Consider the following 576,716-nt stretch of genomic DNA (forward strand, 5'->3'; position numbering starts at 1 on the left):
TGTATTCTACTGCCCCATCCAGAGAGGTTATAGGAGACCTGGCAGTTGACGACCTTCGTAGATGAAGAATCTCATGGACTAAGGTGGTTGTGGTGGTAGTGATTATTGTTGTAAGAGTAAGTACAACTAGCCAACCATCCTCTATACAACGCTAATCAGAGAAAAATTATGGAAGCGATCCGGCACTTCGAAAATGAAGGTATCGGCGAAAGAAAGGCAACGGCCACGAAGGGCGTGAAAATGAAAGCCTCCCTAGGCCTCGAGTGATCTAATACCGTCGGGATAGGAAAAGAACAAGAGTGACCAAGGGAGGACGGATAGGATAGATGAAAGTGAGGAGCCTAGCGCAAGTAAGTGGAAGCATTGCCAGGACTAAGCTAAAGGCCCCGTGGCCGCCAACCCACACTCTAAAGTTGAGAACCCCTGGGGCCCCTTCTAGTTGCCTCTTACGACAGGTAGAGGATACCGTGGGTGTAATCCTGCCGCCCCCACCCACAGGGGGCTCTCATGGACTAGAACTGGTTGAGTACTATGTCACTGTCCCACGGTGATGAATTTTGAACCCCAAAAGCCACAAGAATGCACATTAAGAAGAGAATACTTCTACAGTCCTTAACCATAGATCGATAAAACCTATATAAATATATAAACAGGGCTCATGATCTCAAACATTCTAAAAGAATTGATTAATCCAAGGTATGATAGTGAAATCCGTTTTTCCTGGCAATATCTCTGAAACGAATGAAAGGAGATAGAGCCATAAATTCTATTGAAAGGATTGCGCAATTTATGGAAGAGAGGAATGCTTGCAACCTACACCGACCGGTGGTCCGCGATTTTCACCTTGGCGTCAATAGAGGCAATATTCAGAGTACGAGTTCCTCACAGATTTCAGACAGAAACTGATCCTTTACGTTTTGAACACTCTAAATCATTCACCCTAACCTTTGAACCATCCCATTAGAATTAAACAAAATACAATGAAATATAATTATTGTTTGGAAAGCAAAATGCAAAGCCATCGCCGCACATGTCATGAAGGCCCTTGGAGGAGTGGGAGGCGAAGAATTATAATATCCGTAACCTTGGCACTAAGTTAGATGGATTGGTTATATCTAGACCTGGCTGCCTGGCAGCCATTGCTACAGCAGTTAACTTGGTGTTCAGCTTTATGTAAGCTGAATTAAGTGCAGTGACCAGAAGTTAAAATCCCCCGTTAGGGAATCGAACTCACGTCCTTCCAGGTGCTCCACACACGCCTTTAGCATCTTTGCTAGTCAGCTCCAGTTAGACTTCATTATACAAACATAGACGAAGCAATTATATAGCACGTCATGCCGATGCCCGACGTGTAAATAGTTGCTCTTCACATGAACACATACAAGGAAAGGGGTTGACTTGTATGTTACGACATTCATACTACTGTACATAATTACAGTATTCGTTTTTAACAAACGTCTCACCCAGTACGAGCCTTGTTCTAATAATAATATTGCTGGCTTTACGTCCCACTAACTACTTCAAATATCACCGGAATGAGCCAGGATCGAACCTGCCAAGTTGGGGTCAGAAAGCCAGCGCCTCAACCGTCTGAGCTACTCAGCCCGGCAGAGCCTTGGTCTAACTAGATGACTAGACTTGGTCGTCGTAAATACTCCATTGAAACCGTATTTCTTGGTCGAATCCATTGCTTTTCATATCAGGCTACTTCTCACCCGTTCCATCCTTTTGTCCAGGAATAAAATCTTTGAACGAGGTGTGAATCGAACCCGAGGCTGCCAGGTGAAAGACAGATACTATATCAGTACAAAGCGGCCTAGTCTATGGTACACAATTATTGTGACTCCTTAGTAAAAATGATCACTGATATCCAATAACATTCTCATGTCTGTGAGCCTTATAATAACGCTTAAGTCGTTATTTTAGATGATCTGTACGGTCTTGGTGATAAATGAGATCTTGAACGCTGTGTAATTGTAGAGCTACACTGCTCTGATTCATGCTCGCGGCACGTTACTCTCCCAGTACATTAGAAGAGCAAGGTTAAACTGGAATCGCACAGTGGGCGTCATCAGATTCAGTTTCACTCGACCGCCTTTCCAACTGTTCTGACCCGGATCTCAAAGTTCATACACTGAGCAGACAAAAGGGCTAATGAAATGAACTGTATTATTTGGTTTATTTTGTATGTCACGTTCCATAAATAATATGAGAGGAATTCCTTAAATCTTAGTTACTCTGTCTGTTATAGAGTAGAGTGTAGCCTATTTAATTATTTACATGCACGCATACATACATACATACATATATACATACATAACGAGAAAGCCATGTTGATCAAGCGAGTCAGCTGATCAATTCGTGTCACGAGGCTTTGAGCTTGCATTTGGGATAAGTGTTTGAACCCCAATGTCGGTAGCCCTGAACAAGTTAATCCATAGCTTGCCATTTGCATTACAGGCAAATGCTGACACTGTTCCTTAATTGAATGAACGAGATATAAAAGGAAAATATTCCACCTTTTTGGTTATTTTAAAATGAGGTAGTCATTTTGTTCTTTAACCCACCCCATCTATAGACGTAAGGAAGGAATTCATTCCTTCACACCGATGTAGTTAAAACCAATTATTAAATTTCCAGTGATATGTAGAAACAAAATATTCCAGGAATGCCTTCCCTCTAACACGAATTGTTAATTTTTTTATTAGGCTAGAGGTCTATGTTCATAACAGAAAGAATGAAATGTTTCCTGATCTATTGTTAAATAGGTGAAAATTATTTTTATGTTGGTAGAATTTTGTTACATCTGCTGAAGAACATTGTTGTCAAAAACATGTTAGGTATTAACACTTTTTTGTCTATTGCATCAACATGGCAGATTTTTTAAAAGTCAGTCAGAATCAGGAAGCAGACCCACAATTAAATTTTAAGGAAATACGAGACAGATACTGAAATTGGCAGTGAATTACGAAGAGGAATTTGTTACTCTTACTGATAAAGGAAAGACAACTGGTGATGATTGTGGTTGCAGGAAGCAGTGTACATTGACATTCACTCCAGAAGAGAAAGACAAGGAAGTAATAACCGTTAAAACTCAGCAGATTGTGAACTTTAATCAGCGGTGGTTATCTTTATTCAACAAGCAAACAAGAATTCTTCAGCATCGAGCTGATTTCCAAATTAAAGGCAGTTTATCTGCAGGAAGGTAGAGAAAAGTTTTATTGAAGCATTCAGATACAATGATGGATTAAGGTGAAATAAACAATGACATGTTTTTAACTTATCAAAGATCGTGGGGACATAACACTGCCATTAACTCTTGCCTACGATCATAAAATTCCAATCACTGGAAGAAATTGGAAGATGTGGTCAAGATTTTGAAGTATATTCTGGATGACCACAATAATTTTTGTGATACGATACTGATGTGATCTCCAAGTGTGGAAGCAGAACAATCGTGACTCACTGATCAGATGATGAACGCAAAATGTCAATTAATTCCAAATTAGTCCCATTTTCTGTGTTTTTCTAATATTTTTATTTGTTCAGTGTACTGCTCCTCATGTTACTTCCATACATTCCCTTAACTGCCTGAACATAGTAAGTATTGTTACGCCAAAAAGGGCAGGAGAGGGGAAGAAACGGCAGGGCCTATGCTACTGGAGAAATAATCACACCGAAATTTTAAATTTTGAGGATATTTCGTAAATGACCTATTCTTTCTTTCTTTTATTTTTTAAATGTATTTCCATTGACAACAACAACAACAACAACAACTTAACAAGAAATAAAACTCATAAGGGGATATTACAACAATAATAAGCTCCAAAGCCAGATAAACAATAGAGGAGAACCAGCTCCCATTTCACAAGGCTTGTTAGTCCGAACACATCTTTAGTAATGGAACCTTTGGCTTTACAATCAAGAAGTCGATGTTTCCAACGGATTAATTATACAAAATAAAGGGAAATAGAAATTCCTAATTTCACTATCTATGGCCTGAACGGGCTTGAACCTCATATCAAGCTACCTTTTGGTACACAAAAACCTCAACAGCCTTTAAACCGATTTGACATTCAGAGGAAAACAACACTCAACATGTGGATGAGAAGGATCCAGAAGAATCAGGAGCAGAAGCTAAAACCACACGGGCAAGAAAGAGAAAAAGAAAGATAAAACAGAAAGGCCGAGAACAAAATGGAATGGGGTTGCTGAACCCACTCAAGCAATCCCATGACATGATTTTCCTTGAAACCTAATGGGGCAGAAGGCCCAGTGACAGAGGATAAGCCATGCTACGTTGGTGACAAAGTAAGGAATACAATTACAGACCGAAATTCAGAAATAATATTAAGAATTTGGAAACGCTTAATCACCAAAAAGCAAAATGAAAAGGGAAACGAGGGTCCACACTCGTACATCCTTAAAACAATACATGACACCCAATAGGGTATTCACACTCCGTCCGAAGACAGTATAGAATTCTACACTTAGATCTTCTTCCAGGTTGAACCACGTTGTTATTTTCTGTACATTCCACACCGTGTGCCGACGTTTCGAATACATTGCAGTACTGTTTGTCAAGGAAAGATATGAAATATTCCTACTCGATCGGAGGTAATCAGTCTGCCAGGCAGCACTAAAACTTACTACATGTAACAAAATCAAATTAAGTGGAAAATATTTCATAAAGATAAAGGTAAATGCGGTTCAACCCCATCCGTACATGTTAGAGCGGAACGGTGGTATACTCTCGTCATCGCAAGCAAGTATGTTTACATGTTGGAGAAACTTCTTGCCGCCTACATTAGATGCTACCCTCACCTCAGTTGTCGCTGAACTGATCATGATCCAGATGCATACACAATGCCCAAGATAACCCCTATTTGTAGGTGTGAGCCGGGCGCTGAATGGTTGGTTTAATTAAAAAACACTTTAGTGGCAACTTAGAAACAGTAGACGTAAGTTTTCTTGTGCCAGCCCCTGAACAGATACTATAGTCTACTAAGTCGTACACATACAAAGTCCCTACGTGGCCCTACAAAACCAAAGTGGTGACATTCGTTAATAAACTTGAAAGTCGAGCACCCTTCATAAAGTTCAGCATATTGTCTTCATAAAGTTCCGTATATTTTTCATACGAGTTCACCGCCCTTACGCGTAGAATGTGTTGCCTACCGCTAGGAAGAGGCCGTACTGATGGTACAAATCTATATATTAAATGAGTTTACTAAAAGCAGTTTTGGGAAATCCGTCCGTCAGTACTACTAGACCGATTTGCTTTTGTTTTATTCTCCCCGATGTTACTTGCCGGTGAATCATGAGACACTGATAGGTCTGTATGCCAGCCAACTTTGAGCAATCATAAAATCAAGTCATTAAATTATCACTGCAATAATTGCAGGCGAAGGTATACTCTAATCAGCAATATACTCTGTATATTGCTAAGCGAGTAACACGTTTGTTAATATTATGATATATGTGATTTTCATCCTTACTAATTACATTGAATGCAGCCATGTTTGATTACTACCTGTCAAGGTAGAATACTGTTCCCTGCTAGATACTCTTTGATTATCTAACCTTTCCCGGCTTCCAAATATATGTATTCAACAGATGGCAAAGCGTCCCTAATAACTTACATACTGCTGAGAGAAAAAAGTCTACATACACACAGACCCCAATATGACATAGCCTGTGACATATCTGGGAAAACCTATCGAAGGATAGCCTAGCTACACTAGAAGGAGTGAAGGCCATGTATATTAGAACAGATCTATGCCTGGAAAATATCGCTCATTCGAGACTAACCGAAGAGCTCACAATGCAATCGTTCTGTATAGAAGTTTGCGATTAAAAATACCATTGCCTTCTATGACACAAAGTCAAGCTTTACATCAATAACTGAAGGATAGAAAAGCAATATGCGGATAGGATTTTACCAGATGGCATGATGACATCATAATGGATGAATTCTGTCTACGAACTGCGACATACAATAACACGCTTTTTATTAAATGTTCATGAAACCATTGAAAAGGGGCAGGCAAAACAATACGACCACGGCAGGCATATAACGAATGCTGCAGAGCAGTACGGGTCCTCTAGTATGACTAATTGAAATATATGCGTTATTACCATGAAAAAGGTCAGTAGGACACGTAGCTCGACAAGACTACAACAGGTGGACCTCTAGGATTGTTCACTGGAGACCATGGGGACATAAGAGAGGCATTGGAAGACCCCTGAAGAGATGGCTCGACAACATAAAGCTGTTGACTGGAACACGCTGGTTCCAAGTGGCTCAAGACCGAAGACGATGGAAGCACATGGAGGAGGCCAATATCCAGCAGTGGATTGAAATAGGCTAGAAAAGAAGAAGAAGAAGAAGAGGACAAGAAAGCAAAATTGTCCGCAAATTCGGCGATTAGTTGTGAGATCATGGGGGGGGGGGGAAATATTCCACGGGAAGTTACTGTGGTCCAGGATGTAAGCATTAATTGGTACTGTACTGCGTGAATCAGCCGTCCCTTCCAATGTAGTTTATGAAACCCACCACATTCATTCCATCCTGAAAATATCTGCCCTTGGTATTTACCTCCTCACCATGACAGGACGCCGTAATGTTATACTCGTATTAAACACTGCAAGACAAGCGTGTGCCTCCTAGATCATATGAACCTGACACGCCGGCAGTAAACCTAGGGGTACTTGCTATAAGCTGCCGGGTGTGCCGTGGAGAACCGTAGTTTACTTGGTAAAGGCGTGGCGGACCGGGCGTGGATGTCAGGTGGGAGGTTCGAGTCTGGGGCGAGGTTACAATTTTTTAAATATTTGTTTAATACGTACCGCACGCAGTGCAAGTTCAATACTCGCTTTCATGCAAAATTTTGTGTGAATGAATATGTTTGTGGCTCAAAGAAGAGCCGATTAGTTAGCAGGCCGGACATATACAGAGCGGGAATAATAGTAACACAACTCCCTTAAATGTTTTATCCCAGCAAATGCTCGATGTGTCCGCCACTGTGGTGTAGTGGTTAGTGTGATTAGCTGCCACCCCCAGAGGCCCGGGTTCGATTCCGAACTCTGCCACGAAATTTGAAAAGTGGTACGAGGGCTGGAACGGGATCCACTCAGCCTCGTGAGGTCAAATGAGTTGAGGTAGGTTCCATTCTCACCTCAGCCATCCTCTAAGTGCTTTTCCGTAGTTTCCCACCTCTCCTTCAGGCAAATGCCGGGATGGTACCCAACTTAAGGCTACGGCTGCTTCCTTTCCTCTGTCTTGTCTATCCCTTTTATTCTCCCCATCCCCCCCCCCCAAATGGCCCCTGTTCAGCATAGCAGGTGAAGCCGCCTGGGCGAGGTACTGATAATTCTCCCCAGTTTCATCCTCGATCCAATGTCTCACGCTCCAGGACACTGCACTTGAGGCGGTAGAGGTGGGATCCCTCGCTGAGTCCGAAGGAAAAACCAAACCTGGAGGGTCAAGATATTAAGAAAGAATGATAGATAAAAATGCTCGATGTGATGACCATTTTGGTTTATGCACATTCGGACACGGTGTCCGATAGATCGTCTTGCGCGCTGAAGCAATCCAGGTGTAATTGCTCGGCAAGCGTCCGAGTTGAGTTGACGGAGCTGGTCGGGGTTTTCCGGCGCTTGAGTGTAAACTACGTTCTTCAAATTTCCCCACAAAAAGTGGTCTAACAGCGTTAACTCCGGTGATCTGGCGGGCCAAGAAACAGGGTCCCCATTTCCCTGGCAGTTCCTCCTTCAGATTGTTACGAACGGGTAAAGTCGAATGTGGTGGAGCTCCATCCTGTTGCAACCACATCGTCAAACGATCGTGGAAGGGTACATCCTCCAGCAGCAGTGCAGGTAGGGTGGGCCCCTCCAATAGCCCTCAATAAATAAGGTCCAACCAGGCGATCCCCCAAAATTCTACACCAAACATTCACTACCCATCGTACTCGATTGGCAGCCTGTCGCACCCAGTCAGGGTTGTCCGGACTCCAGTAGTACATGTTGTGGCGATTGACGTTCCCATTATTGTGGAAACGCGATTCGCCGGAAAACAATATATGCAATACGAATGCTACATCATTGTCCAGTCTGCCTAATAGTCACCGACAGTACTCCATTCGAGCTTCGAAATCCCGCCCATAGGGCTCTTGGTGTAGCTCAAGATGGTATGGGTGAAATGTATGTTCATGCAGAATTAGCCAGACGAACGGCTGGCTGGTGTTCACCTGTCGTGCAGTCGCCCTTGTACTGATGTGTGGATTATTATGAGCTGCCTCCAGAACGGCCTCTTCTGTTTCACCTGATGTAACGGGCCTATCACGGACTGGTGGCTGTTTGAAAATCACGCGTGTTGTCCTTAGGCGTCTTTCAACACGGCGGAATGTCGTAGCAGCCGGGTGTCGCCTGTCGCGATACGGTTCCTAGTTTGATGTAGTGCATTTTGTCTTGCTTCCACATAAATGAGGAGCATGTCAACGTATTTCTCTGTGGAAAACATGCCGAATGACAGCAGAGATTACAGTACATTCAGGCCCTAACCAGCGGAGTATGCTCAAGGCACAATATGAATAACAGCGCCATTCTACTGTTTTAATATGGCAATCGTGGGCCTGTATTTGAACGATGCAGGATTCGAACTAACGCTGCCACATTCCGTCGATTGCTAGGCAAAGGCCTAACCACATCCACTACGCTACACTGCTGGAAACGAGCTGGTAGTACGACGAGAGCAGAGTACATATGCCACCCGGTTCGGTATTTAAGACATTAATTACTCCACTGTTACCTAGTTTTATGCATTTATTCCTCTCTTCGTTACACCTGGTCACGAGGTACGACACATTAAGATAGTTACATGCTAAGAGAACGTTACTATATGATTTCAGGGCGTCGTGTTTTGCGAACGGATGATATAACATTTCGCTAGGGTTCTGAATCGTGTGGAAAATGTACTGAATGAACATTAGCACCATGAAGTATGCCTGCAGGGGAATACAAAACATTTTGCCATGTGCATGTTAGTTGGGTTGCAGCGAACGGTATTGGATGGGGCTGCTGAATCACACTGTATTTCACCAATAGTTCTTTTGTTTCTAAAGTGCGCCTCTTTCCTTATACTTTTTTCTTTTCCTTCTCAAAATAATGTGGTATGGAATTATTTCCTTTTTATTTAATGGTTAAAACTACTTCCGGTCACAATTTTTTACCTTCCAGCCCTGTCCTTTTTCAATGTCCCCTAAGACAAGTCTGAGTTGGTACTACGTAAAACTAAAAACGTTGAGAGGATGTAGGTCTTATGGCTAAAATCTTCTGTGTTTATTACGTGAAAAATTTAATAATTTATTTGCTAGAATTTCATTTATTTGTCAGACAACACGGAGTACGAGGGTGAGTCAATAAATAAGTCGCAAACATGCGTGTGTCTTATACTATTTGAAATTACGCGCTCAAGTTTTGCTACCAGATGGCAGCATATGTATGCTTGTCGTACGACATTTCGCAGGCACTCAGTCAGTCAGAGGCTGTTAGTGCACGATGGCAAATGTGTTGCATGACTGTACACGAGAGGAACAGCGTGCAGTTGTGCCTTTTTTTTTGTGAGCCAAAGGACTGTCCACAGAAGAAGTGCATCGCGAAATGCAGCCCGTCTATGGTGAAAACTGTTTCTCACGGAAACTGTGTTCAATTGGATCCAGAAGTTTAACCATGGAAGGAAAAGCATCAGAGATGGGGAGCGCTTGGAACATCCACCGTACATTCCTGACTTAGCCTCCAGTTATTTTCATCTGTTTGGGCCCGTAAAAATCATTTGGGTGGCCGCCATTTTGATACAGATGATGCCGTAATCTATGAGGTTACACATTGGCTGTGACAGCAACCAACGGAATTCTTTGCTGCTGGATTTCAAGGACTTGTAAAGAGATGGGATAAGTGCCTGAATGTACGGGGTGAATATGTGGAAAAGTGAAATAAATGTCAGAAAATTACTTTGATTATTTTAGCCTCAATTCAGTTTTGCGAGTTATTTATTGACTCACACTCGTATGATACTGGAAGTACGAAATGTAAAGGTCGCATGAGATATTGATTCTCTGGTTGTTCTTCAGTCTCCCTCGACCCCAACGGCAACGTCGTGTGTCTTCGTAAGAAGGGCGATTCTGGAAGTACTGGTCACCAAACCGTCTCCGTCACGCTCCTACTCGCTCGTTTCTAATTCCTCGTACGCTCCTCTTTGTGTTTTCGATGTTCCTTTGCCCTCTTGATGTTGTATGCACATGAATGTTTGGCGACCTATTCACCAAAACACCGAAATGTTAACTTCTATCGCCCGTTTGGTTCTCCTCTATCATATCTTAATGATGATCAGCATCTTTGTTTGTTGTTCCCTTAGCTACAAAAAGACACCTTTTAATTTTCTAAACCATGCCGTTCTGACGCTACAACCACATTAGGAAATCACCAGTCACCTTGGCAACCATTTCCTGTTGCGTGATTATACTACTTAGTGATTTAGTTTGGTCCTTTACGCCTACGCCTACTTTGTATGACTCTCAAACATGAATTCCAATCAGTTTCATACATGACTCTTACAGTAGAGCTCTAGCTTTGTGGGTTACATCTTGACTTGTTTCGGAGAAATTTCAAGTTGTTCTGATACGCCAGCCATGTGTTAGTAGAATTAGTGGCACGTCAAATAACGCTTGCGGAAAACGTCCTTACATCTCGGCGTCTCCGGAAATCATATGTAAACGTAGGCATTTAGGAAGGGGACAAATATGAAACGATGTATACATTATTGAAAGAGATAATGTTCCAAGAGAGTAAGAGAAAATTTAACACGAAATTAGAAAATAATAGTGAGTTGCCTGCGTGAAGTTACAAATATGTGGAATGTGAATACTGTAAGCCCTTATGGAGCAGGTCGAAGTCTTAACGACTCATAGATTGAAAGAAAGGGGAGAGATTACAAATATGAAATGAGGTATCTTGTTTTGGAGGTAGGAGTTACAAAGGCAGTGAATGAAATGAAGAACTGGAAACCATGTCGTACTAATTAGATACTGCCAGAGATTTTAAAACGTTTCAGATAAAGGGGTTGCAAGTGAGTACTTCATCTTGCAATGTAGTATTTGAGAAAGGCGAATGACGTCCACAATGATCTCAATACCGGAGAAAAAGACGTGAAAATGCGAATAATTAAAGACGATTAGCTTTATATCACATTCAGCCAAAGTTCTCCTACACGTTTTAAACTTGAAGGTGCAGTTGGTGAAGAACACTATGGTTTAATGAAAGGAAAGGTGACAGGAGATACTTCTGAGGAGAAAAGCAGTGAGCGATAAAAAAGAAGGCTGATCAAGAATTTGAACATGTAACAGAGCAGCAAGTGTGCGGATAGGCAATGAGACGTCGCAGAACTTCAAGATTGGGGGAGATGTGAGGCAAGGTTGCTATCTCTTTCCAACCCTATTAAATATATGATTGGAAGAGATTGTAAGACTGTGTGGATGAGAAAAAAAGAAATCAATGTTGGTGGAAGAAGGGCTGAATGCATCAGATTTGCTGATGTCATGGCGCTTATAGTGGAAAGTGAAAGGACTTTGAATGAAATGTTAGGTGACTTAAGCCATGCGCGCAAAGAATATGGAATGAAAATAAACAGGGAAAACAAAAGGCATTATTATAGAATTAAAAGACAAGAGATAGATTTACGTCATAGGAAGTGAGGAAATAGAACAGATAACGTCCTTCAAGTATCTGTGTAGCTGGATAGGGGGAGACATACACGTGGAAAAGAAAACACATTCATGATATGAATGGCTAGATAAGTATTTAAAATTAAGAAGAGATTGAATTCCGGTAGGGTGAATAATGAACTGAATGAACGTTTCGCGAAGTGGTTGGTGTAATCAGGAAGGAGGACGACAGAAGATGTGAAGCTGAATGTGGCCAACAATGGAAAATATCAGTTGGATTGATAGAGGAACGAAGAGATTTGCAAAGGAAAAATGCACGTTACAGATAGTGAAGAATGGAAAAGGAAACTGGACAGGAAACATTTTAAGAAGGCAAGGATTGCTAGTGGAGGTAAACGAAAAGGGTGGTACCGGAAAAGAGAGTCAGAGGAATAAGGAAGTACCAGATATTATACGATACAAGCAGAACAGAAGGAGGTTTGATATAATTAAAAGGTAGGTGAAAATTGAAAAGAATGTAGAGCGATCAAATGGAAAATTTTCGTGGGCACAGCACTAAATTATGATCGTTTCTATCTTGGATTAGATATACAAAAGTTGAAAGTGGATTCGTCTCAACTTTTATCTGTCCGTCTTTTGTCGGTTTGGTTGTCTTTTTGGGTGTGTATCACGGGAATATGGCTTGACATAGTTCCTTAAAGCTCGGTGTTTATTTTCAGGAACATCCGGAAAGTCCATAACAGAAAACAGAAAATGTCATAGTTCTTCAGCTGTAGCCCAGGTGACAGTCTCCTTTTAATTGTTTACCTAACGCTTCCTTAAATATTTTTAGAACTTGGAAATTTCCCTTGATAAATTATTCCCATCCCTACTTACTCATCATATAAATGAATATTTGTCCCAATTTTTCCTCCTGAATTCCAAATCTATTTGCATATTGTGGTCATTCCTACTTTATAAATCCTCACTCAAGCTTATTCGTCTAAGAAATCGGAATACACTGCTTAGTAGAGTAGCTCGTATCCTTACTCCAAAGTCTTCCCATCCCGAAATTTGCAACATTTTCGTAACACAATTTTGTCGGAATTCACCAAGGACAAATCTTCCTGCATTCCTTTGGACTTTTCCAGTTCTCGCATCAAGTAATTTTGATGTGGATCCCACACAAGGGAACCAAACTCTGAGGTCTTACCAGAGATTACAGTAATATGCCCTCTCCCAAATATCCTAAATAAAACCGCTTTAAAACCTCATATCCACGTTAAGAGTTCTATAGTCTTTATTTATAACCTCGTTAATGTGATTACAACAACGAAGGTCTTTCCTTAGATTAACAGCTGGGTACATATAGCGATCCCCTTGAGGTAGTATAACCCTATCTACACTGTAATTAAAACTGGGAGAAATTTTCCTCGTGATATTTCGTCCCGTTTACCAACATAACCCTATCTGCTGATCATATCATAACGTTGTCTAAGCTTTTTGTATTCGCTCACAATCCCGTAACCTATTCACTACTCTATACAGTATAACATCATCTGAAAAAACCATTATCTGTGATTCCAGTTTTTTTCTCATACCACATAATAAGAAAACCTGAAGGTCCGATTATACCGCCCTGTGGGAATCATTACAGGATCAGAAAATGCTTCTCCATCTGTACACACCTCAGTTGTTTAATTTAGCAACTTAAGTACCCGTGTCCGGCTCTGTGGTGTAGTGGTTGGTGTGATTAGCTGCCACCTCCGGAGACCCGGGTTCGATTTCCGGCTCTACCACGAAATTTGTAAAGTGGTACGAGGGCTGGAAGGGAGTCCACTCAGCCTCGGGAGGTCAAATGAGTAGAGATGGGTTCGATTCCCACCTAAGCCATCCTGGAAGTGGTTTTCCGTGGTTTCCCACTTCTCCTCGAGGCAAATGCCGGGATGGTACCCATCTTAAGGCCTCTTCCTTGTCTATCCCTTCCAAACATCCCATCCCCGCAAAAGGCCACTGTTCAGCATAGCAGGTGAGGCCGCTTGGGCGAGGTACTGGGCATTATCCCCAGTTGTATCCCCGACCCAATGTCTCACGCTCTAGGACACGGCCCTTGAGGAGGTAGAGGTGGGATCCCTCGCTGAGTCCGAGGAAAAAACCGACCGTGGAGGGTAAGCACTCTTTTGTTTAGTCCAATATTCCACATATTGGTCTGTCGTGACCTACCTGTCCAGTGAGACGATCTCGTAGGTTGGTCACCAGGCCGTAGGATGTTGAAGTATTACCTGACCTGCCGAGCGAAATGTAGGGAGGTAATTGTAGGTATGACTCGTCCCGCAACTCCCGAAATAAAAGATGAAGTTATTTCCCTGTCCTTTATTACTGAGGACAACTAAAACTACTATGTACAGCATATTTACAAGTCTGAATGTGATGATCTGTAGAGAGAGCGAGCTTGTTCCACGCGCCTACTGTTCTACTACGCGTCTATCTGAATCTTGCCCTACGGCGCTTGGGCTATGCTCGAAAAGAATCTCGATCTGACAAGTACGAACTACTGGCTGGAAGAAGGCCCCGCGCCATCTTGGCCAGGGGTTATATCTCCGCTCCTGAACTCAAAGTTCTATCCCTACCTCCTACCAAGGGGTTGGGTCTTACGGGCATTACCAAACTGATCACCTTGTCAATAGCACCCTCAAGTGGCTATTCTCAATAGTTGTCTCAGTAAGTGCTGCCACTTAGGCACTACTGTCTTCTGTCTCACTTTGTCCTCATCCTTCCTTGTTTTCCTAAAGTGCATCTGTACTGGCCTTGACTGGCCGTGTACTCGGCTTTGTTCCTTTGTCGGGCACCAGGCGGTCCGCCTGGCCCGCATACTAGCTTTGTTTGTTGACACACAGTAAATATCTTATTGTAGTCAACAGCTTTCGTAAGCTAGCGCGTTTCACAAACTGCTCTCCAATACTTAACTGAAAGCTTCCTTCTGCTTTCCAATTATTAAATCTAACTATAATTATTATACTTATTATACAATTACTCAAGCACTACAAGGTGTCTCCTGTCGTTGATCATTATTCTAACACTAATTAATCTCCTCTGACACCTTGAGTTCAAGACTCGGCAGCGAACCCTGCTGCCTTCTACCTCTCAGTCCGCCGTTTCGAGACCGTGGGGAGGTCGGTACACTACATCTCCCCCCTTAGGGAAGAAATGGATGCAACCATACGTTGCGTCCATTTCTGTCCCACATTATTTACACTCTGATGTTACTTGTGCGTAGCGATCGGCGACCCTGTGGTGTAGGGGAAGGTTGTTCTCTACTCTGATTATCACTTGTGTCTATTTCTACTGCTTCTATAGATCTCACAGGCGTACTAGGGCGTCCCCCAGCAGGCCTGGAGTGTAATTCTATGATCTCCTCAGACATCTCCGGGCGTCCCCGGATCCGCCTAGGACGTTGGAATGTGGTTAAATCTTCATCTGAAGTCTTAACCTTATCTCCCTTCGTGATTACCGTTTGTTTTATACATATATTAGGGCAATGAGCCCGTGCGTCTTCAAACCATCTTTTTGTTGGAAACCCTAGTTTCGGACAACAACAGTTACAACAGTAACAAATTAAAATTAAACTTATGATACCAACAACTATCCACACAATGTATTTGTACACATTAATATGCTGATAGACCATTTGTCTTTGCAGTTCTTCTTCTTTTTGTCTCACCATATCTTCCACTTCTTGTGTCGTATGGGTAGCCCATTGTAAATCGTTGATGTGATTTAGCAAATTATTTAAGGACAACTTATTCCTTTCGGGTATCTGTTCTAACATGATTTCACTACCCATCTGTTCACAACAGTCATAATCAAGTGTGACTTCTGGTACAAGGTCTTTACTTTGTGTAGTGTTCACTTCACCTACACCTTGTATTTTACTATGTGGCCCATATACTGTGCAACCTGCACTTAAAACAAGAATACCAGTGCCTGTTAACCTGATATCACTGGTGGTATCCTTACACATACATGTTACTTTAACTTCTTCTGGGGATACGTATATGTATCTGTTAGCTCTGATAGGTATCCACATGAGCTGTTGAACGGGAAGCACTCTTTTATCACAATTATCTGGAATTTGACTAACTCCAATAATTAACTGGATCGCGCAACTCTTTTGAGTGTACACTGTATTAATAGGGAATTTAACATGACATAGTTCCCAACTGGGTGTTACTACCTTACATTGATTTACCTGATCTTTATCTAACTGAACATAAGTTTGTTTCTCCTTGTCCATAAGGATATAGTCCTTGGTCTCTTGAATATAAACAAAATGGTGTGGATTACTCTTCATATATGTGGGGAATGGAATCATGTGATACAATGTATAAGTTACCCTATCTGTAAGGGGTGTCTTGATGACGTACACTAGATAATTTTTGTTAGCGAACACTTCCACTGTGGCTACCTCGTAAATCAAGTAGCCGTAAGCTGATTTTAAGTCAAATGGCAAGGACAATCCTTTAGGGAAATCTCCCTGAGCTTTCCTATAACCTTTAATGATGTCATCTTGTGACGTACCCACTTGGCCCACAGATTAATGACAAATTTATAACGTGGCGGGTCACTTTAATATTAAAATAAATAAATGATATGTCATGGTTTCTCCAGAAACAGTATCCCAAGGGCGCCAGTCTTCAAGCTTATGGCTTGAAAACAAAAGTAGATAATTAATATTAATAATAATAAGAAGAAGAAGAAGAAATAAGAAATACGCAATGAGACTCAAAAAACTCCCAGGGGTGAGGTGAACGGAACACAAATCATTAAGTACACTAACTTGGAATTTAAGGATCATTAATAATCATTTCATAAAATACAAATTAAAACAGCTATTTATTAAGATGAAAAACGTGACGTAACGGCGTATTAACGAAATCTGAACTTACGGAAGCAAAAGAAAAAGTGAATGAAATTAACTTTAAGAAAATGAACTGTTGCGCGAAGACTTGCAGTAACTTATGCCATAAGCTCACCAAATGTAGACTCTGTTGTCTTGAAGCTGAAGATGGGTGGATCTCTCGTACAGGCTGCCTCATCTGTTGTTGGATTCCAGTCCTACATCCACATTTCCTGTCTTTAACACTTCCTATTGTACTCCTTACATAAAGTCGTAATGAGTCCTAATTTTAAGTGCAAAACCACCATGGGTTATGTTCATGGAGAGAATACACTTGTATTCTTCCGAATTACGGAACAGTAGCGTAGCTAAACTCATAATAAAAGCTCTCCTGCCCTATACCAGTCAGAACCGGTCTCCCGTTGACTACCTCTCGTCATTGAGATAACAAGTCCCAATGAGAGTAACTTTTGAGTAGAATATACTCCGATGCGAAGTGAACTAAGTTAAAATCTTCTCCGATGTGTAGACGTAGAATCGTAGTAAGAGTATCTTCCAAGCGTGAGAATCAGAATCAGAATCTGAATAAGAATGTGAGTCTGAAAGAGAGTCTGAATGTGAGACTGAATGAGAGTCTGACTGAGAATGTTAGTGTCCTCTCCAGCCCTTGTCGGTGGTATATATTGGTTCAAAAGTATCCTTCCATCAGCCATATCACATGGTCCAGTAAGATTCGAGGTCTCATCCCTTCTCCCTTGTATAGCTGTGCATCCATCACGTTGCTTCATTACGTTCATTCACATAGGCTGAACTTTCCCGCTGAAATAAAGCGTCTCCAAGCTGAGTTTGAAAAGTGGGTGTTAATAATGTATCAACTGTCTTTTCATGAGGTGGAGAGGGTAATATCTCTCGTAACCTCGATGACGTACTTTTCCTGGAACTGGGCTGAAATTAGCCTGCTGACTCTGGTCACCTCACAACGGCTATTGGAAAATTTACTGCAAGTTATAAATATGCATGATGTTGAAATACTTTACCCAATAATTTGTTCGTTCAGAATACGTTATAGCCGCGATACAAAGAAATGAAATGATGATTGAAATGGACGATAAAAGCCTTATATATATACATATTAATTTAAAATGACCTATCAGTGATTAAATATATACATATTATCAATTAAATATATAGGTCAATAATTAAAAACATTCAGTGATGTCCCAAACATCACATTCGCCCCTCTGAGCCTGAAACAAGTAGTACTTCGTTGAGGGCTCACACCCACACATTGCCACTTACGTTACACTTGTTTCCAAAACAACTGTACATTCATTCATTACTGTATACAACACAACACTATTTTACAAAATTACAACTTGATGATTCCACCTACAACTTAATAACAGATAATATATAACACTTCAAAATTTCCATTAAAACACAATATTACAACTTAGCGAGTTTCTGATGTCTCACTTTCTCAAATGTTCGTCACCTCTTGCTGATTTTATCAATCCAGTGTATGCAATACTTGACAATTCAATTTAGATCTGTTCAAAATTTACACAAACAAAATGCATCGTATTACTCTTTCAAGTGTTTATACGTTCTTGCTGTATGACTATCACTTTACACATGCTAACACATTCACGTGGTTTTAGCCTAGGGTAAAATTATTGCAAGTCTTTATGAAGACATAATATAGTCTACGGGGAATTTACAAATTTTAAACTGCAATATTAATGATCCTCGTTATATAAAATTAAATACTAAATTACCCATACATGGCGTTACGTAAAGAGAACAGACGTAACCTTGGTAATGAACTCGTGTCAATCGTATACACACATCGTGTAGCAAGCAAAACAAAACTTGGGAAACTCCACCTACCAGAGAGCAGTCACTCCACGCTGCGACAGGTGTATATTATATAAGAGATAAGCGTGGCCTCGCTCACTGACCTATATTCCAACACTATGGAAAATCCACCGGACTAGTAATATATTTACGTAAACTTCGAATGTTGAATGAACCCAATAAAATGCAATCACCGTCAGATAATTTATAAGCACAAGGTCCTAGTTTCTTATGTATACGATAAGGTCCTTGATATAAAAGGAAAACTTTTTTGTGACTTTATCTTCACTGTTAGATAACATGGGAACTCTCAAAAGAACAAGGTCACCTATCTCAAATTCATCCAATACCTTACGTTTTTGCTGCTTCTTTCGAAGGTTGCCAGCTTTTACTAGGTTTTCTCTGGCCAATCTAACATAAAATTCAGCATTACGCAGCGGCACCTCAGTAATACCCAATACTCTCACCAATTCATTTTGTGGCTTAGTACCGAAATGAACTTGCAAAGGTGTCAATCTAGTACTTTCGTGCTGAACGGCATTGATCCATGTCTCTATAACAGATAAATTCGCTACCCAAGCGGAATGCCTCTCGTGAACTAGTGACCTAAACATGCGCGCTAGCTCCTTCATCACCCGTTCACACATGTTCCCCTGAGGATTTCTGATGGATGAATGGACCTGAGTAATACCTAATTCTCTAATTACGGCTTTCCACTTCTTCGATGTAAACTGTGGTCCACTGTCTGACAATATTCTTTGAGGAGTACCTAATTCAGGGACATACTTCTCTTGGATTATACGACTACAGGATTTTCCTGTTGCTTTCCTCATAGGGTAAAATCTGACCAATTTAGAAAAAGCGTATATCAAAACGAAAATATATTGAAAGCCGTATTGTCCTTTTACAATAGGACCGAAAAGGTCGGTACACACCAAGTCACCAGATCTTTCTGCAATTACTGCCTGACGAGGTCCCTCTAAGTAACGGTTCGGTATCTTACTTCTCTGACATAGATCACAAGTGGCAAGAACCTTTCTGATTTCTCTTCCCATCTTGTCCTAGATAAAATTCTGTTGGATTTCATACAGAACCTTATTAGCACCATAATGCCCTAATTCCCTGTGGATGAACCTAATTAACTCCACACGTAGCGATTTGGGTACACATATAGCGCATTTATGTTCGCTACATTTTCTAACTAGAAATCCGTCTAACAATTTAAAAACGTGTCTACCGCGAGTCACAGTAACCTGCTCACCTCCCTGAAGTACAGACAAAGGTTCCCTACATTCTTCGTCCACAGACTGTTCCACCAACAGGTTGCGTTATCTGTTTAGAGCAGGCTTATTGTCCTTACTAAGGCATGCACAAATTAAAATGCCTTCCTGTGTTTTCAGGAAACTTCCTTCATCACACAATTTCTGATCTCTGGACAACAGATCAGCAAGGACATTGTCTTTTCCTTTTATATGCACAACAGAAAAATCGTACTCCTGTAAGGCCAGTATCCACCTACTAACCCTATTGGATGATAGCTTACATGTAGGTATAAATGAAAGAGCATGGTGATCAGTCCTAATCTCAAATTTAACACCTAAAACATACATCCTAAATTTACTTAAGGAATACACAATAGCTAAGAATTTAAGCTCGGTAATGGAATACCGTTTCTCCGGTACACTTAAACCTCTAGACGCTAATGACACTATTCCTAGGTCTCCGTTGTCATCCTCTTGACATAATACACCAGCCAGACCATAGTGAGATGCGTCAGTGAGTAACACATACTTCTTATATGCCACGGGGTACTTAAGAACAACTGCTTGCCTGAAACCTTCCTTTAAATCACTAAAAGCTTTGTGGTGACCTTCTGTCCATTTCCACTTACTGCCGGCTTTTAACAAGTCTCTAAACGGCTCAAGTAAGTTTGCAAATCTTAGTACAAAGCGTCTAAAGAAATTGCATACTCCAATATACGACCTTAATTCCTTGATATTTCTAGGTGTACTGGTATTCAATATTTTCTCAGTCCTTGTACTCTCAGGCGTAACCCCTATCGCAGATACACGGTGTCCCAAAAATGTGACCTCCTGTCTACCAAAAACACACTTATCTAACTTCAAAGTAAAACCAGCACGCTCTAACTTAGTAAACACCTTCTCTAAGTGACACAAATGCTCTTCAAATGTCCTAGACGCAATCACCAGATCATCAATATAAACCGTGGCGAAATCACCTTATCATCACCTAATGCAATATTTAATGCTCTAATTAAGGCTGCAGAACTAGTCTTCGTCCCGTAGGGAACGCGCTGAAACAGATACAAGCTGTACTTATGACTAAATGCTGTCAGAGGCCTGTCCTCTACTCTCAAAGGAATCTGCCAAAAACTACTTCTTAAATCAACAGATGAAAACCATTTTTTACCCTCAAAGCCCTGAATTAACTCTTCAACAGTCTGTGATTTTAACTGGTCAGTACAAATACGTCTATTCATATCCCTCCCATCAATGCAAATTCTAACGCTCCCATCACTCTTAGGCACAACGATTAAAGAATTTATATACTGGCTATTAGACACTTCAATTATCCCATCAGCTAACATAGCTTGTATCTGATCGTCAACTGCCTTGGCATATTTGTGTGGGATAGCATACCGTGGCCCGCTGAAAGCACTGTCATCCAGCACTGAAAAAGAATGTTCATAAACATGTGTTTTACCGGGTTTCTTAGAAAAAATCTCAGCGTGTTCACATGACACTGCCAACAATTCGTCCCTCTGGACTTCCTCTAATTTACTGTTACTCGCAGCTTCAAATAAGGCATCCTTCTGATCCTCTTTCAACCACAACTGGCATAAATTAAACCCCTCACTGGGTTTCTCCTCATATCTAGAAACCTCAATAACACTCCACATAGAACAAACATTCGTTTTCCTCTGAATTTCATTTTTCAGTTCGAGTTTGACATACTTATTATCCCACTTCAGATTTACCGTTGCATCATCGTAATCTAGCTGAGCCGATTTTAAAGTCAGCCAGTCACATCCCAAGATGAGATCAAATACAAGGTGAGGAATAACCAAACATACCTGTACTGAAATAAAACCCTCTATACAAATCGGCACCGCAACCTGCTTGCATATTTCTTTCGACTTTTTACCAACAGCTGTAATAATGAATGTAGACTTAACAGGGATCTCTTCCATCATAATACCCTGTTTAACTAAAGAGTCATACCATTCTGAACTAATACATGATTTCTGACTTCCAGTATCAATTAACGCGTGAACATACGCCCCCCAAACTTCTAATTGAACCACAGGATTAATCACTTCATCACCCGAATCTAAATAATTATTATCTGGTTCACACATAAGGTCTTCCTTAACATCTAGGTCATATGGCAATAGTTTCATAACACAATTCCTAACTACTTCCTGGTAAGGCTGGAATTCTGACCCATCATTACAGCCTGCATTTAGTTTAAAGGTTGCGATCGTGTACCTACACTTGGCTCGTTAGTAACTTGTCCTCTGATTTGTTGGGCATTTCCCGTTCTATTTTCAGGTGCGCCACCCCTACCGTTATGCCTTGGCTGAAACTGATTACGATTCTCGTAGTTTGGCTGTCTCCTATTGTCCCTTGGTTCACTATGAGGAACAAAATTATGTGCGTTTCCTGTTCTGTGCCCAATGTTTCCTAGCGCATCAAAACTCCCTAATAACTGCTCCATTTCCTGAATAGTTTTAATACTTTGCATACACGCTGCTTCGCGTACCCTGTCTGGAAAATGTCGTAGCAGTAATCTGACTACATCTGAATCAGGCGTGATTCCGTCTAAATTCTGGCAAATCATAACATGTGACAAAAAATACTCAGTCATAGAGACACATTCATTATGTTTGAATTTCCAAAATACTACCATTTCTTTTTCACGGCTTTGAACGTTTTCGTTCCAGTATTTGTCTGTGAACTTCGTCTTAAATTCCTCCAGACTTTTCATGTTACTTTTATAGACTGAAAACCAGGAACTCGTCTCTCCCACAAAAGCATGATCAATAATGTCGATCGCCTCTTCCCAGTCCATAAACCCTTCCTCAATCCGTTTCCCAAACCGTTTTTCTACTATTTTAAGAAATTTTAATGGGTTAGTTTGTTTCCCATTGAACTTCGGTAATTCGATTTCCTTACTGTAAATCCCTCCATGACTTTGTCTCTCAGTGTTACCTTGCCTTTCTCTTACTTCTCGTCGTATGCGTGCTTCTGCCATCGCTATGCGGTTATCTACATCTTTATCTCTTCTTTCAATTTCATTCACTACAGTGTTCTGTTTTTCTTTCAATGTCTTAATTTCCACTGTATTGCCTTCTACTATCGCAAACTTTTCTCTTTGTTCCCTAGTGTTGTCTTCTATTATACACTTAACGGTATCGATCTTGTTTTGTACCTGATCTTTAAATTCTTTTATTTCTTCCTTTTGGATCTCAACTTTATTTTTAATACTTTTCACCTGTGTCTCTAACTCCTGTCTAGTGTTGTTGCTTTCTTTTTCCATTAATCCCAACAACTCACTCCTCTGCTCTACAAATTTCTTTTCTACCTCTTGTTTGTTTTGCTTAGTTGTCTCTTTCTGTTCCTCTATCTGCTTGTTAAATCTTTCATTTTGCTTAAATAATTCTTGTAACTGTTTGCTATGTTCCTTCATCCTTTTATTAGCTTCGACCTTGTGTTCATTCAATGCCTTACTTAATTCTCGTTTAGTTTGTTCTACTTCATTTTTAATTTCTGATTTAGTTTGTTCTACTTCATTTTTTATTTCTGATTTAGTTTGTTCTACATCTGTTTTAATTTGTTCCAATTCCTTTTTTTATTTCGGATTTATTTTGTTCCATTTCATTTTTTATTTCAGATTTACTATCCTCTATCTTACTTAACATTAACTGCATCATTTCAAGTAACTGATTATTATTACTCTCACTGCTAGGACTAACCTCCGTCTCGCCCCCAACGTACTATCGTCTGAATCTAACGTAACTTCGTCATTCCTACTCTTATTCCCTTCGCTATCTTCGCTCCTAATATCAGTTTCTTCCTCTACACATTTATCTAACTCTTCCTTAGAATTACCTAAAGTACTACCCTTCAGCACGTGTCCACTACGCAGCGTCATGTCTTTCTCCTTTTGCTCGGCCATGTTACCCCCAAAATCAAACACACTAGAAAAATATACTGTGGATACACAACAGTTACCCCCAAACTACTGATTTTATCCTTCTATACCAGTACTTAATGATTTACGAGCCCCTTAGTTGTGTTGCCAATTTGTGACGTACCCACTTGGCCCACAGATTAATGACAAATTTATAACGTGGCGGGTCACTTTAATATTAAAATAAATAAATGATATGTCATGGTTTCTCCAGAAACAGTATCCCAAGGGCGCCAGTCTTCAAGCTTATGGCTTGAAAACAAAAGTAGATAATTAATATTAATAATAATAATAAGAAGAAGAAGAAGAAGAAGAAGAAGAAATAAGAAATACGTAATGAGACTCAAAAAACTCCCAGGGGTGAGGTGAACGGAACACAAATCATTAAGTACACTAACTTGGAATTTAAGGATCATTAATAATCATTTCATAAAATACAAATTAAAACAGCTATTTATTAAGATGAAAAACGTGACGTAACGGCGTATTAACGAAATCTGAACTTACGGAAGCAAAAGAAAAAGTGAATGAAATTAACTTTAAGAAAATGAACTGTTGCGCGAAGACTTGCAGTAACTTATGCCATAAGCTCACCAAATGTAGACTCTGTTGTCTTGAAGCTGAAGATGGGTGGATCTCTCGTACAGGCTGCCTCATCTGTTGTTGGATTCCAGTCCTACATCCACATTTCCTGTCTTTAACACTTCCTATTGTACTCCTTACATAAAGTCGTAATGAGTCCTAATTTTAAGTGCAAAACCACCATGGGTTATGTTCATGGAGAGAATACACTTGTATTCTTCCGAATTACGGAACAGTAGCGTAGCTAAACTCATAATAAAAGCTCTCCTGCCCTATACCAGTCAGAACCGGTCTCCCGTTGACTACCTCTCGTCATTGAGATAACAAGTCCCAATGAGAGTAACTTTTGAGTAGAATATACTCCGATGCGAAGTGAACTAAGTTAAAATCTTCTCCGATGTGTAGACGTAGAATCGTAGTAAGAGTATCTTCCAAGCGTGAGAATCAGAATCAGAATCTGAATAAGAATGTGAGTCTGAAAGAGAGTCTGAATGTGAGACTGAATGAGAGTCTGACTGAGAATGTTAGTGTCCTCTCCAGCCCTTGTCGGTGGTATATATTGGTTCAAAAGTATCCTTCCATCAGCCATATCACATGGTCCAGTAAGATTCGAGGTCTCATCCCTTCTCCCTTGTATAGCTGTGCATCCATCACGTTGCTTCATTACGTTCATTCACATAGGCTGAACTTTCCCGCTGAAATAAAGCGTCTCCAAGCTGAGTTTGAAAAGTGGGTGTTAATAATGTATCAACTGTCTTTTCATGAGGTGGAGAGGGTAATATCTCTCGTAACCTCGATGACGTACTTTTCCTGGAACTGGGCTGAAATTAGCCTGCTGACTCTGGTCACCTCACAACGGCTATTGGAAAATTTACTGCAAGTTATAAATATGCGTGATGTTGAAATACTTTACCCAATAATTTGTTCGTTCAGAATACGTTATAGCCGCGATACAAAGAAATGAAATGATGATTGAAATGGACGACAAAAGCCCTATATATATATATATTAATTTAAAATGACCTATCAGTGATTAAATATATACATATTATCAATTAAATATATAGGTCAATAATTAAAAACATTCAGTGATGTCCCAAACATCACAATCTGGTGAGATTATTTGCACCTGAATGACTCCTACCTGAGCATTCATTATACCTGATAGTACATCACTGTAATGCTCATACAGTTGTATGAGAAGGCCTTCAATCTCAATTAAATGCCTATTCACTGAGTTTTCTAATTCTACTTGCTTAATTGCTTCTGTAATCTGAAGCGTGCTATTGGCAAGATATTATCTAATTTCGGCAATATTTTGAGTTAATCTCTGCTCATTGGTTGTGACATCGTAAATGGTGCTGTTCATAGATTGCAATTTTGATTTTACTACTATCATCTGGTCTTTTGCAATTTTCATAATTGAAAGCTGTTCCTGCTCTAACTCACTAATTTTTGACTCATATTTATCGGCATCATCTTGACTTAATGTTCCAAATAACGCCTTTGCGATGGAACCTACTGCGTTAATTAGGCCTCGTTTTCGCCTAGTGTTATCCGTTTCCCCTATTGGTTTAGTAATCCTCGTAATTAATTAATTCGATTCCTTAATTCTCTCTAATTGTGCACTTAGCATTCTAGCATCCTGTTGACATGTTAGATTAGTACTTCTTTCTAACTGTGTACATATTAATTGAGTCCAGTGTATGTGTCTCTTGGCATTTGAAAATACATCACTTAATTTATTCAGGTTTTCATAGGTAACTAGTGTCCATTCCGTATGGTATAACTGTATCTCACCCTGATTGTCGAAGTATGCCCCTAGAGTACTCTCATATGGTGTCACCTTGACATCCAGAACTTCTCCGGCTATTCTGTAGCGGTGTGACGTCACGACTATCACTGCTACTACGATGGACAACAATCCTAGCATTCGCGCCATATCTGCTGTCTACCTGCAAGGTAATGACAGGATATGCGTTACCTTTCTATCTGTGGATACATTCGCTTCCCAGTTCTCACTTCACATATCTACAAATACAATTTCAATCGGTTTTTATGTACTTTAACACTTTTTCCTTTCTTGTTCATCTGTAGGGTGCAGTTCACCCCTGAAACATTTACTATCTCGTACGGACCTTCGAATGGTGGGCTTAGCTTTCTGGATTTTCCTCTTCGCAATGCGTCATTGCGCAAAAGAACCTCATCACCTACCTGAAAGGTGATCTCATTCTGCTTTTGTTCATAATGCTCTTTCTCTAATTATTTTCGCTCACTTAAGGTCTTTCTGGCGGCCTCGTGATTTCGCCTAAGCTGTGCCGTCAGTTCGTCCACCACGTTCTGGTATTCGTTGTAATTCATCTCAGGTGGCTTTTGCAGCACACCTGGGATATTTGCCTTCCTTTCAAAAATTAATTCGTAGGGTGTGAACCCTGTACTTGTGCTCTTCGTGGTGTTATACACAAAACTAGCTATAGGCAAATACTTATCCCAGTCATTTTGCTCTCCTGAGCAGACATAATGCCTTAGGTACTCCGTGAGCACCTTATGGGATCTTTCTATACTACCGTTCGACTGTGGCCTAAAGGCCGTAGTGTGTGTTTTCCGAATGCGTAGCGTTTTACACAGCGTCTTAAACACATCACTCATGAAATTACTGTCCTGGTCAGTGAGAATCTGCTCTGGTATCCCGTAGATACTTATCACATTATTGATTAGCGTCCGTGCCACCGTTTCTGCCTACTGATTAGGCATGGCACTCGCTACTAGGTACTTTGACAGCTGGTCTTGTCATGTCAGAATGTACCTGTTTCTTGCCTCTGTCAACGGAAGAGGTCCAACTACGTCTAGGGATATCTTCTCAAAGACTGTGTTCGGGGTATCCGTGATTCTCATAGGAGCCCTGACGTCTGGTCTGGTCCCTTTATTATTTTGGCAGGAGGGACATGTGCGTACATAAAGCTCAATGTCCCCTTTCATGCCCTTCCACTGAATTCGTTCACGTACCCGGGCGTACGTGCGCGCTATTCCTTGGTGGCCTCCCACCAAAGAATCATGACATTCTTTCGAAATGGCTAGCTTTTCAGCTTCGCCTAATTCGTTCTCTTCCTCAGATAAGCTACCCTCGGGCGAAATCTCCTCTGCGTTAGCGTCCTCGGAAACCTCTCTACCGTCCGCTTCAATTCCCTCTGCCGTAGCGTCCTCGGGTTTTGAAGACAGTACCTCCTCTCTATTCTCGTCTGAGGCCTGAGTTTCTACTGTTGTCTCTGAGTGAGACCTGTGCTGAGCCGAGTTAACCACTCGCGCTTGGCACTTGGGTTCAGTGGGATTCCTACTCAGGGCATCTGCATTGCAGTTCTGTTTGCCCTGCTTATATACGACGTCGAAGTCGCATTCCGCTAGCTTCAGCCTGAACTTTAGCAGGCGTGAAGACGGATCTTGCAAGTTGAAGACCCACTTCAACGGCTTATGGTCTGTCACAACAGTAAATTTTCTACCAAACAAATACGGTCTAAAGTATTTTACTGCCCACACTATTGCCAACAGTTCCTTCTCAGTTACGCTGTAATTCGTTTCTGCTTTATTAAGCGTTCTACTTGCATAGGCAATTGGAAGGTCTTTTCCGATAGATCCTTGTGACAATACTGCCCCAACCGCTTCGTTGCTCGCATCAGTGGTAACAACGAACGGTTTTTCGAAGTCCGGATACTGCAATATAGGTTCCTCAATTAAATTTTGCTTGAGTGTCTGGAACGCTTGTTCCTGTTCGTCTCCCCATACAAAGGGAACGTCCTTCTTCACTAACTGATACAGGGTTTTCGCGATTTTGCTGTAGTTAGGTATGAACTTCCTATAGTACCCACTCAGTCCGCAGAACTGCTTGATCTGGCGGCTAGTGGTAGGCCTTAACGGCCTGTACTTTACGCGCGTCTGGCAAGACACCTTCGTCAGTGATTACATGCCCTAGGAATGCTACTTCGGTTCTTAGGAATTCACACTTATCTGGCTGGAGTTTCAACGTGTTCTCTCTCAGCCTTTGAAATACGTCTCTTAGCTTCGCATTGTGCTCCTGGATTGAACTCCCGTACACAATTACGTCATCCAGGTAACACATACATTTTATACCTGTTAGCCCTGTGAGCACATTGTTCATCAGCCTAGTAAACGTGGCTGGCGCGTCCATCAAACCCATGGCATTTTCCTGAATTCGTACTTGCGCCCTAGCGCAGAGAATGTCGTCTTTGGCCTGTCTTCAGGCTTCAACAACACCTGGTGATAGCCACTTGCGATATCTAAAGTCGAAAAATATCTCGCCTTGCCAAGGGCGTCTAACAGTTCTGAAATTAATGGCAGGGGATAACTGGTTCCAACCGTTATCTCGTTCAATTTTCTAAAATCGATCACGACCCGCCATTTTTGTTTCTCTCAGGCGTCTAATTTCTTGGGAATTAAAAGTAATGGCGCATTCCAGGCTGATGTGCTAGGTGTGAAAATTTCATCATTCAGCATCTTATGTATCTGAGCTTGTATCTCCCCCTTCTGTGCTTCGGGAAGTCTATATGGTCGTACATTAATTGGAGGTTGATCTTGGGGTGTAGGGATCTCATGCTGTAGTACATCAGTGTGAGTTAGTTTGTCTCCCTCAAGATGGAAGGTATCATTGTACTCAGCACAGATAGCGTATATCCCTTCCTTATCTACCTGCGTGAGGTGATCAACTCGCAAACAGTCTATCACCCGTTGTGATCGTGGTTTCTGGGTGGCCGGTTCTCCGTTCGCCACTCTACTGTTCTGCTCTACATTTCGCACTTGTGCTAGGCAGGTTTTATTTACCTCTTGTATGTGCACTCGTGGACTGTGTAAAGTCACCGCCTTTTCAGTGGTATTCATCATGCTAACCACTGCTTCGTGGTGAGCTGATTTAGTCAGGCACCCTGCGAGGTACACCCCTGGTATCACCTCTTCCTTCTCAATAATTCCTAAAGGTAGATTTCGATCTACTTCTATAACAACGACCTTCTGGGTCCTTGGTTCGAGACAGATCACCTTCGTCTCTCGTGCCCCCATTGGGTATTGTCGCCCTCTTATGGTGACATGACCCTCCTTATAGTCAATCACACTATCTGTCAGGATGTCTCGTCCAATTATACCATCCTGTGTTAATTGGAAATCACTCCCTACCACATGAAATGTGTGATTTGTGTTTCCAGTGGCAAAACGTACAGTACCCTGGGTGTAAATTATTCCCTTACTTACACCCGCTAATTCAATTGATTTGCTCCCGTCAATCAGGCATTCCTTGGGTACCGATTGCCTCTTTACTAGGCTGACATCGGACCCAGTATCTATCAAAAATCTCAACGGTCTTCCTTGGTTCGCAACCTGGATCAGCACCGTGCCTTCTACGTCAGAATTCTTGGGACCTTCTGGTCTGCGGGCCTCCGTAACTGTCCCCTTGCTACGGGCCCGTTCTACTTTGCCGCCTGAGCCACGGAGGCTTTTGTGGCGTGCGTACTGCAGTTCCTCTTTTTCAACCAACAGTCTTGGGTTCGGTGTGACCATCTATCACAATGTTCGCATTGGGCTCGGTATCTTACTACCTTGCCCCCTGTGCGACCACCTTGAGTGGCCTTTCATGGCCCTGTTGCCCGTGGACTTGCCTTGGGCTTTTCGACAATTTCTCTGAATATGGCCCTGTTGGCCACACGAATAGCACTTACGGCTATCCGTTCGCATCTCCGGAGTGTGTGCACCTTGTTTGCGTGCACCTTGTGTGCGTGCACCTTGAGTGTGCGCACCTTGTGTGCGTACACCATGTCGACAATTCACCTGTATGTGCCCTTTTTGGCCTCAACGATAACAAGTTCTGTTTTCCTTTGTCACTGGGTTTGGTTGTGAACGTACTATGCGCACTGTTTCTCGTACCTCTGTTTCCTTATCCCTCTGTTTCTTTCTACAGTCACGTTCAATGTGCCCTGGCTTCCAACAATAGCGACATTTCAATTTACTGGTTACGCCCCCTGTAGCTGGGTTGGAACTAGCGGCTTGTGTAGCATAAGCCCCTTGCGTTCCTGTGTCCTTACATTTCTTTGCTATGTGGCCTTCCTGGTTACAATTGTAACAGACCACCCTAACACTAGCATGTGTTGGCTTAGTATGCCACTTTGGTGCTGCACTGCGCTCCTGTTCTGGTTTGCGCTTGCTAAACCCTGAACTCTGTTTGTGTTGTAGGCCCTCTCGTGCCTTCTTTGACAATATTACGGTTTCTTCCTGCTGTGCAAGTGCAACGGCCCTCTCAAAAGTGATGCCCTTTTCTGACTGTACCCTAGCTTGTATTCTAGGGTTGGCTAACCCTTGTATGAAACTAGCAACACATATTTTTCTCGTTATTTTCAAGTGCGCGTCACGATCTTCCTCTAATTCATCCTCAAGTATTGCCTCTCTAAAAGAAGCTGACAATGTTTCTATTTTGTGTGCCCAAAGTGCGACTGATTCTCGCGAGTCCTGCGCTGTTTGGAACATTTGACAAATGTACAAATCTAATGTGCCTTGCTGGCCATAATATTCTGTTAATTCCCGCTTGGCTTTCTCCCAATTATGTATATCACGTCTGTACAATATTTTATCTCGGGCTCTGCCCGTAACCTTAGTTAAAATGTACATGAAAAACAACTCTTGATCCTCATCCTTAGTCATACGAACAGCAGCATCTACGTTAGCTATGAACTCATGCAATCTATCCGGTTGACTGCCATCAAACTCTCGTCCAATGAGACGATGTCCTTCTACTACTGTAACAAAAGGCCCACTCATACTTACTGATTCCACCTCGTCAAGCATCTCAGTGCCTTGGTCTGCTGGTACTGAACTATTCTGTCGTGCCATTTGAAATAAATATTCAGCTTACCTTAAGCAGCAATGCTGCTTCACTGCTGGGCTGGTTGAGTAGTCGGCTGTAGTGCTGCGTCTCCACTTGATGGCGTTGTCTGCTACTGGACTGCTACCCCTCTGCTGGGCTGGCTTAGTAGGCTGCGGTAGTGATGCTCCTCTTCTGCGATGCGCGGCACACGAACGAATCTACGCGGTAGCGCGGTTCGGACAATCTTCTGCGAAGTCGCGATTTTCTCACACGGAAATCTTCTGCGAAGTCGCGGTTCTCTTACGGACAATCTTCTACGAAGTCGCGGTTCTCTCACGTTATTTCGGTGAGTTGACACTGTTCTAGGATCGAACTCGGGACCCCACATCTGACACCAAATTTTTATACGTGCCTGTCGTGAATTACCTGTCCAGTGAGACGATCTCGTAGGTTGGTCACCAGGCCGTAGGATGTTGAAGTATTACCTGACCTGCCGAGCGGAATGTAGGGAGGTAATTGTAGGTATGACTCGTCCCGCAACTCCCGAAATAAAAGATGAAGTTATTTCCCTGTCCTTTATTACTGAGGACAACTAAAACTACTATGTACAGTATATTTACAAGTCTGAATGTGATGATCTGTAGAGAGAGCGAGCTTGTTCCACGCGCCTACTGTTCTACTACGCGTCTATCTGAATCTTGCCCTACGGCGCTTGGGCTATGCTCGAAAAGAATCTCGATCTGACAAGTACGAACTACTGGCTGGAAGAAGGCCCCGCGCCATCTTGGCCAGGGGTTATATCTCCGCTCCTGAACTCAAAGTTCTATCCATACCTCCTACCAAGGGGTTGGATCTTACGGGCATTACCAAACTGATCACCTTGTCACTAGCGCCCTCAAGTGGCTATTCTCAATAGTTGTCTCAGTAAGTGCTGCAACCTAGGCACTACTGTCTTCTGTCTCACTTTGTCCTCATCCTTCCTTGTTTTCCTAAAGTGCATCTGTACTGGCCTTGACTGGCCGTGTACTCGGCTTTGTTCCTTTGTCGGGCACCAGGCGGTCCGCCTGGCCCGCATACTAGCTTTGTTTGTTGACACACAGTAAATATCTTATTGTAGTCAACAGCTTTCGTAAGCAAGCGCGTTTCACAAACTGCTCTCCAATACTTAACTGAAAGCTTCCTTCTGCTTTCCAATTATTAAATCTAACTATAATTATTATACTTATTATACAATTACTCAAGTACTACAAGGTGTCTCCTGTCGTTGATCATTATTCTAACACTAATTAATCTCCTCTGACACCTTGAGTTCAAGACTCGGCAGCGAACCCGTCTGCCTTCTACCTGGCAGTCCGCCGTTTCGAGACCGTGGGGAGGTCGGTACACGACAGGTCAGTAATCCCATTTGATCTATCCTATCGAAAACTTTGGATAGACCAATAGCGATACATTCCATTTGACCTCCCAGATCTTAAATATCTGCTATACCTTGATGGAATCCTACAACTTGAGAATCAATGGAATATCCTTTCTTGAACCTGAACTGTCTTTTACCAAACCAGTCTTTTAGTAATTTCGTAAACGTATCGAATATAGTAAGAAAGAATGCTTTCCCAGATATTAGAAGCAACACCTGTCAAGCTGTTCTTCTTCTTATCCTTCTTTTCGTGCCTTTTTCTATCGAAGGTTGCCGTTCATCATGGCTTTTGTAGTCTTTGTGACTGGCACATGGAAAAGCGACATCGTGCTCTCCTCGAATCAGTCCCTCAATTTCTTCAGCCTGGAAATTCTTCTCCGGCCAGGTCTCCGTTTTCCTGAGATGTCCTCCTCCATCGTCAATTGTATGATCCTGTACATTTAATTTCGCATCACATGTCCGACATATACAAGTTTCCACTTCTTGATGGAAAGGAGAACTTCCATCCTTTTGTTTAGTCTTTCCATCACCTCAATATTTATGATACTCTCCTCAATATTTATTACACTCTCATTACACGAGATTCGTAACATCCGCCGATAGACATCAGTTCTAAGGCGTCCACATTCTTGCATGGGACCTGGGTTAGAATGCAGAGCTGACTGGCCTGTAATTATCCGCTTCATGTTTACCACATTTTCCATTGTATACAGGGGCTAATTTTGCAAATCTCCATTCATTAGATATAGCTTCTTCTTGCAAACAGTAATCAAATAAGTATTTAAGCTATGGCACTATATCCTATCCCATTGTCTTTGGTATGTTCCCGGATATCCTATCAATCCTACCTGCTTTTCTAGCTTTCAATATTTACTCTGTGTCCCCTTAGTTCTTAATTGATCGGGAGTTCATTATTGAAGTTCTAAAGTTTAGTTAAAATGTCGCTCTACGTTACTTCCTTTAGGAGAACGCACACTATTATTGGACAATGAGCGTCCCAGTTTTACTTTGGGAACAAAGCAGTAATTGTTCTTCCTATTTGTAACTTATCTAAGCACCTCAGCTCCACCCTTAGGAGACGACTGTTATTTGCTGGGGACACTTAAATATAAATACAAAATATATGTGGCTTGCTCGCAAATTGTCACGCAAACAGAATACCAATTATCATATTCCATGGTATCACATTTCCCTATGTTTTGATTGGGCGCCAGCTTTACGGCTTTCTTTAAAGACTGTACCACACTCACAGACTCACACATAAATCACAGGGGTGGGTTATTAAAATAATTAACCATTAAGTATCGCTTTGACAAGGAAAATTAAGGCAATCTAAAGCCAAATGCATTTATTAAAAATGTGATGAATAGGAAAAATTCCTTAAGCTTGAAGAGAATTTAGAATTTAATGTTACTGTAATTTACTGTTGCTCGGATTATCTAATTTTGGCTCACCAAGTGAAGCTTCTGTTGAGGTCATCTGAATTCGATGGTTGCTCGTGACCCTTATTCGGTTGTGGATTGGCTCCATGAACATCCCCCTTCCTTCTGCTATTCGGTTTATTCTATCTGCCCTAACACTCCCTAATTGCCTCGTCTTTACGACATACATTCGCCCTATGCTTATGAAAATTGATCACAGTTGATCTTCGGTGGAGAATATTCAGTATCATGAATGTTTCCATTTTATCAGAAATCTCGAACCAACTAAGCTGTTCTCCTGATACAATATAGACTTGTACCGAGTACAGTAGACTTGAACTAACATAGTTCTTCGTCCATGAAGAAACTGTGTACTATTCCGTCTAACCCTGATCCGACAGCATCACAAAACCTACGTACTGAATATCGAAATGAAAACTCAAAGTACCAACAACTATAAATTGGGCCTCCTGGATTGCTCCGTTCAGGATTATATACACGAGACTTCCTCTCCCTTGATAACTGCTCCATACCAAGTCTCTAACGTATCATCGGATTCGTTGATCCCATATCATATCTTTCCCTCTCTATTTCTTCAAGTGTAACCAGTGGGCGTGTCGACAATGTTGTCTGGGGCTCGCTCTAGCCTTGCGCGCGGGTCGCTCTATAATATGTGCTCATGAGTTAAAACCAATGACTCATCCCAAATTCCCAGCTTGAAGAATAACTTTTCCGTATACACAAATATGAGATGAAATTACACAAACACTGTCTCAACATACTGAATAAAATAAAATACAATAAATCCCCATCCTTTCATAATTTAAGTAATAAATGATGTACTAATATATCTAATTTAATTCCAATATCATTTTAATTTACAATTGACTGTCGTTTAATTAACATGTCATGACACAAACACTGTCTCAACATATTGAATAAAATACAATACAGAATATATCCCCATCCGTTCATAATTTAAATAATAAATGATGTACTAATATATCTAATATAATTCCAATGTTTGTCCAGCCCTTGTCCCGTTTCCCTACGGGGTCGGGTATGAGGTGAGATGAATTTGTCGTGGCGGTTTTTTATGACCGGATGCCCTTCCTGACGTCAACCTCATCAGAGGAGTTAATGAGAGATGAAATGAATGACGTGATATATGATAGTAGGGAGAGGGTGAAACCCGGTGCCGGCACATAGCCTACTCCTGTCGAATAGCACCAAGGGGTCTGCTCAAGGCTTAACGTCCCCATCCGACGGACGAATCACCATCAACAGCGTCATATGCCCTCACTCCATATGAGCACTGCGGAGAGGTTTGGAATTTAATCCAGGCTTTTGGCACGCAATCTAGTGATTAGAAATTGTATACCACCACCTCCCCTACCCTGCCGGCCAACATTCTGATGGTGAAAATTTTTTCGACCAACGGGACTCGAACCGGCTAACCTCGGTGTTAGACCGTTTTAGACTTCAGCGCCTTAACGATCATGGCCACCAGGCGGGCTTCATCTAATATAATTCCAATAACATTTTAATTTACAATTGACTGCAGTTTAATTAACAGGTCTCAATGAATAATTGCCAATAACGGATAATTTGATATCGAGTGATATCACGTAATTGGACAATATGATTACAATTAACATGGCTGGAAAAGCCTGGAAGGTTACATATCGTCACCTTTCTTTAAACACCTCGTAAGTCAGAATTACAAAATTTTACAGGAGAGACAAGAAACGTTCCATGACCTCAAATGATGACCTGTTTGTCCTTTTATAGGTACCCACCGTTAATTCGCCATGAAATTCATCTCTTGACTACACTGGCATATAAGTTTAAGTAATATACATTTTTTAATTCGATCAAATAAGGACTTAAGAGCTTTTTAATCTTACATTCAACATATTTTATGGCACTTACGAGGTTTTTGAAGTAAAAATGTGGAAAGAAGAATTACAGGTCCATAGTTTTTTCATAATTTTTACTTTTTACCTACTAATATAGTCCGTCTGGTTGAAGTTTATATGGTCTGACACCGGGGTTAGCCGGTTTGAGTCCCGTTCATCGAAAAACTGTTCAGCATCAGAATGTTGGCCGACAGGGTAGGGGAGGTGGTGGTATACAATTTCTAATCACTAGATTGTGTGCCAAAAATTGGATTGAATTCCATACCACTCAACCACGGTGTGAGGGCATATGACGCTGTTGATAGTGATTCGTCCGTCAGATGGGGACGTTAAGCTTTGAGCAGACCCCTTGGTGTTATTCGACAGGAGTAGCCTACATGCCGACACCGGGTTTCGCACTCTCTGCACATCATCATCATCATCATCATCAACATCATTCCACATCCAAACTCGCAGGTCGCCATTGGGCGTCAAATACAAAGATCTGCACAAGGTGAACCGAACTTCTCCTCGGACACTCCCGGCAATAAAAGCCACACGATAAAGAAAGACCTACCAATGTACTGATTGTTGATTCGTAAAGCTTTTGGGAAAAGTAACACTGAAGAGAAAATCGAAGAGTTCACATATTGTAGTTATTCATAGACTATTATTAAAGAACAGAAGAACCAACTTAGTAATTATTTTTAGTATGATTTTTATTCCATGTAATCTAAAAGAAAAAAGTACAACTGAACATAAACTAAATATTTACAGTTATGGCCCACCGTTCAGTAACATATGACTGTCCTCCTTATTCATGAGGCAAGGTATCATAGAAATGGTGATATTCACTGTCCAGTACTTGTTTTAATTGTTGGAGGTGGTTCCATTTATCTTTCGTGATCTTCATCTTTTGAGTATACAATGGTGGAATCTTGTCTTTTGCACACCGAGTATCACCCCTTTGCTTCCTTTGAGGAAGATTATTCCAAGAATCAGAGTGATTCAGCTTGTAATCGATAGTCCCACTTGGGTTGTAACGAATGGCCCGGATGTCTTTAACAACAGGATCTCCCACTTTACTTCCAGGACGCAATGATTCGTAGATCATACAGGCTTTATTGAATTCTTGAAGAAGTCGTGCCGAAGATATTTGACATTGTAGGGTTTGGGATTCATCCTAGCATGTATGCAGACATCTATGTATGCTGCTGGAGAATCTTGATTTCTAAGACGTTTCTCTATCGTGGAGTGCATGGAGCCATACTCCATTTGTGTGTGCCCTTTCTCTAAATACTTTTGTGTAATAGTGTCGTGCAAAACACGCTGTATGCTCGGTTCATGTTTGGCGAGTATGGCTATGACCGAGCCTCGCATCTCACAGGCGAGGCGAGCTATGTTCGTTCGAACTTACCCCTTCATACTCGCTCCTTCACGCGCTGTCTCAGACATAGGTAGACGTGCTCGCTTCCCCTCGTTCTTGTTTAGCCGTACTCTGCTGCTTGTCTCGAAACATTATCTATCGAAACATTCGCTTTTGCCTCGATGGTGGACTTATGACTGGGTATGTAACTGTCAATAGTTAAACTCGTATTTTTAGACTGTGGTTCTACATTATACTGAACTCGGGCGGCCTCGTATATATAGGTAAGCAATACTGGAAAATACTGTAGCAAATATCGCTCCTGTCGGAGAGATAGTTAACGAATTTCACGTGCTGCCAGGTGTATTCCTCCTGGCTAGCATACTTAACTGCTTTTATACGGAAACTAAATACACATTATTAATGCATAAGCTATATATTTCACTACTAACTATACCAAAGACATTTTATATCAACTGTTCAAGTTAAGTCATTATAACATATAAAGTTAAATATAAACCTCAAAAGTAATTTAACCGAGATCGATAGCTGCAGTCGCTTAAGTGCGGCCAGTATCCAGTAATCGGGAGATAGTGGGTTCGAGCCCCACTGTGGGCAGCCCTGAAGATGGTTTTCCGTGGTTTCCCATTTTCACACCAGGCAAATGCCGGGGCTGTACCTTAATTAAGGCCACGGCCGCTTCCTTCCACTTCCTTGGCCTTTCCTATTCCATCCTCACCAAAAGACCTATCTGTGTCGGTGCGACGTAAAACAAATAGCAAGAAGAAAATTAATTTAAAAAGTCCCCTTTGTTCAAGGTTTTCTATGACTAGTGCACAAACTCTAGCTCCGAACTAGGAATAGCTTGTGAACTCTGAGTTTTATTTTACGGATTTCCTGAAAGTAAAATCAAGGTTCAACATAATATTAATGTAAAGATTATATGCATATTACTTAAGTGACAGAAAATGAAGAAGTCGATCATTAGCAAATACCTCACTGTCTGATTCACTGAATGAGCAGTGCTGCCGCAGTTTATAAAACCACAAGAGTACTAAATGAATTGTTGGTGCTATGTCATGTTCCAGATCATCGGTTGCTTCTTTGAATACCGAGCTCGATAGTTGCAGTCGCTTAAGTGCGGCCAGTATCCAGTAATCGGGAGATAGTGGGTTCGAGCGCCACTGTCGGCAGCCCTGAAGATGGTTTTCCGTGGTTTCCCATTTTCGCACCAGGCAAATGCCGGGCTGTACCACGGCCGCTTCCTTTCCTCTCCCATCGTCGCCGTAAGACGGCGTAAGGCGGTGCTACGTAAAGCATGAATGGTTCAAGAAAAGCTATCATCTATTCTGCAACCTCATAACTGAAGCCATCTAACTTTTGGAAGGCATTATGATTTCGGAACAGCGCAACAATTTGATCACACTGCTTAAAAACAGACTGTAACATCGTCTAGAGACTATTCCACCTCGTAATTACTTCTTGCTGTACCGTTGTTTGAAGCTGGGCAGTAAGACCAGTTTTCTTTTTCAAAAATCTCACTACTGAATTTTGCGGCATTTATTGTGTTTGCAGATACTTTAGCATCTTCCACAAGAAATCTCGTTTCATCGAATACGTGCGCAAGTGCAGTGAGCAGCACAAGGCAGACGTCATGTTCTTCGAAAGCTTTCTTTATATTTGAACCCTAACCCAAAAATCATGTCTTCATAATCACATTGAGGAATGTTTAACTCGGACATTCTTTCGTGAACTTCCTCAGTTATACTTGTACTTGTTTTCTTTGTATTTGGAAATTTTGTAGTAAAATGCACATTACTGATCAGCTTCCAATGTCTGTTTATATGCTGCGTAGTCAGCGTCAGATAATGGGTTTGGTTGTATTGGTCAGTCCACATATCAACAGTAGCCGAGCAACATTTGTCGTGCATGCCAGAAATAATCAGCGGCATTATTTCGCTTCGTATTTCATCTGTCTTTGCTTGGACTTTTCTACTGATGGTGGAAGGATGCGGTAACACAACAGCAATATCTACGTTTCCAAAATTAGCACCGATATTAATCAGTTCTTGTCCTAATTCATTAAAGCCTTCTCCGGCAACAGTGTTAAACTGTCGGAAATCTTTGGCACACATGAAAAGACACGCGTTAGTTATGGTTTTCTTTGTAATGCCGGGCAATATTTGTCGAGAAACGTCAGCATTGAACTTGCAAACGTGTTTTTTAAAATGAGTTGTACCTGATTTATATGTTAACAGTGTATTGCACATTTCACTGGAAACATACCCTGTCTACTGAGTATCTGGAGTGACCACAAGCAGGAACTTCTTCCAAAAATCAGAATTGAGCACGTCTCTCTTGATTAGTTTATATTCGCTGCTTTGAATTTTAGCCATAACGCTGTCTGTCCATTCGCGTGGCATGGTGAACTTCAGCTCAAAACTAACGGGTATCTCAACCATTCCTTCACTCTTTTATACCTCCGAATTCCCGGGCTTTGCTCTATGTAAACAAGGGATTCCTTATATCTGGAAAAATCACATTGCTTGCAACGTCAGTAGAGCAAGCAAGGCCGTCCTCTCTAGTCAGCGAGCTTCGCTTCGAGCATGACGTGTCGAACGAATCGGAGCATACTCGGACATTTTAGATTACACGCTCCTTTCATGCGTTATACTGGTTGCATATGTAGCAAAGCACATGATGTTCTGTCTTGGTTACCCGTCTCAAAATCGAACAATGCACGACACTAATAGTAATATCACACAAAGAAGAAAGATTGTGATGCTTTTCCCACAAGGACTTTACCCCTGTAGCACTTGTAATCCATCTTCAATCGAAAGGGAAGTCAACTGGTGAAAGGCACGTATAGTATAACTCTATAGTCGTCTTCTTTACAATGTAGTACAGGCGGTAAAATTGTAACATTGTTGGCATTAAAAAGCACATATGTCAGACGAGGTTCTTAAGTTAAAAGAGTCAAATAGTATAAATTTATTTTCCTCGTAAGTCTCCGATACCAGGTTTTTAATCTATGAACAGCTCGCTTGGACATACGAGCTTATTAATTCCGCCAATAGAGGCGCAGGGTTCCTCCACAGACTTACGAGGGTTTTAAATTCAGTTAGAGCGCATTTTTTCCTTTAAAAACATGTAAGACCCCCAAAATGACCAAAATCGGACTTACGAGGTTTTTAAAGAAAGACGAATTCACTATTATAAATGTACCTTCGTAACAATTTATTTATGATTAGAACCATACATTTCGCAGGATGTACGTTTACCCCTTAGTTCCGTTTTTGATACAGAGTCGGGGATAAGGAAAATGAATTATATGGCACCCTTTTACGGCCGGATACCCTTCCTTATTCCATCCTCAGTTGAGGAGCTCATGAAGATGAAATTAATATCGGTTATTGTTCTGGAAGGAATCAGCTCTGGCATCTGGATAGTTACGATTCCGGCATTTACCTGAAAATGAAAGTGGAGACACGATAGAAAAACCCTCTGAGGACAGCCGACGGTGGGTTTCGAACTCACTTGTCCCCACCGAATACAGAGTTTGGCTCCTTAGCCTTAGCGCATTAACAAGCGCGGCCACTGCGCTCGGTTATTTAATTTTTCCGTTCAACATAACTGAAAATTGAGGTTGTGGAAATTCAATATTCTTCAGTGGGTATAAATAAAATATCTAAGTTAAAGAGAAGAGCAAGTAACATGCAATTATAGAGAACTAGAGCACTGCTTCTTGTCGCTATACAATTCGAATCCAACTAAGGACTCAGTGATAGTAACCATTGACGATCGTGAATAGCAGATGCTTTGTGAAACTGTTGAGAAGGAACATTCATGAAACATTCACAATGCGATTGTTTCGATGTTCTAGGTGCGAAATACCAAGTGCCAACTATTCCCCTAATCCCACTGCTTTCCTCTACAACGCTTTGTATTCAACACTAAGAAGTTATCACAATGCATGGCGTACTTCAAAAGCTCACACCACTTGAGAAAATATCCTGAAATATCAGAGGTTGTGTGACCAAAAATAATCCTGAACGTTTAGGTACGGTTGAGGTTCGTATAAATAAATCTGCATTTGGTGGCACTGAGAAAGTAACATATACCGCGCCATCCACGCTGAACAGGTGTGCTCTGCAGTTATTCGACGACAAATTTTGAATTGAGGTTACAACATCTCACAATTGTGGAACGAAAATAGTGTGCGTACTTACGGCAAGGTGACGTAAGAAGCGGTCAAGGAGGTAACCAACTTCTGAGGTCGCGAAATCAATAGTAACTTGCAAGTTTAATAAATTTTAGAGAAAAACATGTGATAAATTAATATGTTATTAATAATACCATAAACATATCCAATATTGCCCTGTTTCATGAAAAAGGATACAATGCTGATATATGAAGTGTGTTTAATTAATTATTCTACGGCATATAATAACATGAAAACAGGCAGCAGTAAACATGGACCGTAGCAGGCCAAATTCAGATGAAGTAAACAGTTATATTTTTAACTACAATAATCGGGATTATACATCCTCCACCCCCTCCTCATGTCTGGCCCTGTCACTACTGAAATTGCGCCGACAAATCAAGGAGATAAACAATCTGTCACGGTGCAATCAGCATCAGTTCCTTCACCATGATCTGCTAGTGGGCATGCTATCATAGACCAACAGACATTATCGTACTGCATTCCGCACAAAGGAAGCATCTGGCGAATTAATCGTCTGCGGCATCTTCTACCCCTCCAACCTACATTTTCATTATATAGAACGACAGCATTTACCAGTGACACCCAGCACTCATAAATCATACCTCATCATATGCAACCGTCCACCACCATAATTATAGCCACCTAGTAGAGCAAATAATTAACATGATCATGATCATCCCATCAAAAGCTTGCCATGTAATCGTCATCATAAAACACTGCATCCTGAATTTATCTGTCAAATTATCACCAGCCCACACAACAGCCTTTAGAATTTTACAATACTCTCGGTTGGCTAAGGCAAACCGGGAATCGTTTCAAATGAATTCATACACATGAAATATTCAATTTGCCGATATAAGTGAGACAAGGTTTCGTACTGCAGTAACAGAATCCTACAAAGACTGTAATATTCTCTACTACGACAGACAAGATGGAGGAAATGCATCAATACCACTGAGAACTGCCTTTTCTGAAGCTGAAATTCCGTTATAACCTACAGATACCGAAAACTTCCAAGTAGTTGCTGATGGAGTGGAGATTCTCGGTCAACAGCTCATGTTAACTTCTATTGATTGTCCACCGGAAACGAGGATCATGTGAAGAGAATTGAACACATTCAACAATCAATTGCATTCGTATTGTGTGGAGATTTGAATGCCCATGCCATTGCCTGGGAATGTGAAGTAAATTATGTTTATAGAACAAGCCCATTAGACACAATGAAGGAAAATAACTCATTTATTGTAAATTACGGATTACGAACTTCAGCAACAGACTCCGAACAACGAGCTTCTGCCATAGAGCTCACTTTTATTTCTGCATTAGCTTCCACAGAGTTTCGAGGAAATTTTCCCCCATATACCGTGTTAGATATATTATTATCAACTGAACTATACAGTATACACCTCCTTCATATTCGCCTACTTCAAAATATACACAGAGCGCATACTGGATATCATTTAAAAATACAATACCCATCACGTTAAAAATCCCATACTAACAAGGCCAGTATAAAATTACGATGAAGTTACGTAATTAACTTATGAAATTTGTATTAATCAAAAACAATGGAGAAGTCAATAATAATAATAATAATAATAATAATAATAATAATAATAATAATAATAATAATAATAATAATAATAATAATAATAATAATAAAGCAAAGCAAAGTCATCTCCGTACAAGCCATGAAGGCCCTTGGAGGGGTGGAAGGTAAAGGCTTCCACTATCCGTAACCTCGGCACTTGATGGGGTAGAGTGGTTAGCTCTACGCCCGGCCGCCTTTGCCCCCAGGAATTAACCTGGTGCTCATTTATGGTGTAGGCTGAGTGAACCTCAGGGCCATATGCACCTCCGGAAGTGGAAGTCTCATTTCTTAAATTTTACGACTTCCTGACGGGGATTCGAACCCACGAATAATAATAATAATAATAATAATAATAATAATAATAATAATAATAATAATAATAATAATAATAATAATAATAAACAACCAGTCATATTTTTCATTAGATTGTACCAGATGCCAGTGATAACATTTGAATACATACACTGAACGTTTCTGCATACTGATCCGAGGATTATTAGAAGATACCAACGCGCATATCTCTGCTAGTAATAAAAATTTTCGATATCATTTTACCGTTGAATAGATAAAAAGTCAAGATTTATGATTGAATAGCATATCTATATTTTCTTATACTGTTTCATTGAATGAATGCAAAATTCTCGTCGTCATAGGAATGATAAAAGAACAATCATTCAAACAAATTCAAACATTTTGGTAATTCGTTATAAGGCTAACATAAAGTAAACGAAAGTTTACATGTTAAGCTCAACCACTACTGACACAACCATCCACAGGTGCTACATCAATTTATCTACTGCAGCTGCTACCTGTCGATTGGCGCGTTCATTGCTTCAATAACATACTCCTTTCGTAATGTTTTCAACATTTCTAATGTTAATGTTGTAATAGGACATTTATTCAAATAGACTTCAATCAATAGGAATTAAATCCCGACTACATAATAGCCATAAATCGGGATCTATGAGAACAGTTAACCTAGGGAGGTAAATCAGAGAATAATCCAGCACTTTGGGTGTAGTGACAGGAGGGTGCAGTTTCATAGGAAAACAGAAAACTGTGTATGTCCTCTCGTTGAATAAACTCACATCCCTCCCACTTATTCTTGCATCACCGCATTGAACAAAACAACACTTCGCTAAAACTGTCGCATAAATCGTATAAAGCAACACTCATGTTCCAGAATAGGTTATTTCTAAGACGTCCAGATAATTTAATAATAATGTTATTTGTTTTACGTCCCGCTAACTACTTTTTAAGGTCTTCGGAGTCGCCGAGGTGCCGGAATTAAGTCCCGCAGGAGTTCTTTAACGTGCCAGTAAATCTACCGACACGGGGCTGTCGTATTTGAGCACCTTCAAATACCACCGGACTGAGCCAGGATCGAACCTGCCAAGTTGGGGTTAGAAGGCCAGCGCCTTAACCGTCTGAGCCACTCAGCCCGGCTCCAGATAATTTAGAGGTACCGGTATTTAGCAGTTCAGGAAACACATGACTGTCGAATTTTAACCATTCTTCTGTTCCTTTTTGTTAAGTAATAATATACATAATATTGATGATGATGATGATGATAACGTTCCAAGATTATATTAGTGAAAGAATAACTTGAGTGGAGGTTTTAAAATGAAATATCACAATATTAAGATTAAGTTGTAATTCAAGAGAACAAATTGGGGCAAATACTCGTTCGTAGGGAGAGGAGTAAGGGATTGGAATAATTTACCAAAAGAAATATTCGATAAATTTCGAACTTCTTTGATATAATTTAAGAAAGACTTAGTAAAAAAGAAAGCGATAGGGAATCTACGACTTGGACGACAGCCCCAAATGCAGATCAGTGGTGATTCTATTATTATTATTATTATTATTATTATTATTATTATTATTATTATTATTATTATTATTATTATTATTATTATTCCTGGCTCCTTGGCTAAATGATCAGCGCAATGGCCTTCGGTTCAGAGGGACCTGGGTTCAATGATGATGATTATAATAATAATAATAATAATAATAATAATAATAATTATTATTATTATTATTATTATTATTATTATTATTATTCCCGACCTTTCACCAATACCTGGGTTCAGTCACGTTTTATGAATGTGTTTCTGCGGTGGTTTGTAGTGTGATGTGCTGTATGTAGATAATATATATAAATAAATTCGTAACGCCCATGTGTCTGTACATTGATTGTTTTGGAGAAAATTTCTTATAATTATCCGTGTCAAGTGTAAAATGACCATCTACATATTATTTTCGCTTTGGTGTCTGTTTGTCTGTTTGTCGGTTTGTCGGTATGTCTGTTTGTCTGAGCTTTTATAACTGAAAAAATACTGGCTATATTTCAACTAAACTTCGTATTTAGAGTCCACCTGTCCTTGGGTGGGTTTTAGTACCAATATTATCCCTGAATGGACTGGGATGTAAAGGAAGATCGGTAGATTGATACATGACGAACCTTAAACATCTATTTCTAAAAAAAATATGTACACCTTTTCGATTTTAGGAATAACGATCGATTTTACAGTCGAATTCCCTGCAGACTTAACCCAAAAGCGGGTGTGCGTGCACAAGGTGTCATACAATTGATAAACTATTTGAAGTATTTTAATCAAACTTCATCTGCCAAAAGGTGGGTTTTAGGTACATTCAAATTCATCAGCAGTGTAAGCTACTTCAAAACTCATGAACTCTCTGATGGAAATAGTTTTAACTCTAAGGAACATATGACAGTACAAGCGATTTAATAGCGAAACCTAGTGTTCAAAAGACGTTAACTAATATTGACAATTTTATTTTTATCAACTTCGAGCAGGTAATCTGTAATCTTTTGTTTGATGCCATCTCTGCTATTAAATTGTTCCTCCAATCCTATATTTCCTCTGCTAGAAACCTACCCTTCAATCATGTCTTCTCTTTCTTCTTCTTCTTCTTCTTCTTCTTCTTATTCTTCTTCTTCTTCTTCTTCTTCTTCTTCTTCTGGAAAGCTATGTTGAGCTACTATATAAGGAAAAACAATTTCTGTAACTAAGATCTTGTATTGCGACAGTGGAGTATCAATACTGCTACAGAAGGGGGAAACAATGGATGTGGGGAAGCGGCAGACGTGAGGAAATAATTATGAGGTAGGCAGGATACCAATAATGTGAGCTTCTACGTGTGTACTTAGGGAAGATTTCTACGCCCATTTTATTATGTATTCAGTGGCAGGTTTCTTTGAAATTTAGCGTAGAGTTTTCTCTTGTGAACTTAGATTCAATTTAGGACTGCGTTCCCCGTCTTGGGACTTATAAATTCTTCCCTAATTATAACTTGTAAAATACAAGGAAACACGAGTGATGTACCCCCGTTAAACTTCCTCACAACTTAAATTTTGGAGACTACGTTTTTCTAACAGTTACATTTAATATCTTCTTTTCGGACTTCAGTTTTCTTCTTTTACTTACTCACGAGTAGTATGGATTAGCCTCTGCTTCATCGGGCCATGAGCCCAATTAGGTAATGTGAACAATTTCTATGAAATGCTTGGGTTTCGCCTCCGTACATTTTGTTTTCCGACCTGTTTTGCAAATTTAACCTTTCTATTATTTTCTCACCTTTTGAACTTGTAGTGTGGGCCTTCTTCTCCTGTTAACGACCCTATTTTCTTGTATCGTGTAAATAAAGAGTGTACGTCTGCCTTTGAAAGAGCTGGCTGTTGCTTTCAAAATAATAATGTATTTTTCTGGCCCATTTGAGGGCATCCTTATAAACTTGGTTAAATAAACTCATGGGTTCAAGACACTTGCAAAATATAAACGGAACTACTGGGTTCAAACTCGTTTTTCAAGTTGTATAAGAAGCTACGGCTTCTTTCTTACGTGGAATTTAATATACCTTACTGTACCAGTAATACTAACCCTTATATTAATGACGTGTAAGAATCAAATTCTCTTATTAATGCTCATGTAGAGTAAATTACTCTGAGCTGCTGAACACTTTCTTGGAAGTGATTTCTGAGCTTCCGAGCTGCCGTGTTAAAGAGCGTACGCGCTCGCCTTTGGTGTTTAAAAATCCCAATATTTTAATTTTTTGAGCCTCGGGATCTACTTGTAACCTGAACGTCCTTAACTTTTCGTTTCACTTTGTAATATTTATTTGGAAAGGAAGAAAATGTCTCAAAGTTTAACAGGTTCTAACTTTAATTTTTGCTTTGTCCAGCCATTAATCTCTGCGGCATCTTTCCCTCTCTGCTCCACGGAAATCACCGTAATAATAATAATAATAATAATAATAATAATAATAATAATAATAATAATAATAATAATAATAATAATAATAATAATAATAATAATTGTACCGGGCGGTACACCTCCATGCCGCTTATTTAAAATTTGCGCCAGTTGAAACTCCTCTGCTGGAGGAAGTCTGAACTTTATCTACGGTATTAATTTTCTACTTTCTCAGAAGATGTCACTACGTGGAAAGTTTGGAGTTTTTGAACTGTGCCACTTTTGATGTATTTTTGTTTTGCTTGTAGTAAGAAATGTGAACTTTCCCTTCTAGAGGACACTACTGAAGATCAACAATAGTACACCCTAGTGCGGAGTGAAAGAACTATTTTTTTTTGGAGAAATTTTTATTTCAAAAGTTTGTTTCTTGTTAAATTTCTTTCTGTTATTGTTTAAGTTGGCTATATACCCCTCTCTTTCCCCTTGTTTTGTATTTAGCCAATCCCGAATTTCTTTTATTAATTTCTGACCAATCGGATGTATCATCCCCCACCTTGAATATGTTGCTGTATCCTACCCAATAAAGTGTTTGTGGGAGGGTGTTCTCATTCCCCTAACGCCTCGAACCTTCCGCGAGAGTATATAAACTGCTGATTTTAGGGTCTCCGGGCCACTTCTGTTCCATCTTTCAGTGTGTAAAGTACATAGCAGGGGGCGGGAAGCGCCTCTTTCTCCGGCAGCGGTCAACAACCAGGTAATGGCCGATTAATTACTTCTTTTCTTGCTTGCTCAGCAGTTTAACTCTCGGGGCGGGTCCGAAGTTTTTCCATTACGTAACCTTCCTTAAAATGTAAAGAAACTTGTATCTATTCTATCTTTTAAACTACATATTGGGATAGAGAGTGCTTGACCCTCTCGAGCTCCCACTCATATTGTTTTGAGGTGAACTTATTTTCTCAACCTATTCTTCCTTAACATTATGTAAATTTGTTTCTTTTCTAAAGTCACCTCCGTAGTATGGGATTAGCCCTTGCATCAGTGGCCTAGAGCCAAATTAGGTTTTGAAACAAATACATTAGGAGTGCAGATCGCCTCCTCTCAAATTGTTATTTTAGAGGTCATGTAATTACCCCTTTTTTTCATCTAATAGACCTCAGTAGGTTGGGTATTTTACCCCTGTGTCTATGTCCAGAGAGGACAACTTGAAGGTGGAGTTTGGTGTGGCCTTTGAGAGGCTTAAACTTGAGAGCGAGTGGCTCTTTTTCGAAAATTGAGTGTTGTATGCCTCGTGGAGGCTTTTCGGTGTAATTTGGAGCAAGTGCTCCTGAGCATGAATGGGGTTTTCTGCCCCTCTGTTAATACTTATTTTGAAGTAAGGTTGGGCTGATTGCCCAAGCATTGTGAAGTCGGGGCGCGAAGCCCAAATCCTGTAAATATTGTAACTACCTTTTTTGACTTGCTACTCTGTACCTGCCATGCTTGTTATTTCTTTATTTTGAAAAGAATATATAACCTTGTTAAATTTTAAATTAATTTTACTTTCGTAGCTTGAGACCTGTTCACCACCCCGCACCTTCTTTCACGCATAACTACCACAAAAACACGGTAACAAGTGGTAGCAGAGCGTGGTTGAATGGGTCTCATTTTAGCCCCTTTTGACGGCTAAACATTGTTTTGATCCGAACTCTAACCATTTTCTCAGTTGCTGGAATTTTTTGAGTTTTTCAAAATTGTTCTGTCATCATGCCCGGCCCTTGCGATGTTCTCCATCTTAACTATTTGCGCAAGGAGGAGTTGATCTATGAATTGACTATTAGAAATGTGCAATCTGGAGGCACGGTTGCGGTAGACACAAACAAGCTTAGAGAGTCCCTTGATTTGCCCATTTCCATCCCCACCTTGGGAGAGAAAGAAATTGACGACTCTCTTTCCACGATCGTCGAGAATTACTGGGCTAGCACCAGTAGATAGTTTTTTTGATGAAAATGATCCTTCTCCTAATCAAATTAAGCGTGCGCAAGCCAGGCTGTTTCATTTCTTAAATAGAGTTAACGATCTGTTGTCTCTAAAGCTGAATGACGTTCAGAAGAAGGAAGCTAGTACGCTGCTTGAAAATATTTCTGAATTATCTAGCAAGGTCACTCAATTGTTAACTGGGGAGGTTCCTCCCAAAAGCGATCTACCCACCACAGTGAATGTAGGTAGCGAGGAAGAGCCTCCTAAGGGAGAAGTAAATAGGAAAACCATCGCTGCTCAAACAACCTCTGCCCCATTGGACGAGTCTGAACGCCGTGCATCGTTGAATAATATACGTTCGGAATTAACTTCCTTGCCATTGAAACCTTTACCTACTATGTCACCCGGGTTTAGCAGCTTGCCTCATCCATTGGCAATGTTGCTCAGAGGTATCTCTAAGTTTTCCGTTAATACCACCAGTGACGTAATTTCATTTTTAAGATTTCTAGTTGAATTTCAGGATCATGCCCTTGTGTTTTCTCTTTCTCCATGTCAAATTTTGCAAATCATCTATCCTTATGCAATTGGTATTCTCTCTGACAAAATAGTGCGAGCCATAGCCGAACAGTCATCTATTGAAGATTTTCATGCACACTTGCTTGCAAATTTTATTCCCGCCCGCGCGAGGTCATCTCTTATTCAGAAGTACTATTATCGAGTACAGAGATTGGATGAAAATCTGGCTGATTTCATACAAGATATTAAGTTTTATACTAGGGTGTTTGCCGTTCATTTTCCTGAAGATCAGATTGTACAGGCTATTATAGAAGGAATTTCACCACCCTATAGGTCATATTTGTGTTTCGCGGCGTGCCCGCAAACTTTCTCTGAACTTGAAGCGTTGGCCGTCTCAGCGGAAGGAGTGAGATACGCCGATTCCTTGCGTGTCGCGAAAGAAACCCCGCCTTCTTTTAGTAATACTCGGCCTCCACCTCGCCGATCAGTCACACCTCGTAAATGTTATGCTTGCGGGTCGCCCGACCATCTTCGCAATAAGTGTCCACTGATCAAGTCTAGTAGGGCAAATAATGGAGATGGTTCAGCACAAGGCTGTTTTAAATGTGGGGCATTCTCACATATCGCCAAGAATTGCCCAAACTCAAATAGCACCCCCTCCTGCTCAACTTCTGGTGCAAATTCCACCAATGCCAATAATAAAATGTGACTAGCGGCTTCGGCTGAGTCGACTAATTCTGCTTCCCAAGGCTCAGCCCCTGGCAAAAAGGTCGTGAATTCAGGGAACGTTCAATTTGCAAATCCATCTTTCGAATGCCCCAAAGAATGTCTTAGGATTGCGGCGGATACCCCCGCACCTGTTCCTTTTCTTAAGATTGAGTTAAATAACGAGCCTATTACTGCTCTATTAGATTCAGGCAGTGTTTGTTCAATTATTTCGGACCAATGGTATTCAAAATTGAAGTCTGTTTGTAAACTACCTGACTATGACTCATCTCCTGTTCAATATGTTTCGGCTAATTCATCCCCATTAGAAATTCTAGGTTCTGTAAATGCCAAAATTCGTATTTTTAAATTTACATGGAAAATCAAACTGTTTGTGGCTAAGCACTTGTCTTGCCCCATCATACTGGGAGCGGACTTCATTTCTCACACTGGTCTTGTGCTCGATCTCCAGAGTAGGTCGTGCACATTCAAATTTGCGTCCAATTGTAAAATTCCCTTGTTAAAGTGTAATTCTGTATCATGTTCATCTATTTCGCCTACCCAGGATGAGATGTTGTTAGACCTTAGACATCTACCTGAGGAGCAGGCTGATAGTATTCGTAAGTTGTGTCAGTCGTTTCCAGAGGTGTTCTCTGATACTCTTGGTGTTACTGACCTTATTGAATACAAAATAGAGGTCACGGATTCGATTCCTGTCCGTTTTCCACCATATAGGCTATCTCCACCTAAAATGAAGGCTCTGAAAGAAATCATCGATAAGATGTTGAAGGACGGTATTATTAGGCCCTCTAAGTCGGCGTATTCGTCACCTATTTTTCTAGTCCCGAAACCCCAAGGGGGCTTCAGGCCTGTCATTGATTATAGGGCTCTCAATCGGAAGGTGGTGTTGCAATCCGTGCCCCTTCCTGACCTTCATTCTTGTTTTTCATGGTTTCGTAAGGCCAAGTTCTTTACTATCTTGGACTTGAATCAGGCCTATAATCAAATTCCCCTTGCCGAAGAGTCTAAACATCTTACAGCGTTTGCCACGGACTGGAATTTATACGAATACAACCGCGTGCCTTTCGGGCTCCCCACGGGAGCAGCTGTACCCACTAGGCTGCTAGATAGGGTCTTCTCCGACATCAAATTTGAGTACTTGTATCACTACTTGGATGATGTCGTCGTATTTTCAGAGACTTTTGAAGAACATCTAGATCATCTGCGAGAAGTTCTCGATCGCCTTCGTAAGGCTGGGTTAACTGTCAAGTTGTCCAAGGTTGCCTTTGCTAAGCCCTCTATGTCATTCCTAGGGCATATTGTGTCACCTGATGGTGTAGCAGTCGATCATTCTAGAACACAGGCCATCCGTGATTTTAAACCTCCCAAGGACATTAAAGGTATCGCCAGGTTCATTGGTATGGTGAATTTCTTCAGGAAGTTTATTCCTAACTTCGCTAATAGAGCGGCGCCCTTAAACCTTCTTCGTAGGAAAGGCATCAAATTCGAGTGGGGACCTTCTCAACAAGCCGCCTTTGAAGATCTTAAATTAGCTCTCTGTAATACCCCTGTCCTTGCTACGCCTGATTTCTCAAAGAAATTCACCGTCCAAACCGACGCGTCGTCGTCAGCAGTAGCTGCAGTCCTTCTTCAAGAGACTGAACTAGGGAGGCGACCCATCGCCTATGCATCTAGGACCTTGTCGGCTCAAGAAGCCAAGTATTCCATCTATGAGCTCGAAGGTTTGGCAGTCTTATTTGCCTTAGAAAAGTTCCGTCTCTATCTGGAACATGTGAAATTCGACTTGGAGACAGATAATCAAGCCTTAAGCTGGGTCTTAGGTAGGCCGCGTCGTACTGGTCGTATAGCCCGCTGGGCCATCCGTATTTCTGCCTTCCAATTCGATGTCAGGCATATCAGAGGTACCGAAAATGTTGTTGCTGATGGACTCAGCCGTATGTTTTCCAACGACGTCGAGACCCATGAACCGGTCGACAGTTCATCACCTTCCGAGTCCATACTATCTGATGTTAATGCCATCTTAACAGATGCTCCCATGCTCTTTAGGGATATCGAGAAGTACCAACGTGAAGATCCGACGCTGGCTCCGATAATGGAAACCCTTTCTTCTGGGGAACATGTTGTCCCTTATGTTCTGAGGAATGGTTTTTTATGTTGCCCATCGAGGCATGATAAGGTGATGAAAGTTGTCGTTCCAGCTGTTCTTGTACCTATGATCTTCAAGTATTATCATGAGACCCCATTAGGAGGGCATCTTGGTATCTTTAAAACTCGTGAGAAGATTCGTGAAATGTTCATCTGGAAAGGTATGGACGGTGAAATCCGTGAACTAGTAAAAGCTTGTAAATCTTGTTTCCTCAGTAAACCCACCATGTCCACCAAGGTAGGCCTTTTGTCTTCGCATCAAGCGTCGCGCCCCATGGAACGCCTGTATATTGATTATGTAGGACCCTTTCCCCAGTCAAAGGGAAATGCCAACAAGTTCATCTTTGTATGCGTAGATGGCTTTACTAGATTTTCCTGGTTATTTCCGACTAAGCTGGCTACCGCTCAGTCCACCATTACTTGCCTAAATTCTATTTTTGCTTCTTTTGGTCCGTGCCAATATATTGTATCTGATAATGCTAAGGCTTTTACATCTAATTTATTTCGTAAATTCTGCTTTGACCTGTCCATCTCTCATGTGACAACTTCTGCTTATTACCCTCAACCATCTCTGGCTGAACGGGTTAATCGTAATCTCAGGTCCGCGCTTATTGCCTATCATCATGAAGATCATTCCAGGTGGGACACGTCCCTGCATTGGTTAGCTTTTGCTTTGAATTCGGCGGTTCATGAATCTCACAAGTTTACTCCAGCTTCTTTGATGTTCAAGTTCGTTCCCAACACGCCGCTCTCTAACCTCTGGTCTCTGAGTGACATTCTACCCGAGACAATAGATCCGGATAATATTAAAGATCTTTGGAAGAAGGCTAAAGACAATCTTAAAGTCTCTCATGAAAAGGTTAGGGAAAGATATGATCGTGGACGGAGACCCACCCATTTGAAGGTAGGTGACCAGGTGATGGTCAAGAATTTTGTTCCCGCGGGCAAGCTTGCCCCCAGATTTCATGGGCCGTGTATCATTCTAGATTTCCTTACGCCGGTCACATTATTATTAAGCAATCCAGCCACCGAGAGGATATTTAGGGTTCACCTGTCACAGGTGAAACCGGTGTAATTTCTGGGTTAACTTGCTTCATATAATCGTGAAAGGAATATGAAGGTTATATTTTTTTTTGAGTTTTCACTTTGAAGGCATTCTGCCCCTTCTATAATATTTTGTTTCATATGTAAGTTTTTGTAAACCTTCCCCGCACGGTTAAACTGCCGTCCTATCCTTGCCACGGCCATTACCACGCTCCCGTCTCCTGCTCCACTACACACAGTGGCTCGCATCTGAAATGAATTTCTGCACGCCGCTGGCCCCTCAACCTCTCCACAAAGCCTGTGCCCTCAAAAAATGATGATGGTCCAACAATTCTGCCGCCTTGCTTTAATGTTTCAGTGCCCCCGCAGCCGCGCGGCGCCGTGCTGCGACTGGGTTAGAGGAAGGGCCCCCTCTTCCCCAGCGAGGACCACATGTGCACGGCGAGCCGGAACTCTCCTCCCGGCCAAGGCTGATGTGCGGCGCACGACCTGCTACTTGCCCGCAGCCTGTATATGTTCACCGCGGGCGCGGCGTGCTTCAACACCACTGCTCCTCTCATAGTGCGGGCGAGCGGTATCTCAGGGTACTTGAGGGGTCCGAGCGGCCTCCTCTGGACGCAAGCTGCAACGGCCGGTCTGGCCATCCAACTTAATCAACATCAACTACATGGACAGTTACTATCAGCAATTACTACACTTGGGAATTCAACAACAAAATCTGGTGGACTTAGAAAATTTTTCCTCAACTTTAAAACTAAAGTTTTCCTTCTCAATTCAACCTTCTACAAACATTAAGACAGTACTTCCGCTGTTACTAAAAGAAATTTTGAAACTGAATCAAACTAAATTTCAGCCATTTCGATAAATGCTTCTGCAATCAATCTTCATATCCACATCATAACTTGGACCTTGTTTTCAAACAGATTTCATGTGTCACCCCTGGAGGAACCTTTGGGGGGGGGGGGGAGGTCTGTACCGGGCGGTACACCTCCATGCCGCTTATTTAAAATTTGCTCCAGTTGAAACTCCTCTGCTGGAGGAAGTCTGAACTTTATCTACGGTATTAATTTTCTACTTTCTCAGAAGATGTCACTACGTGGAAAGTTTGGAGTTTTTGAACTGTGCCACGTTTGATGTATTTTTGTTTTGCTTGTAGTAAGAAATGTGAACTTTCCCTTCTAGAGGACACTACTGAAGATCAACAATAGTACACCCTAGTGCGGAGTGAAAGAACTATTTTTTTTGGAGAAATTTTTATTTCAAAAGTTTGTTTCTTGTTAAATTTCTTCCTGTTATTGTTTAAGTTGGCTGTATACCCCTCTCTTTCCCCTTGTTTTGTATTCAGCCAATCCCGAATTTCTTTTATTAATTTCTGACCAATCGGATGTATCTTCCCCTAACTTGAATATGTTGCTGTATCCTACCCAATAAAGTGTTTGTGGGAGGGTGTTCTCATTCCCCTAACGCCTCGAACCTTCCGCGAGAGTATATAAACTGCTGATTTTAGGGTCTCCGGGCCACTTCTGTTCCATCTTTCAGTGTGTAAAGTACATAGCAGGGGGCGGGAAGCGCCTCTTTCTCCGGCAGCGGTCAACAACCAGGTAATGGCCGATTAATTACTTCTTTTCTTGCTTGCTCAGCAATTTAAATCTCGGGGCGGGTCCGAAGTTTTTCCATTATGTAACCTTCCTTAAAATGTAAAGAAACTTGTATCTATTCTATCTTTTAAACTACATATTGGGATAGAGAGTGCTTGACCCTCTCGAGCTCCCACTCATATTGTTTTGAGGTGAACTTATTTTCTCAACCTATTCTTCCTTAACATTATGTAAATTTGTTTCTTTTCTAAAGTCACCTCCGTAGTATGGGATTAGCCCTTGCATCAGTGGCCTAGAGCCAAATTAGGTTTTGAAACAAATACATTAGGAGTGCAGATCGCCTCCTCTCAAATTGTTATTTTAGAGGTCATGTAATTACCCCTTTTTTCATCTAATAGACCTCAGTAGGTTGGGTATTTTACCCCTGTGTCTATGTCCAGAGAGGACAACTTGAAGGTGGAGTTTGGTGTGGCCTTTGAGAGGCTTAAACTTGAGAGCGAGTGGCTCTTTTTCGAAAATTGAGTGTTGTATGCCTCGTGGAGACTTTTCGGTGTAATTTTGAGCAAGTGCTCCTGAGCATGAATGGGGTTTTCTGCCTCTCTGTTAATACTTATTTTGAAGTAAGGTTGGGCTGATTGCCCAAGCATTGTGAAGTCGGGGTGCGAAGCCCAAATCCTGTAAATATTGTAACTACCTTTTTTGACTTGCTACTCTGTACCTGCCATGCTTGTTATTTCTTTATTTTGAAAAGAAAATATAACCTTGTTAAATTTTAAATTAATTTTACTTTCGTAGCTTGAGACCTGTTCACCACCCCGCACCTTCTTTCACGCATAACTACCACAAAAACACGGTAACAATAATAATAATAATAGTAATAATAATAATAATAATAATAATAATAATAATAATAATAATAATAATAATAATAATAATAATAATTGTTCCGAGGTATCTGTGGAACAGCTGAGGTGAAAGAAGGTGCGGGGGTGAACGGGCCTCAAAATACGAAATTAAAGTTAAGATAAAATTTAACAAGGTTATATTTTCTTTTCAAAATCAAGAAATAACAAGCATGGTAGGTACAGAGTAGCAAGGCAACAAAAGTACAATTACAGTATTTACAGGATTTGGGCTTCGAGCCCCGAACTCCCAATTGTTGAGCAATTAGCCCAGCTTTACCCCAAAACAAGTTTCAACAGAGGGGCAGAAAACCCCATTCATGCCCAGGAGCACTTGCTCCAAATTACACAGTAAAGCCTCCTCGAGGCATACAACACTCAATTTTCAAGAAAGAGCCACTCGCTCTGAAAATTTAAGCCTATCAAAGGCCACACCAAACTCAACTTTCAAGCTATCCTCCAAGGACATAGACACAGGGGTAAAAGATACCCAACCTACTGAGGCCTATTAAGAGAAGAAACAGAAATATTACATGGCCTCGACAATACCAATTTGAGAGGAGGCGAAGCTGCACTCCTAATACATTTTGTTTAAAACCTACTTGGCACTAGGCCGTTAATGCAAGGGCTAATCCCATACTAAGGAGGTGACTTATATGAGAAGACAATTTACATTACGCTAGACAGGAAGAAACGGTTGAGAAAATAAGTTCACCTCGAAGCAAAATGAGTGGGAGCTCGAGAGGGTTAAGCACTCCCTATCCCAATTTGTAGTTAAAACAGAAAGAATTGATACCGAGTGTCTTTACATTTTAAAGGAAAGTTACATGGAAAAGACTTCTGACCTGCCCCGAGGGTTAAACTGCTCAGCTAGCAAGAAAAGAAGTTATTAAACGGCCATTACCTTGTGGATGAACTGCTGCCCGAAGAAAGAGGCGCTTCCCGCCCCCTGCTACGTACTTTACACACTGAAAGATGTTACTGAAGTGGCCCGGAGACCCGAAAATCAGCAGTTTATATACTCTCGCGGAACGTTCGAGGCGTTTCAGGAATGAGAACACCCTCCCACAAGAATTTTATTGGCTAGGGTTAAGCAACATATCCAATTTGGAGAAGATACACCTGATTGGTCATAAATTAATTAAAGAAATTCGGGATTGGCTAAATTCAAAACAAGGGGAAAGAAAGGGTTATACAGCCAACTTAAACAATAACAGAAAGAAATTTAACAAGAAACAAACTTTTGAATTCAAACTTTCTCCAAAAAACAGTTCTTTCACTTCGCACTAGGGTGCAACATTGTAGTTCTTCAGTAGTGTCCTCTAGAAGAGAATGTTCACACTTCTTACTACAGGCAAAACAAAAATACCTCGAAAACGACACAGTTCAGAAACTTCAAAATTTACAGGTAGGGACATCTTCTTAGAAACTTGAAAATTAACACATTAGATAAAGTTCAGACTTCCTCCAGTAGGGGAGTTTCAACTGGCGCAAAGTTTGAAATAGCGGCATGGAGGTGTACCACCCGGTACAATAATAATAATAATAATAATAATAGTATTGAAAAGAAGAAATGAGATTATTATCATCTTCTGCCACGTTTTCAACTCCCTGGTGGGGACATATATTTGAACTTGTCTCTGTTTAACTGCGGGTTGCCATTCCTTATGTGAACCTTGCGTGAATGGGTGATTTCACTATTATGTGTTTCTATGGTGGTTCGTAATATGGTCAGTGTATGAGAAGACTATCAAGATACAGCCGTTTTGCTAAAGTGTCAAACTGAATTTCTCTTTCAATACAAAAAATTGGAGATCCAAGCAGAGGTGGAGACTGTAGAACACACTATCAGTTCGTACGTCAGACGCTTGAGGAGGAATGAATTATTTTTTTTTCGGATCCAAACACTATTTGAACAACGTACAATTGTATATTTATAACCCGCTTCTTATTTAAAACCCAAGATTTAGAAATGACTACCATGTCAACTTTCGACTTTTTTCGAATGAATATTTTTGTTTGAGGAAATAACCTTCCACCAGGGGCGGATCCAGGGTGCAGTTTTAGGGAGAGAACTTCGACGATCATCATCCCCAGTCGGTATGAAAGTTTGGCAGGAGGAAGGGTTTGAAGTAATTCCAAAATAAGTAACTTTATACTTTTTTTTTTTTTTTGGTAGTTGCTCTACGTCGCACCGACACAGACAGGTCTTATGGCGACGATGGGACAGGGAAGGGCTAGGAGTGGGAAGGAAACGGCCGTGGCCTTAATTAAGGTACAGCCCCAGCATTTGCCTGGTGTGAAAATGGGAAACCACGGAAAACCATTTTCAGGGCTGCCGACAGTGGGGTTCGAAACTACTATCTCCCGAATACTGGATACTGGCCACACTTAAGCGACTGCAGCTATCGAGCTCGGTACTTTATACTTTGAATGTGTTTGGAAGCGCTTCAAAGCAACAGAGAGTAAATCAAATAATTAGTCAATATGTATGCTTTATTTGCAAATAGAGGTTTTGGCTTTAGTGGCAAGTTTCAAGTAAAATAATAATTGAAAGACCCCAGCCACCAGAAGCCGGCATATTGAAGTGACGCCATGTAGGCAGCCAGCATGTCAATTTCGACGTTCAGTTTTAACGCCGCCAGATCGCATGTTTTTAATCAATTTCGTCGGGCAAATTTCAAATGTACCACCAGAGATCATTAACATACCGACAACGTACAAATTGGAATGGCTAGAATTATTCTTTTCTTGTAAATTTCAGCAATCCAATGCCGCCCGATTTGTGTGAGAAATGTGCGAGGACTACCTGTCCAAGGCCGGAGCAGGTTAAACAAGCGAGGCAAATCAACCCAATTAGCGACGACCGACAATGGAACAATGACTGGTGATGGGGGCGGTGGTGATTACTGTTTTAGGAGGAAGTACAACTAGGCAAGCATCCTCTATTGACACTAATCAGAGGGAAAACATCGACGGGATCCAACACTTTGAAAACTGAAGGTATCAGTCAAAGAAATACAAGGGCCACGATGGGCGTGAAAACGAAAGGACTCCTTTGGCTTTGAATGCTCAAATTCTTTCGGTGTCGGAAAAGAACAAGAGTTGACCTAGGGAGACAATGACTGGATGCAGCCGCGAATTGGTCGAATCACTCAAGCTGCGACGGGTAAACATTGCCTCCAGCAGACAAAGTGGAAGGGTGTGTGAACCTATGACACTGAAGAGGGATACTAGCTCTTACACTATGGTACAACATCCAACCGTAAATACGTGTAAATATCCGTTTCCGATAGACTGTGAAATAACATCACCAACGAAGACCGTATATATGTTCGTTTGATTGATATCCGAGTTGTCACCTGTTCAGCAACAGTACACATCGTCAGCAGTAGCGCGATGTATGTTCTAAAACAATGGGTTCTGCGTCAGCATTTCCCACGAGGTCACATTTATCCCTACTTCAGTAGTAAGGTAAAGTACGTTTTGAACCCGAGGTCATTGACCCCAAGTTGAGTAGTAAGGCAATGTACATTCTAAACCATTGAACTTGGAATAACGTCATATCCTTGCGTACGAGAGCAAGCCTAAACTCACAGATGTCATTGGAGGGGCATAATTGGTCTGGGGTGGTCTTTACCCCGCCAAGGTGAGGTCATGACGTCATACGCATACGTACGAGGGCAATGCTAAACTCACTGACTGTTTTGACCGCTAGATGAGGTTATATCGTCATACCCTTACGTACGTGGTCAATGCTAACCTCACGGACCCCTTTGGTGGAGCCGAATCGCTCAGACGCCCCTTGAAGGAGCTGATTCGGGAAGGATATAGACCCCTTACGTACGTACGTACGGGTGACCTTGGAGGAGTGGAATCGAACGGGCTTCCCATGGAGGAGGCGAGTCGGAAAGGTCGCGAACCCCTTACGTACGAGGCTAATGTTAACCTCACGGACCCCTTTGGAGGAGCCTAATCGATTGGGCGCCCATGGATGAGCTACAGATGACATGCATATGAGGTTAAGACGTCATTATTGTTAACCTAACACACACACACACACACACACACGGGCTCCCCTTGGAGGAGTCTAATCGGTTATGACGTGTCAACCTATCCTAAACACAAATGGGTTACTCTTGGAGGTGCCGAAGTAGTGCGGTGACTTGTAGGTGTGTTAACCTAACCTTGGTCACGAACGGTGACCTAACCTCACACAGAGGCTCTTTGCCGTCTTCCCCTTTGGAGTAGTGACAGAGCTCAGATGTAATTAACGCGAGCGATTTAAAAATACATCTTGGCCACGAACAGTAACCTAACATCACACAGGCTGTTTGTCATCTCCACTTTGAGTAGTGACCGGGCTGTGACGTAATAAGCACGGGCAATTTAAAAATGCACACAACCGAACGGGCGGGCTTTCTCCTGACAGAGCTGTGACGTCACAGCGTGAGTGATTTGAAATGCGGACTGCTGGCTAAGGGTGCATGACGTGTGTCCATTCCTTGTCTCGTTTCTCTACTGTGTCGGTTTTTGTGATGAGATGAATCTGTTAATATCGATTACAGGGTGCCCTTTCTGAAGTCAGGGAAGATGAAATGAATGTCATTATATATGGAGAGAGGGTAAAACCCGATAGTGGCACATAGACTTCTCCTGTCGAGCAACATCGAGAGGTCTGCTCAAGAATTTACGTCTCCGTCCGACGGAGCCTTTTTGTTCTCACTGCGGAGAGGATTGGAAGGCACGTTTGGGCACACAATCTAGTAATTAAAAATTGTATACCACCACCTACCTTACCCTGCCAGGCTGAATGACTCAGACGGTTGAGATGCTGGCCTTCCCGTCGCAAACTTCGCCTCACCTCATATCCGGCCTTCCTCTTCCTCCTCCTAAAACGCATCTCTACTTAGTTGTCCACCTGTGACAGAGTTATCACTGACGGGACTGAGTACGTCCCATACTAAGGTCATTCCGTTATAACATGCAGCGATCACGTCGACATGGTTAAGCATGTTTAGACTTGTTCGTTATCAAGGTCACTCTTTAGTAAACTCAAGCCTTTATAGCTGGTATAAGTGTGAATATTTTCTTTAGTCTCTGAGATGCTGTGATAGAGAGTACAGCGCTTTATTCCATCATGACAAGGACATTAATAGTTGATGTAGAAGGCTTTAAAGTGAACGGTAACAAATTTGTGTTAAGAGGTGGCTGTGTTGAATTGCACTGTGTTTTGGGGGCCAAAACTCGTCATTTTAGTATTTAGCCCACCTTTCCCTTACTGTTTGCAAACAGATGAAGAAAAAAGCAAACACAATGGATCGGAAAAATATTAGGTCTCTTGTGGGAAGAAAAAAGAATACCTTATCGTTTTCCATCTATGACCATGAACGCACATTTGTCAAGAGCAGGTCTTGTCTTTTAAAGGGATGTGAAAAGAATGAATGCCGTGTGTATCTACAATCAACATGTGAAATTATCGACATGCATGAATTAGGATGTCCATCATTTAAATCTCTTCCCAAGGAGCATAATGGGGAAACAATTAAAGAGTCTTTACGCCACGTGTGCATGCTCTTTGATTGGTTGTGTTGCAGTGCATGGCGGGAGGTAAACACCATATGTAAATTGCAGTGTCGAAATGACGTCAGTGTGAAATGAACATTTGTAAAGACATCATGTCATTTCTATCTAATAAAAAGTGTAACGCAGTTTAGAAAGCCAGTCGTAAAGCTTTATGCTTGCAAAAAGAAACTGAACACTTTTACTGAAGAAGGGCTGAATGCATTACCAAAGGCATTTATGGTCAATGTAACTGAAAATGCTGTAAATAAGATCTGGTATAAGGTGACTCGTGAGTGCACACAAGATCCTGTTTTGTTAGAGCTTCAAACGTGTAGTTTACATCATGAACAATTGAGTTTAGCTACGAGACCTTCAATGAGGCAGTGCCGCACATGTCAACTCATTGAACTGTATCACGGACCTAAAACTAACGAGTTGTCTTCGCTTGTAAACTCTTTTCCTGGCTGCCAAAAGAGTAAGCAAGCTGTCGCAGAAAAAGGTGAAGAAATGTTATCAAGAAGGTGGTGAAAAAGAATGAAGGATATAGGATTGTTACAAATTTACTATTACAAAAATAATTCCAGAAGAAACCATCGCAAGCTGATCGGTACAACATATTTGTACGCAAAGGCGACGGTTTTAATAGCAAAAGGCGTGAACGGGAAAATAAACTGGAATATCATCAAGAAAATAGAGCAAAGCTACAGAAGTGTTGCGTAGAATCGCGTATTAATAAATTAATAAATTGAAACGACTTGTTGGAAATCATTACGTAACGAGCACGTCACAAGACACCACGTGAAAGTAGCACATAGCATTCTAAACTACTGGCAAGAAATAAGAAATACTGCGGCGATTAAAAACAAGATATAGGAAACTAAATTTTTTTATAATTGAAATCTTAATAGCCATATTAGTAGTCTGCAAGACCTAAGTTGAATCGAAGCATTCTTTCCAATACGTTTATGTATCTTGGAAGGCTTTGAATACTAAGATGACGAAACTGACCATGTTTATCTGTATTTTTGTCCTAACTGCGCAAGAGATGGCCAGGATTATGCACTAAGAAGACCAAGGTGACTTGGTGACCTGAAGTCGGCGGAGCTGTCCCTAGATGACGGAGAAGGAGGAATGACCTACACATATGTTCAATTGCAGTCGTATCTGACGAGATGTCCTAACGCATTTGGACACACCGGCGAGGGAATACAGGAAAAAATATAAATTTATTGAGATAACATTACCGTAAGTAACTTAAATAACTTGTTTTGAAAAGTGCCATTTTCTAATTGAATGTAATATTATAAGTATGCAGTGCTGTCATAGAGTTATATTCAAGAAGAGTGAATTCATGTGTGAAATAGCATTGATATAACAGCGTAGGAGGATAACAGGTAGTCATCTAACTTAAAATGACAATCCTTTGGTTAGGATGTATTTAATTAGTGATAACTAGGTTATGCGTTCGTAATGCTGTCTAATAATAAGAGGTTAATTTACTTCGGTTCTGAATATTATACCGGCAATGTGGTTAATGTTATGATTGAATTATGGTGTTATACCACGAAATGGAGATGATGCGATACAATATACATGTTATATTGGAATCATAAGAGGACATATGAGCAATATGAGATGAATCTGAAGAAAATTGAGAAGGAAATGGAATATATAAGTGGATAAATAATAATTATGAAGTCATATGAGTCAAGTTAAGATAGATTATTGGGTTATTGAAATGAAGGTGAGATATGATACGAATAATGTGAAACTGATGTTATATATAAGAATGGTCGTGTAATAAAGAATAATGATGGTGATGATTACTATTTCGTTGAGATAGAAGAGATGGATATACTTTAATGGTGATATTTAGTTGACGCGGTTTAAGGTTAAGAGTGAATGTATTTAATTCCATAACGTATATTAATCCTTCAGTATTCCACATCCAGCATCAAATATGATCCATGTAATTTTCATATGTCGGATAGATACCCGTAGATCATAAAAAATGAATCCATACAGGGAAGAGAGAGTGGAAATAGCCCACATTATCCAGAATTCTAAATCACAATCATGTTTATTTAAATGAATAGAGTTAGGATGCTTACTTGCTCAATGTCACTGAAGAGGTTCCCCATAATTAGATGATGACATAGGGTATTAAAGTCTTTTCAGATGACAGACCACCACATTTTCAGAAATAACATTGAATAAGGTGTTAGGAGTTACTGATGGCACGCTGGCAGATCGCACATGATATAAATAATTGCCACTTTACTTAATTTTGGGAATTTATATTTTATTTTTGACAAATGATCTAAATAATGATTAGTAATGGTCATTTTTTATTATTTGAAAATGAAGCAATATTTAAATGACTTATATTTATCTTTTCTTCCTTGGGTGTATGAAGATAAAGGACATTCAATCTGAAATACTCGAAAAATGATTAAGAAAACGAATGCTTTCCTTATACTAACGATTAATGAACGTAATATGAAAATAATTGTAAAATATTGACAGAGACATGCAGGCAAATAGACTGATAACTTGTGAATAAATCTGCAATATATTATATAAATATTTTAGGAAAAGAAATTAAGGAATTATATTGAGTTTAGGCAGGGAAAAGAATAAACGTGATTTTAATTTAATGATCTGTCATAATGATGAGCATCTCTGAACGATTTTCTACTTTTCAACAGAACTAATGTATATAGTCAAGATTTATTTTTCTTTGATATCAAAGATCTTTAAAATGATGAGCATCTCTGAACGATTTTCTACTTTTCAACAGAACTAATGTATATAGTCAAGATTTATTTTTCTTTGATATCAAAGATCATTAAATATTTTCATACTTATATTAACTAGACTATTTAGGTGGAGATATAGTCTGATTTTCTACAAAGTATTCAATTTCAATTCTATTTCAAGCTCTTAATTTATTCACTCTTGTAATGGTATCTTAGGTTAAATAAGTACTTAGATTGTTAGATATTTATGAAGCGATATGAATTAATTCGCGAGATGGAGACGTCCAACGAGCTGATATTATGCGAATTTAACCGTTTATCTCACCCGATGACTCTACATCTGGAACCTATGACCCGAAATCGATACTTGGTTGATAGATAATGATAAGTTGAGCTAGTCAAGATTTCTTTGTGACTCGACCTGGACGCCGGAACGGCGCAAATAGTACTCAAGATGGCTGTTAAAATTTCAAAAATACTGTGATGTGTGGCCCATTATTTCACACTGCAAGGTGTTCTCTGGAATTTTCTATACGTTTTACTGTATTTCTCTTCTACTTCCGTCTTCTGATTTTTTTTGCCTCTGCCTTGCCTCTTTAGACTTAAGTAATAACACTACAAATCATCTTCATATCTGATTTACTAAGAATCCCTGCTCCTAACTTTCTTCTCTGTTACCACTTTCTTAAATCCGTAACTCATATCATCACAATTTAGTGAGGGGCATTTCATTTTTCCGATTCATCCACATGGTACTTACATATTTGTCCTATGCGTCTGTCCTCAGTTATTATCCTATCTTTCGTTAATGTCAACTTTCTTATCTTTATTATTTTCATCCTTAATTTCTCCGCGATAATCCTGAAATCTGGACTCTCTTTCCTTTCACTGATACTACGCACTATTTGTTCGTGCATTTTTCCTTCACAGTCTATGATTTCGCCGAATAATTCGCATAACGTGCCGTTAACTGGAATTTATTTAGAGTCAGCAGTTAGGTTGTGACACTTTTGAGAGCTGGTGCCTCATCCAGTGGCAACTAAAACCGAGATACGAGAAGCTAAATCCTTGTTCAAAGCCTAAACACCAGTCCTCGTCTAGGGCGTCTGAGAATGATTTTGAATGTGAGGCCAGTTTGAATGTGCTCATATTTAGGAAAACATTTGCGGAACGATGCTGATAGCAAGCCAGGTTCATCTCGCAGAGTGAACGTCATTGAAAATCTAGGGCGTCTGAGCTGCTTTTAATAATGTTGCTCTTACTCCCAAGGTTTCCGAAGACACCGAGAAGCCGGACATTTTGTGCTGCAATAGTTCATTTTTGTACAGAAGGATTTACCGATACGAGCTTTGCAGATTTCCAGCTTCCAACGAGCGACACATCTTCATATACCTTCGAAATAAGGCAGGATCACTTCCGGTTTTAAAATCTGGGGCACAGCATACGAAGGCAGGTGTAGGTATTTCTTTCACCCAGTGGGGTATATTTTTCCGAAGCGATGACCTATATTTTCATGGGATTAACAGTTTCCTGGAAGTCCTAATTTAACCCTCTCCACAAATCAAGATGGCGGACACAATTTGCCAGACGAGCTAAAAAATTAAAATTTGGCAAAATTATAACTTTAGCCTGTAACAGATGCAAAAATTGCTAAATGTTCAACCATGTAACATTTTGGTTCCGAAAAATTTCGAAATATGGAGGCGATTTTAATGACGGTGCAGACCTTCTTTTCAGGGTGATTGGTGGCTAAACGGAAAGTCTATCTCAAACCAGTTACCACAATCGCTGCTCAATTTGGAGATATATAAACTTTGGTCCTATAACTTTCGATAGTATCTCGATCCCTTATACCTTAGATAGAACTGCATTTCTCGATTGTAGGTAAAGTTTGTAATTATTACACGTATATTTTATAGTATGCAAGGAGGCCTGCCATTGTAATTAAAACTCCCAATCTGGACTGTGACTGGTGGTAAGCAAGTGTGGCTGCAATCGTAGTATTAAAACTCCCCAACTCGATTGTGTCTGGCATTAGGAAAACGGGTCTGTCACTATAATGAAAACTCCCCAACTCGATTGTGAATGGCAGTAGGCAAGTGAGTCTGCCGTTACAGTAGAAGCTACCGAACTTGATTGCGAATGGCAGTAGGAAACGTGGCTGCTATTATAATCAGAACTCCCCAACGCACACCTTACATCGGAAACGACGTATGGGGTACTCCCCGTGTTATTTCTCGCATCATGCTAAGAGACATGCAATTTAATAAAATGTTACTCACTGTGTGTACAGTAATTTACGTAGAAATCCCTGTACAATGCAGAACACCTTAGCGAAGCGCGGGTATATTTGCTAGTTCAAGCATAATTTTTCATGCATCGCAAAATCACTTGCATCTGTCACTTTCTGAAAATTTCGAAATTGTGGGACAACTGAATTGTGGTAGAGGTAAAGTTGCAGATATAGCAAAAATGAAGATGGACACTGTACTTTAAAAGAACCTACTAGTATTCGGGAGATAGTAGGTTCGAACCTCACTGTCGGCAGCCCTGAAAATGGTTTCCCGTGGTTTCTCATTTTCACAACAGGCAAATGCCGGGGCTGTACCTTAATTAAGGCCACGGCAGCTTCCTTCCCACTCCTAGCCCTTTCCTGTCCTATCGTCGCCATAAGACCTATCTGTGTTGGTGCGACGTAAAGCAAATAGCAAAGAAAAAAAAAGAACCTTGGATATGAAGAAATCGGAAAGTTTGCTGCAATGTTGTGTGGAGATTTAAGTGTGAAGTTAAGATTGGACCTAACCCTATCAGACATTGTGAATTTCAAAAACGACCCCATTACCTCTTCTGGCGTTGAACGCAGTTTCAATCAATATAAATCTATCCTCAGATACAATAGATAAGGCTTCCTCTTTCCATATTTAAAAGAACATATTGTGATCCATTCTTTTGATAAGACAGCATAAAAGATAGTATGTTCTTCGAAGTTCATATTGAAGTGAGAAATGCAACATTATGCATCATGTAGGCCTACTTTGTTTAGCTTCATTGAAGTTTGTTACTGAACAGAAACTTCCATATCTTCTAATTTTAATCCATATAATTTATGATTCCATATTTTGATAAAAATAACTAATTACAAATGAACATATTTCATTATTAACATATATAAATCCGTCCACTGTTTATTGGAAAGAAACACAAGAATAAAAGGGGGTTATCTTTGTCAACCAAGAACAAGTAGTGAGCTATGTGACGTTACGTTCCATGATGCCATTATAATCACATCATCGTCTTTGGATCTGCTTTCCAGGAATTAGACAAAACGGACTTTACAGTTGTTGTACCAGGAAATTTGATAATAAATGTCAGGGACGTAATTAAACGAGCTTTATATTTTGCGAATCGCCATCCTTCAAGCGGAAAAGCAGAGAATGAACAAGTACTGTATCATTACAGAGACGATGTTTACAATGAAGCGGATGCTGGCTAAATTATTAGAGATGAATCGTAACTTATTATAATGCTAGATGAAATTAATTGAAGTAATATAATTTGTGGAATTCAGCAATATATGTATATTCCACGTATGACGGAAATAGTGAATCGATAATTATAGTGATCACATCACATTCTATTTAGCACTCTGACTGCATATGGTTTTAGTAGCAAAACTGGCAGGGGAATATTTGAAGCAGTTTTATTTAACTAAGTGAATATATATCAATGAAAAAGTCTAAGAGACAAGTGAGTGTAGTACGAAGAAGTACTAAAACTAGGTGAAAAGTTGTGAATACCGTTAAGTATGTAGGATGAAGGAATTGATTAAACACAATAACTGAACTGTTAGGGTAAATGTCGTAGGTAAATCCAGAAATTCCAATGAAACACTAGGCCAGACCTGGAAGATTCTTTTGTTGAAGTGCAGACCGGAATACCAGAAAAAGACGAGGGATTTGATGCGTCGGCGTAGAGCAGATACTGATATATCAAAATCAACCATGTTTATTTTGCAAGTGAACTATCAAGTAAATTTATCCGAATGTATCACATACAGTACTATATTTACCGAGTCAGAACATGGAACGAAACCATCTTAAGGCCAAGCCAAACCTTTACATACATATTTTGAATGGTTAACCTATGTTTTTGACATTGGATATTACATAGTAAAGTAAGCTCGTGTCTTGGACACGAGGTGTGCTGCTCTTTTCAGGTACACCCCTAATAGAAGTGTGCTGCATGTACCATTCTAGCCATATACCTGTCCTCTGGACATTCTTAAATTTCTGGCAGTACCGGGAAACGAACCAGGACCTCCGAGGACGGCAGCTAATACCGCTAAATGGTTACGGTACGGAGGCGGACACTGGATAGCGATCTGGTTATGAGAGTGGATTATCCTCTTTGTTCTTCAGTTTTAAAGGAAAGTCCATAACAGGGAAGGGAAGAAGCTGAATCTTTCGAAGAATTTTATTAGGGTAACAGCAAAGTAAGGTAAAGGCCACAAACGACGTGAAATAGAATGATTCCATAGATCTCGTAAACCAAATACGGTCGGGAGTTGACCGCGAGACGTCAGAGAGGAAACATTAAGAAATCGGGCGCTAATAACCCTTTACCGAGCTCGATAGCTGCAGTCGTTTAAGTGCGGCCAGTATCCAGTATTCGGGAGATAGTAGGTTCGAACCCCACTATCGGCAGCCCTGAAAATGGTTTTCCGTGGTTTCCCATTTTCCCACCAGGCAAATGCTGGGGCTGTACCTTAATTAAAGCCACGGCCGTTTCCTTCCCACTTCTAGGCCTTTCCTGTCCCATCGTCGCCATAAGACCTATCTGTGTCGGTGCGACGTAAAGCAACTAGCAAAAAAAATAAAATAATAATAACCCTTTAGGGACTAGTATTCAAACATCTGAATTTACCACTCTTCTGCGATTTTTTCTGGGAAACTCATTTCCGCGATTCCGCCATTATTATTTCCAAAACACGATAGTTGACATCAGTCATTGACATAGCCACAGAGATTGTTCACTCTGTATCGCTGAATAAAATCAACTTCAAGCGTAATTCACAATCATAAAGACAAATGTCACCAGGTACTAATAATTGCGTATGGCCTCCGGAGAGGCCTGGTGCGGGTCTTTTTCCCGTACATGGCCTATTATGCGACCTGCATGTCTGTGAAGCGGAGGGCCCTAACTGGGGTGATTTCTAATGCTGAATACGCCACACACACCCAGCGCCCGCGAGCCATTGGAATTAACCAATTAAGGTTAAAATCTCCGACCCGGCCGGGAATCGAGCCTGGGACTCTCTGAACCTAAGGCCAGTACCCTGAAAATTCAACCAACGAGTCGGACATGTCACCAGGTGCCGTATTGTAGAAGGAGTCGTGCATGTAGCCTACGTGCATAGTAATTGAGGCACAAATTTCCGACACATGTGGTAACGAACATACCGGTACACGTACATGACAATTACAAGGTTATGTAGAAGCAATGATAGACTCAGGTTAGAGCTCCCTGGTTGCTAACCGTTGTACCGGTGGAGTCTTAGTCGCCTCGTATGGCAGGCAGGGGATACATTGGGTGTATTCTATGCCTCCACGCACATAGGGTTGAGCCTCCCTTAAACACCATTCTTGGTGTGTTCTGATTCACCGGACTAATGGAACGGATATTTTGAATTTTAATCAATCTAATGAATCTTCGCAGCGAGTTTCTACGAGCGAATGTCCTCCCTGACGCCAACCACATCAGAGTTAATGACATGATAAATGAACGGAAACCGAGCTCAATAGCTGTAGTCGCTTAAGTGCGGCCAGTATCCAGTAATCGGGAGGTAGTGGGTTCGCACCCCATTGTCGGCAGCCCTGAAGATGGTTTTCCGTGGTTTCCCATTTTCACACCAGGCAAATGCTGGGGCTGTACATTAATTAAGGCCACAGCCGCTTCCTTCCCATTCCTAGGCCATTTCCATCCCATCGTCGCCATAAGACATGTCTGTGTCGGTGCGACGTAAGCAAAAAAAGAAAAGGAACGGAAGAAGGGGGAAGGTGAAACCTGGTACCAGGGCATAAACTACTCTTGTTGAATAACACCAAGGAGTCTGCTTTAGGCTTAATGTCGTCATCCGACAGACGAATCACCATCAACGAGGCCATGTGCCCTCACTCCACACCAAGACTGCGGAGAGGTTTGGAAATGAATCCAGGTTTTTGACATCAATCTAGTGTTAGAAATTCTATGCCATCACCTTTCCTACCCTGCCGGCCAGCATTCTGAGGGTGAAAGTACTTTCGACCAGCAGGCTAACCACGGTGTCAGACCACAATTATATACTTGACGACTTAGATATCATGGTCACAAGGTGGGCAAGGGTTGGATACAAACAAACAATCAAACAAACAAACAAACAAACAAACAAACAAACAAACAAACAAACAAACAAACAAAAACAAACAAACAATAATAATATAATGATAAAGATTTTAAAGATTTTAAAGAAAAGAAGACACAGGCAACTTTGTTCAAGGAGGTGAAAAGGGACCTACAGGAGGTGGGGATCACTTCTGAAGATATACAAGAACGCAACCCACTCAGGAGGAAACTAAAAGGCCCTCAAGGTTTTTCAAGAAAGGCCAATTTGAAGACGGGAAAGACGTGGACGTAGGAAAGAAAAGAGCAACTCCGGCAACGAATGAAGGAGCACTGGGGAAAGATCAAAGCCCAGAGAAGACAGCTGAAATAGCGTGATCCTTAGGAGGCCGATAGGAATATAATAATAATAATAATAATAATAATAATAATAATAATAATAATAATAATAATAATAATAATAATAGGGAGACTTGCTGTCGTTCTACGAGTTCATCTGATGGAGATATTTTGAACATGTTCATTTACGCTCTTTTAAAAATCTTCCCTGGTTTGATCTTCCTTTGACTACTAGCGAAAGCAGATACCATTCACGACTAGCCACAATTGCGAAGGAGTTGAGTTTGATGATTTGTGTTTAGGAATAGCGAGCAGTATCGTGATCAATGCTCTGGTCTTTTTATCATGATGTGCAGGCAGGCTGTGATATCGTTCGTACAGGTAGGTTGTAAGATCCTCTTCTATCCTGGCAACCGACACAATGGTCATGGAAATAAATAACGTTTCGTCCTCGTAGGAGCGCTCGTTACATTCAAGGCCAGCGTGCGTTGTTAAACCTTGAAATAAACATTCAGCAAGGGCATTGACATCACACGAGAAATGTCATACAGCGCATTGCTTCACCGATCGTGATGGGATTATCTCACAGATTTTATGGTAATAGCACTGTAGTGCATAGGCTATTACAGTGCTTTGTTAAAAGAAACCAAGCACATTTTTAGTTTTATGGAACTGTCTATGTCGTGGTCATAGTCACAAAGATCTCCACTATTATTGGGAACCCAATCCACACTCTCATATCCCCTATATTGCTTTGTTGTGATGACCTTGTTAGGGATAAAAGTCTGTAAAAACTATGCCAATCTAGTGTACACACATTTCCTAAGAGCTTTAAAAATGGATGTTTATACTGTAAATGGTTTAGCTAATACTGATGACCTAAGTGCAATGTGAGCCAGCGTAGAAATTGCCCAGTCCTTTTAAGGAAGAATAGGTCATGAGAATGATCACTCACAGGACTAATCTAATACTTGAGAATATAAAGGTAGAATACCAGGAACGAGATAAGAATGTCAGACAAGTGAACTCATCAAAATTCAGTGGGATCCAGAGACTCTTAGTTCGAATCCTCGTTCGTCCAAGGATCTTAATTAATCAACGGTTAACTAACTAGTACTTTTATTATTATGCTGAATCGTTTGTACAGGTAGGTTTATTAGATCATTCTCTAAAATGGTGACACACACAATGGTTACGAAGGTAAATAAGGTTTCGCCCTCGTAGAAGTGCTCATTACCAGTGGTCTTAGCAGGCCGAGGTTTTTAATGAGCTACATGTGCTACAGTAGAGTGAAGCGATATTACAGATGTAACTAAGGAAGCCATAGTGTTTCTACATCCAAGGCTAGCTGATATACCCGTGCTTCGTTACGAAATTCTATATTATATACATAATTCTAGCTGAAGTAGTGTGCACGTTGTGAGTAAGATTTTATTGAATTCCACCCCAGAAACACGACAGCGAGGTTGCCGTACGTCGTTTCACACATGAAGACCGGGTTAGGGACTGTTCAGTGTGATGGCAGGTCCTCTTGCCTACATTCGCGTTGGGGAGTTTACTTCATGATGACAGCCCCCCCTTCCTTATCTGATGCCAGTCACAATCGAGTTGTACATCTCCCATTACAACGGCAGATACCACTCTCCACCTGCCTTTTTACAACGTCAGAAAATCTATGGACGTAGTTTTCCGAAAGGAACATGATAGTTGCTGGGCTGAGTGGCTCAGACGGTTGAGGCGCTGGCCTTCTGACCCCAACTTGGCAGGTTCGAACCTGGCCCAGTCCGGTGGTATTTGAAGGTGCTCAAATACGTCAGCCTCGTGTCGGTAGATTAACTGGCACGTAAAAGAACTCCTGTGGGACAAAAATTCCGGTACCTCGGCGTCTCCGAAAACCGTAAAAGAGTAGTTAGTGGGACGTAAAGCAAATATTATTATTATTATTATTATTATTATTATTATTATTATTATTATTATTATTATTATTATTATTATTATTATTATTATTATTATTAACATGACAGCTATACAGACTGGTCGGAATCAACGTGAACCCGGTATGTGAAATTAGTGTACTTTTACTGCCATTACATTGTACAGTAATTTTAGCTATGTTTTAATGTCTTTTTTTATATTGTAATACTTTTTCTACTTGATTCTAATTATTTCGTATTCGGTTGTAAAACACCTTTCTACTTCACTCTAATTATTTTATACTCACTTGTAAAAAGAGTACTTTATTCCTGATACAGTACGTCAGTGCAGTGCATTGTTGTACGATAAATAAATAAAATCTGAACCATTATAAGTATGTGTTATGTCCTTAACAGCATTAATATTTTAAGCCATGACAAAAATGGAATTCATGAACTCTACGTAAACCTGGAGATACAGTAGCAACAGTCATAAAAATCTACAAGTTTTCTTATCGAAGCAGACTTTCGTGTCGTGTTACGTACATGTAGTACGTGTTGAAGACATGTTAAGTACAGAACAAAAATGGCCATTTTTGTTCTGTACTTAACATCCCTTCAACACGTACTATATGTACGTAACAAGACCTAATCCGTTGAAAGTCTGTTTCGATTACAATGCGGTCGTGAAAATTCAATATTCATCTACAAGTTTTCTTGTTTACTGGTGTTTTTATGTTAGTAGTGGGAAAGACAGGTGGACTTGCATAGTGAAAGGAAGGTGTTTGTAATGAGAAGAAAAGATTTTCAACAGGCCTCCATAGCTAAATTAAATGCTGTCAAAGAGTCAATTTCCATTCTGTGGACCATGGGGGACGCATGAAAATCATGTATTATCTAAGAAAGTAATGAGCTTGAACGTAAATAGCAATAGATTCAGAGAATGACATACCGGTGGATGTCACACCAAACTAAATATTTTTGTGATTCATCAGTATAAGTTACAGGAATAGGAGCAGGTACGGAGTTAAAAATGGAAATAAATCATATAGCTGCACAATTTATTCATAGAGGCTCGCGGTCAGAATCTTAAAAATGACGAATGTTACTTCCACACTTCTTGAGCATCCCCGATCGATTGCCGGCCACTCGACTCAGCCTCATGGATTCATCTGATAAGACGGACTGTTGACACGGTAAGAAAAGCCAGGAAGTACAACAGAGGGTATCGTCACTCTGACTCCATGGCACTCCAGTAACTCAAAATCATCTCTCCAGGCAAGACTCGCCTTGGCAGGCCCAAGACCGCAATGACTTATATGACCTATGGCTTTCTTCCGAAATTTCTCATGAAAGGCCCTATCTTGGAAAGTATTTGAAGTTATTATGCTTAGGAGTACAAGTAACTTCACTCCATAGTAACGTAACCTCTTCCCATAGTGGACTGACGAGAGAAATGTTCGAACCTACCATTAACAATCATCATGAAACATTTCGGAGTTATCATTGAAAGGGTCCAGAATAACAGATGTAAAAGTGTGGAATATTTCATTCATCCGCAACCCATTATCTTTCTTTCTCAATCTGCTTACCCTCCAGGGTCGGCTTTTCCCTCGGACTCAGCGAGGGATCCCACCTCTACCGCCTCAAGGGCAGTGTCCTGGAGCTTCAGACTTTGGTCGGGGATACAACTGGGGAGAATGACCAGTACCTCACCCAGGCTGCCTCACCTGCTATGCTGAACAGGGCCTTGTGAGGGGATGGGAAGACTGGAAGGGATAGACAAGGAAGGGGGAAGGAAGCGGTCGTGGCCTTAAGTTAGGTACCATCCCGGCATTTGCCTGGAAGTGAAGTGGGAAACCACGGAAAACCACTTCGAGGATGGCTGAGGAGGGAATCGAAACCCCCTCTACTCAGTTGACCTTCCGAGGCTGAGTGGACCCCGTCCCAGCCCTTGTACCACTTTTCAAATTTCGTGGCAGAGCCGGGAATCGAACCCGGGCCTCCGGGGTGGAAGCTAATCACACTAACCACTACACCACAGAGGCGGACCGCAACCCATTATAAGGCTTATAAAGCAGGGTACGTGACTATACTCCTTGCAGACAAAACGTCCTTTATGTTACACTTGGCAGAATATACAACTTTTTCATTAGGATTAGGCCTATATTTGAACCTGCTTTTTCATGTCTGCAACAACAGGTTCTGACTCACTTACAGTAGTCCTTGAATTAACTCATGTACGACTTTCAGAGTCTTCAGCATTTCTATATTATTTGACGACTTTGGAAGGTAAATGGTTCTAGAAACATCTTCAAACTGCTTTATGAAAAACGAGGACTCAATTAATTATTATAAATTTGAATTTATTAGGATCAAATGTTTTTTACGAGTATTACATCGATCACTCTTGTAGTGCTCGGCATAGTAAGCATCTGCATCTAGCCATGTGTGACAATTGGCTTCGGTGATAGAGGTACGTTAGGTGCCATGACTTGAAATTTCTTGATCCTTGAAGGAGCTTGCAAGAAAGTGTTCTTGGTATTTGGTATGAAGCGGTCAACGTCTCAGAAATTAAGCTTTTACATATTTGGCAACGCGTTGAAGGGCATGTGTCACTGAGATTATACTAATTAAGGTGGATAATAACACCTAAAGAGTTTTTGCTCTCTTCATCATGAATGACGCACCATCCGTTACAAGCACTAAAATGAGGACTATCGTCGTAAACCGTATTACGTCCACCTCTAGACAAAATTGAGTTTTTACGGTTATATAACACGTGCTCCTTCATGCAGTTAAATCAAATTGGGTCAAATTGCATTTAGTCCTAGTGAAAATTAAGCTGAAAAACTAGCTGTTGTTCCAACGGTACTAATCACCAGAGCCATACGGATGCATTGGTCAAAAAGTAACGTTTGTGAGGGGAAAGGCTGTATCATCAAGGTACTGTTAACAGTTGTGGTAGTGGTGGTGATTATTGTTTTAAGAAGAAGTACATCTGGGCAAGGAAGACAAGGGCCACGAAGGGCGTGAAAATGAAAGACTCCCTAGGCCTCCATACGTAATACCGTTGGGGGTCGGAAAAGAACAAGAGTTGACCAATAGAGGTCGGATAGAAGAGTTGAAAGTGAGGAGCTTGGCACATGTAAGTGGAAGCAATACCAGGACTCAGCTAAGGGCCCCGTAGTCGCCAACCCACGCTCCAAAGTTCAGAGCACCTCTTATGACAGGTAGGGGATACCGTGGGTGTTATTCTACCGCCCCCACCCACAAGGGGACTACTCTTAACAATTGCAGCTTGATTTTATAAAATGCATGTAATAAAAACAGTGGTTTCTTTTTATTAAATATGAATTTAACAAATTACACGTTTCCTTATTATCTTTACAACAAGATTATCATATTGTATGGATCAAACCGTGTTATGTCTAGAACGCTTTTCCAATTTTCATGAAAACCAATATTGAAGTGATTTCATTTTCAGTGAATTCTTGGTACACGCCTAACGTAGTTACACTTCCGTTTGAGTGCTTAGAGATAACTTGCATTGTTTGCTTGCAATCAGTTTTTCTGTTGCAGTAAAATTCTGATCTATGGACATAACACAGTTTACAACAATACTCCTCAAATATTCTCTCTCTTAATTCTATTCGGGCAAAAAATGCGCAACGAATTTTCAAACAGGTGTTCAGACAAAGAATAAGCACAGAATAGGAAAGTCAACTAGGAAAAATGAAAGTCAGTAACTCGGAACTAGCGATTGGAATCAAAAGCAGACGTAGCTGGTGCCCAATGAAGTGGGCTGTGTTAGGCTGGCTTACTACAGTGGTGGTGATTATGTTTTTAAGAGTAAGTGCAACTAGTCAACCAGTCTGTATTAACACTAATGAGAAGAAAACTGGAAGAAGTTGAAAAATTAATATATCAGCAAAATGAAATGAATGAGTATGGCTTTCAGTGCCGGGAGTGTCCGAGGACATGTTCGGCTCACCAGGTGCAGGTCTTTCAATTTGACTCCCGTAGGCGACCTGCGCGTCGTGATGAGGATGAAATGATGATGAAGACAACCCATATACACCCAGCCCCCGTGTCAGCGAAATTAACCAATGATAGTTCAAATTCACGACCCTTCCGGGAATCGAACCCGGGACCCCTGTGACCAAAGGCCAGCACGCTAACCATTTAGCCATGGAAATATCGTCAATATAAAGGAAAAGACCACGGAGGTCTTAAACATACAGAAACATAGAGGCGTTGAAAATCTAATACTCTCGGATTCGGTGAAGAACAATAGGTCAACAGGAAAGACTACTAGGGTAACTGTGGTCGCCATCCCACAATCCCAAGTTAAGACCCCGCACCATCCAATTTGGTCACCTCTTACGATAGGTAGGAGATTTTTTAAATATAAAAAATCGTATTTGTTCGGGGCGTCGACGTATAGAGATCCCTTGCCAGTACTTGCACCATATGATATGAACCTGTGTGTAATTGGAATTTAAGTGTAGAGTGTTGAATGTGAGGAAAGGAGCGGTAAGTACGGCACAAACACCCAGTCCTATTCTGTGCCTATTCTATTTAAAAAAACCTGAACTGGTCAGGAATCGAACGCGGGGCTGCTGGGTGGCAGGCGGACGCGTTTGCCCCTACACCGCGGGGCCGGGATGGGTAGGGGGGATACTCTGGATGATATTACTTCAGCCCCACATGCAGGGGCTCTGGCTTAGTACAAATATAGAGAAAACTGCCCGCATGGCTGCGTTCTATTAGTTATACTAGACCTGAAGCATGCTGGTGGTTCGAATCATACTATAATATTTATATTGTAATATCCAGACCATTAATTTTAAACGTAGGCCAGTTCTTGAATGTCTTATCCTGGCTTGATATATCTGTATATCGTTACGTCAAAATTGCTGCTGACTTCTTCCGCAGTAAAAACAAGTAATATTTAATTCCATTGGAATACAAAATTTGCCCCGACCGTGCCGTAAACAACGTGGCTTCAAGACTATCAAAAAGCAAAGCAAAATCACCTCCGTACAGACCACGAAGGCCCTTGGAGCGGTGGAAGGTAAAGGCTTCCACTACCCGTAACCTCGGCACTTGATGGGGTAGAGTGGTTAGCTCTACGCTCGGCCTCCATTGCCCCCACGAATTAACATAGTACTAATTTTTTGTGTAGGCTGAGTGAACCTCAGGGCCATATGCACCTCCACAAGGCGAAATCCTTTTTCTTAAATTTTACGACTTCCTGACGGGGATTCGAACCCACGTCCTTCCGGGCGAACCGAGCACGCCTTTACCGCTTCGGCCAGGCAGCCCCTTCAAGCCTATCAAGACTCAGAATTTTGTATCGTTTATGAGCCGGGCTGAGTAGCTGAGACGGTTGAGGCGCTGGCCTTCTGAACCCAACTTGGCCGGTTCCATCCTCGCTCAGCCCGATGGTATTTGAAATACGTCAGCCTTGCGTCTACAGATTTACTGGCACTTAAAAGGACCCTTCCGGCACCTCGGCGACTCCGGATACCGTAAAAGTAGCTAGTGGGACGTAAAGCCAATAACATTATTTAGATCGTCTATGATAGTATAGGTAACCTTGACGTGAATTTCCTCGATCCGAAATACCAGTTTTTGTATATATACAATTTGTTGTACGTCGCACCGATACAGACAGGTCTTATGGCGACATTAGGATACGAAAGGTCCAGGAATGGGAAGGAAACAGCCGTGGCCTTAATTAAGCTTGTCCCTCTAAACATGAATCCATCTTCAGGGCTGCCGACAGTGGGGTTCGAACCCAGTATCTGCAACATGCAAGCTCACAACTGTCTCGCTTGGTGAAACATCAATTCTTAGTTGAAACATATTCTCGGAAGTTATAATGAGATAAATTTATTATACAGTGGCACACCAGTAAGTTATGTAATGTGAACATCAAGAACATCAGTGATCCCCTGAAATATGTTGGAAAACGCATTGAACACCAGCGAACTCCGTGAGTAGCTATTATGGAAATCGACTGCCGAGTCTGGCTCGCTTTAGATGTTCTCATCAGGTTTATCAAATACTACTGCTACTAATAATAATAATAATAATAATAATAATAATAATAATAATAATAATAATAATAATAATAATAATAATAATAATAATAATCCGCATCCATGGTGTAGTGGTTAGTGTGATTAGCTGCCACCCCAGGAGGCCCGAGTTCGATTCCCGGCTCTGCCACGAAATTTGAAAAGTGGTACGAGGGCTGGAACGGGGTGCACTCAGCCTCGGGAGATCAACTGAATAGAGGTGGGTCCATTCCCACCTCAGCCATCCTGGAAGTGGTTTTCCGTGTTTTCCCCACTTCTCCTCCAGGCAAATGCCGGGATGGTACCTAACTTAAGGCCACGGCCGCTTCCTTCCCACTTCCTTGTCTATCCCTTCCAAACTTCCCATCCCCCCGCAAGGCCGCTGTTCAGCATAGCAGGTGAGGCCGCCTGGGCGAGGTACTGGTCATTCTCCCCAGTTGTATCCCCGACCCAAAGTCTGAAACTCCAGGACACTGCCCTTGAGGCGGTAGAGGTGAGATCTCTCGCTGAGTTCGAGGGAAAAACCGACCCTGGAGGGTAACCAGATTAAGAAGCAGAATAGTAATATATTAATAAAAAATAAAATCTACGGTCTGTTTCCAGTTTATCGACCGGGTCAGGAATGGAATGAATGAAGCCCTCATCTAGCGGTGGGGATAGGAATTGCTCCGGCTGCCGAAGCCTCTTGCAGTCCTCTGGGAAAATGATTAATGACGGACACATTGAGTGAAATTATATTGGAGCGTGTTTCTGGAATGAAAGATGACAGGGAAAACCGGAGTACCCGAATAAAAACATGTTCAACCGCCGCTTTGTCCAGCACAAATCTCACATGGAGTAACCTGAATTTGAACCACGGAACCCAGTGTTGAAAGGCCGGCGTAGTGCCACCTGAGCCGTGGGAAGGTATTAAAAACAGTAATAGAGGTTTTAGGATCAATTACAACCGGGAAATTCCATTTGCTCGCGTGGTAAAGGCACGCTGTCATTGATGCATCCAATGGAGTGAGCTACGTCACTTCTTGGAAATACCAGAAGTGTATGCAGCTTGTCCTTAATGTTAGCGACATGAATGAATAATCAAGCGTTACGCAATGTATGATACAACAGCTACCGGCTCTTCTTGATTAGACCTCCGTGCTACTTGCTCTATAGCACCAGTAAGATCCGCCTTGATACTACGAGAATATACAGCAAAATGACGTCATCGGTGAAACTTTGTCCAGTGCGATCGCTCTTCGCGTTTCCAAGAATAATCATAACGTATACTGCACAGAACAAAGTAACTGTGTGTCTAATTACTAGCACCTCCCAAGCAAAAGGCGTGGCCGAATACATTGTCAACTGCGATAAGGAGAAATGGGTGAAGGTAAGGCAGACTGACACAGATATATAAATGGCAGAAGTAAAGGCGTGTGTTAAAAGGAACAAAAGGGAATTGCACGATGCATTCTACTGAAGATCACCTTGAATGTTACAGGATAATGACGGTTCTCTTTCTGTATAAATAACCAGAAAATTAGCACACAGTGGAGAAGTATTGCTTTATAAGCACTTGCTATCCAGAGTGATATTAATATTTTTTTTTATATCGACAAGCAGCGAACATTTGTAATATCTACCTACAGTTGTCTACTTGTGGGTTGGGTGGTGGAACGTATCCATGGTATCCCCAGCCTGTCGTGACAGGCGATTAGAAGCTGGAACCGCCAAGGGCTTTAACCTGGAGAACGTAGGTTCACTACCGCGGGACCCCGTTGCTTCCGTTAACTTGTGGCAAGCTCCTCACTATCTCCTTTCCTATCTGACCTCCCTTGATTTTTTTTTTTTTTTTTTTTTTTTTTTTTTTTGCTAGTTGCTTTACGTCGCACCGACACAGACAGGTCTTATGGCGACGATGGGATGGAAATGGCCTAGGAATGGGAAGGAAGCGGCCGTGGCCTTAATTAAGGTACAGCCCCAGCATTTGCCTGGCGTGAAAATGGGAAACCACGGAAAACCATTTTCAGGGCTGCCGACAGTGGGGTTCGAACCTACTATCTCCCGAATACTGGATACTGGCCGACCTCCCTTGATTAACTCTTGCTTCCCGTCATAACGGTATCAGGTTTGTGAGGTCTGGAAAGTCTTTCATTTTCAGTCCTTTCGTGGCACTTTGATTTCTTTTGCCGATACCTTCATTCTTCAATGGATCGAACGTTTCCTTCTCTTGATTGGTGGTAAGGGAGTATAGTTCCCAGTTGTATTTCATATTAAAACTATAATCACCACCAAAAGGTGTCCGACTCGTTGGCTGAACGGTCAGCGTACTGGTCTTTGGTTCAGAGGGTCCCAGGCTCGATTCCTGGCCGGGTCGGGGATTTTAACCGTAATTGGTTAATTCCAACGGCACGGGGGCTGGGTGTATGTGTTGTCTTCATCATCATTTTCATCCTCATCACAACGCGCAGGTCGCCTACGGGAGTCAAATAGAAAGACCTGCACCTGGCGAGCCGAACCCTTCCTGGGATATCCCGGCACTGAAAGCCATACGACATTTCATTTCATTTGTGTTCCTGCAGCATCTATGATGGTGTTCGACCAGCAGTGGATGTTATCTATTCTCGAGGTAGTGGGTTCTGTGCCGGGTGATATCGTTGGTCTTTGGTTTTCGTTCATTAAATAACTCTTGTGGATGGAAATGCCATTCTTGGTGTCTCACAAAATCCGCACGTACGTTAAACTACAGTAGAATATTATTATTATTATTATTATTATTATTATTATTATTATTATTATTATTATTATTATTATTGTTACCGTTTTTTGTGGTAGGGCGTGAACGGGTCTCAAACTACGAAATTAAAGTTAATTTAAAATTTAACAAGGTTATATTTTCTTAGCAAAAAACAAGAAATAACAATAATGGCAGGTGCAGGGTAGCAAAACCACTAATCGAGAATGTACAATTACAGGATTTGGGCTCCGAGAGCCAGACACACAATTCTGAGCAATTAGCCCAACTTTACGATATACAGAATTCAACAAAGGGGCAGAAGACCCCAATCAAGCCCAGGAGCACTTGCTCCAAATTACACAGTAAAGCCTCCTCGAGGCATACAACACTCAGTTTTCAAAAAAAGAGCCACTCGCTCTCAACTTTAAGCCTATCAAAGGCCACACCAAACTCCACCTTCAAGTTGTCCTCTAAGGACATATACACAGGGGTAACATACCCAACCTACTGAGGTCTATTAAGTGAGAAAAGGTTAATTACTTGACCTCTAAAATAACAATTGAGAGGAGGCGATCTGCACTCCTAATACACTTGTTTAAACCCTAATCTGGCACTAGGTCGCTAATGCAAGGGCTAATCCCATACTAAAGAGGTGACTTAAGAAAGAAACAATTTACATTACTGTTACGGAAGAATCGGTTGCGAAAAATAAGTTCACCTCAGAACAATATGAGTGGGAGATCGAGAGGGTTAAGCACTCTCTATCCCAATATGTAGTTTTGAAAGAGAATAGAGTCTAAGAGTCTTTACATATTAGGGAAAGTTACATGGTAGAGACGCTTCGGACCCGCCCCGAGAGTTAAACTGCTGAGCTAGCAAGAACAGAAGTTATTAAAAGGCCATTACCTTGGTGTTGAACGGCTCCCCGAAGGAAGAGGCGCTTCCCGCCCCCTGCTATGTACTTTACACACAGAAAGATGGTACTGAAGTGGCGCAGAGACCCTAAAATCAGCAGTTTATATACTCTCGCGGCAAGTTCGAGGCGTTTCAGGAAGGAAAACACCCGCCCACAATCATTTTATTGGTTCACCCATAAACCCCCTACACAATACGAGGAAGAAACATATTATTGGTTGAAAATTAATTCGAGAAATTCGGTATTGGCTAAATTCAAAACAAGGGGAAAGAAAGGGTTAATGTTGCCAACTTAAACAATGACTGAAAGAAATTTAGCAAAGAACAAACTTTTGAAATTAAATTTTCTCAACAAAACAGTTCTTTCACTTCGCACTAGGGTGCACCGTTGTAGTTCTTCAGTAGTGTCCTCTAGAAGAGAATGTTCACACTTCTTACTACAAGCAAAACAAAAATACATCGAAAACAACACAGTTCAGAAACTTCAAAATTTCCAAGTAGTGGCATCTTCAGGGTAACTTGAAAATTAACACATAAGACAAAGTTAAGACTTCTTCCAGTAGGGGAGTTTCAACTGGCGCATAGTTTAAATAAGCAACGTGGAGGTGTACCGCCCGGTACAATTATTATTATTATTATTATTATGTATTATTATTATTATTATTATTATTATTATTATTATTATTATTTTATTATGACGGACTCCTTGGCTGAATGATGAACGCAGTCGAGTAGCTGTGAGTTTGCATACTGTAGATGGTGGGTTCGAAACCTCGTCGGTATCCTTGAATATAGTTTTCCGTGGTTTCCCATGTTCACACAAGGAAAATGCTGGGGCTGTACCTTAATAGTGGCCATGGCCGCTACCTTCCCCATTCTAACCCTTTACCATCCTTACGTCGCCGGAATCTTTCATAAAGGTTAGTGCGACGTTATACCGCTACCGAAGGAATTCCTCTATATTGTCCGTCTCTTCAAAATATGACCTTTCAGTTAATATATTGCAGACTTCTAATTCATACACGTGAAAGACGTGCAAATAAGATACCCATGATAACTTATACTGTGCACATGTGTTGTTAATGGACGTTCTTTTCCACGAAATACGTGCACTTTTTTATTGGAAATATTGATTAATGGTGGTTTAGGAGCAAAAATATATGTAAAGAATCCAGTTAGTTCAGCAGCATCAAGATGCGAATCGAATCAGCCCTGTCGGAATCACAAGGCCAGCGCTCTACCGTCTGAGCTTTATTTGATATTAATAGTAACAGAAATCGTCTTAAGTACCCTGTATCTACCACAGTCTGAAAGTGGATACGATTTTTCGCTATGGATCATATCCCGATAGAGCGCAGGTTTTGAGAAGGTTATTCCAGTGAAATTCAACCTGTAGAATTCCAGCAAGAAATAGCAGATATTTTATATTCGTGGTACGGTACTCCAGCTGACTCAAAGTTGTTCAGAAGCTCTGTAGTGTAGTTGACATCCTCATCTGTATTACATGTTGTGTCAATAAACTTGGAAATTTGTAGAACACCGAGTAATTTCGGTAAAAGTCGCTTGTTGATGACGTTGACAACTTCATTTCTTGGAGCAAGAACTTCTCTTTGACACAGCCATACGTGATCGGTGAAATGCTGTACCGACCTATGACAAAACTTTCTAGGAATCGAGGTGGCAGTGAATGAGTATTGATGTGTGCCAGTTTTTGTCTAAATAAACATACTTCAAGTCCTTTCTCAACACAAATACTGGACTAAATGTGAGTATTACGACTCAATGTAAACTTCTAGGACTGGACTCGACATAATTTTATTTAATTAGAGTGAACTTGATTATTTTATGTTCTACGTGTAGAAAACCGTTAGGATATCAATAACCAACAGTTGAACAACGTAATTCAGGGAGGCTTCAAAGCCTTCCACCCTCAAAGAAATGGGTTCTTACCAAGGAAATCAGTCCTTACCGACAGTTCTGCCCATAATATACCTAAGCAGTCTCAGATAAGTTAAGCCACTGTAATGAAGCTAACATAAAAAATAAGAACAGGATATTATTATTGATGCTCACGACGGAATCCCAATAAGAGACTACGTCCTTGTTGTAGGAAAAATAACAGATCCAGCTAACATACGTTATATATCACGTATTTCAAACTCAAGAATTTGCAGATTCCTATCGAATACAAAAATTGTTCAGGAATTCTCACTCAATCACCCTGCATTTAGAATCAATAATATTGATCTCACTCTCAGGCCGTTAATTGTCGCAAACAAGAGAGTGGTATTATCCAATGTATGTATTATTATATCAAACACAGTCATTGAAGAACACTTACAGCAACTGGGTATCAAACCAATGGCATCTATATCCAGCCTAAAGGCTGGAATTAATATTCTGGGATTCACACACATTCTTAGCTTCCGCCGACAACTACATTATGTTAAACCTGACGATTTCAATAAACTACCGAATTCAATACAAATATGTTTTGAAGGAACCAGTTATTGGATCTACACGTCGTCAGACGTTCCCACCTGTTTTATTTGCAAAGAAGAAGGCCACCTGGCCCGGGTATGTCCCTCACTACCTGAGACTTTAGAAGAAAAGAAACAGCCACCTAATCAACATTCAGTTTCCTCCAAGGAGGACACCCCCAACCCAGCAAATTCAACTATGAATCCTCAGCCAACTACTGACCCTCAGCAAATTATTGAACATTCTAATGATACATCATCTTCCTCTAGAAACTTCCCTCAACAGGACGTCTCCTTGAACTAGAACACTTCAGTCCCAATATATGAAGCAAATAAAGAATCGTTCATAACTAAACCTCAAGCAATAAAACGATCGTTGCTTCCAAGTGGCTCTTCAAATAACACTTCCAAGGCCGATAATGATTCCTTCTTAGATAAGTCTTCTATCTCGGTAGATGATAAAACAGATGATGAATTTCCTGTTCTAGGATCACATAAAACCCAAAACATTAAACAGCCTAAGCATAAACTAATGGTATTAAATCCCCTCAGTCTTGAAGAACAACTACTTCCAGTTAAGGAAGTAATAGAAGCTAGTCCCTCAAATTATATTCTTAATTTCATACAACTCAAAAGTTTATTTGAAAATACTAAAGGAACATCAGCAACAAATATCTTACCTATTGCATTATCTTATACTTCCCATGCTGAAGATCTCATCGAGATCCTGCATAAAATATACCCCTACTATCAGGACAAAAAAATTAAAAACCAGAGTACCAGACTTGTAAAGAAACTTCTTACTGCCATAAACGGAGAAAGCAATAAGGTCGGCCCCCAGATCAGACAATCCCAATTGCTGATAAGGTTCAAATCTAGTAAATACATCTTTTAAAAGTCATCATGAATTCTTGGATACTGCAGTGGAATATTAACGGATATTACCCTCAAATGGAATACTAAACATGCCAATTGGCAAGAATACAAAGAAAATATTAAGGCAAAGTTATACAGAGTATCACCATCTATCCATTTCAAAAATTACAACATTGACTATATTGTAAAAGAATTCACTAATACCATACTTAAAGCCGCAGGAAATTCTGTTCCAAGGACCAACAATACAACTTACAGAAAATCAGTTACTTGGTGGAATGATTCCTGCAAAGATGCAATTAAAAGAAAACCAAGCATTCTACAAGTACAAACGCCATCCCACTTTACAAAACAAATTACTGTTCCAAAATGTCGTGCTACAGCCCAGAAAGCCCAGAGTAAACGAACATCATGGCTAACGTATGTGTCATCTCTTTCTCATGAGACCCCACAAAACGCAATTTGGGAACACCTACGAAAAATAAGAGGGCTTAAAAAACCCTCACGTATCATAGCCCTCAATAAAACGACTGGATCAGTTACAAATACACATCATGATATTGCAAATGCATTAGCAGAGATCTTTGCAAACATTTCAAGTGATTCCAACTATGAACAAGAATGTTTATCCTCTCGTGACATTTTCATGATTTACAGTCACACATCCATCTAAGTGCTAACCAATCCTACAACGATAATATCAGTATTACTGAAGTACTACTTGAACTCAGTGGCTGTCGAAGTACAAGCCCAGGTCCTGAATGATATTATATATGACTTCTTGAAAGAACTTCCTCCTGAAAGCCTAGCATTCCTCACTGAAGTATTCAATTGCATTTGGCCATAGAAAGTCTTTCCAGTCGCTTTGAGGAAAGCTACAGTAATTGCAATACATAAACCTGGCTGCGACCATATGTTACCAGATAACTATCGACCATTAGCCTTAACCTACACTATGTGCAAACTAATGGAAAAAATAATAAAGATTGAAAAGGATTCTAGAACAACAGAATTTCTTCACTGCAGAAAAGTGTGGCTTCCAACAGTTTCACTCAACAGCTGACACCTTAGTAGTATTACAGTCAGGAATCTCGGATACCTTTCATTACAGAGAACATCTCCTTGCAGTCTGCCTAGATATTCATAAAGCATATGATATGGTGTGGAAAACTCACGTTATTTAAACTCTACTGCAACATAATATTAACGGAAATATGATCAGTTTTATCTATAACTTCCTGCAAGGCTGACGCATTCAAGTTCGAGCTAATGGTGTCCTGTCCCAAGAAGTCAGTTTAGAAAATGGTGTCCCTTAAGGCTCAGTTCTGAGTGTAACATTATTCTTAGTAGCTACAAATGACATCACGTCATGCATTAACCTGCCTCTTTGCTGATGACATGACTTTTTGGCAGAGGTCGAAACCTGTCAACCACCCAAAAAGTTATTCAAAATTATCTTGAAGATATTGTCAAATGGGGAAAACAAACAGGCTTTACGTTTTCTTCAACCAAAACTACATGCATCTTATTTTCCAAACAAAAGAGTGATATTAACTGCCCAGAAATGTACCTCAAGGGAAATACAATTGAGATAGTAAATTAAATAAAAATACTAGGAATGACCTTTGACAGAAAATTAACATGGAACTCTCATCTAAAAACTGTAAAAAAATGATTGCCTACATCGAATTAATGTACTCAAATCATTGGCAGCTAACAACTGGGAAGCAGATTTTCATGTATTAATGTGCACTTGCGAATCTATAATTCGCACCAAACTGGATTATGGTTCTATTATATATAATTCAACTACAGCATCCTCACTGGAAATGATTGACCCGATTGAAAACACGTCTCTCAGGATTGCCTTGAGAGCATTCAAAACTAGCCCGATTACAAGTTTATTAATGGAAGCTAAATCCCTAATGTACCCCCGCTTCGGTCTCGCAGAAAACAACTGACTATCAACTACGCAGTGAAGATAGCGGCCTCTCCTCACTCCAGAGCACATGTCTATGCTTTCCCGCGCTATCAGCCTCAACGCTACTCCTCGCAACAAAAGAGACATATACCGTTCCACATTAGGTTTACGAAATACTTACAGGAAATTAATTCTTCAGTTCCCCTGATTGCCTCATGAACTAAAAAAGACATCACATTCCCTCCATGGAAAACTGAACCACCATGAATAATATTATATTTAATTCAATAAAGAAACAACAGACAGTACCGTATTTAAAAAAATGCTATCTGCAAGTTGTGAAAGTCTGCCCAGACACACTCCTATTTGATGGCTCAAACACCGAATATGGCAGCGGCTGTGCTGTTGTCCACCCCGATTACACAATGAAGTATGCACTACCAACTACATGCTCCATATTCACGTGTGAATTGTATGCTATCCTAAAAGTCACGGAATCCATAAAGAGTCCCCTCCAGAAAGAACCTTTTTTAGTCCTTAGTGATCCTTTATCAACAGTAAAATTCATTATAAATGCATCATCCTCAAATACACTAGTCCAAGACATACTGCTGACTTACAATACTGTGAAAAATAAAGGACAGCAAGTTACCATAATATGGATCCCCTCACTTAAGGGAATAAAAGGCAATGAACAAGCTGACACATCAGATAAAGAAGCAACTCGTCTTCCTGGACATGATCCAAACTTTCCAATTCCTCGCACCGATCTTGCTCCTTTTCTAACTACAAAGATCCGAAAACAATGGTTAACTGATTGGAAACGGAAACAACCCAGAAGACTCCACGATATAAGGCGTGGGTCTACAGATAAATTTGATGTGTGATTCCTTCAGCGTCGAGAACAAGTGCTCATTACTAGGCCATAGCAAACTGACTCATGCACATATCTTCTCGAAGAAACCTCCACCAATTTGTGACACCTGTCAAAAAAAGAAAAACTGTTGACCACATTTTACTAGAATGCCATCTATACGATCAACAAAGACAGTTGTGTAATATAAACCTGAATAATTGTGTATGTGACATCTTGAACAAAGATACCCAATGTAAAAACATCATTCAGGTTTTTAGACAAACAAATCTATTCAACGACATGTAATCACTATCTGATCAATACGTACTACTGTTATTTCTGCAATTGTAACTCTAAATAATCAATGTAATTATTCCTTTATGTATAATTATGAATGTCGCAATATGACAAAGCGACAATAAATAAACTATATAAAAAACTTTCAGATCTCTGCCTTCCGTAGATTTGGCTGGGTATCGCACAAATACGCACTAACACTTCCGGATATTACGGACTGAATTTGGTTCCTCGTGTCCGGGAACGAAAATGGCTTCCTACGCCATAGATTTAACATGGCTCTTTGACGTGCATTACCTATCTTATACGCGTTGTGTAGCGATGGCGAATCTATGCTGGTGGCAGCACGTTGGATTGCCATAACCCAAAACACGTTTTCCGAAATTAAACAAAAAACACACACAGGGGGCTGTATATCTGAAATCAGCAAGTTCATAAGGGGCAGCCATATTTCGAGTTGTCAAAAGAAAGGGAGCTGGCTTGAGAACATAATTATGATCAGGTGACAGGGAGATTGTACGTGGTGATTGAACATCATAAAACTGTAAGAAGTGATAAGTTAGATTCTCACCTTCAAGAATGCCAGGCTTTTGCTTATCGTATGACTGCACTAATTAGAGTGCCTTGTGCTTACACATTGCTTTGATGTAGGCCTATTACAGTGAAACGTCCACCAAGTAGGCGAAATACAGTATTTTACTGCTGTTTGTGAAATTTATGAAGTGTGTATTGCAGATGTCAGTGACATTACTATATGAAATAAGGCTGGACGTCATAATGGACAACTTTCAAGGTTATATTTCAGCTTATAATCCCAATAAGATAAGGTAATTGGACAAAATGGTGTGTCCCCTACATTATAATAAATCATAACGCTAAACAATTTTAGTGGTACTGATGGGAATGCAAATACGTTTAAAAATATGATCAGAATGAGGTGTTTTGTTTTAATGTCGCAAAGACACATCGAAGCTTTCGGCAAGGGAGGAATGGGAAAAGGTTAGGATTGGGAAGGTAGCGTTCGTGGTCTTCATTAAGTTACAGCCAGGTGTGAAAATGGAATACTACGGGAAATACTAGCCCATTTTCATCATGTATAAAACATCTTAATTTTATATTGCCATGTATGCTTAAATGGTATTTTTAGAAGGAAAATAGGTCAGTTCTGCAGTCAATGAACTTTTTTTTTGTAGCAACATGTTTCAAAACTTTTCCTTCTCTACTTATTGTTTTGTCTGTACATTGCTCAGAATTTAAAAAGAATTATGTGTAAAGAAGTGGAATGAGAGATAAGGCTTTTTGCAGATGATGTTATTCTGTGCAGGGTAATAAATAAGTTACAAGATTGTGAGCAACTGCAAAATGACCTTGATAATGTTGTGAGATGGACAATAGGCAATGGTATGACGATAAACGGGGTTAAAGTCAGGTTGTGAGTTTCACAAATAGGAAAAGTACTCTCAGTTTTAATTACTGCGTCGATGGGGTGAAAGTTCCCTTTGGGGATCATTCTAAACACCTTATCTTAGTACGAAAGGAAAGATCTTCATTGGGGTAATCACATAAATGGGATTGTAAATGAAGGGTACAGATCTCTGCACATGATTATGAGTATATTTGGGGGTTGTAGTAATGATTAAAGGAGAGGGCATATAAGTCTCTGGTAAGACCCCAAATAGAGTATGGTTCCAGTGCATGGCACCTTCACCAGGATTACTTGATTCAAGAACTGGAAAAAATCCAAAGAAAAGCAGCTCGATTTTTTCTGGGTGATTTACGACAATGTTGCAAATTTTGGACTGGGAAGACTTGGGAGAATGGAGACGAGCTGCTCGACTAAGTGGTACGTTCCGTGCTCTCAGTGGAGGGATGGCGAGGAATGACATCAGTAGACGAATAAGTTTGAGTGGTTTCTTTAAAATGAAGATAAAGTTAGAATTCAAGAGGACAAATTGAGACAAATATTCGTGTATAGAAAGGGGAGTTAGGGATTGGAATATCTTACCAAGGGAGATGTTCAATAAAATTCCAAATTCTTTCAATCATTCCAGAAAAGGCTAGGAAAAATCAGATAGGGCTCCTACCTGGGCAACTGCCCTAAATGCAGATCAGTAGTTATTGGCTGATTGATAATTGGACCATCTTCAGAGCTGTTGTCGGTGGGATTAAAACCTACTATCTCCCGAATGCCAACTCACAGGTAGCGCGACCCAAACAGAACAGCCAACTCGCTTGGTCGACGAATTAGGTTGCAACCTATCGTAGGTTCCTTTCGTTTTAAGGATTTCCGTCTTAAATACTAATGTCGATGGTGTTTTTATTGTTTTTACACTTAACCACAACAGTCGAGCAGACTAACGCTGTTGATTCGATTTCGGGGTCAGTTCACATGTCACTGTAGGACGCTTTTCCTCAGATACCTTTTGAATTACCGTACACTCAGCTAATCTTGATGTTGGCCTCACGCCGCAACGTGGATGAAGTGGCGGTATTCGCAATCTATTATTATTAACTTTCTGAAGGACTGCCCACTGCGAGCTTTTGCTGGTTCCATCGAGGGCTTTCACCGAGTGACCCCTGAGGCACTCTCTTGGCTGGAAGAGCTAGACATTCGTCTCTAAGAGACTGGAAGGCCCACACATTAACCTTTTTAATGTGCAGTTTGTATGTATATTTTGTATGTATAGGCTATAGGGTCAATTCTTTTGTTGTGCCTGTTAAGAACTTGTATGTAGTCGATTGTCAACTATAGCATCATACGCTAAATAATAATATTAATTATTAACGCTCTAAGCTTTCGGCTAACGGTCTTTTATTTTGTATCTGTGATTTAATAATGCGTATTTTCAGAATTTTTCGTCATTCGAGAACCACGTCACCTTGCTTACTTGACGACTGGAATATGGCGGAAATTCCTACAGTTAGGTTCAACTAGGCAGCGCTTCCGCCTCTGTGTGATATTCCAGCTCGTTGCATTCACTACAGGAAGGTATGTTTCATTATTTCATTCCCACTTCCAGTTTCTGAGAGAGGGATTACCCGCCATGTTGCCTGTTACCAACAATAACACGTAGAGAAGTTCAATGAGAAATTCACACACGTGTTGAGAAGGATGCCACAGCCTTTCAAATTGTGCTATAATTTGTGAATTTACTTCTTGCTCTAGTTTCTCAAGTGTTACGTTTTCCGGTACTTATGGCTCAAATTGTTGTTACTTTCTAAGAGTACCTGTGAAACAACTGGTGCCCGTTGGTTGCGCCGTAGGATATGTCTACGGTTTTCCCTGTCTGTTGTAGGTGGCCACTAAAAGTGTTAATCCTAGGCTCTAAACTTGAGAGCGCAGGGCCGCTAGTCATGTCTGACATTGCTTCCATGTACTTCGATCACCTTCACCACATTCATCACTCTATCGGACCTCACTTAGTCAACCCTTGTAGTCTTCCTATCCAGATAGTATTTAGCCTGCGAGACCTAGCCAAACTCTTGATTTTCATAGCTCCCTAAAAACAGTATATTTCCCCATTTCTTACTCTGATCCGACCCCAACGTTGTTAGGTTTGTGAGACTTAGGGAGTTTACATGGCCCGATTTTATGATCGAATGCCCTTCATGACACAAACCGTGCGTAGAAGGATGTATTGGATTCATGTATTCAATAATTACGTGTTTGTGCAGTGGTTGGCAATGTGTTGTGCTGTGCGTGTAATTTGAAGATCTGAAACAGAACCCTATGATCTAAATAATACTATTATTGATTTTATGTCCCAATAACTACTTTTAAAGTCTTCAGAGACGCCAAGGTGGCGTAATTTTGCTCCGCAGCAGTTGTTTTAGGTGCCAGTAAATCTACCGCCGTGAGGATTTATTTATTTATTTATTTATTTATTTATTTATTTATTTATTTATTTATTTATTTTCTATGTATTTACCATGGCGTTATTTATGCATTTTCACTTTTACTCTTTATAAAGATCATATTCTAGAACAAGGCAACTGTCTACGGTAGATTCACGGAAAATAAGCGTTTGTTTAACTATATTTTTCATGTCGTTGTGAAAACACTTTAGATCCCTCAGTTCCGTGGATTTGGCTGCGCATCGCACACATACAGACAAACACTTCCGGATATCACCGACTGATTGAATATGACTCTTCGTGTCTGGGACAGAAAATAGCTTACTACGCCATGGACTTAAAATGGCTCCTTGACTGGTTTTAACTACCTTATCTTTTACCTAGCGACAGTGAATCTATTCAAGCAATCTTGGTGAAATGTCGTTGGATTGTCATATCTCAACACACGTTTTCCGATGGTTTTTCGTTCATAACTCACCAATGAAAGCGAAAATGAAAAATCCAGCTTTTATGTGCATTCGGACCCCCTTCCACCTATGTTCAAAATTTCATATCTCAACGTACTGTAGCCAGCTATAAATCTAAGTAGTACGCACAAAGGAGTTCCCGCTTGTCCTTCGGTACCGGACAGTCCCTGAAAGCTCCTAACTTCTGCGTATCCGTGGCTACCCCCTCCGATGACACGATGCGGCCCAGGTAGTGCACCTCCTTCTGGAACAGCTGGCATTTTCCGGAATTTAACTTTAGGTGAACCGTACGTAGTCTCTCTGAACGTACGTCCCACAATAATTAAATTGTCAAGATACACGAGGCAGGAGTCGTGAGTTAGCCCGCTCAGTACAGACTCCACCAGTCGCTCGAAGATCTCCGGCGCGTTGCAGAGGTAGAAGGTCGTCACGGTGAACTGGTCACCACGTCGACAATCACCTCGTATGCTCGTAGCTCGTCTAGGCCCAAGATAACCTCATCCGTGATGGCGGCGATGAAGGCGTCGTCGTCCCAGCTTCAGTTCAAGTAGCACCTCCTTGAGGACATGGATGGTGCCAACTGAGACAGTTCGCTACACGCAGGGGCGATTGGGTTCCCTCTGTAGCTACCCTTCAGTGATCTCAGGCTTGGCAATGGTTAATTCCGACGCTGTGTCTATCGTGACCAGGCACGGCCTGTCTCCGAGCCACCCCTCGGCGATCAAGCTCTCGACGCTCGGCTCGGTGACCACATTTAGCGTGAAATGAGGGTACGGTAGTGACGGTGCCGACGAGCCCCTCTCCTTGTCAACCCTTACTGCTTCCCTGATCAGGGGCCGCCTCCATACAGCAGTTCTTCCTCAGGTGGCCACGCTTGCGCAGTTCCAACAGGTGTTCTCATTGGTGCGTCGGTGTCTCTGCGGTAGCATGCGTCGTTCTCCTTTAAGTGGACGGGTCTCCAGCACGTCCTCGCTTCTTACAGCTCGTATTTTTGCTGATGGTGCCGCTGTTCCCTTTACTGCCTCCATTCTCGGGGCTAAAGTCAGGGCCCCCATCAGGTTATGCTGCGCGTTGCGCATCAGCTTTGGGCGGATCTCAGCGTCGCGGAGCCCATCAGTGAATGTATAGGCTGCCTTCTGCTTAATGTGGTCCTGAGGCAGCTCATCCAGAGCCTTGTGGGCTAGCTGCTCCACATCCTGCGCGATTTCCTGCAGCGCCTCGGGCTGGGTCCTCTTCCTCAGCTGGACTTGGTAGGCGGCTGCCAGCAGGTCGTCACCGTATCAGCTGTCTAGTGCTCTAACAATCTCCCCGTAGCTGGCAACCGGTTTCACCTCCACTGCTGGCCCTTGCACTCCGGCGATTAGGTGCACGGGCCTTTCTTTCAAAGTCCAACCGTTGTGCCCGCACACGGTCTCCAACTGGGTCTGGAAAGTCCTTCAAGATGTGGTCCCGTCGAAGAGTGGGTGTTTTACATTCCTGGCGCTGCTGGTGGTCCTAGCACGAGTCTTCATAGCTGACACTCTGGTACGCAGGACATTTACTTCTTCTTTCAGATCTAGAACCCCGGACTCCACAACCTGCTGTATCTCTTTTGACTGTTTCTCTACCAGTTCCTGTACGTCCTACATAATGCCACTCTTTAATTTTCTTTCCAGAGAGTGCATTCCTGTTCTAGTGTAATTTACATTGACCACCCTTAATTTCACTTAATTCTAGTTTCAGTTGGCTCTTGATCTCGTCCTGTTTGGATGAGTGTTCGGTGAACTTACTGAGGAGAGCTTGAAACTGTTCGCTGTCCATTTTACTGTTCACTAAAATTGCTAGTTACGAAATTATTGCTACCAATCGATCCCAATTTTGACACCAGTTGGTGGGATAGTAAGATATATCAACATTAGATTGTGTGCTTGTAAACTAAGATTTATTAGCTAAGCACTAAAACTACATATGCCTAACGAGGACATAAATTTCGCTCATAATACACACGCACACACACACACACACACACACACACACACACACACACACACACACACACACACACACACACAGTTCGCGCACGCCCGCGCGCGCGCTTTCTCTCTCTTTATTTCTCAGTTCTTCTGTGAATATATATTATCCTTGCAAGCTAAAAAGTCATGCCACAAAGCTATACATCACATGCACTTGCACCCAAGGGCAGTATACGCTGTTTTTCAAAAGCGGCTACGCATTACACTGTTCACTCACTTCACAGCACTGGCAGTCACTCACTGACTGAGCTCACGGCTGAACTACACCAACCCAACCCAGGCAAGTTACTCTTGTCTTGTATATCTGCGCCAGTTATTCCAGAACAGTCCGGATGCTGGATGTATTCAGAAACATCGCGAGATGGACTCCAGGTTAATCGTCTCGTAATTTTCATAGTCCTATGCCGCTCCACCATGGGCGGAAGCGAGAGTGGACCGGTCTAGCACCTAAGCCTTGTTCGTGATTGGTGTGTGGGGAGAGTAAGCGGGTGGACCGATATGGTGACGTCACAGCCCGTAGCATGTGGGAGGGCGGACGCTATTACCATTACAATAATTATTTATTACTAGCAATACCCGTGCTTCGCTACGGTGTTTCACATTATATACGGATTTCTACGTAAATTACTGCACGCGCAGTGAGTAAGATTATATTAAACTGCACGGCTCTTAGCGTTATCTGAAAAACACCATGGGGAGGTCCCCATACATTTTTCAGATGTAAGGTGCGTGTTCGGGAATTTGGTTGATATTGGCAGGCGACGTTTTCTACTGCTCTTTACAATAGTGTTTGGGAGTTTCTGCTATAACGGTAAGCACACTTGCTACTGTAATTCACAATCGAATTGGAGAGTATTCATTATAGTGACAGGCCCCTTTACCTGATTATTTGATTATAATGGAGAAATGCAGTTCTATGTATAATGTATTAGGGATAGATACAGGACAACATGTCATTGCACTAATGTTGTACATCTCCACAAATTGAGCAGTGATTGTGCTCTCTCTTTTTTGTGATACAACTTATCGATTAACCACCAATTACCCAAGACGAAGAAGGTCTGCAACGTCATTGAAATTGCCTTCGTATTTCGATATGTTTCTGGGCCAAAAGTTACACATTTAAAGAGCTTGGAAATTTGTTAAAGGAGAGTGTGTCCAGGTTTCGGAATTAGCAATCGTATACATACGGAGAAATTAAGGAATAAAGTTGACTTTAATTGAAAGTAGAATAATACTTGAGAACAGGATAGGACAAATATGAAACACTACCAGTAAATTGTGATGATATGAGTTATGGATAAGTGGTAACAGAGAGGAAATTTAGGCGCAGGGATTCTTAGGTAATTAAATAAGGAGGTGACTTATGGTGTTGTTACCTAAGCCAAAAGAGGCAAGGCAGAAGCAAGAAATTAAAGCAAACGATGGAAATAGAAGAAAAATATTATACAAATTGTAGCAAATGCCAGGAAACAACTTAAGGTGTGGAATAATGGGCTACACTCCACGGTACCCTTGAAATATTGACAGCCACTCTCACTGCTATGATTGCAACTTTTAACGTTATTCCGAAAAATCCAGCAGAATGGCCATTTGACGCCTCTCTCGCCTTTTACCCAACGAAAGACCACGAGTTTGCAGGAATGATGACGGAGATGGCTTTACATTACTTTCCTGCTGGCAAGCCTCCTGCAGATTCACCAATGGGTAGTGTGTTTATCGACCGAATGTGGTTTAGAATACTAGCATGTCGGATGTTGATGAATGCCAGCTCTTTGTATCATCATTCGCAGTCATTTGGTCACCTAAAATATTTCTACCCCTTTCTTTATTCACTGGACGAACATTAAATCCTCTCAATTCAGAGAAAAGTCGTCAGTGGACATATACAGCATACAAGCTGTATGCGGACAGAACTAGAAATAATGTTGGTACCTCCATTCCTCGTTACGTATTTAGCAACTTTGCTTACGACTCTCAGAGAATGAAGGTTCTCTTTGTCTAGCCACGGAGTGCTAACAGTGAGACTATACACACTAGAGAAAATGGAGGTTTTACCAAAGTGAGCGGATGTACCTTCAACTCCCCAAGCACGCATAGTGAACAGGTGTGAGACAGTGATGCAATGAAAACACGTTCAAGTGTGTCTGTGCGTGCGCGTGGACACTGGTCCACTGAATCCGGCGCGTTATGAAGTTAATGCGGTCTTGGATCTCCTACTGAGGAATTCCGACCTATGCTTGCTGCACCGCAAGGGTCAGTGCATACACAGATTGAGATAACTGAGAGGACGTGTGCAGGTATCTGTCGATCATCTCCCACTTATGCTCAACAGGGCTTAGGTCTGGAGACCTGACGGCCAACTGTACATGCATAATGCCTTAAGAGCTTCCCTCTGCAGATAGAGGGTGGAAATTGCCGCGTTGAAACGTCCTATTTTCAACGATCGCCATCAGAGGGACAACCACTAAACTGACAACCCTCTCCATAGTGCCGACATGTCGTTGCCTTCTCAACAATAATTAATGACTATTTCATACGAAAGTTGATAGCTACACAGCCTATAATTACCCCTGACTACCTTTAAACAATAAGATCAGTACATCGTCGGGCAGGATTGCGACAATCTTTGTGATCAAGACAAAGCGTTATTCATCACTAAAGACGGCACTAAGCCATTTTCAGGCCCAGCGTAACTGTCCCCGACACCATGTAAGCCTCACATGCTGATTTTGTGGGGGTAAATAGACGACTTGCCGCTGGGACACAGAATTGTAAGCAAGCTTCACGCAAACGATAGCCAATTGTTTGTCGCGGAACGTTTGGTGCCACAGAAGGTCCTCCTGTTAATCGAAGGTCTGTGCGGGACATCCTATTTATGCGGCGAACTTCCAGCACTGCTGTTGGTCGAGTTCTCCGAGCATGTGTCCTTCATTTGACCACTGCGGCCATACATATTGTACCACAGGCGCATTTCCGCCAACACGTGCAGCTACAGCCTGCACAGACAATCTTCTCCTTCTATGTCAAAGCCACGAGCTGACTGACGGGTTTGAATGCATGAGAAACAGCTGTTACGGGGCTTGCCCAGGACATTCTCAGATAGCGCAAACCTTGAGGGACGTACAAAGAACACGTTCATAACTACGCTACTTCGTACAAGACATGCACATATTATTTCATATAAGGGCACACATAATAGAATGATTTCAACACGACGTTTACATAACATGTGCAGAACAACATGCTTTGTAATCACTGTGTAGCAGGAAAATAAATAATTATTTTAAAGGTTATAAGTGAGAAAGAACAAAATAAAAGACATGTTTTAGCTACCGGTACTGAACATACTCAACTCTCCTATGAACATTTATGAAGCGAAATAATGCCTAATACAATGCCGTCAAGATCCTTAAATCTATTATGAAACGTATCTTGAAGCTCATCTAGAAGACGAACTTATTTCTTCGGTTCAGCATCGAAGTTCAGATATCCTTAATGTTAGAAATCTGCTCTTCTAATTTGATTCCTCCATAAGGTTATCTTCAAATCTATGGCAGCGTACATATCGGTTATTAGATTTAAATTCTCTTGCATCTGTAGATTTAATACGTTTAGGTGTGTTGAAATATCTGACAGAAACGCCAAGTCAGAAATGAACTTTGGGTCACGAATCTGAAGAAATGGCCTTGAGTTTTTCAAACAAAAATTCAGAGATATGCTCCCATAACTCAAAAATCTTCGTACGGTCCCCCCCCCCCCCTGCTTAACTTCCGTACATCGCTGTGCTCGCTGCCGATCAAGTCCATTAGTCTTTATATTGGCGATGGGTTAATCCGTGAGAGTAATATAATTCACAGTTTTCGTAACATGTCCATTACATGGCTCATTTTGAACGATTTGCACAAAGGGCCTCTTGATGAATCAAACAGTGAACTGCCGTAAGGGAAAGAGTGTAGTCCGGCTGTAATTTTTAGCTTACATGACCATTTAATCCCGACTTCACACCCGTCATTGCTATACCACCATCTGTCGCCACAGATACGAGTTTAGCACAAAATATGTCTAGCTCGTTTATTATCTGCGCACTTTTTAGCGATATATTTACACCCTAGTGCTGAATCGGTCGACTTCGGTTATCTTGGAGAATCGTATTGGCAACCTTTGAAACACAAACTAAGAATCGCTTATCATCGCTGTGCGACATCTAGCGTACACTTTAAGTACTCGTACTGTTGTTGTTTACACAGCAAAGCCAAACTATAGAATTCATGCTAGGAAGCATCGGTAAATGTTATATAGTATTATATATTGTGTGTGTGACACAGTTGTTGGCGTGAGATAATAAAGGTTTAGAACATTCATATCGATCAATCATATCATCTATTCAATTCAGATTTCATTTTCATTCAGTTGGCAGTACTACCGCTCCCTTCTTACTCCTCAATCGACTACAAAAATCTATCACTAAAATGTGCGCGTACTATATAGTTGTCTTCAGAGAAATTAAGTCAAAGAACTTCCCGGTTACTTGTAGTGTACTGCCTACTCCACGAACTAAAATAACCAGCTGTGCAACGCCCGCTGTATCTGTACTTTCATCAATTGTAATTGAAAAGAACTGATGACCCAGATGTTAGGCCCCTTTAAATGACAAAGAAATGTTATTTGAAGATGCACAAACATGCCAGCCTCTTGTCAGACGATTGATTGATTGACTGATTGATTGATTGATTGATTGATTTATTGATTGATTGATTGATTGATTGATTGATTGATTAATGAGGGCAGTATGAATAATCCGAATAGACAGAAACCGGCACCACTTACTATCCTAGGTGGCACCATTCCATATATATAATATCAACACGAATGACCCCTTCCTTCGTAGAGGTGCAATTTCCATTTCTCCTAGTGTATTCACGAGAATACAGTGGGTTGTACGTCTTTTTTGTGGGACAATATAAAATAAGTTCTGAGGGATAAAATTGCGGCAAATCGGAATCTCTGTGTACCACATAAGTATTTTGCTTTGTCGTAAAACCAATAATAATAATAATTGTATGGCCTCAGCTACCGTGTGCAGACATTTCAATTTGACGCCATCTGGCTGTCTGCTCGTCAATTTCGACGTTCCGTTTTACTCTAGGCACCACTAGATGACAGACCGAGTAAACCGAAACTCTCTTGGGCGTCTATGGCTGAGATTTAATGAATTTTGTCGGGTAAACACCAAATGTGTCGCCAGAGAACTTTTACATGCCGACATCGTACGACATGGAGTGTCGAATGGACTTTTTTCCGCCCTTCAAAAATCCGACTACCTCTGCTCCATAGCTAAATGGTTAGCGTGCTGGCCTTTGGTCACATGGTACCGGGTTCGATTCCCGGAAGAGTAGGGAATTTTAACCATCATTGGTTAATTTCGCCGGCACGGGGGCTGGGTGTATGTGTCGTCTTCATCATCATTTCATCCTCATCATGACGCGCAGGTCGCCTACGGGAGTCAAATCAAAAGACCTGCACCTGGTGAGCCGAACATGTCCTCGGACACTCCCGGCACTAAAAGCCATACGCCATTTCATTTCATTTCATTTCATTATTAATTGGAAAAGTGGTTATCTCTGCGCTGTGTACAAAACGTCCTTTGGATCAGACCAGCTACGCATTCTTATGGAACTTTGAGTAGAGTGAATATACTGTAAGTGAAACGAAAAGTAACCGATGGAGAAAGAAAGAGACCAAAAACTTTTGAAATGTTGTATTACCGAAGAATGTTGGTGAGAAAGGTCGATTAGATCAACCAGTAATTGATAATGAATTAAGTTCTTGACAGGAGAATATCTTCGGAGAAAAACCAGAAGAGTAGATAGAATCAGTAGCGGCGATTAGAGGGGAAGATGGGGGCAGTCGCTCCCCCACTTTTTGGAGGAAACATTACTCCATTTTAGCCGACTGAAAGTACGAATTGTTTAAAAAAACAATCTGTACAGGCCCTGTTATCTTAGTAGCTAATTTCTTCGTTCTTTTATTTAATTATTAACAAAACTCTTAGCGAAAAAACGCAAAAAATGTCGTTCGTCGCGGCTAACCGATTTGTGTAGCGCCACAGCAAGTAGTGAAGACTGCACGTGCCGTGAGGAAAGGTAGCAGGGGTATATATTTTTGCCGAAGTCATGGACACTGAGGTATGATTCACCCTCTTGCCGTGCGCATTCGTCAGTGTGACAGTCCTTTTAGTGTCCGTTATTTTCTTAGTATGCAGTCAAATACAAAATTATTTTAATAATAATAATAATAATGTTATTTGTTTTACGTCCCACTAACTATTCTTTTAAGGTTTTCGGAGACGCCGAGGTGCCGGAATTTAGTCCCGCAGGAGTTCTTTTACGTGCCAGTAAATCTACCGACACGAGGCTGACGTATTTGAGCACCTTCAAATACTACCGGACTGAGCCAGGATCGAACCTGCCAAGTTGGGGTCAGAAGGTCAGCGCCTTAACCTTTTGAGCCACTCAGCCCGGTAAAAAATTATTTTTAATTGTAAAATCGCTCTATTTATTTGTAATACATGTGTAATATTGTTCCTTTGGCGAACGTTTTATTGTACAGTATTGAATCAAAATCTAAAACAGAAAACTGTTGTTAGGTCCGCACCGTAAGTTAAAAGAATTGTCAATCTTTACCTCTCTGTCGAAATACGCTTTCAGAGTATCAAAGAACTTACCAGTTTGTAGCTTTTTAACAGTTTTGACGTATATCCCCCACCCCACAACGCCGACCGCTATATATCACAAACCCAGGTACCTTTTGTTTTCTAAATTTTGTTGGCCCCTCCCCAATTTCTAATTCCTAACCGCCGCTACTGGATACAATGGTGAACATACTGTATTTCGAGAGATCTTTTCAATTTGTTAATGGGGTAAGAAATATAGGGAAGCCATCGATTTTAATATTTTTTATTTAATGACTACACGTAACGATTTCGATGATGATGATGATGATGGCGAAGTTCTGCGAATAGAGCTACTGCGGTTTTCCATTACTCCTCTGACCAATTATACGGAAATTAACCATGGAAGTGGTAGCCACATCCAATGTTCCTTAACTTCGCTGATCTCACGGGAACGAGATGAATACTCTTTAAATAGTAAATAAATAAGCTTACACTTGTACATGACCAGTGTTGATAATGTGATCATAGCCATCTAGTTTAACATAGACACCAAACCACAGGGAAGTAAGTATTATTTTCAAAATTCCCACATGCGTTGACCATGATGTGCAGGTAGCGAATGTGCCTTTACCTGCAGTACACGGGTTCGATTTTCGGCCATTATATGGATTTTAATTCCGCTCAGAGGATTGGAACAGCGTTTACTCAGCCATTGCGATTGACCAGCCCTTTACAACTGATGGCAAACTAGTGATTTGTCAAGTATGCTACAAGCATATCGCATGTTCCACGAAATCGCAGCTTGAACGATATGCACGAATTGCTGCATAGAAAAATCGAACAATTAGGGATACAAATGGTATACAAACTGAACATGCCTTTGCTGGCGAAACCTAGTGTTTAGAGTTCACTGTGTCTTCTAGTATGTGCTAGAGCAAATGTGTTACTTTCATTGATCTGTCACTGTCTTATCCTTGGCATTGACGACATGAAAGTGACTGAGGTATGAGTGATGCTAGTAATGCCTTTCCTTAGCCTATGCAGCCAGTCTCTGCTATGAATGGTGTGAAAATGTTGCACATAGGGTCGGTTGGTGCATGCCTTTCAGTGGGCTTGGCAGACTGATATGTAATAGCAACTTATGGCTCGGTGAGGAAAGCAACGGGAAACTACCTCACTCCTCATTTCCCTAGTACGCCTCTTCAGTGATGCCTAGGTCATCTATGACAGCTGATGGCGGAGCTGTTGAGGATCCAACCAGGCTTAGGCTGAAGAGTGAACATACATACAACGGAGCAGCTATCTGATACGAGGGGCGGTGGACTCGGTCCATAAAGCCATGCAATACGAATAAAGGGGTCGTCTCACTGACAAAGTTGAACTCCAGAATCTGCAGGACATCTGCTGTCTTGACAGGCTAAGGCCATAATGAGCTTTTGCACTACGGGATTTTCACTTTGGTTTACATAGGTATACGATATTTAATTATCCTGGCAAGGCTTATTATCCAGTCGTTTACTTATAGTGTGGTTAACTATATGACAATTTTACATTTGTATACCTTAGCGAATCATACCAGAACAGTTCGACCTAGGGTTGCCATACGTCCTGAAAATGCGGGATTGTCCTGAATTTATACATGTGTCCCGATGTCCTGAGTGAATTTTAAAAAATCCATTAATGTCCAGAATTTTTTTAAAAAAATCTGACCAAATTATTTAAAATGTTGCTCAAATGCTTTAGAAAGGGAATGTCCCACCTGTTATATAAAAATCCAGGCTAATAGCATCGAATATTATTTAATTTTGGAGTGGTCTGTAAAGTAGGAATTTTACTTAAAGTATGATTTCATGTGATTTCTCTGTTTTATTTTTAACATTAACATCATATAATAAGTGTGTCTTGTTGTAATGGATGGGACAGTCCCCATGGAATTACCCAAATACACTCGTTGGAATCACAGGCGCCAACTTTTGGTCTTGAGCATGGGGTTAAGGATGAATATAATTATAAACTATTTTTACGGAGCAAAAACACGATATGCATGGAGGGAAGTGCTCCCCTGTAGTCGATGCCTGTGTTTGGAACTTCCCAATGTTGGTGTCCTGACTTTCATCCTGAACCTTATGGCAACCCTAGTTCGACCACTACATATATCAATAAACTTTCAGGCGTTGCATGGGCTTGATGTCAGGTAGGCCTATACGAGATGGAGGAGTAGCTTCAAGTACTTGGCAGTGATGTGAATATGTCCTTGTTTTTAAACCGGTTTTAGGTTCATTTCTGCTCTTCACATAATTATGTTTATAATGAAGGAAGCTTCAGCAGTTCCGCCGAATCTCGGCAGGGAGGTGTTAAACTCTCCTCCGTGAGTGGGCTGGGTGTCCTTGTACCCCTCCTCCCGTCCTCCTGACACGCCGTTTCTCGAGGTGTGTATTGTGTGGGTCTGCACAGCTCACTTCGCGATGCACCTTAGTGGGATCTTGACGGCTCTGTGCTTTCTGTGCGTGGCACGGGGCCAGGAGCTGTTCCGTACGGAACTGTTCCCGGAACAGCTACAACAGCAACAGCTGCAGCTACAAACTCAGATTATACAAGATCAGATGCAGAATATCCAGCGGCAGATCCAGATAGCTCAAAGCCAAGAGCTGAGGTTAATGCTTCAGGAGCAGTTAGCAGACCTCTTACGTCAACTTCAGGAAACGCAGGAGCAGCAGCAAATTCTCCAAGTAAGGTTACAGGTGAGTCGAATATTTTTCAACAATCTTAATAAATGATCCAGCATTTACCAGCAACTAGTCTTGTGTACGTCCTCAGGACGTAATCGAGGTGAAACAGAAACGTTTTTCAAAGAAGTCGAAATATCAACATAGTCCAACCCGTACCGGGCGAGATAGCCGTGCGGTCAGGGGCACGCGGCTGTGAGCTTGCATCCGGGAGATACTGGTTTCGAATCCCACTGTTGGCAGCCCTGAACATGGTTTTCCGTGGTTTCCCATTTTCACACCAGGCAAATGCTAGGGCTGTGCCTTAATTAAGGCCTTCCCTATCCCATCGTCGTCATAAGACCTATCTGTGTCGGTGCGACGTAAAGCAACCTTCCAAAAAAAAAAAAAAAAAAATTAAAGAAAGTCCAACCCGTGACAAACGATAACACTATGTTAGAGTTTCAAACATCGTAACAGACTGTTGTGTTGTTGTTGTTGTTGTTGTTTGTGTTTTCAATCCATAGACCGGTTTGATACAGCACTCTATATCACACTATTACGTGCTAACCACTTTATTTCTACAGAAATACAAAATCCTACATCTACTTTCATTTCGTTGTGATATTCACGATTTGGACTAATACTATCATTCTTACCACTACACATACTTCTAAAACCAACTGAAGAGGCCCTGAGTGTCTCAAGGTGTATCCAATCAATCAATCAATCAATCAATCAATCAATCAATCAATCAATCAATCAATCAATCAATCAATCAATCAATCAATCAATCAATCAATCCTCTTCTTGTAAAACATTGCCCATATCACTCTCGTCTTACCAACAGATCTGTTCGAACCGATCTATTAATATAATTTTAAATATTTCCCTCTAACGTCACATTTCAAAATCTTCTCCAGATTTCTGTGACAGTTATTGCTGATGTTACATTGTCGTACAGGTAGATAGCCTAGGTATTATCCACGTAAAAACATTCGTCTATTTCTTTGAGGATTTCCTACGTCATCTGACTCAGCAAAGCTGAGTGCTTAGACGGTTGTGCGCTGGCTTTCTGAGCCCAAGCTCGTGAGTTTCATCCCCGCCTAGTACAGTGGTACACGAAGGTGCAGAAATACGGCAAGCTCACATCAGTAGATTTTTTTTTTTTGCTAGTGGCTTTACGTCGCACCGACACAGATAGGTCTTATGGCGACGATGGGACAGGAAAGGCTTAGGAGTTGGAAGGAAGTGGCCGTGGCCCTAATTAAGGTACAGCCTAGTGTGAAAATGGGAAACCACGGAAAACCATCTTCAAGGCTGCCGACAGTGGGATACGAACCCACTATCTCCCGGATGCAAGCTCACAGCCGCACGCTCCTAACCGCACGGCCAACTCGCCTGGTATCAGTAGATTTACCATCATGTTAAGGAACACTTATAAGACAGCATCCTGGTACATGAGCATCCCCGAAAACCGAAAAATAATTTTTGGGTCATAAAACATTAAACAAATCACTTGGCTTTATTCGACTGTCCTAATATTCTGTAGAAATCGCCAAAGCACTTTCATTGTTGAGTCTCAGACGGTGGAAGCGCTTTCCTGATGTACTCGAATTGATGGGTTCAGTTTCGGCTCAGTGTAGTGGTATTTAGATAAGCTTGTATAAGTCAGTAGATTTAGGGACGAAATTCCGACATGGCACAACCATAAAATTAGTTCATGGATGTGAAACGAATAATATTACTTTCTTCGTTATCATGTTGACCTTTCGAACTTTGGATATATTACTGATACTGTACATTTGGGACAATGCGCTCATCAGCTCCCTGGAGTATTAGGAATGATTTTAGTTGCTAGCTTTCCTCACAGATGTCTGAGTTTTGATTCCTGTTAGTCCAAAGAAAGTGTAGTTTCCATACTAAAGATCACGTGGTGTCAGAAAGGATAATCAGCCTTAATTCCACGTCTAAAACCCAATCTGAGTTTGAGTACCACAACGAAAACCTGAAATTTGTTTGTCTTTCTAATTGTAACCGTAGCTTTTATCTAGTAACTCGCGTAATTGTGGTGTGTGTGCCTATAAACGTAAAACGAAACACTCAATAGGACTTGATGTTATGTACATCCTTAATCACTGACGCGAAAAATGAGTGGGGAGTGTCAGTATTCCAACCTTAGATCCCCGATTGTAGGAGTTATCCGTTTCAATCGCGACAAATAAGGAAGTGCAAAGCATGTATTAAAACGAATTTGAGTAAACATAGTTTAAATATCACAGTTTTGAACTGATAACGCACATAAAATCAGGCTGCATAGATTCGAACCTTAGACCATCGAAATCATATAACCTACTCATATTTGGGCTTATATATTCAGAGCTAAAGATGCGACATGAATGATTGAGGTACCATTTTATTTGCAATACGGGATGTGAGAATATTTCTCTTAGCCGGTGTCAGCTAAATTCACGGAGCAGGGGCGATTTTAAATAAGTGACGATTTTGAGATATATGATTTGATTTGGATTGACCAAAAGACACACGAAGATGTTTATGTTACCTAAAAATAGAATATTTAATGCCTTACATTCGAATTGCAAAGTGCTCCAAATCGCAAAAGAATTACAGCGTGGAGGGGGAGGGAGAAGGTGCAAAATGTGAAGTTTGAGCTATTTTGAAGAATGGGAGGATTGACGGTCTAAATATCTATTCTGACACCTGATGTGGGATACCGTCAGAGATCTCTCTCTCTCTCTTTGACCGAATTTATGGTATCACAACGGTTGATTTACAGTCCTTAGGGACTAACTTATGTGGAGATTGAAAATATGAGATTTGCTTAATCTCGTCATATCGAATTTTGAATGTAAATTCCGACCTGTTGGATAGAGAATATCACACACGATATAATGATACCGGGCGAGTTGGCCGTGCGCTTAGGAGCGCGCATCTGGGAGAGAGTGGGTTCGGATCCCACTATTGGTAGCCCTGAAGATGATTTTCCGTGGTTTCCCATTTTCACACCAGGCAAATGCCGGGGCTGTACCTTAATTAAGGCCATGGTCGCTTCTTTCGCATTCCTAGGCCTTTCCTGTTCCATCGTCGCCATAGGACCTATCTGTGTCGGTGCGACGTAAACCAAATAGCAAAAAAAAAAAAAAATTGTACCTCCATTTCACACTCTTCATCCAATGAAACTTATTCACTTGTAAGCGGTAATAAAGCGAATATGTTATTTTTGAGACGTTACTACGTAGATAGATGTCGGGTGGAGTAGTTCAGACGGTAGAGCGCTGGCTTTTTAACTGGAAGTTAGCAAGTTCGGTCCTGGATCAGTTCAAATACGCTTGCCTCGTGTAGGTAGAACTCCTGCGGGACCAAATTCCAGCACTTCGGTGTCTCCTAAAACCGCAAAAGTAGTTAGTGGGATGTAGAAACAATAACATTATTATTCACTGCACTAAAATTAATGCATATACTCCCATGCAGTACTCAGCAATTGCAGTATCCTTCACGACTGACGCTTTAGATGGAGCAGTTCCATGTTTCACCATGCAAAGAGACCAAGAAACTTCTCAGCTTTCTTTTCTTCAGGAGAACGGAAGGACATAAATTTAGTAACTTACATACTTAACATTCTAGTAATTGCCAATTATTACTTAGCCTCTGCAGTTTATTAAGAGCTAGAATATAATATTGTGGTTGGCATTTCCCTTAGTAACGATTACACGAGTACCTGGGCTCCAAATGGAAATAAATGAATGTTCTACGCACTGACTCATGGTTCGTAGGCGTAGCTCAAGAGGAAAGGCATTTGTATTGTCACTGCACACACGGTTCGAGGTTGAGTGCAACCTATTCCACTGTCTTTAACCAGACATGGGTGTCAAGTTGATATGAAGGCTATTAGAGTTGTGTTTCACATGCTATCAATGCCAGAAGACAGTGGTATATTTTTAACATCAGCGTTCAGTTTCTTAAGAATTCTACATGTAATTACCTCTTTGGCCAGTGTAGACCTCACTGGTATTTAAAGAAGTTAACAGAGAGAGTCAGTGCATAATTTCTATTATATTAATTTACTCCCTAATTTTGTTTATACATGCCAGTACATATAACAAGAATATTTTTTGTGGCCATTGCTACCCTCTTTTTTAATTTGCTTTACGTCTCTCCGACAGAGAAAAGTCTTTAGGCGACGATGGGATGGGAAAGGGATAAGAGTGGGAAGGAAGCGGCCGTGGCCTTAATAGCCCCAGCATTTGCCTGGTGTGAAAATGGGAAACCACGGAAAATCGAACCCACTATCTCCCGAATTACAACTGACAGCTGCCCGACCCTAACCGCAAGCCCAACTCGCTCGGTTATTGCTAGTCTGGAACAGCCCCTCTGATGAGGATGGGCTGCGTTATCTATATGAAACTGCGTTTAGTCAAATACAGTAGAGACAATACGCGACAATGAGCGAGATATCGAGGGACAGCTATTAGAACTCACTCTAGCGGATAGACCTGAACGGTAGTGATTCTGTCATAAGAGCACGTGCATTTTTGTGTGAAGTTTTTGGTGTTATTTATGCGTTTTCATTGAGTTGACATAATTAAATAGTAGCGTGTGTCATTCCTTGATATCTCCTCTCAACATGAGGGGAAAGGTATGTGCTGTGTTTGGCTGCAGTAATTACGAAGTAGAGAAAAATGCGCGGTCGTTCTTCAGGTTCCCTCGTGACAAGAACATGTAAGTAATATTGTGTTTGCATATATATTCTTCCAGTGACAGAGATGTTTATACTACTTCATAATCTTCTGACCTGCTCGACCCATGTTTTAACTGGCTTAAAATGTAATACGCATATTTTATTGTACAGTGCAGCAGTTAACCTTCAATACCGATGTGTTGTTGTAGGTGTGATCTGTGGGTTTTGAAATGTCACAGAAGCGATTTGGATAAGGTGTACAAGAAAGAAGGGACGTTACGCTTGTATAAGAATTATAAGATCTGTTCAGATCATTTCCAGGCCAGCGACTTTAAAAATTCTCGACTATACAGCCAAAGGTATGTTACATTTTTACTCTAATTGTACGTAAATATTCCTCAAAGCATCACTATCGACAACATTTTCATACTTTTCTTTCTTTTATCCCTCTTCTCAGATTAAAGCCGGGATTTTATAGATTTTCTTTCTGTTAGTAGGCTTCATGTTAAGAGGAAAATTGTCCAGCTATTAAATGTTAATTCATTGCATCATATGTGTAAGGAATGTGCCGATATTTTTATTGACAAATGTCTTAATGTGATGATACAATGTTTTTAAATGAGGAAAAAAGACAAATCCAACCGTAAGATTTCAGGCAGGTATGCTAAAGTTAAAAAAGTAATGCATAAATGAAAGATCAAGCCATTTCACAGCAGCCCATTTCACACCTTGTTTATATGTCTAATTTCAGTCTTTGAATAATAACCTTTTAAATAATTCTTCATTCATTTATCCAGAATTGCTTTAGCAACTTCGAAGTTAATATCTCAATACCACTTTCTTTCTAGACGTAATTTATTTATCCATTTCCGTATATACATTTCAATTGATATTTGAATTTAGCGCGATTTGTTCAGGTCAAGTCACTAGGAGCGCCACCGTCGAATTGTCTCCCATTTTAGCAAGGCGAAATCCGTAAGTGTCGTGTATTGTCTCTACTGTATTTGGTTTAGTATGGTGTTGTGTGCGAATCGCAGGAATCTTGGAGATAACATAAACACCCAGTTCCTGAGCAAAACAATAAAACATTTAAGATTAAAGTATTTTGACCGGACCGGGAATCGAGTGCCGAAGGCCAACACACTGAGCACTCGGCCATGAAGGTGGACATGTCAATTCCTGAATATCAGTAGCATTAAGTTGATTTAACTCACAGTTTTAATACAGTTGTAGCGTATGGTCAGTCAATGCGAACGATGGATGATGTAATTCATTTCACTTTCACCGCAGCGCTATACCGTAAGAAATGCTTAATCATTTTTTTTTAACTGGACCATTTTAGCTCGGTAACGATTTGTCACTCTTTTATTTCCCCCCCTAATTAACATACAAAAGGCAATGGTTGCTGCACTAAGAGTTTTAAAATCAAGTGAAGAGATTCAAACGAACAAGAAATCAAGACTGGATAATGATAATGATATATGATATGAATAATGATATAAATAAATTAGAACAGATATCTGCTGAGCTTCAGAATCCCTGTGCGTGTTATAGTCAGAGTTCATGTAACAATATCTTCCCTACTAGAATTTCATTGACTACTAGTACACTTATAGATCATTTTTACGTAAACAGAGTCTGCAAATATAACATATATAACATAATAACTGATCTGAGTGATAACAATTTATTAATTTTGGATATTAATATTACACCCAAAATGAATACACAAAGAAATTATGCAATACAGCCTACAAAATACCATGTCCCATCTATGGAAAAATACATGTCTCAAACACCATTAACTACAAATACATTAATTAATAATTTTAAAGAAAGTACTGCCTTGGTTAAAAATGAAAGTACAAATCAGAATAAGGTTAGACCCTTTTGCCCATGGTTTACTTCAGAGCTGTTCAATTTAATCAGACAAACAATAATTTATGTTATAAAATTAAGAGACAACAGATGAGATTTTGTATGGGATGTGGCTATATTTCACAGCAGCTAATTCAAGACTGTAAAGACATACGTAACAGAGTTACTAGAATGAAAAGAGATCTAGAAAATAATTATTATATCAGTAGGTTAAACACAACAAATAATCAGTGCAAAATTATTAAAATATATTAACAACTAATAACTGTAATAATGAAGAAATACAATTGAAAGTAAATGATAAGTTGGTGACTGATTCAAGTCAAATATCTACTATATTTAATGACTATTTCACTGATATGGGTCTGTCTTTAGCTAAGAACATTCCTCAGTCTAAATACTCTCACCTTGAACCTGGCCCACCTATTTCCTTATTTTTAATCCCTACTAATGAAAGTGAAATTGAAAAAAATAATAATAATCTTAAAAACAATTGCAGTGTTGACTGTTTTGGTATTAGTAATATTCTTATAAAGAGTCTCTCTAAATTTATTATACCTCACATAGCAAAATTAGTTAACAAATCTCTATCAGAGGGTAAAGTACCAGCTAAACTTAAATCGCCAGAGCTGTACCAGTCTATAAAGCCATAGATAAATTTCATGCAAGTAATTACAGACCAATCTCGGTATGACCTCCTTTATCTAAGATATTAGAACAAGTGGTGAAAAAGATTATACGATATTTTGTTAACTCTCTTGGTGCCAGGCGGTAGTGCGAGCATCCGCCCTTTAAATTGCCAGAGCGGATCTGGTCAGCCGTTAACAATCCAGTCGGAAGTTGCCAGAGCCGATTACATCGGCCGGCTTAAAATTCTGTCATGTACGTAATTTTGAGGCAACCTATAGTGACGTGCATACTTTTGTTACAACCTGTAGTAAAGGGGCTACACGTTATTGTGTGCCTGGCCTTGCTTTGGCAGTTCTAAGAGGGTGTTATACCTTTCACAAGAGTCGTTTCCTGTGTTTACAAATACCGCTAACCGGTCAGTAAGAGGCTCCTTGCAGTGAGTGGATTTGTGACAGGAAAATGGCATGTTTTTCACGTGATAATTTTTCAGCAGGTATTGATGACAATAAATTAATGCAGTATTTAGAACAGTGCGAAGTTAATGCTGATGATTTATCGGATAGCGATAGGGAATTTAGTTCAGACAGTAGCGACGAAATTATACCGGACACGTCCGCGGAATTACCGCAGCTAAAGAAGAGATGTTTAATTGTGTCTAACAGCACTAAAGCTACTCTGAATATGGTGGTAGATGAAACTAGTGATAACGAATATGATGATGATGATGTCTCTGGATAACATTTTGTGGAAATTTGTCCCAATGAACCCGACAACATTCCTCAACCTCTTGTCTCCTTCAAGGAAGTTCTTCGACCTAAACATGCCCTACCGTCTGATTCTCCGCCCATATTACATTTCAATTTACTTTTCAATTACTTTCTGCTAAACCTTATAGTCACATATAGTCCTCTATCATTACCTAAATGCCGGTCTCCGCGGGCCAAGTGTAGAGTGCCTGCCGCTCACCCGGAGGTCATGGGTTCGATTCCCGCCCAGGTCAAGAATTTTCGCCTGGTCCTGAGGGTTGGTTCGAGGTTCACTCAATCTAAGTGACCCTAAGTGATTGCAATTGAGGATATATATGAGGGTGAGATGGCGACCCCGGTCTGGAAAACCAAGAATAGTTACTGAGAGGATCCGTCTCACTGACCATGATTCACCTCGTAAACTGCAGGTACCGAACTGAGCAGCGGTCGCTTAGTAGGTCAAAGTAAATCACGGCTTTAGTGCCATACATTTCTTAATTTCGTAAATTCTGTTGTATTGTAAAATTATTTTTCTAATATATACTACAACCGAAAACGAGAAACTATTTTATCTGAAAACAAAAACTATAATATCAACTACTATTTTTTACTTATTTAATAATATAGAATTATTTTAATACTGTGTTGTCCGCACGTAGAAAATATTTTGTCAGTATTTGCCAAACATCGATACATACACGCGAATTTTATCGGTGAGTAAAATTGTCTTGTTTTTATTAGTGACATATGTTTGAATTTTTATTTTTACGTTTTATTTTTCTCGTTCAAATGAGTTATTATATAGAATTGTATTTAGAAATACATTATACATAATTACGTATATTCTTTTGTATCGTAAATAATTTTTTCAAAGTAGATATTGAGAGAGAAAGTGCGAAAATATTTTTCTCTTCCTAAAAATAAGCGTTTTCGACAACTATAAATCAACAATAAAACGTCTTTGACTCTTTATATCACTCCCAACCAGTTTCTTATTCTGCGTAGTCGATATGTAGAAAATTTCAGGCCGGTATTTGCTATACACCGGTAGATATACGCGAATTTTAAAATACATGTATTTCCACTGAACACGGCCTGGCACTTTACAGTAGTAGAGTGGAGGCGGAGCTCTGGCCTCTTCCAGCTGATGGGGAGCGGCCGACCAGATCGGCTCTTGGCTCCAAGAGGGTTAAATAATAAATATGTGTATCCATGTCAATAATGTTTCCTACCTCACGACTACCAATAATGCTATTGAGGATATTATTATTAAACAACAACAAGCTTTATACTCAGGTATGTTAGCAGCTGGTTTATTTATAGATCTTAAGAAGGCTTTTGACACAGTTGATCATAAAATTCTATTCCATGAATTAGAAGTGGCAGGTCTTAGAGGTATTGCATTGCATTTGTTTGTTGATTACCTCCCTAAGAGGGAGCAGTTTGTAACATGTAATAATACTCAGAGTAATGTAAAAGTAAACTCAATTGGTGTGCCTCAGGGTTCTGCGTTGAGGCCTTTATTATTTCTTCTTCATTAGTGATATTGGTAATGGTACATTTCGGCTAGCGACCACTCGCGGGTTAACTAAAGAGCCATTTAACTCTTTTCCATAAAACAGATAAGAAGAGATGTTATCGTAACGATTGGTTTCATGAGTCTTCAGCCATAGTGCCACTCCCGGTTTCAGATGAACAATAATATGTAGGCGAGAAGTAAAGGGAATTCTGCACAACTTCGTACCAGGAACTGTACCATTCAATAAACTCCGTGATTTGCCCCATTTTGTCTCCACTTTGTTCAGCTGTATCGTATTTCACGTTACTGTTACGTGCTTCCGTAGAAGAAAATCTATTAAACGTTTGAATGTACTCATGTAACTTCGCATACATTCATGACGGAATCCTGAAATCGATTTCCAATTCCCGTACGTTGAACGGGTACATATGTAGTATTAAATTATAAGCTTGCGTTGTTTGCATTTTCCATTGATGCACAGAAGTGTGAAGACAAACATGCATAGTTATATAACTTTAATTTAGTTCCATGTACAGTATGAGTAAGCCAATATAAAATACTATAGAGGTATTAAACCTATGTCTATGTTTACAATAACGACAGTCATGTTAAATTATAAACTTGCGTTGTTTACATTTTCCTTCGATGCATCCAAGTGTGGAAACAAACGTGCATAGTCACAGCGTTTTAATTTAATTCCATATGCAGCTTATTGCTGTGAGAAAGCTAGTATAAAATACTTTTTTGCTATTTGCTTTACGTCGCACTGACACAGATAGGTCTTATGGCGACGATGGGACAGGAAAAGCTTAGGAATGGGAAGGAAGCGGCCGTCGTGTGAAAATGGGAAACCACGGAAAACGGTCTTCAGGGCTGCCAACAGTGGGGTTCGAACCTACTATCTCCCGGATGTGAGCTCACGGCTGCGCGCTCCTAACAGCACGGCCAACTCGCCCACTCGTATAAAATACTATAGAGATATTAAACCTAATGAAGGAATTTGAAATTTGAGAAACCATTGTACTTCACAAGAAGGGAAACCATTTCTAAGATGGCTGAGGGCTAGGGTTTCAACTCACCTCAGCCCAATAGATTTCCTGAATCTGAATGCACTTAGTTTCTTCGCTAACGTCAGATTTTAATTCTCTGTCGGATTCCAGAATGGGGAACGGAACCTTCAGGAAGACCACAAGATAAAATACCATATTGTCACACGCACTCTTTCAGAACGTTCATAAGCTCTAAAAACCATAAAAAATGCGTCGGATTATGGATATATTGTTGTTAATGCTACTATAGGTGATGTCGCGCTGGCGTAGTTGCGCAAATGTATGTTACTCAATAGCACTGTCCGCCTCTGTAGTACAGCGGTTAGGACTATTAGATCCCGTACTCGGATGCTAGTCTTTGAATCGCAGTATTACCAGATGTTTAAGAATGGTAGAAGAGTCGGTATGTGTTTAAAATGCAGCTCATTTCCATTTGGCGTGTGCCTGAGAGGAGCTACACTAACTCGGGATGACATGAATTTAATCTTTTCCTTAATGACACACATTACCGAGGCGTCCACACCGATGAGACTGTGCATTACGACAACCTACCTAATAAGGTGTAGGACAACCTTTTGCGCATAGAACCGTGGCCACTTGTGGCATCGATTCAACGAGTGGGCGGAAGTTATCTCGGGGTATCTGGCAAAACAGCAGGTCCTCCAGTTGGCGTGCACTGCTGGATCGTGGTGATATTGCAGGATCCTGCTTTTCCAGGTCAAACAACAAATGTTCAATGGGTTTCCTATCGGGGTTGTTTTGCGCTACGGTATAACAACAAAATCACTATCATGTTCTTCGAACCAGGAGTGGAATCGGAGGTAAGGCTTTTTGCGGATGATGTTATTCTGTATAGAGTAATAAATAATTTACAAGATTCTGAGCAACTGCAACGTGACCTCGATAATGTTGTAAGATGGACAGCAGGCAATGGTATGTTGATAAACGGTGTTAAAAGTCAGGTTGTGAGTTTCACAAATAGGAAAAGTCCTCTCAGTTTTAATTACTCGTTCATGGGGTGAAAGTTCCTGTCGGGGATCATTGTATTGTAAGTATCTAGGTGTTAATATAAGGAAAGACCTTCATTGGGGTAATCACATAAATGGGATTGTAAATAAAGGGTACAGATCTCTGCACATGGTTATGGGGGTGTTTAGGGGTTGTAGTAAGGATGTAAAGGAGAGGGCATATAAGTCTCTGGTAAGACCCCAACGAGAATATGGTTCCAGTGTATGGGACCCTCACCAGGATTACCTGATTCAAGAATTGGAAAAAATCCAAAGAAAAGCAGCTCGATTTGTTCTGGGCGATTTCCGACAAAAGAGTAGCGTTACAAAAAAGTTGCAAAGTTTGGGTTGGGAAGAATTGAGAGAAAGAAGAAGAGCTGCTCGACTAAGTGGTATGTTCCGAGCTGTCAGCGGAGAGATGGCGTGGAATGACATGAGTAGACTAATATGTTTGAGTGGCGTTTATAAAAGTAGGAAAGATCACAATATGAAGATAGAATTCAAGAGGAAAAACTAGGGCAAATTTTCATGTATAGGAAGGGGAGTTAGGGATTGGAATAACTTACCAAGGGAGACATTCAATAAATTTCCAATTTCTTTGAAATCGTTTAGGAAAAGGCTAGGAAAGCAACAGATAGGAAATCTGCCACCTGGGCGACTGCCCTAAATGCAGATCAGTATTGATTGATTGATTGATTGATTGATTGATTGATTGATTGATTGATTGATTGATTGATTGATTGATTGATTGATTGATTGATTGATTGAATGGTGTTTTGTAGTTTCTCACTTCTCCTCCAGTCCTTCACAATCTTGAGTGTGACGTGGCGCATTGTCCTGTTGGAATTGGACGCCACTTTCAGGGAACATTGTTGACATGAACGGATAGACTTGGTTCCCAATAACCAAAGTAACTGCACTACTTGAAGCTTGAAGCTTCCATTAGCTGGAATGTTATGACGTCATGCGATATGAACGATAGCGGGTAAGGTACACAGTCGCAGTACAGCAAGCTTCTCAATTCTCGCGAACTTCCCAATCTTTCTTCAAATAATAATCTCGTTTAGTCCATTTTGATATGTACCGGTACTTCCAATAGATTTAAAATCAAGATGAGTGAACATGCGTTACATTTCGTCATATACTGAGCAGGTAAAGCATCAAACATCAAATACATGACATATAATACGATAAGAAATAAAATATTGCCATGCAGCTCAAAATGATTAATTTATTTTCTGATGAAGTAAACATTTAGACCAAATGGTATAGGAAAATATGCATCATATCGACATCTTTATGGAATTATATTAAAGTATTAAAACTCGCGTGTTAGGAGACTTAGTTAGGTGACGTGCCTGTCCAAAGCTTAGCCTTTTTCTTGACATATTTTCTCAAGTGTTAGCTCCTTACTCTTTGCATTTAAATGCCGTATCCTAATAAATTTCCTGGTCTTTTCCTACAAGCAAATTATTTTGTCATAAAATACTGGAAATGTTGACTTAATAATAGAAATATGAGTTTTCATTGCTTTTTTGCATCTGGATACAGTCTGACCGTGAATCACACCAAATATAATTTCGAACTGGGCCATGTTTTGTAACCACTCATGACTGGGATGTGTGAGTCTACCTTTTGAAATAACAGAGATCCAGACACAGGTCTTGTCTCGCGGCAGTGAAGAGTTGTTTTTCGAGTCCCTAAGAGTTTCATCAATCAAGCGACACTTGAAAGCCACATAACCCGCTATCTATTTTAGGGAATCTTTGGTGGCATCCTCTCCTCCTACCGACTGACACGAACTCTCCTCCCTTAACAACTCAGTTTCGACGTCCTCGACAAACGTTTCACTCTCCGAAGACTCTTCAACAATGTCAATTCACAGCTCATTTGTGACAAAATCCATTAAATTTTCTTCGGACTCGTGTTCCAAAAAACTTGTTGATGGGCCATTTAAGTCTCCTCCGACCGACGTGCTTCCAGATAAAGGAAATGGATTGTCATTTCCCGATAATAACAGCACCCCAATTCGATTTCTAACTTCAAATGGAATTGGCTTGTCATGAAAAGCTTCCAACCCACGAACACGAGAGAAAAGTTCTTCAAATAATCCTGTTTTAGGAGCGATGTTCGTATGCAAGAAGTACCTTGCCCTTTCAGGTTTCCAAAGTGTCCGAGTAAAGACTTAATTGCAATTACAAATCACTTTTGAAAAGGTAGTAGACTGTTTATTTTGCCAACCCTTACTTGTGACATAATGTCCAGAAATCTTTTCAGGGTAGTTTCTTGGCTGTGAAAATTAAGTCCGTAGCCACTTCTGAGTGGAGTTTTATGCTCTTTGGGGATTCTAGAGTACGAATACGTCATTAACCAACTCGAAGAACTCACTTTCATGGTCTTTATTCAGGAACTGTTGTGGTTGACTGAATAGGAAGAGGAGAGTGCTGTCCCGCAGTCCCCGAGCCAGAATAATTAATCAGACGCGTCTAAAATTCCGGACTCTGCCGCGAATCGGACCCGGGGCCCTATGAACCAAAGGAATCAACGCTAACCATTCAACAAAGTTGAGAACTACGTCACCTAGGGACTGAAAATTCCCTCATGAATTTCAACGTCACTTCCAGATGAGAAAGGAAAGGGCCTTAAGGATATTAAGAGAAAGATGGGATAATTTGTTCTAAAGACAGTCAAGGATGCGCTATGCCTTTGCTGGCGAGATATGGTGTTTACAGTGCACTATGTCTTCTGGTATGGGCTAGAATAAATGTGTTACTTTCATTGACCTGTCTCAGTCTCATTTTTGACTTTGACAATATGAAAGTGGCTGAGTGATGATAGTTATGCCATTCCTTCTGCAGCCAGTTTCTGCTCTGAATGGTGCGAAAATGTCGCTCATAGGGTCGGTTGGTGCCTGCATTTCAGTGGACTTGGCAGACTGATATGTAATAGCAACCTCTGGCTCAGTGAGGAAAGCATCGGGAAACTACCTCACTCCTCACTTCCCTAGTACGCCTCTTCAGTGACGCCTAGCCGATTTGGACAGCTTATGGAGGAACTGTTGAGGATCAAACCAGCCTTCGGGCTGAAGAACCCAACATACATAGAGGATGGGATGATATCATGACCTGTCACTGCGGAGCAGAAGTGAAATTACCGCCTCGTGATCCGTTGTTCGATTCTGACTGAGGTATTGGATTTTGAAGAGCGGGCACAATTTCTTGCCACTTTATCTCATAATTGTTGGAGAAATTTGCCGTCAGGAAAAGAATAATTACACTTCCAATTCGCTACTAGACTAGAGTACAATTGGACTATCGAAATTTTTTATTTTTTTTATTTTTTTGTATTTTGCTTTACGTCGCACCGACACAGATATGTCTTATGGCGACGATTGGGTAGGAGGGGCCTAGGAGTTGGAAGGAAGCGGCCGTGGCCTTAATTAAGGTACAGCCCCAGCATTTGCCTGGTGTGAAAATGGGAAACCACGGAAAACCATCTTCAGGGCTGCCGACAGTGAGGCTCGAACCCACTATCTCCCGATTACTGGATACTGGCCGCACTTAAGCGACTGCAGCTATCGAGCTCGGTGCTATCGAAATTAAAATGCAGGTTACGTTAATAGCATCACTTCAGAAAGTCTGTAAACAAGTAGCTGAGGCAACACTCCCTATCTCCGCTACAGGACAATTGTCTCATGGTAGACAGACTCCAGCTCTGGACTTACATCTTATCAGAACTAGCACAATATGAGTACACATGCCCATAATTTCGTCATTATTTCCGCGGAAAACTGCCTTCAGGTGTAGCGACAGTGGGGATTCGAACCCACCATCTTCCGAATGCAATTTGACAATTATGTGAGCCAAACAAACTGCATAACCACTCTTTTCGTCTCTTAATGTTAGTATTATAAATAATAATGGCATGATCACAACTACAGTATGCACACATTTTGACGCCAACTAAGCTCTCTGTGTTTCACTTTACTCTGTCCGGCTCCATGGCTAAATGGTTAGCGTGCTGGCCTTTGTTCACAGGGTTCTCGTGTTCGATTCCCGGCAGGGTCGGTAATTTTAACCATCATTCGTTAATTTCACTGGCACGGGGGCTGGGTGTATGTGTCGTCTTCATCATCATTTCATCCTCATCACGACGCGTAGGTTGCCTACGGGTGTCAAATCAAACAAAGACCTGCATCTGGCGAGCTGAACTTGTCCTCGGACACTCCCGGCATTTAAAGCCATACCCGATTTAATTTAGTTTCTCTTTACCACATAAGAGAGCAACGAATCATTTGGGACAACTATCTTGGTTAAACACCATGTGTCACTGGAGATACCTTACAGTGCATGCGGACATCGCAGGATATGTAGTGACGAATGGACGTTTGCCGTCCTCCAAAAATCCGAGTTTCTCTGCTTTGTTTGAACCCGCAGTCTTAGGGACCATAGGCCTGCATTCTACTACTCATCCCTTTTCTTTGTTATTGGTTTTACGTCAGTCTAGCACCTGTTTTTGGCAACACAATTATACGAGAGCGCTAGAATTGAGAAATTCATGGCCGTGGCCTTAATCAGCATTTGCCTGGTGTGAAAATGGGAAACAACGGAAAAATACATTCAGGGTCGCCGACAGTAAGGATATAATCCACCAGCTCTCGAATGCAAGTCCACAGTTAGGCGAACTGAACTTCTTCTTCTCCTTCCTAATCTGTTTATCCTCCAGGGTTGGCTCTTACCTCGGACTCAGCGAGGGATCCCAACTATACCGCCTCAAGGGCAGTGTCCTGGAGTTTCAGACTCTGGGTCGGGGGATACAACTGTGGAGGATGACCAGTACCTCGCCCAGGTGCCCTCACCTGCTATGCTGAACAGGTGCCTTGCGGGGGGATGGGAAGTTTGGAAGGGATAGATAAGGAAGAGGGAAGGTAGCGGCCGTGGCCTTAAGTTAGGTACCATCTCGGCATTTGCCCGGAGGAGAAGTGGGAAAACACGGAAAACCACTTCCATGATGGCTAAGGTGGGGATCGAACCCACCTCTACTCAGTTGACCTCCAGAGACTGAGTGGACCCGGTTTCAGCCCTCGTACCACTTTCCAAATTTCGTGGCAGAGCCGGGAATCGAACCCGGGCGTCCGGGGGTTGCAGCCAATCACACTAACCACTACACCACAGAGGCGGACTTCTTTTAACTAAGCTGTGTGTAGCATAATCTGTGACTCTACCGGACGACGTGACACGCGGTACTAGTCGCGCAGGTGTAGGACTGCATTCATACTTAATACCTTTATTCCTGTAATCACATATTATTTTAATCTGATTTAGGTTATAATAATGTTCAAACCAGGAATGAATCGAACAAGTATGTTAGTAGATTGTACATACAGTCTAATGTTGTTTGAGGGGAAGGGATTAAAACTGCTGTGGCCGCTCCTTTCCCTCTACTGTATTCGTTTTCCATTCCATCGTTGTCAAAATCATACGTGTATTTTTGTGACGTTAAACCATGAACAAGAGAAATATAAATATTCCAACTCCATGTCAAAAAAGTATATTGTCATTCAATTCGTAAATAACATACATGGAAACACAAACGCATATTACATCACAATTACTCCTGTACATAAATTTGCTCTCCTTCAGTAGTTTTTGAATCGAACTAGTGAGTGAGGACGAAAGAAATGCAAATGAATCGGATAAGATTGTATAACTGTAGTTTATTTTCATGTACTTTCCCTATGGAAGATACTTTGGTTAATAACCCCTTTGTAGTCCGGCCCCGCCGTGTAGGCCCCCGGGCGTCCGGGGGTGGCAGCTAATCACACTAACCACTACATCACAGAGGCGGACTTCTTTTAACTAAGCTGTGTGTAGCATAATCTGTGACTCTACCGGACGAGGTGACACGCGGTACTAGTCGCGCAGGTGTAGGACTGCATTCATACTTAATTCCATTATTCCTGTAAACACATGTTACTTTAATGTGATTTACGCATCCGCCCGTCACCCGGCGGCCCTGGGTTCGATTCCTGGCCGAGTCAGAGATTTTTGATTGTAAATGATCAATATCCCTGGCCTGCGGACTGGGTGCTTGTGTCGTCCTTAACGTTCCTTTCCTCACATTCGACACTCTACACCAGGGCCTCTCAAACGCCCAAAATCTCACGCGTGCAGATAGAGGCGCAAGAGCTCCGTGCACTGTACATCGCTGCCGCTCGGCATGGCTCGGATCAACGCTTCGTCTCTGGGCTACTCGGCTAAGCTCGGCTCAACTCGCCTATACTCGGCTCAAGTCAGCCCGGATTTGGAGCGCTACGGCGCAAGTGGGGCAGAGGGAGACAGGCGGAGCGAGCGAGACAGGCGTAAGGAAAGAGAGAGTAAGCGCTATTGCTCCAAATCGAGGAGTGGGGGGTCTGCACTCTGGTCAACCAAGCCAAGTCGTCTTTTGCACCGTGCACAGTGCATGCACCACGCGCATGCACCCTGAGAGGCCCTGCTCTACACTTTCGCAATTCCACTTACACGCAGGTTCATATCATATGGCGAAAGTAGTGGCAAAAGATGTATAGAGGTCTAAGCCACGAACAAATATCATTTAGAGAAAAGAAAAAAAAAAACACCTTTGTAGGAGGTGCATTTATACCGCGGCGTCCCATATGGATCTGGCATTGTTTCCACGTACTTGCACCAATGTTATTTATTTACAGGTTAAGACTTGTCATTTTCAGGCCTGGATTAAATTACGTTTACGGGCCTGAGCAATTTATCACTTTCCCCTGGTTTCCTTCAATTCATCGACACTTGCACCTTTCGAGGGATCAAAACTTTTTCATTTAATTGTGAACAGGTCCGGTTCCCTGGCGGAATCGTCAGTGTACTGGTCTTTGGTTCAAAGAGCTCCGTGTTCGATTCTTGAGCGAGTCTAGTTAATTCCTTTGGCTCAGAGGCTGGGTGTTTTGGATCGTCTTAACACACGTTTCATCTAAGTGCAATGCATTGCACTATCAACTACCATAGAAATACGCAATAATGAATTCAACCTTCCAAGTAGAGTTGACGTCAGGAAAGGCATCCAACAACTGGCCTGAATGCAGAAGTAGTTTTGAAACCAAGTAACTGGGAGTGGGCTGAGAAACATAAATAGGTGTTTTAATTCAAAATACAGGGTTTAGGTACCTTGTTCCTTTTTGCTAACAAAATTATTATCATCAAGTCAATAGTCGCACACTACACCCCATTTATTGAATACCTCAACGGACCTCCTGGCTGTCGTAAGAGGTAACTGAAAGGAACTAACAACTTCCAAGCCTAGGTTAGTTTAGTTTGGCATTGCTTCCACACAAATTTTCAAGGGTCTCCATTTTCGTCATTTTATCCGACCGCTGTTGGTTTATTCATTTTAACTTGTGACCTCGATGAAATTCGTTTTAGAATACGTACGGAGTCCGTTATACCTTGCCTCTTGTGGTCTCCGAAAGTAAGAATTCTTCTGTTTTCACTACTTGTTGCGATTAAGAGGGAATATAGCGTTTCCCATTAAGGCAATGATCACGAGGTTACCCGCCTAGTGTTCTCAACCACCGGGCCACCAGATATTTTCCTGGCATTTGTAATTTTACGTTTCTAACCATTTTTCACAAATACAGTAGTGGCATTAATTTTGGACACTTTATTGAAATGTTCATTCATTATAACATCACGAAATGCACATAAGTTGTACACTAAATCAATAAATTATGTTTTTATCCTTTGTTTATGATATGTATACTAAATATTTGAAATATTTAGAAATATTTAGAAAGTGGGATAGGTTGTACTTTTATTAAAAATAAGAAAATAGTTATAACTGACAACGATTAAAAACTTCACTATTTTACATTCTTTTGCAGTGTGAAACAAGTTTGTCATTTGCTTTGTTCCGACAAATCAAACAATGAAACCGTATTATCATTATTATTATTATTATTATTATTATTATTATTATTATTATTATTATTATTATTATTATTATTATTATTATTATTATTATTATTATTACGGGGTTTCCCGTGGAACGCAGAGGTGAAAGAAGGTGCCGGGGTGAATGGGTCTAACTAAAATGTCAAGAATTGAATTTAAAACTTAAACTGAAGGTTATATTTTCAGAATTTCAAACTTAACAGTTTTTTCATGACAATATTACAGTTACAAGTAGCAATCATTCAACAAGATTGGGAAAAATCCAAGATTCAGAATCTTAACACTTTGGGCTTTAAGCCCCTAGCTATATATTTCCTGAGCTACAAGCTCAAATTTACAACCGAGCACAAATTATTCAGGGACAGAAATCCCCTAATTCAATAGTACTTGCTCTCCAAAATCCAGAGGCACTCTTTACAATTACAAAATTTTGGAAAAGAGCTAACAGGCTCTCAGTTTCTTCTAGCCTACTCAAGGCAACATCCGAACATTACAATCACTCGCCCATCAAGGCACAACTTCCAAATTGAAAGGTAATGTTATACAGGGGTACCTAATACCCAACCTACAGGGCCTTTGCGGGAAGGAACAGGTTAAGTAAATGGCCCGAAACACAAACTGAATGGAGGCGTCTTCTTGCACTCCTAGATATGAACACTAAAACAACCTAATGGGCTCTAGGCCGATGAAACAGGGTTTAATCCCAAACTACTGAGGTGACTCGTATATAATTTACATTACCACAATACAGAATGAAAAACAATTATGAAACGTAATCACCTCAAACCAAGATGAAGGGGAGCTCGAGAGGGAAAATCACTCTCTATCCCCGATTTAAAGTTAAAGATTTATGAAGTCTTTACATTTACCGGCAGAAAGTTACATTTTTAGAAAAGAAGGTTACATAGTTAACGATTCTGACCTTTCCTTCGGGTTAAACTGCGGAGTTAGCAAGAAAGAAAGATGTTATGTGGCCATTACCTTGTAGATGAACTGCTGACCGAAGAAAGAGGCCGCCCGGCTCCTGCTTTGACACACACACTTAGTAAGATGACGATCAATTAGCCAAGAGACGTGAAAAGCCGCAGTATATAAATCCTCAGGGAAGGTTTGAGATCATTCAAAATGGACCAGGATACGCCCTCTTGATTTTATTGGTAAAGCACAAGGTAAAGAAGAAATACGAGATTAGTTGGAAATTAATTACATAAATTAGTGATTGGCTATATTCAAAACTGGCGGAAATAAAAGGAAGAATTGCCAACCCAAAAATAAATGACCATCAATCAGTTACCAAAAACCTAGAAATACAACACTTCTTTAAATCATAAGTTCTTTCACTTCGCACCAGTGCATTGTGTCATCTGTGAAAAAATTGTTCAAACGTCTTGATGAATGGCAAATAAAACAAGGAGAAATTCACTCAGGTTATGCAACTGCATAATAAAAAAATACATAATATTTTAGTGGTGACATCTTCTGATTAAAGTTCCAAGTTGGTGTAGTTTCAGTTTCCCTGATTTAGCAATAGAGGAGTTCGTTTAGGCGCTAGTTTCGCATGCGCGGCGTTGAGGTGTACCTCCCGGTATAATAATTATTATTATTATTATTATTATTATTATTATTATTATTATTATTATTATTATTATTATTATTATTATTACCGCTACAATAAAGTAACTGTGAAAAGTAACAGTTAAAAATAACGTCCAATGTTACTTACCTTTTATTGGTTACAGCCTGGTCACGGATTCAAGCTTGTCTCCTTACAGATGTGTTGTGAATTCCCATTCATTCACTCGCAGATGCGCGCGCGCACGCATAACTACATTGTTGAAAGTCGATGCAGCAAAACACGCATTCCTATTTGCTAGTCAACGATTACCCCTGAGCAGTTGAATATGTCATAACAGTTTACACTTTAGTTACCAGATGACAGCAACTACATAAACAAATACACTATAGAGTATATTATACACTATAGTGTATTTGACTTAAAGCAATCTCCTACGAAAGCGCTCTCACTTGGAAGACATGCGTACTATCTGAACTCTAAAGGTCACATTCTGTGTCTGTAAGCTGCTACTAGTGGCAGTTCCCACTTCCCAGTTACTGTTTTCACTAGTACGCTATTCTGTTGTCGTTACTTGGTAACATGTTATTCTTTGTCCTCGTTACATTTGTAACAGTGACAGACATGTAACTGTGACAAAGTAACTGATACGTTATTTTTTAGCCAACTCTAGAATACAGTATTGAAAACAATGTCTCCTGTACCGAAACATGCTGATTGGTCACCGAGTAAAAGGAGTAAGCCAGTAACACTCCGTGAAGAAAGTTATACTTACGAAGAAATAGCAAAAAGTTTGGGTGGAGGCGCTACGAAGTCGGGTGTGAGGAAAGTTGGCAAGCGGTATGAAGAAACCAAGAACTGGCGGACTACCAATATTAACTGATCAAGACTGTCGTAGAATCTGCCGTCTTTCTCTAAAAGATAGCCGCCGTACCGCATAAGATATAAATGCCATCTTGAAGACTTCAGGGGTTGAAGTTTCAGATCAAACGGTCAGACAGAAACTTTGTGAAAATGGTTTGCGAGCGAGGACTCCAAGAAAGAAGCCTTATCTGAACAAAATGCAGAGGCATAAACGTTTTCAATGGGTTTTAGCACACAAGGAGTGGACGCAAGAAGACTGGGCTAGAGTCATTTGGAAGCGATGATGTAAAGTTCGTTCGTCGTTGACCAATTGAAGACTTGTTGCCTGAGTGCACCACTGCCACTATGAAGCATCCCATCAGTGTCATGGTGGGGGGGCTGCATGACAAGACATGGAATTGGGCGTCTGCTAGTGTTACGGGGCAACATTAACGCCAAAAAGTACCAAGAAGGAGTCTTAGTGTTGAAATTGCTGCCCTCTATCCGTGATTTGTCTCAAGGTAACAAGCATCAGTGCGTCTTTCAACAAGACAATGCGCCATGCCACAGCGCTAGAATCAATAAGAAATGGTTTGCTGACCATCTCATTGGTGTGCTTCCTTGGCCATGGCAACAGACCCGACCTCAACCCAATTGAGAACTTGTGGGCAAGGGTTAAAATTTTGGTTTTACGACGGAAACCCAGTATCAAGAGGGAGCTGCTAGAAGCCGTCGTCAATTCATGGTTCAGAGTGATCAAACCAGAAGATTTCAGAGATTTGGTAGACTCGATGCCGTGCAGAATCCATGCAGTGATTGAATCAAAAGAATATCCCACGAAATACTGAGAAACATTGCGATAACATTTGTACCTAATAATTTGTAATTTTCTGAAATCGTTGTGATGTGAGTATTTTGTTTATTTTATTAAATTTTGAATTACATTTTTCTAGTTTAACTTAAATTTTTCAACAGTGGACATTAAGGCAAGTTTCCTGAAAATTTGTAGTTACTTATAATGTATATTTCAACTAAAATAACTCCTGAATACAATATTCAATGAATCACTAGAAAGTGTCCAGAATTAATAATGACACTACTCTAAATGTTGCTAGGATTATAATTTCAGTGAATGTGTAGAAATGTGCTGTCCCAGATCGTCTCTAAAATGAGAATTCTAAAAGCAAGCATCTGTGTAGCAAATGTCAGTGACCGTGCTACTTAATTTGAATGATCGGGAATTTTCAGCCGCAGAAATCTTCCAGCAACCTGGGAAGGGAATACAGCTATTTTTCACCAGTGTTAATTATCTAGAAACCGTTTACAACAATGGACTGTGAATCCTCTGTTCTCAAAACGGAACAAAATATTTTTTTGAAAACATGTATATGAGTAAATTTGTTAGGACCGGATCATCGTCTCACTGAAAATGAATTTACGAAGCCTCAGTCTCTCAATGGCTGAGAAACGCTGCGTTAAGGCGTCAAATCTCTGTGGTGAAGCACCGTGGTTAATCGGTTGGAGTCCCGTTGTTGGAAAAAAATGTCACTATCAGAATGTTGGTGGGCAGGGTAGAAGAGGTGATGGTGTACAATCATTAGATAGCGTGCCAAAACTTTCGATTCAATTTCAGACCTCTCCTCAGTGTTCATATAGAGTGAAGTCATATGATGCGTTCGATAATTATTCGTACGTCGGATGGGGACGTTAAGCCTTGGTTAGACCCTCATGGTACTTTTCGACAAAAGAAGGTTATGTGCTCACACCGTGTTTCACCATCTCCCCGCCACATCATTCCACCAGGCGAGCCGAAATGTCCTCGGACATTCCCGATAAATTTCGTACTATATATAAATTATCAGCAGCCTATGTGGCTCAGACGGGAATGCGCTGGCCTTCTCTGGTGCTGAATTCGATTCCGGCTCAGTCCGACTGTATTTGAAAGTGATCAAATAAGTCACCCTACTGTCGATAGATTTACTGGCACGAAAAATAACTCCTACGGCACAAAATTTCAGGACCTCGACAACTCCGGTAATCTAAAGAGTAGCTGCTGAGACTTAAAAATATGTAATATTAAAACAATTATCACCATTACATACCCCCCCCCCCCACCCCCACCCCGAGCTTCACAGTTTAAGGCATTATTCCCAGATCTGGATGGAGTTACGTTTCCGATCCGTAAAGAATCTATTATTCTCTTCCTTTTTTTTTATCCGAGAGGTCGAACCTTTTGTTTCTTCAGTTGATATAAAGAGGGTCTGATGACGTTTATTTTCCCTCTTCGAATGAATGAATGAAATACGTGTCTGGCATACTATATGAATAAAAGTTATAAGTACCATTGTTTATGTTCTGGGATATTTTACTATTGGTTAGACGCAATAGGGAAGCATAAAATGCAGCATCTCTTGGGAAAGGTCTCGGCTGTGTAACAGGAACTCAGATGTTAAAAATATCAGAGCATACACTTAAACTCGAATGTTATTCATCCTTGCATGAAATGCACGATATGTATCAGTCGCTAACTCACGTCGAGGCTTCATTTCTTTCATTACAATCTTTTTTCTTTCGTAGATTTGCTCCGAGTTACTTCTGGTGACATTACTTATAAGTGTCAAACCCGCTATGACTCTCATTTGGAGTCTTCACACGACTTTACAATTTATAGACGATGATGACGACAGAAAGAGGAGATTCTTTGTATACAAGTCTCTCCCATTACATTCATGGTAAGATCAATATTTGTTGTTTTATATTAATATCCTCTCCAGTTTCATTTCACTCCACTTTCATCATCACCAGATGTGAATTACTTGAATATATTTATTCTCATTTATAATATCATGGTGACTGAATATATTTCTGTTTAAACGAGTTCTCAAGCCACAAATCATAACACTGCCATTCCAAGCGTAAATGGCGTATCTCAAGAAATTCAAACGTTAATAAATCGGCAATTTCTAAAATTAAAAACAGCATCAATTTAAAAAAAAAGTGTTTTGATACTATAGTCTAAGTCAAATGATAAGCGTTTTGTCATCAAGAAACTACTCAGAACTGTCCAACCAAGCGGTTGCTATATTGTCTCTGTATCCCACCTAATCACTGCGTCGAGCACCATGAAAAATTTCAAGCAAAGCAAAACAAGGTCGTCTCCGTACAGGCCATGAAGGCCCTTGGAGGAGTGGAAGGTAAAGGCTTCCACCATTGTTAACTTCGGCACCTGATGAGGTAGAGTGGTTAGCTCTACGCCCGGCCGCCTTTGCACCGAGGAATTAACCTGGTACTCATTTTTAGTGTAGGCTGAGTGAACCTCAAAGCCATATGCATCTCCAGAAGTGGAAATCTCGTGTCTTAAATTTTACGACTTTCTGACGGGGATTCGAACCCATGTACTTCCGAGCGAACCTAGCACGCCTTTACCGCCTCGGCCAGGCAGCGCCTCGTGAAAAATTTCACGGCGTTAAATATTACTTCCGACAGGGTATGATACTGTACTTCACTAATTACACTAGTCCCCCTGTGGGTGGGGGCGGTAGAATAACACCCAAGGTAACCCTTGCCTGTCGTAAGAGGCGACTAAAATGGGCCTCAGGGGCTCTGAACTTTGGAATGTGGGTTGGCGACCACAGAGCCTTAGCTGAGTCCTGGCATTGCTTCCATTTACTCGTGTCAGGCTCATCACTTTCATCTATCCTACCCGACCTCTCTTGGTCAACTCTTGTTCTCTTCCGGCCCCGACGGTATTAGGTTCCCGAGGCCTAGGGATTCTTTCATTTTCACGCCCTTCGTGGCCATTGTCTTCCTTTGGCCGATATCTTCATTTTTCGAATTGTCGGATCCCTTCAATTTCTTCCCTCAGATTAGTGTTATATGGAGGATGGTTGCCTAGTTGTACTTCCTCTTAAAACAATAACCACCACCACCACCACCACTAACTACGCTGGTGGAAAATGAAATCCTAGCACCAATAAGGTGTTGTTCTAAATAGACGAAATTTGAGAGACGTGTTTGCATATATAAAAGATGACGCTTATTCAATTTTGCGCGCTAGTCGACGAAGAGTGCTGTTAGTAGCGCCAGTATGACCCTGAAAAGCGAGTTTGATTTAAATTCGCGATCTACATTTGTGAGCGTTAGCCATCGTCCGGTTTTGACGTTGTGAGGTAGGTGTGAGTAAAAATTGCCTTTAGGGAGACGAACAAGGCAACATCAGAAACTTATTGAGTTTGAACGAGGCCGTGTAATAGGGCTAAGAGAAGATGGGTGTTCTTTGAAAGGGATACATCTACCCCGCAATGGTGTTGGCAACAAAGATCAAGGGAAGACACGGTCTCAAGAAGACCTAGGACTGGACGCACACAGGCCACTACGGAGAGGGAAGACCACCGTATTCGCAGCATGACTGTGCTGGATCGTACTGCATCTGCAGCAGCCATTAGAGCTTCAGTTGGCACCAGTGTGACGCAGAAAAATGTAACAAAGCGATTACTTGTCGCAAAACTCTGAACCAGACGTCCTGTAGCGTTTATGTCACCAACTCCGAATCACTGCCATCTGCAACTTCAGTGGTGTCAAGCTATATAGCTCGTTGGAGGGCGGTATGGAGATATGTTGTGTTCTCAGATGAGAGTCATTTCTGTCTTGGTCGAGTGATGGCCGTAAGGTGGTAAGAAGGAGGCCAGGTGAGCACTTGGAACCAAAAGCTGTCTGTAGCGTCGTCACATTGGACCTGGGGAGAGATTTCTTTTTACAGCAGGAGCACTCTCACCACTATCCCAAGAATCTTGGCAGCGGATTTATACATCAGACTGATGACTAAACGGCTGAACTGCCATTCATACGCAGTATTCAAAGGGGTGTTTTCCAACAGGATAAAGCTCATCCTCATACCGCTGCTATCACCCAACGTGAACTGTGAAGTGTTTACTAGTTGCCTCGGCCAGCAATAAATCAGAACTTTCGCCCGCTGAGCACGTATGTGACATTATGGAACGACAAATCCAGCGCAGTCTAATACCAGCATCAACCGTTGCTGACTTGACTGACCAAGTGCAAGAGGCGTGGAACTCCATTTCACGAAAGACAAACGGCACCTCTACGACATAATGCATGCATGTTTGCATGCTTGCATTCAAAATCGTGGCAACTACAGCGGTTATTAATATACGACCATGTCACATGTCTTCTCGCTCATATATGCACCTGTATCCTGAAAACTAGACTACCGGGCGAGTTGACCGTGCGGTTAGGGGAACGCGGCTGTGAGCTTGCATCCGGGAGATAGTGGGTTTGAAATCAACTGTCGGCAGCCCTGAAGATGGTTTTCCGTGGTTTCCCATTTTCACACCAGCAAATGCTGGGGTTTTACTTTAATTAAGGCCACGGCCGCTTCCTTCCAACTCCTAGACCTTTCCTATCCCGCCGTCGCCATAAAACCTATCTGTGTCAGTGAGACGTAAAGCCACTAGCCAAAAAATCACACACACAAAAAAAACTAGACTATTGCTTAGCCCAAACTGCATTCCTCTAAACTAATGTCTTCTTGGTGTTGGGATTTAATCTTCCACCAGTTTATATCACTGAGGCACGGAAAACTAGAAACTGCTAATTCGCTGAGGATTTCAATAAACTTTGAGGATACGCGATAAACCATTAGTATCTTTCTCCTTTCTAAGTCAGAAAGAGCTTCTTTTTCATGACACAGGTAGAGTGATCCATAAATATTATAACTGGTATGTTAAAGAAACAGAGACATTAAAAAGAATCGAGATACAACACGTAGGATAAAAAGGCAGAAGAGGACACTTGAAAAGTAATAGTCGTAAACTTACTTGCCGGTTTCAGAGGTATGTCCTCAATTTTTTCTTCGCCTATCTTCTTAGTCGAGTAATTAAGCGTAGTTTTAGACAAGACTAGGAAATTGAAGTTTCGAACAGGGCATTGTCAGCAGCCAACAGGAGTGAATATATTCCTCTTTGATACCCGCAGACTAACTTGACTGCATTTAAAGTCTGAACACTTACTTTTATCCAATCCCAGACAATTACGACAAACGTGACAAACGGCTCCATAGCTTTCTCAGGATGCTAAGTGGCCTTAACACACACACATAGGTTTATACATATACACATTAATTCGGTTATAAAATACCTATCAATCTCCAGATATAAATGAAAAATATTAGTTTTCCGAGTATTCCCGTAGAATATACGGTAATATTACTTTGCTACCTACTGGATATTTGTGTAATAAAATCATGAAAATCGGTTATTTCTCATTAGGAAGAGAAATAAGAAAGGGAAGTATTAGGGCGCGGTTAAATATGTATCTAGAGATCGGCATATGCAATTCATGTTTCGCTGATTTATGTTACTATGAAGGTATTCCTACTGTTCACTGCCACAAGAGAGCTTTCCAATTGCAGTTTATTTGCGCTGAGCCAGTTGAGGGCAAGTCTGAATTACAGTTGTTAATAACAATAGTTTCGTGCGGCTATTTATAGTCGGGTGCAGCCGTTGTAAGACAGACACTCCGACGAGTGTGAGCGGGATCTGACATGTATAGAAAAGTGCGTGTTACTGTTGTAGATGATAGTGTTGTGTGCGTGAGTTGTGTGAGTTTCAGGAATACTTGGGACAGCCCAGACAGTCAGTCCCCGAGCCAAGAGAATTAACAGTTTAAAATCTCCGAACTGGCCGGGAATCGAATCCGGGGTCCTCTGAATCGAAGAGCACTACGCTGACCATTCAGCCCAAAACCACACATTACAGCTGTTGAACATGAATGTAGAGTTAGTCATGTTTTGGTATTTTTCCCACTGATTACTCTGTCACTTTGATGTCCACAAAAGAAATAATGTAATACAGTACTTATATCACCTTATGGATGGATGGCAGACTGTTCTCTTTTAGATCGTAAGATCGTGTGTTCAATCTCGGTAGAGGTAGTTGGATTTATTGAAGGGTGGAAAATGTCCATTTCACACTTCAGGAGTACGATGTCGGCGTGTAAAAATGTCTCTGCTTACTCATTTGGCGTTCACCATACAAAATTAAAAATCATAAGATTAAGCCATGACCAAGGGGTCACCGATTTCGTTTAAACTTCGAGAGGTTGAGCTCCGTAAAAAAATTGAGCTGATATTTGCCCTTCGTTCGTACCATTGACACAACAACAACAACAACAACAACAACAACAAACACTCTTATTGATCTGGCAAAAAAGTCATCATTGATAGTCCAAGAGAATCAAATCCAGCACATACAGTTGGACTTTTAAAGGGTGGGAGAAAGTCATTTAGCTCTCCATATCGTGTGCTGGCTGGATGAAAGGTCTCTGGTGACACATTTGATAGTTCTTTCCTTCTTTGTTACTCAGTTTACCCTCCAGGGTTGTTTATTCCTTAGGACTCTGCGAGGGATCTCACCTCTACCGCCTCAAGGGCAGTGTTCTGGAGCGTGAGACTTTAGGTCGGGGGATACAACAGGGAAGGAGGGCCAGTACCTCGCCCAGGTGGCCTCACCTGCTATCCTCAACAGGAGTCTTGAGGGGCATAGACAAGGAAGAGGAAAGGAAGCCGCAGTGGCCTTAAATGAGGTACAATTCAGGCATTTGCCTGGAGGAGAAGTAAGAAAACACGGAAAACCACTTCCAGGATGGCTGAGCTGGGAATCGATACCCCTCTACTCAATTGACCTCCCGAGGCTTAGTGGCCCCCTTTCCAACCCTCGTACCACTTTCAAAATTTCGCGGCAGAGCCGGGAATCGAACCCGGACCTCCCGGGGTGGCAGCTAATCACACTAACCACTAAACCACAGAAGCGGCCATTCGGTATTTATCTGACAAAATTAGTACAAATTATAGAATGTGTCACCCAATGAAGTTCGTCTTGTCTGCCACCTGGAAGAGTACAACGGAATGTCGAAACTGAAGCATAAGTAGCCTAAATCACTTCCAGTCAAAATAATTGCTCAAGCTAGCTGAGGTCATACGAATAATAATAATAATAATAATAATAATAATAATAATAATAATAATAATAATAATAATAATAATAATAGTAATAATAATAATAATAATAATAATAATAATAATAATGTTATTGGCTTTACGTCCCACTAACTACTTTTACAGTTTTCGGTGACTCCGAGGTGACGGAATTTAGCACTTTTAAATACCACTGGACTCAGCAAGGATCGAACCTGACAAGTTGGAGTCAGAAGGCCATCGCCTTAACCGTCTGGGCTACTCAGTCGGCGACTATTATTATTATTATTATTATTATTATTATTATTATTATTATTATTATTATGCTGATGTTAAGCGGCTCTGAGGAGATCAACGTAGGCACTGTCCTAACTAAAAGGATGACGGTGCTAATGGTTTGGGTTTCATAAATTGTTCCAGGTTCGAACATCTCGCGTTCTTTCTTCTATTTAATTCATATTCAATAAAATTTCAATTATGAGACCCATATGCCTTTCTGAAAATCAATACTTTAAAATTATCAGCAAATGTATTTTGTGTACTGATATCAAGAGTATTTTTTTTTATCACATTTCCAATTATATAGGTTATAGATTGCAATAGCTCGTCTTATTCCCTGTGGTATTTTATTGAACTGATAATGAAATATATCCGCTTCTGTGGTGTAGTGGTTAGTGTGATTAGCTGCCACCCCGGGAGGCCCGGTTTCGATTCCCGACTCTGCCACGAAATTTAAAATGTGGTACGAGGGCTGGAACGGGATCCACTCAGCCTCGGGAGGTCAACTGAGTAGAGGGGGCGGTTCGATTCCCTCCTCAGCTATCCTGGAAGTGTTTTTCCGTGGTTTTCCACTTCTCCTCCAGGCAAATGCCGGGATGGTACCTAACTTATGGCTACGGCCGCTTCCTTCCCTCTTCCTTGTCTATCCCTTCCAATCTTCCCATCCCCCCGCAAGGCCTCTGTTCAGCATAGCAGGTGAGGCCGACTGGGCGAGCTACTGATCATCCTCCCCAGTTGTATCCCCCGACCCAGAGTCTGAAGCTCCAGGACATTGCCCTTGAAGCGGTAGAGGTGGAATCCCTCGCTGAGTCCGAGCGAAATACTGACCGTGGAGGGCAAACTGATAAAGAAGAAGAAAAAGGTAATGAAATATAAATCTCCGGCTGAGTGGCTCAGACCCCAACTAGGCAGGTTCGATCCTGGCTCAGTTCGGTGGTATTTGAAGGTGCTCAAATACGTCAGCTTCATGTCTGTAGATTTACTGATACGTGAAAGAACTCCTGTTCGACTAAATTCCGGTACCTCCATAAACCGTAAGAAATAAGTTAGTGGAACGTAATGCCAAAACATTATATTATTATTATTATTATTATTATTATTATTATTATTATTATTATTATTATTATTATTATGAAATATACAGATTGAAACAAACTACTTATTTTGTGAACTGGAGTCCAAAAAGCAAAAAAATATATATTGCAAGGTTTCAAGTACTTCATCTAAAACAAAATATAGTGTTTGAAAACGATACGATTCCTAAGGTTTAGTTACGTACATCTATCTTTATGAGTTTTGTCATGAAAGTGATATAGGTATGAAGAGAGTAAACTTGTACTGTTCTTCTGGCGTAGGAGCACTTCATTGCAAGAACGTGAGCCATTATATACGTTTCATGAATACAGTATTAATGATATAATGGAAGTAGTAGAATTATTAACCATCAGGAAAGATTATATCTTTGAAGGGATTCAGTAATCCACAACGGGGTATAAAGCTCACATAGGCTAACACACGGCGGAAATACGTTTGAACAGAAGAGGAGCGAAAAGGGACTGAACATTTCATTGATGATCAAATGAAGTTTCTGATATGCTGTACTAGATCGTTAGTAGGACGTATACATGTAAACTAGTCACCCAGTATAGTTCAGGCACTTCCATGAGTGGTGGAGTGTATGCATCTAGGTACTAAGATTGTCGGTTTGAGCCCGGCAAAGAAAGTCGAATTTTTCAAGGGTGGAAGAAAGGGCATTCGACACTCCATGTCATTAACTGGCGGCCTGTGAAAGAGCGTTGGTGAAAAATTTGGAGTTTCTCTCTTTCTTCTTCCTTAATCTGTTTACCATCCAGGGTGAGTTTTTATCTCGGACTCAGCGAGGGATACCAAATGTACCACCTCAAGGGCAATGTCTTGGAGCGGGAGACTTTCGTTCGGGGATACAACTGAGAAGGAGGACCTGTACCTCTCCCAGGTGGTCTCACCCGCTATGCTCAATAGGGACCTTCAATCAATCACTACTGATCTGCATTTAGGGCAGTCGTCCAGGAAATAATAATTTCGTGTGGCTATTTCTAGCTGGGTGCAGCCATTGTAAGGCTGACCCTATGACAAGGGTGTGCGGGATCTGCCATGTGTAGATAGCTGCGTGTTATTGTGAGGGGGGGGGGGTAGTGTTATGTGTGGTGTGTGAGTTGCAGGGATGTTGGGGACAGCAAAAATACCCAGTCCCCGAGCCAAGCAAATTAACCATTTAAGGCCGAGTCGCCCAGGTGGCAGATTTCCTATCTGTTGTTTTCATAGACTTTTCTAAATGATTTCAACGTCTCCCTTGGTAAGTTATTCCAATTCCTAACGCTCCTTTCTATAAACGAGTATTTGCCCAAATTTTTCCTCTTGAATTCCAACCTTATCTTCATGTTGTGATCTTTCCTACTTTTAAAGACACCACTCAAACTTATTCTTATACAAATATCGTTCAACGTCATCTCTCCACTGACAGCTCGGAACATACCGCTTAGTCGAGCAACTCGTATCCTTTCTCCCAAGTCTTCCCAGCCCAAATTTTGCAACATTTTTGTAACGCTACCCTCTTATCGGAAATCACCCAGAACAAATCAAGCTGCTTTTCTTTCGATTTCTTCCAGTTCTTGAATCAAGTAATCTTGGTGAGGGTCCCATACACTGGAACCATACCCTAGTTGGGGTCTTTACAAAGACTTACAGTATATGCCCTCTCCTTTACATCCTTACTACAACCCCTAAATACCCTCATAATCATGTGCAGAGATCTGTACCCTTTATTTACAATCCTATTTATGTGATTTCGCCAATAAAGATTTTTCCTTATATAACACCTGGGTACTTACAATGATTCCCAGAAGAAACGTTCACCCCATCAGCGCTGTAATTAAAACTGAGAGAGCTTTTCCTATTTGTGAAACTCACAACCTGACTTTTAATCCCGTCTATCAACATACCATTGCCTACTGTATATCTCATAACATTATCGAGGTCAGTTTGCAGCTGCTCACAAACTTGTAACTTATTCATTACTCTATACGGAAGGACATCATCCGAAAAAAGCCACATCTCTGATTCCACTTCTTTAGTCATATCATTTATATATATAAAGGTACAATAATACTGCCTTGAGGATTTCCCCTCTTAATTATTACAGGGTCAGATAACGTTTGCTTCCTCTAATTCACTGAGATCTATTTTCTAGAAATTTAACCATCCACTCATTCATAGTCAGCGTTGAAGCCTTCCGTTCAGAGGATCGCGGGTTCGATTCCCGGTCGGGTCGGGGATTTTAACCGCCTCGGATTAATCCTTCTGGCCCGGGGACTGGGTGTTTGTGTTTGTCCCAACACTTTCTTCTTCATATTCACACAACACACTACACTGCCAACCACCACAGAAACTTGCAATAGTGATTATATTCCTCGATAGGCCTATAGGGTTGGTGTCAGGAAGGGCATCCGGCCGTAAAACAGGGCCAAATCCACATGCGCGACACAGTTTGCACCCGCCACCTCACAGGTGTGGGAAAAGCGGTAGAAAAAGAAGAAAAAGGTATCCATTCGTTCAGTCACCATTTGTCTAGTCCTATTGCACTCAGTTTTGCCAGTATTCTCCCATGATCCACCCTATCAAATGCCTTAGACAGGTCATTCGCGATACAGTCCATTTGACCTCCTGAATCTAAGATATCTGCTATATCTTGCTGGCATCCTGCATGTTGAGCTTCAGTGGAATATCCTTTCCTAAACCCCAAACTGCCTTCTATCGAACCAGTTATTAATATTTCGCAAATATGTCTAATAAAATCAGAAAGAATGCTTTCCCAATGCTTACATGCAATGCGTGTCAAACTGTCTGGCCTGTAATTTTCCGCTTTATATCTATCATCCTTTCCTTTATACTCAGGGGCTCAATGTAACAACTCTCAATTTATTTGGTATAGCTCCTTCATACAAAGTGCATCTCCCGAAATCTTATCAATTCCAACCGTTTTCTAGTTTTCAAATTTTAAATCTTATTGTAAATATCGTTGCTATCATAGGTAAATTTCAATATTTCTTTAGTATTTGTCACCTCCTCTAATTGGACATTATCCCTGTAACCTATAATTTTTTACATACTCCTGACTGAATGCTTCTGCCTTTTGAAGATCCTCACATGCATACTCCCCTTGATGATTAATGATTCCTGGAATGTTCTCGTTTGAACCTGTCCCTTCCTTAAAGTACCTTTTCATACCCTTCCATTTTTCACTAAAATGTGTATGACTGCCAATTATGCTTGTCATCATGTTGCCCTTAGCTGACTTCTTTGCTATATTCAATTTCCTAGTAAGTTCATTCAATTTCTCCACAACTATTTCCAACTCTATTTCTTTCCAATATGCACCTTCTTCATAGTCTCTTTACTTCTCTTTTATAATATAGTGGGTCCTTACTATTCCTTACCACCTTTAAAGGTCCCAGGTGCTCCGTAGGATCTCTGCCAACTTGCTGATTGTTTTGTCCCCAGCCTGCTTCCATAGTTCGCGTCTTCACCCAGTGCTTTGTTAGTTTTCAGTGATTGGATGATGTTTGTTACTTTTCCTTCTGTTGGAGTGAGCGAGCTTTGCTGCCTGGGACGGTCTTGGTAGACAAAAGACGTTTTAGGGGACTCACAGTAGAGGAGATTCTCAAAGTATTTGGCCGATAAGTGACAGTTATCTTCGTCATTATAGGCCATGTTTCCATCAGGTCTGCTGAAGTGTAGGCTGGGTGTGCTATAGTGCCTGAGGTTTCGTTTGAAGGTCTCGTAAAAGTTTCTGGAGTTGTTATTTATAACGCCTTCATCTAATTGCGTTGATTGGTCCTGGGTGTATTGACGCTTATCCTCTCTGATGATTCTGGCAGTTAGTCGACGCTGCTCCAGCAACTAATCCCTATTTTCTTTGGACTTCTGTGAGCTCCATCGTAGCCAAGAAACCTGTCTCTGTGCGATCGCTTGGTCGCAGGTACTGGACCACCAGATGTGTTTCGTTTTCATTAACGGGGACACTTCTGCGGCAACTTTTGGTAAGTTATCCTGTACTTGGTCCCACTTGTAACTCTCGTATTCTAGTACTTACATTTTCTATGTAATCTTGTTGCTTGATTTCAGCTCCCCTGGTCTAATTTAGTGAGTTTGGGCGTTTGCATCCTTCTTGTGTTTATAGGTAAGAACCAAAATTTTATTTTGGGGAGGTAGTGGTCTGGGTCCAGTTTGGGCCCTCTTAGTACCCTGACGTTTTGTATCTCTCTGTGGGAATTTCTTAAAATTCTGCTTCCTTGGTAGACGTTTGAATTCATTACCTAATTAAAGGTCTTACAGAGTCCAATAAGTCGTAGTCCATTTCAGTTGGTACACGTGTGAGCCTGACAATCCCCCATATACTTCCACTCCTTTCCTATCTGAGAGTTAAAATGAACCAATGAAATGATTGTATGGCACTCTGAGATGAGAGTATTTTCGAATTCTTCCCAAAACTTGCCTGTGTCTTCAGCGTTACACTTGTTGTCCTGGTTCACAACTGTATAGACCTTATTGGTGCACCGAAATGTTAGTAGAGATACTCTTCTATTTGGCGAACGGAATTCGATAACTGAGTCCAGTATTTTGTGAGTGACAATGAAGCTTTTCCCCAGATGTGGAACGTTCTTTATCTTCCGAAGCCTCACTTTTCCCTTCAGGATCCAGTATCCCTAAGATTCGAATTCCTATTCGTCGGAATATGTGGTTTCTTGTACTGCTATGATCAAAATCTGGTGCTGTGCCAAAATGTCAGTTAGATGCTTCAGTTTACCCATCTCGATTAGGGAATTGACATTCAGCGTGGCAAAGTAGTTGCACTGTTAATGCCATACCTTGTTGCAAGATTTTTCAGGATGCCCCGACTCATCCTTTTAGCATGTTGGTGTGAGCTCCCCAGAATACGAATATCCAATGGAAGTGACGGTGGATTGGGTACCACCTGGGGCAGGGATGGCGAACCTTTTCCAGCTAGAATGCCATTTTAAGTCTGGTTTATTTTTCTCAACTGTTTACTGTGCCACTTGTTATTTTCCTTTAAGGAATGGCTGCGATCCCCTCCCCCCGCCGCCCTTCTTCCTTTCCTAATCGTCAAATATATTTCATAATATGATATTATGATATTAATTAATGAATTGATTAATAATTTATTATTTATTTATTATTCATTTATTAGATATATAACTTGTAAATATATTTGATTGCATGTTCCGTGGTCGTATTTTGCAAATACTGCAAAACATACATTTTTAAATTTGTTAGTTTTGAGAATACATAACATTTTGTAAAAAAAACAATTATAATAAGCTCCCATTGTAACGTACTTCGTCATTAAATATTATCGGAAATAAAAATCAAAAATAATAATATCATCAACGGACTTCAAGTGAAATATCGTTCTCACATTTAGTGTGAAACTTGAAACAAAGTAACCCTGTAGCAAGTTTCTTCATGGCCGAAAATGGTTGTGGGAGGCTGTTCCACTGTTCAAGTATTAAGTTCTCTAGCTTCTGGTGGGTATATTCACCATCAACAGCACACTCGATTTTCATTAATGCTTCACCAAGTTATACAAATTTGTTCACCCATGTAGCGCTTTATTGAAATTCAATCAACTCCATTTCCATATCATCAACTAAAAATGACCTTAATGTCACTCATTTGTGCATTATGCGGTTCTTGAAATGACGACCAATATTTTTTCAAATCTCGAAATTGGAAAAATATCTTGGAAATTAGTTTTTGAATTCTGTAATACGCCCACATACTTCTTACAAATACTTTTTGTGTCTTCAAAAGTGAACTGATCTGCAAATTTTAACATCAATTCAAGTTGTACTGTAAGTGAAGGAAAGTACTTTAATGTCTTTATTTCAACATCCCTGAGGAATAACTTACTTCACGTTTCTCTGGAACGTTTTTATAATCTCAAACAATCTATCTGCAATATGTCCCTTTCCTTTCCGGTCATTATTCACATCATTGTATACTGCCATAAAATAACGGGTAAAGATTCAATCGCACAGTCACTTCTGGGAATTCTTCCTGATTTTCTATCATGAAGAAGCTAATTTCATCCAAGAGCTCGACAAACTCTGCAGCTCTTGCACATGACCCAGCCAGCGAACAGTACTGTACATTATAAGTCCGCCATTTTGAGATTCCACTTCATGTATACTAGCGATTATTTAGAGCACGTGAAGATACGAAGTTCAAAAGTTTAATTACCACCGAGGGTACACTTTCAAATGACTTCATACCTTCTTTCGCAGGACTTCCTGATGTAACATACGATGGAACTGTATAATAGGGTGTTAACTTCTTCTTCTTCTTCTCCCTCTTCTTGAAGAAATTTCACAAACCTACCATACTTGGGGCAGCGTTAATTGATACAGACACAGTTTCCTGTAAGTCAACCCCCATTTTTAATACAAAATATTGCTTCACTTCATTATATCTTTCCCTGTTGTCGTAGTTCGTAAGCTCAGCAATGTAAATAATTCCTCCCTGATCACATTTCCACAAGAAAATGTGATGAGTTCATGTCCGCGCTTTCATCCAGACATAATGAATGCATTTGGAAGTTATCCAAATCAGATTTCTATTGCTCCGAAACATCTTCACTCATTATTATTGTATCCTTAGCGGTATTTCTGCTGGCTGGCATTTTAAAATTCTGTTCATTCTTTATTTTTTGTTAAGAAAGTCTTCATATAACGTGTCGAACATCAATAAGAAAGTCTTCTTCAAGAACTCACCGTCAGAAAGTGGTTTCCCATGCTGTACTATGCAGTGAGACATATGGAAACAGCCACACTGATACTATTCCTTGGCCAGAAAGATGATACGAAAGAAATAACTTGGCTCCTTTTGTGTATTGCACTTTTTTTTGAAACGAAATCTCTTCTTTCTTCATTTGTAATGAAAAGAACATTTGAATAGGTCGTCTCGAAATGGCGCTTTACATTAAAAGAGCGGGATACAACTGTTCTCGAACACTGGCAAGACGAAGCTTTATTGCTTCTTTCTATCAGTCCGAATTACCTTGTCCACTGTTCTTTAAAAATCTTGTCACTACCATTGTTAAGTTTCTGTCTTTTTCGGCACCGAAAACATGTTTGTGAGGTCCGTATACAAAACCACCAGAAAACGACATGCAATAAACAGTTACACGCAAAGAATAATTACGTGCCACTGGCTACCATGTTCAAGTCAAACTTCACAGTCTGACTAAGTAACTGATTGACTTACAAAAGTGGGTAATGAACGGCTCGCCGGCCGCATCTGACACTGTTATCTCACTTGACTTCCGGACCTATCAGTGTAGCAGAGTTGAAATATATCACGTCCGAATGAAACTAGAATTTAGATTTTTGATGTTTAATTCTTACACTTAAAACTCTATGACTATACGATGCACGAGGTATGTATAACCTGTAGTGCATAACGTATATAAAAACTTTATTATGTTCATGTGGCGTGCCACCAAAATTGTGTTCGCGTCTCACCTAATGACACGCGTGGCATAGGTTCTCCATCCCTGACCCTGGGTATTCAATTATGTATGTTTGTCCTCCACGCTTTAGTTGAAAACTGTGTTGGATGGATTAGGGTTGTTACATACTATTCATGTTACCCAGGTTGTGAACTCCGGTACGTTTGATTTCTACCTTGGATTAGTAGTCTGCTCGGCTATGGAGACCAATCTTCCCCGTTGGGGTTCTTCCATCTTCCTTTTCGTTGAGACGGTACCAACCATCTTCTTCCGCCTTAAAAACCGTTGACCAGTTGTACTCATGTTAATCCTCAAGTACAGGGCTGCGTCTTCCACCGTCACCACCACACCGAAGTCCACCTCCTCTGCTGTCGATGTCGTTGAGGTCTTCACATATCACCCCGTGTTAGGGCCGTCCATATTTGTGACCCAAGGAGGTAGATTGTCCCAGTATTGTAAAACACCCAGGAGTTGGGTTCATTTCAGTGATTTGTTCACGAGTCCACATTGCATAAAGCCCCCTATCCGCCGTCTGGAGGTAAACAGGCTGTCCCAAGGGATTATTATTATTATTAGTATTATTATTATTATTATTATTATTATTATTATTATTATTATTATTCATGAGTTTTCTTCTTTTCATTCTCCTCCTCGCATTTCTTCTTCTTCTTCTTATATTCATCAATAGTGTTAGAGAGTACTCAGCTGTGGTTACCAATATAGTTATCCTTATCCTGATTCCCATTTTGTAATGTTACTCGCCCACAATTATAACATGAAGACTGTAACATTAGTCAGTGTGAGAAAGTATTGGAAAAGGACAAATTAATTGTAAATAATAGTAGGTTTATGTTATTACTAGCTGATGTACCCATGCTTCGCTACGGGATTCTCAGAGAGACTTTATTTGTGGTTTTCCTAACTGAAGTCAACTTAGGCCGTTACAAAAACGTCCGTAAAATGTAGCGAATAAAAGCAATGTTATCATATACACTGACTGACAGAGCAAATGCAACACCAAGAAGGAGTGGTTCGAAAGGGATGAAAGTTGGGGAAAAAACAGAGACGGCACGGACGAATAATTGATGTTTATTTCAAACCGATATGAAGGTTACACAATGCGCACGGCATCGACTCAGTAGGATGTAGGACCACCGCGAGCGGCGATGCACGCAGAAACACGTCGAGGTACAGAGCCAACAAGAGTGCGGATGGTGTCCTGAGGGATGGTTCTCCATTCTCTGTCAACCATTTGCCACAGTTGGTCGTCCGTACGAGGCTGGGGCAGAGTTTGCAAACGGCGTCCAATGAGATCCCACACGTGTTCGATTGGTGAGAGATCCGGAGAGTACGCTGGCCACGGAAGCAACTGTACACCTCGTAGAGCCTGTTGGGAGATGCGAGCAGTGTGTGGGCGGGCATTATCCTGCTGAAACAGAGCATTGGGCAGCCCCTGAAGGTACGGGAGTGCCACCGGCCGCAGCACATGCTGCACATGCTGCACGTAGCGGTGGGCATTTAACGTGCCTTGAATACGCACTAGAGGTGACGTGGAATCATACGCAATAGCGCCCCAAACCATGATGCCGCGTTGTCTAGCGGTAGGGCGCTCCACAGTTACTGCCGGATTTGACCTTTCTCCACGCCGACGCCACACTCGTCTGCGCTGACTATCACTGACAGAACAGAAGCGTGACTCATCGGAGAACACCACGTTCCGCCATTCCCTCATCCAAGTCGCTCTAGCCCGGCACCATGCCAGGCGTGCACGTCTATGCTGTGGAGTCAATGGTAGTCTTCTGAGCGGACGCCGGGAGTGCAGGCCTCCTTCAACCAATCGACGGGAAATTGTTCTGGTCGATATTGGAACAGCCAGGGTGTCTTGCACATGCTGAAGAATGGCGGTTGACGTGGCGTGCGGGGCTGCCACCGCTTGGCGGCGGATGCGCCGATCCTCGCGTGCTGGCGTCACTCGGGCTGCGCCTGGACCCCTCGCACGTGCCACATGTCCCTGCGCCAACCATCTTCGCCACAGGCGCTGCACCGTGGACACATCCCTATGGGTATCGGCTGCGATTTGACGAAGCGACCAACCTGCCCTTCTCAGCCCGATCACCATACCCCTCGTAAAGTGGTCTGTCTGCTGGAAATGCTTCCGTTGACGGCGGCCTGGTATTCTTAGCTATACACGTGTCCTGTGGCACACGACAACACGTTCTACAATGACTGTCGGCTGAGAAATCACGGTACGAAGTGGGCCATTCGCCAACGCCGTGTCCCATTTATCGTTCGCTACGTGCGCAGCACAGCGACGCATTTCACATCATGAGCATACCTCAGTGACGTCAGTCTACCCTGCAATTGGCATAAAGTTCTGACCACTCCTTCTTGATGTTGCATTTGCTCTGTCAGTCAGTGTAAAATACACGATCAAATAAAAACCGCACATTTTCTCACTATTAACGAACAGTACTACACTGCCGATCTAACAGCCCAAAGTTCCAATGCTGGAATGACGAGGCCGCGGACAGCCGTGAACACTCCTCTGCCATTATTCCGTTAAATATGCACACTGCTCATTCCAATCAGTGCCTCAGAGTAGGAGCTGAATAGTTCGCATGCTATAATGAACCAGTTTGTTACGTACCAGTAATATCAGAAGATTTATGAAGCAAGGAATGGCATGCTAAAGAAGAAAGTTAAGTAACTTCCCAGCTACTTCCCGCCAAAATTCAGATAGGCTGTTATACTCGGTCGACTGGTCAAGTTGGCCGTGCGATTAGGGGTGCGCAACTGTGGGCTTGCATCCGGGAGGTAGAATGTTCGAACCCCACTGTCGACAGTTCTGAAGACGGTTTCCGTGGTCTCCCATTTTCACAGCAAGCAAATGCTGGGGCTGTACCGTAATTAAGGCCAGCGCCACTTCCTTCTCACTCCTAGCCCTTTCCTATCCAATCGTCGCCATACGAACTATCTGTGTCGGTGCGACGTAAAGCAAATTAAGAAAAAAATACTCTGTATACACCAGTAATCGTATCTATCGGAGATGAGTGGCAACAGAGACACAAAGCACATCACAACAGACAATGGTCAATGTAACGTTATTGTTGATCAATGTTAAGAGCTTACTGTGTTGTATGCCTTCACATTTAGCTGTCTTTCGACTCTGTGATATTAGGACGTCTTACAAAATTATTTATAGCGTAGATTGTAGTTCCTTATTCCCCGACTTTAAATATCGATTTCCTTCTTCTTTATTCTATTTTGGCCATCTAAGGATCACGGAAAGTAACCCCGTGCATTCGTCTTAATCTTTCTTTTCTTGACTTCCAATAGTTCTTCATCCTTTCATTTTGCTGTTTCCTCCTCTCTTGTGTCCAGATATTATTACCTTTCCTCTTTTCCTTCTCCTGGAAACCATTGAAATTTCTGTTTACCCATTTTCTCGTGACTCGGCGCTGGTATGGACTTAGCAACAAAAATCGAAATTCATGAATATCTATGTTATCACAGCCGGTACGGTGAAAGTGTATAAGACATAAATGATCGGAAATTTAATGCTATATAACTTTAGTTATGTAGCATTTGTCGATAGGACCACTAATAACACTAATATTTGAGACTTGAATTTTAGACTTTCCTCTAAACTACCATGATTACAATAATGAAATGGTCGTGAAGTTATAATTGATGGGATATTCGATAGTCTTGAATACGTCGAGTATAAAAAATTATTTGTGCATTGTTTCTGAATCTATAACTTGTTAGTTGAAAAAGGTGCTTATGATAGTGAACGCATATCTAGCAACTATGTGTTTGAATGGAACGTACTTGCTGTATACACAAAGTAATTTTCATGCTACTATAAGGTTCAAATTCAGCCGACGCCGTTTGTTGTCAGGTTTGCGTGCAAGCATCTTGAACCAAAAGTCATCAATTTCACGTTGAAGGGAGAACTGTGGATCTTCTGAAGATCGCAAAATCCATAGCATTCCATGCCGTTCATGTCGTCTTACAAGGGAAACCTCTTGAACATATCAGCAATTCATTTGACTAAAATTACCTCCGGATTCTACTCCTTTGAATTCGAGTTCACGTTTTCTTGATTGTGAATACTGAGTGGAAATAACTGCGATGATGTGAGCTGGTAGTGAGAAGGGAATGTCGACACCAGGGGTGTAAGGAGGCGGTGGGGTTACTGGAGGTTAGACCCTCCCCTACTCCATGGAACTTTTTCAAAAGAAAATAAACAGAAAGTGATAAACAAGTGAAAGTCGATTCAGAGGGTTGGTTCTTTGAATATTCACAGAGACCAAATTATAAAACCTACAGATCTCTTAAATCTAATTCCTAAGAAGTTTCGAAAGTTGGAATTTCGATTGCAATCTGAGCATACCATTCGCCTAGTTTGATCATATTGTCCTTTTGTAATGTAAGATTGTGTATTGTGTCTGTACTGAATTGTGAACATAACGTAACTTACTTGTATCAGTGTCCTTATGACACTATGGTTCTATAAAGGAAGCAAATATTAAATTTCTACTTCTTCTTCTTTATCTGCTTACCCTCCAGGGTCGGTTTTTCCCTCGGACTCAGCGAGGGATCCCTTTACCACCTCTACGCCTCAAAGGCAGTGTCCTGGAGCTTCAGACTCTGGGTCGGAGGATACAACTGGTGAGGATGACCAGTACCTCACCCAGGCGTCCTCACCTGCTATGCTGATCACACACGCACAAGCACCTTCATTATATTCTAACATCATTTTGTAACTATAACACCCATCCCCACCATTGATCGATCCCGGCTACGCTACTGTTCGACCCGCAAGTGGTATCAAATCAGAAGACTTGCATTTAGACACCTGACACCACAATATATTATTGTTTGTAAAATTATCGATACTCTGTATGATTTTTCTCAATTTTCCAATTTTTTTTTCTCAATTTGAACAGCGATTCTCTCATCATACTGTAGTTGTTATACTCTTCATAATGAATATTGTTTATTAATTTATTAATCGTGAATAAATGATCTGTTGAATTCCTCACGAGACTCCGTTAGAGCCTTTTCATTAAGGTTTATAATTAGTTGCATAGTTCCATGTGAATATTAAACTTTTTTTGCTAGTGGTTTTACGTCGCACCGACACAGATAGGTCTTATGGCGACGATGGGATAGGAAAGGCCTAGGTGTTGGAAGGAAGCGGCCGTGGCCTTAATTAAGCCCCAGGATTTGCCTGGTGTGAAAATGGGAAATCACGGAGAACCATCCTAAGGACTGCCGACAGTGGGATTCTAACCCAGTATCTCCCGGATGCAAGCTCGCAGCCGCGCGCCTCTAACCGCACGGCCATCTCGCCCAGTAAATATTAAACTAATAGTTTGATTTTAGCCTTAGTAGCTCACATGGTAGAGCGCCGGGCTTCTGAGCTGAAGTTCGCGGATTTCATCTCATCTCACTCCGGGATATTTGAAGGAGTCCAGATGCGTCATTCTTGTGTCGGGTGGATTTTCCGATGCATAAAAGGAACCGCGCGTGACAAAACTCCGTCACCTCGGAGTCTCTGAAAGCCGTAATATGAATCAGTGTGACGTAAGCAAATAACATTATTATTATTAAACTGTTCTAGAAGGCATTTTTCACTGCATGGTTGATTAATTTACATAATCAAATTAAACTTCCAAATATCTGGCCGGAGTAATTAGAACACTATGCTTTTTATTTGAAAGTATACGCACTCTAAGTATCTATGTTGAGTGCGCTAACTTTTTAAGGGAAACTCTATTTAGTAATTTGTTTGTTTATTATTTTTGATGATGAAGTTATGTTTTGTTCTCTATACTTCATTATTTTCGGAACTTAATAAGTTTGGTTTATCAATCTCAATTCTTCTTCATCGATAACCTGTGCAGAGTATCAGTGTTGTTTCCGTACTCTTAGCAGTTTAACGATTATTACTACCGTAAAAGCGTGAAATAAATACCCTACCCTCAATGTAAGTTTTGTTCTGCTATACGTATGAGTAGCATGCAAGAATTATTCTAACTTAAGGGCACATGGTCACGAGACTGTCGAGCGAAGGTCGTTAGTGCTGTGGAAAAGTGCGTCTTTTCACTTATTTTATATCCTTGTTTTTAAATTTGTACTTGTTTTCATTTGATTTCGTGATTTTTACGTCTTCGCAAACTTACCAGCATAGCAACGCGGACACAGCTATACGGACTTCGTGACACATTCTTTTAATATAATCCTCTGCCTTGAGCTGAGGGAAGCGAGGGCTAGGATAAAATTCATTTGTCCTGGGCACAACATTTCTGTGGCTTCACACTATAGCAATGACATACCTTATAATGTATTTATAGTTACTTCTACAGTCACTAGATGTTGATTAGTTTTCTCAATGAATCGTTGTCTATTCACATATCTCTAAAGTCAAAACATGGTAATTTTTATTTATCTATTCTTTCTATCTTTCTTTCAAATATCTCGCCTAGTTTGATATATAGTTCTAAAAAGGAAGCAAATATTAAATTTCTACCTCTTCTTTATTTGTTTACCCTCCAGGGACGGTTTTTCCCTCGGACTCAGCGAGGGATCCCTCTACCACCTCTACCGCCTCAAAGGCAGTGTCCTGGAACTTCAGACTCTGGGTCGGGGATACAACTGGGGAGGATGACCAGTACCTCGCCCAGGCGGCCTCACCTGCTATGCTGAACAGGGGCCTTTCGGGGAGATGGGAATATTGGAAGGGATAAACAAGGAGGAAGGAAGGAAGCGGCCGTGGCCCTAAGTTAGGTACCATATCGGCATTTGCCTGGAGGAGAAGTGCGAAACCACAGAAAACCACTTCCAGGATGGCTGAGGTGGGAATCGAACCCAATTCTACTCGAGGCTGAGTGGACCCCTTTCCAGCCCTCGTACTACTTTTCAAATTTCGTGGCAGAGCCGAAATCGAACCCGGGCATCCGGGCGTGGCAGCTAATCACACCTTACCACTACACCACAGAGGCGGACAAAAATATTAAATTTACGAAATAAATTGTATACTTTCATGTAGTGTTCTTATTAATTTAAAGGCACATGTCGTTAATGGAAAGAGGACATTTTCGCAGCAGGACCTGAACATTACTGATCAGTTTTGATTTCGTGCCTCCCATAAGTTAAATACCTGCATTTATAGAGCGAAGTGTGCTCTGTCAGTATCGTAATTATTTCGTTTGCATGGATAATTTAAGTGGCCTACATTTGTGGAAATAAACAAGATATTGTACTTCAAAAACACTGAAATTTGGTAGACGTGTGCTAGCAAAGGAATTATGTCCATTGAGACCTGACCTTTGCATCAGTCAAGTATTCAGAGATAAAAGCCACACATACAACCGAAATTTATGTGAAACTGTGTAACGAGACTTAAACAAATGTTTCAGTATAACAGGCTATAAGAGATTTACTACAATTTGCTTTACCTCGCATCGATACAAATAAGTGTTACGACGACGATGGGATAGGAAAGATCTAGGAGTGAGAAGGAGGAGACCGTTGCCTTAATTAAAGTACAGCCCTAGCATTTGCATCGTGTGAAGATGGGAAACCACGGAAAACTATTTTTAACGCTGCCGACAGTGGGGTTCGAAGCCACTATACCCCGAATGCAGTCTGAGAGCTACGTGACTCAAACCATGCAGCCACTTGCTCAGTAGAAGATATTTAGTACAAGTAAGCTACTGATGCTATATCACATGGCAAGATCGCTTTGTTGAGTTGTTACTGCACAAATCTGGAACCTCGTTTCCCATTTGTTACTTTGATAGAAATGGTGTCCGGCTCCATGGCTAAATGGTTAGCGTGCTGGCCTTTGGTCACAGGGATCCCGGGTTCGAATCCCCGCAGGGTCGGGAATTTTAACCATAATTGGTTACTTTCGCTGGCAGAGGGGCTGGGTGTATGTGTCGTCTTCATCATCATTTCATCCTCATCACGACGCGCAAGTCGCCTACGGTAGTCACATCAAAAGACCTGCACCTGGCGAGCCAAACATGTCCTCGGACACTCGCGGCACTAAAAGCCATACGCCATTTCATTTTTTTCATAGAAATGGTTACTAACAGATACATTATATCTACTAATGAAATAATAACTTATTTTCAGTAGATAAGAATGATCATGTTCAAAATTATTGTTCTGAATCATAGGCTACATTATGGGATAAGAGAAGTTATGGGCCTTATAAAATTTCATGAAGGAATTACACAATGATAGGCCTATTAGTGGTTTTCTCTCTCATGAGTTGAAGATCAGAAGTGAGTGTTTTGTGATTTTATCGCATACACAAAACAAAACAAAACAAAACAGATGCTACAGGCCTGAAGGGCTACCAATTGACTGCTGCTCAGCCCTAAAACGTGCAGACTACGAGATAGCGCATGAGCAGAACGAAAAATCCTCTTGGCGTTTGGCTCCCTTGACCACTGAAGTCATTAGCTCCTCAGCAGTTCTCACGTACTGTATATTGAGCGGACCTCGTACCATCGCTCAGATCCAGGTAAAATCCCTGACCTGGCTGAGAATCGAATTCGGAGCTTCCTGGTAAGAGACAGGCTCGCTACTCGCAGGCCACGAGGCTAGAGATATTCTCGCATAGAGATATTAACATGAGTTTGTGATTCCATTTTTTTCAATTCGAGACAGGGAGTACAATGAGATTATTTCTCATAACATTTTGGAGTACAGTCCCAAGCATCATTCCGCAATTCATCCAAAATCTGTTCGTAATAATCGCACTGTACTCATCCTAAACATACTGTTCTTTGTATGGGGCAAAACTGACTAAGCCGTATCAGCGCCATAGTGGTAACAACTGTTAGTTCCTGCAAATTATGAAGGGACGAATGTTATCTCACAGGATTGCGCAGTTAGAATACCTGAAAATGAGGCAATAAAACGTCATTAGTATTAATACATTTCTTCGTCGAACACGACAGGTGTTATAAGTGGTGGAGTAGTGTGTGGTTTTACGTCTTGTTTGCGTCGTTAGAGCTTGATGGAGCCATCATCTGTTCATTGAGACACATCAGAGAGAGAAATCTTCTATTTCCTCATTAATAAATAATGTTCTTATACACGTAGCAGGCAACAGGTCAGTTTTGAGATCCTATACAGTTCGTAGAAGATTTACCCAGTTGCAGCACTGATAATATTATTTCGTTCTTGATATAATTTTGCTGCCTTAAAATTGTTTAAACTCTTAGTAATGGAAAAGACGAGTTGTTTTGTCACTGTTACATTTTCATCTCTAACAGACATTTATAATCTATATAACAGATATTTGATATTAATCACCATCATATTCTTACTAGGATTCTTTACACGTTCGGTCATTTCGTCTACAAATCATTGACAAACAATACAAATTAAATAAAGAACTGGTTTCATCAACATTTAGGCCGATACGTTCCAAACGTTTACAGACTTTGATGATTTAGATGCTTGTAACGAACATAATAAAAGGAGAGTCAGTTGTTAGATATGATGGAGGTAGAGCCTACTAAAAGTTACTAGGAGTGAGACTTTTTTGGATAATGCTAGTGGTTAAAGGATATAGATTACAGATAAACTCACTGTCATGTTAAATGTTGTGGGTGGAATAAAAATTCGTGAAATAAAATAATTCAATTTTGTGTCGATTTGTATTTGTATACAACAGATCTATCTAGGTTGTTTAATTGGATATAGGTTTGAGGAAGAGATGTGCCCATGGGAGAGAGAAGCACATATGATGGATGTATTACTCTCAATGATTAGTTCTGAGATGCTTCATTTTATTAAAAATACTACTGATGCCTTCACTGTTCGGACCCCAAATAGTCCGAGTGAGGCGGTAGCTAATTTCCCTATATCCTGTTGGTGAATGGTGGAGATGACTGAATTCCACTAGGTAGTGTCGTAAGCCTTTTAGAGGTCGTTAAACAAGGTAGTTAGGTGTTCCCTCCTGAATGACGCTCTCGAGTCTGACAAAATGGTCATTGGTAGGCCGATGAGAATGAAAACCACACTCTGAGCAAGAGACGTGTCTCTGCACAGTTCAAGTGGAATGTGAAACCCTACAAGCAAAGGATTAATGGTGGTCCTCTCGCTCCCATTTTGTATTTAGGAAAGTGCGGACGTACTTGAAAGAGAAGGAGACAACAGCAAAGCGTGACCGGATGCGGTCGGCAAGGATAGATGCGTCGGTAATAGTATCTGCATTAATTACGACTCAGGACTCTGAAGGTACAGTTGGAATTCTAACGATCCTGCAGAGTTTTGTTAACACTTGTGATGGCGAAGTATTTGTTAGCATGTACTTTCTCCCAACAGTCTTCTGATCCCTCCGAATCTAATATCGGTCTATAGGACTTAGACTGTTGAATGTAATACGATTGGTGACCGTTGGAGCTATAATGTCTAGAAGCCCCGGACGATTCCGTGTGCCGCAGTAATGTCGTCAGTCGGCTAATGGACCTGTTTCAGAAAAGGTGTTCTTTAAGAGGAAGGAGTTGTTTCCTCTGCGGCAGGCAGAATAACCTTTCCTTTATGGAACTCAAATGATCGTTGAGAGACACGTGCGTATAATGAACGAATACTGCGCCATTACAAAACTCTTGATAGTTTGCCGGACGGTGTATTCAACCATTTGACATATCAGGTACTCTTTGATAAAGATAAACATTTTTGCTCATATAGTAATTATTGCCATCATCTATATTAAACTCTAATGATAATGTTCTTTTATTCCAGGCTCAGTTATCAGGAGGCTTCGTCCCTCCGGTACAAATTCGTCCTGCGCCAGAACCTGCCCGACAACCCCCTCCACGCCGGGAGCCTGCTCCTGAACGTCTTCCTCCTCCTCCACCACCTCCACCACGTCCTCGTCCTCAAAGTCCACCTCCTCGCCCTGTAATACAGCCACAACCCTCAATACCATTCCTACCACCCCAGAGTGAACAAATAACTGAAGTTGCCCCACCCTGCGCCACAACAAGTGGTGAGGCGGGAAGATGTCGACCACTGATCAAGTGCATCACATTTTACGCGGAAGTTCCTGAGCTACGTCGCCAGACATGCAGCTTGCAAGGCTCAGAACTAGGTGTTTGCTGTCCTCTGCGAAAGCGACCTATAGGTAAGTGCACCGAATATTTATTTTAATCTACTTACGGTGTACATTGACCGCGTAGTGACTGGCGATCTAGTTTTTGCCTCTCAGACTCACAGGCCGTGGTCGGTGAATAAATTGTGGAAAATAGGAATATATAACCCCATTGCGTCGTCCGTATAAAAAGCAAATGGTACAACGTATGGGGACTTGCCCATGCTGTTTCTTGGATAACGCTGAGAGACATGCAATTTGAGAAAATCTTATTCACTGCATGTAGAGTAATTTACTTCGATATCAGTATACAATATAGAATACCATGGCGAAGCACGGGACATTTGCTAGTAAAATAATAATAATAATAATAATAATAATAATAATAATAATAATAATAATAATAATAATAATAATAATAATGGCTTCTAGAGAAGCCTGATGCAGGTCTTTTTCTTATATTTCATGCGCGACCCCCGGATAGGTACGTATGGGGCCCTATCTAGCATAATTCTTAATGTTGTTGAAGGCCAACACACACAGCCTGGGAACCAGAGGAAATAAATAATGAAGATTAAATTTCCCGATCCGACCGGTAAGCGAACGTGGTACCCCGTGGACCAAAGGCCAGCATGCGAACCTGCCAGCCACGTAGAATGAGATGAAATCTAATGTTGAAATCTGCACAAACACACAGCCTCCCCCACCCCCTCCCCCAGCTAGAGGAATATTCAGGTCGTACGTATATTTTAATGCAAACATACCGATTACTCTGAGATTCCGCGGTCGATTTACGTTGTTCTTTTCCTTTCATCGAAAGGAGATGCTCTCGATTTGTTCCACTTAAATTGCATGAAAATCGGTTCAGTAGTTTTTATTAAATCAACAATAATCTTAATATTTCCCTCTTCCACAGATCAAACAAAGGGTTATAGATTGGTTTTAGAAAAGGTACACGTACTACGGTTACGTGAACGTAACAGTTGTTTATGTTTATTGATATGAAGGCGTTAGTCTACACTACAGGGTGGTCGGAAACACGTGAACGGAGTATATAAGCGTTAGAGTGTTGGTCATAGGTTATTTGCACAAAATTACGTCGATACCTCGCGCCGTTGTAATTTTACCAGCTGCTGAATTTAGACAATCAGATCGCTTCGCGGGCGAATTGAAATTGGCTTTACGAGGCAGTGTTGGTAAATCTGCACATGGTTTGGTCGTGCTTGAGAGTCATGCCGAGAAATGAGCGTCAAACACTAACACACCGTGGGTTTCAGCCCGTGCCACAGTAGAATGCTTACTATGGGCCGAGCCCATCAGCAGGTAGGTCCTTGTTCAAGTCCCACCCCTGGAGGAGTTCATTTATTTCATTGGCGCTCTCAAGCCGGTCAGTCGTAGATCCAGTTTTGTACGCGAATTTTGGGTTTTGGTCAACCCCGTTGTTTGTACATATCAATTATAATAAGTAATTAAACGTGTAATTGTTAATAACTGTGTGGTAAAATTTTGGTTTGTGGAAAGTCATTCTGTGACAATTTTGTCAGGAAGTGATAGTATCCGAGTTCAATCTGTGAGGTCTGAGGTCAACGTCGAAGCGTGTGTCATAAGTGTCTGGAGTATTACATTCCCAAGTGAAGGATTCTTTTGTGTAGATAAATTTTAACCGTCCGATGTTGTATTTTATGGGTAGTAGAAATGTTGTGTTTGGTCTACGAATTTTTGAAACCCTGCGATTTCCACTCGAATATCGAGGTCTGTTCGACAATCGCTCTCTATTTCAAAAATCGGATGTCGAGCAGACCTCGACACGGGATATCTGACCACTTGAAAACTCGAATGTCGAGCCATTTCGACAAATGTTTATGTAGAAAAGTAGCTGCATGTTTCCTGAACTCTCTCGACAAACTTCGGAACATCTACGAGTAATCATTCTCCCAGTACAGCTGGGTATTCCATGGAGTGTATGTAGCCCAACTCTTGCTGCGCGCCAGTCCAGTTGTCATGGCGTCAACAAGTAGATCGTTTCAGTTGCGGAAGGATAAAAGTACGCGTATTTCCGACAGTAATATTGAGGATACAGTACTAAATAGTGACATTGATTTATCAGACATTTCTGAGTTTAGTGCTGGTGAATCAAGCGTTGAACAATCCTCAGATGATGATAGTGATACGGATACAAACGATGATGCTAGTGCTATGTTATGGCAGAATATTTCCAATGACGATGGCGGGCCAATTGTATATCCTTTCTCCAAACAAACAGGGTTACGGGACCTCAATCTGCCAGTTGATGCAAGACCACTGGAATACTTCAGCTTGTTTCTTAACAAAAATGTTATTGAGGGTATACCAGTAAAACGAACAAATATGCTGAGGAGAAAATTCGTAAACTGACGCGTACAAGGAAGACTCGGTCTACATGGAAGAAATGGACAAAGGTGACATTTACTGAAATTTTAGTGTTTATTTGTGTTATTCTCAACATGAGACCTGTCAGTTTACCTTACTCACAAGACTACTTCTCCCAGCAATGGGTAACGCATGTGCCATTTTTTTCGTGATGTTTATACGAGAAATAGATTTCTGAAGATTTTTTGGTTATTGCCTGTGGGTCCTAATCCAGGAGATATTGAAAGTTACTAGGACACAGACAATCAGATACCTTCTGAAATACCCACTATCGCGGTTCCACAATTTTTTTCGTACCGGGCAAAAATATATCAGTAGATGAGTCTACTATTGGTTTCAAAGGGAAAATAAGTTTCAAGACATACAACCCCAAGAAACCGAACAAGTGGAGAATAAGAATCTTAGTTCTGGCTGATAGTGCTACTGGGTACATCCATTCTTTGATTCCTTATTATGGAAAAGTTACTGCAGTTGTAAATAACCTAGATTATGCTGATATACCGTTCACTACAATGATTGTCCGCAATTTGATAGATAAGGTGGCTGTTGCAGTAGGCGGATCAGTGGAAGGTTACAAGGTCTTTCACAGACAGATATTACACTAGTGTCAGCTTGGTTGAGGAACTTCTGAAACGGAAATGTCATCTTATTGGTACACTTACTCCTGGCAGGACAGGAAATCCACCAGATATAAGAAAGAGCCTGAAACTGAAAGTGGGTGAGATAAAGGCTTATTGTGTAAGAGATGTTATGGTGTTAGGGTGGGAGGACAAGTGTTTCGTGTTGATGCTGTCTACTTTTCATAACATGGCAACACAAATTGTGAGCTCGTATGGAAAAGGAGGCCAATAAAAGGACACACCGAAGCCAATTGTTGTGTGCAATTACACAGACCAAATGGGCGGGGTCAACCGGTCCAATCATTTTCCTGTTACTTACTTATTCATACGAAAAACTCTAAAATGGTGGACGAAAATGTGTCTCTAGGGTTTAGAAATAGCCGTTGTAAATGCATACATAATTTACTGCCAGAACATAAAGAAGTTCGGAGCTAAGCCCATGGACCATGTCAGAATCCGGAGGCAGCTGATAGAACAGCTGATTGGTGATCATAGTGCTCCGAAGAAATGGCCTACTCGTCAGCATTTGCCACAGACAAGGAAGAGGTAGAAAGACTGGATGGAAGACAACACTTCCTTGCCTAGTGGGCTAAGAACAAGCAAAAGGACTGTGCTGTTTGTAGCAACAGGAAAATGAAAGAAATGCGCCGTGAAACTACATACTTGTGTGAAACGTATTCAAATAATCAGGCTTTCCACCCTGGTGTTTCTTTCAAAAGGTTCCACTCACTGAAAAGCTATAAAACTCAGTAAGACTTAAGCATAAGTGTATTAATAAATTACTTATACTATTTTGTGTGTTCATAAGCAATAAATAAGTTTGTCATATTTTTTACACAATTGAACGCGAGTGGGCTGAAAATAAAATTTCTCAAACAGCGAATAAAAAGGGTTAACAGTATAACAGAATGATAGTGTGGTCAAAATTGTTGTAGCGCATAGGATTTCTTTTCATATGTCTTCATGGATTTATTCCAGTAACTGATTCCGAACAAACAAAATGTACGACAGAATAACATTACGTTCAAGAAGGGAGTTAACCAGTATTCTGAAAACCACTTATTTTATCAGGGGTAGTGCTTCTTTACCCATCAAGTGATAGTGTGAATATTTTTCAGCATTTATTAATTAAATTAGAATCGATGTGCATGTGTTCAATTAAAGACAAGTATTAAACTTGAAGCTAACCTGGAAGTTGTAGTTGTTGTTTTTTGGTTTATGAATTAACTCCGTTCACTTCATTTAAATAACACTATTTTACTTTTGAACATTTAGTGTTTGTAAATGCAGTGTTGAGTTTGATGTTATACTATTGATTGACTGGCAATGGAGGTGCGTATAAATTCAGTAAGCTTACATTATCGTACTCTTGCTAATCTTAATTTTAACATAAGTGAAAGAGAATGTTGGTCATCAGCCACGTTTACTTAAAGATCAGTAAATGATAGGATCGGTCCATAATGTGAATTTCAGATTACTCAGATTCAGTTAAGGGTCCAAGTAACTTATCCTACGCTGATTGTCAGTTAGCGGAAAGCCTTAATTAAAGAGAAGGTCTGGAGATCAGATCCTGATATTTAAACGTTCCAGAAATCGGAAGCTTAACTCACAGTTCTTGATGGAACCGAATAAATGTACTTCCAGAGTTCTTGTTGATGTTGCTGTTGTTGTTGTTGTTGTTATTGTTCTTGTGAAATCATCAAGGTGGTTTACTTTTAATTAGGCCTTCAGGCATTTTCTAGTAATAAATATAAATCTCATCCTGAAATCGTCTAGCCTCAATGTTGTGTTAAGGCCATCAATCTCAGTTACCATTTATTCAAGGGCACACTTGTAATGTACACCCGCCTTCATATTACATTTACTTATTTGAATGAATGAACATAGTTAGATTTTATCAGCCTTTAATTTCAAGTAGGCAGTTTTTAATTGATACCTGTTAGTCGTGTCAACAAGTGACGAAGAGCCATTAACACCCCTGAGATACAAGAGTCTACAGTTTCAAGATGAAAACCTAGAAGAGGTAACTATAACGCGACATTGACTAATAAAGGGTTCATTTATATGAGGTAAGAATTGTCGAGCATAATAAGTTCTACAAATATGCCCGTGACATAGCCTACTATAAGTGTTTCATATTAGTGTAACAATTTATATGAACCAAGTCGAAGAAGAACGGTCCTCCGAATACCTTTTCTTTTCTTTCTTTATTTTTTTCTTTTAAGCTTACTCTGGCTAAACCGTTAATGATACATCTACAGTTTAACTATGAGGGTAAATATTGTTCAGCATAATGAGTTTTACGAAAATTCCGCGACAGCATATATCTATCATTAACATATAACCAAGTATAAGTGTTTATATGTTAGTTTGTAATTTAAAAAAAGCCGTCGAATTTAAAACTTTTTTAAATAAATGAGTTAATCGTTATAAATAATTTGTTTATTCCCCTTACCTAACTAACGTAGAAAAACGTAATCTACAGAATGTTATTTTCATCTATACTTTCGGCAATATCGTCGTTTTAATTTTTTCGTGAAATCTCCATTCTGACGTATGGGAATGTAAATGACCAGCTTCAGAGAGATGAGCAGCTTCAGAGCGACCTAGTAAATTGCGAGCCAGCACACGAGCTATCAACGACTTCGGCCAGCATTCATTGAAGATGCTACGACACAATAATTTATAGTTTTCCAGTTATTTATCGTAATCTATAGCCTATATAAAATCTATTTTAAGTATCCTGCTGAGGGGGGGGCCTTCGGAAAAGTGTGTTTATCACGTAACAATGAAACTGACCAACAAAGGGATTTTCAAATGTCATAGGACGTAGAAAGAATGACCTCACAAAGACAAAGGGAGTCATCTTTCTCAAGATTCACTGTCTAGGTTCAAGTACACTAGTATCCAAATGTTAAGCATAAGTTACGAGTAAGCAGGGCAACAGGAAATAGACCGCAAATCGCACGCCATATGCACCTACCAACCTTACGTGTTCGCTCTGTATAGGAATGTTCCCTTCTTTGGCTAGCCGCGTATGCGCAAGCTAAACACAGCCAGTGCCTGAGCCCATATTCCCTCAATCGTGTTTGCTTTGTTATAGTGTGTGGAGTGTATCCTCGTGGTGAACGTGACAACATAATGGCACAACGACACCATTTGGACCCAGTTTTGCAGGGTAGAATACTCGGCCGCCTGGAAGCAGATCAGACACAGACCGAAGTCGCCGTATCCCTGAATGTGCCACAGAGTGTCATTTTCAGGCTTTGAAGACGATTTCGAGAGACGGGAGATGTTAGTCGTAGGCCAGTGCCAGGTCGACCAAGGGTAACCACCCCCCAGCAGGATCGATATCTGGCCTTAAACGCCCGACGAAATCGGAGTCCACCTGCGAGATAATTGTCGACGGAGCTTGCAGCCGTCCCAGGGTTGTCGTTTCCCGGAAAACTGTGTACCAGAGGCTCAGAACAGCAGGGCTGTTTGCCCGACGTCCAGCGGTGTGCGTCCCGCTCACTCCAGCACGGAGACGGGTCCGTTTACTTGGGGAGCCGTCAACATCGAAACTGGACCATGAATGAATGGAGGCATGTGCTCTTCACAAATGAATCCCACTTCAGTTTGCAGAACGATTCCTGTCGCACATTAATCTGGAGAGAACCGGGTAGCTGATACATCCACAGGGACATCGTGGAACGGGACCAGTATGGTGGTGGCGGCGTCATGGTGTGGGACGGCATTATGTTATATGGCCGTACGGACCTGCACATCTTCATGGGTGGTCCGAGGAACACTGTTAACGCTCGGAGATACAGGGATGAGGTACTGAGACCACATATTCGACTGTACAGAGGTGCGGTTGGTCCAGACTTTCTCTTAATGAACGATGATGCCCGACCACACTGCGATGCTCAGATGGATGAATTTCTGGCTGGGGAAGACATTCATCGCATGGATTGGCCAGCGAGGTCTGCAGATTTGAATCCTATAGAACACTGCCTGGGATGCAATGAGGAGGCGAATTTCATCCCGTCAGCCTCCACCATGGTTCCTCCAAGACCTTCGCATTTTCCTTTCGGATGAATGGGATCGACTGCCACAAGAGCTCTTAGACCATCTGATAAAGAGCATGCCACATCGCTGCGAAGCATGTGTTGCCTTTAGGGGTAACCATACACCCTATTAACAGCATATTTTGTTGTGGAAGACATTGCCAAGTTTTGTTAGTTGTTGTCAATGGTGTACCCTTGCTATCAGAACCTTTCTGGCACTGTTACGTTTGGACAAGTTGTGTGACATACGGTGTGTGATTCAGCTTCCGTTTGTTCAACAATCCGTCTGACATTCCTATCAGGTGGTATGGTCTCGTTTAGTGATCATGCTTAACTTTTGGACACTAGTGTGTATTACTCAGCATACACAGCAGTCGATAGTGAAGAAGCTACTCATGGCTGTAACATTAAGTGGGCGATCCTAATATACATCTACGTGGTTATAATGGTCGTGTAACACCACAGAATAATAATATCATTGGTAGCTCGGCGGAGTATGTCATACCGAGTTATGTCAACGTACTATTACGTTGGTAATACATCCTATATAATAAATCGAGAGCTGAAAGTCAAATCAACCGAGAGTAGGTTCCGAGGTGGAATACACGACTATTGAACAAAATAACTGAAATGACGTGTGACGGCGATGTAACTTTTAATAACAATAATAATTAAAATCAAAGAGAGAGATCTCCCAATTTATTAAAAAATCAACATCAGCTGTTAATAATATAAACATAAAACCATGTGTGTAGAGCTGACAATGATAAACAAAAATGTAGCTTGTCGCGTTTGACAGTTCAATAATGGCTTACAGTCACTCAGCTGACTGCCAACACGAAGTTGTCGAATGAATGGGAGTCTCACCAAACACCATTCACATCATAATGTAAAGATAACCACACCATAGTTTATAAATGCTCTTCTTCATAAAAGTAAATATTACGAATATAAGACCGGGCGCACCAATTTCTGTCACACTACCGGCCGAGCGGTTGACTTTGTCAACCAGTTGCGTTTTCAGTCGCTTACAGGCTTCCAATCGCATAAACATTTCATTTAACAGCGTTTTATCTTTTGTTTCAATTTTATTCTCCAAACAAAATTAAAAACTTGTGTTAGCGATTAATGTGAATGTACTTAATATGGATAATCATCAACACGTGAACTAATTCTGATAGGGACATGAATACTGCGCCAATTTAAAATGAGTTAAGCATTAGATACACAATTAAATTAAAATAATGGTCATATTTTAATATTTGCACAATTATAATATTAAATGATCAGATATAATAGCAAAAAAATGACTGGATGAAAAATAAACTTTGTTGCCATGTCCAAGAAATCCTTCACACATTATCCCACGAGCAATGCCATAATTTCACTGCAGTTCGCAAATTTAGCATCGCGCTCATGGCTTTAATTCACTTCCTCCCGCTTCCTAGAAATGTACAAATTAGTCTAGTATAATAGTTCATCGACCATCTCAGCGTTTATCAAGTGCATGAAACAGTCAATTTCTGTTCATACCTTCCTTGCCTCCCCTTCCGGTCCTGGCAGCATTTTTATAATATTCCTTGCTTTTGCCCTCGAAGTAAGTTTTGAAAAGTCCGTCGTGGACCACATTGTTCCTCCATCTCTCTCGAAGATAAATTCCCTTTCGTTATTGTCTTCATAGATCTCACTGTCCGAATCGGCCTCCTGCTCCGTATCACTGTTATGATCCTTATCCGATACGTTTATAATTTCCTCCTCCCCATCCGAAAAGTCCGAGGCAGAGTCCACTATTTCATCGGACAACTGGCTCAAAATGTCAGGTATGTCTTCATCATAGACAAAACGAGACCTAAAATAGAAATATACTACATGTAATTACGCCTGACTTTGCCTAATTACCCGAAAAGTACAGAGGAAAGGAAATTTTAAAGAAATAAATGTTATAGTACTTCCATGACCAGACGCGCGGTTGACTTTGTCAACCAGCTTCGGGTTCCAAGAGTTCGCTCGAAATAATTACACACGTATCGCTTCCACTGTTGTCGAAACTCGACTTGACAAAAACAACCAGCGCGCCCGGTCTAGGGTTAAAGCGTCAGTTACTCTATTTACTAGGAGAAATTACATTGAAATATCAATTCAAACAGAAAAGTTTACCACAATAATTGCCAAAAAGGCTAATGACCTTCATAATATCATAGATATGAGATGCGTGGATAGTTCATATATTTGTCAACGGATCAGAGGTCCTGTTTGAATTAAATACCACTTCAATTCACAATAACCATTATATTAATCCTGCCAATGTTCAGAGATGCAACGTGACTGTCCACATAAAAACTTGATCTGAAGGTTACGTAACAGAAAACAATAATGTTTGTAGAGCTAATAACGGTTTTACAACAATTGAAATGTGGTGATGCACAAAAATATCTTTATAATTCTCATATCAATACCACATCCTGTTGATAATACACAATTATCTCTATTCTGTGTGGCAACGCAGATTATACGAGTATGTTGTTATTCAAATTATGTGAAGTATGTCTGACTATAACCAGCTATTAGTCAATCTTGGTAAGGTAATATCATATTACACGAAAATATAAGGGGCGATCAAAATGTTTCGGTTCGACGGCCGTACAGTCCTGAATCGGGATGCCAATCAGGCAAAATCGCCATGAGTCGTGGGCATGAATGCTCATCCCATCGACACACCAGGTTGGTAAAACACCGTGCTCTGCTGCGTGGTGAAGTGAGTAACCACCTGGTGCACCTCCTCGTCCGACAGGCAGCGTCAACCCTTCAAGGCCTTTTTAAGGGGACCGAAGGCGTGATAATGGCATGGGGAGAGATCAGGCCTCATCCACCGCCCGCTTGTTGCTGTTGCTGTGCGTAATGGATGAGACTGGCCTTCCAGTTCAACTGGCGTCTTGTTGTCGAAACGCGACCCGTACGGAACTTGGTGTACCATTCTACAACGGCAGTTTTCGACAGGCATGCTGTCCCATACACACTCTTAATTTTCCGATGGATGTCCACCAGTGTTTTTCCTTCAGCAGCCAAGAACAGAATAACAGCACGTTGGTCCTGTTTGGACGCATTTGGTAAAAAACGTCGCCATAGTTCACGAGTCCGCATATAACTCACGCACCTCAGCATGACGAAACTGAAACACTAATCCCTTTGCCTACATGTCCCTGGTTATATACCAGCATCGGAGTCACGCTACGTTGCACGTCCGCTGCAGCAACGCTCTCAAACGGATACTTTTTATCATGCCTTATATAATGAACTTTGTTTGATGTGGCAATTCTACATTATACTCAATCAATAATCAGCTGACTTGCGGTATGGTAATGCTAAACTAGTATATAATAATAATAATCAATATGTATGGTGTGGTAATATGAAGTTATCATAATCATAAACTACCTGTATTCGGTGTGGTAACAATCTAGTGTTGGTGTCGTAATGTCAGATTGCTCCATAAAGCACTCATAACTGATGTTTTCGGGGTGGCAGTGGCTTGAGAGTAAAGCGATACTCTAACATATTCAATAAAGTGGATTTTCGAAATGACAATGAACAAAAATATGAACACAAAATGACTCAACTAGCCGGAAAATCAATGGATCAAAGCAAAACGTAGATATTAAAATGTACTAATGTTCTTCTTCTTTTTCTTAATCTGCTTACCCTCCAGGTTTGGTTTTTCCCTCGGACACAGCGAGGAATCCCACCTCTACCGCCTCAAGAGCAGTGTCCTGGAGCTTCAGACCCCGGGTCGGAGGATACAACTGGGGAGGATGACCAGTGCCTAGCCCAGGCGGCCTCACCTGCTATGCTGAACAGGGGCCTTGTGGGGGGATGGGAAGATTGGAAGGGATAGACAAGGAAGAGGAAAGGAAGCGGCCGTGGCCTTCTGGAGTAGAAGTGGGAAACCACGGAAAAACACTTCCAGGATGGCTGAGGTGGGAATAGAACTCACCTGTACTCAGGTGACCTCCCGAGGCTGAGTGGACCCCGTTCCGCACAGACCGCAAGCACGGTACTGTATAGGCCGAATACCACAGTAGCTCACATGGCAAGCGGGCGGGGGTATATGTGATAGTGGCCAGTGCTCAAGGTATGAGTTTTGAATCTCGGACAAAAAAATTTTAACAGCCAGTTGGCTGGGATGTGGTAAGGTTGCATACTTGATAGCTTACAAGGACTGATTTGTTTAATTGACCCTGTGCAGTTGCACGATATCAGATGAACATGTCCGACCACCTCCCGTTTTAAAGTACCTACGTGTTCTGCGTATCTGTACTCGTTTTACGGATTCTTTCGGGGTACCCATAATGAATTAATAGTGGCGCTCACGATTCCTGCTGTCCTCTAGCCCGTAAACACACATCTCGTTATATTACCCCGTTTTAAGGAGAGGGACCGATATCTTTCAAAAGTGTAGTAAATGTTAAGGGATGCACAACACTGGATCTCGAGGGGCTGGTGGACCGCCCGGTATATACGTTATGTCAATGTGTTGTTAATGTTTTAAGAATATGTTATTAATAGTTGATTCACAAGACAAACAGGAGTTAAGCAACCTAATACCCCAAATGGAATTTAAAAAAAAAATCTTCTAAGGAAAATTTAAAAATTGCAAATGCAGAAAGTATGCACACAAATATTTGACCTAATGTGAAGGAATATTTTAAGCCAAAAAAGTTAAACATGGCCTGCATTTTGAAATATCCAAAGGTAAACATGGGGTAGCAATCTTTGATTCACAAATATGTTATCAACAATAGGAATGCATCACAATGACCTTATTCAGCGATGTCTGTTTCCTTTAAATAAAAAAATATGACCAAAATACACAAGTAGAATGTCAATCCTCTGCATACTCCAACTGAAAATAATGACAAAAAAATACCATCCATAAGATTCTAACTATCATGCAGAAATGTTGGGGATTCTATTTGAACTATCTAATATTTTAATTCAAATAATACGTAAAATTGTACTCTTTAAGACCAAATCGTACCATAATGGACATATATGTTAAGACATGACATTTGGAATTTTACTACTGGAAAACTCTGAAACTGTAAATAAATGCAATAGGAAAAAAAAATAGCTCTCTCTTAGTCTTTGTGAATGATCCTCTGTAGGTCGTGCGCAATTAATATTTTAACCAACTCAATAATCACTCAACCGTATTATTCTCGAAGGCTATTATCAACATATAGCTCATATCGAAGACTCTGTCACATTGTCATATTATTACCGCAGACTGTGTGCAACACTCTATAATATTCCTCGAAGACTGTAATAACTTCATACACTTTCCTCGAAGACGTTTACATCATTATGCTAATATGTTTCACTAACAAGTATACCATACAATTATTATCCTTATTTTAGCATAATACGATGCGTATTTTCCTTTATTACATCGAGGTACCTACTATGTCTTTCCTTTAATAACCAATATATTGCACTCGATAATCAGTGTGATGAATTAATATTCACATTGTTTACGACGATGAATTAGTGCTCAATCAGTACATACATACTTATCCCATATAGAAGAAAATTAACATTATGAAGATCTTATTCTTTTCTATTACTGTCCTAGAATATTTCAAATAATAATAATAATAATAATAATAATAATAATAATAAACATTAATAATAATAATAATAATAAAAATAATAATTTAAAAATAATAATAATCTCAAGTGACATTATTCAGATATCTTCGGTCTGTATAGATGATATGTATATTTATAACACGTATTTTAATAAGACGATTAAATTGAGATAGGAAAACATTCCCTTACCTTTGACATTTAAAATCATTTCAAATAATTGAAGAGGCGAATCTCATCCCGAACTTAAGATTTGCAATGAGAGGATCTATGGTTTTCCTTCAGATTGCCGGTGTTAAATATCTTCACATAATTATCTCTACTACACTAAAAATACATGAGGAATCCTTAAGAAGAACTGCAAATATCTACAAAATAATGTGTAATAGCGTACTTAATGTTGTTGACTTTCACATCACATGCTATTAAATTTCAGCTCAGCCCATCTCAGCTTTGCTCCGCTCAACAATTGTCGTCCGATATCCCACACATTTGTATGTCATACAGGGACATGTCGCGTTTCTTGAAGAATTTTATACTCAAGTATTTATCCATATCTTATACAAGCATTACCTGAAATTTATAAATCAATGTAATACACAACTCTAAAAACGTACAGCTCATACTAGATACTACACAATTTGAAAATAATAAATTGTTGATGTTTCACTTCCTGAATTACAAGCACTATTTACAAAGTTATACAACTTATTTTTAATCTCATTTCAAATACTACTGTACATTTTATAACAATTACTATTGCACGATATCAAATGAAAATGTTATTATCACTTCGTATACAACACACATTTCACACCTGATGATAACAATTGTGTTAAAATTAAAATATCATGTATTTTACAAATGTGGATGTAATTCTCCACTGAAATCCAGATAAGATTCACCACATAGGCCTTTGTACAATCATAACCTTGGAATAAAATTCACTCCTAAACGATGATGTTCGACATTGACTGCTTTGAATCAACTGTTAGCACTCCGTTTTTTGCTAGGGGCTTTACGTCGCACCGACACAGATAGGTCTTATGGCGACGATGGGATAGGAAGGGCCTAGGAGTTGGATGGAAACGGTCGTGGCCTTAATTAAGGTACAGCCCCAGCATTTGCCTGGAGTGAAAATGGGAAACCACGGAAAATCATTTTCAGGGCTTAGCACTCCGTAATAATGTTATATGTTAGACTGATAATTTCACTGTTTTCACGTATAATACTTTTATAATATTGTTCCGTAGGATTGCTGGATAAATTACGACTCACAAAAATAAATTAAACTCTTTCTTGAAATATCACCACGTGTGCACATAACTGCTCTGCCGTATTGCAGAAAATGGCGGCTCTGCGTCTTGACTGATTACAAGCTAAACGATGAGTATACACGGAAATGGTGTGTTGGTTCAACACCTACATTTTCAATGTCCCATAATAGACAAGATGTGCGGAATATATCGGGTATGATGGTTAAATGCTTCTAGTAATTCAAAGTATGAATTACGGAAGTATGCTGTTCCAATATAAATCACACACGGTCCAAATTTATATTAAATGGTAGATAAATAAAGTTCATTTGACGACTCTTGTCTGAGACTTCCCTCACCTTAAATTCAAATTGTGTAGGTATTTGATTTTTATCTTCATGACAAAATTATCAACAATGGACTTCTCACAATCACATTGCCATACTTTATTTGCTACAACACAAGCTGGCTTTTAAAGTGGGGGTTGGGGGTGCTATTATATTGTTACGTAATCTAAACCCACCAAAGTGATGTAATGGGACGCGAATGTTGGTGAAAATTTCGAAAATCTGTTTGATTGAAACTGCTGATTAAAATGGCATTGGCACAGGAGAAGCGGTCTTAATAATGGCAATCCTTATGATTCATTCAGATTTGTCTTTTGATTTCAAACTAGCCCATTTCTAGATAAGTCTGCTTCGGCATAACAATAAACAAAGCACAGTGTCAGACACTTAGTGTGGCTGGAGATGATCTCAGTGGGGAATGTTTTTTCTCATGGACAGCTTTAAGTGTACGTTTCTCGTGTTACATCAAAACAAAATATTTTTGCGTTCATTATTGGAGGAAAACGGCTAATGCCGTATACTAGGAAATCTTGTAAGTCACCCGTTAAAAGTAACCTATCGCCTTAAATTCATCATTATTCCCGTGCGAAGCCGGGGCGGGTAGCTAGTTATGAATAAAATAAACATATATCATTTTTTCTTTCAAATCAGGCTGCGTCTAATCTTTTAGTGTGGACACTAAGATTGAGATTCCCCTTTACCAAAGGTCAAGAATTTAATCAAACGACTCTCCTTTTTTTCCATGTAGTGAATGCAAAAAATAAATTGGTGTCTCTGGTTTTATTCTTCGCGGGGGGTTAAAAAGTTATTGGTGGTGTGAACAGGACAGTTCCAAAAACGTTTCGATTGATTACTTGTTCTGTAATGGATGATGGTAGTACATTCGTATGGAATAAGTAACACGTTCTGCTGTTAGAATTTTAGCTTTTGGATATACACCTGGTACGATGTTTACGACTGTTGACATGCCCAATATTCATGTCTAACCGTACAGTTGGTATGGAATGGAAAATTATTGCTTCTGTTAGTACTCTAAAATATGGCTTACCCTTGGTTAATATACAAGTATAAATGTACTTAGTATGGAAGAATATACGGTACCGTACTAAGAATAAATGAAAACATAATAGGGCTATTCATTAAGACGCTAATACCAATGTATGACACTTCTTTTTTTTTTTGCGTTATAATTGGTGTTGGTGTTTCGAGCCATAGAGAATGTTCGGACATCAGTCTCAAGTGTTTAAGTTTGCAGGTGTTCCGTAATTTCAAGCATTTCTTCTGAAACTTACATATTCCATCTTGCTGAGCAATCGAATTCTAACCTACCTAAATCAGTTAATAAATCGGACAATGCAGATTCTTGCACAACAATTACTGGAAAGTTAAAATGGTGTATTGTAACCATATTACAGATAATATATGATTGACCACAGTTCTTCTTCTTAAGAGAAACGTCACCTAGCTCGATAGCGGCAGTCGCTTAAGCGCGGCCAGTATCCAGTATTCGGAAGATAGCGGGTTCGAACCCCACTGTCGGCAGCCCTGAAGATGGTTTTCCGTGGTTTCCCATTTTCACACCAGGAAAATGCTGGGGATGTACCTTAACTAATGCCACGGCCGCTTCCTTTTCACTCCCAGCACTTTCTCGTCCCATCGTCGCCATAAGACCTATCTGAGTCGGTGCGACGTAAAGCAACTTGCAAAAAAAAAAAAAAAAAAAAAAAGAGAGAGAGAGAAACGTCACATTACTTCATATCATTCTTGAGGAATCTCCATTTTGAGCTATTTTTCAGTAACCTGAGAATTAAGCTTGGATTGTTCGCAACAGGCACCTATCATTCTTTTCTTGTCCAATTCATTTATTTTATTTATAGGAAGAAGAGTAAGAGATAGGAATTATCTAACGAGGGAAATGTCTGATACATTTCCAAGTTCTTGTAAATATTTAAGAAAAGGCCAGGTAAACAACTGATAGGAAATTTGCCACCCGGGTGGCAGTCTAAATGTAGGTCATTGATTGATTGATTGACTGGTGATAACCAATATATTTGAAAAAATTTCCAAATAATGGCTAAGTTAAAATACTAACTTGGAATTTTCAGTTGGCCAACACATAAAAAAAATTCCCCATGACACTACAGCCCTTGAAGGGCCCTGGCCTACCAAGCGACCGCTGCTCTGACCGAAGGCCTGCAGATTACGAGGTGTCGTGTGTTCAGCACGACGAATCCTCTCGGCCGTTATCCTTGACTTTCTAGACCGGGGCCGCTATCTCACCGTCAGATAGCTTCTCAATTCTAATTACGTAGGCTGAGTAGACCTCGAACCAGCCCTCAGGTCCAGGTAAAATACCTGACCTGGCAGGGAATCGAACACGGGGCCTCCTCTACACCACGGGCAGGTAATCAGTATTAGCTTATTTTTCTCCTCACTGTCGCGGTTTAACGATTTCAGCTTTCCAGATCATAAGGTGCCTTCACGTCCGTCGATTAGTTTGCGTCTAAAATGTAGGTTCTTCATACCAGGTGTATGCATAAGGTTTTGTGGTAAAAAAACACGAAATTTTCAAGGGAAATTCATTTTGTTTATTCAAAATATTGGCCATCGGCTTCTACTATCTGCGCACTTTTTAGCGATAGATTTACACCCTAGTGCTGAGTCGGTCGACTTCGGTTATCTTCGAGATTCGTATTAGCAACCTATGAAACACAAACTAAGAATCGCTTATCATCGCTGTGCGACATCTGGCGTACACATGACGTACTCGTACTGTTGTTGTTTACACAGCAAAGCCAAACTATAGAATTCACGCTAGGAACACGTTTCGCATCGGGAAATATTATATAGTATTATATATTGTATGTGTGACAGAGTTGTTGGCGTTAAGATAATAAAGGTTTAGAAAATTCATATCGATCGATCATATTATCGATTCAATTCAGATTTCAGTTCCATTCAGTTGGCAGTATTTACCGGAACCGGCAGTGCTCCCTTCTTACTCCTCACCGGGTACAAAAATCTATCACTAAAAAGTGCGCGTACAGTACATACTTCGCCCATCTTTCAGGTAAGTTTGAATACCATGCCAGGAAAACTGCTTGTCTTTTGCGGCAAACCATTCGCCGAGCAATTTTCTAGCTTCCTCGAAATTGCTGAAGTGCTGCTCTGAGAGCGCGTACCCACTGATACGAAGAGGTGATCGATGGCGCCAGGTCGGGAGAGCGGCGAGTGCGGAAGAATGTCCTATCCAAGCGGTTTCAAGGTGCCTTTCACTGGTTTTGCTGTGTGAGACGGCGCATTTTTTTGTAACAAAATTACTTTTCCAGGTCTTCTGGCCGATTCCGGTCGTATTTCGATCGCTGCGTGATTTAAATTAATCATTCGTTGGCGATAGCGTTGTGCATTAAAGGTTTCGCTGGGCTTCAGAGTTCATAATACGCAATACCGCTCTGGCCCCACCAGACACAAAGCATTGTCCTCTTGCCGAAGCGATTTGCCGAAACCATGTCTTAGCCTACATGTTCTAGTTAATGGAGCGTGTTCACCATATGTTTCTACCAGCAAACGATGACTTTCCAAAGCCCCTTTCTTCTGATTAAGAAAAGCAATGCGTGCCACAAAAGTTCTTTTTCAATCACAAACATCAACATGATTACTAAACGATACAGCACAGTGTTTGGCGGACTCAACGTGCGTGTACTGGCAGGTTAATGCCAGACGAACAAACTGACGTATGTATCAAATTCATACGCTGCGTACTGTTTGCTGGCGTCATCTCTTAGTGAAACCGGAAAAGACTTATGCATTCACCTAGTATCTCTCTGGGCAGTTAATAACCTGGTAGACTGTGCTTTGCCTGGTTTCCTTTTACCAGTGAAAATGGAGACGTACTTCTGGATTGGTCGTCCGGTTACAGTGATACATAAGTTTTACAGTTGCAGTCTTGTTTCACTTAGTTTTAATCTGATTGATATTATGTGGAAAACTCACCTAACGTACACCACTTTTTCATGGTACACATGTTGGACCGGTGCAAGTCTTGAGCTCACTCCTGCAGATTTGAATTTTGAAGGCTTGGATTTCAAACAAGACGCCTCATCGCCTACTCTACACGAGGCCTAACGTCCCAAATTGACTGTCAGATGGTGCGTAAAAACGACTGTGCGATGGTCACTCATACAAAGATGATCGCACATGACATATTGAGACACCGACTATTTTGACTAGTTTTCACAGCAAAATATTTTTTTTTTCATAAAACCGAGCACTAATGGTGAAAATATTACTTGGTAGTGATTAGCAAAACATCGATGCACCCTCATAGCACCTTTAGCGTAATCGATATTCAGCCCTACGACACAGCTGGAATGTACTGTCTGACTCCGACAAGGCATATGGCACAAGCAGCTTAGGTGCCATTAAAACGAATTGTTGATTACTTACAAGTAGAGCTGGTGGTGGAATTACTGCGTTCAACAGGCTACGAGATTAAAGGAGGCCTCTAATAGCATGTAGTAGATGCGCAGCCCAAGGGGTTTAAAGTAACACTGGACTCGTAACTCCACAGCAAAACGAGCTATGCCAACACACTATCTGGGCACAGCTGCATATGCCTAGTGCCACTAGGAAGAAACAAAATATGTTAAAATGCCAGCGCCTACGACCATGTTGCACCAGACCTAGGGCACGCACAAAAATCAAAGGCAAAAAATGGCTTTTACTGCAAAAGCAAAGGAAAATATTATGTCACTGGAATATATGGAGATCTCCTGCAATAAGAGAAGTCCTCATCTGCCACAACCATCTGGAGGTGCCTTACATTGCCCAGTGCCCACTGTTACTACTGAAAATGTGTACACTGCCGTAAGAAAGTGAAGTGCCGGAAAGCACCTGTTGCATATGTGATCTCGGACGAAGCATGGACGCTTGAGTAATAAGGTGCAAAAAGGCTAATTGACTTCTTCAACAAAGTAATTTAGGACAACACACTACCTGGCCCTTGGCAGTCTAGTATTACGATTCAAGTTTGGAAAGGAAAATGAACCATGCATATATACTCGCTTTATAGAAAAATCTATGCAGCGAAAATTCCTGAAAGTGTTCCCGTTGAGAGATAATGAAGCATCATCTGTACCTTTTCAAATACGTGTGCCTGAATTACATACCGTACTGCAGAATAACAGACACTTTTCAGGTACTTCGGCTATCGATGGATAGTTAAAAATAGGATTTAATCTACCTTGTTCAATACACAATATTAACAAACCTCAAAATTAATGCGTAATTCTCTAAAATGTAGATATGTATGGAACCCTTGGGCCATCATCAGTACATACACATTTTTGGGAACATTAAAATATAAAATATAAAAGCACTTGTGTGAGAAAATCTCTTTATATTTTATCCATGCGATTTCTCACACAAGTGTTTTTATATTTTATATTTTAATGTTCCCAAAAAGTTGTATATAGTGATAGATGGCCCAAGGAGTCAAAACATGACTACCTTTTAGATAATTATATATTCATTTCAAAGTTTGTTAACTTTGCTAATCGAACAAGGGGGATTAAATCCTATTTTTAACTAGAATTAGTCAATATGGACTGAAAGATGATTTGATGGATATACAACAAGGGAAAGGAAGAAACTTCACTTGGCCATCTTTGATATTGAGAACCCATTGGATAGGATAGCATGTTATTTGATTTGGCTGGCAATGGCACAACACGATTTACTTGACGCCTACTGAATGAAACTTCTTTACCGCCTCTGTGCGCTTTAGAGCTATAACGTCAGGATACTTTCAAATCATATTAGTGTCGATCGAGGATAAGCCTTGTTCCCATAGCTCTTCATACTCTGCATGAACGCCATCACGAAAGACATCCTAGATGCTAACGATTTTGTGTTAGTGAACGTAGCACGTAGCTATGCATAAAATGTACCTCCATGCTCATGTTGAATCGAAGCATTTTGTACGAGTCCGAGAGTTTCTGGATGATTTCAGTGTAATTCTCTGGTCGTGTATTTCCAAGAAAGTTCGTGACAATGGCCTTGAATGATTCTTACCAGGTCCGTCATTGTCCCAGTGAAATGTGGATCTCTGATCAGCTGTCGAATTTGTCGACCATCAAACACACTGGTCTTTGCTTTATCATATGCCAGCCCAAGAAATGCAGTAAGGATATACTTGAAACAGACTCCTTTCAGATTTCCGTGTCGGTGCAACGTAAAGGAATTAGCAAAAGAAAAAAAAGCTTTCACGTACTGCTTCATGAGTCCCAGTTTCAAGTTCAAAGATTGGGATATAATACTTTTTTCTAACAATAAGTGGCTCATGTGGAATGTTTGGATTACGTGGTTTGAGAATAGATCGTGGAGGCCAATTACTTTCTACCCAATGCTTTTCACCTGCTCTGCTATTCCACGTACAGAGATAACAGTGATATTTGGTGAATCCGTGCTGCTGCCCAAGAAGTGCACCAAATATTTTAAAGTCAACACATATTACCCAATTGTGTGTGTGTGTGTGTGTGTATGGTATTTCAAAAACTCAATGGTTCTCTTTATGTACCCGTATACTTGATATGATAGAAGAAACAAATTCCATTTCAAAATTAGCGTTCCTATCGCAAGGTGATTAGCGGTAGAGAAAATACCTGACGTGATGCAAGAAAACTGATTGCAGATTCCAAATCAAGATGTCTGTTTTAGTAAACCTTAGCATGAAAACTGAAGTCAACAGAAAATAAATTTAAAATTGTTCCCCAATGTTATGTCTTCAGGTCTGAAAAAAGCCAACGCTGGGCACATCTGAATATGATGACGAATTTCCTCGTTTTCTCGGTATTCTCTTATTAATTCAAGGTCGTGTACTCACCGCCAAAGGAAATAGGTGCCATTCACTTCGACGGAAGGAAAGGCTCGTTACCTTGATAGCTGGAATTGCCGCAGCTCAAAATCTACAATAGCTATCTTGGGCTTCCACCCTGGTGCAACTTATAAGATGTCCCGAAAGAGTCTGTCATGTCTTTCCTTTTGTTCGGCAACAAAGCAAACACGATCGGATGTATGTTCGTCTCTTCGTTGCTATTCCAAAAATCAGCGTGGATTTTGTAAATTCGTAAATTTGGTAGAATTCTTTGATTGAGTTAAGGTTACGGACGCTACCTTCCCAATCCTAGCCCTTTCCTATCCTTGCGTCACCGAAAACAGTCAATGTTATAGTGCGACGTTAAAACGCTAGCTAAGAAAATGTCATTAAATTATTTCCAGTTTTTGTACGAGTGCAAGAATATCTGGATGAATTCAATGTCATTATCTGCTCGTGTATTTTCAAGAAATTCGTGACAATGGCCTTGAATGATAACGAAGCATTTCTTTCCAGTTCCGTGATTGTGTCTGTAAGATCTCTCTTTCTTTTTCATCGCACAGAATATTAATTCTTCTGCTTGGAATACCGTCTTTTAAAATAAAACTGTTCCCATCTATCATGTTTAACAATTCTTCGTCAAACACAATTTCTTCCCTAGTCTTCGGTTCCTTTTGCTTGCCTTGTGCTGCACTCCTTTGCTGGTATAGGATCCTCCTGGTAGCAGACTGGCATTTCAGTCACGAATTCATATCCCTTATTATGAAGATCTCCCAGATCTTCCAAGTAAATGTTCGATATGAGATTGTCTTCTTCTCTAGCTCTTTTCTTTGCCCGTAATAAAATTAAGAGTTTTCAAAAGTGTCAAAATGCATAAAATTGCGAGTGATGAAGATGCTCAACGACTCAGACAAACAAACAGGTACCACCTCACTTTCATTCTAGTAACCTATACATAGATTGGTAATCTACATATACATTGTGACAATTCATTCCTCTACAAGTCTATATAAACATATGTTGGAGTTATTTTCACCTGATATAAACATTTTTCTACTTCGAGATACTCTTCATCCTGGACTCCACAGGAATGTTCATTGATACTTATCACCTGACCCGTAACACGTTTCGGAATGCTGCCTTAGGGTACGTACAAGATACACGCTGGTTTTCTGAGTCAGACAGTCGGCGCCGAGTCGACATAAGTATGTCCTGTGTTTTTAAGCGGGACTGGCCATAATGCACCTGCGCGCAGGAAGCCTGCGCACTGGTAGTCTGACTCAGATATTTACCGGAATGATTCGTTCATTCTGGTTTCAGACAACCTGCCGCGCAGGCTGTTGATTTTCGTGTTGAGTGTGGTTCAAATTTTAACAAAATAAAACAAAACGTATCCGAACTCATTCTGAAATATTCAAAAATCTGTTTTCGTCGACAAGTAACTGTGGAAAAAGGTGTTTGTACTCCCCGCAAATATATCTTAATTCATTTATTGGATGTATATCACTTCTCATTCGTTTTAACTTGGTTGTAACATTGTCACTTAGCAGCAATAGAGCTGCAGCCTGTTCTCTTGTTAGTTCCATGCTACACTGATCAGTTGTATTTCATATCTTTTCTTTTGTGGCAGCTCTGTCTGCGCTGACAACCATCTTTCATAATGGCCACATCCCACCTGCCACTCGGAGTCAGACATTCAGCGCCGACTGTCTGACTCAGAAAACCAGCGTGCATCTTGGACGTACCCTAACACATCGCCACGTGATATGGCCATTTGTTGTACTCCTGTACTGCCGGTAAGCGTAGCCTTCATACTTCATGTGTGGTTTGCACTGAGTCGTAGTAAGAAACTCCATAGTGCATTAAACAAAATTTACTGCAGAAATGAAGTGAAGCAAACATTGTGTGACGAAGTGGTAAATCGTACGCAAGGCACTGTAGGACCAGAATATGGGAAAGCCCGCAGGCAGTAGAATATTCACAATTCGAGTGTAAATTTCACTGAACCCACTTTTCATAGAACTGTTAAGCAGACCCTACACGGTCAGTAATACTGATCAGTAATACTGAGTCAATAATACTGACAGTACGCATCAATATTGTACCGACCTTACACGATCATTATTACTGTCAATATTTTGGCCAGTACCAGTGCACTTGTTTACCATTGCGGTATTCTCACCTTACAAATAAAAAGTCGATAACCGTCAATATAATTTAAAAATGCAGTATTTAATCAAAATGGATCGTAAAAGACGGGCATGTGTAGCTACCATACTAGCAGTCTGCACAAAACGCAGTGTTAAACGAGAAGAGAAGAGTATTCTCATATGAAGTTCTTCTTCATCTTCTTAATCTGTTTACCCTCCAGGGTTGGTTTTTCCCTCAGACTCAGAGAGGGAGCCCACCTCTACCTCCTCAAGGACAGTGTCCTGGAGAGTGAGATATTGGGTCAGGACATACACCTGGGGAGGATGACCAGTACCTCTCCCAGCGGCCTCTCCTGCTATGCTGAACAGGGGCCTTGGTGAGTGATGGGAAGATTGGAAGGGATAGACAAGGAAGCGGTCGTGGCCTTAAGTTAGGTGGGAAACCACAGAAAACCACTTCCAGAATGGCTGAGGTGGGAATCGAACCCACCTCTACTCAGTTGACCTCCCGAGGCTGAGTGGTCCCCGTTCCAGACCTTGTACCACTTTTCAAATTTCGTGGCAGAGCCGGGAATCGAACCCGGGTAATCACTCTAACCACGGCACCACTGAGGCGGACTCATATGAAGTTGTTGAGGGAAATACAATAATATCGAAGTAGAAGATTATCACAACTATTTCCGAATGAGTGAGGTAGGCCTATTTTTGCGAAATTACTAGGAGTGGTAGAGCCTTTTCTAATAAGGCAAAATACAAACATGCGGACCTATTTATCGATGGCAGAGAGAAATTAGCGGTGACATTGAGGTATCTTGCAACTGGTAGAAATTTAGAGGATTAATTAGGCCTAAAGTTTTCCGCTATAATGTACCAGTTTCCATCAGTACAGCAGTTGTGGAAACATGTGAAGTATTGTATTGCGTTTCAAATAGCTCGATAAACTTTTGCGATAGGCCTACTTGGCGGTTCCACAAGCACCTCTACTTGGCCTTGGTGAGAAACGCATTTGTCGTCCATCGCTGCTCCGTTAATACTGACAGAAATAATGACAAACGCACTCACACGGTCAGTATAACTGTCAGTATCCCCACCACTCTACAGTACTGATGCTCGTAGATCAGGAAATCCGGATCTGCTTCAGTATTGGCCTTCATTCCAGTGGCGGCGCGTGACTTTCATCACTGGGGGTTCAAAAGAAGAAACAATTGCCTCCCGCCCCCCCCCCCCCCAACCTCTCCTCGCCCCATCTCCGCCAGCTTCTCTTCCGTCGTGGGCCGTAACCTCCTAAACTAAGATGACATACGTTCTAGAAATCTGATCAAATACGAGAGGAGCAGAAAATACGGTAGGCCTACATGCCGAGTTTTACCACATGCAAAATAAGAAATAACTGCTTCACTGAAGTCCGCAGAGTCTCGAACAAAGTTCCTTTCAATTGACAACATAGCAAGAGCAATAAATCTATCCTCGGTCATTGTGCTGCGCTAGAAAGTCTTTATTCTCTTCAGGGTAGAGAAACACCTTTCTGCTTCCGATGTCATGGGAATAGTAACAACTATATTTAAAAGTTTTCATTGGTATTGCCTTGCCGCTATTCTTTGCCTCAATGATTTTTCTCTCCAAAAGGTAATTATTCCAAAGAAGGCAAATTAATAGGTGTTTAGTAAGTAATGATATATTTGGGACAAGATATTAATTGAATTTGACAGTTTAATGTGACTTTTGGTAGTAACGATGCTTTTCAACACTAGCGCTAGTTACGTGCACTGTTCTCTGTTGCCTAGTCAAATTCCCGTAAGGCCAACAGATGGCAGGCACATACCCCAACCCCAACAACACGACTAGCTAGTCTTGAGACAGTGGCCTATTGCGCATGCGTAAAGAACAGAGATCCGTTTCTGCGATATCCTGGTCTTGCCTTAGTGCTGGCTTTCGTCCCCTTGCACCTCGTCACTCCCTTCGCCTATGTACGGACGGAGAGATCGCTTTTACAAGGGGGTTCATTCCAGACAAATATCCAGCCGCAGACCTTGCGCAGCTCACATGAATTGAAAGCCAGTACGAGTATATTACGGATAGAGGGATTTAGCAAGAGCTTCGAGATTGACAAGGGAGTTGTGAAAATTACGTCGTTGAGTACAATTTGATATAAACTGGAGGTTCATTGCTCCATTGTGCTATACCAGAAACCGCCACTGCTTCATTCCATCATTCCAGTCCACACGCGATCAGTATTACTGTCAATATTTTTCGATACTGACAGTTTTATTGACCGTGTAGGGTCTGCTTAAGAATGCTAGCTATCTCAATCACGGAGGGAAGAAACTTGTGAAGCAAATCAAAACGCAGTCTAAAGGTAACGACGTAGCCTATGACCAGCAAGTCTTCAAACTCCCGGAGGGAAGTCCATAAATAGTCACAAAATTCAGATATGTGGCGTTAGATACATTATTAAAAACAACATCGTAATCGTAAAATGAGGATATGAACATTATTTTATAACACAGAATTTCAAATGTTATTGAGTTACAAATATTGCCAATTTATGTGATTATTGTAGCTTTTCTTCAAATATGTATTTACATAAAACATTGAGTGAAAATATGTGTTTTTACTTGAAATACGATCAGGTTCTCATGCTTTTACATGTACGGTAGCAATAACAAACATTACAAATTGTGTTTTAACTTTCGCGAAAAATGTAATTACAAGAAATCCCGCTCCCTTATCATCAACACCACCACCATCATCTATTCCATAAATTACGACATATTCGTAAAGGAGTTGGTAAACTTAAATGTATTATACATGTAATCTCTAAGAATAATTTCACAAATAATAATAAAACAGGCATTTCATTTTATAATTATCAAGAAAATATGTCGAAGTTTAGTGATTAAGTGATGATAAATCTGATGTATTTTGCCAATAATCATCACTAATTAAAAATTAATGAAATACCACAATCACTTTTAAGTATTTGAATTTTGTTCGAATGTATTTCATGGTTCAGCTTAACTTTTAGTGCTTTATACCAATGCAGTACTGACCGCTTTCCCCTACTGAACTGGAAAATAAGTTTGCGTTGCAAACAGTAACTAAGAGCCAAGTTGTTCCTGAAATGAACCACGTTTCTTTGACTACGTAACCTAAGAGTGGCCTGTGTCGTATTTCACACTTATGAAGTAATACACGTAAACAATGATTAACATATTTTAAATCATAAAAAAGTAATTAAGTGACTGGAATTAAATTATTTATCTTAATTTACCACTAACAAGAAAGGCAATTGTAAAGTGGAAAAGCTAATGGAGCTAAGAGCTAAAATTGGAAAAAAGGTTTTGCTAGGCTAACCTACCTGTGGGTCCAGACCTTCTTCCCTCCAAATAGTATATGCGACCAGAAATATCATCATACTTGCACCCCTTGAAAAGCTAATAGAGCTCACTGCCAGTAAATATGCGAATGCAAATGATATAAATTTACGATACAAATGTTGTTGTAGTCATCAGTCCACAGACTGGTTTGATGCAGCTCTCCATGCCACTCCATCCTGTGCTAACCTTTTCATTTCTACTTAACTACTACATCCTACATCTGCTCTAATCTGCTTGTCATATTCATACCTTGGTTTACCCCTACCGTTCATACCACCTACAATTCCTTTAAAAACCAACTGAACAAGTCCTGGGTGTCTTAGGATGTGTCCTATCATTATATCTCTTCTTCTCGTCAAATTTAGCCAAATTGATCTCCTCTCACCAATTCGATTCAGTATCTCTTTATTTGTAGTTCGATCTATCCATCTCATCTTCAGCATTCTTCTGTAACACCACATTTCAAAAGCTTCTATTCTCCTTCTTTCTGAGCTACTTATTGTTCATGTTTCACTTCCATACAATGCTTCGCTCCACACGAAAGTCTTCAAAAACAGCTTTCTAATTCCGATATCAATGTTTGAAGTGAGCAAATTCCTTTTCTTAAGAAAGCTCTTCATTGCTTGTGCTGATCTGCATTTTATGTCTTCCTTACTTCTGCCATCGTTAGTTATTTTACTTCCCAAGTAACAATATTCATCTACTTCCTTTAAGACTTCATTTCCTAATTTAATATTTCTTGCAACACCTGCCTTCTTTGGACTGCACTCCATTACTTTTGTTTAGGACTTATTTATTTTCATCTTGTACTCCTTACCCAAGACTTCGTCCATACAATTCAGCAGCTTCTCGAGATCTTCTGCAGTCTCAGATAAAATAACAATATCATCGGGAAATCTCAAGGTTTTGATTTCCTCTCCTTGGATTGTGATTCCCTTTCTAAATTCCTCCTTGATTTCCTTTCCTGCCTGTTCTATGTAAACAATGAAAAGGAGGGGGGAGGACAAACTGCAGCCTTGCCTCACTTCTTTCTGGATTGCTGCTTCTTTTTCAAAGCCCTCGATTCTTATCAATGCAGACTGATTTTTATACAGATTGTAGATAATTCATCTTTCTCGGTATCTGATCCCAATCACCTTCAGGATCTTAAATAGCTTGGTCCATTCAACATTATCGAATGCCTTTTCTAGATCTACGAATGCCATGTACGTGGGCTTGTCGTTCTTGATTCGATCCTCTAAGATCAGACGTAAAGTCAGGATTGCTTCACGTGTTCCTACATTTCTTCTGAAGCCGCATTGATCTCCCAACTCAGCTTCAACTTGTTTTTCCATTCTTCTATAAATAATACGTGTTAACAATTTTCAGGCATGAGATACTAAACGAATGGTGCGATAGTTTCCACACATGTCAGCACCGGATTTTTTGGGAATAGGCATAACAACATCTGCCGAAAATCGGATGGGACTTCTCCTGTCTCATACATTTTACACACTAAATGGAATAACCTTCCCATGCTGGATTCTCCTAAGGCAGTCAGTAATTCATTGGGAATGTCATCAATTCGAGGTGCCTTGTTCCTATTTAGGTCGCTCACAGCTCTGTCAAACTCTGACCTCAGAATTGGGTCTCCCATTTCATCAGCATTAACAGCCTCGTCTTGTTCCAGAACCAAATTATCTACACCTTCACCTTGATACAACTGTTGGATATGTTCCTGCCATCTTTCTGCTTTGTCTCCTGTCCCTAGAAGTGGCTTTCCATCTGAGCTCTTAATATTCATACACCTAGATTTCCTTTCTCCAAAGTTTTCCTTGATTTTCCTGTATGCAGCGTCTACCTTTCCTAGGACCATACAACCTTCGACATCCTTGCACTTCTCCTTCAGCAAGTCTTCCTTAACTACCTTGCACTTTCTCTCCACTTCATTCTTTAATCGCCTGTATTCTTTTCTGCTCTCTTCATCTCTAGCATTCTTGTATTTTCGTCGTTCATTAATCAGGTCCAGTACCTCCTGAGTTATCCACTATTTCTTTGTTGATCTTTTCTTCCTGCCTAACATTTCTTCAGCAGCCCTACTGACTTCATTTTTCATGACTATCCATCTTCCTCTATCGTGCTTCCTTCAGCCTTTTCATTTAGTCCTTTTGCAACATGTTCCTTGAAACAATCCCTCACACTCTTTTCTTTCAACTTGTCTAGATCCCATCTTTTTTCTTTCGTTCCTTTCTTCAATTTCTTCAGCTTCAGATGGCATTTCATGATCAACAAGTTGTGGTCAGAGGCCACGTCTGCTCCTGGGAAAGTTTTGCAATCCAACACCTGGTTTCCGAATCTCTGCCTAATCATAATAAAGTCTATTTGATACCTTCCAGTGTCTCCAGGTATCGCCCACGTATAAAGCCGTCGTTTGTGGTATTTGAACCAAGTATTGGCAAGGACTAAATTATAATCAGTGCAGAATTCAACCAGCCGCCTTCCTCTTTCGTTCCTTTGCCCCAATCCGAATTCTCCTACTGTATTACCTTCTCTTCATTGGCCTACCACTGCATTCCAGTCTCCCACCACAATTAGATTCTCGTCAACTTTTACATATTGTATTAAATCTTCTATCTCTTCATATGTTATTTCGATTTCCTCATCATCCGCTGAGCTAGGAGGCATATAAACCTGCAGTATTGTGGTGGGCATTGGTTTGGTGTCTATCTTGAGAACAATAATTCTTTCACTATGCTGGTCGTAGGAGCTTACCCGGTGCCCAATTTTCTTTTTCTTTATTAAACCAACTGCTGGAGTTCCCCTGTTTGATTTTGTGTTGATAATTCGGTAGTCGCCTGACCAAAAATCCTGTTCTTCCTGCCAATGTACTTCACTTATACCAACTACATCTAATTTTAGTCTATCCATCTCCATTTTCAGATTCTCTAATCTACCACAACGATTCGAACTTCTAACATTCCACGCTCCGACTCGCAGAATCAGTATCCATCTTCCTGATGATCGCCCCCTCTCGTGTGTAGTCCCCACCCGGAGATCCGAATGGGGGACTAATTTACCCCCGGAATATTTTACCCACAAATGGAAATGTATATTAATACACCTGAGAAAAGCAATATCAAGTCGGATAGAAAAGCCCATGTGACAATTAAAAGCCAGAAGGAAGTTGTGGCCAAACAGCCACCTCACAATAAGGTTATTTATTTCTTCTTCTTTCTTCGTTTCGGCGTGCTGTGGACCACGTTATTTCAACCGTTTGCATCCTTGAGCTTTAATTCTTTGCCAGTACTCACGCATTCTCGTTCTGTGAGCCTCCTTCCTTTCATCAGTCCACTTCTTGCCTGTTTTCAACTTTGGCCTTTCTTGGAACCTCTTGTATCCCTGGAGCTTTTTCTGGAGAGGAGTACGTTTCTGGATGTCTTCGAGTGTGATTCCTATTTCTTGAAGGTCTTTTTCAACTTCGATAAACCAGGGTCCCTTGGTTTTCTTGTTAAGAAAGTAGGAAAAGATCCTATTGGTTTGTCTCTGTGTGCTCATGCGTGCTATATGGCCATAAAAATTAATCCTCCTTTTCCGAATCGTGTCCGTTATCCTCTCCATATGCTGGTACAGATCGCTGTTGTGTCGTCTCCTGTACTCACCATTTTCTTTGATTGGTCCAAGAATCTATCTCAGGATTTTTTTTCTTTAGCTTCTAGCTTCTCCATCAGACCTTTTCTGTTCGTTTCAAGGCATTCTGCTGCGTACAGTGCTTCCGGGCGTACAACCGAACAATAATGCCTAAGCTTGGCGTTGATGGACACTGATCTTTTGTTGTAGACATTCCTAGACAGCTGATATGCCACCTCCATCTTGTTGATTCTGCACATGATTCCTTCTTTCTCAGAGTTGTTAGGTACTATCCACTCGCCTAAGTACTTAAACTTTTCCACCTGCTTGATTTTTTCCCTGTTCCACAATGAGCTCTCTGGGGGCTGGCTTGTTGTTGGTTATAAACTCTGGTTTTTGGAAAGAGATTTGGAGGCCAGCTTTTGCTGCTTGGATTCTCAGTTGGTTAATTTGTTTTTCAGCAGTATCTAGGGAATCAGAAAAGATCGCTAGGTCATCTGCAAAAGCTAGGCAGTCTATGATAAGATCATCTTTCTTATATCCTATTCTAAGGCCATTCTCAACCTCTTCATTGCACATCTCCTTGCGCCATTCCCGAATGATTTTCTCCAGAGCGCAGTTGAAGAGAAGCGGTGATAGTCCATCCCCTTACCTAACACCAGTCTTGATTTCAAAGACGTTCGAAATTTCTTCCCTGAATTTCACCCTGGACGTAGTACTGGTTAAGGTCTGTTGAATGATAGCTCTCGTTTTGTTGTCTAAGCCCATTTCCTTCAGAATGCGGAGGAGTGTGTGTCGGTCTATGGAGTCGTAGGCTTTTTGGAAGTCAACAAAAGTAACTACAAAATACTTATTCCTGGATTTTAGGTACGACAGGACAGACTTAAGGTTCATGATCTGCTCTGCACAAGGTCGTCCTTTTCTAAAGCCTCCTTGGTATTCACCCAACTGTGAATCAAGTTGCTCTTCTGCCCGAGTTTGAAGGGCTTTGGAGAGAATTTTGTATGTTACTGCGAGAAGGGAGATGCCGCGATAGTTGTTTACATCTGTTTTGTCACCTTTCTTATGTAGGGGATGAATCAGGGCTGCTGTCCAATCATTTGGGATCTTCTCCATTTCCCAGATCTCGCGAATGATCTCAGTTAGTTTATCGATCGCCTTTTCACCTGCAGCCTTCCAGAGTTCAGCAATTATCGCATCTTCTCCAGGTGCTTTGTTGTTCTCTAATGATGTAATTATCTGTTTGATTTCCTCTTTTGTGGGGGGAGAAGAGTCTGGGTTGGGATGTCTGGATTCTTCAAAGGTGAATTCTGATTCTGGTTCTTCGCAGTTAAGAAGAGATTCAAAATATTTAGCCAAGATTTGGCAGTTATCCTTGTCGTTGTAGGCAATTTCTCCATTTTGATTTCGGAAGTGTAGACTTGGTGGGGTGTACTTGGTGAGGTTGTGTTTGAAGGTTCTATAGAAATCCCTAGTATTATTCTTGTTGAAGTCCTGCTCGATCTGTGTCAGTTGGTTCTTGTCAAATGCGCGCTTTACTTGGCGGATCACTTTCGCTGCATGTTTCCTAGCCTCCAGAAAGTCTTCATATCTTTCTGGATTCTTCAGGGAATTCCATCTTTGCCAAGCGATTTGTCTTTGTGTTATGGCTTCATCACATTCTTGAGTCCACCACGGGTGCTTCTTTGGTTTCTTTAGCAATACTGTCTCCTCAGCCGTTTCAACAATGGCATTTTTCAGTTGTTCCCAATTTTCTGTGTCCAAAGACTGAAGTTTCTGAGTGAATTTTTCGCTGGTTTTCAGCTTTTCTGTATCAAATTTGCTAGTTTTCTTTATCTTAACTCTTTTGGTGTTTCTTGGATGAAGCTTAATTTTGATCCTGGATAGATAGTGGTCTGAGTTAAGGTTAGCACTTCTCAGGACTTTAACATTTTGGATCTCTTGTGTTGCTCTTCGTGCAATGGCAACATGATCTATTTGAAATTCTCCCAAGTGAGGATTTGGTGATATCCATGTCTTTTGTTTTCTTGGTAGATGTTTGAAGGCTGTTGACTTAAGAACAAGATTGAATGCCTTACAAAGCTCTATAAGCCTTTCCCCATTTCGGTTGGTTCGTCTGTGGGCTGGATAGTTTCCAACGATATTTTGGAATTTCCTTTCTTTTCCAATCTGGGCATTGAAGTCTCCAAGCAAAATGATTGTGTGTTTGTCAGGAATTTTTGATATAACATCTTCCAGGTCCTCCCAGAATTTGTCTGTTCCTTCTGGGTCTTTCTTGTTTGCCTGGTTAATTGGTGCATGTACGTTCACAAGCGTGTGTACGTTGTTCATACTCCGAAAGCTAAGCATCGAGACCCTGCTGTTAGGAGAGCTGAAATCGGTGACTGAATCAATAATTTTCCTGCTGACAATAAATCCTGTGCCGAGGTGTGGAACAGTTTTCATCACACGTTTGCCAGTTTTTCCTTTGAAGATTCTATAACCTTGTGATTCAAACGCATGTTCATCAGTAAACCTTGACTCCTGAATTGCTGTAATTAGGATTTCATGATGGGAGAGGACATCCGTAAGATGTTTGAGATTACCAACTTTCAAGAGGGAGTTGGCATTGAAGGTAGCAAAAAAATTTCGTTGTTTGTGGCTGATTTTGTTCCTAGGAGTCTCCGATACCTCCTTGCATGTAGGTGCAGGCTCCCCAGAATCCGAAGGCCTGCTTGCGTCCCTCAAGGCGACGGTGGATTGGTTACCACCTCGGGTACAATTTCCTGTTGAATTTTCCTCCATGCTTTGCAGTTAAAAACTTGTAGTTTGGGGTCGGTGTAGTTTTACATCGACCAAGTTACTTCTAAGGTTGCAAGCCTTGGAGAGAGCCTGATGTTCGACTCGGGATGGCATTTCCTCCATACCCCATGCTTCGGTTCTCCCGCCGGTACTCGGGTGGCTGATTGCAGTGGTTTCCCACTGGGCGATGGGGGCGCCACGTCCCTACGCCAGGTTATTTATTTATTTATTTATTTATTTGTTTAATTTTTTTTTGATTCGTTGTGCTCAGCTGTGGAGCGCGTTTGAACTTATTTTGCACAATGTTTCTTCTTCTTTTCTTCCCAATATTTCTTCATTTTTTCACTGTGTTCCTTTCTGCGTGTTTCTGTCCAGCCTGTATTTTTTCTTGTTGGTTTCTCTGCAAATTTATGTTTGTTTACTAAGCTTCTAAATTTCATTCTATCTTGAATGGTTTCGTCCTCAATACCCATTTCTTGTAGATCTTCATGAATTTCTGCTAACCAATTGTTGCGGATTTTCAGGGTTAGAGCTAGATTTAGAATTTTCTTTGTCAGCCTGTTGTTATCCATTCTGTGTAGGTGTCCGTAGAATTTTAGTCGTCTCTTTCTGATGGTATCTGTGATTTTTTCTGTGAATTGAAAAATTTCGTGTGGTTTCTTTTTCATCCAAATTCCATTTTCGAACTTTGGTCCTAGGATTTTTCTGAGAATTTTCCTCTCTTGTTTCTCAATGCTTTTCATTTGTGACCTGCCGCCAATGATCAGTGTTTCAGATGCATAAAGTGCCTCTGGTTTGATGACTGTATTGTAGTGTCGTAATTTTGCATTTTTTGATATACATCTTTTGTTGTATCTGTTCCATGTGATTTTGTAAGCCCTTTGCAGTTTAGCAGTTCTTTCTTTGTTAGCTTCCTGATTTAACCCTGCTGGCTGAATAATTTCACCTAGATATTTGAATTTGTCTACTTGGGAAATTATTCCACAGTTGGTGATTAATGGTTGATTGTCGAATCTTGATTTAGTTCCTTCCATAAACTGCGTCTTTTCAAATGAAATTTGAAGTCCGGTTTTTGCGGCTATTTCATTCAACTTTTCTATGGATTGGATTGCTTCTTGTCTGTTGTTCGAAAGGATCGCAAGGTCATCTGCGAAAGCTAAGCAGTCAAGGTGAATTTTGTCTTTAAGAAGTCTGCCAATGTTTATACCTTTAGTTTCTTTTCTCCATTCACGAATCACTTTTTCCAAAACTAAATTGAATAGTAGTGGGGATAGTCCATCTCCCTGTCGGACGCCAGTTCTGATTTCGAACGGTTCAGAAATTTATCCCAAGAACTTAACTTTTGATGTTGTGTTGGTCAGAGTTTGTTTAATCAATTCCCTCGTTTTCCTGTCGACTTGAAATTCCTCTAGTATGTTGAACAGGGTCTGCCGATCTATGGAATCATACGCTTTTTTGAAGTCAACAAAGGTGATTACTGTTTGTTTGGTTTTGCGAATCTGTAGTATGGTTTTTAGGTTTAGGATTTGTTCTGCGCAGGATCTCCCTTTTCGGAATCCAGCCTGATAATCTCCGATCAGGTGGTCTGTTTGTTTCTCTAATCTATTAAGTAGAGCTTTAGAGAAGATTTTATATACAAGTGAGAGGAGAGAAATTCCTCTGTAGTTGTTAATATCTGATTTGTCTCCTTTCTTGTGAAGTGGGTGAATCAATGCACATTTCCAATCCTCCGGAATTTCTTCAGAAAACCAAATGTCCTGTAAGATTTTTTGAATACTCTGGGCCAGTTTGTCACCACCAATTTTCAACATTTCAGCGATTATTCCATCCTCTCCTGGTGCTTTGTTGTCTTTTAAATCTCTGATTATTTGTTTGACTTCTTGTAATGTGGGGGGTTCTGAATCTGGATTAGGTGTTGGTTTTTCATAGGTGAATTGTTCCTTTGGAGATTCACAGTTTAAAAGGTCCATGAAATGGTTTGCTAGGAGTTCACAATTTCCCTTATTACTTGTTTCCAAAGTCCCATCTGTACGTTTGAAACAGAGACTAGGTGCCTGGTAATTGGATAATTCTTCTCTGAATGTTCTGTAGAAGTTCCGTGTATTGTTTTTCTTGAAATCATCTTCTATTTCTACAAGTCTGTTTTGATCATATTTTCGTTTTTCAGATCTGATGATTTTTGAGGTTTGTTTCTGTGTTTTGAAGAATTCATCACGATTTTGATCAGTTTTATGGGAACTCCAGTTTAGCCAGGACCTAATTCTGACTTCTATGGCCTTGTCACAGGTGTCATTCCACCACCTGTGTTTGCGTTTCCTTGGGGGATTGCTGATGTTTTGTGAAGCTTTCAAGAGTGTGTCCTTCAGTTCTAGCCAGTTTGAAGGAGCATCGTTGGAGATATTCGCAAGGAAATTGTCTGAGTTCTGTCTCAGAAATTCAGGGTCGATTCTTGGGTTCCTGATTGTTTTGGTTTTCTTCCTGTTGGGTTGAAACTTTACTTTAACAAGAGATAGGTGGTGGTCGGAGTCAATAATTCCCTTTTTGACTTTAACGTTCATAATTTCTTTTTGGTTTTTCTTGGAAATAGCTACATGGTCTAGTTGAAATTCTCCTAAATGCATGTTCGGGGATCTCCATGTCATTTTCTTTTGTGGAAGTGCCAGGAAATGGGTTGACATCAATTTTAGATCAAAATTCTCGCAGAAGCCAATTAAACATTCTCCATTTTTATTGGTTCTTTTGTGAGCAGGGTAAAGTCCTACAGTGGTCCTAAATTTCTTCTCTTTGCCAATTTGTGCATTGAAGTCCCCCAGCAGAATTTTGACATGATGTTTTGGAACTTTGGCTGTAGTTTCTTCTAGTAATTCCCAGAAGTCATCTACCTTCTGTGGGTCTTTTTGATTGTAATTGTTTGTAGGTGCATGTGCATTGATTAGTGTATAAGCTTTGTTTCCTGATTTGATTGTCATTAGCGAAATTCTTTCAGAAGGAGATGTAAAGTATAATACCGAATTTGTGATATTTTTTCTCACTGCAAAGCCAGTGCCAAATTGTAATATTTTGTTAGGGAGGAGGGTAGCTGGTTTACCTTTATAAATTCTATAGTTTCCTGATTCAAAATGATTTTCGTCACTGTACCTAGTTTCTTGGAGTGCCAGAATTTGGATGTTGAGTTGGTCTAATATGTCTGTTAAGTGCTTCAACTTTCCATTTTGCGAAGCGTGTTGATGTTTAAAGTGCCAATAAAATGTTTTTCCTTTGGGCGAAGAGATTTGGGAAGCTCCGATACATTCCCGCATGATATTCTCGGTCCCCCAGAATCCGATGACCGAGAAAACCTATTATGAATACTAGGGCCTGGGATAGTAGTATCATTAACTGACGTTGCCATCATGCTAGTAAGTTGAAGATAATGGGGAGATTGATCTTTGTCAATCTCATAGTTACAACTAAGGTATTGAGCCTCAGAGGTTGCCTCAAGATGTTTTCTGGCTGTGCCTGTTTTTGGTCCGCGAGAGGTATTTTATTTCCCTCAAGCCCTCCGGACAAGTCCGGCGAGCCCCCCGATCCGCCACCTGGGACGCTCCCGATAGGGGAACAGGCAAACCCCCCACAGGATTTATTTATTTATTTATTTATTTATTTATTTATTTATTTATTTATTTATTTATTTATTTATTTATTTATTTATTTATTTATTTATTTATTTATTTATTTATTTATTTATTTATTTATTTATTTATTTATTTATTTATTTAAGATCAGCAATAGCATAACCGAATTTCAAATTTGAAGCTCTGAAAAGTATCATGTCAAAGTGACGAAAGTAATCCCAGTATCGTCATGTTCACAGAACAGTGACTATAGCGACTATTAAATCTGCTGTATTTTTAACAGAGGTATTACGGCGGAAAATATTGAATTAGAGTAAACAGTAGTCTCGCTAGATATCATTCCACTTGCAAAGATAAAAATAAAAAGGACCAGCGCTATGTGATTGACATTTTTGACGATGAAAAGGACGTGTATTGCAGAATCAGTGCTTGAGTAGACCTTAAGCTGGTCCACGTAAATGGAGTTAGGTAAATCTGAATTTTCATTTCCGTTATTGCTAATAACTAATTCGGGGGTTGGAGGTCCTGTTATTTGCACTTGGAAACAACGGAATCTAATAGCTTTCAAAGCACACTTACTTTCGTATCAATGCTATGAGCGGTCAATTCCTATACCGTGCCCTTCATTGAAGGTAACGAAGAAGTCTCGTTAAATGAAAGTAAATTTAATTTTTTTAAACTGTATAATTGTTAAGGTCACCATACGTAAAACTACTTGCCCTGTAACTCCCGTTTACGTGGCTTCATAAGAGATTGGATCAAGGTAATTCCAGCAGCTTATTCATTACCAGGAATGGTGAAGGCTATTGTGCGGCAATTAGTACGCAGTAATAAGTTATACTAATAACATTGTGTGCACGCAACATGGCATGACGGGCAGGTACTGAATCATTCCTTGAGACAAAAATGAGAGCCAGGATTTAACTGACGTAATTAAAAAACTCATAGCTTCGTAGTATCTCTAACTACCTTCATTCACCAAGGCAGCATAATAAAACACTAGGCCTAGAAGTAAAGTTGTATTGACTTACATGAGAATATATCTTCGTCTTGAAAGATTAATTAAACATGGGAATGTGATCAAATAGGAAAGTTGTTTATGTTCTGGTTGATGATCAACACAGTGGCTATTGCTAACCTGATGTAGCTCTAATGGCGTAGGCCCTCCGAAGAGACTGGGTGGCATGTTCTATGTGTAGTGAGATGGAGTATTGCGTTGTGTGAGCTGTATGCATTTCAGGAATGTTAGGTACATCACAGACACCCAGTCCCCGAGATAAGGGAATTAATTTTTAAGTTCCTTGGTCCTGTTAGGAATTTAATACAGGACTCTCTGAACACAAGGCCTCGACGCTGAACATCCAACCAAAGGGCCGGACACTCGTACAGTAATTTACCTGAACAAAGTGTAAGATAATGACAAACCTACGAGTTTATCATGTGCTAGAATAATTACACTATCAAGAGTGTATTTGTACTAAACAATGTGAGTTAAACTAAAATGAAAAATAATTTAATTATATTTTATTTACACGTCAAAGATGTATTGCGTGTTCGATGTATATATACAGTTAGTAAAAATGTACTCGCCTGACTACAGTAACATTACATTCTTACAAATATCGTGTTAAATACTAATAATTAACTTACAATATTATTTTGCTGTTTATAATTTGTTTTTAGCTGTTATTCTAAAGTAACACTGAAGTATTTCAATATATTTTTTGTTTATAGTCAGAACTCTAACCTTGTATGTCGACTTCGATGCCAAACAAGTATTCGTCTAGTCAACACAATGTCATGATTCAGTCACAGCAAACATACCCACACCGTTCAGTTGCTAAAGTCAGTTCTTTCAGCTTTGAAACAGTGTGTATCAGACTTGAAATACAATAGGATGCAAAATAAAAAACGACTGAGGAAGAAGGGAAAATTGCCGTGAGATGGTTCCATAAGGGAGAATCCTTCATAAGTATTGCAGATATAATAAACAGACTCATATGTACAGCAAAGAGCATCACATACAGGTTTAATCATCGTAAACTTTATCACAACAAAGCTAGAAGTGGTCGGCTGTCAATTCTGACTACGGCAGTGAAAAGACAAATAGCCGGAAAAGTAAAAAGGAATCCGAAAATAAGTGCTCCAAAGATTGTTTCAAGTGTAAAGTGAAATTGTTAAGCGTGTTATAGCACAGACAATATAAACTGTGCTTCATGAAGCTGTTTATAATGGCCGAACAGCCCGAAGAAAACATTATATCAGTAAGATTAACAGAAGAAAGCGATTTACCTATGCCAAGGATCATAGAAACAATGCCTATGACTTCAGTGCTAATTTAGAATAACAGCTAAAAACGAATTATAAAGCGCAAATATTGTGCGTTAACTATTAGTATTTAACACGATATTTACAAAAATATAATGTGACAGATGAAACCAAGTTCATCATTTTCAAGTCAGATGGACAAGTAACAGTGTGACGAAAAAGAAAAGAACTGTGAATTACTGTAAATACGACCCTCACGGCTACAGTTAAACACTGTGTGGGATCCGTACTTGTAGGGGGGTGTATGAGAGCTAATGGTGTAGATGAATAATTGTGTTTTATTCACGGTACCATACACCACAAACACTATATTAACATTTCAATAAACCATCCTCTCCAGGAGAGTACCAAGTATGAGACTACCTAGGAACTACATTTTCACCCCTGATAACGACCCTAAACATACAGCCCTCAACACAAAGCTGTGGTTGTTGTACAACACACGGAACTGGATGGTAACACCCCCATAATCGTCGGACATCATACCTATTCAGAATTTGCGCCATTCTCTAGAAGAAAGAACACAAAAAACCACGACATCTCAAACAAAAGTGATCTCAAGAAGGTATTGTTGGACGAATGGAGAAAGATACCAGCAGAAACAACTGCCACACTAGTCAAATTAATCCAAAGATGGTTACAATAAATCATAAAGGGGAAAAGTGAGCCGACCAGGTATTGAAGATGTTTAAGAAGACCCCATAAATGTTCATATGTATTGCAGAGGAATACTTGTAGATCTCTCCAAATTGGACTGCGAATGTGCTATATGTTTTGTAATACGACTTACCGTTTAGCCGCCAACTACCCCGAAACGAAGGTCTGCACCGTCATTAAAATGAATCCATATTTCGATTACACGTAATAAACTTTCGATACATTCCGGGGCCAAACATTATACTTTTGAACAGCTTGGAAATTTTCGTCAAAGAAGAGTGTCCAGGTTTCGGGATTAGCACTCGCATACATACAGAGTAATTAAGGAAGAAAGTAATACAGTTAAGATAATTAAAATTAATAGAAAATAGGATTATTAAATACAAAGTGGATGTATTGGAAAATAAAATGTCCTTCACTAAATTGTGATGGTATGAGCAAGGCCCTACAACGCTGGCTGCGTAGAAGTGTGTGAAAGCGGAAAATATCTCCACTCGCGTACCGCCATGTTGTGGGCGTTCCTCAGTTTGACGAGGAGATCGTATGGAATCCATGCATTAACTTACATTTCGCAGATATGAGAACATCTGTCCTAGTACATTAATGACAGCCTACATCGGCTACCGTGTACACACGCTATAAATATACATAACATCAAGACTGTGGTAATATTAAGGGACACTTACGTATAAAAACTGAACAATCCACACAAATCCTTTGTATTGCCTATACGTGGCGTACATAAAAAAAGATCCTTTAACAGACTGAATAAGAAGACCAAAAAAGTACACTACTAACAAAAATAAATGTATATGAATATACACATATTTGAATTTCAATCTCAGAAAACAGAAAAGAACAGGATATAGACCTAGTGGTATCTTAAAAATGATCATGTCGCTCACTTTCATATAAGAGTCATGTTTGTAATTGATATGTTTGGACATTCGGAATAGACACATGCAACTGAAACCTAGGCTCTACACTTTAGCTTTATCAAAAATACGAAAATATGTTGAAATGACAGCAGTCTACAACTTATGATTACTTATCGTGAGATAAAAATAGCCTGTCTTTCAGCAGACTGGAGAACACCCTAATTAAATATTTAAAAACTCCCATATCAGTAGCAATAATCTTAAATACCAACAAAAAGGAAACCTGTGAAATAAAATCTTTCTATGAAAGGTACATAGCAAATTTTACTCAGTTGTCTGAACAGATTGTTTATGAAGTACATGACTGCGGAAATCTTCCTAAAACAGTCAGATACACCCCTTATTACTTCTGAATATGAAATGCCAGCTCTGCGGTGTAGAGGTAGTATGACTGCCTCTTACACAGAGGCCCCAGGTTCAATCCCTGGCCAGGTCAGGGATTTTTACCTGGATATGAGGCCTGGTTCGAGGTCCAAGCAGCCTACGAGATTAAGATTGCGGATTTATCTGACGGTGAGATAACGGCCGAGAGGATTCGTCATACTGACCACATGCCACCTCGTAATATGCAGGCCTTCAAGCTGAGCAGCGGTCACTTGGTAGGCCATGGACTTTCGGGCCTGTTGTGCCTTGGGGTTTGGTTTGGTCTGGATATGAAATAACGCAATTGGATGAGTAGAAGTTAAATGATCATTTCTGTGTGATTTAGATTTAGGTAAATGCTGCCCGACATTCGTTAGACTGGTGCTAGTCTGCCTCTGTTATGTATCTTTTGTAATGAATGTCTAGGGTTAGTTTGAATTTTTAGGAGTGGTTTAGGCTTAAATAAGAATATTATAATTTAATATGTAAAACCCTCCTCATAATATTATCTTCTTAAATATTATTGCTATTACAAACTCAGAGTGAATTAACATTATCTGAGCAAAAATAAAAACTGAAAGAGCATTTTATTTTTTCTCGAATATGAGCACCATGACTTACACCGGAAGGAAAATGAATAAAGTTGAAAGTAAAGTACTTCAAAAAAGATTAATATCATAGTTAAAGAGTTATTTTGATTAGCTTTTTCTAATGCAGACTAGGATTGACGAGATTGTAATGAGATTTATTTAGACTTTATACTGTCAGATTTTTCTGAAATAGCGTATTTACAATTGTATTATTTTATTATAAAGCAAGTGTGAAAAAAAGAGAATAGAGAAATTAAAACGTACCATACGATAAGAATAAATCATTTTTCAGATAATTGTTTGAAACAATACCTTATACTAATATTAAAAGGGTTTTATGAAGTCTTATCAATCGTACCTTACGAATTCTAGGCCCAGGTTTATCACATTTGTAATACCGGCACACAGTTTGTACGAAATATATGATTTTTATTCGGAACAGCTGTTTAGTTCTAAACGTTTATCCCCGATGAATTGGAAAAAGGCAAATAAGAAAAAGCCGGAACTTTTTAAATTTCATGTCCATGCGTTCTCTGAATCTATTATGGTAATTGAATATTATTTTATAACAGTTCAATTTCTACTCACATGTGAAAAGAAATACAAGATCACTTCTGAAAGCGATCTGTACAAATAAAGAATTCACTCTCTCTTTCCATTCCAAACGTAAGGCCTAACTAACTTCCCTTTAATACTGCCGATCAATTTAACTATCTTAATGTTATAAGCTCCCACATTTCTTGAAAATATTTAAGGATATATTATCACTCCGTCACATATAATACCACAGCAGATCCACTAAGAATAATAATTTATTAAGGTGCGTTCTAAAGAGCATTACTTAACCTAGTAAAAACATTTGCAAATTGGCAATTTTTAAATTCTCAGTTCAAAACTTTAGAGTTTTCCCTTCTATATTCGCTAATTTCAGACATTCCGTTATGTGATATAAACTGCACTTCTGATCACAGAGGGTGCAAACGCACTCGTTGTTTGGTTTATGAAAGGTGGTGTTCCTGCAAATACAGTGATGAAAGCCATGTATGGCCAGCCTGGTAACAACATGCCTTTGCTCTTGACCTTCTTTAGTCCAGTTTCTGTCACATACAGCGCTTGAGCTGTAGAAATCCTCTTCTATATCTTCTCTCTTCGCCTCTCTCTGTCGTTGAAGCTTCTGGCTTGATCTAGTAGCTGGCAAAGAGTGTTTTAATCGTATGTCTTCTATGAAGGAGGTTTCCTTCATAAGAACATAAACTAGCCTAGAAGGGGATGCCTTGCTCACACCCATAACTCTCTTCATGAAATACGCCTTCACCTTCTCAATTTTCGTTTAGTCACTTAATGGCAGCTTTTCCCATATTATTTCAATACCATAGGTGACTATTGGCTCTATTGCACTGTGAAAGAGTTTCATCGCCGTATCAGTTGACAGTTGAGTTATATTTCCTATTTTATAAGTGGCTCTGATAGCCCCTGCGGATTTTTCCTGAATATGTATCCTGAAGGAACTTCCTGTCGGTTGCATGGTGATTCCTAAGTACGTGTATTTCTTAACAACTTGAAGCGGTACACCTTCTAACATTATATTGTCTTTTGTTGCTTGTTTCCCTCCTTTTCTGAATACCATTTGGACAGTTTTCTCCTTATTTATATTAAGATGATTCACCTCAGACCATTTCTCTAGTTCAGCTATTGCTGTTTGCACTTCTTCTTTGTTTGATGATCCAATCATCATGTCATCTGGAGACATGATCAAAGTAGCCTTCAAATTATCCTTTATAATTGATTTGACATGATTGAAATCGAAAACATGCAAGGAACTGTAAACATTGCGACGTGCATTGGAAGCTGTGCCCACAACATGGCGATGAGCGAAAGTGTACAATATTCCGCAAAGCATCAGCGCGCTCTGTGAAGTCTGTGGATATGAGTTACGGATATAAGAAGGCGGAAATAGAGGAGGAATTTAGGCTCAGAGATTCTTAGGTAAAGAGATAGAAAGATGACTTATGGCGTTATTACTTAAGCCCAAAGAGGCAAGGCAGAGGTAATAATTTAAAGCGGAAAACAGAAGTAGAATAGAAATACAGTCGAAATTATAGTAAATGCCTTACGGTGTGAAATAAAGGGCTGCACTCCGCGGTACTGTTACAAAATTAACAGTGCCCACCGCCTGCTCGATATGCATTGAATGGCTGCTTATACTGCCTGCTCATTACAATACTGAAATAATATATATGATGGTTTGGCAGAATAGCAGGCTTTATTGTCTGAGTCACGCCATGTTAATCAAGGCGCAATATTAATAAAAAATGTACTCGAGATGTCAACCGCGGTTTTGAATCTGTACATATACGTAGTATACTTCGCAGAGAACTGGGATATCGAAAAATGCTTCCAGAAATGTGGCCCGGTTCCTTACTGAAGAACCGGTCGAGGTCGGGATTATTATTATTATTATTATTATTATTATTATTATTATTATTATTATTATTATTATTATTATTATTATGTGATTATATTCTAATTTGTTCCTATGTATTCTGTGTAAAGTTGTTACAAAATATTATTATAAAAGTACAAACCGCTCTGAGAAGATATTATTTAAGTCTGTGAGACATGGATCTCCCACATAAACGTACTTGAAAGTCAATCGACAGCTTCGGACATCGATGTCTTAACCATGAACATGGAAAATGAGTTAATCCAGCGACTTCTTGATGGAGCACTTTATGAGGATCGGGAATATGCAACCTAGAGTTAGTAAAAATATATATAATTCGTCTTACCATAGTCTTTTAGTTCAGGGATATATAACTAGATGAAAGTAATAAGACTAGACTGCATTGTACACTTAACTGTTGCGTAATATTGTGGGTACAAAATATACATGGGTAACAGAAATGTTATTTTCTACAGGAAAAATAAAATGCACCTCGTACAAACAAAATAATGTTTCATTTCACACCAAACAAGTATTCCTCTGCAATACATATGAACATTTATGGGGTCTTCATAAACATCTTCAATAGCTGGTCGGCTCACTTTTCCCCTTTATGATTTATGATCCTATGACTTATTGTCGTGTCTCGATTGTTGATACGTTAGATAGCGCTGCATTTCTCGATTATAATCAAATCTCTCCAGCTCGATTGTGACTCGCATTATGGAAAGGGGCCTATCTTTATAATGAAAACTCTCCATCTATTCTGTGAATAGCAGTTGCCAAGTGTGTCTGCCGTTATAGTAGAAACTCCGGAACTCGATTGTGTTTGGGAGTAGGAAATGTGGCCTGCCATTATCTACAAAACTTCTCCAATGCCTACCTTACTTCAGAAACAACGTATGGTGTCCTGTCTGTTTTGTTTCTCGTATAGCGCTAAGAGACTTGCAATTTAATATGATCTTACTCACTGCCTTTGCAATAATTTACCGAGAAATCCGTATACAATGTAGAATACCGTAGTGAAGCACGGGCACATTTGCTAGTCTATATGTACAAAAGTGGATGTTGGTATATTTGAGACTAATACATTCGCTTACAATTTCACAGTTTGTTCTTATTACTCCTGAGAGGGTTTATGCAGTAGTTTGAACGAAGTTCGATGTATAGGCTTTTATGATAAATAATTTTATTTAATTGCAAAGTCGCACCAAGATTAGATGACTTGATGGACGGATTGTCGCTAGGCGACAGTACCTTACGCTATATCATGACAGTCTGGTAATAAATGTTGCCTACAGGTGGATGGGAACACGCCACCATGTTTTATAAAGTACCTTTCTTGATAGGAGGTCCATTCTTATTCCTGTTATTTGGAAATAGCAATCCAACATGCCGTGATCGAGATGTACTCTCATGTCATAGGACCAACATTATTTATTTATTTATTTATTTATTTATTTATTTATTTATTTATTTATTTATTTATTTATTTAGCGTATGACATTAAAAATAAAAAACACACAATCACAAATTAAATATACAGTACACTATGTAGGTTATAATTTCACCATCAAGCTCTGCAAATAGTCTATACAAGAAGGATTTGGGTCAAGAAAGTATTTTGGGCTACCCTGACAAGCACTCAGGGGGCACTGTTCCACTACATGACGAACTGTTTGCTTAGGGGCACCGCAACTACATTCCGGGGAGGGAAGTTTGTCCCATTTATAGAGGAAGTCAGCGCACTTTCCGTGGCCTGTCCTGATACGATTGAGGGTTGTCCAGGTTTTGCGAGGTAGGTCAAATCCTTTTGGTATACTTGTTATACAGAGGAAGTTCTGATACTCAGCTGGAGCCATAGAAGTCCATTCTTGAAACCAATCCTGCTGCAGGCTGAATTTGTCAACCAGGATTTTGGCAGTCCTTATTTCTGGACCGAAGTCTGTTGTTCAAGGCGTAGGGTATATCTCCATGAATTGGCAGATTGGAATTGCTCGACAGCTTCTGGTACTCATGCAACAAGGCATTCTTTCTCCGTAGGTGAGGTGGAGGGATATGGCTCAGAACTGGTAGCCAAGAAGTGGGGGTAGATTTTATGGTTCCCGATATAATGCGCAAAGTATGATTTAGCTGAGTATCAACCAGTTTTGTGTAACAGCTGTTCAGCGAGACTGGAGAGCAATATTCTGCAGTTGAGAAGACAAGGGCAAGGGCTGAAGTTCGTAAGGTCGAAGTAGAAGAACCCCAGGTGGTGCCACACAGTAGGTCTGCTCAGTTTGAAGAATATAGCTGTGAATTAGATGTGAAAAATATAGAATATCAACAGTGGAATGACATGGGTTATCACCGACTGCTAACGAAGAGCAACTGGGGGTTCCCAACAAACAAAGGCGAGTCCATTTTATCTATCTATAGATGTATATGTACAAATGTCCTTGTATGTGGGTACGTATGTATTACATCTCCTCCTAAACTACTGGAGCGATATCAACCTAACTTGGTACACTTATGACTTAGTAATAGGAAACAAACCTCGTGGGGGTTAGACACAGCACGCGCCCTTAAAAGCGGGGACCGAGGGGTTGAGATACAAAATTAATCGAAGATAGTGTCGAATCCATAGTTCTCGGGGTCGCTGAGATGAATAGTGGCACTCCAGACTTTTTATAAGTCCAAGTTCAGCCCTCTTTGGCATAGCAGTTGAGAAAGGGAAAAATGAAATTGTCCAGAATGTCAGAGACAATGGACGTATGTATGTTCCAGCGTAGCTATCATCAAAATTGATACAAGTATTACTCAGTATGTGGAAAAAAGTACTGTTTGTGGTAAGACACGCCTAGAACCACGGGGGAGGGGGTGAAATATGCAACGATCAATAATAATGTCTAATCAATAGTTTTCAGTACTACTGGAGCGATTTCAAGCACACTTGGTACACTTACGACTTACTATCAGAAGATAAACTGCGTGGGCATATGACAGCACCCCTAGGAATAGGTTTTCGAGGGGGATGAAGTATAAATTAATCGAAAATATGTCGAATCCATACATTTCAGGGTCGCTGAAATGAATAGTGACACTCCGGATGTCGTTTAAGTCGATGTTGAGCCCCAGTCTGCAAGGTCTGAGAAGGTGTGAAGAAAAGAAAATGTCCAAATGACCGAGATTATGAATGTATATGTTCCAGCATGGGTGTCAACTAATCTTGGCCCAAATATTACCTACTATCTGGAAAAATTACTGTGGAGGGAAGGCACCCCTAGAAGCCCTATGGAGATATTTCAACCAAACTTCGTACACTTATGACTTACTATCAGGAGACAAACTGCGAGGAGGTGTGGTAACACTATCACCCCTAGGGATGAGTTCGGAGTGTGTGAGATATAGAAATAATCGAAAATAGTGTGAATTCCACAGTTTTAGAGGTCGCTGAGATGAACAGTGACAATCCGAACGTCCATGTTCAGCCCCCATGGAGATGAGAAGGGGTGGAAAAGAAATCGCCCAAAATGACCGAAATTACGGATGTATGTCTGTTTCTTCCAGAATAGCCCTAATACAGTATTGGTATACTGTACATATGGTTTACTACCGGTACCTGAAAAAATACTGTTGGGTAAAACACCCCCAGCACTCCTAGCGGAGGTGGTTAAATACAAAAAGGAACGAAATGACTGACATTAATGTCAAATACATTGTTTACGAGGTCGCTGAGTTGAACTGTGATACTCCGGATGGTTGAGTTACACTTCACCGCAATCAGTATGGAAGTTGAGAAGGGTTGAAAAAGAATGTAAGAATAACCGTGATTATGGATCTTTGTGGGTATGTTCCAGAAGAGCTCTCAACGAAACTTGGTACACATATGACTTACAATCTGGAAAAAGTACTAAGTTTATGCAGATGAAACAACCCAACCCTTACTGGGGGTGGAGAATGGGAGGGGATGACATCTAAAAATAATGGAAAATAACCAATACTAATATCGAATTTATTGTTTATGTATCGCTGAGACGAATTGTGACGCTCTGAATGCAGTTTAAGTTCACGTTCAGCCTCCGCTGAGACGGGAGGCTAAGAGAGGCTTCATAGTAAATAGTCTAAAACGACCGAGCTTAGTGTTAAATACACCGTTTTTAGGGTCACAAGGCTGATTGGTGACAGTCTTAATGACAGTTGAAATAGTGTAGATCATATCTATAGCGTGACGGGTAAGTACATATAGTTATCACTTTTTTTTTTTTTTTTTGAAGTACCAAATATTTCCTAGTCAATTCGAGCTTCCATAAGGGCAAAGTTTTACTCGAAAATTAAATAATCTAAATAATCTAACACATCTAAATGAAGCTAAAATTACATAATAGGTGGTAAAAATCAATTTCCTAAAAATGAATTTCCTAAAAATTCACTTCAAACATAACGAACTGGTAACACACATTTTAAAAGTAAACATTCAATAATCACCCGGACAGCGCCTGGTACTAAAGCTTGTATAGCATGTTACAGAGGAAGTTTTCACTGAACAAAATCTAGTAATCTATCCATCTACTAAACAAAAACAACCGGGCGAGTTGGCCGTGCGCGTAGAGGCGCGCGGCTGTGAGCTTGCATCCGGGAGATAGTAGGTTCGAATCCCACTGTCGGCAGCCCTGAAAATGGTTTTCCGTGGTTTCCCATTTTCACACCAGGCAAATGCTGGGGCTGTACCTTAATTAAGGCCACGGCCGCTTCCTTCCCACTCCTAGCCATTTCCTGTCCCATCGTCGCCATAAGACCTATCGGAGTCGGTGCGACGTAAAGCAACTAGCAAAAAAAAAAAAAACATGAAATATTAATTTTTATATATTTTATTTGGCTTCGTTCCGTACACAAAAGAGTACCGGAAATGATACTTTATTTCACGCAATGACGTAATTGCCTTCATTCCCAACTCAGTTACTTTCCAAACTACTTTGTTAGAAATCATCTTTGATTGGTTGACCTACCACTCACAGTAACCCGATGTAAGCACGGATAGTCAGAGAGATAATTAATTAATTAATTAATTAATTAATTAATTGGAGAACACTTACCTGAACCTTGTTGAATTGTTCCTCCTCCTGTTTGCAGCAGTACGGTTGCGTACCAATAACAACAAATATGGCGTATCCGCATTCCCAGTTCAAGTGATCTGACACCATCACGATGTTGACTGACGTATAGTTTAATCCATTTCTACCGGATAAATATCGCATAAATGACGGTATCTCATAAATTTCTTAATTTCTTCATCCAGCACCGGATGGCCATGTTTACGACTCTGGTAGCTTGCTGGAATATTCACCACTTCAAATAATATTAATTTGATGTGTTATTACCGTCGGCCCCGAGGTGTAGGGGTAGCGTGTGTGTCTCTTACCTAGAAGCCACGGGTTCGATTCCCCGCCAGGTCAGGGATTTTTACCTGGATCTGAAGGCAGGTTCGAGGCCCACTTAATGTACGTGAGTAAAATCGAGGAGCTATCTGACTTTGAGATGGCAGCCCCGGTCTAGAAAACCAAGAATAACGGCCGAGAGCATTCGTCGTGCTGACCACATGACACCTCGTAATCTGCAGGCCGTTGGGCTGAGCAGCGGTTCCTCGGTAGACCAAGGCCCTTCGGGGCTCTAGCGCCATTGGGGGGGGGGTGTTATTACCGTAAATCTCTATGTACACACCTCACCTCTTTCTTAGCAACATACTTACATCATCATCATCTGTTTACCCTCCAGGTTCGGCTTTCCCTCGGACTCAGCGAGGGATCCCACCCCTACCGCCTCAAGGGCAATGTCCTGGAACATACTTACAACAAAACAAAAAGAGTCACTGCAAGAGTCGAACTTGGATTATTTTCGCGACGACGTGTCAAAATAATTTATATGTAATTTAACCGTAGTATGAAAAAAAAATATTCGCAAAAGCAAGTAAAGTAAGTTTATGTTACTCGTTTCGAAAGTTCGTCGTTGCCGTAAAAATCTCACTCGTAAGGTGAAACATCGCTTATCATGACAAATGTGTAAATAACCATTGTTTGTTTTATCAGCCGTTGTCCACTTTCTCCACGGGGTCGGGTATAAGGTGAGATTAATCTGTTGTGGCTCTGACGTTAACCTCATCAAAGGAGTTACTGAGTTGAAATGAATGACGCGATAGTCTGGCTCCATGGCTAAAAGGCTAGCGTGCTGGCCTTTGGTCACAGGGGTCCCGGCTTCGATTCACGGCAGGGTCGGGAATTTTAACAATCATTGGTTAATTGCCCTCGCAGGGGGGCTGGGTGTATGTCTTGTATTCATCATCATTCATCCTCGTCACGACGCGCAGGTCGCCTGTAGGAGTCACATCAAAAGACCTGCACCTGGCGAGCCGAACCCGTCCTGGGATATCCCGGTGCTAAAAGCCATACGCCATTCCTTTTTCATTAATGACGTGATATATTATAGTAGGAAGCGAGAGGGTGAAGCCCGGTGCCGGCACACAGCCTACTCCTGTGGAATAGCTCCATAGCTTAACGCCCCCATCCGACGGGAAAATCACCACCAAGAGCGTCATGTGCCTTCACTCCATATGAGCACTGCGTAGAGATTTGGAATTTAATCCAGGCTTTTGTCACGCAATCTATACCACCACCTTCCCTACCGTGCTGGCCAAAATTCTGATGGTAAAATTGTTTCGGCCAACGTGACTCGAACCGGCTAAACATGATGTCAGGCCGTTTAGACTTCGAAGCCTTAACGATTATGGCCACCAGGCGGGCTTGCGTAAATATCCACTGCCGTACTGTAATTGTTTTCTACACAATTTTAATAGAAATCGTCTGTGACTGGCTCAACTCCGCATCACAGTGATTTAAATACGTGCATTCAGTGATATTATAAATCAGCGAAGAACAGATTTAAACTTATTGAATTACTTCTCCGCTTTATTGCAGCACTGTGGTTCCCTACCCACCTACACCACAAACTGCGTCTCTGCATCAGTGTTGCCAACTTATATTTTCAAGATCCGCTAAATCATCATCATCATCATCATCTGTTTACCCTCTAGGTTCGGCTTTTCCCTCAGACTCAGCGAGGGATCCCACCTCTACCGCCTCAAGGACAGTGTCCTAGAGCTTCAGACTCTTGGTCGGGGATACAACTGGGGAGAATGACCAGTACCTCGCCCAGGCGGCCTCACCTGCTATGCTGAACAGGGGCCTTGTGGAGGGATGGGAAGAGTGGAAGGGATAGGCAAGGAAGAGGGAAGGAAGCGGCCGTGGCCTTAAGTTAGGTACCATCCCGGCAGATCCGCTAAATACTACTAAAAATCCGCTAAAATTCCGCCAAGAAACGCGATCTCAAATAATGAGCAATAATAATAATAATAATAATAATAATAATAATAATAATAATAATAATAATAATAATAATAATTGCACTCACCTGATCTCTGAGTTTCACTGGGATTAACCCCCTGCCTGCGAGCCGGCGAGCTAAAACTTGTAGGCGTTTTAGTGCCGGGTGCAAACTAGGTGAATCCCCTACCTCCAGGGCCACACACAGAACAGGCCAGTTCATAATGGTCTTCCTTCATAGCATAAATACAAATGCTACTCTCTCACATTTACATTATCTGTCGTCATTCGTCAACTAAGAGATAAGTAACCTTTCCACTCGCATTACAAATTTATGATACCATGAACTCATGACATCATATCCAAATAACGTATTTTCCTCATGTGACTGCTAGCTCCTAACGAGAAATACGGAATAGCTCAGAGACAGACTGGAGTACAATTTTTTTAAAGTAAAATGGATAAAACGCTAAATTCCGCTGTAATAAATCTAGAATTCCCTCAAAAAATCTGCTGCCCGCTAAATGGTATATTTCTCCGTCGACAGTCTTCTAATTCCGCCAAATTTAGCGGAAAATCCGCTAAGTTGGCAACACTGCTCTGCATTCCCAGCTCAAGCAATCTCCCGCCATCGGCATATTGACTGATGGATTCGTTAATCAGTTTCCAACGGATAAACATTGCATATATTACACTACACCATAAATGTCTATAGCCATTTCCCATCCCATCGTGTTCTCCGGAACGCCTCTGTTGTCTCGGCTATCGTACTAACCGCTCTCCAATTCTGAAAATACTCCTGGGAGCTCATTGTAAGAGACTGGCGGTAAAAACGAACCTAATAGTTTTCTGAATCAGAGGAATTCTACTTTCTTTCTTTCTTAATCTGTTTACCCTCCAGGGTCGGTTCTTCCCTCTGACTCAGCGAGGGATCCCACCTCTACCGTCTCACAGGCTGTGTCCTGGAGCGCGAGATATTGGGTCGGGGATAAAACTGGGGAGGAGGACCAGTACCTCGCCCGGGTGGCCTCACCTGCTATGCTGAACAGAGGCCTTGTGGAGGGATGGGAAGATTGGAAGGGTCAGACAAGGAAGAGAGAAGGAAGCGGCCGTGGCCTTATGTTAGGTACCATCTCAGCATTTGCCTAGAGAAGAAGTGGGAAACAACTGAAAACCACTTTGAGGATGGATGTGGTTGGGAATCGAACCCACCTCTACTCAGTTGACCTCCCGAGGCAGAGTGGACCCCGTTTCAGTCCTCGTACCACCTCGTACCACTTCGGAATTCTACTATGCGATCGATATGTTAGTGTATCGCATTATCTTTCCGCACATATTATATCACACATTTTCATTATACTAGAAATTATTGTGCCTTACCGTGCAAAGTCTGAAAACCTCTGTGATAATTAAAGCGCCTTAACAACTCTAAATTTACAGCCAATAACTTTGTGTAGTACTGCACTTCATACTGAAATAGTTAATACTGAGATTCACCACCATAACGTGCTTCCCCCACTCTCCATGCTGAAGTCTATTAATATCCTGATTAAATTGAACCTCCTAAAAATATTCAAGCATCCTTTGCTAAGGAATGGTGGATTTAATAAAGTAGTCACGGAATGTGCTTCATAAAACATTCATATGAGCATAAGCCGATGAATAATCGGAACACGATACTTAATACCGTAAATGGAAAACAAGTATGGCCAAAAAGAGTGATATTACTTAAAATCTATGTGCATGAGGTAAACGCAAATGTTCATTTACGCTATAACAAAAAGATCATAATGGTAATAAATTCATATTACTTACAAAAATAAACAGTATGTTTCAGTTGTACAGTCAATTGACAATGTTTCAACATTAAACGTATTTAACGTCTGAAGTTTAACGTCACACAAACACATCAAAGGGATGGATGCGAAAAGGCCATGAACGTAAAGCCCCAGCGTTTTCTTGTGGTGAAAATGGGAATACATTTTTTATGTAGAGTCAAATGTTCCACCTTTACAATGCCATTTTTTTGTTTCATTAGCCATTTAGCAATTAGCTGTCAGCTGTAACGCACGTATCGAGACTAACCTCTCTTGGGCAGACAAGGACGAATACTCAACTACGGCACAATCTTTCTTCGTGTGTGCGCTTACGGTCAAATATTAAGCCTGCCTCAAAACCTCTTACGTAAGAATTATCAACAACATATCATTAAGCCAACATAAAAAGATCTCGATCATCAAATTTAATGGAACTGTTACGTTTGTTAAATAATTTTATATTCTTTTCAACAGAACTAAAAAACAATCGAGATCCAGCATTTTCTCAAAATTATTCGAATTTTATCGTGCATTTTAACTTGACGTATTCGGTAACCCGAATCGTATTTTAATGTGTATTTGTGACCTTGTCTATTTTACTCATCTTCCAAGTATTTTCGGCTGATGATGTCCTGAAAGAAAGACGAAACATGTTCCGACATTTGTTAACTGCTAATTAAACAAAAAAATAGTATTGTAAAGGTGAAACGTACCTTAAAAAGTATTCTATCGACAATACGGGCTTTGCAATGACATTCATTTTATGCAATGAAAATGGGAAACCACTGAAAACAATCTCCAGGGTAGCCAACGGTGGAATTTCAATACAAGCTCAAAACTACATGCTCGGAACCGTGTGGCAAAATAGAATTGTTAACATTATCTTGTATTCTAGTGTCTTGGATTGTTAAAAACGCTTCCAGGGGAATAAATAGATTGGTTTGCAGAACTGTTCTCTCCCTCCTCTTTACCGGGAAAGCCACTCGTGACTGACTCCTCATCTGTAGTAATCAGCTTTACAACGGTCATAAAATATACAATATATATCTGAAGGTCTCTGCTGTACAATTACAACGTCGTTCGTGCTATGACGTCATCAGCATAATTGACACTTCCGGAAGACAGTGGTCAGGTGACTGAAGACACAAATTAGCATTATCGAGCACCACTACCAGCATTTAGAATATTAGTGCTATTGGTAGTTTAAATCAAATGACCAAATATTTCGTGTGAATATCTTTGTGAACTTCTCTGTCACTATGATGTAAAGTTGGGCCTGCGTTTGATTTCAGGGTAGGACTTGATTGAGTTGATAGAATGAAATTCACTGTCTCAGGTAACAATCTTAAAATCGAAATAGATCTGAGACTATCATCCCTGGCCATCGGCTCCCAGTTCAACTTTCAGATGTATGACAGGACATTATCCAACTTGTGCCCGACTCGTTAGCTGAACGGTCAGCGTACTGGCCTTCGGTTCAGAGGGTCCCGGTTTCGATTCCCGGCAGGATCGGGGATTTTAACCTTAATTGGTTAATACCAATGGCACGGGGGCTAGGTGTATGTGTTGTCTTCATCATCATTTCATCCTCATCACGACGCACAGATCGCCTACGGGTGTCAAATAGAAAGACCTGCACCTGGCGATCCGAACCTGTCCTGGGATATCTCGGCACTAAAAGCCATACGACACTTCATTCAACATGTAGGCCAGCCAGTGCCTATTCCAGCCTTAAAAACAATCAATTATGAATAATACATCCATACTCAATCATTGCTCAGTCTGCAAGTAACTAGAATCTCCACAACGCTCTATTTCTTACTAGCGACGTGGCCTCGATTAAATCTACATCTACCGAGCTCGATAGCTGCAGTCGCTTAAGTGCGGCCAGTATCCAGTAATCGGGAGATAGTGGGTTCGAGCCCCACTGTCGGCAGTCCTGAAGATGTTTTTCCGTGGTTTCCCATTTTCACACCAGGCAAATGCCGGGGCTGTACCTTAATTAACGCCACGGCCGCTTCCTTCCACTTCCTAGGCCTCTCCTATCCCATCGTCGCCATAAGACATATCTGTGTCGGTGCGACGTTAAGCAAATAAAAAAAAAGAAGAAAAAATCTACATCTCTTAAAATTAAGAACTGAGTCTCCTTGGTCTCCCATTAATCCTCTTACATTCCAAGTCCGAGTCCATTATTCTCATGCGTAACCCATTCTTCTCGATTCGTGCCGCGATGAGTGGCACAGACAGTTAAGGCGATGGCGTTCTGAACCCAACTTGGCAGGTTCGATCCTGGTTCAGTCCGGTGGTATTTAAAGGTGCTCAAATACGTCAGCCTCGTATCGGTAGATTGACTGGCATGTAAAAGATCTCCTGAGAGACGAAATTCTGGCACCACGGCGCCTCCGAAAACCATCAAAAGTAATTAGTGGAGCATAGAAATAGTAATAATGTTATTACCTTTTCCATTCACCTCACATGAGCCCACCACCGAAACCAGCTTGTACATACAGCTTCAGCCATCGAGTTCATTCCAAAATAATTTCGAGTATCCTCCTGTCATTGTTCCCACCTGTTTGGACTTGCAATCAATCTCGATACTTTCGAGTCCATTACTTACTTTTGTTGTTGTTGTTGTTTTTGGATTATCACTCCATAAACTTCTTTAATATATCACAATCACAATCACTACTGATCTGCATTTAGGGCAGTCGCCCGGATGGCAGATTCCGTATCTATAGATTTCCTGGCCATTTTTAAAGTGATTACAAATTTTTTTAAATTTATTGAACATCTCTGGGAGCCTCTGTTGCTCAGACGGCAGCGCGTCGGCCTCTCACCGCTGGATACCGTGGTTCAAATCCCGGTCACTCCATGTGAGATTTGTGCTGGACAAAGCGGAGGCGGGACAGGTTTTTCGCCGGATACTCCGGTTTTCCCTGTCATCTTTCATTCCAGCAACACTCTCCATTCTCATTTCATAGCATCTATCACTCATTAATAAATCACTTTGGGAGTGGCGACCCCATCGTACTAATAGCCTATATCTGCTTCATTCATTCCATCCCTGACCCGGTCAATGACAGGAAAACAGGTTGTAGGTTTTCATTTTCATTTTCATTGAACATCTCTCTTGGTAAGTTATTGGAATCCCTAACTCCCATTCCTAAAAACGAATATTTTCTCCAATTTGTCTTCTTGAATTCGAACTTTATCTTCAAATTGTGATCCTTCCTACTTTTAAAGTCACCGCTCAAACTTATTTGTCTTCTGATGTCATTCCGAGCCATCTCTCCACTGACACCTGGGAACGTACCACTTAGTCAAGCAGCTCGTCTCCTTTCTCCTAAATCTTCCCAGCCCAAACTTAGTAACATTTTTGTAACGCTATTCCCTTGTCGGAAATCACCCAGAAAAAATCGAGCTGTTTTTCTTTGGATTTTTCCAGATGTTGAATCAAGTAATCCTGGTAAGGATCTCTTTCACTGGAACTAGTTGGGGTCTTACCAGAGACTTATATTCCCTCTCCTTTGCATCCTTACTACAACCCCTAAATCTTCACATAAATATGTGCAGAGATCTTTACCCTTTATTTACACCTTTGTTGGCAGTGCAAGTGAAATTTGCTCAGTGTAGCTGTATCTTGTGCTTTGTGAATAAATAAATAAACACCCTATGCCACCCCACCCTGTGCTAACGTTTCCATTTCTACCTGAACTACTACAACCTACAACGACCATAATCTCTTTGTTATATTCTTCCTTTTACAATTATTTGTTTTACGTCGAACCGACACAGATAGGTGTTATGGCGACGATGGGGCAGGAAAGGGCTAGTAGTGGGAAGGAAGAGGCAGTGGAGTTAATTACGGTACAGGCCAAGCATTTGTCTGGTGTAAAAATGTGAGACTACGGAAAACCATCTTCAGGGCTGTCGACAGTGGTTTTCGAACCCACTACCTCCCGGATACAAACTCACAGCTGCGCGCCCCTAACCGCACGGCCAACTCACCCGGTCGTACCGAGTAGCCTATAACAGCCTGTCTGAGTATTGGAGGGAAGTAGCTGGGGAGTTACATAACTTTCTTCATAGGCATGCCGTTCCCTGGTTCATAAATTTTCTGATACTACTGGTACGTTATAAACTGGTACATCATAGCATTCGAGCTGTTCAATTCCTACACTGAGGCACTGATTGGAATGAGCAGTGTGCATATTGAACGGAATAATGGCAGGGAAGTGTTCACGGCTGTCTGCGGTCTGGTCATTGCAGCACTGGAACTTTGGACTGTTAGATCGGCATCGTAGTAGTGTTCGTTAAAAGTGAGACAATGTGCGGTTTTTCATTTAAGCGAGTACTTCATATGATAACATTGCTTTCAATCCCTACATTCCTACTGATGTTTTTGTAATGGCCTAAGTTGACTGTAGTTACGAAAACCACAAAGGCAGTTTTCTGAGAATCCCGTAGCGAAGCACGGGTACATCAGCTAGTCAGCTATAAGCTTCTATTCTATTTCTTTCCGAGGTGATCGTTGTTCATGTTTGTCTTCCATCCAATGCCACATTCAAAAGGAAATTCTTCAAAAACGTGCTTTTAACTTGTATATCAATGTTTTGAGTGAGAAAATCTATAAATGAAGGCCTCCTTGCTTCAGCTGATCGTTAGTTTATGTCCTCCTTATTTTTGTCATCCGCAGTTATCCTACTGCCCAAGTAAACCTCATACACTTCCTTTAAACTTAATTTGCTAATCTAATATTTCCTGCATTACCCGAATTCTTTAGACTGCATTCCATTAAGTTTGTTTCATTTACTTATCTGCATATTGTACTCCTCCAAAGCAGTGCTCTTACCACCCAGTAATTTTCCATATTTTCTGTAGAATCATAAAAATAATAATATAATCAGCGGTGAATCTCAGTGTTTTTTCCTGTCCTTAGATTGTGATTCGTTTCCCAGATTCACCTTTAATTCCCCATAAAGCCTGTCCCATATAAACAGTGAAGAGGAGAGGTTACAAATGCAGCCCTGTCTCAATCCTTTCTGGATTGTTGCTTCCTTTTCTTACCCCTCGATTGTTATCACTGCACACTGATAAAGATTGCTGATCGCGATCGCCTTCAAAATCTCGAATAAGTCGGTTCAGTCAACTTAATCAAATGTCTTCTGTAGCTTCAGGAATGCTATTTACGTGGGCTTGTCCTTCTCAATTCCATCCTCTAAGATCAGACTTACAGTAAAGATAGCTTCATGTGTTCTTAAATTTCTTTTGAAGCCGTACTGTCTCTCCATTCTCTCGTAAATAATATAGATTCAAAATGTTGCAAGTGTGAGATAATTAATTAATTGTAGGAAGTTTTCACGCTTATCAGCACCTGCTTTCTTGCGATTAAAGTCGTGACTGCACTTCACCTGTATTATACATTTTACACGATAAATGGAAAAAACCTAGCCATGTTTTTATTATGGCAGTCAATAATTCTGACGTTAAATCTTCAAAACTGGGTTCCTGGTTCCTGTTTATTTCTCTCAATGCTCTATCGAATTTGGAGCTCAAAATAGTCTCCCATTTCATGAGCTTTATCAGTTTCTCCTTGATCAAGAACCTTATCATTTACTTCTTTTCCATGAAACAACCGCTGAATTACAGAATATCATCCTTCTATTTCATACCTGCCTCTATGTGTTCCGTATATGATTTATGAACAACAAGGCTGCAAGTTTACAGTCTTGTCTAACCCCTGCAATTACTTTGAACCAAGAACTCATTCTACCATCAATTCTCACTGCAACCTGAATGCCAACAAAAATGCACTTCATTGTCTGTAGTAACCTACCACTAATCCCTGCACGGATAACATCTTTTTCCTTGATAGTCTATCGTATGCCTTCTCTAAAAATAATAAACATAATTGTCTCTTATTCTCGGTAGTATTCTTCAATTAATTGACGCATACCGAAAATATCATCCTATGGTCTGAAACTACATTGGTTTTAAACCAACTTACTCTCCGCCATCGATTGTCCATTCCTGTCCCAAATCCCTGCGAACATTTTTCATGGATTACTGATCAATGAAATAAGTCAATATTTGTTGCAGTTCTTTCAGTTCTCTTGTCTAGAGAGAGGTAAAATTACTACTTTGATTCAATCAGAAGGTACCTTAACCAAATTCCATGCTAATCCCGTCACTCTATGAAGCCATATCATCCCTGTCTTCTCACTATTTTTCACACTCATCTCTTCGTAATGCTTTATGAGAATGCAGGTGGTTTGCATTTCTTTCTATCTCCAGAAGCGTAATTACACAGCCTTCATTGTTCTCCTCTCCTTTAATTCCATTCACTGACATATCATGTGAAATGTTATCTTGCGTGTCGAGAAGATTTTCGAAATTTCCTTCCATCAGTCCAGGAAATTCTAAGGACATAAGACGAGTTCACCGGATTCACTCAATAAGCTTTTCCCTGTATTCGTGTGATTATCATTACAGTTCATAAATGTTTCCCTGGACCTTCACCAAACCTTTTCAGGTTGTTACCGAAAGCTTACGTGATTTGGTCTTGGGCTTTGCAATGATTTGTTTCGCTCTGCTTCTTTCAACTATGCACCATTCCCTACTTTCATCGGTTTTTGTTTGGAGTAATTCAGACAATCAATCAATCACTACTGATCTGCATTTTTGATGCTCCTTCCTTTTATGTTTAAAAGACGATCTAATTTCATAATTTCACCAAGATGTTCATTTTTTCGAGCGTTTAAGCACTGTTGTTCCTGGGCATTCTGTATCTGCTTGACCATACCAGTCAGGGGCATATAGAGATATTTTTGGAGATTGGGAGCGGAAGTGACTGACCTGCGAAGAAACACTTGAAAATGGGACACATGGGACACTGATACACACACAACACACACACACACACACACACACACACATACACGCACACAATTATCAAGAATGAACTAAAATCTAGTTCATACAAGTACAATCCATGGGTTGTGAAGCAGAAATATCAACTTTTTGTGTGGCATGTCTATATAAATAAACTACTTCCTACAACCCGGTCTAGAAAGTCAAGAAAAACGGCTGAGAGGATTCGTCGTGCTGACTTAACGACACCTTGAAACTACAGGACCTCGAGCTGAGCAGCGGTCGCTTTGGTAGGCCAAGGGCCCTTCAAGGGCTGTAGTGCTATGGGATTAGTCACTTCCTACAAAGCGGACTTTACAAAATATTTCACAAGTGTTAACGTACTTTTTAATTTAAACATTTCAGGATTAATATTAAAGTACAAACGGGTTCATAATACAAAATCAAAACTTCTTGGAACGCTGGCAAACTTATTCTCAACTTCGCCATAAAATACATGAATATCACGGTGACCTGACAGCAAGGAAAATCCATTCAATCTTGATTGGGGCGTTGTACTTCTCTGGTATGTCTCTTAGTATGCAAAACGTATTTCTGCAGAAGGAGTAACAACTAGCGGAATAACTAATACTACAAAAAATGTTTTCAATTATTTTTTCACAACACAGGTCTGTTTCATAGAAATTCACAGCCGAATGAATAGAATAAGAAAACGTAGTTTACACAAACTTCATATGGAATGCACTCTAATGAGATGATGATTTCATTGTGAGATTAGCATCATTCGTTTGAAACACTGAAATGTTAATCAAACGGATGTGGATTTTCAGGAGATAGTACTATTGTTGGGTAGAATAAAACACATTACAAGGTGTGTTTGTAATTTACAGAAATATTTTTTACCCTTTTAATGGTTTCTGCAACTACCCTCACACTTTCATACCATGTATTTCTTAAAGTGTTTTCCAACCATATTTCCCTCGGCAATTAAAAGTTTGTTAACAGATAAATCGACATCCCCACATGCAAAGCCTCGATCATGATATATTATAACAATCTATATAAATAAAGTTGTAGGAGATCCGCTGTCTGTAATTTCTTTCGTTTTGCCGATTTACCAGATGTTTATCCGTTTTAGGTCAACTCAACACCAAATCGGTGGTTTCAACTTTTCGTGTCTGTTTGTCTATTCCACCATCACGTCGAAACAGCTGGATAGATCTCAATCCAACTCCATATTTAGAGTATACTCATCCGGGGGAAGGTTTCGATATGTATGTCATCTTAAAATCTTTGAATAGACGGGGTGTTTGTAGGAAAACCAGAACGGTTTTCCTCCATTTTCTCTTATACTACTGATTTTATGTAAACTCCGTGGACCGTACGTGAAACGTCTCTTCATTATAAACAACTTTCGTTATGTTCATAACATACCTTACTCTTCACATGACGGGGAAATTTACTATTTTCTGCGGATATCATGTTCTGTATTGAGTGACCGACAGACCGTTTGAGAGGGCTCGGATAATTGGGCTGTGTGAGGCTGGATTATCGCTAAGGACTGTCGCTGCACGTGTTGGCCTCAGGCATCTACGGTACAACGTGTATGGTAGCAGTGGTCAAATGAAGGTACCCACACTCGTAGACCGGGCCCAGGCCCACCGCGACAGACAACTGTGAAAGAGGATCGCCGCATCATTCGGATGGCCCGGATGGAACCCCATGCAATAGCAGCGCAAATTCGAGCAACTGTGGCACCCCACGTTACACAACAAACAGTTGGTAATCGCCTGCGTGCAGCTGGCTTACGTGCCCGTGTCCCTGCAGAAGATGTTCCATTAACCCCACAACAGCGACGTGTAAGGCTGGCCTGGTGTCGAGAAAGATCGACGTGGGTCAACGAATGGCATAAGGTCCTCTTTTTTGTGATGAATCGCACTTCTGTCTTGCCCGCAGTGATCGCCGGAATCGTGTGCGCCGACGTACCGGGGAGAGGGCCGCCCAGATCTTATTGTCGAGAGGCACACAGGGCCAACACCAAGCATTATGGTCTGGGGAGCTATTGGCTTTAATGTAAAATCACAATTAGTGCTTGTTGAGGGCACTATGACTGCTCGACAGTACGTTGATAGGGTACTCAATCCAGTGGTTGTCCGTATGATGGCGAACATTGCTAATGGGATGTTTCAGCAGGACAATGCCCTTGTTCACACTGCACGCATCTCCAAAGAAGCTCTACACGACATCACAACCATAGAATGGCCTGCCAGATACCCGGACCTCATTCCTATTGAGCATGTGTGGGACATGATGGGTCGACAACTGGCCAACCGTCCTCAGCCACCCACAACTCTGGAACAACCGACCCGTGTAGTGCAGCAAGCATGGGCCACAATTCCTCAGGATGCGATCCAGAGCCTTACTGACTCCATGCCTCGACGAATTCATCAAAGTATTGCAGCTCGTGGTGCGCACATCCTGTATTGATTGTTGTCCAAACTCGCGGTCGGATGGTGATGGTGGTGGTGATTATTGTTTAAGAGGAAGTACAACTAGGCAACCATCCTCGCGGTCAGAGGGACCTGAAAGTGTAATAATCGAATCACAACTGACAGACCGACAGCGAACCTACAGGTTACCATGGCAACGTGTCTGACTGCTTGCCAGCAGGGAAGTAACGTATTGCCATTTTCCTCATCATGCTTTTAAATTCGTGGTTGTTCCTTGGGTAGAAGGCAAGAGAGGCGTCAATCGGCCTTTTTGCGGGATATCGGCGAAATATCGTTGGAGGTTGTAACCGCCCCCGAATAGACAACATGATTTGACAAAATTATACGTTTTAGCCTGTAACGGACGGTAAACTTCGAAGATCCTTAAATTTTTCACTTTTTATCCCCGAAGAATATCGAAATAGGAAGGCAATTTTAATGATGGTGCAGACCTTCGGGAAGTCCTATCACATAACGGATTGTACAATCTCCGTTCAATTGGAATGATCTACAACCTTGGTCTTATGACTTTTTGTCGTATCTGTATCCCTTTTACGTTCGATTTTTCTCTATTAATCGATATTAAGTAAATTTGGACTTTCACATTCATAATTCATACTTTCAATCACTTGTAGGAAATATAGAATCAAAAACTCTTCACGAAAATTGGCCCACCCAGTGTGAGCCAAATGGTATGTATGTAGCTGTCACATAATTACCCGAAAAGTAATGCAATGTGAGATAATCTTACAAAACATTTATCCTGCTCAGCGTTTCTAACACAATCTGACCCAAGAATAGATGAGATATCATAGGACCAGCCATTTAGGCCACTAAATCCGGCGTCTTATGGTACAATTCTTTGTCGATATGACGTACGTTTAGCAGCAGTTAATCTGTAAATGAAAGTCTGCAATATTGTAAACATGCATATACTTTCGTATGTCGATCTATATATATTCACTGATGTCGATTTGTAGCGATCGAGAAAGGGTGTGTCTGCTATTGTAATCATTACTGCCCACACCGACTTTGACTTCCAGTAGGATCGGGATCCTTCTCCAACACCAGTGTAACTGGCATTAGTAAGGAAGGCATACCATTGTAATGAATAATTCACTTCTTGATTTGACTTGCAGAAAGCAAGGGAGCATCCGGTTTTGTTTAAAACTCCCCTACCCGATTATGTTTGGCAGTAGGCAAGGCTGCCTGTTATTATAAACAAATGTACTCATCTAAAATGTGACTGGCATTAGGCATAGTGGCCTGCTATTATGATGCAAAATCACCAGCTTGGTGTGACTGGCAGTAAGCTGGCTGGCAGTAGGAAAAGGGGCCTGACATGATAATGATAACTGCACAACTCAATTTCGACTGATAGTAGGGTAGTTGCCTGTCATTATAATAAAAACTCCTCAACTGTTATCTGTCTGGAATTAGGAAAGGGGGCTGCCATTGTAACGAAAACTCCCCAAATCGATTGTGACCGCGCAGGAGACAACGGGGCCTGCAATCATAATGTAAACTTCCTAACTCGATTGTGTATGGCAGTAGGCAAGTGAGCCTGCCGTTATATCACAAATCCATAACAAACACTTTACATTGGAAACAACGTATGGTGACCTCCCCATACTGTTTCCCGGATAACGCTAAGAGACATGTAATTTTAAAACAATGTTATTTACTGCATGTATAGTATTTACTTCGATATTTGAATACAATGTAGAATACGTAGCGAAGCGCGGGTACATTTGCTAGTACACTGAAGAAAATGGAAATTGTAACACCGAGAAGGAGTGGTGCTACATTGCTGTAATTGAACACGCAGGACAGGTGTTCGGTTGTGATAGGATTATTACACTTTCAGGTCCCCCTGACCGCAAGTTTGGACAAAAATCAATACAGGATGTGCCCACCACGAGCTGCAATACATTGATGAATTCGTCGAGGCATGGAGTCAATAAGGCTCTGGATCGCTTCCTGAGGAATTGTGGCCCATGCTTGCTGCACTGCACGGGTCAGTTGTTCCAAAGTTGTGGGTGGCTGAGGACGGTTGGCCAGTTGTCGACCCATCATGTCCCACACTTGCTCAATAGGAATGAGGTCCGGGTATCTGGCAGGCCATTCTATGGTTGTGATGTCGTGTAGAGCTTCTTTGGAGATGCGTGCAGTGTGAACAAGGGCATTGTCCTGCTGAAACATCCCATTAGCAATGTTCGCCATCATACGGACAACCACTGGATTGAGTACCCTATCAACGTACTGTCGAGCAGTCATAGTGCCCTCAACAAGCACTAATTGTGATTTTACATTAAAGCCAATAGCTCCCCAGACCATAATGCTTGGTGTTGGCCCTGTGTGCCTCTCGACAATAAGATCTGGGCGGCCCTCTCCCCGGTACGTCGGCGCACACGATTCCGGCGATCACTGCGGGCAAGACAGAAGTGCGATTCATCACAAAAAAGAGGACCTTATGCCATTCGTTGACCCACGTCGATCTTTCTCGACACCAGGCCAGCCTTACACGTCGCTGTTGTGGGGTTAATGGAACACCTTCTGCAGGGACACGGGCACGTAAGCCAGCTGCACGCAGGCGATTACCAACTGTTTGATGTGTAACGTGGGGTGCCACAGCTGCTTGAATTTGCGCTGGTGTTGCATGGGGTTCCATCCGGGCCATCCGAATGATGCGGCGATCCTCTTTCACAGTTGTCTGTCGCGCTGGGCCTGTGCCAGGTCTACGAGTGTGGGTACCTTCATTTGACCACTGCTACCATACACGTTGTGCCGTAGATGCCTGGCGGCCAACACGTGCAGCGACAGTCCTTAGCGATAATCCAGCCTCACACAGCCCAATTATCCGAGCCCTCTCAAACGGCGACAGTTGTTGATAGCGTGCTCTTCTCTGTCGTCGAGGCATGTTTGACGGGGAACACTTCACTGCACAGATTGCAAGTCAACTACGCTACACCAGAGTCCGTATACTGGAGTTGATTCCTCCGCGACCAATCACGTGCGGAGACCTGTAGCAACAATCGAATGGGTCTGAAACTTTGATCGTTTACATACCTATATGGCATCGTTCCATATCTTGAAAATCAACACAAACGACCAATGCCGTCATGGTGTTGCAATTTCCATTTCCTTAAATGTTTTATATCAAATAGAAATGTTGCTACAATAAGCTAATACTTACATATGAATTTCATTGTAGTGTTCGCCTTAATTGAGCTCTCAGTAAGTTTCCGGTATATAACCACTAATGCAAATATAATAGGTTGAATCACTTCTTTGAACTTCAACACTGCATGGTGTCGCTACACCCATCGTGTTGCAAATAGATTGATTAATTTAGTCTTCTTTGAGTGAGTGCACAATTTATTTATTAACATCTTTTTTTTTGCTAGGGGCTTTACGTCGCACCGACACAGATAGGTCTTTTGGCGACGATGGGATAGGAAAGGCCTAGGAGTTGGAAGGAAGCGGCCGTGGCCTTAATTAAAGTACAGCCCCAGCATTTGCCTGGTGTGAAAATGGGAAACCACGGAAAACCGTCTTCAGGGCTGCCGATAGTGGGATTCGAACCTACTATCTCCCGGATGCAAGCTCACAGCCGCGCGCCTCAACTTCATCTTTTAAGATACGAGTTAATTTGGAAGACAAATAAGAACGGAACATAGCTCACTTCCGAGCCTATATCTATGAAGTTTCTTTTGACGGATATTTTGCTGGCTTCAGTTAAACACAAATTTAATTAGTGTGCTACTAAGGGTATTTATAGCGATGTAGGGACTATATCTCCAATATACGCCTGTACCCCACAAAATTGTCCATGCGTAGAAGCTGCTCCATTACAACCTTTCGATCTCATTCCGTTTAAATTCTCTTTCAGTTTTGTTAAATGTTCAGTCATAGTAAAAGCTCGACCTGAACCTGCCATGTCATATACTAACACAAAAGCAAGGAAATCTTCCCTTAATGCCATTGATCCTCATGTTTCTTTTTTTTTTTTTTTTGCTAGTTGCTTTACGTCGCATCGACACAGATAGGTCTTATGGCGACGATGGGACAGGAAAGGGCTAGGAGTTGGAAGGAAGCGGCCGTGGCCTTAATTAAGGTACAGCCCCAGCATTTGCCTGGTGTGAAAATGGGAAACCACGGAAAACCATTTTCAGGGCTGCCGATAGTGGGGTTCGAACCTACTATCTCCCGAATACTGGATACTGGCCGCACTTAAGCGACTGCAGCTATCGAGCTCGGTGATCCTCACTTAACACATGGAAAAAACTAAACAACTGTTCTATTTTAGTGCTATCTGTTGTTTCATTTCTGAAAACTGAATAAAAACTGATTTTTTACATTTGAAACTATCTTGTTTTGAATCAAATCACCAAATTCTTGTATCAAGTCAGTCTGAATTATAAAATACGTATACAAAATGTTTCCACCACAGTGTTCCAAGTATGCTTTCAAAACTACATAGCCACTAATAATCCTCGAAAATTTCATCCATCATTCAGTATAGGTTCTTCAAGCCTAATACCTGCAGAATCATGCTGTATGTTGTCTGTCACAAAATATGACTGTCTATATAATAAAATTAACTAGCAGTTTTTACAGGATCCGCTCGCAAAGTGTTTTGTTATTCATTAATACCCCACGGATACAGTTGCAGTGTTTCGAGGTAATGAAATAATACACATGAAATGTTGGTGTAATAGAATGCAATATTTTATCACGAAGAGGAATTGAAAATTATGGAAGGCCTACATACGATTCAAGCAAATATTTTAAATAATCTAATACTAATATTACATCTTTAGAGGTGGGAATAAACAGAGCGAAGGAAATACGTCTGAAAGTAATCGCCCAATACGCACTATGGAATTGCTATGATGTATGACAGAGCAAAGACTACAACCTATAAGTAATAATTTGAAATTCATTTGTGGTACTGAGGTAGAATTTCGTGTGGCTATTTCTAGCCGAGTACAGCCCTTGTAAGGCAAACCCTCCGATGAGGGTCGGAGGCATCTGCCATGTGTAGGTAACTGCGTGTTAATGTGGTGGAGGATAGTGTTAGGTGTGGTGTGTGAGTTGCAGGGATGTTGGGGACAGCACAAACACCCAGCCCTCGGGCCATTGGAATTAACCAATGAAGGTTAAATTTTCCGACCCTGCCGGGAATCGAACCCGGCACCCTCTGAACCGAAGGCCAGTACGCTGACCATTCAGCCAACGAGTCGGACAACTGAGGTTAATTTTGCAGAGCGTAAATCGCTGGATTGTACCATACATATTCCTTGCTATATTAAGTTTCATGCTATTCGCTTGTCCGGTCTATCCGTCAGGAGTTTTGGTATCAAAAATGGCATCCACATATAAAACCTTATTATGGTCACTTTTGTGAAATTTCTACGACCCGACCGACTCATTTATGGGATTAAGGTTAATTTTCCAGAGAATAAATCGCTAGATTGTATCACAGAGCAAAATTCAGGGAAGTACCAACTTAGAGTTTAGTCCTGTAATTCTGTATGAAGTTTGACCATATTCCTTACTATTCTAGGATCATGAATTTAATGCGTCGAGCCTATTATTACTTGCTATTCTAAGTTCCATGCTTTTCTTACGAGCTTTGGTAACAAAAACGGCGTCAACAGACATATTATATAAACACATTAAAATAGAATCAGTATTATTAAAGCTGTTTAATGTAGATTTACTAGCAAGAAGAACGGGGAATTAATTAGCCCGCAAAGACTAAGTAACAGAATCACAGACTGGTGCCAACAACAGTTGATAATCAAAGGAGTCGTATCTTTGATGCTGTTCATGCTGTAAAAATACCGTTCGAAATATTAAATACTCCCTTTCTGAAGCAACATTCCCTGTGCGAATTAATTTATATGAAGTATTCGTGATTTCCTTAGCTTCTGGGATAATATTTTATTTCTAGGACCAAAACAAGTTCGTAGTTTCAACGTAACTGCAGATATCGCGTTCAAACTTACTAAACCTCCAGTATTACGTAGAGAAAAGCAGCAGAGTGAATTTCAGGAAGGACACCACAAAATGTTAATGGCTCGAGATATTCGTGGTGGTACATTTTAGTTAATAAAATTGAGGAGAAAATTACTTTTTATGGCACAGATCAAGAGTAATTGGCATAGCTTACGTAGTTAACGTGGTTGACGTAGTGGTAGTGGAGAAGTCGAAAATACGTATTGCAGTTTACGTAAAATCTAACATTTTCGTAATTATCATAAATTTAAATAAACTGGAATTTTGTGAACTGAATTTCTGTTAATTTTTGACATACCGAGCTCGATAGCTGCAGTCGCTTAAGTGCGGCCAGTATCCAGTATTCTGGAGATTGTGGGTTCGAACCCCACTGTCGGCAGCCCTGAAGGTGGTTTTCCGTGGTTTCCCATTTTCACACCAGGCAAATGCTGGGGCTGTACCTTAATTAAGGCCACGGATGCTCCCTTCCCACGCCTAGCCCTGTCCTGACCCATCGTCGCCATAAGACCTATCTGTGTCGGTGCGACGTAAAGCAACTTGCAAGAAGAAGAATTTTTGACATTAAGTTCGTTTTATTATATACGGTCTGGAAGTCAATCGAGATCATGCAACAATACTATAAAAGTGGTTCCCAGTTGCGCAGTAATAAAAAGATTAGTTTGTTAAAGAGATAACACTTCATCTCTTTATTGAATCAGGAACATAAACTGAAATTATTTGCTGCTGGTATTAAGATACGTAATTAAGAAAGTAGTATTGTTGATCACTCACGGTCAACAAAATGCATGTATGACCAAGACCTTTTGAAAATAACCGATCTCACCTGTGATAGACGAGTTGCTGCTGGTCTTCGAAGAGAGAAAAGACGCGGTGGTCTTCGTTGAGGACATTTCGCTGGCTTCCTACGTTGAGATATTGAACTTCCTTTGCAACAAAAAGCTTTAAATGAGTTATTATTATAATATTTTCCTTTACGAGAATTTCAGATCGTAGGCATCAGACCTGTGTACTTGCTATGAGATTACATACTGTCTGATAACCAGTGGTTAACACATCTGTAGCTCGGTAGACATTATTTTGAATTGCATCGAGCTAAGTTTGGGGAGGACGAGGCTACGCCATTTAAATGGTATTGTACCAAACGTTTCTTGAAATGAAGGAAAAGTACCAAAAACCATTTGGAGAATGATCAATGAGGCGTATGTCATCTCAATTTATGGGTACCTGTTTCTATTGCTTTTTTTTTTTTTTTTTTTTTTTGATGTCTAGTGGCCGAGAGTCCCGGGGCAACAGAAGGCCCCCCTACTCGTCTGTAGCTGCGGCGTTCCGAAGAAACGGAATAATCACTGGTCTCTATTTACTCTAGTGGGGGAAAAAGCAATCTGTCGTGGAGAAAACTAGTTCGCCACGTCAGAGATGAAAACCCCCTCTCCGCTATACTATTAGTTTTCTAATTTACTAGTGCTAGGTGGCAGGATCTTGTTGTTGCTGGTTATCTGATTTGAGGAGAAGAAGGCAGTCTAGTGAGGAAGGGAGTCTTGTCAGGGCTGGGAGTCTTGGTAGGGGATGACTGGGTAGTTTACTGAACAATCAATTGTCTGCTTGACATGGGTGGAGCTTGAGGGGATAGTTGAGTGTAGAGAAGACTTAGTAACAAATGGATAAGGGTGGAATTGTCGTAGCTGGTTGGTTGGACAGCTGGTGAGAAAGATGGAGGAGTGAAGTGATTTAGTGGTGATGAGGAATGGTTGAGATGTCTGGCGTGCCTGTAATGTGAACTGATTGCATCTTTGAGGAGGGGACACCCGTGGTAGGAGGCGGCGTGATTGCACCCGCAGTTTGCACACCTCGCCTGTAGTCGAGGTACCTGACAATCTGTGTGACGGTGAGGGCCGCCACACCTGTTGCATCTGGTAGAATCAGTGCACGTCGCAGCTGTATGATTCAGCTTAAGACAGTTATAGCATTGGATAACCAGGTATACCTCCACGTATGATTGGTATGGAATGTGAGGAACGCCCAATCCTCCAGTTCTGAGGACATGATCTATTATCACTTCACTATAACGACAAACGCCTTTTGTTCCCAGTAGTTTAAGATCACACTAACACATAGAATGTTTTCAGGGACGCAAGGATGAACAGAGTTGAGGCAGCTTAATTAAAGTATAGCCCACAATTCTACCGGAGAAAAATGGGAAGCCACGGAAAAGCAACTTCAAGGCTGCCGACGGAGGGTTCTACATCTCCCGAATACAAGTTCACAGCTACGTGAATCGAATCGCGAATCCACCTCACTTGGTACGGAAAATGCTTTCCACACTATCTGTAACAATCAGTGTCATATACTGATATGCTTTCTTTACAGTAGTGTTAAAGCTTGTAAAATTAATTCATATTTTAACAAGTGTTTGGTAAGAACAAGCAAACGAATATATTACGGACAGTTTGATTAAAAATTAATACGGGATCTTCTTCGTTAGACGTTTCAGAAGAACTAACATTCATAACGAACGTAAAATAACGGCCAGTAAATTCTAAATGAAGCACTGTTGTAGAAACCTTGTCAGTTTCCCAGTAGGCATGACTGAGCAATTCCCAAGAGCTTCTTCCGTGAAGTATACATGTAATAGGCAAGTTGATATATTACTGATAGTTCTGAAATACCACTTGTAAAACACAGTTGTAAAGAGTTACGTAGGCTGCTAAACTTCTCAATCCCGTCAGTAGAAACTCCAAGTATTATGATTCCGTAAAAAAATGTCTCCGAAGTCCATGGTGATTTGCCATTCTGGCAAGCGTAATTTAAAATACAGATCAGCTATAACAACTTGAGATTTGTAGTCGCTTACCGAGTGAACATTTTTCACATGAATTAGGTACGTGAAGAATTTTCAAAAAAAATTACTTTTTATTTTAAGCAGAATTAAAAAATACCGTCGAAAAATAGTGAAGAGCTTGTAGATGCACGTCTTTTATATACCGGTACTGCCTTATTATTTTGTGCCTATGTGAATCCTTCGGTATATTCTATGGAGACCGCGTAACGTAATATCCAATTCAAATTGCTTGAAGGTATATTGACTGCCATTTTAACTTGTATATTATGACAGTTGTCTACAGATACCACGTAAGTAAATGAAACTCTGAACAGAAGAAAGTTAATTATTATAAAATTTAACACTTAAATGTTTATCAAATGATTTTTCTTTGTACAATCTGTTTTAAGTTTCACCGACACAGATAGGTTTTATGGAGGTCATGGGATAGGAAAGGCCTAGGAGTGGAGAGGAAGAGACCGTGGCCTTAAATTAGATACACACCAGCATTTTCCTGGTGTGAAAATGGAAAAAAAAAACAGAAAAGCATCTTCAGAGTTGCCGACAGTGTGGCTCGAACCACTATCTCCCGAATGCTAGGTGATAGTTACGTGACCCAAACCACACAGCCATTTGCTCGGTGATCAACAGCTTATACCTGAAAGTGATACCATTAATTAAAAACACAATGGCAGGATTCATTCTTGAAACACATCATCACATTCTATCAAATCACACCTTCATTTTATTATTTAAAATTATATATGCGCCGTTATCTGTGTGAGGCCAGCTGACTGGTTTGTCGGTAAATTTGCGCTTACGCCATGATCCGGTGACGTCATCGGCTTTCGCAGAACTGTACTTGTATATTTCTTCTTCTTCTTCTTTTCTTCTTCTATTTCTTCTTCTTCTAGTATTTTAAAATGTTTTGGAAATTACTTAAAGGTTGTTTAATGAGCATTTAATGAGCTTGCTAATTTACGGGTACCTTTCCGTTACGTCAGTTTCCGCTGATGTCAACGCCTTTCGCAGAGCTGTACTTGTAGTTTTATTACTGTATTTATTATCGTATTATTATTATTATCGTACTTTAAACTATTTTGGTAATTATTTCGGAGTTGTTAGTGACCACTAGTGAATTACCAAGTTTAATAATTAATGGATTTTGAATTGTTATGCTTTGATGATGCGTGATTTAATTTACGTATATTAAAGAGTTGGGAAACGTTTAGTTGTATTTGATCGTTGAAGTAATTCTGGTTGGCTTTTATATAATATATATTTCTGTTGCCTCCTTTATAATATATGATTATCCATTATTTTCGTTCGTAATCTGCTTTCCCTCCAGGGTCGGTTTTTCCCTCGGGCTCAGCGAGGTATCACACCTCTACCGCCTCAAGGGTAGTGTCCTGGAGCTTCAGACTCTGGGTCAGTGGGATGACACTGGGGAGGATGACCAGTACCTCGTTCAGGCGGCCTCACCTGCTATGCTGAACAGGGGTCTTGAAAGGGGTTCGGAAAACTGGAAGGGATAGACAAGGAAGAGGGAAGGAAGCGGCCGTGGCCTTAAGTTAGGTACCATCCCGGCATTTGCCTGGAGCAGAAGTGGGAAACCACAGAAAACCACTTCCAGGATGGCTGAGGAGGGAAACGAACGCCCCTCTACTCAGTTGACTTCCCGAGGCTGAGTGGACCCCGTTCCAGCCCTCGAACTACTTTTCAAATTTCGTGGCAGAGCCGGGAATCGAACCCGGGCCTCTGGGGGTGGCAGCTATGCACAATAACCACTACACCGCAGAAGCGGACATCCATTATTTTCAATGTGTAATATTTTAAAATATGTGCTGATGTCTGTGAAATGGTGGGCGTTCACAGAATGCTGAGTGTCTGTTGTGTCTAATTGAGATTTTCGCTTTCTTTGTTGTGTTGTGGAAATTAAGATATTATTATTTGATCGTATATGTGGCATTTGAATTTGGTTCTTGGCGCTTGAGTTCATATATTCCTGATTTGAAGAATGTTAATTTTTATTTAGATTCCATTTACTGATTTGTTTCTCTAATATGTTGTTTGTTTTGAATGCTATTTTAAAACCCTGCATTTTCAATACGTTAGCTACTTTGTAGGTGTTTTTGTTTGCGAAACTGAGAACTACACACATTTATCGTTTTTCGGGTGGGCTTACTTTTGTATGTTATACATATTTCTTCATTACAGATAATTATGCCTTTCAGCTTTCAGTCTGCAAGCCTCTGTGAATTCACTAAATGCCGCCACAATTTTCTATTTGACAATTTACTTTACATCGCACCGACACAGATAAGTCTTACGTCGACGATGGGGTAGGAAAAGGGTAGGAGTGGAAAGGAAGCGGCCGTGGCCTTAATGAAGTAACAGACCCACCATTCAGCTCTTGTGAAAATGGGAAACCACGGAAAACTATCTTCAGAGCTGCCAACAGTGGGGTTTGAACTCTTCTATTTGCTATGTACTCTCCTCAACTTTTATACCTCTTAAATTTAAATAATTATAAACTGATTCTAACCATCATCGTCTTGGTCTCCCTCTACTTCTCTTAACTTCTCGATTATTTTCCTAGATAATCTATCCTTCTCCATTCACCTCACAAGACCCCAGCACCGTGGTATATGCATACAGTTTCATCAATCGAATTCGTTCCTAAATTTCCTTTTATCTCCTAATTTCTATTAACCTCCTGCCATTGATCTCACCTGTTTGTACCATCAATAATTCTGGCTACTTTCATGTTCTTTTCACACAAGGCAACTGCTGGTGCTGTACCTTAATTAAAGCAACAGCCGCTTCCTTCCCACTCCTACACCTTTCCTGTCCCATCGTGGCCATAAGATCTATCTGTGGTAGTGCGACGTAAAGCAAATAGTAAAAAAACAAAAAATCCTGTCTGTTACTTCTAACTAATTAATAAGATATCCTGATTCTACTCAGCTTTCACTCCCGTAAAAATAATTTCGTTCTGGAGCTGACTTCCTTCTTACAGAATAATTTTTATCGCAACTGCGAGCTCATTGCATCATTTTTGCTGCTTCTTGATTCAATCTCACTTACTACACTTACCATTCTGGGAAAATACACATCCTAAATACTTGAAATTATCTGCCAGTTACAGCTTTGTATTCCAACCTGACATTCGGTTCAGGTTTCTTACCTACTTACAACACTTCCGTACATGATGATAATGATGATGATGATGATAATAATAATAATAATAATAGTAAAAATTACAATAGTAATGTTTTGTGTTATGTCTATATTGTGTACAATTCTATTTTCGGTAGCTTAATTCATGTTTATTTTGCCACCAGTTTTTCGACTAGGAAGCGCGTAGCTAAGCCAGTGAGGTAGCTAATAATCGATTATTATTATTATTATTATTATTATTATTATTATTATTATTGATGATGATGATGATGATGATTGTTGTTTAAAGGGGCCTAACATCTAGGTCATCGGCCCATTATTGTTATTATTATTATTATTATTATTATTATTATTATTATCACTATCTTTATTATATTAGTTTTCCGTGTGGGTATTGTAGCCAAAGTGCAGACTTCTTACGCATACTTTCCATACGTCGTATATGAGTTACAGCGTGTAGTTGTGGTAGTGGAATATGTTATGTGTCATTTTCAGAGAAGTGTAGAGATAGTACCGACATCCAGCCCCAAAAACACTGGAATTAGTCATCCGCGATTAAAATCCACAGCCAGGCCAGGAATTGAACCCAGAAACCTTGGTGCAAATTCCAGTGTGCTACTCCTGAGTCAAGGAGGTCGAATGATAAATAATGAAAACTCAGCATTCAAGGACGCTGTAGGACCCTCATTTCCTTTTAACTCAGTCGCGGTTCCAGTTTTGGTCAGTGAATCGAGTTTTATAATAATATTGAAAATCACATCCATGTGTTATGTATTGGTATTAACCTGAATCTCCAGTAGGTATGGAATGTAGAATCAAGATTAAGCTGAAAGTTTCTTACCTGTATGAAATATCAGTACACACTAATATATTGCCTTTAACTCGCTCCCATCCCCCTATACATTGTATTATTTTGGGTTTCAGAGATTGCCACTGGCTTGGATAGATCGAGGACTGGTGTACTACTGCCACCACCTCCACCTCCAGTTATTATACCGGACTTCACCCCTCAGCAGTTGAACCAAGCTGCAGCAGTGGCTCTGGAGAGGATTCAGGAGAGAGTGCGTTTCGTGGCTCAACTCTTCCAGAACCAGATCGTGGTACAGCTCGGGACACCTGCAGCCTGGCATCAGGAGTTCTTCCAGACCACGAATGCTACCCTGGAACAAGGAGAAGAAGCACAGAAAAATGTGGAGGCAAGCGTCAGCTTGGTAAATGAGTGAGTATTTCTATGCACTCAGATACACTTTCTTAAACTCTTGAACGTTGATGTCCGTTAAGTAACGACAGAAACGTACACAGCTGTAGACTCAACAATAATTCACTCTGGAATTTTCAATGATAAACATGTTTGAAGTGATTTTCTTGAAAAGAATCGGAATCACCAACTCATAAACTAACTTTCTGAACAGGAGAACTTGAAATGTGTTTGTTAGAATGTTACCTCAATGATCGTCTTATGGAGTTATTGGGTCGAGGAGGAACTAACTCAGAGAACTTTAGGATCCCAGCGACACTGTCTTAGCACTGAACGAGAATAATATCCTGTGTGGATGATATTAGTAGAGAGTACGTCACGTCTCATATGCACACTGATGAATTCGAGTGTGCTATACATCAAAGGGACCGCTTAGGACTTGAGTTGGCGCCGACTATAGACTGAAACTAGTATTCATAGGTAACGTTCGCCGCATCGAGCTCTCACTTCACGACGCTTATTACCTAAGCTAATTTTGATTGAACAACACGGAAATACGCTGCTGGGCTAACCGGCTTCTGTATAGGATGTCAGACTGTTGCCCTGGCCCACCCGATCACCGCATTTTTTACCATTCGAAAATGTGTGGGATATGGTTAAACGACGGGTGCTGCGCTGAGACACAATGCCAACCACCAATGAACTGTGGAACCAGGTGAGTGCAGCATGGATGGTTATACCCCAGGACGCCATTCACGCCATATACACGTCGATACCTTCACGCATGGAACAAGTTATCAGTGCCCATGGAGGACCCAGTGCCTGCTAGGCAACAGGACACATGCTGAACCTAGGCGACTGAAGTGCTAATCGTTTCTGCAGAAAATACTAATGATCATGTCCTGTGAATATGAACTTCCTATCTATAGAGTTTCAAGGTGTTCTGTTTTTTATGAAAATGAATGTATATATTGTTATAGGGTGCAAAATCTGCTAATCCTAGTACAACATATATAACAGCATTTCTTTTATTCTATTTTTGTTCTTTAAATTATTGGATAACACTTTTACACCGAATTGAACATTGTTTTCAATCTTTGAGCTGCGATATATTTATAATGAAGTTGCACACTAAACTCATTTGAACGACAGTTTTGTTGATATTCCACGACATTTATTCATAATGGACCTTCTGCTGCAGCAACGCATTGTGTTCCTGGTGTACATTTCTGAATGAAATGACCAGTTCGGCAAATGTGTATACAGTATTTCACGTATTTCTAGGATCATACTTGGTGCACCATCATAAAATACAGATAATACAATACTCAATTCGCATTCCATGGAATAGCTAATACATCATATATACAAAGTCGTGTAGGTCTTCTGTAAGTTCACCATGTCCAATGACATCTTACTTCCATCGACATCTTATGACACAATATTATTTTATGTTCAACATATCATTTCACCCACATAGACGAAACAGCACATCAACAGTAATTTAAGTGAGCTGGAGCTTATGATACTTTGTACATTTACATAATTCAAATATGATCATCACCATCAACATCATCGGTAATATAAGTGGACACAGAGATACTAAACGAATAACTATGCTTCAGTTGTTATTAAAGGTCTAAGACATATCGTCTCAAAAATTAACAATACAATTATTACATGCGAATAGGGACGTACCAGCCCTATCCTATGCCGTAGATACCATGAGGTATGCATCTCTAAATATGCACACACTAAACCACCATGGTTACAGCCCTGATGTACTTGGGTCACCAAGCGACTGTTGCTCAGAAGAAAAGAAATTTACGAGACTAACGACGCTCTTCTTGGATTTTAGACGGGGTTCCCTTTCTAACCACCAGTTCCGCCCCGATTTTTCTCACATAGACCTCAAACCAACTATCAGGCACAGCTGAATATCCCTGACCTGGCCAAAATTGAACCTGGTACCACGCGGGCACCAAACCCCAGATTGTGGAGCCGGTGCTTTATTTTGTGAGTATACGTAATTAACTAGCTTGATGCCAGTTTTTGGCGTTTGGTATTTTGGAAATATACCTACATCTTTCAAACTTCAGAAGAGAGAATGTATACATATCATCGATGCTTTAAAACAACTAAAATAACCAAATAGTACCAAGTTTCCCTCCCTACCTGTGATAGACACTCTTCTCTCAAAATTGGTTCTAAATAACATTGATATCAGAGATATCGTTTAATTTTGGTTAAGAAAATATCAAAAAAATTATCAAAATATTTCAAAATTATAGCTGAGAAGGTTTCAAAGATATGTGACAGTGAATTTGGAAATACAAGTATTAAAATACGTGAGGAGTACAATTTCCTTTAATCGCAAAGATAAATCCTACCTACTCGAAACCCACACTATCTTTCTGCTTTCTGTCATAGTGAACGATTAACACATAAATACTGAATAGAAGGAAAGTGAAACTAACCTTTTCTACCACCTGATTGTACACTAAACACGCATTGAACACATTTAAAAGTAGAACACCATGAAGCAATTATCCCAGAGAATTTTTTTTTTTTTCGATTTGCTTTACTCTGCACCGACACAAATAGGTCTTTGTGGCGAAAATGGAACAGGAAAGGGATAAGAGTGGGATGGAGGAGGCCATGACCTTAATTAAGGTACAGCTCGAGCATTTGCCTGGTGTGAAAATGGGAGACCACGGAAACCCATCTTCAGGGCTACCGACATTGTGATTCGAACCCACTATCTCCCGAATACTGGATACTGGCCGCACTTAAGCGACTACAGCTATCGAGCTCGGTAAAAGTGAAAAATACTTCACGGACACTTTAGATAACAAATCACACACAGTTATCCCGATGAGGCCAGAATAGCTTGTACAGGATCTGCAGAGAGTCTGTTGCGGTCTAGCAGTACTGAAGTGCGCAACTCTTGTATGGAAACCAGACCTGGCCAGAATAATCCTGCTCAATAGGATTAATTTACAATCCATCTGATAGCACTGATGGATGTTTTCTCGCCTCATTGACACTTGATCTAATTTCAGACACACAAATAAGCACGTATATATACACTGACATACTAGAAGACATGGGATATCCGCCTATAATGTGTAGGGCTCCCTACCCGGGAATTCAGTATACAATAACTCGCATTCACCAGTTTATGGAAGACCTTTGGAGAGATTTTAACCCATGTGACTGAATAATTTTCCCAAAATTGCCTAGTATTTATATGGGCTTGTTCTTGCGTGTATTTGGCCCCTCCGCCACATCCCATGAATGCTCGATTCGGTTTTGCGTTGTTATCATTGAGTTTTGTGGATAGATGGACAAGTCGACCATACCCGATCCCTGTCATGAGCCCGAAACAATATCAATCGTTATTCATCGGACGAGGCCAAATGTTCCCAGTCCTCCAGCGTCCAATTAGCAACCTTACGAGCCCCAGTGAAGTATTATGTTCGGTGTCGAGCTGTTACAATAGTTACAATGGTCATGGTGAGTCTTGTGCTTCCATGTCCCATGGGAGGTAAACAACGTAGCAGCGATAATAGTAAAAATGAGAAGTTAAATGAGGAGCATATTTCCAAAACGTCCTTTCTCCAGCAGCTTCTAGTTTACAGAACTGAGAAAAATCAAATAGAAAATGTAATTTTGAGTTTGAATCTCTCAAACATTCTTCTAGTTAACTTTTATACATTCCATAATTCCCCACAGTCAAACTATGTATATCGTTAATTATATATTAATACAAGTGAGTTGGAGAAGGGACATTTTGGAAATATAGAAAGGATAAGAGACGTTTTGGAAATACATTTGAAATTATTTCTTATTAAACATGCAAAAACTTCACTACTAGGTAAAAGTGATGTGTACCAGTAACCAGCATAATTAAAACATTCAAGTTCAAGAATTCCACAGTAATCTAAAGCATCTAACCCTTAAGTAAATACCATTTATGAAATTATTAGTTCCAAGAGATTTAAAAACTTTAAATATATTTGAAAGTGGTTAAACAACATCCACGTTTTCCGTCAATCCCCCTTCACCTTCGGCTTCAGACGGAGTAGCTTCATTAGTGTCTCTATTAACAATGTCTTTATAGAACTTGATGTCCTGATTTGACTACTGCATAGATAACTCTTTACACTTCAAAACACTGCTGAAATGCGTATACTTCCGCATCTGCGGTAGTCTCTTCTCAGCATAGAGTTTTCGTTTCTTAACATTTTTCCTCCACTCCTACTCATTCCTAGTACGTTTCCTCTCTTTTCTCAAGGGGGTAGGAACTATTATACTGTTTTTCACACTATCTTCATTTGACTGTTTTTCTGCCATTATTTTGCGTGGGAACGAATGTAACAGTAAACACCTGACAAAAAGTATGTCCAAACTTATTAAATATACCAAACAATGTACGTAAAAACACTATAACTTAGCAGAAAACGCACACAAAGCACAAGGACCTGAAAGTATTATTACACCATAACCTGTAGTTAAATTATTTTCCTTCATCTCATAGTCATGCAACAATATCACCGCTACACAGTTATCTACGTATTTGCAAAGAAATTTCATAAAATGCTCGTTTTGCATTGCCTTTATATCTACTTGTAGTGGAGGATAAGAGCAAATACAGTAGAGACAATATGCGACAGCGACACTCAGCGAGATATCGAGGGACAGCTATTAGAGCTCCCTCTTGCGGATTGACCTGAGAACTATTGACTCTGTCATAAGAGCACGTGTATTTGTGTGTGAAGTTTTTGGTGTTATTTATGCGTTTTCAGTTAGTTGACATAATTAAATAGTAGCGTGTGTCATTCCTTGATATCTCCTCTCAACATGATGGGAAAGGTATGTGCTGTGTTTGGCTGCAGTAACTATGAAGTAGAGAAGAATGCGCAGTCTTTCTTCCGTTTCCCTCGTGACAAGAAAATGTAAGTAATATTGTGTTTACATATACATTCTTCCAGTGGCAAAGAGATTTTTATAATACTTCATAACCTTCTGACCTGCTCGACCCGTATTTTAACTGGCTTAAAATATAATACGCATATTTTATTGTATAGTGCAGCAGTTAACCTTGACCTAGATATACCTGTTCCCTTAACAAAGCTGCAGGTTTAGTGTAAGTATACTTCCGCTAGATAGTACCACGTATATAAATATTATTGAATGTATTTGTTTGATCCGAAATTTCGTAACTATTAAAAGGAAATACGCGATGCCTAAAATAAACTACTACAATTATCGAGAATTATAATTCTCAGGGCTTGTCACTCATGTCGCACATCATATAATGAATCTGAGTATAAATGTTTAGAAATTTTTTCAAGCCATGAGCGCGCCATCTTGACAATTGTATGTGTTGTTTTCATGGTTACAATGATCGTAAAAGTGGACCAAAATATCGGCACTAATAACATCAGTGATCCTACTACTCCATGATTTGATAGAAAATATTTAAATTATGGGTAACAGACTCCGCAAAATGCTAAAACCTAAGCCAGTACGTAAAAACGGAGGCCCGTCGGCAATCGCTGTTCGCTGTACTACGAAGATCTCCGGGTCTATTATTTTTATACTTCACTCCCTTTCCATCCCCGCCCAAAATGTCAACAGTTAGAAACCGTCTTGGTTCAGTTCTGAGTGCTTCTTGTGTGTTATCGAAGACAAGTTAAGAACCTAACATAAATGACATGGTGGCTAAGATTCAGCAACAAGTTTCACACTAAAGTTGAGAACGACATTTCACATAACGTCCTTCGGCAATATTAGTATTTTTGATTTCTATATCCAATAATACTCAATGTCGAAGTGTGTTACAATGGGCGCTTATTATTATTATATTTAAACAAAAATAAATTTAGGTATTCTTAAAACTTACATACTAAAACGTGTATTTTTGCGGTATTGGCAAAGTACGACCGTGGGACATGCAATGAAATGTATTATTTTACAGTGTATATGTAAGAACATATTATGAAACATAATTTGTAATTAGGGATGGAAGTCAGGGGTGGGTTGGGAGTGAGTTCGTTGTAGCCATTCCAAAGGAAAATAACAAATGGCACAGTATATAGTTGAGAAAAATAAACCAAACTTAAAATGGCACACTGGTTGGAAAATGTTCGCCATCCCTGGTCTGGATGATTGACTGATATGGCCTTGTAATAATACTCAACTTGGCTTAGCTGTGTTGATACTACTACACGGCTGAAAGCAACGAGAAACTACAACCATAACTAACTCCCGAGGACATGCATGAATGAATGTACTGATGATGCTTCCTCCCGGGTAAAATATTCTGGAGGTAAACTAGTCCCCCATTCGGATCTCCGGGTGGGGACTACACGAGAAGGAGCGATCATCAGGAAGATGGATACTGACATTCTGGGAGTCGGAGCTTGGAATGTTAGAAGTCTGATTCGTTGTCGTAGGTTAGAGAATCTGAAAAGGGAGATGGATAGACTAAAGTTAGATGTAGTTGGTATAAGCGAAGTACGTTGGCAGAAAGAACAGAATTATTGGTCAGGCGACTACCGAATTTTGAACACAGAATCCAACAGGGGAAATGCAGGAGTTGGTTTAATAATGAACAAGAAAACAGGGCACCGGTTAAGCTACTAGGACCAGCATGGTGAAAGAATTATTGTCGTGAAGATAGACACCAAACCAATGCCCACCACAATAGTGCAGGTCTATATGCCTACTAGTTCAGCGGATGATGAGGAAATCGAAGGAATATATGACGAGATAGAAGATTTAATACAATATGTAAAAGGTGACGAGAATCTAATTGTGATGGGAGACTGGAATGCAGTGTTAGGCCAAGGACGAGAAGGCAATACAGTAGGAGAATTAAGACTGGGACAAAGGAATGAAAGAGGAAGTCAGCTGGTTGAATTCTGCACTGATCATAATTTAGTCTTTACCAATACTTGGTTCAAACAACACAAACGACGGCTGTATACGTGGATGAGACCTGGAGACACTGGAAGGTAACAAATAAACTTCATTATGATTAGGTAGAGATTCAGAAACCAGGTGTTGGACGGCAAAACTATCCCAGGAGCAGACGTGGACTCTGACCACAACTTGTTGGTCATGAAATGCCATCTGAAGTTGAAGAAATTGAAGAAAGGAAAGAATGCAAAAAGATGGGACCTACACAAGTTGAAATAAAAGAGCGTGAGGTATTGTTTCAAGGAACATGTTGCACAAGGGCTAAATGAAAAGGCTGAAAGAAACACAATGGAGGAAGAGTGGATAGTCATGAAAAAATGAAGTCAGTACGGCTGCTGAAGAAATGTTAGGAAGGAAGAAAAGATCAACTAAGAGTCAGTGGATAACTCAGGAGGTTCTAGACCTGACAGATGAACGACGAAAATACAATAATGCTAGAAATGAAGACGGCAGAAAAGAATGCAGGCGATTAAAGAATCAAAAGGATAGAAAGTGCAAGGTAGCTAAGGAAGAATGGCTGAAGGAGAAGTGCAAGGATGTCAAATGTTGTATGGTCCTGGGAAAGGTAGATGCTGCATACAGGAAAATCAAGGAAAACTTTGGAGAAAGGAAATCTAGGTGTTTGAACATTAAGAGTTGAGATGGCAAGCCACTTCTAGGGAAAGAAGACAAAGCAGAAAGGTGGCAGGAACATATCCAACAGCTGTATCAAGGTAAAGATGTAGATAATTTGGTTGTGGAACAAGAAGAGGCTGTTGATGCTGATGAAATGGGAGACCCAATTTTGAGGTCAGAGTTTGACAGAGATGTGAATGGCCTAAATAGGAACAAGGCACCTGGAATTGATGATATTCCCTCTGAATTACTGACTGCCTTAGGAGAAACCAGCATGGCAAGGTTATTCCATTTAGTGTGTAAGATATATGAGACAGGAGAAGTCCCATCCGATTTTCGGCAGAATGTTGTTATACCTATTTCCAAGAAAGCCGGTGCTGACAGGTGTGTAAACTACCGCACCATTACTTAAGTATCTCATGCCTGAAAAATTTTAACACGTATTATTTACAGAAGAATGGAAAAAGAAGTTGAAGCTGAGTTGGGAGAGGATCAATTTGGCTTCAGAAGAAATGTAGGAACACGTGAAGCAATCCTGACTTTACGTCTGATCTTAGAGGATCGAATCAAGAAGGACAAGCCCACGTACATGGCATTCGTAGATCTAGAAAAGGCATTCGATAATGTTGATTGGACCAAGCTATTTAAGATTCTGAAGGTGATTGAGATCAGATACCGAGAACGAAGAATTATCTACAATCTGTATAAAAATCAGTCTGCAGTGATAATAATCGAGGGCTTTTTAAAAGAAGCAGCAATTCAGAAAGGAGTGAGGCAAGGCTGCAGTTTGTCCTCTCTCCTTTTCATTGCTTACATAGAACAGGCAGTAAAGGAAATGAAAGAGGAATTTGGAAAGGGAATCACAATCCAAGGAGAGGAAATCAAAACCTTGAGATTTGCCGATGATATTGTTATTTCATCTGAGATTGCAGAATATCTCGAGAAGTTGCTGAATGGTATGGATGAAGTCTTGGGTAAGGAGTACAAGATGAAAATAAATAAGTCCAAAACAAAAGTAATGGAGTGCAGTCGAACGAAGGCAGGCGATGCAGGAAATATTAGACTAGGAAATGAAGTATTAAAGGAAGTAGATGTATATTGTTACTTGGGTAGTAAAATAACTAACGATGGCAGAAGTAAGGAGGACATAAAATGCAGACTAGCACAAGCAAGGAAGAGCTTTCTTAAGAAAAGAAATTTGCTCACTTCAAACATTGATATCGGAATTAGAAAGATGTTTCTGAAGACTTTCGTGTGGAGCGTGGCATTGTATGGAAGTGAAACATGGACGATAACTAGCTCAGAAAGAAAGAGAATAGAGGCTTTTGGAATGTGGTGTTACAGAAGAATGCTGAAGGTGAGACGGATAGATCGAATCACGAATGAAGAGATACTGAATCGAATTGGTGAGAGGAGATAGATTTGGCTAAATTTGACGAGAAGAAGTGATAGATGATAGGACACATCTTAAGACACCCAGGACTTGTTCAGTTGATTTTTGAAGGAAGTGTAGGTGGTAAGAACGGTACGGGTGGACCAAGGTATGAATGTGACAAGCAGATTAAAACAGATGTAGGATGCAATTGTTACGTAGAAATGAAATGTTTAGCACATGATAGGGTGGCATGTAGAGCTGCATCAAACCCGTCTATGGACTGATGACTCAAACAGCAACATATTTGAATATCGTACCTAAGCCTTGTGTGAGTTTGTGTTTGGTACTCTCTCTCTCCGAGTATCTCTGTATCTGCAGTGTGTGTGAGGCGTTATCACCTTGCTTAACTGAGTGAGCCGTCACCATCCCATGAGTATGAACGGAGAATCTTTATTTGATGTAAGTGTGGTTATCTCAATATATCAATGTATATTATTGCACTAACCTGAGTGGTTAACCTGGGCTTTCCTTAGCGGCGCGTATACTGAAGAAGAGCTTTTCGTCATTTAGTGACTTCGAGTGCTGAATGAGGTGTTCGAAATGAATTTTCCTATTCACACGAGTCTAGCCGCAAAACATAATTAGATCGTTACCATAAAACTTCATGTAGGAATGTTACTTTACCTATTCCTAACTTAATACAGTTATTACTGTACATTTTCAGCGTTGAATGTACGCTACTCATCAAAAACCTTAAGCAGAGAGGAATTTCTTGTTCTTTTCTTTGCCAGTGGTTTTTCGTCGCACCGACACAGATAGGTCTTATGGCGACGATGGGACAGGCCTAGTAGTTAAGTCCGCCATGGCCTTAATCAAGGTACTGCCCCAGCATTTGCCTGGTGTGAACATGAGAAACCACGGAAACCCATCTTCAGGGCTGCCGACAGTATGATTCGAACCCACTATATCGCGGATGCAAGCTCACAGCCGCGCGCCTTTAACCGCACGGCCAACTCACCCGGTTATTTCTTGTTGTAATATGGAAAACGTTTCGCTCAATGACTCATGAGATGTTTCGAATCTCTGAAGATACAAACACTGCAGAAATGCACCGAAAGACGTGTTGGCCTACACCCTTAGTTATTTCCTTCCCTGTACAGTATAGTGTAGAGCCGAGAATGTCTTTCAAACCCTCGTCATCCCAGACTCACACTGTGCATACGGGATAAACGCCAAGGTATGGAAAGGATTAGTTCATAAATTCCCTTTGCAGCGACATACACCTTTACTACATCACTCCTCTCCAATTATCAGGTGTCCCGACATAATCACTCTTTCCGGAAAATGCTGATCAGTATTTCTAAACTCCTCTTGCCAGAGGGTAAGACATAAAACAAACAGAGTATAGCACGTTTTTCAAGGATTTTTACTGATTTCATTATTTCTGTTCATTTCATTCTCCCGTTGCTTCCAGAAGACTCATCCACTGCCTGACGTTAAATATCTAAGCAATTTGCATATTTCCACCATCACCCTTGTAGATTTAAGGCATTCCACATTTTCATACATGTGCTTTATTTTTCATTATATCTGCCAGGGGTCAGAACTTCAGAGCGTGTGTTCGTGACTACGGTTCCTACAGCTGAATCTGGTATCGCTTCCACAGATTGTGTCAAGCTTTTCACTGTAATGTGTCACTTATGATCGCCCTTTATCGATTTTCCTTCTCTTCCAGCAGTAGTAGGATTGTGAATCCTAGGGTGTATTTCAATCTCGGACGATTCTAGGAACTGCCCTCTGTGTGGCCGATCCACTCATTCTTTGAAGGATCGGACGACGTGCTTTCACATTTTGAACAAGCAACTGCTGCTAGCTGCAAAAATGCCCCCAGTTTATTAGGTAAGATAGGGGTGTATTCTGCCCGAAGGCAAGTCCGAACCTCCACAGAGATGTGCTTGAGCCGGAGTTTACGTACGGTACGGTGGCCGATTCCTATCACGCCCCTCCCTTTCCTTACCCCCCGCAAAAAGCGCGTGGTGAGCCATCCAAATCTTGACCACGCCCAATGTTGTTTAACTTCGCAGATCTCAAGGGATCCGGTGTTTCAACAGGGCTATGGCCGTTTGCCCCAGTTTATTGAGAACGCGAAAATGTATTTCACCGAGCTCGATAGCTGCAGTCTCTTAAGTGCGGCCAGTATCCAGTATTCGGGAGATAGTAGGTTCAAACCCCACTGTCGGCAGCCCTGAACATAGTTTTCCGTGGTTTCTAATTTTCACACAGGAAAATGCTGGGGCTGTACCTTAATTAAGGCCACGGCCGCTTCTCTCCCACTCCTACACCTTTCCTGTCCCATCGTCGCCATAAGACCTATCTGTGTCGGTGCGACGTAAAGCCACTAGCAATAAATAAAGTAAAAGTATTTCAATGAAGTGAGAATCTCATTGTCACGTTACGTACGTTGGAATTTAGGAAGTAAAATTCAAAAGATCATTTAAGATTGTTCAAACACATATGCTGAAGATCCATGACCGTGTCATTCTCTGTCATTCAGAAAGCTAATCCAGTACACCGCAGCAGAGCACCAGGGAAGTGCTGGAAACCCAGTCGAGCGCGTGGTAGGTACAGAACTATGTGAAAATAATGGCAACTTTAAAAAAATACACGAATTACAACAACAAAAGATAACATGTATTTTGAAAACAATGGGCAGTAACAAAATCGATAGTATTTAAATCGAAAGAACATGTATTGAAAATAGAATTGAATGTTCACAGAAGAGATTACAGAATTAATTAAATCGGCCACAGAAAATTAGAATCGAATAAAACACAAGCGTGTTAATTTAAAACATTTCCTACCAGCGGAGATGCCTACAAAAAAGGAATTACTCTAAAACAACAAGTAGGGAACGGGAAAAGGGGAAGCCGGGGAAAGAGGTCAAATCCTGCATCAGTGTTTTATTTCACTTAAGCAATATAGAAGCAATGGAGCACAGTACATTGTTTAGAGTTTGCTGAAGTAAAATAGAGAGCAAGTCCTTGTCCACATGTTTCCGCACTATGTCTTCCACAAAAATAATTCTTGAATAATTTATTAAGTTCTCACAATTGAAGAATGAACGTGATATAAGATAAAGAAATGAGAAAGAGTTGAAATTAAAGCATGAAGGGCAAAACGGGAGACAAGCTCCCTATGTTCAATGCTCAAATAGACTTACACTTGGCTCCCACCTAGCATCTCACGGTAAAGAATTTCAGATGGGCGGAATTAAAAGAGTACGTGTTCAAACACACACAAGGCCGAAGGCCCTCTGCACCAGACCGATATCGAAGCCGGACTGATTTTAGAGCTTCATATTTTTCAGGGGGCGGGGGAGGGAGGCGAAGTCCACTACATCCCCCACCCCTCTCCGTGGCAATCGACTCAATCTACATTGCCTCCGACATGTTATTAATTTCTAGAAGAAAAGAGATAGCAGGTAAGAGTTGGAAACTTATTACAAGAGTATCTGCATGTTTGCACGTCAGAAGCGTTACCAGCCAAGGTTTATGTAATAATAATAATAATAATAATAATAATAATAATAATAATAATAATAATAATAATAATAATAATAATAATAATAATAATAATAAGTTGTTTTGTTTAAGTCATCAGTCCATAGACTGGTTTGGTGCAGCTCTCCATGCCACCCTATCCCGTGCTAACATTTTTATTTCTACGTGACTATTGCATCCTACATCTGCTCTAATCTGCTTGTCATATTCACACCTTGGTCTACCCCCACCGTTCTTACCACCTACACTTCCTTCAAAAATCAATTGAACAAGTTCTGGGTGTCTTAAGATGTGTCCTATCATTCTATCTCTTCTTCTCATCGAATTTAGCCAAATCGATCTCCTCTCACAAATTCGATTCAGTATCTCTTCATTCGTGATTCGATCTATCCATTTCACTTTCAGCATTCTTCTATAACACCACATTTCAAAAGTTTCTATTCTCTTTCTTTCTGAGCTACTTATCGTCCATTTTTCACTTCCATACAATGCCACGCTCCACAAGAATGTCTTCAAAAACATCTTTCTTATTCCAATACCAATGTTTGAAGTGAGCAAATTTCTTTTCTTAAGAAAGCTCTTCCTTGCTTGTGCTAGTCTGCATTTTATGTCCTTACTTCTGCCATCGTTAGTTATTTTACTACCCAAGTAACAATATTCATCTACTTTCCTTAAGACTTCATTTCCTAATCTAATGTTTCCTACATCACCTGCCTTCGTTCGACTGCACTCCATTACTTTTGTTTTGGACTTATTTATTTTCATCTTGTACTCCTTACCCAAGACTTCATCCATACCATTCAGCATTTTCTCGAGATTTTCTGCAGTCTCAGATAAAAGAACAATATCATCGGCAAATTTCAAGGTTTTGATTTCCTCTCCTTGGACTGTGATTCCCTTTCCAAATTTCTCTTTGATTTTCTTTACTGCCTGTTCTATGTAAACATTGAAAAGGAGAGGGGACAAACTGCAGCCTTGCCTCACTCCTTTCTGGATTGCCGCTTCTTTTCCAAAGCCCTCTATTCTTATCACTGCAGACTGATTTTTATACAGATTGTAGATAATTCTTCGTTCTTGGTATCTGATCCCTACCATCTTCAGAATCATAAATAGCTTGTGGTCCAATCAACATTATAGAATGCCTTTTCTAGATCTACGAATGCCATGTGCGTGGGCTTGTCCTTCTTGATTCAATCCTGTAAGATGAGACTTAAAATCAGGATTGCTTCACGTGTTCCTACATTTCTTCTGAAGCCAAATTGATCGTCTCCCAACTCAGCTTCAACTTGTTTTTCCATTCTTCTGTAAATAATACGTGTTAAAATTTTGCAAGCATGAGATTCTAAACTAATGGTGCGGTAATAATAATAATAATAATAATAATAATAATAATAATAATAATAATAATAATAATAATAATAATAATAATAATAATAATAATAATAATAATAATAATAATAATGTTATTTGCTTTACGTCCCACGAACTACTCTGTTACGGTTTTCGAAGACGCCGTGGTGCGGAAGTTCTTTTACGTGCCAGTAAATCGAGCCAGGATCGAACCTGCCAAGTTGGGGTCAGAAGGCCAGCGCCTTAACCGTCTGAGCCACTCAGCCAAGGTATGTGTTGGGAAGGTGGTGTTTCAGGGAAAATCACACAGGTAGAAGAAGAAAGAGACTACATGTAATGCCTGACAAATTTTGATAGCACATGCAATAGGTTGTGGTCTTTGGATAAGTCCAGGTGTTTCTTTTAGTTGAGAAAAGGTATCATGAAACAGCCATGAGCCATAATCTCACCAGTCCAGTTATCAGGGGACCAGTCCGTCTGGGCACTGCCATAATTATTGTGGAGCCATGTGGAGCAAAGCGCCGCCCCGTTGGGGTCCATCGTACCCAGTCTCCGATCCCGGAGAATGAGGCCAAGCCCGCCAGGGCGGGGGCCTCCTGGTTGGGGTGGGTCACAACGCCAGGTCTCTTTCCTCTCTGCTCACCCCATGACCCGGTAAGCAGGGCAACTGTGATGAGGGCAGTTGGCGCACACCAGCGCCTCCTTATGAACTGCGCAGGCCGTGTAGTGGTGATCACGATCACCCCCACAACGGTTGCACCTCACAAAGAGCCTATCCTGACGGTGGCCCCACCTCAAGCAGCCGAAACACTGCAAGAGCTGCTGAGGGGGACGTTCCGGTCTCATATGATTGCCGCTTCCCGCTGAGGTCCTCTCCTGATTGGCTCCTCGGTCCACTGCTTTCATGGGAGCAGTCCTCGGTTGCGGCTGGGTGGCCCTCTCCTGGTGAACCGGCGTCGTCCTCTTCTTTCTTGTCCGGGGGCGGCGTCTGCTTCCTGGCGGCGGTCTCTGCACTGCGGCAGAGGAGGCCTCGTTATGGTGGCCCTCCTCCCGGCCTGGTGACCCTTGGGTAGCGGGTGGTCCAGCTGCAGCGCCGGCTTCTCCCTCCTCCTAGTTGGCGGCGGTGGTGTCGGCCGTTGCTGGCACCTCGTTGCATTCCTTGTCCTGAGGGGCCCGCATCGATGTCTACACGGTGAACGAGGCGCTATCAGACCGAGCCTGCGTCGCAGCCTCTGAACGCCCGGTGACGTCCGTCTCCGTGCCGCATTCCACCCTTCGGGTCGCCTTCCTGGTCTGCGCCCGGGTGGTGGGCCTTCCCTGAGTGGCCCGGGCTGGTGGTCGACGTTCCTGGTTGGCAGCCTTGTAGGTCTGCGTGTACTTCGTGAAGTACAGCAATTCGACTTGGGTCGCACCGTCGCGGCGTTCGGGCGCGCCGCCGTTGTCCTCAGTCCGGGGGAGCTAAGAAGCGTGAGTCCGTGCCCACCTGCTTGTGCTTCTGCCTCCTGGCAGTCTGTGTGGTCGTCGTCCACAGCGTGGGGGCAGCTGCCTCCTGTCTGGTGGCATCCTCTGGCCTGGCCCCCAACCAGGCAGTCGGACGGCTGCCTCTCGTAGTAGTCGACCCACTCTGGGCTCGGCGGGCGGATGACGAACCCCAGAGGAAGACCGTGTCCACGTCCTCGGTCTCGCCACCCATCGCTCGGAGTGCCGTGAGGATGCGTTTTGCCTCCTGTCCCATGCTCACGCCCTTTCGGTAGAAAACCAATAGGGCTCGCAGTACCTGGTTGGCAGGGTCCGTCCTCTCCGAGTTTGCCTGCACCTATTCCTTTAGGCACTCCAGCTCCTCCGCGAAGTTGTCTGCCATCCTGTTGATATCTGTAACAATAATGCCCGAAACGAGAGGAATAGCACTGAAAAGTGCCTCCTGACAATGCTGGCACTGTAGACAATCTCTTGGACGATGTACAAACAAATACAGTTGCCTGACTAGTACTTGGAAAATACAGATCGCCAGGCAAGGAGAGTGAGTCAGCGGGAGGCACGTACGTTCTCTCGCAGTGACTCTGATTTTAGAGCGAAACAATTGGCATATTTATAAAAGGACAGATGGAATGCCCTCGAACAATGGAAGCACGGAGCCGCTTCAAGAAGGTTCAATGAGGTCACTAGTCGCATGCTATTTGCTTTACGTCTCACCCACACAGATGGGTCTTATGCCGACGATGGGACAAGGAAGGCCTAGGAATGGGAATGGAGCGACCCTGGTCTCAATTAAGGCACAGCCCCAGCATTTGCGTGGTGTGAAAATGAGACACCACGGAAAACCATCTTCAGGACTGCCGACAGTTGGGTTCGAACCCCCGATTTCCCGGATGCGAGCTCACAACTGCACGCTCCTAACTGCACGGCCAACTCGCCCGGTGTCGGAGGAGCCGATGGAAGCTCAACATGCTTAATATGTAGCTGGAAGGCGAATATGGCGTTTGCACGAGAGTGTTGAGCAGGTAAAGAACATTTTTTCTTGCTATTATAGGGAGCACATTGCACAATTTATTAATATTTGTTCTTAAATAAATTAACCAAAGCACACTAGATGGTTGTGTCGTACAGTAAAGCCGAGCGCACACTTGCATGATACATTTTACACTCCAAGATGGGATATTTACCGGAACAGTCTCGTAGCCACTGTAGGGATACGTTAGTGAATACAGTACCGGGAAGGAATGATCCGTATTTTTTAGGTGTAATCAGGAGCGTCTCAAATTGATGATATTGTTAGGATGTATATGTACTTGTAGCGTAGAAGTAAAAAGGAAAATAACTTACCGAACGCACCCGTGTAGTGCTGAAAATATTGAACACGGTTCGGTAGTGGTCTCCCGAGAACCAGTCAAACTTTCACCCATTTTTCGCACGGGAATTTGCAGTGTAATACATGTTTCCTTCGGGAGTTTACACGAAGTAACATAACTCTGTTCACACGTTTAATGCGATATCTTAAAATGATATTTTCCTGCGAATGCGCGTGGCAGTAAAGTGAAATATAGTGAAGCTGAACAAAGTTGAGAGAGAGAGAGAGAGAATGAGGACAACTTACAAATACACTAACTGACAGAGCAAATGCAACACCAAGAAGGAGTGGTCAGAACTTTATGCCAATTGCAGGGTAGACTGACGTCACTGAGGTATGCTCATGATGTGAAATGCGCCGCTGTGCTGCGCACGTAGCGAACGATAAATGGGACACGGCGTTGGCGAATGGCCCACTTCGTACCGTGATTTCTCAGCCGACATTCATTGTAGAACGTGTTGTCGTGTGCCACAGGACACGTGTATAGCTAAGAATGCCAGGCCGCCGTCAACGGAGGCATTTCCAGCAGACAGACGACTTCACGAGGGGTATGGTGATCGGGCTGAGAAGGGCAGGTTGGTCGCTTCGTCAAATCGCAGCCGATATCCATAGGGATGTGTCCACGGTGCAGCGCCTGTGGCGAAGATGGTTGGCGCAGGGACATGTGGCACGTGCGAGGGGTCCAGGCGCAGCCAGAGTGACGTCAGCACGCGAGGATCGGCGCATCCGCCGCCAAGCGGTGGCAGCCCCGCACGCCACGTCAACCGCCATTCTTCAGCATGTGCAAGACACCCTGGCTGTTCCAATATCGACCAGAACAATTTCCCGTCGATTGGTTGAAGGAGGCCTGCACTCCCGGCGTCCGCTCAGAAGACTACCATTGACTCCACAGCATAGACGTGCACGCCTGGCATGGTGCCGGGCTAGAGCGACTTGGATGAGGGAATGGCGGAACGTCGTGTTCTCCGATGAGTCACGCTTCTGTTCTGTCAGTGATAGTCACCGCAGACGAGTGTGGCGTCGGCGTGGAGAAAGGTCAAATCCGGCAGTAACTGTGGAGCGCCCTACCGCTAGACAACGCGGCATCATGGTTTGGGGCGCTATTGCGTATAATTCCACGTCACCTCTAGTGCGTATTCAAGGCACGTTAAATGCCCACCGCTACGTGCAGCATGTGCTGCGGCCGGTGGCACTCCCGTACCTTCAGGGGCTGCCCAATGCTCTGTTTCAGCAGGATAATGCCCGCCCACACACTGCTCGCATCTCCCAACAGGCTCTACGAGGTGTACAGATGCTTCCGTGGCCAGCGTACTCTCCGGATCTCTCACCAATCGAACACGTGTGGGATCTCATTGGACGCCGTTTGCAAACTCTGCCCCAGCCTCGTACGGACGACCAACTGTGGCAAATGGTTGACAGAGAATGGAGAACCATCCCTCAGGACACCATCCGCACTCTTATTGACTCTGTACCTCGACGTGTTTCTCCGTGCATCGCCGCTCGCGGTGGTCCTACATCCTACTGAGTCGATGCCGTGCGCATTGTGTAACCTGCATATCGGTTTGAAATAAACATCAATTATTCGTCCGTGCCGTCTCTGTTTTTTCCCCAACTTTCATCCCTTTCGAACCACTCCGTCTTGGTGTTGCATTTGCTCTGTCAGTCAGTGTATATCGTACGGTACAGTTCATGGTCCGAAGTTCCGTGAAATTCTCCTTGGTTCTCAGGTTGCATATAGTATCTCTGACCACTGACGTGGTGCTCTGACGTTGATGATACCTCCTTTAATATCTGCCCTATCGAAAACTGTAAAATGGCTCTTTACTTTCTCCCGTTACCCACCTTGAAGTGACATGCATGACGTATCCCACGGGACTAAAAATCCACATTTTCGTAATCGTCTGCCTCATTATCTGTCGTGCGATAACTACGTGCATGAAATAAATGAACGGAAATAATATATTCTTTAACTTTGGGAATAAACTTTCTATGTATACCATCTCCATGTGATTACCATGGCATCATATGCACCTGATAACACAATCCTGAGTGAAGAGCTTCAAAATACGTAGTCCAGCAGTTTTCCCACTTTTAGGAATTACGAGGAGATAACCAGATAGACAGACACCAAAGGGGAAAGTTCTACCTCATGTTTCCTCTGTGCTCAATTACACTATGTGGCGTTAATTTTCAAGCCGAGCGAAATTTGATGTATCGTTTGATTTTCTCCTGTTTTGAATCCTTCACATAACTCTAGGTCTGCGAGGGTATCCGTCACTGGTTGCTGAGTATGAAGCCCATAGGAAGATACTTTTTCGTCATTTGAAGAGTAAGAGATATTATGCACCTAACAAAACTTATTTGAAATGAAGGAGCGTCTGACATTATAGTCTACATAACTTTACATATAATCAATCATGCAAGAGCTGATAAAAAAGCTCTTCTGGTCTTCCTATAAACTGCAGTCTATTCAGTGAATTTTAGACGGTATGCATATCAAAACCTGTTCCTGGATGAGTAGACTGTATGAAGTTTGTTCGAGATATAATCAATAGTATAAGGGTCAATTGAAGAAATATATTCGGGTCTTCCTTTGAACCCCCAGACCATTCGGTGATTTTTAAATGATGCGCATACTGAGACCGGTTCCTGGATGAGTAGACTCTATGAAGTTTGTTCGAGATATAATCAACAGAGCAAGAGAAAGTTTAAAAATATTTCCTCTGCTCTTCCTATAAACCCGCAATCTGTTGAGTGAATTTTAAATAATATACATATTGAAACCTGCTCCTGGGTGAGTAGAACCTAAATATGAAAAAACCGACAAACAAACAAAACTAACAAACAGACTCGAAAGCTAAAAGCTACTGATACGATATTGAGTTGACCTAAGACGGATAAATAGATCAAAATATGGTGAAATAAATGACATTACAGACAGTGGACCCCTGAAATGAAAGTGCGTATGGCTTTTAGTGCCGGGAGTGTCCGAGGACATGTTCGGCTCGCCAGGTGCAGGTCTTTACATTGGACACCTGTAGCCGACCTGCGCGTCGTGATGAGAATGAAATGATGATGAAGACGACACAAATACCCAGCCCCAGTGCCAGCGAAATTATCCAATGATGGTTAAAATTCCCGACCCTGGCGGGAATCGAACCCGGGACCCCTGTGACCAAAGGCCAGCACGCTAAACATTTAGCCATGGAGCCGGACAGTGGACCCCTTAAATTGTATTTAAAAAATGTAAGATGAACCCAGAGAATTTCCAGTTGAGAACATAATTTCAACACACTTGTACAATCTGTCCGGGAGTAAATTCTTAATATGTAATCTCATACACAGGAGTTGGTTTCCATATGTTTAATGAATGAAATCAGGGATGCAATGTGATCTTGCTTTAATGCCATGCTAGCCGCCCGGAGTGAAATGCAACTCTGATCGTTGAAGTCAAACACTGTGTCTGCTCGAGCGACACGATACTGATACATGCTGCTGGCGTCTTGCTTTCGACCCAGCGCGCACCTGCTTTGTTTTGTCAGTACTGTTATATTCTATCCCTGCATTACACGATATGTTCATATCACATCGACCATCGTATCGCTTACTACATCAGCTAACTTATCACGCCAGTCTGCACTCCTCCGAACAGCGTTTCTGTGCACACGATGTTATTTGTAAATGCTTTAGCACCATCTTGGCATTATCCAAACTTTCCGTTATCTGTTGAAGCCTTCAACCTACTTAACACCACATAAGAAGTAGAAATGGGCTTAGGCAGATAGATTCTACTTTTCCTAAATGTCCACTTTGGAATCCACTTTGAGCAGAGATGGTCACGCAGCGGGTTCACAGCATATAGGCGAGTGATCATTGTGTGAGCTTCAGTGACAGCAACGTTGCGGTTACGTAAGAGGTCGTGAATGTCAATGAACGCTGTCACGAATCAAACGACTAGGACTTCAGCTAACACGGGAATGGGATCCATATGTAGAAATCAAAACCACAATGGGTAATGCAAGAAGTCTGTTTTTGAATGTGAAATATATTGTAATCCATTCGAAAGCCTTCGGTGTGTCGTTAAGTGTTATGTGCTATCAGTGCTGCCTTGCGATGTTGAAGGATAGATGCTAAGAGTACGTCGTCTATAAACCAACCCCAGGTCTTTGAAATGGGGATACATCACAGAATATAAATGATTAGACCATGTCACCAACGAGTAGGTACTCCGTGACGCCGTGAAATCATGCGAGTCTTATAAAGCACAAAAGTCGGGAAAATAGGTTAGTTTCAATGAAATATACAGAAATGAAGAGTAACTCACAGCCTGATACAACTGATCACAGAAGGCGAGATAAATAGGAAAAGCGGGGGTGGGTGTGCAGAACGTCCGATGGTGATTGGACATCCATGATACTGCATACCTGACTCAGGAAACACAAAGCAGGAGAAATTACCTCATATTGGTTATCAACCTCCTATGTGAAGACAGTACTAAAAGAACAAGGAGACAAAGAAGAAGAGGAATGTAAGTTCAGCTACAGCTGATTCCTTATGTTGGTTCAGGAGAAAGAGCCAATTTGGAGTCCTTTAGTACAATTTGAAACTAAGCTTCGTATTTCCTATGTATAGGCCTAGTACGTATTTCTTCAGCAGTATGGAATGCGGTTAAACCCGTGGCTTCAGATGGACTTCCGTGGTTCTTTAAATGAACGTAGTTAATTACTTTTGTAGTGGTGGAACACAGAATTGATAATAAACTATGCAAGACTTTACTAGTTTAGTCGAAAGTGTATGGTATGAAAGACCTAATCGCTGCCTCTATTTTGTGGAGCAGGGTCTTCTTTTGAACGGTATGAGAGGTGAGAAGATCTGTTGTATATTCTTCTGTAGCCGTCCGCATAGATCTTTGTGAAAGGATGTTAGGTTTCCTCCCTGGACCGCGTGCGTAGGTGGTGTTGTGACCGAACTTTTCTATTATTTAGTTGTGTTTGCTAATGCGCGCTCAGCCAGATTAGGTGCATTGATAATCGTTGCTGGCGTTTGGTCACAGGGGTCCCGGCTTCAATTCACGACAGGCTCGGGAACTTTAACCATCATTGGTTAATTCACTGGCACGGGGGCTGGGTATATGTGCCGTCTTTATCATCATTTCATCCTCATCATGACGCGCAGGTCGCCTACGGGAGTCAAATCAAATGGCCTGCACCTGGCTAGCCGAACATGGCCTTGGACACTCCCGGCATTGAAAGCCATGTGCCATTCCATTTGTTCCAACGTTTCCTCTGGAAAGTTTTAGTAACTATTTTAAGTTGGCACTATGTAGGAATTTGTTGCAGGTATAAATTATTACACGCTACAGGGATCAAAGAAGATACATTGACCAATCACAGCATAAAGTTAGTTGTGAACAGTGCAATCAATAATCTGAAGATGAAAAATAAATTTGTTTGCTTTCCTTGTAAATAGTAATTTGCTATGTCATTCCATACCTGTAGCTATGAAGTGTTTTGACTTATGTTTGTAAGTTTTGGCCATATTATTTTAAATTTTTATTAGGTTAAAGAAAAAATATATATTATTCTTAAAATCAACTGTTAAAAATGTTATTTTCAATAATTTTTGCAAAATAATACCATGAAATATTCAGTCGATATGCCAGTTTCATACAAGCCGAAAATATTGTTGCCAAACATATTACTGCCCTGTATGCCAGTGACTCAATTTCTTTGTTCGATACCCTGTCATAACCGGAAGACTTCTCGTTTAAGTTTGTAATTACCCTGCGAACCTCAGCAGGCTGGATGTCAGGAATGCCGTCATCAGGGGTCCATTGTCTTTTAAAAGTTGAGGCTTTTCTGCGTATCTCACGGGTCCGTAGTTCGTTGTCGTCATCTTCTTCGTCAGAAGAGTCGTGAGTTACGCATTGTCTTTCAATAGAGTCAGCGAAAGCCTCAACTCTATCACAAGGGGAGAAAAGAAAGCCATTTCGGCCGTGAATTACACGCCGGGGTTCCTTAGTTCGAGTCAGATCGCAAGTAATACGGTAGAATTCGCGTTCTGATTCATGTTCTGAGAGATGTCTGCAGAATTCCTTCCATCTTTCTGTGTTACGTTCCAGCAAGGCGATTGTGGACTTCTCAGGCTAGTTCCTTGTACTCCGTCCGATCGGCTGGGTCACGGTATTTTTGGCATCTTTTCCTATATCTGTTTTAATATGGATCAAATCCTTGAGGTGATTGGGCATGGTGTCGTCTTGGGAGCCATGGCGGTACTGAAGCCGCGGCCGAGCAGCGTTCATATTTATGGCTCGGTCAGAACCCGTTTCCAGAACGGTCCGCGCATTTTAATGACGGTCCTGATATATTATTATTATTATTATTATTATTATTATTATTATTATTATTATTATTATTATTATTATTATTATTATTATTAATTAGGACGTGTTGGCGAGATGTAACTCCGCTATTGGGCGGGAAGTTACCGCTGCCAGTACTGCCATTATTGGCAATAATGCCAGCGCCATTGTCGCGCGTAAGTAATTACGCGGGATTTCTAGCAGCTTGAATTATATATTTCCGTGCATTATAGACCTTATTATTAAGGTGAATAATAACATGATCAATCTTATTCTTACTGTTTATTTGAAAAGTTTGAAATTTTTTAATTAACATGCTATGTAAATCTTGTGGTAGTCATGATTTAAATTTTCTGTAGGAAGAGATGGCTCTTTTAGTCTGTCCCAAGTAAGATTGAAGGTGATAGGCTTGTGGGCCGAATTTAATGCATTAGGGACTAAGAAATCGATAGTCCTATTATACAGTTTGTGTAATTGCAACATCTAAGACATCGGGTAGGCCACCCCACCCAGGAAAAAATAGGTTCCGTAGGGGCGTATACACCGAAGTCATTATCTCTCATATGTTGCTGTAGTATCCAATCTGTATGCTTGGAATTTAAGTCTCCTCCAATGATAAAACAAATGTGGCTTGCATTACTTAATAGATTGTCTATTTTCGCGGTGTTTAGCGGAGCCTGGGGGCTCACAAAAATTCGATAATGATTATTTCCGTGTCTAATCTCGATACCGAGAGACTCAGTAACGCCGAGAGTGAGAGGTTCTATGACGTGCAGGGTAAGTTTCTACTCTCTGTTGGCTTTATCTTTGGGGTAGACCGCAAAGTTCTTAATTTTGAAGGACATACGGGACTTGAGCCACGTTTCTCCCAACAGGAGCATGTCATTGTTATGATCAGAAATAAACGACTCATGTTCATATTTCTAACTAATAACACCGTTACAATTCCAGGCACAGACCGTAAGATCCTTAGTCAGAGCTGGCCTACCTTATACTTCAGGTGAGGAACGGAATCATATTCGTTCGTTCACTATCTGATAACCATACTGTACTGATAATGCCTATAGTAATGCCCGTCGCTCACGGTACAATGTTTCGTACAAATTAACAACAATTTTATTAAAACATCTGACGAAAAGAGGTTGTGTTTTCCCCGGTAAAATAATTTTTTAAAATCACTATAAGCATCAGGATGGTCATCTATGAACCAATTTCTGAACTAATATGTGTATTCGCTGCCAGGAATTGAGTTCAAAGCCCTTTTATCTTCACCTTCACATCAGCGGGACTTCTTTTTGCCCGAACTTGTGACACAAATTTGGCGTTTGAGATTGTTCTGCCTCCCTTCTTGCATTTATGTTGTGACATAGTGGAGCTTTAACCTCATACGAACACTAACAGCTTCTTTAGTCTACCCGGATCCTGCCATTTTAGAAGTGTTTGTTCGTTTTTATCAACGAGCTTCACTATCTTCTCACGACGTAGCGCCAGCTTCAACGTTATGACAGCTTAGCTAATTGGTTCGTGTTGCAAAATTAATTTTATGGAATAGAACATGCCCTATGTCATGAAACGTTTTATCCAAGGTTTTATAAAACTTGAATTTAACCGTGTGCAACAAAAATATTATAAAATTAAATTATTGCACAATACATTTGAAGGAAAATTTTACCGTGAGCAACAGGCGTAAGTAACACATCGAAATTCATCAAAATGCGGGCATGCTTTATAGTCTGGAAGGAAATATACAGTATCTCTCTTAGATGACGGTAACAACTGTTATCACCATATTATACTTTTACACATTCATTCACTCCACCCGGTAATATTGTTCGGTCATGAATTTGAATAGGAATTTAAAAAAATGTATAATTATAACGTTGCAGTGGGCATGCTAATCATCCGAAGTGGCATTCCATTTCGAAAATCTCTCATTCAGATACGAGAATTCGAACCGAGCAGCGGTGTCACTGGGGATGTTTTACTAGTTGTACTTCCCCTTAAAACAATAACTACCGATGCCACTGAGCTATAAAAATCTTCCCTTGGAATAAAAACGAAGCGGGGTCTGAATGTTAAATAGCAGAAATAGGTAGAACAGGAGAGTGGGATCTACCTTCTGGCATATCCGATTCCTAATAGACAAATAGAGCACTGAGATGATTAGGAATTGAGATGATGGCCCGAACAGCCACATACATATAAACAACAAGAACATGGGCAACAACAACAACGACAATAGCAATGCTCTTCTGAGGCATAAGTCAAGTTTATTCACTACAGTTTCTTACGCTAAGAGCAGAGCCGTAATTCGACGTTCCAACTGTGAACTTCTAACAACAATGACTACTTCCCCGCATATTTTCTCCACAGGTAAATTAATGTAAATGTCTGATATTGTCACATGGCGGTTGTCCAGCTTAAGATTTAAAACTGGGTCATAGTAGGTGTTATGGTGAAGTGAACTTCCCTACTGTGCCATCTGGTGTGTAGGTGTAGGGGAAAGTATCACACTGGTCACTCCACTTCTTTTCAGCCGCACAGTTATACGGATATATCGCGAATCATTATGGCCCGGCTACTTGCCTGAATGGTCAGCATACTGGCCCTCGGTTTAGTGGGCTCTGGTTTCGATTCCCCGCTCTGCCAGGTATGTTAACTGTGTACGGTTAATTCCTACGGCGTGGATCCTTCATATTCACACAACATACTAACAACTACCACAGAAATTCGCATCAGTGAATATATCCCTCCACATGGTGTTGACGTTAGGAAGGGCATCCCGCCGTAAAACTGCACTAGGTTCGCATGTCCGAAATAGCTCGCACCCGCTATCCTTCCAGTGTGCGTAAAGCGGTAGAAGAAGAAACGGCGATCATTGTAATAATAATAATAATAATAATAATAATAATAATAATAATAATAATAATAATAATAATAATATAATGTAATGTGGTAATTACTAGCCTGGCTCAGTTCTTCTAAGGTAGACTCACCTATTAGACTGGGCGGCATCTGCTGTGTGCAGGAATCTGGGAGAAAGTATGATGGAGGATAGTGTTCTGCGTGTTGTATATGTTGCAGGAATTTTGAGAACTTAATGTGATTCGGGTCACCTTGCAGATTTGTCCCACGCCAGATACGTAGCAGTTGGCATTACCGTACCATATTTGATTAAATCATCCAATGGAAAAATCGCCATCATGAAATGTACGTTACTCGTAGTACAAAATCTGAGTTAAATGCTGGTGTGGAAAGGCATCCCCAATACAATACAACCATCATTATACTTGTGCGTGAACGGTAAACACAGCTGTCTACAAGATGACGACTACGGCGTAAATGCTACCTGATTAACCTTAAGCGACCATTAAATTACAGATCTAAAATCTTAGACAACTCGCGTCCTAAACAGATCGTATTTACATAATTAAAATAAACAACATCTTAGATTGGTATATTCACTTACTGATTGTAGATTTTCCTGCAGTTTCCTTCATTGCCCCAGTGGCTATTATAGTTTAAGCCAGGGCCATCCACACAGCGCTCCCCGAGCGCTTTGGGGAAGGTAGTTTCGTTAGTGGTAGGAGGAGATTGGCTGGCTGAGCGAACGGTCTGCCCGCCGCGCCGAAGTGAGCAGCAGGTCCATCAGTCGCTTTGTTGACAGCGTGTAACTAAACCAGTTTCGCAGTTGTCATGACTAAATATCGTACCAAAAAAAGGGAAAAAAATAAAAAGGAGTGGTGAAGCAGCAGCCTTTAAAGCAGAATGGGAAATTTCATTTTTCTACAGCTTATAAAGGACATGCCAAATGTTTAGTGTAGTGTGCCACCGAGAATTAATGTGTTCTTTTTAAACACTAGGGAGCTAGTTGAGAAATTTGACATAATCTCTCTTTCCCCTCAAACTGTGGCTCGCAGAATAGGCGATATGGCCGTTAATATGGAACAGCAATTAATGGAGAAGGCAGCAAATTTTGTATCATTTTCCATCTCCCTCGACGAATCAACCGACACTGGAGACACAGCTCAGCTCGTTATTTTCATTCGAGGGGTGGATGATGATCTTCGGGTCACCGAGGGTTCCCTAGACTTGGTAGCTCTCAAAGACACCACTACCGGTTTCGATGTTTTCCTAGCTGTGGAGGGTGTTTTTGAATCAATGGGATTAAAATGGGAGCGGCTGACGAGTGTAACGACGGTTGGAGCTCCTGCTTTACGTGGTCTACGTACGGGGTTCCTCAGCTATGTAAAATTAAAAATAGCTGAGAGTGGTAGTACCCTAATGGCGGCGATCCATTGCTTGATACAGCAGGAGGCAATCTGTGCAAAATTCGCCAAGCTTATGAACGTAATGGGAACAGTTGTGCGAATGGTAAAGTTTCTTCGCTCCCATGGACTCACGCACCGTCAATTCAAAGAGGTCTTGGATGACATTGAATCGGAGTGTCCAGATATTCCGTACCATGTAGAAGTAAGATGGCCGAGCAAGGCGAAGGTGGTTCATCGTATTTTTTGCTTGCGGAATGCAATAGATACCTTTTGTGACATGAAAGGGCGGCTTGAAGTTCTTTTGCGTGATCCGAAGTGGGTGGCGGATTTGGCATTTCAAGTGACATTACTGCCCATCTGAATACTTTGAACACTTCGCTTCAGGGCGAAATATCTGGGATTTCGTGAAATAAATTCAAGCATTCAAAAGAAGATTGATTTTGCGGGAAAACCAGTTGCATGGAAGGAACACAGGACATTTTCCATAGCTTAAAACAGTGAAAGAAAGTGTCGACATTGATGAGTACTTGCAGGCAATTCGCTAATTACAAGAAGAGTTTGAAAAGATATTTTCAGAATTACCCGAACTCCAAGCGGTGTTAGATGTATTTGTTCCACCATTTTCTCTTAGTGCAGACAGTGCTCCACAGCTATTTCAATTAGAGTTGCTTGAACTGCAGTGCAATGTTAGTCTTAAAGACCGCTTTCTAATGTCACGAAGTTTAGAAGAATTTTACAGCGGCTTTCCGCAAGAAGAATACCCCCTTTTCTATAAACATGCATGTAAAATTCCGTCAATGTTCGGCTCAACGTACATTTGTGAGCGTTTCTTTTCGGTTCTTAAGCTTACCAAAAGTAAACATCGTACAACAATGAACGATAGAAACTTGCGCAATTGTTTAAGAATAGCTGTGTCCAGAAACATTGTACCCAATTTGGAGAAGATGCTTTGCTCCAAAACGAAAAGCTCGTAGAAACGACTGAGCAAAAGTCACTCAAGGTCTCTACTATCTGTTCATATTTGTACAATGTTGTTGAATTTTCCTCTCAAATATGTTCATATTTAATTTTTGAGTAAATCACATTAGGCTATGCTTTACTTAACACTTGATTTCGTTTCCTACACATTTCATACATCGGAGTACCTTTCGATTTGTATATGCGGTATATTTCTTATGGCAGAACAGCCCTATCAATATGTTGTCAACAAACCCACAAAAGCCGTCGGTCGCACGACTGCACGTACGTATCTAGTCAGCGCGGTCCGAACATCGTCCGCCTGTAGCAGCTCTCCTCTCTGCCACAGTGAAGTGGTGGTAGGGGAAGGAGCGCTAGTGTGACTGCCCAGTGCTCCCCGAGCGCGGGCGTGCTCTCGGAGCTCAATGACTGGATGGCTCTGGTTTAAGCCATGGCTCTAGAGATGTAGGAAGCCGTTATAAACTTGGTATATCCAGTCATAATTGAGATGTACACTTGGTTTACACACACGGCACTGGATCTTGGTGCTTATACACTAATTACAAATGTTATACCTTAGATTAATACTATAACTGACATTATTGGGCTTTGCACATGATTTCATTAATACACTGACCTTGGTTTTATCTACTCCCTTTACGAGGTTCCTGCTTGTTTGTTTATATTTCGAGGTCGGCCACCTCGCAATTCCGGGAATTCTGCTAGCCTGATTTTTTTTTTTTTTGGTTAGTTGTTTTACGTCGCATCGACACAGATAGGTCTTATGGCGACGATGGGACAGGGAAGGGCTAGGAGTGGGAAGGAAGCGGCCGTGGCCTTCATTAAGATACAGCCCCGAATACTGCATATTGGTCGCACTTAAGCGAGTGCAGCTATCCAGCTCGGTGCTAGCCTGAATGAACTGTCTGTAAATTACACATTCCTCTCCTGGCAGCTACCTGGGCTTGACCAAACAATAATAGTAACCAAGTTTCTCCTTTGGTATTTTGCTGCTCGTCCGCCGGCTTAGTACTGAATCTGCCTTATATTTTTACAAGAGTCCTTGCAATATGAAATGCTGTCGCATTTGTGAGTGTTTAAGTTTGTGCGATAAAGCACGGAATTGATAACCTGTTACAGTTATGTTTGTAATGTTTATTGTCCCGCTGGAATTCATATTCTGATTAAATACCTCCTCAACTTTGAGCACTGTGCTCTAATAGTCTAAGTTACTTGTCAGCCTGTATGCTTGAAAGTTAATGTTTCCATCACTGTCTAGGAGTTAACATAGCAAATTCGAAGTGAATGTTTCCATCAATTTCTAGGAGTTAACATAGCAAATTCTAAGTTAATGTTTCCATCAATGTCTAGGAGTTTACATTGCAAATGCGAAGTTAATGTTTCCATCAATGTCTAGGAGTTAACATAGCAAATTCGAAGTTAATGTTTACATCAATGTCTAAGAGTTAACATAGCAAATTCGAAGTTAATGTTTACATCAATGTCTAAGAGTTAACATAGCAAATTCGAAGTTAATGTTTCCATCAATGTCTAGGAGTTAACATAGCAAATTCGAAGTTAATGTTTCCATCAATGTCTAGGAGTTAACATAGCAAATTCGAAGTTAATGTTTCCATCACTGTCTAGGAGTTAACATAGCAAATTCGAAGTTAATGTTTCCATCAATGTCTAGGAGTTAACATAGCAAATTCGAAGTTAATGTTTCCATCAATGTCTAGGAGTTAACATAGCAAATTCGAAGTTAATGTTTACATCAATGTCTAAGAGTTAACATAGCAAATTCGAAGTTAATGTTTCCATCAATATCTAGGAGTTAACATAGCAAATTCGAAGTTAATGTTTCCATCAATGTCTAGGAGTTAACATAGCAAATTCGAAGTTAATGTTTCCATCAATGTCTAGGAGTTAACATAGCAAATTCGAAGTTAATGTTTCCATCACTGTCTAGGAGTTAACATAGCAAATTCGAAGTTAATGTTTCCCACCACAGTTTATGTTATAGCACAGACAAATTTAAAGTTTATAAGTAACTTACTTCAGAGTTGGAGAATCACAATGAGTTGACACAACACACTCTGCGTGCTGAAGCAACACTGAGACTCTTGAACAACACTGAGGTTCTGACAAAGAATGCGGTAGGCGGGTCAATTTTATATGTTCTGGGCCACCACGGGGCTCGGCTTCCTGCCCTCAGAGGTTTTGCGTACTTGTATCCGTTCGCATTTGTGGGTGGCTTTCTTCAGCGGAAATAATTTTATCATACACGTCTTACACCTATTTTTACAGGTATTGCTAAAGACACAATATTACTGAAAACACTCTGACGGACGTTACATCAAATATCGAGCGTAGAGTTATTATTGACTTGTAGGCGTCCGTGGCACTGTTTTCTCTTGAAGATGCACTGTGGTTGGGCGTAAACTGACAACATATAATTCAGAGCGCGGAATCTGCTTTTCACAGACGCACTTTCTCAATTAAACTTGTTACACAAGTAATTAATCACAAACATAGCATGGAAAATCCTCTATTTCCTCCCGCTGTCAGGATCACCCTGTTTCTGCTTTTAAATTGTCCAGATATTCCAGGTTGACTAAATCATTTCATGTGTTGTTCCAAATGCGTAGTTTAAAGCGTTCCCATTGGCTGAATATTTCTTGAGGGTACGTGACGTACTTCTGGATAGACTCAACCACTAGTCAAGGGGTGTTTGGTATCATTCTGTCCTACTTGTGAATGTCTCTTCTGTCTCTTTCACTAGCCCTATTGTATCGGAATTAGGTGTGGTTTTATGGCATTTGGCTTCCTTTTCCCGTGAGAAACACAGCGACAGAAATATGCGGTCGCCGGTATGCCAAGTTTATTAGAGGGCTGTTAGAAAGTGTAATAACTTTAAGACATCGTGGAACGTGCTTTAAGACTCATGCTCCCGTCCCCAGAAATTATATGGGACCTCACGTGCCGCCTGAGTGAAACCTACGCAGAAATGGCTGTCTTTTCGATCTAACCTTCAATAAAATAATTCTGTATTTTACATTAATTCGAGATGTGGGTGCAATATTGAAAGCCGTTAACACTACCGTTCTTTGTGCATTTCTCTAAATGGAAACTGGTAGCAATACACTAATTTCCACACTGCAGAATTATGTAATACGTGAAGGTGCTTGAAAAGAAATATTAATTTAAAAGTTAATAACTTTTAAATGTGGTTACCACCTCGCAATTACCTGCCCTGCTTCACAAAGAGAAATATACTGCGCGAGCAACGTGGCAATCACAATCACTGTTGCAATATCATGCTCCTCCTTTTATATCTGTAGGCTTGGGCATGCAATAGGTTTGCAAAGTTCTCTAGTCGGACCCAAGCATTCAGTTCAACCCTTTTTGCATAATGCAAATTTTTCATATCGATATATATATAAAATAAGAGTTTTGTCTGTACATTGCTCAGAATTTGAAAAGAATGGTATTTCTGTATCGGTCATGTCCACAGTAAGAAGAAAATGCATTTTTTACTTTTCCGTAATTTCTGTCTGTCTGTCTGTCTGTCTATCTGTCTGTCTGTCTGTCTGTCTGTCTGTCTGTCTGTCTATCTGTCTGTCTGCCTGTCTGTCTATCTGTCTGTCTGTCTGTCTGTCTGTTTGTACATGCATCACGAGAAAACGGCTGAAGAGAATTTTTTGAAAATCGGAATGTAAAGTCGGGTGATGAACAGCTACAATCTAGACTATAAATTACACTGACTGACAGTGCAAATGCAACACCAAGAAGGAGTGGTCAGAACTTTATGCCAATTGCAGGGTAGACTGACGTCACTGAGGTATGCTCATGATTTGAAATGCGCCGCTGTGCTGCGCACGTAGCGAACGATAAATGGGACACGGCGTTGGCGAATGGCCCACTTCGTACCGTGATTTCTCAGCCGACAGTCATTGTAGAACGTGTTGTCGTGTGCCACAGGACACGTGTATAGCTTAGAATGCCAGGCCGCCGTCAACGGAGGCATTTCCAGCAGACAGACGACTTTACGAGGGGTATGGTGATCGGGCTGAGAAGGGCAGGTTGGTCGCTTCGTCAAATCGCAGCCGATATCCATAGGGATGTGTCCACGGTGCAGCGCCTGTGGCGAAGATGGTTGGCGCAGGGACATGTGGCACGTGCGAGGGGTCCAGGCGCAGCCCGAGTGACGTCAGCACGCGAGGATCGGCGCATCCGCCGCCACGCGGTGGCAGCCCCGCACGCCACGTCAACCGCCATTCTTCAGCATGTGCAAGACACCCTGACTGTTCCAATATCGACCAGAACAATTTCCCGTCGATTGGTTGAAGGAGGCCTGCACTCCCGGCGTCCGCTCAGAAGACTACCATTGACTCCACAGCATAGACGTGCACGCCTGGCATGGTGCCCGGCTAGAGCGACTTGGATGAGGGAATGGCGGAACGTCGTGTTCTCCGATGAGTCACGCTTCTGTTCTGTCAGTGATAGTCACCGCAGACGAGTGTGGCGTCGGCGTGGAGAAAGGTCAAATCCGGCAGTAACTGTGGAGCGCCCTACCGCTAGACAACGCGGCATCATGGTTTGGGGCGCTATTGCGTATGATTCCACGTCACCTCTAGTGCGTATTCAAGGCACGTTAAATGCCCACCGCTACGTGCAGCATGTGCTGCGGCCGGTGGCACTCCCGTACCTTCAGGGGCTGCCCAATGCTCTGTTTCAGCAGGATAATGCCCGCCCACACACTGCTCGCATCTCCCAACAGGCTCTACGAGGTGTACAGATGCTTCCGTGGCCAGCGTACTCTCCGGATCTCTCACCAATCGAACACGCGTGGGATCTCATTGGACGCCGTTTGCAAACTCTGCCCCAGCCTCGTACGGACGACCAACTGTGGCAAATGGTTGACAGAGAATGGAGAACCATCCCTCAGGACACCATCCCCACTCTTATTGACTCTGTACCTCGACGTGTTTCTCCGTGCATCGCCGCTCGCGGTGGTCCTACATCCTACTGAGTCGATGCCGTGCGCATTGTGTAACCTGCATATCGGTTTGAAATAAACATCAAATATTCGTCCGTGCCGTCTCTGTTTTTTCCCCAACTTTCATCCCTTTTGAACCACTCCTTCTTGGTGTTGCATTTGCTCTGTCAGTCAGTGTATTTTAATCACGCTGAGTGAAATGGTATTTTAGGGGAAGGCCTGAAAATTAATTCTCAAATATTTATTTTATTAGTGGTCGTGTCTTAATGAAAATCGCTAGACAAAGATGGAAAATAAGTCGCTACAATATAGGCTATACACGCTGAGAAAAATGGTAGTTTAGGGGAAGGCCTAAAATTTAATTGTCAAATATTTATTTTATTAGTGGTCGTATCTTCAGGAAAATTGGTATGCAAAGTCGGGGAATAGGTCGCTATAATCTAGGTTATCAATAATGTTATTCTCACTGAGTGAAATGGTAGTTTAGGGGAAGGCCTGAAATGTAATCTATGTATAAAGTAAGTGTGTTGCCCGTTCATTGCTCAGAATTTGAAATAAATGGTATTTCTGTATCTGTCATGTCCACAGTAACAAGGAAATGCATTTTTTACTTTTCCGTGATTTCTGTCTGTCTGTCTGTCTGTCTGTCTGTCTGTCTGTCTGTCTGTCTGTCTGTCTGTCTGTCTGTCTGTCTGTCTGTCTGTCTGTCTGTCTGTCTGTCTGATTGTACACGCATCAATAGAAAACGGCTGAAGAGAATTTAATGAAAATCGAAATGTAATGTCGGGTGATGAACCACTACAAGCTCGGCTATAGCTTATTTTATTCACTCTGAGTGAAATGGTAGTTTAGGGGAAGGCCTGAAATGTAATTCTCAAATAAGTTAATTATGTTATTAGTGGTCGTATCGATAAATCTATATATATAAAATCAGAGTTTTGTCTGTACATTACTCAGAATTTGAAAAGAATGGTATTTCTGTGTCGGTTATGTCCACAGCGACAACGAAATGCATTTTTTACTTTTGCGTAATTTCCGTCTGTCTGTCTGTCTGTCTGTCTGTATGTATTTATGTATGTATGTATGTATGTATGTATGTATGTATGTATGTATGTATGTATGTATGTATGTATGTATGTATGTATGTATGTATGTATGTACACGCATCACGATAAAACGGCTGAAGAGAATTTAATGAAAATCGGTATGTAATGACGGGTGATGAACCACTGCAATCTAGGCTACAAATTATTTTATTCACGCTGAGTGAAATGGTAGTTTAGGGGAAGGTCTGAAATGTAATTCTCAAATAAGTTATTTATGTTATTAGTGGTCGTATCGATAAATACTACATAACTAACCTAACTTTAGTTATGTCGTAAGTTAGTAGTAGTTATGTAAGAAGTTATTATATTTCCGATCACTTATGTCTTATACATTGTTACCGTACCGCATATAATAGGAGATATTCATGAATTTGGACTTTTTTTACTAAGTGCATATCAGCGCCGAGTCACGAGAAAATGGGTAAACAGAATTTAGTGAAAATCGGTATGTAAAGTCTGAGAATAAGGAACTACAGTCTACGATATAAATAATTTTGTAAGACACCCTAAGTCCACAGAGTCGAAAGAAAACTAATGTGAAGGCCTGCAATATAGAAAGCTCATAAACTTTATCAACAATAACACTACATTGACCATTGTTTGTTGTGATGTGCTTTTTGTCTTCTCTTTCCTCTCATCCCCGATAGATAGGATTACTGCAGCGTACCGAGGTTTTTTTCAATTTGCTTGACGTCGCACCGACACAGGTAGGTCTTATGGTGACGATGGGATAGGAAATGAATAGTGGAGTGAAGGAAGCGGCTTGGCTTTAAGGTACAGCCTGGTGTGACTGGTGTGGAAATGGGAAACCACGGAATACCATCTTTCTTTTTTGCTTAACGTCGCACCGACATAGATATGTCTTATGGCGACGATGGGATAGGAAAGGTCTAGGAAGTGGAAGGAAGCGGCAGTGGCTTTAATTAAGGTACAGTCCCGGCATTTGCCTGGTGTGAAAATGGGAAACCACGGAAGACCATCGTCAGTGCTGCCGACAGTGGGGCTCGAACCCACCATCTCCCGAATACCATCTTCAGGGTTGCTGGCAGTGGAGTTCGAATCCACTATCTCCCGGATGCAAGCGCACAGCTGCGCGCCCCTAACCACACGGGCAACTCGCTTGGTCGTACCAACTGTAACAGCCTGCCTGTATATTGGCGGGAAGTAGCTGGGGAGTAAGATAACTTTCTTCTTTAGCATGCCATTCCTCTGGTTCATACATTTTCTGATATATCTGGTACGTAACACACTGGTTCATCATAGTATTCGAGCTATACAATCCCTACTCTGAGCCACTGATTGGAATGAGTAGTGTGCATATTTAACGGAATAATGACAGAGGAGTGTTAACGGCAGTCTGCGACCTGGTTATTCCAGCTCTGGAACTTTGAACTCTTGGATCGGCACCGTAGTACTGTTCGATGAAAGTTAGAAAGTGTGCGGTTTTTGATTTGATCGAGTATTTTATATGATAACATTGCTTTCAATCGCTACATTCCTACTGACGTTTTTGTCATGACCTATGTTGAATTCAGTCAGGAATACCACCAAGTCAGTCTTTCAGAGAATCCCGTAGCGAAGCACGGGTACATCAGCTAGTGAGTCATAAAGTAACCTAAGCACTTCGTACATTTTTCGTCCTAAAATGGTTTCCCATTTTCATACCAGGCTAATGGTGGGGCTGTACCTTGATTAAGACCACGGCCACTTCCTTCCCACTCCCAGCTCTTTCCTAACCTATCGTCGCCATAAGACCTGTCTGTGTTGGTGCAACGTAAAGCCACTAGCAAAAAATCGCCCTAAGATATCGCCCATACACAAAAGCTTGCACAGTTCCTTCCCCATTACATAAAATACACAAATGATATGCCCTCTGATCTCAGTCATCTTCAACATTTAAATCGATTCTAACATGTACAATATTTAATCTAACAACATATCACTTTATAAAATACGTATTCATCATTCGTAGTTGATGGCGACTAACTCTCACCAATTTAGGTGTTGTAATAAGAACATGATTTGAGACTTCGTAGTGACTCCGCATATTCCACGGATTGTGAGTTATGAAAGTACAAGCCAGGGACATGAGAGGTTTAGTGCGCTATCAATTTGGATGGGATATCCGAGAATTTATCCGGGTATAAATTTCTATAACCGACGTGATGGTGAGGATCTAACTTTGTCAACTCTATGAGGGGCCGGACGTGTTGTTCCAGGGAGGGTGGTTCCTTTTTTTCCTCACCAAGGGGGCAACAGCACACCCGGTCAGTAGCTATAGGTGTGGCGCCTCTCATGTGGATTGGTTACCGCCTGTGTGGGGGTCACAAGATTAAATTAAGATATTTAGAGTTATAGGGGTGGAGCTTACATTAGGCACTGTTTTTCGTCCATGTGAGTGTCCACATAGTATAGGGGTGGCACTTACATGTAGCTCTGTCTCTCACCCGTAGGGGTGCCCGCATCGTAGATTTAGAATTTTACTTCATTTCATTTAAATTTATTATTTGGTTTGAATGGGAACGTGTATTTGGGCGGAAGCCTGTTAGGTTCAGCAAATAAATTGTAATATAACCGACATGCATGTAAGATCTAGAGTCTATAAATTGATTTCATGCAACATTGGGGGTTTTCATTCAACTCATTAAATCACTTTCACTACTTGCCATGGCTTCCATTAATTTATTCGTTCTGGATTTTTATATATCGAGTGTAAAATACTGCTCTATTAAATATTTCCGTGACCATAAGCTGAAGTACCGGAAACAGATACGCTGATTGTAGGAAAGAAAAACATTCACCGAAAAAATATTCACCAAACTTTGGGCGAAGGGCACACCGGTATCGCCTTTCAAGGAACATGCTCGGCCGTGATTGGTTTTGAACTGACCAAGGGCTCCAACGTTCGGTTTAATCTACGGCTGAAACGAAATGAGTTAAATGAAATGATGCAGAGAAACGTGCCCTTTAAAAATATTCGAGATGGTGCACACAGTGTACGAGGTAAATGACACCCTTTGGTACTAAAAGACTCAGAATATATTTTTGAAAAAGTTAATCTTGTCTCTAGGTCTCACATCAACTAATGTTAATAAATGTGCAGTGTTTAAATGGTAAGTCGTTAGTGGCATAAAGTACAGTATATCTACTTGTTCTGAAGTTATATATGTCATTGTTACAGGTTCCAACTGAGTCCTGAGCAAGGAACGTTTGCTTTACCTACGTTCAGTGTGCTGAATACAGTGATAGCAGACTCGTGTCCATCAACTAACCAATGTCAGATGACCAAATATCGCTCCGCTGATGGTAGCTGTAACAACCTGGCCAATGAGAAGTGGGGTCGTGCGGGCACGGCTTTACAACGTGTTCTTCCCCCTAAGTACGGTGACGGTATGTATATAGCTTTTTCTTCATACGCTCTCTATATGCATGAGCCACCAAGTCCTCCTTTTCCCAGGTCCTCTTTTACTTTGGAATTGTATTTAGTGATGATGATTTGCAGGAGACTACTTCTTGGAATAAGTCTTACCTACATAACTTTACTTTATTTTGCTGTTTCTATGGCTCCATTCCTTTATTAATTCTCCGTAACAAAATTTCACTTGAGATATACTGCAACATTCATAAAATGAAATGTACAGGATCAATCGCATTTAACAGTGCTCATTGAAGTGAAATTAAGCGAACGTTAAACGAAGATGTTTGCTGGTAAGAACGGGAATATAACACAGAGCATATTGTTAAAAAGGAAGGAATATAAGGTTATAAGATGAATACATTTGCTACAGATGTGAACTTGAGTACTCTCGTAAGAGGCTGCTATATAATGCACTGAAGCGATTCCCTTAGACGGTGTTGAGAGTCTAAGTGATTTCACGTTATATAACGTAGAAACAGGAGTATGGAAGATTTCAAAGAAATATTTGCTCACTCACAAACGATTGTGAGCTGAACACTGAAAATGTACTGTATTCTATTATGTAATCATATATGTGTGTAGGGAAAATAGCATTAAATTCATTATATCTGCCTTAATGTAGCTTTGAGTTTTTCTAGACATCCAACGCTGATGCTTGTCAAAGTAATGTTCCGAATATTACAATATGTACCTGGAAATCTCTCGAGTTTGTGGCTTGATGCCTACATAAAGCAGTGCTATTAGCATCCCCGCAATTAAAAGAAAGAGGATGAATTTGAGAGAAACCATGGCGGATGTAGAGTGATGTGAAACGTTGAAAAGATAGAATCTAACGAAGGAAATTGAGTTAACCTTCGATTTTCTAAGGGGAAATGTTCGATCATGACATCCAATGATTTAAGCCTCTTAGCTGTAAAAAGTATATAATGTCGCAACTACCACTTTGCTATGGATGATACATTTAGTTTTTCTACTAAATCTTGTTGTAAGAGCACTGAAAATCGTCCGTTACTTGTAAAGGCGAATAGTGGAGGTGAATATACATGACTGACACTTCTCATCTTCAATTTTGTTACTGTAATAGTATATTCATTAAGTAATTACACTTAACATTTTCTTTGGTGAAAATTATCGTTTGGAAATACATATTTTTTTCAATATTTCTTAAGTTGTAAGAAGACATTAATATACCTAATGGCCCATTACGGTATTTTCCCAGGTGAAACATCATACTGCAAACATCAAGCGAAATATATTCAATATTAATATTAGTATAATGTGTTCAAAATAGTTCCCTTTCGAAAAAAATACAAAGAATATCATACCATGCAAGTAAATATATTTTGGAAAAATTACTTATTGTCGTTCCTTCGTTAAAGGGAAATAAAAGTCATCGGGGGTGTACCTGAGTGATTTTATCATTTCCTTGTAGATTGCCCTGGTTCGAATCTAAATCAATGCAAGTTACAGTTTAGAATCGAAAGTCATGTTACAGTAATTTGGGTTCTAGGTAAAACCTGTTTCAAGTTTTATGACCTTAAATTTCAAGGAAAACCGTAACACAATGTCTTACGAACCTCCTTAATACAATCTCAGAATTTGGAAGTAGAATATCGTTACCTTCAATGGATTAGATGTTGTTTTGTGTTAACTCTGCCATTCGACTTCTGCACTTCAGGGTTACAGGACCTTCTGCCGTAGGCTGTAGTGCGGTTATATTTGAAGCCCCTAATTCTTCACTGGATAATGAGCTCGGCATTTAGAGAGGTCCTCTCTTTCTGAAGACAAGTGTTGGTATGCCAGTGTCCCATCGGTTTACATTGCTTCGTTCTGCCTCTCCACCATCTAGTGGGGCGTTTCTAACGACGCTGGTACCGGTGCGCATTTTATCCTTCCCTTCTAGTAAATTAGCGTTATTATTATTAAGAATTTAGAAAATGTATTTCGTTAGTGAAGAATATGATCTATATTATGCATGCATTGTTTTGGAGAGGGGTTTAATTTAGCTAAGTGGTTTAGTGTTTAGTAATAGGGGATGTTGTTACATGAGTTGAAATATTGAATGTTTGATGAAAGTTGAACAGAGTAATCTGTTAAGGCTAGGTAGGTTATTGAAGGTTTAGGGAAATCAATATTTCGATTAATATTTAATTTAATAGTGAGTTAGAGTTAACTGAGTCTCTGTCTCGTGTGCGCGGCTAACAAATCTGACACAGTTTGGAATTAAAATTGAGCCAGCGATATGTTGTATTCTCAAGCGGTTTCACATCCTAGCAATGACTACGCCTAATGCTGCTCTAAAAGCAACCAGGCAGTAGTGTTGGCATGAGTTGAATTTAATTTATCGGAATGGCGAAACTAATTTTGAATAGTATTTAAAAGTTGTTTTGTACGAATTCAGTGCTACAGCGTTACTTCAGTGTACCGCCTCGGTTTCTTCCCCGTAATCCCCATGCTTCAGAACAATGTTTATGGGGAGGCTCTGGGCAATGTGTAGTTGTGTGTGGGTTTTGATATTTGTGTTGTAGGAGGGACGAAGTTGGGAGGTGTGACTATGTTCGTGAATGTTTATCATTATCGCTAAATGGCGCAGAAGTAATATTTTGACAACTGGCACACGTCGCCCGGTCTCGATGCACCTCACAAGTAATGTGGTAGTGAGAACTGACACGTCTGTTGCAGTGGGTAGTTCATGTGAATGAGGCCGTGGAGTGGTTCAGTTTAAACAAACTAAATCATGATTGTGACCAGCGAGGCGCTCGTTGGGAGAGGGCATTTGCTTTCGACTGTATGATGTAGGTTAAATCAGAGGCATTGTAGGAGGTGTTGTTGTGGGCTTCTGAGATAGGGTATGATCATTTGTAGGTGATTTTGGACCTCAAGGATCCTGCGGAGGAGATGGAGTGTGCTTGATTGTTTCTCAGCTTTGGTTTAGGATTGGTAGGTGTTGAGTTTTGAGTTCTATGCACTTCCTCAATATATAGTGTTCGTCCTTGGAATTACCCAAAGTCACGGCTGTTCCCCACCTCGGCTGTCCTGAGGATGGGTTCCCGTGGTTTCCCATTACCATGCACTAAAGTGAATGCCTGTCCCGTTCCTAGTATAGACCACCTCCAACACGCTCTCAATTTCTCCTAACACCTTCTTCACCGTATCACATCTCCCTGGCCTAAGAGGCAGCGTTACCGTCTAGGAGACCCGCCGTCCCCATCAGGGACTGAATGAAAACTGGTTAGTAATAGTGGTCTCCCAGTTACAAGAGGATCGGCGTTGGTCACTCTGCTGTGGAGGTAAGAGGCACGTAGTTGCTTTCCCCTTCCCCTTTCTGTTTCTAGTTACTGCATCCTCCTAGCTCCTTTATACGTACCGCTTTAAGGAAGGATATGCAGTCGAGCGCAATATCTGCTGGAACATTGGGAGATCAAATCCATTTGGATCACGGAATAATATATAAACAACAAAACATGAAGCAAACATTCGTAATTTAAATAGACATATGAACCAGTATTTTACGCAGAGGTCCGCCTCTGTGGTGTAGTGGTTAGCGTGATTAGCTGCCACCCCAGGAGGCCCGGGTTCGATTCCCGGCTCTGCCACGAAATTTGAAAAGTGGTACGAGGGCTGGAACGGGGTCCACTCAGCCTCGGGAGGTCAACTGAGTAGAAGTGGGTTCGATTCCCACCTCAGCCATCCTGGAAGTGGTTTTCCGTGGTTTCCCACTTTTCCTCCAGGTGAATGCCGGGATGGTACCTCACTTAAGGCCACGGCAGCTTCCTTCTCTCTTCCTTGCCTCTCCCTTCCAATCTTCCCATCCCTCCACAAGGCCCCTGTTCAGCATAGCAGATGAGGCCGCCTGGGCGAGGTACTGGTCATACTCCCCAGTTGTATCCCCCGACCAAGAGTCTGAAGCTCCAGGACACTGCCCTTGAGGCGGTAGAGGTAGGATCCCTCGCTAAGTCCGAGGGAAAAACCGAACCTGGAGGGTAAACAGATGATGATGATGATGATGATTTTACGCAGAGAAATAATTATTTGAAGAATCATAGCCTTCTTTTATTACGTATTTAAAGCATTTGATTCTGCATTATTTCTATCAGTATTCACGTGAAACTGAGATGTATAAAATTAGACTTACATGAGCTCATAACACCTCATTTTACACAGTAAGGTTTTTAGAAGTCTTGCTCTACACACGCAATCAACTATTTCTTCTACGTAGGACGGTACACATTAACTCTACAGTCTATTTATAAGAAATTGCTATTTATATTTTCTTCCAATTAGAAAATTTATGCATCCAACAATTGAGTGTTACTACTGGCGAAAGTAGTGAACTAGTTATTAAATCAGGAATAATAATGGCATCAAATTCACAACATATTATTATTATTATTATTATTATTATTATTATTATTATTATTATTATTATTATTATTATTATTATTATACCTTTCCCATGGTGTGGTTCAGGCTATTAAAGGCTCCTATTCTGCCAAACCATGTCTTATGACACTGCAATATACGTACAATTTAGCAATATATTACATAAACACTAATAATACTAAACTCTACGTAGTTACGAAATACAATAAAGAAATTAAAACATATCGAATCACTCCCGATGAATAAAGTTGCCGTAATTAGTCAATAAAAATAAATTTAGCATAGTAACGCGAGAAGTGAAATAACAAAACAGGAAATGAGATGTCATGTATTCACACTCAAATTAATTCATCCAAGTACTGCAGCCAAAATTTATTTGTATATGCCGATTCACATATTGTGCCCGTCGTAGTCAGTCTGCGAACACGAGACACCCCAGGGGTGCTCAGTTCGGTGGCTGTAGGCTTATAAAATAAATGAATGTGGCAGGATTATCATAGGGTTCATCAAATAAGCACGTTCCAGGTATAGAACATATATGACACTTTTATTTAATTAAATGCAGTATTGGCCATCCTGAAATCTGTGATTATGATTATGATCGTTACGTTATGGAATTTAATATGGCTCTTGATGTAACAAACCTAGGCACAATCAAATGGGATGGTACACGACAGTTATTTCCCTAACATTCTAACAGAGTATTTACATTGTGAAAATTTTTTTTCTCGTCTTTAAAGTTATTAAGTTATTGGTTTAAAGTTGAATTAAAATTTTCATTCAGAAAAATGAGGTCTGGGCCAAGCCTTCATCGATAATCTGGAAAAAATGCAGTAATTGTAAGAACGAGTATAATAAAGAAATATCCAAGATTCAAAAAGTTAACACTCATAGCAAAAAATAAAATTTACAGTCGTTATCTACCAATAAAATGAAAAATTGAATTTGCCTTGGTTTTCTCTAAGTTAATCCGAGACGTCGGATATACCTGTTCACGTCATCTCACCTCTTTTTTTCGTGAGAATTTATACTGAACGTTAAGTATTTGACCAACAATTAAACAAAATAAAACGCCTCCTGGGCTTGCAAACGTAAGTAAATGGGGAGAATACCATCCATGTGGAAATCCTGTCCACTATCAATCGATAATATCAGTGTCACATATTTCAGAACAGAACACATAAAAAAATAATCCTCTAAATACTAACAAATTACTACTTCTACAGCTAACTACGGAAATTGTCAAGAAGACTGTAAGTACCAAGAAGAATATATCTACACTATGTACATGTCGACGAGTGTCGATCAACCGTATTACTCTCCTGTTAACGAATTTATTGAGTTACAGCAAGATTGAGTTATCACATGAGAGCGAAAAATTGCATCAACGAATAGGCTGGTATAGTCACGAATCAGATATTATTTAGATATTTCGTCGAAGACCTGTTCTTTAGACCTAAGGCCTTCTCGAACATTCATCTGTACCTTGAGCTTGAAATTACTGGATTACTTGAGAAAATTTGGGATATTCCCACGAATTAAAAAGTACATCGATTAACATGGACTTTCATTTTCTTCATCTGAAGACACTAACATTAGACTACACTGCATTTATCGCGAATAATCCATTTACATGTGAAAAGCTCAGTTTCACGAAGATTCGTGCCATGCACAATTATTCCATATACTCTACACGTACAGTGTACCACAATGACGACCCTAACTTGTCGCATCCTAATCTCAAATATGTGTAGTCATGAAATATCAGGACCTACCAACGTCCTACAAATACATAATATCCACTTAAAAGTGTCTCGATGATAAATTACTCCAGCCAATTATCACATGCTCCCAATGCACATGTTCACATTAAATTCGTACGTAGAATTCGGACTCAATATCCCGATGACACGTTGTCTCAGACACGAGGTACAAGTAGAAGTTCCATTACAAGGAAACTACAGAAAATGTGGACGAAATACCCTACCATTAAATCCATCGGACATAAATTAATTCATATTCGTGACGAAATTTACTCAATAAGCAAAGATGGTGTCGATAACACATGGATAACTCTATCAGAACCCTCACTGTCAAATTCATGGCCACATGGTCATTAAGTAATCACATGTGTCAGTTTTACGACGTATTCGAGCAAATAAACAACCATAAAATGTGTCAAAATAGCTTACTAAGAAGAAAGAAAGAATAGAACAAAACTACATAGAACAGATATAAATGAGACGTAATCGACTTAACTTATAGAGAAATCTTCATGTCTGGAAGTCTGGGTTCTCAATCAGCCATGCCAGGACGAAAGAATCTGCATCCCGACGCCGCCAACGATGGTCAAAGGTTTAGAACTTCATGGTGAAGCACTGGAAATCCATGATGCGAAGTTCCGTCCTCTTCTGGAAATATTCACGTCCACGTCTTCCGCGTCCACTCTTAAGAAAGCTGAAACTTACACAAAATGCTTTAGAGTAGGCTCCAAACACACACGCAACTGTATTTTGGAAATGACACGTACTTAAGGGATTAATATCTGCACATTCGACGTCTGATCACAGCACTGTTCTAACTTGTATCCAATTATCGGAGGCGTAGAGCACAGGAGTTAAGCCAGTATTCACGACGTTCCACGCTGAGCGACCGAAGGTGATAGTCCAGGAACACGCCAGTGTGTGAGAATGAGTATTCGTATCACATGACTTAAATATCATGTCTGGTGCACATGCACGGAAGTAAAGTCAATTTAGACACTAAATTCTTCCACTGTACGAATCTACAACTTCATCACCATTTTAGCCACAAGGTCGTGCAAATTATTTCAAAATTTCAGTTTTTAATTTATATCCTCTAAATGTGCTATTCTTTTATCCAGTTTATTTTACTATAGTTCTTGAGCCTTCCGTAATTATGCACGTCGCCACCAAAGATATTACAAATATTTCATTCATATCGTTCCTCGCAATTACAGGTGACACGCGCTGGCCTCCTTCTTTCACTCGCCAACCTTCATTTTTTTATTTTTATTCCGTTAGCCAGCCGGCCGCTCTCCGCACAAAAAAACTCGTTCTCGCCCTTGTCCAAGGTCGCGCGCACCCCATCTCGCCGACAAGCGAACACAAGCCGCACCAACACCTGTTCACTCATTTGTGGCCTCACGGTCACAATATGGTGTCCCTGAGAACATTAGACAACGAAATCTATGATCGAATTGTAATAACAACAAAATAATTATTCTAGGGGATGAATCTGTTATTTCGTATTTTGAGGATTAAGCATTTGGCTGCAGCTTTGGTTGGGATATTATGAATGTGTAAGACCAACTAGAAAGGCTCTGTTAGATACGAGAAGGTATATTATTTTGTAGAGTAGAAGCAAAGAGTGACAGCTACGACGCTGGTTTAATTTAAGCCAATTTATCTTAAGGAATTTTCAATATATAGCGGACAAAAGCATTCTGAGCTCTCTGAAGTCTATTAAGTAAGACACCACTTAGTCTATCATATACGAGGTCATAATAGTCTGTGGCATTATCAGCTACTGAACCAACAGAATTCTGCCCTTTAATCGAAGCAAATATTTCAGTCTTTTATGAAAGTTAAAGGGAAAAAATACTCGTTAGTAAATACGTGATACGTGTTCTGTCCAGTCAAGGTTTTTGTCTAGCTAACGGGAAAAACAAAAGAGCTATTTACTCTTATCCATACAGCAGATGAAAAATGAAAACCTGCAACCTGTTTTCAAGTCAGTGACCGGGTCAGGGATGTAATGAATGAATCATATATAGGCTATTATTACGATGGGGTCGCCACTCCCACAGTGATATATTAATGAATGATAGATGCTACGAAATTAGAATGGAGAGTGTTGCTGGAATGAAAGATGACAGGGAAAACCGGAGTACCCGGAGAAAAACCTGTCCCGCCTCCGCTTTGTCCAGCACAAATCTCACATGGAGTGACCGGGGTTTGAACCACGGTATCCAGCGGTGAGAGGCCGACGCGCTCCATACAGCAGATAATGAAATGAAATGGCGTATGCCTTTTAGTGCCGGGAGTGTCCGAGGACATGTTCGGCTCGCCAGATGCAGGTCTTTTGATGTGACTCCCGTAGGTGACCTGCGCGTCGTGATGAGGATGAAATGATGGTGAAGACGGCACATACAGCCAGCCCCGTGCCAGCGAAATTAACCAATTAAGGTTAAAATTCCCGACCCTGCCGGGAATCGAACCCAGGACCCTTGTGACCAAAGGCCAGCACGCTCACCATTTAGCCTTGGAGACCGACATAGCAGATAATAAAGCAGATAAAATCAACGGGGAGTTTAATGTGACTTGAGTGACAGCACCATGCCAGTGGTCAGACAAACAACAATATGCAACTAAGAAGCCGGGAGAATTTCGCAGAATTTCGGACAAGAAACTGTACCGTACTATAAATCCGCAAAATTGTCCACATTCCGTCCCGATTTTTTCAACTTTAACGTACTTCACGTTACTGCCACTTGCTTTCGGAGGAAAATGTCACTTTGACATATCGTATAAAACGTTTGACTGCAGCCATGTAACATTGATAAATTCCTGAGGAATACGTGTAATCCACTCCAAATTACCGAGCGAAGAACGGGCACAAATGCTAGCATTCACATGAAAGTGCTGCTCAAAAGTTGATTAAAATGTATCTATTTAGCGTGAAGGTTAATATTATTTTCTCTTGGGTTTTATGTTTTATTCGATTTTTACCTAGAAGAAAAAGATAATGTTATGATTACAAGTCATGCGCAATAAGGCAACATGGTTCCGAGATCTACGACAAAGCCGCTGAAAGGTATTGAAGTAGAGAGGGACATTACTCTACAAGAGATGTTTATAAAGGAAAGATACTAACATGTTTAAAAATTGTACTTAAATTTGATGTTTTGTTGAACGTCATGGCCTACTTACACCTTCTCCCGAGGTTGCATTATCGAGATCAGGGCCTCGTGTTAATCTAGCCCCTAATGATAATCATTCGGATGCGGTACAAGTCCATCAAACACACCGACATCCCATGTAGGAGGTTAATTGTTGATGGAATTCGATGATAAGCTGAGATCGAATCCTTTCCTTGAAACCTGTAAAGAGAAAACTCCTCTGTATCACGTGCTTCAACCACCTGAAATATTTAAGTCCAGTCTATTGTTGAGACTACTAAACGTCTATCATTGACGGAGGTTAAGGTAGTGAGCATGATAAATATTGCACACATGCCTTTAACAACTCGTTACAGTGGAAAAGAACTGTCATTGATTATGCATAACATCAAGTTGAACTTGCTTCAATGAAGTTCGGAATGTTATCGCCTCACATTCATGTTTTAACGCAATAAAAGTTTACACAGAAACACTCGCCATTCATTAAAAAGTTCGCGCAAGGTATTTAACGGCATTTAACAAGTGGTGATCGCCGTTGATACTCCTCAGAATGCTCACCTATCGAGCTCAAAACAGTTTCGCCGGTACATGTAACACACGCACAGCCTGGACTGTCGCTGGATCTCTCCAAAGAAGGGGGCGGGGACATTATATTAATAACGAGTGAAATTACCGGTTCCTTACAGGGGGATGAAGTGTTGTAAGTATAAGTTTTGGTTTAGGGCCTATCTTTGTATATCCTTGATTCCTGAAAGATATTAACGCTATCAGGTCAAATAAAAAATGAAGTATTAGAGCAGTCGTCGGCCTATGAATGCTGTGACATATCGCTCCAAAACACTGCCCACATTTCATGTTTTTATCCCTTATTTTTTCAACCTAGATACAGAATTTCTAAAAAGGGTATCTTACTCGTTACGTATGAGCTCTGTGTCAAATTTCTTGAATCGGTGATTCTTCAGATATTGTGATGACACTGATGACTCATGAGTGATTGAATAGTGAATATCCCGAATGAGAAAATTGAAAAGTAAACTTTGTTTCCACAGGTGTGAATTCTCCGCGTTCTGAAGGACTTCCAGGAGCTCGACTTGTTAGCACTCAGTTCGCCACTGACGCCGATGTGCCATATGACAACTATACCTTGCTCGTCATGCAGTGGGGGCAGTTTCTGGATCACGATCTCACGCATACTCCAATACAAAGAGGTAAGTACATTTTCTCAATGAAGTTCTTGATATATACGAAGCTCATTTCGATGATAACAGAAAAATCAAACAAATATGTACACAAATATATATTTAAAAAATACATAAATTAAAATCCGAGGAACCAAACGAGCCTTTACAATCAACCTCGTGAGCTTCATTAAATATTATTACAGTTCTATTCTACCAGATTGTGTGCGATCAATTGTTGAACCATTAGCTCCCTCTGAATGTGATAGGTAGAGAGTTGGCCTCCTGATCGTAAGAATATGGTTTCAAACCTAGTACACATAGTCAGATTTTTGAGAAGTGTGAAATAGTCTTTTTGACATTATCGTGCGATGTTGGCATGTAAGACATGTCCGGTGGCACATCTGGTGTTTAATCGACAAGATTAGTTAAAAATCTAACAAAGAAAAATCAAAAGAGCACTTCGTGATATACCCGATGCTTACGTGACAAAATAATGAAAAATGAATGAATGAAGTTCCCAGTTACGGAAGACCAACCGCTGTAGAAGGAGTATTAATTAATTATAATCATAATACATGCAGTTAATTTTTTATAATTCATATTAAAATAATCCAACTGAAAAATGCTACAAAATGATTTAAGTATAGTTTATCATATATATCCCATAAATACCCTATAAATACTTCTTGGATGTATCTTTATTTAATGACTAGGTAAATTTAGTTTTTGAGGTTTTTCCTAGACTTTAACTGTCATAGAGTCTAGGATACCTCCACATGCTTATGCTTACTACTAGCTACATGCATTTTCTCTGGTTTAAACCTCCTTTAGATTTCTCAAGTTCCTCTTATATCACAGTATTACGTAGTTTTGTTATTCAGCCTGTAGAGCTTTAGATAATGACTCCTACATACCAGAAAGCTTTTCAGTAGCGAAAATACACAAAATGAGAGTTAGTTTTGATAGTGTGCTATATAAGGGGAATGTTTTCTGCTTATCTGAAGGATCTCCTAGGTCATTGGAAATTACCTCGAGTTCATTGACGATATGTATGAAAAATCCGCTGAATAAACGGACGCTTTTATAATTTTCTGTCCATCTACACATTTAAAACAACTAGGGGAGCATGTTTTGTAACGTTTGGTATGTGAACGTTAATTTGATAGATGGGGTTTCAATAGTCGCACAACATACCCTGAGACCTTACCTACTCGGGGTATGTCAAATCGAAGTTATACTCCGTCTGCAGGCGTAGCCATGCATTAAACTGTCAAGTGATCCCTCAAAACAAAGTGAATAGCGGTGCATACGTGTGTCGTTGTGAGGTATACAGACTACTGCGTTCATTTGAACACGTTGTACGTAAACCAGCACATCCCATAAGACATCTTAATGAGGTTAAATTCGCAATGGCCGTCACTTTGATCCAGGAAGGATGAACTTTTCATCGTGTTGCTGTGGATCTCAATGTCTCTCCGTCAGTTATTCAACGCCTGTGGAATCACTACGTTGAGACAGGCCAGTTTACAAGGTGGGTTGGACGAGGTCATGGACGCAAGACAACCCCACAGGTTGACCGATATCTAATCCTCTGTACGTTGTGGCGTCGTTCAGCAACCGCCAGAGAACTGCAACAAGACCTTAGGAGGGTCACTGGAGCCACGGTGTCCGACCAGACAGTAAGAAACAGGTTATGAGAAGTGTCCTTACTAGGGTTGGGCAGACCGGAACATTCAGTTGTTCCGCAACATTAGGAGCTTGAGGCGGAGTGTTACGGTACAGAGTACCGACACACGGGACACGGGTCTGTAACTGCGTCGTAGAGAGAACTTCGAGAGGCAACATGTAATGCTCCGCGTCAGCTGGAATATGGCTGTATCGAACGTGCTGTGTCAAGGCCGCACTAGATACAGTAGATTAGTTGGCCTTGGCTGTGTCTGATTGTCGATACCGGCTGTGTGCCGCCCTGTGCTGGAGTGTAAACATTTTTCATCCAGTTATATCTTTAATTCCAAAGCGATGACCTATATTTTTCTTGCGTTAAATGTTTCCTTAAAGTCCAAATTCATTTTTAACGTCAATCCCCGAGAAAGTGTTGAGGGAAATTTTCGAGATATTAAAGAAAGTAAATGGAAGTTAAGAGGGAAGGAATTCGAAGTGCAGAGAGCATAACACCACGAAAGTACAATATTTCCATCCAGTCATGTTTTTAATTCCCAAGCGATGACCTGTACTTTTCTTGGGCTTAAAAGTTTCCTTAAAGTCCAAATTAATGTTTAACGTCAATCCCCGAGAAAGTGTTGAGAGAAATTTTCGAGATATTAAAGAAGGTTAATGGAAGTTGAGAGGGAAGGACTTCGAAGTGCAAAGAGCATAACAGCACGAAATTAATTAAACTTTACGAAAGACGGTAAACTTTGCGTAATGTCGCATCGGAGTCCTGTTCAGGGCTTTTCTTACTAGAAGAAAACCGGACAGAGTGAAATGCAATTTGTTCTTCTATTTTGTCTGCAAAGGGATCTTCAACCGGCACAATGACAAGACATTTCAAACTTAAACATCCCACAGTTTTCATTTTTGTGTTATGCGTGTATATTGTGTTTAAGTTTTATTTTCATGTTCTGCTTGTATAGTTTTATTTTTAATCTTTGTATATAGTGTTTAATTTTATCTTCGTGTTTTGCTTGTATGGGTTAAGTATTATTTTCGTGTTCCGCTTGTATATTGTGTACGTGAATAGAGTACTGACGAATGTTTCTTCAACTGTGCGAGTATACTTTTAATTGGTGAAAATAACATTGTGACATTTGTAAACACATGCACTGCCAGTGTAATCGTGACAGGAGTATTTCAGAATGAATGAAAACATTATTATCCTAAAAAGTAAACTTAGACATGATTTTGGGTATTTCATTCAGAGTTCCGACTGCTTTCTCATGTGCCGTGACGTTTTGTCCTGGCCCTAATTACTCACAATAGAGACCAATACATTCAACTGGTGTAAATATTCTTGAATTAGTTACTTTTAAACACCTGCACTGCCATTGTAACCATGTTATGTGTATTTCATACTGACCGGAATAATCTTAACCTAAAAGCAGCCTTTAAACTTGATTATTGGGCGCAAATTTCAGAGTTCCGACTGTTCGTTCAAGTTCCGTGCAGCTTTATGCTGGACATGGCCATAACTACACACAGGCACACACCACACAGCACGTTCGGTACAGGCATATTCCCGCTGGCGCGGAGCATGTAATGTTGCCTCTCGAAGTTCTCTCTACTGCACAGTTCAGCTAGTAGGCGTAGGGCAGTGCATAGTGGGGCTTCTGACGGGACAGCGGGTCAGTGTCTCTGTCTTGCTAGAGAGTGTTTCGGAACAATTGACACTCGGTGATCTGGAACAGCGGAACATAACTGTGCATCGGCACAGTGTGCCGAAACAGGGATATAGTGCCCAACCGTAGTCCTTACGACCCAGGCGTCCTGTTCGAGTGCCCCGTTTAACGCAGCAACATCGCGCAGTTTGGTTTCTGTTTGCCCGTACAAACGTCAACTGGCAACTTCGCCAATGGAGACCTATGTTGTTCACAAACGAGTCCAGATTTCCCCTAACACAGCGTTATGGACGTCAACGTTAATGGAGACGCCGTGGTGAGCAGTAAATGCCAAATATGTCCAGGAAGGTGACCGATTCGGACAATGTTCTCTGATGATGTGGGGTGGCATCAGTATCGATGGCCGTACGGATCTTGTCGTCGTCCCTGGTAATCTTACCGCTGTGGGGTACATCGAGCACTCATACAGCATGTGTTGGTTGCTGCATACTGTGTTAGCCCTGAATTCGTACTCATGCACGACAATGCTAGGGTTCATGTAGCGCGCATCACCAGAGCTGTCTTGCGAGAACTGGAAGTTCAAGAGAAGGAAAGGCCATCAGTGAGTCCCGACCTTAATCCCATCGAGCATGTGTGGGATAGGCTTGACAGAAGTGTTCGTGGGCGTCCTGGTCCACGATAAACTCTCCAAGACCTCGATCAGGCTCTCATTGAAGAATGGGACCTGATACCGCAACGTGAACTCCGTCGACTTAAATGGAGCATGCTACGTAGTTGCCAAGCTGTGGTAAATGCTCGTGGAGGACATAAACCATACTGACGCTCTCCAACTGTGAAAAAAATTCCACCCTGGAGGACTGTTATTGCTTTGTTTTCGCCCCTATTTGGACATTTCCGTTTGGGTTATGGAAATGAACGCGAATCCATTGATGTTCTTTTGTATACTTCAACGGTAAAGAATAAAGGTTTAGTTGGTAATATACATGAGTTTGAGGTGTTGTTTTGTAGAGCATGACATACGTTCAAAAACTTGTTCCCCTAATGTTTTGAACTGTCTATTTTCATACAACGTTGGGATATTCTGTATTCATCCCCTGTACTTAGAACTTTGCCTCAAGTATTTAATCACATTTATAGTAGCTGTTGAGTTCCGAACTTGATTGCAATTTATTCACGCCATTTCTCACTACATTTATTCTATGAGCAAAACAATGCACTTAAAATGCCTTACGGTATTGTTCTTTTATTTTTACTTGTACACCACCATGTATACATACCAGCAATTGTTGTATAGTCGTCATATCCCTACTTTAACAATTTAGTCATAATCCATATTGATGCACAGCTTCTAGCAAAGATTTCGCAATATTTTCAGCTTCCAACTCATAAAGGGAACGGAAGATAGACAATAATTTATTATTCGGTTTCTTTCACTGTCTTCAAAACAAACATATCTCAAACCAATTACACAACTGTTCTATTTCACGAATATCATGAGTTTCATGCAAAGAAAGTAAACCTTGACAGGTTCAACCCTGATACTATGTCCCCGGAAATCATAGTATCACATACATGAATAATTTCACTTTGTGTTCTGAAAGATGTGTATTTTACATTAGTAGGGCAAATTTCTAAATACCTATGTTTTTAATAGTTCATCCCCAGCGTCTATTTTACATTTTAGTAATGGATTGAATCTCCCTTATCCTTAAGTGTTCCCCTAAGGACAATTTATTTTGTTAAAGTATGAAGGCTTTCACGGCCGGTGTCAATATAATAAAAATCTTCCGGGCTATTATGCCTTGGTCCACTCCTCTCGCTTCTCCCTGTATCCCGCTGGCGACTGCTACAGGAGAGCGTATCTACACGACGCCACAGAAGATGACTACCGCAGCAGGAGGAAGTAGGTTCGGCAGCCGTCCAGAAAGTTAGGGGAGACCAGGACGGAAGGAGATACATTAAGGTGGGTAGGGTTGAGACTCTAGTCATGCGGACTCTGTTGTTAGACATTTGTGTGGATGAAAGGAAAATAGGATAGTGTTATCTAGGAACTAAGTTAAGGCAGATGTTGAGGAAAGTAGAATACAATAAAGAGGGGAAGGAGAAGGTGGCAGTTTTTCTTGTCGGTGAAAACAATGTTAGGATCTGGTTAATTCAGCACGGGAGGAGTTTAAGGGAGCGGGAATTTACCATTGGAAGACTGTATAGGAAGGATACAGACTGGAAGGTGATCGGCGATTTAAATAAGGCTATGGAGTGGGTATGTGGGAAACTGGGAGTGAGATTTGAAAATCGTAATGTGTGGGTAGGAGATAGGGCGAGGCTCAAATTTCTCTCATGAACGGTAGTGGTACGTATATGTTAAGAGCTTATTTAGAAGGGTTATAGGGAGGTACATTGGGGGAAACGGGTCGGACTAGTGAGCGGTGATAAAGGGAGCTGGAAGACAAGTGAGGAATGACAAAATAATTAGTATTAAACTCTTAGAAGCATTGAAAAAAGGAATATAATTAATTTAATAGATCTTTGTTTACCAGATATTGTAATAGGAGCAGAATGATGGCTAAATACGGGAATTTTATTACGGAAGTGAAGTTTCTATCGTAGTGACATGATATGAATGGTAGGAGAGTATTCATAATGAAAAAAACAAGAATTTGTAACCGGTACAATGTGAAGGATGAGAAACATATAATTCTGTGTGGAAGGCTCATCCCTAAAGATAATAGGCAGCCTGATGTTTTTAGGGTGTACACGCCTGGAAAGTGTGGCGCTGATGCTGATGCGGAATTATTTGATAAGTTAATCAACTACTTGGGAAACGACACAGAAAGGAACGTCGCTTCAGAGGATGATCTCAATTTAGCAGATGTCAATTTCGTTGGTAATGGTAATGACAGGAAGCATGATGAACAAATTATGAATAAGTTAATCTGAGAAGGACAACTGAATCAGAAACTGATGCAATCGAGAGAAGAATATTCTGTGCTTGGGGCTGGCAAAACCAGATGGGCTCTGTAGAGAAACTGAAGTTATACATGATGTAAGTGATGACGAAGGTGACTTTTGTCGTAGTTAAAATTAAATGCGAAAGAAATATTTTACAATTAGTAATATTAGGTAATACCATATGGTTGATGAGACAGACATGAGTTTTTGGAAAATAATTACGATCGGTGGAAAATGGTAAATAAACATTTAAAGAGTCTGTGTGATGGGTTTAAAGCGGTTGCTGAGGAATGTTAAACAGGTGTGTACATTTAAAGATGATAAGGGATGTTAAATACCCGCTATATTATAACAGAGGAGTAAAGAGACTAAGAAGGAGGTGCAAATTGGAAAGAAATAGAGTAAAAAATGGTTGTAAAAGGGAGGATAAACTGAAGGAACTTACTAGAATATTGAATCTGGGGAGGAAGTCAGCTGATGATAACGTAATGGCAAACATAATTGGCAGATTTTCGCTGGGTTAAACACATGAATCCGATTATACATAAAGATTACAGATCTCTACATATGGTTATGAGGATAATTAGGGGTTGTATTAAGGATGTAAAGGCGTTATCATATAAGTCTTCAGTAAGCCACAATAAGAGTGACCTCACCAGGATTGTTTCGAGAGCTGGATAAATCCAAATAAAAATATCACGATTTGTTCCGGGTGATTTCAGATACAAGAATATCGTTTCAAAAATGTCGCAAAGTTTAGACGGGGAAGACATGGGAGAAAGGAGACAAGGTGCTCGGCTAAGCGGTTTGTTTCGAGCTGCCATTGGAGAGATGGGGCGGAATGACATTAGTAGACTAATCAGTTTGATTGACGTTTTTGTAAATAGGATAGATCATGAAGATAAAGTTGGAGTTTAAGAGGACAAATAGGGACTAATATTCCAGCTGGGTGGCTTCCCTAAATACAGAAGAGATTGATTGATTGATTGATTGATTGATTGATTGATTGATTGATTGATTGATTGATTGATTGATTGATTGATTGATTGATTGATTGATTGATTGATTGATTGAATGATTGATTGATAGATTGATTATGCCATGTTGGAAGTGATAACGTGGTTTTGGAAAATTGTAGCAAAGAAACGTCACCATTTATTGAGTGAAAATCACATTCAATGTCAGTGGCATGTTTGCAAATAAAAGAGAGTTTCCCACCCAACGCACGCCAATTTGCGAAATATCATCATATTTCATTTTTTCTGCTTTGTCTGCCATCCCTCCCTTTTTTGTGTCTTTCTTGGCGGAAGTTTCTAAAAGTTCCTGTGAGCGTTGATTCCTTACAGCATAGACTGTTCGTTAAAACCTGCAGATCAAAACGTTTCACTGTCTTCTACTGACATTAATTTTCTTTAAAAATAACCCAGGACACTAATAATAATACTGCCTTATTTCCCCCGAATTTTTTCCTAATTTGAGGATCAACTGTACACTCTTCTGCCTTTATTCTTTGAACTATTAACTCGCACGCACGAGCACGAGCTCTCAAACTGCACAGACTGTACAAATGCAATCCACCTGTCCTCTAGAATTTTACGTCCGATTTTTATATAATCATTATACTACTGACTGCATGTGACTGCCGGAAAATTTAAATGCACATTGTTTTGGAGATCTCTACAGGCAGTTCAGCCAACCAGCCGTGTCACGTGAGAAACGTAAGCAAACGAGACGTTCTTTTCTTAAATTAAGAACTAAGGGAGATAAAGCCTTGGGGTTTGCTTAAAAATAACTTCCATATTCGAGGACCGTTTGCCTCCCTTTAAGCCCCCTGTAATGTAGAGTCGGTAGCAAAGACGTTGGCCGATGACTTACTTATAAGTGCTTGCACATAAAAATCTCTGAACATGACCAAAAAAATTTCTTATCACTAAAATAAATAAATTAAACGCTTCTAGGTTGATCTGAGGTGTTTCTTTACTTGCAGTGAAAAAAAAAATGCAAACATAATGAAGATGAAATGGGAGTTAGGTCTATGACATGATAACTTCCTTAAATTGCATTTGTATTTGCATTTGGCGTGACTTTCCATTATATTAAAACTTTCATGCTCTATTTCAAATTCTGTGCATAATTCGATATTCACCCATTTTAACTGTCAACTTTTAGATTTACGAACATTTTGGTAAACCGCTACATTAAAAGACCGCAAAATGTGGTGAAAGGTAAGAAAGGAATTATCCCGTTACTGCTGTATCGCATTTTAAGGTACGAACGCTGTGCAGTTTTGTGGAAAGTGTGTGATTTAGTTATACTTTGTTTAGGTTTCACCGCTCTTACCATCTTTACATTTCCTTATTAACCTTGCAAGGAACACCCGTGCGAAATTTCATTCGAGGGTAGTGTGAAAATTGGTGATGAGTATCTGTGTGTGTGTGTGTGTGTGTGTGTGTGTGTGTGTGTGTGTGTGTGTGTGTGTGTGTGTGTGTGAGTTGCGTCAGGGTTTTCGATTTTATATATAGAGGTGAATGTCTTTCTAACGAACTGTTAATAATGTTAATCTGCTTGTATGGGCTTTGAATTAACCATGTTTTCTTTGTTTCTTTTTTATGTGCAGGTCAGAGTGGATTTGGCCTAACGTGCTGCAGAAATGGAGACATTATAGAACAGGCTAATCGTCATCCTGACTGCTTCCCGATACCCATTCCAAAAGATGATCATATCTTCTCCCGGTTCAATGAGCGTTGTATGGAGTTCGTGAGGTCGTTACCAGCTCCTCGTCCTGAATGTAACTTTGGACCCAGAGAGCAGGTAAGAAACGCGTTTCGCAAGGTGTATTTTGGCACGTATCTGCAGCATAACGTACAATACAATAATGTAATAATCATTGCAATGATTTTTAAGTTACATCTCATATTCATCCATCTATTTTTACATATCCTCACAACGATATAACTGTACTATCATCGTCATCATTTTTCAAACTTATTTAATAATCCCGGATAATATCGATGCCAGTTGCAGGTCGGGCTGCTTAACCGAATGGTCAACGCCCCGTTCTTGGATGTAGAGATTCCCAGGTTCGAATCTCAGTTAGGACGAGATTTTTAACCGCGTCTGGTTAATTCCTCTGTCTCAAAGACTGGCTGTTCATGTTTGTTCCAATAGATGCACATACAACATTACCAACAACCGCAGAAACTTGCAATAGTGAATACATTCTAGCACGTAGCGGAGACGTCGAGAAGAGCATCTAGGCTAAAAAACTGTGTCCGCTCCCTCTCATATGAGATAGACCCTCAATTGAATGCTTGCAGCTGTGTGAGAGCCGTTTCAGCCCCAATTCAAGAATTAAAATATTCAATGAGCCGTGAATATAATTAGAAACATTTGCGCAGTTTAACTCTTCCGCATCTGTTTCTCCGCTTCCCTTGATCATTGTCTTTGGAGCAGTTCCCTCCTTCTTCACACATTATTAGTTGCACCAAGACCGTAGTACAATGTGTAGGACACTCTTGGGTAGTTTCCAGCGCTCGGTTAAGAACTGAAATTCTAGGACGAAGAAAATGTCGAACCTATGGCCTCCAGGAAAGAAGAAGAAACGCTAACCCTACTCCTTGAGTCTGACATACATTACCCCAGAAAGCTTGAGCATTTTATATGGAATCTCGTTATCGGCTATAATTAGTGAACTCATAAATCTTATATCTGTTGTGCGCTGTCAACGCTTGGATGTTGATCCAAGGCACTCCTTACATTAAGTGTTGGCGGAAATAGCAAGTTGCCAACCTAGGTGATTAAGTACACAATTTTACAATTTTCTGTTATCTGATAAAGGTCGTAATCACAGGAAAAATCAATTAATCGAAACTCCTATCTCTCAAGATTCCATACTGATATATTTGTGCAGGACATACCTCACAGACGTAATTATTTATGTGCAAAGCTATAAATCTTATCTCCTTTTCTATAGGCGCCTTGATGGATCAGTTGTAGAGAGTTCGGCTCATGATACCGAGATCGTGGGTTCGATTCCGACTGAGATGGTCGGTTTTTGAATGTCGGTCAAGATGGTGGCACCCTGTAACATTGTTGTTTACTTTCCAAAGATCTCTGGTAGCAAACTCGGTGTCACCCAAATAAATAAATGAACTCAGACACTGTACCCATTCTAGTAGAACACCCCATTTGTTGCTAGATAACGGCTCAATCATAATGTCGAAATTGGTACGCAGGCTGCCTAGATGGCAAAACATTAGAAGGTAGATTAAGCCAAGTGTTTCTTATTCTCCTTATTTCTATTCTTCTTCTTCTTCTGCTGCTGCTGCTGTTTCTTCTTCTTCTTCTTCTCCTTCTTCTTCTTACTGTTACTTGATACTATGAGAGTATGAAATTGATGTTGTAGGTCTACTCTTGAAATTACGTAGGACTGCATTTTAATTAATATTTATTTTTTCAGTTCATTTAAATTGTAACAACGTCATAATACACTTCCTGATAATGAATGAAAGTAGGAAATATCATATTCATTTCATTGTAGTCTATAGTTGTTGAATATGCCTCGATAAATGTAGAGTTGTACGCAAGCGATACGATTTATGCACCATTCCACAGGAATAACATCCCTATCAACTCTCTTTGTTTGGACCAGAGAGGATATATGCAGAGGATGTATGTTTGTAGAGAAGTAACTGTAATCGTCCATTCAGCTGTACTCCACTTAAATCGACTGAGAGATTAGTACACAACTAACACCTTGTGTGATATGAAAACTACTAGAGAAAATACCAAATGAAAACGGATGTTTTCTCTCAGTTATCTATAATCTAAAAAGGCCGGTGTTGATAGCTGTAGTACACATCCGTCAATGCACCGAAAGGATGTAAGGAGACACGTAACCGCAGGGAGGTCCACATCCCCGCGTATACCCATGCTTAAAATCGAAAACCGCAGTGGTACATATAAATTAGGAAATTTGTTCGGAAGGGTAATAGCGAGGTACATTCAGGGAAACGGGTCGGTCTAGGAAGCGGTGATAAGGCTACTGGGATCTGGAAGTCAAGTGGTGATGATATCAAAATGTCAGTGTTGAACTATGTTCAGTCAACGGTGTGTATAGATAGTTGGTTACAAGGATAATGTCCAGATAGAGGAGGTGACTAATGCTAAAGAAGTATTAACATTTGCATGTCATAACAATGACATTTACAATAAGATACAAAATTTGAAAACTACAAAAGCGGCTGCAATTGATAAGATTTCTGGGAATTGGTGCCATATCTGAAGTACTTATTTGATTATTGTTTGCATTATGGAGCTATACCAAATGAATGGAGACTTGCTATAGTAGCCCCTGTGTATAAAGTAAAGGGTGATAGACATAAAGCTGAAAATTACAGCCCAGTAAGTTAGACATGCGTTGCATGTAAGCTTTGGGAAGGTATTCTTTCCGATTATATTAGACATGTTTGCGAAATTAATACCTGGTTAGATAGAAAGCAGTTCGGGTTTAGGAAATGCTATTCCACTGAAGCTCAATTAGCAGGATTCCAGCAAGATATAGCAGATCTCTTGGATTCAGGAGGTCAAATGGACTGTATAGCGATTGACCCGTCTAAAGCATTTGATGTGGTGGATCATGGGAGACTACTGGCAAATATGTGTGCAATTGGACTTGGTAAAATAGTGACTGAATCGGTGGCTACATTTCTAGAAAATAGATGTCAGAGAATTAGAGTAGGCGAGGCTTTATGTGACCCTGCAATCATTCTCAAGGCAGTATTATTGGATCTTTATGATTTCTTATATTTATATAAAACATATAAATAAAAAATTGGAATCAGAGATAAGGCCTTTTTCGGATAATGTTATTCTGAATAGGGTAATAAATAAGTTACAAGATGGTTAGCAACCGCAAAATGACCTTAGTCATGTTGTGAGATGGACAGCAGGCAATAGTATGATGATAAACTGGGTTAAAAGTCAGGTTGTGAATTTCACAAATAGGAAAAGTCCTGTCTGTATTAATTACTGCGTTGATGGGGTGAAAGTTCCATTTGGGGATCATTGTAGGTATCTAGGTGTTAACATAAGGAAAGATCTTCATTGGGGTACAGAACTCTGCACATGGTTATGAGGGTGTTTAGGGGTTGTAGTAAGGATGTAAGGGAGAGGACATATAAGTCTCTGGTAATACCCCAAATAGAGTATAGTTCCAATGTATGGGACCCTCACCAGGATTACTTGTTCATGAACTGGAAATAATCCAAAGAAAAGCAGCTCGATTTGTTCTGGGTGATTTCCGACAAAAGAGTAGCGTTACAAAAATGTTGCAATGTTTGGGTTGGGAAGACTTGGGAGAAAGAAGACGAGCTGCTCGTCTAAGTGGTATGTTACGATCTGTCTGTGGAGAGATGGCGTGGGATGGCATTAGTAGACGAGTGAGTTTGAGTGGTGGCCTTAAACGTAGGAAAGATCACAATATGAGGATAAAGTTGGAATTCAAGAGGGCAAATCGGGCAAATATTCGTTTATAGGAAGGGGAGTTATGGATTGGAATAACTTACCAAGAGAGATGTTCAGTAAATTTCCAAATTCTTATAAATCATTTAAGAAAAGACTAGGAAAACAACAGATAGGGAATCTGCCTCTGCTTCTTTTAGACTTACGATACATGAAGGAAAATTCAGAATACGGTACATTTATTGAATAGTGAAACAACTTCAAAGGACCCGGTAAAAACGTACTATTCCCATTCCGTCTTAGATTATTCCCGATGTATTAAGGTTAGGCATTTTACACAGATCTGACCCCGTTTTACGGCCGTATGCAATTCCTAATACCAAACCTATGTGGAGGGAAATATTTTACTACAGTGTATTCTGCGGTGATTAATTGTAAGATGTGTTGTATATTCGTGACGATTTGTATTAAGGCCAGAGGTGCCCACGCTGGGCATTTTGTCCCGGCGGGCGCACAGCATTGCAAGCGGGTGGGCAGGCAGGCGATGAGCTTATGTTATTCAAACGCAGTGACGCTGTTACGTCACAGACCGAGTTTGAAACGGAGGCAGAAAATAATTCAAGAAAGGGTGCCTCGCCAAATCTGAAAGCAGAGAGCTAGTGGGAAGAACTGTCTAATTTTTCTTTTGTCCGAAATACCTGCTACGTAGGCAGTCTTTTATACTCAAAAAGTAAGTTATAATAAACGAAACATACTCATTCGCATGATACTGTTCAGTGGGATGATCGAATTCAAATGGTTGAAGATCTGAAGAAACAGTTGATCGACGTAAGCATTATTTATGTATTATTACCAAAGTTAGGAAATGAATATCAAACGTATATTCACACAGGTAGTAGATCGATTTCCACGTCTACATTGTCACGCAACTGGGATAACGGACATATTCTTCAACGTATTTGTGCGAACAGACTTCTCTGCCCTGAAAATATATAAAAACTGACAAAGGGCATGTAAACTGTTTCATTCGTCTGCATTCATCCAACAGTACTACCCCGCTACATTCAACGTCTTATCACACAGAAATAAAAGATAAATAAAATTTTGAGCTGAAAAGGGAAATTTTGTGGCTAAGATCAGGGAAAGGGGAGGCGACAGGGTATTCAGGATAAGCGAAAGACAGTAAATGTTCATTTAAGTATTCATTTCTTATGTTATGATTCTATATTATTTTATTTCCAGTGGACGGAAATCCACGTCATTTTTAATTTGCTTTGTAAGATATAAGTATTTATTGTAGTGTACGTAATCGTATAAAATACAGAGTTACAGTCTCGCATACTTTTGTACTGTACGCATTGAATAACTACCATTCTCCCTATCATATTTAAAGAGGTACTTAGAACATTTATATTATAAAATGGAGTTACGTTGCATAAGATGTGGCTTGTTGTTGCTTGGATTTAAATTATCTGATAAACTCACCAACAATCCAAACATACTTACCGGGTATAGCATGAGATAAGTTATTTACTTGAAGGCATACTGTGCATCTATTTGGTGGATACACTTACATTGTTGTTGTACATTAATTATTGATAATAAATATCTGTTTCTTCACTTGTAATGAAACTCACTCGCCATTTAGAGGCTATCCATTATCAGTTGACGCCTCATAAGTTTTAAATTCTACACTATATTGAGGTGAGTTGCTATGCAGTAGTTCGTATATGCCAGATAGTCACAATTTAAAATATGGTGTTCTTACAGCTAAGATGAGACTTACCGAAACAGTCATATTTCAAAATGTGATATTCTTGCATCAAGATATATCTCACTTCGGCTGTACCATCTTTAGTTGTGATGTTACTCCAACAAATCCTGCAATTCACTCGAGGAATTATATTTTAACTATATAGAAATATGACAGTTTCGCTGAAAATAAATTGTGGACTTATAAAAATAGTTTGTAATATCTTGATGCGTGAGTTTATTGTTACAAATTAGATAAAACTATTTCTAGATAAGACAAGGCTTATCAGATGATCAATTTGAACTCCTTCAGGATTCCTATGTAATCATGACAGGCCGAGAAGAGAAGATAGTAAAACTTGCCCTGGAATCCGTTCTAGATGAAAAACCTTCGCAAGATAATGATATGTCCAGTACAATTGACGTTATCAACTATATTTTTATGGCGATAATTGACCAGTGTGTATAAATTACAACGGCTTTTCTCTCTTTCTCAGAAAATGTTGCGGATATAGGCATCATATCATTCTTTATGATGGAAACACAGAAATTTCAGTTTCTGGGAGTAAACATTTGATTTCATCCATCAGTGCTATTTCCTCCTCCTCCTCATCATCAACATTATGATCCCATTCTCCGTCCTGGGATCGTGATAGTAGTAGTGAATCATCATCTGAAATCTGCGACGATTTAATCTGTGTTGCGACGTACAAGCTTCAAGGCGACAGTTATGTAAGCGAAGAAGATGGTCTTGATGTTGATACCATAACGACTGATATACCGGTCGCTTTTGAGAGTGGACCTTCTTCCTCACCTAGTACTCATCTACTCTCATACAATACGTCCAAACACTTCAACGATGGTAGCAAGCCTTTTCCAGAAATTCATGAAGATTATGTAGCATATTGTCTAGACAAAAATGTTACTGTGGAAATTACACAATGTTTTATTGTTTGTTTACTACTGAGTTTAAAATTTTACGTTTCGCTCCGAAGAAAGATCAGTGAGGACTTTGTACTACCTACAGCAATGCTGACGGAAAATAACAGAAACTCTTGGCAGAAAGTTACGCACAACACTTGGCTGAAAAAGAACTATCTCGGGCTGAAATGACAACAGATAAAGAAGTAGCGACAGAAGACATCGTTGTTGTAGTTTGTGATTTGCAAGCAGTTATGCAAGTGCCGAAAGGTGACATATCAGTCTTCGATTATAAATCGAAATTAAATTATCTGAACTTCACTATAACAATTTTCAAAACAATTCCTGTGGCTGTTACACCGGGGATAGATGCTAGGGACAAGTGTAAATGAACTGGCGACGTGCTTACTTCGATACTTGAGAGATAAATATAGCGAAAATAAGGCGAAGTCCTTTATAGCATACTCTGACAATTGCGCAGGACAACAAGATTAACTTATGATTGCCGTTTATCTAAGCCGTCCAGTTCCTGAATGTTGAATGTGTTACGCACAAATACCTTATAACAGAGCACCTACAAATAGAAGGTGATTCATCCCATTCCTTGATAGAACGAAACGTGAAACGTCTATTAAAAAGTGGCCCTATGTGATCACCAGAAACATTTTTCTCCGCGATTAGAACTGCAAGAAAATTTGGAGAACCGTTCCACGTGGATGAAATGTGCTATGATGATTTTTATGACACGAAGCAGTTCCATATGGACAAAGGTCCAATTAACATGGGAGCTGTAAATATGTCGGATGTAAAGGTCAATTAGTTGTGAAGGAATTTCATCACTTTTGTGTAAGCTATCTTATTCGCATACGAATTTCTAGAAAGCTGTTGTTCTCAAGAGAAAAAAAGAAATCATCTAACAGTGATGTGAAACCGACCCCTGCAGTCACTTAAAGCCATTCATTTCGGAAATGTAAATAAGCGATATGATGGATTTAGTGCATAAGAATTACATTCTGAGGTACTACTAGTCTTTCTACGACAGTTCTGGTGAATAGATGTAAGTTGGAAAAGTATTTTGTATTTTTTAATAATATTTAACTTCTAACTGAAATGATTCATAAATGCCCATAAAAGGTATACTGCTTATATTTCAGTATTGTTACTCGTATATCGACACAAATTGAAGTAAACGAATTTTGTCTGGTGACAATAACTTCCTATTAGAAAATACTACTTAACTTTTGCATGGACTTCAGCAGCAAAACTGTCACAAGTCTGACAGAGTGTATAAAAAAAAAAAGACTCTAGGATATGACGCAGCTATTACTGTATAGAATAATATTTGTAAATCTCCATTCCATTAAATTATCTAAAAAGTATCGTGAAATATCTACTTGAGTAATTTAGAGTACTTGTAAACTTTTAAAATTTCTCTCCTGAAAAAAATGAGTGGGAAGTTCGTGGACTGATGCCCGCTTGAGTGCAGGCATCTTTGCTGCATGGTGTGCACTTAAACAGCTCCACTTCGTCACACAGTTATTCCCTGTCGACCGCTATGTCTGTCTGTCAGTGTTGCAGACACTGATGAAATATCTTTGGAGGAAAGTCCTGTACGGCTGCTCTTGTGGCAGTAATATTCTCGTCAGTGGAATAGAATCTACGCCCAGGTAAATATAGAGATTGTGGCATAATTGTGGCAATGGAAATTACCAGTTTCCCTTGGGGAAAAACGGAGCGGTGTGCAGGGACAGAATTGTTTAGTAATAGTCGGATCTTGCTAAACCACAACCAAGCACGCTTCCGACGAATTGATATATAGATGTGTGCATGTGTTTCAGCAACATTGCTAGGTTACACATACTGATATCGGTTTACTATTTAATTTTTTATTCATGCGAGAGTTTGAGCGTGAGCTTGTAAATCAAAAGTGTGATGAAGCTCTGTTGGATTATAATTTAAGGTATCTGTAGATAATCGTTGTAAAATTAGATGCTTTTGTGCGATTAAGAGTAAGAGATGGCCAGGTGCCCTTACTATGTCACTTGAAAGAAGTTATAATAAACTTCACATTCACCAGCGTGCCCTAGTCTCGTTTTCGTTGCCTCATTCCGTCCTTGGAGTAATCACAAATATGGGATGGAAAATGGTATTTAGGGGTTATTGTGGGAATGCAAAGGAGAGGGCATGTAAATCCCTGGTAAGTTTCCAATTGGAGTGTGTTTCCAACGTACGGGGCATTCACCAGGATTACTTGATTCGAGAACTGGAAAAGATCAAAAGAAAAGCAATACGATTAGCTTCAAGACAGTACGGTTACGAACATGTACAGAGCTTTGGGCTGGAAAGACTTGGGAGTGAGTAGACGAACTGTTCGATTAAGTGGCATGTTCCGAGCCATAGCAGAGAGATGACAAGGAATGTCATTGGTAGACAAACACATTTGATGGAGTTTTTAAAAGTAGGAAAGTTACAGTTGAAATTCCAGAAGACAAATTGGGGCAATTATTCGTTCGCAGAAAGAGGAATTAGGGATAAGAGTAATTTGTCTGTGGTGATTGATTGATTGATTGATTGATTGATTGATTGATTGATTAAATACTTGATTGAATGTATTTATTTAATTATTTAATTAATTAATTAATTAATTAATTTATTTATTTATTTATTTATTTATTTATTTATTTATTTATTTATTTATTTATTTATTTATTTATTTATTTACTTAATTTATTGTAATCGAGATCTTCTTAACTTCACTTCCTTTCACTTATAATTTCAAAATTCGTTTCAGCATTTCGTCTTTATTCATCTCATTAATATCTACAAACAATTACAAACTTATATTTCTTCTTTTTGTCGCAACTTTGCTTCCATTACTCCTCCCTCGTCGTCTTTATTTCTATTCTACCAGATATTTCCTCCTGTAATATTTTTCCCAGTATCTCAAATTCTTCTCCTTGTAATCATCTTTCATTCTTATTTGGCTCTGGCTAGGTTTGAGTGCTAGGTTTATAAATTATTTATTTAGTTTACATTGGTGTGCCATTGCACCGTAGTAGATTCTATACTCAGAGACAATAACGAGTTACAAGTTTGTCCTCCTGGAGATTTCCAATCTTGAATTATCCATTCACTTACACAAACAAAGTTCTCCAGTTTTCCGATATCTTTTAACACGATTTTGACAACACTATTCCCTTCCCTATTTATGTTTCTCAACTTCACTGTTTTACCTTCATTGAACTTCTGTCTCTTCCTTTCATCAAAGCATATTGTCGTCTGCAAATAATGGGGTTGTATTCTCTCCAATAATTCCATATTATGCTTTCTCTGTCATTATATATTCATCCCTGTTATAAGTGTAGAAGGTGACTGAGGGCTTCGTAAGACTTGGCTGATTCCACTACTAAATATTCCTCTATCAATCATTTCTGTCTTGGCACAATTAAAGTTTCAAAATGCTTTAATTCCCTCACATTTCATATTCATAATTTGCATGCGATTAAAAAGGGCTTTTATGTTGATTATATATTCCTGACACTAAACTGTTCCTGTATCGGCATTTACACCTTAATTCTTCTTTATTGTATTGTTTCCATTACTTTTACCGCATAAGGTTCCTCTAAGATTACTAGATAACTTGAAAATATATACATGTTATAACTCTCTTTAGCAAATCTCAATCTACAAGCTGATTTTCTAATTTATTACTTCTGCTATATTTATTATTAATTCAAAATGAGAATAGATTTGAAAAAAATATTCTCCAAAGGGTAGGATTTCCAAATGAATAAGTCACGTGAAAACCTAAGCTGTGATCTTCATTATACTACTTTACATATTATTGGTTTACAGAACCTTTAAAGAAGTGGCCATTTGTTTGAAAGATGAAGAATATTTTCTGATCGTATCGGTATCTTAGGTTCTTATTACTTACTTTATTTCGCATAAAAATGGTAAAATAACATATCTGAGCATTATGTATGAAATTATTACGTTTTTCATAAATTTTCAATGTAAATATGTTCATTTAAGAGCAATATGTAAGGTGTTCTTGAATTCAGTGAAATACACGACACTCATTCCTTTTTATTAAATGGCAAATATTGACTTCGATGTTAGATGAAGTAATTCGAATAATGATCCGTAAGAAGTCATTAGACCGAGCGAGTTGGCCGTGTGGTTAGGGGTGCGCAAATGTAAGCCTGCATTCAGGAGATAGTTGGTTCGAATCCCACTCTCGGCAGCCCTGAAGATGGTTTCCCGTGGTTTTTCGTAGTTTCCCATTTTTACGCGACGCAAGCACTGGGGCTGTACCTGAATTAAGGACACAGCCGCTTCATTCCCACTCTCAGACCTTTCCTGACCCACTGTCGCCATAAGACTTATCTGTGTCGGTACGACGTAAAGCAACCTGAAAAAAATAATAAAAGCATTAAAAGAGTTCATTAGGAAGCCTATTTGATTTAATTAATGTTATCGAGTGGTGAAGGTGAGCAAAGATGTACAGTAAGTACCGATAAAGAGTGATGCTATGTATATTTGTTAAGTGATCTAATTACTGAGAATTTGTTTTCTTGGACACTGAGTAGACCTCCAAACGTTCCACATTCCTGAATTTCCCCTCTAGGCAATTACGACACTTAATTTTTATATTTATTATCCAGTTGTCTATGTACGGTTTAAATGGAGTAGAAAATGTCTCCAAAATCATTTTATTGGATATCAAATCTGACTAAAACTAATAACTGCTGATACACGCCCTATAGAAGAGTGTACAGAATACCATGTAAGCGTATTCATATTGGATATACTGTATATAAGAAGGGCAGTCTATTCTGTTGTTCGTAGTTGATACAGATCTTTGTTTGTGGTCTGTCACACGTTAAGCAGACCCTAGTTTGAAGACACTTTTTATTTAACAAAAAATTGTTGCATTTCACTGGAAGAAATGCATTGGCGTATGTTACGATAGTGTTTTTCCTATAACATGTATTAATACTTTCAGATGAATCAAGTGACAGGATATCTGGATGGCTCCAATATCTATGGGTCAAGTGAGCGCTCTCAGAGAGATCTCAGAGCTTTCCAAGGAGGACTTTTACGTGTACAGAATTTCCGAGGTCGCACACTGCTTCCAGAAAACAGAAATGAATGCACCGACGATTCAGAACAACTATCATGTTTCAAGGCCGGTGAGTATTACATTTCCCTGTAGATTTTCATTTTTTTTTTGAATTTTCAACTCTACATATCACTGTCTTATATCTTGATTAAAATCACGTCTTCTCGTTACAACGTATCCTACTAATACCTTGTAGATGGACTCCTGCTCTCGACGTTCACTTATGGAACACCTCTTGTATTTGTATTTAGCTGTCCAACATTTCTTTAATTTTTCTTCCAAGTATTATTTGTATTATTTCACTGACATTTAATATACAGTAATTGTTTTTATTTCATTTCATGTTACCTCCTATTTTGAACATAATATACTGTACGTTATAATTCCCAAATATTCTGGATACTACTTTGTCGGTTGCAATGTAGTCTTGAGAAGTATGTACAGTATGTCCAATGAAGTCCTCAAGAACCACAGGGACGTACATGAGAGTGTCTTCAGTTTACTAGAATGTTTAACAGGAAGCAGGCTGCGGAAGAGTACCTTCTGAAAACAAATAATTACTCCTGATTGTAACAACAATGTTCTTTTTGAGATTTACTTTCAAGGTTTTCCGCATTGACTGCATGCAGCACGATGGCATAGACCTTACCCCTTAACTCTGTTAGTGAACAACGTCTGTATTCGAAATCTTACTCACACTCTATCCCTATTCCACCCTGTGTGTGTGTGTGTGTGTGTGTGTGTGTGTGTGTTACTACAAAGCCTTCAGAGCATGAGGCAGCAACCAAGCAACATACAAACGAGCAAAAATAGCAGTAAAACAAGAACTGCTTCTTTACATGCCATTGTCGATTCAGAACTAAATCTAACTAAAACTAATCCATTTTGCAGGGGAACCATCCTGTTAAAAATGTTCTTAATTCTTCTATCAGTTTTTTGTCTCAGAAATGATCATCTTTTACACTTAGTAGAGTTAAATAATGACAGATTTCGAAAAATTATCATATATGCTGTAGTAGGCCTACATGTGAGTAAAAATTTCCTCTGAGTTTGTACTTTCGTTGGCAATAATATCTGTAGTCACTATGTACTGTATTTCTATCTGAATATTCTTCTACAATGTGTGCATATAAATTACTAGTATAATACAGAAAACATGCGTAGTACCAATGCATTTATAAGATGGCAGATAAATGTTGAAAACGAAAAGATGGGTAGTGGAATGCCAATGACCAGAGAACCAGATAAATCATTAAAATTATCAATATGACGTGTTAACTCTGGTCGTTATTTGTGTTGGAATCTTTAGGAAAAGCTTACTTTGTTTTAATGCGCAAATGTTCCACATCTATAATTTAAAATGAACCACGTGATTAATTACCTTTGAAGAAGGTTGTTGATTGGTTTTGTTGTATCTACTGCATTTTATTTTTATGTTTTATTGCAGATTAATCTTTTATTATAAAGTGCAACCCTGGTGGAGAGCTTAATGACACTGCGCAAAATTGTTATTGATCCATTTTTAAATAAAAATCATGGATAGTCTAGCAGTCCTCGGATCGCTAGATACAGTTGAGTACAAGGGGGAACTCTTACGTCTTAAAAGCTTCTTTAAAAAAAATACAATTTACCAATGCCTACTAATGGTTATGACCATCAAGAAACCACTCCTAAAATCTCCTCTACCTATACCTAGACGTGGGCCTAAATATGGAATGCCCCTTTTATTTGGCACGCGGTACATAGGTTTGGCTTCATGAATTTCTAAGAATGGAAATACGCAACTTGGAGTGTAATACAATCACTCCTCCTAAATTGTGATTTCAATTACTTTGCACTAAATTCAGAGGAAGCTGATGGAGTGCATTAGGTCACCACCGAGGATCAATCTAGAATAAGTAGACAAATAGATGGTACTGGTAAGGTTTGTGGTCAGAAATATGAGACTATTTAACCATGAAATTCTGACTTTACAAATGTGAAAAATGAGAGTATCCTCCTAATTCAGTACAATAAATATTCCGTCATTAGACGGAGTAAACAAATTCAAACGTGTTTCGGCTCGTTTGAGCCATCTTCAGTGAAAAATGAGGGAAGATTTGAAATAATTTACACAATATAAGTTGAAAAAATGCTAAAAAACATAATGAAGGAGCAAATGATAAAACAAGCAAAAGAGAGCATAGACGGAAACAAAATTAGTACAAATATACAATATTTACATCAATATGCGGAGCAAAAAACAACTCACTGCGACAAAATTCAGTGAAAAGGTGTTAATTTAAAATAATAATTGAAACTAAAAACTGTGTTAACCTAAGAAAAAAAAAGGAATGAAAAAACAAATGATGCAGACGGAAATGAACAATAGTAGCACATGGTGAGGTTGTGGACCTCATAGTTTACAAAATATTGTTTAGTAACAAAAACAAACAGGTTGAAATCACTGTCGAAAATCATCCTTGTAGAAACCCATCAGATTAAATTGGTCAGGAGGGGAGCGGGAGCAAACATTTTTGAGAAACCAAGCCTGATATGACGTGCAGGCGAAAAGCCTGTGACAAGGAAAAAACACCAATGAAATTTAAAGCTTTGGAAACAACAGCATTCTCAAACTCTTCTCAATCTAGCGGTACCTTTCTTGATTATTGTTTCATAATGTTGGCTGGTGTCTTGCCTTATTATAAAGGGTGGGAAGGGCCGCGATATAAAGTTGAGAAGCTGTGTTAGGCAGAAGACAGATGCATAGTAAACTGTAAGTGATCTAGCGGAAACCGTCAATGAAGCTCTAATCTGTAATGGAAAAATGAGGTTGTGTGAGAAACGTGGGGTGATAAGTAAAAAGTGTAGAATGGGTGTGAAGAAAGCTTAAACTTACGGTGTTTAGCAGGTGGTTGTCCTCTCAAATGGCCTGGCCTCTCAAAGTAACGGTCTCGTTCGCGTGATCGAGTCTATTGTTGGTTCGACTGTGTTTACTAGGATTGAAGGAGCGGAGGGGGAAGGGGTGGTCCAGGGCTGGTGTGAGGAGGGGGTAGCGGTGGTGAGTTGGAGAATGGAGGTGGAGTTTGTGCACCCAGACATACATAAAAAAAGCAGCTTACAATAGCATGGTTCTCAGAGCTTTAACTGTCCCTTTATCTCGCAAGAATTACAAAAAAGAAATTAATACCATTCACAACAACCATCATCATCACCATCATCATCATCATCATCATCATCATCATCATCATCATCATCATATTGTTACTTCCTCCCAAGGTTCCGTTCCCAACAGATAGGACGATCTTGGACAATCTTGTGTTGCCGGGATTAACTCAAAGATCCACTCCCATATTTCGAGTGAAAGAGTATTTATGAATGAACGGGCATAGAGCTGATCTTTTCAAAGAAGCATTAACTTCATTATTAATATTAAATATAAAATCATTGATTATGACAAGAGACGACAACCAAACCACACGTTTTATTAATTTTATCGTAATTATTACGCAATGATAATTTCGTGTGTCTATTTCTAGCCGAGTGCAGCCCTTGTAAGGCAGACCCTCCGATGAGGGTGGGCGGCATCTGCAATGTGTAAGTAACTGCGTGTCATTGTGGTGGAGGATAGTGTCATGTGTGGTGTGTGAGTAGCAGGGATGTTGGGGACAGCACAAACACCCAGCCCCCGGGCCATTGGAATTAACTAATGAAGGTTAAAATCCCTGACCCGGCCGGGAATCGAACTCGGCACCCTCTGAACCGAAGAGCAGTGCGCTGACCATTCAGTCAACGAGTCGGACAATTATTACGTTATTTGATGGGAGCTCAGATAAAAATATTTCTTAGGCATAAAAAAAGAAAAAACGAATAAAGGACCACGGATGAAATGAGGGATTCCCTAAACGTGGTTGATAACAATGCAGTAGAAAGATGTAATTTATTAAAGTTTATGTTCAAACAATCATACACATGAATCAAATAACGAATGGAAATTTGGAAACACAATACGGATTAAAGCAAAAATAAAACAGCCACGGGTATTGAGGTCGTCATATTTCAAATCAGTCTTCAGCAGTGCAAGTATCCCCCATAAGATCCTCACACCTCTGAAGCCCAGTGTTGCCGGATGTTTAGAGTTATAACGCCCATCACATTCCGCTGAGAGTTACAGGCCAGTCAGCTGGACATGTGTTGCATGTTAGCTATGGGAAAGCATTATTTCTGATGGTAATAGACACGTTTGCTAAATTGACAACTGGTGTGATAGAGGACAGTTCGGTTTTGAGAAAGCTTATTCTGTTGAGACTCATGTTATAGGATAATTACTGTGTTGATGGGGTGAAAGCACCTCGTGGGAATCACTGGAAGTTCTTAGGTGTTCATATAAGGAAATACCTTCATTGGGGTAATCACATTAACGATATTGTAAATTACACAGCTCTTTACATGCGTATGTGGCCATTTAATGGTTGTAGTAAGGATGCAAAGGAGAGAAGTGTATAATTATCTGGTAAGATCTCAATTAGAGCACGGTTCCCTTGTATGGGACCCACATCAGTATCACTTGATTCGAGAAATTGAAAAATGTCCAAAGGAAAGCAGCACGATTTGTTTAGGGTGATTACCGACGAAAGAATAGTGTAACAAAAATATTACAATCTCTGGACTGGGAAGATTTGGGAGTAAGGAGACAAGCTGCTCGACTAAGCGGTTACTGATGCAATGGCGTGGATTGACATTAGTAGAAGAATAAGCTTGAGGTGAATTTTAAAATAAAACAAAGATATGAAAATAAAGATAAATTTCAGAGGAAAAAAATGGGGAGAATATTATTTTATAGGAAGAGGAATTAGGGATTGGAATAATTTTTGGTACATTTGCAAGTTTTTTGTTTTGTTTGTTTGTTTGTTAAGAAGGAAGCCACTTTCCAGTGTCGATTTAGTAAAATGTAACATAGAATTTTTCCAGTCTGTCAAACACACAAACATTTCACTGTAAATTATTGAAATCAAACTTCACCAGCACTCAGTTTCTTTCGGGTCACGGAAAATTTAAATTTTATTTACATAAATTCAAAATTAGTAGTAATAACAGTTGTGTTTGTGGAGATGAATAAACTGCAACTCACTTTATTTTTGATTGTCCATTCTTCAGCAAAGCTAGATATATTTTGGAACAACACTTAATTTGTTGTACAGTAATGTTAGTGAAACCTATTTTTAGGATATTTCACAAGATCTGTTGTTTGAATGAATTTTTTAAGTTTATGCAGTTTATTTTAGAAAAAAAAATAGTTTTCCTTTTCTCCCAGTTTAATTAATTTGTGTGTGTAATCACTCACTTCAAAAATTTTGTAGTATATGTTTGTACAATTTATGGTAACTAGTTATAACCTCCGGTCTAGAAAGCCAAGAATAACGGCTGAGAGGATTCGTCGTGCTGACCACACGACACCTCGTAATCTGCAGGCCGTCTGGCTGAGTAGCGGTCGCTTGGTAGGCCAAGGCCCTTCAAGGGCTGTAGTGCCATGGGGTTTGGTTTAGTTATAACCTACAGCCCTAATATGCTAGACAAAGTAGGGATTTTTCATGGATAATAAATAATAATAATTATAAATTGTTATAATTATTGTGAATTGGAAATATTCATTCACACATTTGGGGGTTTATTTAAATCACTTAAGAAAAGACTCGGTAATGAACTGATAGAACCACCTGAGCGACGGACAGACCAAAATGCAGATCAATAGTTCCTTCGTTCATCTGATGGCTACAATACAATAAATTATTTGATAAACCGATAAGTCAGTTTACCCTCAGTTCTAATAAAGATCGCAATAAAATCATCACCAGTCGTATACAACTGTGTGTTGAGGGAGACATGTGTGTATTGCCGATCCTCACGGAACTGCAGTCAACCTCTCTTGCCTGGAAAGCTGACCTGATCGCTGCAACTGTGTAATGGGTGTCTTCACCAGTCCTTCATCAATAAAATTCTTTAGCGTGGCGTCTTATCGCAGCTTGGCAGGTCAGATGTAGATGTTAGCCTCAGCAATCTTTCAGCGCTGCGTGTTGGTGGCCAATATGGAACACTTCAGTGTTTCATAAAGAGACGCAAGTCAAACTACTTAAAATACTCGTCTATTGGAGGGTGAAATATTATGCCGCAGGCAGCACAGAATCTCAACATGTTCTACCTACGATGCTTACGCACTTGGCACGGCCGAAACACCAATGAGGATATTTTAAGGCAGAGTGATCTAAGAAAATTACAAGTGATTGTGGTGAAATATCGAATATATCTAGTCAGCCATAATTTTCGTTTACCAGACAGCCGATACTCGAAGAACGCTAGGCGATAGGGGCCACCAGGGGCAGGTGGAAGCCAGGATGACCACACCAAACATGGCTAGAAACGTTCAATATAATCCCAGGGACAGTCAACATCAGGTGGGATGATAACCAGGAACGTCGTTCCGAGCAGGACTCGTTTGGGGAAGTTTACTGCCATGATCACTTTACAGGGAAGAAATCAGTTATGGTTATAGTTTCAGGAAATATTTAAAGGTTTAAGCAGCGTTGTGCTGAGTCTCAGGAACCCTCTTCCTTCTTCTTCACAACGGCCTTTCAATGAGAGGTATGTGGTTTCTTGGACTCCTTTGTTGATTATTTTATGCTCTAAAATTCTAACACACATGGTATGTGGACCTCTATACCTTTGTAGTCAGTGCAACTCGAGAAAACTTTTATGTGGTCCCATGAACTTCATAGCAGAACTTGCCATGATCTACAATTCATGGCCATATATGTTTCGGATATATTTGGATTAGGTAGCGTAAGCTGAACAAAATGTTATAATGGCATCATTTACTTCATACTGTTTCGCAGAAATATTTGCTGCTCAGTTTTTAAAAATCACGATTCAATATTTAATGCATGAGATCCTTTCGAGAAAATCAAAAATCGCATTATAATATGCCCAGCTAATCTCGCGTTTTAACCGAACACTAGTACATGCATTCAGCTGGACAGACGTTGCGTTTTACATCTGCAAAGTGTCTTTAAGAAATATCAGCTGATCTATTATAAGTGGAAGGGATCCTGAAGCAATATAGCAATTGCTTGAAGAAATCAATTTTCTTACAAAAACTGAAAAAAATGTCATAACCCTAATGTATAATACCACTCGTCTCCCAGCAATAGGCCAGAATCTTTGTTGAGTTACAGAATAATCAACTCATTAATCATGTTCGAACATTATATTAATCTCAGAAATGGTAACTATAGAGTGTCACTCTGTCTACTCTCGACTACCAAAGGACGTTAATATTTCGTTTCACATGACAATGAGGAAGAACTCACACAGGACACATGGCTTTCGTATGTTGAGCATGGGCTTTCTGTTTCGGCACTTATAAGTTTGTTGGACGTGAATATACTTAGAGGGTCATCACCCACTGGCCCACCCTGTTTTATTGAAATTTTTATTTATTTTATTACCCTTTCCGCTTTTGACATGCAGAATTATCTGAGAAATATCTCAAGGATCTACCACAAATGAAACACATGGTGGTATACAAGTATTCAATGTGAAGACGGAACGTAGTCTTTGTTAGTTTCGAGGAACATATGTTTTGCTACATTTCTACATATATTCCTGTTTTATTTGTTGAGGTTAGTATTTAGCAGAAGCAAATATTATTTGACTGAAAAAATTAAAGTTATCATTACATTTTGCTGATCCAGTTTCATTTGCTCTTTAAAATAGACTTGCCTTAGCCAAGGTTTCGATAAGTTTCTGACACATTTGAACAACAATAAGTGAATTTCAACCAAATAACTAATGTTTATAATGATGCTTTCATTTTCTAGTTTAATACGCATGGTACCTTCTGGGTTTATACGCATGGAAGGGAATTCGTAGGGAAATATTACGTTTCACGAAGACTTTCCTCTCCTTTCTCAGACGTTCTTCATGACCAACTACGGCTATTCCATCTTAGTAGGCATTACGACATAGGGATGTACAGATCTACACAGAAAAGAAGATTCGGAGAGGTGTAAAGTTTGTGTTCAGAAATTCAGAGTCTAAAGGTGTCTGTACCAAGTAATGGCGACGAGCTTCAAGTCATAAGAAGTCTAAAGGAAGGAATGAACATAGCTCTTACACATCTCAGAATTCCTGCCAACAGCATTGCACCCAGTACGAACTGAAAACATCCTCCAAAACTTGATGCCAAAACATAACATCTGCACGAATTACGAAATATGAAATTCAGCAGAAACTAAGTGAATGACGTCAAAATCGTCAAGATGTCGTATACTTTTCATACACTTTGATCTATTCCTGAACAATCCTCTCGCAAATTCCGTTGTCACTATCCCCGCTGTAATATGACGGGAACTCTGGGACACGGTTCAGATTCTGTGGGATGCGTGAGGCGGTCTGTAACTCCTCAAGTACGAAAGACGGACGTCTTAAACAACGATTATGGGAGAACCATGAGGAAATTTCCTACGTTCATGAAGATGATTAAAATAACCGTGCATGTCTAATCACCATCAACCACTGTCAAATAAAAGACAATATTCTTCGATCCCACCACCGGTATTGAGATAAATATCAATCAAGCTTTCCAGGTCCATGACGAAACAAACGTGGTTTACCAAACGGGTTTTCGTACCGAAGTGGTTTATTTTTTGACATTCCATACATAGCTATTGTTATTGCCCATTCGACCTTCCTAGATCAGTTCTCGTTTCCCTACTACTCCGATAACGTAAGAAATTTCATTTTTATCCGTAGTGAACTGAGAATTAAAATAAATAAACGTTTAATGCCCACCTATTCAATAACAACATTATTATTGTATTGAATAGGTCGACATTAAAAGTTTATTTATTGTTACCAATCTGAATAAATTATATATGTGCGAGTCTTAGGTAGCATCCGCCTTCGTGATCCATTCCTCCCGTTATTGGGTACATTTACTATCCGAATGGTCCAACTGCTCGCACCTTCGGACTGATAAGTTTCTAATCAATGACTCATAGTTCTTTAAATATAAGTGTATGTGTATTCTAAAATCTTTGTAGATAACCTTTAATTGAATTGGAAGTATTTTCTGGATATTCTGTACAATTCAATTCATTTAATTTAATACCAATTACTTTAATAAGACATTAGCATAACAGAATTCAGCTATTTATACTTTTCAAAGAAAATTCATACAGTATAGATTTAATATGCAAATTTAATTGTATAAATGGACGTCAATTGTTAACACTGACAGCGATGGGTGATGTGCTGTAATAAATCTGACAAACAATGAATGATTGATTACAAACGTATCAGACTTAAAATGTGAGTATTTAGACCATTCGAATAGTGAATGTACCCAATAACGAGAAGAATGGATCACCAAAGGGGAAATCTGGATCTGGATGTTACTTACGACTCTCACATATAATGTATTCGGAGTAGTAAGGGAAGGTCGAATAGGAAAGGCTAAATGAGGGAAATCCACCAAACGAGTTCCTGCTATTACTTGACCGTCTGTAATAAAATGTGTACTCTTATTTTGTTATACAACGTCAATGAGATTGGAATTTTTGTGCGGAATATACTAATCCGTATTATGCGTTGCCTATAACTGTGGGTTTGTCTGTTATATTTGTCAGAACTAACAAAAGTTGATTTGAGTATTATGGAATACCTCCATTATTTCAATTCATAACAACCCGGATCTAAATAAAACACTTGGTTTATAAAAATAATTGAAAATAAATCTCTCACAATTACTTTTTCCATCTATGTGATGAGTTTATTTATTTACTTACTTTTTTAGCTTATGACTACTGCATAACTCTGCATAAAAACATTAAAAAATATAACAAACAATATAACACTTCAAATAATCAACCAATCTCAAAAACAGTTCACAAACTCAAATCTAAACTGTCCAACCATTGTACAACCCCGTCAGAAACACACACATACTCCTTCAGCTGAGCGGAGTATGGCCTCCTTAGACATTCAAGAGATTGAGGGAATTCCACTCCCTATATTTTTTTAATATTAAGAGACTGCACACTTTTCACACACGGGAAAACAACGAAGACATTACAACCTTTTTCTAACAACACGTCAACCATATCAGCAGATGGTGTTGGTCCATGTCGGAATAGGTAATTTTGAATTAATACGTGTTTATTCTTATAACAGAACTTAATTGACATTGTTTAAATGTTTTAATACAGGAATTCCAGATAAGAATTCAGTATTTTTAGAACGTTCCTCTGCAGTCCTGAAGCATTTCTAGGCGAATGACTTGAATAGTTGTGCGTTAATATGAGTATGCTGATCACATCAAATAAAAATTGTGGTAAGCAAATAGCCCTGAATGTATTAATAGAATCTATAGGTATAAACTATTGGGGTATATGAATCACAGTGTAAAACAGGTGATAATTTCTCTTTGACGGTTGAAATTGTTACCTTCCTATCCCATTGCGCCTGCGTGGGTAATGCACAGACGAAGCCAGGAAAGAACCCGCTGTAGATACTACAGTGAAACAATAACTCTAGCGTGTTTCCATCTTGTTGTAAATTTCGTGTAGCTTGAAGCAGTCAACTGTGAAAAGAAACTAATACTCTATAGCAGAATATTTTAAGAACAAGTGTAATTTGAGGAATGAGCCTCTCAGCAGATTTACTATGTTGAAGACTTAAATACTTGTAGAGCCTAAATCGATTCAGTTACGTAACAGAAACGCCACAGAATGATCGTCCGAGAGTTGGAAGATTCAATACAAAGACACTGGTAACGTTATAGTGATGGTAGCTAACAGAATACCATATAACCGTCTCTCAAAACTTTTTTTCAACTTTAAGTTCCCTCAGTTCTTCAGTGTTATCATTCAATAATGTTAAGCGTAGAGATAGCTTTTGAAAGAGATTTTGCTCTTAAACTGGTTGAGAATTTTAAGCTTCAGAGAAAAGTGTTTAGTTATGTGGTTGGTCCACACAGGGCTCCGTGGGTATAGTTAAGGTAGTTTGATAGTAATCAAGTCATTATTCAATAGACGACTCTAACACTACTAGAACTACAGTACATCAAAGCGTTGGATACGCCTCTCTCGTGCTTTAGTCGTACGAGCGGAATGGGTAATACACCTTTTCTGTGAGGTTTCAGGTTCCAGTCCTGAGGTTGGTCACAGAATTTACAAGCATGTTAGTCATTTCACAGTATTTGTCTCTTACTTAAAGGGAATATATGACGTTCAAAAAAGTCCCACTATCACGTAAAAGCTAAATATAAGGCAGGCGGTAGAATCATGTATAATAATAATAATAATAATAATAATAATAATAATAATAATAATAATAATAATAATAATAATAATAATAATAATAATAATAATAATATGGTTAAATCGTCCGAATGAACAATGATACACTGATCAAAAAGTTCTAAATCTTGCCCTCACAATGAAAGTCAAGAACAACTGGCTAAATGAAATAGAATCAGATCTGCAAGAAATCAACATCAACCAGGAAACTGTGAAGAAAACATCTGCTTTCAGAACACTGATTAATAACCATTGTTTCTCGGAACCAAAAGCTAGAACTTATAAAACCTGGACAGAAGTACGTAAGAAGAATTTCAGTGAGAGGATGAAGAGATTTTGGGAAGAGAAGAAAGCAAAATCATTAGCTAAATACTTTGAAGTGTGCTCCTCAGTTGGGCGTAACGATGTGAATAATAATAATAATAATAATAATAATAATAATAATAATCAAAGAGAAGGAGGTCATTAGGAAAATCTTAGGAGCAAGATACACCCAGGTTACAATCAATCAAAACAACAGAAAAGCTCTCAAACATAGAAATTGACATTAGGAAAAGACGAATGAAATTGTTTGGTCATCTCACTAGATTAAAAGAAAATGGACCGACAAAAAGGATAACAGATTATGAAACCTGACTTGAGAACATAACACCCTGGTTTAAGGAACTTCGAAAGTACCTCAAAAACGCAAACATATTGTAACAGTAAATGTGGTACTTCGGTAGACATGAGACGCAGGGCGTGTACCATTCGTTGAAGTGCGTACAGAGGGAGAGGGTTTGTTTAGAAATAAATCTTAAATTTTTTTCCTCTGAGTTTATTAATAAATTCAAAGTCATGTCACCTCTGTACAGCAGATACAGTAGAAAACGTTCCTCGTCCTAGGGCTGGCGATGTCCTTGGATTCCGGCAGCTCCTTTTCCCATACCAGTGAACCACCATTCATCCCCCGATGGAAGTTCTAGAAAATCCATTCGACGTCTTGAAGATCCATACGATGCTGACGAAGGGCGTTGAGGTAGTCCTCGTGAATGATGAACGTGAATGAACATCGTTAAGCCTTGGGGCGAGTTAATGCAAAGACTGCTTCTGCACAGATGAGAGGAAAGTTTATTAATGTTTTAACAAGGTTCAAACACAAATGTATCCTTGAGAGTTTATCACACGGTGAAATGTCACTAAATTTTGTCCCGTGTTAAATGAAAGAAGGCCACTAGACTCGAATGAGCATGTAAGTTTAATACTCATAAAAATAAAAGTCCACTCGAAACTTATAGTCGAATTTTAACAGAGTTACTCAAAGTTTGTGGCACTTGGTACAATGTAAAGTAATGCCGCACAACTTAGTTCTTTGCAGCACTGTTCAACATAATTTAATTGGATTCGAAAATAAAGATGTTCCACTCGTGAATTAGAACTCATTCACGTATTGATAACAACATGAAATCAAAAGACGAAATAAATCGAGTATTGACAGTCCTCGGTTCGACTGTTCGTAAACTGAATGTTCGTAGAATTGAAATGTTCTGTTTAGTAAAATTGAAATGCACAGTTCACACATGCACAGTTCACAGTTCATGACCTAAAATATTTACACAGTTCATGAAATGGTAAATTAGTGACGTAGTCATGCTTGGAATCAAGTAAATCTGGATTCAAACACAGTCTCATAAACTCGAAGTATTTAGTACTCTGTAAGGAGCAAACTGTTCTAAGTCCTGTCCATAACATGAAACTTCAAATTACGAGCACTCGAAAACATTCGCAAGTCTTAGACACTGGTGTAGAATAACAGTCACTTGATAATGTTCAGACGATGCACAATTCATATCACGTCCCGTCGGAGTAAAAAGTTGTCACTCACAGTATAAAGAAATCCGTACAAGTCCATATTCGACGCGATTAGGTTAAAGTCCACGGACTCAAAGATTAATAGCTGCTTCACGCTCGATCACGGTGCTCGCGAACCGACTGTGTGAACTCCACTGCCTAGCGTGCACATACATACTCAGGCCACACACTGGCAACACACTGGTCTGCTGAGCGAAGCAGTACGTATTTATATCTGATCCGGGCCTTCACCTCTCGTTCCATAACTTTATCGCCTCATGTCAGATTTACGCGAAACTCGGCAGGAACATAGATAAGGGATCGAGTTACATGGTGATGTTGTTAAATTTGTTTAATTATTATTGTGGGGAAATTTATTACCCATAGAAACTCGAAGAACATTCCACATCAGTCTAGGCTCTGTATCTCGGCGAGGCATGCTGTGACGTCACCCGCTCACTACGTCACACGCACACAGCTGTTGTTCGCCGTCCAGTCAGTCTTTCGTAGGCGGCCCGGAGCGTAACACGTAAGTTTTTAAAAGTTCTATGACGGGGACTTAGTTTTGTACCGCCATTACCGGTACAATATCTTCAGCAAACACTCTAGAAAGATACAGTTTTAGACATAAACTAAACAGTTGGGAAGCTACATCAGAGCAACCACAAAAGAAACAGTACAGACCAAAATGGTCAGAAGAAGGTAAATGAGCCTTCTCATAAAGAATGAAAGCTTATTGGATCAACAAGAAGAACTGAGTTATTTGCTTAACGCATTCTAATATTGAGAGAATTCGCTACTACTACTACTACTAATAATAATAATAATAATAATAATAATAATAATAATAATAATAATAATTAATAATAATAATCTATATCAATAAAATTATAACTCGTTAAAGGATTATGTTCGTATCCGTATAATATTTTAATAACACAGTTTGTGTTTTAGATATTTTAACTGGTATGTAGTAATATAGAGTGTCAAGGTTCTTTGATATGTTATGTTGATGTAAAATTGGCTGATGAAGGTATTGGAGAAGTCCGGAAACATGTACCTAAAATAGTATGTGAATAATAATTGTTACATTTTTGAGTATTGATAAAGTGGTCCATTATAATATATAATATTATTGTACGATGTTTTGATCAATGAATGTGTACCTGTTCCCATAATATTTCTTGTATTAATGTAATGATTTCTAAGGTCCTAAGTACCATTGTGTTGCTCCACAATATCCTAGTTCATCCCGTGAAATTATCAGATATCGAGATCTGGAGGTATTAGAACTGGGTATTACATCGATATTTCTGAAGGAAAATACGATTTATTTCAGGTGATACCCGAGTAAACGAGCAAATTGAACTCGCTGTAATACACACGATTTGGCTTCGGGAGCATAACCGTGTGGCTCGGGAACTAACACGCCTCAACCCTTCATGGAATGATGAAACACTCTTCCAAGAGGCGAGAAGAATCGTGGTCGCTGAAATGCAGCACATCACCTACAACGAGTTCCTGCCTCTAATATTAGGTAAATACCCCTCGTTTCAGAGATGCAATTTTAAATTTTATATTATTTTCTTTTTCATTTTGTATAGAACTCTAATAAGAAGTATATGTGTTATCCACGTTTATAATGTACTACACTACGTAATGTCTGTTGGAAATGAAGGTGAAAATATTGGGGATAGAAACTGTCCTTAATACAGGTAAGTTTCTCTTGTTATTATAATTCGTCGCTAGTTTTCTTGTTCCTAAAGAATTAATGAGTGCTTTTCGTTTAAAATTTAGGAGCAACTAAAATTACTGGTCAAAGTTTCCCGTGTCTGTCGTAAACACTTATTTCAGTACAATAATTGTTAAATAATGCTTGCCATGAGTGGCACTACCTTTTTTCTGATACAAATTATCTTCTAATAACTGTCTAATGATACGTATCGTTGCTCTGAGTCTCTTCCCCAAGAATTAGGCTACCTTTTGCGCTGACTTCCTTGATATGCGGTATTAGTTTGAAAAATTCTTACTACACATTATCGCGTACTACTAAGAAATTGATTTTATCAATTAAAATACTGCAACATACCGTAACAATGACCACTAGCATCCATAAAGGGTGCAGATTTATGAACTAGGACAAAAATAAAATTCAATTCACAGTGAAAGAAGAAAAAGTAAATACATAGTTTGGATAGCAACTAAAGTCGCGTAAGCAGTAAATTAGGAACAAACTTCATTTTAATCAAGCTCTATAAAGTGGAACATAACGGATGCAAATGGAAAGACCTAAGCATGAAATTGCAAGAAATACTTGTAATGCAATATCACACATTATATCACTTTATTTTTACTGGAATCAGATCGTTTACACTTATGTTCTACAATGATCAGGTGACCATGTTCCTGTTACCATGCGTATAATATTTTTATCAATATTTCTTCAATGTGGAGATGTGACAGGCTGTCTTCTCGGAGTTCCATACTTCATAAGAAACGTTTTCACTAGTTTCCTGCGAAATGACAATATATCGCCTCCTATACCAAAAGATCGATGCAGAAGGAAGGTGTTGTTACCCTTCCATTTACTATACGAAGACTGCAACTCTACCATTCACCTAATCCACCCTTTCCATAAAAATGATTGTACATATTAAAACTGGTAGGCTGAGGAATATCACTTCTCTTCGCCTGTGCTACACAATATATTTCAGAGGCACGAAGAGGCTAAACAATTAACTTACTTGACAGAATGGTTATTACGTACCTCTTCCTTCAGTGGACTATGACCCATTCGATCTTTTATATCAGTTCCTGTTACTGGTATATATCTCCTGCGTGGAGTAGCTTTAACAGATAAGAAATAAAGGAGAAATCACAGTAGATTTAAAACTGCCAATCAAGATACACATCCTTCAGATTTGATGTCAGACCCACAATTGACTCAGCAAACAAAAATTCGTTTTCTCAGTTACCATTCTTTCCCTCGTATAGGTCTACATGAATATACACATCCTCAAGGACAAGCAATATGTTAGGTAGTTCATCATTTAATTTGTACAGTATATGCTTGCAAATTCAAACCAAATGAAACAAAAATATTACAGTCAGCCGCATCAATACACAGTGTACCCCCCTCTGGCAGCAATGTAGGCGTGTATCCCCGCATGCAAACGATCATAGAGTGCCGAATAGCATACTGCAATAGATTGTCCCAAGCATCCTGCAACTTTTGATGAAATTCGGCAGTGGTTCTTGCAGGCTCTGGAGAACGCCCAAATCCCCGCTTCATCGTGTCCCATACGTGTTTAATTGGCGAGAGATCTGGTGATCTTGATGGCCAAGGAAGTTGTACACAGTACACCACGCAGAGTACATTTCGTCTCAGCAGCTGCTGAAAAAGCACATCACCTTCTTGTGGAAAAATGGAAGAAGCATGGGGACAACAACCTGTGCAGTGTAGCTGGCACTGGTTACGTTACCTTGCAGAAACCCGAACCATGCCCTCGAGTTGTAACTGATGGCAGCCCACACCAAGTAGTCTGGGGTAGGACCTGGGTGTCGTGGGCGAATGCACTCTGGAATAGGACGCTTGCCAGGTCTACGCCGTACACGTGTATGTCCATCCGTTGCATACAGACAGAACCTATTCTCGTCACTGAACACAACAGAGTGCCATTCCCCACTCCAATCGACACTTTCACGAAACCAGATTAGCCGTGCTAGGCGGTGTCGTGGTGTCAGTGTTAGCCTGGCCAGAGGTGCATGTGGTCCTAAATCTGCTGCAGGCAGACGGTTCCCAGTGGTCCTTGGTGTCACAGCGGGTGCAAGATGTTACCGGATTTCGTTCTTGGATGATATTCGGTCGGCCACCGCTGCTCGCAAAACGCGTAGACCTTGACGTGCGTCTCTGATACGCGAACTTCCGCAGCCTGGTGTACGGGTGAGGGAATGTTCTACTGACTACTGCTTAAAGCAGAGACACACTTCCGATACAGTGTGCCCGACAAGTGCAGCAATCCATCGATACGTCTATCTAGCTTCCCTCAGGACTACAATGGCTGCAGTTGTTCAACAGGAGCACGTACTCGTATCCTAGAATTAATGTTACAAGCACTATTCACATATATTGTCAGCACAGTTACTGCCTTTAGCGTGAGCACGGATAGGCCTCCTGAGAGTCATCTGATCGCCAATGTCCGTGACAACACAACAACCCATGATAATGCACATATAATACTCTGCTGCCACTGAACACAGCCCTTGAGAATGTTGCATGTTTTTTCCCGGCAATGTATTATCATAAACAAACATTTCGACATGGATGTGTTGATTGCACCTGTGTCAATGGGATCATGGCTTCATCGACCCTAGTTTTTCCTCATTGGGTGCGTAGAGCAAAATTACTTCCTTACTTATATCTTGTTACCAAGGAGGCCATACGTTTTAGTATCGTCACAGTTAATGTAACTCTAAAGATGTTCAGTCTGTCGAAAAAACTAATTGTAACGCATATAACACTATAGCATACCTGAAAAATACCACATACTAATAAGCAAAGAATGACATGTTCAACAAGGACATGATATGTACTCTGCCAGAAGGATTAATCACTTGTAATCACTGTATGCCACACGTCACCCATTCGAATGTGTCCAAGATTCCCGATCCTGGCATGACAGCATTTCAGTCTTAGTCGACAATGACACTTTCAATCAATCAATCAATCAATCAATCAATCAATCAATCAATCAATCAATCAATCAATCAATCAATCAATCAATCAATCAATCAATCAATCAATCAATCAATCAATCAATCAATCAATCAATACTGATCTGCATTTAGGGCAGTCACTCAGGTGGCAAATTCCCCATATGTTGTTTTCCTAGCCTTTCCTTAAATTATTTCAAAGAAATTGGAAAGTTTTGAACATCTCCCTTGGTAAGTTATTCCAAAACTCCCCTTCCTACAAAGGAATATTTGCCCAGTTTGCCTTCTTGAATTCCAACTTTATCTTCATATTGTGATCTTTCCTACTTATATACACACCACTCAAACTTATTCGTCTACTAATGTCATTCCATGCCATCTCTCCGCTGACAGCTCGGAACCACTGCTTAGTCGAGCAGCTCGTCTCCTATCTTCCAAGTCTTCCCAGCCCATACTTTGCAATATTTTTGTAACGCTACTCACTTGTCGAAATCACCCAGAATAAATCGAGCTGTTTTTCTTTGGATTTTTCCAGTTCTCGAATAAGGTAATCCTGGTGATGGTCCCATACACTGGAACCATACTCCAGTTGGTGTCTTACCAGAGACTTATGTGACCTCTCCTTTACATTCATACTACAACCCTTAAACACTCTCACAGTCATGGGCAGAGATCTGTACCCTTTGTTTACAGTCCCACTTATGTGATTACCCCAACAAAGGTCTTTCCTTATTCATACCATTTCGTACTGTCCAACTCACAGCATTATCGAGGTCATTTTGCAATTGCTTACAATCTTGTAACTTATTTATTACTCTATACAAAATAACACCATCCGCAAAAAGCTTTCTCTTTGATTCCACTTCTTGCTATTTGCTTTACGTCGCACTGACACAGATAGGTCTTATGGCGACGATGGGATAGGAAAGGCCTAGGAGTTGGAAGGAAGCGGCCGTGGCCTTAATTATGGTACAGACCCGGCATTTGCCTGGTGTGAAAATGGGAAACCACGGAAATACATCTTCAAGGCTGCCGACAGTGGGACTCGAACCCACTATCTCCCGATTACTGGATACTGGCCGCACTTAAGCGACTGCAGCTATCGAGCTCAGTATTCCACTTCTTCACTTATATCATTTATATATAAGAAAAGAAAACATAAAGGTCCAATAATACTGCCTTGAGTAATTGCTCTCTTAATTATTACAGGTCAGATAAAGCGTCGCCTACTCTAATTTTCTGAGATCTAGTTTCTAGAAATATAGCTATCCTTTCAGTTACTCATTTGTCTAATCCTATTGCACTCATTTTTGCCAGTAGACTCCCATGACCCGCCCTATCAAATACTTTATATAGGTCAATCACGATAGAGTCCATTTGACCTCCTGAATCCAATGTATCTGCTATATCTTGCTGGAATCCTACAAATTGAGCTTCAGTTGAATAACCTTGCCTAAACCCGAACGGCTTTATATCGAACCAGTTATTAATTTCTCAAACATGTCTAATATATTCAGAAAGCTTACATGCAATGCATGTCAAACTGACTGGCCTGTAATTTTCAGCTTTATGTCTATCAGCCCTTCCTTTATACCCAGGGGCTACTATAGCAACTCTCCATTCGAGTCATCGTAAGGATTGGCGTGAATGTTGTTCGCATTGTAGTCGTCTGACAATGGTGTTAGAAGACATAGTATTAATGACGGGGTTGCCCCGACTCATCAGATATCCGTGTGTATGTTGGGTCATTTCGAGGTTGATGGATGATACTCTAGTTCTCCCTCGCCGTGCTTTTCCTAGGTCTAACCACTCGTTCAAACATCGAGCTACGGATACATTAGGACGACAGACATGCTGAGCGTTACATCAAAATAACCAGTCAACTTCACTAAGGTCAACGGCGTAACCACTTCGGAAGTTGTTCACCGACTGGTACTGTCTGTGAGCCATCCTTCGGGGCATAATTTAGTCCCATGGTTCCAACAACAGTTCATTCAACGAAATAATCATTCCCTTAACCTTCATGAGGAAAGGAATAGGAGGAGTAACTGCCTTTTGTAGAATGAAATTACCTGTAAAAGAAAGAGAAAATGGACATAGGGCGAGGATAAAAGATATCTAAGACCTTGTAAGATTACCATCAACGAAACAGAAGATAAACAGACCAGGGAAATGCGAAAGCTTGTAGGCTGCCGCAAATTATAAAGACAAATTCCAGGGTCACATAGAGGTACAACGGTCACCATTCCATGGTGCTTAGTCGTGATTTTAAAAATGTAAGATAAGAGTTATTTGGAATAAGGCGTCGAAGAACATGACAACCATATGAACAGGTTTACGCTTTTGACCATAACTAGGCTGCCAATCTCTGCACACCACAGACATTTGCTCCTACATTGATGCGTGAAACGTCGGGCCTCGAGGAACGTATATTATACCATCGTCTTCTCCGATTTCGTTGTGCGCTCCTTCAAAAATAATCATGTCTAGAGAATACTTAAACTCTCAAACACGCGACGAGTGTGCCTGTCATTGTCATCAGGTCACAATTTAGTCCCTCACTAGAAGGAAAACGTTCTCAAACTCTAAAACTGTAGATTAATATTCCATGTAATGTGTTGCTGTGACTGTTACTTAACACTGGATAATTTAGGTGACTCATATTCTGCCTGATATATCACAGAAGTTTTTCACATATCTCTGGAAATTTAGGCGTGATTTTCAAATCAAACCGATGATCTGGCATCATGAGTTTCAAACTATCACTTTCAAAATTTCCACTACGTCGTTGAGCTACCCCGAAAGAACGTCCTTTTTCCTCGAAGACTCCTGAACTGCGTGTGTAACAACATGACGGCGTCCGTAGTATAATAATTCAGAGTATACCATCAGATTTGGTGAATCAATCTTGTGCAACAGTAATGGATTTCTTGGACTCCGCGTGGGATCACCATCTACATGAGAATGCAGGAACAATTCTGGCCAGTAGAGACACTATACCTACATCTTTGTTTTAGCATGAGATCTGCCTAAAGTTTCAATAGCACCAGTTGAACTACACCACATCATCTATATTAATATCACTGCACCTGGTACGTGTTACACGTGCCGATTTTATCTCCCAATGTTCATTACACGATTTAAACATTTCATTGCCATAATTACCTCAAAATTACACTTACCTCAGTGTCAATTTTGTACTCTAAATACGCCAGAGGAGCTTGAATATTTCTGGAAATAGTCCCACAGAGACCCGCCAGATTTTGGTCGTACGACAACGTGTAGAGGTCAAATCATAGACTTGTTGAAGATGACTCTTATTGATTATCAACGTGGTCACCCAAGACAACATAATGGCGAGCTCCTTGTACGCCAAAGATGACAGGGTCAGTATAGACAGACAGACAGACAGACAGACAGACAGACAGACAGACAGACAGACAGACAGACAGACAGACAGACAGACAGACAGACAGACAGACAGACAATTAAAAATTGCTTTCCCTTCCTACTGTTGACACAGCCGATGCAGAAATACCATTATTTTTTATTCTGAGTAATGTGCAGACAAAACTCTTACTTTATATACAGTGTATATACAGTAGATTAAAACTTTAATATGTTTATTTGTTGACGCATCCGAAAATATAATGATGGAATGGAGACTTTGAAATTGCGTTGAATCTCTAACATCATTCACATCCATTCGTATTATACTTACATACAGTAGAATTTGGTATTTTTGAACCCTAAGAGTGTAACAATGAAATTCGAATTAACCACGGAGTTCAGTTAAATAATATCACACACAATACTTTCTTAAACTTAAAATTAAAAAAACGCCCTCAGTTTTCAATGGTTCCTCAAGCTGAAATGACAGCAGAGTATCACAAAACAACAACAGACCATGCTGTACTTGGCATTTTATCATCAGAAAAGAAACTTCAAAATTACACAATCTACGTTGACCGTTAAACTATGAACATTATTAAACCTTTACAATTTGTTTAAAAAGCCGGTATATAAATTTGATTTATTTTTAAATTTACTTGCGGTATAAGTGGAAACTCTTTCATGTTACTTTATTTATCTATAATTAGATGGATATTTTACCCAGTGTACCAAGGAAGGTTAAAATAAATAAATAAATAAATAAATAAATAAATAAATAAATAAATAAATAAATAAATAAATAAATAAATAAATAAATAAATAAATAAATAAATAAATAAATAAATAAATAAATAAATAAATACTGCAAATGAATAAATGCTCAATATTATTATGATTAATAATAATATTAAACGAAATAATATTTTAATAGTTTTCCTTGATAATTGCTGTAAACCGGGTTTCTGTTATTCTGGTTTCACTGTTGCTGTTATGTTGATTTCTCTCTCATTTAGAGCAGTGCTTATAAACTGGCACTTAAAGGTATTTAAGTAGTGTATTTTAACTACAAGTCGATTTATCCATTACGTTATACCGCACATTTTCATGTCTCTAATAATAATATGTATTTTTAAATCAACAGGTCGAGATTACATGGAGAAGTTTGAACTGGAACCTCAAGAGAATGGATATACCCGTTTATATGATCCTGAGCTTAATGGTGGTATTACAAACGTATTTGCCACAGCAGCTTTCCGGTTTGGTCACAGTCTTATTCAAAGCAATATGCAGTAAGTCATGAATCCCAAACTCTTTGGATAATCAATTTTAAAAACAGATACGCACATTTCCATTACAGGCAATTGTCTCGGTAACATTTTATGTCTCTGTTAGCAAGTAAAGAGCCTCTGAGTTGCTACATGTTTGGCTAGTATTATCGGTATGCTCCCTCTTGCCTCTGTACATCATTGATATTATTATCAACAAAGTGTAAATAGACATGGCCTTAAAATGAAGAAATTAATGTGTTAACTGGATTAAGGCCACTATATATGCCTTTGCTGGCAGGACCTAGTGTTTACAGTGCACTATGTCTTCTGGTATGGGCTACATCAATTTTGTTACTTTCATTGATCTCTCTCTGTCTTATACTTGGCTTAGACATTATGAAAGTGACTGAGGTATGAGCGCTGCTAGTAATGCCATTCCTTGTGCAGCCAGTCCCTGCTATGAATGGTGTGAAAATGTTGTTCATAGGGTCGGTTGGTGCATGCATTTCAGTGGGCTTGGCAGACTGATATATTATAGCAACTTCTGGCTCGGTGAGGAAAGCAACGGGAAACTACCTCACTCCTCATTTCCCTAGTACACCTCTTCAGTGATGCCTAGGCCATCTATGACAGCTGATGGCAGAGCTGTTGAGGATCCAACCAACCTTAGGGCTGAAGACTGAACATAGATATATTTATTTAACAAGGATGAGCTTTCCGCCAAATTGCATTATGTAATTATTTTACGCTTACTTGAGCATATGGTGGTGGTGTTAGTTAACTTTTTTTATAACAATGGCCAAAAATATTTGCCGAAATATGACAGATATTGGACACAACAGTCATTTCTTCCATACAATTAGATTAGTATTTTGCCTTTTTCTACTACAGCGAGCGCTAATGTGAGTCAATGCAGATTTTCACTAAAGCCCTCATAACTACACTCGGTGTCAGCATCTTTCAAGAAACAAAAACGCCTGCGGGTACAGAACCGAGGAACACATTACAGAAAGTATTATGTAAATAAGTTAATTTCCCTAGGATTTGAATAAAAAATACGAGTAATGAAACGGGCGATTATAGGCTTTATTTTCCGGAACTGCATTTAGGCCGAAATTGATTTTCGAACTTAGTTTGTTTTAGTTTGATAGAGCTATCCAAGATTCAGAATTTCGGACCTTTACGGGCCCTTTATCCCTTCAACTTTCGGCACAGTTGAGGAAATTGTTTAGTTTGAAGTTTTTCGTACTTTGGGGACCCCGACTTTGTCTGTTAAGAAATGTTTTCAACGCGAACATTACTGTTTTTGTAGCCGATCGCGGACCAGTGCAGCATAGATGTGGCCTCGCTCGACCAGAGAGGGTAAAGCTTGCTTATTAATTAACAAACCTTAATGCGCTTAACTTGAGACAAGGCAAATCTGAAAAAACCATCTGTCATCTGACTAACCCTTTCGCCTGCGCCTTTCTGCTTGACTAACTGGTTTTGATTATTTATTCAGGGAATTTATTATCTCTCAACCTTCCCTTGTTTTCGTAATTTTAAATCCCGCTTTTTCATACCATAGGGTGTCTCTCGCTGGAGTTTTACGTGTAGGACTAATTTTATCCGCGCAGTCGTTTTATTACCAACATGGGTATCGTGTGCAATCGTGTGAAAAATTGTGCGCGCCTATCATGCTATCTGGAGAATTAAGTACTTAATAAGTCTTAGCATTCAGAGATAATTATTCTTAATAAACTTCATCTTCGTTACCAAATATTCAACATGGCTAATTTATTGAAATCGATTTCAAAATATTACGTTGTGTTATGTACAGTACATATACAGTAGTATATGTTGAAGAGATGTTAAGTACAGAACAAAAACGGCCAGATGGACACCAACGGAATACGAACCCACAACCTCCCAAATTCGCCTCGGTTGCTCTACTATTGAGCTGCGAGGGCCTAGGTCATGTTTGTTCTGTTGGGAAAGATCTAAGCTAAAAATCTGGCAGTACTGCCATCGCACTGTAGAGTGCGTTCAAGTCACTCGTTGTGGGCTAAGTCAATGAATATTCAGTCACTACTGATTTGTATTTAGGAGAGTCACCCAGGTGTCGGATTCCCGGTCTGTCATTGTCCTTCCCTTTTCTTAAATTATTTCAAAGAAATTAGAAATTTATTGAACATCTCCCTTGGTAAGTTATTCCAATTACTGTTAAAATTTATTATTTTTAATTCCAGTTTTTCCCCTTCCTATAAACGAATATTTGCCCAAATCTGCCCTATTGAATTCCAACTTTATTGTGATCTTTCCTACTTTTCAAGACACCACTCAAACTTATTCGTCTATTAATGTCATTCCACGTATCTCTCCGCTGACAGCTCGGAACACACCATTTAGTCGAGCAGCTCGTCTCCTTTCCTCCAAGTCTACCCAGCCAAGACTTTGCAACATTTTTGAAACATTACTCACCCAGAACAAATCGAATTGCCTTTCTTCGGATTTTTGCCAGTTCCTGAAACAAGTAATCCTTGCAAGGGTCCCATACACTGGAACCACTGGGGTCTTATCAGAGACTTATATGTTCTCTCCTTTACATCTGTACTACAACCCCGAATCACCCTCATAAGCATTTGCAGACACCTGTATCCTTTATTTACAATCGCACTTATGTGATTACCCCAATGAAGATCTTTCCTTATACTGACACCTAGGTACATACAGTGATCCCCATAACGAACTTTCGCCGTGTGGTAGGAGCGCGCGGCTGTGAGCTTGCATCCGGGAGATAGCGGGTTCGAATCCCACTGTCGGCAGCCCTGAAGTTGGTTTTCCGTGGTTTCACATTTTCACACCAGGCAAATGCTGGGGCTGTACCTTAATTAAGGCCACGGCTGCTTCACTCCAACTCCTAGGCTTTTCCTATCCCATCGTTGCCATAAGATCTATCTGTGTCGGTGCAACGTAAAGCCATTAGCAAAATAAAAAAGGAACTTCCACCCCATCAACGCAGTCATAAAAGCTGAGAGGACTTTTTCTATTTGTGAAACTCACAATCTGATTTTTAGCCCCGTTTATCATCATACTATGGCCCGCTCTCCATCTCACAACATTATCGAGGACATTTTTCAGTTGCTGACAATCTCGTAACATATTTATTACTCTATACAGAATAACATCATCCGCAAAAAGCCTTATCTCTGATTCCACTTCTTTACTCATACCATGTATATATATTAGAAAACATAAAGGTACAATAATACTGCCTTGAGGAATTCCCCATTTAATTATCACAGAGTCAGATAAAGCTTCGCCTACTCTAATTCTCTGAGATCTAATTTCTAGAAATATAGCAACCCATTCAGTCAGTCTTTTGTTCAGTCCAATTGCACTCAAGTTTGCCATTAGTCTCCTATGATCCACCCTATCAAATGTTTTAGACAGGTCAGTCGCGATACGGTCCATTTGACCTCCTGAATTCAAGATATGTGCTATATCTGCTGGAATCATACAAGTTGTGCTTGAGTGAAATAATATATTCCTAAACCCGAACTGCTTCCCATCGAACAACTTATTAAATTCGCAAACATGTCTTTCCAAAGCTTACATGCAACGCATGTCAAACTTACTGGCCTGTAATTTTCAGCTTTATGTCTATCACCCTTTCCTTTATACACAAGGGGCAACTTTTATCAACTCTCCATTCATTTGGTGTAGCTCCTTCATGCAAACAATTAACAAATAAGTACTTGAGATATGTTACTATATCCCAATCCATTGTCTTCAGTATATCCCCAAAAATCTTACCAATTGCAACCGCTTTTACAGTTTTCTAATTTTGTAGCTTATTGTAATTGTCATTTTTACCATATGTAAATTTTAATATTTCTTGAGCATTAGTCACCTCCTCAATCTGGACCTGGTCCTTGTAACCAACAATGTTAACATACTACTGACTGAATACTTATCCCTTTTGGAGATCCTCACATACTCACTCATCGTGTTCATTAATGATTTCCGGAATGTCCTGCTTGGAACCTGTTTGGGCCTTAAAGTACCTATACATACCCTTCCATTTTCCACTATAATTTGTATGACTGCCAATTATGCTTGCCATTATGTTATCCTTAGCTGCCCTTTTTTCTAGAGTCAATTTCCTAGTATGTTCAATTTCTCCTTAATTCCACAGCCATTTCTAATTCTATATCTTTCCAATCTGCAGCTACTTCTTGGTGTCTGTATTTCTTTATCAAAATAAGGTGCGTCTTTACCATTCCTTTAAAGATACAAACCTGTTTTCACATTCCTCAACAATTGCTTTAGACCCGTCCCAGGGTCTGTTTACTTTTTTATTTACCGTCTTCCACTGATGGTAGGTAGTTTTTTAAACACCTTCATGCCTGCTTTATCAGCCATATCGTAATACCTAATAGTCCTAATTTTAAGGCCTTCCTTTCAATCACACTTATTTCCAACTACCACAAAAACAGCTTCTTGCTGGCTAATACCATCTATCACTTCTGTTTTCCTATATAGCTCATCTGCTTTTACCAGCACCACGTCCAGGATATTCTTCCTTCTGCTTGGTTCTATCACTTTCTGAATCAGCTGTCTTTATTTGCCATTTGTTAGCCACGCTTCCTGTCGTTCTCATTACCTTCCCAACTGTCATTTGCTAAATTCAGATCTGCCGCTGCAATCACATTCCTTTCCATGTCATTTCCCACATAGTTGATTATCTTATCAAATACTGTAATTATAAATCGGCGTCAACGCTACCCTTTACCGGTCTGTACATTCCAAAGACATCAAACTGCCTATTATCTGCGGAAATGAGCCTTACACCTAATATTTCATGTTTGCCATCTTTACCTTTTTCATAGCTTACAAATTCTTCCTTCACCAGAATGAATATTCCCCCTCCCACCATACGTATCGTACCTCTACGGTACACACTGCAGTTCCGTGAGAAAATTTCCGCTTCCATTATACCATTTCTCTGCCAACATTCAACTCCTATTACAATATCAGGAAAGTATATTATAAATTACTCAATTCTATTAATACTTTACATTACTTTTAAGTTCAACACTAACATTTTTATGTCATCGCTACTTGACTTCCAGATCCCTGTACCCTTATCACCACTCCCTAGACCGACCCGTTTCCCTGAATGTACCTCCCTATAACATTTCCAAATTTCCTGATTTATACGTACCACTGAGGTTTAAGTGAAGGCCATCTGAGCGCAGATCCGTATCTCCTACCCAACCATTAGGATATAGATATCTTACCCCCAGTTTCCCACATAGCCACTCCACTGAATTTTCACAACCGTATTTTAATCGAAATCGACTTTTAACCTATTAGGTCATGTTACGTACATATAGTCATTGTTGAAGAAATTATAATTACAGAACAAAAAGTGGCCAACCAGACACCAGTGGAAACCGAACCCACACCCTCCCGATTTCGCGTCGGTTGCTCTACCAGTGAGCTATGGTGACCTAGGCCATTTTTTTTCTGTTGGAAAGTATCTAAGTACTGTCATCACACTGTAGAGCGCGTGTAAGTTCCTATTTGTATACTGACAAATATGTTAGAATAAATACATACAGTACATTGCAATGTGTTTATAAAGTTTATGTAATAAAACATTGTTAACTTTAAATTGTTTTCTACCGTTTTCAACTTTTCCTTTGTTACCCCCTTAAGGTCGCCGATTATTTCTGAACTGATGTACCACCGCATTTCTAACATTCTCTGTTACCACCATATATCTCTTTCTTTCTACAAAAATGGCTGTCATTCACTCCCAGAAAATGCCACGTTCCGCACAAATGTCTACAGGAAGTTCTTCCTAATGTGCACATCTATGTTTGAAGAGAACACATTTCTTCTACTAAGAAATACCTTTCTCGCATCGTCTGGTTTATATTTTATATTCTTTTTACTTCTTGCTTTCCTGGTTATTGTGTCACTCAAATAGCAATACTCATATAATTCTTCTGATACTTTTCCGAGTCTGATATTTCCTGCATACATTGACTCCATTCGATTGCATAACATGATAATCCCTTCCAGTTTACTTTCATTTTTCTCCTTCTGTAAGATTGAATATTTTGTCAAGATCACATCACGTAAGAAATGGATTAAGGAAAAAAAAGTGAGCTTTAAATCATGAATTCGTAAACCTCGCTATGCTTTATAACATTCCTCTTCATTAGTAACCACGCAAAACGTAACCGATCTACAATTAATTCCTCATGTCTCACATCACAGTTACTGTTATTTAGTGTGTTTAACTGAAAGAAACAATTGCCTTTTTTACAGTTTATTACTGTAACTCTATTTGACTGCAATAATATTCTTCAAGTACAAGTACATCTATATGCTTAACATAAGAGGGGTAAACAGATTTTAATTAAAAAAAGTATGCGAAGTCGGCGAGTAAGGAACTACAGTCTACGCTGTAAATGATTTTATAAGTTTCCCTAATATCACATAGTCGGAAGAAAACTAAATGTGAAGGCCTGCAATATAGGAAGCCCGTAAAATTGATCAAAAGTAATATTGACCATTGTTTATTGTGATATGTATTGTGTCTTCTGCTGCCACTCATCTCCGGTAGATGAGATTACTGCTGCGTACCAATTACAACCGCTTGCCTCAATATTGGCGGAAGTAGCTGGGGAGTTAGATCTCTCTTCATTATCTTGCCATTCCTTTCCTCTGGTTCATGAATTTTCTGATACTACTGGTACGTAACACACTGGTTCATCATAGCATTCCAGATGTTCAATCCCTACTCTGATGTACTAATTAGAAAGAGCAGTGTGCACATTTAACGGAATAATGACAGAGGAGTGTTCGCGGCTGTCTGCTTCCTGGTCATTCCAGCACTTATCCGCAGCATAGTACTGTTCGTTAAAAGTTAGGAAATGTACGGTTCTTCATTTGAACGAGCATTTTATATGATAACATTGCTTTTAATCTCTACGTTTCTACTGACGTCATTGTAATGGTCTATGTTGACTTCAGTTGGGAAAACCACAAAGACAGACTTTCAGAGAATTCCGAAGCAAAGCACGGGTATATCAGCTAGTGTCACGATTAGGCCCTACTCTACATTTACATTCTGTATAGAATTTGCATTTTGTAAAAAAAAAATGCAGTAACATAGAAACAGAATATGTCTCTAATGTTCGATCAAAATTGATCCTGCTGGACTGAGTGACTCAGACGTTTGAGGCGCTGGCCTTCTGACCACAACTTGCCAGGCTCAGTCCGGTCGTATTTGAAGGTGAAATGAAATGAAACGGCGTATGGCTTTGAGTGCCGGGAGTGTCCGAGGACATGTTCGGCTCGCCAGATGCAGGTCTTTTGATTTGACTCCCGTAGGCGACCTGCGCTTCGTGATATGGATGAAATTATGATGAAGACGACACATAAACCCAGCACCGTGTCAGCGAAATTAACCAATTATGGTTAAAATTCCCGACCCCTCCGGGAATCGAAACCGGGACTTCTGTGACCTAAGGCCAGCACGCTAATCATTTAGCCATGGAGCCGGACTACTTGAAGGTGCTCAAATACGTCAGGCTTTCTTTGGTAGATTGCACGCAAAAGAACTCCTGCAGGACTAAATTCTGGCACCTCGATGATTCCGAAAACCGTGAAAGTAGTGAGTGGAACACAGCGCAAATAACATTATTAATATTATTATAACTCTAATTTTCTGAATTTTTTTCATCCAAGCAGTTTCAAAAAATACGTCTGCACTGGTTATTTGTACAATCATGACTGCTACATATACACAGAAAGCCCTCCTACACCTAATATAGCTGAATCTGATGAAGCTGGATGCAAGTTCATTATTTACGAGAATAAATGCGAAGTGTTTTCATATCAGTATAAACTTCCATCCAGTTGTTCAATATCTCAAATCATATCTGCTGAGGCGTGGTGTCAACACTACAACAAACGTTCTCGATTGAACTCAGTCAGCGACAGAAACAATGTTAACCATTACGATAAGTTTGGGGTATAGTTTTTACCACAAATCTCTCTAATTCAGAAGCTCAGGTTTAAGTGTTACTACTGCTCTTATGGATATGCGGTCACGCTCTCCTCCTGGCAACGAAAAACAGGCGCCCTCGTACTAATATTTTGCACTGGAGTCGATCGCATACATGGTTATTAGATGAGGTATCCACCTTAAATAAATTGTGAACTGTTATATGTATCGACATTCTGTCGTCGCATTCGCCAATTTGAGCGAGTCTGCTTTATTCAACTGACTCAGTGATGACGTTGTTGATGGTGATTCGTCCGTCGGATATGGACGATAAGCCTTGACCAGACCCCTTGGTGCTATTCGACAGAAGTAGGCTATGTGCCGGCACCGGGTTTCTCCCTCTCCCTTCCTACTATCACATATCACGTCATTAATTTCATCTCATTAACTCCTCTGATGAGGTTGACGTCACGAAGGGCATCCGGTCATAAGAAACCCGCAACGACAGATTCATATCACCTCATATCCAATTCCGTAGAGAAACGGGATAGGGGGTGGACAAACAAACCTAATTTTCCCACGATTCAAGCCATTTCTATGTTGTGGGCCGCAAATAGTTGCTTGTTGGCAAGATTAGGCTAATGATCAAGTAAATTTGGAATTTGATGTTAATAATTTAGCAATAACTTGAATGATAATTGTTATTTTTCCTTGACTCTTAGGCGTTTTCTCTGATCAGAGCAGATTAGGATTTTATTAACTTTGGTTTTATATTTGCATCGGTCAGATATATGATTCCTTCTATATATATCATTCTTTCTTGGCTTATGCAATTATGATTTTTCTATCTAGATCATAAATTCTCGGCAACACAGCGCGACATATTGCCATACTGAAGAAAGGCGAACCAAGTGAAAAACCAAAGAGATACCACCCTTTTGTCTTGGTCGGCGTAGCATACAAACTCCTAGAAAGACTTCTGCCGAGCAGAATTGGTCCTGATATACTCAAAAAAATTCCAGTGGAACAGGCAGATTTTAGACCACAGAGAAATACAACAGATCAAGTTATGTGTCTTACAACCTACTAGAAGCAGGCTACCAAAGGAAACTCAAGACTTCAGTGGCATTCATGGACTTAATAGCGGCGTATGACACAGTCTGGAAATATGGATTACTCTTCAAGTTCCTGAGAGTTATCCCATGTAGAATAACTACACGACTTTTGAACACCTTGTTGAGTCAAATACAATTCCGTGTACATAAGGGGAATGATGTAAGCAACCAAAGATCGCTGAACAACGGACTGCCTTGAGGGTCGGTTCTTGCTCCATTGTTGTTTCATTTATAAATTGCAGACATGCCACAGACACTTTCAAGGACATTTGGATACGCATATGACTGAGCATTCTATATCGGAAACCAAACAGTTGAGCAAACGGAAGAGATCTTAACAGAACATCTTAAGAAGTTGACACACTACTTTAAAAGATGGGGATCCAAACCAAAAACCAGCAAAACTTAAGTATGCAGCTTTCATCTAAGCAAAAAATAGCTAAGAGGGAGCTAAAGGTGTACAGGACAACTGGCAGTCGAGACACGATAGATAAATTAAATATCTAGGGGTCATATTAGTCAGAACATTGTCCTGTAAACAACATCTCTAGAATGTTGCTGCAAAAGTAATAACTCGCAACAACATAATTAATAAAATCTATGTGGAACAACTTGGGGATCTACAGCTGCATCTCTACGATGCTCAGCTCTAGGGTTGGTGTATTCAGCTGCCGAGTACTGTGCTGCTGTCTGGGTAAATAGTTCCCACACAAATATCGTAGATACTCAACTGATCACCACAATGCGTCTCATCCCTGACACAATCAAATATACTCTCATGCAGTGGTTACCAGTGTTAAGTCATATTCCTCCTCCAGCTCTCAGACGTAACTATGTTCTCCTAAGAGAATTCAACAAACTAATGAACAATCCAGGACTGCCGATACATGATGATATCGGTGATGCAAACGAGAGATGCCATGAATCTGACGAACAGCAACTACCAAACTTTGATTGAATGACAGAAGAGGCTCAACGAGAAATACTGCCCAAGAATGCCTTTTGTGAAGAAGACGCCACCACCAGGTTTCAACCGTCCTCGAAGACTATGGACCACACTGAACAGGATTCGAACCAAATACGGGAACTGTGCAGCCTCCTACTAAAAGTGGAAAAGAAGTTCAACGCCGGAGGGTGACCGCGGTGCTACACAACAGACGATCCAGCACATCATCACCGACTGTAAGACAAGAAAGTATAATGGCAGTGCTTGTGACTTTGCTCTCGCGACCGCAGAAATTAAAGACTGCATCCAAAATTTAGACATACGTATATAGAACTGTATATCTAATACAGACACTATATATCTAGCCATGCGCTAAATAAATAAATGTAGGAGTGTACTTTGCATGGCGTACTTACGAACTTCTACAGTATAATGCAATTAAGGTTTTTTCTTTACACGCTTCATGTAAACACTGTGGAGAGGTATGGAGTTGTATCCAGGCTTTTGAAACGCTATGTATTCATTATAAATTGTATACCAACACTTATATTGCACTGCCGCTCAGTATTCTTGTGGTGAAAATGTCTTCCACCAACGGGGTTCAAACCGAATGTCCACAGTGTTAAACCACCTAGAGTGACGCATTAACGATCATGCCACCATTAATAATAATATTATTGTCTTTATCCTCCACTAACTACTTTTATGGTTTCTGGAGACACCGAGTGTCGGAACTTAGTCCCGCAGGAGTTCTTTTACGTGCCAGTAAATCTACCGACACGAGGTTGACGTATTTGAACACCTTCAAATACCACCGGACTGAGCCGGGGTCGTAACTGCCAAGTTGGGATCATAAGACCAGCGCCTCGGAAGTCTGAGCCACTCACCAAGGCGGCTGTTGCTGATAATGATACGTTTATTATCCTAAAAATATTACTCGTCAAATCAACGAACACGTTGTGGCCTTTCACCATGCGTTTCTACCCAGCCTTCGGTGACATTGTAAGCTGTAACTATTCCCATTGTACTATTTGGTTTGTCGACCGACGAGAGCTGCACATTTGAATATGTAACAAATTATAGTGAAAATATGTATTCATGCTTAATGTAGTACTTGGAAAAAATAAAGATCATTAAAGAATTCAAAATTTACTTCAAGGGTAATGAAGGATTTGTACCATGTGTAATAAAAGTGTTCAAGTAATAGGGGATGTCAAGTGATAGAAGAATGTATAACTTGTTTGTTGTTATATTTGAGGCTCAAATCAGATCGATTTTAAAGAAAGAAATTCACACATGTCGCAAATATTCTCGTCGAGTAGTTAACAAGAATAAAATAATCATTGGATCTCAAGTAATCACTTCTCCCTACATTTCCATTCCATCCGTTGCTACTTGGTGGATGTGGTATTTTTTCATAAACCTCTTACCATAGATCATTGTGAAATGAACCTTCAATCAAAGTATCAAGTGTGTGACGGTATGGAAGGTGTGAGTGCCGTTGGGTGATATACTTCAAGTACCACTAGTGCGTCAGGATGTTATAAAACGTCCTACTCATACGGCCAGTGGTAATGATTTAGCACTTTCTGGACTAGTGAGGAAAGTAGTGGGAAACTACCTCATTTTACATCATATTTTTGTGCGTCCCATTATGGCACTGTCAATGGTTTTTGTTGTTTCCAGTAACCAAATTCCGTAAACTAAGAACTACCTAAGAAAGAAAGAAACCACTTCAAATGATCATAAGTGTACTTTTCGGTTATGGCCATCAGTCAACGGCTGATAATTTCAGATGACTACCAGTAATAAGACATAGCCTGAACTGTTGCAAGGTAACATTGTCTGGCCATCCATCCATACCTTTACATCACAGCCTGCATGGTACCGGTATCGAAAATTTTCAGATGACCCCTAACCATTTAGACATACTTACGTACAGTAAATATAGTATGTAGCCTATTTTAGAGAATGTACGACCATCATACAGCCCTAATCTATATATTCCAAAACGTTAGTTATAGCCATTGATTTAAATAAACTCCTCTCATACTTTGTTACCAGTAGTTTTCCAGAAAGTGTTTGCCCAGCAGGTAATGACGATTAGAGATTACTTTTTACAGGTGAGCCATCTGTGTGGTGCTGTTCAGACTAGATGACAACTATCTGATTGACAACGAGAGAGATATGGATAGTCAATCAGAGATCAAATTAAACAGCCGAAATATTTTGTAGGAGAGAATGGTGAAAGTCAATCTAAATATTTGTGTTACTCATTCTCTTGTCACAGAATTCTGAAAGTTAGGAAATAAATATTGAATTTCTTTTGCATAATGTTTGATAGAACAATGATACTTCACAGTGAAAATTTTCATTATTTTATCCAAATCCATTAGCGAACATCCATTTAACTCTGTAAACAGTAAGCGCTTTTGGACTGTATTAAATCTGTTCATAGTACCCATTAAATAAATTATCTTCATACAATAGGAAATACATTTCTCTGAATGCCTCCTTTAGGAATTTCCAACGCTTGATACATTATTCAATTAAATTATAAAAGTACACATTTTTCCTCAGGGGATTCAGCCGTTTTGGCACTCTGCGAGAGAACCTGCAGCTTCATCGCCATCAGTTTGAGCCTTTCCAACTCTATAACGATGATGCTTTCGACAACTTTGTGCGTGGATTATCTACACAAACCTGTCAGCGGTTCGATCGATTCTTTTCGAAAGAGGTAAGTTTGTTGTCAGGTATCCAAACTGTCAACATACATACATCATACACCATCATTATAATATACCGTTATGCCTTTCAGCGTTCAGTCTGAAAGCCTCTGTGAATGTACTAAATGTCTCCACAATCCTCTATTTGCATCAAGTGCTGTGGCCTCTACACCTCTTATCTTTAAATCGTTAGAACCTGAGTCTAACCATCGTCAAATATTAAAATTATAACTGGAGCACACTTCTGTTGCCAATATGTAATACGGTGACAAAGTGCAAATGATCAAATGTACAATGTTAGAAATGGTACCTCATTGATGTCTATAAGCCTGAAAATATGTACGCTTCCATTTCATGACTAGTCCTGTACAGGTTTACTCTATATGATGGGCTCTACTGAGGGGAATTCTTCGGTTTTCGGTGGCGGCCTAATTTTTTGCGGTTCTATGTATATCATAACTGTTACCGTGTTTTGTTGGATCAGCAGAGGTGAAAGAAGGTGCGGGCTGGAATGGGTTTAACTACAAGTCCGAAAGATGAATTAAAATTTCAATAAAGGTTATATTTTCAATTGATAACAAGATTTAACAATTTTCACTGGGTGAAATAACAAAGGAAAATCAGGTACAATGCAATTTAACAAACGAAAGTACAAGGGGTCTTTACAAATCCTGGGCTACGAGCCCCAAAGTTTAACAATCTGAGCTCTCAGCTCACAACTACATATTTTAGAATAGGGCAGAAATTCCCTCATTACAATGGAGCACTTGCTCCCAGTAATCAAAATGTCACGCCTCCCCGAGGCACCTTTCAAAATACCAGAAAGAGCTGATCCGCTCTCAATCTTTCAAGCCTATTCAAGGCCATACCATACATTGCGATCGCTTGCCACAACTTACAAGAATTAAACAGGGGTATCTCGTACCCAATCTACTGGGCCTTCTCAGGAAGGAAAACATAAACGGGTTAAATTAATGACCCAAAACACAAGGTTGAATGGAGTCGAGTACTTGCACTCCAACATGAAAGCTTGTTAAAACCTAAGTGGCACTAGGCCGATACACAGGGGCTATTCCCATACTATAGAGGTGACTCGTGTAAGAAAAATAGTTTAACACATTAATGAAGAGAAGAAAATAGGTTATGAAAACGTAGTCACCTCAATTCAGTTATGAAGGGGAGCTCGAGAGGGTAAAGCACTCTCTATCCCCGATTTACATTTAAAGATATATGAAGTTTTACAAAGATGGAAAAGATTTACATGTTTTAAGTTTAAAGGTTGCATATTAAAGGTTTCGGACCTGCCCCGCGGGTTAAACTGCTGAGCTAGCAAGGAGAAAAGAAAGATGTCAAGCGGCCATTACCTTGTTGAAGAGCTGCTGCCCGAAGGAAGAGGCGCTACCCGCCCCCTGCTATGCTTCTATACACTAAGCAAGACGTTGTTGAGGTGGCGAAGAGCCGAGAAAATCAGCAGTTATTAAACCCTCGTGGAAGATTCGAGACCTTTCATGAATAATAAAGACACACACACTAACTTTATTGGGTAGCTAAGAGTTACACATGGAAATTCGAAGAAGAAACCTCTGATAGGTGGAAAATTAATTACAGAAATTACTGATTGGCTAAGTTCAAAACAGGCGGAAAGAAAGATTAATATTGCCAACCCACAAATGAAAGAACAAAATTTAGTAAAGACCAAAATTTATAAATACAAAATTTCTTCAACAAAAGTTCCTTCACTTCGCACCAGGGTGCATGATCATAGTTTTTTGGGTAGAGACATCTGTTAGCGAATGTCCACACTTCTTGAACCATAGAAAACAAAACACGTTGAAATCCACACAGTATAGACAACTTTGTAATGCCAAAATTTATAGTAGAGACCTCTTCTGAGAAAACTCATGAATTAATACAGTACTAAAAGTTCACAGTTTCTCCGGTAGAGGAGGATTTATTGGCGGAAGATTTAAATGTGCGGCGTATAGGTGTACCAACAGGTACAATAACAACCATCGAATTACGAATGTCTCACATGCAGTTAGGAAACTATTTTTTGTAATGTGATTACTCAAAGCATGTAGTATTAAAGTCATATAATGGAACATACTGTGAATATGCGGCCATTGGTATCAAAAGGAGCAATATACAATTTGAGTTACTGACACCATTGTATTGTACTACTAGCCCGCTACTAAACTACGTTGTTGTTTTTTGCAAGAGACAGCGTCATCCCATCATTTCATGGCATATAACGCTGCTTTCAGACAGAACAATCTCCGCTATCTGTTAGAATCAAGTGAGACAATCTCCACAACTGCCAATCAGCTATTTCCGTTCCTGTCAACTGAGTGCTGCCATATTGGTTCAATAGAGTTGAAAAGTGAGACTGCTCCATTAATTTGTCGGATTTGTACTTGTATTGAACGTATTATCTGTGTTTAGAATCTATATGAATCTATATTATTTTATTTTATTATTATTTCATTATTATTATTATTATTATTATTATTATTATTATTATTATTATTATTATTATTATTATTATTATTATTATTTTGATTCGTTGTGCCCAGCTGTGGAGCGCGTTTGAACTTATTTTGTACAATGTTTCTTCTTCTTTTCTTCCCAATATCTCTTCATTTTTTCACTGTGTTCCTTTCTGCGTGTTTCTGTCCAGCCTGTATTTTTTCTTGTTGGTTTTTCTGCAAATTTATGTTTGTTTACTAAGCTTCTAAATTTCATTCTATCTTGAATGGTTTCATCTTCAATACCCATTTCTTGTAGATCTTCATGAATTTCTGCTAACCAATTGTTTTCAGGGTTAGAGCTAGATTTCGAATTTTCTTTGTCAGCCTGTTGTTATCCATTCTGTGTAGGTGTCCGTAGAATTTTAGTCGTCTCTTTCTGATGGTATCTGTGACTTTTTCTGTGAATTGAAAAATTTCGTGTGGTTTCTTTTTCATCCAAATTCCATTTTCGAACTTTGGTCCTAGGATTTTTCTGAGAATTTTCCTCTCTTGTTTCTCAATGCTTTTCATTTGTGACCTGCCGCCAATGATCAGTGTTTCAGATGCATAAAGTGCCTCTGGTTTGATGACTGTATTGTAGTGTCGTAATTTTGCATTTTTTGATATACATCTTTTGTTGTATCTGTTCCATGTGATTTTGTAAGCCCTTTGCAGTTTAGCAGTTCTTTCTTTGTTAGCTTCCTGATTTAACCCTGCTGGCTGAATAATTTCACCTAGATACTTGAATTTGTCTACTTGGGAAATTATTCCACAATTGGTGATTAATGGTTGATTGTCGAATCTTGATTTAGTTCCTTCCATAAACTGCGTCTTTTCAAATGAAATTTGAAGTCCGGTTTTTGCGGCTATTTCATTCAATTTTTCTATGGATTGGATTGCTTCTTGTCTGTTGTTCGAAAGGATCGCAAGGTCATCTGCGAAAGCTAAGCAGTCAAGGTGAATTTTGTCTTTAAGAAGTCTGCCAATGTTTATACCTTTAGTTGCTTTTCTCCATTCACGAATCACTTTTTCCAAAACTAAATTGAATAGTAGTGGGGATAGTCCATCTCCCTGTCGGACGCCAGTTCTGATTTCGAACGGTTCAGAAATTTCTTCCAAGAACTTAACTTTTGATGTTGTGTTGGTCAGAGTTTGTTTAATCAATTCCGTCGTTTTCCTGTCGACTTGAAATTCCTCTAGTATGTTGAACAGGGTCTGCCGATCTATGGAATCATACGCTTTTTTGAAGTCAACAAAGGTGATTACTGTTTGTTTGGTTTTGCGAATCTGTAGTATGGTTTTTAGGTTTAGGATTTGTTCTGCGCAGAATCTCCCTTTTCGGAATCCAGCCTGATAATCTCCGATCAGGTGGTCTGTTTGTTTCTCTAATCTATTAAGTAGAGCTTTAGAGAAGATTTTATATACGAGTGAGAGGAGAGAAATTCCTCTGTAGTTATTAATATCTGATTTGTCTCCTTTCTTGTAAAGCGGGTGAATCAATGCACATTTCCAATCCTCCGGAATTTCTTCAGAAAACCAAATGTCCTGTAAGATTTTTAGAATACTCTGGGCCAGTTTGTCACCACCAATTTTCAACATTTCAGCGATTATTCCATCTTCTCCTGGTGCTTTGTTGTCTTTTAAATCTCTGATTATTTGTTTGACTTCTTGTAATGTGGGGGGTTCTGAATCTGGATTAGGTGTTGGTTTTTCATAGGTGAATTGTTCCTTTGGAGATTCACAGTTTAAAAGTCCATGAAATGGTTTGCTAGGAGTTCACAATTTCCCTTATTACTTGTTTCCAAAGTCCCATCTGTACGTTTGAAACAGAGACTAGGTGCCTGGTAATTGGATAATTCTTCTCTGAATGTTCTTATGTTATTATTATTATTATTATTATTATTATTATTATTATTATTATTATTATTATTATTATTATTATTATTACCGGGGTTTTGTGGTAGGTAGAGGTGAAAGAAGGTGCGGGGGTGAACAGGTCTCAAAATACGAAGCTAAAGTTAGTTTAAAATTTAACAAGGTTATATTTTCTTTTCCAGATCAAGAAATAACAAGAATGGCAGGTACAGAGTAGCAAAGCAACAAAGAACAATTACAGTATTAACAGGATTTGGGCTTCGAGCCCCGGACTCACAATTCTTGAGCAACTAGCCCAACTTTACCCAAAAAACCAGATTCAACAGAGGGGCAGAAAACCCCAATCATGCCCAGGAGCACTTACTCCTCTTTACACGGCAAAGCCTCCTCGAGGCATACAACAGCTCAATTTTCAATAAAGAGCAACCCGCTCTCATAATTTAAGCCAATCAAAGGCCACACCAAACTCCACATTCAAGCTGTCCTCCAAGGACATATACACAGGGGTAAAAATACCCAACCTACTGAGGCCTATTCAGTGAAGAAACAGAAAAATTACATGGCCTCCACAATATCAACTTGAGAGGAGGCAAAACTGCACTCCTAATATGCTTCTTTATATAAAACCTACTTGGCACTAGGCCTTTACTGCAAGGGCTAATCCCATACTAAGGAGGTGACTTTCATAAGAAGACAATTTACATTACGTTAAGGAAGAAACGGTTGAGAAAATAAGTTCACCTCAATGCAATATGATTGGGAGCTCGAGAGGGTTAAGCACTCTCTATCCCAGTTTTTAGTTTAAAACGATAGAATTGAAACTAAGTGTCTTTACATTTTAGAGGAAAGTTACATGTTGAAAAGCTTCGGACCTGCCCCGAGAGTTAAACTGCTGAGCTAGCCAGAAAAGAAGTTATTAAACGGCCATTACCTTGTGGTAGTACTGCTGCCCGAAGAAAGAGGCGCTTCCCGCCCCCTGCTACGTACTTTACACTTTGAAAGTTGGTACTGAAGTGGCGCAGAGACCCGAAAATCAGCAGTTTAAATACCCTCGCGGAAAGTTCGAGGCGTTTCAGGAAATGAGAACACCCTCCCACAAAAACTTTATTGGCTAGGGTTAAGCAATAAATCCCCTCTGGGGAAGATACACCTGATTGGTTATAAATTAATTAAAGAAATTCGGGATTGGCTAAATTCAAAACAAGGGGAAAGAAAGGGTTATACAGCCAACTTAAACAATAACAGAAAGAAATTTAACAAGAAACAAACTTTTGAAATAAAAATTTCTCCAAAAAAACAGTTCTTTCACTTCGCATTAGGGTGCACTATTGTAGTTCTTCAGTAGTGTCCTCTAGAAGAGATAGTTCACACTTCTTACTACAGGTAAAACAAAAATACGTCGAAAACGACCCAGTTCAAAAACTTCAAAATTTCCAAGTAGTGACATATTCTGAGAAACTTGAAAATTAATACAGTAGATACAGTTCAGACTTCCTCCAGCAGAGGAGTTTCAACAGGCGCAAAGTTTGAATTAGCGGCGTGGAGGTGTACCGCCCGGTACAATTATTATTATTATTATTATTATTATTATTATTATTATTATTATTATTATTATTATTATTATTATATTATATTATTTTATTTTATCAAAACAAGCTGTAACTTACTTCGTAGTGTTCTGTGATATATACGATATCTCAAAACTGGACACCTGTGTCAACCACAGAAGTGAGCAAATGGACCCGTGATCAAAGGAAAAATAAATCAGTTGTTGCCAAGATACTAAGGTAATAACTAGAGTCCGGATTATTAGGTACTGATAAGTTAGTAACAAGTATCCCCTACACTGTACAACGGTTATGCTATGAGATTTGCATAGATATTAGGGGTACGGCCTATAGAACTCCTTGAATTTATTCTATTCCTACATTGTGGTGTAACTGGTTACATGGCACTTCTTACATACCAAATTACTTTGCATTCTAACCTATTACCACCTAAAAATCCGAGGTATAGTAATAACAACCTGTGCAGAGGAGGAGGAGGCCCAGAAATGAAAATATTGGTTAGCAATATCAATCTAAATGTTACATTCAGAAAAGTAAAAGTACAAACGTTCCTGTACAGATGCTATTCTAAAGCCAATTGGATCAAGGCATTTCAAATATGCTCCAAGTAAACGAGTAATACTAACGTGGGGTGTCAAAAATTCGATCGAAAAGAAAGAGGGGAGACAGCATACAGTACTGACACTAACATGTCCATGTCCATTGTAAAGAAAACCTTTTTTATGTCTGAAATAAACCCCATGGCAATGCGTGCGAAACACGTACAGAACTTATCAAAAGCTAACGTGAGAGAAGTTTCGGAGCCTTTTTTTCCATTCCATTTCGGTGAAGCCTGGAAGGCGCTTCCCGATCTTCGATAGGCCTTGCTATGAGGATGTGCTCCACAGAGCAGAAAGAGAGGATGCAATCGGCGAGAAACTGCAAGATGATTTTTCGTTTGAAAATATTTACGATGATGACTCTTTTTTAATAGTTTAATTCATATCTGGGATTTGATCAGTGTTCATCATTAGCTTTGGTACTGTAATCCAAATCAAAGATTTTTGTGTGTAGTTCTAAACTTACATATCATTTTGGTTTAACATTTACATTTTTCTTGAAGTCGGTATGTTCAAAATTGCAGGACACTTAATTACCACAGTTATCCTTAGATTACAAGTTTCTCCTCCTTCTTTTGTTTTACTGACTTTCTGAAGGATAAATTCCTTTCTTATTTACTGAATACACTATTTTTAAATCTAATTGTACTCTTTAATGAGCGTGTTGGTAATCGAAATGTTTGAAAAAAAACTAATGTGTTCCAGGTTGTTATATCTTCTGTTTTTGTTTTCGTCTAGCTAATATTATGTCACTTTTGTAACAATGTTAAACAAACAAGCCTTATAGTGCCATTATTAACTCTCAGTTTAGTGTGAATAATATAAATGATATTATAATGGCATTTATATCAAACTAAAAAGTGCAGGTATCACAATTCTGTATATTATTATCAGAAAAAGCAATCTCCATGCACATTGATATCAAAAGAGTAATATCCACGAAAATCGTTTAGTTTGTATCAAGAGGGACAATCTCCAAAATAAAATTTAAAATATCTAATTAACTATTAAACATATGCTTGGTTTTCTTTGATTATTCGCATACATCCTGTTTGCTGTATACATAAGGCAAAAGCTATTCAGGTAGAGTGAATAGAAATGCATTAGATGAAAGTTACTCCTACTGTATAATGCCGCAAAGTGGAGATTGCTCCTTTAGAACCACATATACATACAGAAAGATAGCCTCTTTACTTACATACAAATGTATACAAGTCTTAATTATACATTCTTGTGCTTTCAACATTTAGTTTTCAAGTCATTAATTGAAGGTCATAAATGATTTTCTAATTTCCAAGAAATAAATATAATTTCCTGGAGTTTCAGTGTCCTGCAGCTGGCTTTATATTATCATTTTCAAGCAGTTGAGAGAATGTCTCCAACTAAATATATATCATTTATCCGACTCCTCAGTTATTTTTGACGTCGGACAACAGTCGGTAACATTACACTAGTATTAGTAAATGAACCGACGTTTCATGGCATCGAATAGCCAAATGTGGCTTGTTTCCTTGGCCTTCAATTCTGCTTATTCCAGTATTTTATTTAATTCATTGCTTAACATAGATTTCCTCTCTCAAGAAACATCCTTGCGCTTAAAGAATGTCAGTGAATGGGGTTAAGAAGAACGCAATTACAACATTCCATCGCATGCTACTTCTGTCACTAATTGAGAAGGATTTACTTATGTTGACCACACCAACGGAAATGCTCACATTCTCAGAGCAGAGGATTCTAATTCGAGTCCCTAGGGCAGGAACGAATCCGAGCTTAGTGTATAGGGATTTATGGATTATAAAATGAGAGGTATTCTTATCAGGAATCTTAGTTGATTTGCCCTCTTCAGGGCGAAATTTTTCCTTCAACCGAAACGTAAAATCTATAACTATCGGACTAACTTCTAGTAGTGCTTATATTGTTTTATGAAGAAAGAAATACAAAGAAATCCTCAGATGAATGGTACAGGTGAAAAAAAAGACATCCCGAAACCGCTGACATAGAAGGAGAAGATAAGTTGTTGGTCATTGAAAATTCTGCAGCAGTAATTACAGGAAAATTTTTCACAAGCGAATGGAAGCAGTTTTAAATTCAACTGGGAATTATTATTGCCATATAGGACTCGCACAGCTGTAAACCCGTAGGTGGATGTATTTGTTAAAATTAACTTTAATCTTCGTTTATTACATTCTACAGTATAGATAACAGGTTCTAGAATCCTAGTCTAATTTATTTTCGCATTAATTGAGAAAGAAAATGTTTATAATCACCTTGAAGTGGGGTTATTTGTGAATGGAAGAAGGTATTAATGAAATGTCGACAAATAGAATAGAGATATACTGTACATATTATTTGTGATATACTGGAAACTTCATACGAACCAATGATAAACAGGTGAGAACTGAAAGAGGAATTTGAACGGTGTGATAGTTTATACTAGGTAGACGATGTACGTGAAACGTCTGTTATTTTTAAAGTTGAAATTTTGGTATCGCTTCATTTATTCACGCAGATTTTCTTTGCATTAGATGTTTCGCCACTGCCCCGTCGATTACAGTCAAAATTCTGCGTACGACAGCCTCACATTTGCTACGCTCCCGTTGCCATCTCATTCGCAATTTAGATTTACTGTGCTTTGATCTCATTTCATCCCTTACTGAGCTTATTTTCTTCATGAATACGTTTCCTATTGGCTTTTACCGACTCTATACGTGGACACTTTTGTTAAGTATGACAACATATCTCAATTCCAAATCAGGAAATACTCAATGTTTCCTTTTATTGCACAGATATATATATATATTTCCGGGTTTTCCTTATAGATGTTATGAAAAAAGTCTAGTGTCTCACTTTTCTGTGTGGTATTTAAACTCCATGATACACCACACGGTAAAAAGTAAACTCCTGTACTAATCCCGAGGTGGTGCAGGTATTCTGAGAACACCCTAATGCAGGTGAGCTACATGTACCATTTCAACCACATATCAGCCCTCCTTCCATTCTTAAATTCCTGGCAGGACCGGGAATCTAACTCGGGCAGCTAATAACGCTAAACATTACGCTGCGGTGGCTGACTTTGAACATCCAAAAACATACCTTACTCGGGTGGCCAACTTGTTAGGACGTATGGCAACGTCACCTGCAAGTTCACGTTCGGTGTATTCATTCTTTTAGTTCAAAGAAATATACAAACCATGCACGTACTATGACTCCACACGGAGAAAAACGCAAACGAAGAGATCGCCATAGTACAAAGCGACAAATTATAAGACACCAGAGTCTAGTACGCAGAGGGGCAATGTGTTGGAAAAGTACTCAGGTCCGATACGTCGTCGATCGGAGCAAACAAGAAGCTGTTCGAAGTTGAACCCCTTCTGTCCTGTGTAATATATCGTCCTTGCCGGGACAAAACCTCCTGTGTGTTAATATTTTTGGAGATATACTGACCCGCAGCACATACATTATGAAGAGCGAGAATGCCTGGACAATATTCACACAATATTGAACCTTAGATGATAGAACCTTACCGGCCAAAGTTCTAAGCTAAAATATTTCACATAGGAGGTTTTGTCCCGGCAGCGACGATGTACACCCAACTAAACCAAGCTTACTACCAGTAAAGGAAAAAAAGAGATACGACTTAAACAGAAGTTTACTAAAAAGCAAAGGTTCAAAAGAAAGAGATATAATAGTACATTATGCAACGAGCCTATAATGGCAAAGGTAAAGTTATTAGTTTATGGTAAATATGTCCCGTGTGTTATAGATAAGTGAATATTTTCATTTATAGGGGCGAAAAATACGATGAAAATTCAACGCCAGGAAATACTCAAAACGGGTTCATTATGTGATGTTATGTTATAATTAGTATTATGATTATTTGATCCATTGTTTAATAATGGATTTAAAAAGTTTTATTCTTGCGTAATTGTTTTCTTTTTGTATGTTTTACATGTGAATTTTTGTGAGTATAGATTTTATAGGCTTAAATAGTAAGATATATTTGCAGTATTTAACATTATTTATCAAGGTGACTTGGAATTAGTAATATAATATGTAGCCGGCTAAAGTCCCATTAGCTTATACTTAGCTTACCTTTTTGCTGAAGTCTATGAATATATCTAGGTGCAAGAAGCACGAAAGTTTTTGATAATTTAGGAAATTGTTTAAATCTATTAGATATAATGAAGGTAAATAATTAAATGATTTACTCTATCACAGTAATCCTTTTTATCATGCACTTCATTGTTAGAAACTTTTATGTACGAATAGTAAGGTTTGGTGCAGAGTAGTTATTAGTGTTATAATGATTAGTTAAATAGGAGGACATCTTCTGGGGTAATTTTTTTGAAAAAAGTGCACATTTTTGCATTTTTGGTAATCAACGATTTTTGGAAAATTTGCGGTTGGTGAAAAAATAATTAAAATAGATTTAGTTGATAAATATTAGCAACAATTTTGAATTTATCTGAAATTTAAAATGTTTAAATAAAGGCGATATTTAAGATTAGTTTTGGAATAGTTAATAATTTTAGTAGGAAATTTTGGTCAGTTACAATCGTTATATATATATATATATAATGCAACCTTTCCACCCCACGTCATTTGCCGCATAGAACCAAATGACTGCATTATAATCCCTAAAAAGTCGGGATACCGCCATATAGCACCATACGCCAAGGCGCCTGATGGAAAGGGACCTTTTTAGTCTAGAGTGAAATGTCACCTCATCAGGAAGGAACGAAAAAGAAAAATTTTCAGAATGATGGGTGAGCAAATGCTCTTCCGACCGTGCAAGGGTCTACTGCACCTTCCGTTCCATAGAATCAAACCACCGATCTCCCAAGGCCATGGTGCGTTCGCGGCAGAAGATCAAAGAAAATAACACATAACTAGCTTAAAGGCATAAATGAACGGAAGGAAACCTGGGATACAATGTTATTCGGCAAAATGACAGGCAGACAAAAGTTTAAATACCTATTTATTGAGCCTTGATAAATCAAATGAATTAAAGGTTGATCCTGAATATTTATAGTATATCAATGTTGAATATGCAATGTCCAATGGACTAAATACAAATTGTAAAGTGTCAAAAAATGTATTTCTCCTTTACTTCTTTCTTCTCCCGACATGATGATAAATATTACATTATAATTTGTATAACATATTTTTAAAAATCAGAAATATCCTTATAAATGCGACGGTTATCATTAAGAACTTTCTTCACTATCAGAAGAAGCAATTATTTATACAACAAAATAAATTGAAGATAACTTGAAGTGGTCACCTAGCTAAATAATTATATTACAAAAATAAACAAAGAATAAGTGAATGCTAGTCGATAAAATCCTAATCAAAATAAAATGACTGATGTCGGGTCCAGAAATCGAACCCACATCCCAATGAATCCATTGACAAAAATTACGAAAATAAAACTCGATTTGTCATCCACACGACTAAAAGAAAGTATAAAAAAGAAAATATGTACACATAATATGAAAAGAAACAATAAACAATATACACATGCAATTGGCTGAAAAAGAATATGTGACAACAAAAATCCATGGTTGCCTCAGAACTCGAACCGATGACATCCAAGATGGCATCGACAAACGGGACTAAAAAACTCCCTTTCTTAATTAATCATAGGGTCAACAAATAAATAATAATACTGGCGTTCCAGTTAGTTAAATATTATTATAAAATCGTACATGGAAAAGTAAAGGAATTCTTTAAACAATAATCGGTGTCGCACTGCCTTCATTCTAAGTGGAATAGCTCGAACAATACAGCATACAGTAATCCTCTACAAGGGGAAAGCCCTCTTCCGTCCCCTGGGGTCGTAAATATCTGGACGTCAAAGCCCTAGCAAATAATGGCCTGTTGTGGCAGAAATATCTTTTCAACATTTCAAGGCGAAACCAAATCGTTGCCCTTGGAACACATATTTGTTAAATAATTTAATTTCAGTACATATTCTCATATCATACTTCCAAAGCTCCACTGGCTTATAAATTCACTGTCCTGCCACAATTCTATAATACACTATCAAGCCACTGTTCGTTTTCTCATATTCACATCCTTCAACTTAGAATGACCGGCTTCGATTCCATCCGATTACAGAATTCAGCCTAGGTTTTTCCTACATTTTAAACTCAAATCAATAAAATCAAATATGAATTTTAAACATATCCATAATGTTATTCTCATATATAGAAAGGGAAAATATTCGACATTAAAGGAAAACGCTAATCTCAATAGGAGGGCGTCTGTTCGATGTCTAGGCATGTCACAAGTTACGCATATAATTAATACAGCCATCTACAAATATTATCATGCAAATTACATGAAAATAAGAGTGCCTTGCTATCCTGATGTTAACAGTCGATAATCCATTTTTACAAGCATAATCACCATGCATTACCATAATAAGCTTGGATATCACGTAAATAAATTATACAAAATTACGGTTTGGCTCAGTGCCAAAACAAATCTACATTCTATTACTTTTACCTAATCTAAGCACTCTCAGATTCACTAATATTTTATCATCATGTCAAATACATGCATTACGTAAATTATATATATATTTAAGCCCATGGAGTAGACTATTAATTCCATGAAATGAACATAAATGAATATGAAGACCACTCACAAGTTCTCTCTCTAATTAAAAATATACATGCAATTTACATGTCTAACCTAATTTACGGGATCTGCATAATGAATAACCGCGCATTTATAAAAAAATATTTTATTTTAGTACTTATCATCATTTCGTAACAATCCAAGGTTCGGGTCCCGGGTAAGACCCTCATTTTCCTTTTTAAGCTTCCATAGTGTTGACGTTGGTCACGGGTTCATGTCCGTTGCTACTCCCGCTGAGCGCGTTCATAATCCAATGGTTATCTTCTACACTTATAACAGCTTTTATGAGAATAACACTTGTTGCGTCACTTAAAAGAATTACAATTATACCGTTCTTGCGATCACATAACTTCAACCTTTTTAAAATACTATTGTTTGTAGACAATTACAATATTCTCGAAGATATAAACTGTATATTTACAGTCTGAAACACTAAATAGATCAGAACACCATCAAACCGTGGTTCTGCTTTGGATCCTTCGCGTGAAGTGGATACTGTTGTCATCATCGCTATTCCTTTTTCAAACTTTCCCCCTCTCATGCAAGAGACAGTGGCTAATCCCCACTACTTTTTTAAATTAATAGTTCCACGTGTTGTATGACATCGGTAATACACTCAAACGTGTGACTCAGATTCTTAAGTAGTCTGGTTATGTGCGGAACCTGAATTGTACGGCCATTTATTTAAAATTAATTATCAAAATAATGCCCCTACAATGTCCTCCATGAGGGTGCTGCGTACATAGGACGCTTAGCGTGTTATGTAATGCAACGATTGCGTATTCTTCCACACGTTAATATATTATAAAGAATTGGAACTTTGGCAGATGTCTATAATGAAATCATATAACATCCCGAGGTTTCCCATATTAAATATTATGCATGTCTCGAAATCTCATCATACAAATGCAACTCGCGAGCTGGCAACATCGTGTTCGGCCATTTTTTTCAACGGGTGAAGGTATCATTATCGATTTTTCTGGCTTGACATTTTCTTCTCTCTCTCTCTCTACCTGTGTATTCTTTTAGTTAAGACGGAGTGGTGTTTAGCAGGCTACAAAGGTTGTGTAAGCAGGTGCAACCTATTGCAACTTTTTGTAACAAGTACGAGGGAGCTTTACAAAGGTTTTTCACTGCCAAATAATTAATAAATAAATATGTACATGACCGATAAGGTCACAATACATACATTTATATAATATTAATTACAAATAGAAAAGGTACATTAATTAATAATAACTTATTGATATACAAACCCCCGATAATGTTAATAACAAATATACTTGAGAGAGAAAAAGAGGATCTTATAGATATTTCTAGCATTGTAGGGGGTACATATCTACATATATATTAAATATGAATTTATATAATAATAAATGTTAATATAATATATATTTTAGATATAGGGATAAATATATAATAACCTCACTTCGCTCGTTTAATAAACATACTCGTGTCTTAATTATCATTATAGGCGAGTTACATACGACTCTTTATGCTTGACGATAATTATAACTCTATTTTTTAAATTTTCATAAATTTATGTCGAGATGTCGCTTGACAGTTGAAACTACTGAACAGAGCGCAGAGCATATGAGCTGGGTTATTGATTTTCCGCGAGTGGATCAGAGACCTTGACAATGTCATATGTTTTCAAAGCTTTGATAGAAGATTAACATAACCTGACTTTATTTCAAATGCAAATTGTCTATTGTACAGTTGGTGAAGTGAATTTGCTGGAATGTGCCGTGTGGTTGTGGCATATTGGAAGTAGAAGGTGCACTGATGTTAATATATGTGTCCGACATGTTTGATTTTGGAAACAAGTGCGAAGCTAGTGCGTTGAGCGCAGATGCGATGCTATCCTTACATAACTGGTCAAACAGTTGTATCATAATGAAAATCTGAACTCTGATTGGTGGAGAACCTGTATCATAATGAAACATGAACTATAATGAGCCTCATTAAGATTCAGTTTTCTGACATATATTATTTATATTTCAGCATCGTCGAGCATAAATTCATAAAAAGAAAAAAAACCACAGATAATAAATTATTTTGGGGAGTACCCACAAATGATTGAGGGTGGAGTTTGTCAACATATCGCCTTCCTAATGACCTTCATGAGATAATACAATTTGCGTACTTCAGTACCAAAGATCGGCCTGCGTCACATGTGACGGATATCAAATGAAAGGAAAATTGTACGGATTCAGGCAGAAAAATAAAATGGCTATCTCCAAAAGTGCCCAAAAGTAAGGATAAGGTTAACGCTAGGTCGCACAACGGCAAGACACAAATGGCATGTAAAGCCGGGTTAGTAAAAAAAAAACATTAATCCAGAGAAGAGGAACTAGAGGTGATATACATCTTTCTCCTTCATTTTGTACCAATATACGATCTATTCCACTCAACCATACGACAAACATACAAACATAGAGTAGAAATGCATCAAAATGCAAAAATCACTCAATGTATTAATACTGGGATAATGCTGTAGACTGGCCCATATTCATCATCATCATCATCTGTTTACCCTCCAGGTTCGGTTTTTCCCTCGGGCTTAGTGAGGGATCCCACCTCTACCGCCTCAAGGGCAGTGTCCTGGAGCTCCAGACTCTTGGTCGGGGATACAACTGGGGAGTATGACCAGTACCTCGCCCAGGCGGCCTCACCTGCTATGCTGAACAGGGGCCTTGTGGAGGGATGGGAAGATTGGAAGGGATAGACAAGGAAGAGGGAAGGAAGCGGCCGTGGCCTTAAGTTAGGTACCATCCCGGCATTCGCCTGGAGGAGAAGTGGGAAACCACTGAAAACCACTTCCAGGATGGCTGAGGTGGGAATCGAACCCACCTCTACTCAGTTGACCTCCCGAGGCTGAGTGGACCCCGTTCCAACCCTCGTACCACTTTTCAAATTTCGTGGCAGAGCCGGGAATCGAACCCGGGTCTCGGCGGTGGCAGCTAATCACACTAACCACTACACCATAGAGGCGGACAATGATATCTTACGCCATGTAATTACTACCGTTACAGAGTTCAATGAATTCATGAAACTGGACTATAAGGCTGTGACACAACAGTGATTTTACGAAGCGAGAACTTCCTCTCTCGTCATGGATATAGAGTTGTAAGAGCTAGATGTTCAAATGGGAAGTAGCTGCGCGGAATTAGGAATGTTAGATATACGTGGATAAGCTGTAGCGAGCAGTGAGGGTTCGAAATTTTACTAACTCGTGCCTTCCTAAATTTTCATTTCGTACGCTTCTAGGCATCCTTTGCGAAGACGTGACGTTGCTGAAGTCTCAGTTATTATTCTAAGGACGTTATAATAAACAGACATAATAATTAAGCCACGTAAGCACCGACTACGGATAAATTCGTTGTTAATACCTCTTGAAGCATAATGCTGGACTCATTTAACCGAATAATAGCTACCTACTCTACTTGTAGAGAATGGTTGCAACTATCTGGACTTCATAGAGACCTGATTCTTTAATATAACTGTGGTGTTTGCAGCAAGGTAAACCTGTCTGCATATTCGAGTGCGAAACTTATAACATACAATATCAATTTCGAAGCAATAGCCTAGTTTATTCCGCTAGTACAGCGATACGAGACCGACTATTTGCCCGGAGTGGCTACATGGTGCTAATTGCAGCCAGAGTGTAATTTTCCGACGTATTCAGAGTTGGAATCTAGCTACGAGCTTTTCATTTTTATACTCTTAAGGCATTCGTGGTTAAGGTCTAATTTATTAAGGGTTAACTTCCTTAAGTGTCAAAAGCCACCTGTTACGTTTAGAACGAAAGCATACATCAGAAAGAAATAATAACATGCGACTTTTGTATGGCAAACGGCTACAACGAATGAAGCGCACTGCATTTATTGTCAGCATTATGACACACCCATTCAAGCAAGTAAGTGCGTACGTTCGACTCGATGAACGACTGGACTTCATACGCAGTGCACAAAACACAGCGTCTAGTAACCAGGTTCCACCAAATACGTTGCAGCAAGCAACAATGCCTTACCTCTACCGTACTCAGATATGCATTAACGAAGGAGGTGGTCATTTTGAATATTTCCTTCATAAATAATGATTTTTAATATTTTTTGCTTTACGGCCTACTAACTACTTTTACGGTTTTCGGAAACGCCGAGGTGCCTGATTTTATTCACGCAGGGGTTCTTTTCGTGCCAGTACATCTACCGACACGAGGCTGACGTATTTGAACACCTTCAAATGCCACCGGACTGAGCCAGGATCGAACCTGCCTAGCTGGGGTCAGAAGGCCAGCGCCTCAACCGTCTGAGCCACTCAGCGCGACCCTTGATTAATCGAATGGCTATGCACAAGCCCATTGCACCTCTGTCGGTAATAGCTTATTTTACTGCAAATAGCTCTTTTAAAAACTATAAATGAACAAAACAGAGTACCTGCAACATGAGAACTGATCTTGATTTAGATTTGTCTTCAACAACGCAACTCATACGAACATTTATCTACGAAAGAAAAGGAATCGTCCTATATCTGACTCGAACCTCGGTCCGACTCATTGGCTGAATGGTCAGAGTTGAGGCCTTCGGTTCAGAGGATCCCGGGTTCGATTCCCGGCCGGGTCGGGGATTTTAATCGTCCCTGATTTATCCTTCTGGCCCGCGGACTGGGTGTTTGTGTTTGTCCCAACTCTTTATTCTTCATATTCACACAACACACTGCACTACCAACCACTACAGCAACACGCAATAGTGATTACATCCCTTCATATAGGCTTGGCGTCAGGAAGGGCATCCGGCTGTAAAAGAGGGCCAAATCAACATGTGCGACACAGTTCGCACCCGCGAACCCACAGGTGTGGGAAAAGAGCTCGAAAAATAAGAAGAAGGAGATCGGACTCGAACCTGGACTAACAAAGACCGCTCAGCTACCACGAGTTGTCGTTTGCTAGCGTTATATCAACACTACTTCTAGTCATTCAGCCATCATGTATTATCTGTATATGAAGAGTCTGTAATACAGAATTTTCACGATTCTTTACAATCATTCGGTATTTTATCGCTAATGCTGATTTCGTTGACACGAATTATAGAAAGCGTAGTAAGACCAGACATAGGTGTGAATAGCCAATGTCAATGATTTTAGGTTAGGCTATAATCTGCGAGTTGCATAAAACCTGAGTGAATAGAGTCAGCTGTACCACTCGGTGTAATTAAGGTGGGAATTAAGGTAAGGAGAACATATACGATATAATGTGACGAGACGTCGAAAATAGGCAAAAACCCGCAAAGGGTGAAATGATATGGCAATGCCTACAAGGCGTAATGTTCAGTCGAACAATAACCAAAGTACGACCGATAACGCAGACAAAAAAGGGCACAGAATCAAGATTAAGTGAACAAAAATGATTGACTCTGCACGAATCTACAGCATAACATCATTTGGATCTATTATAAATATTCTATTATAAATATTAGAATATAGTAAAAAGGCATGGATTATTTTTCTGGACTCCATTTTTTTCTTCGAAGTTCAAAGAAAAATACATTAAGAGACATCAAGGAGGTAGAAAAGCAAAGGTACGAAAGGGGACACTATTGCCATCTTATGATGGTATGATAAACTATCGCTAGTGGCTTCACGTCGCACTGACACAGACAGGTTTTACGGCGACGATGGGATAGGAAAGGGCTAAGAATGTGAAGGAAGCGGCCGTGGCGTTAATTAAGGTAGAGCCCCGGCATTTGCCTGGTGTGGAAATGGGAAACCACGGAAAACCATCTTCAGGGCTGCCGACAGTGCGGTTCGAACCTACTATCTCCCGGATACAAGCTCACTGCTGTGCGACTCTAACCGCACGGCCAACTCGCCCGGTGATAATTTATCAAGTGTATGATTGCCAGTAGAGAAACAAAGTGAAGGATTTGTTAACATTAATTAAACATATGTGAAACTAAAGATAAATACAGACAGAGAAGCAGAAGCGTCTCAGTACGTGTAATAAACGAAAGGCGTCATATCAGTGTTTTCCAGGAGACCCTCTACCCGGGATATGAATGACGTTTGACATCAAGAGATGGACACTTCATGTAAATGAAATAATAACAGACTCGTCAAAATCACCACATGTAGTACATCACACGACAATGGTTTGCATATTACTTTGAATTAAGAGGATGTAGACACCGTAAGTGAACGTGCCAGCTGACGTAGCATTATGTCCTCACAAGATGGCTGCCTAATTAATGTATGTTCTTAGAAGTCTGAAGTCAGTTACCTTGCGGCTTATCTTGGTGTGTAAATATCACACAGAGAGGAGTGAAAACCATTAATAGCTATATTATTAAGGACACGTTTTAGCGATAGTTGGGAAGCAATCTACAATTTTACATTTTATTGGAAGTTTAATATTATAATTATGGCTCAATAGATTTAACACTTGGATGAAAAATTTCGTAGAACAATATTTTTGAAGACGTAGCTTGGTTTAGTAGCAACTTCGTGGATGGTATAGGAATTGTTCTGGGAAAACTGTGGACCATTTCATATAATCCAAAAATTAATTTATACATTTGAAATTAAAAATGAGAATGTGTTTCCTCGTAAAATGATATGGCGTTATTCATTAATTTCATGCGGCTAATATAACGAATTTTAAAATATTACAGTCATTGAAATGTATTGTAAATAAATTGTTCAGGCCAACCTATTATCCGATGCTTATTTATTTGATAATTCGTGTGTGATTGAGTGACTTGGAGAAACATTAGGAGGTTCAGATAAATTTCAAAATTCCTCCTAATTGCCTAATAGGAATTTTCTCACTAAATGTTCTAAAGGGTTTAGACAGGTTTTAATTTTATTTTACATACTCAAATCGCTTCAAAGTAACCATAAAATGTATTTTATACTTTTCTAGCTGACCGATCACTTATTTCAAAGTGACCTCGACTTTGGCTTGGATTTGGTGGCACTTAATATCCAGCGAGGTCGCGATCATGGTCTACCACCGTACAACGACTGGCGTGAGGTGTGCGGTCTCCCCCGTGCGACTTCGTGGGACGGATTTCTTGATGTTATGGATCGACAGGTAATTATGTTTTCTATGATCCATTCTTGAATTTAATGACTATGTACATGGTTTCATTCGAACACTTAGAACGAAAAGTTCGTACAGTGTAATTCGTTTGTGCAGACCAAATTCGCCTTGTAGTTCAACCGTTCTTCATGGATCGTTCAGAGCATTTGCATGAGCTGCTTAATTAAATGAACCTTTCTCCGTCGTATAGATACGCAGAATTCTACGTGGTTTCGTGGTTTGATTCATTAGATGAAATATGATCAAGGTGAATTAATGCACACTAGCACTAGTTCGAATGGTTGAATAGCATTTAACTTTCAAATAAACTTTTTTTACGTGTTGTTAACTACACTTCGGTTTCATACAATGCATAAGTAAAGTGTAGACTTCACAAAGGTAAATCTATGAACTAATAAACCTAGCGCACCAAACTGCCAGCGTGTATATGTACGTTTGCGTTTCAGAATGATTTCTTAGCTAATTTCTTAGCGTAACCGAATAAAAGTCATGGATGCCGGGTTGAATGGTTCAGACGGTTGAGGCGCTGACCTTCTGACTCCACCTTGGCAGGTTCGATCCTGGCTCAGTCCGGTGGTATTTGAAGGTGCTCAAATACGTCAGCCTCGTTTCGACAGATTTACTGGCAAGTAGAATTCCTGAGGGACGAAATTCCGACACCTCGACGTCTGAGAAAACCATAAAAATATAGCTAGTGGGACGTAAAAATAAATTCTATTATTATTATTATTGAAGTCATAAATGACCTTAGCAAAGTACTGAAGAACGTGATTTATGCTTCTCAGAGAGGAATATACTATAGAGTACTATATTCTTCTCAGTTAATATCACTTGAAAAGAGACAAATTGCCTGAGTGTCTCGATATTTAGTGATTAGTTTTGCTTCACTTACCTGAAAAACACTTTAATCCCCAAAAATGTATATCCAGTAACTATAGATGAAGTACGGCCCCGCGGTGTAGGGAGCAACGCGTCCGCCGGGTTCGATTTCCGGCCGGGTCAGGGGTTTTCAATTCTAATTATTTATATCCCTAGCCTGGGGATTGGGTGTTTGTGACGTCCTTAATCTTCCTTACACACAACATTCCACAATATCGCCATTCCAATTACACGCAGGTTCATACAATATGGTGCCAGTAGGGGCCAAAGATCCACTTGGGTCGACGCACCGAACAAAAAGATTTATAATTTTTATAAAAAACTATAGCCGACGAGAACTTTCAAAGCCTCTTGGTCTTAAACCTCAGGGCACATAATATTGTTAATGAATATTAAAACAATGAAGAATACAGGGGAGAACTACCTACCTTCAACTGAAATGACTACTAATCAGATATCGCTCACACCACAGACAATGTCCCAATTGAAATCATTGAAGGTAGGGCCAGCGCAGGTGCATACGATTTATCTTGCTGTTTCACATGAAAGTTAATTTCATTTTCCTTGACGCAAGTAGCATACTTACATGACCTTTCTTACTGTCCAAGATTCAGTAACAATATTAATCAGTAAGTCCAAAAATTAAACAATTTTAACACTTTGTCATAACTGAGTTTTATTTTGAGTTTGAGATGGCATTTAGTTAATCGACTAGTTTGTTTTCATGACTGTGGTAGAAAATTTTACCAACAAACCACTCATCAAAGGTAGACAATGTGTATTCTAGGATATCACTGTTATTTCTAAAAATAAGTATTTTCTTGGGATGTTGCATACACATCATATATTTTTTTTTTACAGTTGGCTTTACGTCGCACCGACACAGATAGGTCTTCTGGCGACGAAGGGAGAGGAAAGGCCTAGGAGTGGAAAGGAAGCGGCCATAGCCTTAATTAAGGTACAGTCACAGCATTTACCTGATGTTAAAATGGGAAACCACGGAAAACCATCTTCAGGGCTGCCGACAGTGGAGTTGGAACCCATTATCTCCCAGATACAAGCTCACAGCTGCGCGGCCCTAACTGCACGGCCAACTCGCCCGGTATATAACATGAGTATATCTCAACCAAACTATTGCTTCGGTAGACAACAAAGAGACAAACATTCTCTCGAAGTGAATCGTGAAGACATAGGATTTAATATCTGAAAGTGCACTGTCCACAGTTACAACATAACTCTGTTCTAACTTCCATAAATCACAAAAGAAAATTGGAAATCATGTATTGATGAAAGTAGTGGAGACGATTAATTCTCAGTTGACAGAAGTCTTTACCATTTTGTCTGTAGTAAAATACTGCTCCCTGTCAGAAAGTCGAAACATTTGAAAAAGTGATCTCACTTCTGGAGACGAATTTCATCCAGGAGTTCAGTCACTTTACACCAGATGGGAGTATCAGGTTCATTCCTAGGAGCAGAGATTGCCGGCTTTAAGACTGACAACTCCATTTGATTTCACCCGATAGCTACTGTAAAGGAAGTCATTGTCTTCCAGCCTCCAAGGGCTCTCGTGGCCTCTGCGATGATTAATGCGTAACTATGGTTATTCTCTCCGCTACCCTTTTGAATATTGTAACGTTTCTACTTAGTTGCATTTATGGATATTCGATATATTTAAGACTTGCAAACCTAGTACAAGCCAACGCTGGCTCAGTGCTTTCCAGATTTAAATTGTGTCTCTGGCTATGTCATGATCATCTGTCTTGGAAATGGAAATATGCATTACTCTCCTTCGCGGTGAACCGGGCGAGTTGGCCGTGCGCGTAGAGGCGCGCGGCTGTGAGCTTGCATCCGGGAGATAGTAGGTTCGAATCCCACTATCGGCAGCCCTGAAAATGATTTTCCGTGGTTTCCCATTTTCACACCAGGCAAATGCTGGGGCTGTACCTTAATGAAGGCCACGGCCACTTCCTTCCAACTCCTAGGCCTTTCCTATCCCATCGTCGCCATAAGACCTATCTGTGTCGGCGCGACGTAAAGCCCCTAGCAAAAAAAAAAAAAACCTTCGCGGTAATGCGTGAATTCACACTATTTAATTTGTTCATGTACACGGACCAACTAGTGTTTCACTGTATAATAAGTTGCAAGACCGAAAAAACATACGTATATGTAAGAGATAATCCAGTAATCGGGAGATAGTGCGTTCGAACCCCACTGTTCGCAGCCCTGATGATGCTTTTTCCGTGGTTTTCCATTTTCACACCAGGCAAATGCTGGAGCTGTATCTTAATTAACGCCACGGCTACTTCTTTCCCAATTCTAGGCTTTTCCTATCCCATCGTCGCCATAAGACATATCTGTGTTGGTGCGACGTAAAGCAAATGGCAAAAAAAAAAAAAAAAGAAACTAATTCTCCTGTCAGATGAATTAACCGATTCAGCAAGGAATCAAAACCGTGTCCCTTTGAAGCGAAGGCTTCGACGCTTCACCCAGTGTTACAGCCTTATTGATGGGTGTATTTACAACACTAAATATAATTAACTACTGTTAACTATTGAAACTTTTAGGAATTTCACTTGACAAAAACGAAAGAAATAGTGCCTCCGTGGCTCAGGCGGTAGCGCGCCGGCCTCTCACCGCTGGGTTCCTTAGTTCAAATCCCGCTCCCTCCGTGTGAGATTTGTGCTGGACAAAGCGAAGGTGGGACAGGTTTTCTCCGGGTACTCAGGGTTTTCCTGTCATCTTCCATTCCAGCAACACTCTCCAATATATTTTCCTTTCATCTGTCAGTCATTAATCATTGCCCCAGAGGAGTGCGACAGACTTCGGCACCCGGCACAATTCATATCCTCACCACTAGATGATGGCTTCATTAATTCCATTCCTGACCGGGTCGAGTGATTGAAAATAAGTCTGTGGATATTCAAAAATGAAAGACATAGAAAATGCTTCATGCTCAGGATTTACTCCTGGAGAATATTGTAACCTGCTTTCACCTAGAATACGTAAAACACAACTATAGATAGAAAAAGAGTAGTATCTTCCTACTTCTGACCACATATGATCCGCAAAATAGGAAATATAAAAGAAACAAAAAATTCACAAGATAATCCGGAAGGAAGTAGTTTATTCTGTAAAAGTCGGAATTTGTTCTGTAAAACTTCTTGGCTAGTACATGTACTCAATGTATTAGTTGTAGATTGTTTGATTATCACTCCATATGCTTAATTTTTCAAGAAAAGGATTCCTTAGAAAAATATTTTGTGTTCGAGGAAGTCTTCATTGATAGTGGTACCGAGTTACTATTTCCTGGCGTATGAGCAAGAAATTAAGATATAGGCTATGGTAAGTTACTCTATGTACATTACCGCTTCTCAGGACACATTTCACATTGGTGCTTTCTTATAGCAATACTGAGCAGCTTACTTCCCAATAAGCCACCTACGACATACAAACATTACTCACAATGGCAAAATGTTTACACTTTATAATTGTTCTGGTTCACCGAGCTCGATATCTGCGGCCAGTATCCAGTATTCGGGAGATAGTAGGTTCGAACCCCACTGTCGGCAGCCCTGAAAATGGATTTCCGTGGTTTCCCATTTTCACACCATGCAAATGCTGGGCCTGTACCTTAATTAAGGCCACGGCCGCTTCCTTTCCACTCCTAGCCCTTCCCTGTCCTATCGTCGCCATAAGACCTATCTGTGTCGGTGCGACGTAAAGCAACTAGCAAAAAAAAAAAAGATAAAAAATTGTTCTGGTTTGTGAATTATTGGCTGAGAAGTCTGTTTTCTATTTTCAGAGCGTAGCCGTATTAAGTAAGCTGTATCGATCTGTCGATGACGTCGATCTATTTGTTGCTGCTGTTGCTGAGAAGCCATTGAAAGGAGCCTTGTTAGGACAAACATTTGTATGTCTCGTTGGAGATCAGTTTGCTCGCTTACGACGTGGCGATCGCTTCTTTTATGAGGAAGGAGGTTTCCCATCATCGTTTTCAGAAGGTAAATATGCTTTTCCAAGTATAAGTTTTTTGGATCGTCAGGAATTACTGCGTTGATGGGGTGAAAGTTCCTTTTGGAGATCATTGGAAGTACCTAGGTTTTAATATAAGAAAAGACCTTCATTGGGGTAATCACATAAATGGGATTGTTAATAAAGGGTCTCTGCACATGGTTATGAGGGTATTTGGGGGTTGTAATAAGGATGTAAAGGAGAGGGCATATAAGTCTCTGGTAAGACCCCAATTAGAGTATGGTTCCAGTGTATGGGACCCTCACCAGGATTACTTGATTCAAGAACTGGAAAAATCCAACGAAAAGCAGCTCGATTTGTTCTGGGTGATTTCCGACAAAAGAGTAGGGTTACAAAAATGTTGCAAAGTTTGGGCTGGGAAGATTTGGGAGAAAGGAGACAAGCTGCTCGATTAAGTGGTATATTCCGAGCTGTCAGTGGAGAGATGCGTGCGAGGACATCAGTAGACGAATAAGTTTGAGTGGTGTCTTTAAAAGTAGGGAAGATCACAATATGAAGATAAAGTTGGAATTCAAGAGGACAAATTGGGGCAAATATTCGTTTATAGGAAGGGGAGTTAGGGATTGGAATAACTTACCAAGGGAGATGTTCAATAAATTTCCAATTTTTTTGCGATCATTTAATAAAAGACTAGGAAAACAACAGACAGGGAATCTGCCACCTGGGCGACTGCCCTAAATGCAGATCAGTAGTGATTTATTGATTGATTGATTGAATGTGTCATTATGAACAACTGTTTACTATAAAAATTTATTTTTACGTAGTCTTTTCAGAAAATAATTATCACGTAAGTACATCAGTGTGTGCTAAATTAAATAACATTTATCTTACAATAGAATACTTTACTTTGTGTTATATCAACTGAAACATTAAATATGTTCATTAAATGGTTTAACAATATCAATGAATACATTTTCTTCCATTGCAGAACAACTGAAGAGCATTCGCAAGGCCAGTCTGGCGCGATTATTGTGTGATAATTCAGATGACATCGCGCAAATGCAGCCTCTGGCCTTCTTCCAGGCATCCTTTGCGTAAGTATTCATTCCCGTTTTAAATGACAGGAATTTCTGTTTCACTGACAGGGAAATATGAATACATGCACATGCTAACGGGACTGTGTCAACATTTACCTTTAATCCAATTATTTCTAGGGATTGAACATCGATTCCGATCAATGCTGCAAAAAAAAAAGTCACCCACGCATTTCCAACTGTCTAAAAATAACAATCGTGTGCTCGTGTGCACATATTATATTCATTAACAGTTAATGACTAGATGACCTATTTGCCATCCTCAGTCAGGTGAGCATGACACTTTTCTTCCACGAATTCTTCTTGTTCGAATTAGTTCGTTGGCAATCTATGAAACATTGCAACTCTATGAACCCGACTGGTGGCATAATCGTTGGGGCTTCATGTCTACACGATGTCAACTGTGGTAAGCCGGTTCAAGCCCCTTTGGTGTTAAAAATTTCATCATCAGAATTATGGCCGGCAGTTCGAGTAAGAGGTCATTGTATACAATCTCTAATCATTAAGATTGCGTAATAAAAACCTTGACTCATTTCCATACCTCTCTACGGTATTCATATAGAATGATGGCTAATGTTGCTGTTGATAGTGATTCGTTAGAGAAGACCCCTAGGTGTTTTTCGCTGCCCTGTTAATATACTGTACATCTATGGTATTCCTCTTTTTATGTACCACCATTGTACAAACCTTGCCCTTAAAAATATTTTGCTTCTTCCTCCGTTTCCGGTCACAGGCCTTGGATTAAGAACTATGCAGGTTCTCCATCACTGGTATCTCGGGTAGAGTGACCTCCTCCACACGGGTCGGGTGGTTTTAGCTGCCAGGATGACATCTCCCTCCAGGTTGGTCTATGCCGATTTAGCAAGCTATTATCTGTTCAGGAACACAGTAGACAATATCCATCGATACTGGAAAATGTGAACTCATCATGGTTCCGCGAAGTTCCCCTGCCTCCAAAACCGGGCCTGCAGTCCACACACTCACCCCCGATGCCGCCCGCCTCATCTGCACCAACATCACCAAATAAAAACAACTGTCTCCATAAAAACAGTCACAGTCGCACAGTAAATTATTGTTTCAGTGCCCTAATTCCCATCTGAGGCAATGTTACAACAACTGGCGAGTGATGCTGGCATGGGGTAGGGCCCACCCCGCTCTGGTCCAGTCTCCGTCACGAGGGCGAACTGGACCACCATAATTAGTGGCAAGGGCTGAGGTGCAGTGCCACGACCGCCTTCTTCATTATGAGACAACAAGAGTAGGCTCTGAGTGATCCCCTCTCCCTACCTCATTATCACATAAGAAGCTACGTGCAGTTCACTCATGGGCGTCGAATGAAATACTTTCACCAAGCAAGCCGAACATGTCCTCGGACACTCCCGGCACTAAGAGGCATACGCGGAGTATTAAATTACCACAGGGTTCTTCAAATCACCAACCCTTTAAAACTTCCTTACGTCAGTTGGCATCTTCCATCCGTGTGCCATAAAGTCATGAATATGGCTTCGATTACCCTTCTAATAGTCAATTTTGTACTGCAGAGCAATACGTGTCAGTCTCACATGAAGTTTTACGAGGGTTCGAACTTAAATAGTGGCAACACTACTGTAGAGACGCTATGCATCCAAATGAAATATTGTTGCTGATAGCACAGGTTGGTTACATACCTACCTTACCTCAGATCAAATGGACTCGCCCTTCTTACATCACCTGCGTGCGCACAAGCGAGAGAAACACAGTCGAGCTAGCGGTCTAATGTAATGTTGTCACTATGTTTTCCAAACAAGAACAACGGAGTTAGATCAAAATTGAATGTGCTATAGGTCGTACAGCACGACAGTGTCATCAAGGTCTTCACGAGGCTTGCGGCGAATCTACATTGTCTTACAGAACAGTGGCATGTTGGGTAAAAGCCTCAACGATGGCCGGCAAACTGTGGCGGACATTCATCGGGCAGGTCGTCCTACGACTGAAGAAGAAGTGCATGCTCCGGCCACCTTCTGGACAGTGATCGAAACCAGACGATTCGTGAGCTCAGAACTGTTGCAGAGATTCGGCAGGCAGTACACCGCTCCATTCGCACCATCAATAGAACATGCTCTGCTAAAGGTATACTACGACTTCCACATCGCTGGCAACGGGTTATACACAACGGTGACTACATTGAAGGACAGTAAAGGTTGCTAACAAGTAACTCTTTTGTGTCTGTTGTAAATAAATAGTTGCCACTATTTAAGTTCCAACCTTCGTATTTAATAGAATCAATGTGATTTTTAAGCATTCTCTTCCTACTCTAGAATGGACTAGCTGTAGTACCCGTCGTTGGCGGGACAATCAAAGTTCTCCAACTCCCGAGCTATTTTCCGCCAGTATTCAGGCAGGCTGTTTTAGTCATGACGCAGCAGTAATCCCATCTATCGGAGATGCGAGGCAGCAGCAGAGGCAAATCACACCACAACAATGGTCAATATAATGTTATTGTTGGTCTGTTTAATGAGCTTTCGATATTGTAGGCCTTTATAATTAGTTTTCTTCCTTCTTTCATTTTTCTTCCCTTATTTTTAATGCGATAAACCCTTCAAGATTTTTTCTCGTTTTTTATAATCATCTTCACAATTTTCCTTGTCAATACGAACCATGACAGCATGGTTTTACATTTTAAGACAAGCATGATAGAAGCCATATTTTCATATCAGCAATGCTCGGCGTTGATACAGACTAAGCAACAAAGGACTAAATTCATGAATTCTGTTATCAGAGTCGGTATGGTAAAACTGTATAAGACATAGATGTCAGGAACATTTATTTTCTATAACTTTTGTTATATAATACTTTTCGATAGGACCTATAACTAGAGCCCTGCTCGGATGTACAACATAATATCCCCCATCCGCACCCGCATCCTCGAATGGTTGTCGGTAGATGCAGAGTGGGTTTCGGCCGTTGGGTTTAGTCCCTTAAGTGGCCACGACTCTACCGTGACTCTACGCCTCTGCATTCGGGAGACGAGACAGGGCTGGACCTCACGGCTGGCCCCAACCGTCGGCTGTCCTGAGAATGGTTTTCCGTGGTTTTCCATTCTCCTGCACTAAGGCGAATGCCGGGACAGTTCGTAGTATAGGGTACGGCCGCCACCCCCTCACCTTCTACGCATATCTCCTTCACCGTAACAAATCTCCTGGCCTGAGACACGGCGTAACCGTCTAAGAGGCCCGCCTCCCCCTTCAGGGAAGGAATGAAAACGCTTAGTAGTAGTAGTCGAATGGTTATCCGCATCAACAAATTGGTTATCGGTGGATAATTTAAATATTTAATTACAGTACATTACACCCAAGATATTGAAACGTATAACTCTGTTAACGTAACACAATAGGTACCAGAACCCTTACAATCGCAGGTTTATTAGGGATTTTCTCTTGCGACAACTACCGACGTATTGACCTTTGTTCCTTCCTTCCTTCCATAATTGCGGTAAGGAGCCAATTAGGCTTCGGTCATATTTACGGTTTTATGGTTTCAAGCCTCTTTATATCACTATTCCTCCATACCAATGTCAAAGATTGCCTGACCACAAGCAAAAAGAAAAGTATACCCCTGTGAAAATCAATAAACATCATTATTTAGAAATTATCAGCAAAATTATTCGCACTGCCATGCACTTTGTATCCGCCAAGACACTAACTTCGCGGATATCCGCATCCGTGCAGGGATCTACCAATAACTTACATATGTAAAAAAATCAAATTTAGGCACTTTCTCCTAAACTGCCATTTCATCCAGCGTGGCGTGGACTGTCGTAACTTATTCCCAGAATTCACATAACAATTTTCATTAAATTCTGTTCACCTTTCTCGTGATTCGGCGTTGATGTGGACTTTGCAATAAAAATCGGAATTCATGAATATCTCTGTTATCATAGCCGGTACGGTATTAGTGTGTCAGATATAAACGATCGGAAATTTTATTCTATATAACTTATGTAGTATTTATCAATAGGATTATTAATAACATAAATATTTGAGGAATTAAATTTTGAGGCCTTTCCCTAAACTGCCATTTCATTCAGCATGAATACAATTAGACATAGCCTAGATTGTAGTGGCTCATTCCCCGAATTTACGTACACATTTTCATTAAATTCTCTTCAGCCGTTTTCTTGTGATGGCCGTACATACATACTGTACTGACAGACAGACAAGTAGGCAGATAGACAAACAAACAGACAGACTGAAAGACAGAGATGAAGGAAAATTAAAACGTACATTTCGTTGTTATTGTGGACACGACCAGTACAGAAATACCATTCTCATTTTACATTTTGAGCAATATACAGACAAAACTCGTATAATATAGAGAGAGATTATTTGCTTCATGAGTAGAACGTAAGTATATAATTCACTTACATATCGGTAGAACAAAGTGTTAAACACCCAGAATACCATACAGCTAGTGAGTATGGGAAATGATAAGGCTAGTTGGAGTACGTCTTTAATTCGAGAGTACGGTCCGTCGTTGGGATTTTCCTTCCTCTCTTCCTTGTTATACATAGTTATCGCTCTAGTAGTTTATACTCGTGAAGAGTGCTGTAATATGGTAATTATTTTCCACCCGTTTCATTTCTCTTTCTACACCGAAGCCCTATTGATACATAGGCTAGTTCTCTGCAGAATAAAGAGTAGTCTGTATCATCGAAGAATCTCCACAAAGCCTGTAAATCACTAGCAGATTTCCTGAATTAAAAATGTCTTTATTATGTATTGTTCTATGGATTTCATCCCTATATTCTCCCATTTGCTGTATTATAGTTCCATGTTGTCGTGGTCGCAACAATTTGCATTAGAATTGCCTAAGAGTATTCACTATGTGAGAGGTCAGTTGAGGTATGGTAAAGTTTCTAGAAGTACTGTTGAATCTGTCAGCGTGAAGAGCAATGACCTTTTAATACTAATAGGTGTTAGGGAATTGAACTGAAATGTATCAGAAAATATCGAGTAAACGCGGGAAAGATATGGAAGCTATTCGGAAGAGAATGACTTTAATGGACTTTCGTGCAAGTAAGGGATTAGCAATTGGTAATTACTTTGCAATCATTTAAGAAAAGGCTAGGAAAACAACAGATAGGGAATCTGCCACCTGGAAGACTGCCCTAAGTGCATGTCAGTATTGATTGATTGATTGATTGATTGATTGATTGATTGATTGATTGATTGATTGATTGATTGATTGATTGATTGATTGATTGATTGATTGATTGATTGATTGATTGATTGATTGATTGATTGATTGATTGATTGATTGATTGATTGATTGATTGATTGAAGAGGAAGTGTTATCGGTTCTACGAAGTCGCACCAGTAATGAAGTTTCATCACTCGCATATACCTGTGACTTGCTAAAGACAATGTCAACGTGCACAAAATAATTTCTGAACCAGGGTGCTGGCCTTAGTTACGCCTCATACCAGCGGGAATTTTACACTCTAACAGTTTAAGGACCCGGGATGTATTGGATAATCTTAGCCACATGAGCACACGGATGGCCACGACTCCGATTGCCTCGAGATGCCCACCCCTATTCCACAGTAGTTGTATCGGTGCGACGTAAAGCCAATAGCTGATATTTCGACTCTCGGGACCATTCACTAGGCCACTCATCCGTTGCCCATGGTTCACGACATGACTGAATGAATTGAAAATACGAGCCATATTTAACAATTGCTCAAAACTGTAAGTTAAACAGCAGTCCACTTTTCATGTTCACTTTAGAGAGAAACATACCGTACCTGCCCACATTATCATAATCACTCCTCGATTTCATTTATTTCTAATCTAACAAGGTTATGCTTGCTATAGGCACGATTGTATTGTTGAGGGATGTTTATTATCTCTCTTCTACTAGCTTATACAGTGTTGGTGAGTGTTAATAAAGGCGCGTAACACAGAACCAGGGTGTGACTATTGTTGATATTTTTGCTACGAGTGATTTGTTGGATAACAGTGAATTTGTGTTTGTCTCTTGTTACAGACCATCAATTAATACCATTCTCACTTACTTCTGACATAAACAGATACTGATTATTTTATAATCGTGATGGGAAAAAGAAGTGATGTTAAGCCAAGAAAAAGACTACCATTTCAGTGTTATTTGATCATAGTGTTTGTTCACAGCGGGAAATAACTCGGAAAATGGGTATATATCCAGAGTCTATGAGCCAATTACAGAAAGAAGTAGAAGTTGGGATGGATTTAGAGTGTCAACAAGTAGGAAAATGCGGTGAACATAGGAAGACATCGCCATATGAAGACATAAGAGTAATGAGAGTTTGCAAGTAAAATCGGAAGAAGTCCTTTAATCTGGTAACTAGTCAATCACTACCTTTTTTGCTAGTTGCTTTACGTCGCACCGACACTGATAGGTCTTATGGCGACGATGGGACAAGTAAGGGCTAGGAGTGGGAAGAAAGTGGCCGTGGCCTTAATTAAGGTACAGCATTTGCCTGGTGTGAAAATGGGAAACCACGGAAAACCATTTTCAGGGCTGCCGACAGGGTATTCGAACCTGCTATCTCCCGAATACTGGATACTGGCCGCACTTAAGCGACTGCAGCTATCGAGCTCGGTGATTCAATCACTACTGACCTGCATTTAGGGCAGTCGCCCAGGTGGCAGATTCCCCTATCTATTGCTTTCCTGACCTTTTCTTAAATGATCGCAAAGAAATTGGAAAATTATTGAACATTTCCCTTGGTAAGTTATCCCAATCCCTCACTCCCCTTCCTATAAACGAATATTTGCCCCAATTTGTCCTCTTGAATTCCAACTTTGTCTTCATATTGCAATCTTTCCTACTTTTAAAGACACCACTCAAACTTATTCGTCTACTGATGTCCTCCCACGATATCTCTCCACTGACAGCTCGGAACATACAACTTAATCGAGCAGCTCGTCTCCTTTCTCCCAAGTCTTCCCAGCCCAAACTTTGCAACATTTTTTTAACGCTACTATTTTGTCGAAATTACCCAGAACAAATCGAGCTGCTTTTCTTTAGATTTTTTTCGAGTTCATTATTCAATAAATCCTGGTGAGGGTCCCATACACTGGAACCATACTCTAGTTGGGGTCTTACCAGAGACTTATGTGCCCTCTCCTTTACATCCTTACTACAACCCCTAAATACCCTCATAACCATGTGCAGAGATCTGTACCCTTTATTTACAATCATATTTATGTGATTACCCCAATGGAGGTCCTTTCTTTTATTAACACCTAGGTACTTACAATGATCCCCAAAAGGAACTTTACCGAGCTCGATAGCTGCAGTCGCTTAAGTGCGGCCAGTATCCAGTATTCGGGAGATAGTAGGTTCGAACCCCACTCTCGGCAGCCCTAAAAATGGTTTTCCGTGGCTTCCCATTTTCACACCAGGCAAATGCTGGGGCTGTACCTTAATTAAGGTCACGGCCGCTTCCTTCCCACTCCTAGCCCTTTCCTGTCCCATCGTCGCCGTAAGACCTATCTATGTCGGTGCGACGTAAAACAACTAGCAAAAAAATGAACTTTCACCCCATCAACGCAGTAATTAAAACTGAGGGGACATTTCCTATTTGTGAAACTCACAACCGGGCCGTTGACCGTCGATGTTAGGCCCATTAAAACAACAAGCTTCATCATCTTCAAGCGAAACTCACAACCGGACTTTTCACCCCGTTTATCATCATACCATTGCCCACCGTCCATCTCAAAACTTATTTTTTACTCTCAATACCAGTGGTATGATGGTATCTGAAATAACTATGCGTACCAGATTGTATGAACAGGGCTTCAAATACCATTGTTCATGTAAAAAACCCTTACTCACCGCTGTCATTATGAAAAAGCGACTCCTGAGGTTATGACAGCACAAATCGTGAACTGTGGGAAGTTGGAAAAAGGTATTACACTGTAAAGTCAAAAAAGTTCAAAATGGTGTAGTTTTTAACGTCTTGTTGAATTCTCTGTGTGTTACAACTTTAAACATTTACTTCCTGAGTCTGCTTTCTGTTTTCTGATGAATCAAGTTTCCAATGCGTGATGGACAAAACAAAAATCATACGACCAAGGACAGATGAGAAACTGGACTCGTCGTGCATTGTAATAGAACTGTCAACATCCTACATCTGAATTGTGTGGTCAGTGATATCAGGGAAGGGTTGTGGTCGCCTTAACAATGTTGAAGAAGCGATGAAACAAGATAAGTATATCAGCTTGCTAGAGAAAAGACTGATTCCACAGTTTAGTGACTGGTTCCCAAATGGCAAAGACTACACTTTCATTGAAGATAGGACACCTTGTCATACAGTTAAAAGGGTAGAAACCTTTCTTCTGCAGAAAAAACATCAAACTTCTGCCATAGCCGGGTAACTCTCCTGATTTAAACCCCATCGAGAACGAATGGAAACTGACTGACGAAAAGAGTTGCCAAAGAAGGCATAACAAGTAAAATCAGATTAATTGAGAAGCTTATACAGGTGTGGTATCATCATCCCAGCATCCAGGAAGTCGTCCAGTCCTGCAATGAAAGTATGTCGCAAAGAACTGAGGCCCTAATTCGTTGAAGATCAGGACACACAAAATATTCAATTTTGGCAATAAGCTCCATAGAAATGAGTTTCGAGCAATTTTCTTACCTGAAAGTTTGAAAAAGGTTTAAAACACTCACAGTGTATGTGTATATCTGTATTATGATCTTTAGGTACATATTCTATAGTTTTCTTTGAATATTAGCATAAATATAGGCAAATATTATGAAAATTGCAGGTGATTATAATAATATGGCCATGTACTGTATTGTTTTGAAGCCTCAAATATTAGTTATACACCTGGAGAGGCAATAAATAAACACGTTACTTCTTTACATTTTATCACTAATTCCCTCTGTTACAGGAACCAACGAGTGGCGTGCAACAGTGAATCAGTGCCTCGTGTGGATCTCAGCGCGTGGCGTAATGAACGAGTTTGAAGCTGAGATATAAATTGGAGACAAGGACTTTATTAAAGTCATCTCTATACCCTGCTGTCGGTGGACAATGCAATGGACAGTGTTATATGAAGTATATGACCCGTAACATTATATATCGTGTGCCACCTACATCACGTGTGTGAAGTAGTGCTTGAGAAGGCATTTTTATCAATATTTAATGTGGATATAAACTTGTGGAGTAATTGCATATGTATTCTTGCTTAAAGCATAACTGAACCCAAAGACGAGAAGTTCCATTAACAAGAGGTAATAAATTCGACGTTTTTCGTTTTTGATTATCTAGGATGCTTTCTCTCCGTTGTCCGAAACTCGCACATCTGAATTAAAGAACTATTGGACGCAGAGAGAACATTCTTGGCTAGGCACATCTGTAAAACGTATATTGAACATTTTATTGAATTTCTGTTGATAGTGAATTATCATGCTCACTGATTTTGACACTATAATTTTAGGCGAGTGTATTCCGTGAGTTATTTCCAATAGTGTTATATTTACTTTAGTAATGTTGTTCTTATAGCAAGGGAGATAATTCTTGCTATATACGTTATCTAATTATACAATGAACAGAATTATGAGCGCCCTGCAAAGAAGATGTTCTTTACTCACGGAAAATGTAGACATTATTGCAATTTATTTTTCTTCCTGTTTCATGTAGAGTCCGGATTATTAGGTACTGATAGGTTAGATTGCAAACTTACATAAGTCAGTAACAACTATACCCTACACTGTACAACGGTTATGCTATGAGATTTGCATAGATATTAGGGGTACAGCCTATAGAACTCCTTGAATTTATTCTCCTCTTCCTACATTGTGGTACAACGGGTTGCATGACACTTCCTACATACCAAATTACTTTGCATTCTAACCTATTACCACCTAAAAATCCGAGGTATACGATATAAGTATCTACAACATCTTGCTAAACGAGCCTTCGTACTTGGTAAGTGCGAAGTGTTCTTAATTGATTAAAGGTTTTCATATATTCTGATATACCGACCTCCTTTGTTCTCATATGTAGGAACTCTTCCCAAGATTACGGCCATTTTACGAGTAGTGCATGCAACGTTTAAATTTATGCTTTTAGTAACTCATGGCCAATATTTTAGCTTGTAATGGTACTAGTAGTTTTTCATGGGATCTGTCCGCAATGTATCTTGTTTTCATTAACATCCCCACGGATAAATGTGCAAAGATTCAAAGTAATAAACACATGAACTGCTATGGAAATATCATATAAACAACCACATGAAAATACATCAGAAAAAGAAACTGAATAACATTTGCTTTTATGCGAACTTCTTGAACGTATTGCAAATTATTGAAGTCGATTCGTTAATTTCGTACATATTTTCTAACTGTGAAAGCACTGATGGAATTGAGGTGAAAGACTCAGAGAATACTTTTCAAAATTTCTGCATTGTACGACTGAGGGAAATATATTGTCAAGAAGAATTAATTTTAGGGTTGCTTTGAGATTACACGTATTCAGAAATCAATTCCGAAGGTAAACTGGTTGCAATGGTTTGATTTATTTCTTTGAAAAAGACAAATCACGAAAATATGATGCGCATAACCAGGTTTTTCTTCCATTCCGAATTAATATGAACAAATGCCACACGCCCTGCACCAACAAACCGTTTAGCTCGATACTTCTGTAATATCTATGAAGTTCGGTCATAGCACCTTAATGTCGAGAATGATAAACGAACGTGTGATTAAAACAGGCCCAACAAACACTTTAGCACTTACTCAAGAAAATACGTAAGAAAGAAAAGTATCGTTTTAGAATTAAGAAAGGAAGAATCAGTCACTCAATACGAGTAACCCATTGCAAACAATAAATTGCTCTGTTCTGTCATATACTACCTAGAGTAAAATACACCACCTGTAAGCAATCATTTCATTAATAGAATCGAGATTAATTTTCCAGAGAATAAATTGCTACTTTGTATCACAGATAAACATGCAGAGAAGTACCAACGAAGAGTATAGTCTTGCACCCCTGTATGAGGTTTGGCCATATTCCGCGCTGTTGTAAGTACCATTCTTTTCGAGTTTCCAGTCTATAATTCCTTTATATTCTAAGTTCCGTGCTTTTCGTGAGCCCAGTCTATTATTCCTTCCTATTCTACGTTCCATGCTTTCCATGGGTCCAGTCTATTATTCCTTTCTTTTCTACGTTCCACACTTTCCATGGGTCCAGTCTATTATTCCTTTCTTTTCTACGTTCCACGCTTTCCATGGGTCCAGTCTATTATTCCTTCCTATTCTACGTTCCACGCTTTCCATGGATCCAGTCTATTATTTCTTTCTTTTCTACGTTCCACGCTTTCCATGGGTCCAGTCTATTATTCCTTTCTATTGTAAGTTTCATGCTTTACGTGAGTCCAGTCTATTATTCCCTTCTATTCTATATTCCATTCTTTCCATAGGTCCAGTCTATTATTCCTTTCTATTGTCTGACTCGTTGGCTGAGCGGTCAGCGTACTGGCCTTCGGTTCAGAGGGTCCCGGGTTCAGTTCCCGGGCGGGTCGGGGATTTTAATCTTAATTGGTTCATTCCTACGGCACGGGGGCTGGGTGTATGTGTTGTCTTCATCATCATTTCATCCTCATCACGACGCGCAGGTCGCCTACGGGAGTCAAATAGAAAGACCTGCACCTGGTAAGCCAAACCCGTCCTGGGATATCCTGGCACTAAAAGCCATTCGACATTTCATTTTTTATTCCTTTCTTTTCTAAGTGCCATTTTTTCCATGTGTACAGTCTATTATTCCTTCCTATTCTACGTTCCACGCTTTCCATGGGTACATTCTATTATTCCTTTCTATTCTACCTTCCATGCTTTCCATGGGTACATTCTATTATTCCCTTCTATTCTACGTTCCATGCTTTCCATGGGTACATTCTATTATTCCTTTCTATTCTACCTTCCATGCTTTCCATGGGTATATTCTATTATTCCCTTCTATTCTACGTTCCATGCTTTCCATGGGTACATTCTATTATTCCCTTCTATTCTACATTCCATGCTTTTCGTGTGTCCAGTCCATTATTCCTTTCTATTCTACGTTACATGCTTTGCATGAATCGAGTCTTTTACTCTTCTCTATTCTAAGTTATTTTCTTGTCATGTGTCCAGTCTATTATTCCTTTCTTTCTAAGTTCCGTGCTTTCCACGGATACAGTATATTATTCCTTTCTATCCTTAGTTCCATGCTGCTCATGGGCCCAGTCTATTATCGCTTTCAAGTTCCATGCTTTTCATGTGTCCAGTCTAATCCTTAAGAATTTTGATGCTAAAATTGGTGTCAACGTACTGTATAAACGTTTCAACTAGTATATCACGTATTAAGAACAATGTTATTTTATTAAATCTTCGTCGATATAAATACCTCTAGGACCCGTCCGAGTACCTTATAAGTATTGGTCCAAATTTTGGGACTGATCTATGGAGCCGTGTAGATTTTAACGAATAAACACGCTTTCATTTGATTTTATAGGCATAGATTTGGAATGGATTTTTTCCTTACTAAGACGAGGAGCCCTTGAACGAAGAGCCACATCATCTACACACATTTCCACATGAAAGAAAAGTACTACGCAGGGTATAGTAATTGACAGAACATAATAAAGACAAGAAAAGCTCGGTTCTTGTCCAAAATATTTTCAATAACACTAGATTTTCATCGACGTGATTGACTTGAGGCATGCTATGCACACAGTGAATGTAAAAATTCTGTAGTCCCATGCATTACATGTATATAAAGAAATGTAGTATTTGTCCAGCTCCTTGACTGAATGGTCAAGAGGCCCCTTATTCGATTCCCGGGCGGTCCAAGGATTTTAGCAGCGTCTGTCTAATTCGTCTAACTCGCAGGTTTGATACTCGCGTTCGTCTTAATACACATCTTCATTTCTGCACAACACATCACACTACAAACTACTGCAGAAGTACGTGCTAGTGAATACAGAGTTGACGTCATGAATGACATACGGTTGTAAAACTAGATTGACTCCCAACAATGTGATAAACCATAGCAATTGAATAATTGTCAGGAATAGATGATATAAAGAAGATAAAGTATTCCATTTCAAAGCAAAATGATCGCGTTCCCAGTACGGGACTACAATTTAATTTCACCAGTTGAAAATAACTTTTCAGAAAGCTGAATTTAGGCTTCTTCAATCTAAAATAACAATAGTTCCACCTTCTGAGAGTGGTAACGAGGTAATGAGATGGAATGCCTCGTCTCCCGACGATGCTGAGTATTACACCGTTCAGACACCACTGAACGACTGCTTTGAATCGCAATGAGTGGTGTTGCACGGGGGGAGTTCTCTATTTGCAGTGATGAAACCGCTGTGACAGTGAGGCGAAACGCTTCCCACTTAACAACTGAAAAGCCTCAACAATTGTAAATTGTATTTTGATTCGTGTTTTAGAGCAGTACAGAGAAATCAGTACGAGTGAAGTTATATAACTAACCATATTTATTTGACTGCCAAGCGTTAACTGGTCGAGTGGAGTCAAGCGAAATACAGGTTCATTTAACAGCCCCAGGCGGAAAAAGAGTGAGCGGATAAAATCGACAACAAAATACTGAAAATGTAGACATAGAGGTAAAGTTGATAAAGTGACTCAGTGACATAAATAATAGGACAGTGTCTTTACGTATGGATACAACATATTCTTCCTCAAGTGCCATACATGGTCCCGCAGTTGTTAGCGATCACCCTAGAGAGAATACCCCTTTCATTGTTTAATTCGAAGAGGAGTTGTTCGATATTTTGGAGGAATGATATCGATGGTTTACCAGCTCATCTCTTTCCTTCTACCTTGCCTTTTAATATCAGATGAACGGTAGAAGTCTGTACTTTTCACCCCGTGGAATATGATGATGTTTGAAAAAATTTATCTTTGCTCTAGCTCTCCTTAATACTTCATTATTTGTTACACAATTTTTATGAGCATTCTCCTATGCATCACATTTCACAAACCTCTGATCTGTTCATGGAGGAAGCTTTGACAGTCCAGGTCTCTACTTCAGAAAGCAGATATAATGTGTCAACAGCTTTTGCCTGAGTTTGACGTTTATGTTCTGTGAAAATCCACAGTCTGTTTCCATTCATTCGACAGGGTCATAAATGGAATGAATGAAGCCCCATCTAGCGGTGAGGATAGGAATTGTGTCGTCTGCCGAATCCTGTCGCACTCCTCTGGGGCAATAATTGATGACTGACAGATGAATATGAAATGATGTTGGAGACTGTAGCTGGAATGAAGGACGACAGGGAAAATCGGAGAACCTGGAGAGACACCTGTCCCGCCTCCGCTTTGTCCAGCACAAATCTCACATGGATTGACCGGGATTTGAACCATGGAACCCAGCGAAAAGAGGCCTGCACGTTGCCGCCTGAGCCATGGAGGCTCAAGGTTTATGTTATCATTACGAAAAAATGACATCTTCTGGAAAGGTGATCTAGAATTCTCGATACGGCTTCTGATCTCTGATTCAGGGTGTCTGTTAACGTGCTCCGAAGGTATGTGAACTGAGTTACTCGGTCTATGTATTAATTATTTAATGAAATAGAGCCACCTTCATGGTCGCTTCTGCTACATACCATGAGCTAAGTTTTTAAAAGTGTTATTTGAAAGAGAGATTTTACATTCATATGCAACACCCACACACAATACACACAATAATCATGTCGATTATATGCGGAGTGAGAAAAAAAGAACATCCAGCTGAAATAAATTTGTGATTCCATATTCTTAAATGGTACTAAATTGTTCTCCTTGTTTGAGATTAATAACACCGAAAGCATTGATACCAACTTGTTAAAACGGAACTGTACAATTTTAATCCGCCAGCAGAGAAGTGTTTAAGGGAATTCATGACGGAAATAATGCGATTTTGACAAAGAATAGAATTTTAAAATTTAACCTTAAAAATCCCCCAATTTTTCTCATTCAGTCAGTTTTCCCTATCGCCACTTTTATAGCTTAAATGCCGGATGTAAATGGTAGCGGCGCGGCGTACACAGAACGAGCATACGCTCCTTTCTCTCACTTTTTCAGACAATATTGGCTTCAAAGATTTTCGGACTACCATTTCAATAATTCCTCTGGAATATATTTACCTTGTAGTAGGCCTACGCTGTGCATAAGATGAGTCAGAAGTCTGAGGGAGTAACTTGCAGTCCAGAGCAGTTTTAATGCAAGTACCTTTCTTAAAACTTTCAAGTGCATTTTTCAACCTTAAAATATTATCAGCTCCTTACGACCGAGTTCTTAACAGATTTACCTGACATTTTCTGATAAAATTTCAGTTTGTTCAGGAATTAAAAGTATTTCTGCATTTTATTATCAGTTGAATATTACCTTAATATTTTTGCTCCTAAAATAGCACCAAACTGGAATTGTACTTATTGTATGAGTAATGAATTCCTTATTGCAAAACTCAGAGTTACTATTAAGTATTTGATTATTTTGACAGGTTCTCAAATTTTTATTGTGTCATTTTTTTTTTCGCGAAGGAGCCATATGTTGTTGCCCCTTATGAGATTGAATCGCGGAATATTTCAGAAGGAGAAAAGAAAGGGATCCTTGCATTTCAGACCTAGTGACGAAGAAGAATGCTTAGCAAGTAGGGGAGCAGTGGGCGTTCTGAACCACTTCGTCAGCATTTTTTGCTGAGTCAGCACTCGAGGTCATTGACCCCGTGACGTCATCATCACGTGCTATTGTTTGTAAACAAAGCCACGTGCTCTTGTTTGTAAACGAAGCCACGTGCTTTTTGACAGCCACGTGCTTTTTGACAGCTGTCATCGACAACAACGCATCGCTAACCTCACTGCTGCCATCTTGACGGGCCTAAACCTCAGTGCTGCCAACTAAACCTTACTAGCGCGAGATTTGAATTGGTAAACAAAGCCACGTGCTTTTTTGACAACTGTCATCCGCCATCTTCCTTCACACACCTCAGTGCTGCCCTCTTTACGGTACAAATTCTTACTAGCGCGAGATTTGAATTAGTAAACAAAGCCGCGTGCATTTTTAGCGTTAGCACATTCTCATGTTTACATACACAGCACTTGCATCACACCGCCATCTTGCATAGCAAACCTCAGGGCTGCTCTCTTCACGGCATTAATGCTTACTAGCGCGAGATTTGAATTAGTAAACAAAGCTACGCGATTTAACAGCTGTCATCCGCCATCTTGCTTCGCTAACTTTAGTGCTGCCTTCTTTACGGCACTGCTGGTAATTTAAAATCAACGTGCTTTTTTGACAGCTGTTATCTGCCATCTTGCATTGCAAACCTCAGTGCTACACTCTTTAGCTACTTACCTTTGAAATGAGGTGGCGGCAATTTGAAAAATTCTATTTGACAGGAACCATTTTTAATCAATAGAGCATCGTGCTGCTATCTTTAGCTACTTACCTTTGAAATGTAGTGGCAGGCAATTCCACGTGACAGCTGTCATCCGCCATCTTGCATCGCTAACCTTAGTGCTGCCCTCTTTACGACACTGCTGGTAATTTAAAATCCACGTGCGTTTTAACAGCTGTCATCCACCATCGTGCATCGCAAGCCTCAGTACTGCTATCTTTAGCTACTACCTTTGAAAATGTGTTAGCGGATAATTTAAAAAATTCTACGTGCTCTTATTTGGAAACAAACCCACATGCTTTTTTGACAAGCTGTCAGCGGCCATCTTTAATCAACAGAGCTACTGCCTTTGAAATGTGGTGGCGGATAATTTGAAAAATTCTTTTTGACAGCAGCCATCTTTAACCAACAGAGCACCGTGGGGTCATCTTTAGCTACCGCCATCTTTCATCGCATACTTCGGTGCTGCACTCTTTAGCTACTTACCTTTGAAATGTGGTGGCGGATATTTCAAAATATTCTACGTGGTTGACAAACATACATGCACCGGGCGAGTTGGCCGTGCGCGTTGAGGCGCGCGGCTGTGAGCTTGCATCTGGGAGATAGTAGGTTCGAATCCCACTATCGACAGCCCTGAAGATGGTTTTCCGTGGTTTCCCATTTTCACACCAGGCAAATGCTGGGGCTGTACCTTAATTAAGGCCACGGCCGCTACCTTCCAACTCCTAGGCCTTTCCTAGCCCATCGTCGCTATAAAACCTATCTGTGTCGGAGCGACGTAAAGCCCCTAGCAAAAAACCTACATGCTTTTTTGACAGCAGCCATCTTTATTCAACAGAGTACCGTGCTGCTATCTTTACGGGTTCTACCTCGCTAATTAGCACTTAAAGGCTAGTACAGAAGATGGCGATGGCTGTTATAGCCTCCTCCTCTACCTCCTCTGTTAAGGCATAGCTTTATCGAACAAGTTTAAACATGCGTCGGGATAGCTAGAGTAAGCACGTGCTGCAGTGATGACGTTATTGTGCATGTTTATACTTAATCGTTTTCTTATGAGTAAGTAGGTGTAAGGAATGCAATAAGTACAACATTTTGAATGCGATCAAATATTTATTTACTATGTACTACAACAATGTTCGTTTTGCTGCTCACAAGGAGTTAACACTTTTTTTTGCAGAGTCAGCACCCAAACATGCATCATGACTGAGTACGTGCTGCAGCGATGACGTTATTTTGCATGTTTAGACTTGTATAACCAACTGCTATTTTGTATGGAATTTAACAGGACGAGCAAGCAAGCCGCTACTTGTCGGCACACTGCTAGCAAGGTGTCCTTCTCAACATACTATTATCTTAGAAAACGACCGGATGCCCTTCTTGACGGTTGCAGAAAAACTACAGCCTTATGCGACAGCTGCTCTTGCATGCTTTTGTGCAACGACGCATTTTTTTAAGACCTGACAGTAGACAGTGGCCATCTATAATCAACACAGCATCGTGCTACCCTTTTTAAGGGCACTCGTAGTAGCGGGTAATTTAAAATTCTACGTAATTTTTTGGCAGCTGCTATATTTAATCAACAAAACATCGTGCTGCCCTCTTCACGACACTAAACCTCACGGGCGGAAAATTTAGTAAGATGCTCTTTTGACAGCGGTCAGCGGCCATCTTTAATCAACAGAGCATCGTGCTGCTATCTTTACTGCACTAAACCTTACGACTACTATAGCGTTAGCGAGACGACACTGAAGTCAGCACAGTCTTTCCTCCTACAGTTCTGTATTCGACAGCGTAAAACAGTGCAATCCTCTCCTCCTCAACGCTATCTTTAAGAAGTCTATCCTTGCTGGGCTACCCTCCTTATAATCAGCTCAATCCCTACTCCTCCGTCGATACTTAGCCGCATTCCTCCTCCTAACAGCGAGACGATACAGAAGACAGCACAGTCCTTCCTCCTCCTACAGTTCTGCAAAGAGTCTAACCTCGCTGAGCTATCCTCCTCATAGTCAGCTCAATTCCTCCTCTGTCGTAACGTACCTACTTTCCTCCTCCTAACAGCGAGACGATACAGAAGACAGCACAGTCCCACCTCCTCCTACGGTTCTACGAGGGGTCTAACATCGCTCAGCTATCCTCCTCAAGGTCAATTCAATCCCTCCTCCTAACAGCGAGACGATACAGAAGACAGCACAGTCCCTCCTCCTCCTACAGTTCTGCGAGGGGTCTAACCTCGCTCGGCTATCCTCCTCAAGGTCAGCTGAATCTCTCCTCCTCTGTCGAGAGTTAGCCGCGTTCCTCCTCCTAACAGCGAGACAGCACAGTCTCTTTTCCTCCTACAGCATAATCCTACCTCGTCTGTCGGCTTAGCCGCGTTCCTCCTCTTAGCAGCGAGACGATACAGAAGATAGCACAGCCCTTCCTCCATACAGTTCTGTATCCGTCATAGCGTTATAGAAGGCAGCACAATCCTTCTTCTACAACGACAATGTTGCATGTTCGTTAACAAGGTAAACTCAAGCCTTTACGATAGGTGTAAAAAAAAAGATAAGTAGAACATTTTAAAATATTTATTAAAATCCTTGTTGTGTGTCTTTACACAATAATACACCTACGATGTAATTCTTTTTCTATTTCTTGAATGTCTTGTGTGTATACAACATTATGATAAGCTCTTAGGAGTTATAATCGGTCAACGAATAAGTTAACGTCTATACAGTATCTTATATCTGCATAGGGTAACAGAGTTTTGCTAGACAGATGATGTCGAAGAACTTGTTGTGCTTCACAGTTTGATTGAAAGGAATCTTCTGATGTTTGCACACCTACAGAACATGTTGTCGGAAATAGCTCTGAAACGTTGAGTTCTTCTTTTTCTTCCTCTTCCTTATCTGGTAGTGTATCAGTAAGCTGAGACGATGATATATCGTTTATTAAGCGTTCTACTGGTAAACAAATGTGTTTTGAATTTACATGTCGTGTGAGATTATTACGTCTGTTGAATATAGCAGTACATTGTTTGCATGCATATATTCTAATGTTATGCTTTACAGCTTTATGTCGTTGACGATTGTCAAGTCTTGAACAACTTACACTACAAAGATCACACATAAACATAACGGATGTTTTACACTGCAACCGACAAATAACAACTGCCTATTTATCTGTAAAACTTCGTCTAATAAGGAGGAGGAGTGGAGGGGTATTTGATAGGGAGGTGGCATTAGCTACGTTTTATTTATTTATTAGACTTAGATGCTCCTTCCGTTATTATCTGCTCTAGTCTTCTCCCGTCCTCCTCTTTATATTTTACATACAGATTACACTTCTCTCTCTCTTCCTCTAACTAGGGCTAGGTAGCTTTTTCCCGAGCTGATGCTTGTAACCGCGTTCGATCCTAGCTCAGTCTAGAATTCGGCAAAAATGACTCGAACATCCGAGTAAAAAAGCTCTATCTAACGGCAAAGATTAGAATTAAAGTGTTCTAGCGACAATTACAACCTACAGCAATTACCTAGTGTAAAACTACAGGATTTAAACTCACTATATTCTAGAACGGTAGCTAGCGTTGGTAAAAATATCCTTGTTCTTTCCGGGATACTGTCTGCCGCTGCTTAGCCTGCATGAAGCACGTCGTATGTAGAAATTTCCGTCCTTAACAGGAATCGAACCCGGGGTCTACCAAGCAACCGCTGAGGGAAGGGGTTCTCTGCGCCTTTTACAACAGGTAGTAGGTGCAGAGTTTATAGATAGTGCATTTTAGTTACTTCTTATGTTAGGCAAGAAATACCGGCAGTGTTTATCAGGAATAAACAACCGGCAGAGAATACTATAGATGCTCTTTTTTTGTACGACAGGAAAGGGGTTCGATTCTAGCGCAGTCTAGAATTCGGTAAAAATAACTCGAATAGTCAGGTAGAAAAAGCCCTATCTAACTGCAAAGATAAGAATTGTAGTGTTCTGTTTGGACAAGGTCCTTGTTCAGCATAAAGCCGCCTAGGCGAGGTACTAGTCATTCGCCCTAGTTGTATCGTACGACCTAATGTCTTACGCTCTACGACACTGCCCTTGTAGTTGGATCCCTTGCTAAGTCAAAAAAAAAACCTAACCCTAGAGGGTAAGCAGAGTAAGAAAGAAAGAAATAGTAAGAAGCTATACTGAGCGAATTAACTACACAGAGTAGCTGTAGTGTAATTGTAATTGCTAATGATTCCGGCTTAGGAACATCGTGTTTTAATTCTGGCTCGGGAACTTGGTGTTTTGTTAAATATGTCAGCCACTTGTAGATAGATTTACTAGCACATAAAAGCTTCTGTTTGGACAAGGTCCTTGTTCAGCACAAAGCCGCCTAAGAAAGGTACTAGCCGTTTACCATAGTTGTATCCCACGACCTAATGTCTTACGCTCTAGGACGTTGGACTCCCGTAGAAAAATTCGAACACCTCAGCATCTATCAAAACCCCGTAAATAGTTAGTAGGACGTAAAGACAATAATTATCCCATGTTTGTTTCTGTTCAATAGTAGTAACATTGTAAGGTTTGTGTCAGGAAAGACATCCGGGAGTATAGATGAAGATATACAGCGTTAGCTTGAAAAGGCCCTTGTTCAGCATAGCAGGTAAAGCTGTCTAGTTAGAACACTGTCTTTGAGGAAGTATCTGTTTGTTAGAGTTAGTCAGAGAAAACGCACAGTAAAGAATGTACACATCGACAGAAATTGTACACTCTTCCGGTTGTCTCGTTGTCAAGGAGCAGCGAGCAGCGAGAACACCGCATATGATTAAACATAAGGTGCACAGTTTACACACTTGTACCTCTAAATAGCTTAATTAACAGTAGAATAGCATTTTCTTAGCTGTGTAAGTAATTCGCTTTGTGCATTTAGCTCTGTAAAACTATAGGAAACGCATCTCAGAGAAGATAAAACTAGGTGCCGGCACATAGCCTACAAACAGTTTCCCTGTGCTTTTTTACTATGTTGTGACGACTGCCTAGCATCATCAGTTAATTTTGGCTTTTCCCTGGGCACCTTGATCAGCTCTTGTTCTTTTCAACCGTTCAGTAACTTTAAGTAATGTTATAACGAATTTTTTGTCTAACAATTGTCCCGTTTTCCTACAGAGTCAGGATCTGGTGCCGGCACATAGACTACTCTAGCACTAAGGGTTCTGCTTAACGCCCCCATCCGACAGATAAACAGCGTAACATGGTCATACACACTCCAGCACCATGGGTTCTGCTCAAGGCTTAACGTCACCATCCGACAGCGTAATATGCTCTTATGCAGTACTGAGTAGTTTGGAATTTAATGCAAGCTTTAGGCATACAATCTAGTCACTGACAGCTAACATTCTAATGTTTCGACCAACGGGACTAGAACCGGCTAACCTCGGTGTACGCCCCCATCCAACAGATAAATCACGGTCAACAGCGTTATGCATTACATTTATGTGTGTCGGGCCGATGACCTTCGATGTTAGGCCTCTTCAGACAAGAAGCAACATTTATGTGTGGCTAGTATTCGGGAGATAGCGGGGTTCGAACTGCACTGTAATCAGCCCTGCTCATTTTACACCAGGCAAATGCTAAACGGCTAACCACTTCCTTCCCGCTCCTAGCCCCTTTCTTCTTCTGAAACTTATGCATTACAAACTCGGTGTCGGAACATAGCCTACTCCAGAGTCTCCTTATTCGAAACCCGGTGCTGGCACATAGCCTAAATACCGGGGTTCGAACTACACTGTAAATGCTAGGGAGGCGGCTACGACCGCTGCCCTTTCTTCTTAAAAATCTGTTTTACGGTCGGATGCCCTTCTTAACGCCAAAAGTCTATGGACCGGGGATTTTAAATCGCAAGAATCTGTTTTACGGTCGGTTGCCCTTCCTGACGCTAGGACTGCGACTTTAAATCGCAGTATCCATCATGTGTGGTTGAGCTTTTTTTAGCAAGAAACAATGCTTTGTTGGCGACAACGCAAGAATCTGTTTTACGACCGGATACCCTTCCTGACGCAAAGACCTGGATTTTCAATCTCAAGAATCTGTTTCACAGCCGGATGCCCTTCCTGACGCAAGGACCGGGATTTGCAAACAGTGTACGCCAATCACGATCAACAGCGTTATAAAGTAGCGGGGTTCGAACTACACTGTCGTCAGACAAATACTAAGCGGCTGATCGCTTCCTGCCCGCTCCTAGCCCTTTTCTGCTCAGCAAGAATCTGTTTTACGGCCGGACGCCCTTCCTGACGCTAGGACTGGGATATTAAATCGCAGTATCCATCATGTGTAGGCGATCAAGGTAATGTATATTTTTGCAGTGTCACTTCTGTTTACTGTGCATTTTTGCTGAGATAACATGTCACTTCCGCACACACAGTAGCAGTACTGTTCTCATTTGCCTTTATAACTTCGAGCAGACTACATGCAAAACAATTATAAATTATAAATCTTTTTCTCCTCTACCCCCTTATGTAAGTATCTTAGAAAATCCATGTATCTGTGTGTGTGTAAGTGCTATCTCGCAACATTCTTTGCCGAGTGTTCCGAAAATAAGGAGTGATGTGTATCGGTGTTCTGCTCGATAACCCGTGTTGCAATTACTAAACGTGTTAGCTGTGCGGTGAGCGAGTTGGCAACGCAGTATGGTTTATTTTTATTTTAGCATGATGTGTATCAGTGTTCTGGTCAATAACCCATGTATTTGCAATCACTGAGCGTGCTAGCAGTACGGTAAGCGAGTTGGCTACGCGGTATGTTTTTTATTTTCGCACAAAACAAGGCAAATCATTGAAGATGTACTTTTGCTGTATCGTTTACTGAGTGAGTTAGCTACACTATATGGTTTTTTGATTTTCGCACAAGACAAGGCATATCAATGAAGATGTACTTTAGCTTTATCGTTTACTGAGCGAGTTGGCTACGCAGTATGGGTTTTTTATTTTTGCATGACGTGTATCAGTGTTCTAGTCGATAACCCGTGTATTTCTAATTACTGAGTGTGTTAGCTGTGAGGTGAGCGAGTTGGCTAGGCGGTATAGTTTATTTATTTTCGCACAAAACAAGGCAAATCATTGAAGATATACTTTTGCTGTATCGTTTACTGAGCGAGTTAGCTACGCGGTATAATTTTTTTTATTTTCGCACAAGATAAGGCAAATCATTGAAGATGTACTTTTGCTGTATTCATATTATATGCACTGCCTTATGCATAAGATCGCGGTCTATGTTCGATAGAGATATGTCTTAACAGAGCGGGAAGAGGTGGCGGCGGCGGAGGAAGAAGAGGAGGTTACAACAGCCGCTACCTTGCAGAAGATGTTCAGAATTCTAGTCTTCTTAGCATTGCAGTAAGCGATATTTTTTTTCCTCAGAGGTATTCCTTAACATGTTGAAAGTAACGACACCGAGTATCGTGTTCCATTCTAGTCTTGTTGTGTTCTAAACATACGTTCGACATCGAGTACAGTGTTCAATTCTTGTCTTGTTATGTTTCATTCTCTTCTTTAGTAAACTAAACACGTGTTGTAGCAATGAGGTTAGAAATGTCGAGATAGCTACAAGCGATGTTGAAAAATCGTGTAAACGTAAGTTTTTATTTTCTACCGCAAGAACGTGTATGCACACCTATCGATAATGCTTGTATCGACTATCGTACTAAAATTCTTCCGCCAGAGCGTGCAGCAATCGCATGTGTGCGCGCGCACCTATCGATAATGCTTGCATCGACTATCGTACTAAAATTCTTCCGCTAGAGCGTGCGGCAATCGCATATGCCCGCGCACACATCTATCGATAAATGCTTGCATCGACTAACGTACTAATCTTCTTCCGCTAGAGTGTGCAGCAATCGCATGTGTGTGCAGATCGATGAGCAGTAGATAGCAGGAGGTGCGCGCGCACATGATGATCTAAGCATTCTCTACGTATAAATACAATTGTAAGTCGGTGTATCCCTCGCTTGCCTCGTAAGAGGCGGCCGTGCCCTCCCCTTCCCAGGGCAATATTTTTTTTGTCGAAGAACCATTGCTACGGCCGTGGACCTCTAGAGAGAGCACATCTCTCACTCACCCATCCCTTATTTTTGGTAAGGGGAGTTAGGGGAAAGAGGACTCCCTCTTTAAACACACCTATACTCACCCGAAGTCAATAAAGCGTAATTAGGTTAGCCTAAGGTGGCAACCATGAGGATTTTGCTCTGTTAAGATGCCAGCACTGATGCAAGATGGCAGATGACAGCTGTCAAAAAAGCACGTGGAATTTTCCCGTCTGTGAGGTTTAGTGTCGTAAAGAGGGCAGCACTGAGGTTAGCGATGCAAGATGGCGGATGACAGCTGACGGAAATTTTCAAATTACCCGCCACTACGTGCATAAGGTGGCACCCATGAAGTTTAATCCGGTGAAGATGGCAGCACTGAGGTTTGCGATGCGTTGTTGTTTAAAGATGTCAGCTTGACAGCTGCCAAAAAGAGCACGTGGAATTCAAATTACTCGCCCGTAAGGTTTAGTGCCGTAAAGAGGGCAGCACTGAGGTTAGCGATTCAAGATGGCGGATGACAGCTGTCAAAAACCACGTGGATTTGTTTACAAACAAGAGCACGTGGGCATGACGTCATGGTCACGTGACCGGGGGTCAATGATCTCGGGTGCTGGCTCAGCAAAATTAATGCTGACGAGGTGATTTAGAACGCCCACTGCTCCTCTACATTAGCATAAGCTGAGAGGGGAGATAACTAACGAAAACATACTTAGAATATCTCAGGAGGGAAGACCTAAAGAAATGAAATGTTGGGGAGGTAAATAACACTGCACATGCTACGACAAAATGGTCTGCTAAGGAGAATAATGGAAGGACGCATTCCTAGAGGAAGACGGACTTCGAAAATGGACATCACATATTGAACTCAAAATTAAAGCAGAGGATCGAGGAATGCTGCCGATAACTTCAAGAATAACCAGAAAAGAAATGCAGATAAAACCCGAAGAAAGTAACCTTATCTGGAACAAATGTGAACGGTTGTATTTTCGCAATTCATTACTTACAAGCAACTGTTCCCGTGCTTCGCCACGGTATTCTACCTCCTATACGGAGTTCTACGTAAGTTACTGTACACTCAGTGAGTAAGATTATTTTAAATTGCATGTCTCTCAGCACTACCCGGCAGGCTCACATGCCAACTGCTATTTAAAGTAGAAATTGATATTTTCTGTTATAATGACGCACCATTTCTTAATGCCAGTCACAGTCGAGTTGGAGAGATTTGTAATAATCTAGAAATGCTGCGCTATCTAAAGTATAAAGAATCGAGATACGAAAATAAGGCATATGCATAGGACCAATTGAACACCGATTATGTAATCTGCTTTGTGAAGTGTCTTACCGTTTAGAAAGTAGTTACCACGAAACGAAGGACTGAAAATCATTAAAAGTGCCTCTATATACCGACAATTCCTGGAGCTTAAAGGTAACATCTTTGAACAGCCTGGAACATTCCCTCAAACGTAAACCTGTCCATTGACAAAGCGAAATTATGTACATGACAAAAGTTGTTTAATATGAAGCGACGTTTCACATATAGTGCACGGAATTTACAAAAAAATCAATAGTATAAGAGAGAGTGGAAGAAAACTGTTGTGATAGCCCTATAAACCCCATTCTGTTAAGTGATTTTTGAATCATATGCATACCTGAACCTTTCCCTGGGTGAGCATACTCTATATATGAAGTTTGGTCGACATCTATCCAGCCGTTTCGCCGTGATGGTAGAACAGACGGACAAACAGACAAACAGACACGAAAGCTGAAAACCACTGATAGAGTCTTCAGTTGACTTCAATCGGATAAATATTCTAAAAATTTGCAAAACAAACGTAATTACTAGGTACTGACAGCGAACCCCCAACAATTTTATATATATTGATAAGCATCAGCACGTTTATAAGTGCAGACATTCATTTCGAGATTTACTGCTTTTAAAGGGTACATCATATCAGACGCCCCTTTTAGTGTTCTACGTATTTGGTCCTATGACATTTTCTCGTATCTCATATAACTTATTTATGGGTTAGACTGAGTCAGGAACTTTAAATATTGTGAAATATTGGTAGAGTTTTCACATATTACTTTATTTTCGGATACTTAGGTGGCAGAGGGAATAATAAAATATGGCTAAAATATGACTCTGGTCGTGCCAATATTCGTAGTACCGAATTTGATGATTCTTTTTTTCCTATAAGTGTCAAGCGGTAAGGTATACGTGTAAAAGGTATAAAATTAACTTGATAAATGCATCTCTATCTAACGCATAAGGGACCGTGATACGACAATATATAATAGGAGCAAAGCTGTAGATCTCTCCAAACTGAACAGCGATTGTGCTAGCTGTCTTGCGATACAACTTAGCGTTTAGCCACCAATTATCCTGAAACGAAGGTCTGCATCGTCATTGAAATTGCCTCCATAGTTCGATATGTTCCGGGGCCAAAATGTTATACATTTGAACAGCTTGGAATTTTTTCTCAAAGGAAAGAAATGTCCAGGTTTCTGGATTATCACCAGCATACATACGGATTAATTAAATAAGGAATTATTACAGTTGAGATTTTAAGCTAAAATTAATAGGAAATAGGATTATAACTGAGGGCAACCGAATGGAACAAATATGTAAATACCAAGTGGATATACTGTAAAATGAAATGTCGTCACTAAATTGTGTTGATATGAGTTACGGATATAGGAGTGCAGTAACAAAGGAGAAATTAAGGCTCAGGGATTTTTAGGTAAAGAGATAAGGAGATGAGTTATGGTGTTATTACTTAAACCTAAATAATGAAGACAGAGGCAACAAATAAAAGCGAAAAATAGATGTAGAAGAGAAATGCAGTAAATTTTATATCAAATTCAATAAAACACCTTACAGTGTGAAATCATGGCCTACACTTCGCGGTACTGTTCGAGTATTAACAGCCCTTTTAGAGCTATTCGAATATGATTGTAACCTCCAAGGATATTCCGCATATTTCCCGCAGAATTGCACTATGACGTCCCTCTCGCCTTCTACGCAAGGAACAACCACGAGCTTACAGGAATGTTGTCGAAAATGATATTATGTTACTTACCTGCTGGCAAGCAGCCAGAGACGTTGCCATGGTAACCTGTAAATTCGTTGTCGGTGTTTGGGTCACTCAATGCAGAGCATGGGACCTGCATAAAACAGTAATTTTCTCCGTCATTTGAAGAGTAAGCGAAATTATGCTCATAACAGGAGTTGTTTAAAATGACGGGACGTTTCACATGTAGTCTACGGATTTTACAGGAAATCAATAGCTGTAAGAAAACTGTTGTGATTTCCCTTTAAACCCCCATTCTATTCAGTAATTTTTAAATAATATGCATACCTGAACCTTATCCTGGATTAGTATACTCTATATATGAAGTTTGGTCGCTATCTATCCAGCCGGTTCGCCGTGATGATGGAACAGATGGACAAACAGACAGACGGATAAACAGACACAAAAGCTAAAAACCACGGATAGGGTCTTGAGTTGACCTAAATCGGATAAATATCTGAAAATTTGCAAAACAAGCAAAATTACAGACAGCAAACTCCTACAACTTTATTTATATAGATTTTATGTAGATGGTTGTTAAACACTAGAGATTAATGTCATAAATATAAAGTTATGTCTTTCGACTTATTTGTAAGTTCAGTCATACTGTTGCATACTCTATGCTTATAGGCCGTTATAGAGGGTGAATCACCTAAAATCCCCCCGCCAGACATTACAGATGTAAGGTGCTATTGATGTGCTGTTTTCGCGGAAACGAAGTGTAACCAAGGGCTCATAATTGCAGCTCATATACAGGTTTTAATAATAACTAGAATGTGTATTCCTTTTAGAAAGTTCCATTTTTCAAATGGAACAATCCCTATTGGCACTAACAAAATAAAACTAGAGTAAATTAGGATTTCAATGGTATATACGTATTTCGGATTACAGAACAAGTAGTTTACAAGTTATCGTTGTTTGAAAATTGTAAATACAAGCAGTTGTCTGTTTAAGTGTCAGTACTATTTTAAGACAAGAGTTAAAAACAAAGAGAATTGGTCTTCAAATGTTGTGTTCAGAATGATTACCACCAGCTTCAAAACAAGTTTCCTGTTCTGCGATGTAAAGACAGATGTACATGTTCTAGCATTTCAGCAGAAATTTCAGCTTTGGAAGCAGTAATACGCCATTTCATATCACCTGGTGTAGTTTGTATGTCCTCGTGGACGGTATCGTTTTGTTTTTCCCAGAGATAAACTCTAAAGTGGTCAAATCTGATGAACGGACCGGCCAAAGCACAGGTTCCCTCCATCCAGTCCAACGATTTGGAAGCAATCAATGAAGACAGACTGGAATACGTCATGCTCTATGCGCTGGACAGCCATCATGCCGATACCACATGTTCCTCCTAGTCTGCAATGGACCGGGCGAGTTGGCCGTGCGCGTAGAGGCGCGCGGCTGTGAGCTTGCATCCGGGAGATAGTAGGTTCGAATCCCACTATCGGCAGCCCTGAAGATGGTTTTCCGTGGTTTCCCATTTTCACACCAGGCAAATGCTGGGGCTGTACCTTAATTAAGGCCACGGCCGCTTCCTTCCAACTCCTAGGCCTTTCCTATCCCATTGTCGCCATAAGACGTATCTGTGTCGGTGCGACGTAAAGCCCCTAGCAAAAAAAAAAAAAGTCTTCAATGGAACGTCTTCTAAAATCTGTGAAAGTTGGTCAGTTAGGAGGTTGATATACTTTTGGGAATATATTGTTCCTTATATGAAAAATAGACCTACGGACTGATGTTTCACTGTTGCACACCATACATTTAAACTCCATGCACGCTGACGTTCCACCTGACGAAGCTAATTGGGATGTGCATGATTCGGAGGTGTAGCTGGCCTTGATCTGTAAATGTTACTTCATCACTAATCACGATACATGATAAAACTTGTACATCTTGTCTTAATGCCCGTGTACAAAAGATAACACGATTCTCAAAATCATCTCCATGTACAGTAGCTCTTGATGAATAAAGACATGATACCCATTAGTCCCCCTATCAAATGTACATCGTGGGATCGTTGAGGATGCAGGTGTAGGTAGTGGTCCCAATCTCTTTATTCGACCTTGGAGAAATATCATTTCAATGTTGGCATTGTCGAAAACGTTGCGATTGAGTGCTGTGCACGAAAAACAAAATAGCTGCCATCAGAAACACTTTCTCCAATTTATCCAAGTAGCCATTGGAATCACGAAAATATTCTACACAAAAATATTGCTACGTCAATTCTACATAGAAAAGGTTATTACAATTTTTTTAATGTAGGTTTACTGCTCAAAAAGTTTCCGAAAATAAGAATGAAGATTCTTAAGCATGAAGGTTTCTCCGGCACATATTTACATGTCTGATATTATTTCCCGGCCACTGGATTGTAATTATAAGTAAGTAATACATTGCAAACACCAATAAATTAACAGCATTTCTGCTATGTTTTGCAGTATAACTTTTTTTTGCTGGGGACTTTACGTCGCGCCGACACAGATAGGTCTTGTGGCGACGATGGGATAGGAAAGGCCTAGGAGTTGGAAGGAAGCGGCCGGGGCCTTAATTAAGTACAGCCCCAGCATTTGCCTGGTGTGAATATGGGAAACCACGGAAAACCATTTTCAGGGCTGCCGATAGTGGGATTCGAAACAACTATCTCCCGGATGCATGCTCACAGCCACGCGCCTCTACGCGCACGGCCAACTCACCCAGTGCAGTATAACTAGGCAAAGGAAATTAAAGGTTAACTATCATATCATTTAAACAATTAATGAAAAAAGAACTTGGTAAGAAATGCGGTGGTTACAAATCTACTGTATATAGATACGCAATACTTTCACTCATACAATATAATTTTTAATCACAATCATCGTCGCTTTCAATCGAAATCTCACTTAGCCCTAAATCTCCATCTTCGTCTTTCCTGCACTCACCCAAATTATCACATCGGTTGGGATTACCTTCGAACTTGGACATTTCGGTACTCCGGAGCCCATTCGACTGACACGTACATTGAGGGAGGAACGCTAATGGGAGCGTGAGCAACGACAAAGTGTCAAGCTCTCGTAAACAATGTTTCGTATATACTCCTTACTTTCTTCCATGTACGGCTCCATGGCTAAATGGTTAGCGTTTTGGCCTTTGGTCACAGGGGTCCCGGGTTCGATTCCCGGCAGGGTCTGGAATTTTAACCATCATTGGTTAATTTCCCTGGCACTGGGGCTGGGTGTATGTGTTGTCTTCATCATCATTTAATCCTCATCACGACGCGCAGGTCGCCTACAGGCGTCAAAGCGAAAGACCTGCACCTGGCGAGCCGAACCCGTCCCGGGATCCCCCGGCACTAAAAGCCATTTCACTTTCTTCCATCAAAAAACTGCGAGTTCTGAGTTACTGGGATGCTAACTGAGGTCCTGACTCCACTCAAAACCCTGAAGGTGGTCTCTTAACAAAGTCTAATCCAGTGCAGATCTTGTTGGAGTAACTTTCTCGTCTTGACATTCTTTCCGGGAGAACAAAAACCGTTTCACATATTCTATGTCAGTGAGTAATGTTTTGGGGATATAAAGCTGACAAACGATCGTTTTCAAGGTATCCCTGACATCTTCAGTGAGATAGAGAGTGTAGTCTTCGATGCAGCTAAAGATTAAATCAGCTTATCATTTGCAGAAGTGAAAGTTTTCCACAAATTTATTTTACCTTTGTCAGCAAATGATCCTGTTTCTGGTTCTGAGAGTGCGTATAATCCAGAGAGTGCAGAGGCTTTCATAGGTCCAAGTGCTCTGTAAATTTAACCTAACAGAACGAACCTTTCCATTACCTGGTCAAGGAAAAATGCACTCTTGCGAGAGCTGGCGATATCACCTTAGTACCAAAATTAGGACATTAGTATCGATTGCTAAATACGCTGCATGTAATAACAAATTTGTGTACACCCCATTCTGCGTATTTGAAAGAATACAGCATCGCCATGTGATGAAGCTGCTTTGTCCCGCCAATTGATTATGAATCTTTTGCTATTTGTCACGCTAAATTCAAGAATGTGATCGGGAATGAACTCTGTCAGTTCATCCTTCGACTTATAACGGCCCAGAGATTTATTCATTTCTCTACTTCAAATTTCACTTTTTTGGTCCGATTTTGTATTGTATTGTGTAACAACAGTTACACACAAATGACTTTTGATACATGATAATAATAATAGTTAAGAGTGATGAGGAAGACTAAAATTTGCAGATGCGATCAAAACAATACCGAAAACATACGCACGTTTAGCACATGAAAACAACAAACTGTAATAAACAGGTTGGGCAACATGACGAGGAACGGAGGTCGAAAGCTGATAGGGCCACACCCAGGCAGTGCTGATGAAGCGAAATTAGTGGTAATTCCATTTAAACACAATTTACTGGATTAATAATACTGATAAAAATAACATAATTTGCAAAGGTAATAACACTGGTAAAAATAACATTACGAACTAAACCTGCAAAGTAATAATTTCTACCCAGAGGGAACATTACACTGAACGTATAAATTTCACTGCGCTAATATTAAGTAACATACAGGATTCACTGGTAAATTTAACTCAATCGGAACTTGCGCAAATGATGATAATAATAAGAGATTACACTGAACGTACAAACTTCACGGTGCTATTATTAAGTAACATACAGGATTAACTAGTAAATTTAACGAGCTATTGCGTTACAAAGTAAAAGTACACGCAAACAATGAAGGAAGAGAAAACATCTTAGTATAGAGCCCTTTTAGGAGGCAACCTTTTCGAAAACACTTCTGAATAAGGAGCTCGTTCTAAATTAGAGTATGCTAAGAGGATGCAGAATTCCTGGAGACAGCCCCGAGGGAAAATTTACGATTTACATTTACAACCAAAGAAAAAGGGAATTGAAAATTTTACATTTTAAAACAATTTAAGAAAACAAAAGGAAAAGAGAACTGCCTCTAAACAAAAATGATATGACTATCCGCAAGTGACTAAGTCACGTGAAATTAAATTTGGCGACTGAAAGAAAAGCAGGTAAGCTCCGGCGTTAAAGAGAAATTAAACTGAACACTACATTAGAAAATTACTACCCGAAAAATGAGATAGCCATATGCTTACCTGATAGGGGGGCCAAGAGACCCACCACCTGGAGGAGGCAACTTCTCCCCTCGCCGGTCAAAACACTAAGACGGCTTGGGTGCGTTTGGCTCTCTCAAACGGCTCCGCGACCGGAAATGGTGAAATCGCGAAACAACCAATGAGCGCCCCGCATTTCTGATTTTCGCCAATAGCAAATAGTCTTATTATGGCCAATGAGGGCCCAGAGAAAAACTGCTGACAAAATACCGCGTATGGGTTCAAGAAATTTCCAAACTGATGCAACCGGAATTCCTTGAAGCTCCCTACCAGACCTGGCACATTTACCACACCGTGCCCCAATTTTTTTCATCTTACCTTTAGATGTTCATAAGACCTAATAAAATATTTCATGATAGCCAAATAATTTTGAAGAAGTGTCATGGTAATTAAATAACCCCAAATATTTTTACATACAGAAAACAAAAAAAACACAGTCATTTTCGTTTTAGAGTCCAACAAATAAACTCATCAACCTACCAGATCACAGTATCAAAAAATAAACATATGAACATACAAGATCACACTCTTATTCTGCATTCCACAGAGTTTAATTTTCCAAGTGCAGATAAATATTTTACACACTACTGATTGGATCTGAGCCTTTTTGCTGAATCACTCTCATCGCTTTCTTGAATGAGTTTTCTTTGTAAGAGTCGAAAACACTATGGATATCTCTGAAATTGCCGACATTTTTCCTGATCCATTTGCTGCATCTTATACCGAGGTCAAGCATTTCTTCACAGTGTTGGGTTTGTGGATATGTGTGAAGAAGTGGCATGCCACCTACTACGAAGCTTTTTTCTGTAGTTCTTATTTTTTTCTAAAACTGCGGGTATGATGGAAGCATGATCATCGTCGTTTTCTTCGGCAGGTATTGCTTTCCCTGAATCCAGAGTATCCATAAGTTTTTACTTGTGTAGTCAATGGTGACTACTCCCGTCAACTGCAAAGAACGACTTCGGTAGTGCTAACCTCGTAATTGCTCAAGTTGTGTTTGAAATCTATGTTAATTCTGCTTGTGAATGCTATAGTTTGCTTTGGACAATCGGGAACTACACTGTATCTCACTGAAAATGTCTGGGCTAACCTGGAAGCGCTCGTTTGTCAGCTTTATAGCCCTAAAACAATACTGACAGATAAAGGAGCTGTGAGATGATTTTGTACTCCAACAAGATCTGCACTGGATACATCTTTGCTAAGGTACCAAATTCAGTGTTTTTTGTGCAATAAGGACATCATTCAGCATCCCAATAACTCACCAACATAATTTTAGGGATGGAAGGAAGTATGAAGCACATACGAGCCAGTCGCTTATACCATACCCTGTACTCCAGAGCTTATCTTGGAACTTTGTCGCTGCTTATGCTCCGATCGGCGTTGCTTTCCTCAATTCTACGTGTCAGTCGAATTGACTCCGGTGTACCGAAATGTGTAAGTACGAATGTAATCCCGACCGATGTGATAATATTGAAGAGTGCAGGCAAGGCGTAGATGAAAAATTTAGGACTAAGTGAGATTTGCATGGAAAGTGACGATGATTGTAATTTAAAATATCATTGTAGGAGCGAACAGCCTCCGTAGTTAGACGACAGCGCGCCGGCCTCTCACCGCTGGGTTCCGTGGTTCAAATCCCGATCACTCCATGTGAGATTTGTGCTGGAGAAAGTGGATGCGGGACAGGTTTATCTCCGGATACACGGGCTTCCCCTGTTATCGTTAATTCCAGCATCACTGTCCAATATTATTTTATATCATCTCTTAGTCATTAATCATTGCCCCAGAGCAGTGCGACAGGCTTCGGTAGGCGGCATAATTCCTATCCTCGCAGCTAGATGGGGGCTTCATTCGTCCCATCCCTGACCCGATCGAATGACTGGAAACAGGCTGTGGATTTTCACTGTAGGAGCGAAAAGTATGTTTTGCCTGTACGCTGTCTATATAAATCTGTAGCCACCGTATTTCTTGCAAAGTATTTTAATTAATTGTTAAAATATTGTACAGGTACTTTTATCGTTCACTTTCCTATGCTCTTCTGTACTGTAAAACATACTGCAAATAGGGGTATCGACTAATGTATTGGTGTTTGTAATGTATTGCTTTTATTGTTATCCAGCGGCTCTAAAAATAATGCCAGAATTATGGCAAAACACTACTACTATCAAAATGTTTTCATTCCTCCCCTGAAGGGGGTGGCGTGTCTCTTAGACGATGAAGCCGTCTCTCAGGCCGGGAGATTCGTTATAGTGTAGCTGATGCTCGGAGAAGATGAGGGCGTTGGCGGCAGTGGCCTTTACTGGGAACTCTCCCGGCATTTACCTTAGTGCAGGAGAATGGAAAAGCACGGTAAACCATTTTCTGGACAGCCGACGTTTGGGGCCAGCCGTGAGTTCCAGCCCTGTCCCTTTTCCCGAATGCAGAAGTGTAGAGCCACGGTAGATCCTTGGTCACTCTTCTTCTGCTCGTTTGGTCGGTCAGAGTGAAGAGCTGTTGGACCACGGATCAGTCGTGGCCACTTATGGGCCGAAACCCACTCTGCATCTACCGACCATGGCAAAACACTCATACTCAAGGCATATTCATTTTCATTTTTGGAAACTGATGACGATGATGCTTGTTGTTTAAAGGGGCCTAACATCTAGGTCATCGGTCCTTTTTGGAAACTATCAAAGTAAACTTTTTGAGATAACGGTTTCTTCTACACAAAAATTCGTAATCACCTTTTCTCTGTAGACTTGATCTATCAATACTTTTTCGTAATAAATGGTTATTTAGATAAATTAGAAAAAACTGTTTGCGATGACGGTCATTTTGTTTTTAATATGCAGCATTCAAACAAATCATTTTTGAGAGTACCAAAATTGAAATTATGTTTCTTCAAGGCCAAACTAAGAGATCGAGACTACTACCACACTTGCTCCATCAAGGAGCCCACGGGATCCTGCGTTTGTACACTTGACAGGGAACTATATGGATCATAACGGTGAATAATGCGTAGTACACTTTCCTGACTGTCCGCCTCTGTGGTGTAGTGGTTAGCGTGATTAGCTGCCACCCCTCGGAGGCCCGGGCTCGATTCCCGGCTCTGCCACGAAATTTGAACAGTGGTACGAGGGCTGAAACGGGGTCCACTCAGCCTCGGGAGGTCAACTGAGTAGAGGTGGGTTCGATTCCCACCTCAGCCATCCTGGAAGTGGTTTTCCGTGGTTTCCCACTTCTCCTCCAGGCGAATGCCGGGATGGTACCTAACATAAGGCCACGGCCGCTTCCTTCCCTCTTCCTTGCCTATCCCTTCCAATCTTCCCATCCCTCCACAAGGCCCCTGTTCAGCATAGCAGGTGAGGCCGCCTGGGCGAAGTACTGGTCATACTCCCCAGTTGTATACCCCGACCAAGAGTCTGAAGCTCCAGGACACTGCCCTTGCGGCGGTAGAGGTGGGATCCCTCGCTAAGTCCGAGGGAAAAACCGAACCTGGAGGGTAAACAGATGATGATGATGATGACACTTTCCTGACTCATGCCATTTCCCCGCGCGATTGCATGGTAACTAGCGCATCTACAGCAAAAGCAGCTAGAACATTAATTACACCCTCTTCTCCAGCCATTAGTTTGTTTCTGTTACTTTTCCTAGGCAATAGATGACATCTATTGGGATATCGTTCCGCGTACAGAGCAAAGGAATGAACAGTATTCTTCGTACATACTCCAAACACCAATAGCATGCCAACTTATTCAGCATTGGTAAATACCATCATCATTTCTGCGAAATCAGCGCATCAGTAGCACCTTCCACTTCAGAAATATTCCGGGTGAAAATTTTAGGCGATTCATCCTGTAGGCCTATAACAACTTTCGTTTAATAGTGGATTACAAACAAGTTCAAATAATTAATTAATGTAATTTATACGTAATTAGACATGTAGTTCTTGTGTCTCGAACCAAGTATACTTACCAACTTACCTATTTGACTGCCTCCTTGTGTGGATCTGTAGCACGGATAACTCCCTTGAGCCCAAGGTCGTGCTGTCAAGACAATATAGAGGTTGTCAGATTCTGAAGTGCCGAAATGATTCCATTCCACACTCCATACCGTACGATGCTGAAAAATAGTGATTCCTGGTGATGAACTCGGTGTTTACTCAACAAAATGAGATGAAACTCAATAGTAGGTCACTTACTAAGTTCCATTTTCTCTAGTATCCAGCGGAGTAAATCGGAACGTGGAAGTCAATAAACAAGGCAGCGTAAATGGCCTTCCAGTGCACGGTAGTTGAGGTCATACTATTATTATTTAACCCTTTCTGTTCTGGTACTACTTTAGAGTACCATCTCAAATTTAGCCCTATATGACATCACAGAATAATGGAAAAGTAACGAATAATCCTGGCAGTACTCTATATTATCGAATCAAGGCATTACAAACCTTGAAATGGTTTGATGCATGAATATGACACTAAAGAACAGCACTGACTTCCCATGTACTATCAAAACATGCACCTGCTTTCCAGGCATCCAAGTTTTATTTCGCTTTAACAGAAAATGTCAACAAGATCTTAACCGTCGTTGATACTGTTGTGGGTAACACGGTGGAGATTTATGTTATAATGCTTATTTTCTTTCATTCCTTAAAATCTGACTTGTACTTCTAAGTTTGCACACTATTACAGGCGTTTCACGATTTATGTTATCTGATATTTAAGTTTGTTTTCATCAGCCAGCTGTGACCATTCCATACTGTTATCTCTTCCCGTGGTAGACCTGTATCACCGAGCTCGATAGCTGCACTCGCTTAAGTGCGGCCAGTATCCAGTATTGGAGAGATAGTAGGTTCTAACCCCACTGCCGGCAGCCCAGAAATGGTTTTCCGTGATTTTCCATTTTCACACCAGGCAAATGCTGGGGCTGTACCTTAATTAAGGCCACGGCCGCTTCCTTCCCACTCATAGCCCTTTCCTGTCCCATCGTCGCTGTAAGACCTATCTGTGTCGGTGCGACGTAAAACCAACTAGCAAAAAAAAAAAGACCTGTACCACTTGAATAGTGGGTAAATGGGATTGTTGAGTAACAACATTTAGCATATTAAAACCAAAAGCTCACTATACATTCTTTTGACAACCTTATCTTCTGGATCTCAAATTAATAATACTTTTTCCTCGGTGAAGAACAAGTTTCAAAGGAAAGGAATGTATAATTATAGAAATAAAATAATACTTATTAAATTCATTTACTTTATTTGAACGCGTACAAATATACAGTTCTCACAGCAATAGAGTTAACATCGTAATTAAGTATTCTTGTCTGCCTCTTGTTCATTTACCATGTAACAACTGACTAGATTTATGTTAGATACACAAATTAACAACCAATGTTGTAAAAAGTTAAAATATATCAGGCAAACATCATAAAGAAAATATCATTATTAAAAAAACATGTGATTTCATCCCATAACACATCCCTTGATTTCTTATCATTTTTACACCAATATATCGTCAACAAGGACATCTGTCCTGAACGGTCTACACTCGGTCACATTCACTCGTACAATACACATAAAAATATGTATATTGAAACAATGTGATCCATATAAGGGAACATACCGGTGTATCTTCAATAAAACATCAATATTGTAGAATCAATATTATATTCCCATAAACGTACAAATATTCTCCAAAAATAATACCAACAGCTTTAATACAACACTACATCAATATACTACTAAATTTCGAATGTATACTCTAATGCAAAAAGCAGTATTATCTGTCTGTATGTGTGGTTCCTCTATTGCACTGAATTATATCAGGCCTCGAATGAACATATGTTTACCCTAGGATTTTTATTTTACAACTGTGGAGGGGAAGCATTCAATCCATGGCAGTCGCTACATTGGTAAAATGCGCGCGTATATTCTCGCTACTTAGCGTCAAATAACAATCACAGAAAGTTATTTCTGGTGAAACGTTTAAAAATTTCGAATCGTTATAGATGCCAAAGTGATACCATTCATCCCTCGAAAACATTTGACACCTGCCGTGAGATGTTTCATATATTTGTCGAATATTCTCCTATACTGTAGTTGTCTTGTGTAAGCGTAATTCCAGGTAATTATCACAAGGATTTCACTTGGGTGGTCTAACAGGCAAGTTAACTACACGATCCTCATAAAAATGTCCCATATAACCACCATGAACCGATTAGTAGTTTGCTGTTGTAATGTTTTGCATTGACTAGGTTTTGACAGAATGGACTCAGAACGAGGTCTAGGTACAGGTGATAATTTATAATTACAGAAAAAATATAGGTCCTGTATACTGAGGTAATTCTTCGCACACCACACTCCAAACTTTCTCTTACGAAGCCGATGAGGATTTTCTGCACTCTAGTAGTGATAAGCCAACGGCCGTAGCCGTATTGAAACAACGGATCCCGTGAGATCTCCGAAGTTAACCAACATTGGGTGTGGTCAGGAGTTGGATGGGTTGCCACGCGCTGTTGGTTGGGGGGTAAGGGAATGGAGGAGCGGAAAGTAACTGGCCACCCTACCTCACGTAAACTCCGGCTCAGGAACGCCTCTGCGGAGGTTCGAACCAGCCTTCGGGCAGAATAACCCTTACCTAATAGTGATAATTATTGTCCTGACAATTCATACAACTACTCAATAATAATAATAATAATAATAATAATAATAATTCCAGGTGATGATACCCATTATGAATACACTATGAAAACAAGTCACGCCACAGCCAGCTGCACTTAAATTGTTGACAATTGTGTGTTGAGGTGGTTTTTCTTTTTACAGTATAGTTGCTTCCTGGGGAGATGAAAGTAGCACATTATCCTGTACGGCATGATGCGAGATAAATTTAGAGGAGCTCTTCCCCAAGGGACCTGATATTTCATCCTATTTTCTCTATTAACAAAATTCGTCTCGTATTTCTCTTTTTGTTAACATGGATGTCAGTAGTGCGGACATTCTTCACTGTAATACGTACGGCATTCCTACGTGAAAGACGGGTGGCACGGAATCTGCAAATCAATTGAAACTGGAATTTTTTTTATAACAGTCTTCAACGAAAACTCACATTTCAAAGTAAACGTTAGTTTAAATTAACACTGTTCATAAATCATACGAACAGAAACTGCATTGAAAAATCTACTTAATAACACCTAAACCTTTGCCGAAGTAAATAAATCTCTCAAATGTTGACATTATCATCCTGCCTGAGGCTGTACATATTCTGTAGATACTCCGTTACTGCGGCTGCACGTGTGGGGACACATGCGATATCGTGACTCCCTTGCACAGTTATAAAATAAATCCCTGGAGTTTCCTAGGTACATGGAGGAATTAAATACAAAAGAGTTGCAAAATAGCAGTTAACATTTCATATTTCTATTGTTCCACATATATCACATTCTGTTTGATAATATTATACATGTATACACACAGTGAAATAAATGTATTACTAAAATTCTTAACGAGATATACATTTGGGACTTTTTACATTGAAGTTTATTTTTCTAAAATGTAAACATTAATCAATGCATGAAGCTAAATGTTAAATTACTGTACTTAACAATATGTGGTATGACATTTTGGGAAGAGTAACGTAGAAGGCAAATGAATGTGGAAAGTTGAATACATGACCATTTTACGAGTCAAGCAAACTGAATGAGATGATCAGGTACGATTATTTGAAAGCACATTTTGAAACACATCACAATGATTCTACATTACATAACAGTGTGTAGTCATTATTTTAAAATAAACTAGACAGGCTGTAATCAACCTGCAAAATTTTAATTATTTCTTTCTTTATGTGCGCGTTTTCCCGTATTGTTATCAACTTCACATGGAGTTTTAAGATTTTAGGCCTATTTCGATGTAGGAGCAGTGAAATGTAGAAGATGTGATCACGGCATAACACGGAACACACGTCAGTAAAAATCGTTTGCGAGTAACTGGCGGTTGTGGAAGTTCAAAAGTTTAAAGTACTCTTGTGTGCACGTGTGTGAAGAGTGAGTACTTTAAATTGACTTATATGTGAGATATTCACTAAGATAACAGTTGACAGATGATATTTTCGTTCTAAACTATACGGGGGAGTTGGAGTATCCCACATTACTAATAAAAGAACTAATATAAAAATAATATAACTTTTTCCATAAATTCCTTTTATTTGTCGTGATTTTGTGAGGGTTGACAGTACACGTGATGCGAAGAGGCATCCGTCGAATTTTCTGCCTGTCTGTCACTCTTTTTAAAAGTGAATAAACGCACGAATCGCTAATCTGTTTTCCATGGGACTTAGCATATTTAGGTACAGGAATAAATAATTTCACTGTACTTAATTTTTTCACAATACGTTGAACAGGAGCTAAGGTATATCCTATTTAACCTCGAAATATAGCCTTGCAGCCAGAAAGAAGCGTTCAGTGACTTCCCTTGTGGGCCAACGATACCTCGTCCAGGTTCCTTTCTAACAATGATGATTGTGGTTGGTACTTTCTTCCCTAGTCCACCTCTGTGGTGTAGTGGTTAGTGTGATTAGCTGCCACCGCCAGAGGTCCGGGTTCGATTCTCAGCTCTGCCACGAAATTTGAAGTGGTACGAGGGCTGGAACGGGCTCCACTCAGCCTCGGGAGTTCAAATGAGTAGAGGGGGTTCGATTCCCTCCTCAGCCATCCTGGAAGTGGTTTTCTGTGGTTTCCCACTTCTCCAGGCAAATGCCGGGATGGTACCTAACTTAAGGCACGGCCGCTTCCTTCCCTCTTCCTTGTCTATCCCTTCCAATCTTCCCAACCCCCCCCCCACATGGCCCCTGTTCAGCATAGCAGGTGAGGCCGCCTGGACGAGGTACTGGTCATCCTCCCCAGTTGTATCCCCAGACCCAGAGTCTGAAGCTCCAGGACACTGCCCTTGAGGCGGGAGAGGTGGGATCCCTCGCTGTGTCCGAGGCCTTTGTGTTTCTTTGGCCGATAACTTAACTTTTCGAAGTCTCGGAACCTTTAATTACTGTTAATAGAGGATTGTTGTCAAGTTGCACTTCCTCTTAAAACAATAATCACCACCTCTACCACGCTTGACATTTTCTTTGACTGCAACATTTTGTATTTTCTGTTTGGTCCTTAGCAAAATTCGTTTAATTTAATTTCCTTAGAACCACACCTACGGAAGCTCTAGTGTCACACATCTTATACGATTTCAATTTTATTGATGTGTGACTTCCAGACTTCAGTAGTAGCGTTCCATGTCAAAATGTAGGCATTCTAACTTTCAGCTGTAACTGGCTGCGTGGAATCCAGAGCACCAAACGTTTTGTTCTGAAAGTTCATTTTTTGTGATGTGATAGTTGGAGGCGCCCGAACTTGAGTTTCTTGTCCCTCGCGGTGTTTATGACCAGTCTCAGGGATTTTATGGATGTTGATTTTATTTCCTTGTTGAATAGTTGTCGTAATTCGTAGGAAATCGACGTAATACTTCGGTTTTCATTTCAACTTCTAATCAATGGAAAATGTAAGCTTGCACTGAACATCAGCTCTCTAAATGGCCACAAAATAAACTTTCACGAATGCGAAGCCTTCGAAAATTATCATGTAAAATTGATTTACTAGTTCATCAGAGCTAACATATTTTCGATTATTGACACTTAAATATCGTATATCGTGTTTATAACTTTATATATTTTTTGTTAGAAAAAATGTTGGAATGATTAGGAGAAGTTCACACTTAAATTAATTGTTATTTATATAATCTACATGAATGTTAATATCCTATAGAGTGGAACTTCTTATTCAATAATTCGATCTTTTGAAGGCATGGTTATCAATTTTTTTGCCACTAGATCAAAGGCCTGTGTAAAATTGCAGTGATGCATTTCTTCTTTCTTAATCTGTTTACCCACCAAGGTTGGCTTTTACCTCTACCGCCACAAGGGCAGTGTCCTTGAGCGAAAGACTTTGGGTTCGAGGGATACAACTGCGGAAGAGGAACAGTACCGCGCCCAGGCGGCCTCACCAGCTATGGTGAACAGGGGCCTTGTGGGGGATGGGAAGGTTGGAAGGGATAGACAAGGAAGAGGGATGGAAGAAGCCATGGCCTTAAGTTAGGTACAATCCCGGCATTTGCCTGGAGGAGAATTGGGAAACCACGGAAAACCACTTCAAGGATCGCTGAAGAGGGAATCGAAACGCCTCTACTCAGTTGACCTCCCGAGCCTGAGTGGACCCGTTCCAGTCCTCGTACCACTTTTCAAATTTTATGACAGAGCCGGGAATCGAACCCGGGCGTCCGGGGGTGTCGGTTAATCACACTAACCACTACACCACAGAGGCGGACAGTAATGCATTTAATAATATATTATATACGTTCTTCTGTGATTGATGATAATGTATTATAGAAAAGACATTGCGTTAAAATCCACAAAGCATGAGGAAACCTAAGTGCAATTGTAGCTCGTAAAAACGTAAATTTCCACCTCTCTTGTGTAGTTGTTAGTGTGACTAGCTGTCACTCCCGGAGACCCGCGTTCGATTCCCAGCTCCACCACGAAATTTGAAAAGTGGTACGAGGGCTGGAACGGGGTCCACTCAGGCTCGGGAGGTCAACTGAATAAAGGTGGGTTCGATTCCCACCTCAGCCATCCTGGAAGTGGTTTTCCGTGGTTTTCCACTTCTCATCCAGGCAAATACTGGGATGGTAGCTAACTTAAGGCCACTGCCGCTTCCTTCCCTCTTCCTTCTCCCTTCCAAACTTCCCATCTCCCATCAAGGTCCCTGTTCAGCATAGCAGGTGAGGCCTCCTGAGCGAGGTACTGGTCATTCTCCCCAGTTATATCCCCAGACCCAATATCTCACGCTCCAGGACACTACCCTTGAGGCGGTGGAGGTGGGATCCCTCTCTGAGTCCGGGGGGAAAGCCAACCCTTGAGTATAAGCATATTAAGAAAAGAAGAATAAAACGTAAATTTTCTGTTTTGTTTTTTCGAACGAAACTGACCACCACCATTCGCTGGGTACTGAGGACGTATATCGGGTGAGTCCAGTGCGCCTGACGATTCTGCTTTTAGACATTCCAACGAACGTCAGTGGGGTGATGTCGATTTTCCTTTGCCGTATACCAAGCTACAGTCGCCTTTAAAGGACTTACTGCGTCATCACTGCATGACTTTAGCGAACACATGTATGCGACAGGTATTTACACAATACGTCAAACTGCGATACTGTCATGTAAAATGTTCGTGCCAATTATGAGCTTTCGATGGGTTTTTAAATTGTCGCTAGAAGCGATGGGGTACTGATAGAAGACATGTGCGAGTTTGCGAAGCGGGACGTAGTTTTACACGAAGTAAAGTTTCTGATAAAGTGATGGCAGCTGTCACCGTGGTGTAGTAGACTAACCCCAGACGTGTTGATGCATGTTACGTTGGTAGGTGGGTTCCAATCCCACGAACTGCATGTATTTTTATTCACATATTAAACTTTGAGGATCAAATAAGTAGTGGCCATCCGTGCCACATTCGACGAATAGCCTGACACTTGGTGTAGCCCAGCAAATAAATAAATAAATAAATACATGAACAGAGGCATGACTTTTTCGCATTAACGACAAAACGCGACAAAAAATATTTTGAAACGATTTTGTGATATCTTTATGATTCATATGTTTCTGGTTAAGAAAATATGGATATTATGTTCGCAAATTAAAGCGAATTAAAGCGATAAGGCAATTTTAAAGCGAAATTCGATTATTTCGCGATAAGCGCCATATTACAGCGAAAGCTGTAGTGAATAATGAACTTGACATTTTGTTACAAGTTTATGTATGGAAAGGAAGAGCGAACAAAGCTTCATCAAGAGGAAAGAAATATATTATCATTAAAGTTCCGGAAAATATCTTTAGAACATGGCATCAAAGAAAAGTTGTTGGCTCCAGGCTTCTTGCCGAACGAAATGTTTGGAAAGTTGTTCTTGTGGTGGCTGGTAATCCCACCCCAGCCTGTCTCCTCACGGCATTGTGCAATCCTGGAATCCCTAATGACATCTACAAGAAGCACAATTGACTGGTGTATTTCGGCTTCCTGGTCAAGTAAAATTACGGAAGTGATCACAGACAGTAGCGAAGATGGGTCGCTCCACAAGTGTTACGGTGCACAGCAGATTAAATAGTTTGCGATTGAAGATTTACACGTTTCGGAAAGCAATATTTCAATGTGAAAATTTTGTAATGTTCGTTTCGAGTGGGGAGAAAAAAAAGATACTGTCGTCTCAAAACATTGTTTTAAAAATAAGGAACATTCAGAACGTAAATTTAGCACTCCAACAGTGAAACGGCAGACAACAATAGAACTCTCAGATACGCAAAAGAAAGCTCCCGCTGTAGAAGGTAGACAACTCTGCAGTCCGGAAATGGCTTCAAAAGTATGCACCAGTTATGTACAGTTGATCAAACCTCCACAATCAACGATCAGTAATAGTAAGACTAGGTTTTCTAAGACCTCTTTCTGATAAAGATGTTTCTTGTTTCTATTGGTTAGGATCTGGAGATCTTCCCACAGCCAACCAAGCAACGAAGTACTAGCAAGCATCAAACAGTCTTTATAAGAGAAAACGGACTTGGCTCTTATCTGCGACGAAACTACCGACTCTTCAGGCCGCTGGGTGTTAGCAATCTCGACCAAAACTCAAGATCCAGTTACTGAACAAGAAATATTTTTGTTAGAATGTGCGTTTCTAGATGCTGCGAACAGCAGAGCGTGTTCTCAAGCAATCCTGCATGTTTTGCATAAATTTGAAATTAACCACGTGAATGTAAATGATGTGATTACTGATTCCGCCCCGTATATGTTAAAATGTAGTGAACTGCTTAAGGGAATTATGGGAGAACATTTAATTCACATCACTTGCTGGGCTCATAAATTCAGTTTGTTCGGTGATGTCCTGCAAAAGAATCTGAAAGAACGTAATGCCACTGTGTCAAAAAACAAAGAACTGTTTTCGTATGTCAAGCAAAATCAAACATATTTCGTTCATCCCTAGACGAAAACTTCCCAGATATGTCAATTTCATTGTATCCCGAGCCTGTGTTGAGTAGCTGGTTTAAAGCTGACTTTTACATACATGCAAATGTAGATATCCCCCACTCATTTTTCAAACAGTTGTCACTGAAACCTGTACCAGTGGTAAACTGGTTGGCAGAAATGGAAGATGCCAGATTTTGCAACCTGGTAAAATCACAAGCAGCATTTGTTTTTGAAAATTGCAAGTTCACTGCAGACGTTGTTTTGGAATTAGAAGGGTCTAATTATCCATATTCTCACTTGCTTGTTTCGAAAATAACAGAACTGAAAGATATAATGAATGTAAATGCTTCTGGCCATGTTTGTGAACTAGTTAGTAAGATTATTGAAGGGTTTAGTGAATCGTTAAAAAGTGAAGCGACTCTTCTCTTCCAAAATGTTAGTGTCTTAGTTTTAAAGAAAATTGAAAAGCACATGCCCCAGGTGCTGCTAACATTTTATTTGGACTTTTGAATGATTTGCTTCATCCAACTAATGAATTCAATCAAACTATACATATATTTCGTCACTGAGTGAAAAAAGTACAAAAATTGTCTGGCTTTAAAATGTTGAAGCAGTCTGATATTATTGCTGGGTAACTTACTTTTAAAGATATTCTGCTAAAACAAACTGAAGAAAATCCCGGTCAACAAGTTGAAACAATTCTGTCACTGCTACCATTAAGATTAATGCACCTAAAATTTGCAAATTCTGTTTTAAAATCTATTTGGGTTCCCTGTTCATCCGCTGATGCAGTGCGATCTTTTTCGAAGTACAATTTGATTCTCAATGACCGGAGACGACTAATGAAAGAGAGCTCCATTGTAACATGTGCTATGTTATCTTTTCACAAAGTAAGGAATGGGTAGGATGGCCCAATGATACTGTAATATAAGTGCTATCTAATCATAATGAGGAATAAAATGAAATAATATTGGATGCTTACTATTAATTTATAGGGGCTGCCTGGCCGAGGCGGTAAAGGCTTGCTCGGTCCACCCGGAAGGCCCTGGGTTCGAATCCCCGTCAGGAAGCCGTAAAATTTAAGAAACGAGATTTCGACTTCCGGAGGTGCATATGGCCCTGGGGTTCACTCAGCCTACACCAAGAGTACCAGGTTAATTCCTGGTAGCAAAAGCGGCCGGGCGTAGAGCTAACCACTCCACCCCATCACGTGCCGAGGTTAACAATGGTGGAAGCCTTTACCTTCCACCCTTCCTAGGGTCTTCATGGCCTGTGCGGAGGTGACTTCGCTCTTTTTTTTACTATTAATTTATACACCTACCGTTCATATAAATAATTCAGAACCACAATAATGAAACCATTAATGATTAATTAGAGATTTCATTAAAGCTAAATTAAAGCGATAAGGCAATATCTACTTCGCGAAATAACGCGAAAATTAGTAACCTTCTCGCGAAATCGTTTAAAAATTAATGCAAAAAATCATGCCTCTATACATGAGGAAGGAAAGAAAGAAAGAAGGAATGAAAGAAAAATTAAATAACCGACGACGGGAGGGCATTAGGATACATTGGCTCTGTGGATGATTCTCGAAGTACAAAATGCGAATGACATTGACAGACTCAAGTGGGATTCGAACCCACTTACCAAACGCAGCTGTATTAACAACACCGCACTTGCCCTATGACACCACGGCGACTCCAGCGAATACGTTTACAGAAAGCCTACTAAATGGACTACAACTTCCACTTCTCAAATTCACACACGTTTTCTCTCAGTATGCCATCGCATTTAGCGTTCATTTCATACCCTACTGAAAGCTCATAATTGGCACGAACTTTTTACATAACCGTATGACAGTTTGATGCATTGTGTAAATGCCTGTCCCTTTTGGTACATGCGTTTGCAAAGGTGAAGCTGCAGTGAGTGATTTAAAGGCGATTGTTGCTTGGTACGCGGCAAAGGAGAATAGACCATAACGCGCACCCGTGACGTTCGGTGGGATGCCTAACAGCATAAAATGTCAGGCGCGGCTGACTCATCCGATATATAGGATTCAAAAAACGTTTTTCTGTCTGGTGATAAAATTTGGGTCCGCCTCTGTGGTGTAGTGGTTAGTGTGATTAGCTGCCATACCCGGAGGCCCGGGTTCGATTCCCGGCTCTGCCACGAAATTTGAAAAGTGGTATGATGGCTGGCTCTCAGCCTCGGGATGTCAACTGATTAGAGATGGGTTCGATTCCCACCTCAGCCATCCTGGAAGTGGTTTTCCGTGGTTTTCCACTTCTCCTCCAGGCAAATTCCGGGGTGGTACCTAACTTAAGGCCACTGCCGCTTCCTTCCCTCTTCCTTGTCTATCTGTTCCAATCTTTCCATCCCCCAACAAGGCCCCTGTTCAGCATAGCAGGTGAGGCCGCCTGGGCGTGGCACTGATCATCCTCCCCAGTTGCATCCCCCAACACAATGTCTCACGCTCCAGGACACTGCCCTTCAGATGGTAGAGGTAGGATCCCTCGCTGAGTCCGAGGGAAAAGCCAACCCTGGAGGGAAAACCGTTTAAGAAGAAGAAGATAAAATTCGGACCTATTAAACGCCACATGATTTTAGGCATTGTACAGTTTCATATTCCTTTTGAAAGGGCGAAGTGTTTCATGTATTAATAAGAATACAGCTAATATTATTTTAAGGAACATTTTCCTGAAGCTTCGGGCGTAAGGCGTACAGAACCCTGTCAGTGCTCATCTTCCCATGAATATTCCTTGGAAGACACACTTCTTCCCTTCCGTGGAAAGAAACTTATTTCAATCTTTACAGTATTAATTATTATTCAAATGAAGATTTTCAGTCCATTCATAAAGGACAATTCACCTTACACACAACTGCGGATAATTCAGACATCCAGCCTAGAATTGAAATTTTAAATTCGTATGAACCTATCGCGTTTTCCGATTCACTCCCACAGAGTGGAAAAGCACTTATTTAATTATAATGTTCATCTTATGTCAACAAAAGAATGTTTATAAACGTTCCACTGAGTTTATAACAAAGTGTAGGCTTGCTTATAACAACATTGATTTCATTCGTCCATGTCTAAAGACACTGGAAATGTCAAGTGTAGGCCTGTGAGATAAGAGGGTCTATTTGGTTAGCGTTATACACGTTAACGAAGAAATCGTAGGTGGAATTTTGACGTTTTGTGAATGTCACAGAAAAGCAATAAGGGCATTGACATACCTAAGCGGTATCTTGGTCGATGATGTCTGTCATCTCGTACAAAATATTAAATATCCGAAAGGTCCCTCCGAACGAAGAGTTAGAAACAAAAGAACGGACTATAAACTGAACAGGAAATCAGAAAAGAGAATATATTTGCACCAGTTGTAGTACTCATAAATATCCAAACTACAGTCCACGAAGAATTTTATCAGCCCTTTGGACTGAGAAAAATTTAGAAAATTGAATGTCGAGTAAACAAAGTTTTATCAAGAAAACATGGGAATTAACTTATTTTCAAAAGAAAAGTAATTTAATAATTTTTGAATTTTGCCTGTATTTACCTATAAGAAATAATAAAAACCATCTTAGGGAAAACTTACAATTATTCACTGTATATACTAGATAACGACATCATACTTTTCTCTACCGCACTAGAATTTTGGCTATAAACAGCATCATACGTTGAGTATTATCGGCGAACATCAGTGCCATTACCCCCCAAAATATTGCATTTTAGTGAAAATATCCTAGCACTGTTACTAATAATATCGTGCAGCCTTCGTTTACGTAGAGCAAAGAGGTATGATCCACATTAAAGAAATAAGTTTGTGTTGAACAGTACATTTTCAGTTCGTAAGACTAAATAACACTTAATTCTGGCAGTTATATATTTCAAAATGTATACATAATTTTTTACATATTAAAAATCTCTCCAGATGTATATACACCATAAGTGCATGTAAAGGAAACCGTTGACATGAACTGTTACCTTGACCTTGAGTACTGCATAAGATACTCCATATCTCGGACTGAAAATGTGTGCATCCAGTGTCTATTTTCTTATTAAGAGGAAATTTTAATACTTATACACTATATAATAATGCAAGTTTTATAGACAACTTTAACAAACGTAGCTTCTCCTCGCATTGATTCCACTTAGGGTACTTGTGCCGGCCTCCTCACTTTCATCTATTCCACCCAAACTCCCTTGGTCAACTATTGTTCTGTTCCTACCCCGACTGCATAAGGTTTGCGACTCCTAGGGGTTCTTTAATCATGAAGTCCTTCGTGGCCCTTGTCTTTGTTTGATCGACTCCTTCATTTGTGGAAGTATTGAAACACTTCAAATTTTCCCTCTGATTGGTGTTAATAGAGAATGGTTTCCCAGTTGTACTTACTCTTAAAACAATTATTGCCACCACCTTCTTCATCCACTTTCCCCACACCCGAGGGGGTACTGTGTGTAAACCGCACCTAACAAGTCAAGGTATTTATTGACGCTAACTTTATATGGAAGGATGTATTCACTACTTCGTGTTTCTGTGCTTCTGCAATGTGTTTTGGTGTTCATGAACGGGAGAGTTTTAAGTGAAACACATACACCCTCCTCCGAGTCAGAAGGAATATCCACACACGATTAAAATTCCGACCGGGAATCGAACCCTGGACCCTTTGAAACGAAGGCTTCGACGATGACCATTCAGCCAAGGAGCCAGACTGTTTAATAAAGGAGACGTTTATAACGTAATTAATTTTGTTATACATGCGTAATATTTTTTACTTGCTGCGAAGAATGTTATAACAACATTTTATTTACACATGCATTGTATTTACTCTTTTATTTATTTATTTATTTATTTATTTATTTATTTATTTATTTATTTATTTATTTATTTATTTATTTATTTATTTATTTATTTATTTGTTTATTTATTTATTTATTTATTTCCGTAAGGTCACTGAATGAATCTGATGGAAGAATGAAAGCCTGATACACTCTGACGCGTCAAAAACATTACATCAGTGGAGCACGTTAAGGATAAATGTTTTCCTTGGAGAAAGAAAATAAGTTGCTCGATAGAGCTCCGGAAATAAAGCGGACAAGATTGCGCTTTTAAGTAAATCCTTCACGTCACATGGTTTGAGAACTCCCACTGGGCAGCCACAAACTTTCACTCTCTGTCAGGAATCCATGTTGAGTACAACGTCGGAAATCGTTGTTTGCATATACTAGATAGTTATTTTATTTTCGTAACGTGAGGTCGAGAGTTATTTCTTACAGTTTAGTTACTTCATGTGAAATAACTAAACGATGAAGTAGTATCGTATTTTGAATATAATTTGTGATAGATCTTAAGCATCTTATCAGTAACCGTAACTGTTCATTATTGTAAATTAATAGAATAAATGAGAGCTTTAATTAGTCTAGGGTGTTTGTATCAGGTTATTGCACATGAAATGCGAGATTTTGAGGGTAAACTTCAAATAACGGCATCTCTGTGACAACTCACCTACTGTATTACTCAAAAATATTACCCTGTAGAGAAGAAATATTTTTCCCAAAAAGTTACAAGCACATTTATGCTCGTTTCAAAGAAATTAAGCTGCCTGGAACGTAGAAAATACTCAAAGGTATTTTGATGGTTGCTTAATTGTTGAGCTGTTTCCCAACCAAATAAAAAAATTATATATATAACAATGTCACAGACATGTAAAAAAATTACAAGTCGATACCTCGTCCCGAGGTATTGCAGCTCTTTTCAGGCACACTCCAAATGGAGGCGAGCTGCATGTGCATTTTAACCACTTACCAGCCATCTTGCAAATATGAAATTCTCACGCTCTTCTAATTTCAACCCAATGGACTTCGTTTGCCTGTACGGCGGAATTGGGGGATAAAGGCAACCCTTTATTTTGGGGATAATAGAGAGGAATCGATTGTCTTGTGGCGAAGAGGTATTTTCATAGGCTAAGAAGGACAACCACTACAGAAATCAACTTGCCTGGAAGGCTATAGGTGGTGGACCTACAAATAAGCGAGGAGCTGGTGGCTCAATCCTAGCACGCCCGAATTTCATGATTGCACAAACAAGCGGAATAGACAGCCGAACGGATCATATATTGACGACCATAAGAAGAGAAAGAATTCGCAAATTAGTCTTCTGGAATGCTGTAAACTTGAGACAAACTAGCATATTTAAGCAAATAAGTAAATAAGCTTTATGTTCCGGGCTGTCAGTGGAGAGATGGCGTGGAATCACACTAGTAGGTTAATATGCTTGAGAGAATCTTTAAAACGTAGGAAAGATTATAATATGACGTTGGAATTCAATAGGAATAATTGAGGCAACAACTCGTTCGTAGAAAGCTGAATTGTGAACTGGAATATTTTACCTATTTACCATTAATTTTCAACTTCTTTTTAATTATTTAAGATACAACTAGGTAAATGATTATAAGGCAATCTTTTATATGAGAGACAGTCCTAAATGCTTGTAAAATAAAATATAAATAAATAAATAAATAAATAAATAAATAAATAAATAGAAAATAAAATTAGAAAACTGTAACTTGGACATACTTGAGCTTAGTGAGGTAACATTTCCAGACTGTGGAAAGGACATAGTGAGATAAGTCTGCCAGCTACGAGAGTTCCAGAACACAAGATGGCTTTACCTGTTTATAATCAGGACCTCTTCCAGGTGATGAAGATTTCACAGATGGTGTAGGGCTTTTTGACCAAAGCTGCTAAGAGCAGTCTAATTAATAGGTCGTCCATTTCAGAGAGATTAATTACAGCGCGTTTCAAGAACATAATTTCTAATGTCACTGTGATCCAATGTTATTCTCCCATGAAAAATTCAGATAGGTAGTCGGTGACAATGAAGGTACAAAGCAAGGCTTCATATACATAGAATTGGTGAAATGAATGATAATGGGGAAATACCCCCTAACTTTTGTGCCAAATACCATCTTGACCATCCCAATTAAACGTGAGCAGTACAAGGCACATAAAGCGAAAGGAGAACACACAGCCATTTATCGTCTGGTAAAGATAAATTTGCGACAGAAAAGGGTATAACAAAGGACTGCATTATGTGACTGGATTGTTGTCGAAGAGAAGCTTCAGTATGAGCATACCACTGACAAGTAAGGGGGAAAGTTGCTGACAACGCAGAGAAACCAGCTCAGAAAGTGTAGAGATAACTAAGGGAATAAAGAAACCAATGATTTCAGTATACGCATATGTGCACCAAGTGGTGCTGAAATCAAAATAGCTCTCGAGCAAATCAACTAGAAAGCACCACGGATTGATAATATCGCACCTGCCTTAATTAAAGTAGACATTGAGGCTATCGAAACTACTAAACCCATTGCTAGAGAAGATGTGCATAGAGTAAAATAATACTGAAAGGCAAGAAAAAGGGATTATTTGTTAAGTTACCCAAAAATGGGGACATTTCCATCAGCCGGGAATCACTTTCTGGTCCGCACCAAGCAAGGTTTTCCAAGGACAACTTTGAATTGAACTAAGGACTCTGTGAAAATACGTTTGAGGAAGGATGAAGCTGAGTTTTGTAAACAAAGAGACTGCGATGACGTATCAACACTCTCCATATAATAAATCAATAGGGCGCTGAATGATAAGATACAGTATATTGGACATTTTTGTCTTTGAGGTCACTGAATCAGTCAACAGGATACTTTGGAACTCATGGGATCCCTCCAAAAACTATCACTATCACCAAGGAACTGTATGTGCGATACGCATGCCAAGTTCTGCAAAAAAGAAATTTAATAGAACCTATTGATATCTTGCTCCTATTAGTGTTGTACAGAGTGATCAAGGAAGTTAGAACAGGTAGAAACAGAGGTGTTCAATTGGGAATACAATATTGGGGTGAGGATATTGATTTTGCAGATGATGTATGTCTATTGTTTTCTCGCACAGTGATTCCGTGACATAGAAGCAAAGTTGGTGAAATGGCAACATGAGAAAGAGGAAGATCTAGGGGTCACTGTTATTATTTATTTATTTATTTATTTATTTATTTATTTATTTATTTATTTATTTATTTATTTATTTATTTATTTATTTATTTATTTATTTATTTATTTATTTAGCGTATGATGCTTCATTCGACAATCGTTTGAAATGTATTTTACATATAAGGAAATGAGAATTAAATCCAAAATTGTGGCAAAGTTGGTATTGAATCAGGAGGAAGTAGACCAAATTGAATTCTTTGTGCACCTTGGCAGCATTGTAGAGTAAGACAGAGGAGCTGGAGATTATGTCAAGAATCGAATACGGAAGGCCATTGGAACTGCTGAGCAGCTGCATCGTTGGCAAAACGACGGAATAACAATATATAAAGGACAAATCTTCAATTGTTATCAACCAGAAGAAGGAGAAAAGTTAAACATCGAAAGCCTCAAAACAGATAAAACCGTATACAGGCCTTTATAACCTCTGCGTGCGCCAAATTATAAATATGAGATGACCGTGATCAACACTTTGAAGACGATGTCACCCCATGTGGGGTGACGGACCCTCATACAAAATATAGCATGTCACACGGTAGTGTGTCCAGGCCTCTCAACTTCAGGCTGTCGCACGAAACTAGCGCTACCATTCGCTGTTGTATTGCATTGCTTGTTCACGTAATGTGTGCATAGAGTGCAGCGCAGTTCCCATTCCTTTCTCAGCATGCTGTGCATTGCGCAACAGACAATGGAATTTCTCTGACATTTGTCACCCCATCGGGGTGACATACGCAACCATCAGAATTCAGTTATTAATGGCAAGGAAAATATGTGGATTGGAGTTTATTATTGCTTTATTCTTACATACTGGTTGAGATTTAGCACTCGGATGAAATTGTAAACCGGGGCTACGTGTAAATAAATACAATGTTTCTGAAAACCTGAGAATGTTCCCCAGTAATTGTCACTGGCTGGTGATTTGGTTGAATCATTGCACGATGCAGCACCGGAATCTTTGCTAGTGTCCTCACTACACAAACCACTGTCGAATTCTGACTCGGAAAAGGTGGCATCACATTGCAAATCCTAAATGTCAAAATATCTTGATTCAACATTCAAAACCTTTTCAAGTTGTTCTTCTATCTCTCTATCGGTAATCATGGCTTATTCAACACAGAAACACATAACATGAATAAAATTCTTGTCATAAAACTGTAAATTACAAGGAACTCGTTGAAAGGCGCATAAATCAACAGCTCACAACAAAGAGCACAGTGCTCCACAACAACAAAGGTAAAAAGGCTGTCACCCCCGTAGGGGTGACGTGTACTTTCTCTGTTGCATAGTCAACCTGATAACCATATGTCACCCCGATGGGGGGGACACAAAAATAGTAACTTTGAACATGAATTATGTCTTTGATTATCATCTACGAATGAAATTACGAACATCCGTAGCTGACAACAACCTGAGAAATGTATATCGCATTTCAGTTTACCACGAAAAAAAGCAAATATACACGTCGACGCTAAAGTGTCACATGACAACCTATAAAAGTCAGCAATCCAATAACTAATAAGAAAACACGAGAGAGAATGGTGGTAGATCAGCTACACATTCAGGAGACGCATGGTTGTATAGAAATGTCTTGCACGGGATTTGAAACCACAAAGTGCACCTGGTCACCCTATAAAGACCTGTATGAGAACGGTTGAAGGAGAAGAAGAAGAAGTCACAGAAACTGGGAGAATCTGTAATGAAGTCAGGTGCCTGGTTATAACTAGAACCAGATGGAGGTTATTTGCTGCTGCCCAGTGTCAGTCAGACAGTATCACTGCAGCATGTATTCTGAGCGTGTTCGGAATTCGATGTTAAGACAAGGAGAGGCCATCATTCAGACAGCAGAAGTTGACATTTCGAACATTTCACGTACTGAAAACTTCGGCGGTTGCTGAAGACCTATTCAGTGCAACATCTCTAATGACACATGTTAAAAAACGTAATTGTATCAGCAAGATAAGTTAAAGAGCACTACGATTAAAGTTTGATAACTCAGTAATTCTAATTTCTGGACTCATAATCATTTCTGCTTCATAATAGAAATCCATTTATGAATTTTTACCTTGGAGTTTCATTACACACTGTATATATCATATGAACAACTAAATATTTAACACCGAGCTCGATAGCTGCAGTCGCTCAAGTGCGGTCAGTATCCAGTATTCGGGAGATAGTAGGTTCGAACCCCACTGTCGGCAGCCCTGAAAATGGTTTTCCGTGGTTTCCCATTTTCACACCAGGCTGTACCTTAATTTAGGCCACGGCCGCTTCCTTCCCACTCCTAGCCTTCCCTGTCCCATCGTCGCCATAAGACCTATCCGTGACGTTGCGACGTAAAGCAACTAGCATATATATATATTTAACATATAAATAAGGCACAGTAGAGTTTTCCACCTATCCAATACGAAGTTGTATTTACAATATTTACATTACATGGGACTAGTTTCAACCCTACTCGGGGACATCATCAGCCATATTAAAACATACACAAAATATATGGCGAAATCCTAAAACATGTTTTATAGCACTAAGAGTTTTATGAAAAATATAATCTTACAATATGAAGTGTGGTTGAAATGTTGCAAATAAAAATGAAATATTACGTGTGATATAGGTGAATAATAATTAATACAAGTACATTATACATGCTAAGAATTCTGGAACAAAAGTACAAATAAGGTGCTCTGTGTTGTTAAAATGTATAGACTCATGGAATTCAGTAGGTCCTGGTGATATATAACGATTGTGGACCGAGTGCTATAACAATAAGAATGAACACAAAGTAAACTTACACATCTATAAAAAATATACAGGTATGTACAATGTAAATACAACTTAGTATTGAATAGGTGGAAAATTCTACTGTGCATTATTTATGTTATCTCAGTTCAATACGGACCAACAATATGAAGTTCATAACCCTTAACGACTAAATATTTAAAATAATTTAAAGAATCCATCACATCTTTTTCGAAATTTTAAATTCAATAAAATATTTCATACACATGGACATACACTAGCATAAAAGAAAATACCCTTCTTTGTTGGAACTCAGTTGCATATGAATACTTAACATTAATAATGGTAGTACAACATCCGCTTTCAACATCAATAGATAATACTGTGAATGATACAAATGTTCAAAAGTGTTTATTTTTGCAATACATGACGAAATATACGAAATATAGGTGTGAAGAAATTTTTAGTAGAGATCAATATTTCTTCAATGACTGAAGAAAGGTATATTTCAATCGGTATTATTGATCATGTCCACCTCTGTGGTGTAGTGGTTAGCGTGATTAGCTGCTACCCCCGGAGGTCCGGGTTCGATTCCCGGCTCTGCCACGAAATATGAAAAGTGGTACGAGGGCTGGAACGGGGTCCACTCAGCCTCGGGAGGTCAACTGAGTAGAGGTGGGTTCGATTCCCACCTCAGCCATCCTGGAAGTGGTTTTCCGTGGTTTCCCACTTCTCCTCCAGGCAAATGCCGGGATGGTACCTAACTTAAGGCCACGGCCGCTTCCTTCCCTCTCCCTTGCCTATCCCATCCCACCACAAGACCCCTGTTCAGCATAGCAGGTGAGGCCGCCTGGGAGAGGTGCTGGTCATTCTCCCCAGTTGTATCCCACGACCAAGAGTCTGAAGCTCCAGGACACTGCCCTTGAGGCGGTAGAGGTGGGATCCCTCGCTGAGTCCGAGGGAAAAACCGAACCTGGAGGGTAAACAGATGATGATGATGATTATTATTATTATTGATCATTTATGCTATATGAAATGTTCCAGTTAGTGTAACTATGCATATCCCATATTTTGTACGTCCATGCCAATGAAACAGAATTCGACGGAAATTGTTCTGTACTTACGTGTGATTATAAAATATTCATGGAAACAAACCTAAATGGAAGATGCATTTATCTGAAAAGGAAGAAAGAATCCAAACTTTACCTCCGTTGAAATGGTTCCTACTTCAGTATGCGCGTGTTGCACCTTTACGATGAAGGAACTATGTTTAGTTTGTTATTTCCATGTAAAAAATGTACTTTATGACTACCTAACTGAATTGTTACTGGCATGCACCGCTCACTAGAAAGGACATGGTATAGATTCCTCGCTAGAAGGTCAGAAAACTTAGACTTGTGGAAAATCTTATGATCTTGAATTTCTCTCAGCCTAGACGAGAAATGAGTAACAGGTTGATTCCTGGGAGGTAAATTTTGCTGAGTACCATATCGTTCTAACCACTCAGACCCACTAACTGCCGAGGTAAAGATTAGTCGAAGTATCTACCTCCTTCTTCAATGCTTTTATGATATGTGTGGACATATCTTTACCTTTTATTACTGTCTAATCAACTTCCACCTCTATTATATGATATTCAGTTGAATATCTGGGCTACCACCCGTTATTCTGCTTACCCCTGTTCCAATAGTAATTGAAATGTATTGAAGATTATACAACAAACCACTCTCGTCTTCCTCTGTCTCGTGGCTCAGTTTCCAATTGACAAAACCTGTGAATGCAAATCTAAATAGTTTAAAATGCATTTATATCGGAAATATTCAAAACAGGTAACACATATAGCCACAGGAAACATTGTTGAAAAATAATAATAAATTTTTGACTACCACATAATATATAACTACCACATAATATATACTCAAATACTATTTTGAATGTCTAAATTTGAGAAAAACAATTACATTTTTTATCTATGTTACTATATAGATGTTGAAGTAAAACTCATTTAGCTATTATTATAAAGTACCCCTCGTTGTCCGTTATAGGAACTTTCTTCAGCTTAATAATGTCCAAAACTATTGATTACTATCAAAAACATTGGAAAACAGCATCTAGAGTGATTTTCATACACTTACTAAAAGGGAATCCCCAGGATATCGTGCATCGATGGTTTTCAAATATAATTCAATTGAAATAAATTTTCCATTATAATTAAGTACCTAGAGAGCCTCCGTGGCTCAGACGGCAGCGCGTCGGCCTCTCACCGCTGATACCGTGGTTCAAATCTCGGTCACTCCATGTGAGATTTGTGCTGAACAAGGCGGAGGCGGGACAGGTTTTTCTCCGGGTACTCCGGTTTTCCCTGTCATCATTCATTCCAGCAACACTCTCCATTCTCATTTCATAGCATCTATCAGTGATTAATATATCACTTTGGGAGTGGCGACCCCATCGTACTAACACCCTATAATATGCTTCATTCATTACATCCCTGACCCTGTCAATGACTGGAAAACAGGTTGTAGGTTTTCAATTAAGTATCTACTTTGACTGTCGAATAATTTAAATTTTAATGTGGGAAACGCGGTTACTTAACTTCCGCGCAAATATATCATGACTATTTTGAATGCAATTCTCTGAGCATGGAACTACCTAATACTGTGATTACCATTAGTGCTATCCCGACCTCGTTTTAGCAAGGACGATTCACGAGGAACTCAAGTGGAGTGAATGTGCAGGAGATTGAACACCAAACAATTGGGTATTTTAACTTTGAAATGAGAAGTGGCTTTTACTTGCACCTTTCAGAGTACGCAAGGATAATATTACTGGCATATAATTCTAATTGTTCGATGTTATCTCTAATATTCAGATGAACAGGATGCTATTTAGGACTTACTGTCACATAAATATATTTATCACCATGTTCGGCAACAGGATATCTTTCAGGATATATTCCAGTAGTGAAATGGTTCCATGATCGCGATATCTTCTCTAAAAACTTTGTATGTGAACTGAAACTTGCAAGGAACATTATCCAAAGATTATTAACGATATTAAATCCCAAGTCTGTTTCAGGTATCTCGTAATAAATTTTATCTGAGGGAGGAGAGTTTTATTATTGAATAGCTGAATAGTAGAATTAAGGTGAGCTAGCTCGTTCGTAGTTATTTGATCGAAGATGGACAGATGTAAAGTGTAATTGCTTTCCTGTGTAGGAGAATTGTACACCTTGACTTATGACTAAGTGGTTAGCAAAATATAAGATATAGATAGATATCTATTGATATGTCCACAATCGTTGAAAACCAAATTCGGTATCCATCTTCACTATAGGGTCAGAAAATTCTCCCTGTTAACCCTGGCGGTCCAGTAATAATGACACTCGTTCACTAAACACGAAATACACTTTCTTCAGTATATTCCTATTTTATCAATTTCAATATGTTCTTCTGTTACTCTTCATATGAAGCACGCTTGAGTGATCTGAGATACGAGAAATAATCTCGTAATAAATATCATCGTACAGTATTTGAAAACATATTAAGCTCAGGTACCATATTCCATACTTCATGTTCATACTTAACAACAAAATTGATGACACACTTGCATATTCAGATTTCTGTTCAAAGGAATCACATTGAAAATCTAAAATTGGCTTCTAATACAATTTATTTTGACTATTTTACTATATGACGACGTAATGTCTTTTCGAAACTGACAATTCCAATTATTAACTGAGTCAGAAGTTACGTTATGAATTTAACCTGTTTGTTTAATCCACAGAACTTACTTCATATCGGAGGAATATACCAAAATATATTTAAAAATAGACGAAAAACGTAATCAAAACCCGAAGAAACACTGACTATTCACGAATTGACTGTTACAATAAATATAATCTGGTTACATGCGACCAATATGAACTGGGAACGACTTTAAAGGAACTCGAACTCCTCTTCTTGTTGGATGTGTTACTGACTTCATGAGAAAGGAAAATACCGGAATCTTAACTCATTTTTCCTGCTTCTGGTACTGGAGCATTCTTGTAAATGAAAGGGTAATTTTATATTCAAACGTTGGCGAGTAATTAGCTAGAGGGGCATAAACGTTTGAATTCTTGTAATCCCATTTTCATTATATCGTGAGCATCATCATACTTGAAGCCCAAGGTACCCACCACCGAAATGTTGTCATGTGTGATTCACAATTGTTCGTTATTATCGTGCTACTTAGCACAGTCTATGCCAATAAGTAAATGTTTGTATCTCTCCTTTAAATTCCTTTAAAGCCAGACTGAATAAGTGTCCTTGAGTTGAAGCACTGGACAAGAATATGTAAACCTTGATTTATAAATAAGTGGTTAGTAACATATATAAATTTTAAAAAAAAACAAACCCCATGGCACTACAGCCCTTGAAGGGCCTTGGCCTCCCAAGCGACCGCTGCTCAGCCCGAAGGTCTGCAGATTACGAGGTGTCGTGTGGTCAGCACGACGAATCCTCTCGGCCGTTATTCTTGGCTTTCTAGACCGGAAATAAAAAAGGTATTTATGCACTAAAAGATGAAGATACTACTTCTATATGATAGAATAATGAATTAATAGTTAATAAATATCTCCTGTTTATTGGACCTGAAATACGAAATAAACTCCTTGCAAAATATATTTTCGGATCAGGTTAGGACTTCTATTTACTTGAATGCTTTCCGAAGATTTAGTTAATCTACGTATTACAATACTGTATATTCGAATAAGATACCATTTGAGAAGAACACAAAACGGTGCAAGAACGAAAAACACCTCGTTAAAAACCTACAATCACACAAAATCTCACTAATTCCAATTGTGCTCCCATATTAATTACCCTCACATTTCCACATTTCCATCAATAATCAATCGAATTCAACTTTGCCTCAAATAATGAACTTTTGTACTAAATTGATATCGATCGAAGCAGAAAAGGATACAAATACATGAGAATGTCAAACATCAGAGCTCCAGTTTGTTTGGAAATCTTTCCGCAGCATTTACAGGTTACCGTAATTAAAAACAGTGCCTAAATGCATAGAGTTACTACGTAAAATTACTTGAAGTTTCAAGTTTACCAGCGTAACGCAAAAAAGCAAACATCTTTCGTATCCATAAGTCTGATTATCTTCCTCGGCATCTATTTAGGTAAAAATTTATTTGAATATTTGAAGTGGAATAAAATCAATTATTTGAAATATATGAACTAATGAAACTAGTAATCAACAAATTAACTTAATAATAATAATAATAATAATAATAATAATAAGAATAAGAATAAGAATAAGAATAAGAATAAGAATAAGAATAAGAATAAGAATAAGAATAAGAATAAGAATAAGAATAAGAATAAGAATATCATTATTTTTTTTTATTGAATTTACGATAATGTAGACCTCAGTTTCTGTTTCTACACGTTCTTAATGGGTGCAGCTGGTATAACAAGTTTGCCCATACTAAAGAACACTTTCATTCGGCGAACAGGGGAAGTGAATTGTTGGGAACAACATATCATAAGAGTTCATTATTCATAATATTTGTAAGCTCAGAAAATAACTTTCAATGAAGTGATGCTCTCGTAGTACTCGATGATTACAATTCATACACATCATTTTCGGTTTCGTATTGCCATTTGTCCGAATTTCTTGGAAAGAATGTATTATTAAGACCTACAGCAGTTCCAGCTACCATCCGTAAATTCATGCTTGGGAAAGATCATACCTTATGGACTCCACTATTTTTTTTAATCTATCCAGGAACTAATTCGAATTTCCTGGTATTGTACCCTTGAAAAGTACATTGTGAATTTTCGTGCCCACTTTCTTATTTGATTGTCTAACGCTATTATTCTCGCCTTTGAATTGTTGTAAAAGAAACTTTACTTTCGTAATTTATATGTATTTTCCCCATCTCTCTGCTTTCCCTCTTAAATTTGTTTGTGTATCTTGCTTGTTCTTGTCTTTGTCTTCTCGTTATTTTAATCTGCCGTGTACTGGCCGGAAGCAATACGTATATTTGTAAAGTGGAAATTATATTCCTTACTTGCTGGGTTTACGAACCATAAGAATTCATTTACTCCAGTTTAATCCTCCCTATGGAATTTAGTTATAGATTTTTCTCACGCCCTGAGGGCTTGTAAAATATAATTTCTCGTTTGTATTAACGAATTGTTGGAACTGCGGGTCTTGGACCAGTTTTAACTTCACAGACACCTTGTAAAGTCGGGACTGAATCTATTTGTTTAATATTGATCTTTATCATGCTTTATAACAGGGCTGGTCACGAGGCTCGCGAGCCGCATGCGGCTCTTGACACCAACCTTAGAGTAAAATTAAATGATATAATTAATGGAATCTAACGACATCTCTCGACCGGCGGCAGTCAGTAGCAGTGGTGTGTGGCTTAACGTTATTAGCGCTATAGGTCAGTGGTAAGACACGGGAGGTGAAGATAGTTCCGGTGCCTTCCAGTTGAAAGTGCTTTGAGCGGGAGAGTGTGTCAGTGAGCAAGTGTTGTGAGGTGAAGCCAGTCGCGTTCACGTATAGGCAGTAGCCAGTGTCGATACTTTTCTGTGCGCTGTTGTGTGCTGTTTCAGTACAGTATCGACACTCGCTACTGCTTATACGTGAACGCGACTGGCTTCACCTCACAACACTGGCTCACTGTCACACTCTCCCGCTCAAAGCAATATCTTCCTTGTAAAGATATTTCTGAATTGGCCCAGACTGTATTTAGCTTGCATAGCAAGTTGAAGATTTTTGGGAAAGACCTTCAGACTAAAACATTTTCTCACTTCAAATGTTCGAAGAAAATTACTGAAAACCTTCCTGACGTTCAGCTGGAAACTGAAGATTATATGAATAAAATGGCTGGCCTTGCTGAAGACATCAATGGCAGATTTAATGATTTGACATCACTTAAACCTTCATTTTCATTCCTGGAAAATTCTCTTTCTGTTGATGTTGTGGGCGATGGCAGTCCTGTTTCATCACCAATAACAAAGGATACAGCAGCTGTAGAGCTGGAGCTACTAGAACTGCAAGAGGACGAAGGACTAAAAGGACTCAAACGAAGTGGCATTTCTACCATAGAATTTTGGAAGAATGGTCCAGAAGAAAAATACACACTAACGAAACAGTGTATCAAAAGACTAATCTCAATCTTTGGGACTACTTATGTGTGTGAATCACTGTACTCAACAATTAAATTCATTAAATCTACATATCGATCTGAACGAACTGATGAACATTTAAATGAACTTGTGCGAACTGCGCTTACCAATTATCAGCCAGATTTTAAAAAAAACTAACAGCAAAAATGAACACTAAAAAAGAGCACTTCTCAAAAGTGAAATATCATTCATTGATCTGCATCTGAAAAATAATGTTCTGTGTAGTGTAGAAAATAAATATTCCTTCATTGGTTACAAAATGAAAAACTTGTCTTCATTTTATAAACTCTTTTCTAAACATGCTCCCATTTTTTGGCTCCTATATTTGCGGCTCCCAGAAGTAAGGTTAGTGGCCACCCCTGCTTTATAAACTATTATTACGAATATTATGTTTAATATTAATGCTTGGAAATAATATATAGACAGTTTCAATTTTACCCTTTACTTAAATTATACTCCCTATTATTCCTTATGTCCTTGCATTACCTTGTGTTACTTCGCATCCAAGGTACACCCGGTCGCTTCCTGTTCATGTTTAAGCCTGGTTTCGGTTTATCCTTCGCATGGTAGTTTAAAGCAAAGCAAAGCAAAGCAAAGCAAAGTAACCTCTGTACAGGCCATGAAGACCCTTGGAGGAGTGGAAGGTAAAGGCTTCCACCATTGTTAACCTCAGCACGAGATGGGGTAGAGTGGTTAGCTCTACGCCTGGCCGCCTTTGCCCCCAGGAATTAACCTGGTACTCATGTTTGTGTAGGCTGAGTGAACCTCAGGGCCATATGCACCTCCGGAAGTGGAAATCTCGTTTCTTAAATTTTACGACTTCTTGACGGGGATTCGAACCCACGTCCTTCCGGGTGGACCGAGCACGCCTTCACCGCCTCGGCCAGGCAGCCCCTCATGGTAGTTGACGTTAAACTAAATAACTGTACTACTATCACCTATACTCCTCGAACCGTAACAATGCTAGGAGAGCTATATGCCGACGTTTAATTCCACCTATTCAGTACAAAATGTAAGACTATTCACCTCAAAATATCCGTGTTAAAAATTAGTAAACGTTTCAACCTTTATTAGGGAATCTTCAGGTAGTTATCTAAAAATTCTTTAAAATGGTGAAACATATTGAACATATGATATACTTTAATACATTTCAGTACACTATTCGGTTGAAGACTACGTACACACCTTAATTGGCTTTAAGTAATCCTTAAAATGTCTTATCTGAATCTATTGTAAACATCTTCATTGAAGGAATGACTCTTGTTGAGAAAAGGGGCATTTGCTGATTACGGATCCAATGGGAATGAAAGGAACATTTCTTTAGGTTATTATTTGCGGACCTTGTCTTGACAGAGTTTTTCTGCAGATGTCAATATGGAACTTTTGATACTGATATCCGGCAATAACTTTATGGAGTGACTCTGCTTGGAGGATAGTAAAATATGCTCTCTCCTCCAGCCCCTGATATTGACACTGTCGAATGATGTGGTCGTGTAGAAGAGCGTGTGCTAGCGCTTTCCTTGGACTATTGCTGTTGAGGAGAAGTGGCACTAAAGGGCAAGCAAGGGAATGAAAGGCAGTGGGAGGGGAGGAAATAGCTTTCTTACTGCATGTAAAATAGTTGGTTTGTGGTTAAGAATTTATGCTTTAACGTAGTATTCAACGGAATAGTGTGCTCAAGTGTATTGTTGTGTATCAAGGTGCTTTATTTTTGTGCCCATTATATGTTTAATATCTTTCAATGTTTAAAATATTTTTATAATACTAGCTGAAGATACATAAAGACTGGAATATGTACTAGTTTTAAACCGGCGATTTGGAATGAATAGCCTGATTTTATTTATTGAGTAAGCGGACCTAATAATAAAATCTTTCCAGATAATTTTGCACTATTAAGTACTCAATGAATCATAAAGCATCATTATTCAGAAACTTTCCAAGTTCTGGAAAGAAAACTTTCAGTTAATTGATGCTCTCATAGTACTGGGAGCAATAATACATTCATGTCTTATACATTCACATACATTGCTAATTATGTTTCTGTCTGTGTTCGCTACTTTGATATAATGGTGGGGAGCCATGGCCTTCGAACATTTGATCTCAAATTCAGTTGGGAAAGAAATTTGTCTCCGTTACACTTTCTCCACTCTCTAAAAGTCCAGGATGCTGTGCGATCGAAAATCATTTCTAGAAGTTGACATATTCAAAAATAATTGATAATTAAAACCTATCCTGCGATAATATTGTGCAGAGTGGTTCTGGTCACCTTGAGCGCTGACGGACTGACAAGTATGTTCCGTTGATAACGAATTCAGTGTACAATATATCCTATATCACATGATGAATGAATTACAGGTGTTATATCAAAAAAAAATATTTGATTTCCTTTTACCGCTCCTTGTCTCCCTTTATACCCCTTACACTTTTTCCACTCTCTAAAAGTCCAATACCCTGTGCGATCGAAAATAATTTCTAGAAGTTGACATATTCAAAAATTAGTAATAATTAGAACCTATCCTGCGATAATATTGTGCAGAGTGGTTCTGGTCACCTTGAGCGCTGACGGACTAACAAGTATGTGCCGTTGCTTTTCCCAAAGTCTGCTTCACTCCTGGATAGAATGAACTAGCCATCATACGACTATTGTGTTCTCAGGGACCAGAACGATCTACGTCCAGTGATTCAGCCTTTGACTGGTCAATGTACTAGTGGTCCTTCCTATAAGGTTCCGTTTCTTTCCGTAGTAAAATTCATACTACATAGATACTTCAAAAACAAATACCTTGAGCTTTTATATAACAAAATACAATACATCACTTGAGTCTCTGTGTCACAAACCATGGCTGAAACACCCAGTTAGTGAATGTTTGAAATTATAATTCTATACCACCAATCAATAAACAGACGGTTCTTGCTCTTTCTTATCTAAAATACAGTATTTTGATACAAAATTTGAACTGAATTGCGTCTGAGTTCGTAGCCATGCACAATCTTCCGAAAGTTCACCGAATTAAAAATACTACATTCCCTTGTGACTGTAATCTGCAACGTTTATCGCTGGTGAGAAGCGCTGTCATCTTGGAAACTGAGCAGCATCAATACAGCGTCTTAATTATAAGGTAGACGGACATGTCAATGCAGTGACGATCAGAGACGAGAGAGCAAACCATGTGAAGCATTCAAACCTCACTAACGGTAAATTTTAGCAGCAACTGAATTATCAGTCATTTGGCTACAACTGACTAAGAATCAGATTTTATTACTGAATTTTAGTCTTCCTGGGAAAATATTTTACACTCTACTAACTTCTTCTGTAACTTCTTGTAATTCCAATCTGGGCCATCAAGATATGGAATCAGTAGCTAAATTATTACAATATAACACTTAGTAAGCATTTTTGATTTCATAAAATGGAATACACACGAGTGGGTTTCACATTTTTCTTTACAAGAGGACATTACTTATTTCATGTTTATTAATAGGTTCTGCCAGTGTGAAGATTAAAAATTGCCCGTGATTTGTTCTTTCGTCACCAACCATTTGTCATTTGCATTGTCTTTCCGTTGGAATAACATTTTCATTGTACTGATTACTCACATATTTTCAAACTGTCAATTAAAAATGCTGTCTGTGTTATTCTTTATAGCATAGTATTCTATTACAAGGCCATTTATTTACCACTTTTTAAGCAATCACGATTTCCTTTTCATATTTTTCAGCTCTTTTCAGAGTACCCTGTGTGAGTTGATATACTTCAGCGCCATCTGTTTCTCGAAGACGAGGACGGAAAACTGGCTGTTGTCCTCTCAGTGACGTGTCCGTCTTATCCCTCGTTCAGCACGATGAGTCTTGGGGGCGTTGTAACCCCCGTAACCCCTTACTCAGCACTGTTCTCTTCGCTGAAGCTCCTGCATGTACAACGTGAGCTCATCCTCCAGAGCACCTTTCTCTATGTCTCTCAGACTACTGTTACTGACATTACTCAAACTCTGGTTACTACCACTGACTGGAAGCATAGCGAATGTTTCTCCAGAAGGCACCAACGACAAACTCTGCTCAGGTTTAGGCGTTGAATACGGCGAATGTTGTTGTTGCATCATGGTGTTGGTGTCAATACACCCTAGTACTCTCCACAAGTTGCAATTATCTTTACTCCTCAGTTTGCTCCATTTTGCTTTCGGACTCATACTCGTAAGTGGAATGGAGAATGATATCGTTTCGTTGCTGTTGACCGTTGGTAATGTCGTTGTTTTAACTGTTGTTACTTTACCTTGTTTCGTGCTGATGATGACAGAGAAGGCCCTAGAATCTACTTCATTACCTGCACTGATGAGTTCCAGTGTAGAATCTGGGTACGATTTATGAGGGGTCTGCATGCGAGAAATGGTCTCACTAGAAGAAGCATTCTTCAGACCTGATCGGCAACTAGACGGCACGCTCTCCTCACGTATCGAGTTGCCCGAGTAATCGGTACTGTCTGGGTTAGTACCTCCGTTGGCTCCCAGAGGTCGCTGCGCTGACCTTGAGAGAATAGAGTATGTTCTCCTGGATCTGCTGCCCTTGAGACTCCGAAAGCCACAGCACCGCGCAATCGTGTCCTGCAAAAGAACGCCTAACATTTTTTTAATCATGGTACGTACGTTAAAACTGCAGTTAAACACACATATTTGATAACATCCTTGAAGGAGAAAGTGGTCCCCATGAAAGAAGACACTATTTACGACAATATTTGTCATTTGTAGGAAGTACGTTTTAAAGTGTTAATGCTACAAAAACCCGAGGTATAGTATGTTCATACTGAGATTCAGAGAATGAAATGAACTATGATTTCATAAAAGAGTAATAATTCTTCTAAACGCCCCTAGCTGAAAGAAGGGGACAATTTTATTAGTACAAGAACTGTTTTCTCAGCCACTCGAATGCCGTCGCCTTTTAGATTGTCAGCTTAGGTAGTGTAATTTATGAACGAGAATATGGGTGAAACTCTACGCCATGATTTGCCCTTACTCCATATTTGTATTTAGTTCTCCATTAGGGACAGATAATAATGGCGATGGCAGTTTTTCAAGGGGTAGAAACATCGCTATCATCGGCGCCTCCAATAGGGGCATAGTTGGTATGAAACGGCTTGAAAGTTAGGTGGATACTTCTGTACACTTGCAGTCCTTATAGTGAAGGAACGAACGCGTTTACCTCTTGGACCACCAATTTTCAAATATTGTCAGTAGTGTCACATTTATCTTGAGTGCCGTACTTGACGGTTATGGTTCGAGCATTTCTAATTAGAGGATATTTGGGAATGCTGACGTAGGAAGCATTAAATCAATGAATAAATGAATGAGTAAATTTTTTTTTTTTTTTGCTATTGGCTTTACGTCGCACCGACACAGATAGGTCTCATGGCGACGATATAGTAAATTAATTATCAGCTGATAAGTGACTAATATGTAGTTATAATTTCTAATGGGAAACTCCTTCTTCAGTATGTATTATGTCTTTGTATGTAATGAATTACAATTCAAATCCTTTTTGCTGACAAAGTACTAACCAATTCATCTGAAACGTACTTGGATACGCCACCGATTTTCTCAAAATTCCATTCAGGTGGTGGAATAATTTGATAGTAAACATAGGGACCACTTTCTTGATAGAAGACATGTACAAAACAGAAACACATTATTTTCTAAATGACGTACTTAGATAATAAGACAGTGAAATAATTATTACCACTTTCAAGGCCTGGATTCATGTAAATCAGAACTTCACTCATAAATTATACATAATGTTTCTAGTTATTTTTTATAGTTGGGTTTATAAGTGTGAAGTTCGTTTAATCTGATACAAGAGCAATCGTTACTGAACGGAAATTGAAGACTATCTACATCATTTCTTAAATAAAACTATTGCAAGTTAAAATATTACCACACTGATATCATTATATTCCTTAACGTTTTTTATTGCTTGAATCCTTGGAAATGTCACTATAATTCTATAGATCCTGAAAGCGAATACATGTTGATGATCAGGAATTCGTTAAACAACACACCATTATATGAATTATGGTATCCTATTATTACTGGATTAAAATTAATTTACATTATAACCTTGAGGTTTTAATCACACACTGTTCTGAAAACTAGATATCCTAAAGGATATTGTATCAGAGTAATACTGTATATATTAACTACGGATGCGTTCTTAATGGTAATATATTACATGTAATTATATAGCTTTTGGAAAGTAAACCGAACATCACTTTCCTAGTAAATATTTATCCACTTATACAACCGATTGTCCATTCCTCTGGAACGTTTTCCATTACCTCGTTACAGTTAGAGGGAAAGCAATTAGTTCGCCGTAATCCAAAGTTCAAACATCTGCATGGCAAAGTCACACTGTTTAAAAAGGGTGAACTTACAATTTTTAATTCCTTTCACTGATTTATAAAAGATAAAATTACACCTATTCGCGTGTGAATTAGGTCAGATAGATTGGACTTCGAGGGACAGACGTCATGGCCACAACACTTTCTCTTACTCCCTAACCGCGCTGCCAGCTTGTTCGAATATGGCTTGAATTTTGATGCATGAAAATTATAAAGTGATAGAGCAAAGGATTTAAAAATAAATATCCCACTTTGAAATGAAAATATTAAAATGTTCATCTTCTTACCTCCTTAAAAGTTTGATGATAACAATCGGGAGAACCAGCTCCCTGGCACCAGGCTTCACCTCGGAACTCGAATGACTGTAGTCAATCACGAACTGAAATTTTGCCCGAGAGGTAGCCCAATTTATAGCAGAGGATTGGAAATGAGGGGTAATACGGACTTGAACTTTCTCAAATATTGTTGAGTTGCAGACGATGTGACGTCAGAGAAGACTAAGGTAGTAGACTCAGCGTTCAGTTGAAAGCTCGTATACCGGGCAAGTTCGCCGTGCGGTTCGGGCCGCGCAGCTGTGAGCTCGCATCCGGGAGATAGTGGGTTTGAACCCCGCTGTCGGCAGCCCTGAAGATGGTTTTCCATACTTTCCCATTTTCACACCGGGCAAATGCTGGGGCTGTACCTTAATTAAAGCCACAGCCGCTTCCTTCCAATTCCTAGGCATTCCCTGTCCCATCGTCACCATAAGACCTATCCGTGCCGGCAACTAGCAAAAAAAAAGAAAAAAAGGACAATAATGCTCGTATCGTTAGGGTGCGGGTTGATGTAAGCAGAGGAGCGGGATCCCGTGCTGTAGCAGTCCGATAATAATAGCGTATGGCCTCCCGAGAGGCCTGGTGCGAGTCTTTTTCTCGTAGACAGCCTATTAGGCGTCGTGCATGTCTGCGGAGATGAGGGCCCCATCTAGAATGATTTCTAATGCTGAATACGCCACACACACCCAGCTCCCGACCCATTGGAATTAACCAATTAAGGTTAATATCCCCGACCCGGCCGGGAATTGAACCCTGGACCCTCTGAACCAAATACCAGCAAGATAACCATTTAGCCATGGAGCCGGGCAGCAGTCCGATTTGGGGTAGGCAATGAGGTGTGAATAGGGTGACCATGCGTCCTCTTTCATCCGGACATGTCCTCCTCTTTCAGATCACTGTCCGGGGTCCGGGTGGATTATTTAAAAACCCGAAATGTCCTCCTTTATTAGTGAATCTGCTTAGTTTTTCGGTAGTCCGTTTTACTGCTTCGTTTTTACAAGAATTTTCATTACGCGATGGCATCACCGATATCGTAATGATATATAGAAATGTTCGTTCGTTCGTGATCAGTTTACCCTTCAGGGTCGCTTTTTCCCTCGGACTCAGCGAGGGATCCCACCTCTACTGCCTCAAGGGCAGTGTCCTGGAGCTTCAGACTCAGTGTCGGTATAAAACTGGGGAGGAGGACCAGTACCTCACCCAGGCGGTCCCACCTGCTATGCTGAACAGGGGCCCTGTGGGGATGGGAAGATTGGAAGGGATAGACAAGGAAGAGAGAAGGAAGTGGCCGTAGCCTTAAGTTAGGTACCATCCCGGCATTTGCCTGGAGGAGAAATGGGAAACCACGGAAAACCACTTCCAGGATGGCTGAGGAGGGAATCGAACCCCCCTCTACTCAGTTGACCTCCCGAGGCTGAGTGGACCCCGTTCCAGCCCTCGTACCACTTTTCAAATTTCGTGGCAGAGCCGGGAATCGAACCCGAGCCTCTGGGGGTGACAGCTAATCACACTAACTCCTACACCACAGAGGCGGACCTATATAGACATGTGAATATGTATATACATTACGTGCGATTATTCTGTGCATGACTTGCATTATGATAATATACGCTACTTACTACCTTGTATGTCCGACCCATTGGATGAACGGTCAGAGTACTTGCCTGCGGTTCAGAGTGTCCCGGGTTTCATTCCCGGCCGGGTCGGGGATTTTAACCTTCATTGGTTACTTCCAATGGCCCGAGGGCTGGGTATTTGTGCTGCCCCCAACGTGCCTGCAACTCACACACCACACATAACACTATCCTCCACCACAATAACACGCAGTTACCTACACATGGTCCTCAGGGGCTCTGAACTTTTGAGCGTGGGTTGGCGACCACCGGGCCCTCAGCTCAATGCTAGCATTGCTTCCACTTACTTGTGCCAGGCTCCTCACTTTCATCTATCCTATGCGACCTCACTTGGTCAACTCTTGTTCTTTTCAAGACCCCGACGGTGTTACGTATGGAGGCCTAGTGGGTCTTTCATTTTCACGCCCTTCGTGGCCTTTGTCTTCCTTTGGCCGATACCTTCATTTTTTGAAGTGTCGGATCCCTTCCATTCTCTCTGATTAGTGTTATATAGAGAATGGTTGCCTAGTTGTACTTCCTCTTAAAACAATAATCACCACCTTACCTACACATGGCAGATGCCGCCCCCCACATCGGAAGGTCTGCCTTACAAGGGCTGCACTCGGCTGTAAATAGTCACACGAAATTATTATTACTACGTGAATACTGCGTGCTTCTCTCTCACTAGTACCCCGTCAGAACACTGCTATATTTATGTGTGAGGCTGACAAGGTGACAAGCGACAGGAGATAACCGGGATTTGAAGGAAGCCTGTTTCAAATGGATGGCGCTGAAAATATTTGCAAGCGGAGTGACGATGTGAAAACTTTCGATCCGCTGTGCAATTTCAAACAATTCCTGAATTAGAGTAATAATGACACTGAATTTAACAAGTTATCTTGTAGTCAGAAAGGGGCACAGTATTTCAATTCATGTACATCAGCTGCTTGTAATTTAAAACTTGCAGAATACTTCTTTCTATACCAGGGCACAATGCAAATGTACAATGACTATCTTCATTGATCTCAGCACAATGGACTGGTAATAGGAACTGTTTCAAAGTAGAATCTGTGAAAATCCTCTTAATGATTCAATATAATCTAAAGGAGTTTACACATGTATCCTTTTACATGTGTATGTTAGACACGAAAAAATTCCTGAAGGCCATTGAATCTTCAGAAAAGCTTTTTTTTTTTTTTTTGCTTTACGTCGCACCGACATAGATACGTCTTATGGCGACGATTGGACAGGAAATGGCTTGGAGTGGGAAGGAAGCGGCCATGGTCTTAATTGAGGTACAGCCCCAGCATTTGCCTGGTGTGAAAATGGGAAACCACGGAAAACCATTTTAGGGCTGCCGACAGTGGGGTTCGAACCTACTATCTCCCGAATACTGGATACTGGCCGCACTTAAGCGACTGCAGCTATCGAGGTCGGTCTTCAAGAAAGTATCAACAAGGCATGTATATTAGTTTCATTGTTTAAATTTTGTAGGCATTTACTGTAAAATATGAAAATGGACAACTTTTGTTTACGTGTGTGAAAATTAGAATATATAAGTCTAAATTCACCCTCTCAATGGAGGATTTTTGTGTCCTTGTATGTCCAACATTGTCCTACTTTTAAATTAGCCTTGTCACATGTTTTATCTATTTGTATCTGGTCACCATAGGTGTGAGTAATGCTGTCACAGTGCATGTGTATGTTTAGTGAACAGTTCAAAAGAAGGAATACTCTTCAGGTTCTGGATGTAGAAATAGAATGGTCAGGGATGCCGTAGCGGAAGCGGCAAGGGAAAGTCTAAGAACAGCTGTATGTAAAGACAGAGAAGATTCTACCATCCTGGTGAAGTTAAGGCAGCTTTCAAAAGTAAAATTTTGCATATAAAATTGGTCTCAAACTGGAACTGATATAGATAGACAATTGTACGTATATGAAAGAAACAGAGCACAATTTTTTTTCAGAATTTATGAAAATATCATAGGAGCCTTTTGATAATAACCTGGAAAGACTTGGTCATGCGGCAGGGAAACCTTTTCAGACTTTATGAAAGTACTGTACAGTATAATAGGATGGAAGGTACAGGGAATTGAACTAAGGAAAATCAGGTGAACTCATTATAGCTTCTATAGATTCACTTGACAGGTGGAATGAGTATTTGAAAAATCTTTTGATCAAAAAAAAGGAAAAACTTCTATTGAAGTTCCGAACAGTGCAGTTCACGGAGAGGAAGAAAACGATGGCAGTGGCGTTATGTTCGAGGAAGTGGAAAGGATGGTAAATAAACTTCGCTGCCATAAAGCAGCAGGAACAGATGAAATTAGACCTGAAATTGTGAAATATAGTGCATATGCAGGGATGAAATGGGTTCACAGAGTAATAAGATTAGCATGGTGTGTTAGTAAAATAACTTATGATTTGACAAAGGAAGTAATTGCACCTATATATAAGCAAGGGAACAGGAGGGATTGCAACAACTATAGAGGTATCTCATTGATCAGTAAACCAGGCAAAGTGTTCAGAAGGGTGCAAGCAGTGGTTCAGATGAAGTTGGATGTAAACCAGCGTGAGTTTCAGACCAGAGAGGGGCTGCCAGGATCAGATTGTTAGTACGTGCGCGAGGTAATTGGAGAATGCTACAAGAGTTATAGACACTTATGTTTATGTTCCATAGATCTAGAAAAAGCATGTGGCAGAGTACCAAGGGAAAATATGTTCGTCATACTGGGGGACTATGTGATTAAGCGTAGGTTATTGAAATCAATCAAATACATTTATGTTGATGATTGGGCTGCAGTGAAAATTGATGGTAGAATGGGTTCTTAGTTAAAGGTACTTACAGGGGTTAGACAAGGCTGTAACCAGTGAGGGATTCAGTTACGTGGAAATGCAGTAAGCAGTCTGGCATATGTTGACGGCTTAGTTTTAATGGCAGCTTGTGTCGAAAACGTGCAGTCTAATATCTTGGAACTTGAAAATACTGCAATGAGTATGGTATGATAATTAGCCTTTCCAAGAATAAATTGAGGTCAGTTGGTAATAAATGCAAGATAACTGAATTTTAGATTGGGGATGCAAATTTGAAACAGGTCGATAACTTCAAATATTTAGGATGTGTGTTCTCCCAGGTTGGTAGTATCACAATCACAATCACAATCACAATCACAATCGCAATCACAATCACAATCACAATCACAATCACAATCCCAATCGGCCAGTTTTATCAATTACTGATATGGCCTCTTGAAGTCTGAAACTTAATAAGAATTTAGGAGTTGCCTCCACTTCCAGCGAACTTGAGCGGTGTTTTGCCAATTAACTCCGGCGATTTTGCGGACGTCTTCATCCCAGTGATCCGGTGGTCTTCCTCGCGGTCTCAGTTTAATCCTTGGGCTCCATTCGAGAACAACTTTGGTCCATCTGCCACCCCTTCTTCGGGCCACATGTCCTGCCCATTGCCATTTCGAGGTTGAAATTCTCGTTATAATGTCAACGACATTTGTGACTGCTCTTATGTCATGGACCTTCTTTCTATCTCTACTGGTAAACCCAAGCATAAACCTCTCCATTCCTCTCTGGTCAGTTCTTAGTTTCCGTTTAGTGAACTCATTCATTGTCAGGTCTCACAGGCATAGGTCATGGCAGAGAGAATGCGTTGGTCATGAACTTGCTTCTTTTGGTTTACTGACATGTTGGATTTGAAGACGGTTAAATATCGTCCTAATGCCTGCCATTCTAATTTGATTCTTCAGAAAGTAATCTATATATATAAAATAACTTGTCCTGACTGACTGACTGACTGACTGACTGATTCATCATCGCCGAGCCAAAACTACTGGACATAAAGAGATGAAATTTTGGGGATATATTCATATTAAGACGTAGGTGCTCGCTAAGATAGGATTTTTGGATATTCCTTCGCTAAGGGGGTGAAAAAGGGGGTGAAATTTTAAAATGAGTTGCTCTATATCTCAAAACTTTACAAGTTTACAGATGTAAAAATTGGTATTTAGAATCTTCGTTAATAATAAGGAAACACGTATTTTTTTGTTTTCAGAAAATCCCAATAGGAGGGGTGAAAAAGGGTGAAAATGGGGAAAAATGGGTTGAATGCCTTTAATCAGGATACCGGTACCTATATCTCAGAAACTGATGATATTACAGACCTGAAAATTGGTACTTTTGATCTGTTTTAAAAATAAAGAAACACGTATTTTTTTGTTTTTGGAAAATCCAATTAATGGGAGGGTGAAAAGGGGGTTAGTTTTTAAAATGAGTGAATCTATATCTCCAAACTTTTAAAGTTTGCAGATGTAAAAATTGGTATTTAGAACCTTCATTAAAAATAAATGAACACGTATTTTTTTGTTTTCGGAAAATCGCAATAGGAGGAGTGAAAAGGGGCTAAAAAGTGGTTGAATGCCTTTAATGAGGCTACTTATATATCAGAAACTGAAGATATTACAGACCTGAAAATTGGTGTTTGGGATCTCCGTTAAAAATAAAGAAACACGTATTTTTTTGTTTCTGGAAAATCCAATTTAGGGGGGGTTGAAAAGGGAGTAATATTTTAAAATGAGTGTATCTATCTCAAAATTTGTAAAGGTTATATATGTGAAAATTGGTATTTAGAATCTCCTTTAAAAATAAATAAACACATGTATTTTATCGTTTTTGGATAATCCAAATATTGGGGGCTAAAAAGGGGGAGGTTAAATTTTTTAAAATGAGTGTGTATACATCTTAAGACTTTAAAATTTACAGATGTAAAAATTGGTAGTTAGAATTTCCTCTAAAAATAAAGGAACACGTATTTTTTGTTTCCTGTAAATCCCAATAGGAGGGGTGTAAAAGGGTGAAAAATGGGTTGAATGCCTTTAATGAGGATACATATATCTCAGAAACGAAAGATATTACAGAACTGAAAATGTGTATATGGGATCTCCTTTACAAATAAAGAAACACGTATTTTTAAGTTTTGGAAAATCCAATTAATGGCGGTTAAACAGGAGTGACAAATTGGGTGAATTTTTGAAAGACTATATCTACAGAATATCTTGGGAACGTAAAATGTTACAGATGTAAAAAGTGGGTGTTTGTAATCTCCTGTAAATCTAAAGAAACATAGGTGATTTGTGTTTGGAAACTCCACTTAAGGGGAACTCACAAGGGGTGAAATTTTAAAATGAGAATTTTTACAGTTCATCTCAAAAAACTTAACATGTTACAGAAGTGAAAAATCAACAAATTAATCTATGGACAGCTTGCGAAGTGAAAAATGGTATTTTTTTATCTCTATTAAACATAAAGAAACGTGTATTTTTAGCTTTCGGAAATACCACTTGGTTGGAGGGGGGGTAAAAGTGACTGCAAATGGTGTTGAATTCTTTTAATTAGGCTACTGATATCTCAAAAATGAAGATGTTACAGACGTGAAATTTGATATTTGCAATCTGCTTTTAAAAAAAGGAAACACGTATTCTCGGAAAATCCAATGAAAGGTGGGGGGGGGGGGTGAAAGAATTGAAAAATTAATTGAATTAATTGAATGAGAATACATACATCTAATAAAAACTAAAGTTGTTACAGACGTGAAAATTCGTATTTGGATCTCCTTTAAAAACAAAGAAAAACGCGTTTTGGGGGAAACCATCTTCGAGGGCGGGAGTGTAAAGGAGTTGAATTCCTTTCATGAGGACACATAAATCAAAAACTGAAGAAGTTAGAGTCGTGATAATTGGTATTTAGAAGATCCTTTACTATTAAAGAAACAAGTATTTTTTTGCGGGAAAATTCACTTGGAGGGGGGAGGGCAGTAGTGTGAAATGAAGTGAAAAAAGTAAATTATTTTTATGGGGATACTTATATCTCAAAACTGAAGGTAATAGACGTGAACATTGGTGTTTGAAATCTTCTTTAAACATAAGAAACAAGCCTTCTTTTAATTTTTTTTTTTGGGTGGGGGTGCCGGTAAATAAACTTAACAGCGATGGGGTGTAGAAGGAGGTGAGACCAATTGATTTTACTGTTCTTAATGTACTTATAAGGATCCTCGGCAGCGCGCCGGCCTCTCACAGCTGGGTTCCGTGGTTCAAATCCCGTTCACTCCATGTGACATTCGTGCTGGACAAAACGGAGGCGGGACAGGTTTTTCTCCGGATACTCCGGTTTTCCTGTCATCATCCATTCCAGCAACAAATAATCATAATAATACTAATAATAATAATAATAATAATAATAATAATAATAATAATAATAATAATAATAATAATAATAATAATGTTCCGGACCGTCGTCAAATGTGCGGAAACGGCTCCTGGACGGGTAATGACTAAGAATGCAGTCCGGCCGCGGGTTCAGTGCCTTCTAGGCTCCCAACATGACACCACGCCGGATCTCCTGAAGGATTTTATCCATATTAAAAATGATTATAGGAAAAGATGGCAAAGATTTACGGACCCAACTGACCGGGAGGAATACCTGAGCCTAGCCCGGGAAGTACGAAATCGATTGCTGGAAAAGAAGATTGAAAAATGGGAGGAAACATGCCGTATTCTAATAGAAAACGAGTCAGATCGGGAATTTTGGTGGGTTCTCGCAGAATTGCGGCGGATTATATATCTAAAACAATAAGCATTCAATTATAAATTTCAGTATAATACCGTAGCAAAGCACGGGTATCTTGCTAGTCTATATATATAAAATAACTTGTCCTGACTGACTGACTGATTCATCATCGCCGAGCCAAAACTACTGGACATAAAGAAATGAAACTTTGGGGATATATTCATATTAAGATGTAGGTGCTCGCTAAGAGAGGATTTTTGGATATTCCGTCGCTAAGGGGGTGAAAAGGGGGTTGAAAATTTAAAAAGAGTGTATCTATATCTCAAAACTTTAAAAGTTTACAGATGTAAAAATTGGTATTTAGAATCTTCTTTTAAAATAAGGATACACGTATTTTTTTGTTTTCTGAAAACACCAATAGGAGGGGTGAAAAAGGGTGAAAATGGGGAAAAATGGGTTGAATGCCTTCAATCAGGATACCGGTACTTATAATTCAGAAACTGAAGATATTACAGACATGAAAATTGGTACTTTTGATCTCTTTTAAAAATAAAGAAACACGTATTTTTTTGTTTTTGGAAAATCCAATGAATGGGAGGGTGAAAAGGGGGTGAATTTTTAAAACGAGTGAATCTATATCTCCAAACTTTTAAAGTTTGCAGATGTAAAAACTGGTATTTAGTATCTTCATTAAAAATAAAGAAACACGTATTTTTTTGTTTTCGGAAAATCGCAATAGGAGGAGTGAAAAGGGGTGGAAAAGGGTTGAATGCCTATAATGAGGCTACTTATATCTCAGAAACTGAAGATAGTACAGACCTGAAAATCGGTGTTTGGGACCTCCTTTAAAAATAAAGAAACACGTATTTTTTTGTTTGTGGAAAATCCAATTAAGGGAAGGGGGTGAAAAGGCGAAATATTTTAAAATGAGTGTATCTATATCTCAAAACTTTTAAAGGGTATAGATGTGAAAATTGGTATTTAGAATCTCCTTTAAAAATAAAGAAGTACGTATTTTTTGTTTTCGGAAAATCCCAATAGGAAGGGTGTAAAAGGGTGAATAATGGGTTGAATGCCTTTATCGAGGCTACTTATATTTCAGAACCTGAAGATATTACAGACCTGAAAATTGGTATTTGGGATCTACTTTAAAAGTAAAGAAAAGCGTATTTTTTCGTTTTTAGAAAATCCAAATATTGGGGGGTGAAAAGGGGGGTGAATTTTTTAAAATGAGCGTGTCTACATCTTAAAACTTTAAAATTTACAGATGTAAAAATTGGTAGTTAGAATATCCTCTAAAAATAAAGGAACACGTATATTTTTGTTTCCTGTAAATCCCAATAGGAGGGATGTAAAAGGGTGAAAAATGGGTTGCATGCCTTTAATGAGGATACATATATGTCCGAAACGAAAGATATTACAGAAATGAAAATTTGTATATGGAATCTCCTTTAAAAATAAAGAAACACGTACTTTTTAGTTTTTGGAAAATCCAATTATGGCGGTTAAACAGGAGTGACAAATTGGGGTGAATTTTTTGAAAGACGATATCTACAGAATATCTCGGAAACGTAAAATGTTACAGACGTAAAAAGTGGGTGTTTGGAATCTCCTGTAAATGTAAAGAAACATAGGTGATATGTTTTTGGAAACTCCACTTAAGGGGAACTCAAAAGGGGTGAAATTTTAAAATGAGAATTTTTACAGTATATCTTAAAAAACTTAACATGTTACAGAAGTGAAAAATGGTATTTTTATCTCTATTAAACATAAAGAAACGTGTATTTTTAGTCTTCGGAAATATCACTTGGGTGGAGGGGGGGGGGGGTAAAAGTGACTGAAAATGGTGTTTAAGTCTTTTAATTAGGCTACTGATATATCAAAAATAAAGATGTTACAGACGTGAAATTTGATATTTTCAATCTGCTTTAAAAGTAAAGAAACACGTATTCTCTTAAAATCCTATGAAGCGGGGGGGGGGGGGGTGGTGGTGAAAGAATTGAAAAATTAATTGGCTAAATTGTATGAGAATACATGCATCTAATAAAAACTAAAGTTGTTACAGACGTGAAAATTCGCATTTGGATCTCCTTTAAAAACAAAGAAAAACGGGGTTTTGGGCGGGAAACCATCTTGGAGGGCGGGAGTGTAAAGCAGTTGAATTCCTTTCATGAGGACACATGAATCAAAAACTGAAGAAGTTAGAGTCGTGATAATTGGTATTTAGAAGATCCTTTACTATCAAATAAACAAGTATTTTTTGCGGGAAAGTTCACTTAGGGGGGGGGGGGAGTAGTGTGAAATGAAGTGATAAATGTAAATTACTTTTATGGGGATACTTACATCTCAAAACTGAAGGTAATAGACGTGAACATTGGTGTTTGGAATCTCCCTTAAACATAAAGAAACAAGCCTTCTTTTAATTTTTTTTGGGGGGGTGGCGGTAAATAAACTTAACGGCGGTGGGGTGTAGAAGGAGGTGAGACCAATTGATTTGACTGTTATTAATGTACTTATAAGGATCCTCCGTTGCTCAGGCGGCAGCGCGCCGGCCTCTCACAGCTGGGTTCCGTGGTTCAAATCCCGGTCACTCCATGTGACATTCGTGCTGGACAAAACGGAGGCGGAACAGGTTTTTCTCCGGATACTCCGGTTTTCCATGTCATCAGCCATTCCAGCAACACATAATAGTAATAATAATAATAATAATAATACTAATGTTCCGGACCGTCGTCAAATGTGCGGACCGCGCTGGTAACGGCTCCTGGACGGGTAATGACTAAGAATGCAGTCCGGCCGCGGGTTCAGTGCCGCCAACGCACCCAATATGACACCACGCCGGATCTCCTGAAGGATTTTATCCATATTAAAAATGATTAAAGGAAAAGATGGCAAAGATTTACGGACCCAACTGACCAGGAGGAATACCTGAGCCTAGCCCGGGAAGTACGAAATCGATTGCTGGAAAGGTAGATTGAAAAATGGGAGGAAAGGTGCTGTAAAATAATAGAAAACGAGTCAGATCGGGAATTTTGGTGGATTCTCGCAGAAAACGAGTCAGATCGCGAATTTTGGCGGATTATATATCTAAAACAATAAGCATTCAATTATAAATTTCAGTATAATACCGTAGCGAAGCACGGGTATCTTGCTAGTTTACTTATATCTCCTTTCATGTTGATTTGTTGGCCAAGGTACATGCATTCACCAAAATTATCTATAGTTATTCCCTCTATCACTGCGTTTTCTGAAGTTACCCACTTCTTATGCATGAACTTTGTCTTGGGCAGATTAATCTTGAGTGCTACTTGCTGACAAACTAGTACAAGATCGCGTACTTGTGATTGCAGTTGTTCCTTATCGTTAGCAAACAATACTATATCGTCCGCAAATCTCAAGTGATTCAGCCTCCTCCCATTGATTCGGATGTCTCGATCTTTCCATTGAATTTTAGACATTGCCATTTCTAAGACTGCAAAGAAGAGCTTTGGTGAGATGGGGTCACCTTGTTTTACACCACGTTGAATGAGAAAATCTTCGGTTGTTTCACTGACACTAACAAAGGCAGAAGATGATTCTTATATGTCCTTAAGTATGTTGAAGTAGGCTGGTTCTACTCCCCGTTCAGCTAATGCCATAAGGACAGAGAAGTGGTTTACAGAATCAAATACCCTTTAAAAGTCAACAAATGCTAAGCAGAGGGGCAGTTGGTATTCATTAATTCGGCTGATTACTTCCCGTAGAGCAAGTATGTGTTCAATGTTGCTAAAACCACTGCGGAAGCCCGCCTGTTCGATGTGTTGGGCTAAGTCGAGACTTGAGCTGATTTTATTATTCAGGACCTTTGTAAAAACTTTGTACAGGACGGCCAATAGACTGATAGGACGATAGTTCATTATGTTGTGGATACTACCTTGATCTTTGCTTTGTTCCAAGACTTGGGAATCTATTCTCGATGGAAAACGGAAGTAAAAATTTTGGGCCAAATAATTTGTGGTTGCCTCCCCAGCAAGCTTCAGAATGCTGACTGTTAGTCCGTCATCTCCTGCAGCTGTATCCTTTTTAATATTATCTATAGCGCTTTTGACTTCTGAAGGTAGGACATCTGGGACATGTGAAGTTGAACCAAGGACGGGCATAGTTGTAGTTTCTTCCGTTTTGCTATATAATGAAGTATAGATGTTTCTAATGAATTTTAGGAGTTAATTTTTATCAGTTATTCTGCCATTTTCACCATCTATTGCTATAATTTGTGTCTTTTCTATGGTTAGCAATCGTTCAGCTGACCTTAAACTCCCTTTATTCACAAGGCTGGATATTGGTATCTCTTCATTATGCTTCTTTTCATCTGTTTTCATGTTTTTTTTCTCAATGACTTACATATTTCGGTGTACTCTATCCTATCAGTGTTAGTATCAGTTTTCATCTCTCTCCTCTTCTTTAATAAGGCTCTTGTTTCATCAGTGAATTTATTAAACAAATCATTTTTCTTGCAAGTAGCACCAATTTCTTGAGCTGTTGCAGTTAATACAGTAAGTGATATTGAATCAAGGTGCACTAAAGCTAATGCTGTTTGCTCGCAATTGCGATCAACCGTATTCTGTAAGAAGGAAGTCAGCTTCCGAACGAAACTATCATTACATCGGTCTGTTTCCAGACCAACTATTCTTTACGGGAGTGAAAGCGGGCGAACTCATGATATACTGTTCATATATTAGAAGTAACATACATGAAAGTAACGAGAATGATTACCGATAAAAACAGGTGGGAAAAAAAGACAGGAGAGAACTCGGAATGAGGAGATAAAAGCTAAGAAAGCAATGAACCCTGTGTATGAAACTGTACGCATAAACTGGCTTCGGTGATAGGGTCATGTGGGGCGAATGAAGAATGACAGGCTACCTAGAAGATTAATGGACTCTCTTATGGTGAGTAAGAGAAGTTGAGGGAGACCAAGACGACGATGGTTAAACTCTGTTTCTAGCGATTCCAAGTTAAGAGGTATAGAATTAAACGGGGCCACAGAACTAGTTAAAGGTAGAGAAGTATGGCGGAGTTTGGTAAATTCACAGAAGATTGCAGGCTGGATACTGAAAGGTATAACGCTATATAAGGAAGATGTATGTATGTATGTATGTATGTATGTATGTATGTATGTATGTATGTATGTATGTATGTATGTATGTATGTATGTATGTATGTATGTATGTATGTATGTATGTATGTATGTATGTATGTATGTATGTATGTATGTATGTATGTATGTATGTATGTATGTATTACGTAATATGCTTCATATACCAAAATGAATCGGTATCGTAATTTTAATAGATAAAATTAAAGCAGAATGTAAGAAGTTATTACGATACCGATTCATTCACCGAATGTCTATTTCGTTTACTCCTTCCCTGCTGCACATGCGTACGCTACTTGGACAGGCTTGTACACGGTAATGCACGGAGTTGATGGCCCCTCATCTAGCCGCACACACGGATGCAAACGTGCTTGGTGTAGCAGCAGGAAGAGCAAGGAAGGGCGAGAAAATGTCCGAATCCTTTGAAATTAGGCCTTCGTCGAGAGATTTTGAGATCTGTTCCTCATACAGTACATGTGAATAAAATAAATATCTACAAAATTCTGAATTCTAGCATTTGATTAATTTGATTTTGAGGTTAGTATAAAATCTCTTTAGCCACAGCATTAGAAACTCATCTATACTTCTCTTGAAAAGTAAATAGGTGTATATTTGTAAAAATTTCCAATCTTATCCACTGCTAAATGTTGAGTTATGTACCTCTGGAAATAACAGCAACTTAGAACACAAACATTAATTCCTCTGTTCCCAGGAATATACACAGCATATTTTACATGTTCCGAAGATATATTATGACATTAACTGCTACAGATGCTATGTTATAAGTTCACCGGACAATAAATCAGTCACCTAGTGCGCACGCAGATGCGCAGCGAAATGTGCGCGCACTTCTTCTATGTGAGCACTAAGGCAGTAGCGATCAGTGAGACATTGGTGTTTCAAGCGGACACTGCGTCACCATGGGTTGATATATAGATGTGACATAGTGCAAAAAGGGACACTCTTGTTCGGCTGTGTCCACGACAATACGTTGCGTGAATCAGCTGGATATGTCGGTATTTCGCAGTGGACTGTTCAACCTGTCTACGAGGAGAGGTGTACACGTGACCGCAAAACACGACGTCAGAATTGTTGTCAGAAAAAGATCCTGACTGAGAAGGAGCGGAGACGCGTATTACGGCTTGTGAATAAAAATTGCGTCCAAATCTGACAGGAATTGCTGCAGTCAGTGAACGAAGGTCCATCCCAACCTGTTAGCGAGATAACATTGCGACGGGAACTGCAGTCAATGAACATTTGGATTCGGTCACCTCGCAAGAGGCCATTGCTCTTACAGGCATATAAAGCAGCGCGTCTTCAATGGGCTAGAAATCATCGAACGTGGACAGTAGCTGACTGGCGAAACGTAATGTGGTGTGACAAATCACGTTTTTTGCCTGTATTCCAATGACGCACGCCGTCGAGTACACCGAAGGGCAAATGGAGCATTTCATCCTCGATGTGCGCAAGGTTAAGATCAAGCCGGAGGTGAATCTGTGTGCTTTTGGGGGTATTTTTCGTATAATGGATTGGGACCACTCGCTGACATGACCACTAACATAAACCAGCAGGTCTATTTAAACATTATGAATGATCAGATGTTGCCTTTCAGTCAACATCTGCATGATGCGTATGCTATTGATACCCCAATTTTCCTAGACGACAACCGCAAAGTTCACAAGGCTCGATGCATATGTGACTGATTTTACGAATATTCCGGCACCCTATTACATCTCGATTGGCCTGAAAAATCACCTGAATTTAAAATATTTGGGCCATTTTGGAAGAGCGGATAGAACGCCGACATCAGTATCAAATCCTCAACGACTGGCTTAACGTACCTGCACAACATTGTGGACTCACTTACTAACCGAATCCAGGTGGGTATCAAGTCTAGAGGGTGAGGTACGCGGTATTAAATGATGCTTGTAATGATTTTTGCAGGGGTGGATAATTTTTTCTCCGGTGAGCTTACAGCCTATAACTTAGCAGATGTTTGAAATAGGATGTCGGTAACATTTGCTATAAATCAGTGTGCCGCATACCATTACAGCAATCCGATTATCCTTGGACAACTCCATGATCTCGTATTAACGAACATCCTTTCTCCTTAATATTCCAGTTTATTCTGTCTATAGCCCGTAGCTATGTATTCACAATGTTAAGATCGGCGACATTTGAACTTTTGCCTCTGTGGCTGTAGCTACATTGTTTTCGTACGGGTTCTGAATAAGCTTTCACATACTCTGTGATTCCTTCAAACCAATTTCATTTAGACAAGCAAAATGTTTTCCTCTCAACTTTCAGACATCCGATTAGTCTCCCATACTTAACAAGGCCGCGCGGGATGTTGGAAAAGGTTGGTTTACACATTTCGTTGTTTTTTTTTTTGGTTTTGTTTTTTTTGCTATTTGCTTTACGTCGCACTGACACAGATAGGTCTTATGTCGACGATGGGATAGGAAAGGCCTAGGAGTTGGAAGGAAGCGGCCGTGGCCTTAATTATGGTACAGCCCCGGCATTTGCCTGGTGTGAAAATGGGAAACCACGGAAAACCATCTTCAAGGCTGTCGACAGTGGGACTCGAACCCACTATCTTCCGATTACTGGATACTGGCCGCACTTAAGCGACTGCAGCTATCGAGCTCGGTACATTTCGTATCGTATTGAGGCTCATCTAAAGTAATCTGTTGTTCAGCATTATCTCTATCTCTTATTCCCTATCTTTTTACAACTTCCTGAAGACTCACTAATATGGACTCACTTTGCACTAAACGGTCCCCTAAAGCATCCCAAAATATGGAAATTCCTTAATACACTCGACTGTACTTATTCTGTAGTTTGTTTGCAATGTAAGTAATTTTCTGTTCTTACGTTTCCTCCCAACTGCCTACCCGTGTCGACTTTTACTTATATCTTCTTATGTATGATCCATTCGAACAGGTTCTCTGGAAACGGAAAATTCCATTCGAGTGTCTTAACGAGGAGTAACAGAGTTTCATGAGCTATACTTTCCTTTCAACTTATTTATATATCAGTACACCACATTCAGTATTGTTTACGGTTTACGCATCTCAACATCCGAAATGGAGATACATTTCATAATTTAAAAATATTGAAAAAGCAATTAAAGCAATTAAAGTAATTTAGGGCATTGTTGATCCAGAGTCTGCAATGTCATCAAACTCTGAAAATGTACCCTCGTTTACGTCCTATAGTCAGTGAAGGAAGTAAGAGACTTTCGATAGACACAATATTCACAATTCTCCCGTGTTCTTTCACGATCTCCAAATGATATATTTGCTGTTTGCCGGTTTCAAACAATCAATACCTCTGTCCAAAAGTGTCTGTATAAAGCGCAAAATCTCGTTAAATCAGTCTCCATCAACCTGGAACTTTGGATAACCCGGACCGATCCAGTGGGACATAAATATTAATACAAATATGGTCAAGAATCCCTGCACGTGAAAAGAAAAACTTATACATTTTGCAAAATATTATAAATACTGTTAGGAAGCCTTGCAAGATAATAAGGGATGAAACTAAAAACAAATTAAGACTTGAGAAAATGAAAAAGTACTTCGTATGAGAATTCCAGGCATAGTTATTGCCTTAATAGAAACGCACAATTTTTCTTTACTATTCAGTACAGTGAGCACGTGCTTGGTGGCGCTGTAAATTATGCGATTTGAGGTCTGAGGAATAATTCTGGATATAAGTTTATTTATACTTTCGATTTGGTGAAAGTCCGGAACTGAATCTTTCTCCTTCCCATACCTGTATGAATCTCACTTTATAACTGCTTGTCGATTAATTATTTATTTACAAATTCAAAAAAACTGTGTCAGCTCTAAAACAAAACTTTCTGAGTATAATAAACAAGAGCTGTCACTATAAGATAAACTTAAAATCCAAATAAAATATTCATACCAAACATGATCCTCCCTTATAGGTCACAAAATGTCTGATAGGGCAAAGGCGCCAAATTTGAACATCACATATACTTGTGTCCAGATTTCTCTTGCGAAATTTCTGTTTCTTTTTTTTCCCGACTCTGATGGTATTGGGCAGCAAGCCTACGTAATATCTCACCATTTAACGTTCCATCTTCCGTCCTTTCCTTCATTAGATACTTTTGTTCTTCACAAGGTAAGAATATCTCCTTAAATTCATGGTTATGTGGAACTGATCATCATCATCATTTCCCCTTTTCCAGCTGACACGGGCTTGGGGCAAATATGTTTCCTCTCTACTTCGTTATATTTATTCACCATTCCTCATCCAACACAACACTGTGTTCCAGTCCAGGTTGCGTTGTCCTATGCTATTTTTCGCAGTGTCCATCTATATTTATCTCGGTTTTCTTCGTCTTCTCATCCCACTCATCTGACTTGCCAGTGCTTGTCATGGCAATCTTTCTTCTTTCATCCGCTTGACATGCCCAAAAAATCAATTGTTCAGTCCTTCTACACAATACATTCAGCTGTTGTACCTCCTCATCTTCTTTCCAGACCATAACATCATTCGCAAAAGTCATTAAATTCAATCAATCAATCAATCAATCAATCAATCAATCAATCAATCAATCAATCAATCAATCAATCAATCAATCAATCTGCATTTAAGGCTATAGCTCAGGTGGCAAATTCTCTATCAAATGTTTACTTACCGTTTTCTTAAACATTTTCAAAGAACTTCAACATTTATCGAACATTAACCTCGATAATATATTCCAATCCCTCCTTGTTATATAAACGAATGTTTGCCCCAATTTGTCCTCTTCATTATTTCCCCTCTATTATCTTCCCTTGCTTCCTTTACGATGTCAGCCAACACCAATATGAACATTATAAGTGACAGCACACTCCACTGTCCATTGTCAATTCCAAATCATTCTGATCTATCCACTGTTTTCTTCACACAATTACCATATTTTGCTTTTATCATTGTTATTAGCTCCTTGCCAATGCCCCTGCGTGTCAGGCTTTCTCGCACTCTTGGTCTAGAGATGCTGTATGCCTTTCCTAAATCTATATATGTCATTACGATGTCCCTCGCATATTCTCAGCTCTTTTCCATGATCTGTCTCAGAATGAAAATGGTTCCACTGTTGACCTTCCACTTCTCTTCCTCTTATAACTGACTTTTCACCTTTTCTCTAGTTCTTCTCCCCGATATCCTTGCCATTATCTTGGCAACATGAGAGATGATGGTTCCCTCATTTTTTTCTTTCTCCTTTTTTTAAATATCGGTATTATAAACCCCTTTTCCCAGTCCTCGGACACTTTTTCCTCTCTCCGTACACACTTCAGTATTCTATAAGTCTACTAGAATCCCGTTGGTCCTGCAGCCCTAATTATTTCTATAGCTACGCCATCTATTCCTACAACCTTTCCATTCTTCAGATGTTTAACAGCCTATTCTACCTCAGTCATTGTAATGTCGGGTTCCATCCAAATAATATTTTTTTTCCAAAGTCAAATCTTCCTTTACTTCCTGGGGGAATGTTTCTCAACTTTTTTCTACTGCTACGGTTTGGCAAACTCTGTTCGCTTTTATGTATCTCCCTCTACCCTCTTCAGTATTTTGTGTTTTCCAATCTTTGCAAGTTTTCGTCTTTTACTTTACTTTATCTTTCCCTCTACTATTCCACCGAGTTGTACTTTTTCTCTTAACTTTCCTATGTTTTCTCATTCCCCCAGTACCCGAAGAAATGCGCGTCTCCTGTAGAAACGCCCTAGGATTTTCCGAGGTCACATCATATTTGAACTTATTTTAGGTATTTATTATGATCGGTTCGCCAACCCCAAAGGCATTTTAGAGCTGATGCCAGCAGGTGAAGAAGCTGCTCCTAACATGGGATACAGGCGCATTCTGCAGCCGCCTCTAAGTTGGGGACAGACGCTGCGTGATGGATTCCAGTGTCATTTCGAGTACGGAGAGGACTTTCACCCCACCTAAGAGGACACATCATTTCAAATCCATTGGTCGTCTTAAGGGGTCGAATTTCTTCTCGCGGCCCGACACTCGGCGCAGAGTTGCTGGCTGTACGGTCTACTGTATTACCATAGCGGAGTGGACTGGCCACATCGGGGATGATAATATTTTTACTTTTCCCACTTGAAATCATCAACACTTCCTACAACATTAAATGTGTTAATTATTTCTAAATTATATAGAAAAACAAAAACAAACCCCATGGCACTACAGCCCTTGAAGGGCCTTGGCCTACCAAGCTACCACTGCTCAGCCCGAAGGCCTGCAGATTACGAGGTATCGTGTGGTCAGCACGACGAATCCCCTCGGCCGTTATCCATGGCTTTCTAGACCGGGGCCGCTAACTCACCGTCAGATAGCTCCTCAATTCTAATCACGTAGGCTGAGTAGACCTCGAACCAGCCCTCAGGTCCAGGTAAAAATCCCTGACCTGGCCGGGAATCGAACCCGGGGTCTCCGGGTAAGAGGCAGGCACGCTACCCCTACACCACGGGGCCGGCTAAATTATATAGAAGTATTTAGAAATATGTGGACTTACTCGGTTTGTATATTTTCTTGCGTGATTTACAGTAAAGAGGGAGCAGAGTGGTTTGTACTCATTCGGAGGTAGAACGCCGTCCACCAACATAGGATAAGGCATCGCAACAAACACTGTCTGTCCTTCTAATTCCTCATCTTGTCCAATGACTGCGTGTACTGTCTAATTTCACCGCTGCCTTTCCGTCGTGTGCTACGAGATCTTAACGCTCGATGCACAATACCATCTATTCCTACGAAGACTGAACAGCTCTGGAGGAATAAAGAATTTTGTATTTCCTTCTGAATTTGGATTGCATGAAATATCCATCGTAAATGTTAATTTATCGTTGGACTTAGTATTCCGGAATTCTGTGGGATAATTAATTAAAATAACTCAGTACGTCGAAACCGACATTTTTAAAGCTGCAGACCTTGGAAATTATCTTACAATAAAAAACATAGTCTAACCATTCTCGTCTTTATCTACCCCTGATTTCCTGACCACCAGTATCCATGCCCGTAATTATCATGGAGAATATATCCCTACCATTCGTCCCCCATGACACCACCCCGCTTCGTCTAGACAGTTTAATCAATTTTGAAATTTATATGATGCAAACACAATAAAACTCTGAACAAAATAAAATTTGGTTGTTGCTCTTGTATCAGTACCAGCATATATTAATTGATATTGTTATCAAATGAAAACCACACAACCCAGAACAGATCATCAGTTTTCCAGTTGGCCTGAAGGTCCTTTGTTATTGTTGAGTGAGAAACACATTCTTAAAACGATATATTCCACAAAACAATGTCTCATGCGCTCACAACCTGTAGATGTGCATGGTAAAAATAATATCATTGGTTAAACTGGCAGAATTTTCTATTTATTCCATATTCTTCATGTATTTCCTTGGCCGCTGTCACTACTTTCTGCCTCTGTATTGCTGGGAATTTCCACCCAAGAGAGTCCTTATTTCGTCACCTATCATGTCCTCCCATTTTATCTCCAATACCCTCATTTTTTACGATTATAAATTCTTCCTCTTTGTCGTTTAATTAATTCTATCAGACCGATAATCTCGATATATGTTCTCTTAGAAAGGTAATTGCCACCTCAGTAAATACAGAAATACATAACTTATTTTGAGAAGTGGTTTCCATCTGGTGACTATATCAAAATTCCTAAAATTACAGTAATTTGTCAATTCCAGGAGATAGTTAATCACATTTCAATCATCGAATAATTTTTGTAAGACTTTCTTAACTATGATAAAATATGGGATGTAGTACAGAAATATTTAAAATAGTTACATTTGAATCAGCCTTGTCAATACACTTATTAATGAAAGAAAATTATTTATTCAACGAAACAACCATTACCTTCATCCTGAAACATGTTTGCTTGAATAAATATATTTTTTTTTCATTAATAAGTGTATTGACAAGGGTGATTCAAATATAACTACTTTAAATATTCTGTACTGCATTCAAACTAATCAATACGGATCAAAAAGTCATTTTAACCTGTCATGGTTAAGTTTATCAACAAAATATAGGATAGTGTTTACAAAACATAGCAAATCTTAATCTATAATGAGTGTGTTCCATTCTCTTGATAATAAAATAAATTATTTTGGAATATCTCCTGGAATTTATTATGTTATCACAGCATCCATATCTGAGAAAGAAACACTGCTTCAGGAACACAAACGAGAATACAGCCAAGTTCAATACACTTATTCCATTTCCATTGGCTGGATATGTATATTACTACCGTAAACTTATTACAATAGTTTACCTTGAAGGCTTCTCTGAACTTCAGCGACATTATCTGGTAGAGTATAGGATTGATGGTAGTGGACACGTAATATAAAACCCCGGAGATATAGGTCATGATGAAATATATGTTCAAAATCGTCGAATTTTTAGAATTATTCCCCGAAGCACCATATATTGCCAGGAGACGCTGAGCGTGGAACGGTGCCCAGCAGATGAAGAATGCAACTACAACCGCCACTGAAATAAAAGAGAAAAAGGAATGAAAACATGAAGAATCATAATACGACAAGAATACACATGTCGTGCATACCTAGAAAAAATTAGTCAGTATCTTATAATATACTCTAAATTACAAGGTTCGACAATGATCCCCGTTTATTGCCAGAAAAATATTTTTTCATGTTTTACATCGTGTGGTTTTACAAAGTATAAAATATCTGTTTTGTATTGGCAAGTCCATTGCACTTGCACTGTTATTCCTGGTTACATAGAACGTTTGTACACTGCAGTATGTGTAACAATCATAATATTACATAATAATGATAATAACAGTTGTGAGCGAGTCATACACATACTAGTTCGGCGAGTCTGTGGGTACATACAACGAAACGTTCTTGTACCCGATTCTTTGGCAATATTTAGCAATTTTATAAATGTAAACAAGAATAATAATACAAAATAACAATAGCAACACAATCCTTGGCAAAAATACAAGTTATTCTAGTGCTTGTGTTTCGTTTCACATCATCAATGCGGATTAGAGAGAGGGAGGGAGGGAGAGAGATAAACTGAAGGATTGACATTTGTGAAATAAAATCATTCGCAGTATACGGTATAAACATATTTTCAATGTAAAATAAAGCTTTCCATGCCTCTTTATTTTGGAAATGTAGGCAAAGGAGAAAATATACATTCAGGAAATGAAGATAGTATTAGTACTAATAATAACAGTATTACAATACGTATAAAAATAGTCTTAAATACGAGTATAAATATGATATGTTGCACTAGGTTGGTACACCAGTTAAATAGATGTTAAATACTTAATAATTGACTTATTATAGTGATAATAATGAATTTAAATTTAATGCTAACTGATTAGAGCACAATTACATGATGGTGAGTGAAGATAATTGAATGAATACAGTGGGATATGGTGGTTGAGTTGAACTAAACTGGAAATGTTAGTGTCCTAAAATCTGAGAACACAGCTAGTAGTAGGAATGTTCCACTGCAGCCAGAAGCGTCTTGAAATTGACAATTGTCATTATTTTTTTTTTAATGAGTAAGGGGGTAGTAGTGCCAGGAAGGGTAAGTTACGTAATTGGGGAGGTGGGGGGATATGCGAGGTTGCTGGTGTTCGATTGTGGTTGAGAATGGCTGTGGCAAGAGAAGACAGGGTGAGGGCTTCAGAGATGACACTGCCCTTGAGGCTGTAGAGGTGGGATCCCTCGCTGCGTCCGAGAGAAAACCGACCCTGGAGGGTAAAAGGATGAAGAAAGAATAAGAAATCCAACGAGTTTATTAGACTGTTGTAGCATCACTGGAGTGAAAATAATTCCAGCCTCTCAAAGATCATGAGAGTTCCATAATGAATAAGGATGGACTAAGATCCGTTTTATAGAGACGATGGAAGGAAGTCAAAGCACTGAAGGATCAGGAGCAATCTTTTGTTTACCGCACGTAGCTTATAATATTTTATATTTTGAGGGAGTTTTGATAGGGTGTGGCTAGACATTTCTTGGGACGAGTATCAGGCTAAAATAATATTTGACGCACTTCTGTTCAAGTCGGTCTTCACTCACAACTTTCATTAAATTTCACGAGAATATTCATAACTGTCTGCAAGAAACATCTGATTAATCATGGGCATTTTGTTTCAAGAGTTGTAATATTCGAATCCCAACTCAATCATCTAACTAGTAAGGGAATTCAAATGGGATAGACCATCCTGATCATGTGAGTTTACATGTCTACAAGATGACATAGTAAGTGTAAAAACTCAGGGTGAAATTCCGGTACTTGTGTTCCTTAGGACTATTGTTAGTTAGGGGAATATTAACACAGGTTTATAATAACTATGACATCAGCAGGTTTCCTCCCTAGAGCCAGGCAGCACTTCCTACTCCTAGACTGAATGACATCTTAGGAATAAACACGGAACTTTACATCAAGATACAGTTCTAAAGCCTACCGATACATGTCACTGGTTTCATTTGGAGCACCACGTAGGAAACTGGAATGAACTCTCTGTAGTGAAGAAATATTATGGTTAGGGTTTGGCACACACGTATACTCACTGGTAAATCATCAAGTCATAGCCCAGCTCACCATTATAAATAAGTCAGTCTTCGGCCTCCCAAAGACTGTCTCGACGTGTGCATCGATGCGTGAGGATCTTCCTCACTTGAGGCAGCTGGCGTGCTCGGGTAGCATCTAAGGCGGCCTTTTACATCCTGATCACATGAACTTACTTACGTGTGGCGACGGGAAGGTACCAGTGTTCCCCTCTAGTGTGTAACGGTTAGGATTGTGCCGTGTGTACTTATTTTTTAATGTAGGATTTTCTGTAACTGATTTTTTTAAATATAGGTTTTCTAAAGTTTTCAAGCCACGGATTTAAGCACCAGTGGGGTTGATTCTTTGTAACTACATATTTCGAAATTTAATATTTCTCTTCTTTCATTTTCGGTCGTTTATTTTGCCTTCTTAGTCACAACGTAGTACGGCTTATCCTCTATGTCACCGGGCCTTCTGACACATTTAAGTCATATTGTGATCGTGTAATGGGATTGCTTGAATGGATCCGGCATCCCCTTCTTCTAATGCTCTGCCTATTCTCTTATTGAAAATTGAATTTCATTTTCTCTAGGTATGTAATAAGAATTTCCACCCCTGTGTGTTCTGGATACTTCTGATTCAAGTTGCTTCCTTGTGGAACAAAGGCAGCGAGCGTCAGGTGTGTACGAGCTTGTAAGCTTTGAAGGTTTCTTTTCCCCTTTCACTTTTAATAGAGAAGGTGCCTTAAATTTAATGTCAGACTATTAAAGTCTTAAAGGAGTTTGATCTCTCGCTGGATCATTGATTAATAGGACCCTATCTCTAAAGATTCAAAGGTCGTTGATTAAGGGAGAGTCCATTTTGCGAAGATTCAAATTAAATGAAATAGCGTATGACGTTTAGTGCCGGGAGGTGTCCGAGGACTCCGGCTCGCCAGGTGCAGGTCTTTTCATTTGACTCCCGTAGGCAACCTGCGCATCGTGATGAAGATGAAATGATGATGAAGACGACACATGCATCCAGTCCCCGTGCCAGGGCAATTAACAAATAATGGTTAAAATTCCGAACCTGCCGGGGATCGAAGCCGGGACCCCTGTGACCAAACGTCAGCACGCTAACCATGGAGCCGGACTGTGAAGACCAAGTAGGTCTTGGTACAACTTGGTACAACTGGAAGCATATTCTCCCCAGCTGACTTTTAAGCTCATTGAGCTCTTGTTATTGTTTTACAAATGTTGATCCCAGTTATGTGTTAACTGTTTGAGAAAAAAAGAGAAGCAAAAAGAAAAAAGCACAGTAAGTTTAGGAAATAAAATCGAAATTAAAGTTTTCCCTTGTGGTCATTATTTTGTCCTGTTCTTTGGCTCTGCCACTCTTCCCGTCTCCTACCCTTGTGATAACAACAACAGCAATAATAATACTAATAATAGTAATAATAATTAAATAGCAATTCTGAAGCTTTGGATCCCATGGCATCACTAAAGATATGCAATACTAAGTGTGGTGAACATTTCAATGGATAAATCGTGTTCTGTTGACAAGAGGAATGGGAATACCTGGTCATTCCACAAAAAACAGCCCTATGGCGTAGGGCTAGCGTGCCTCCTCGTTTCTCGGAACCTCGGGATTCGATTCTTTATCAGGCCAAGGATTTTAATTCTGCACTGATGGCTAGATTGGAATGCAGTCAAACTCATAAGACAAGGTGAGAACTCGATTGAGAAAGCTTAGTAGTACGACTGAGAATGTCATCATGATGACTACAGGCAGTCATCTGCGAGTTATATGGACGGGCAACAGTCTTGGAGGCCAAAACATTTAATGGACTGTGTATGTTATGGGTTTATTTCTTCTATAAAATGTAACCTCGGAACGACGGTGCCTGATCAGATGTCCCCTGACAAAGCTAGGCATATTGCCTATGTCTAAAAATAATATTTGATAAAATATTACATTCTCTTTTACCTTTACGTCGCACCGACACAGATAGGTCTGACGGCGACGATGGGATAGGAAAGGGCTAGGAGTGAGAGGGAAGTAGCCCAAAAGGTACAGTCCCAGCATTTGACTGGTGTGAAAATGGTAAACCACGGAAAACCACCTTCAGGGCTGCCGACACTGGGGTTCGAACCCACTACTTCCCGAATGCAAGCTCACAGCCGCGCGCCTCTAACCGCACAGCCTACTCGCTCGGTGCACTACATTGTTACGTACCTTCTGTAATATTTTGTATTCTTATTCTTATTCTTTTTATTTTTCTTTTTCTTTCTTTTTCTTTTTCTTTTCCTTTTTCTTTTCCTTTTTCTTTTTCTTTTTCTTATTCTTATTCTTATTATTATTCTTACGTCCTCTTAAAGCTTTGTTAACCGACTCAAGTTTTTTTTATTTTCTTCCATTCATCACTCCTTATGCAGTAATTATAGAATAACTTGCTAAAACAATACACCGCAAACAGCTGTCATAGTCGTGAGAACCGGAGACAATGCAGCATCAGGGCAACAAAGTGAAGTATGACTTTTATGATTTTCAGTTATTCGTAGCAATGTAAGTAGTGCTATGGACCTAGTAATGTAGTTAGGCATTAATCACCGGCTTCCATCCCGTCAAGATGCAGTAAGTTTAATTACTATCTCGTGGCATTTGTTATCAGTGGTAGGCCTAATTACAAATATTAATTACCACTATCAAAGTTCTAGCTGACTAAGGAGAAGACAAGAAACCCTTTGGACTTCTTGCTTCAAGCCGACGCTTTACACAAACAACGTGGAAGTTTTTACATCAAACTCAGCTTGAGGTGCCCGTTGAAAACTTCCTTATCAACACAGACCACAATGCAGAATTCACTGTCCACAATATTATTTATATAAAAATAAAATGTTGTTGTTTGAGTCATCAGTCCATAGACTAGTTTGATGCCACCCTATCCTGTGCTAACCTTTTCAGTTCTACGTAACTATTGCATCCTACATCTGCTCTAATCTGCTTGTCATATTCATACCTTGGTCTACCCCTACCGTTCTTACCACCTACACTTCCTTCAAAAACCAACTGAACAAGTCCTGGGTGTCTTAAGATGTGTCCTATCATTCTCTCTCTTCTTCTCGTCAAATTTAGCCTAATCGATCTCCTCTCACCAATTCGATTCAGTATCTCTTCATTAATGATTCGATCTATCCATCTCACCTTCAGCATTCTTCTGTAACACAACATTTCAAAAGCTTCCAGTTTCTTTCTTTCTGAGCTACTTATCGTCCATGTTTCACTTCCATACAATGCCACGCTCCACAAGAAAGTCTTCAAAAACATCTTTCTTACTCCAATACCAATGTTTGAAGTGAGCAAATTTCTTAAAAAAGATCTTCCTTGCTTGTGCTAGTCTGCATTTTATGTCCTCCTTACTTCTGCCATCGTTAGTTGTTTTACTACCCAAGTAACAATATTCATCTACTTCCTTTAAGACTTCATTTCCCTACCGAGCTCGATAGCTGCAGTCGCTTAAGTGCGGCCAGTATCCAGTATTCGGGAGATAGTAGGTTCGAACCCCACTGTCGGCAGCTCTGAAGATGGTTTTCCGTGGTTTCCCATTTTCACACCAGGCAAATGCTGGGGCTGTACCTTAATTAAGGCCACGGCCGCTTCCTTCCCACTCCTAGCCCTTTCCTGTCCCATCGTCGCCATAAGACCTATCTGTGTCGGTGCGACGTAAAGCAAGTAGCAAAAAACAAAGAAACCCAAAAAAAAACACTTCATTTCCTAATTTAATATTTCCTGCATCACCCACAATGGTAATATTATTGGTTTTAAGTCCTAGTAACTAAATTTCCTGTTTTCGGAGTCGCCGTGGTGATGGTGATCTGTATTTAGAGCAGTCGCCAAGGTGGAGAAGTTGTTCTACGTGCTAGCAAATGTACCGACACGAGGCTTACATACTTGAGCACCTTCAAATATCGAACGCGCCAACTTGAGCTCAGAAGGCCCGTGCTCTACCGACTGAGCTACTCAGTCCGGCACTAAATTATATAAGACAGAGGGAGGGAGAGAGAGTGAGTGAGAGGGATAGTATATATGGATTCGACTCATTGGTTTATCATCTTAGCGGTACTGGATTCAGAGGGTTCCGGGTTAGTTTCTCTAGCTCGGGGGATGGGTTTGCGTGTTTATCTTAATATATATATATTCACACTACAAACCACTGCAGATACGATTAGAGCCAGGAATGGCATCCGGTCTGATAATTAGTCTAAGTTCATACCAAGTGCAGAACCTAGATAAATGAAAAATGATACGAATAGTAAGAAGAATAAGAAGAGTGTGATAGAGATACAGAGAGAATTACTCAAAATATTGCGTTATTAATTACCTAAATCCAAGCACCTAGATCCAAATCTTCCATTGTCTAATATAAATGATATTTAAAATGAGATAATTTCTCTAGATTTAATCAAATTCTATCACTTACTAGAAATATATTTAGAAACTACTTCTTAGAAAACTTGTTACCGAGTTCGATAGCTGCAGTCACTTAACTGCGGCCAGTATCCAGTATTTGGGAGATAGTGGGTTCGAACCCCACTGTCGGCAGCCCTGAAGATGGTTTTCCGTGATTTCACATTTTCACACCAGGCAAATCTTGGGGCTGTACCTTAATTAAGGCCACTTACTTCCCAGCCCTAGCCCTTTCCTGTGCCATCGTCGCCATAAGACCTATCTGTGTCCGTACGACGTAAAGCCAATAGCAAGAAAAAGAAAGAAATCGTGTTTGAATTTATTATATTTTTTGTTACTAACTGTTTAAAGTCGCATTAACACATACAAGCCTTCGGTTACGTTAGACTAGGAAATTGCTATGAATGGAAAGACATCGCTTTGAAGTACACCCAGAAACTCACCAAGTGTAAAAGTAAGAAACTATGGAAAACCATTTCGCTCAATTGCATCATTATTAAAAATTTCTAAAATTATGCAACTTTCAAGAAGTTACTAAAAACCGACCTCTGGGACAGAATTCAGTGGTCTCTGTAATTTTCGTTAAAATTTTCTTATACGTGCTGTAAATAATGGAAGCTCTATTATTCAAGATAATTCAATCTAATGTTTAAATATTGCTCCTTAATTCCTACAGGCCTATGCTTTATTTTAATTTATGTGTAGTTAAAATCTCTGTCGTGCTTTGCAACTAAATTGCACTGTTCCCAGCACGAGCTCTAGCACAGGAGATTATTGGCTAAAGTAAATTCAGGAATGGCAGTGGTTGGCTTCACATACGTCAGTTCCCAAATGCAAGACTTTAGCTTTTCGATCGTAGCGGCTAGTTAGCTTGCACATTTTACAAACGTTCTGGGACTGGTAGCTTCGTTGTAATGTATTCGAACATAAAATACTCGTATGATGTTTCTACAGATTATACTTGGAAAACAGTTCATTTGCATTCTACAGGGTGGTTAGGGGACGTCAACATTCCCAACGGGAATTGTTCGAAAGTTCAATACTCTGCTTTCGGAAGTGGCTGTCCCGTATATTTTCCTTAAATTGCAGTTAAAAATAATAATAATAATAATAATAATAATAATAATAATAACAATAATAATACATAATAATAATTGACACAAATCAAATATAGCTTCCCTGAAATACCTTCACAGAGAGACTTTTACAGTAAGTCCAGGCAGTATATCAGTAAATACATTCCACCGAGATTTTTACTTCCGAGACTCACTAAGTGAGCTAGTTTGCAACAATGAGGACAACTGGGAGGTGAGTTCTTTAATAACCTGCTCAAGTCTGGTCTGCCCAGTGAAGACTTTGACTCTTCTTCTTCTTCTCTTCTGCCGTATTTTCCACACATGTGGGGTCGCGGTAGCGACTGCGCTGCACATGTGTATTTGGCCCTTTTTTTGCGGCCGGGTGCCCTTTCTGACGCCAACCCTATGTGGAGGGGTGTAATCACTGTTCTGTGTTCCTGGGACGGTTGGTAGAGTGTTGTCTGAATATGAACAGGAGAGCGTTGAGACAAACACTAATGCCCAGCTCTCAACTGAGCAGGAATAATCAGAAGAAATTAAAATGCCCAAACCGGCCGAGAATCCAACCCGGAATCCTCTGAACCGAAGGCCTCAACGCACACCATTCAACTAATGAGTGAGTGAAAATTTTGACTACCAACTAGCAACACCAAACATGAGCTTGCTACCTCCATCGGTGGATGAAAATCCACAGCCTGTTTCCAGTCATTCGACCGGGTTACGAATGGAATGAATGAAGCCCCCATCCAGCGGCGAGGATAGGAAATTAGCTGGCTGCCGAAGCCTCTGGAGCAATGATTAATGAATAATTAAATGAAATGATATTGGAGAGTGTTTTTGGAATGAAAGTTAAGAGAGAAAACCGGAGTACCCAGAGAGAAACCTGTCCTGCCTCCGCTTTGTCCAGCAAAAATCTCCATGGAGTGACCGGGATTTGAACCACAGTATCCAGCGGTGAGAGGCTGTCGTCTGAGCAACGGAGGCTGTCAGTGGAAGAAGTTAGTCAAATTTTCCAGCTGGCTGGAGAGGACTCCATTATGGCCAAACTATGGAAATATACTGTTGGCAAGTTAGTGAACAAGCTCACTGAGATCATTCAGAACAACTGGAAAAGTTGCTATCTGACCGGACGTCGGCGTTGACCCATATCCTTTACAAGAAAGGCGGTTTAGAGAGATGATCAATTTTATTACCGAGGAATCTCTCTCCTCGCAGTTACGTACAAGGTCCTGTCTAAGGCTTTACTAACAAGGGTAGATAATTAAATGGTCAGACAACTGGGGAAATACCACTGGGGCCTTGGTAGAGCCGATCCCGTTTTCAGCAAATCCTCAAACTTACAACAGTATTAGCCTACTCGAAGATTAGAAACCTCAAGGCGGTAGTCACCTTTGTTCATTTAAAGAAGGCCTGCGACTCCACGGACAAACTCTTAGAAATGAACAAAATGGAGTTCCTTACCTCAATCTACACTCAATATTACAGCTCAATCCGTATCATAAATATCTCAAAGTCATTGGGCTCTGGCTCAGTCTGCACGAAGACGTGTGGCCTTCGGAGAGGCTTGGTGCAGGTCTTTCCATTGTTTAGTTATGTTTTTGCTACTTGTTTCATGAACACAGCGAAGGTCTTCGGCGACGGCAAAGGGCTAGGATTGGGAAGATTGCGGCCGCGGACTTAATTAAGGTACAGCCCCAGCATTTGCCTGGTGTGAAAATGGGAAACCACGGAAACCATCTTAAGGGCTGCTTCCGAATTCAGGCTCACAGCTGAGTGACCCTAAACGCACGGTAAACTCGCTCGGTCCAGGTCTTTAGAGTTGACGGTTATAGGCTACTTGCGAGTCTTTGAGGATGGGGCCCTAGGTGTGATGAATTCTAATGCTGAAAACTGATCACACCCAGCTAGCTCCCGAGCCATCCCAATTAATCAGTTAAGGTTGAAATACCCGGCTCAATCGGAAATCGAACGCGGGAATCCCTGGACCAAAAGCCAACACTCTAACCATTTAGCTATTGAACCGAACGTCGAAAAATTAGGACTAGATAACATAGCCCGAAGGCTCATTCTACAAACTTTGACTGAAGGTCGAATTCAGAGGCGAGATCTCACAAACTTTTAAGATAAAAACGGGGGTTAAACAAGGTGACGAACTTTCTCCACTCGTCTTCATCTGTGTCTTCGAAAAAATTGTGAGATAATATGTAGTAAAGAACTGGTCATGTTGGATGTCCAGAGTGGGATCCACCTACTGCGCTACCGAGTTTTAAAATTATTATTACAGAAAGAAAGGACTTGCGATAGATTGTCTCTTCTTTGCAGACGAAGTGGCAACGGTCGCTGACATTCTGGAAATAGCGGCGATCCAGGTCAACCACTGATTTCTATACATGGATGGCTGGTGGCTTGGGTAGCAGTAAGCCGAATAGAAGATGACTGGCGTAGTAAGATGGCAGCGAGCGCACCGTGCAGTAGACCCATTGAATAGACCACGAAGAGCGCGCTTGCTTTGTTTATGCTTAGTTCAGTGACGCCAACCCCCTTGATTGTAGTTCCACGGGTGTTCTGTGCTGTGTTATTTCAAAAGAAATAGTAGTGTATTTTATGAATTTAGGATTGTTGCCTTGTAGTATGCTTGTAAATTCGTTCGTTCCTAATCTGTTTATCCTCCAGGGTTGGTTTTTCCCTCGGACTCAGCGAGGGATCCCACCTCTACCGCCTCAAGTGCAGTGTCCCGGAGATTGACTTTCGGTCGGGGATACAACTGGGGAGTATGGCCAGTACCTCGCAAGGCGGCTTCACCTGCTATGCTGAACAGGGGCTTTGTTGGGGGATGGGAAGTTTGGAAGGGATAGAGACAAGGAAGAGGGAAGGAAGCGGCCTTGGCCTTAAGTTAGGTACCATCCCGTCATTTGCCTGGAGGAGAAGTAGGAAACCACGGAAAACCACTTCCTGGATGGCTGAGGAGGGAATCGAACCCCCCTCTACTCAGTTGACCTCCCGAGGCTGAGTGGACCCCGTTCCAGCCCTCATACCACTTTTCAAATTTCGTGGCAGAGCCGGGAATCGAACCCGGGCCTCTGGGGGTGGCAGCTAATCACACTAACCACTACACCACAGAGGCGGACACTGCTTGTAAATTACAAAATTAAATTTAAATGTGCATGTATTTATGTGAAATCCGAATGAAGAAGCATCCTACCGGGTATTAACGTACCGCAGTGTTCAGCTTATGGATGTACAAACAGAAACGATCAGCAGAAGGAGAAATCGTTTCATCGGTGAGTTTTATACTGTACATAATAATCTTCCTAGGGTAGTGTTTTGAGTTTTAGGTTTATTGTATCTTATTTCGCATATTCTGGGAGCAAAATGGCAATTTTTCTAGGTTTCCTTTCTCGAAACCCGAACATCTAAGATCATGGATTAGGAGTATCAGGTGGGAGACTTGGGAGCCTTCTAAAACAGCTGCTCTCTGCTCCCATCACGTTGAGGAAGACTATTTAGATAAAAATGAACAAACTGTACGCCTTAGAAGTGATGTATAGCCAACTGTATTCAATTTTACTGAACATTAAATGCAAGTAAAGATTTACTTATATTTTTATTTATTTGTCATAATTAAACTGACGGTTTTGATGAAATAATTGGCGTGACCTTATAACAATCTTAGAAAATGAAGTCTGGAGGAATTCTAGACCTTATTTACATCAGTAATAATTATAGGTTTCAGACACTGGAGTGGTGGGAGAAGGCAAAGTGTGGTGGGTGTTTTAGGCTATCCCATTATACTAGTTGTGGTATTTGGGACTCATGTAACGGGTGTTACATATTTCTGATGATGACCATCAATATTGCTTTGGTAGCTGAATTTAATTAAATAGGTCTGTAATAGTAAATTAAGCTGCAGGTAATGTGATATATTGACAAGTTTTGAATATTTGCTGGTTTTATGAATGTGTACATTTGCCTTCAATGATATTTTAATTTGATAAACTCCGCGTTACTTCATAGAAACAGGAAACAGGAATTCACTATCAAGCACCGATTATGGTATGTCGAATCTAGGCCTGTATAGTGAGCTACGTTTATAGGTACATCATTTTAAGAATGCATAATTTCGTGACATACAGGTACACAATTTATAGCAATGTTTCCAGAAACTGATTTTTCACTCGTATTGTGTTACCGATCGCTAATTGCATGTATTCAGCACCTAAGTTAATATTAGTCGGCCGTTATTATACACTCAGTGTTATTCCTATCCCGGAGATTTACTGACCTCGGAACGACGTGTCAGTGATCCCAATATCCTTATCCTTTGAGTGAACATGTCCCTATATTTTTAATTATTCCAACGCGCCATTAAATGCGATTTAAAATTGACTATATTATCATTGCTTCCCCATAAGGAAAGCTCTAGGATGGGTACGTCAACATGGCGAACTGCGCGCTCAACTTGGCGTATTTTCTCCTGCAGCGGAGAGCTGCCATCAGCGATCCATGTATAGAGATCAGTGAGGTCACCGGTCTAACAGGGTGGGCAAGTGTGACTGGAGAAAATAAAGTACTTTACCAACATCAAATAGACTAACAAGAGATGTAATTATAAAACGGTAACATCGAGCTAGGCGAGAAATACAAATGTCTCGGAGACCGGATTCAAACCAACTTGTCAGAGAAAGCCACCCTTTCCGCGAGAGTTAATTGCCTTTTCGAATGTCTCAAGTTACGCAACCTGAAGCTGAAATACCACACTACAGTCGTCCTTTCGAAAGCCCTGAATGCGATGGAGTGTCTGTCAGCGAACAGAAACGGCTTGATTGTAAAATTGGAAGTCAGAGAGAGAAGAATTCTCAGAATTATCCGAGACCCGGTACAGGGACACGGTGAATACCGGTGAGATACAATTCAGAGCTCTACTCCCGGAAAGCTCTCTTACGGTACCAGAAAAAGGAAGGTAGCTTTCAATGATCATGTGGCAAGATTGTCTCCCTATAGACTGACTAACCGCCTATTCATTTTCTGGCGAAACAAGAAAGTTCGAACCACATGGATGATGGAGACTGAGGATATGAAAGGACTGGGGCTGACAGAGTTACAAAAGAGGCAGACTGTGATAAAAAAACTGAAGAAAACTCGTGGTTTTCAGAAAAATCCCTGAAGAAGAACGGTACCCAGTAGTCAGATAAAAAAAAAAGATATGAGTTACACCGGCCGGCATGAGTGTCTCAAACGGTTGAGGCGCTGGCTTTCTCACTCCAACTAGGCTGGTTCTATCCTGGCTCAGTCCGGTGGTATTTGAAGGTGCTTAAATACGTCAGCCTCGTGTCGGAAGACCGATCATTTTTAATCTTTCCCGGGTTCATTTTCTAGGGCCACCTTTTCCTTTGGAGAACATTCTTTCTTTCTTAATCTGTTTACCTTCCAGGGTTGGTTTATTCCCTCGCACTCAGCGAGGGATCCCACCTCTACCGCCTGAAGAGTAGTGTCCTGGAGTTTGAGACATTGGGTCGGGGGATACAACTGGGAAGAGTGACCAGTACCTCGCCCAGGCGGCCTCACCTGCTATGCTGAACAGGGGCCTTGTGGGGGGGATGGGAAGATTGGAAGGGGTAGATAAGGACGCTAGAAGGAAGCGGCCGTGTCCTTAAATTAGGTACCATCCCGGCATTTGCCTAGGGAAGAAATGAGAAACTACGGAAAACCACTTACAGGATGGCTGAGGTGGGAATCGAACCCACCTCTATCCATTTGACCTCCTGAGATTTAGTGGACCCCGTTCCAGTCCTCGTACCACTTTTCAAATTACATGGCTGAGCCAGGAATCGAACCCGGGCCTCCGAGGGTGACAGCTAATCACACTAACCACTACACCACAGAGGCGGACCGTTTGGAGCACTTAAAGTTAGATTACAGTAGATTTTCCTGGCATATAAATAAAAATGTAAACATATTTGAATAAACGATAGGGATGATATTGACCGTGCAATTGTTCACCTCTATAATAAGGTCAATGATGCACGGAAGTATAGCATTCGTATCGCCATTCGCCTACGCGCGACAATAGTGCTGGTCACATTGTCAGCAATAACAATGCCAGCAGATGTAACTTACCGCTAAGTAGCGGTCTTGCATCTTGCTACGGGGTCCAGAACATCAATAATAATAATAAGAAGAATAACCTAAATTCAACTAATATCACCCACCCTAGTAATAATGTTCTGGACCCTCGTCAAATTGTGCGGATCGCGCTGGATACAGGTCCTGGCCGGATAATGACTACGAGTGCAGTCCGGCCGCGGGTTCAGTACCGCAAAGGCACCCAAGATGATACCAAGCCGGATCCCCTCAAGGATTTGAACCATATTAAAAATGCTTATATGAGAAGATGGCAAAGATTTAGAGACCCAACTGACCGGGTGGAATACCTGGACCTAGCCCTGGAAGTACGAAATCGATTGCTGGAAAGAAGGAATGAAAAATGGTAGTAACTTTGCGGCAATCTCTTAGAAAACGAGTCAGATCGCGAATTTCGGTGGATTCTTTCAGAAAACGAGTCAGATCGCGAATTTCATTGGATTATATATAAAACGTTAAGCATTCAATTATAAATTTCAGAATAATACAGTAGCGAAGCACGGGTATCTTGCTAATGTTGAATATATTAGGGATCTTCCGTCATCAGAGGAAATGTATACTCACCTGCTATGCTGAACAGGGGGCTTATGGGGGGATGGGAAGAGTGGAAGGGGTAGACAAGGAAGAGGGAAGAAGCGGCCGTGGCCTTAAGTTGCATTTGCCTGGAGAAGGAATGACAGGTAGCAATCAAACATGACTGCATGCAATAATAATACTAAGGATTAAAATCACATTTATATCAGAATATTAATTAAAGTGTTAGTCACTTGGCAACCTCTTACTGTAAGTACAGAATGTATTGCGGATTAGATTAAGTTAATCCTTCGCTTGCAATTATTGGAGTGATCATTTAATGATTTGATTTTATGATTATTCAAATTTGGCTGAACTTAGAGACCTACCAATGACTTATGATTCACCGGCAGGTAATTCAGGAGAAAATAAAACAAAATGAAGCAAATCAGTCCAATAGAAGGCTGTCCCATTTAAACCCTCTCTAACGTTCTTGGTCTCCAACGGCATAGAACCCACAATCTTGGGAACAGAAGGTTTACGTTTAACCAGTAGTGTAATTGTTTTTCTCCCTTCTTCTCCTTTCTATTTTTCTTAGGACACAGTCTGACCGTCCAGTTGAATTACGATGCCTGTTGATCAGAAGCTCTTGCGGCTTTCCATGGAACTTCTTCCTTTCTCTTAACAATGAGTTTGGCACTTATATTTTATGTTCAATACACTGAAGCTTCCTTTTAATGACGTCGGAAGCTCTTTAAATTTACTAGTCCGCCCTGGGACACCTTCATCAGCTTTCTTGTCTACCGAGCATTGGCTCGGCATTCTAGCGATGAATTTAACATCCAGCTTTCCAAACCACAGAAAAAAGGCAAAACTTAAAATTGAATGTGTCACCAGGGTATACAATTATAATAATACGAATATAGATATTCCTTCTAGATTACATTATACATTTGAACTTTTCTTCCTAAGTCTAAAGTAATGACGGCTAAGTATTTGATTGATTTTATTTGGAATTCTCCCTACATCAAACCGAGTTTGCCACTGAGGCGAAGAATACCGTGGCAAGAGGTTCTGCAATTATAGTACATTAAGTTCAGAAGTTAAAGGTTTATGGAGAAAATTCTGAAAGTATGCGGCTTTATAGTACACAGGTGTGCTGTCACAGTATTCCAGTGGAGTCTCGCAATACAGTGGTTGGAATGTCGATCATGAAGGCCTTCGATATCCCAAACAATTTGCATAAGATCTCAAAGAAACGAAGAATTGTCTCTGGCAGCAATCATCAAACCGTATATTTTAATACATTTCAGGCGGTAGTCTTCTTTAAATCATTCAATTGTCTGCTCATATTCAAGTCTCTTCTCTGTACCTGCTTCTTTATATTTGACTCCCATTGGTCTGAAACCTGATGGTAGAGCAGGGCCTCTCAAACGCCCAAAATCTCACGCGTGCAGAGCGAGGCGCAAGAGCTCCGTGCACTGTGCATCGGTGCCGCTCGGTGCCGCTCGGTATGGCTCGGATCAACGCTTCGTCTCTGGGCTATTCGGCTATGCTTGGCTCTACTCGGCTATAATCGGCTCAAGTCAGCCCGGATTTGGAGCGCTATGGCGCAAGTGGGGGAGAGGGAGACAGGCGGAGCGAGCGAGAGAGGCGTGAGGAAAGAGAGAGTTAGCGCTATTGCTCCAAATCGATAAGTGGGGGGTCTGCACTCTGGTCAACCAAGCGAAGTCGTCTTTTGCACCGTGCACAGTGCATGCACCACGCGCATGCACCCTGAGAGGCCCTGTGGTAGGGTATATCATGTGTCCCTGAAACAAGTTTGATTTAAATTCGATTATATCAATCCTCCTATTGCTTCCATTTTTGAGGGAATTTATTACAAGACACAACGGACATATTAAATATTGCTGTTAAACTCGGTGAGTATTGTTTCTTGTTTGACATGGGAAATACAGGTTATTCTAGTATGCAGGTCCATTTAAAGGTAGCGACGATGGTTGTCATTTGTATTCCCCATGAAAACAATAACCACCACAACCACATGTTTGAAAGCTGTTATCTGTTGAATTAAAGTTTTATCAGTGGAATGTGAAAAGATTTCTGTGATGTCTTGAGGATTCTCGGTACCAGACTAGAGAGATCTCATCTACAAAATTATCAAAAATAAATAAACTGCTCAACTGAATTCCTTTCACGAGGGCTTAGGCATGTCATGGCAACTATTTTTCCCTCACATTTGCATAGTGCTACCGTACAATGGTGATATGTCCTGAAAACCATGATACTCATAGCACATGGGCACACAAAGTGCTGGCGGTGCGTGGGACAGATACCACGCACAGGGCGGTAGGACTGCAGTGGTGAGTCACTCTCCATGCACAATGGGTGTGACGAGGCAAGAACAGCGTGCGTATATGAAACTGGCTGTTCGCCGGGATCTCAACACCAAATAAAATCATAGAAAGCTTGCGGAAGCTGTGGAGGAGAATGCCATTCTGTACGGAGCCGTTGCAAGATGAGCCACACCATTTCAGCATGGACGTAACAAACGGTGACGTTAACAGTCTGCGAGACTGGTGCGTCACTTATAGTAATTACCCATTGCATGGATCTGGACAGAAGACAGACACTACTTGAGTTACAACCGATTCAAGTAATGGGGCCGATGACCTAGATGTTAGACCCTTTAAACAACAAGCATCATCATAATCAGAAACAAGTATAGAAAAACGGACCATACAAAGAATTTTACGGGTAGATCTTCGCTGAGTAAACTTGCATCACGGTGGGTGCCACGTGCGCTCACTGACTGAAAAACTGGACAGGGCATGCCATCTGCTATGAACACTTGGTACGTTTCCCGCAGGAAGGCGAGAAAATGCTGGAGAGAATAGTGACAGTCGATGAATTTTGGGCCAGGGCATCACAACCAGAGCTCATACGCCAGTCTGCAGAATGGCGATATGCAGGATCAACGCGAAGACAAAAGTCCTAGCAAAACCCTTCCGGGGTCGATGACCTTCGATGTTAGGCCCCTTAAAACAACAAGCATCATCATCATCAAAACCCTTCCCCCGTGAAGCTGATCGTCATTGTGACTTACGACGTCAGAGGTGTGATTGCGTGTCACTTCGTTCCACATGATATAACGGCCATGGCAACGTACTATAAAATATTCCTGTGGGAGAGTTACGTCATACCATTAGAGACAAGTGCCCGGATCTTCTCAACAATGTCATCCCTCCATGACAACGTCATACTGCGTGCAGCAGAGGCCGTACGAAGGCAACTTGAGTGCGATTTTGACCTCATCTTCAAAACGAAAGTACCATTCCGTGGGAGACGATTTAGGAGACGAGAGGACATTGCCAACGCTATGAAACATGAGATTGCAAAGTTCACACCTGGTAACGTGTTGTGAACAATCTAGGAGACTATTTGGAGGGTTTACCATAAAGCTTACTGTAATCGCTGAGAATTAACATTTTGTAGCGCAAGGATTTCATAGCTGACATTTTTCTCACCTTGTATCCTACACTCGGTAAACTCGCCCGGCATTATTCATACATATCACAACACCTTACCTTCTCCACTCATATCTATATATTTCCATTTGTCCCGCATTAGTGAGGAAAAAGAATATAGTTTCCATGACTTACGATCCAGCACCGTATAATTGATTCAAGGAAGCCTCCATAATACTTGCAATTGTATTCTGAAGTACCAAATTCCCTTTGTGTTCAAATGCTAGATTAAGAAATATGAACCGTACTATTAAATATTACTGTTAAAACAGAGTTGTATTGGTGGTGGTTATTATTTTAAGAGATAGTACAACAATCATACTCTAATAAAACTAATCAGAGGGAAAATTGGAAGAGCTTCGACACATCGCAAAATGAATGGTTCGACAAAAGAAAGGCAAGGACCGAGATGGTCAAGAAAATTAAATGCTCCCTATGCCTCCAAAATTTGATACCGTCCCTCTTTTAGTCACTTCTTCCGACAGACATGGGAACCGTCCATGATATTCTACCACCCCGATCCAAAGGGAGTTATGTATTGTGACATTTTAGGTCTATTGTAATTGGCAGTGAATTGTATGTGACGGGACTGTACGCCACGTGTTTCACGCAGAGTGTTCGCCGGTGGAACCCAAAGAGGTGACTTTCTTTTTTCTTTTGTATAACCTGTTGAGGGGTGAAGAACAGTGTTACCACCGCAAGAAAAGACGGAAATTTTTTATTATTACTGATGAACTGTCCATCCACGAGAAATGTTACATTTAAAACTTCTCGTAATATCAAGACTTCAGATTCGACGTCTTAATAAATATTCTCCAATAAGTGTGCATAAAAGATTTGATAACGCATTTTAGGTAGACATAAATAACAATATTATGAAACAAAATTAATGATGGAATTGATTAACTAATTTATAAATAAGAAATCATGGGACATGTTAATTACGACATAGAGGAATTCAGAACGTCAAACGAATCACGAGGTACGCTGGATGTCAGAGCTCAGAATATAGGTGGTGAACTCGATCAAGGACTGTCCTACTTACTTACTGGCTACGCGTGCGGTTCAAATGCTTACTACGCAGGGGGGCTTTTATAGACCTGGACAACTGTTACTCGCCACCACGAGGAGAACAGTGTCATTTCTTGATAGTTTAACAGACCGTCTACAGTCATAGCAGACGTCAGTAGTGTCTATGAAGAAAGTACGTATCATTACATGTCAATTGTAAAACCACGAGTTGGTAATCCATACTGATATTTTCGTGTAAGTTTCAGTGTGCATCAAGAAGTACCAGTTCGTGACCGGCCGAGGCAATGAAGACCAAGAGTCGGAAATTTGTGTGCCCCGAGGATATCGCCCAGCTCAAGATGCAACACTAAAAGGGAGGACCGATGCCGACAGCGTCCTAATGCCACGAATCCAGCCTAGAAGGAAACCAGGTTCATCAAGACATCCAAGTTAAGTCGACACTTCATTTATACTGGTTATTATCTGTTCTATGTAGCTGTAATAAGTAGTTAACTTTCTTCTTGAAGGGATTATTGGTTGAACAGTAGTTTGAGTAGATTTTTAGTAACTTTACCATGTCATTTTCTTGTGTTATACGACATTGAGTTGTATTTTCTCCTATTATACGATTTTAAGGTGCGTGATGATGCAACATTTTTATTCCTCGGAGTTTATTTCTCCTACTTTTTTACCAAAAGTGTTCGCTACATTTTCATAAGGGAGCAGGCTCATCTGACGCACGAATGCTACGCTAGTGATACGGATAGATTTCTTTTGAATCCGATTTCATACTTTTAAGGGATGACATTGTCTGATTATTACATTCATGTGTGTTTCCAGTCATTTATGTAATTTTATCCGTGATATTTTGGACGGATGTTGCAAATTATTTTTGATATTTTACCTCACACGTTGTGCCATGTGGAGAGATGTTGTATTGGATTATGATAATTTTATGTGTTGTTTGGGGGCGAATCTTCGCGTCTCTATGTCATTTATTCTCTGCGACGTTGTGTATAATGATAAATGGATATTTAGAGGTAATTTATCATCATTTGATGTATCTGCGAGTAGTTGTTTTCGTGAGAGAACCATAGGCGATAGCGTCTTCACAAAATATTCTTGAACCACGAGGCGAACCACATGTCTTCTTATAAAATAAAATTGAGCGTATGAAATTATTAAAGCCTTTTGTCATACTGGATGAGCGTCATCGCAATAATATCAGAATCGTAGCTGTATGATACTACCCAACTCCTCGATATTTGATAAATTTTGGTAGCGACCCGCTGTCAGTCAGTATTACCCAGACTATTTCTACCGGACTGATTACTGTTGTTTCAGGCCATCATTTATGGGAGTATTCCATCTCCACAAAATGGATGAATAACGTGTGGACACGTGTTGTACATTTGTAAAATAGTATAGTTGTAGTTGGTTGCATTTCTTTCTTTGGTGGGTGATGGTAACGGGCGATTTATTACGTGCATTTTCTTTGATTATTTCCACAGGTTGAGTGATTTCTATTTTTATTGTAAATTATTGATGTGTGTGTTACCATCGTTGTTCTAAGTTTAGGCGTTGTGTTAAGGTCATAACACATGGTTAAAGATTTACATTTTTTTCTTGCTTACTTTTATCACGTCAAGTCACGTGTATTCTTAAGTTACGCTGAACAGATAATCACTCAATGTCGAATTAAATTGGAGAAAACAATAACTTAAGAAAAATAAGTGCCGATTAAAATTAAAATTTTATTTGTATTTTCATATTTTTGACCAGTCATGTAACTTAAGCATTTAAAATCTTGTTCCAGATGTTCTGGCATGATTTGACATGCGTACGAGCATCATTCTCTAAACAAATAAAATGTAACATTTACAAAATTCGATAATAATGATTTAATGTAAAATTTTGTGAGAATTAGTAGGAATTTATCAACATGTACCATCCCATTTGCTTTATTTTTTGAATGTACATCAAGAGTAAATGTAAAATTAAAAAATTTAGTGATCATCCTACACAACCACAGTTCTCAGAATGACGGAATTATTTTTGTAATAAATCATCCACCATTAATTCATATTTTGATGGTTCATTATTTGCCGATATCTGCCCATGTCCTTTGATCCATACCATGTTTTTTATAGAACACGTCATTCCCTTACTAATAATAATAATAATAATAATAATAATAATAATAATAATAATGTTATTTGTTTTACGTCCCACTAACTACTCTTTTACTGTTTTCGGAGACGCCGAGGTGCCGGAATTTAGTCCCGCAGGGGTTCTTTTACGTGCCAGTAAATCTATCGACACGAGGCTGACGTATGTGAGCACCTTCAAATACCACCGGACTGAGCCAGGATCGAACCTGCCAAGTTGGGGTCAGAAGGCCAGCGCCTTAACCGTCTGAGCCACTCAGCCCGGCCATTCCCTTACTGATCACCCCTGAGTGTGTCTTGTGTCTCTAATGTAGTTAGTCGTGACTTAAACGGGTAGAGTATATTTGTTTGTATGTACGTCGTGCCCACTGAACTGTTGACACCAGGTGATCCTATGACTAGCAGTTTCACTCCATTCGTAAGCAGGAAGCGGCTGTATAAGGAATGCTGTTACTAACAGGGCCCATGCCAAAGACTGAGGCAGTCCTATACCCCACTACAGCCCTTGAAGGAGCCTTGGCCTACCAAGCTACCGCTGTTCAGCCCGAAAGCCTGCAGATTACGAGGTGTCGGGTGGTCAGCACGACGAATCCTCTCGGCCGTTATTCTGGGCTTTCGAGACTGGGGCTGCCATCTCACCATCAGATAGCTCCTCAATTCTAATCACGTAGGCTGAGTGGACCTTGAACCAGCCCTCAGGTCCAGATAAAAATTCCTGACCTGGCCGGTAATCGAATCCAGAACCTCCGGGTAAAAGGCAGGCACGCTACCTCTACACCACGGGGCCGGCATAAGGCAGACCTAGTAAAGAACACAATTTGTTCTGACAAATGGCAGAAAAAATGGAGCACTGTAAACACTATGCGGGATTGATATCAAGGTTAAACATGCCATGAATCGATTGTAAGAAGTTGTCTTTTCACTTTCTCAATGACCGCACGAAGAGAAAGGTCCTTCACGGAGTTGTCAATGAAGAGTACAAACAATTTCAAACCAACGATACATGAACGATAATGAACCAGGAAGGACTCATTCGTAATTGCAAGGAAACGAGTATTTTTCATTAAACAACCGTCACCGTTATAATGTTAATGGATGTTACAGGTCATCATCATCATCATCATCTGTTTACACTCCAGGTTCGGTTTTTCCCTCGGACTTAGCGAGGGATCCCACCTCTACCGCCTCAAGGGCAGTGTCCTGGAGCTTCAGACTCTTGGTCGGGGGATACAACTGGGGAGTATGACCAGTACCTCGCCCAGGCGGCCTCACCTGCTATGCTGAACAGGGGCCTTGTGGAGGGATGGGGAAGATTGGAAGGGATAGGCAAGGAAGAGGGAAGGAAGCGGCCGTGGCCTTAAGTTAGGTACCATCCCGGCATTCGCCTGGAGAAGTGGGAAACCACGGAAAACCACTTCCAGGATGGCTGAGGTGGGAATCGAACCCACCTCTACTCAGTTGACCTCCCGAGGCTGAGTGGACCCAGTTCCAGCCCTCGTACCACTTTTCAAATTTCGTGGCAGAGCCGGGAATCGAACCCGGGCCTCCGGGGGGTGGCAGCTAATCACGCTAACCACTACACCACAGAGGCGGACATGTTACAGGTATTAAGGATTAATTTGCACAGTACAGACCGGGAAGCTAACGCTATTGTCTTCAACATACATTTGTTTACGTCAGGGGCGAGGCGCCCTTCAAGGCCCTAAGGCTGAGCCTACCCTTAAATCTCCAAATCAGTCTTTTCTTCGTTCTTATTAGTGAATTATTGAATTGATATTTCAAATATTACATATTTGAACTCGCGCTTCCTTGCGCTTGTCACTGCTGACAAGCAACAGCTATTCAGCTTACCTCAGCCCACTGCGCGCTCAAGAAGTTACAACTACTTGAAGGGCAAGGTAAAGCGGATGTGTACGTTTAGGCTTGCCCAAGGAGCTATAGTACTAGTTGTAGTGGTGGGAGAAACCCACAACGCTGGGTGACACTGTGCAGGTTAGTAACTACTGCAATCTAAGGGTCTTTGGGAGAACTAAAACAGTACAGTGCACATTGATTTTTTTTTTTTTTTTTGCTTTACGTCGCACCGACACAGATATGTCTTATGGCGACGATGGTATAGGAAAGGCTGAGGAATGGGAAGGAAGCTGCCGTGGCCTTAATTAAGGTACAGCCCCAGCATTTGCCTGGTGTGAAAATGGGAAACCACGGAAGACCATCCTCAGGGCTGCCGACAGTGGGGCTCGAACCCACTATCTCCCGATTACTGGATACTGGCCGCACTTAAGCGACTGCAGCTATCGAGCTCGGTCACAATGAAACAAGAGATACAGGGTTGCCAACGATGCTTAATACAAGATAGCATTGTTTTCTGGCATGTTAAATTATTGGACATGTGTCATAAAACTGAAGAGAAACCAGGCACCCGCAAAAAAAATAATAATAATAATAAGTTAACAGTCTCATTGGGTGTTAATTTAAAATACATAACTTCATTTGTAGAATGTATCAACCCATCCCGTAAAATCTTCTGAAAGTGATTTTTGAGGAAATGAGTACGTTACTTTCGAGATTCATTAAACCTCACCCTAATCTACAAAAAATATCACGCCTCGCCACTCGTTTACTTGTATCTTAGTGAGCAATAGCTACTGTACATCATCAACATGTCCTACGTTCACGGGTGTTGAAAGTCTTGCACTATTTTAATTAAATGGTAACTCAAGACTTTCTTTGATGGTGCATTATGTAACGTAGATCTTTCTTGCATAATATTATACCCATCTCCTACACGCCCCAGGATGCATCTTAAAAAACTACTAATGAACGACATTTAATGAGCTAAATTTCTAAAGCTTTCCAGCTATTTGCAGTAAGCATCAGCCTAACGCAGGACCCCTCAAACGTCCAAAATCTCACGCGTGCAAAACGATGTGCAGAGGTTCTGTGCACCATGCATCGGTCCTACTCGGCTCGATTCGGACCAGCGTTTTGTCTCAGGGTGACTCGGCTAAGCTCGGCTCAACTCGACTTGGATGGTGGAGCACTGCAGAGCGAGTGAGGAAGGGGGAAACGGACGGAGCAAGAGGGACAGACGTAGCGAAAGAGAGAGACAGAGCTATTGCGCAAAATCGAGGAGTGGGGGATCTGCAGTGTGGTCAACCTAGTGAAGTCGTCTAACGCACCTTGCGCCGCGCATTGCACCGGCGCATGCACTCTGAGAGGCTCTGGTTTAGCGGCTCAGTATGAAATCACTAAATATTGCACCTAACGGTAGAGTAGAATGTTTATGGTGCGCTGTAGGAGTATTGTTCCCTTCATCAGTGATGTCTCAAATCCGTCCAGAAACCTTCACACCTCAAAACTCACATTGTGGTTCTATGTGCTACCTGTAATATTCCCTAAACCGTTAACTGTAGCGAATATCAGAGAGCATAAGCTTTGAACTCAGGAAGGTGGTGTTATTGTAAGAGACAAGGCCAGGGCCTCTCAAATGCCCGAAATCTCACGCGTGCAAATCGAGGCGCAGAGACACCGTGCACTGTGCATCAGTCTGACTCGGCTCAACTCGGCTTGACTCGGATGATCTAGTGTGCTGAAGGCGACGAAGCGTTCGATGGTAGACGGCTTGTTTATCAGTGAAATAGATAAGTGCAAGACAACAACGTAATAATGGAGCAACCTGTTTTGAAGAAAGGAAAGACTTCTGAAAGTCCATTTCAGTCGAACTGGAAACCTTCGTATTTTTTCTCAGTCGTGACGATAAAATCCAAGTGCTTAATCGGTTGGAAAATAATTACGTAATCATCAAAAATGTACAAAGGCTTCGTTCGAATTCTAGAAGAATTTCTTGAATGATGATTTTCCTATGTAGCATCAAAAAGCAGCTAAGATTATTTCTATGTTTCGTTCCACGTGCATATGTTAAACGTTAAAGTATCGTTTTTCTGTTTTTACTTGTACGAAAACTAGATTGCGTGCGAGTATTTCTGATTGTAATTTAAAGAGCGCTCTCAGAATTACTGTCAGCCGATCGCCAGTTCCAGACATTACCGGTGTAATTGCAAAGAAACAGGTAAAGGAAAGCTAGGGAAAATAAATTATATGCTCAAACCAAACTGAATGAAGAGGTTAACATCGGTAATATAGTCCCGTACAACAGAGTGTCTTCACTCACCACACATAAATATTTCGCAGTGAGGGGAGAATCAGCAGGGAACGTGAAGAAGGCGGAGACAGGCCGAACGGGTCAGATAGATGTAGGGAAAGAGGAGTGGAGGGGGTTTGCACTCTGGTCAACGTAGTGAAGTCGTCTCCTGCACCTTGCGCAGTGCACTGGTGCATGCACCCTGAGAGGCCCTGGACAAGGCTATGGAAAGGTAAAAAAAAAGGTTTATTAATTCGTTAACAAGTTGGTTCAAAATTACCAAGGATTCAGTAGCAGTGAAATGCGCAATGGCAACTCGAGTTATTCCAGGCAGAACCTATGAAGTAATTAAAGTAACGGTGTTTCGAATTCGTTTTACCATCTCTCCTTCTATAATGAGAAGAGTTTCGTCCAAGAACAACTACAATATTGACGTGTGTGTAAGGATTTTCTTGCTAGTCATGTCGCTGTTGTGAAATTTTATTTTCAAGAGCAACATGCAAACTTTAAACCTTTTTAGCGTTTGGGAGACATTCATTTATAAGACAAGGGATGACGGATTGGAATAATTTATCAAAGGAAATGTTCCATAAATTTCCAAGTTCTTTGAAAACATTGAAAGAAAGAGCTATGTAAACCATTGATAGGGAATCTGACACATGCCTAAATGCAGTTCATTGACGATTTATTGATATTTCACATCGTTTACAATAATCTTTCCTTTTTAAGCCACCAGTGATATGGTGCAATGAAATTTGTAGCTTCTCCATACCATTTCGCCCGCATGCCTCAGTTTTCCTCACCAAATATATAACTCCTGTGCCTTGACTTTTTCCGACTGATCTGATAGAGCACAATGTGACTTTCGCGTCCTCCCCAGGGTGAAGAAACGTCTAAATAGCCTATTTTATTATTATTGCTAGAAGTTTAAAGTCGCACTAACACATCGAGGGTTTTCGGCGACGCAAGGATGGGAAAGGGCAAGGATTGGGAAGGCAGAGGCCATGGTCTTAATTAAGCTACAGCCCTATCATCAGCCTGGCGTGAAAATGGGGAACCAGGAAAAAATATCTCCAGGTATTACGAGTTAATACCTGATAGGAGACCTGCGCATCTGTAAGAATGGGGCCCTACATATCATGAATTATAATGCTGAAGACAGCACGCACACGCAGCCCCCAAACAATCGGAATTAACCAATAACGTTAAAATTCCTGACCCATCTGAGAATCGAGCCCGTAACCCCTTAGACCAAAGCCAGCACGCTAACCTCTTAGCCACGGAGCCGGACTTTTTGTGGGCTACCGACGGTGGGATACAACCATCTTCCAAATGCAAGCTCACAACTACGCGACCTTAACATCACAGCCAACTCACTCGGTCTAAATACTTTGCACCATTAAATGGGATAAAAACGATGTCACGGAATGCATAAGAAGTAGGAAAAGAAGGTTCCAAAAGTGCTTCGTGAATCTCTAACTATAGCAGAAATTATTGTTTCCCAAATTGATTACTTTTAACATGGACGTTCATAAATGTTCTTTCCTTCCTTCTCATTATTCATGGCAGGGAATTATGAACCAACTTCCCGAACTTTTGAATCCGACCAGGTACATGGAAGTTAAATTATTTCTGATACGCATACATGTTTTCTTCTTAATATCACAGATATGGAACGCTCTTCAACAGGATCGAAATATGGGTAACATAAGGAGAGTAGAGTGAGAACCATACAGAAGAGCAATCTTCATGTGCTACAAAATATTAATATCGGAATGCCATAAGCGAAGGCACTGAAGATTTTACACTATATCAGAAACATATGAAATGTAAATAGAGTAACTTGCGATTTTCTTTAGATAAGCATTCACCTCAAAAACGCATATTTTCTGGATAATGAAAATGATTGTCTTTCTCTAACCTCCTGTCATAAAGGGAGCCGGTCTGAGTGGCTCAGGTGGTTGAGGCGCTGGCTTTCTGACCCCAACTTGGCAGGTCCGATCCTGGCTCAGTCCGGTGGTATTTGAAGGTGCTCAAATACGTCAGCCTCGTGTCGGTAGATTTACTGGCACGTAAAAGAACTCCTGTGGGAATAGATTCCGGCACCTCGGCATCTCAGAAAATCGTAAAAAAGTAGTTAGTGGGACGTAAAGCAAGTAACATTATTATTATTTCATAAAGGATGTAGCTTAACCGTAGCTCCAGTATGTTTTCAACAGTGATTGTCCATCCGTGATTCACTTTATATTCTACTGCATAGTATAGGTAGAATAAGTTAATATTAAATATTAGTTAATTAAATATAATTTAATATTAAGTTAATATTAAATAGAGAAATAGAAACGGCAATTTGGAACCACCACACTTACGTGAACGACTGCCTGAAGGTTAAATATTCATACCATAATCATATTCATAATGAAGAACACGACAAAAATTAATTATGGTAATGCAATACTCATAAATATACTGTATAATAATAATACCAATTAAATATGTCAGAGTTTACGTTAGACTTTAATTCCCTTTACCGAGCTCCGTAAAATTACTCTCATAAACAGATGTTTTCACATAATGTCGTAACTAACGATCAAAAAATATGCTTGTTATCTTTTTACAACTTGTTTACGTCGCACTGACACAGGTACGTATTTTGGTGACGACAGGATAGGAAAGGGCTAGGAATGGGAAGGAAGTAGCCACCACCTTAATTAGGGTACAGCCCCAGCATTTGCTTGTTGTGAAAATGAGACACCACGGAAAACTATCTTCAGGGCTGCTGACAGTGGATTTGGAACCCACTATCTCCCGAATGCAAGCTCACAACTGAACAATCCTAGCTACTCGGTTAACTCACTCGGTCAGAAAAAATGTAACTCATTTTGATGTCAACATTGTTTGTCTTATTCTGTGTCATGGGCTTTCACTGATTTCTTTCAGTACTTCAGCCGTCGCTGATGATCTATTGTTCATGAGAACAAGAACAAGAATAAAATTAATATCATGCTACCAAGGGTTCAACACAAGCGACTTGTATTCATCTCGTAACAGCCGTAAAACCGAGCGAGTTGGCCACGCGGTTAGGGGCGTGCAGCTGTGAGCTTGCATTCCGGAGATAGTGGGTTCGAACCCCGCTCCCGGCAGCCCTGAAGATGTTTTTCCATGGTTTCCCATGTTCACATTAGGCAAATGGGGCTGTACCTTAATTAAAGCCACGGCTGCTTCCCTCCCACTCCTAGGCCTTTCCTATCCCATCGTCGTCGTAAGAACTATCTGTGTCGGTGCGACGTAAAACAACTTGTAAAAAAGAATGCCCATAAATACTTCCCATGCAAATACATAACATTAGATCGCTATTCTAGTTACAGCACTCTGTCACACTCTACTAATGTGGACCTTCGTGGCGATTCACACATTAACCTAGTCACTGCAGGCGTGTCAGTCGGGTACCATAGCAAATTGTGCTAGGCATTCGAAACTTAAGCGCTAGCTGCCTGGCCGAGGGTAGGAACAAGCGAACAGGCCGCTCTGGTGGATATGTCTTTGTCTTTATAGAAGTGTAGAGTAATTTTCCATGAAATAACTGGAAGAAACACAGAAAGCTACCTTATTAAACCGGCACATTCACATCGCTTGATGTTTCTTCAGCAGGCTACCTTCGGAATCAAATTATCAGTTTGCCAACACAAAACCGTAGTTGTCTTCATTGCTTCCTCATCATCATCTAAATATAAAATAAGAGTTTTGTCTGTACATTGCTCAGAATTTAAAAAGGATGCTATTTCTGTATCAGTCGTGTCACCAGTAACAAGGAAATGCACTTTTCACTTTTCCGTAATTTCTGTCTGTCTGTCTATTTGTCTATCTGTATGTATGTACACGCACTTTTCACTTTTCCGTAATTTCTGTCTGTCTGTCTATTTGTCTATCTGTATGTATGTACACGCATCACGAGAAAACGGTTGAAGAGAATGAAAATCGGTATTCGAAGTCGGGGAATAAGTCGTTACAATCTAGGCTATAAATAATTGTCTTCACGCCGAGTAAAATAGTAGTTTAGGGGAAGGCCTAAAAGTTAATTCTCAAATATTTAGATTATGAATGGTCGTATCTTAATGAAAATCGGCAACAAAGTCTGGGAATAATTCGACACAATCTAGGCTATAAATAATCGTCTTCACATCGAGTGAAATGGTTTAGGGGATAGCCTAAAATGCAATTCTCAAATATTTATGTTATTAGTGGTCCTATCTTAATGAAAATCGGTACGCGAAGTCGGAGAATAAGTCGCTATAATCTAGGTCATAATTTCATTCACGCTGAGTGAAATTGTAGTTTAGGGGAAGGCCTAAAATGTAATTCTCAAATATTTATGTTATTAGTGGTTGTAACTATAAATAATACATAACTAAAGGTTTATGGTATTACATTTCCGATCATTTATGTCTCATACATTGTTACCGTACCGGCTATAATCACAGAGATATTCATGAATTTGTATTGTTGTTGCTATCAGCGCAGAGTCACGAGAAAATTTTTAAACAGAATTTAATGACAATCGGTATGTGAAGTCGGAGAATAAGGAACTACAGTCTACGCTATAAATAATTTTAAACACACGCCCTAATAACACAGACTCGAAAGGAAACTAAATGTGAAGAACTACAATACAAGAAAGCTCACAAAATGGATCAACAATGGCATTACGTTGACTATTGTTTGTTGTGATGTGCTTTGTGTCTTCTGTTGCCACTCATCTCCGATAGATAGGATTACTGCTGCGTACAGAGTATTTATTTTAAATTTGCTTTACGTCGCACCGATACTGATGGGTCTTATGGCGACGATGGGATAGGAAATGGCTAGGAGTATGAAGGAAGCGACCTTGGTTTTGATTAAGGTTCAGCCCTAGCATTTGTCTGGTGTGAAAATCGGAAACCACGGAATACCAACTTCAGAGCCGCCGACAGTGGAGGTCGAATCCACTATCTCCTGGATACAAGCTGACAACTGCGCGCCCCTAACCACACGGCCAACTCGCTCGGTCGTACCGAGTGTAACAGCCTGCCTGAATGTTGCCGGGAATTAGATGGGGAGTTAGATAACTTTCTTCTTTAGCATGCCATTCCTCCGGTTCATAAATTTTCTGATACTACTGGTATGTAACACACTGGTTCATCATAGCATTCGAGCTATTCGATCCCTACTATGAGGCACTGATTGGAATGAGCTGTGTGCATTTTTAACGGAATAATGGCAGAAGAGTGCGGTTTTCCGTTTGATCGAGTCAGTCTTTCTGAGAATCCCGTAGCGAAGCACGGGTACATCAGCTAGTACACTCTAACGTTCGAATAGCTTCCCTCTGAAACCGTTTTTGTAATGACCTATGTTTAGTTCAGTTAGGCAAACCATAACGTCAGTCTTTCTGAGAATCCCGTAGCGAAGCACGGGTACATCAGCTAGTACACTCTAACGTTCGAATAGCTTCCCTCTGAAACCGATCCGTGAGTGACATGCTTCCGTACTACTCCGCATAGAAAATGTCTAAATGGCATTAATTCGCATCTACACGAGAGGTGAATTGTACTTTGATAATTCAAATTAATTATTAAATGCGAGGAACATACAACATCATGTGCTCATTTTTTTTGAATGACTGTACATTCGCACTATTTGCTCATAGCCATGAACACAAGGAGGTAGGAAGTGACAGTCAGGCGGCATCATCTCTGATCTATCTTACAAGCAAAATATTATTATTTAAAGCACTGGGTGTCCCGATTCAGCTCCACTACTGTGGTTCACAGCAGGAAAAGTGAAGAGGACCTAAAAACCACCATAGTGGCTCTCATCATAAGAGGGCAACATTTCTCCTTCCTCTCCGTCATACTGGCTCATAGCGGTAACATACGGAAGACGGTGATCCACTAGCGTGGTGTACAACACTGAGAGTGCAAATTTTATAACCCACCACAGAGGCTTGCAGCGGTGTAAGGTTCGGCAAGGGGAATAAACTATATAGTGATGTTATCATGAAGCCCGCCAGTTTAGCTTTTACCGCATTTCAGAGAAAATGTGAAGACCGGTCCAGCTTGTTAATGAAATCCCCCTTCAACATTATACAATATTAAATTGGATTTTTTCGTAAAGTAATTTGCTCTATAAGCTACCAATACTCTTTTCAATATCCCGGAATTTGATACTTTTATTAATAAGCTACCAAACTTCCAATATCTACGTTAATAGATATCAGATTTTCAAGTTCGTGAGTGTAGGCTTATACGTTAGAAAGTTGTTATTTTTCTTTGCTATTTACTTAACGTCGCACCGACACAGACAGGTCTTAATGGCGACGATAGGACAGGAAAGGTCTAGGAATGGGATGGAAGTAGCCTTGGCCTTAATTAAGGTACATCCCCAGCATTTGCGTGGTGTGAAAATGGGAAACCACGGAAAACCATCTTCAGGGCTGCTGACAGTGGGATTCGAACCCACCATCGCCCGGATGCGAGCTCACAGCTGCGCGCCCCTAACCGCACGGCTAACTCGCCCGGTATACGTTAGAAAGAAGGTTAAAATGATTGATTGAACTTCGAAAATATTAATGGTTAAAGTTGCTATGAAACATATTTCAATCAGTGATCACTTTAATAAATCCAGCATAACTAACTTCTCTTTAGTAAATTTTTGAATGTGATGGCTTCTAAATTATTATTAATGACAAAGCAGCTAAAAAGCAGAACTTCTAAGTACTGGACCGTAGGCATAAAGTTTCAGGTAAGTTGTTTCAGGAGGTCAGAAAAGAGTTCGAAAGGGCTGGTCTCAGGTGGGAAAACATCTCAGATCGAGGATGATACAGATTACAAATCAACAACTCCAGGAGCTTCCATGAAGAATTGAAGCAGTACAGAGTATCGACGGAGAAAAGAAGACACGTTGCGATAGGATGAAGTGATCATGGGTTGGAAATAAATTTCCACCAATACCAAACCAAACCAAACCTCGTGGCACTACAGCCCTTGAAAGGCCTTGGCCTACCAAGCGACCGCTGCTCAGCCCGAAAGCCTGCAGATTACGAGGTGTCGTGTCGAGGTGGCCGTTATTCTTGGTTGTCTAGACCGCGTCCGCTATCTCACCGTCATATAGCTCCTCAATTCCAATCACGTAGGCTGAGAGGACCTCGAACCAGCCCTCAGGTCGATTTCCTGGTTTACTTGGTGATATGAAAGCGGGAGACATTGATAAATTGTAGGAATATATATATTTGTGAAAATAAAGGAGATAGGATATTTGCTCGTTACATGACTGACTGGATATATTTTTCTCAAAAATCGTGCATGAGCTACGATAATATCCTGCCCTTCTAGGAGAAATTTACTTCCATCGTTAGCCCTATTGTATTTGAAGCCTAAATTGAGCAGCACTCGTCGAACTGAACGTACACTCCCACTATAAATTTCCCTCTTAGATTTATGAGCATTTTTTCCGCTGTAGGAAATTCACCACGGCCATAAAATTCTAGCACAGTTCTCCTAGCTATATCGCAGTTAAAATCACTAAGGACACTAAGTTTTTTCTCATATACACAGTTTTTCCTTGGAGATGAAAATACTAGGGATGGGCGCGACTGAAGCCTAGAATCGAGAGTGTCGACTCCATCGACTTCGGACACAGGGCTCTGTTCGCATGAAGCCTCGCGACTCCAAGTTAACCTGATGCGCATTGCGGGGCCGCACGGTCGCTTCGCATGTAGCCTCGTGAATCCAAACTAACTCGACTCTCGTTGCGAAGCCGCTAGCATCAACTATACAATCACTACTGATCTGCATTTAAGGCAGTCACCCAGGTGGCCGATACCCTACCGGTATCTGTTGTTTTCCTAGGTATTTCTTAAATGATTGTAAATAAATTATTAAACATCTCCCTTGGTAAGTTATTTCAATCCCTAACTCCCCTCTCTATAAAATAAATATTTGCCCAATTTGTCCTCTTGAATTCCAATTTTATCTTCATTTTATCTTTCCTACTTTTAAAGACATCACTCAAGCTTATGCGTTTATTGAAGTCATTCCACGCCATCTCTCTACTGACAGCTCGGAACATACCACTTAGTCGAGCAGTTCGTCTCCTTCTCCCATGTCTTCCCATCCCAAACTTTGCAACATTCTTGTAACGCTACTCTTTTGTCGGAAATCACCCAGAACGAATCGAGCTGCTTTCCTTTGGATTTTTTCCAGTTCTTACATTAAGTAATCCTGGCGAGGGTCCCTTTCACTGGAACCATACTCTAGTTGGGGTCTTAGCAGAGACTTATATTCCCTCTCCTTTACATCCTTACTACAACCCCAAAACACCCTCATAACCATGTGCATAGATCTGTACCCTTTATTTACAGCAAGTATTTTACTAATTACTGTGATTCATAATAGCCGCCTCCGCAGTCTAGGGATGACCCGGGATCGATTTCGGCCAGGACAGGGAATTTTACCTCTATCTATGCTTTCGTGATGGCGGTGAGGTAGGGGCCCAAGTCTAGAAAGCCAAGAATAACAGTCGAGAGGATTCGTCGTGCTAACCACACGTCACCTCGTAATCTGTCCCCCTCCGTAGCGTAACGGTTAGCATTATTAGCTGCCGTCCTTGGAGGCCCGGTTTCTATTCCCGGTACTGCCAGAAATTTAAGAATGGCAGGAGGACTGGTACATGGTCGAAATGGTACATGCAATTCACCTCCATTTGGGATATGGCTAAAGTGAGCTGCACCACCTCCGGATGAGGACACGAATTTATTTGTACCCCACCGTAGCGTAACGGTTAGTGTTATTAGCTGCCGTCCTCGGGGGCCCTGGTTCGATTCCCGGTATTTTCAGAAATTTAGAAATGGCAGAAGGTCTGGTATGTGGTTGCTCACACGGCACTACCGGGAAGGCAGCCGATCGAGGAGCCAATCAGGGGTGGACGTCAACGTGTAGCGGCAGACAGGTGAGAAGTGAACGTCCCACTCAGCAGCTCTTGCAGTGATTCTGCTTTTTGAGGTGGGGCTACCGGCAGGTTAGCTGTGGGCTCCAAGTGAGGTGCAACCGCTGTGGTGGTGATCATCATTACACGGCCTGCGCTACACTTAGGGGGCGCCGGTGTGCGCCAACTGCGTGGGGTGCCGCCCGGCCTCTCATCGCAGTTGCCCTGTATACCGGGCCATGGCGCGGGCAGAGAGGAAGGAGGCCCGGCGCCATGTTCCGTATCCATCCAGCAGGTCTCCGCCTCGAACGGCTGGGCCTCATTATCCGGGATCGGAGACTGGGTACGAGGGACCCCAAGGGAGTCGGGCGCTGCGACAGGCCCTAGTGGCTATTGCCGCATGGCTCGGCAACCGGCAAGGCCCGCGCTAGGCACAGCAGTCCCCAGAAGGACTGGTCCCCGAATAACTGGACTGGCGAGGAATAGGCTTATGACTTATGCATACTACTTATTCCCAACTCACGCAATTACCAGGACCTCTCCAGAACCACATCCCTGCATGTTCTATCTACAAAATGCCAGGTTTTACATGTAGGCATCTTTCTGTTTCCGCCTATGTGGTTTTGTCCTGACCCTTATTACCCGATTACACCGCTATTGATAGCCATCACCACATCTGGCCTGGTAACATGCTGAGCATGGGGACAGGCAGATACTCCTGTAGTATCACACTTCCACTCCTCCCTGCTTTCGTTCTCTTCTTAGAACTAATAGCATGTCGGAGGACATGTAGAATAGAAACGATTGCCACGATAAAAAAATAATCGCAGCTGTAGGCAGTCAGCTGTGTCCAGCGATCAGCTCTACGCCGTAAGTCAGACACGGAGGTAACCTATTAACCCTAGAACACCAACCCTTCGTAAATTTTACGACGGTAGGTAGCAGAACGGTATAGTTTATTGCCTTCCGCGCATATGTGCCTGCTGCCATTTTCTGTAGCTGAATTTTTGGAGCAGTTATTGACTGTGGCATGTGCGATTGTTTATATTTTTGTTCATTCTTGTAATAATTGTGTGGGTGTCGTCATATTGACGAATGGTTAATGGTAGTGTGAACGTATAATGTGTCTTCATGCCTTTTTTACATTTATATTTGTTTTATTAATTTTCTTGGTAGTTTTGGTTTCTTTGCAATGTAAATAACCCACATTCATAATTTTAAGGGTTTATTTGAATATATTGTGTTATAAAATTCATTTTTTGTAGTAAAACGTGTTCCTTTAATAATTTTTTGTGTGTCAAGTTTTCTATATTTAATAATTAATCACATAAAATTATTTAATATCTGCATATTTTGATTCATGTTAAGTTTACAACAGTATAGGAACTCTAAATAACCAAAATCTTGCCAAATATAAGCTGTTACGTAGAAAATATAACAATTATAAAATGGAGTAGTCAGATTTACGAAGGGTTAGTAATAATGTGTGGCGAAATAGGGTTAGTGTTCTAGGGTTAAACATGTGGACTGAATAGGCGGACTGAACTCTGATCGGGAGGTTTCACCTCCGGAATACCTACAGCTTCAAGATACCCGCCTTCCTTACAACTTAGCCTACACACTTATAGTATTTTGCTATGAAGAACTTTGCATTACGTTCAAGCGAGACTTCCAGACATTAGATAGCCATCAGCTATCAGAGACATTCATGTGTTAGTGACATTCTACATCGTCAGTATAGATCCAGTTCTACATAATAGGACACAATTGTATACACGTAAATACGTCTTATTCAAACAGCAAACTTACTCACTGTATTAGTGTGTGCTCTAGATAAGAAGAAAGCCTCAAGTTCATTTATTTTGTGTATTGTGTGGAAGATTTCAAGAAAATAAACGTTTCAGTTGTGTTATGTGTATGGTGCTTCTTGTACACAACAGACATATTTCTACCAAACTTGATATTTAGAATCCACCCCTCCTGGTGTAGGTTTTAAGGCAAATATAATTTCTGAATATCAAAATTTACTGGGGATTTATCCGAAACCGGAACTATGATTTTGCACTCCCACAAAATATGCACATCCGAAATTAATGGAAATCTACCATCCTGAACGGAAATCAATTTCTGAAACTTGTTTCTCATGAGCATCATTTCGATAGGAGGATTAATAAGGGAGATATCATTAACGGACGGTTATTCAGCCCAAGTCCCAACGGACATAACTCAAAAGCGGGTCAGTGTAAAACGTATTTCTTATAACTTGAAAATTTCTGAAGATATCTCAACCAAACTTTATATTTAACATCCACCTGTCAAAGGTCAGGTTTTAAGGTCCATACCATTTATAATTTCCGGAAAGGACTGGAGGTTTATAGGAAAGAGAAACAGTGATTTTACTCTCCCACAACATACATAAGACCATCCTGACTGGAAACCGACAAACCTTGATTAAAATCAGTTTCTAAAAATGAACCCATATGCATTTATTTTGACAGGAGGATTAATAAAGGATAAATCATGAACGGTCGGTTTTGCAGGCTAAGTCCAGCGGACATAGTCCAAAGGTGTTGTACGTGGAGTAGATTCCTTATCTCTCTATCTATGTATATAAATAAAATCATAACGACCGTGTGTCTGGACATTGAGTATTTCGGCGAAATTTTAGTACAGCTATCCTTTTAAGGAGTAATAATGACCATCTGCATAGTTTCCTGAAAGTTCTCATTTTTACCCCTCCCCCAATATCAGTATTACGGCACAGTCTACCAGACGAGCTAGAAAATTTAAATTTGGCAAAATTATGCGTTTTAAGTTGTAACTGACGGAAAAATTCCAAGATTTTTAAAATTTTCACTTATTAACCCCGAAGAATATCGAAATATGGAAGCAATTTTAATGACGTTGGAGACTTTCGTTTCGAGGTATTTCATGGCTAAACGATAAGTTCTATCACAAAACGGATGGCACAATCTTGGTTCAGTTTGGAATGATCTACAACTTTGTCTTATGACTTTTTGTCATTTCTCTCTGTCTCTTTTATACGTTAGATTAGCCTGTATTTCTCGATTTTACGTACTTTTTGCTTTATACACGAATGGTTGATAGTTTGACACACTGATAGGAAAGATAGTCATCGAATTTGTCACGAAAATTGACACGACCAATGGCTATATGCGAGCCAAATTTCATGATTCTAGGAGAAAAAAATAACTAAAAGTGTTATATTTGTACACATATTTCACCGCGTTCTACGTTTCTAACTCAATCTGACCCATGAAGAGGTGAGATACGAGAAAATATCATAGGACTAGCCATTTAGACCGCTTAATACTGTGTATTAAGGTACAATCAGTTTGTCGATATGAAGCACTGTTTAGCAGGAGTTAATCTGTAAATGAAGGTCTGTAATATTGTAAACTTGCATATGCTTTCGTAGGTCGATCTATATACAGTATATATTCACTAATGTCGATTTGCAGGGATCGAGAAAGGGTGTGTCTGTTATTGTAATTAGTACTCTTCACATCGACTTTGACTGGCAGTAGGAATGTGTCCTTCACCAACTCCCGTGTAACTGGCGTTAGTAAGTAGGGCCTGCCAGTGTAATGAATGATTCTCTTCTCAATTTGATTTGCAGAAGGCAAGATAGCATGCAATTTTGCTCAAAACTCCGCTACTCGATTGTGTTTGGCAGTAGGCAAGTGTGTCCGCCTTTATAAACAAATGTACCCAACTAAAATTTGACTATCATTAGGCACAGTGGCCTGCTATATTAAAGGAAACACACCAACTCGGCGTGAATGACAGTAAGCTGGCTGGCAGTAGGAAAAGGGGCCTGTGATTATAATAACAGCACAACTCAATTTTGACTGGCAGTAGGGACTTTGCCTGCCATTATAATGAAACTCCTCAATTGTAATCTGTCTGGAAGTAAGAAAGGGGGCCTGCCATTGTGAAAAAACTCCGCAAATCGATTGTGACTGCGCAGTAGGCGATGAGGCCTGCCATTATAATGTAAACTTCCCAAATCGATTGGGAATGGCAGTAGGCAAGTGAGCCTGCCGTTATCATCACGACTCCGCAACTCACACTTTGCATTGGAAACAACGTATGGGGACCTTCCCATGCTATTTCTCGGATAATGCTAAGAGACATGCAATTTTATAAATCTTATTCACTGCATGTACAGTAATTTACTTCGATAACCGTATACAAAGTAGAATACCGTAGTGAAGCACAGGTACATTTGCTAGTTTTCTATACGGATATTTAATTTAAGCAAGGGCTAATGGTCTCCATGTTATTCTGTTTCCAGTTGAGTTTTTATAATAACGGCAGGCAACTTTCCTACTGCCAGCTAGATGTTAAAGAAGTAGCATGTGAATTGACTTGAAATAATTCATTGTCGGTATTGTTTGATAGTCGTCAACATACGAATAAATGCAGTAATATTGAACAAGGAGGTCAAGAGAGTAGCACTATGTTGGCTTTCCGTGTTACTACAGTCGAAATGTGACTGTCACGTTATATAATCTTGAGTATTCAATGACTCTCTAGAATGGAAATCCACGGCGTCATCACGAAAGCTTCAGTTTGTCATCTGAAAATACTTTAGCATTATAGTACTACAATTGCACTATCAACTTACAATGGAATAGATAATTCCTCAGTGGTATATAATAGCCATTAAATTCCATGGCCTGTCAGGATGAATGCTGCTTATCCAGATGGCATGGTTTTATTGGAGTGCCAAGTAGTCAGCGTGAAGAAGTCTTCAACCTATTGCTCGGATATATTTATCGGGTTCACTTCCTCTCATATCAAACAACTTCTCTGTTACTCTTCGTGGGCTGAATGAACCCTATTTCAAGCATCAGCATAGGATTTAAAATATTAAAGGGAGCCTAGAACCTAACCCAGTTTACCGGGTAAGTGGTAGGCTCACTGCACTTTCACCACTGTACTGGCTTATAGGTAATTAGAACAGCAATAAAATGCACTTTTAATGATGATACTAGCAGCGAAGTCTACTTAACGTACAGAAAAAATAACAACTATGTACCATACAGGACAGATAAATGCCAGATTGTCTACTTGTTCCTTATTTTAGAATGAAGTAGGTTCCATATAACAGATTCTTACAGAGCGAGTTGGTCGTGCGGTTAGGGTGTCACAGCTGTGAGCTTGCATTCGGGAGATATCAGGTTCGAGCCCCATTGTCGGCAGCCCTGAAGATGGTTTCTCCTGGTTTCCCATCTGCACAACAGGCAAATGCTGAGACCACATCTTAACTAAGGCTACGGGCGCTTTCTTCCCACCTCGAGCACTTCTCTATTCCATCGTCGTCATAAGACATACCTGTGTGTGTATGGCAAACTGTAAAATACAGAAAACAGATTCTTAATTAAATCAATGGATTTTAGCAACTCCCTCTATAGAGGCGTGGTCAGGCAATACCTAACTGGAATAATGGTCCAAGGATACATCATTTGGTGTCAAGTTAAGACAGAGGGCAAGACTCTCCGAAAGTCCCTCTCATACAAACAGTGGATTGGACTATAATTGTCTGAATACGAACCGTGAGATGCTAAGCCATCGAAAGCACAGTACTAAAAGGGACATCTTAACTGAAGAGTCTTCGACCCACTGGGCATGGTGGTACGTTAATTGCGGCCAACATCATCCCAGTCTTCGAAAAACATTTCATACAGTTTGATCAGAAGAAGTCAGGTCGATGAGAGGGTAGTCCGTATTTCAGAAGTCGTCGTCTATCTACGGTCCGGTCGATCATTTACGAACCTGAAGAATACTAATGTTTTGATAGTAACACGTCTAGTGCTGCCTTGAATTACTAGTTACTCCGCTTACAGTTTTGACGCCCTACTATACCACCCGCCGCTCGCTTGTTGCTGTATATTACAGATTTCTGCCATAGATTTCTCCACATAGTTTCAATTTTGCATCGTTCGAATGTTGAAGCTTCAGTCCTTTTCCTCCGTAATAACCTGCCGATTGAATCACATTTTTTGTTTATGGTCTGCGCCGATTCAACGTCAAAGAGTTTACACAATCATCGAAGAAAGAAGCATCGTATGTTCGATCCTTAATGGTGTATTTTGCTATATATATTATTGTTATGCTCAGTTTTAACACACTGCAGCAGCCAGTCTTAGGACAATAGCCCCCCATTCCGCCTTCTGATGCGCTGTTCGAAAGGAATAAATATGCATCGCAAAAGGTTTTGAAGTATCGAGGATAAAATTCGGTAATAACGTTACATAATATTGTTTATTGCGTTACAGACACACACAATCATGAAATACAGGATATATATACTTTTGCAAACTCGAATGTTTTTTTTCAAATATCTAACCCAAATAAACTGTAATATTAAAAAAGTTACAATTTATGTGCGAATTTGTTTACTAGTGAAGATCGCCCCTTGTTCACTCTGCCTCAGTATCGTGTATGACCTCAACTGGCAAGTCTCTGACACGCTGTGGCATGCTTACAGTCAGTAAGTTACATTGATATTATCTTGAGGAAGAAGGTCACATTCCATCTGGGCATCTCTACTGAGGTTGGGATTGTCTGTGAATATTATGGACGATTAAAAACAGCCGTTTTATGCCTGTCCCATACACTCTCTTTGCAGTTCATGTCCGTTAAATTACCTGGCCAATTCGTATGGTTGATACCCGCCTCTGTCATGAAATTCTTCACTGATGCACCTCGATGAGAGCGAGTAAATCGTTGGCAAAAATTAATTCGGCACCTTATTCATCCCTAAGGTGCTGTACAAATTGGTCGAAGAATTTCGTCGTTCTACCGCTAGGAAGTTAACGCTCCTTGCTTTGGTATCAAATATATAGGCTATGACGGCCATGCATACTTCCAACTCAGAACATTACTCCAACACCTCCACACGAATGCACCTTTTGAACATGTTAGTTCGGTGGAACCGAGTCCTTTACGTCCCCACGACTCTTTGTCGTCGTGTATTTGGCCTAAGAGCTGCCGTTTTTCATCGGCAAAAAAGGCATTACCCCATTCATCCACAAGCAATTAAGATGTTGGACGGCCCATCTTCTCCTCTCATCACTATAACGATTCTGGAGTGGAACACGTCAAATCGGTAGAAATGAAAGGCTCTATGAAGCCGACTGAGTACGGTTTCGAGAGATACATGGAGATACATGGATACATGGATCCCGGTTCCCCAACAACTTTCTGTAGATCGTACCAACAGAGATAGGTCTTATGGGATAGGAAAGGGCTGGGAGTGGGTAGGAAGAGAACGTGGACTTAATTAAGGTACAGCCCCAACATTTCCCTGGTGTGAAACCAAGGAAAACAATCTTCAGGGCTGTCGACAATGGGATTGGAACCCACTATCTCCCGAATGAAAAGAGATAGGTACGTGACTCAAGCCTACTGTCATTCGCTCGGATCAACTATTTCCGGAACTTCTCTTGAGGTATACATTTAGAGAGTGACTGAGTTGTATGTCAGTGATGAAAAAAAAAGCATTGAGTTTGTAATGTAAACGGTGTTCTTTTAACTTTGAGGTAATAAGAGCTTCGTATTTGGAAGCAAAAAAGTGGAGCAATGAGTGTAAATTTCAGCGTTATCTTTCTGGAAAATTATCATCGTCACATTCCTCATACATACGAACTATTTCAATGTACATTCATGCGATTTCATTTTAGAGTGCAGCCATGCTATTTTAGAATTGTCTTTAGCACAGAATGCTGCGCAGATCATAACATTGCCACCACCAAAATTTCTACCCATCGGAACTTGTTCTGCTTTAGGCAGATCATTCCAATAATCCAATAATCCAAATTAAACTTATTCTCGTCACTTTGTTCCATTCTAATGTCCATGATATATGTTCTTCAGCAAACTTCAACCTAGCCTCCTTATGAGCATTGTTTGTTTTATGGAGCCGTTTCTTGAAAGCAAGATTCTCGCCTTCAGCCAAGATTTGTCTAACGCGTCTGGAAGTGACTGGTAACTGCAAATCAGCCACAATTTGAGAGGAACCCAAATTGTTGGCTTTCGCTTTACGGAGAATCAAACGCTGATCCGATGTTGACAATTTTCTTGTCCGACCATATTTGCCATTTTTCCGTACTGAGCACCAAATTTGACAAAATTATTATCAAGAACACAAGTCGAATTCCCTCATTTTGTATAAATTTGGCGATTAGACAGGCTAGCTTCTTTGTAAGCCTTAATACTTGCTTGTTCGTCACCTGATGCAGGCTTTCTGCGAGGCATTATTACAACTGCTGTACATGTGAACTGAACGACGTTTGCAGACACACCTCCAAACTATAACTGTTTATATTTATCACTGATGCAAGTCAAACAGTGGACCTGCCTTCATATAAACTTAAATCCCAATGACCGTCGTTCTTCTTTTATTTATTTAACTTGAAATGCTAAAGGTAAAACGAGAATGTATTTTCTAGGCTTTGATTGTAAACTGTACTGGAAAAAAATACAGTACGTGTAACAATAAATCAGTAAATAAACTTTACCCACACACTAAAATATGTGCCTTTATACTAATTTTCACTACTATATATGTCTTCGATCATGTAAAGACGTGTGAGTATACGATAGTTCTCCGTACAAAATGAAAATTGTTCGCTGTGACAGAAATCTGAGACAATATTATAAACACTGTGTTATAACATAAATCTTTGTAAAAAAAGAAAGAAGTGTGATTTTCATGACCAGAAAATGATTGGTGGCTTGTTACGAGTATATAGCCAGAAGAAACTTATTCAAGCCGTATCATACAGTGTGACTTAATTTTAATTTTATATCTGGAGATTTTCAGCCGGTAAGCAGTTCCATACTTCAAATTAATTTCAGGGTGGTTATATTTAGTTGTTATATTGAACTGATGTAGCTGTAACTCCAGTAAGAAGAGTTTAGAACTGATTATAACACCGAAATAGCACCAACCGATGAATTTGAACATTTATCACAAAACATGCCTAATCCCACAATTTCTCAAACTTCTCTCGAGGTATATAATTGGAGAGTGAATGAGTTGTATGTCAGCAAAATCCTTATACATTGATAGAAAATTAACTAGGAGTTTTATGTGTCACGATTGAATAGCAAGGAAATTCAAGCAATACACAATTTCCATTTCCATAACAATGTAATGTTTACATTATCTTAACAACAAAAATCCACTTAGTTCGATGAGATGAGTTCACTTTTTCATTTGTGCCGGGTAAAATTAAGGAGTTGATTTTTTATCCCGGTTATAAACTTGCTTTTCTGTTAATGGTGTGGAAAGAGAGTTCCAAGTAAATAGCCAAATCACTGTTGTTTTCACGATAAGGTAACGTGGAATATACAATATTTATAATGTTAAAATGTGTTACTTTTCTGTGCTCATAACATATAGGCCTACCTTATCTGGCTGGTACAAATAATTAGGCCTAGATATTGAAACATTTACTAATTAATACGTTACGACTCAACAATTATCATATTACTCAAAGGGAAACAAACACCCCAAGTATATAACCTGTTTAAAACAGGAGATCGGACACCGGGATACTCAGCTTCAATGAGAGAAGTTTGGAAGGTATACCGTGGCCATAATAAGATATATAGTCTGCGTAGCTGATTTAAACCAGATCTGAATGTTTTCCACTTATTATAAGTAGATAAGTTTCGACCTTTATCTATTTGTATATGGTTCGCGGTGTGGCTTACTAGAGTCACATTCTAGTTCGCGAACCATGGGCAACAGAAAAGTGGCCTAGTAAGTAGTCCTGTTAATTGGTATATTAGTTGTTATAGAATAGGATTGGGTATTTCAAACATATTCTGAGTCATGGCCCTCTTTGCACTCAGGTGGCTAGAACTTTATGATCCGCCGGTTGCCCCTAACCCGCTAGAAGAGATATTCTCACTGGGTCTACGTACAAGTAGGATATCATTCTGCTTCACAGAATTTACCGAGCGTTCGAAATGGAATTCGATGAGAATGATAGTCGGTAAGGGGAATTAACGATGTAGAGATAGGAAACTAGTGTTAAATGAGAAGAACAGAGTGTGATGTAGGAATGTACATTAGGTACATAACACGCAATATAGTTTCTGTTAGACACATAAATCAGCGAATGATGTAACAGATTTGCAAGTTAAATTAATTAGGACGAGAATTTTATCAGAGTATTAACATGTAAGGATGCAGATGAGGATAAAGTTGACAGGTTTCATGAAGCGCTGAGTAAAATCATAGTTAGGGTCAACAGTAAGGGTAGGATTGTTCTAATGGGCGATTTTAATACAAGAATTTGGAATAGAACGGAAGGATATGACAAGGTTATGGAAAAAATGAGAGGAAAATATGAAAGGTATTAGGAATGGGAAGCGTTTAATGGATTTCTGTGCTAATGTGTGATTAAAAGTGATGAATACGTAATTCAAATATAAGGCTATTCGGCGCTGCACATAGGAGGGTGGTGGGACCAAATCCATGAAGGACTATATCATAACCGACTTCAACAAATCTGTTGGGAATATGCAGGTGTTCAGGTTTCCATGATGCAGACCACTATCTGATTGGTAGTGAATTAAGAATCTCTGGACCTAGGATATAGAAAGTGAAATCCGTCTGCAGACGAATACGGATAGAAAATGTCCGGGAGGAGGAGGAAATTAGACCGAGATACATGGATATGAATAGTGAAATGTCACAAACAGTAGACAGTAAGCATGTTGTGGATATAAAAAGAGAGTGGGTGGCTTACAAGTGAGCTGTAATAGAAACAGCAATGTAATATCTAGGAACAAATATGTGTAAAGATGGGGAGAAGCGAACATCTAGGTGGAATTATAGAGTGAGTTTGTAAGTAAAATAAAGGAGTAGTAGAAATAGCTACATACAAGGACTGGTACAGACAGGGAATTGTACGTAGACGAAGCAAACAGAGCGAAACCAATAATCGTAGAATAGAAGAAGCCTTGGGCATCGAATGTGGGTCCGTAAGGTTAACACCTATAGGTCCCGGCTGCGTCGGGGATTTTATTACTTATTGGTTAATTCTAACGAGACGTGAAATCCTGCGGAACAAAATTCCGGCATAACATTCTTTTTATTATTTGGAACACATGTTCAGTACTCTTACAAATTATTATTATTATTATTATTATTATTATTATTATTATTATTATTATTATTATTATTATTATTATTATTATTATTATTACGCGAACTGCTGCGGGAGTTAATTCCAGCACCAGTTTATTTTTCTTATTGGGTATGCATGTTGATTATTCAGTACGAAGGATGGTTGGACTCTCTAAATTATTATTTGTTAGGGTGCGTGTAGATGTAATCTAGGCCTATATAAAAATTATAGATGTTGTGGCCCCCCAGCTAGGTCGGGGGTTTTATTCTTTATTGGGGAATTCTGATAATATGCTTACTCCTGCGTGGACTAAATTTCGGCACCATATTATTTCTCCTTATAGTGTATGCATGTTGAGTATTCATTGTGAAGATGGACTGGATCCTCAAAATTATTATTAGGGTGCGTGGTTGTGCATAAGTCGCAAACTTGTGGAAATAATGAACTTTGTATTCCTTTTAAGTCTAGTCAACTTGCTTGTGCAGTCAATGTTTTTATGATATGTGCATCCTAAGCTAAATGCTAAAACAATGAATTGTTATTTCATGTCTCAGCAAGTACTTCCAAGACAATCAACTTGCACGTACAGTTATATTTAAGCTGAAATGCACATCTCACGTGTTTAATTTAGCAGCATTCTGATGTGGTGGTGGTGGTGATTATTGTTTTAAGAGGAAGTACAACTAGGCAACCATCCTCTATATAACACTATTCAGAGAGAAAAAATGGAAGGGGTCCGACAATTCGAAACATGAAGATATCGGCCAAAGGAAGACAAGGGCCACGAAGGGCGTGAAAATGAAAGACTCCCTAGCCTTCGCAAACTTAATAGCGTCGGGGTCGGAAAAGAACAAGAGTTGACCAAGAGAGGTCGGATAGGATAGATGAAAGTGAGGAGCCTGGCACAAGTAAGTGGAAGTAATGCCAGGACTCAGCTAAGTGCCCCGTGGTTGCCAACCCATGCTCCAAAGTTCAGAGCCACCGGGGCCCCTTTTAGTCGCCTCTTACGACAGGCAGGGGATACCGTGGGTGTTATTCTACCGCCCCCACCCACAGGGGGGTAGCAGCACTCTCACTCCGTACTAACAGTTCAAAATAAATTAGTCTTCAGTGGTAGAACAGCTCGCCGTCGATATTTTTCCTCTTATAAACTTAAGCTATTTAGTTCAGAGTACAGGTCAGCTGCAAGTTAAAATCATAGTAGGGGTTGGGGATTTTTAATTTCCCGCAGCTCAGGCGTTAGATGTTTCGGATTTTAAAATAGCGCCTAAAGCTTTGTGTGCCCAAGTGAACTCCAGGCTCGAATCTCAATTCGGTCGGTGATTTTTAGCGCTAAAGCCAGGTGTTTCAATTAAACGCACAAGCTTTTAACGTACAGTCATTCTTGTTTCCTACCCACAAAAACGAGCCACGGGTTCGAATCCTAGTCGTCTCGGCGACTTTTTGTTGCTCGAAGGTTGGGTGTTTTTAAATTTTACACATAATTATTTACTTAGCGTGATACTAAGCATTCCGAAGGGAAGAGCCCTGGGTTCCATTCCCTGTCATGTGTAGTGCGAATATTCTTTTGGTTATGAACACAAAGTTCAATCTCTAAGTAATGTTAACAAAATGATAAGCTACTATAAGTCACTAGAGTTCAAATCCATAAGCAGGAAATGTTAAAATCAAAAATTCAGTGTGCCAAACACTAAAACCCAATAGTGCATAACGCATCAGTTCACACGCTAGCTTAACATGTAGCCAGCGTAACATCATGTAAGATTAAGGGTGAACCCTTAGCCAGCCGCCCTAGAGAGGTCATATGAGGTTAAGCATGCACTCTTAGTCAGCACATTCCATGAGCTGGTGATCCGGTTAGGTTAAATTATGGTCAGCGTGTGGCTAAACCTGCACAATTAGCTAGGGTGTAAACTTATGTCCGAGCTGGTGTAGGGAAGTACAACTACCCAAAGTTCACACGGCAGACCTGAGCGATGGCATGTACGAGCACCTGGCTAAATGCACAAAAATCTACATTCGCAAATATTTGCTTGCAGAAACAATTCTGCGGAGACGTAACATTTTTTGCTTCATAATAGATTTTCAGCACTCCCTTTCCTATAGCAGACTGAGCTGTTAGGTTACACTAGTCTTCGGTCCATTCAAAATCTAGTATTTGATTTCTTGGTTATGTTATGCTTCAGTTAAGGAGAGTTCCAAGTATGATGTCCGTTCTTCTTTTGTTCAAGGGAATCCTAGAATAGAACTCTGTGTAGGTTAGATATTTTGACTAATGTTACTTTTGTTCAACCTTGAATAATGCATACTTATTAACGCTTACACTGTCTTGCAAGTCTCATGTGTAACCGCCATCTTGTTCCGAGCTCAGCTTATAACGTTACGGTGCCTATCAAACCTTATAGCCGTCATCTTGTTCCAAGTTCAGTTCCAAGCAGCCTTAATTCACTTACACCATCTACCTTGTCCTATTATTACAATGTGCAGCCACCATCTTGTTCGTAGTTCAGCTCTGAGCCCCCGAAGTCACCTTCCGATATTACGCCCATATGAATAAAGCATACATATTCATCCTTATAGCCGCCATCTTTTTCCAAGCTCAGCTCCAAGTTCCCTTAAGCTCTGCTATCAAACTTGGAGTCTGTTAGGTTAAGGTTCAACTCTTGTGCGTTTAGCCCGTGTATTGAACTTAGAATCACTTATGTTAAATCTTGTATTCTTAGGCTTCAAACTAGGATCCTTACTGTTAACGCCCTTAGGCCCGGGGTCGAACCGGTGATCTGTGAGGTTAAGTGTAGATACATTATGCCTGCTAGGTTAAGCTTGCTCTCCTTGCCATAATCACATTGGCTGTTAGCGTAAGCTAACATTTTTAGCATCAAACTCGGTCTGTAAAGTTAACGCCCATGGTCAGGAGTCAAACGAGTGGTCTACAAGTTTAAGCCTTAACACGTAGCCAGCGTAAGTTCATGTAAGGTTAAGAGCGCACTCTCTGGCAACCGCCGTAGTGAGGTCATGATGTGAGGTTAAGCACGCACGCTTTGTGAGCACATTTCGGGTTTCGGAGGCCTTCCACAGGGGTCGGGTGGTTGTGGTGGCGGCAGACCCCCGAAAAGTATCTACTAATGCCTATATGCATAAGTACAAGAGTAAACTGCTATAAGAAGTCCATAATCATGTTGGAAAATTCACTATCATTATATGATGTTCAGTAGCCCATTATGAGATGCACTGTCAAGGTCTATAGAAACTCACGTGATGACACTGATGACTATAGAATACATTTTCCGTGATACTATTGAGTTCCTGGATCACCTATCACTGGTATTCAGAGAGAATGGCCCAATTAAAATATCGGGTGTAGTTTCCTGTGGAACGTCGGGATTTAGGAAAAGAAAATCACCTGCAGGTGAAAAGTACTCTATGTACAAAATTTGACTTCATGTAACATATATTTACGGTGTTAAAATGTGTAGTAACTGATCTGAATATTATATGTAGGAAAAAATCCAACTTTGATTGGCACTGAATACTTAATACCTGAAATCTTCATTGGGAATCAGGATTTCAATACATTTCCTGTTAAGGTACCACATGGAAACGGATAAATATAATTGCATTCATTTCGATATTTATGTTAAAAGAAGGAATGTTTGAATTATACGCCATTAATTATTTGAAATGTTGAAGTGTCAAATTCTGGATGCTGCAGGTGAGCAGGAGGCACATTATTGAAACCAGAAATCCGCAGATATGAGAAACGTATACCATCCTACCTGTTTTGGAACAATACAAGCGATGTGGACAATGTAGCGGTAATTTTCAATACCGAGTTGTGCATTCACGATACGATGGCTGATAATTACACCACACAACTCCAAATACGTGTTTGAATGAGTACAATTTTAATTTTTTGGAATATTTATAAAATAAATTCTGAAATACCTCAGTTAATGTTGAAATGACTAACGAAAAGAAAAGCAAAGAATGGATACGCTCATTTTACACTATGACAGATAATAATAATTTCGTGTGGCTATTTCTAGCCGAGTGCAGCCCTTGTAAGGCAGACCCTCCGATGAGGGTGGGCGGCATCTGCCATGTGTAGGTAACTGCGTGTTATTGTGGTGGAGGATAGTGTTATGTGTGGGAGGATAGTGTTATGTGTGGTGTATGAGTTGCAGGGATGTTGGGGACAGCACAAACACCCAGCCCCCGGGCCTGTGGAATTAACCAATTAAGGTTAAAATACCCGACCCGGCCGGGAATCGAACCCGGGGCCCTCTGAACCGAAGGCCAGTACGCTGACCATTCAGCCAACGAGTCGGACACTATGACAGATGAATGAATAACTTAATTGATCATCTAGAAACAGTAATAGACCGATGCTGAAATAAAGCAGTGATATTTATTTTAACATTTTCATAAACAAAATATTACGGAAAGTTCCTTTTTGAATTACCATCGTATGTCTGCATATGAGACTGGCCAGTGTACTATTTTACATCCACCGACGTCTCCGTATTATTTATATCAGCGACAGTAACTATGTTTATTGAAATTACATTTTCACATCTGATCTCCAGCTATAAATCTGACCAGTATTTGTTCTTGATTGATAATTGAATTACTGAATTCTCTTGAATTACTTTTTAAGTTACTGGGATATTCCAAGGAATAAGTTTCAAAACAAGGAAATACATCTGCGTATATTTCCCATACATCGGAGGCTATTGCAAGTGAAATGGACATATTAAAAACATCCTAGTGGACCCATGTTGCTCAGGAGCATTCCTTATAAATAGGCCAGACACAGTAACTCGTATCGATATGTCTGTCGCTGTCATTTTGTTTTGCCTGCCCTTCTCTATTGTTTTATGAATATTTAATACCGGTAATATAGTTCATAACATTTCTTCCCATACAATATTTTCTGTGCTTCGACTATTCAGCCATATCTGGATCTTAACTTTTTCAAACAATCTTGCCCGAGATAGTGCAAAACGCAATTGGCCGTGGCTGAATAGTGATTCGGGTAAGTAGACATCCCAGTTTTTAAAGAATTTGTCCCTGCACTTTATTATTGTTCATACAGAAGTCTAGTCGACTTGATACATTCCCGTTTGTACATACGTAGACTATTTTCTCCTAGCGGCATATAAGATATTAGGAAAGTTCTGCCATCTGTCGAGTACATTCAGAAGCTGGGGAAGGTCAGAGAATCAAAGAGAATCTAGCAGAGGATAGCATTCCTCTATCATCAAAGGAAGTGTATGCTCTCTAGCTTCACAGGTAGTAATCAAACATGCCTGCAAGCAATGCCATTACTGAGGATTAAAATCAATATCAGAATACTAGCAAATGAACCCGTGCTTCGCTGTGGTATTCTACATTGTATTCGAATATCGAAGTAAATACTGTACATGCAGTAAATATGATTGTTTTAAAATTGCATGTTTCTTAGCGTTATCCGAGAAACAGCATGGGGAGGTCCCCATATGTTGTTTCCAATGTAAAGTGTTTGTTATGGATTTGTGATATAACGGCAGGCTCATTGCCTACTGGCATTCACAATCGAGTTGGGAAGTTTACATTATAATTGCAGGCCCCATTGCCTACTACGCGGACAGAATCGATTTGGGGAGTTTTCGTTAAAATGGCAGCCCCCCTTTCCTACTTCCAGACAGATTATAGTTGAGGAGTTTTTATTATAATAGCAGGCAACTACCCTACTATCAGTAGAAATTCAGTTGTGCAGTTAAAAAAACATTATAATGTTAGGCCCCTTTTCCTACTGCCAGCCAGCTTACTGCCAGTCACACCAAGTTGGTGAGTTTCCATCTAAATAGCAGGCCACTATGCCTAATGCCAGTCATATTTTAGATGAGTACATTTGTTTATAATGGCACGCACCCTTGCCTACTGCCAAACACAATCGGGTTTTTAAAAAAACTGCATGCTCCCTTGCCTTCTTAAAGTCAAATCGAGAAGTGAATTATTCATTACAATGGTAGGCCTTCCTTACTAATGTCAGTTACACAGGAGTTGGAGAAGGACCCCGTTCCTACTGCCAGTCAATGTCCGTGTGAGGAGTACTGATTACAATAGCAGACACACCCTTTATCGATCGCTACAAATCGACATCCTTGAATATATATAGATCGACATACGAAAGTATATGCGTGTTTACAATATTGCAGACTTTCATTTACAGATGAACTGCTGCCAAACGTACGTCATATCGACAAAGGATTGTACCATAAGACGCCGGATTTAGTGGCCTAAATGGCTGGTCCTATGATATCTCATCTATTCTTGGGTCAGATTGAGTTAGAAACGTTGAACAGGGTAAAGTTTTTGTAAGATTATCTCACATTGCATTACTTTTCGGATAATTATGTGACAGCTACATACATAACATTTGGTTCACGTATAGCTACTGGGTGGACCAATTTTCGTGAAGAGTTTGATGATTCTATATTTCCTACAAGTGATTGAAAGTATGAATTATGCATGTGAAAAGTCCAAATTTACTTAACATCGATTAATAGAGAAAAACCAAACGTAAAAGGGATACAGATACGACAATAGTCATAAGACCAAGGTTGTAGATCATTCCAAATTGAACGGAGATTGTGCAATCCGTTATATGACAGGACTTCCCGAAGGTCTGCACCATCATTAAAATTGCCTCCATATTTCGATATTATTCGGGGATAAAAAGTGAAAAATTTAAAGATCTTGGACGTTTTCCGTCCGGTACAGGCTAAAACGTATAATTTTGTCAAATTTCTTTTTTCGTCTGGCAGATTATGCCGCAATCTGGATTTTGGGCGAGGAGTGTAAAAATTAGGACTTTCAGGAAACTAAACCAAAAAATATGCAGATGGTCATTATTACTCATTAAAGGGATAGCTGTGCGAAAATTTCACCAAAATAGTCAATGTATAGGCACACAGTCGTTACGATTTTATTTATATAGATAGATAAGGAATCTGCTCCCCGTACAACACCTTTGGGATTATGTCCGCTGGACTTAAGCTGCAAAACTGACCATTCATGATATCTCCAGTTTTAGAGATTGAATTCCATCATGTTTAGTCAATTTCCAGTCAGGTTGGTCTTGTTCTGTATATATTGTGGAAGAGTAAAATCACCATTTCGGTTCCCTATAAACGCCAGTCCATTCCTCGAACATGAAATGTTATTGACCTTTAAAACCTACCTTTGGACAGGTGAATGCTAAATATAAAGTTTGGTTCGAATATCTTCAGTAGTTTTCAAGTTGTAAGAAATAAGCTTTACACGCACCCGCTCTTGAGTTAAGTCCGATGGGACTTGTACCGAAAAACGGTCCGTTAATGATATCTCCCTTATTAATCCTCGTATCGAAATTATGTGCATGAGAATAAAGGTTTAGAATTTAATTTCCATTAAGGCAGGTAGATTTCCATTACGTTTGGGTGTGTATATTTTGTGGGAGTGCGAAATCACGGTTTCGGTTTCGTATAAACCCCCAGTCAGTTCAGGGATTTAGAAACAATATTTGCCCTAAAACCTACCCAAGGACAGGTGGATTCTAAATATGAAGTTTTGTGGAAATATATCCAGTAGATTCTAGCACTCGCGTACATACGGAGTATTTAAGGAAGAAAATAATACAGTTAAGAAAGTTGAAATTATTAGGAAATGGATTGTAACTGAGGGCAGCCGTATAACGGCAAATACGTAAGTGCCAAGTGAATGTACTGGAAAATCAAATGCCCCTCAATAAATTATGCTGGTGTAAGAAAGCGATAACAGGAGAAATTTAGACGCAGTGATTCTTAGGTAAACTGATAAGAAGATGACTAATGGTGTTATTATTTAATCTATTCGAGGACGGTTATAACCTCAAACGATATTCCGCCAATATCCCGCAGATAGGCCGATTGACACCTCTCTTGCCTTATACCCAAGGAACAACTACGAAAACTACGAATTTAAAAGCATGATGAAGAAAATGGCAATACGTTACATCCCTGCTGCAAGCAGTCAGACACCTTGTCATGGTAATCTGTAGATTCGTTGTCGGTCTGTCGGTCACTCAATGCAGAGCATGATACCCGCAGAAAATAGTAAATTTCTCCGTCATGTGAAGAGTAAGGTAAATGATGAACATAACTAAAGTTGTTTATAATGAGGAGAGGTTTCACATACTGTCCACGGAGTTTACAGAAAATCAATAGTATAAGAGAAAATGGAGGAAAACCCTTCTGGTTTTCCTATGAACTCCCCGTGTATTCAAAGATTTTAAAATGACATGCATATCGAAACCTTCCCCGGGATGAGTGTACTCTAAATATGAAGTTTGGTTGAGATCTATCCAGCCGTTTCGACATGATGTTGGAACAGACAAACAGACAGACAGACACATAAAGTAAAAACCACCAGTTCGGTCTTGCGTTGACCTACAACGGATAAAAATCTGAAAAATTTGGAAAACAAAAGAAATTACAGACAGCGGACCCCCTACAATTTTATTTATATAGATTAATGACAGTCGCTTAGCAACCTGCTAAGTACAGAATTTATTGCGGGTTAGGGTAAGCCTTCGCCTGCAATTATTGGAGTGATCAATTCATAATGGGAGTTTATGATTACTCACAGTTGGTTGAACTTACGGGACCTATCAATTGCTCACGATTCACCAGCAGATAATTCCTGAGAGAATAGAACACAAATGAAGCCAATCGGTCCAGTGAAATATACGGACGGATTTTCCAAAGCAGTTTTAGTGAACTCTTTGAATATTATAGACTAGCAAATGTGCCCGTGCTTCTCTACGGCATTCTACATTATATACGGATATCGAAAATTCCTTTTTGAAACACCATCGCATGTCTGCGTATGAGACTTGTCAGTGTACTAATTTACTTCCACCGAAATCTCGTTCTTATTTATATCAGTGACAGTATGTATGTTAGCAGTATGCAGTGATACGATTTTTTTAAATTGCATGTCTGTTAGCGTTATCGCAGAAACAGGATGGGCAGGTTCTCATACATTGTTTCCGATGTGAAGTGTGAGTGTCGGAGTTGTAATGATAACGGCAGGCTCACTTGCCTCCTGCCATTCACAATCGATTTGGGTAGTTTACGTTATAATGGCAAGCCCCATTGCCTACTGCGCTGTTACAATCAATTTGGGGCGTTTTCGTTACAATGGCAGGCCCCTTTTACTGCCAATCACGTCGAGTTGGTGAGTTTCCATTAAAATAGCAGGCTATTATGCTTAATGCCAGTCACATTTTAGATAGGTGTAATTGTCTATAAGGGCGGACATCCTTGCCTACAGCCAAACACAATCCGGTTGGGGAGTTTTGAACAAAATTGCATGCTCCCTTGCCTTCTGCAAGTCAAATCGAGAAGGGTACTATCCATTACAAAGGTAGGCCTAATACCAGTTACACATGAGTTCGAGAAGGACCCCATTCATACTGCCAGTCAAAGTCGATGTGGGGAGTTCTGATGACAACAGCACACACATCCTTTCACGATCGCTACAAATCAGCATCAATGAATGTATATAGATCGACATACGAAAGTATATGCATGCTTAAAATATTGCAGACCTTCATTTACAGATTAACTGCTGCTAAACGGTACGTCATATCGACAAACGGATTGTACCATAAGACGCCGAATTTAGCGATCTAAATGGCTAGCCTGATGACATTTTCTTGTATCTCATCTGTTCATGGGTCCGATTGAGTTAGAAAAGTTGAATAGGGTGAAATTTAGGTAAGATTGTCTCACAGTGCGTTACTTTTCGAATGATTATGTGGCAGCTACAAACATAGCATTTGGCTCACATATGGCTACAGGGTGGACCAATGTTCTTGTGGAGTTTGATTAGTCTGTCTTTCCTATAAGTGATTCCAAGTATGAATTATGCATGTAGATGTGCACACTATCTACTTACAGTTGAGAAAAACTAACATATAAGGGAGAGAGAGAGACGACAAAATTTCATAAGACCAAAGTTGTGGATCACTGCAAATTGAACTAAGATTGTGCCATCCGTTTTGTGATAGACTTGCCGTTTAGCCACGAAATACCTCGAAACGAAGGTCTGCACCGTCAATCAAATTTCCACCATATTTCGCTATTATTCGCGGATAAATTGTGAAAAATTTAAAGATCTTGGAATTTTTCAGTCGGTTACTGGCTAATACGTATAATTTTGCCAAATTTCAATTTTCTAGCTCGTCTGGCAGATTGTGCCGCAATCTTGATTTTGGGGGAGGGGGGTAAAACTTGGGACCTTCAGGAAACTAAAGCTAAAAAATTCGCAGATGGTAATCATTACTCCTTAAACGGACAGCTGTACGAAAATTTCGACAAAATAGTCAACGTACAGACACACGGTCGTTACGATTTTATTTATATAGTTAGGTAAGTAATCTGCTCCACGTAAGTACCTTTTGGGCTCTGTCTACTGGACTTAGCCTGCAAAGCCGACCGTTCATGATATCTCCCTTATTAATTCTCCTGTCGAAAAAATGCGCAAGAGAACAAAGTTTTAGAAATGGATTTCCATCAGGGTTGATCCCTTTCTAGTATGGTTTGTCTTGTATATATTGTGGGAGAGTAAAAACACTCTTTCGTTTCCCTGTAGACACACAGTCCATTCCGGGAATTTGAAATGGTCTGGACATTAAAATCTACCTTTGAACAGGTGGATGCTAAATATAAAGTTTGATTGAAATACCCTCAGTAGTTTTCAATTTATAAGAAATATGCTTTACACTCACTCGCTTTTGAGATAAGTCCATAGGGACTTGTACTGAAAAATCATCTTTTAGTGGTATCTCCCTTGTTAATCCTCATATTGAAATGTTTCAAATGAGAAAACATGAAAGCTATCATGGGTAATTCCGTTTGTTTTGGAGGGAAAATAATTTTTCTAGGTGGAGATTTTAGACAGGTTGTGCCTGTTATTCCGCATGCTTCCAAAGAAGCTTTTATTCAGAACTGTACTGCATTTTCTGTTCTTTGGTCAAAATTTAAAATGTTTCATGTTAAAATTATACGAGAAAGACCAGAAGAATTAGTCTGATGAAAGTTGGTAATGAAATTTATCTTTCGTGAATCGTGAATCGCCAGAGCAATCTGTTATTGATTTACCGCCCCTTTATCATACGGAAATAAATTTGAATCATCAGAAGATGCTATAACTTTGTCCAAAATTGCCATTCTTGCCACTGAACAACGAACACTGAGATCATGTCAATTCTAAAGTTACAGGTCTTATACCCAGAACGACCAGAACGTACGTCAGTGAAAATAACTTAATTACTGAAGATGGAGTTCCTGAAGAGCTTAGAAATAAGTGGCTTGCATTCTCATAACCTTAAATTAAAACCTGGAGAATGTTAATGTTATTAAGAAACTTAAATGCTTAACAGGAGCTTCTGAACGTAAAAATATTAATTGCACGAAAAATGCATGATAATTGTTTCGGCCTCGAAATCAGTAAGCGATTACGTGTTGAACAGTGAGTTTTGATTCTTAGAATTGATTTAACACCATCGTACATTACTCCTGCATTTAATTTTAAAATACGCCGGTTTCCTTTTCGCCTTGCATTCAGTATGATGATTAACAAAGCTCATGAACAGATCGTGTTTGTGTTTTTTTTTCCTATTTGCTTTACGTCGCACCGACACAGATACGTCTTATGGCAACGATGGGATAGGAAAGGCCTAGGAATGTGGAGGAAACGGCCGTGGCCTTAATGAAGGTACAGGCCCAGCATTTTCCTGGTGTGAAAATGGGAAACGACAGAAAAACCATCTTCAGGGCTGCCGACAGCGGTATTGGAACCCACTATCTCCCCATTACTGGACACTGGCCGCACTTAAGTGACTGCAGCTTTCGAGCTCGGTGTGTCTGTGTTAATTCACCCCAGCCTGTATCTGGCCATGGCCAGCTATACGTATCAGTGCCTCGACTACGATCGTTTGACAGTTTAAAAGTACAAATAGTGCCAGCGAGCCTTAGGAAAATAAATGTAGTGTTCAATGAGGTGCTGTTAGAGTAGGGCCTACTATATTTCTCTTGCGAATAGGTACTACACACATCAGCCTGTAAGCTAATTTCTGGAGTCTGTATTTAGCCTCTGCTAACTCTACGTAGCAAATGCTCATTGAACAGTTTTAAAGTGTCAGAAAGTTCAGCCTAATAATAATAACAATAATAGGAATCGTATGGTCTCAACTACCATGTAGCAGAGAGTTTGATTTGATGTCATTTAGCAACCTGTGTCAACCCTCCATTTCACTCTAACAGATGGCAAAGAATCCAGTGGTCTGTTGGGCGATCTATAGCTGAGTTCTAAGTAATTTTATAGGGTAAGCACAAAATATGATAAATGCCGACATCATTCTACATGGAGTGTGCCGAATAGACTTCTTTCCGATCTTCAAAACTCTGACTACCTCTGTCAAATTTAAGCTCGCAATCATGGGGTACAGAAGGCAACATTCTAACTCGATCGACAGATTGAGCAGCAAAGGTAACCAGTAAGGTAAGAGTTTCTGCCCGAAGGCAGGTCCGAACCTCCGCAGAGGTGTGCCTGAGCCGGAGTTTACGTGCGGTATGGTGGCCAGTTCCCTTACTCCCACCAACAGGCGCGTGATAACCCATCCAAATCTTGACCACACCCAATGTTACATAACTTCGAAGATCTCACGGGATCCGATGTTTCAACATGGCTACGGCCGTTGGCTAAGGTAACCGGGTAGACCACAGAATAGTTAATGTAATTTGCTAACACAGTGTAACGACAGTCAATTTAAGCAATAGAATAGTATCGGAGGTAGTATGTGGTAATGGACCAGCTGTGTCTTGAACGTCAGAGCACTTCATATTTTTATAATTTCTACGTAAAGTCCGTTCTGAAATTCCTATTCATGTAAATGCTGTTCGTTATATCTTTACAGGATTTGGTGAACGTGTGAGATTTAGAGAGAATCCCATTTTATATACTAATGCATGCCTCATGTGAATATGGGTAGGAGCCCGCTGTGTACGTACACATAAATTCTAATATCCATAATCAACTCGCAGGGGCTGCAAGAACTTCACCCATGCATCTTTAATTCCCTACAAAAATGCACGAGAATAATTGCCAACCTCCGGAGAGCCGGAGGACAAATGACAGCTACATCGTCTGTGCTTTACTCTGGGAATACCTATTGCAGAATTGTGGTGTTAGCATAATGAAAACTAATGGGGAAACTTATCACTCTCTCTTCTCAAAAATTAAAACGAAAGTTGCAGGTTTTGTCGGGAACAGTATGGAGACAGCTTGAGCGCATTTATGTTTTTTAATAATTTGTTTCCGTCGCACCGACACAGATAGGTCTAATGGCTACGATGGGTTTGGAAAGCCCTAGGGGTGGGAAGGAAGCGGCCGTGGCCTTAATAAAGGTACAACCCCAGCATTTGCCAGGTGTGAAAATAGGAAACTACGGAAAACCATCTTCAGAGCTGCCGACAGTGGGCCGGATGCAAACTCACAGCTGCGCTCGCGCTACCCTAACTGCACGGCCGACTCGCCCGGTGAGCGCATGTATGAGCATATCCGGCGTAAATGGAGTACGGGGCATGACGTTCTTCTTCATAGGGTGAGTAGTACTGAATTAAACTTATTTGTTGTTTAGCTTATTTTGAAAAGAATATAGTACTCCCTTCCCTAGTTTCCGTTCACCTGAAGCATGGGAGAGAGTAATATTTTTTTCCAGTCCAAACAGTTTTGGGATACATGCATTTTCTTATTACAATTAGTGTGCCAATTACTATATTGCACATAATAATATATCATATTCTTCAAATTATCATCACATTTTAAATTTATTTTTCCGAGTTTTTAAGAGTATTACATAATCTGAGACAGCATGTATCCTACCTTACATTAGTTGAATTAGTGCTTACTTTATATTCGGTTTCATTTCTTTTTGCCACATTATTTGTTAATATACAAACAACTTAGCTCTCCAACCAGGTGTGATCCACTGTTTCTTTAATAATTTTATAATTGTATAAAATTCTTTCTCTTTTTCTATTTTTGCTTTGACATCATTGCCCAAGTATTTGACCATAAGTGAGCCTGTCTCCCCACATACTCTCAACAGATTTGATTCTTCCATTGTATCTTCACATAATAAACAACAATTCTCTTCATATTTTATCCCTTTGACACTTATTCTTATGGATACCGATTAGCCATCATACCATGCCTTCTATTTCTATATTTGTAAGCATTTCTTTATTGAAAATGTTTTCCTAATTTCACAGAATTCCAGAAATATTCCTTTGATTCTACATTCTGACATGATCGTCTGTCAGTACCTTTCACTCGGAGACTTACTTTCTTACTCAGATTATATTCTGTGTTCTGAATTACCTTTATCCAAGTAGTCTCCCATTCCTATTCTACTTTGCCTGACAAATAACTGAAGCACTAAGAAGGAGAGCAGGAAATGAAATGGAACTTCACGTATTGAGGGGGGTATGTGATGTTATTTCAGTAATTACAAAACCGAGTCAAGCTTACAAAGAACTAGGCTGCACTAGCTCACTTATAAGTATGACATTGCAACCCTCCACCTGGCCTTGATGCATGCACTGATTCGGTTGGAAAGGGTGTCAAAAAGGCGCTGTATGCTCTCCTGAGGCAGGCTGGCCCACAACTATTGTAACTGGTGCTTGATATCCTGGATACTGGCACTGGAATGGAGCTGGCGCATGAGCTGGTCCCACGCATGTTAAAACGCGGACAGATCTGGGGATATTGCTGGCCTCGGGAGTACCTCAACATCACGCAAACAGTTCATAGAGTCACGTGCACTGTGTTGACGAGTAACGTCCTGTTGAAAAATGGCACCACGCGTGAGAGATAATACATGAGGATACATGGTGTCCGTCCGTGATGTACCGTTGTGACATCTGAGTTCCCCCAGTAACTACCAGCCGTGACCTGAAGGCACACCCGTTGACTACGCACACCATGACGCTGGGTGTAACACCGCTGTGCCTCTCCTAAACATTGGAAGAATGGGACCTTCCACCAGCTCGCCACCATACTCGCAGACGATGGTCATGCGGGGTAATACAGAACAGCGATTAGTTGCTGAACACAATACGACACCATTCACCAGCAGCCCATGCCTCCTAGTCACGGAACTACTCCAAAGGTAGCCGTTTATGTTGTGGTGTTAATGGCAGCCTAAACATGGGTCGGCAATTCCTCAGTCCGGCTGCTGCTAGTCTCCGAACAAGGGCGTGGAATGACACAGAATGTTGCAGGGAGTCCATTACTTGTTCTCGGATGGCAGGTGCAAATGTGAAGGGGTTACGATGTGCTTGGTGTACAGTCCGGCGATCCACCCTTGTGGTGGTTAGATGTGATCGACCGAAACCTCGAAGACGAGTATGTCTGCCAACACACACATTCCCATACAGACCAACAACAGGCCACTATCATATCTGAATGCCCCACAAATCTTGATATTACATGATTCGACCAGCCGGTCAAATGGCGATCCACGGTGAGGCCACTTTCAAACTATCTCCGGTGCTGATAACGCTGTCTCACACGAGCGCGCAGTATCTCCATGTCCTTCGCTGTTATCACTCACCATGGTACGCTGTTCACGCCCCTTATATACCCTACAAGGTCTGGTAACAACACTAATCACGAACATCACTAATGCACTCTGTTGGCCGTTCTTGCAACTCTCAGTTATGGTGTGTAAGTGTGCGATATTACATTGACATCCGACCATTTCTTCTGGGTGCTTATATTTTTTGTCGGGCAGTGTATCTAACATCACCATACGTTTCTCACCGTGTATATGTTTTATCTAATGTTGGTATACTAAATTCAATATTTCCCTCACGTTCCCCCTCTTAAATCTTAATATTTAGTTACCATTTTAGCTGTATTTGCTTTCATAATTACATCTTCATATTGGTTTCTAATTCCACTATTACCTGTACGTTCTGGTGGTCCCATTATTATTTGTCAACTCTTGTAATCTCTTACTTCTTGTTCTGTTCTACTTTCTTCAATGCATCATATTTCTGTCGCACAGAAATTAGCGTATTATCCTTTATCCCCTTGATGACCAATACAAAAAACATATCAACTGAAGCATCATTGAGATATTAGTGCAAGCACTAGTCTCAGCTATTATCCGTATATTTAAATTTTCAAGAAACGCTTTCAAGCTCACCATATGTTTACTGTGGGTATGCATGTAGACGTCCGCCTCTGTGGTGTAGTGGTTGGTGTGATTAGCTCCCACCACCGGAGGCCGGGTTCGATTCCCGGCTCTGCCACGAAATTTGAAAAGTGGTACGAGGGCTGGAATGGGGTCCACTCAGCCTCGGGAGGTCAACTGAGTAGAGGTGGGTTCGATTCCCACCTCGGCCATCCTGGAAGTGGTTTTCCGTGGTTTCCCACTTCTCCTCCAGGCAAATGCCGGGATGGTACCTAACTTAAGGCCACGGCCGCTTCCTTCCCTCTTCATTGTCTATCCTTTCCAGTCTTCCCATCCCCACGCAAGGCCCCTGTTCAGCATAGCAGGCGAGGCCCCCTGGACGAGGTACTGGTCATCCTTCCCAGTTGTATCCCATGACCCAATGTCTGAAGCTCTGGGACACTGCCCTTGAGGCAGTAGAGGTGGGATCCCTCGCCGAGTCCGAGGGAAAAGCCGACCCTGGGGGGTAAACAGATAAAAAAAGGTGCATGGAGACACACAGGAATATTTCACTTCTGATTTTACAATCAAATTTAAAACAAATTTTAATTATGTTATTCAGTTTATACTGAATATTTGGCATCTTGCTTTCTAAGTATCTCGTTCTAGAAAATACTGCCAGTAGTGTCATTTTGGTCGTTTTATTATCTCTTTCCACACCGGGCGAGTTGGCCGTGGGGTTAGGAGCGCGCAGCTGTGAGCTCGCATCCGGGAGATAGGAGTTCGAATCCCACTGTCGGCAGCCCTGAAGATGTTTTTCCGTGGTTTCCCATTTTCACACAGGCAAATGCTGGGACTGTAGCTTAATTAAGGCCACGGCTGCTTCCTTCCCATTCCTAGGCCTTTCCCGCCCCATCGTCGCCATAAGACCTATCTGTGTCTAGCTCCTATTTACACCTTATATCTGCCGCTTTCTTTATTGTTTAAACTATTTTTTCTTCCTTCTTCTTAATCTGTTTACCCTCCAGGGTCGTTTTTTCCCTCGGACTTAGCGAGGGATCCCACCTCCACCGCCTCAAGGGCAGTGTCCTGGAGCTTCAGACTTTGAGTCGGGGGATACGACTGGGGAGAATGACCAGTACCTCACCCAGGCGGCCTCACGGGACTTGTGGAGGGATGGGAAGATTGGATGGGACAGGCAAGGAGGAGGGAAGGAAGCGGCCGTGGCTTTAAGATAGGTACCATCCCGGCATTTGCCTGGATGAGAAGTGGAAGACCACGGAAAACCACTTCTAGAATGGCTGAGGTAGGAATCGAACCCACCTCTACTCAGTTTACCTCCCGAGGCTGAGTGGACCCCATTCCAGCCCTCGTACCTCTTTTCAAATTTCGTGGCAGAGCCGGGAATCGAACCCGGACCTCTCGGGGTGGCAGCTCATCACACTAACCACTACACCACAGAGGCAGACTATTTCTCTCTTTACATTCCATTATTTTCGTTTCCTTAATGTTAATTTCTAAGTTCCATTTTGCACACTATCCAACTATTTTTAATGCTTCTTTCTATATCAACTGCCAACGGCCGTAGCCGTGTTGAAACACCGGATCCCGTGAGATCTCCGCAGTTAAGCAACAATGGGCGTGGGCAGGAGTTGGATGGATCGCCACCCGCTGTTGGTGTGGGGTAAGGGAACGGAGGAGCGGAAAGAAACTGGCCACCCTACCGCACGTAAACTCCGGCTCAGGAACACCTCTGCAGAGGTTCGGACCAGCCTTCGGGCAGAATAACCCTTACCTTACCTCTATATCAACCGATGTTAAAGGAAACAGAAGGAAGTTGTCAGCGACCACCAGGACAGGAGTTTCTTTGTTGTTAAGACATGGGCTTGTCATTTTCTCATTCCCTTAATTTTCCAAAATGTTCTTAATAAAGTAGGTATAGGTAGTAATTTGCACCCCTGATTTAGCGCAATGTTTTAATAGATCTCTCCCACCACTTCTTACTGTTCTTGTAATTATTATTCTACTACTACATGCATTTAACTTCTGGACAAAGTTCTTTCATGGCATCATTAAGCATGGTAATTGCCACCCCTATCATAGCCAGCTTCACAGAGATCACCCTCAGCTGACAGAGTCAAAAATCTTTTTGTAAATCAATGGACGTAATATGTAACTTATACCTTTCCTCTGTAGGTACTTATCTATTATTGTTTTAATGACAAAATATTGTCTGATGGTCCCAATCCGTTTTTAAGTCTGGACTCGTATACTGAAAGTATAGAGTAATTCTCCGCCCATATTTTGATAATATCCTAGTGTAAATCTCGCTCAGGATGTCCAATATAGTAATGTATATTTAATTGTTTGTACTGATCTTCCTCCCTTCCTTTTGACATATTACTCCTGGCCAAAACTTGCGATTTTACTGCCATCACAAATTCTGTTAAATATTTTATTGTACCGAGAATATGACTGTCATTACCTACATCTTTCCAAAATTCATGTCATTTTCCCCTCTTTCCTTTTTATATCATGTAATACTTCAACTATTGTTATTGGATTATCACACACGGGCAGAGTGTTCTCAATATATATTTAAGTCTCCTTTTTATTAATTTTCCTTTAATAATAACTTCCCAATAATCCCGTGAAATACTCTATCCACTCATCATTGCTTAAGCTTACTTGGTTATTATTCTTGTATTCCTTACAAATTTTGTTTATTCTGTTCCACATTTTCTTAGTTTCATTTTCTTTACAATATTTATTGAGCAAATGTACCTATTCATTCTGCCAATCCTTCCTCTTTCCAATTAGAATATATTTGCACTCCCTTCTTATCCTGCAGAATTTAATTCCTGACTTCTGTGATCCCTCTTTTCTGTGCGCTTTCATTTCCCTTATCACATCAGATTTATTTCATTTTGCACCCGTAATTATACCTATCGTTTCTTTTTTCCTTTTCCTTACAACATTTCTGCTGCCTGCTATTTCTATTGCTCTTTTCAGCATTTGTATTGCTTCATCAAAGTTATTTCATTTTACACTCGTAATTATACCATTCTTTTCCTTTTCCTTACAACATTTTTTTCTGCTTGCCATTTCTATTGCTCTTTTCAGCATTTGTATTGCTTCATCAACGTAATTATTCTTTATAGTATTTTCAATAACTGTCTTCATAATTTCAAACGTTTCCTCTCTAAAATAATCCCTAAATTCATCAGTATGTTCATATCTCCATTTCTACTTTATCAATTGTTTCTATGTATTGTCCGGCTCCATGGCTAAATGGTTAGCGTGCTAGTCTTTGGTCGCAGGGGTCCTGGATTCGATTCCCGGCAGGGTCGGGAATTTTAACCATCATTGGTTAATTTTGCTGGCACGGGGGCTGGGTGTATGTGTTGTTTTCATCATCACTTCATCCTCATTACGACGCGCAGGTCGCCTACGGGAGTCAAATCAAAAGACCTGCACCTGGCGAGCCGAACATGTCCTCGGACACTCCCGGCACTAAAAGCAATACGCCATTTCATTTCATTTCTTTTCATTTCTTTGTATTAATAACCTGATGTTTTCTTTTGATTTTCTTTCATCGCTTGCAACTTAATCACAACCGGAAAATAATTAGATGCTGCCCAGATTTTTACCTTTATGTATTTTATATAATTTAGTGCCTCTCTAAAGGCTATAGCTAGATCTATACTACTCCTTCATGAATCGACAATGTAAGTTGACTACAACGTTTCACAGTACTAGTCCTGAGGTTCTCATACACGCAAGTGACACTCCAACACTCATTTGTCTACCGCTTTAACACAACGCTGTCGGCTCACGTATCAATACGTGTTTCCAAGCACGGTGCTCTGCAGCCGATCACGTATGAATACGTGTTTGTGCAAGTCTGTCTTCTGATGCCATCTAACGGTTATTGAGGAACTATTTGGAGATTATCGTTGATGTGCCTAAATGGTAGAAAATCTACGCTTCCTTTAATACTGGTTTTACCCGTTTTAGTGCATCAGTGGCATTTGTTTTTGCCTTCGAATATCATCCGTGTATCCATCAATGCTAGTAAACAAAAATGGCAGTGCCGGTAAACAAAAATAGTGGACTGACTCCTCGTGATATTATTCATGAATTACACGCTGTAAATTTGTCATATGTTTCCCGTGATTGTGAGGAGAGTGAAGATGAATTGTCTAATGATAATTCTAGTGCTAGTGTCATGCATTTATGTGAATGACACGTTTATTGCACCATGTGAGCAATGACCTGATGCTTCAGATAGCAAAGATGGTCTAGATGTAAGTACTGTTGATAATCTCCCTATTTCTGGCAGTGAGTGGCCTAACAGGATATTATACTGTTTTTGGAGTCTTTCTCGTGGACGCCTGGCGTTAAAATTTCGCCGAGTGAACCTGAAAATATAGGTTGTGATGTCAAGTTGTTCATTTGTAATGATTTGTTGGCGTATATGGTGGAGGAATCAAACAGATATCAATACCAGAATGAACCGAAATATAAAATCTCACCAAAAACTTAAACATGGAGAGATATAACTGTGAATGAACCTGAAATTATTAAATTATGATACCCTGCAATAACTCCATGTCTCTGCCAAAACCTTCCGGCCACAGGGGCCAGTTATACGTCAGATGGGCCGGGCATTTGTCTACCGCTTTAATTATGTGGCCAAGAAGAGGGCCACCTTCTCCAACTGGTGTTTAGTATAAGAGGCATGAAAGGGACTGGTAAACGAATCCCTCTTGTTTTCGGAAGTAAGCTCACTATTAATATGTCTGACATGCTGATTTTCACTTCCTACCCAAAGTAGTGGAAGTATTACCTTCTACTGTACATCGAAAATGCTTAAGTGTCGTAATACCTTTGATTCTCACTGTATGGTCAGTTAGGCTGTCCTTACTGACCTGCAATCTTCGCTTGTTTTCTTCTCATTGATGTTTCTCCTACAGTAGTGTGTATCAGGTAAATATTTTCTATTGGCGTCTTTTATGATGGTTTTCTTGTGATGACTGCCTTGTCGTTTCCTTTTGGGAGACAAAATACCCAAGCAACGCACAAAGTAGATCATCCTCCTATAGGTCATGATGGCCCTTGGATGGGTGGAAGGTAATGGTTTCCACTATCCGTAACCTCGGCACTTGATGGTATAGTGTGGTTAGCTTTACGCCCGGCCGCCTTTGTCCCCAGGAATTTACCTGGTACTCATTTTTAGTGTAGGCTGAGTGAACCCTGGGACCATATGCCTCTCCGGAAATGGAAATCTCGTTTGTGACATTTGTCGACTTCCTGACGGGGAACCCACGTCCTTCTGGGTGAAGCGAGTACACGGTTACCCCCTCGAACAGGCAGCCCCACCCAAGTAACACACGCTTTCTCTACTTAGGTTCACTATAGTACACAATGCCCAACCAGGAAATGCCACGAAATAGTGTAACATGGGGAAATATTGTACTATGTCGAGCATTAAGGAATATGCCGCTGAAAGACATCAAGTCATTGACTTAATGCTTTCCTCCTCGATCGCGCTGCACGTAGCAGTCGAGGAGAAGGTTGACTTAATTATTTCTTATGGCGTTCGAAGACTATACTGAATGTTTAAAAACTGCGCAATTTTCACATAATACTTTTCAGCTCCTGCCTATTCAATTAATGTTATCATAATCAGCAAATGCCCAATATTTTCACAGTACTTTAATGAATGCCTCTAAATTTAAATGTCGGCCATGAAATAATGTTTTCTAAATAAAGTTTGCACATGTCTGTGTGCATACACTTTTCTTGTCATCGGAATCGTAATCCATATTAATATTGGTAGTTTCTTGACGGATCAGGTGTTTATGAAATGATTATAGGTCGTTAACCTGCGATATGTATTGACATGCCTGCTCTCTTACTGATGTGCTATTTACCAATGCGCTATTTCTGAGTTCAAAGTGTTAGATTGGGCCGGATACGGAAGCCGTTTGCTCTTAAGCCGTCATCAGTGCGACACGCGGCTTCTTGCTCGGGTATGTTAGTTGTTTGCGCTTTTAAAGCCAAAATGATCTTAAAATCATATGATCAAGCAGTACATATCGCAGACTAGATTAACGATGCTTACCCGAAGTAGAAAGAATATGACCGATAACATGTATTAGGAGTAGGCTATATTTAAACTAGTTACATCACATACGCACATGTACGTTTATATCCAACTAGCTAAAGCCGACCACGCTTCGCTGTGGATCAGTATGATATGCAAGGAATATATAAGCAAATTAATGTATTCTAGCGAATATGGATTCACCAAGAAAACGATTCATTCAATTCAATACCCTGCTTGCGTTGCTGTAGCTGTGCTCTGGAATGAAAGGAAGGGAAGAAAAGCTATGTTTTTTTTTTTTCACAGAGAGTAATTTTTTAAATTATAAAGCTAGTGGATTTACTACATATTTTGGTTGTTCGTTTTTGCATAAGTCCGCCTCTGTGGTGTAGTGGTTAGTCTGATTAGCTGCCACCCCCGGAGGCCCGGGTTCGTTTCCCGGCTCTGCCACGTAATTTAAAAAGTGGTACGAGGCCTGGAACGGGGTCCACTCAGCCTCGAAGGTCACCTGAGTAGAGGTGAGTTCGATTCCCTCCTCAGCCATCCTGGAAGTGGTTTTCCGTGGTTTCCCACTTCTCATCCAGGCAAATGCCGGGGTGGTACCTAACTTACGGCCACGGTCACTTCCTTCCCTCTTCCTTGTCTATCCCTTCCAATCTTCCCATCACCCCACAAGGCTCCTATTCAGCATAGCAGGTGAGGCCGCCTGGGCCTGAGCCTAGGACACTGCCCTTGAGGCGGTAGAGGTGGGATCCCTCGCTGAGTCCGAGGGGAAAAACCTACCCTGGAGGGTAAACAGATAAACAAGAAAAGAAGAAGAAGTTTTTGCATAAACATAAAGATCTGACCGCTTACCGACTCTGCAGTATGCGAAATTCAATTGCCCGTGAGATAAACAATCCCATTCTAAATTCAAACCGCACACTTGCAAAGATTGCCCTTGCGAGTTATTGATAGACATAGCGAACGCAAGGCGTATTGGAAGTTGTAGTCGTTTGGACTCGAACGCCATGTCGGTCGGAATGAGTGGTTTTCGTTCGTGGAAGTAATTTAGTACGTCTGCATCTTTTTGAACTCCAATCATAATCGTTGCTTCAGTTAAGTTTTTCATCAATGTTTTTTCCCCTGTGGTTGGGGGAAGTAGAATAAGAGAGTCTGTCGTAAGAGGCGGCTAAAAGTGTTCCCAGGTGCTCCTAACTAGGGAGGGGGGTTTGGCAACCACGGAGCCCTCAGATGAGTCCTGGCAGTGCTTCCAATTATATGTGTCGGACTCCTCACTTTCATCTATCCTATCCGGCCTCATTTGGTCAACTCTTGTTCTTTTCCGAGAAAAACTCCCATGGCATTACAGTCCTTGAAGGGCGTTGGCCTACCAAGTGACCGCTGCTCAGCCTGAAGGCCTGCAGACTACGAGGTCAGCACGACGAATCCTCTCGGCCGTTATTCTTGGCTTTCTAGACCGGGGCTGCTATCTCACCGTCCGATAGCTCCTCAATTCTAAACACGTAGGATGAGTGGACCTAGAACCAGCCCTTAGGTCCAGGTAAAAATCCCTGACCTGACCGGGAATCGAACCCGGGGCCTCTGGAGGAGTAGCAGGCACGCTACCCCTACACCAAGGAGACTCTCGTGGGGTAGGCCTACTGACTAACGTGCTTGCTTCGTAATATGTGGTATACAGGTTCAAGTCTTCTTTTCCGACTCCGACGATATTAGAGTACTCGAGCCCTAGGGAGTCCTCATTTTTAAGCCCTTGGTGGCCCTTTTCTTCCTTTGGCCGATATCTTTATTTCTCGAAGTGTCGGTTACATTCCGTTTTCTCTCTTCGATTAGCGTTACATAGAGGACGGTTGCCTAGTTGTTCGTTCGTTCGTAATCTGTTTCCCCTCCAGGGTCGGTTTTTCCCTCGGACTCAGCGAGGGAGCCCACCTCTACTGCCTCAAAGGCACTGGCCTGGAACTTCAGACTCTGGGTCTGGTGATACAACTAGGGAGGATGGTCAGTACCTCGCCCAGGAGGGAACAGGGATTTGTGGGGGGATGGGAAGCTTGGAAGGGATAGAAAAGGAAGAGGAAAGGAAGCGGTCCTGACCTTAAGTTAGATACCATCCCGGCATTTGCCTGGAGGAGAAGTGGGAAACCACGGAAAACCACTTCCAGGATGGCTTATGACGAAATCGAAACCCCTCTACTCAGTTGACCTCCCGAGGCTGAGTGGACCCCGTTCCAGCCTTCGTACCACTTTTCAAATTTCGTGGCAGAGCTGGGAATCGAACCTGGGCATCTGGGGATGGCAGCTAATCACACTAACCACACACCACAGAGGCGGACTGCCTAGTTGTACTTGCTCTTAAAACAACAGCCATCACCACCAGCTTAATAAACTTTTTAAGTACTAATTGTGTCATTGCGTAAATTTGGCTGATCATATTTCGGAGTAATATAATTGGCACTCCAATTTTCAAATTCAGAATGTGTGACGGTAATCAGGGAACATCGAAAGGATTAAGAAATTCCGTCGAAAAGTTCACTACGTCACTTTGGTTCATTACGGAGTCAATGACTTTTTATGTCACTGTTTCACCTGCGATTCTGTTTAGTTTGACGTTGTTCATATCGTATACGTCGACATTTTTAGCCGCTAGAATGGCTCCTCCGCTCAACCATGCGTGATTTCGATCATTTGTTTCGATGCCTTGGAAAACCGTGTCTACTCATTCTTCTTTTGAATTCACGATGTTGCATAAATTTGATGGGAAGTTGATTTTTCCTGTTTCTGGATTTGTAGGTACAGTGCCGTTACCGACCTCGAGGATTTGTCTTGAAAATAGGTTAGCTGTTGGATCGGTTTTAAGCTGAACTCTCACATTTGCTGTTAAATGCATTGTTTGATTGTGCTTCAAACAGTTGAATATTTCAAGCAGACATGCAATTCATCAGCTAGTGTTTAGCGAGTTATTACTGGAAGTGTTTCCCTGAAGTCACCAGATAGTAACACCAATGACCAGCAAACGGAACCTGGTCATTTCACAAGTATTTTCAATGTAGCCATTTTCTTGTGAGCCATTGTGCACTCATCCCATAAAATTATTTTACACGCCTGAAGAACCTTTCCCATTCCTGATGTTTTTGAAATGTTTCATCTTGGATTTTCCGTGGATTGCATGTTTAGTGACAGTTTAAGAGCTGAATGTACTGTTCTCCCTCCTTCCATCAACGTGGCAACAATGCCTGAAGAAGCAAGAGCTAACGCGATATGGCTGTTTGAAGGGATTTTAGCCAGGATCAAGGAAATTAATGACATTTCTCCAGTTCCACCTCGAGCGTTCAAAAAGTACAATCCACAGAATCTGTTGGTCACAGCCGGTAAGTGCCATCAAATGCTATCTTTTGGTCTGGAAGGAGTTTTGGTGTATTTTCTTGGACGAAAATGTGTTAGTCATTTCTGTTGCATGATTGCTCTCTGAGCAGTTCTCTGTCGAATGTTGCATAGATGGACCGATTTCGTGCTGGCATTCACAATTGTGCAAACAACTTGCCGTACATTGCAAGGCAAAGATCCTCAATGAAGATTAGCGCTTCACTGTATATTTCTTCTGTGGAATCCAAGACATGATGTTTTTTTTCTTAACGCATTCTGTGCATAATATGTTCGACCATGTAATGATAATGTACTTGTAATTCTCTCTTTACTGCAACAGTATTTACAAGCATTAAAAGCGGAGAATGAGATTTTAAAGGAGAAGGTACGTTTACTGGAATCGAAAGTACCGGTACCAGTAAACACTCAGAACACAGGTGGCTCCGTGAATTCAAGCGCGTGGTGTCAAGTTGCTTCAGATTCTAGGAGGAAAAGTGTACAGTTAAATAAGGGTAACTTTGTAATTGACATCAAAAATAGATTTTCAGCCCTGAGGGAAGTAAGCGATACTCGAGGACTTATCCGTATGGAAAGCAGTCAAACGTATAACGCAAAATCCGTTACGAGAAGCGGCAAAGTTAGGCCTAAAATCCCACACAGTGCACCGGCGAAAGTGTCGAACATTCTTATATTTGGTGATAGCCAGGCGAGGGGAATTGCGGAGAAAATGAACAAGATATTGCAGCATCGGCTGTCGTCTATCCATAGGCCCCAATCAAGAAGGTATTGGAAAACACGGAACAGGCAGCAAGAAATCTCGGAAGTCGTGATGCAGTAGTGATCATCGGCGGGACGAACGACGTAGCTCACAACGACGCTAAGAATGTCATTTCTCAACTTAAATGTACTCTAGGTAATCCCGAGAGGAAATGAAGTTTGTTACAAGTTTGTTTTTTGCATCCTGAATTCAGTTAGGTATCAAATAACATGTGAAAAGTAATACTTTTCTTTCAGCATAGATCTTTCGTTACATAACTAAGTGTCCAGCAGGCTGGACAGTGGGACTCAATTGCTGTAAACAATGAGAAAAAAAGTGAACATAAATGACGATTCTAACTATCAAGCATCAGCTGTTTACCCACCTTATGCATCTGTTGTTAACAATGTAACGTTCAGCTGTGAAACTGGAGGAAAATCTGCCTCTCACTCGAAATACACAGAAATACATTACACTTAACACACTTGAATTTCGTTTCAGATTTACAGTCCTTATTTTGACATCTAAACCATTTGTTTTTGTCATTAATTTTGCAGAGGGGCTAAAATCATGCCAGGTCATTTATCATGTCATGAAATGCTTTAGGTATGCTTGCATGTTTCCTGATTTTTTTACGTTGTCGTTGGGAATTGGAGCTGGGGAATTTTTCTTCCTTGGTGGTTCAGGGCTCTCATCGTCCTCATCAAAAGAATGAATTGTCTGTCTTCTAGAAGTGGCAGCAAAGCTGAGTGATGCTCCAGTGTAGATCATGAACTCGGGGAGATCATAAATTCTTTACATCTGTGACCAAGTTGAAGTATCTGTCGCATTTCTCGCAGTGAACTGAATGTTCACTTGGAGTTCTATCTTACACCAGTTTCACTACAACTGGCCTTCCAATACCTAAATAAGTGGAAGGCTTGCCATTAGGCCACATTTTGGCTCCTTGATAGATGGAAAGATCCAGTACCAGTCCATCTGGTATTGCAAGAGCAAAATTTTTGATACCAATTGGATTTGGTTGTTTTTTTACAAACTGTCTCCGTGACACAGTTCCAGTAAATGGAATCATCTGCTCATCTACTGAGAGACCGCGTGAAAGCGGAAGAGTCAAGCACTATCTACGAACAGTATCAAGTATCGGCTGTACCTTCCACCATTTATTTTCCTATTTTTCTTCATCTGAAACTCCTAAATTGTCCACAAAATGCAACTAATTCCTCAGTTTGAACATGCTGTGTGTGGAAAGGACAGCCACTGCAGGCACCCTTAATCCCTGATGATAGTACATCCGAAATCTGGGAAATTTCATGCATCCTGTAATCACATGTGCCCTCCCCAAGTTGCTTAATTTCCTTCGTAATGGTCTCAAGTGGTTTGTGATTATCCTGCGAGGCTCTGATATTAGTTTGTTCGGCTACAATCTTCCATATTTCAACAGAAAAATACTGCTCCAAGTACTTTAGTAGTATCCCTAGTTCCCTCCCTTCCTCAGACCATTCTTTCTCAGGTAGATCCTTCACTTTGTCAGCAAATTGCTGCCTCTTCCATTTCATATTCCTTTGCTTGGTAGACTGTTGTGCAGCGGATATGTACATCTTGAGATTCATCTGGCTCTGGTGATGGATCAGAATTTTCTTCGGAAGAAACCACACCCCACGTCATAAACATATCATCTGATAAATCATCAATGTCACTGCCCTCTTCCCAACAGAGTGAATATGTCCTCATGTGTGGTAGGTTTTCTGTAAACTAAACATAATAGAATTCTTCTTCTTCTTCTTCTTCGTATTATTATTATTATTATTATTATAACGCACAGTATAAAAATAATGAATCAACCTATAAATTAATTTTGGATATATTCTATTTCAATGCAACAAACATTCGGACTGAAGTGAATTAAGATCTCACTTTGCAAAGACGTCATATTCTCCCACCAATAAGCTGAGATACTGAACAGAGACCTGGTGTCCAGCCGGCTGGACTTCCTAAGAAATACAGGATTAAGCAAATAAATTATTTAGGTACATTATGCTATTTTGTATAGAGAGCTTCTCCATTACATATACAAATAATTTCAATTCATAAATATGCAATAATTAGTAAATTATTTCGATACTGACCCTTATTTCATTAGGAAGTCTTCCCACCCATCTCAGCTATAGACAACATGAGGGCTGAACACTAATAGCCGACTTCAGAAGCATAAAATCAAAACTTAAAAACCCAAAGCGTAAAAGGTACATCTGCAGCATACTGGACATCAGGATTTAGAGAGTGTAAAACGGTATTTCTAGCATTTACAGCTGTATATATGTGTGTCCAGCCGGCTGGACATCTGGACTGAGGAGGGTAAGCTGACTCACACCAACATCTTTGTAGTGAACGTACCCCACAGGCATGATTTGATTAGAGACTCGTGTGTGAACATTGAAGTGGACAAAGTTAATACAGATATGGTTCAAATTTGTAAATATTTTCATAATACACAGGTGAATAATAAGAGCAGTTCCGAGAGACACTGTTACATAAGGCATGGCCTTCATCTAAACAATTCAGGTAAACGAAAGATACCAAATATTGTTCTAGATTTTATTAATCTTAAGATATGTACTGTAAAAAAGGCAACTCCCTTGAGTTATAATACTGACAAGGAAAACTAGTAGACATAGCCAGCTGTACTTCAACCTGGCTCAGTCAACTAGAAAATGAAACTCAGGAAAGTAAGGAATTTCAAGTTACCCAACTGCAACAGTCAAGTTTTAGGGAGGAAGGGGGTCTGAGATTGCTCTTGGTAAACTGTCGGAGTGTAGTAAATAAACAATTACAATTCGGTAAATTGATGCAATCTTATGAGATTGATGTGGTGATAGGAGTGGAATCGTGGTTGAGAGAAGGGGTGGGTAGTAGAGAAGTATTTCCAGAAGGCACACAGTCAATCGTAGAGACCGAGGAGATAAAAAAGGAGCGGGGGGTGTTTATTCTGGTGAAGGAAACTTATTGTTCACATGATTGGTTTACCGATGAAAGGGATGAAATATTAGGGAAAAAATTAGTTTGTGATAATATGAAGGAGGTGGGAATTATAGGAACATACAGGCCAGGAAGAGGGGAAAGAGACATGGAAATATTTGAGAAAATAATAGATTATACTGTAACCTGGCAAAAACCGGTCAGATATTATTATTATTATTATTATTATTATTATTATTATTATTATTATTATTATTATTATTATTATTATTATTATTATTATTATTATTATTTATTCATGGGTATATTTCAATTATGCGTGTATTTAGCCGTCGCGGCTTAGTAACCCTTTTGGAACTCTCATGATTGTATATAATCTCGATATTTATTTGGGACTAGCGTGTTTAGTTCACTCAGTTTATCTTCTGGTTGTGTACCTACGTGACGATTCTCCGAGTGGATGTTTACGTGTTGACGGAGTTGAGGTAGAGAAATTCCCGGAACTGGGCTATTTTAAGATGCTGTTGTGTTATCTTGGGCTAGTGTGGTGCAAGCACGTGTCAGTAGTTGGAAGTTGCAGCTTGCAGTGTGCAGAGAGTAGGAGGAAGGGAAAAGGTAGGAAAGGAAAATGTAGAGTAGATGATAGGAAAAGACAGGTGGAACAGGGTCATGGGAAGGAGAAAAGGGAGGAGGAAGTAGCTTCTGCACTTATCAGGAAAGATAGGGCTGACCAGGAGGGGAGGGGATCAAACGAGGTGGGTAGGGTTGAGGCTCTGGTCATGGGAGATTCCATCGTTAGACACGTGGGTAAAGTGTGTGGAGGAAAGGGTACCAGGGTAGAGTGTTATCCAGGAATTAGGTTGAGGCAGATGTTGAGGAAAGTAGAAGAGAGGGAGGAGGGGAAGGAGAAGGTGGTAGTGTTTCACGTTGGTACCAACAACGTAAGGCAAGCTGATATAAGTACCAACATAGTTGGGGATGTGTGGGATCTGGTAAATGCAGCACGAGTGAAGTTTAAGAAAGCGGAGATTGTTATTAGTGAAATACTGTGTAGAAGGGATACTGACTGGAGGGTGATTGGGGATTTAAATGAGACTATGGAGTGGGTATGTGGGAAACTGGGAGTGAAATTTTTAGATCCAAATGGGTGGGTAGGAGATAGGGATCTGCGCTCAGATGGCCTTCATTTAAACCGCAGTGGTACGTATAAGTTAGGAAATTTGTTTGGAAGGGTCATAGGGAGGTACATTCAGGGAAACGGGATGGCCTAGGGAGCGGTGATAAGGGAACTGGGAACTGGAAATCAAGTAGGGATGACATAAAATTGTTAGTGTTGAACTGTAGAAGTATTGTAAGGAAAGGAATAGAATTAAGTAATTTAATAGATATATATTCACCAGATATTGTAATAGGAGTTGAATCATGGCTGAGAAATGATATAATGGATGCAGAAATTTTCTCACGGCACTGGAGTGTGTATTGTAGAGGTAGGATAGGAAGGTTGGGAGGCGGAGTGTTCATTCTGGTGAAAGAAGAATTTGTAAGCTACAAAAAAGTTAAAGATGAGACACATGAAATTCTAGGTGTAAGGCTCATTTCTAAAGATAATAGGCAACTTGATATATTTGGAGTGTACAGATCGGGAAAGGGTAGCACTGATGCGGATTCAGAATTATTTGATAGGATAGTCACCTATGTGGCAAACGACATGGAAAGAAATGTGATTGTAGCGGGAGATCTGAATTTGCCAGATGTCAATTGGGAAGGAAATGCGAACGACAGAAAGCATGACCAACAAATGGCAAATAAGTTAATATGGGAAGGACAGCTGATTCAGAAAGTGATGGAACCAACCAGAGGGAAAAATATACTGGATGTCGTGCTGATAAAGCCAGATGAGCTCTATAGGGAAACTGAAGTAATAGATGGTATTAGTGATCATGAAGCTGTTTTTGTGGTAGTTAAAAATAAATGTGATAGAAAGGAAGGTCTTAAAAGTAGGACTGTTAGGAGTACCACATGGCTGATAAAGCAGGCATGAGGCAGTTTCTAAAAAGTAGCTATGATCGGTGGAAAACGGTAAATATAAATGTAAACAGACTCTGGGATGGGTTTAAAGAAATTGTTGAGGAATGCGAAAACAGGTTTGTACCATTAAGGGTGGTAAGGAATGGTAAAGACCCACCTTATTATAATAGAGAAATAAAGAGACTAAGAAGGAGGTGCAGACTGGAAAGAAATAGAGTTAGAAAAGGCTGTGGAAGTAAGGAGAAATTGAAGGAACTTACTAGAAAATTGAATCTAGCAAAGAAGGCAGCTAAGGATAATATGATGGCAAGCATAATTGGCAGTCATACGAATTTTTTGTGAAAAATGGAAGGGTATGTATAGGTATTTTAAGGCAGAAACAGGTTCCAAGATTGACATTCCAGGAATAATTAATGAACAAGGGGAGTGTGTATGTGAGGATCTTCAAAAGGCAGAAGTATTCAGTCAGCAGTATGTAAAGATTGTTGGTTACAAGGATAATGTCGAGATAGAGGAGGAGACTAAGGCCAAAGAAGTAATAAAATTTACATATGATAACAATGACATTTACAATAAGATACAAAAGTTAAAAACTAGAAAAGCGACTGGAATTGATCAGATTTCTGGGGATATACTAAAGACAACGGGTTGGGATATAGTACCATATCTGAAGTACTTATTTGATTATTGTTTGGTCGGAGGAGCTATACCAGATGAATGGAAAGTTGCTATAGTTGCCCCTGTGTATAAAGGAAAGGGTGATAGACATAAAGCTGAAAATTACAGGCCAGTAAGTTTGACATGCATTGTATGTAAGCTTTGGGAAGGCATTCTTTCTGATTATATTAGACATGTTTGTGAATTTAATAACTGGTTCGATAGAAGGCAATTTGGTTTTAGGAAAGGTTATTCCACTGAAGCTCAACTTGTAGGATTCCAGCAAGATATAGCAGATATCTTGGATTCTGGAGGTCAAATGGACTGTATCGCGATTGACCTGTCTAAAGCATTTGATAGGGTGGATCATGGGAGACTACTGGCAAAAATGAGTGCAATTGGACTAGACAAAAGAGTGACTGAATGGGTTGCTATATTTCTAGAAAATAGATCTCAGAGAATTAGAGTAGGTGAAGCTTTATCTGACCCTGTAATAATTAAGAGGGGAATTCCTCAAGGCAGCATTATCGGACCTTTATGTTTTCTTATATATATAAATGATATGAGTAAAGGAGTGGAATCGGAGGTAAGGCTTTTTGCGGATGATGTTATTCTCTATAGAGTGATAAATAAGTTACAAGATTGTGAGCAACTGCAACGTGACCTCGAAAATGTTGTGAGATGGACAGCAGGCATTGGTATGTTGATAGACGGGGTTAAAAGTCAGGTTGTGAGTTTTACAAGTAGGAAAAGTCCTCTCAGTTTTAGTTACTGCGTTGATGGGGTGAAAGTTCCTTTTGGGGATCATTGTAAGTATCTACGTGTTAAGGAAAGATCTTCATTGGAGTAATCACATAAATGGGATTGTAAATAAAGGGTACAGATCTCTGCACATGGTTATGAGGGTGTTTAGGGGTTGTAGTAAGGATGTAAAGGAGAGGGCATATAAGTCTCTGGTACGACCCCAACTAGAGTATGGTTCCAGTGTATGGGACCCTCACCAGGATTACCTGATTCAAGAACTGGAAAAAATCCAAAGAAATGCAGCTCGATTTGTTCTGGGCGATTTCCAACAAAAGAGTAGCGTTACAAAAATGTTGCAATGTTTGGGTTGGGAAGAATTGAGAGAAAGAAGAAGAGCTGCTCGACTAAGTGGTATGTTCCGGGCTGTCAGCGGAGAGATGGCGTGGAATGACATTAGTAGACGAATAAGTTTGAATGGCGTTTATAAAAGTAGGAAAGATCACAATATGAAGATAAAGTTGGAATTCAAGAGGACAAACTGGGGCAAATATTCATTTATAGGAAGGGGAGTTAGGGATTGGAATAACTTACCAAGAGAGATGTTCAATAAATTTCCAATTTCTTTGAAATAATTTAGGAAAAGGCTAGGAAAACAACAAATAGGGAATCTGCCACTTGGGCGACTGCCCTAAATGCAGATCAGTATTGATTGATTGAGGTGATACTGGTGGTAATGAGAGAAGTGTTTGGTACGAGTTGAGGGAAGAGGTCTCATGCCATGTTGGGAGTGTTTGGAGATCTTCAGTTGACGGAACCAGGAAGAGTGATGCTGGAGTGGGACAATATTCTATGGTTAAGAATATCTACATGAGGTAACGTGTTGAGCCGTTCCAAAATACAGTATATCAACGCTATCAGCTAAAGGGAGTCCATTTTCGAAAATGTCATGACTGCGTGTGTATAATATGCGTTTTGGGATAAACTGAGTTCCTATAGAGAGAGAGTTACTTCATAATATAGAGACATTATTTATTCATATTAATATTCTGTTTATTTTGCTATATATATATCTATGTTCAAGGGTGTATTACGACGAGCTATGCTCAGATTTTAAGATATATTCTGGTTTAATGGATTAAGTAAATTTGTGTGATATTAAGATATATTCTGTTTAATTTTATGGGTGGGGGAAAGTACCAGATGGACTCCTTTTCCAATATTATTTTCCAGGTATCAGTGATTCAGATCACCTTGTTACAAGGCAACGACCCTGGAAAATGAGTCTCAACAGCCGGCAAATTTTAAGAATTATTTATTTGTATATTTATGGCTCCCAAATTTCTATTAGTCATTATCAGTTTATATTTTAATAGAAAGATTTCAATGTCGCTAGCAACGTGGGGCAAGGCTGGTCTGAGTCACGATAGGGTATGCACACAGAAATGGTATTGTTGCTCTCAGATTTCATGATATGTACAGTTGTTGTGGAGATTTCTTGTTCGCTGTGGAGTGTATAATATGTCTTGTGGAAATTTTGCGTATGTGGGAGACGCAAGGCAATGAGTTGGACGAGAGAAAATATTAATCTGTTAAAATTAAGAAATAGGACTGTGGAAATGAAAGTGCATATTAATTGTAGTACAGGGGGAGCAAACTATACCGCTGACATGATTAATTCAGAGAGTGAAGCCACAATGGGCGATAATAATTTAAATGTTGTGTTAGATTCGATGGTAACCAGGGACAATACTTCATCATCTCTATCAGAGCAGAGTAGCGATAGTAGTGACCAGCAGCTAGACCAATTAGTTCATATTTTGAGTGAATTTACAAATAAACTTGAAAGTAAACTTAGAGAGCAGAATGATGAGTTAACACAGAAACTTGAAAGTAAACTTGAGGATAATAATCAGAAAATGGAAATTAATGTTGCTAAAATTGAAAAACAAGTTCAGGAAATTAGTGATAGGATGGATAATCAAGTAAAGAGGTTAAGTGAGAAAGTCGATTCAGGTATTATGGAGATGAGGAAGGAATTAAACTATCAATGTGTAGAAATTAATGGTAAATTGTCTGAGCATGATAGGCAAATTGAAGAAATTAGGGGTATATCTGAATCAAATAAAAGTGAATTTAACCGAGTAATTTGTAACGTTGCTAATAATCTTGAAGCTAAACTTGTTGAAAATAATTCTAAATGTCAGGATAAAATTTTAGATAACTTTAACAGTATTCACAATGTGATAAGTAAACAAGGTGTAATTGAACATCAGATCAGAGAGAACGCTAGTCATATTGATGTATGGAAGGCAGATGTATTACAGAGGGTTGACGAAAAGATTCAATCAGTCAGGTCTTCAGGTCATGTTCAGAGTTCTAGCATACAAAGGCATATTATTAAGGAAATTGAGCTGCCTAAGTTTAATGGTAAGCAGTTCAACCCTCTGGAATTTCTGAAGGTAGTGGAGAAACGTTTTACTAGGAGCTTGGAAGAAGGTGTGTTAGAGTGGGACTTGGTAGATGATATGTTAGCAAGTGCGTTTACGGGTGAAGCTAGGAGTTGGTATGATGTTTATAGAGGTCAGATTAAGGGTTTAAGGGGATTCAGGGAGTTGTTTATGGATAAGTTTTGGGATGATGAGATTCAGGGTAGGGAAAGAGATAGGATTATGGCTGGGAAGTATAAGGGTAATGAGGGTATTTCTCGTACGGAGTATTTTCTTGTGCACGTGGCTATTAGTCAGAACTTAGAAGAGAGTTTGCCAGAGCAGGATATTGTTAGGAGGATGGCTAGACATTTTAATGAAGATATTCAGTTGGCCATGTGCATCCAGCAGGTTAATACCATAAAGGGAATGGAAGGGCTGTTGCAACGTTTCGATTCTTTGGGTAGGCAGGTAGGAAATAGGAGTATGGGGGAAAATAATCACAGGAGAGGAGTAGCATTTGAAAGTAATCGTAGTAATGGGAATGACTATAGCAGAAGGGATCAGGGTAATGGGAATAGGCAGGAAGAAACTAGGATTAATTTCAGGAATAGTAGGAATTTTAATTCTAGTAAACAGTCTAGGGATTTGAATGATAGGGGGAGAAGGGATGAAAGAGGTAATAATAGTGGTAATCAGCAGAATCAGAATTTAAACTCCAACGGGATGTCCTAAATAGGTCCGTTAGGAGATCCCCACTTGATGTGCAAATCCATGTTATCAAGGAGGCTATTGATATTGATGTTGGTAAGGATTTGTTGTGTGACCAGGATAGTGCTAAGGAAGGTGGTTCGTCTGAATTATTGATCAACCCAGCTATGGAGGCTACCATATGGGGTGTTAAGTAGAAATTGCTTGTAGACTCGGAGAGTCATAAGTCTTGTGTAAATTTTAAAGTTTGTGAGGAAGCTCGTCGCAGAGGTGAGATTATTGAGGAGATTCCTGAGAGGAACACATTATCACAGCAGCTGGTGCTAAGAGTAATCGTATTCGTAGTCAGGTTATTGTTCCTATTGAGGTTGGTGGTCAGACCATGTTGCAATGTTGTCTTGTTGTGCCTAATCTGGTATACTCCGTTATACTGGGAAATGACTGGCTATCTGAAACCAAGTGTGTGATTGACTACGATACTGCTGTTTTGAAAATTCTTGTTGGTGAAGAACGTAAACCGATTAAGCTTAATTATCAGGTGGATAGGAGTAGTTTTGTGCTTCATTGTAGTCATATTCAGGTTATTGAGGAAATTGTTGAGGATGAAGTCGATGTTAAAGTTAATAGTGCAAGTATCAGAATTAATGACAGTATGGTATCGGAAAGTGAGGAGTTGGTCAGTGAGGTGGAGAAAGCGGTGCGACAGACATGCCTGGAGGAGCAGCAGAAGAGGGAACTTTTGAATGTTTTGATGGAGAACAAGGAGGTGTTCTCTGGTAAATTAGGGTGTACTACTGTGTACGAACACTCATTTGATATTTTAGGTAGGTCTAGTTTTAATAGTCCTAGATATCCGATTCCTCATGCTCATGCTCAGGCGGTACAGGAAGTGATACATAATATGCTTACAGGTAAGATTATTGAGCCTTCCTGTAGCAAGTACTTTAATCCTTTGGTTGTTATTGGCAAGAAGGATGGGTCTGTGAGACTTTGTTTAGATGCTAGGCTTATGAACCGTCGGATAGCTGAGGATCAGCAGAGGCCTGAGAATATTGAGAGTTTAGTTCAGAGATTTGAAGGTTGTCATTGGTTTACTGCGGTTGACTTGCGTAGTAGTTTCTGGCAGGTACCATTACGGGTGGAGAACCGGCCTTTTACTGCTTTTCACTATAAGAACAGGTTGTTTCAATTCACCAGAATTCCTTTCGGAACCAAGACGTCGCCATCAGGGCTTATTAGAGCCCTATCTATTGCACTAGGGTCGGACACAGAGGAATTCACTACGTGTTACATTGACGACTTGGTCCTTGCATCTCGTACATTTTCAGAACACATGACACACATACGGAGAGTTTTTACAAAATTAAGGGAAGCGGGCTTCACTTTGAAGCTATCTAAATCTAATTTCGCAACGCATCAAATTAGTTTTCTGGGGCACACCATCAATCGGAACGGGGTCACACCACAGGGGGAGAAACTGGACAGCATCTTCAATGCTAGCACCCCACGCAATGCGAAGCAGTTAAGGTCCTTTTTAGGTCTCTGCAATTATTTCAGGCGCTTTGTAATCAGATACTCTTGTTTAATTGAACCTTTCCGCGAGTTATTAGTAAAGAATGCGAAATGGAGATGGAACCATTACCTCAATGAGGCATTTGAGCGCCTGAAAAGTGGATTCCGCCAAGCTGTCACGCTGAAATTTCCATGTACTGAGAAGCCTTATATTGTAATGACGGACGCGTCTAATTCAGGTATAGCTGGTGCTCTCTGTCAGCGTGATGAACAAGGCAATCTAGGCATTGTTTCCCTGGCAAGTCGAGGGCTTAGCACAGCGGAACGGTGGTATACTACGAGCGAACAGGAACTTTTAGCGATTGTTTATTCTTTAGAGAAATTCCGCATTTACATTTTAGGCCATTCTTTTGAGATCCATACAGATCATAATGCTCTTGTCTTTATGAAAACGTGTAAGTTAACCTCCAACAGGATGTCACGCTGGATTCTGGCGATACAGGAGTATGACCCTAATGTTGTTCATGTTAAGGGTACTGATAATGTGTTAGCTGACTATTTGAGTCGGAATATTTCTGTGACAGCTGATGGGGTCAGCACTGATTTTAGTGAGAATATCTTGGTATGTGCTGATAAGTATGACGAATGTAGAGAGGAGAGAAGGAAACTCTCGAAGATGAAACTGGAACAGGGACAGGATGAGGAGTTGTGTGATATTTTAGCTGAGTTAGAGGCTGCTGAGCCTGACACTATTGTGGAAAAAGGGAATATGAGGTATAAACTTCTGAGTGGTTTAGTAGCTCGCATATGTCATAAGGATGTATGGAGGGTTGTAGTGTCTCAAGCCTTGCGGAAAGACATGATTTGGTATTTCCATAAGGAATTAGGTCACTTTCGTGCGGAGAAGGTATTATGTGCAATTCAGTATCACTTTGTGTGGCGCAATATGGGTAGACAAGTCCGTCAGACTTTGGCTACTTGCGATGTGTGTCAGAAGTGTAAACACCCAAATAGGTATATGCACGGGCCGAGGCAGGCTGTGATAACCGAGGATATAGGTGAGTTACGGTGTGTGGACATCTATGGACCGTTGGTTAAGTCTAGGTATGGCTACCGATATATATTTGTAATACTTGACTCGTTCTCTAAATTTGTTAAATTATACCCACTTCGGAAGGCTTCTGCTAGAGGATGTGCCAATGCAGTGAGTAAGTATTGCGAGGAATTCGGTAACTCTAGGAGGATCCTATCCGACCACGGCTCACAGTTCACTTCGAACATCTGGAAGAAGACTCTACAGGACAGAGGTATTCAGGTAACATATTCGTCTATAAGGTTTCCTTGTGGAAACATGTCTGAGAGAGTCATGAGGGAACTTGGACGGATGTTTAGGACCTATGTAAGTCATAATCATAACTCTTGGTATGAACATTTAAGTAGGATGGAAAATTGGCTCAATGTCACAAGACATGAGAGTACTGGTCTTACACCTATTGAGGTGCACTTTGGGAGAAAGCCTGATTTTGAGTTGGCCAAGATATTGAGGTTGGAGAGCGTGGAGGAGGTTCCTCAGGACGTATTTGTACAGTTTGCTAAGGAGAAGCTGGTTAAGTCTGGTCAGAAACGTGCTAGGATAGTTCAGAATAGGTGCTCTGATAGTTTAGAGGTAGGAGATGAAGTATTGTTGCGAATGCCTCACCCATCTAACGCTGAGGATAAGAAGATTTCTAAGTTTTTTCAATTGTTTAAGGGTCCTTTTATTGTTGCGAGAAGGATAGGGAGGTGAGCCTATTCCTTAATTGATGCTAATAGGAAATGTATTGGAACTTATAATGTGTTCAATTTGAGGAGATAACATCGGGATCCCTAATGTTGTATATTGTATATTTGATGGGTACTGAGGAGCTATCCTTGGGCCATCAGCCACCTGATTTGTGTTGTTTTGCCAACATTTGCATCTGTTGGAAAACAAAGGGGGAGTATTGTAACCTGACAAACCCCAGTCAGATATTATTATTATTATTATTATTATTATTATTATTATTATTATTATTATTATTATTATTATTATTATTATTTATTCATGTGTATATTTAAATTATGTGTGTATTTAGCCGTCGCGGTTTAGTAACTCTTTTTGGAACTCTCATGATTGTATATAATCTCGATATTTATTTGGGACTAGCGTGTTTAGTTCACTCAGTTTATCTCCTGGTTGTGTACCTACGTGACGATTCTCCGAGTGGATGTTTACGTGTTGACGGAGCTGAGGTAGAGAAATTCCCGGAACTGGGCTTTTAAGATGCTGTTGTGTTGGCTTGGGCTAGTGTGGTGCAAGCACGCGTCAGTAGTTGGAAGTTGCAGCTTGCGGTGTGCAGAGGTGGTAATCAGAGAAGTGTTTGGTACGAGTTGAGGGAAGAGGTCTCATGCCATGTTGGGAGTGTTTGGAGATCTTCAGTTGACGGAACCAGGAAGAGTGATGCTGGAGTGGGACAATATTCTATGGTTAAGAATATCTACATGAGGTAACGTGTTGGGCCGTTCCAAAATACAGTATATCAACGCTATCAGCAAAAGGGAGTCCATTTTCGAAAAAGTCATGACTGCGTGTGTATAATATGCATTTTGGGATAAACTGAGTTCCTATAGAGAGAGAGTTACTTCATAATATAGAGGCATTAATTATTCATATTAATATTCTGTTTATTTTGCTATATATATATGTTCAAGGGTGTATTACGACGAGCTATGCTCAGATTTTAAGATATATTCTGGTTCAATTGATTAAATAAATTTGTGTGATATTAAGATATATTCTGTTTAATTTTATGGGTGGGGGAAAGTACCAGATGGACTCCTTTTCCAATATTATTTTCCAGGTATCAGTGATTCAGATCTCCTTGTTACAAGGCAACGACCCTGGAAAATGAGTCTCAACAGCCGGCAAATTTTAAGAATTATTTATTTGTATATTTACGGCTCCCAAATTTCCATTAGTCATTATCAGTTTATATTTATTTCATATAATGATTTCAATACTCATAAAACAATAATAATGGTATGGTAATAATTGGGGGAGATCTAAACTTGCCTGAAGTTGAATGGAATGGAGCTGCAAGTGAAGCCCATGAACAAAAACTGGCAAATAAGTTAATTTGGGAGGGATGATTTACGCAAGTAGTACAAGATGTATTCTTGGTTAAAGCATGGGATATTGTTGATACAACTGAGATAATTGAAGAAATAGGTGACCAAAAAGGCTTAATAAGAGGGTCACACAAGACAAGAAATTGTACAGAAAAACTAAAGACTTACCTTAAATCACAATTTAGTTTTAGGATAAGTGAAGGGAGTAATGTGGATACACTTTGGGCTAAATTTAAAGGAATCATTTGGGAAGGAGAGAAGAGATTTGTACCTGTTAAGAAGGGTAAAATGACCTCAGACCCTGTTTATTATACAAGCGAAATAAGAAAATTAAAAAGAAAGTGCAGAATAGTAAACTGGAAAATCAAAGAGGGTAGGGAGAGTAGAGAAAGTAAAAAACAGCTAATGAGGGAACTGAATAGAGTGAAAAAGGAAGCAAAAGAGAATTATATGAATGGCATTCTTCAAAAAGGGAAATGGAAAGAAGCCGTATTCATATATCAGGAATCAAAAAGGAAAAGGAATCCAAAATCCTACAATGGTGGGAGAAGGGGGTGAACACTATTTAACAGATACTGAGAAATCAAACCTATTTAGTAGGGAATTCAGAGATTCAGTAAATGATTGTCAGGAGTCGGAAATCGAAACAGTTGATAGAGAGGGAGAGACACAGACGGAAACAAGAAGCTTCACATTCACAAATGAAGATATTTACAGAGAAATCCATCTGCTTCAGCAAGGAAAAGCATCAGGAAGTGATCAAATTACTGGGGAGGTGTTAAAGACAATGGGGTGGTACATAGTGCCTTATATAAAATTTCTCTTTGTCTATGTCATAAATAATAGTGTAATACCAAAGGAATGGAAGAAATCTATAATAATACCAATTTATAAAGGAAAGGGTGATAAAAGGAAACCATAGAACTACAGAGCGATCAGCCTGACCAGTATAGTTTGTAAAATACTGGAGAGTTTAATATCAAAGTACATCAGAGGGATATGTGATGATAAAAATTGATTCATGAGAAGCCAGTATGGATTTAGAAAGAATTTTTTTGTGAGGTACAACTGGTGGAATTTCAGCAGGACATACCAGATCAATTGCATTCAGGAAGCCAGTTAGATTGCATAGCCATAGATCTTTCCAAAGCCTTTGATAGAGTGGAACATGGAATATTATTAAATAAATTGGAGGGAATAGGATTGGACGTAGGGGTTACACAACGGATAAAAACATTTCAAAATTCAAAGGTTCAGAAAGTCAAAGTAGGAAATAATGTATCGCAAGAAGATAAAGTTTGGAAGGGAATTGCGCAGGGTTGTAAAATCGGTCCGTTGCTTTTCTTAATATACGTAAATGATTTATGGAATAATATAACATCTAAAATAAAATTGTATGCGGATGACATAATTGTTTATATGGAAATAAATAACATTGAGGATTGTTCAGAATTACAAAGGGACCTTCAGAGTATCCAACAATGGATTGAAGAGAATAATATGAAGGTTAAAGGAGGCAAATCAACTGTTACAACATTTAAAACAGGTTTTAAAACTGAATTTGAATATACTTTGAATGAGGTAGTTATCCCAAAATATGGCAAGTGCAAATACTTAGGTGTGAGATTTGAATGTAATTTGCACTGGAAGGGTCATGTGGATGACATTGTTGGGAAAGCATACAGATCGTTACATGTCATAATGAGGCTACTTAAAGGATGCAACAAAGAATTAAAAGAGAAAAGTTACTTAAGTATGGTTCGTCCATTATTGGAATATGCAAACAGTGTTTGGGATCCTCACCAGGAGCACATAATAAAAGAAAAAGATAGTGTGCAGAGGGAATCAGCAAGATTTGTAACAGGGGATTTCAGGAGAAAGGGTAGTGTATCAAAAATGTTAAAGGAACTTGGGTGGGAAACTTTAAGTAAGAGAAAGGAGAAAACTAGATTTATAGGATTATATAGAGCCTATACAGGAGAAGAAGCTTGGGGAGATATCCGTGAGAGGCTTCAGTTGGAAAATAATTATATTGGCAGGGCTGAACACAAATATAAAATTAGAAGGTATTTTAGCAGAAGCGATTGGGGTAAATTTTCACTCATTGGGAAGGGTGTGAAGGAGTGGAGCAGTTTACCAGGTGTAGTGTCTGATCCTTTTCCAAAATCTGTACAGATATTCAAGAAGAGAATAAACAGCAACAGAGAAAATAAATGAAATGTTAGAGGGTATTCGACCAGTGCAGGTTAATGTAAATAAAAAATGTGTGTGAACAAATTAATTCCATCCCCTGTTCTAAGGAGTTTCGACAGCCAAAGTAGGGGACTGCCTGTAGGAGTGAAGTACAGTGGGGACTTCGAGGGCCTTGGGACCGCTACGGTAGCTGTGAAGGCCCTTCAGGAATTCTGAAAAGTGGTGGCAAAAGGGGTCTGGTTAAGACGCAGCAGGTCGTTATGCTACTTATGTTCCAGAATGGGTAAAAAAGAAAAAAGTAAATAAATGCAATGTAAATTTTAATCTTATACCAGTTGTATAGTATCATTTGAAGTAATTCCACACACTGTATATCAGTTGACTATATTTGTAAGTACAGGAGATATTATAAGTAGATATTTTTAAACAATATAAATTTATTAAGGATGAGCTGTGTGTTTAATAGAAAAAATTCTTTGAGTAAATTGTATATTATGAGAAAATTTTCTTCTATTGTTAATTTAATATTTAGTGCTTGACAATAATGTATTTTAGTGCACCATTTGCACCCGAGGTAGACACCTCATTTGCAAATTAAGAGATTTTGATTCTTTTGATGTAGTCTTCGTATTTCTCCCACAGTTGTACAGGCTTTGGCGGTGAACATATAGATGAAATAAATGCGAACTGCGTACGTACCTGAAATTGATTTGAAGATGCGGATAAATATTAAATTGATTTGTCCCAATGATCGTCGTTTTCCTACTAATGAAGAGCCTCGAACGAACTCCGATAAATATTATGTACTGTACTGTGACATTTCCTACATGCCCCATGGATATGTATGTACAATATTGCGTAAAACTGTGCGCTCATTTAAAAAGGGATTGCTTTGTGTAGGTGGCAGTCAGTTAATGGAAGTATTCTGGACCGCGCCAGGTTGGAGACCAGCCGGTATCTAGCCTTGTTACAGCGTTCATATTAAATATTCCAAATAAGATAGTTGGGAGTGTCACGGGATCGCCTGTGTGCGGAACATTTGAAAGAGGCGAATCGCGAGCATGGAGGCGGAGTTTCTGGCGGTAGGAATCCCCAGAACAAATAAATCCAGATCTACCAACTTCGAGTTCCGCAGTGCTGGACCATCATCATTTTACGTATGAAATCTGTTATCTAGCCTATACTTCACGGTTTTGATATGTCCAAGGAATTAATTATGAATTTACAGCTGCCTGTATGCAGGAGTATTGATTACTGTTAATTCTGTTAAAGAAATGACATATTTCAACGGATCAGTGCTTTGTCCCCAGTTGGTGGTTGAACCGTCGAGGTATGGTATCGTGGGAGTTCTTCGTGTTCGAATGAAGCGAGTGAATCTTTAAAAGAACGAGAACGAGGAGCGGGGGAAGCGACCCATTCTCATTCTGCTTCTAATTCTCAATCGTGCTGATAGGCAGTAGATGGGCCAGTTATATGTTGTGTTTCTACTTTAACAAGTGACGCTTTCTTCCAGTTAGTCGTAAAGGACGATGTATCGCTAACTGTGGAACTTTATTTCTGACTAATTAATATGCACTAACCCTGTGCAATGGAGTTTATTCAAATTAGCGAGTGAAAAGTACGAGTTGTGTGGCAGTAACCTCTGCCCTGTGTGTAACTGAACGTCATTGCCAAAGCACGAGAAGTATAATCTGTGAAAGACAGTATAAGACGGTATAAGTTATCGATATTACAATGCCCGCGGATTTAATTTGCATTCGTGCGATGCATAAACTGCAATTGGTTCGCGTACCATGGTCGCGAGAGTTGCGAGTGAGTTCCGTTATTTACCGCTCCGTGTATTGCTATATCTGGGACTCGAACCCTGAACTAACGGTGTGTGAACGGGAATATATCATATACCGGCTGCTACTCTTAACCAGCCATTCTTTTAGGCATATGCATAAGTGTTCGTGTACTTTGAGCTGAGAAGAAATTATAACAATATTTCCATTGTGGGAGCACATTTCAAGGATAGTGATGGCAGCAACCATTCCCGTCCCATCGTCGCCATAAGACCTATCTGTGTCGGTGCGACGTAAAGCAATATAGTAGAATATTTTCTTTACAATTGGTTTTACGTCGCAACGACACAGATATGAATTATGGCTACAATGAGACAGGGAAGGGCTACGCGTGGAAAGGAAACGGCCATGGACTTAAATAAGGTACAGCCCCAGCATTTGCCTGGTGTGAAAATAGGAAACCACGGAAAACCGTCTTCAGGGCCGCCGGCAGTGGATTCGAAACCACTATCACCCGGGTGCGAGCTCGCAGCTGCGCGGCCCTAACTCCACGGCTAGCTCAGCCGGTACAATTAAATAGAAGTACGGCATGATCATGCAATTAAAAGTTATTTAGTATTTTAATACACACAAGGGAACTAACAGACACTGAAGAGGCTGCCAGACTGACGAATGCGTGCGTCATACGGGTGAATAATAACTCAGTGTCCACGACCTTGGCAAAAACATTATACCCCTACTACCCTTCCCCATAGCACATGTAAAGTCTCCACTACTTGCCGTAGCGCTGTACAAATCGGTTAGCCGCGACGAACGGCATTAGGTGCTTATTTCCGCCAAACATTATGTTAATAAAATTAAAGAAAATAAAGGAAAGAATTAGCAGATAAGACACAAAGACTTGTACAGATAACGTTTCTTTTAAAACTAATTGGCTGTGGGTTCGAATCCCACTGTGGGCAGCCCTGAAGATGGTTTTCCGTGGTTTCCCATTTTCACACAACGCAAATGCTGGTGCTGTACCTTAAATGAAGCCACGGCCGCTTCCTTCCAACTCCTAGGCCTTTCCTATCCCATCGTCGCCATAAGTCCTATCTGTATCGGTGCGACGTAAAGCAATTAGCAAAAAAAAAAATTCCTAGTTCCAGGTGGCTAAAGTGAATATGTAATGTTTACTCCACAAGGTGGCGAGGGGCGGGGGCGACGTTCCCTTCTCGCCCCACCCCCTAATCGCCGCAACTGTTTGGTAACACGCCAAAGATGCAGAAAAGGAAATTTAATAACGTGTTAATTTATACACGTGTAGACATTCCACGCGATAAAAGAGTTGCTTGTATGAAACAAACACGGTACTGTTCGGTGAAATACTTGTGTAGACGGCATATGTCTGTTTGGAGCTTCGGTTGCATTCCGACCTGGCAGTCCAGTTCAAAGTAATGTATGTGTATTCATCGCTGCTGAACACACTAGCCATTGTCGATAAGCAGACAGTAAATATAGTGCGGCTGTACCATACACCAGCCTAGAAGTATGCGGTCGAAAACGATGTTTACTAATGCAAGGGGTGCATTCGACCGGGAACGCTGAGTAACATGCTGCGAGCGTGAATCTGTTTCTTATCTCTTCATATTCTGACGTAACCTGCCCGCTGGCAGTAGTTCCCCTGTTAAAATTAGGTGGTAGACACCCCACACATCACTTATGCATGCGGGACATTTATAAGTAGAAACTACGGCGTCCGGGGGAGCCACCTGGTATATATAATTTCATAGATATGCAGTCCATTGCTCAGAATTATAAAAGGATAACAATATAACACGACTAAGTAGTATTGTAGTGTAGTAGTATATTGATTACCTTATTGTCGTGTGATCCTTGTGTACTAACCTAGGCAGTATTTCTTTCCTTTTTTTATTCTTCTTTTCCTCCTTCTCCTTCTTCTTTACTTGTTTACCTTCCAGGGTCGGTTTTTCGCTCGGGCTCAGGGAGGGATCCCACCTGCACCGCCTCAAGGGCAGTGTCCTGGAGCTTCAGGCTCTGGGTCGGAATACAACTGTGGAGGATGACCAGTACCTCGCCCATGCGACCTCACCTGCTACAATGAACAGTGGCCTTGCGGGGGGATGGGACGATTGGAAGGTATAGACAAGGAAGAGGGAAGGAAGTGGCCGTGGCCTTGAGTTAGGTACCATCCCGGAATTTACCTGGAGAAGTGGGAAACGACGCAAAACCACTTCCAGGATGGCTGAGGTGTGAATTGAACCCAACTCTACTCTACTCCTGAAATTTTTGACATTTTCTGGGACAAATTAGATGACGTCATTTCCTAAATTCCCTCACACATCATTTCTCTTGGGTGATTTCAAAGCCCAAGTTGGCAATGAACGGTAGTATCGGAACATAGTTTGTGACTACCCAGCACATCTGAAAACGAAAAAAAATGGAGAGCATTTAATTGCATTCTGTGGGAGAAAGAACCTTATACTGAAATCCACGTTTTTTAATCGCCGTCTTGGGAAGCAGAAGACCTGGACATCTCCAAACCCATTACTCAGAGAATTCTAACTTTGCCACGTAGCCATCTCTGCAGAGTCCCCAAAGAAATTCAGAATGTCAAAGTTCTCGACTCTGACCATTACCTCTCCAAAGTAAAGATCAAGTTCATCCCGTGATACACACGGAAAAATCGGCCTTAACGAATCCTTCGATCTGACAGCGAGAAACTGTAAGTACTTCAAACCGAATTCTTAGAACAGATCTCCTCTCTTTCATCACCAGACTTCGAACGATTGGAATGTTCTCTTGTTGATACAACTCTTAAAATCGTACCTCAAACGAGGAAACCCAGGCACCCTTGGTGGAATTTGCAATGCGGTATAGCACTAAGTAACAGACAGCAAGTCGGACTACGTTGAAAATCGCGTAAGACACATCAGACGTATCAGAACTTCCTCAAAACCCACTAGAATACCACCGGAAACATTAGGAACACCATGAGAACGTTCTACAAGAACGAATTTGCCAACATTGAATCCAATTTTCAGAAGAATAATTCGGGAAATTTCTATTATACGTTCAAACGAAACCTATCGAAATATAACCCTTCAAACCTATGTTTTCGTGACCCAGGCAGTAACGAGGTCGCGCACAATGATGGACAGAACTCTCAGACCTTAGCAAAATCCTTTGAGTCCCATCTCAGTTGTGATCCACCACGATCAACTTTTATCCCTACCCTGAATCCAGTTCCAAACAACCCTGATCACCCCCCCCCCCCCAGACATTTCAGATCTTCGAGAGATATTCACTTTTCTTTAAAATAATAAAGCTCGGGTGAAGACTCAGTGATCGCAGAATGATGGAAATTACTGGATGACAATACGCTAAAACCCCTCCTCCAAACTATCCAACAGATTTGGAAGACGATTCAGATACCCTCCAAATGGCTCACGCTCTTATTCATCCCCTTCATAAAAATATGATAAATCAGATGTCAATAATTATCGCGACATCTCTTCCTCCTGTTACTTGCAGTCCTCTCCAAATACTTACTCACTAGAACCGTAGAACAACTTGATTCACAAATAGGTAAATACCAAGCCGGCTTCCGAAAATCCAGAATCTGCGCAGAACAGACCCATAATCTAAAAATGACTATCACCTACTTGAAACTCAGAGCCAGACAATTTGTCATCACTTTTTGTACATTTCCAGGAAGCGTATACTCGATGGACTGCGCAAACCTTTTCGAAGTTCTCCAGGAATTTGGTCTAGACAAGACCCGACAGAACATTGAAAATGCACTCACTGGTACGTCTTCCAATGTGAAATTCAGATCTGAGATTTCTGAAGCCTTCCAAGTCCAAACACCAGTTTGGCAGCGAGATGGACTATCACAACTACTTTTCAACTGCGCTCTGGAGAGGTTCGTCTGGGAATGAAGTCATGTTCTCCAATCTAAAGGAATTCCTAATGGAGTTCAATTAGGCCGAACTCGTAATGGTAGCAATATTGACTGCCTTGCTTTTGCTGATGACTTCGCTCATCTTACTTCCTCTCCTGAACTAGCTACTCAACAAGTCAATTATCTGCATGAATATGCTGTTAAGATTGGCCTCAAAATCCCCTATGCCAAAACCCACTTCATTTCTAATATCATGCATGCTCCACCAAATCTTCTGACTACCCACGCCAGAAAGTTTCAAGTTTCAAGTACCTTGATGAGTAGGTTGAATCCAATAATTCTGAGAGGTTCGCCATGCTCACAAGTGCCAACAAGTTTGAAGCAGCCTTCCGACTCACTCAAAACAAAGAAATCCATGCCTAGAAATGCGAAAATTCTACATTATCAAACACCGTATTACCTCTCAACTTAAAAATAAAACTGGTTCAAACATTGATACTTCCAATTTTTAACTATTGAGATGTTGTGTTGCTGGATGCTACCAGTGAACAAAATAGGAAATTGCAGAGAGCTTTAAACTCCTGCATTAGATTTATTTTTTCATTGAATTTTGCCTCGCGTGTATCCCCTTTTTATGCACAACTTTCTTGGTTAAAAGTAGAGCAGCAGAGGAATCACCATGTATCAACCCTTATCTATCGACTCTTGACTGAAAATATACCTGAATATCTCTCCAGTAATTTCCGTTTTCTATCCTCCTTTCATGACCGTGACACGCGATCTGGGTCAACAATTGCCATACCTCCACATCATACATCTGCCTTCAATAATTCTTTCCTTGTGTCGGGCGCTAGAATATGGAATGCTTTACCCCCTGAAATTAGAAATTGTTCCTCATTAATTACCTTCAAAAGACAGTCTAAAGATTTCCTCTTGAATACGTAGGCTATATCATGTAGTTATGTGTGATTGTGTGAGTGAATGTCTGGAGTAAATAGTTCCCAAAAGTTTACATAAATTACTGTTATATTTTATGATTTCCACCTAGAGTAGTTAATATTGAATTTATTTTTCTAAATTTAGACTTAGGATGTAATCTTTTAGTTTTAGAGTTTATTAAGTTATATTACTATTATATTATATACACTGTGTTAAGTTTTAATATTAAGTTTGGATTCAGTATTAAGCCGCATAATGTGGTTAAGTGTAAGAGAGGGCCAAGAGCCCTAACTTCGCCACAAATAAATAAATAAATAAATAAATAAATAAATAAATAAATAAATAAATAAATAAATAAATTGACCTGAAGCATTATATGCAGCAGAATATTTAACACTTCGAACGCATAGACTGCTTGAAAACTGGCAATTAAGGAAAGGAGGATTATCCGAAAAACTCTTGGTCCCAGTCTCAAAGATGGTATTTACAGACTTAGGTGCAACTTAGAAATATACACCCACCCTGAAGAAGGTGAGGAAGGATAGCAATTTACGCTCACCTCTTCAGATTGCCAGCTGAAACGATCTGTAAACGTTTGTTATCCTACTTCAGAAGTCTCAAAGCGATCGATAAAGTTTTAAAGTATGGAATCTGAAACAGACATTCAACTCCGACCACCACTCAAACATAAACTCAGACAGGTTTACCAAGAAGAAGTCACAACTCGACTGAAGCATGTCCATTCTGACGCATGGGAGGAAAAATCACACTCCGAAAGGAGGAAAACCAGGTGAGCCCGCAAGAAAACAAACGTTGAGATCTCGCTGTCCTTAGTGGCCCTAACGATGAATAATAATAATAATAATAATAATAATAATAATAATAATAATAATAATAATAATAATAATAATAATTTCTAATTCCCGCAAACACAAGGAAGACAACCAAACAGATCACACGCTTCCACAATGATAAACTTCGGCAAAGGGTCGAGGAGTTCCAGGAGAAGGCTAGACCAAATGATACTGGCTTTAACAACGCCAAAAGTCTCCTTGTTGAGGCCGCCAAAGACGTTGCAGAAATCAAGAGAGGCAAAAAGCATGCCTGGTGGAATGGTACCTGCGAATCAGTCCTCCAAGAAAGACTCAATGCGTGGAAACAGTACTACTCTACGAAATCAGAAAATGATTGGGAAACCTACAAAACACAACGTGCCCGAGCAGCTAGGGTGTTCAGAACTGAGAAACGTAAATACGAAAAATCTCTCATTGAAAAGATAGAACAAAACTTTAGGAAGAATGAAAGCAGAGAGTACTACAGAGCCTTCAAACGCAAACTCACTGGCTATAAACCACCATCTCTATGCTTTGAGCGAAAGGACGGCACACTGGCGACATCAAATGAAGAAAATTGCAGCATTCTGGCAGATTACTTCAAGAATTTACTTAATTGCTCTAAACCTCAAAGCGCCATTGAGACCAAGGAACCCTTACTCAGGTACCCAGATTCCAGACCACCCGACAGAGATGAAATCAAGCGCCACATTGCCCGTCTCAAAAATAACAAAGCGCCGGGGGAAGACTCAGTAGTAGCAGAACTATGGAAATATGCCCCAGAGGAATCACTTGATATCTTGCAAAAGCAAATAGAAGAAATTTGGAACAACGAGACCCTACCCGAAGATTGGAAAATAGCTTTGATCCATCCATTACACAAAAAAGGCAGCATGAAGAACATCAACAACTACAGAGGAATATCTTTGCTACCCGTGACTTACAAAATTCTATCACTTGCCATCCTGGAGCGTTTGGAAGCACAAGTCGAACATCAAATAGGTGAATACCAAGGAGGGTTCAGAAAAGGTCGCTCAACAGCTGAACAGATCCAAAATCTCAAAACGATTATCAGATATTGTACACTAAGGTCCAAGCAGTATGTGTCTGTCTTTGTGGACTTTAAGAAAGCGTACGACTCCATTGACCGGGAAGTCCTGCTAAACATCTTAAATGAATTTGGAGTTGATTTGAAACTGCTGGCATTAATTAGAGCTACCCTGACCGATACAAAATCCAAGGTGAAGTTCCACGGATGTCTCTCGCATTCCTCTGACATCAAAACAGGAGTCCGACAAGGTGATGGGCTATCCCAGATACTCTTCAACTGTGTTCTTGAAAAGATCATCAGAACCTGGCGGGTGAGATTACAGGAAACCAACTACAGTCCATTGAGAATAGGAACCAAATCCAAGGGGATCGCAACAGACTGCTTAGCATTTCCCGATGATATTGCTGTTCTCTCAAACGACATAGAAACAGCTAGAGCTCAAGTTGAAATTTTAAAGGAAATTGCCGAACAAACTGGTTTGCAGATATCGTTTGAGAAAACAGAAGTAATGACTAACATCAAAGAGGCTCCACCAAAACTCCATACAAAATACGGAGACATCACCCGAGTAGACAAATTCAAATACCTGGGTGAGATCATCATGAAAAATGGACTGGAGAAAGAAGCACTTCAGGAGCGAGTACGCAAACTGGAAATAGCCTACCAAACATCCCGCACAATCTACAACAAAAAATGCCTTTCCCAAAACACCAAGATACGACACTATGAAACAGTTCTGAAGCCAGTAGTTCTATATGCAGCCGAAACCCTGTCTCTAAATGCCAACAAAGGACTCCTTGAAGAACTGGAGAAAAGAGAACGCAAAATTGTGAGAGGAATCTTGGGATCAAAGTACAGAAATGGAATCCATCAAAAGAGATCCAACAAGGAAGTCTACAGAAAAATAGAGAAAATTACCGACACGATCAGAAAAAGACGGGCATGATTTTACGGTCATCTGAAAAGAATGGACGGAAGAAAGTTAACTAAAGAAATCTTTCACTTTTTTGATTCAAACCCCAAAACCACAATTCCCTGGTTTAGAAATACCAAAGAAGACTTGCAAATGCTACGTATCTCAGCTGAAGACGCCCTTAACAGAGATCTCTTCCGCAAGAAAATATTGACGAACGGGCTAAACCGAGACGAGCAGCCGAAGAGAAGACATGGTGCCCCTTGGACAGTGGAGCGTAAGCAGGCCCACTCGCAAAGAATGAGGGAAATTTGGGCTCTAAAGAAAGCCAAGTTCAGTGTCAATGCAACAAGACTTAACGTGGTCCTTGATGGCCCCAGCGAATTATATATATATATATATATATATAATAATTTCTACCGGGCGAGTTGGCCGTGCGTGTAGAGGCGCGCGGCTGTGAGCTTGCATCCGGGAGATAGTAGGTTCGAATCCCACTATCGGCAGCCCTGAAAATGATTTTCCGTGGTTTCCCATTTTCACACCAGGCAAATGCTGGGGCTGTACCTTAATTAAGGCCACGGCCGCTTCCTTCCAACTCCTAGGCCTTTCCTATCCCATCGTCGCCATAAGACCTATCTGTGTCGGTGCGACGTAAAGCCCCTAGCAAAAAAATAATAATTTCTACCTTTCGTAATCTGTTACTCTCCAGGGTCGTTTACCCTCAGACTCAGCGAGGGATCACCTCTACCGCCTCACGTACAGTGTCCTAGAGCGTGAAACTTTCGGTAGGGTACAACTGGGTAGGAGAACCAGTATCTCAACCAGGCGGCCTCACCTGCTATGCTGAACAGGGACCTTTTAGGGGGATGGGAAGATTCAAAGGGATAGACAAGGAGGAGGGAAGTAAGCGGCCCTGGTGTTAAGGTAGGCACCATCCCGGCAGTAGCCAGGAGGAGAAGTGGGAAACCACGGAAAACCACTTCCAGGACGGCTGAGGTGGGAATCAGACACCAGTCTACTCAGTTTGTCTCCCGAGGCTGAGTGGACCCCATTCCAGCACTCGTTCCACTTTTCAAATTTCATGGTAAAAACTGGAATCGAACCCTGGCCTCCAGGGATGGCAACTAATCTTGCTAACCACTACACCACAGAGGCGGATAATAATAATAATAATAAGAAGAAGAAGAAGAGGAAGCGAGGAAATGAGTGATAGCTGAGTATCATAGACACTGACTTCACCAAGGTGGGCGGGCTGAGTGGCTCAGAGGGTTGAGGCGCTGGCCTTCTGACCCCAACTTGGCAGGTTCGATCCTGGCTCAGTCCGATGGTGTTTGAAGGTGCTCAAATACGTCAGCCTTGTGTCGGTAGATTTATTGGCACGTAAACGAACTCCTGCGGGATTAATTTCTGGCACCTCGGCGTCTCCCAAAACCTTAAAATGTATTTAGTGGGACGTAAAGCAAATACCACTATTAGCACTAAAGCGACCACAGTTCCAATCCCAGGCCACGTATGAGGATTTTTCGAAAGAAAAATCACGTCCCTGAGAATTCAAAGCTAGTAGAATTGGAAAATGTGTGGTTATGATCACGTTACCAACGGTCAAGAGAATATAAAAGTTCCTTTGCTAACTCTTGCTAACAGACGGGAATATGTTAAGTGGTAGCGTCGTGTAGCTTTAATTTGATGTGTTCAGATCCCTCCGGTAACAGTTTCGAAGGAAGTTTCCTGTTGTTTCATATTTTTACACCAGTCAAATACCAGGATTGTACCTAAATGTAAGGTAATTGCCGCTACTTTCCTACCGCTACGTCCTTCCCATGTATGGATAAGTGAAAATCTGTATTATGTTACTAGTACATAAATCCTCAATAATAATAATAATAATAATAATAATAATAATAATAATAATAATAACAGTGCTTCTCATTCCATTAACTACTATTGGTTTTAAGAGGGGTCAAATTGCCAAAAATTAGTCCTGAAAGGGTTTCCATAAGATGCCAATAAATCTAACGCGCGTTACTCGCATACAGCTTCTTTTATATGCTGTCGATTGCGTTGTAGTTGATCCCGTATCATTCGGAGCAGGAGACGAGTGGCTATTCAATCGTTCTCCTCTGGAACACAATGTGATAGGAAAATTATATTCTTGTAAATTAAAACGAACTGTGGAGTGGACCCCTAATAGCAATAGTAATAGAAATAGTAAATATAATAGTGATTGTAAAAGTAAATATAATAGTAATAGTAATAGTATTACTTATAGTAATAGTAAATACAATAGTAATAGTAATAGTAGACCTAATAGTAATAGTAATAGTAATAGTAGACCTAATAGTAATAGTAATAGTAATAGTAATAGTAATAGTAATAGTAATAGTAATAGTAATAGTAATAGTAATAGTAATGGTATTTTTTTTTACGAAGGAAGTGTGGGAAATCTTTCATTGGACACTTGTGAGGGTGCGCACTCCACAAACGTGTGAGATTCCTACTCACTAAAACCCACACACCCTTTTCCCACGACGTATATCTCCGCCCCGGAACCGCTCTCGCATTACTTCAGGGTGGTGTCGTGCTAATTTCTCAGGTTTCTTCTTCCTTTATTTCTCCTAACTGCCATTCATGAGCATTCATATCTCTCTTTTTCTGACGCAGGATGTCTTCTACATATACTGCTATCTGATCCCAAGATTCTTGGTTTCGTAGCATCACCTGCACAATAGTTTCTGGCGTCAACTCTCCTTGCTCAGTATATAAACATCTTCTCTGAGTTGACCAATGATAGCATACGAAAAATGTGTGAAACACATCGTCTATATCATTGCAATAAATACACGCCGAGTCGCTCGCTCTACCTACTCTATGTAGAAATTTCCGGAAATATCCGTGACCCGTCAATTATTGCGTAATGTAAAAGTTAACCTCGCCATGAGCTCGGGCAACCCAATCAGCTAGGCGTGGTATCAGCCGCTTAGTCCATTTTCCTGGAGGACCATCCTCCCATCTTTGCTGCCACCGCTCCATTCGTTGCCTATAAGCTAGCTAGCTCCTTAGCGCGCTTTTTTCCGAGCTCTCCTTGAGTTCGCCAGACTTCCTGTCTCTCTAAGGCAAGTAAATCCATCGGTGCTACCGCTGCTATCGTAAGGACCGCAGGTTCGGATACTGTGCGATATGCGCTTGTAATACGCAAAGCTGATCTCCGCTGTACCGCAGCTATCCTTCGCCGGTATTTTTCAAACTTCAGAGATTCAGCCCAGACTTCGGCACCATATAGAAGTGTCGAGTGAACTATCGACATCAGAAGTCGTTGTTTGCTAGACTTCGGACCTTTAACGTTGCTCTACTCAGCGCAATCGTTGTTTTCACTGCCTTAACTGTCACCCGTTTGATATGATCCCAAAAAGTAAGTTTGGTATCAAGTGTCACTCCGAGGTACTTTATACTTCTAGATGTTTCGATTTCTGTTTGTCCAATATACATTGGAATGACGGTCGTGATCCTTTTTCTTGTCAAGAGAACAATCTCTGTTTTATGATCTGCCAGCTGTAATCTGTGATTCGCCATCCAATCTTTCACCCGTCGCATTATTTGATTTAGCTTAAACTGAGCCAACTCCAAATTTCGAGCAACTATCAAAACAGCTATATCATCAGCATAGCCCACTAGCATTGTGTCTTCCGGCATCTCTAACCTCAACAATCCATCATACACTATGTTCCACAGATTTGGGCCACGGATGGACCCTTGTGCTGCACCAGTTGTGAGCCGTTTCACTCTCTGCCCATCTTTTGTGTGATATACTAGAGTACGATCTTTCAAATAATTTATCATTATGCGCATGAGATACTCCGTTAGTTTGAAAGTATTTTGAAGCGCTTCCAATAATAATAGTAATAGTAATGATAATAGTAAATATAATAGTAATAGTAATAGTAATAGTAATAGTAATAGTAATAGTGATAGTAATAGAAATAGTAAAGCAAAGCACCTCCGCACAGGCTATGAAGGCACTTGGAGGAGTGGAAGGTAAAGGCTTCCACCATTGTTAACCTCGGCACGTGATGGGGTAGGGTGGTTAGCTCTACGCCCGGCCGCCTTTGCCCCCAGGAATTAACCTGGTACTCATTTTTGGTGTAGGCTGAGTGAACCTCAGGGCCATATGCACCTCCGAAAGTGGAAATCTCGTTTCTTAAATTTTACGACTTACTGACGGGGATTCGAACCCACGTCCTTCCGGGCGAACCAAGCACGCCTTTACCGGCTCGCCCAGGCAGCCCCTATAGTAATAGTAATAGTAAATGTAATAGTAATAATAATAATAATAATCTACATGAATAAAATCGTAATGACCGTGTGCCTATACACAGACTTTTTCTTTTGATATTTGCTTTACGTCGCACCGACACAGAGAAATCTTATGGCGACGATGGGGCAGGAAAGGCCTAAGAATGGAAAGGAAGGAGCTGTGGCCTTAATTAAGGTACCGTCCGAGCATTTACCTGGTGTGAAAATGGGGAAACTACTGAAAACCAACTTCAGGGCTGCCGACAGTCGGATTAGAACCCACTATCTCCCGGATGCGAGGTCAGAGCTGCACGCCCCCAACCTGCCAACTCGCCCAGTACATTGACTATTTTGGCGAAATTTCCGTACTGTTATCCGTTTCAGGTCTAATAATGAACATCTGCAAATATCTTAGCCTTGGTGCATGTTTGTCTATTTGTTTGTCTGTTTGTTTGTCTGCTTGTCGATAACGTTTGTCTGTAACGTTAAAACTACTGGGTATATTTATACCAAACATCATATTTAGAATTCACCTCTCCTCGGGTAGAATTTAGGGCCAAAATTCTTTCTAAACCCTGAACTGACTAGGGGTTTATACGAAACCAAAACCGCAATTTTGCGCTCCCACAAAATGTACACAAACAACATTAATGGGAATCTACTTGCCTTAATGGAAATCAGTTTCGAAACATTTTTTCTCATATGCATCATTTCGATACGAGGATTAGGCTAATACAGGAGATATCATTGACGGACTGTTTTTCAGTCCTACCGGACTTACGAGTGTGTGTGTGTTTAAAGCGTGTTTCTTAGAACTTGAAAACTACTAGAGATATTTCAACCAAGCTTCATATATAGCATCCACCTGTCCAAAGGTAAGTTTTTAAGTCCATACCATGTCAAATTCCAGGAATGGACTGGGTGTTTATAGGGAACCGAAACAGTGATTTTACTCTCCTACAATATATACAAGACCATTCTGACTGGAAACCAACCAACCTTGATGGAAATCCATTTCTAAAACTTTATCATGTGCATATTTTCGATAGGAGAATAAATAAGGGAGATATCATGAACGGTCGGTTTTGCGGGGTAAGTACAGCGGACATAGCTCAAAATAAATTGTACGTAGATTAGATTCCTTATCTATATTAATAAATTCGTAACGACCGTGTGACTATACATTGACAATTTTGGCGAAATTTTCGTACAGTTATCCGTTTTAGGTGTAAAAATGACCATCTGCATATTTGTTAGGTTTAGTTTCCTGAAAGTCCTCATTTCTAACACCCCCCTCCCCCAAACCAAGATTGAGTCACAATCTGCCAGAAAAGCTAGAAAATTGAAATTTGATAAAATTATATGTCTTAGCCTGTAACCGACGGAAAGCTTCCAAGATCTTTAAATATTTCATTTTTACCCCCGAAAAATATCGAAATGTTAAGGCAATTTTTATGTAGTAGCAGCTGTTTCATTAGCGCAGGCGGGGCCTACACCGTGAGATTTTAGCCCGTTAGCCTCGTTTGTGGGCTTTGAATGCTGTTTCAGGATGTCTTCTTTCCAAGCGGTGACGTTTTGTAGTTTGGTGGCCAGTGTTATATGTCGGTGCAGACCTTCGTTTCGAGGTATTTCGCGGCTAAACGGTAGGTCGAATCACAAAACGGGTGGCCCAATCTTAGTTCAATTTGGAGTGACCTACAACTGTCGTCCTATGACGTTTCGTCGTATATTTGTTCTTTATATGTTAGATTTGTCTCTATTCCTCGATTCCTCGATACCTACATTTTCCTCTTTGTACACGTATAATTCGTAGTTTGAATCACATATATGAAAGATAGAATCATATAATTCTACACGAATATTGGCCCACACAGTGTCCATACGTGAGCCAAATTGTATGTTTGTAGCTGTCACATTAGTACCCAAAAATAATGCACTCTAAGAAAACCTTACCCAAATGTCACCCTATTCAACGTTCCTAACTCACTTTCACCCGTAAATAGATGATACAGACGAGAATATCTGATGACCAGCGATTTAGACCGCTAAATGACGCGTGTTATGCTACAATCCGTTTGTTGATCTAATGTATCGCTTAACAGTAGTAAATCTGTAAATGAAGGTTTGCAATATTGTAAACATCCATTTCTTTGTATGTCGATCTATATATATTCAATGAAGTCGATTTGTATAAAGGGTATGTTTGCCGTTATAATTAATATTTTGATATTCATAGTGACTCTGAGCAGGAGGGTGTCTGCTATTGTAATCATTACTCTCCACATCGACTTTGACTAGCAGTAGGAATGGGATCCTTCTCCAACTACTTTGCAACTAGCATTAGTAAAGAGGGACTATAATTGTAATTAATAATTTCCTTCTCGATTTGACTGGCAGAAGTAAAGGGAGCATGCAATTTTGTTCAAAACTCCCCTAATCGATTGTGTTTGGGAGTAGGCAAATGTGCCAGTCATTGTAAACAAATATACCCATCTAAAATGTGACTGGCATTAGGCATAGTGGCCTTGCTATTATATTGGAAAGTCACCAACTCGGTGTGACTGTCATTAAGAAAAGGGGCCTGTCATTATAATGATAACAGCACAACTCAATTTTGACTGGCAGTAGGGAAGGTGCCTGCTAATATAATAAAAACATCTCAACGGTAATCTGTCTGGATGTAGGAAAAGGCGCCTGTCATTGTAACGAAAATTCTCCAACTCGATTGTGATCGCGCAGTGCCTTCCATTATAACGAAAACTTTCCTACTCGATTGTGGATGGCAGTAGGCAAGTGAACCTGTCGTTATCATCACTACTCCGCAACTCACACTTTACATTGGAAACAACGTATGGGAACCTCCCTCTGCTGTTTCTGGATAACGCAAAGGGACATGCAATTTAAAAAAAAAGTTATTCACTGCATGTACAGTAATTTACTTTGATATTCGTGTACAATGTAGAATACCGTAGCGAAGCACGGGTGCATTCGCTAGTAATAATAATAATAAAGGAAGCATTCTATATGGTTTTGTAGGATTTGTAAGATTGTGCTGTTTTACATAATTGAAGACTGTCAACAGTAAGTGCATGTATCCTTTGCAGATTTTTACAGCTTTTTAATCATATCGTAGGATTTCCGTGGAATGAGTTGATATATTTGTCACTACAAGCTTCAGCAAGCAAATGAGGCAGTGAATGAAAAAGTAGGCTGTGCCAGATTTGGATAAAACTGAGATATTTTGAGTTTTGTGAAAAATGTTCCTCTTAACATGTATTTTATTGTTTACCATCTCAATGTATACATTTCAAACTCCTTAGAAACATATTTATAGGATGTAATTCCATCGTTTAACAGCCTACCTAGGTTCTTTTCACCTGCAAACAAACAAAATAACCTGGCATTACTCTCATTCCATTTTGTCACAAAATTTTCTTTCCTCCACCTAATTATGATATCACATGAAAAATAAGTCATCTTTTCGCCTTCATCTATCCACTTTTCTATCAGTCTAACTCAGTACTTACCAAAAAATCACCTTCATTACCTTATCAAAATGCATTTAGATCTCCAATTTAAAAAAAAAATTAACTAATGGCATCGTAAACAAAACATTTCAGTACCTTCATATATCGGTGTCATCCTCGGCATGTTCAGCTGTACTCGAGTCATCCGGCTGGAGTACATGGTATATAGCATGGTGATTCTGCGGTACATACGGCAGAAGAAACATCAGGCCTTTCCTATCCCATCGTCGCCGTAAGTCCTATCTGTGTCGGTGCGACGTAAAGCAAATAGCAACAAAAAGTAAAAAAATGGCATTGGAACAACTCACTGAGCACGAAAGACGTGAACACTAAGCGAACCTTACGCTGATAAAGCTCTTAGCAGACTGCAAAAAAGGGGAACTTGTGGCGCCGAGAAGCGCATTACGGCAAAGTTTTTGGCGGGGGACAAGCTCGCAGCGCAGGCGACCGGGCGAGTGACAGTCCCCTGCATAGATAAGAGAATGTCTCTGTATGAAACAATGTCATACTATTATTATTCCAATTCACACAGTGCACGAGGGATCTTCCTCATGACCCCCATGTGATGCTAATTTGTTGTTTAAATGGGCCTAACATCTAGGTCATCGGTCCAATTCCCTAGTATTAATAAAGGATTTAATATTTAAAACTCTAACTATACCACAAAGTTGGCCAAATATTTAAGTATAAATAATAATCCATGTTAATAAAATTGCAATTTTGGATGAATACTTGAAATTTAGGAACAATTATAACATTATAGAATTCAAATTAATGTTTAATACTCAACAAATTCTCCCCTTGATAGGTTGTAAATAGGTTCAGTTCAATGTCTGTCTGTCTGTCTGTCTGTCTGTCTGTCCGTCCGTCCGTTACTTGTATAAATCTATACCGTTTCACCCACCTGAACCAAATTTTGTATACTCACCTCTTAGGACCCTTCAAGAAATGGGACAGCACTCTCCATTCCCTAAAGTTAGGATATTTGGAACATTAGCATAAGCTCATATATACGAAATATAGAATTTCTTGTACAAGTTCAAGATAAGGCTAATGTTAAGCCTCACTACGCGAAGTATAAAAATCGGCAGGTCATGGAAGGACCCGCCGTCTTTAAAAGAACATATTATATATTTTCAATCCCTGAACGAAAATTATCAGTAGAAGGCTTATCACGGTGTAAGACCTACGGCTTTGCTGTAATCTGCCAAAAACGTCATAATAATTTCCATTCCATGGTCAGTAGTTTTCGCGCCTATGCCACATCCCTCTTCATTTAATATCATATATTAGGCCAACGACCGTAGCCGTGTTGAAACAGCGGATCCCGTGAGATCTCCAAAGTTAAGCAACATTGGGCGTGGTCAAGATCTGGATGGGTTGCCACGCGCTGTTGGCGGACGAAGGGAATGGAGGAGCGGAAAGGAACTTGCCACACTACCGTACGTAAACTCCGGCACAGGCACACTTCTGCGGAGGTTCGGACCTGCCTTCGGGCAGAACACACCCTAAACTTTGGGTATATTTGAACATCTAATGTAAAGGCAGTCCTACCTTTTTTCATGACTCCCTATTGTCTTATTCTTTAAGCGATCGTTCCTTTACGGTTTATTCTCATTATTTATAATCAACTTCACATTTTTCCTTGTAGAAAAGGACCTATCCACCTCTGTAGTGTAGTGGTTAGTGTGATTAGCTGCCACTTCCGGAGACCCGGGTTCGATTCCCGGCTCTGCCACGAAATTTGAAAAGTGGTACGAGGGCTGGAACGGGGTCCACTCAGCCTCGTGAGATGAACTGAGTAGAGGTGGGTCCGATTCCCTCCTCAGCCATCCTGGAAGTGGTTTTCCGTGGTTTCTCACTTCTCGTCCAGGCAAATGCCGGGATGGTACCTAACTTAAGGCCACGGCCGCATCCTTCTCTCTTCCTTGTCTATCCCTTCCAATCTTTCCATCCCCCACCAAGGCCCCTGTTCAGCATAGCAGGTGAGGCGCCTGGGCGAGGTACTGATCATCCTCTCCAGCTGGATCCCCCGACCCACAGTCTGAAGCTCCAGGACACTGTCCTTGACGTAGTAGAGATGGGATCCCTCGCTGAGTCCGAGGAAAAACCAACCTTGGAGGGTAAACAGATTAAGAAATGAAGATAAGGACCTATAACCTCGCGGTTATACACCTCAATATATTCATGAGAAAAATCATCGCCAGTTGACACGATTGAACAATACTTCCATGTTAATAATGATTGGCTTTGATATGGACTAAGTAACAAAAGTCTAAATTTATTATTATATGATCATAGCCGGTACGGTAAAACTGTATAAAACATAAATTATTGAAGTATTCTCCATAACTTTTGTTCTTTCTTAATCTGTTTATTGTCCAGGGTTGGCTTTTCCCTCGGACTTAGCGAGGGATCCCACCTCTACTGCCTCAAGGGCAGTGTCCTGGAGCTTCAGACATCGGATCGGGGATACAACTGGGGAGAATGATCAGTACCTCGCCCAGGCGCCTCACCTGCTATGCTGAACAGGGGCCTTGTGGAGGGATGGGAAGATTGGAAGGGATAGACAAGGAAGAGGGAAGGAAGCGGCCGTGGCATGAAGTTAGGTACCATCCGGCATTTGCCTGGAGGAGAAGTGGGAAACCACGGTAAACCACTTCCAGGATGGCTGAGGTGGGAATCGAACCCACCTCTACTCACTTGACCTCCCGAGGCTGAGCGGACCCCGTTCCAGCCCTCGTACCACTTTTCAAATTTCGTGGCAGAGCCGGGAATCGAACCGGGCCTCCGGGGGTGGCAGCTAATCACACTAACCACTACACCACAGAGGCGGACCATAACTTTTGTTACCGTATGTAATACTTTTCGATAGGACCAATGACATAGACACCTTCCCATAAACTACCATTTCATCGAGCGTAAATACAAAATATTTATAATATAGACCGTAGAACCTTATTTCCAGACTTTACATACCGATTTCCCTTAAATCCTGTTCATCCATTTTCTCGTGATTCGGCATTGATATGAACTTAGCAACAAAAATCGAAATTCACGAATATCTCTTTTATCATAACTGGTGCGGTAAAAAAATATCAGACATAAATGATCGGAAATTTAATTCTATATAACTTTAGTTGTGTAGCTTATATCGATACTACCACTAATAACAAATATTTAAGAATATGATTTTAGCCCTTCCCTTAAACTGCCATTTCACTCTGCGTGAATAAAATTATTTACAGCCTAGATTGCAGTGCCTCATTCCCAGACTTTACATGTCGATTTTCATTAAATTCCACTCGGCCATTTCCTCGCGATGCCCGTAAATGCATACAAACAGACAGACATAAATGACGGAAAGTTAAAAATTACTGTGGACACGACCGATAGAGACAAACAATTTTTATTAAATTCTGAGCAATGTACATACAAAACTTTTAATTTATATACATAGATAAGTTTTGTTGTGCTTTCGTAGTTAATTGCCTTTATAGGCAGTTGTCTCAATATGCTCAGGTGTGCTTTTGTGTGTCATCGGACAGCTAACTTTAATTTGTCATACACATGAATGTACACAGCCAAGGTTCTATGCTTCGTGCTTTATTTTATATTCCTTTCGTCTTGTTTTTTAGTGCATGTTCCACCCTGTTATTTCATCTTGTATGTCATGGGTTGGATTCCGGACCCAATGTTTTTTTGTTTTGACTTTTCTTTGGCGGATTTTGTACTTTTACTTTGTGCTAATGTTAAGTTAGCCATAGCAATTGGAAATTAGACTCAGTTTTGTTGTGTAATATTTCTCCCAGTGTCGCACGGTAACCCGTCCCATTCACGACTGCTATATTTAATTTCTCATAAATATGAGGTGAAAATGTCTTGGTGAATGATAAATATCTCGATGAAGCCCTTATTAATTTTTGGTCGGAGATTAGCAACCAAAATAAGGTCCAGTGACGTACTATATTGTTTTATGTAATATCGTTTTATGATTGTTAATTACATTTCCTTTATCTTCTAAGGTTATTCCATTTAATTTTAGCAGTTTTTGTAGAGTTTCATTTGGAGTAGAATTGAGCTCCCTAAATTTTCCCCGCTCTTGTAAGCCTGTAAGCTAGATTTCTTTTTTTTTCAGACCCGAACTAAGTACGACACGAGATGCTGGATGGCTAGATTGTGGAGCGGAGATGCTTGCGTTCTAACTTCGCATGGCCACCGGGGTTTTTGCCATCTTTAGGAGGATGCGCAAGCCCTCCATCTTTTCCGCTCCTGACTCGTCTGACGGCATGACGAGGAACAATGGGGCTTGATTCATCCCTACCTTGTCTGAAGCCGTTGTACACCCAGGGCAGGGATTTTCTCGCGGCAGATGGCGTCTTTCACGTCTGTGAGATTGTACATTTTTATGGGGGCTCTAAGTACATACCTTTTAAGTCATCCTGTAATTAAGCAATACATACTGTACTTATAGTTCGTCAAATGCATTAATTGCCGGCTGATCGTTGTTTTCTTAATAACATATCAGCTGGACAAGATTCATACGCGTCTCTTCTGGGTTTTATTAAGCTGTAATTCCTTTCGCTGTGATGGACGTATTTGAGCAGAAATGTCCCAATTTTGAGGAGATCGTTCAAATATATCGTGATGAGCAGGCGCGCCAATTTCAACATGTGAAATGAGGAACAACTATTAATACAAGCGGTCCTATATATAACAAATATTCACAAACAAACAAACAAACAATAATAGGGCTTGTTTCTCAAATACATTTTTGAACGAGTCTAATGTACAGAGATTTCAATAATGTTCACAAGTAAGCAGAAAAATAGAACTTGACTCACAAAAAAAAAAAAAAAAAAAAAATTGAAGGAATATCTTATGAACGAAGCTATAAAAAATAATCACAAGTATAAAAGTAGGACATGCCTCATAAATATATTTTCTGAACACATATCCTATAATTGTAATGCAGATTGTTCATTTCATGATAATACAGTAGCTCTACCACGAGATGTACCGCCTGAGCATACTCCATTGGAAAATATAGTTTTTGAAAGAATGCCCGCTTTCTAACCTCATTACTTGATATAAAATCATCTACTAAACCCATTGGGGAGAGCTCACCGGACTCTCTTGCTAAAATGAAATGAAATGGCGTATGGCTTTTAGTGCCGGGAGTGTACGAGGACAAGTTCGGCTCACCAGGTGCAGGTCTTTTCATTGGATGCCCACAGACGACCTGCGCGTCGTGATGAAGATGAAATGATGCTGAAGGTAACACAAACACCCAGTCCCCGCGTCATCGAAATGAACCAATTATGGTTAAAATTCCTGACCCCCCGGGAATCGAACCCGGGACTCCTGTCACCAAAGGCTAGCATGCTAACCATTCAGCCATAGAGCCGGACACTCTCTTGGTATAACCCCACTGCGCAGCTCAAGCCATCCTGCAGCAGAGCTGAGAGAACCAACCTTGGAACTTCCTCTTCAAATCTTGTTACGCTGCAGTTCTCGACTCGGGACTACGAAGACTACCGAGATCCACATTTTAATGGGAATTAAAACATCTAGGAGGAGAATTTGGGCGGGGGGCGGGTAAAATGACACTCTGTCCAACTACGATCTTATTGTTGTGGCGGGGGGCTTGATAGGCCCTGGCCTCCGCCCAAAAGTGGACACCACTGGTGATAGGGAGGTTTTGCATGTTGTTAAATTCAGTTAGAGATGTTTTTCAGATTAAATTCGAGGAAATAACAAATGTTGAAATGTTCTATCCATGAAGTTTTACTTCTCTCAGTCTAGAAATCTCCAAACGGTTATTTTCGTGTGTCTGAGAAATACACTACTAATAATTATTTGCAAACGATCCAGCGATTTCACGGTCACTTTTTAGAAGTGCATACATTACTCCACTCGACAATAATATACATATCAGTATAATGGTGTTCCATTCCTCAACTTAAGAATGTCTGTTTAATTTCCGGAGTCAACAATTACTTGACCTTGACCAGAGAATTCTTCAGTGCTATTTAAGTAGTCATGCTGATGTAAGAAGCCACAACAACACTTTCAACCAAATAAACGTAATTAGCCTTCTCGTTCATGACAAGTGTTGAAAACCTCCTGATGTAGACAAAATTATACTCACACTAGAGAATAAACACTTGTAACCCTAATGCTAAAGACCAGAGTTTGAAATGAAGACGTCATTAAATCTCGAATGTCATAGTGATCATTGGAACAGTCGGAGAGCATAATTATTAGTGCTTAACGTGGGATAGATACGAGAGGTTATTCGCAATGTCACAGAGTTCCTTAAATTTCTTCTGCTGCAGCGAGATGAGGAAAAAGGCTACTTTTTTTACTGTTCACTAGGACTCGTGTCGTGTCTCAGACCGAAGCATAGGACTAATATTGTACTAGGAGTTTGTAAGCTAATGGTAGGGAATATTGACAGGTGATTACTCCTGCACTCTGTAATGGAACTATATCTGTTGATCATTCCTCCTCTGTATTGCACTGCTCATCTTGCCTATTGCTTACTAGATGAGTAATGGTGACCAACATCAATTTGCCTAACTCTGAATTGAACATACAGTTCACAGTTCACTATGGCTTCATTGGTAGAATGTGTAGGCCTACAACAGGGGTGCCTCTGTGAAGTCACCTATTGTATATGTAGAAATGTATACCCATTTACTAGTGGGAATACACTGAGTGATGGAGATACCAATAATCTCTAACGTGCCCCGAACTGACATCGTTAGCAGACTCTGCAAATGTTCATCATAGCGTAGTGGAGTTCCTCATAAATATATTATTTATGCCACCATCATTTGCAGGAGCCAGAAAAGCTAATTAGAGGAAGTCAACGCTGCCCTCTGCTAGCCAACTATCAATTTCTTTTGATAAAAGTACAATCTGGAATCAGTGACTGATATGCCATTGGTAGAAATATAAGTTCAATCGGCATTCTTTAAAAATGATTTAGACTCACTGAAGGCCCCAAATACACACTTGACAAAAAATGTTCAAATGTTTCACTTATGTTTTAAGAAATCATTTTTAATGTATATATTGACTATACGAAGATTTTTTGAATAAAGTTTTCAAGATGCAATTATGTAATTAAAAATGTGGATTGTCCAGTACAAGAGTATTTTAGATTTTAGCAGGTCTATTGAAATTAAATACTGTGTCTTCTGCGATTACATCATGGACAGAAAGATGGAACAAGGCACCAAAGGGAATTTCAGTGCTAAACTTGGTAGATAATTCAAATTACTTTCTTTCACAAAATACCATGACATATGGACAATAAAAGACTTCAAGATTACCGAAAACGTATTTGAGTGAATAGAGCTGCTTTACTGAACTGTATTTTAGGAGTTCTTTTACGTTCACTGAACAGGAAATAAGTGACATTTGTGACTTGGGTAAGATGTGATTTCGCTTTAGACGCAGCATTTATCTGCAAGGACGAACGGGTATATTATAAAAATCACTCTATTTCAGGTAGACATATTTTCATACTGTAATAGTTTAGTTGGTTAGTTTAATTATTTTCAGGAGTTGATGAAAATTATAATATTATCCGTTGAGTAGTTTGTAAGATAGACGTACACTCAATCGCACAAGAGTTGGCCGTATACAATCTGGAAAGGACAGAATATTCGTAAGCTGTGGGTAGCCAGGGGTCGAAGAAATGATAATTGGAATCCTACCACCTGCACACAATGTTCATTTTATTTCAAGGAAAGTAAGCTGTTGCTACGGCCAATAATTGTGCAGTTGAGAGTACTTACTATATCGAAGATAACAGATACCGACACTAAAAATCGAACTCAAATTAATTCATTTTGAATATTCACAACAAACAATAATTTAATTATAAACAAAAAGTATACCACATTTCAGGCAGCCATACTTGTTATGACAATGATACCATCCTAAAGAATGAAGATGTGGTTACAAATTCGTATGAATTGTGTGTCAATTAGCTTTGATAATTCATGGGAGAAAGGGGGATACAACTGACTGTATGTATATTAAATTGTAATTTAAGAAGCCTATAACATAAGTCCTAGTGAAATTCTATGAACAACCGATTCAATAATTTATCTTGAAAATTCAAGGTTATTTTGTAGGATAAAACTTTAAATATCAATATATTTCCTATTTGGAGTTTTCATTTCCATAAAAATAACCACCACCAACACTTTTATTAACTTCAAATATTTACTCTCTAAGTCGTAGGAAGTTATAAACCTAGATCAGCTCTGTAAATAACAGCCCCTGGCGGCTTCGCGCGCAAAACAAGCTTTGATTTTTATTATTGGATTATTATTTAAATAATGATAATAATAACAATTGCAATTATAACATAGAGGTGGTGAGTATTTATTTTTCTTTTTGAGTTTCAAGTATAGAAAATAAAGTGTTAACCATTCATTTGTGCATTTATTTATCTATTCAATTAATTTATTTCGACTTTCCCCAAATGAAAATTGCCCCTGAAAGGAGTGTATTTTGCAAAACAAGAGAAATGTTAAAAGTGATTGTGAGGAGTTGATTGCATAATGGTTCGTTAGTATATTTGACATATGTAGTTTCAGTGAAAATCTGGGGAGATATGGTTCTTCAGGATTTGTATTCAATATTTCAAGGCAGTCACTACAACTTCTGTAATTAATACCTGTTCGAGGTTAAATGATTCGCAGAACTTGACGAAAAAGGAGGGGAATAATTCCTCTAGCCCCACTCATTAATCCGATGACTTCGAAATCATCCAACTGGCCTTGTTGATAGAATAGGATGGTTGGTTCATATGTTGCTTTCTTTTCCTCGTGGGGGATGGTGGTGATTATTGTTTTAGGAGGAAGTAGAACTGGGCAATCATCCTCTTCATCGTGAAACTCACTGAGTTGTATTTCAGAAGTTTCAAAACTGATCGCCGGAACTATAGTAAAGAAACCCCCTACCCCACGGCGCAACAGCCCCGACGGACCATGCCCTACCAAGTTACCGGTGCTCAGCCCGAAGGCCTGCAGATCACGAGGTGGCATGTGGTCATCACGACGAATCCTCCAGGCCTTTAATCTTAGTTTTCTAGACCTGGGCCGCTCTCTCAACATTAGATAGATCCTCAATTGTGATCATGTTTGCTGAGCAGACCTCTCATCAGGCCTAAGATTCAGTTAAAAATCCCTGACCTTGCCAGAAATCGAACACGGGAGCTTCGCGTAAAATGCAAGCACGTTACCCCTAGCTAGCTAGTATAAAGTTTAAGTAATTGTGAATAGTTGATCAATATTTGTCTTTACGTTTCAATATCATGCACTAAAGGTGGTACCATTTACGTCTGCCTTTTGTTATTATTATTATTATTATTATTGTTATTTATTTATTCCTTTCTTTCATCTTTTTACCCTCTAGGGTGGATTTTCCCTTGGACTCAGCGAGGGATCCCGTCTCTACCGTCTCAAGGGCAGTGTCATGGAGCGTGAGACCTTGGGTCGAGGACACAACTCGAAAGGAGGACCAGTACCTATCCCAGCAGGCTTCACTTGCTGTGCTCAACAGGGGCCTTGTCGGGGGATGGGAAGATTGGAAGGGATAGAAAAGGAGGGGGGAAGGAAGCGTCCGTGGTCTTAAGTTAGGAACCATACCGACATTTGCCTGGAGGAGAAGTGGGAACCCACGTTAAAACACTTTAAGGATGGCTGAGGTAGGAATCCAACCCCCTCTACTCAGTTGACCTCCCGAGGCTGAGTGTACCCCGTTCCACCTTCGAACCACTTTTAAATGTAGTAGCCTTCGGGGTTTGCAGCAAATCACACCAACCACTACACTATCATTACTATTATTATCGCCCGACTCGTTGGCTGAATGGTCAGGGTACTGGCCTTCGGTTCAGAGAGTCCCGGGTTGGATCCCCGGCCGGGTCGGTGATTTTAACCTTCGTTGGTTAATTCCAATGTCCCGGGGGCTAAATTATTCAACATTGTTAAGGGAATGTGGATAAATAAATTGATAGAGGTAAGAATATTGATGCAAGAGAGTTAGAGACGGAATTGTGCCTAAGGTAACCTAGTCAATATAACTTTGTTGAAGTCCAGAGCTATTAGAGACGTAGATTATATTTATAGCATATAAAATATAAACCGCCATATTCTATTTAAATCGCATGTTCCTAAAGGACGATAGTAATATTCAGTGGAGACGTTGGACGTGGTACGCAGGGACTGAGGCTGACTACTGTGGTGACTCTCATTTAGGGTGTCACGTTTCCGGAGTATCCGATGGACCTCATGGCATGTCCAAGGAGTCTCGTTTTTTCCTTTTTGTTTTTGTTTTTCTTTTTAAAGTTCTATTTATTAACATAATTTTTCTAACATCATCCCAGGCTATTCCTTCTCCATTCAATTACTAAATCATTTCATCATCACCATCATCATCTGTTTACCCTCCAGGTTCGGCTTTTCCATCGGACTCACCGAAGGATCCCACCTCTAGCGCCTCAAGGGCAGTGTCCTGGAGCTTCAGACTCTTGGTCGGGGATACAACTGGGGAGAATGACCAGTACCTCGCCCAGGCATCATCACCTGCTATGCTAAACAGGGGCCTTGTCTAGGGATGGGAAGATTGGAAGGAATAGGCAAGGAAGAGGGAAGGAAGCGGCCGTGGCCTTAAGTTAGGTATCATCCCGGCATTCGCCTGGAAGAGAAATGGGAAACCAAGGAAAACCACTTCCAGGATGGCTGAGGTGGGAATAGAACCCACCTCTACTCAATAGACCTCCCGAGGCTGAGTGGACCCCGTTCCAGCCCTCGTACCACTTTTCAAATTTCGTGACAGAGCCGGGAATCGAACCCGGGCCTCTGGGGGTGGCAGCTAATCACGCTAACCACTACATCACAGAGACGGACTCCTAAATCATTTATGTATTAAAATTGGTTTATGATTTTTCTTGATACTAGTTTATTTCTGATTTTTGAATTTATTTTTTACGTATAATTAAGCTAAAGGATATCAACATTTGTATACTGCAAGTATAAAAAATAAGAAGATATTACAATAAACAATACCCTCTCCCTAGCATCAACTCGGAAATGGCTCTCATCTGAAAACACAAAAGAACTCTAATTCTTCCTCGAGTGAGCAGATGGCAGTGATTCGGGGTTAGTGATATGAATACTAGGAGTTGTCCCTCAAATAATCGATCTGTTGCTCTTCACTGTGTCATTATGTTTCCAACTGAGGCTCTAATGGCTGATGCAGATTCAAAATGATCTATCACAGCCACGCGGCGAATACGGCTTTCTTTCCCCTCCGTAGTGGCCCGTGTGCGGCCGGACTCCGGTATTCTTGAGACAGGGCATTCCGCGACCATTGTTGCGAACGCCAATGCGTTGTGGATACACTCCTGTCAATTCTTTTCTTAATACCTCGTGGGCCTGTTACACGGCCTCGTTAAAACTCAGTAAGCTGATGATACAGCCTTCTTCGTCTCCTTAAAGACATGTCTGATTCACAACTAACTCACAAAGTAAACACCGGACTAAGATAACGCTTACGAGGTATCCTTTTTTAACAATACCCATCTCCCATAATCTCGTCAAACACAGATCAGGGAGAGGGTACTGTTTATTGTAATCTTTTCTTATTTCTTATACATGCAGTATACAAATGTTGATATCGTTTAGCTTAATTCTAAATAAAAAATTAAATAACAGAAATAAAGTAGTGTCAAGAAAATTCATAAACCAATTTTAATACATAAATGATTTAGGAATTGAATAGAGATGGAATAGCCTGGGATGATATTAGAAAAATTATGTTAATAAATGGAACTTTATAAAGCAAAACACATAGAAAAAGGAAAAACGGGACTAATTGGACATGCCATGAGGTCCATCGGATACTCCGGAAACGTGACACCCTAAATGAGAGCCACCACGGTAGTCATCCTCAGTCCCTGCGTACCACGCCCAACGTCTCCACTGAATATTAATATCGTCTTTTCAGAACATGCGTTTTAAATAGAATATGTCGGTTTATTATTTATATGCTATAAAAATAATCTACGTGTCTAATAGCTCTAGAATTCAACAAAGTTATATTGTCTAGGTTACCTTAGGAAGAATTCCGTCTCTAACTCTCATGCAACAATTCTTACCTCTATCAATTTATTTATCCACATTCCCTGAACAATGTTGAATAATTTAGCAATTCCTTCCGGCTGCATCCACTCTCTATTCAATTTTACAACGGTATACAATTTAGTTCCATTGTCAATTTTCGTCCTATCCTCCTCATCCATAAATTGCTCCCTTATTTTTCCTTGTGTGCCCATCCCATTTCTTTAGAACATCATAAACATATGTTATCATCCTTGTTCTTTCTGTGTGCTTTATTTGTGTGTATTCCCATTAGCCATCATATTATTCCCCTCATTTCCCTTTTTGTTATATTATCTACATTTATCCTCATTCTCCCAATTACATTACAAAATTCCGCTACTGACCTTTACTTTTACACTGTGAAACAATTTGTTGTTTTTCAGTGTCCTTCATTCTTAGAACTAATTTTACACATGCATTGCTGCTCTAAGCAAGCCCTTTCTCAGTAGTACCCCATTCCTATCTTTCCCAAAATAGTTCTTATCCCGTCCGCCCAGTTTCCTTGGTGGAGATATTTCTTTTGATGTTGGTAGGCTAGCTGTAACATTTTGCCTCCTGCTCCCAACTTCAGTCTTAACCAATACTTAATTTTATTTTTAACAATATCTCCCTGATGACTTACATCATTGCATTTCTTACACCACAGTTGGCTGTACAATTGGGTAGTCCCATTATTATTATGGCAAATTTACCTCAGGTGTAGAAACTTTTTCATCAACTCACCAGATCTCTGCTCCGTACAATACCTTTGGTTTAACTACTGCATTAAATACATGTTTATGCACTCTGTAATCAGTGTTTGGCATCTTTTTGTCTAAGGTGTTAATAGCTGACAGCGAACCCATACCTTTCAGTTTTGCTCTTTTTATTTGTTCTGACCATTCCCGTTTCCACTTATTATCATTCCCATATATTCTGTTGTCTAAACAACTTCTAATTTGCCTTCAACCATCAACAATTTTTCACTCTTTGATAATTTATAGCCTCTTTTACATACCATTAACTTTGTTTCCTGTGTATTAATTTTTGGATTCCAATTTTTGCAGTAATTTATCACTTCATTTATACTACACCGGAATCAGTGTGAGTAGGAGAATGTCAACTGAATGAGACCCGGAATATTCTGATTCTCGAGACTTGGGTAAAGCCGCGACGGGATGATCTGGACCACAAGTTCTGTTACCTTTATTAGCTCCTCTTTCATGCAGTCCTTTGTTACTCTCAGTTCACTGGCTTGTTCCCGTAGAAGCTCTCTCGTTTGTACTACTTGGCCCTTGACAATTTATCTTATCTTCTCCATCTCTTCCATCCCACTGCACCAGCAGGACCAGGTCCGGAGTTCATCTCTATCTCTATCCCTCCAATGAACCGCAGCACTGCCATCACTGAAGCTGCCATCAGGATCAAAACAAGTCCCATTTGCTTTCCGGTGCCGTAGGCCTGGCTCTACTGTGCCAACGACCTATCGTCACCCGGAACTGCTCAGTCGAAATCCCCATGTCAGCACTCACTCAATGCACAACCTTCCTCTTTGCTTGCACGGTTACAACTGCTCACGAAGTATTCAGCGCGTAGGTGTTTAAAGCGAACTGCATTCGCATGGTCATAGTGGCGCTATTAGCAGCACTCTCGTCGACTAACGCGCAAATGTGAAAAGGCGACATCTTTCAGATATAAAAACACTCCTCACGAATTTCTTTTATCTAACACAACTCCTCCTTTGTGTTGGGATTACATTTTCCGCTACTGTCTTTATTAGAATTTCTCTAATTATAGGGTTGCCACTATGATAACGTGTATTTCATTTTTCAATACACAACTTACAATCACTGCCTAAGAGGTTATAAAAAATACTATCTAATAAATCATATTAGCTTGGAATATGAAAAATATTTCACATACAATAAGGAAAGGAACTACGAAGCAAAGAGTGCACAACACACGGTGATATTGACTGTATGAATGGTTTCTCATAATTAATATTGAGCCGCGGATTGCAGCTACCGTTATGTTTGTCAACAGATGTTTTTCAATGCATAATGACGTTTGAAACTGGGATAAAATTTTAAGAATTATCCCCGGGCTCCCACTATCAAGCCTGCGACTGTTGTATTGGAAACACATGATATGATCAGCAATATAAATCGTACCTGCTGCACTTTCATGGACTGTCTCTGCACGCTGAACCCCTGATGTTCTGTTACCCGCCCTGAACCTTGAAGCTTGCACTGGATGCATTGCCGTAAATGAACTAAGATGGTAACGTTATGTATAACGCCCGGATTTTTTTATGCAGCAACAGGTTAGATTGCAAACTAATTTGGTTAGTAGGAAGTGTCGGCCACCCGCTCTTCCGTAATGTAGCAAGAGTAACATAAATTATAAGAGTTCTGATGTGCCGTACCCCTTAAGTTTATGCAAACCCCATAGCATAATCGTTTTGAAGGTAGACTATACTTGCTACTCGCTTCAGTAAGTTTGCATTCTAACCTATTAATGCATAAAATTCCGGGCTCTAGGTTATGCATGACCTGGGACTATCATACTGTGTATAGTATTTACGTTCATTGGAGTAAAATGGATCGTTAGTTTGCTCTGTAAGGAGAGTGAAATATAAGTTTTGCTATTTTCTTAATAACTTACTATGTACACACCAGTGGAATTTGATGGCAACTAGCAGAATTACTCCATCGCATGGGGTTATTCTTGCTAATAAAACTTTGTTCTTCTTTGGAATACAAGAAAAATTAATGTTATTAGCTCCTCAGGATTTTCAGAGAAATACCACAAAGTGGTGCTGATGATTTCTTTCTCCTTTTGGAATTTTATTTTACGTCACATTCTCCCTTGCTGTCTCACCTAAGTACTCGGCTTCAGTTTTATAGGAAATGCTTATATGTGTTACAGTATACAGCTTACAACTAAACCATATGGTAAATAGAGTACCGGTATAGTACGATTTAATATTAGCAATGTTATTTCCTTTATTCCCTACTAACTACTTTTACGTTTTTCGGAGACGTCGGGGTGCCGGAAAGTAGTCCCTTAGTTCTCCTTTTACGTGCCAGTAAATCTACCGTCACGAGGCTGGTGTATTTGAGCATCTTCAAATACCACTGGTGTTAGCCAGGATTGAATCTTCCAAGTTGAGGTCAGAAAGCCAGTGCCTCAACAGTCTGAGCCACTCAGCCCGGCATATAGTACGATTTACTATACTCATTCTAACCCAGGGCCTCTCAAACGCCCAAAACCTCACGCCTGCAAACTGAGGCGCAGAGTTCCTGTGCACATTGCATCGGTCCCACTCGGCTCCGACCTACGCTTCGTCTCTGGGCTACTCGGCTAAGCTCGGCTCAACTCGGCACAACTCGGGTCGGATTTAGAGAGCAACGGAGCAAGTGAGGAAGAGGGAGACAGGCGGAGCGAGTGAGACAGGCGTGAGGAAAAAGAGAGACAGCACTATTGCTCCAAATCGAGGAGTGAGGGTCTGCACTCTGGTCAACCAAGCGAAGTCTTTTGCACCGTGCACAGTGCATGCACCCTGAGAGGCCCTGTTCTAACCTCTTGATTACCCTTTCCAGTGTCCTATATTAAACAAGATAGACAGAAGAAAAGGAAACAGCGATTTCCGTGGTATACTGAGGAACCGCTACACAGTCAATGAATCCACATTGCATTGACACAATAAAAATGAATTGTCACAATTTTGAGACAACAAACACATTCAACGAACGGAATAAAGCAAGAAGCGAGTTGCTGAAGATCCATCTCAATACGTATGGTCAGCCTGCCACAACATGGAGAAAGCTGACAACAGATATGAACTAACCGGCAATCTATCAGTGCTGTCAAAAGCAAAGCACAGTCATCTCCGTACAGGCAATGAAGGCCCTTGGAGGGGTGGAAGGTAAAGGATTCCACTATCCGTAACCTCGGCACTTGATGGGGTAGAGTTGTTAGCTCTACGTGCGGCTGCCTTTGTCTTCAAGAATTAACCTGGTACTCATTTTTTGATGTAAGCTGAGTGAACCTCAGGGCCATGCACCTCCGGAAGTGGAAGTCTCGTTTCTTAAATTCTTCGACTTTCTGGCGAGGAATCGAACCCACGTCCTTCCGGGTGAACCGAGCCCGCCTTTACAGCCTCGGCCAGGCAGCCCCTATCAATGCTGTGAAGTTGCATAAAAAAGAACCATCATGTCGTACAGAAACATTGCTAGTTTCTTCTGTGTTTTTCACCCTCTTTATCCATTAAATGTTGAAAGCTTTTTAAGCGTTTCGCAGTCCTTACTTATGGCCAAAGGGAAACAGCTATGTCAAATTTGTTGTTGTTGTTGTTGTTCTTATTCCCCGGCCGAAGAGCAGGACGGGCCCCTTAGAGCGTAACACGCTCTCTCGGGCCGAGAGAGGTGAAGAAAAGAGTGAGGTGTGGTGGAGGAGAAAGATGGGGGAAACGAAGTAAATTTAAAGGGGATGTGAGGAAGGGTGTGTAGTTTAGACAAGAGTGCCAGGGTGAAGCTGAGGTTTGAGGAGTTGTAGGGCGGCGATGATATGACATAGTGAAGTTGTAAGGAGACTGTAGAGATGGTGCGGAGGTGTGTGGAAGAAGGAACGAATTGGGTTATGGGGTGGACGAACGTGGTTGATAGGGAGGATGAGCTGGCCGGGTGCGACGACGTGTAGCGGCGGAGTGATGTTGAGAAGGGGAGCGAGAATGTTCTACTTTGTGATGGCGTCTGCAGATGTGCGCTCCACTGGAGATGAGGCGATGTACTGTGTCTTCCGTCGGGAGATGGAGATGTACTAATGTTGTCGCACCAGAGGAGTTCATAATAAGGAACGCCCTCCGTGCTGGGACGCCTTCTGCGTGAAGTTCATGGAGGACTTCGCGTTCAGTGATGGTGGTGGCAATGGCGCGAATGACGCAACTAAACATTGAGGGTTGAGACGATGATGGCGGTTGTGACGATGGGGCTGTGCGGCGGCTTCTGTAGTTGGAGCAGGTGTGTGTCGTCGATTTTCTGGCGATTGAAGTAGCGGGGAGTGGAATATGTAGACTGGGGCGTTCGGAGGTGGGATGCGTAGGGAGGGATGAGGACATTTCTGGTGATGGATGGGAGTATACGAGCGTAGTGAAAGAATTGAAGGGGAGGGTGTGTGTGTGGAGGTCGTGGTGGCGGTAGTGATGGTGAAGGTGGTCATGATGGGAGTGGAAGGTATATCGGGGAGGCTGACTTCCAAGTGCTGGTGTCGGCCGCTTGCTATATTGGTATCGGCTGGGAGCTGGTAGTAAAGCTGATGTGCCACCCGGTCATTCAAAAAATTCGAGGAGTGTCTGGAGTTCGTAGACATCCAATACAGTGAGGTCGATCTCCACTTGTGCAATGTGTGACGACGTCAAATTTCAGTCTTCTTGGAGGGTGATAACAGAGATATCATGAAGAGTGAGTGAGTAAGTGATAATTCACCTACCGTTACCACCGTTTAAAAAAAAGTACAGCGCCGCACTCGCTCTCGACGAATGGCGCCATTTCAATATATCAATATATATACGAGGGGCGTACTATATTGTATTACACTTTATTTTGTGTACGTCCGGGTATGGTTCATATTTAACTTTTGAAGGTGGTGACGTATAACTAGTGTCTTGTTCCAGCATTTGGTCGCAGCACACGCACAGGGGCCAACGAATGCACTCGTCATGGCCATTTCATAAAAACACTGTCAGCGAAGGAGCAGACAACATGGAAACCAATCGTCAGGGACAGCGCTATACGAATTTGTTCCTATGCAAAGATGGCATACCCACTGCAGAAATTCATCGGCGCTTGGTGACAGTCTGTGGAGAAATGCAAAGTCACGGAAAACAGTTTACAGCTGGGTGGAATGTTAAAAAACAGGGCACACATCGGTGGACAAGGGAACAAGTTCTGGAAGGACTGTGACAGTGTCAACACCATCCAACATTGCCTGGGTCGAACAGGCTT

At 40.3% G+C, this 576,716-nt stretch overlaps 1 protein-coding gene across 1 annotated transcript; it reads left to right on the forward strand.

The window, feature by feature from the left end:
* Positions 1 to 104,706: 104,706 nt before the first annotated feature.
* LOC136859161 (peroxidase) lies at positions 104,707 to 371,059 on the forward strand. The gene is made up of 14 exons (XM_067138679.2): positions 104,707 to 104,982; positions 154,463 to 154,844; positions 230,334 to 230,628; positions 268,218 to 268,426; positions 278,808 to 278,966; positions 287,841 to 288,034; positions 299,367 to 299,553; positions 313,986 to 314,183; positions 321,894 to 322,041; positions 334,667 to 334,823; positions 354,926 to 355,096; positions 359,787 to 359,985; positions 360,945 to 361,050; positions 369,972 to 371,059. Exons 1-14 carry the CDS (start codon positions 104,707 to 104,709, stop codon positions 370,045 to 370,047), a joined length of 2,757 nt encoding a protein of 918 aa, XP_066994780.2. The 3' UTR covers positions 370,048 to 371,059.
* The last annotated feature ends 205,657 nt before the right edge of the window (positions 371,060 to 576,716 follow it).

This window comes from Anabrus simplex, chromosome 1 (assembly GCF_040414725.1).
Source record: "Anabrus simplex isolate iqAnaSimp1 chromosome 1, ASM4041472v1, whole genome shotgun sequence".
NCBI lineage: Eukaryota > Metazoa > Arthropoda > Insecta > Orthoptera > Tettigoniidae > Anabrus > Anabrus simplex.

Excerpts from the sequence above, each read along its gene's own strand:
- LOC136859161 (XM_067138679.2), top strand. The coding sequence starts at position 104,707 with ATGCACCTTAGTGGGATCTTGACGGCTCTGTGCTTTCTGTGCGTGGCA. Across the intron at positions 154,845-230,333 it reads TCTGCGAAAGCGACCTATAG|AGATTGCCACTGGCTTGGAT; the intron begins GTAAGTGCACCG and ends TTTGGGTTTCAG. Across the intron at positions 322,042-334,666 it reads CTTATTCAAAGCAATATGCA|GGGATTCAGCCGTTTTGGCA; the intron begins GTAAGTCATGAA and ends ATTTTTCCTCAG.